The sequence below is a fragment of the Scyliorhinus torazame genome, chromosome 13 (assembly GCF_047496885.1).
Source record: "Scyliorhinus torazame isolate Kashiwa2021f chromosome 13, sScyTor2.1, whole genome shotgun sequence".
In the NCBI taxonomy this organism is placed as follows: domain Eukaryota; kingdom Metazoa; phylum Chordata; class Chondrichthyes; order Carcharhiniformes; family Scyliorhinidae; genus Scyliorhinus; species Scyliorhinus torazame.
In genome coordinates, this window is record NC_092719.1 from 53,858,504 (window position 1) to 54,309,557 (window position 451,054).

The following is a 451,054-nucleotide window of genomic DNA, read 5'->3' on the forward strand; positions in this document are numbered from 1 at the left end:
ATAAACACCCATTTCTTTAAGGTACATTTCTTGAACACCCATTTCTTAAAGGTACTCTCACATGACCTGGCGCAAGAATGTGGCGACTAGGGACTTTTCACAGTAACCTACTTGTGACAATATAAGATTATTATTATTATTAATTCATTTATTTTGTGTTGAATGCCATGTGCGTTTAAAAAAACAAATTATTTTAAATACCCAATTAAATTTTCCAATTCAGGACCAATTTAGCGTGGTCAATCTACCTACCCTGCACATGTTTGGGGTTGTGGGGGTGAATTCCACGCAAACACGGGGAGAATGTGCAAACTCATCACGGACGGTGACCCCGAACCGGGATTGAACCTGGGACCGCGGCACCGTGAGGCAGCAGTTCTATTCACTGCGCCACCGTGCTACCCACGCCATGTGCATTTTAGCAAAAAAATATTAATTTTGCCTTATTACGGACAGCACGGTGACGCAGTAGTAGCACTGCAGTCTCACATCGCCGAGGTCCCAGGTTCGATCCTGGCTCTGGGTCACTGTCCGTGTGGAGTTTGCACATTCTCCCCGTGTTTGCGTGGGTTTCGCCCCCACAACCGAAAGAAATTCAAGGTAGGTGGATTGAACATGCTAAATTGGCCCTGAATTGGAAAAAATTAATTGAGTGCTTTATTACGTTTTGCCTTATTACCATTTTCCCCCTTTTGACTCTATATTTGTTGCTTTTTTAAAAATGTTTGTACACTATGTACCTTCCTGTTACTCTGGGGTTCATTACCTAAAAAGCTGCCTTGTAATGCTGCATATCTTTCTACTTTGTAAGCCTACATATCCCCTCTACTCTTAAAAGGACAAACATTTCCTTATGATTGGCTAGGTAAAGACAGCATTACCAGTGGTTAAAAAGCTGTCTAAGCTTGCCATCACAGCCATAGGTTTGTGGCTCATGGGTGGGGGCACAGGGCAATACTAGTAGGAACTTATGGTGACAGTGAACATATATTCCAGAAAGGAATTAAAATAATGCGGAATGCAGCATTTTGTAGATCTAAAAATGCGCTGAAACGTCGTAACAGATGCAGGAGTTCTGCCTATTCACGTATATTCCTTCCAATGTTTCCTCCTTTCTCATGAATGTGTTGTTTGAGTTTGTTCATCCACTTCATATACGGGGAGGTAGAAATCTTAGTTGAAACTTCCATCACCCCAATTCCTACTGACTATTGTAAGCATGGGTTCACACCAGTGAAATTATCCTGAGGTACAAATAATAAAAATAGGAAGGGGGGAGGGGAAAGACAGAGAATGATGAAAGTGAAAAATGGGCATAACACTCACCAGCACTGATGAGCCTTGCAATTGTTCACAATAAGACACCATTAAAAGTTTGATTTTAAATTTTTATTGTACAAGCATAGGATCCTTGACCAAAAAAATGAAGTTTGTAAAAAAAAAAAATCAAGTAAATTTACATGCAGATACTATTACTGGATATTTGTATACCTCAGTGAGCATGAAAATACGTAGAATTTTAATAGTTTTACATTTCAAAAAAGCAGCAGTTTCTTTTCACCCATTATGTTGTAGTCTGTGATTGGAAAATGCGGGGACATCAATTTAAGGAAGCAAAAGAAAGAGAATAGAATCAGAATAAGTATGACGTGGTAAAGAACCTTTCAGTACTGTCTCTTCATTTAGCTTGCATTTACAGTCAGCAAGGAGCCCAAAATGAATGTACTAAATAAAAATTCCAGAGACGTTTTGAATTCTTAGAACAAGTCCGATGAAAGTGAAATTAATTGATGGGATTTGTAAAGATTTTAAAGTCCAATACCAACAGAAAAAGTAAAAAAATTATCACATTATTATAAATCACTAACTTTGCAAAAGACAGAACTCCAAAACAATTTCCACTATACAGTTGTGCTTGTTTTATCTGTAATTCCATATCCATATCCGGATTATCTACCAGAATTCTCAGGATAAAGTCTAGTGCAGGAAGCTGTTTCATCACACAGATCATTAAACAACCATGTCATCCTAACATTAAACAACTACTCAGTCCAAAAAAAAAAATTGTTTTCACTTTAAACTACTCTTATTGTACATATCTTGAGGTATGGTCAGGGTTTTCAGGTATCATACATGCAATCTGTATTGGGCCTCATTTATCTGACAATTTCCATCATCAGCCAAAGGCCTCTTTCTTCTCTGAGGGGATACTGGAAATTTACTTGTAAATGGAATTTCTGAAAAAGATTTTAGGGCACATTACCATTTGCCCTATTGCTTTACATAACAATATTCTTAAGCATTTTCGACAAAACACAGACAAGGATATGTTAAGATATTTGGCAAATACTCCAAGTGGAGAATTAAAACTTTGCACTGTTCAGGTAGACATCTGCAAGGTATTGATTGGAAAATGGAAGATACGTGTATCCCAACTAATTGATTCACAGTGGTACCCGGGGGTTCTAGTGGATGCTGACTATTGCTTTGATACAGTTCCATGGAACCACTGTGAGAAGGGGCAAAGAAATACCCATATCTTTATTTAATGACAGTCAAGTTTCAAAGCAAGATGTGGATCCAAACAATGTGGAGAGAATCAGCATACTGGCAGGTGCATTTTGTTGATCAAAACCTCTTACATGAAGAGTTGGATTGAGCAGATTATAGAGCGTTGGATTTGTCTATTTAGAAATTAAAGAAGATTGGCATGCCAAATAGCTGATGAGGAAGCTCAAAACTTGTGATAACAGCTGTACAAAGTGTTAGATAGAAATCAGCCATGTGAATGCACACTCATTTGAGGTTCATCGATTGAGTTTCTTGCAGACATCAAAGCAGAAAGAGCCATGTTCCAATCTCCTTGTCATTTAGATTCCCATATGACATGTAAATTGATTGAAACATGACAAACTGAAATTTCATGTATATGAAAACAGCTATCAACTTAATTTCTTATGAACAGTGACTCACTTCACTTTCAGCTTCAATATGCTGTTAAGAAAACAAATATTCTGTTGCTGCAGATGATATCCAAAGGCACAAGGAAAAACCTTACTCTTTCTTCTTATCATGTGTGTCAACAAGACCCTGAAAGGATACAGTAACAGTTTTTAATTATTAGTCAGTTAACAGCAATAAATACTTAGATACTGGTTTTCAATTTTAGCATTAATTATATTTATCGCAACAAACAGCAAATTGCTTTACCGGGTCTGTAATGTATGAACTGACTTGTTATTAGGATATGGAGATGCCTGCATTGGACTGGGATGAGCACAGTAAGAAGTCTTACAACACCAGGTTCAAGTCCAACAGGTTTGTTTCGAATCACTAGCTTTCAGAGCTCTGAACGCTAGTGATTCAAAACAAACCTGTTGGACTTGAACCTGGTGTTGTAAGACTCCTTGTTATTAGGAATGAAACAATACTATCAAGAATGGCTGGATGTAAGTTCACACCCGGCCTCTTTCTTCCTCCTCCTCCAATGTGATAACCTACATAAGTATTATCAGCCATGTAGTTGTGGGAAAGCACCATAGTCAAAAGTGTGGAACTAACAGTTGCCTACTCCAGACCACTATCACAATTCGTAGCAGTTGGTTATTTGCAGGTGTCTGAGAGTAGATCAACTAGCAGCACTTTACATGTAGAATTGCCAGATAATCTGTTGAACCATAACTGGGGAAGAATACAAGGTGGGATTCTCCACCAGCGGGATTCTCCGTTTTGCCGGCACCTGGGGGTTTCCCGACGGCGTGCGGCTGCCCCACAATGGGGAAGCCCATTGACTAGCCGGCGTAACTGGAGAAGGGGGCAATGTCAGCAGTGTACGGAGCTATTCTGGAAGAGGATAAGGCACCACTGGAAGGGATCAAAGCAAAGTGGGAGGAAGAGCTGGGAGAGATTATAGAGGAGGGGGTCTGGTGTGAGGTGCTCCGGAGAATGAATGCCTCCACCTCATGTGCGAGGTTGGGACTGATACAGCTGAAGGTGGTATATAGAGCGCACCTCACGAGGGCGAGGATGAGCCAATTTTTTGAAGGAGTAGAGGATGTGTGTGAGCGTTGCGGGGGGGGGGCGCGAATCACGTTCATATGTTTTGGTCCTGTCCAAAGCTAGGGGAGTACTGGAAGGAGGTGTTTAGGGTAATTTCCAAGGTGGTGCGTGTGAAACTGGACCCGGGTCCCCAGGAGGCCATATTCGGGGTGTCGGACCAGCCAGGGTTGGAAACGGGAGCGGAGGCAGATATCATAGCCTTCGCCTCGTTGATCGCCCAAAGGCGGATCCTGCTGGGATGGAGAGCAGCCTCTCCACCCAGTGCCCTGGCGTGGCGGGGGGACCTGCTGGAATACTTGACCCTTGAGAAGGTTAAGTTCGAACTGAGGGGAAGCTCAGAGGGGTTCTACAAGTCATGGGCACTATTTATTATGCACTTTCAAGAACTGGATAACATCGAACATTAGTTGGGGGGGGGAGGGCTGTGTAGATTAAGGGTGACTACGGGTAATCCCTGATTTCTTTTTGTCATTTGTTTATGTAAACATGCGGGCTGATGTTTGGGGGTTGGTGGGCGGATGGGGTTGTTGTTATTATGGGGATTGACATATCTTGCTGATTATTGTTTATTGTTGATGGGTGTAAATGTGGGAGAAAATGTGAAAAAGGAGATTAAAAATATTTTTTTTAAAAAACTTTATCTCGTACTTTAAGACCGAATTTGATTTCTTCTATTCAGTCAATTCTCTCTGAAGTAAGCCCTTCAATCCTGTGGGAAACCTGTAAAGCCATTGCAACGGGCTTCGTCATTTCCATATGGTCAGCAAAAAGCATAAAATACTGGAACAACAGCACCAGCTTGAAGTAAAATTGGCCGAAACAGAGAGGGAGTATGGTAGGAATCCTAGCCATTCATTGTTGAAAGAAGTTAACGCAGTCCAAACATCCAGACTCCTTGATGACTCAACGCGTTGAGGAGCATAAAATTTGCCAAATAAAACTTATATGAATCTGGAAACAAACAGAGTAGGTATTTGGCTTTTCTTACGAAGAAGAAGTTGGACACTAGGACTAATTCCTCTGTGCTAGATTCCAATAGCAATAGGATGATTAAGACGGAGGATATTAATAGGGTATTTGGAAGCTTCTATGTCAATTTATATATATCAGGTGAGTTGGGGTACTTCAAAGGTCAACCTAAATGCTCCTATTTCTAAGTGGGAAGTAAGTGGTAATTGCCTCGAGGTATCTTCAGTCTGACAAAATTCTGGGTCAGATGATTTTGGGAGTGAATATAATAAGGAATTTAAAGACTTGCTAATAGATCCTCTGATGTACAATCATTCATTCAAAGCAAGTATGCTGCCTAGTGGCTTCGAGAAGCGAATATCTCCTTAATTTTAAAGGCAGGTTTGGCAGCACGATGGCGCAGTGGTTAGCACTGTAGCCTCACGGCGCTGAGGTCCCAGGTTCGATCCCGACTTTGGGTCACTGTCCGTGTGGAGTTTGCACATTCTCCTAGTGTCTGCGTTGGTTTTTCCCCCACAACCCAAAAAGATGTGCAGGGTAGGTGGATTGACCGCGCTAAATTGCCCCTTAATTGAAAAAAATGGGTACTCTAAATTCACAAAAAAGGCAAGAACTCTGAGCATCCTATAGGTCGATTTCATGCTTGAATGTAGCACAGTTGCTTCACAGCTCCAGGGTCCCAAGTTTGATTCCAGGCTTTGGTCACTGTCTGTGTGGAGTCTGCACGTTCTCAGTGTGTCTGCGTGGGTTTCCTCTGGGTGCTCTGGTTTCCTCCCACAGTCCAAAGATATGCGGTTAGGTGGATTGGCCATGATAAATTGTCCTTAGTGTCCAAAAAGGTTAGGTGGGGTTGCTGGGATAGGGTGGAGGTGTGGCCTTAAGTGGGGTGCTCCAAGAGCTGGTGCAGACCCGATGGACCAAATGGCCTCCTTCTGCACTGTAAATTCTATGATCTATGAATGTAGACTTGAAAGTGTTGTCTAAAACACTGGCATTGCGACTTCCGGTGGCGGCCATGAAGGAATAGGTCGCACATTTTGTGGCTTCTGCTCGGGTCGGACCTTTGGACCTTTTCCCCGATTTTCTCTCGGAATTTACTTAGAAAATTAATAGTGGACGCGACTGTGAGGAGGAGTCCTACACCAGTGCATGGATAGGCGGACCAGGAGTGCTCGCAAAGGAAGAAATAGGCGAACAGAGAAGGCCTGGGTTGAAGCTGCAGCCGGAAAAAGCATGGCGGATGACCGGAGTCCTGGCTCAATGACCCAGCGGTCGACGGAGCAGTAGATGCAGTTTATCCAAGAGAGCTTCGCCAAGCAGAAACAGGAATGCTTGGACCCGATTAGGGAATCGATTGCTCAGCTGGAACTGAGATTGGATGCTTAAGATCGGCCGATCCAGAAAGTGGAGAAGGCACAGACCGGGCATGAGGAATACCAAACAGCAATGGAGGTGGAGGTGAGGATGCTGAGGGACCAGCAGTAAAGGCTCCAGGAGAAGGTGGAGGGCTAGAGAATAGGTCCTGCTGGCAGAACTTGAGGATCGTTGGTCTCCCGGAGTGGTCCGAAGGAGCGGATGCGGGGGGGGGCATATATAGCGGGTATGCTCGAGAAGCTAATGGGGGATGGGACGTTCACCCGACCCTTGAAGGTGGACAGAGAGCACTGAGCACTAGCGAAGAAGCCACGTGTAGGTGACACACCCCCCCCTCCGAGGGCAATGGTGGTGAGATTGCACAGATACCTGGATAAGGAGCGTATTCTACGGTGTGCCAGGCAGACACGGAGCTGTAAGTGGGAGAACAGCATCCTGCACATCTACCAAGACCTGAGCTTGGACGTAGCCAGGAGAAGAGCGGGATTCAACGAAGTAAAGTCGACCTTTTTCAAGAAGAAGATGAAGTTTGGACTGCTGTATCCAGCCCGTCTTTGGATCACGTATGAGGAGCAACACTTCAATTTTGAGTCGCCCGAAGAAGCGATGGACTTCGCCAGAAGGAAAGGGCTGGCAGGGGACTGAGGTGTATGAACTTTGCTGCAGTGTTCACGTTAAAAATGTTTTTGCACTATATTTGTAATACTTTCTGTATCGACCCTGGAGCTGCCGAGTATTTTTGTAAGTTAAAGTTTGCATTGGTACTGGTGGGGGATGGAGGTGTAAATTTTCGATGTTGGGTTTTCTCTGCTTTTTGTTTCTTTTGGTTAACTGGGCTGGGAATGTTTTCTCTGAAATATGTGTGTCCGAGCGGCGATGGGGGGGGGGAAACAATAGGTGGGAAAATGTTTGGTGCCATGGGCGGGGCTACAAAGCTAGCTGGGCGGGCTGGCTCACGGAAGCGCAGTGGGGGGGTGAACAGATGTTATGGTCGTTGAAGGGGACTTTTTTTACGCTGCTGTTATGGGGGGGGGAATTGCTCTGCTGACAGGGAGGGACTGTTGCTAGGGGACAAGAGGGAGGTTGAGGATGGAGGCTGCCTGGGGGCGGTACGTGGGGCGCGGGCTGGAGACTGACCTAAGAAAGGTGATGGTTGATCGGCGGCGAGGGCGAGAAGGCCCTCGATCAGGCTGATCACATGGAATGGAACTTTAGAGGGCTAAATGGGCAGTTAAGATGGCACAGTTGAAGGCGGAAGTGGCAAAGTTACAGGAGACGCATCTTAGGGTAATCGATCAGACTAGACTAAGGAAGGGATGGGTCCGGCAGGTATTTCATTCAGGGCTGGACTCCAAGAATAGAGGGGTCGCAATCCTGATTAATAAGCGAGTGTCATTCGAGGGGGGAAGAATAGTTGCGGATGTGGGCGGTCGGTACATCAAACTTAGTGGGAAGTTGGAAGGGCTGCCAGTGGTACTCGTGAATGTGTATGCGCCAAACTGGGATGATGGTGGAGTTTATAAGGAGGATGTTGGGCAAAATCCCGGATCTGGACTCGCATAAGCTGGTCATGGGTGGGTGGGGGGGGGGGGGGGGGGGGGGGACTTCAACACAGTCATTGACCCAAGGCTAGACCGGTCGAGCTCAAGGACAGGCAGGGTGCCAGCAATGGCAAAGCAGCTAAAGGGGTTTATGGAGCAGATGGGGGGAGCGGACCCATGGAGGTTTGGGCGGCCGAGAGTGAAGTTCTCTTTCTACCCACACGCACATAAAGTGTACTCCCGGATCGACCTTGAACAGGGCTTTACTGACTTGGTAGTGGACACTGAGTACTCAGCGATCACGGATCATGCCCCGCACTGGATGGATTTACAGGTGATCAAGGAGTGTGGCCAGCACCCGCATTGGAGATTGGATGTCTGACTGTTAGCGGATGAGGAGGTGTGTGGGCGGGTGAGGAATGCATCCAGAACTATCTGGAAGTCAATGACACGGGGGAAGTCTCGGCAGCAATGGTCTGGGAGGCGCTGAAGATGGTGGTCAGAGGGGAGCTGATTTTGATACGGGCCCACAGGGAGGAGGTAGATAGAGCAGAGACAGATTGACTGATAAGGGAAATACTTCAGATCGACAGGAGATATGCGGAGACCCCAGAGGCAGGGCATTTAAGGGAACAATGGAGGCTACAGGCGGAGTTTGGCTTGCTAACTAAAGGGAAGGCGGTGGAGCAGCTGAGGAAGCCCGGGGGGGGGGGGGGGGGGGGGGGGGGGGGTCGATATAAGAGTATGGAGAGAAGGCCAACAGAATGTTTGCGCAGCAGCTCAGAAAGAGGGAGGCAGCCAGGGAGATTGGGAATGTGAAGGACAGAGATGGGAACTTGGTCGGAGATTCAGCAGGGGTTAACAGGGCGTTCAAGGAGTTTTATAACAGGCTATATGAGTCGGAACCCCCAGCTGGGCCGGAAGGGATGAGGCAATTCTTAGAGGGCTGAGGTTCCCGAAGGTGGAGGAAGTGCTGGTAGAAGGGCGGGGGGCCCCCAATTGGGATTGAAGAAATAGCAGAAGGGCTGAAGGCTATGCAGTAGAGTAAAGCCCCGGGACCGGACGGGTACCCAGTGGAGTTTTATTTTAAAAATCTGGGATGCTGGGGTCGCTGCTGATGAGGACATTTAATGAGGCAAGGGAGCAAGGGGTGCTTCCCCCAACGTGGTCACAGGCCACTATCTCACTGATCTTGAAGCAGGAGAAGGACCCAGAGATATGCGGGTCCTGCAGACCGATCCCCTTATTAAATGTTGACGCCAAACCATGTCTTTATCGGAAAATTACAATAGGTTAAGAAAGTATCCCTGAAACAAAAGTGTGAGATTTTCAGTATGGCACAAGATTTAAAAGGCCAGGTAAAATATGCTAAATTTACTTCTCATTGCTCTGCTGTTGCATGCTGTTTGTTTCCCTAATTTCCTGTTTTAATCTCAATTTAGTACTTCTGTTTTGGGCCCAAAGAAGTCACACGAGTGTCATTCATGCTACAAGAGACAAAGCAATGTTGGCCCATGGCAAAAAAAGCTGTCTACTGTTGCTGCTCTGCCTCTGCTCCCATTCTTTACTATTGCTGTCAGAAAACAAATCTAATTATTGGCTAGAGCCTGTTGACAAATCCTTGACAGCTGTTCACTGTAAAATATATTCCTCCGTTGTTACCCTTATTCTTTTTTGCTTGTTGCCAGGATGTCTAGTTGAGGAAATAGCTCTAAATCCAAAGGCTGACAAGTACTGTTACCCACCATCACCTGTAGGTGGGATTAGGATATAAGACAGAGAACTCAAAATAAAGTGAGAAGTTAATCAGAATAGTAACAAATGTTTCATCAAGATTTTATGCTGGGAAGTTAGAATGACTTTATGATTTCACTGTATTACTGCAGTAACTTAAGTGGACACGTTTTCTTACCTGTATCTTGTCATGCTCCTGCAGAAGACGATCATATTCCCTAGCCAGTCCATCACTTTGTTTTTTGATTGTAGCCATTTCAATCTTTGATTTCTCAAGGGCTTTGCCACACAAAAGGATACAGAAAAAATAGAATAATTAAAATGTCAAATGAAAATTGCCATCTGATTTCTAAATGAAATTATACAAACTGCACTGTTGTTTAATGTTATTTGGGACATTTTCAGTAAGTTGCACTAATTGTAAAAGATGACGTAACTCCAGAATTCTTCTCTTGATATTGCATTCCATGGAGCTCCTAACAGTGCAGGAGTTGAAGTGTTAACATATGGATGAAGTTTACATTTATCCCTTGCAAGTTATTTTTGCACATAAATTAAATAGCCTGGGCATACCACACACTGATACATACGAACAAAGAGTAAGCCATTCAGTCCCTCAGGCCTGCTCTGGCTTTGAATAAGATCATGGCTAATCTGATAATAAATTGAAATCTGCCTCCCACCTTCCCCTGATAACCTCATCAGTCTTGTTTACCAAGAATCTGTCCAACTTTGCCGTAAAAAAATCCAAAGACTCTGCTTCCACCACCTTTTTAGGAAGGGAGTCCAAAGACTCATGACCCTCAGAAAACAATTCTCCCCATCTCCGTTTTAAAAGAGAAACCCCTTATTTTTAAACAGTGACCCTGAATTCTAGATTCTCCCACAAGAGGAAACATCCTCTCCACATCTACCCTGTCAAGACCCCTCATGATTTTATAAGTTTCAATCAAGTAACCTCTTACTCTATTAAACTACAGCAGATACAAACCTAGCTTGTTCAACCTTTCCTCATAAGACAGCTCTCCCATTCCAGGTAATAGTCTGGTACACCTTCCCCCAACTGCTTTCAACGCATTCCCCTCCTTCCTCAAATAAGGTGCCCAATATTGTACACGGTACTCCAGATGTGGTCTCACTAGGGCTGTATAATCGAAGCGTAATCTTCCTACTTTTTTATTAAATTCCCCTCACAATAAATGATAACATTCTATTAGCTTTCCTAGTTACTTGATGCACCTACATACTAAGCCGATTGTGAGTCATGCAATAAGATACCCAGATCCTCTGCATTTCAAAGAAATTTCTCACCATCCCTCCCAAAATGGACAATTTCACATACTCCGTTTGCCAGATCTTTGCCCCCTTTATCCACAACACATGTTGCTTCCTCAAAAGAACCTGTGTCACAACCTCTTCACAACTTACTTTTTTAACCGATCTTTGTGTCATCAGCAAATTTGGCAACCATACCTTTGGTCCCTCCATCCAAGTCATTTATATAAATTGTAAACAGTTGAGGTCTCAGCATTGATCCCTGTGGCAGAGCAGTCGTTACATCTTGCTAACCTGATAAACACCCATTTATGCCTACTCTGCTTCCTGTTAGCCAGCCAATCTTCTTTCTATCCATGCTGTCATCCCCTATTACCATGAGCTTCTATTTCTTTTCCACAATAACCTTTGATGTGACTCGTTATCAAATGCTTTCTGGAAATCCAAGTACAGTACATATGTTGGTTCCCCTTTATGCACAGCACGTTACTTCCTCAAAAGAACCCCAATAAATTGGTGAAACATGATTTCCCTTTCACAAAACCATGTTGACTCTGCCTGATTACCTTGAACTTAATTTATCCAAGGGCTCTGCTATAGCTTCTTTAATAGCTAATATTTCCCCAATGACAGATGTTAAGCTAACTGGCCTGTAGTTTCCCATTTTCTGTCTCCCTCCCATTCTGAATAATGGAATTACATTTGCTAATCTAATCTAATGTTCCAATCAAATGAGACCTTCCCCGAATTTAGGGTTTTTGGAAAATTAAAACCAATGCAAGGTAAGGTAAAGTCGCCGTAGTCCCAGATCACCATAGGCTGCTTTCCCCTTTTGTTTTTTTTGGGGGGGGGCTGACTGATGGTGGTTTAACCTGAGGATCACCACACCTCAGCAAGGAACAAGGTTGAGAAGGCAGGGCCTTCATGAATAACCTCAGCTGGTGTGAGAATTGAACCCGCGCTGCTGGCCCTGGTCTGCCTCATAATGTCTAACCCAGCATTTTCAAAGTGGGGGTCGCAACCCGCGGGTGGGTCGCGGGCAATGTTGGGACTGTCGCGGAGCCATCCATCGCGGGGTTCCCGATCACGTTAATTCAGGCGCAACGGCTGCAGCAGCCGGCTTTAAAAAATGCTGGCTGTGAGTGGTTTTAAAAATGGGGGTGCATGTGTGCCTTCTCATCTGTGCACATGCCCAGAGCCCAGAGAGAAACACCGTCTCCTCCTGACGTCAGCACGCTGACCCAGGAGAAGATTTTTTTTTAAATTCAATTCAGTCTTCCTGATCTGTCTTTAATATGCTCAATGGCTGAGCCTGCAGAACTCAGTTTTATAGTGAATTTTAGAGATTAAAAGATTCACCAGACTTTGAGTTAAGTAATTCCTCCTCATATATGTCTAAAATAGTCGCATTGTAATTTGCAGATGATATCACCAGGCTGTAAACCACCCATCTGAAGAAAACTTACATTCTGCATCTGCTTTGTAGAGTCCTGAGAGAATAATGCTTGTTTCAATGAGGTCATTTCTCACTCTTCGCTACTCTAGACTATAGAACATAAGCCCAGACTCACATCTCGCATTAAAGGTAAGAGAAAATGGTGGGTCGCAAAAGTCAGCCGGCATGGGTTACGAAGGATGGCGGGTTGGTAAAAATGGGTCCCAGGCAAAAATGTTTGAAAAATACTGGTCTAGCCCAATGAGCTAAATCGGTTCCAAAAACCAGTTCATCAACTACCTCACTAGCCACTTCTTTTACAGACCCTTGGATGAAGTCCATCAGGATCCAGGTATTTGTCAGCCCGAAACTCCAACAATTTACTCAATACCACTTTTCTGGTGATTGTAATTTTCCTGAGTTCCTCCCTCCCTTCTATTTCCTGTGCTTCGACAAAAAAGCAGACAAACGACATTTCTCAAAAATCTTATGGTGAGTTGTTGACCAGGTTGTTCAAAAAGCATAGAGATCCTGTATTTTATAAATAGAGGCAGACAGTACAAAGGCGTCAAAGATCTTTAGGTCAGTGCTTACGCCTCAATTGAAGCATGATGTCCGATTCTGCGTGCCATACTTTAGGAAGAATGTCAAGGCCTTCGTGAAGATGCAGATGAGATTTAATAGAATGTTATCAGGGACGAGGGCAGCACGGTGGCACAGTGGTTATCACTGCTGCCTCACAGCGGCAAGGCCCCGGATTCAATTCCAGCCTTGGATGACTGTCTGTGGAGTTTGCACATTCTCCGTGTGTCTGCGTGGGCTTCCTCCGGGTGCTCCTGTTTCCTCCCACAGTCCAAAGATGTGCAGGTTAGGTGGATTGGCCATGTTAAAATTGACCTGTAGGTTAGGTGGGGTTACGGGGATATTGCAGGGAGTGGGCTGAGGTTAGGGTTCTCTTTCAATGGGTCGGTGCAGACCCGATAGGCCAAATGATTTCAGTGGTGCAGAGAGACTACATAAGATGGGATTGCTATCTTTAGAAGAGAGAAGGTTACAGGGACATTTAACAGGTGTTCAAAATTTTAGGGAATAAATAAAAATAAACTATATTCACTGATCAGTAATCAAAGGACACCAACTTTAAGGTAATTATCAAAAAAGGGAGTTGATTTTTTTAATGCAGTGACTGCTGGTATGCAATATAGTACCTGAAAAGGTGGTGGAAACAGCAGTAATAACTTTCAAACAGGGTACATACTTGAAATAAAGCAAAGTACAGCAGATGCTGGAAATCTTAAGCAAAAACAGAAAATGCTGTAAAAACTCAACAGGTCTGGCAGCATCTGTAGATGAATTAACGTTTGAGTCAGATCCCAGTTCCGAAGAAGAGTTATATTGGACATACATTCATACTCGTTACTAACGAGAATGAAAATAACTGATATTTGACCTTCTGAAGGATAAAATGCTGTTATCTCAAGAAAATCATTGTAACTCATGCAACACAAACAAGATCATATGTAGCTCAAAATTTTTTCTCACATCTTCAAACAAGCAATAACTACTTGTTACTTGAATTGTTGATCCCTAAACAAATGCCTGCGGCCAATTCAAAACTTTACTTCACCCAAAAATCTTTTTTTTCCAAAATCATAAACCAGCCTTTTTATTCCACATAATTAGTGTTTCAATCAGTATAATTTGAGGTTTTATTTAAACCATGATAATTGCACATTTTATTTATAGCATTCCCTACTCCAAAACAACGGTCTGCATTTGAAACTTTGCCAGGGCAGTTTAAGACAAGGAAGTTCAAACTTCAAAGAAAAATGTATTTAACTCAAGATGTTAATTGATCTCCTACTGCTATTGGCCAATGAACAGTAAAAGTTAGAATAAAATATTTTCAGTTTTTCAAGGAATTGGCAGCTGAACAATTGGCCAGCCATTAAAGCCTACAAAAGTGCAATAAAATACTTTTTTCAATGCATTTATTCAAGTTAAGCAATACAAATAAGGAAGATCTCGGGTTTGGTCTCCTAGCTCTGTTGAGTTAACTGGTCTCAGCCTGGGATGGCAGTAAGCACTGCAATTGGTTTCAGTGCCACTTGGGGAGCTAGATTAATCAAAGAAAACTGCCTGAATCCCTGGTCAGACATTCAGGTTAAATTAATGTTAGATAAGCAAAATGCAACAGAGCAAATTATATATTTTTATAATAGTGCTTCAAATTCCAAGATCTATCTTTGTTATTCCTTTTGATTAAGAGTCAGCATGTTCATGTGAATTGGCTATCCTCACAAACAAGAATCTGGTTTCACTACCTTATATATCTAGCTGTACAAGAGTGTAACCAATGAGGAGGGTGTATTACAGCAAGATCCCCTTTGCTAGGTGAACTGGATATCACAATCCTCCAATTTTCTGAAAGGCAGACTGATCAATACTTCAGCTTAGGCAAGACCAAATGTAAATTGATAAGCTGTTTTATTTTACAAACAGAAGTGAATGTACTAAATACCGGATACAGCAACCATACTCAAAACAACCTTACATCAGTCCCTCTTTTAAATAATAAATATATACCAACCACGCATTTAGCAGGTTGAAAAATCACTAATGATTCTGACCAGTTATCTAACTTTAGGGCCAGTTTTCATATTAAAATATGAAATAATGTTTGCATTAATTAGCAGCCTTTATAGAGACTGTACCTGGACATGTATTTCTCGCTGCTATATTCACAGGAAATGGAGGAGACCAGCTTGTACAGCTGTCAACTAAACTCCCTCACGGGGTAGCACGGTGGCGCAGCAGTTAGCACTGCTGCCTCATGGCGATGAGGACCCGGGTTCGATCCCGACCCTGGGTCACTGTCCGTGTGGAGTTTGCACATTCTCCCCATGTCTGTGTGGGTTTCACCCCCACAACCCAAAGATGTGCAGGGTGGGTGGATTGGGCACGCTAAATTGCCCCTTAATTGGACAAAAAAATTATAATTGAGTACTCTGAATTTATTTTTAAAAACTAAACTCCCTCACACTCATGTGATTGTGACAAACGTAAACTATACCTCCTTGTTCTTCTTAACCGATTTTCAACTTTTGCCACAATCCTCTTTTTGCATCCAGCTGGGGGGGACTGCACATTCCAGGCTCCATTTGTATTCACCCAGTTGTAGCCAGAGAATGATCTGAAATGATTTCTCTTCCGATTCAGCTACCTTTGATGGCCCAAAGGATATCTCACTGGCTCCTTCCAATTCTCATCTACCTGATGCCCCTCAGCAACAACATCTGGAAACATAACACTAAGTTTGATATGTATGCTGATGACACTGCCTCTCCTAACCCCTCAACTGGCTCCAAACTGATTGTTTGAGGGACATCCACTAATCGATGAGCAAAAACCTCCTTCAACTAAATAGTAGGAAGACTGAAGTCATTGTCTAGTTCCTGTCACAAACTCTGCTCCCGAGCCACCAATATCATCCCTCCCCCATGCAGAAATCTCACAGCTGAAGGAGGTTACAGAAATAGGCAGGGTTTATGTCATAGAGACATTTGAAAGAATGAGAATTTTGAAATCAAGGAATTGCTTAACCAGGAAGTCAGCGAACACAGGAGTGATGGGTGAATGGGACCTCGTGCAAGTTAGGATACCAACTAGCAACTAACTCTCTGATGTTAAATGAGACTGTTATAATCTTGACGTGTATTTGATCCCAAGTTGATGGAACATATGTCGGACCATATCTTCAGCATCACATACCATTTATTTCCATCATCTGACTACATTTCTGCATCAGCTCACCTTGCTGAAACCTTTATTATGCCGTTATTATTTGACTATTTCAAAGCTCTCCTGACTCACCTCCAATACTTTGTCCTCCATAAATTTCAGTTCATCAGAAACTCTGCTGCTCATATCCTAACTGGCATCAATCACCCATCACTCAAGTGTCCGCTGACCTCCTGGCTAAGCAATGCCTGGATTTTAACATTCTCATTGTTGCTTTCAAATCCCTCTATGGCCTCAAACAGATCTCTGTAATCTCCTCCAGCTTTATAACTGCTGAGATTTCTACACTTTTTCAATTCTAGCTCTTGGGCATCCTGGATTTTAAGTGCTCCACCATTTGCAGCCAAGGCCCTAGGCTGCGGAATTCCCTCCTTACACTTTCCATTTCTCTACTTCTCATTCCTTAAAAAGTACTATTTTGACTCAGCTTTTGTTCATCTTTCCTAGTATCTCCTTATGTGCTTGGTGTCAAATTTTGTTTGATCACTCTCCTGTAAAGTGTCTTGAGGTGTTTTACGATGTTAAATACACAGTGTCAATGCAAGTTTGTAGAACTCTGGAAAATTTAGTTAAAAAGCTCAAAATACAATACACTATTTATTTTACAACAATTTTTAATGATCTACCTTCTGTGGTTTTCTTCAGTTCTGCCGTTAGTCTCTCTAGTTCTTTAATCAGCTGCTCATTTTTCACTTCCAGTTCCTTATTTCCATCGTCTTTACCTCTATTTAAAGCCTATTGATAAAAAACAAAGTACTAAAGCTATAATGAAATGTGAAGTGTAATGAAAAACATTTTGCATTATATATTTTGTGGGAAAACAATTACATATTTAACAGTGGTGTGCTCATGTAAAGGATGCTGCTGGCAGCTGTGGAACCATGCCCCATTCCATACTTTCAGAATTGGAAAATGGAGAAATAAACAGAGAAAATACAGCTGAATGGTATTATTCTCAATTCAATGTAGCGGCTAAGTTTTAAAGGACATGGCATGATATTCAGTCGATTCCACAATTCAATTACATCACTGACCTGTAAGCACACCTACCTTGGTCTTGACTCTTTTTACATCCTTGCCTAACAAAAAGGTATCAATCTCAATTTTAATATTTCCAATTGACCCAGCCTCAACAGCTTTTTGAGAGTTCCAGATTTCCATGATGCTTTGTGACATTGCCGTGCTCTAATTTTACATTATACTCCCTTGTTCTGGATTCTCCTACCAGAGAAAGTAAGTTTCTATCTACTCTTACAAATCCTTTATCCAGCTCCTGCACACAAATAAATCATCCCTTTATCTTCTACCTTCATGGGAATACAAGCCTAGTCCATGCAACTTGTTCTCAATACTATAACCGTTTAAACCGCAATATCATTCTGGTGTATATGTGCACCTACTCCAATATCCTTTTTAAAGTGCGGTGTCCAGATCTGAACATGATAATCCAGATGGAGTCTAACTAGAGCCTTGTACAGATGCAGCAAAACCTCTACCCCATTGTATTCCAGCCTACTCGAGATAATAGTTAACATTCCATCCCTCAAAGGTATTTTTAGTACTTGCCCACTAGTTTTTAGGTCATTTCTGTAGAAAGGCCTTGAAATTTCTCTGCTCCTAGTTTCTCACCATTTATAACATATTTTGATCTATCTTTCTCAGTTCCGAAGTGTATGCCTTCATACTTCTCCACATTGAACTCCATCTGCCCCACTCACTTCATCTGGTAATATCTTGTTGCAACTTTCTGATCCCTTCTGTATTATTTACCATGTTAAACTTAATTACACACAATCTCTGAAAAAGCTATTCAACAACAGAAATAAAGAGAATTTGGAGAGCAATAAAAACTGAAAGAAGTTGTAAGTGGGCCACAAGTTTTTGGTTCTCTTGGGAAAATTCTGAACAAAGTCAGGGAGGCTGGTTCATCTGCCAGGTATGGGGGGGCAGCACGGTGGCGCAGTGGGTTAGCCCTGTTGCCTCACGGCACCGAGGTCCCAGGTTCGATCCTGGCTCTGGGTCACTGTCCGTGTTGAGTTTGCTCATTCTCCCCGTGTTTGCGTGGGTTTCTCCCCCACAACCCAAAGATGTGTAGTCTAGGTGGATTGGCCACGCTAAATTGTCCCTTAATTGGAAAAAATGAATTGGGTCCTCTAAATTTATTTAAAAAAAATAAAAATACAAAAATAAATAAATAAATCTGCCAGGTATGTAAAAGATCGAAAGTTCTAAATTTTACAGCATAACCACTCAACTCCAAGTCAGCGATTTTAAATGGGAGATGGGCATGGTGGACACAAGCCCCAAAGTTGGCTGCACATCCAGGGATTCAGGATTGGCATATCCTGCCAATCTTCATTTACATAAACGTTCCCAGGGTTCCACTGGATATGTGCTAGATTTTCTCTGTGGTCAGCAGGCATGAATGGGAATTTGGAGGAGAGAGGGAGAAACCTGCAGGAATTTCCCAGGTAATTAGTGGAGATAGGGGTTGCAGCTGCTCTGCTATACTCCCACTAGAGCCTGCAAATTTGCAGTTTACAAATTTTCAGCATTTAGCTTTTAAATGAAGACAGATACAGACCATAATTTGCTGGTTTATGATTCTGTCTTATTGTACATTTCTGAAAGTACACAATCTTTTGTAAGGCCAACTTCTCATGAGTTGGGTCAATGCCATTAATATCAAAGCAGAACCTAATGCACCACACATAGGTGGAAGAGGCAAGGAGAAATTCAAGCTGAAGTAGGTGAGGGCAAAGAGAAGGATAATTTCAGTGAAAACAACTGTGTCCCAAATAACAGGATCACATTTCAAAGATTGCCAATTCATAAAGAACGTCTGGGAGCCTGGAACATAATTCTTCCATTGTAGGAAAGTTCACATCTTCAGAGGTTGTCAATGTCAAACATTGATTTATTTACTTTTGAACACCAATTATCATATTTCAGACCTTAGTAATGCCATAGTTTTTCAGTCAGTTGAAAAAGCCAGATGATTTTGTCAGGAACATTTGTCTAGAGCTATTATCAAAGGTGCTCTGCAGCTCAGGGTTCTTCAAAGTGCGGGTCACGGCCTGGCTAACATTTGGGGTGCAGTTTTTGTCCTGTGTTTGTGTGAAACTAAAAGTTGGGAGAGGCAGTGTGCTATTTTTTCACGTCACCCCAATTTTGAGCAAATCTAAAGTCCCGGGTCGGTAATTCAATCAAGATTATAAAGTGTAGTGTTAGTTTTATTCTCTTGCTTTCAGGCAAGTACAACTTTGAGCAGACTTTTACGAACTGAGGTATAAATGCAAGTTATTGATGTAATGTGGAACTGGGGAAACTCCTACAAACATTGACCCCCTTCTCCCTCTCGATCCCCCTTTACATCTCGTCATCTGAGAGACAGTGGGGAAGTTGCAACTGAAGAGAATGCGCAGGATTATCAGTGCAGAGTAACCAAACTAACTGGTCAGGGAGTTAGCAGATGCAGAAATTAAATGTGTGTGTAAATATCCATGAAGTCTTCATTATGTCTGCCCCCAGCTAGTTTGAACCATATTATAATTTACAGTGTGTGGCTGGGATGGAGACTGATTATGGATAGGTGTTGAGACCAAATCATGCTGGAGTTGGACAGCAGCTATTCAAAAATACAGGGCTTTGGTGGGCTGGACTGAAGTAGTTCCGCCGATGGCAGGAAATCAGTCCCCATGAAGTGACTGCAATGGCATGCTTTCTGGCTGGGGAGACGGGAACACATCACAATGTCACAACTGAATATCTGAGAAAATAAGTAATATCTGAGAAAATACAACCAGAACAGATAGTTTGTCAGTTGTCTGTGGGGTAGTTTTACCCTTGTCAGCATTCATCAATAATAATAGCTTATTGGCAGAAGTAGGCTTCAATGAAGTTACTGTGAAAAGCCCCTAGTCGCCACATTCTGGTGCCTGTTCGGGGAGGCCAGTACGGCAATTGAACCCGCGCTGCTGGCATTGTTCTGCATTGCAAGCCAGCTATTTAGCCCACTGTTCATATTGATGAACTTTTTTCTAATAGTGCATTTTGAAGTTGAATAAACTTGCAAAAGTAATTGAATTGCATTTCAGCCAATTATAAATCAAGATTTTAATATAATTATCTTCAGATTTATGGCCGTTTTATTTACAAGAACCACATACGGCTCTCTTCCAGTGATATCTGTTCTTTGTTCTCCTCTCCTCAGTCTTCTTCCTTTGCTTCTTTGTTTCCTCGAGGCAGTATCTAGCAATGAATGCAGGTTCCCAATTTTTGGTGGCCCTCCAGCATCTCTCATGGAGTAACTATTCCTCATGCGTGATCCTGGACAGTGAATTTTCATAGACAGAAGGACATCATAGGCTTGTCTGATCCTGTCCTCACTCAATGCTGACATAAATTCAATGCACCAGGGATTACTGGATAGCGATTAAGAACAGGAAAATTAGATGATTCGCTTTTCCTCTCCTGTCTGGGGCAAGAAAACATTAGTGTCCAAAACACTGCCTTGACTCTGGATGGATTGGGTAAGTGAACCTGACATGGGTCCCGAAGCTCAGTCAGTTGCTAAACATGGGTCCTGGGAATTAAAGTTTGATAAACACTGCTGTAGCTGATCAACAGCAATCATGTTTGTGTGGGGTACGAGGACTCTTTTTACTTTACAATTTCTTCTTTCCCCTTGCTCAGCTGATCAAACACCAGACTGGACATCAATGGAGCCATCAACATCCCAAACTAAGAACTTGCAAATCTGAATCAATTAATGTACGTAGGAATTCACATTTGTGGGTGTGCGCTGCAATGGTCTTCGTTTCAATGTTACTAAATAGCTCATAAAATGCAACCTGTATTTTGAATGACTTTCAAGTGCATGGAATAAGCATTAGGTTATAAAAAGATAAAGACATTACAGTAGATCTTAACAAGGCATTACCTTTTTCAGTTTTTCATTTTCCTCCATGTACCTTTTGGCTGCATCATTGGTATTATCTGTTTGAACTTTAAGCGCCTGACTTTCTCCCATTATAGTTGCCAGTTCTGAGATAAGAGTGATCATACGTCTGAGAACACTACAAAAAATTTTTTATAAATAGTATGGCATTGTAAGAAATTGTTATAATGTACAATACTATAGAAACCTTTCCCAGTTCAATGAAATAAACATTGTTTTAAGGCAAAAGCACGTCACAGCAAGCAGGATCTGGATAATGAGAGAAGCACCAATGGGAAAACAGTGTGCTAACAAAGGTAAATTAAGCACATACATGCACCCAGGGTACATCGGTATATTTCCCCTGGATTAGCTCAAAAGCTAGGAGTAGTTCTCTGTATACTGTACAGAACCTAATGAATGTTGTAATTTAGGGGGAAGAGAAGTGGTGAAAGAATATTTTTGTGTTTCCAATTCTTCCAAATTTGACATCAGGTTTAAATAAATCATTCAAGTTTTTTGAAGACAAGTTTATTGTTTTTTTGAAGTATACAAAACCCTTTGTACTATTTAATTTCTTCTTTTACTTCAACTAGTTACCCAATGACAATTTAAACTACTTTTGGAAAGTCTTCCCCTCTGATTTATATAGTGCCCTTAATGTAATGAAACATCCCAAGTTGCTTCTCAGAAGCATACAGACATAGAACATACAGCGCAGAAGGAGGCCATTCGGCCCATCAAGTCTGCACCGACCCACTTAAGCCCTCACATCCACCCTATCCCCGTAATCCGATAACCCCATCTAATCTTTTTGGTCACGAAGGGCAATTACCATAGCCAATCCACCTAACCTGCACGTCTTCAGACTGTGGGAGGAAACCCACGCAGACACGGGGAGAACGTGCAGACTCCGCACAGACAGTGACCCAGCGGGAAATTGAACCTCGGACCCTGGCGCTGTGAAGCCACAGTGCTAGCCACTTGTGCTACCGTGCTGCCTAGAAGTAGGGCCAAAGTATGACACTGAGCAACATAAGGAGAAATTACATCAGATGGCCAAAAGCTTGGTCAAAGAGGCTGGGTTTTACACGTTTTAAAGAAAGAAAGCTTGGTAGAGAGGGAGGTGTAGCCAGAGCCTGGGGGCCAAGGCAACCAAAGGCATAGTCACCAATGGTAGGAATGATAATGTGCAAGAGGCCAGAATTAGAGAGATGCAGATATCTTGGAAGGTTGTGATGTTGCAGGAGGGGCAAGATTATGCAGGGTTATGAAAACAAGGCTGATAATTTTAAATTCAAGACATTGCTTGTTCCGGAGCCAATGTAGATAAGAGAGCACAGGATAATGGGGGAATAGGACATGTTGCTGGTTAAGGTATGATCAGCAGTTTTGGATGACCTCAGGTTTACGGCAGGTGGAATGTGGGAAACTAGCCAGATATACATTGGAATAGTCAAGTATAGAGTTAATAAAGGTATGGATGAGAGTTTCAGGAGCAGACAGGTTTTCAGAGCTGTGATTGAAAAAATCGAGTGATGTTACAGAGATGGCATGACTACGAGCTCATCTCAGAATCAAATGTGACTACTTGGAGGCCAACGACAATGGGGAGGTGCGGGTGGGGGTGGTATGGGAGGCGTTGAAGGTGGTGGTCAGGGGAGAGCTAAGCTCCATTAGGGCTCATAGGGAGAAATCAGAGGATATGGAAAGGGAGAGGTTAGTGGGGGAGATTTTGAGAGTGGACAGGAGATACGCTGAGGCCCCGGAGGAAAGATTACTTGGGGAAAGACGACGGCTCCAGACGGAGTTTGATCTGTTGACCACAGGGAACGCGGAGGCACAGTGGAGGAAAGCGCAGGGGGCGACCTACGAGTATGGGGAAAAGGCTAGTCGGATGCTGGCACACCAGCTCCGTAAGAGGATGGCAGCGAGGGAAATAGGGGGAGTCAAAGATGGAAGGGGAGCCACGGTTCGGAGTGCGATGAAAATAAACGAGGTATTTAAGGCCTTTTATGAAGAGCTGTACAGATCCCAGCCCCCAGCAGGGGAAGAGGGGATGAGGCGATTCCTAGATCAACTGAGATTCCCGAGGGTGGAGGAGCAAGAGGTGGCTGGTTTGGGGGCACCAATTGGGTTGGAGGAGCTAAGTAAGGGTTTGGGGAGCATGCAGGCGGGAAGGCCCCGGGACCGGATGGATTCCCGGTGGAGTTCTACAGGAAGTACGTAGACCTGTTACTGATGAGGACCTTTAATGAGGCAAGAGAGGAGGGGACCCTGCCCCCGACAATGTCGGAAGCGACAATTTATTTGATCCTAAAGCGGGACAAGGACCCACTGCAATGTGGATCGTACAGGCCGATCTCGCTCCTCAATGTGGATGCAAAGTTGCTGGCAAAAGTGCTGGCCACGAGGATCGAGGACTGTGTCCCGGGGGTAATCCACGAGGACCAGACGGGATTTGTAAAGGGCAGGCAACTAAACACCAATGTGCGGCGGCTCTTAAACGTGATAATGATGCCATCGGAGGAGGGAGAGGCGGAGATAGTGGCAGCTATGGACGCGGAGAAGGCCTTTGACCGAGTAGAGTGGGAGTACCTCTGGAAGGTGCTGCGTAGGTTTGGGTTCGGGGGAGGGTTTATCAGTTGGGTTAAGCTCCTTTACAGGGCCCCGATGGCGAGTGTAGTGACGAACCGCGGAGGTCGGAGTACTTTCGACTGTACCGAGGGACGAGGCACGGGTGCCCCCTGTTGTTCGCATTGGCGATTGAACCATTGGCCATGTCACTGAGGGAGTCTAATAAATGGAGGGGGGTGGTCCGAGGGGAGAAGAGCATCGGGTGTCGCTTTATGCGGATGACCTGTTGCTGTACGTGGCGGATGCAATGGAGGGGATGGTGGAGGTCATGCAGACTCTAAGGGAGTTTTCGGGCTATAAGCTCAATGTAGGGAAGAGTGAGCTCTTTGTATTACAGGCGGGGGACCAAGAAAGAGGGATAGGGGACCTACCGTTGAGGAGGGCGGAGGGGAGCTTTCGGTATCTGTGGATCCAGATAGCCAGGATGTGGGGGACCCGACATAAACTGAATCTGACGAGGTTGGTGGAGCAAATGGAGGGGGATTTCAAAAGATGGGACATGCTACTGCTCTCGCTGGCGGGTAGAGTGCAGTCAGTCAAAATGGTGGTCCTTCCGAGGTTTCTGTTTGTGTTTCAGTGCCTTCCCATCGTGATCACTAAGGCCTTTTTTAAGAGAGTAGGCAGGAGTATTATGGGGTTTGTGTGGGGGAATAAGACCCCGAGAGTAAGGAGAGGGTTCCTGGAACGCAGTAGGGACCGAGGAGGGTTGGCGCTGCCAAAGCTGGGGAGCTACTACTGGGCAGCAAATGTGGCGATGATCCGCAAGTGGGTGAGGGGGCGGCATGGAAGAGGATGGAGATGGCGTCCTGTAAAGGAACGAGCCTGGGGGCGTTGGTGACGGCACCGCTGCCGCTCTCGCCGACAAAGTATACCACGAGCCCGGTGGTGGCGGCAACGCTAAGGATCTGGGGCCAGTGGAGACGGCACCGGGGTGCAATGGGAGCATCGGTGTGGTCCCCGATCAGGGGTAACCACCGGTTTGTCCCGGGGAAGATGGACGGGGGGTGGAAGAATGGGGGACCTGTTCATCGACGGGACGTTTGCGAGCCTAGGGGCACTGCAGGAGAAGTTCGAGTTACCCCCGGGAAATGCCTTTAGATATATGCAGGTGAGGGCTTTTGTGAGGCGACAGGTGAGGGAATTCCCGTTGCTCCCGGCACAAGAATTTCAAGATAGGATGATCTCGGGTGTATGGGTCGGGGAGGGCAAGGTGGTGGAAATACACCAGGAGTTGGAAGAAGAGGGGGAAGCGCTGGTAGAAGAGTTGAAGGGTAAATGGGAGGAGGGGCTGGGGGAGGAGATCGAGGAAGGTCTGTGGGCTGATGCCCTAGGTAGGGTTAATTCCTCCTCCTCGTGTGCCAGGCTCAGCCTGATACAATTTAAGGTGGTCCACAGAGCGCACTTGACGGGGGCGAGGTTGAGTAGGTTCTTTTGGGTGGAGGACTGATGTGGAAGGTGCTCAGGGAGCCCGGCGAACCATGTCCATATGTTTTGGTCATGTCCGGCACTGGAGGGGTTCTGGAGAGGAGTGGCGGGAGCAATATCTCAGGTGGTGAAAGTCCGGGTCAAGCCAAGCTGGGGGCTAGCAATATTTGGAGTAATGGACGAACCGGGAGTGCAGGAGGCGAAAGAGGCCGCATTCTGGCCTTTGCGTCCCTAGTAGCCCAGCGAAGGATCTTGCTAATGTGGAAGGAGGCGAAGCCCCCCAGCCTGGATAAACGATATGGCTGGGTTCATAAAGTTGGAGAGGATTAAGTTCGCCCTGAGAGGGTCTGCACAGGGGTTCTACAGGCGATGGCAACCGTTCCTAGACTATCTCGCGGAGCGTTAAGAGGAAGGTCGGTCAGCAGCAGCAGCAACCTTGGGGGGGGGGCGGGGCCACTGCCTGGGAGGGGGGGTGAGCAAGAGATAACATGAAGGGTTGGGGAAACTCGCACGTACGGGAGAGGGCCAGTGTACAAAGCTGTGTAAATATATAATTTTGCCATTGTGTTAAAAAACTAATAAATATATATATATTTTTAAAAAAGAATCAAATGTGACACAAAGGTTGTGAGCAGACTGGCTGAATCTCAGGCTATCGCCAGGGAGAGGGATGGAATTGATAGGTAGCTAACAGAGTTAACTGAGCAGGGACTGAAACAATGGTTCTGTTTTCCCACTACTTAATATTTCACTGAACAGATCAAATTACAAAATATTTTAAAAGAGTCAATCAAAAATTCCTAAACTATATGCTTTTACACAGTAAGGAAACCAAGCTCTAAGCCTTTACAGTAGGAATGTGCTTTCTGAAGAGCATTAATTAAAAGGTGAGACTGGATATTTCTGAAATGCTGTTGGCCTTGATTATGTGTGTTCCAGTGTCTGGAGTAGGGCTGAATTTATACTTCTAACTAGAGGCGAAAGTGCTATTACTGAACCATGGTGAACACCTTAAATTAAGTATCAGCATTCTTACTGCAGAAATTAACTTATACAAAGCATTAATCCATCTAGAGTATGTGCAAAATCACAAGTTTCTTATGCTTTTGTTATGAACAAATGTATTGGTGTATTATGAACAAATGTACTGGGGCAGCACGGTAGCATTGTGGATAGCACAATTGTTTCACAGCTCCAGGGTCCCAGGTTCGATTCCGGCTTGGGTCACTGTCTGTGCGGAGTCTGCACGTCCTCCCCGTGTGTGCGTGGGTTTCCTCCGGGTGCTCCGGTTTCCTCCCACAGTCCAAAGATGTGCATGTTAGGTGGATTGGCCGTGATAAATTGCCCTTAGTGTCCAAAATTGCCCTTAGTGTTGGGTGGGGTTACTGGGTTATGGGGATAGGGTGGAGGTGTTGACCTTGGGTAGGGTGCTCTTTCATGGAGCCGGTGCAGACTCGATGGGCCGGGTGGCCTCCTTCTGCACTGTAAATTCTATGATAATCTATGATTATCCAGTCTTTATGCTTGCCTGGGGCTTAAGGGCCACAATGAAAGGAATATGTAGATAATGCACTCATGGCTGCTTTTTGGCAACTTAATCCATATATTTATCACCGTCACTGTGAAAATAATTCAAAGGAGTTGGGCTTCGTTGTTTAAGAATTTAGTGCTGTATGTATATGAGTTCATATGTTGAGCGGGGCAATTCTATTTTCATCACCACTATTTCTATATGTGAACATGAATTTTTTAAAATATTTAGAGTACCCAATTATTTTTTACAAATTAAGGGACAATTTAGCGTGGCCAATCCACCTACCCTGCACATCTTTGGGTTGTGGGGGGCTAAACCAACGCAAACACGGGGAGAATGTGCAAACTCCACACGGACAGTGATCCAGAGCTGGGATCGAACCTGGAACCTCGGCGCCGTGAGGCAGCAGGGCTAACCCACTGCGCCACTGTGCTGCCCCTATGTGAACATGATTAATCATGCAGTCCATGTGACAGCTTTTAATTTTGCCCAACTAAGTACCAGCTCTTGTTGTATTATTTTGAAATACTTCTTTTCCCAAAGTCAGCAATCAAGTTGATACAGTTATGATAATGCAAACAGGGAGCTTTTGTGTGTGGTTTTGAGTGCTAAGGAGCGATGAGGTAGAGTTCAGGGGTTGATTTTATAAAGGGATACAATGGATAACAGACATTCCTTGTCATTTTAAATCCACAGACAGGTCAATTATGACGGTAGCACAGTGGGTAGCACTGTTGCTTCACAGCTCCAGGGTCCAAGGTTCGATTCCTGGCTTGGGTCACTGTCTGTGTGGAGTCTGCACATTCTCCCCGTGTCTGCATGGGTTTACTCTGGGTGCTCCGGTTTCCTCCCACAAGTCCCGAAAGAAGTGCTGTTAGGTATTTTGGACATTCTGAATTCTCCCTCTGTGTACCTGAACAGACGCTGGAATGTGGCGACTAGGGGCTTTTCACAGTAACTTCATTGCAGTGTTATGTAAGCCTTCTTGTGATAATAAAGATTACTTTACAATAGTAGGAAGATATCATCACTTGCAACACAGGTTTTTCAAACTTGTCTCCATGATTGATCTGCAAGAAAAGTTGTCAGTTGTTCTTGTTTGGGCGGTGCCTACATTTCTCTGTAACATCACAGTAATTTGATATTTTACTCTTTTTAGTTTTATGTTTGCTAACTACAAGATCCATATGTAGAAAAAAATATTTTCTTTCAATAGTAGTATTGCTTTTCTTATGGTAACCAATCATGACTTTGAGAAGTTAGGTTTAAATGTATTAATATTCGCAAAGGGGTGTGTTAGAACAGATCATTGTTCTACAATGGTGAGTGCGACCTGAAACAATGCATTACCCAAGTATTTGTAATCATGAATTGCCAGACGGACGACAGTAATGATCTGAAAAGACCACCCAAATTATATCACATTGTTGTCTTATAGAAAGATGGTTGCATATTGGTCCACAATTTGACAGCAGCACAAATGAATAAGTTTAATGTTCCCAGATTCTTCCAAAAAAATAATAACAATAAAATGGATTATGCAGCTCATTTAACAAAAGAGGTTTGTTAGGTTTTACTTAATTTTCTGCAAACAAATTGAATAATTGTCTCATGTGGCCCTATGACAATGCTTACCGTTGATCATAGAATCCCTACAGTGCAGAAGGCCATTCGTCCTATCGAGTCCGCACCGACCTTCTGAAAGAGCACGCTACCGAGGCTCACTCCCCCACAACCCCATCTAACCTGCATATCTTTGGATGCTACGGGGCAATTTAGCATGCCCAATCCACCTAATCTGCATATCTTTGGACAGTGGAGGAAAACCCGATCTCCCAGACGCAGTTGTCATGCAGACACGGGGAGAAAGTGCAAACTCCACACAGTCCTCTAAGGCCAGAATTGAACCTGTGAACCTGGTGCTGCGAGGCAACAGTGCTAACCACTGTGTCACCGTGAGAAGTATGCATGTAAAATTTCTTGGCAAAGATATATACCTGATTATCAACCTGAATTTCCAGGTTAATAGCCTGGCGCCATATGAAACAAGGTGGGTCTGTAACCAAGGTAGTAACCATGTGGGCCATGTTAAAATGCCAGCACAGTATTAATAATGTAAGAAATTTCAAAAGCACAAGGTTGGTTGAAATTCAATTTGATTTGAAGTTCTGTGCAAACATGTCTAGTTATAGTTCAAGTTAATACAGTCTCCAAAACTAGTCTAAACTGAGCAGACTGAGATGCAGTGAGAGAATACTGTTTAATGTTGATGACTTGACATTTATTTTACGTTGACATTGGTTAGCAGACAAACTACTAACAGTTTATGTACATGATTTAAGCTGAAGGAGGTTGATAGAGTTGTGCAAAACTTTCTCTTTTTTTTTTTATAAATGTTTTATTGAAAATTTTTTCCCAAACAACAATTTTTCCCCTCTTACAAAGCAAACGCAACAATAACAATACAGAAATTTTAAACAATACACAAGTAACAAAACCCCTTTATCTTTGACCTAAACTAAACCCCCCCTCCCCCTGGGTTGCTGCTGCTGGTCATCTGTCTTCCCTCTAACGTTCCCCTAGGTAGTCGAGAAATGGCTGCCACCGCCTGGTGAACCCTTGAGCCGATCCTCTCAGGGCAAAATTTATCTGCTCCAGTTTAATGAACCCCGCCATATCATTTACCCAGGCCTCCAGTCCGGGGGGTTTCGCCTCCTTCCACATGAGTAGGATCCTGCGCCGGGCTACTAGGGACGCAAAGGCCACAACGTCGGCCTCTTTCGCCTCCTGCACTCCCGACTCTTCCGCAACTCCAAATAGAGCTAACCCCCAGCCTGGTTTGACCCGGGCCTTCACCACCCGCGAAATCACTCCCGTCACTCCCTTCCAATACCCTTCCAGTGCCGGGCATGCCCAAAACATATGTGCGTGGTTTGCCGGGCTCCCGCCACACCTCCCACATTTGTCCTCCACTCCAAAGAACCTGCTCAATCTTGCTCCCGTTATGTGTGCTCTATGTAGCACCTTAAATTGAATCAGGCTAAGCCTGGCGCATGAGGAAGAGGAATTTACCCTGCTTAGGGCATCAGCCCACATACCCTCCTCTATCTCCTCCCCTAGTTCTTCTTCCCACTTTCCTTTTAGTTCGCCCACCGACTCCTCCCCCTCTTCCCTCATCTCTCGGTAAATCTCTGACACCTTGCCCTCTCCGACCCACACCCCTGAAAGCACCCTGTCCTGTATCCCCTGTGTCGGGAGCAATGGAAATTCCCTCACCTGTTGTCTAGTAAATGCCCTCACCTGCATATATCTCAAGAAATTTCCCCGGGGCAACTTATACTTTTCCTCCAATGCTCCCAAGCTCGCAAAAGTCCCATCTATAAATAAATCTCCCACCCTCCTAATTCCCAACTGGAACCAGCTCTGAAATCCTCCATCCATTCTTCCTGGGGCGAACCTATGGTTGTTCCTGATTGGGGACCCCACCAGGGCTCCCCGCACCCCTCTCTGTCGCCTCCACTGTCCCCAGATATTCAATGTTGCCGCCACCACCGGGTTCGTGGTAAACTTTTTAGGTGAGATCGGTAGCGGCGCCGTCACCAGCGCCTCTAAACTCGTCCCTTTACAGGACTTTCTCTCCAGTCTTTCCCACGCCGCTCCCTCACCCTCCATCATCCATTTACGTATCATTGCCACATTGGCGGCCCAATAGTAATCGCCCAAGTTCGGTAGTGCCAATCCTCCTCTGTCCCTACTACGCTGAAGGAACCCCCTCCTTACTCTCGGAACTTTCCCTGCCCACACGAAGCTCGTGATGCTCCTGTCTATTTTATTAAAAAAGGTCTTAGTGATTAGTATAGGGAGACATTGAAATACAAATAAGAACCTCGGGAGGACCATCATCTTAATTGCTTGCACCCTGCCCGCCAGCGATAGAGGCTGCATGTCCCACCTCTTGAAGTCCTCCTCCATTTGTTCTACCAACCGTGTCAGATTAAGTCTGTGCAAGGTTCCCCAGCTCCTAGCGATCTGAATCCCCAGGTATCGGAAGTTTCTTTCCACTTTCCTTAGAGGCAAGCCTTCTATCTCTCTACTCTGGTCCCCTGGATGTATCACAAATAATTCACTCTTCCCCATGTTTAGCCTATACCCCGAGAAATCCCCGAACCCCCTCAAAATTCGCATAACCTCTATCATTCCCCCCGCTGGGTCCGACACGTATAACAATAGGTCATCCGCATATAACGAGACTCGGTGTTCTTCTCCCCCTCTAATCACCCCTCTCCATTTCCTGGAGTCTCTCAACGCCATGACCAGAGGTTCAATTGCCAACGCGAACAACAATGGAGACAGCGGGCATCCCTGTCTTGTTCCCCTATATAGTCGGAAATACTCCGATCTATGTCGACCTGTAACTACGCTTGCCGTCGGAGCCCCATAAAGAAGTCTAACCCAGCTAATAAACCCGTTCCCAAACCCAAACCTCCTTAACACTTCCCATAAATACTCCCACTCCACCCTATCAAATGCCTTCTCGGCGTCCATTGCCGCCACTATCTCTGCCTCCCCCTCCACTGGGGGCATCATTATCACCCCTAATAGTCGTCGCACGTTAACATTCAGTTGTCTCCCTTTTACGAACCCTGTCTGGTCTTCGTGCACCACCCCCGGGACACAGTCCTCTATCCTCGATGCCAGTACCTTTGCCAACAATTTGGCGTCCACGTTCAACAATGAAATGGGTCTATAGGACCCGCACTGCAACGGATCTTTATCCCTCTTCAAAATTAACGATATCGTCGCCTCCGACATCGTCGGGGGTAGAGTCCCCCCTTTCCTGGCCTCATTGAACGTCCTCACCATCAACGGGGACAACAAGTCCACATATTTTCTGTAATACTCCACCGGGAACCCGTCTGGTCCTGGGGCCTTCCCTGCTTGCATGCTTCCCAGTCCCTTAATAACCTCGTCCACCCCAATCGGTGCCCCCAGGCCTACCACCCCCCGCTCCTCCACTTTCGGGAACCTCAATTGGTCCAGGAACTGCCGCATCCCCTCCTCTCCCTCTGGGGGTTGAGACCTATACAGTTCCTCATAGAAGGTCTTGAACACCTCATTTATCTTTCCTGCCCTTCGCACCGTGTCTCCCCTTTCGTCTCTAATTCCTCCTATTTCCCTCGCTGCTGCCCTCTTTCGCAATTGATGAGCCAACAGGCGACTCGCCTTTTCCCCATATTCATACCTCCTCCCCTGTGCCTTCCTCCACAGTACCTCCGCCTTTCTGGTGGTCAGAAGGTCAAATTCCGTCTGGAGTCGTCTCCTCTCCCTGTACAATTCCTCCTCCGGGGTCTCTGCAAATTCCCTATCCACCCTTAAAATCTCCCCCAGTAATCTTTCCCTTTCCTTGGCCTCTGTTTTCCTTTTGTGGGCCCCAATGGAGATCAGCTCTCCTCTGACCACCGCTTTTAGTGCTCCCCATACCACTCCCACAGGGACCTCGCCGTCGTCATTGACCTCCAGGTATCTCTCAATACACCCCCGCACTCTTGCACACACTCCCTCATCCGCCATCAGTCCCACATCTAATCGCCAGAGTGTTCTCTGCTCCCTTTCCTCTCCTAATTCCAGGTCCACCCAATGTGGGGCATGATCCGAAACCGCTATGGCTGAGTACTCAGCTTCTTCCACCCTAGAGATCAACGACCTTCCCAAAACAAAAAAATCTATCCGGGAGTACACTTTATGGACATGGGAGAAGAAGGAATACTCCCTAGCCCTAGGTCTAAGAAATCGCCATGGATCCACTCCCCCCATTTGGTCCATAAACCCCTTAAGTACCTTGGCCGCTGCCGGCCTTCTTCCGGTCCTTGAGCTGGATCTATCTAGCCCCGGGTCCAGCACCGTATTAAAGTCCCCTCCTAAAATCAAGTTTCCTACCTCCAGGTCCGGTATACGCCCCAGCATCCGTCTCATAAATCCCGCATCGTCCCAGTTTGGGGCATACACGTTAACCAACACGACCTCCATTCCCTCCAGCCTGCCACTCACCATTACATATCTACCTCCGCTATCTGCTACGATGTTCTTTGCTTCAAATGCGACCTGTTTCCCCACCAAAATGGCCACCCCTCTATTCTTTGCGTCCAGTCCTGAGTGGAACACCTGTCCCACCCATCCTTTCCTTAGCCTAACTTGGTCCGCCACCTTTAGGTGCGTCTCTTGGAGCATAACCACGTCTGCCCTTAGTCCTTTCAAATGCGCGAGCACTCGGGCCCTTTTTATCGGTCCGTTCAGGCCTCTCACGTTCCACGTGATCAGCCTCACTAGGGGGCTACCTGCCCCCCTCCCGTGTCGACTAGCCATTACCTTCTCTAGGCCAGTCCCATATCCCGCCTCCGCGCTCCCGCTCGCTCCCCCAGCGTCGCACACCATCCCCGCCCACCCACTCTTTAGCCATTTCTTTTTGGATTTCCGCAGCAGCAACCCAGTTGTCCCCCCCCCCCCCTTCTCCCTCCCTCCTCCCCTCCCCGCTAGATCTCTTTCTAGCTTGATTGCTCCCCCCATATTACTTCCGTAAGTCAGCTGACTTCAACTGACCCCGGCTACTCCTGCTCACTCTCAACCCCCCCCATGTGGGGAACTCCCATCCGCCTTGCGCCTGTCTTCCCGCCTTATTCTTTCTGGTGCGGGAACATCCCTTTACCTGACCCGCCTCTTATGGCGCAGCTCCCTTTCCCCTCCCCCTCCCCTTCCCCATTCTCCAACTATGTCCCGTCTTTCCCCCCTCACCGGCGCCCACATTTCCCCAATGTCTCCCCCCTTCCCTGTTTACTTCTCAATTAACTTCCACCGTAACATTAACAATAACATTTCCTGCAGCATCAGTCCCTCAGTTCCGATCCAATTTCTCTTCTTTGATGAAGGTCCATGCTTCCTCCGCCGTCTCGAAATAATGGTGTCTCTCCTGATACGTGACCCATAGTCTTGCCGGCTGCAGCATCCCGAACTTCACCTTCCTTTTATGCAACACCTCTTTGGCTCGGTTGAAGCTCGCCCTCCTTCTCGCCACCTCCGCACTCCAATCCTGGTATACCCGTACCACTGCATTCTCCCATCTGCTACTCCGCACCTTTTTAGCCCATCTCAGGACCTCTTCTCTATCCTTAAGGCGGTAAAATCGCACGATTATCGCCCTGGGTGGTTCTCCCGCTTTTGGTCTTCTCGCCGGAATCCGATTTGCCCACTCCACCTCCAAGGGGCCCGTAGGGGCCTCAGCACCCATCAGTGAGCTCAGCATCGTACTTGCGTACGCTCCACAGTCCACTCCTTCCACACCCTCAGGGAGACCCAGTATCCGAAGGTTCTTCCTTCGCGCTCCATTTTCTAGGGCTTCGATCCTTTCAGTACACTTTTTATGAAGTGCCTCGTGCGTCTGTGTCTTAACCGCCAGGCCCAGGATCTCGTCCTCAATATCTGTCACCTTCTGCTCCACCACACGGAGCTCTGTCTCCTGGGTCTTTAATGTCTCCTTGAGCCCCTCAATTGCCTGTAGCAACGGGGTCAGCACCTCCCTCTTCAGCAGCTCCACGCACCGTCTCACAATTTCATGCTCAGGCCCCCATGTCGCCTGCGCTTTCTCCGCCGCCATCTTGTACTTCTCTCTTTCTGACCCTTTGGTCGACGATTCCTCGCGCTGCAGCCGCCGCCGCCGGTTTTTTCCTCCTTCGTTTGGGGGGGACTCCCTTCTCACACGCCCCACACCGGGTTGCGTCGTCGAAAAATTCCCCGTTGAGGCTCTTAAAAGAGCCCGAAGGTCCGTCGGAGCTGGAGCCGCCGAAGCGTGCGGCTAGCTAGGCATCACCGCAACCGGAAGTCCCTTCAGTGGCCTTGATGAGGTCTTTTCACAGTTGTTCCCTCTGCTGCTAGAATTCACCTTTGATACAGGCCCTCAGGTCAGCTTGCAGCTTTAAGCTTGCCCTTCCCCCGCCTGCATGCTGGAAGAGGCCCTGTTTATCCTGTAGTTGCAGCCAAATCTTTCACTGTTTCTGCGTGTGTCTGGCAACCAAGAGACATACCCTTCCTGGGGGACACTGTCGGGGGAATATTGCCGCCTTCTTCCCACACCGGGAAATGTCAAACAAATGCCGTGGGGGCCCTGTAAAAGAGCCCAAAAGTCCGTTCCAAGCAGGAGCTGCCGAATATGCGACCTAGCTCTGCATAGCCGCACCCGGAAGTCTGCAAAACTTTCTCAGCTGACATGAAATTCAACTGATCAATGCAGTCAATTTGGAGCATTCTTTACAGTAGCCACAAGTTTCACTCTACTCTGTGTTAACATGGTTGTATCTAATTGCTGAGCTGGAACTCAGAACAGCTGGAACTTTTGCACCAAGTATCAATTTGGAAAAGTTATTTCTGATAAATTCAGCACTTTAGAAAGGCCCATTGCTAATCTTGCCATGATTCTGGAAATTGTGTGTTGTCAGATAACATAAGCATGTTTTATGGTGTAAAAGTCATTGGGTAGCATTGATAACCAGAGATTACATAATATTTAGATATCAGAAACTCAACAGTGTTTATTCACCATACAAGCCTTTTCTCAACATATTTCATCACACACTATCAGTATATCCACTATTCCTTCCTCCCTCGTATAGTGATCTAGTTTCCCCTTAAATACATTCATGCCCTTCACCTCAACTAATCCATGTGGCAGTGAATTCTGCATTTTCATCATTGAGTAAAGTTGGAGAATTTTAAAACAAGAAGCGATAACCGAGTCAAACTTCGCCTCAAGTGTTCTGGACTGAAAAGTAGATGCTATAAGTTTTGTAAAATTAACTAAAAGTAAATTTTAATATCCAAACTTAAAAAGAATGTTTACAAGAGAGTACAGACACAATTAAAATCCTGAATGTTCAAAATTCAAAACAAGTTACTTTTGCAAAACAGAACCTATACAACAGGCCAGATTCTGCAAGAGCAACAAACTGATGAGTAAATAGTTTGAAAAATATTTTCATGGGATTGGAGTTTCGCAAGGCAAGCATTTAATGTCCAATCCTATTTGTCCTTGAACTGAGTGGCTTGCTAGGCCATTTCAGAGAGCTGTTAAAAGTCAACCATATTGTAGATCTGGAGTCACATGTAGGCTAGACCAGGTAAGATTTCCTTCCCTGAAGCACATTTTGATGATAGTTCCATGGTTACCATTACCAAGACTAGTTTTATATTCCTGATTTATTAATTAAATTCAAATTCCACCAGCTGCCATGGTAGAATTTAAACCCATGTCCCCAGAGCATTAGTCTGGGTCTCTCGATTACTGTTTCCGTGATATTATCAGTATGCCACCATCTCCCTCTAAATTTTTCCTGCCCATCACCCTATCCCCAAATTGTTTGATAATGGTCCCGTTGTCTTTTTTGTGGAGGTTAAAGATACAATATTACTTATCAATTATACTTACAGCCAGAGGAACAGTGAAAATCCAGATATGTAAAGATTCCTTTGTGCTCTAAAAAGCTTCATGTTGAGATGATCATACATATTTGGGAGCAGCTTATCATTTTTTCCAATCCCTTGGTTAACTGAGTATTTCCTCACTTCTCTAATGGCATCTACAAGCAGAGGCAGCTCATTAGACATTTGCAACTGATCATGTAATACAATGGTAAATCTTAAAATTTCAGACTTCAAAGTGCACAAGTATTTGGCTAGTCACACAAAATCTGTGCCTCGATTTTTAAAAAAACATTGTAAGGAAAAACACTGATTGAACAAAAAGAAAATGTAATGAGCTGTAATGCTACCAATAAGGTTAAAATCTAAAACATTCGAAACTTCTTAATCCTTAATTTCCTCCATGACTGTTTTAGTTTCCTGAATTACTTGGTAGACCAGGTAAACCACTAAACATTCTGGATGGCTCTTGTAAAAAGGATTTTCTTTTCAATTTCTCATTTTTAAGATTATTATCTGCATTAAAAGAGTCCAGCCAACAAATTAATTAATGTTTTCCCACTCGGGAATACATGGTTTCAAGCAGGAAATACACAGAAGCTCCATTCAACGTAATTTACTCCAATGTGTAATGAGTTCTACTCCTTACTCGAGAGGGAAAGCCAACTTCCTCCAACTCTTTTCTTAATTCTAATAATTTCTTGTAACTTCTAACCCATCTTTCTGTCCCTCAATGATACTAACCATAGGTAGTTGCTTTGACGAGGGGTACTGGCAGGTTAGTTAAACTAAGGTGGATCCCAGACGGACTCTTTTTCTGCTCTTAGTCCAAGTCTGTACAGTTACATACTACGCATTAAAAGCAGGAATCCAAGTCTATCGTCTTTAACTTAACTCAAGGATAGCCACTTTATCAATTTTTTTAGTTAGGCAGTTAATTAAAAACACAGATTGGGGATCAATCTTGCACTTTCCTGGTATGCACGACCTAGCCTCCAATTTGTAAAGGAGGAATTTGATATAGCTCTTGCGGCTAAAGGAATCAAAGGATTGGGGGGTGGGGGGGTGGAGGAGAGAGAGAGAGAGAGAGAGAGAGAGAGAGAGAGAGAACAGGTTATTGAATTGGATGTTCAGCCATGAACATAACGAATGGCGGAGTAGGCTCGAAAGGCCAAATGGCCTGCTTCTGCTCCTATTTTCTATGTTTTTATGATACCTGGTGCTTTGTTAAACTTGTTTTAAATCTGGAATACCAACATCCTTGTTGTTCTTTTCAATAAATCCCCCCCTGTTCTAAAGAACACATGACAGTACAACAACCCACACAATAAAATCTGACTTTGAAAGCAAAATCTGTTTCTGCATGTGTATGAGATTATAAAGAATGATTTATCTGCTAATTGAGAAAACCAAGCTCGTCATATGGAAGAAATGCTTCATGTTTTACATTGTACTTCATGTGGATAGTATTACAACATTTTCAGTTTATTATTCATCTTACAATTGCTTTCTAAATATCAATATTTTGCTGAATTTTCAAAATGTGAATCAATTTCAATACAGATTTTAAGAAACTCGTCAAATATTTGTAGTTTGAATTTCATATAAACCCTATCAACTTCATAAGCTGAAGATGATTTCAGTTCTTTCAATCAGCCTGCCATTCTCTAAAATCACTAGCCATCAACGTAAAATCTACCCCCCCAAACCCATCAATAATACAATACATATTCATTTTTAAAAGAAATTTAGAGTAGATAATTGTTTTTTTTCCAATTAAGAGGCAATTTAGCATGGTCAATCCATCTACCCTGCACATCTTTGGGTTGTGGGGGTGAGACCCACGCAGATACGGGGAGAATGTGCAAACTCCACAAGGACAGTGGCCCAGGGCCGGTATCGAACCCGGGTACTCAGCGCTGTGAGGCAGCAGTGCTAACCACTACTCCATGTCGCCCTATACTTATTCATAAATATGACCCACCCATTTATGTTGGCATCAGTCTTCCATTTCTTTGCACTCCTTTCCTAAAGTTGCAAGGTCATTACACAGGTGTTCCTGACACTACTTCTATATTGGTCAAGAAGGAGTTCTTTATATTCAAATCTAGGCAGGACATTAAACCACAGAAGGCACTGTGATTCTGTCCTCAACTGGTGTCACAGGAACGGAAGGCCCATCAGCCCCTCAAGCCCAATCTTCCATAGGATTATGGCTGATTTTTACCTCAACTCCATTTAACCATCTTTGTTCCATTTCATTGCCTAACTATATTCGACTGATGTGTCATGGAAATTCCAATTGACCCAGCATCCACTTAGTAGTCACAGAGGAGTCTGGAGAGTTGAAACTAATGGTTTATTTCCAAAGCAAAGTATACACAAGTAACAGTCCCAGCCGGGCCTACTCCGCAGCTTGGCTTCTATCTGAGACAGTTTTTAATGTCCAGAGTTAACTATCTTGCTGATGAGCCTCCGCCCCTCAGCGTGGGAGCTCATACTCCACTAAGCTCACAGGGAGATTAATTGGGCTGTCCCCAAGGGTCTCGTGGGGGTTATAACAGTCCACTGTCTTTTGGGGAGAGAATTCCAGATTTGTACCATTCTTTGTATGAAAACGTACTTCCTGATTTGACTCGGAAACGGCCAGGCTCTAATTTTGTCATCTTATTTTACATTCCTCCACCAAAGGAATCAGTTTCTCTATATCTAGCATTTCAAATCCTCTCATCATTTAAAAACAAATATATATTTTTAAGGCATATATAATTTTAACAATTTTCAAGAGGAAAAACAACAAAGTAAATAACCCCCACCCATCAACCAAACCCAGCCAACGTGGCTTACATACACAATTCCCCAATCCCCCTTTCCTACTAACTATTTCCCACCTCATCCAACTCCCCCGTGCCTCCCTCTTTCCTTTTAACCCCCCCCCCCACTTCAGCTGACAGGTTAATTTCCCCCAAAGAAGTCGATAAACGGCTGCCACCTCCGGGCGAACCCTAGCATCGATGCCCTCAGGGCGAACTTGATTTTCTCAAGCCTGAGAAACCCAGCCATGTCACTAACCCATACCCCTGATTTCAGGGGCTTTGAGTCCCTCCATGCCAATAAGATCCATCTCCGGGCTACCAGGGAGGCAAAGGCCAAAACATCAGCCTCTCTCACTCCCTGGACTCCAGACACAGGTCTTCAGACACACCAAAATCCCAACTTCTGAACTCGGAACCATCCGTACCTTCAAGACCTTTGGCATGACATCGGCAAATCCCTGCCAGAATCCCCTAAGCCTCTGACATGCCCAAAACATATGGATATGATTTGCGGGCTCACCTGCAAACCACCCACACCTGTCCTCCACCCCTTCAAAGGACCTGCTCATTCGGGCCACAGTCATGCGCCCTGTGGACCACCGTGAATTGTATCAGGCTAACCAGGGACACGACAAGGATGCGTTGACTTTACTCAGGGCATCCTCCCAGAACCCCGCCTCTAATTCCCTGCCCAGTTCTTCCTCCCACTTTTGTTTCACCTCCCCTATCGCAGCTCCCTCCCATTCCATGAGCTATTTATAAATTTCCAAGATCTTCCCCTCTCCCACTCTCGTTTTCGACACTAACTTGTCCTGTACCTCCTGGGGTGACAGGTACGGAAAGATCGAAACCTGCCTCCGCACAAAGTCCCTTGTCTGCAAGTAATGGAACCCATTTCCACCAGGCAGCTTGAACTCCTCCTCCAATTACTCCAAACACGGAAAGCCCCATCGATAAACAAGTCCCCAAACCGCTCGATCCCAGCTCGCTGCCACCCCAAAACCCCCCTGGTGCAAACTGGTGGTTACCACAAATTGGTGCCCATACCGACGCCCCCTCCACCCCCATATGTTTCTACCACTGACCCCATACCCTCAGGGCAGCCACTACTACTGGGCTTGTGGAATACCGAGCCTGCGAGAACGGCAGAGGCAGCGTTAACAGTGCCTCTAAATAAGGTCGCCTCCACCCCCTCCCACACCGACCCCTCCCCCACTACCCACTTCCTGATCATTGCTATGTTCACCACCAATAGTAGTTTCCAAAATTTGGTAGGGCCAGCCCCCCCCCCCCCCCCCCCCCGGCTTTCCAGCAGCTCCTTCTTTACCTGTGGTCCTCTCATCATTTTAAATAACTCAAGTTATTTCACCCTTAACTCAACGAGTTGCAAGTCAAGTTTATCCAATCTGTCCTTATAATTTAATCCTTGAAGTACGATGAACCTGCACTGTACTCCTTCTAAGTGCAAATATATTTTTCCAAAGGTCCGGTATCCATAACAAAACTCGATACTTGAGGATGAAGTGTCATCAAGGATCTGTACAACGGAGACATCAATATCCCACTTATGAAGTCACTGGAGCTGCTCACCAATATTCCATTAGTTTTTTTGATTAGTTTTCTATATACATACCAGCTTTTAGCTAGGTGTGTACATGTACACCAAAACCCCATTGCCCCTCCTCAGTCTCTCAACATGAAGAAAATATTCCAATCTGTCTCACATCAAAAGCAGATGATGGCTCACTTTTATGTATTCATATACATCAGCTATAGTTTTGTTCATTCTGGCTTAGTCTGGAAATGTCCTGAGCTTTCTTGTGTTTTCTGTGTCTCCATGGGGCAGCACGGTAGTACAAGTGGCTAGCACTGTGGCTTCACAGTGCCAGGGTCCCAGATTCGATTACCCGCTGGGTCACTGTCTGTGCGGAGTCTGCACATTCTCCCGTGTCTGCGTGGGTTTCCTCCTGGTGCTCCAGTTTCCTCCCACAGTCCAAAGACGTGCAGGTTAGGTGGACTGGCCATGATAAATTGCCCCTCGTGACCAAAAAGGTTAAGAGGGGTTATTGGGTTACGGGGATAGGGTGGAAGTGAGGTCTTAAATGGGTCGGTGTAGACTCGATGGGCCGAATAGCCTCCTTCTGCACTGTATGGTCTATATTCTATGTTCACAACCCAAAGATGTGTAGGGTAGATGAATTGGCCCTGTTAAATTGCCTTTCAAAATATATATATTCATAAACAAGCCACTTTCTAGCTGGGGTCATTAGAGAACAATCTGGAGGATGCTAATCCTGGCAAAATTTCACTACCTTAGCCCAGGTGCAGTAAAATAAAATATAATGTCACTCCTGGGGCAAAGATCAAAAACTTGGTGCAGCTCAAGGATCAGATCTGGATCTCTTCTGATCTGTCTAACTCAGTCATACTCCATTTTTACCAGCTGGTATGCTCAGTTGTGGTTCAGGTTTCTACAAAATTTGTATTTTAAAAAGGCAACCGACCAGTGTGAATAACATCTCTGCTTTGACCTTGGTAAAAAGAAACGTGATGCAAGTAGTCACCAGATTGGGCAAGGAAAATCAAGAACTGTTTGGTGGGGATGGAACTTATCTTCCAAAGTCAAATGGCCACAATGCAATTCGACTTGCATTTTACAATATATGTGTTTTCAATGTGATGTTAGCACATTTTGTTAGAAAACTGGCTTGCTTGACCATTTAGAATAAAAGTATGATTTTGAATATTTGAGTTAAAGTGCTTCCTATATTTCTTTTGCTGGCTAACCAGATGGCTAAACCAAAGTTTAGTATACAAGCATACTTTAACACAAAAGAACTCCAGGCAAATGTCGAGAGCAGTGAGGAAAGCAAACTGCCCACAAGATAACAACAGTAATTACGGACAGTTTGGAATTTTGTTATCGCATGAAGACAGCATGGAATCTTATGTTGAAACATCAGCAAAAACAAATAAAAGAAAAATGCATAATCTTAAATATCGATGTTGGCATAACAGCAAACAATGTGCCAGAACAGGATGCTACTTTCAGAATGCATGTGAACAAAGTCCGAGAACAAGTGATAGTATTTGTTGCTCTTAGTATTTTGGGACAAAACAGCAACTCCAGTATTGAATCTGGTATCAAAATGAAGATCACAATTGATGCATAATAAACGCAGACTCACACTGAAACTGGAGATAACCTGCATTTTGTTCAGATGTGCATCGTTATCTGCTTAATGAGTCATGTACCCGGTGATTTGGAACTTTAATTAACCTGAAATACCAAAATTCTTAATGTTTTATCTACCCATTCTTTCTTCTGCTGAAGTTGCCAACTCTCATTGAGTAGAGTTCACGGTGCTGGGCTCTGCTAACTTGTCGATGCACAATGTTGAGGATTGTCAAGCTACTCAAAAATGGAGACCCCATTCTGTCCTCATCCAATATCCACATGTGCACACTTTCCAGAAAGGGTACTTAGATAACAACAATCAGGAGTGGAAAGTGGAAGCCTGGCAGCAACCTTATAACTGAACAGAACGAAAGACAAGAAATTTAGTGATAATAAGAGTTTGGAGTAAGACATATCTTGTAGGAAAAAATAGAGGGAGCTTCACTATATTATACTTGATTTACATGCCTTCAGTAAGAACTTGGCATGTGCAAATTGGAAAAACAGTTCCTCAACAAGGAACAACAAGGCAACAGGTTACTGTCACCTGCAAGTTCCCTAAGTCAGACAACACCCTGACTTTGGAAACATACTGCTGTTCTTTCATTGTTGCTGTGTCAGTCCTGGAACTCCTGACCTAAACAACACATTAGGTACACCTACACCAAATGTTCTATAGAGGTTCAAGAAGCCAGCCCAACGGGCAGCAGGTAGCACAGTGGTTAGCAGTTGCTTCACAGCTACAGGGTCGCAGGATCTCCCTCGCAATTGGCACCCTGGCACTAGCTATTGGCCACCCAGGCACCATCATCCTGGCAGTGTCACATGGGCACCTTGGCAGTGCCACCTGAGTGCCAGCCTGGCAGTCAACGTGCCCAGGTGGCACCGTCATGATGTCAGGCTGGCATTTTGCCCACGCCAGGGATCAGGCCAGTGGGTACCTTGCTGGTATGTGGGGGGGTCTTGAGGAACCCCCAACAAGTGAGTTGGGGCATTGGGGGTTCCGAGGGTCACTTCAGAGAGTCAAGAGATTGGGGCGCCATTTTAAAATGGCAGGCGAGGAAAAAGTTCCTCTGTGCAGGATATGCAGCTCCGGCTTCCTCCCAGTCCAAAGATGTGCAGGTTAGGTGGATTGGCCATACTAAATTGCCCTTAGCGTTCAAAAAGTTTAGGTGGAGTTACTGGGTTGTGGGGATAGGGTGGAGGTGTGGGCTTAGGTAGGTTGGTCTTTCCGCGGAGGATGATGGGCCAAATGGCCTACTTCTGCATTGTAAATTCTATGTCTATAACACCACCTCCTCATCGGGTAATTAGGGATTGATACCCACACCCTATGAATAAATAATGAAACGGTGACAGACATTATTGAGCAGCCTTACTCGACAATGACAACTTCCATCACTGTACTGATGAATGAGTGAATGCTGATGGGGTCATAATTGGCAATATTGGATTTGTCCTGCTTTTTGTGGACAGAGCACACCGTGGCAATGTTCTAATTTCTCAGTTCTGAAGCTGTCCTAGAACATTTTTCCAGAGGGTAGCTAGCTCCAGAGATGTTTTTATCACCACGGTTAGGATGTTGGATGAGTTTATTGGCCACGTTCCGCTGGAGGTCTCTCCCCGGATTCCGAGTGGTCATTACGCTTCTCGAGATCTTGTGATCTGGATCCCACCCACAATGGGCAGGACCCAGACTCGCAAAGCCAAAAGAGCTTAAAAGCTCACTTAGCTATGTTGCTACCAGATCGAACAGCCATCAGGCATCTATCAGCCTCGGCGAGGAGACCCCAGCTGGGCACCGTTTAGCACTGGTCCCCACAAACAGGGACCAGGCGAAATGGCACCGGGGGGGGGGGGGGGGGGGGGGGGGGGAGAGATCTCCCACGCAATTGGCATCCTGGCACTAGCAATTGGCCAACCAGACACCATCATCCTGGCAGTGTCACATGGGCACCATAGCAGTGCCATCTTGATGCCAACCTGGCACAGTCAGGGTGCCCAGGTGGCACTGTCGTGATGTCAGGCTGGCATTTTGTCCACGCCAGGGATCAGGCCGGTGGGTACCCTGCTGGTATGGGGGGGTCTTGAGGAAACCCAACAAGTGAGTTGAGGCATTGGGGGTTCCGAGGGTCACTTCAGCGAGTCAAGAGATCGGGGTGCCATTTAAAAAATGGCAGGCAAGGAAAAAGTTCCTCAGTGCGATATGCAGCTTAGTGCGACCTCGGTGGGGTGTTCCCACCGCGAACCAAAAACCCCCCAAAGTACTTTAGATATCGGGGCCATTCTAGGCACTTCCTGTCCAGAACAGACTCTGTTTTTATGGTTAAATTGCACCCATTATTTGAGCCAATAGCCTTTTCTGTCTCCAGACCATACAAATTAGTGCTGAACACCTGTTAAGCCAGCAATACAGCAGTAGTGATAGCCTAAGCTAACTCGGTTGTATAAAGTAAATAAAAGGACAGGATTTTATTAACCTATTTCCTGCTGAAATTGCAGGACCATTTATAAATTGGGACAAATGATGAAGGTCTGGGCTTTGCTGAAGCACTTTCTCAAGGCTGTAGCACTGGTATCCCGCCACTGGGTTCCCAAACCAATCAGGGAAGGTAAGAAGGATAATGTGTCTATTCTGTCAAAGGAACATAGAACATTACAGCGCAGTACAGGCCCTTCGGCCCTCGATGTAGGATTTATTATGAACGGAATCACAGCATGGGTTAACCAGGGCACTGCTGCATTGGTGTATATAAATATCAGACAAATATTATGTGGTACAATGGAGTACTGAAAGTCAGTGTCAAGACTCACAGATATATAATGGTCCTTTGCTGATGGACATAAAACCATACAACAAGAAACCCACTTCACAGGAGGCAGAAATTGTTGGCATGGGAAGGGGGAAATAAAACATAAAGTGAGAATCAGTTTAACCATCTCATGCCATCAAATAATTGAAAGTTCATACATAGTTTATCAGTCTGAACTCAACTTCATGTTCACATTGCTTGAAAAACATTCATAAACATGCTTGGTTATGTACCAGGGCCAAATTGTTTGTATAGAAACTATCAGATAATCCAGATCTCAGGACCCAGCACTAATACTCTCCTCTGTAAGCACAACAAGTCCACCATTCAGCCTTTTGGCATGTTCTGTCATTTAATCAGATAATGGATGATTTTTATCTCAACTCTAGCTCTCTGCCCCAGTTCAACAGTTCTTACCGACAGAGGTCTACCAATCCCAAATTTTAAATTCAACTTGCCTTAATAGTTTTTTGGAGGAAAGAATTCCAGATTTCCACTACCCTTTGCATGAAGTAGTACTACCTGACATCAACTATGAACAGCCTAGCTCTAACTTTAAGGTTATGTTCTGTTGTTCTGGACTCCCCCATCAGAAGAAATATCTACCTTATTCAGGGTATTTGTGACAAGGAATCATATAATTATAGCACTTTTTATGATTTTTATTAATGTGCACAGTGGTTAGTACCACTGCCTCACAACACCAAGGACTGGGATTTGATTTTGACCTCTGGTGGCTGTTTGTATGGAGTTTATACATTCTCCCCCTGCCTGCGTGGGGTTCCTCTGGTGCTCTGGTTTCCTCCCTCAGCCCAAACATGTGCAGGTGTGTGGATTGGCCACGCTAGATTGCCCCTTAGGATGGGGTTGCAGGAATAGGGTGTGGGATTGGACCTATGTACGGTGGTCTCTTGAAGGGTCAGTGCAGACACAATGGACAGAATGGCTTCCTTCTGCACTATAGGATTCTATAAATGAAAACATTTACCTGTCACACGCAACCGTTCTCAGTTCAAAACAGCACAAATACTTTAAAGCCACTTCAAATGGCTGGAATTATTAAGACTTCAAATAGGTAGAAACATTGGGCTGGAATTTATGACCTCTCACGTGAGTGCCTTAAAGCAGGAGGTGCATAAAGTGCAACGTGTGGCCTTTGCAATGACCAGTCTCCCATTTTACGGTGTGTGTGGGGAGGCAACAGGCAGTTTGCCCACCCTTGGGACTCGAGATCCTCAAATGCTGAATTATGGCTACTCAGTCTGCCTCTTCCATGATATTACCCATGCAAGGGGAGGCCGATGCCAGGTGGGTATCCCAGCAGCTTATACTGCACAGGATGGGGAAGGGACATTCTTTGGGGTCCCATGCTCATCGGAGGCACTCCCAACAACCTATCTCCCAGATCATAACCCCCCTTTAACCTGTTTATCTTCAAGACATACATTTGTATGAAATCACCAAAATGATCTCAGCATTTCAGTATTCAATGCAATTCATGCACATAATACAGAGTGAAGTCCATACTAACAACAGAACATGGTCTGAAAAATTATTCATAAATCTTTCAGTATCAACTGACTGGTTTGGTTTTGCATTTTAGCAGATCCTAGATATAAAAAGGAGTGACTCATATCCATCATGCCACTCAAGAACAAATATTGCATCTATGCATTTATTGTAGAAAAACGTGCTTGTCAGAGATGTGCAGTTTTTTGCGTTTATCTTGCATTAATTAGTTCTGAACAGCTCCGACCAATAACTGTTGATATAAATAACTGAAGTGAGATTTCTTCATCATTGTCGAAAAATTGAGATATGGCATAATTTAGTTGTAAAAATGATCACGGCATTAATAATGTAGACAGAGTATCAAAATATTGCAATCGCAGAACATGATGACAAAATTACCAATCACTTTTGCTCACAAGGCATTTGGTGGTGCGTTAATGAGCTATTTTGATAAGCTGAATGAACAGAGATCGTAAACAATAAAAATAAAGTCACAAATGATCAAATATTATGTGAAACATGCTGCTAGGAATATAGATGAGTAGCTTGTGAAATGGAGATAGTCATAGTTTATAAGTTGGGTTAAAATCTAGACATCACACTCAATTATCCTTGGATGCTGGAAAGAAATTTCAGAAGAAAAATCAAAAGCAAGTGTAATGTTGCCCATATGTGCTTTTCTTGCTTATTTTATCTGTATTTAATAGCAGGACAAATTAGCAATTCAGCTATCCTTAAATGCACAAAAAATTCTGCCTTGTGGTAATGCTGATAAGAGCGCAGTTATATCATTTACAGGGATGAATCAAGATAACCAAACAATATTCTGTGTAGCAAATTGGAATGGCAAGCAAATCAAAATGAACAGGAATAGAGATACGTGGACAAATCAAATAATATAACACTGTCAACTACTAGGAACATCTCAAAACTGATTGCAGGAGCTGGCGAACATCAATGTTTTGAGAATCATGGTACTAATCTGAAGTGGCAACAGCTGAATAGTAAATAATAACTTGTCCAATGTGTAGGAGAGCTTGGCTCTCCGAAACCTTAACGTTTGATAATCATCACAACAGAACACAAACTACACACACAGCAACGTCCAACAGAAACAGGTCATTCTGATGCTCCAGCTCTATTATCTCCTCGCACAATCAAACGCATTACTGCTTTCCAAGCTGTCTTAAAAGCATCAGACTTGGAAATGTTAAATTAGTTAATGTCGAGTGCCTAAAATGCAAATAATTGTCAAAGGGCAAGCTGCACCCAGACAATGAGAAATTCATGGAGCTGTTAGTCTCTCCAGATAAGCTGACCACAAGGCTCTTGCATTCTGATTGAAGCTATCACACGGAGGCTTCATTGTAAGGGCCTGGGCCCAGTGCCATTAATTGGCTTTATGTGCACTAGATGCAGACCTGGATCCCGAACCCTCTCTTTAATCACTGCAAATGTTCTCCCCTCCCCTCAAAACAATATCCTGAGAACTCATCTGCGCTCTGTCACTGCCAAAAGGTCAACCTAGAACCCCATTTCCATCGATAGGGATGGCAGCCAGGTCCATACTGGTGCGAGGCTGAGTAGTGGCTCCCGTAGACCCGCTCCCGACCTCAATACTAGGCAAGGTTTTTCAGCTTACTGACACTCTCCTCTTTTTCTTCTTTTTTGTTTCTTTGCCTCAGCATCTTGGAGGAAGCCAAACAGATTGTCTCAGCCTCCTGGAGGATGTCAAACAGATTGGACAAGCTGTCCAGCAGCTGGATGAAAAGCAATTGGTTATGACTCGGCTAAAATTCTCCTGCATGGTGGCTGCTGGACCAGCAAAAATAACCACACCTCGACTTCCAATCACACGTTCCCTCCCTCTGCCCTTGCTGCCCCTCCAATTATAGTCTCTCTCCAGCAGCTTCAAAAGGCAACCTATGACTGGAAGAGCTGAAACAGCATGCATGGGACACACAGAATGAGCTAATGGAGGAGCAGGGGCACACAATGATTTCATACAAACACAATGATTTCATACAATTTGTTATGCGGAAGCTATTCTTTGTTCTAAAAATAAAGATTCATTAGGTTTGAATGAAAAAAAAATTAGAAATGGGGTCTTGTGAATTCTACAGGTGATGCTGATATCAGACTCATGTTTTTACGCTACCTCAAGTACACCTCTTCACAAATGTATACTCAAGGATGGAGCAGTTTATAATGTAGCAGTGAAACCGTAAAGATGGATCTTCGCATGGAACAATTGGTAATTAGGATGCTGCTTTTTATAATACATTCTGAAATTATAACAGGCAGGTTTCAAGGAAATAAAGGGTCTGCCTTTCAATAATATAATAATAATAATCTTTATTGTCACAAGTAGGCTTATACTGCAATGAAGTTACTGTGAAAAGCCCCTAGTCACCACATTCCGGCACCTGTTCAGATACACGGAGGGAGAATTCAAAATGTCCAATTCACCTAACAAGCACATCTTTCGGGACTTGTGGGAGGAAACAGAGTGTCCAAATTACCTGGACCACTCGGAGGAAACCCATGCAGACACGGGGAGAACGTGCAGACTCCGTACAGACAGTGACCCATGCCGGGAATTGAATCTGGCACCCTGGCGCTGTTAAGCAACAGTGTTAACCACTGTGCTACCATGCCGCACTAATCAGGTGAAAATCTAGAGAAACACAGTTAACGGTTCGAGTCCTTATGACCCTTCTACAGAATCTGTAGAAGGGTCATATGGACCCAAAACGTTAACCGTGTTTCTCGCTCCACAGATGCTGCCAGACATGCTGACTTTAAGGGCAGCACGGTGGCGCAGTGCTTAGCACTGCTGCCTCACGGCACCGAGGTCCCAGGTTCGATCCCGGCTCTGGGTTACTGTCCGTGTGGAGTTTGCATATTCTCCCCGTGTTTGCAGGACCCAACCGAAAAATGTGCAAGGTAGGTGGATTGGACACGTAAATTGCCCCTTAATTGGAAAAAATGAATCGGGTACTCTAAATTTATTTTTCAAAAACGACTGGCTGAGTTTATCCCAGCATTTTCTGTTTTTATTTCAGATTTCCAGCATCCGCAGCATTTTGCTTATGATTAGATGTAAACTTATCTCTACAGTTCAGGAGAAAACAGTTTCCAATTAGGCTTTCATGTTCTTTTTTTAAAAAATAATTTTTATTAAAGGTTTTCATAAAATATCAATAACAAAATGTGAAAGAAAAAAGAACCCAACAGAGTTAAGTACAAAACACAATCTAAAAAAGCAACCCCCCCAAACCCCTCCCTCCCCCGTACATAAATAATAAATTAACATTAACACCCCGACTTAACACAACAGGTGTATACACCCCCTCAGACCCTCCAGTGTAAGTAACATAAACAAAAATAAAGTAAACCCCCCCCCCCACCAGCTGCTGCCATTGACCAATGTCTATCGTTCTGCCAGAAAGTCTAAGAACGGTTGCCACCGCCTAAAGAACCCTTGTACCGACCCTCTCAAGGCGAATTTCACCCTCTCCAATTTAATGAATCCTGCCATATCGCTGATCCAGGATTCCACGCTTGGTGGCCTCGCATCTTTCCACTGAAGGAGAATCCTTCACCGGGCTACCAGGGACGCAAAGGCCAGAACTCCGGCCTCTTTCGCCTCCTGCACTCCCGGCTCCTCTGCCACCCCAAATATTGCGAGCCCCCAGCCCGTTTTGACCCTGGATCCTACCACCCTCGACACCGTCCTCGCTACGCCCTTCCAAAATTCCTCCAGCGCTGGGCATGCCCAGAACATATGGGTGTGATTTGCTGGGCTCCCTGAGCACCTAACACACCTGTCCTCACCCCCAAAGAACCGGCTCATCCTTGTCCCGGTCATGTGTGCCCTGTTCAGCACCTTAAACTGTATGAGGCTGAGCCTCGCGCACGAAGAGGAAGAGTTCACCCTCCCTAGGGCATCTGCCCACGTCCCCTCTTCGATCTCCTCTACCAACTCCTCCTCCCACTTACCTTTCAACTCCGCCACCGAGGCCTCCTCCTCCTCCTGCATCACCTGGTAAGTTTCCGAGATCTTCTCCCCCTACCCCCCCCCCCCCCCCCCCCCCCCACGAGAGCACCCTGTCCTGTACTGTGTGTGGCAGTAGCTGCGGGAATTCTACCACCTGCCGTCTGGCAAACGCCCTTACCTATAAGTACCTAAAGGTGTTCCCCGGGGGAAGCCCGTACTTCTCCTCCAGCTCACCCAAGCTCGCGAACTTCCCGTCCACAAAAAGGTCCCCCAACTTTCGTATCCTTGCCCTGTGCCACCCCGAAAACCCTCCACCTGCTCTTCCTGGGGCGAACCGGTGGTTCCCCCGTAATGGGGTCCACGCCAGGCCCCAACTTCCCCCCAATGCCGCCTCCACTGCCCCCAAATTTTGAGGGCCGCCACCACCACCGGGCTCGTGGTATACCTCCTTGGAGGGAGCGGCAGCGGCGCCGTTGCCAGCGCCCCCAGACTCGTACCCACACAGGACGCCGTCTCCAGCCTCTTCCATGCAGCCCCCACCCCTCCATCACCCACTTGCGCACCATTGTCGCATTGGCGGCCCAGTAGTACCCACAGAGGTTGGACTGCACCCTACCCGCCAAGGACAGCGGCAACGCGTCCCACCTCTTGAACTCCTCCATTTGCTCCACCAGCCTTGTAAAGTTAAGCCTATGCAGGGCCCCCCAGCTCCTGGCCACCTGGACCCCGAAATATCTGAAGCTCCTCTCCGCCCTTTTTAGTGGGAGCTCGCCAATCCCCCTCTCCTGGTCCCCTAACTGAACTACAAACAGCTCGCTCGTCCCCATATTGAGCTTGTACCCCGAAAAGTCCCCGAATTCCCTAACGATCCTCATTACCTCTGGCATTCCTCCCACCGGGTCCGCCACATACAGCAGCAGGTCGTCCGCATAAAGCGACACCCTATGCTCCTCCCCACAGACTTTCATATTCTATGACTATTGTCATTGGCACTAGTATTTACAAGGGATTATGTTGTAACTCTCTCCTTTGATTTATGGTAAAACAGGGTGCCTTGGAATTGGGTGGTGGTGTCTTTTAAAAACTAAATTTAGAGTACCCAATTTTTTTCTCTCCCAATTAAGGGAATTTGCCTACCCTGCACATCTTTTTGAGTTATGAGGGTGAGACCCATGCAGATGCGGGTAGAATGTGCAAATTCCACACGAGGATGGGATCAAACCCGGGTCCTCGGCGCTGTGAGGCAGCAGTGCGACCATGCTGCCCTGGGAGGTGGTGTCAAGTTGTACTGAACTCTTGATGTGACCTGGTTGCTCTGGGGTCAGGGGCCCAGGTCAAAATTTGTTCAAAGTAAAGTGCAAGCTTTAACACCTGGACACAAAGGAAATGGTAGTTGCCCTTACTGCTGCACACTCACCGACTCTTAAAATGAGGCAGACAGAAGAATTTGGAGTAAGTAGGCTTACTACAGGTGCTGCTATGGGTTAATCATCAACAGAGGTGCTGGTGACGGCAGAACCCATCTTCAAGGAAGACCACAGAATCATCTGAGGGCAGCATCATGGCACAATGGTTAGCACTACTGCCTTGGAACACAAACATCCGGGTTCAATTCCAACCGTGGGTGATTGTCTGTGTGGAGTTTGCACATTCGCCCAGTGTCTGCGTGAGTTTCATCCGGGTGCTCCGATTTCCTCTGTCGAAAAATGTGCCGGTTAGCTTACTTGGCCATGCTAAATTGCCCCTTAAATGTCCAAAAGATGTGCAGGTTAGGTGGGGTTATGAGGATAGGGTAGGGAAGTGGGCCTAAGTAAGGTGCTCGTTTGGAGGGTCAGTGCTGACTGTAGGGATTCTATGGATCAGACTGAACATTGCAATGGGAATCCATTTGATTATGCTCAAAGGATTGAGTGAAAATGAGTTTGTTTAGAAATCACTGGAAGATTCATCTTGACAAAGTAGGGAGAAGGTGTCATGTTAACGCCAAGAGTTGGACTTTAAACTTAACAATACATGTTTATGCAGCGTACAATTTAATTTATAAAAGCGACAAGGGGTTTTTGGTTGTGTTAAATACCTTTTCTGCAGCTTAGTGTATTAGTTGCCTAAGTAATGTTCAATCTAAGTTGATTCTATGGGTGGGAATCTTCGGTCTTGCCCACCTGCCGACCGGAAATTCCTGCCCAAGGTCAACGGACCTTTACGTGATCCCCGTCCCAACCGTGGCGATCTTCTGGCAGGCACAGGCGGAGAATCCAGCCTTATTGTGTTTGTTACAATGAAATGTGTGATCCTTTGAGTTGGTCACTGCAAAATTCATATCTCTTTTCAGAAGCTATCGGTCTCCAAGGTGGTTGGTAAAACTTTGCGGTATTTATATTCCTCGGCCTGTTTTTACACATGGACAGCATTATGTGGCCTTTTTCAGAGTGAGGCATTTTGATTCTGTTCATGCCCTTGGTGAAAGAACTAAAAAAGTACTGTTGCAATAGAGATACTATTCTGTCTCCAAATGTTTTGCAGGCCTCTGCTAGTTTTAAACTAATACTTCAAAAAGCTATCGAACCAGTTGGAGGACAGGTTGTGATGAGTATGCATATTTCAATTTCCTTCTTAGAACACAACATAGAAAACCAGAGGAAAATAGGCCATACAGTCCCTCAATTATCTTCAGCCATTAAGAAAGACTATAGCTGATCTTATATGTTAACTACATTTTCTTGCTGGATTCCTTTAATTCCCTTAATGTTTAAAAATCTATTTATCTCTGTCGTGATTTGAAAAAAAAATTATTTTATGGGATGTGAGGTAACTCTGTTTCTCTCTCCACAGATGCTACTGGGCCTGCAGAGTTTTATCAGCATTTTCTGTTTTTATTTATTTGCTGGTTTGGTCTGTTGGAATATTGCTGACTAGAGTTTTGATTTTAGTGCTGTTGTCGCAATGGTGACTAAGCCCTAAATCAGAAAACCAAGATCAGTTAGCAAAAATCTTTTGAGGAATAAAAATTAATCGGAAAACAAATTTAAACATGGTTCCGATAAATCACAATATGTAGGTATGTGGAAAATACCTAAAAAACCAAAAACTGATGTTCAATAAAAATGAAGAAAGCTAGATCATAAAGAGAAAGCAGTAAGCTAATGTTTTTGTTTCAATACATGTACAACATGACGGACACATCCTTATAATTGCTTTTTTTTTTAAATCCTGAAAAAGTTTGCATTTCTCTGCGGAAAGCCCCACTTACCAAAGAACAAGACAACCAAGACTATAATGATTGTGAGGAATGCTCTATTCCAGTAAGAAGCAATTTTCTCCCATAAACGGAAATTGAAAATTTTCAACCATCTGAAACACAAATACAAATCACAATATTGTAAAAAATTAAAACTCCTTAGTTATTAAATGTAAAGATCACTTGAAGAATGAAGAGGCTACTTTTGAAGATCCATTGGATTGTTACACATTACTCACAGCAGTGAAAAGAAGCTATTCAGTGCAAATGAGTCTCCTCCCACCATATTAATCTACTCCTTTCTCCATCATGCAGTTATCTAGCTTTCCCTTTAAGTCATTTATGCTATTCATCTTAACCAGTCTGTGGTAGCGAGTCCACATTTTAACCATTTTCTGGGTAAAGAGGTTTCTCCTGAATTACCTATTGGATTTGGTTTTTTTGTTTGAAAGATTTAGAGTACCCAGTTATTTTTTTTTCTAATTAAGGGGCAATTTAGTGTGGCCAATCCATCTAACCTGCACATCTTTGGGTTGTGGGGATGAAACCCACACAGACATGGGCTATTGGGTTTGTTAATGACCATCTTATTTTACTGATTATTAGTTTTAGATTCCTCAAAAGGGAATTCCTTTCTCTGTCAATCCTACCGAACCACTTTATAATTTTGAAAGACCTTCACTGGGTCACCACTTTCTGTTCTCTGGAGAATACAGCTCAGTTTGTTCACTATTTCTCAGTAGTTCATCAATTCCCTGTCAAGGGGTATGGGGGAGAGCACGGGTGTCTGGTGTTGAGAAAGAGGATCAGCCCTGATTATATTGATTGGTGAGCAGGCTCCAAGGGACAAGTGACCTACTCCTGTTCTTATTTTGTATGTTTCTATTCTGGCATCATCTTTTGCACCTCCTCCAGTGCCTTTATATTATTTTTCTGATTTGGAGACCAAGGGCAAAAACTTTCTGTCCCAATGCACAGTCGAAGTGCGCCGTGTGGACTTCAAAATTGATAGCTGTCACCCAAATCTAAGAATTCTGCTAATTCTACTGGCAGCATATTTTCATCAGCAAAGGGAAGGGGATGGGTCGGGACCCTGCACACTGCTGTGCCGAAATCGCTGGCATCATTATTAGTGTTGGCATTTTGGAATTTCAGATGCAGATGGGCAAGTTTAGATTGGTGACATAAATCATGTCAGCAGAGAAGTTTCATGAAACGTGGGTGAACAATAGTTTGGAGGTTTGAACCATACAAAAGATCAGTACAAATAGAACATAGAACAATACAGCGCAGTACAGGCCCTTCGGCCCACGATGTTGCACCGAAACAAAAGCCATCTAACCTACACTATGCCATTATCATCCATATGTTTATCCAATAAACTTTTAAATGCCCTCAATGTTGGCAAGTTCACTACTGTAGCAGGTAGGGCATCCCACGGCCTCACTACTCTTTGCGTAAAGAACCTACCTCTGACCTCTGTCCTATATCTATTACCCCTCAGTTTAAAGTTATGTCCCCTCGTGCCAGCCATATCCATTCGCGGGAGAAGGCTCTCACTGTCCACCCTATCCAACCCCCTGATCATTTTGTATGCCTCTATTAAGTCTCCTCTTAACCTTCTTCTCTCCAACGAAAACAACCTCAAGTCCATCAGCCTTTCCTCATAAGATTTTCCCTCCATACCAGGCAACATCCTGGTAAATCTCCTCTGCACCCGCTCCAAAGCCTCCACGTCCTTCCTATAATGCGGTGACCAGAACTGTGCGCAATACTCCAAATGCGGCCGTACCAGAGTTCTGTACAGCTGCAACATGACCTCCCGACTCCGGAACTCAATCCCTCTACCAATAAAGGCCAACACTCCATAGGCCTTCTTCACAACCCTATCAACCTGGGTGGCAACTTTCAGGGATCTATGTACATGGACACCTAGATCCCTCTGCTCATCCACACTTTCAAGAACTTTACCATTAGCCAAATATTCCGCATTCCTGTTATTCCTTCCAAAGTGAATCACCTCACACTTCTCTACATTAAACTCCATTTGCCACCTCTCAGCCCAGCTCTGCAGCTTATCTATATCCCTCTGTAACCTGCTACATCCTTCCACACTATCGACAACACCACCGACTTTAGTATCGTCTGCAAATTTACTCACCCACCCTTCTGCGCCTTCCTCTAGGTCATTGATAAAAATGACAAACAGCAACGGCCCCAGAACAGATCCTTGTGGTACTCCACTTGTGACTGTACTCCATTCTGAACATTTCCCATCAACCACCACCCTCTGTCTTCTTTCAGCTAGCCAATTTCTGATCCACATCTCTAAATCACCCTCAATCCCCAGCCTCCGTATTTTTTGCAATAGCCTACCGTGGGGAATCTTATCAAACGCTTTGCTGAAATCCATATACACCACATCAACTGCTCTACCCTTGTCTACCTGTTCAGTCACCTTCTCAAAGAACTCAATAAGGTTTGTGAGGCATGACCTACCCTTCACAAAGCCATGCTGACTATCCCTGATCATATTATTCCTATCTAGATGATTATAAATCTTGTCTCTTATAATCCCCTCCAAGACTTTACCCACTACAGACATGAGGCTCACCGGTCTATAGTTGCCGGGGTTGTCTCTGCTCCCCTTTTTGAACAAAGGGACCACATTTGCTGTCCTCCAGTCCTCTGGCACTATTCCTGTAGCCAATGATGACATAAAAATCAACGCCAAAGGTCCAGCAATCTCTTCCCTGGCCTCCCAGAGAATCCTAGGATAAATCCCATCAGGTCCCGGGGACTTATCTATTTTCAGCCTGTCCAGAATTGCCAACACCTCTTCCCTACGTACCTCAATGCCATCTATTCTATTAGCCTGGGGCTCAGCATTCTCCTCCACAACATTATCTTTTTCCTGAGTGAATACTGACGAAAAATATTCATTTAGTATCTCGCCTATCTCTTCAGACTCCACACACAATTTCCCATCCCTGTCCTTGACTGGTCCTACTCTTTCCCTAGTCAAGGTGTTACCTACTTCAGTGTCACAATATGTGGATATTGTGAAGCACATAAAGGATTAATGTAATGTTACTACTCTAGTCACTAGCTGGTGCGATAGAGCAACCATATAAATATCACATGCCTCCTTGACTTCTGGGAGATGGATGGAGACAGATGAGACACAGAGGAGAGAGCAGGAGAGAACAAGAGAAGCAAGACAGAGTAGTTGTGAGATAGTTGAACTAATAGTATAGTTAATAGTGTAGATGTATAGTGCAGTCTTTACTTAACTAATTTCATAGTAATATATTCAAATCTAATTGAGTGTAGTGTAATAAATTAGCTTTATTTGTTAAACACTGCTTGCTGTTCTTTGTTAACACTACAACCATCACCATCCTGAAAGAACTAAAACAAAGAACACAACACACAGGTCTTATAAAATGCTGTAGCCTAAGTGAAAGCAATTTTACTACAGTGAGTACTGACAGTGCTGTGATATAAAAAGGTAAATGACCATTAAATAATGTGGTTGCTCGGCTGTTACTTCTGACTAACAGCAAGTTGTCAAGAGAAAGAACAATATTCTGAAAGTTGAAAAGTGTTCAGATTACCTTAGAGAAAGTGACAATATTCAAAGACTGGTCTTGTTAAATCCAGGGCTAATTATGTGAAATGTCTCTGTTCCATTCATTTTTATCCTTAAAGAACAGCTCGCTGTCAGTTTGGCTATTTCAAAGGTTTGACAGATATCTGAGCTGGTAGTTGTCGTTGAAGCTTCAAATTGATGCTGATCAGCAGGATTTGATTATGCTGTTGTTTAGAGGAATGGCAATTTGAATGGTTGGCTGCCTTCAATGTCCACAATGAATCAAAGAATTTACAGTGCTGAAGGAGGCCGTTCGGTCAATCAAGTCTACACTGGCCCCTGAAAAAGTACCCTACCTAAGCCCACACCTCCACCCGTAATCCAGCAACCCCTCTTAACTTTTGGACACGAGGGGCAATTTAGCGTGACCAATACATCTAACCCGCACATCTTTCAACTGTGGGAGGAAACCGGAGCACCCAGAGGACACCCACGCAGACATGAGGAGAATGTGCAGACTCCGCACAGACAGTGACCCAAGCCGGGAATCGAACCCGGTTACCTCGTGCTGTGAAGTAATAGTGCTAACCACTGTACTACCGTGCTGGATTCTGCTCAGTAGGGTTTGTTTATACAGATCTCTAGTAAACTTCTTTAACAGCTTCATGAGCTTTTGATGGGGATAGTATTTTTGACAAGTGGCCTTTTAAGTAACTCTTGATTATTTTGACAACTTTGACATCAAACCACACAAGCAGCTATCAGGACAGGTGATGAAAAGCTTGGTCAAAGAGGTAGACTTTAAGGAGTACCTTAAGGGAGAAAAGGGACAGTCAGAGGGGTTTAGGAAGGTAATTCAGGATCTTAGAGCCTAGGCAGCCGAAGGCACAGTCATAAACAGTAGTGGACTGACTTAAGTCAAAGAAGTGCAAGAGGTCAGAATTGGAGGGACTCACAAATCCCAAAAGTTTTGTGGGGCTTGAGGATGTTAGATGTAGGGAACAATTTGGAAAGATGAGAATTTTAAAATTGAGTCTTTGTTGGATCTTGAACCAATGTAGATCAGAAAGCACAGACATGATGGGTTTTGGATGAGATTTATTTTATATGGGATGGAAGATACAATGTTGGCTAGGAAAACATTAAAAGTGAAGTTTAGAGGTAGTAATTGCATGAATGATGGTTCACCAACAGATAAGCTAAGGCAGGGAGTAGGAAAATGTTACAGAGATCAAAATAGGCAGCCTCAGTGATGAAGCTAAAACCTGTTTGCTGGCTCAGATTAGTGTTAAATACAACGCCAAGGTTGCAAACAGTCTGGTTCAGCCTCAGACAGTTGCCAGGCAGAGGGGTATTGTGGTGGCTATGGAAGGATGTTTGAGGTAGGCACCAAAGACAATGACTAAAGTCTTCTCAATATTTAGCTTGATAAAATTATTAATCATCCAGTAGTGGATTTCATGTTGAGACAAGTGGTGGTGAGGTGGAGCTGAGTGTCATCAAGTTACCTGTGGTTATGAATAAGGGCTACGATTAATACCATTAAGAGCTTATATTTCATCATCTGTACCTTACTCATCAGTCTAATATTATTCAGGATACAAAGCTAATCAGGTCTCCATGGCAGTGGATAATGAGCATGTACCAAGCAACTATGGACTGGATTCTTCCACCCCGCCCAATGCAAGAATGCCACGGGCAAGACTCCGAAAATGGAAATCTCCATTGACTTAGAATGCGGCTGGAGGATCCTGATCTAAGTTCCAAGGACAGATTTTGTGTTGAAAGATAGTAAAGGAGAAATGTTAATATGATGCATTGCCTTAAAACTGTAATTTCAAGCTGAAAATTCTTACAATTATGAGGTTTATAAGTTTGCTATTTTTGGGACTATGTATTTAATTTAAAGTAAAATGAAGGCTGTCATATGACCGGTTCTGAAGTCTGTCTGACAAGGGGCCGAGGTAAAGTGGTTGTTAAATATTAAAGTAAGGCCCAGATTGTTTTGCTGGGAAGGTGTAAACTTTAGTCGATAGTACTTTTAGTCTGTTTGTTATAGTAATCATCTTAAAATGTGAAATCTTCTTTCAGCTATTAACCGGAAGTTCAATTTTTAAAAAAGATTATAAGTTTTATATATCCCACAGCTCCAACATTATTCAGACTGCGTCTACACGTGCGAATTCTGAGGCATTATTTTGAACTAGAAAATAAACCCCATTTAAACTAACATTATTAAGCAATTTGGAGATACTGGCAGAAGCATCTATAGATAAGACTTGTAGTCTCCAAAATCTCAGCGCTGAGAACGTTGCGTTGTAAACAGTTATGCTTGAAACTGTTCATTTACTTCCAAGATAAAAGAGAGTTGGGATCTCAAGGACAGCTAATCAGCATTTCTACCTGAATATCAAGTGCATGTGATTCATCTTACCTTGGAAATGGGTGGAGGGGAAGGGTTTCGAAAATATCCTTGAAACTGCCAAACACAAGCAGTCTGCCAGGATCTGGGAGAGACAGAGCAACTAGATGCTGAAAGTCTCAGTGGTTCACAGTGTAGGAATGTGGGAGGCTTTCACACCCAGATTAAAAAGACCAAATTCATGGAGGTGCTAAAACGAGGCTGAAAGATTCACGTAGCTGGCGCTAGGGAGGGAATCTCCAGGAAATCTCTCACTGTGAAGAACAATTCTGAGATTACAAGTTACCTGGCTGAGAAAGGAAAATAATGGAAGTAAACCCTCCGGAAATAAGAATCACTTTGGGCTGGTTGTGAGAGAATTGAATGTCTACTTTTAGAAAAGAATTTAAAGTACCCAATTATTTTTTTCGAATTAACGGGCAATTTAGCATGGCCAATCCACCTACTCTGCACATTTTTGGGTTGTGGGGGTGAAACTCACGCAGACACGGGGAGAATGCGCAAACTCCACACAGACAGTGGCCCAAGGCTGGAATTCGAACCCGGTCCTCAGCGGCACTGTGCCACCGTGTTGCCCTTGAATGTCTACTTAAAGAGCAGAATAACGTAAACTTGAAAAGTAGAGTTTTTTGGTTGTGTTAAAGGGGAAAACTCTGTTCTGTAGTTTAAAGTTGTCTATCAAAAATAGGGTTTAGTCATGTTACTTTAGTCTGTTACTGTAAATGTCTTGAAATGTGAAAGGTGTTGTCATTTCCACGATTGGCTGGAAGTTCAAATTTATTTTTAAAAGCTTTGTATATCCCACAATTGCAAAGAAATCGGACTGCATGTACAAATGTTAATTCTGAGGCATTAAAGAAAATAAACCCCAGTTAAATTAACATCATTAATCAAGTTTGCAAAACCTACCTTCGAGGAGAGATGAACGGTAAACATAGAAACAAAACAAAGCCTATTTCAGCATATAAGAAAGACGCAACTGCAACCCACTGCAGTGTCATTGTACTCGATGAAACCTACCAAGAGAAACCACAATAGCATACCATGTATTAGGATTTATTCTGAAAATACATTTGACTTAATACTTGGATCTGCAATAGCTAGTTTGCTTTGATTTTCAAGTTATTCGTTGGGTGATATTTTCAAACAAATGAAGAGGACACTCAGTAGAATGCATCCTCTGCTATGGTGCTAATTCTTTTTTTTAATTTAAATTAAATTTAGAGTGCCCAATGATATTTTTCCACTTAAGGGGCAATTTAGCGTGGCCAATCCACCTACCCTGCCTGTTTTCTGGGTTGTGGGGTGAGACCCACGCAAACACGGGGAGATTGTGCAAACTCCACAAGGACAGTGACCAGGTGCCGGGATCAAACCCGGGTCCTCGGCGCCATGATTACAGTGCTAATTCAACATTATTACAATGACATAACTCTTTGCTGTTCTCTGGCTGATGCTCTGTAATGACGAAGCTGAAAACATCCCACCTTTTTATTAAGAGCTTCCAGCTCACTGAGGAGGCTTCAGATCAATCCACATCCAACAACTTGCTCTGAAAACTCACATTTAAGCTGTGATAAATTCTACCACAGCAACTGAGACAATTCACAATGTTCGAAATTATTTATCAACTTTCTAAATCAAGGTTTTTCAAAGCGTGGGTCGCGGGAAAGTGATGAGAGGGTTGCAGAGCAATCAGTGGCAGTGTTCTTGCGGTTTGCTGGCTCAGATTAGTGTTAAATACAACGCCAAGGTTGCAAACAGTCTGGTTCAGCTTCAGACAGTTGCCAGGCTCATCTCAGGAGAAGCGCTCAACAGCCACGATCAGCATTTATTGAGAATGCCAGCCACTGCTACCTTTTAAACGAGAAGGAAATTAGACTGTGTGCAGTCTTCCAGCCATAAGCAGCAACATTGAGCAGGTCACGTGCCCTGCACGCACTTGACACCATATGTTTGTGCTTCTGCCGCCAAATCATGGAAAAGAGCTTCTTCCATTTTCTAGCTGCTGGCAAACAAGGCAAGGGGACTGTGAAGGTGAATCATTTTCTTACAAGAGAGGGCCAGAGACACAAATAGGCAGAGTACCTACTGGTCAGGATCTCACATTTGAATCTGCTGGAGAATCCATGGCAGGACAGAGCAGTGCTAGTGTTAGCTCTGTACAGAGCTCCAGGGTCTCTGGTTAACAGCCAACAAAGAAACTTAACTTGGGAACACAAGTAGTATAAAGATGATTTCTTAAGGCATGTTTTTTTCAATTGTGCCAATGCAAATAAGGATGCAAAGTATGTGTATGTTCTCTGTCGGGAAGTACTGTCAAGTGAGAGGAGAAGTTTCAGATTTTGAAAGAGAAGTGGTGGGTGAAACATTCCTTTTGAGGTTGAGACCCCAGAGTTAGTTATTAACTTACAGCTGACTACGCTGCTGTACCTGGCCTGTGACAGCACAGTAAAAACACACCAAAAGCCCATGAGACTGTCAGCATTCTGGAATAGTAGCTCCCTGGAGTATCCAGTGCTGAGTAAAACAAGCATTTTGTTGCTATTGCCCTTCATGACGAACTACATGTGTGAAGTTGGATTTTCCGTTCTCACAAAGATGGAGGATGACACAAATGTACTGACTGAAGTCTGCAACTGATAAACGCATTGCCCTCTCCTCCTGTGAGCCTGACTGGAGTGAGATCGTGAGGGCCAAGTAGGCTCCCCGTTCACAATGAAGGTAAGTGAATGTGGCATGTCATATGTGCGAATGTCGGTTGGTGTAGGTGGCGAAGGTCAGCCTGTTGGCAAAAGTGGATCCCGGGAGAAAAATTTTGAAAAACACTGTTCTAAATAAAGCAACCCACAACATATCTGTTTGCCAAGTTTGTTGAAATCGGTTCATTTTTTTGAGAGAAATTGTTTACAAACAGGGTTGAAAACATTACTGCCACTCTCATTCAGTGGTGCAGATAATAAGGCGACACACTTAATGCATAGGATTTTATAGGATATACAGCACAGAAACAGGTCATTTGGCTCAAGAAACCTCTGCTCCAAAATAGTCTCCTCCCATTTTTCCTCATCTAAGTCTATCATTGTACACCTCTTTCCCCTTCTCCTTTATATCCTTGTCCAGCTTCCCTTTAAATGCCTCTAGTATTTGGTTCAATCACCGGCAGCAATTCCTCATTTTCACCAACGAATTCCTATTAAATTTTTTGGTGCCTACTTTATATTGATGACCTCCAGTTATGCACTTCCCTATCAATACATGTCTATGTACAATGCCTATCAGTATATACCCTCATGAAATAAGCATGAACAATATTGCAGTTTAGCCCCACTAGGGCTAGGTCTTTATGTGGCTTCCTGAAGGTGGTAACGATCAATATTAAACCCTTTGCCTGCAAATCAATGATTATCTCACTTTTACAACAACGTAATCACAGCTCTAGCAGCCATACTGTCTGTATGCATCTTAACCCAGGTTTTAATAACATTACTGAAAAAAATATAAAATATAACAATTTCTTACATTCATCACAGTTAGCAGCAACAGCATCTCTACCAATGGCTTGTCTACACACTTCTTTATATTTACCCCAGGTACTCCCTAAGGATCCATCCTTGGCTACCTCCAAGACCTCATTCACATGTAGCCTCCTGGCAACATCATCTGCAGACATAGTATCTCCTTTAATAATGTAAATTGTTGACATCCAGCGATACCTCCATGTAAACAGGTAACTTACCCATATTCAGTTAACTATTGGGATGACTGAAGCCATTGTTTTTGTCTCCCACTATGAACATCACCCTCTTCAGGCACTATCTCAGGTTGCACCAGGCTTCTCCCTCAGCATATTAGACTCCCAGCTGATCTTCCATCTCATATTTTCTCCATCACAAGTGTCAGTCTTACTTGCTAGACTATCCTACCATCTTCCGCCCTTTGTAAATTTTAGCTCATCCAAACTGTTGCCCAAACATTCTATTGCATAGTAAGACCTCCTTGCTCATCAGCCTCGTGTCTAGCAATTTATAATAGCTCTGGCAAGTGCCTCAAATTTTTCATTCTATTCCTGGTCTTTACATTCCCAAGAAGCCTCAGCTATTCCCACTTTTACAGCCTCTTCCAGGACACAAATCGTACTCCAAACACACTGTTTACCTGACTCTGAATTCTTATGCATCCCTTCTCCACACCGCAGTACCCTTCCCCACTACCCCACAAAACCTCTGGCACTTCCTCCTTAATCTACCTATCTTCTTTTAAGGCCTTCCTTAAAATCAACCTCCTATCAAGTTTCTTTAAGCTCCACGTTATCTCTGATTTGGGACCCAATTATGGTTTTTTTTGCCACAGGATATTTTTCTATATTAAAAGGCACAAGTATTTGTTCTGGTGCATATAAGTGTGATGTTATCAAATGCAATACAGATATGAGGCACAACACTTTATATATTTAATCTCCCATGTCGTTGTTTGAGTTGTCCAAAGCCTGGTTGTACTGATGAGTTGCTAAGACGGCTGTGTGTGTGTGTTTTATTTTTAAAAAGGAAATGTAGTTAAGAGTAAATCCAAAAATGTATAAACTGATGTTATATAAGACACCTATATCTGCTTGTAGATTTGTTACGGGCTACGCTAATTCAACAAAAACATTATTTAAAAGTAACATCTATTAATGCTGATATACCATTTTTAAGACTACTCTCGAAACATATTCCTTGCAGTGCAACTCATGGTAAAACTTTTATAAGGACAGAAACATTATACAGTACAAAGCATAATGTGTTACTCTTTTACTGAAGCAGAGGTGTATGTTCATTTAAGGTTACAAATCTAACTGATAAGTAAGCACTAGCAATTAACCTTTTGAATAATCCACCCCATCAATCTGGAGATTCAAACCTTGTGAAATGGTCAATCAAGAGGTTGAAGACATTTATAGTCCTGGTAAGATGATCCTGGAGGGATTTTGACTATATAGAACATAACTTTGTTTCTTTATTCATTTTCTTAAAAAATTGTGTTGTGTCTAGGTCACAGACCTTTCAATTATTTTTTGTGGAAAGCAAACCTCCTATGGAACTGCACAGCGAGCCAGAAAATACCCCTAGATGGTTTTCAAAAAGATTTCAAGGAGTTTCCCAAAATGAAACAGTAGAAACTCTTATTTATTCAGCCCTTTCAATTTCCCTCCCTTTTGACTAATATACTCTGCCTAATTAGCACTTCTGGGTTAGATATGACAAATCTAGTTGTTTGGTTTATTTAGATGGGTGATGCAAAACCAATTTGTGCAGTGGGGTGGGTTGGAGGATGTCACGATGCACCATACATTGCAGGGCAAGGAGTTCCAGTGCGGAGACAGATACGCCAGGACTGAGCCAACAGGGAATATATCAAGGTCTACACCAGCAACACCAAAAATACAGCAATTTCCTCAGTTTATTTGGGGAAGAGCGGCAGCCATTAAAGAATATTGTATGCAATCAGCAGTAGCAATGGAGTCAGCAAAAGACAGTTTCCTCTTTACACTCACCCAATAATACTGGGATTTGTGTCCTGGTTCAGGTCATCTGACATGACATGAGTGGCAATTTTAATCAGCAAGAAAATGGGGTCTGTGAGTGCGAAGGAAGTGAGAGATTCGGGTGGGAGATACGTGAATGTGAGTGGGCTATTTGAAGGGACGCCAGAGGTGTTGGTAAACATGTATGCACCAAACTGGGATGATGTGGGTTTTATGAGGGGGCTGCTGGCAGCAATCCCGCACTTGGCCACGCACCGGTTGATTATGGAAGGAGATTATAAATATGTCCTAGAGCCGAAGGTGGGAAGGTCAAGCCCAAGGTCGATGGGTAGGTTACGAATGGCAAAGGAGCCGGGTGGATTTACGGAAAAAGTGGGTGTGGTGGATCCATGGTGCTTTAAGAACTCAGGAGGGAGTATTCCTTTTTCCCACGTTTATAAGGTGTATTTGAGAACTGATTATTTTGTAGTGTGCTGGGACATTTTGGTTGGGGTGGGGGGCAGAGTCTGCGGGAATAGTAATTTCGGACCATGTGCCCCACTAGATGGAGATTTGGCTTAGACAGGAGTGAGAGTAGAGGCTGGGGTTTGACTCGGATTTACGTTGGCGGATGGAGGCAAGGTGCGGGCGGCGATTAAGGATTATGTGGAGTTGAATCAGAATGGGGAGGTGTCGGTGGCCATTTTTTGAGAAGCACTAAAGGCAGTGGTCTGGGGGGAGATTATCTTGTTTAAGGCTCACGCGGATAGAGAAAGAAGGGAGGAATATGACCGTCTAATGAGCAACATAGTGGAGGTGTATAGTGAGTATTCGAGGATGCCCACCACGGAGGGATTGACGAGGAGGAAAATGTTACAGGGGCAATTCGATAGGTTAGCAACTAGGAGGGCGGTAGGACAGTTACGTAGGGTAAGTGGGGTGAAATATGAATATGGGGAGAAGGCGAGTCGCATGCTAGCGCAACAGCTGCGGAGGCAGGCTGCGTCCAGGGAAATATTGAGGACGCGGACTGGGGCTGGGGATATGGTATTGGAGCCGGGGAAGATAAATGAGGTGTTTAGGCAGTAATACCAGGGATTGTACAAGGCAGACACGGGATGGAGAAGAGGGGGACATGGGAAGGTTTTTGGACAAGCTGGGGTTTCCTCAGCTGGAGGAAGTAAAGAGGCAGGTGCTGGAGAGGCCCCTGGAGCTGAGGGAGGTGCTGGATAGTATCAGGGAAGGCACCAGGGCCGTATGGGTATCCGGCAGAATTTTATAAGGAGTTTGCGATGGACCTCGTACCGCATATTTTGGGGGCGTTTAAAAAGGCGCTGGAGAAGGGGGAGCTGCCGGTGACGCAGGCAGAGATTGCGTTAAATCCCAGAAAAGGGGAAGGACCCGATGGAATGTGGGTCGTATAGGCCCACATCATTGTTGAATACATATGTGAAAGTGCTGACTAAGTTGTTGGCGAGAAGGATGGAGGGTTGTGTCCTGGGAGTGATTGCAGAGGACCAGACAGGCTTTGTAAAAGGCATGCAGCTCTCGAATGCCTTCTCCGCCTCCATAGACACCACTACTTCCTTATATTGCTCGAGAGCTGTCTGAGGTTCCGCTGAGGTTCCTATTTAATTTTCAGACACTCCCGATCTTTATACCAAAGGCCATATTTTGGAAGCTGGACACGATTATTTCAGACTTTGTATAGGCGGGGAAAGTGCCATGGGTTAGAAGTATCCTGCTACAGAGGCAGAAGGGGGGTTGCCGTTGCCGAGCCTGCTTCACTATTATTGGGCAGCGAATGTGGAAAAGGTGCGGCGATGGTGGGAAGGAGAATGGGCAGAATGGGTGAAGATGGAGGAGCAATCTTGTGGGGGGTCCAGTTTGAGGGCTATGGTGACAGCAGCATTGCCAATGGCGCCGAGTAGGTATTCAGGGAGCTCGGTGATGCAGTCAACAGTGAAGATCTGGAACCAGTTGTGGAGGCCTTTTAGGATGAAGGGGATGTCAGTGCTAACACCATTGTGTGAGAATCATAGGTTTGAACCAGGGTGGGGGTGGACAGCATGTATAGGAGGTGGAGGGAAGTGGGGCTGGTCAACGTGAGGGATTTGTACCTGGAGGAAGGGTTTGCCAGCCTGAGGGAGCTGAGGGAGAGGGTAGAGCTCCCGAGAGGGAGTGAATTCAGGTACCTGCAAATGAGGGACCTCGCACGGAAGGTTTGAAATGAAATGAAAATCGCTTATTGTCACAAGTAGGCTTCGAATTAAGTGACTGTGAAAAGCCCGTAGTCACCACATTCCGGCGCCTGTTACGAGAACTGAATCCGCGCTGCTGGCCCTGTTCTGCTTTACAAGCCAGCTGTTTAGCCCACTGTGCTAAACCAACCCATTTGGCAGGAATCCCTAGGTTGCCGAGGTGCACCCTGCTGGAGCGACTCCTGCTTCCGGATGTTGAAGGGGAGGGTCAAATTGGAGATATATACAGGTGGCTGGGATAGCAGGGAGGTGAGCAGGTGGTGAAGATCAAGGAAAAATGGGAAGGGGATATCAATTGGGGAGTATGGAGTGAGGCAGTCCACAGGATAAACGCAACCTCCTCATGCGCAAGGATGAGCTAGATACAGTTCAAGGTCGTACACAGGGTACATATGACTCGGGCAAGAATGAGTGGCTTCTTCCAGGGGATGGCAGTTGAGTGAGAGGTGCTGGCAGGGACCAGCGAATCACGCACATATGTTCTGGGCCTGTGAAAAGTTGGGAGATTCTGGGCGGGAGTGTTCACGGCCCTAGCAAGGATAGTGGGGGAGGAGGTGGACCCTGGTCCTTTGGTGGCGATATTTGGGGCTTCGAAGAAGCCGGAGCTCATGGAGAGGAGGAAGACCGATGTCATGGCCTTCGCCTCTGATTGTCCGGTGACGAATCATAGAATCCCTATAGTGCAGAAAGAGGCCATTTGGCCTCTTGAGTCTGCACCAACTCTCCAAAAGATCACTGTACTAGGCCCAATCTTCCATCCAACCCCCATGACCCCATCTAATAGTTGGACACCATGGGGCAATTTAGCATGGCCAAACCACCCAAGCTGCACAGATGGCAATTTCCTTCAAAAGTTAGAGGATCATTTATAGGAGAGAAGGAAAAATGTCACTATTGTAGTGACACCGCACTTTAAAACAAAATAGCCATGGCAGTTAACATTAGTTTAGGAATAATATCAGAGATCATTATTGTGTATAGAGGAAAACAACGGCAAATCCAGGTTTCAGGACCTCAAGTTTAGAAAAGGTTAGGAAAATAATTGTATTTCCTGTCTTTGAAACAGAACTTGTGAACTTTATCAAGTTTATAAGATTGACAAAATTTGGCCCAATTCATTGCTCATTATGGTGAATGGTCATTAGGAGGAAATACGATTTAAAATTAAAAGTCTGGAGTGGGCAGGAAAGTACACAACAGAACTGTCAAATAAGTTGCTAGGCTGCACCATTGAACTGAAATAAATTTAAAATCACCATCAAGCCCGAGGGCCATAAACTGGTGGTGATTTAACCTGAGGGTCACCACACCTCAGATGAGGGGAAACCACAGCCGTTACGGGAATCGAGCCCACTTCTGCCAATTGAGCTAACCGACAGACAATACAAGTTCAACAGACAACGGGATATTTCCTGGGGGAAAAGGGATCAATACAGACTGGTAGGAATGTAGGATTGATCTAGGAGTAGGTCGGACGGGTTGGCCCAATGCACAAGATAAGCATTACATATTGGAATTATGATCTGCTTTATTAATGTAGTGCACACTATACACTTTCTACAATAGTCAGCTATGCATTTTAATGTGGACGTTCAGGACAAGTCAAGGCCCTAGGCAGCCCAATTCCAAAGCTGGGGTCTCAATACGAATGCATCTGTGGAGAGCCACAATACTGCAAAGTCACCGGTGTCCCTCTACAGGGGCAGACTAATAACCTCAAATTCAGCTAATGAGGCGGTCGCTTGGGGTGAGGATGGGATTTGAATTCGTTGAGCAAATCAACACATGCCGGAGGAAGTGTAGAGGGCGATTCCTAATCGGGCTTTTAGGAGCGAACAGCTTATTCTTAAAAGAGAAAAAAAAAATGCTCCAACGCACAATTCCGGCCGTCCCCTTCGCCAATATAACGCTAATTTCCATGACCAAATTAGAGGGTTATAAAAAATTATGCCGAAGAAAAATAAAAAAGCGTTTCCCCCCTCCACACATGCCGCCGAACCTGAATATTTAAAATAATAGAAAACGATGGAAATAAAAGTGCGGTGTTCGCACCTCGAGCAAAACAGCGATAGTGGGGGCGGGGGGCACACACTCGGGTCAGTTACCATTCAGCCTCCCAAAGATAAGATGCTGCTAAAAAAGGAAATAATATACTGGGGGCGGGACGGGGTGAATTATATTAGGGATGGGCCCATCCAAAAAGTAAAACACGGAAGTGGCGACAGGCCAGTTAGGGATCCCGCGGTTCCAGCGGCATGAAACCAGACTTTATAGACCATCTTCTGACTTTTGGCGGCAGAAACTGCCCCCGAAATGCGGTCCCGGCCCGGTGGGAGGGAGAAACCTCGGCCTCATCCATAATTAACCCAAAAAAGTCACCAGGTAGCCCCTTAAACTCCTCATCCCCCACACGCTCGACGAGACGGGATGAAACACGAAGCGGACGGAAAGTTCCAGATTCGGCCCCGAACTTGCCTTTTGAAATCTCTGCCAAGCAAATGCCGAACACAATCGCGAGCCCTTCGCCTTCCGAACGGCACTGCGCCTGCGCGCGCGCCCCGTGCCTCCCGAGCGGCCCTGCGCCTGCGCGCGCGCGCCCCGTGCCTCCCGAGCGGCCCTGCGCCTGCGCGCGCCCCGTGCCTCCCGAGCGGCCCTGCGCCTGCGCGCGCGCGCCCTCTGCCTTCCGAACGGCAATGCCTGCGCGCGCGTCCCCTCGCCTTCCGAACAGCAACCGGCCTGCGCGCGCACCCCATGCCTTCTGAACGTCACCGCGCGCGCGCGCGCTCCTCGCCTTCCGCACGACACTGCGCCTACGCGCGCGCCCTGCTGAGCGGGCCGCCATCAGAGGTGTAAGCTCAGGACAATCATAGGATTTACAGTGCAGAAGGAGGCCAACCGGGCCATCAAGTCTGCACCGGCTCTTGGAAAGAGAACACTACTTAAGCCTCCACCCTATCCCCGTAACCCCAATTAGCCGGACTCATCAGGTCCACCGGGCCCAACATTTTTGCAAGGTTTGCAAACCCTAACCTGGCAACCTGAGATCAGAGCACATTTGTAGGATTAATTGCCTGTTGCTGAATACTATCACCAGTGCCATGGAAAGATTTCACCAAGAAGGAAGACGAAAATGAATCCATCAAATGTCACTTCTTTATTCAAAAAACCCATGACCTCACCCAACAAACAACAAAAACCACTCCCACACCAAGCATCTAGCCACAGTCCCCACCAACACTTTGCTTCCGCTAACAAGCAAAACTGCTAGCAAGACGGCTCCCGTCCAGCAAGTCCGAAAGAGAAATAAGAACAAAGGGAAATCCCAACCATTTACCCCAGTCCCTCATTCAAACCAAAAGTACACATTTGGCAAAGTCCACACCCTAAATTGATCAAACTATTCCATACTATCATGTGCAAGAAGAACACGGAACCTCAAATAGTTAAAATGCAAACAATAACAGGAATTATATACATGAACATGGGAAATTCAAAAAACATCCCATAACCACAATCAAATCTCTCCTAGTCCGCTCCTCACAAAGTCATTCATCTCCTCCAGCATATTAAAGTAATGATCCTTGTTTGGGTGGGGAAGCAAGGGTTGTTTCCTGCGCTTAGAATGGAAGGGGGAGGGGGAGAGCCTATGGATGGGGACGGGAGAGGAGGGTGTGCCACACAATGGGAGGAGTCGAAGGCGAGGCGGGTGTGGCCGGGGTCAGCTGAGTTGCGGAAGTGCAATAGGGGGAGTAAATCAGCTAGGATGGGTCCTAGCCGCGCGGCGGCGGGGGGGGGGGGAATCGAGTTGCTGCTGCTATGGTCAAGGAGGAGCTGGATCGAGTGGGGTGGGGTGGGGGTGGGGGTGGTGGTGGGGGGGGTGGGGGTGGTGGTGGGTGGGGTGGGGGTGGTGGTGGGTGGGGTGGTGGTGGGTGGGGTGGGGGTGGTGGGTGGGTGGGGTGGGGGTGGTGGTGGGGGTGGGTGGGGTGGGGGTGGTGGTGGGGGGGGGTGGGGGTGGTGGTGGGGGGGGGTGGGGGTGGTGGTGGGGGGGGGTGGGGTGGGGTGGGATGGGGGGGGGGTGGGGTGTGGGGGGTGGGGGGGGTTGGGGGAGTTCGAGACGGGGGTATGCCGCTGTGGGGAACGGGCCGGGTGTGGGGTGCGGGCGCATGGCTGGCCGAGGAGGGATCATGGCTAGTTGGCGGGGGAGGGTAGCCCCCTGATCCGGCTGATAACCTGGAATGTAAGGGGACTGAATGGGCCGGTTAAGCGGGCCCACGTGTTCGCGCACCTGAAGGGGCTCAAGGCGGATGTGGCTATGCTTCAGGAGACACACCTGAAGGTGGCAGACCAGGTAAGATTGAGGAAAGGGTGGGTAGGTCAGGTGTTTCACTCGGGGCTGGATGCCAAAAATCGAGGGGTGGCGACCTTGGTGGGAAAGAAGGTGTCGTTTGAGGCGTCGATCATTGTGGCAGATAATGGCAGCAGGTACATAATGGTAAGTGGTAAGTTGCAGGGAGAGAGGGTGGTACTGGTCAATGTGTATGCCCCGAACTGGGACGATGCGGGTTTTATGCGGCGTATGTTGGGTCGGATCCCAGACTTGGAAGTGGGGGGCCTGATAATGGGGGGAGACTTTAACACGGTGCTGGATCCAGCACTGGATCGCTCCAGGTCTAGGACGGGTAGGAAGCCGGCGGCAGCTAGAGTGCTGAGGGGGTTTATGGACCAGATGGGAGGGGTGGACCCTTGGAGAGTTGCAAGGCCGGGGGCTAGGGAATATTCATTCTTTTCACATGTCCATAAGGCTTATTCCCGAATTGACTTTTTCACCTTGAGTAGGGCGCTAATAGCGAGAGTAGAGGATACTGAGTATTCGGCAATAGCCATTTCGGACCACGCCCCGCATTGGGTGGACTTGGAGATGGGGGAGGAGAGGGACCAGCGCCCGCTGTGGCGCTTGGAGGTGGGGCTGTTGGCGGACGAGGAGATGAGCGAGCGGGTTCGAGGAAGTATAGAGAGGTACCTGGAGACCAACGACAACGGGGAGGTCCGAGTGGGGTGGTATGGGAGGCACTGAAGGCGGTGGTGAGGGGAGAGCTGATCTCCATTAGGGCCCACAAGGAGCGGGGGAGAGGGAGAGGCTGGTGGGGGAGATGGTGAGGGTAGACAGGAGGTATGCGGAGGAGCCCGATGAAGCATTGTTGAGGAAGAGGCGTAGCCTCCAGGCCGAATTCGACCTGGTGACCACCAGGAAGGCGGAGGTGCAGTGGAGGAAGGCCCAGGGGGCGATTTACAAGTGTGGGGAAAAGGCAAGCCGGATGCTGGCGCATCAGCTTTGGAAGCGGGACGCAGCTAGTGAGATCGGGGGAGTTAAGGACAGGGGAGGGAGTGTGGTGCGGATTGGAGCTGGCATCAATGGGGTCTTCAGGGACTTCTACGAGGAATTGTACCAATCCGAGCCCCCATGGGAGGAGGGAGGGATGGGCCTCTTCCTGGACCAATTGAGGTTTCCAAAGGTGGAAGAGGGACTGGTGGCGGGATTGGGGGCCCCGATTGGGCTGGAGGAGCTGATCAAAGGGATTGGAAGCATGCAGGCGGGGAAGGCACCGGGGCCGGATGGTTTCCCGGTCGAATTCTATAAAAAATATATGGACCTGTTGGGCCCGTTGTTAGTTAGGACCTTCAATGAGGCAAGGGAGGGGGGGGCTTTGCCCCCGACGATGTCCCAGGCACTGATCTCCTTGATCCTGAAGCGGGAAAAGGATCCCCTGCACTATGGGTCTTACAGGCCGATTTTGTTGCTAAACGTAGATGCCAAAGTGCTGGCGAAGGTCTTAGCCACGAGGATTGAGGATTGTGTGCCGCAGATCATCCACGAAGACCAGACGGGGTTTGTGAAAGGGAGGCAGTTGAACGCGAATATGCGGAGGCTTTTGAACGTTATCATGATGCCGGCGAGGGAGGGAGAGGCGGAGATTGTGGTGGCGATGGACGCTGAGAAAGCCTTCGATAGGGTAGAGTGGGGGTACCTGTGGGAGGCGCTGAAGAGGTTTGGGTTTGGGGAGGGGTTTGTCAGGTGGGTTAGGCTGTTATATGATGTCCCGATGGCGAGTGTGGCCACAAACAGGAGGAGGTCCGAGTACTTTCGGTTGCACCGAGGGACAAGACAGGGGTGTCCCTTATCCCACCTGCACTTCGCACTGGCGATTGAACTCCTGGCTTTGGCACTGAGGGAGTCAAGGAACTGGAGGGGGTTGGTGCGTGGTGGGGAGGAGCACAGTGTGTCACTTTATGCGGACGACCTGCTGCTGTATATGGCGGACCCGGTGGGAGGAATGCCGGAGGTAATGAGGATTCTTAGGGAATTCGGGGACTTTTCGGGGTACAAGCTCAACATGGGGAAGAGCGAGCTGTTCGTAGTTCATCCAGGGGACCAGGAGAGGGGGATTGGCGAGCTCCCACTAAAAAAGGCGGAGAGGAGCTTCAGGTATCTGGGAGTCCAGGTGGCCAGGAGCTGGGGGGGCCCTGCATAGGCTTAATATTACAAGGCTGGTGGAGCAAATGGAGGAGGAGTTCAAGAGGTGGGATGCGTTGCCGCTGTCCTTGGCGGGTAGGGTGCAGCCAATCAAAATGATGGTGCTCCCAAGGGTTTTGTTCCTGTTCCAGTGCCTCCCCGTGTTTATCCTGAAGGCTTTTTTCAGGCGGGTTAACAGGAGTATAATGGGGTTTGTGTGGGCGCGAGGGACTCCGAGGGTGAGAAGGGTGTTTCTGGAGTGGAGTAGAGATGGGGGGGACTGGCGCTGCCCAACCTCTGTGGATACTACTGGGCCGCCAATGCGACGATGGTGCGAAAGTGGGTGATGGAGGGGGAGGGGGCTGCATGGAAGAGGCTGGAGATGGCGTCTTGTGTGGATACGAGTCTGGGGGTGCTGGCAACGGCGCCGCTGCCGCCCCCTCCAAGGAGGTATACCACGAACCCGGTGGTGGTGGCTGCCCTCAAAATTTGGGGGCAGGGGAGGCGGCACAGGGGGGTAGTGGGGGCCTCGGCGGGGACTACATTACGGGGGAACCACATTATGGGGAAACCACTGGTTCGCCCCAGGAAGAACAGGTGGAGGGTTTGCGGGGTGGCACAGGGCAGGGATACGAAAGTTGGGGGACCTGTTTGTGGAAGGAAGTTCGCGAGCCTGGGTGAGCTGGAGGAGAAGTACGGGCTCCCCCCGGAGAACACCTTCAGGTAGTTACAGGTAAGGGCGTTTGCCAGACGGCAGGTGGCGGAATTCCCACGGCTACGGCCACACACAGTACAGGACAGGGTGCTTTCCTAGGGGTGGGTGGGAGTGGGGAAGATCTCGGAAACTTACCAGGTGATGCAGGAGGCCTCGGTGGTGGAGGTAAAAGGTAAGTGGGAGGAGGAGTTGGGAGAGGAAATTGAGGAAGGGACGTGGGCAGATGCCCTGGGGAGGGTGAACTCTTCCTCATCGTGCGCGAGGCTCAGCCTCATACAGTTTAAGGTGCTGCACAGGGCACACATGACCAGGACAAGGATGAGTCGGTTTTTTGGGGGTGAGGACAGGTGTGTTAGGTGCTCAGGGAGCCCAGCAAATCACACCCATATGTTCTGGGCATGCCCAGCGCTGGAGGAATTTTGGAAGGGCGTAGCGAGGACGGTGTCAAGGATGGTAGGATCCAGGGTCAAGCCGGGCTGGGGGCTCGCAATATTTGGGGTGGCAGAGGAGCCGGGAGTGCAGGAGGCGAAAGAGGCCGGGATTTTGGCCTTTGCGTCCCTGGTAGCCCGGCGAAGGATTCTTCTTCAATGGAAGGATGCGAGGCCCCCAAGCGTGGAAACCTGGATCAACGATATGGCGGGGTTTATTAAGTTGGAGAGGGTGAAATTCACCTTGAGAGGGTCGGTACAAGGGTTCTTTAGGCGGCGCCAACCGTTCTTAGACTTCCTGGCAGAGCGGTAGACATTGGTCAATGGCAGCTCGGGGGGGGGGGTCACTTTATTATTTTTTATTTTTGTTATTTACACTGGAGGGTCTGAGGGGGTGTATATACTTGTTGTATTAAGTCGGGGTGTTAATGTTAATGTATTATTCATGTACAGGGCGGGAGGGGGGCATGGAGGGTTGTTTTTCTGTACTGTGTTTTGTACCTAACCCTGTTGGGTTCCTTTTTCATTTTGTTATTGGTATTTTATGAAAACCTTTAATAAAAATTATTTTTTTAAAAAGTAATGGTCCTTGTTTTTAAACGTGACCCACAGTCGAGCTGAGTACACCATTCCAAATTGCACCACTTTTTCGTAAAGCGCCGCCTTGGCCTTGTTGAACCCAGCTTGTCGCTTTGCCAGTTTTGCCCCAATGTCCTGGTAAATTCGAACAATTTACCCTTTCCAATAGCTTTCCTTCGTGGCCTTCGCCCATTTCAAGATCTGTTCTTTATCGAGAAATCTATGAAGGTGAACTATAACTGCTCGTGGTGGATTACCGGATTTTGATTTCTGTCATAGTGACCGGTGGGCCCAGTCCACCTTGGGAGGGTTAGCAAAGACCCCTTACCCCATTAATTTATCAAGCATCTTTGCCACAAATTCTGTGGCATTCGAGCCTTTGATGCCCTCCGGTAGCCCTACAATTTACAGATTTTGGCACCGAGGCCTGTTCTCCTGGCCTTCAGCCTTGGCTGTTAAAACATTTTGGGTCTCTGCCATCAACTTAACCTCAGCCTCCAACGCAGCAATCCAGTCGCTATGATCCGAGACTGCCTCTTCCATCTCACGGATCTTCGTGCCTTGTGCCTCCATCCGCTGCTCCTCCCTCTCCAAGGTGGACCGAAGGGGGAGCCACCGCTTCCTCAATTGTTCGAGAAACATCTTCCACCATCAACTGCCTTTATATATGGAACTCACTCACAAGCAATTCTATCAATTTCTCCGTTGGCTCCTGGATAGGTGTCGACGATCCGGAGAGCTCCACCCTGTTTTTCTTCCCCTCACCATGAGGTGCTACCTTTACAGGTGAGGTGATTTAAGTGCCTTCTGCCTGGTTTTATCCCTTGCAGGCATTCCGCATCAGAGGAGAGACGGGAAGGGCAAAGTTGCCTTGCTTTTCTAAAAAAAAAATTACATCCGATAATCGGGTGACCAAGGCCAAAAGCGCGTGGCTGAACGAGAGCCGCCTTGTACACTACCGCTGACTGAATCGCCGCTACCAGAAGTCCAGATGGTGGTTTTTAGCACCTTACTCCTCTTCAAACTTTGCTTGCAGTTCAAAGCTTTAACTAGATTTGTTTGGGTCTCTGTAGTTTCAGAAATACAGCACTCACAGCCTTTATGAAGAGAGAAAGAGGGTCCTGTATTACAATCCCAACAGTGGCTAGGTCACTGGACAGAAATTCCAATAATTTAGTTTATTTACTAAGACTGTGCAGAAATAATGATTTGTTCCAGGAGTGATTGGTTGAAAAAAATAGGGTTTTGGTATTTCTAAATCAAAACTTTATTATAAATACAATATTAACTTTTAACCACACCCGAAAAGAACAGCTTACAATGACCCCTCAACACTACTAAATTCCCCATTAAACAAGAAAATAAACATACAACTCTCAATCCATCTTAAAATGCAGCAGGACATATAGTAATACTTGCTTTAGTGAACTGCTTCTGGCTTTGGTTTGAACACCTTCAGACTCTGGCTGAATACCTTCAAATAGCTGCTTCAAATGGGTTCTTTCAGCCTCTTCCTTGTCTTCAAATAAGACTGCTTTGTTTTTAAAAACACCTACTGGGGAAGAAAACAGACTTTATTTGTGGTCTAACAAATAATAAGGGCAGCCAGATCAGACTTCACTTCCAAAAGCCTTTCTCCAAAAACCTGTGTCTCCAATGCTTTCAAAATGTCTCTCTGCCCCCGTGGCTCCACCCAGCAATGACCTCACCTCCCAAGCTAAAAAACAAATTAACTTTCCAGGGACTGAAAGCATATTAACTCCCCAAGTTCTTCCCCAGGCAAACACCTATACATTAGCCCAGACTGAAAAACACGTTCCTTCCATCAATTTCACCTCCTGGCTGCTAAAACACCCAGGCCCTGCAGAACAGAAGTATTAAAAAAACTGACCTATGCAGTCAAACACGTTCTTTTTTAAAATAAATTTAAAGTACCCAATTAAGGGGTAATTTTGAGTGGCCAATCCACCTACCCTGTGCATCTTTGGATTGTGGGGATGAGACCCATGCAGACATGAGGAGAATGTGCAAACTTCACACGGACAGTGAACTGAGGCTGGGATCGAACCAGAGTCGTAGACGAGACAGCAGTGCTAACCACTGTGCAACCATGCTGCCAAATTAAACACATTCTAACCTCAGGCTTTTAACCCTTAAATTGCCCGATTCCTTTATAATCCACTTTTCCTGAAGTCTTCCAGTCATCACACCTGCTGTTGTTTGCAGCCTGTAATGATTTTCCTGTAGATTTATTCATTTAGATTCTCTGCAGCTTCAGAAGTACAGCACTCACAGCATTTCTGGAGGCAGACAGAAAGCAGGTCCTTGTCTTTCTGTGTCTAGGACTCAACTGCTCCCTCAGGTCTCTGAGAACCATCCCACTGTATCCACTATTACCAGACAGATTACACCAGCCAATGAATCAAACCGAGTCCCACCCCACCTCTCTCTTTCTGGTGACGAAATGCCTGAAGCCCCTGTTCAAATTAGCAGTGTTCTTTCCTGTAACTTCTGAATTCCTCATTCGCTCTGCTGCTTGACTTAAACATACATGTCCATTAATTTTTTTAAAAATATATATATTTATTAAGACATTTTTAACAAAATTTTTCACCCTTACAAACAACCCCCCCCGTAACAAAAAGAAAGAAAGCTCACAGAGCAAGATATGAACATGGTAAATCGATATGATACAGAGCTTTGTACATTGGATTCCTCCCGTACATGTCAGTTTTCCGGATCATTCATGTATTTTCTTGCTCAAATGCCCCCCAAATAAACCCCCCTTCCCCCTCCTCCCCCCACCCCCCCCGAAAGATATCCCCCCGCCCCCCCCCCGGGTTGCTGCTGCTGCTGACCGAACTTCATCTAACGCTTCGCGAGATAGTCTAGGAACGGTTGCCACCGCCTGTAGAACCCCTGCGCAGACCCTCTCAAGGCAAACTTTTTATCCTCTCCAACTTGATAAACCCTGCCATATCATTTATCCAGGCCTCCACGCTCGGGGGCTTCGCCTCCTTCCACATTAGCAAGATCCTTCACCGGGCTACTAGGGACGCAAAGGCCAGAATGCCAGCCTCTTTCGCCTCCTGCACTCCCGGCTCGTCCACTACTCCAAATAGTGCTAGCCCCCAGATTGGCTTGACCCGGACTTTCGCCACCTTAGATACTGTTCCCGCCACTCCCCCCCAGAACCCCTCCAGTGCCGGGCATGACCAAAACATATGGACATGGTTTGCAGGACTTCCTGAGCACCTCCCACATCTGTCCTCCACCCCAAAGAACCTACTCAGCCTCGCCCCCATCATATGCGTTCTATGAACCACCTTAAATTGTATCAGGCTAAGCCTGGCACACGAGGAAGAGGAAATAACCCTACTTAGGGCATCAGCCCATAGCCCCTCCTCAATCTCCTCCCCCAACTCCTCCTCCCATTTACCCTTCAGCTCCTCTACCAAAGCCTCCCCCTCTTCTTTCATCTCCTGGTATATCGCCGACACCTTGCCCTCTCCGACCCATACACCCGAAATCACACTGTTTTGAATCTCCTGTGCCGGGAGCAACGGGAATTCCCTCACCTGTCGCCTCACAAACGCCCTCACTTGCATGGACCTGAAAGCATTTCCCGGGGGTAGCCCAATCTTCTCCTCCAGTGTCCGTGGCTCGCAAACGTCCCATCAATGAACAGGTCCCCCATTCTTCTAATCCCTGCCCGATACCAGCTCTGAAACCCCCCGTCCATCCTCCCTGGGACAAACCGATGGTTACCCCTGATCGGGGACCACACCGAGGCTCCCATTGCACCCCGGTGCCGTCTCCACTGGCCCCAGACCTTTAGCGTTGCCGCCACCACCGGACTCGTGGTGTACCTTGTCGGCGAGAGCGGCAGCGGTGCTGTCACCAGCGCCCCCAGGCTCGTTCCTTTGCAGGACGCCATCTCCAACCACTTCCATGCCGCCCCCTCTCCCTCCATCACCCACTTACGGATCATCGCCACATTGGCTGCCCAGTAGTAGCCACCCAGATTCGGCAACGCCAACCCTCCTCTGTCCCTACTGCGCTCCAGAAACCCCCTCAGGGTCTTTTTCGCCCACACAAACCCCATAATGCTCCTGCCTACCCTCTTAAAAAAGGCCTTGGTGATCACGATTGGAAGGCACTGGAACACAAAAAGAAACCTTGGGAGGCCCACCATTTTGACCTGCTGCACTCTACCCACTAGCGAGAGCGGCAACATGTCCCATCATTTGAAGTCCTCCTCCATCTGCTCCACCAGCCTCGTCAAATTAAGTTTATGTAGGGCCCCCCAACTCCTAGCTATTTGGAGCCCCAAATACCGAAAGCTCCTTTCCGCCCTCCTCAACGGTAGATCGTCTATCCCCCTTTCCTGGTCTCCTGACTGTACTACAAAGAGCTCACTCTTCCCTACATTGAGCTTATAGCCCGAAAAATCCCCAAACTCCCTTAGAGTCTGCATGACCTCCACCATCCCCTCCACTGGATCCGCCACATACAACAGGTCGTCTGCGTAAAGCGACACTCAATGCTCCTCTCCCCCTCAGACCACCCCCTTCCATTTCCTAGACTCCCTTAATGACATGGCCAAGGGTTCAATTGCTAATGCAAACAACAGGGGGGACAGGGGGCACCCCTGCCTCGTCCCTCGATAGCCGAAAATACTCCGACCTCCGCCGATTCGTAACCACACTCGCCACTGGGGCACTATATAGGAGCTTAACCCAGCTAATAAACCCTCCCCCGAACCCAAACCTCCGCAGCACTTCCCAGCGGTACTCCCACTCTACTCGGTCAAAGGCCTTCTCCGCGTCCATAGCCGCCACTATCTCCGCCTCTCCATCCACTGATGGCATCATTATCACATTTAGGAGCCGCCGCACATTGGTGTTTAGCTGCCTGCCCTTTACAAATCCCGTCTGGTCCTCGTGAATCACCCCCGGGACACAGTCCTCGATCCTCGTAGCCAGCATTTTTGCCAGCAACTTAGCATCCACGTTGAGGAGCGAGATCGGCCTGTACGACCCACATTGCAGTGGGTCCTTATCCCGCTTCAGGATCAAAGAGATCGTCGCCTCAGACATTGTCGGGGGCAGGGTCCCTCCCTCCCTTGCCTCATTAAAAGTCCTCACCAGCAACGGGACTAACAGGTCTACGTACTTTCTATAGAACTCAACCGGGAACCCATCCGGTCCCGGGGTCTTCCCTGCCTGCATACTCCCCAGACCTTTAATCAGCTCCTCCAACCCAATTGGTGCCCCCAAACCAGCCACCTCCTGCTCCTCCACCCTCAGGAACCTCAGTTGGTCCAAGAATCATTGCATCCCCTCTTCCCCCGCTGGGGGCTGGGATCTGTAAAGCTCCTCATAGAAGGCCTTGAATGCCTCATTTACTTTCATCGCACTCCACACCGTAGCTCCCCTTCCATCCTTGACTCCACCTATCTCCCTCGCTGCCATCCTCTTACGGAGCTGGTGTGCCAGCATCCGGCTCGCCTTCTCCCCATACTCATACGTCGCCCCCTGCGCTTTCCTCCACTGTGCCTCTGCCTTCCCTGTGGTCAACAGGTCGAACTCCGTCTGGAGATTTCGCCTTTCCCTAAGTAGTCCCTCTTCAGGGGCCTCTGCGTATCTCCTGTCCACTCTTAAAATCTCCCCCACTAACCTCTCCCTTTCCCTGCCCTCTCTCTTCTCCCTATGAGCCCTGATGGAGATTAACTCTCCCCTGACCACCGCCTTCAGCGCCTCCCATACTACCCCCACCTGCACCTCCCTGTTGTCGTTGGCCTCCAAGTACCTTTCAATGCACCCCTTCACCCGCCTCATCTGCCAGCAGTCCCACATCGAACCGCTACAACGGGCGTTGGTCCCTCTCCTCTCCCAACTCCAGTTCCAGCCAGTGCGGGGCGTGATCTGAAATGGCTATGGCCGAATACTCCGTTCCCTCCACTTTCGGGGTCAGCGCCCTGCCCAGAACAAAAAAATCTATCCAGGAGTAGGCTTTGTGCACGTGGGAGAAAAAAGAAAATTCCCTGGCCTGCAGCCTGGCAAACCTCCACGGATCCACTCCCCCCCATCTGGTCCATAAACCCCCTAAGCACCTTGGCCGCAGCCGGCCTCTTTCCAGTCCTAGATCTGGAGTGATCCAGTGCTGGGTCCAACACCGTGTTGAAATCCCCACCCATTATCAAGCTTCCTACCTCCAAATCCTGAATGCGCCCCAACATACGCTTCATGAATCCAGCATCGTCCCAGTTCGGGGCGTACATTTACCAATACCACCCACATCCCTGCAACCTACCACTCACCATCACGTATCGACCTCCATTGTCCACTACAATATTCTTGGCCTCAAACACCCGCTTCCCCACCAATATTGCCACCCCTCTGTTCTTCGCATCCAGCCCCGAATGGAATACCTGTCCTGCCCATCCCTTTCTTAACCTGACCTGGTCTGCCACCTTCAAATGTGTCTCCTGGAGCTTGACCACGTCTGCCTTCAGTCCCTTTAAGTGCGCGAACACTCGGGCCCTTTTTACCGGCCCATTCAGGCCCCTCACATTCGATGTTATCAGCCGGATCACCTTTTCTCGGTCAGTCCCGTGCCCGCGCCGCCCTCACCCTCCAGTCCCCCAGACGGGGGACCCCCGCCCCGACCACCTCTTCTGTGTCCAATTCCCCCTCGGCCAGTGCAGCAACAACCCTATTTCCCCCCCCCCCCCCCCCCCCCGCCCCGCTAGACCCGAGTCTAGCTCTTTTGCTCCCCCCATAACACTCCCGTAAGTCAGCTGACTCCTGCTGACCCCAGCTACCCCTGTCGTCCCATTGACCCCCCCCGTGTGGGAATCTCCCCTCCCCAACAATCAGTGTGCGCTCCTCCACTCCCCCCCCCCCCCCCCAACTCCCCCCCGTCCCTCCCTAGCGCGGGAAAAAGCCCACGCTTTCCTGAGCCTGCCCCGGCCCCTCTGACGCAGCTCCTGTCACGGCCTTGTCTCATTTCCCCCAACCCCGAGCCACCCCTCCCTCCAGCACCGGCGCACACCTTCTCGCACAGTCTTCTCACCCGATCCCTTTCCCCATCCCCATCCATCACCCAACCCGTGGAACATTTCCTGCACGTGATTAAAACCCTGTGTACGAGACTTCCGGGTGCGGCGATGACCAGCTGAGTTGCACGTTTCGGCAGCTCCCTGTGAAACGGACTTTTGGGCTCTTGATAGGAGCCCCAACGGCAATTTTAACGGCTGAAAACACCGTGCGGTAAACCAGAAGGGTGTTCCCCCTGGACACGGATGGAAAAAGGAGAGGAAAGTGGCCGGATTGCAGCGGATCCTTTGGAACAACGGCAAGGAAGGCAAGCAGAAACCAAGATGGCGTCGGAAGGTGGCAGTTTCATATGGGGCCCTGAACAACAAGAGTTTTTGAAACGCTGCGTGGAGGAGATAAAAAAGGAAATGAAGAAAGAGTTGTTGGCCCCGATATTACAGGCGATTGAAGGGCTGAAAGAGGAACAAAAGACCCAGGAGCAGGAGCTTCGGGTCGTGAAGGCGAAAGCAGCAGAGAATGAAAACGATATACAGGGCCTGGTGGTGAAGTCGGAGATACAGGAGGCACACCAGAAACGATCTGTGGAGAGGTTGGAGGCACTGGAAAACAACGCAAGGAGGAACAACTTGAGGATTCTTGGCCTTCCTGAAGGTGTGGAGGGGGCGGACGTCGGGGCATATGTGAGCACGATGCTGCACTCGTTAATGGGAGTGGAGGCCCCGACGGGTCCGTTGGAGGTGGAGGGAGCATACCGAGTTATGGTGCGAGGATCGAGAGCAGGAGAAGCTCCCAGAGCCATAGTGGTGAGATTTCTCCGTTTTAAGGATAGAGAAATGGTCCTTAGATGAGCGAAGAAAACTCGGTGTAGTAAATGGGAGAACGCGGTGATCCGCGTCTATCAAGATTGGAGTGCGGAGGTGGCGAGAAGGAGGGCGAGCTTTAATCGGGCCAAAGCGGTACTTCACAAAAAAAAGATAAAGTTTGGAATGCTGCAACCGGCAAGACTGTGGGTCACATATCAAGGGAGGCACCACTACTTTGAGACGGCGGATGAAGCGTGGACTTTTATTGTAGAAGAAAAATTGGAATGATTGGACTACGAAAATGAACGTTTGGACAAAGTGGTGGGACGAGTGGGGGGGGGGGCGAAGAGGGATTGTATGATTAATCCTGCGGTATGGTAACTTTTCTTTCTCCCACAGGTGGTGATGGGGGGAGGTGGGGAGGGAGAAGAGATGGGGCGTTGGCCATGGGAGGCGGGGCCGAGGGAGAGGCGCGGGCTTGGTTCCCGTGCTATGATAATTATGGCGGGAATAGAGAAGCAGGAAGGAGGGGGCGCCGCACGGGGCGAGCCGTGATCACGGGGGGAAGCCGAGGTCAGCCAGAGTTTGCTGACTTCTGGGAGCAACATGGGGGGAGTAATTACGCTAGCGGGGGGTCTAGCGGGGGGGGGAGGGGGGAATTACTGGGTTGCTGCTGCTGGGGAAAGGGGGGAGTGGGTACGGGAAAGGATGGGCGGGGGGGCACCGTCTGGGAGAAATACAGCTGCGTGGGAACTGGGCGAGAAGCTGGAAAAAGATGATGGCTAACCGGCAAGGGGGGGGGGGGTGGGAAGCCCCCCAACTCGGCTGATCACGTGGAACGTGAGGGGGCTTAACGGGCCGATAAAGAGGGCACGAGTACTCGCACAAGGCAGGGATGTCCTCTGTCCCCATTACTGTTTGCACTGGCGATTGAGCCCCTGGCGATAGCGCTGAGAGGTTCCAAGGGATGGAGGGGAATACTTAGGGGAGGAGAAGAACACCGGGTATCTTTATATGCGGATGATCTGCTACTATATGTGGCGGATCCAGCGGAGGGGATGCCAGAAATAATGTGGATACTTGGGGAGTTTGGGGATTTTTCAGGGTATAAATTGAACATGGGGAAGAGTGAGCTGTTTGTGGTGCATCCAGGGGAGAAGAGTAGGGAAATAGAAGACCTACCGTTGAGGAAGGTAACAAGAGACTTTCGTTACCTGGGGATCCAGATAGCTAAGAATTGGGGCACATTGCACAGGCTAAATTTGACGCGGTTGGTGGAACAGATGGAGGAAGATTTCAAGAGATGGGATATGGTAGCATTGTCAATGGCAGGGAGGGTGCAGGCGGTTAAGATGGTGGTCCTCCCGAGATTCCTCTTTGTGTTTCAGTGTCTCCCGGTGGTGATCACGAAGGGTTTTTTCAAAAGGATAGAAAAGAGTATCATGGGTTTTGTTTGGGCCGAGAAGACTCCGAGAGTGAGGAAGGGATTCTTACAGCGTAGTAGGGATAGGGGGGGGCTGGCACTACCGAGCCTAAGTGAGTATTATTGGGCCGCTAATATTTCAATGGTGAGTAAGTGGATGGGAGAGGAGGAAGGAGCGGCGTGGAAGAGATTAGAGAGGGCGTCCTGTAGGGGGACCAGCCTGCAGGCTATGGTGACAGCCCCATTGCCGTTCTCACCAAGGAACTATACCACGAGTCCGGTGGTGGTAGCTACACTGAAGATTTGGGGACAGTGGAGACGACATAGGGGAAAGACCGGAGCACTGGGGGGGTCCCCGATAAGAAACAACCATAGGTTTGCCCCGGGGGGAATGGATGGGGGATATGGAATGTGGCAAAGAGCAGGTATAACGCAATTGAAAGATCTATTTGTGGATGGGAAGTTTGCGAGTCTGGGAGCGCTGACCGAGAAATATGGGTTGCCCCAAGGGAATGCATTCAGGTACATGCAATTGAGGGCTTTTGCGAGGCAACAGGTGAGGGAATTCCCGCAGCTCCCGACACAAGAGGTGCAGGACAGAGTCATCTCAAAGAAATGGGTGGGGGACGGTAAGGTGTCGGATATATATAGGGAAATGAGAGACGAAGGGGAGACTATGATGGACGAACTAAAAGGGAAATGGGAAGAAGAGCTAGGGGAGGAGATTGAGGAGGGGATGTGGGCAGATGCCCTAAACAGGGTAAACTCGTCGTCCTCGTGCGCCAGGCTAAGCCTGATTCAGTTCAAGGTATTACACAGGGCACATATGACTGGAACACGGCTCAGTAAATTTTTTGGGGTGGAGGATAGGTGTGCGAGGTGCTCGAGAAGCCCAGCGAATCATACCCATATGTTTTGGTCATGCCCGGCACTACAGGGGTTTTGGATGGGGGTGACAAAGGTGCTTTCGAAAGTAGTAGGAGTCCGGGTCGAACCAAGCTGGGGGTTGGCTATATTTGGGGTTGCACAAGAGCCGGGAGTGCAGGAGGCGAAAGAGGCCGATGTTTTGGCCTTTGCGTCCCTAGTAGCCCGGCGCAGAATATTGCTAATGTGGAAAGAAGCCAAGCCCCCGGGGGTGGAGACCTGGATAAATGATATGGCGGGGTTCATAAAGTTGGAGCGGATTAAGTTCGTCCTAAGGGGGTCGGCTCAAGGGTTTACTAGGCGGTGGCAACCGTTCGTCGAATATCTTGCGGAAAGATAGATAGGGGAGAACAAAGAAGGCAGCAGCAGCGGCCCAGGACTTGGGGGGGGGGGGGGGGGGGAGGGATGGGGGTGGGGGGGGGGGGTGTGGCCTGAGACAAGGCAGTTGCCAATTAGGGCTAGCTTTTATTTATTTATTTATTTATTTATTTTTTTGTTATTTAATATTTATTTATTTGTTGTTGTTTTTGTTTAAATTTAAAAAGGTCATTATTATCTGTATTGTTACAATGTTGTGTAAAAGATGCACAATGTACTGTGTTGGTTGACCAAAAATTTTCAATAAAATATTATTTAAAAAAAAAACCCTGTGTACAACAAACATCCAACATCCCCCCCCCACCCCCATAACCCTCAGTTTGAGTCCAACTTTTCAGTTTGGATAAAGGTCCAAGCCTCCTCAGGCGTTTCAAAGTAGTGATGTTGATCCTGGAATGTGACCCACAATCGCGCTGGCTGCAGCATTCCGAATCTCACTCCCTTCCGATGCAGCACCGCCTTGGCCCGGTCTCTTCTTTGCCACCTCCGTGCTCCAGCCCGGGTAGATTCGGATCTCCGCATTCTCCCAGCTGCTGCTCCGCTCTTTCTTGGCCCATCTCAAGACCCTCTCTCTGTCCGTGAAACGGTGAAACCTCACCACAATCGCCCTTGGCGGCTCGTTGGCCTTGGGCTTCCTTGCCAGCACCCGATGTGCCCCATCCAGCTCCAGAGGGCCTCGGAGGGGCCTCTGCACCCGTCAGTGACTCAAGCATCATGCTCGCATATGCCCCGGCATCGGCCCCCTCCACTCCTTCAGGGAGACCCAGGATCCGAAGATTCTTTCTCCTCGACCTGTTCTCCAGGTCTTCGAATCTTTCCGCCCACCTTTTGTGCAGCGCCTCGTGCCTCTCCAACTTCACCGCCAGGCCCAAGATCTCATCCTCGTTCTCATCGACTTTTTTCTGCACCTCCTGGATCTTTACCTCGTGGGCCTTCTGGGTCATCCCTAATCCTTCGATCGCCGACAGCATAGGCGCCAGCATCTCTTTCCGCAGCTCCTCAAAACAGCGCTTGATAAACTCTTGCAGCTCCGGCCCGCATTCCACTTTATCCCCGGCCGCCGCCATCTTGTATTTCTTCCCTCGCTGCTCCAACGCCGCTTTTTTAGCCGTTCCACTTCTTGGCCGTTCCATATCCAGTGAAGAGGGACCTTGCTCTCACCTTCCCACACGGGACGTCTTTGAAAAATTTCCGTTGGGGCTCCTCTGGAGAGCCCGAAAGTCCGTAATCGCGGGAGCTGCCGAAACGTGCGGCTTAGCTCCGCATCGCCGCAACCGGAAGTCCTACATGTCCATTAATTATCCATGGATCAAAAATGATAATGGCAAAATAAAAGAAAGGTGAAATAAGGGAATAAACAGGAAGGACCCTTACATCATATAAATGACTTGGTGAAGGGACTGAAAGTATGGTTGCTAAATTTTCTGATGACACAAAGATAGGTAGGAAAGTAAATTATGAAGAGGATATAAGGATGCAACAAAGGGACAAAGATGGGTTAAATTAGTGGACAGGAAGTTGGCAAATGGAGTATAATGTGTGCAATTATCAATTTTAGCAGTAAGAATAAAAGAGAACCATATTATTCAAGTGGTGAGAGATTTTAGAGATCTGAGATTTCAGGGTGTCCTAATGTATGAATCATAGGCTCGCATACAGGTACAGCAAGTAATTCAGAAAGCAAAGAGAATATTTATAGTGGTGGTGGGGGGAATTGATTACAAAAGTAGGGAGATTATGCTTCAGTTGTACAGGGCCACATCTGGAGTGTTGTGAACAGTATTAGTATTTAAGGAAATATGTAAATGCATTAGCTGTTCAGAGAAGGTTTACTAAGAATAGGCGGATTGTCTTATGAGGAAAGGTTGGGTTTGAGTAAGAGGCTACTTGATAGAAACCTTTAAGGTCCTGGGGGTAGTGACAGGGTGGATGTGGAGAGGATGTTTCCTATTGTTGGAGAATCATTGCTGAAAAATAAACGTTATCTCTTCGAGGGTCATGCGTCTTTGGACCCTTCTTCAAAAGGCAGTGGAAGTAGAGTTTTTGAATATTGTGATACATTCTTGATTAACAAGGGGGTGAAAGGTTATCCAGGGTAGGTGGAGTGTGGGGTTGGGGGGGTTACAATCAGATCAGCCATGATCTTTTAAAAAATATATATATTTTATTCAAATTTTTCGGCCAAACAAAACAATACAAAGGTTTTCCTTTTTACAACAATAAAACAATTTAAATAACAGTGACCGTTTTAACAAATAAATAAATAATATATAAACTAAATGGCAACTGCCATAACAAAAATAATAACTCTCCAAAAATAAAATCAAACAATCCAATATACATAACCTAGTGCAAATATCTATACAAAAACACCCCTGAGGACCCCCCCCCTCCCCCCGGGTTGCTGCTGTTACCTTCCCATTTCCTTTATCGTTCTGCGAGGTAGTCAATGAACGGTTGCCACCGCCTGGTAAACCCTTGAGCCGAACCCCTTAGTGTGAACTTTATCCGTTCTAGTTTTATAAACCCTGCCATGTCATTTATCCAGGTCTCCACGCCCGGGGGTTTGGCTTCCTTCCACATAAGCAATATCCTTCGCCGGGCTACTAGGGACGCAAAGGCCAAGACATCAGCCTCTTTCGCCTCCTGCACTCCCGGCTCTTCTGCAACCCCGAATATAGCCAACCCCCAGCCTGGCTCGACCCAGACCCCCACCACCTCCGAAAGCACCTTTGCCACCCCCACCCAGAACCCCTACAGTGCCGGGCATGACCAAAACATGTGGGTGTGGTTTGCTGGGCTTCTCGAGCATCTTCCACACCTATCCTCTACCCCGAAAAATTTACTGAGCCTTGCTCCGGTCATATGCGCCCTGTGCAAAACCTTGAATTGTATCAGGCTTAGCCTGGCGCACGAGGACGACGAGTTTACCCTACGTAGGGCATCAGCCCACAGCCCCTCCTCAATCTCTTCCCCCAGCTCTTCTTCCCATTTCCCCTTCAGCTCATCCACCATGATCTCCCCCTCGTCCCTCATTTCCCTGTATATATCCGACACCCTACTATCCCCCACCCATGTCCCTGAGATCACTCTATCTTGAATCTCCTGCGTCGGGAGCTGCGGGAATTCCCTCACCTGTTGCCTTGCAAAAGCCCTCAGTTGCATGTACCGAAATGCATTCCCTTGGGACAACCCATATTTTTCCGTCAGCGCTCCCAGACTCGCAAACATCCCGTCTACGAACAGATCTCTCAGTTGCACAACCCCAGCTCTCTGCCATGCTCCAAATCCCCCATCTATTCTCCCCGGGACAAACCTATGATTATTTCTTATCGGGGACCGCACCGAGGCTCCCGTCCTTCACTTATGTCGTCTCCACTGCCCCCAAATTTTTAGCGTTGCCACCACCACTGGACTTGTGGTGTATTTCGTCGGAGAGAACGGCAACGGCGCCGTCACCAGTGCTTGTAGGTTGGTTCCTTTGCAGGACGCCATCTCCAATCTCTTCCACGCCGCTCCCTCCCCTTCTCCCATCCACTTACACACCATTGAAATATTGGCGGCCCAGTAGGCTCGGTAGTGCCAGTCCCCCCCTATCCTTGCTACGCTGCAAGAACCCCCTCCTCACTCTCGGGGTCTTCCCAGCCCACACAAAACTCATGACACTTTTCTCAATTTTCTTGAAAAAAGCCTTCGTGACCATCACCGGAAGGCACTGAAACACAAAAAGGAATCTCGGGAGGACTACCATTTTGACCGCCTGCACCGTACCCACCAGTGACAGGGGCACCATGTCCCATCTCTTAAAATCCTCCTCCATCTGTTCCACCAATCTTGTTAAATTAAGCCTATGTAAGGTTCCCCAACTCCTGGCTATCTGAATCCCTAAGTACCGGAAATCTCTTGTTACCTTCCTCAGCGGTAAATCATCTATTCCCCTGCTCTGCTCCCCCGGATGCACCACAAACAACTCACTCTTCCCCATATTCAATTTGTACCCCGAAAATTCCCCAAACTTCCTGAGTGTCTGCATTATCTCAGGCATCCCCTCCACTGGGTCCGCAACAGACAGCAATAAATCATCTGCATACAATGATACCCGGTGTTCTTCTCCTCCCCTGAGTACTCCCCTCCACTTCCTGGAGCCCCTCAGTGCTATGGCCAGGGGCTCAATCGCCAATGCAAACAGTAACGGAGACAGGGGACACCCCTGCCTCATCCCTCTATGAAGACGGAAGTAGTCAGACCTCTGCCTGTTCGTGACCACACTCGCCACCGGGGCCCTATACAGCAGCTGTACCCATCCAATAAACCCTTCTCCAAAACCAAATCTCCTCAGCACCTCCCACAGATAATCCCACTCCACTCTGTTGAATGCTTTCTCGGCGTCCATCACCACCACTATCTCCGCCTCCCCCTCTGGTGGGGGCATCATCATTACCCCTAGCAACCTCCGTATGTTCGTGTTCAGCTGTCTCCCCTTAACAAACCCAGTTTGATCCTCGTGGACCACCCCGGGACACAGTCCTCTATCCTCGTCGCCATCACCTTGGCCAGGAGCTTAGCATCTACGTTTAAAAGGGACATGGGCCTGTAGGACCCACACTGCAGCGGGTCTTTTTCCTTCTTCAAAAGGAGCGATATCGTCGCCTCCGACATAGTTGGGGGCAACTGCCCACTTTCCCTGGCCTCATTAAAGGTTCTCGTCAAAAGCGGGGCCAGTAGGTCCATATATTTCCTATAAAATTCCACCGGGAATCCGTCCGGTCCTGGGGCCTTCCCTGCCTGCATGCTCCCAATCCCTTTTACCACCTCCTCCATCTCAATCTGTGCTCCCAGTCCCGCCCTCTCTTGCTCCTCCACCTTCGGGAATTCCAGCTGATCCAGGAAACACATCATTCCCTCCTTCCCTTCCGGGTGCTGAGCCTTATATAACCTCTCATAGAATGCCTTGAACACCCCGTTCACTCTCTCCGCTCCCCGTTCCATCTCTCCCTCCTCATCTCTCACCCCACCTATCTCCCTCGCTGCTTCCCTCTTCCTCAACTGTTGGGCCAGTAGCCGACTCGCCTTCTCTCCATACTTATACTGTACACCCTGTGCCCTCCTCCACTTACCCGTGGTCAGCAGGTCAAATTCCACATGTAACCTTTGTCTTTCCCTGTACAGTCCCTCCTCCGGTGCCTCTGCATATTGCCTGTCCACCCTCAAAAGTTCTTTCAACAATCGCTCCCTTTCTTTACCCTCTTGCTTCCCTTTATGTGCCCTTATGGATATCAGTTCCCCTCTGACCACCACCTTCAACGCCTCCCAGACCACTCCCACCTGAACCTCTCCATTGTCATTAAGCTCCAAGTACCTTTCGATACACCCCCTCACCCTTAAACATACCCCCTCATCCGCCAATAAGCCCATATCCATTCTCCAGAGTGGGTGCTGTTCTTTTTCCTCTCCTACCTCCAGGTCTACCCAATGTGGAGCGTGGTCCGAAATGGCTATGGCCGTATACTCCGTCCCTGTCACCTTCAGAATCAGTGCCCTTCCCAAGACAAAAAAGTCTATCCGTGAGTATACTTTGTGAACATGGGAGAAAAATGAGAACTCCTTACTCCTAGGCCTACTAAATCTCCAGGGGTCTACCCCTCCCATCTGCTCCATGAAGTCCTTGAGCACCCTGGCCGCTGCCGGCCTCCTCCCGGTCCTGGAGCTCGACCGGTCCAGCCCTGGATCAAGCACCGTATTGAAGTCTCCCCCCATTACCAACTTTCCCGCCTCCAGGTCCGGGATACGTCCCAACATACGCCTCATAAAATTTGCATCATCCCAGTTCGGGGCGTATACGTTCACCAGAACCACTGCCTCCCCTTGCAATCTGCCACTCACCATCACATATCTACCCCCACTATCCGCCACTATGGTCTTTGCCTCAAACAGTACCCGTTTCCCCATTAAGATAGCCACCCCCCTATTCTTCGCATCTAAACCCGAATGAAACACCTGCCCCACCCATCCTTTACGTAGTCTGACCTGGTCTATCAGTTTCAGATGCGTCTCCTGCAACATAACCACATCTGCCTTTAATTTCTTTAGGTGTGCGAGTACCCGTGCCCTTTTAATCGGCCCGTTCAGCCCTCTCACGTTCCACGTGATCAGCCGGGTTGGGGGTCTCTTTACCCCCCCCCCCCCCCTTGTCGACTAGCCATCCCCTTTTTTAACCCAGCTCCTCACCTGGTTCCCACGTACCCGTATATCCCCCCGACGGTGCCCTCCCGCCTCGACCACCCCATTCCATAACAGCTCCCCCTTCTCCTTAGCAGCAGCAACCCAGTTAACCCCCCCCCTCCGCTAGATCCCCCTCTAGCGTAGTTGTACCCCCCATGTTGCTCCCAGAAGTCAGCGAACTCTGGCTGACCTCGGCTTCCCCCCTTGTCCTCGGCCCCCACCTTCCTGCGTCCCTGTTCCCGCCACAATTACCATAGCGCGGGAACAAAGCCCGCGTTTCCCACTCGGCCCCACCCCTAATGGCTGGTGCCCACAGTTCCTCATTCCCCCCCCCCCCCCAACATGGGGAAGAGAGAAAAGTTACAGGATCACAGAATTAACAAATTGAAAAATCACCCCCCCCTTCCTCGCCCCACATAATCACCCCACCACTTTGTCCCAGAAGCTCTTTCTCTCGCCAGACTATTCCAGCTTCTCGTCCACAATGAATGTCCACGCCTCTTCTGCCGTCTCAAAGTAGTGGTGCTTCCCTTGGTGTGTGACCCACAATCTCGCAGGTTGCAACATTCCAAACTGAACCTTCTTTTTGCGAAGCACCGCCTTAGCCCGATTGAAACTTGCCCTCCTTCTCGCCTACTCCGCACTCCAATCCTGGTATACGCGGATCACCGCGTTCTCCCACCCTCAGCTCCGAGTTTTCTTCGCCCATCTGAGGACCGTCTCTCTGTCATTGTAGCGGAGAAACCTCACCACTATAGCTCAAGGTATTTCTCCAGCCTTTGGTCTTCGCGCCAGAACTCGATAAGCTCCCTCCACCTCCAAAGGGCCCAACGGGGCCTCCGATCCCATTAGCGAGTGAAGCATCGTGCTCACATATGTCCCGACGTCCGCCCCCTCTGCGCCCTCGGGAAGACCCAGGATTCTTAAATTCTTCTTCCTCGAATTATTCTCCAGTGCTTCCAACCTCTCCACACACCTTTTGTGCTGTGCCTCGTGCGTTTCTGCCTTCACCACCAGGCCCTGTATTTCATCTTCGTTTTCAGCAGTCTTTGCCTTCACGACCCGAAGCTCCAGCTCTTGGGTCCTCTGCTCCTCCTTTAGCCCTTCAATCGCCTGTAATATCGGGGCCAACAGCTCCTTCTTCAGCTCTTCCACACAGCGCCGCAGGAACTCTTGTTGCTCCGGGCCCCATAACAAACGGCCACCTTCCGACGCCATCTTGCTTTGAGCTTCCCTTCCTTGCCGCTGCTCCAGAGGATCCTCCGTAATCCGGCCGCTATCCTCTCCCTTTTCCATGCGTGTCCGGGGGGATTCCCTTCTGGTTTACCGCAGTGTTTTTGGCCGTTTAAATTGCCGTTGGGGCTCCTATTAAGAGCCCAAAAGTCCGTTCCAATGGGAGCTGCCGAAACGTGCGACTTAGCTGGTCATCGCCGCACCTGGAAGTGTCATCAGCCATGATCTTATTGAATGGTGGAGCAGGCTGGAGTGCCACTTGCTCCTAATTTGTATGTTCGTATAAACCACCAAATATTTGCCAATAATGCTCTTTTTGCTATTTAAAAGAAATCATATGTAGGATTTGGTTAGCGTTAATTGCTCATTAATAATTGTCCTCAAGAAGGTGCTTTCATGAATCATGTTGTTATGGAAGGAGCTCCCATGGAGGTTCATCCGGTTAGGTTTCTGGTTAATTTTAACCCCAAGAATGCGTTTTTTTCCAGAATTGATTGTGGTGGATTCAGTGATGGTAACTGTTAAAGCAATGATTGAGTCTAGAAACTGCTCTGAGGACACCTGCAGAAATGCAATGAGTTGATCAGTGTCAAACAACCACAACCATCTTCCTCTCTGTTGGGTATAACTCCAGCCAGTGGAGAGTTCCCTCCTGATTACCACTGACTTAAATATTACTAGGGTTGCTTGATTTCATACTGGGTCAAATGCTGCCTTGTTATCAAGGGTGGTCACTCTAACCTCAGCTCTGGAATTCAGATCTTTTAATATTGCATTGTGGTTTTGCATTGCTACCAACAGAAGTATACTGATAGTGCAGATTTATGTGTTAATTATATGACCTGAATTAGAGAATGAACAACTTTATTAACATTACTTTTATTCCAAACTTTCAAGTAACAAAAATATATAAATTCTGGAATAATTTGACATGGAGAATACAAGATTACAATATGTGAAAAATATGTAATATATAATTGGCAAGAATACACCCAAAATTGGTACAGGTAATATAAGCCACAGAATATTGGCAATTTTATACATAAAACAATATTCAGCATTATAGGTTAGCCTCCATGGTTCTTTTTGATCTGCATTTATAGCCTAATTAAACAATCAATAACTATCACAGTCTTGTTCATGTCCTAATTTGCACAATCCTTAATAACGGTACTTGTCACTGGAACAAGTGCCTTGCTATTCTAGGGAATGAATCTCTAATAGAGGAAACATTTTCAAATTTGTATAAATACTATGGTATTCAGTCCATTATGATGCCGAGTGTATGGTTCTTTCCATGTTGAGGTAAGTGTCAATGTTTTCGTTGGAGTGTCAACACATAATCGAAGACAGTAATATTAAAATAATGTTTTTATGCAGATCATGGTGAGGGAAGCCAATGCTGGGGAAATCCTCCATTTCACGCTTCCAATGGTATCATTCCGCATAGCACAATCAGATGCAGAGCAAAGCTCCTGCCAGGCCGACCAAACACCTCACGTGCACCCCCATTACGTCAGTGTGATATTTATTCCCTCATCAGCCATCCTTAGCCTGGCTGGAGTGATATTGGTAGTATCACATTATAGGTCCATCCATCCCCATTAGAAACAAGAGGCTGGATTCTCGGCAGCCCTGCGCCGAAATCGCGTTTGGCGCGGGGGCAGAGAATCAACTTTTGCGCCAAAATTGGGCCCGGCAGTTCTCCGGGACCCGAGAATCGGCGTTTTCACGGAGCACTCCGTGCGGCTAGGGGCCCATTGCCAGAAGCCCGCCCAGCGATCCTCCGCTCCCAACTGGCCCAGTTCCCGACGGCGTGGTTCTAACCACCTATTGCCATTCGGGAACCTGGTGGGGAGCGGGGGGATCGGACCCATTGGGGGGAGGGGGCCTTATGGGTGGCCGTGGCACAGATCGGGCCAGTCGGATCTTCGGGCGCGCGGTCGATTGGGAGGCGGCCTACATCTTGCTGTTGCCTCCGCGGTCCGAGTCCGCCATGGCAATCGGCGTGGCTGCTGGAGGCCGCCGCCATGCGCAGACTCGATACCGGACGTACGAGAGTCGAATCCGCAGCTAAAGCTGCGCGAACTCCTCTGGGTCCCTGCTAGCCCCTGCAGGGCATTGAATCGGCTCAAATTTTCTTCAGGAATCTTCTATGCCGGCGTGGGGACATAGCCCCATTTTGGGAGAATCCAGCCCAAGATTCTGATTAGTGAAATTCATCTTACGGGATTTTTACAGCCAATTGATAGAAGAAACGTATGTCATCAGTTTGGGTTGCAACCTAGAAGCCAGAATTTAAAAATGTAGTGTCTAACTTACTAGACTAGTCAGTTCAAAAGACACTGATTTTATTTTAGGTTATTTTAGGGAAGTTGAAAAATATTAATTTCATAAAACATAATGAAGAAAGTTACCATGCAAGCTATTTAACAAAGTAATTATAAATCTGCTCAGTCTACTTCACTAAATATCAGAAGTGCTTCATCCCAAAAATAAATGTTCATACAAGTCGACTAAAATGGTGTTTGCTACATTATCCTATAAATGACAAATGGAGATATTAGGTGAAAGGTAAGCAGAGTACTGTGGATGCTGGGAAAACAAAAACTGAAATTCCCAGAAGTATTCCGTTCAGTATCTGCGGGGAGAGAAACTCTTAATGTTTCATTTTGTCAACATTTCATCAAAACTGGCAGAGGTTACAGATGTAGCATGTTTGTGAGGACGGCATGGTGGCTAGCACTGCTGGCTCACAGCGCCAGGGTTCAATTCCGGCATTGGGTCACTGACTGTCGAGTTTGCACGTTCTCCCGGTGTCTGCGTGGGTTTCCTCCGAGTGCTCATTTCCTCCCAGTCCAAAGGTGTGCAGGTTAGGTGAATTGGCCCTTAGTCCAATAAAGATGTGCTGGTTAGGTTAAAGGGTTAGTGGGCTATGGTGTGTGTGTGGGGGGGGGGGGGGGGGGGGCCTTGGGTGGAGCCCTCTTTCAGATGGTCGGTGCAGACTCGATAGGCTGAATGGCCTCCTTCTGCACTATGGGGATTCTATGAAAGGGAGAAAATAACAAAAGGGAAGGTCTGTAGTAGGGTGGAAGACATGAATGGTTAAACAACAAGTGGAATAATGAAAGGAAGTGGTAATGGGTCAAGAAGAACTGTAAATAGTAACTGCCGCCTTAAAATAATTGAAGCAGTGTTTATGATCTGAAATTGTTGAACTCAAAAGTTGAGTCTGGAATGCTGTAATATTTTCAATTTAAAGGGGAGGTGCTGTAATTCAGAAAATAGGAGGTGCACTGACTTGGGATCATTAGAACAGTGAAGGATGCCAAGAACATTGAGCTCAGTAAAGGAAAGAAAACTAAAATGGCGATACTGGGCATTTATGTTATCTCCAATTCAACTCACAAGATATGATATTTCTCTATAATGTTTTGTGAAATAATGCCTGAAATTACTTAAAGTTATGCAATTTGTTTGCAAGAGCCTATCTTATATTGTTCATTCCAACACAAGAAAAAACTTGGCTGAAAGGCGAGTAAAATTGTCTTCAGAATTTTCATCTGTACATTATTGGAATTTAGTTTCAATAGCTAACAGATCTTCGGGATCAACTACTGATAAATTGAGACTGAAACTCAAATATATTACATACTTTATTATGAATTGTTCACAAACATTTCAAGCCTTTATCCATATTTCCCATCACATACACATTTTTGTGTGTGTGTAGAGAAATAATCAACAAAAATACTGAACCATTTTGAAAAGAGAAAAGAAAACGTGTTAAGGGATAGGAAATACTAGCTGTACACGATTTTATTAAAAAGGCTGGCACAAGTACGAACAGGAAATCTCATCTTGTAATCTATCTGCCTTTTTCACTGGAATTATCAAAAGGAAGAATTTCATGCCAAAAACCATCAAGGGATGAGGATCAGCGATCCAAAGGTACAATATTAGAACATTCATCCAAAATAAATAGGATCTGCAATCATTTCAACAAAATGTTATTGCATTACAAATTAATTAAACTGTTTATACATCTTAATCATAAATTCAATCACCAACTGCCAGCATTATACAGAAACACTTCAAAACCTCCACAGCCAACACTGAATGTCCAAAGTGCATGTGACTGTAGCGATAGTGATGAAGCACATCAAAGTAATGTAGGTCTGTTAATTTCTTTCTTTTGCAAAGTTTATCCTATGTTAAAGCATCGAGATAGAATGATTTTTCACTTTCTGAGCTCAAAAATAAAATTACACATCTGAACAAAATACCATGTGGTTTACAACGTGAAACTCTACTGGAGTATTCGGACCCTTTTAGCCACTGCAACTAATGTGTTATATCATTGCTGTGAAACAGCTTGAAGTAGTCTGGGAAATAGTTGTGTTTACAGATTTCAGTTTACAAATTAAACGTCATGAATTTTTATTTCATGGATCTCAGCTCTCAGAATGGAAATAGTGTTTTAGGCATTTGGGTCCTCACTGAAGGAGATGTTTGTACTAATCAGGAGAAATACTGTGTCAATGGCGTACTTTAGCAACTCTTAGATAAACAAATGAAAGGGTACCACCCTCTTGGCTGTAAAAACAATATATCTTTATGTTAAAATATCTGAACATTTAGGAAATATTTACTTTTTATGATCAACTTTCCATATCTTGTTAAAATATTATGACTATATCAAAGTTGCATGAAAGAATACTCAGCACTTCCCACAAAATGGAACTTAAAGCACAATTGTTAATTTTGGTGATGAAAGCAATTTACTTTAACATTTTTAAAACTAACAAATACAATTTTTTAAACTTAAATTTGTCAATAAAATGGCTGGAAAGGCTGAAGTTCTCAACTCTACTTAAAAGATATTAGATAGAAAAGTATTAAGAAAGAAAACCCGCTATAAATCAACCTGAATTAAAAAGCACTGTGCTTCGAGTATAACATTTGGGGGGGGGGGGGGCGGCGATAGTGACTTCTCTTTTATACTTTGCATTCTGGGTGCTACCTCAATTCATCATAACTTTTGTTGTCTGCAGTAAGTCTGCTTTACCAAATGTCACAAGGCTAAAGGCTGAATTTGGATTTCCTTTGTTAAAATATGCTTTTATCAGACTGATTAAAAAAAAGTAATTTACATGGTCTCATAAGCCATAATTGTCACGGAGGTAATCTATAACAGCAGACATACTTGATAGCACATTAAATATTTTCTTCTCTTGCTTTGACGTTATTCTTTCCAACATGTACATCAAGTGATGATGAAAACAAGTGTATGGTGTTCCATGTTCCAAAGCAGTGTCAACCCAGTCCCGAACACATTGCAAAGGAGTTTCTTCATATCCTGCAAACATAGCAGGATTTGCTAAAAGGCCTCGCGCAGCCATTACACCTGTATAGAGGAAACAAAGGGGAATCATTTATAATCTTTACTATTGTCACAAGTAGGCTTACATTAACACTGCAATGAAGTTACTGTGATAATCCCCTAGTCGCCATACTCCAGCGCCTGTTCGGGCACACAGAGGGAGAATTCAGAATGTCCAATTCACCTAACAAGCACATCTTTCGGGACTTGTGGGAGGAAACCCACGCAGTCACAAGGAGAATGTGCAGACTCCGCACAGACCGTGACCCAAGTGGGAATCAAACCTAGGACCCTGTGAAGCAACTGTGCTAACCACTGTGCTGCCATGCCACCCATAAAAATGGAAACAGATTAAAGGCATGTTTGTACATTTTTGAAAAAGGTAAGTTGACAAACTAACAGTAGATTTGAGCAAAAGGGTAAGATAGTATGACCCATGATCATTAAAAACATGCTGAATAATATGGAAAGCGAATCCTCTAGGTCAATTTTCACTCTTCCCAAACAAGCTTTATATGCAAGTAAACACAAGACTCCCACAATGATATTATGCTGTACAATTACAGCCATCCAAGTTGTTAGAAATATAGTCTTCTATAAACCTATTTAAATCAAAACACATTCAAGTGCATGATTTTCTTGGTCTTGTATCTGTTTTTAGTTAATGTATTTGTCGGTGGGGATTGTGGGGGGGGGGGGGGGGGGGGGGGCCATGGAAACACAGTGGTGATGAATGTGGAGAAGCTATAGATTAGGTGTTCATATTCAAATCTAGAGTAACAAATTATCAATTTAAACCAACCCTTGGACATGCTATATTGGGCATTTATTATCGGGTCTTGTAGCTGAGCACAATACTGTGCTGATCCAACATTCAAACAAGCACATCTTTGCAAGTCAGTGGTTCAAGGTCAAGAATGAAGACTTGTGCTGCTTTCCTCACATCTTATGCAGAGGCCAGATGTACCACCCCTACTGTGATTCAATAAATCATCACAGTCCAGGAATTGACAATGGGACACTACCTCTTTGTATGTTTTAGTGCCACAATATTCATCATACGACAGCACCTTCCATTACCACTACCAGCTAGAAGATAAGGATTTTTATTATTTAAATTTTTTTTTTTTTACACAAGGGACAATTTAGCGTGACCAGTCCATCTATCCTGTACATCTTTGGGTTGTTGGAGTGAGACCCACGCAGACACGGGGGGGAATGTGTAAATTCCACACGGACAGTGACCCTGGTCTTCAGTGTCGCGAGGCAGCAGTGGTAACCACTGTGTCACCATGGTGCCCCCAGGAAGACAAGGATGGCAGAAACCACCACCTGGAAGTTTCCCTCCAAGTCACTCATCATGCCGACGTGGGAATTTTTCACCATTCTATCACTGGATCAAAATCCTGGAACTCCCTCCGTAACAACATTGTGGGTGTACATACACCAGGTGGACTGCAGCAGTTCAATAAGGCAGCTCACCACCACCATCTCAAAGGCAATAAATGCTGGCCTAGCCAATCGTGCCCACATCCCATGAAGGCATTCGGTTAATTCGGTTATAATTAAAATTTGTATCCTTTAACGAACTTGGGGAATGTATTTGTAATACGCCTTTGTCAAAGAACCGCTGTTCTTAATTTTTTATTTGTTCTTGGGATATGAGCATTGTTAGAGGTTGTTCTCAGAGCAGAGAAGGTTAAAAGGAGGCTTGACAAAGGCATTTCAAACCATGAATGTTTTTGATGGTTCTAGAGGCAAAAGTGGAAAAGGATTTGTATTGATTGGCAAAATAACTAGAGGCAAAACGAGGATTGTTTTTTTTAAACACTGCAAGTTGTTGCGATCTGGAAAGTACCAGGGGTGGTGGAAGTCAATTCAATAATACAATGAGTAAAGATTCAAGCACAAGACCATCAGGATAAAGCAGTGAAGTGGAACTGTTTGGATCGGACTATCAAAAAAACCTGCACATGCAAGATGGGCTGAATGGCCTCCTTCAATGCTACCTGATTCTATGACCTGAGGCCGTACTTACTGCCAGTCCTTTTGTTGTCCAAAGGAGATTCTGAGCCCTCTCTTTGAACCACTGCAGTCCTTATGATGAGGATGATCTCAATTTTGGTAGAGAATTTCAATAGAGTAACACAGGGATGATGATGGAATAATTACATAACTTGTACATCCTGATGGACACAAGATAACTGCACATAGATTCCAAATAGAAAAATATTTTGCCATTGTTAGATTTCTTCCTTGCCCAAAATAGTACCTGTATGCTAAGAAAAGAACAGCAGTGTTTTTACTCATCACTAATTTGCAACTTGTGAAAACTATTTTAAAGATATGTACAGAGAAAGATCACCCCTCTATACAAAACCTCCAAAAATCAAGCTTTAATTGATACAACCTTTGATTTTCAAATATATTAAAACATGTTGTAACAAAATACTCCTTTCATTTTCCATTGTTAGATTGGAAAAATAAGACATTTAGGCCAAAAATACATTTTGAAATAGATATGATGCTCATAACAGATCCTACACAAAAAGGTGAAAACAATAAAACTAGCGTAAAACCTAAAGTTGCATGAAGGAACTAGTTGGTAAAATAAACCATTTTAAGTACCCTATGTTTATAACATCTTACACAAATAGTTTTGCACTTTTTCTAATTGTGAATCTTTATTTAAAGAAAACATTTTTGAATGGAAATGTTGAAGTGAAAAATCAACCAACTTTCAAACATAACTCAAGCATTTGATTAGGTGGATATATTGATAAATTGTCAAAAACATGCCAAAGGATTTTTCAATGGCTCAGTGGGTTCAGATGCAAATAGTAATCATACTTGTGCAGGAAGGTTTAGGTCCAATTCTCGTCTGTGGGGAGTTAGTTAACTCAGTTGGGTAGTATTAGGGACACCACAGTTGGCCTCAATGTCACTGATTTAGCAAGAAGGAAAATAGAAACAAGATTCCCATTCCTAATTGCTATTCAATGATACTCTGTGGATGGAAGTGCACATGAGTGTTAGTGGAAAACAGGATCTCAGTTGCGATACTCCTGAAACTGACCCTGCTTGCTGATACACCGTATTAAGGTTCACACACGAATAATTGCTTAGGTGAGGTACCTGAGCAGATGTAGTGCCTGAGGTAATTTGCAGCAAGGAACTTACAATCTTCATGAAAGAAAACGGAGAGAAATAAATTGACAGAACTTAATTGTTTTGTGGTATATATTAATTTTTACTGCAAGAGAGGGCAGCACGGTGGCGCAGTGGGTTAGCACTGTGGCCTCACGGCGCCGAGGTCCCAGGTTCGATCCCGGCTCTGGGTCACTGTCCTTGTGGAGTTTCCACATTCTCCCAGTGTTTGTGTGGGTTTCACCCCACAACCCAAAAATGTGCAAGCTAGGTGGATTGGCCACGCTAAATTGCCCCTTAATTGGAAAAAATGAATTAGGTACTCTAAATTTAAAAAAGAAAAATTAACATTGACTGCAAGAGGAGTAAAGAACATCAAAATCCAACCCCAAGATACTGCTTCCACTGGAGTAAATTACATTTTTAAGAGGAGGCACCAATTCAACTGACAATTATTTAAGGAAGTGAGTTTGGCAATTAAACCTTTTTTCTGCTGCTGTAATCTTTCCGATAGCTTTTTGAAAGGGATGATAAATAGCCCATCAATAGAGATTGATCTATTCAAGCTTATGATATCATTAACAAATCTATTAGAACATTACAATGTTTTCTTCACCAGGATCCCTTACCATCAATTCCTGTCAACTGATGCACAAAATCAATATCTTTATTGCTCCTTACATCTCCATTTGCTACTACTGGTATATTTAAGTTTTCTTTAATAATCTTGATTGTGTCATAGTGCACTGGTTGATGCCGTTCCTCTGTTGCTCTGCCATGAACAGTAATCCAAGAGATTCCAGCTGCCTCAACCTTCCGACAAAGATCTACAGTTCTTGCCAAGTCTTTGTGTATTCTACAATAAAAACAAATCATGGAATAAGACAGGTGAATTTAAACCTAGAATGAAACATAATATATTATGTTAGATTAAAGTAATATCAGAACAATTACTATTTAAATGGTAGTAGTAAAATGTAATGCAGATTAGTGATCCTGCTGGACAAATCATCAACTTATTCAGTCAGTGATGAACATCCATCTAGCACCAAGACATCACAAGACCCAACAGTCCAAGAGGAAGAACATCAATATCTTCGCCTTATGACAGTCCAGTCAAAGAGGAATTCCAAATGCAGCTCAAAATTAAACTGGAAAATCTGCACACATTGCTTAATTACAGAATGAGGGCTGAAATAAAGTAATAGGCTCCTGTGCCCAGACTATTGGGCTCAAGCATTGTGTCACCTGAACTTGTTCAATGAAAACGATGTTGAAATTTGTGGACACCGTAGAACAAAAATGAGCAGCCTGGCAGTAGAATCCAAGGTCATAAGTCAAGAAGGCAGCATCCCAACAGCTCAAGGCTGATGCTCAAAGAAAAATCCTGAAGATAAAAAGGACATGCGGAGAGAAGTGAAAGCCCACAAGGTGTAATAATATGTGGACCATCATGACATCGAAGCTCTGGTGTCTTCAAAAAAGGCTATTTACAGACCACGTCAAGTGGGCAAAACCCCTTCAAGATGATGTTTCTCTTCATAAAGATGACAATGCTATCCGTCAACGTTCGAAAAAACATTTTCAACAACTCAATGTGAAAGTAACAGCTGATACTCTCCAGGCTATTCCCCAGTACCCTGCGGTAGAATCCGAGTGAACCACATCTATAGAGGAGTTGAAACAAGGAATTAAAGTAACAAAGCCAGCAGTTTCATGATATTCCAGTGGAAGTCTTCGAAGCTGGTGGGGTTTTACTCACTCTCAAGTACTCATCCTAAGGAATCGGGAGGAAAATAAATGCCACCCTTTCCCCAACTTCAGGAATCCAACAATTTTAATGATCTTCATGAAGGGAGGTAAATCATGCTGTGGGAACTTCCTGTGGCTGAGGAAATCCTCCTAGAGGCAGTGTGGCTTTAAATCTCCCAGAGCAACCTCTTTGATATCAGACAAATCAAAGAAAAGTGTTGAGCACAACACGAGGACCTCTTCAATGTATTTATCAACCTGACCAAAGCATTTGACTCAGTAAATCACAAGATACTGTGGATTGGGCTCCAAAGATTTTGATGTCCAAGAAACTTCCCATACCATGGCAGCAATCTCTCTCAAAAGGCCATCATTGACGAGGAGATCCAAGACCTGATCAGTTGTGCCAGCTTAGCCTTCTACAAACTATGGCACCAAGAGTTTGACAACAAAGACCTTCTCAAGTCAAAAAAGTGCATACCGCAGTTGTCATTGCCACAGTTGTGTACTTCATTAAGAGCTGGACCGTGTATGTGAGACATAATGGTGCTAGAAAAATTCCAAGTTTGCCTGAGGAATTCCATGAGCAATGCTTCCGCACATCTTCTGGATTTAATGGATGGGCCAAACAAACACTAGTGTCCTTCTTTAAGCTAGCTCCAGAAGCATTCAAGCAAAACTATTGGAAAATCAACTTTGATGGATTGGACACTTTGTCTGGATGGCCGAAAACTGTCTCCCCTGCCAGGTCCTGTTTTCTCAACTGTCAAATGATCAACATTCCAGGACAAAGAAAATATTTTGAAGTTACTCAGCAGCATGGTAGGATTAACATTAATGACTTGGAGCAGTTTGTTACCTATAGTTTAGAATTGGGACAATTTGTCCATCATGCCACATCACGTTTTGAGTCACAGTATCTTAATAATGAGGTACAGCTGCAACAGACAATCAAAGAAAATAAATTCTGCACTCTGGTTCCCACTACAGCAGGGGACGTCCTGCCCCACATGTGCTCCAAGATCTGTGGGTTGAGAAGTGACCTGTTCGGTGACATGAGGACATATGGCAGAAACTTGTGATGATGAGTAGACGTCATCCTCAAATCGAGGGACAACCAATGGTAATGAGCAAAATGTAATTGTATACACAATGAAGTGGCTGAAAAACACACATTTAATTAGCTTTTCAGAAATGGAGGAAAATCTTTTGGCAGCACAGCTTATTTAGAAGCAGTGAGTTCTGGTATTATTCTCATTTATGCAGTAACATCATATTAAGTCAAACAATGGATAAGAAACCAACTTGTAGAGGGGAACTAAAGTGCTTGGATTAATATAAGGCTCTCAACTCTGTTTAAATTCACCAGAAGTTAAGAACAATACGAATGAGTTAAATTGAGAAGGACTATTATGTTTAAAAAGTGTTAACGATATTACATCACCCTCATTTCACAGCACTCTAGATAACCATCATGGTATAATTTGATTGAATTTACAGTGCAGACTTCAAACTAAAAAAGTTCTAAATTTTAACAAAGAACATCTTAGTGATGAGTGTGTAAAAGCAAAGGACCAATGTTCTGTGGTGTTTATAAGAAAATTAATCTACTTTCTGGCAAGTTCACAAATTTCTGTTTCTTATTATGTGAAGAAGACATTGTTACAACTGTATTAGAGTAATTCTGTTCCTTGTTATGTGCAGTGAATTAAGACTGTTAATTGGAGGTCACATTGTAAAAGATTTTACCTAATTTGCTATATTTATCCGAGCTGTACAAGACCTGTTGTGGGCTGGTTTTGCTCACTTGGATAGGCAGCTGGTTTGTGATGTGAGTGAGGGCAGCAGTGTGGGTTCAATTCCCTATACCGGCCGAGGTTATTCATGAAGATCCTGCCTTCACAATCTTGCCCCTCACCGGAGGTGTGCTGATCTTCCAGTCAGCTCACGCCCTCAAAAGGAGAAAGCAGCCTAAAGTCATCTAGGACTATGGCAACTTTACTTTTACTAATAAGAGCTGTCCCAAGGGCAGCACGGTGGTGCAGTAGTTAGTGCTGCTGTCTCACGGCGCCGAGGTCCCAGGTTTGATCCTGGCTCTGGGTCACTGTCCGTGTGGAGTTTGCACCTTCTGCCCGTGTTTGGTGGGTTTCGCCTCCACAACCTAAAGATGTGCAGGGTAGGTGGATTGGCCACGTTAAATTGCCCCTTAATTGGAAAAAATGAATTGGGTACTCTAAATTTAAAAAAAATTAAGAGCTGTCCCAGTTCAACATCATCCAAGTATATTTTTATAAAATAATCATGTAATTTGAAACCTGATTTTATTGCATTTCCTGGACTATAATAATTACCGTATCTTAATGGAGACTGAAAAGTTGGGACGTTCCACTTGGTTCTTGACCTGACGCACCATGTCCTGAACAAGTTCTGGTTTATTTATTAGACAAGCACCATATCCTTCTGCCATTGCCCACCTGCAAGAAAATTTAAATATATGTTAGTCATACTGCAATATTAATGGTTTGCAAAATAACTGTTACTAGGTGCAGCTCACAAATTGTGTTTTTAAAAAAATGAAACTATTGTACATAGACAAATATTAAAGAAAAGCAGTAGATTTAAACATTTGTTTCATATAGAACTAAGATTACATTTAAAACACGATAGGAAGCAAGAACGTAATTGTAACGTGGTAAAAGACAAAAAAAAACAGTATACAAAGTTGCAAAACAAAGGCACAGATCCGATGAGCAGATGAGGTACAAAAACAGCAACGTGTGATAAAACAAGTCTATGAGAAGACATTTATCAAGTTTAAAAATCAACAGAAACATCTTTAATAATAATCAATAATCTTTATTAGTGCCACAAATAAGCTTATATTAACACTGCAATGACAGCACAGTGGTAGCCTACTGCCTCACAGTGCCGAGGACCCAGGTTCGATCCCGGCTCTGGCTCACTGTCCATGTGGAGTTTGCACATTCTCCCCGTGTTTGCATGGGTTTCGCCCCCACAACCCAAAGATGTGCGGGGTAGGTGGATTGGCCACGCTAAATTGTCCCTCATTTGGAAAAATGAATTGGGTACTCTTAAATTTATAAACAACACTGCAATGACGTCACTGTGAAAATCCCCTTGTCGCCACACTACGGCGCCTGTTCGGGTACACAGAGGGAGAATTCAGAATGTCCAATTCACCCAATAAGCACGTTTTTCGGGACTTGGAGCACCCCAGAGGAAACCCACGGAGACACGGGGAGAACATGCCGACTCCGCACAGACAGTGACCCAAGCAGGGAATCGAACCCAAGTCCCTGGTGCTGTGAAGCAACAGTGCTAACCACTGTGCTACCATGCTGCCCCAATCCTATTTTACAATCCTATTGGGGGAAATAAAAGGTGACAACCAGCAATCTGGGCCTCTTGAACACTGAATGGTGAAAGTGTCAATGAAAATTAGGAAACGGAGGACATGCTGAATAATTACTTTTGAGTCTCAACTGTTCACTGCATTTATTAACAACTTTGATATGTGGCTTTCTATCCCATCATCTAATTTTGCCTATGACACAAAGAGAAGTGGTATTGCAAGAAATGTTGATGGAAGCGCAATATTACAAAAATGGGCAAAACAGATAAATTGTACTTCGATGTAGGCATATCTGAGATTATCTACTTTGGATCTAAAACTGTGATTTTCAAAGTGGGGGTCGCGACCCACGGATGGTGTGGAATGGTTCGCCAAAATGTCACCAAAAATGACCCACAAAGATAGCCTGACCGTTGTTTCCGTTTTCTCTCTGGGTGAATTCTCACTGCAGTAGTGTATGACCACATGAGGCTGATGTAGAAGCCAGTGCCGTCGGTTTCCTTGCCTCTCTGGGCCACAGTGTAGTTGGGCAGTTTGCAGTCAGAGACATGTAAAATTCTCCTTAGGTGGCATTTCAGGATCTGTATTATTTCATGAGTTCAGACACCGCGCACTTTTTATCATTCTGTTAACCCGGACATACAACCTCCTCCTCCCTCATAAGCACTTATGTCCACTCCATCTACTTCCGAATTGTCTCTTCACACCGGGGCTTTTGTCCTTCAAGGACACTTCTTTTGTTCATCACCTGCCCCGCCGCACTCCACCCCATCTTCGCTGGTATGCATCTCCAAGCATCCGTCTCTGCCCTCTGGCTACATGGACTCCATCAGTTGAATTGGTTCCTGTACCGCAAGGATTTTTTGCATCTACCTTTACCGGGACTTTGATTGTTCGCCAAGAATAGCATTAGCTGCTAACTAAACTACACTCTTGTATATAGGAGCCGGTGAAATGTTGTAGGTGTATGAAATTGGTTACTACATTTCCTACATTACAACAGTGACTACACTTCAAAAGTACTTCATTGGTTGTAAAGTGCTTTGAAATGTCTGGTGGTCCTGAAAAGTGCTGTATAAATCCAAGTTTGTTTTTGTAAATTAGGCCAGAGTGGTTAAATGGTGTATTTCTGATCCTTTCTTCTTATAAATAATGTAACTTCCAACATTTATGGAAGCAGGGTAATTATTCTTACCTTTGTGGACAACCACAGTTCAAGTCAACACCATCTGCAAATGGAGAAACTATACAAGCAGCATCAGCTAGATCCTGTGCATGACTAGCAGCAAACTGTACAACCAGTGGACGATCAACTGTCAAAATAAAATCCACGATATGTCACTGTAGAGTTTTCCTTTAAACAATTTCTGTTTACAGTTTCCAGCTCCTTTGATTTGACACCAAACACCTAGCAACCTTCTGTAACAAGAATATTGTTAAAGTTGTGCCCCAACTTGAAAAACATTGAGTACTCTTTGTCTGGTCATTATTTGGAGATAGAATATAATTGCATCTGTTGCACATGCATCAACACATTCTACAGGAACTCATTCTGTACTCTATGGCACGAATGGAGTGAATCCCTACGTTAGAAGGCTTTGGGTTTGAATCACTCTAGATAGCGCAGTGGAGCAGAGATGGACGTCTCTGAATATGGGGTTGACATCTAGCAGGGTGCGTTCATCCAATAGAAGTGGAGTGGTAAAGCCTTATACCTAATCCTTTCTCTTGGGAGGAGATTTGAATTGGGCTAATAACCTGTCAACAAAAAAAGGTACTTTGTTGCAGAAAAAGCATAAGAGCAGGATCTGCTGGATGTAAAGCAGTGGAAGAAATGGGTTGCCTAATATGGCACAGAATGGATGAAGAACTCTTGTAATGTACTTTCATATTTAAGTTCTTACTCTGTGAGCTGCACTCCCAAGTTTAAATGGGCTCAGCTGCAGTGAACCACTGGCATAGTAAACCTATTCAAGTTTAAATCTATAAACCCTTTGGATGAAGCAGCTCTTAGCATGCGGGTGCAACCACGCCAGCAGATTCCAGCCGGCCTATGCAAAAAAAAAAATGCTTTTATTTCACTCCTTTCAGATCGTCATAACATTTCAGAGTGCATTACAATCAATGGAATATTTTCAAAAGTAGTCACTTGTAACAGAATATAATCCCTACCATGCAAAAGGAGGCTGTTCGGCCCATCAAGTCTGCACCGGCCCTTGGAAAGAGAACCCTACTTAAATCCACGCCTCCACCCTATCCCTGTAACCCCACCTAATGGAGACAAATACGGCACCCAATTACTACAAGACTGAACAAACAACAAATGAGATGAATGACCAGCAAATCTGATTTATTGGTGTTGGTTGAGGGATAGATGCGGCCAAAATATCAGAACTCCCGTACACTTCTGCAAATAGATTCATAGAGATGTTACAGTGCAGGAGGAGGCCATTCATCCAATCTTGTCCATGCCAACCCGAGGACACCCAGGTGTACTTTCTATCCCACTTTCCTGCACCCGGTCCATAGCCTTGTAGCTTAGAGCACTTAAGGTGCAGATCCAGGCCCCCCAACTCAGGCAGCAAATTCCAGACTCCCACGACCCTCTGCATAAAAAAATTCCTCATAAATAGTGGCACAAGACAGGGTCTCAGCTTAACTTTCTCACAGTGTCTGCATGGGTCTCACCTCCATAACCCAAAGATGTGTAGGGTAGATGGATTGGCCATTCTAAATTGCCCCTCAATTGGAAAAATTAAAAATGTTCTCACCCAAAAGATGGGAGCTTTCAATTTGAAGCTATCCTAATGAATCTAGATTATATGCAAAAACATGCAAGTAGGGGTTGTATTTGTCTTTATATATATGCTGTTAAAATGAAATAACAGTTGGAGAAGAAAGAACTTGACCACAAAACAAATTTTTAAAAATGGAGCATGGGTAAGCCTGTAGTTCAAATCCTAATCTCACTCACAATATACAAACAAAATTAGTGTGTAATGTGTGGGGGACATATTTACAGGGTTTAAAAGCCATAGCTGTTTTCCTGTTTAAAACAGCTATGGCTTTTAAACCCTATAAATATGTCCCCCACACCTTTAAAAAGTTTTAAATTTTAAGATTACTATATTTATTGCATTCAACACTGAAACTCAAACCACCAGTTCTTTTGACAGAGGAAAGCTCAGCATTGATCACACGTGAAATAAGTGCGATTCAAAAATATACGTTACCATAATTTGTGGTGAATTCATTGTCTCTGGCCTTGCCCGATCTCAGGAAGGCAGAGGCAATGATCATTGGGGTAAAACACAGTTCACAATCGTACTTTCTGACCAGCGATCGAAATGCCAACCTGAAGAAGAATGTCACAAATGTTCTTGAGTACTTTAAAAAACACACAAATAGATAATTGAGAGAAAAAAAAACCCCGCGCAACAGCGGTGATGAGGCACAGCTGCCATGTCATGGTTACTGGGGCAGCAGCCGCTCACTTTGAATATCGCACCATGGGAGCGCAAATCTTGACAACGTGGCCCGGCTGAAACAGATCCACGAGGCATCTTTGTTGCCAGGGTCCAGCCGGCGGGTAGTCACAGTTCATGGAAATTCCTCGCTCCGTACAGCACACGATCACCGACTGGGTAGAACGACTCGGGGTGGCGGATGGAAATAAAAATCATCTGCCGTTGACTTATAACCCTCTTCTGGAGATAGTTCTTCCCAAGGCGGCCCGGCCTGGCCAACCCACCAACTGGGCTCTCACCTGCGACCCCCCCACCGACCGGTCAGGGCAGGCCTCACTCCAAGTCAGGCGCCCAGTCGCCAGTGATTGGCCGTCGGCGCCGCGCGAGCCCCGGCTACGTCCCCAGTGACTGGCTGGCTGCGCCGCGAGCCCTCGTTAAGTCCCCAGCGATTGGTTGACGGTGCCCTCCCCGCCGCCCCAGTGCTTGGTTGACGGTGCCCTCCCCCCCCCCGTGTCCCAGTGATTGGCTGACGGTACCACGAGCTCTATTGCTTCCCCCCCCCCCCCCCCCCCCCCCAGTGATTGGCTGTCGGCGCCATGAGCTCTATTGTTTCCCTCCCTCCTCCCCGCGCTCCCAACGGTTAACCCTCTCGTGGCGGAATGCCGCTCAGTTCCATCCTCGCGCGCGTGCGTCAAACAGACCAGCAGACCGCGCGCGAGCGAAGCGTCACTGATCGCCAACATGGAAGGAAGTGGAGGTGTCGCGGTGCAAGACTCGGTGAAGGAACTGCTCCTGGATGGTAAGGGAGCGGGAGGCTCACACCGACCAAAACACGCTGCTCCAGGAGGGGAGGGGAGATAATGTATTCCAACATATGAACCTGTCAAAGAGTATGCTCCCCCCCCCCCCCCCAACTTCCCGTTACTCTATTTTCCACAAGCTCCAGTGTTTTTGATTATCTTTGTGACCATACTTTGCTGTACACGGTGAGAATTATTAAACCGGTTTTGCATTAACCGAGTGGGTTTACCGAAGTTTATTGTAAAAGACCCCCTCCCCCTTATAATGAAAAGTTTTGCAACCCAATCTTTATCCATAATGGCACCGTGGACACAAGGCCAGGCATTCATTGGTTCAAATAACCACCACTGAGTTGATCGTTCTGCTTGGCTGAATGTATCCCAGAAACCTGTTCCCAGTCACTGACTACACCGTATGGCAAAACCTCCATAGGCACTAACAAATAATAAGACCCACCAAATCGCCCTCATTAAACTGTTGAAATCTTGTCCAAACCTAGTTTCCTGTAGATGAGGTACTGATTTGGTAGTTGCTTAATGTCATCAGTGCTTTTGGTCATCATTTTAAGCTGATCAGCGTACACAGTTAAAATTATTTTTAGTTATCAGCATTTAAGGAAGTTAGATAATTCTGCCCGCTTTGTTACATTTACTTGTAGTCTTGGTCATTAATAATATAAATGCTTGCAAATGATTTTCCTTTATATAGGCCTATGTTTCTATTTGGAGGGTTTCCAAACATCGCTGATCGTCTGTGCTGGGAGAGGTGAATCATGGGAGTTGTTGCTTTACCTTGCTTCACAGTGTTGCCTGTTGAAGTTAATTCTTCCTGCCCCTCTTCAGAAATAAAAACTAAATCTGGAGGTAACAGAAACGAGGTGCCATCTTTTTGTTGAGACCATTATTCTGTCACTAATGACAATATATGGTCCTGACCTAGAAGGCCACACCACTCTTCTCCCAGTAAATGCTGAAAATAATTAAAATATCCTATTCAAGCTGCAATTCCTGAATAAATATCAGCCAGTGCTCGGGGTGATAACCCCACGACCTGTGTGTCTTCAGTGCAGCACCATTGGATTGCTTACAACAGAATGAGAGGGTGTTCTTGATTCAGATTCCAATATCATCAGTATTTTGCTTATTTTAAGGTTTCTTTGTAAGGGTTTTTAAACATATGGTAGAATGACATAATAAATATTTGAGGCTTATGTCTGTACTGTCAGGAATATGTTTTACTACGTGTTGTAATATTGGCAAATTTACTATTGTTTGAAGCTGCTTCTACATTAAAAATCTGAAACCTCCCATCTGTGAGCACTGTTATAGGAGATCAACTGGTTAGCATTAAACAGTGGTGAATTTCTCTAACATACCATTCAGGAAAAAAAAAATCAAATGAGTTACATATCAGTGGATTCAACATTTAACATGTCTGGAATAACAAAAAAAAGTCATAATACCAAATTTTGGGAGTTCAAATTGAACTCTAAATCACGCAGAAGATGTTAGTTGCACTTGAGTACTGTGTTTGTGAAATGCGTGGAATGCACCAAAACACTGCGAGTAATACAGTAAAAGGATGCTGACCCTTGCTGTGAGAAGACAAATTTAGAGGAAAGTCTAACAAAATGCCTGAATCTTCAAGCTTTAAATATTCAGGACTACTGTAACGTCAGGAAGCATTTCTTCATGAAAATAGTGATTAATACTGGAAACATAATTGACAAAATGTTAATTTGTATTTTATATGCTGTGGTAATGTGTGGAAACAAATATGGTGTTTGCTGTTTGTCATTTAGACAATTGATTAATGAAGAAATCAACTTGTAATGTCTAATAATTTCAATACTAATAAATTGTATCTCTTTCGTAGATGGAGATATTTTTGGTTACTTGTATGTCAAATTTTAAAAACAGTATTTCTTACTGGCTACTAAATTAATAAATAATTCTGTATTTTGTAGTACAAGTGGAAATAATTGATAGTCTATTAAGGAAGATGCCCAGTCAAATGGGTGACATTAATGATATAAAAATATAGCTGATCAGTATTAGTTTGAGATGGTATTTGTCTTGTGTCTGTGACCTTTTAATGTTTTTTTGCACAATTTTCCTTTCTTCTTACTCTTTTTTTTATGTGATTGTATCTGTGAAGTATCAAGTTGACATAAGAGTTAGTCTAGGAAATGAACTGTACAGTGAACAATATTTATTTTTAAAAAAAATCACAACTCCATAAGTACAGGACTGTGTGCACATCATCAGATGCTCCCTTGTATTTAGGATGTCATTGATTTAATATGGATTCATAGGCGTGGTAAAGAAGAAATTTGTAGGTAAAACATTTGATTCAAATTAACACTCTTTTACTTGTTTTTCTTCAATATCACATTTTATATTTGTGATTTTAGTGAAATATTCACAGAACAGTCTTAATCTTTTTCAGAATGCTATATAGACTTCTTGAAAGAAGAATTTGATGTAAAGACCTATACTGCACAATCCATTCATCAAGCAGTAATAGTTGAACAATTGGCAAAACTTGCTCAAGGAATTAGTCAACTGGATAAAGAACTTCATATACAGGTAACAAATGGTGTTTTGCTACCATCTGGCTGCCAGATCTGAGAGTTTTATGAAGCAAGCAAGGGACTTATGAATTCTCCTAGAAATGGTTGGCTAGGCTGACATCAGGCAGAGCTAACCATGTCTCATCCATGAAATGTCAAAGCTTTACATAACATGCTCACATAGCCAAGTATTCCCAACAGAGTGGGCAAATAGTGTCAAAAAGAAAGGAGCCCCTATCACTCTGTTACTGCAGTGCTCTCAGTTTGGGGATTGTATCCATCATGTTTGCAGGAATTTATGTAATTTTATCTTGTTTGAATAAGAAGGATTGTGTTTCTGTTGTAGGAATTTATTTCTGAAATTCCGGAGGGTGATATTCTTAGCATAACAGGAAAAAAACTTTTGAAGAACGAGTATTGATATTGCTGCTCACACGTTTCCTGCCAAAGGACCTATTTTGTTAGGAAAAATGAACTGTTCTATTCCTGCTCCTTGTTCTTTTTATAGAAGGAAAGTAAATTTCAGAAGTTTGGACTGGATTCCAGGTACCAAAGAAGTAATTTAACCAAGTTGTGCACCATGCCCCCTAAGAAACATGATTTTGAATCCTTTCTTCAGGGCTGACTCTGGTTCTTGAGACGGGGCAATCTTTATTTATTCTTTTCTTCTTGCACAAGGAATTTTTAAATGGAAATTTCTAATGAAATTTATATTTAAAAATATTTTGGTGGATTTTTATCTAATCAATCTGCGTTTTAGTGTTTGAGAAAGACTACTTTTCAACTTCTGGTGCTCAGTTCCAACATGAAAGAGAAGTCTACTTAACTAGATAAACAAGGTATTACTATCCCAATGATGTGCCTTAAAACACAACCTCGTAAGAAGACTATTGCACCACTTTAGTTCTTTGTCCAGAGATGATCTTTATGAATTAGATTGTTAAATTAGATTTAGGTTTAACGTAATATAAAATGCCTATTGCATAACATATCATGTTAATAAACATATAAAACCAATATGTTTTTCAGGTTGTTGCAAGACATGAAAATCTTCTTGCTCAAGCTACTGGCATAGAGTCACTGGAAGGTAAGTGTTAAAATAAAAACAAATTTTGCAATACAGTGAAATCTGCATAACTAAATACCCTGCAAAAATTGAACACTTCAGCAATCTAATAACTGACAGAAGCTGTACGTTCAAACAATGGTCACATGCAGATTCCAAACTACAGACAGCCTTCAACATTCACTGGACACACAAAGTAGGTGCGTGGTGACAACAAGTGAAAAATTATTTTGGTGTGGTGGAGATCTTTTTACGCAGTATGTATATTGGCAATGAAACGATTCAGTTGCTGAGACCAAATGGTTGCACAGTTTTAGCACAGGGATCATAGAAGCACTACAGTCAGATTCGGCCCATCGAGCCTGCACTGACATTCTGAAAGAGCATCATCTAGACCCACTCCCCCACCCTATCCCAGTAACCCCACCTAACCCTTTGGACATTAAAGGGAAATTTAGAATGGCCAATCTACCTAACTTGCACATCTTTGGACAGTGGGAGGAAACCGGAGTTCCTGGAGGAAACCCGCGCAGAAAAGGGGAGAACGTGCAAACTCCACACAGTCACCCAAGGCCGGAATAGAACCCGGGTCCCTGACGCTGTGAGGCAGCAGTGCTAATCACTGTGCCGCCCATTAGATGGAGAAGAGAGTTTCTCTTCTATTTCTTTTCTGTCACTAACATTGACTAAAGAGAGCTCCTTTGCACAAAAACTGGAACTGCCAGTCCAGTGGAAGCTCATGGTGATGAGTTAGGTGAAGGACTCTGGAATTGGGGCCCTTGAAATCGTGTGTGCTTGGAGGTTGAGGAGAGAGGGAGACCGGGCCTGTGGTGGCTCAAGGAGTGGTGGAGGGCAAGGGAGACTGAGTAATGAGGTTTCAGGGGATGGAGAGAATGGTTTGTTAATTTCCATATCCTTCATCTTCTCTTGGTGGATTCCTGGTTCCTGAGCCGCCTTGCACAAGTGTTGGAGCAGAACCATTTAAAGATTCTCAATTGTATAGGACCCAACCATTGTAAGATAAATTCAGTAGTATTTCAGATGTCATTCGATTTGATGTCACATGGTCTAATATCATGTCATGATCATGTGATCAAATCTCCAGGTATGCCTCCAACCTGAGTTGGCAACCATATTCTACCAGCAGACCAGGTACTGATGGGCTGTTAAGCCCCCATCTGTTCACTGCACATCAAACAGCTGCAGCATATGGAAGGTGTGGGAGCCGTGGACAGGAATATGCAGGACACAAATGTGCACCGTCTTCCCTCACCGATTTGGCTGCAGTCTGCCTGGCATCCCGGCCCTACAGCATATACCCTGCCTTTAGCAGACCAAGGATCAGGATATCCCTTCCTCAATGGGAAAGAATCCTGAGATGACAATGAACTAGGAAACACAACAAACTTGAAAAGAACTGAAATCACAGTGAGCAAGACTCCAGAATTAGGCATGATCCCAGGTGAGAGTGGAAAATGGGAATGCTGCAGAAAATATAGCCAGTCCCTGAATATTTCTATCATCTGGATTGCTAGTCACAGTATGATGGTTTTGCAGATAAAGGGCACTTCTTTATTCATTTATGGGATATGGGCATTGTTGGCTGAGCCAGCATTTATTGCCCATCGCTAGTTGCCATTCAGAAGATGGTGGTGTCTGCCTTCTTGAACCGCAGCTGTCCCTGAGATGTGGTTACACCCACTATGCTTTTATTGATTGATTAATTTTATTGTCACATGTACCGAAGTACAATGAAAAGCATTTTTCTGCGGCCAAGCGAACGTACACAGTATGTACATTGTCGACAAAAAGAATAATTGACAGAATACGTTGACACTAGTACATCGACAAATAATTATTGGTTACAGTGCGGAACAAGGGGCCAAACAAAGCAAATAGATGAGCAAGAGCAGCATCGGGAGTTGTGAATAGTGTTCTTGCCAGGAACAGATAGTCGGAGGGAGAGTTGTTGAGGAGTCGACTAGCTGTGGGGAAGAAGCTGTTCCTATGTCTGGATGTGCGGGTCTTCAGACTGCTGTATCTTCTGCATGATTGAAGGGTCTGGAAGAGGGCAAAGCATGGGTGGGAGGGGTCTCTGACAATGCTGTCTGCCTTCCTGAGGCAGTGGGAGGTGTAGACAGAATCAATGAAAGGATAGCAAGCTTATGTGATGCGTTGGGCTGAGTTCACCCCACACTGCAGTTTCTTGCTATCTTGGGCCGAGCAGTTGCCATACCAAGCTGTGATGCAGCCAGATAGGATGCTCTCTATGGCACATCTATAAATGTTTATGAGGGGAGATGCAGACATGCCGAATTTCTTTAGCTTCCGTAGGAAGTTGAGACGTCGTTGGGCTTTCTTGACTGTTGCATCAATGTGAGTGGACCAGGACAGACTGTTGTTGATGGTGACTCCCAGGAACTTAAACCATCGACCATCTTCACTTTGGAGCCATTGAGGTAGACAGGGGTGTGTGTCGTGCTACGCTTCCTGAAGTCGATGATCAATTCCTTGGTTTGCCAACATTTAGATGTTGTTTTTGGTACACCATGCAACCAAGTTAGGGAATGAATTCCAGCATTTTTACCCAGCGATGGAACAGTGATATATTTCCAAGTCAGGGTGGTTTGTGGCTTGGAGGGGAACCTCCATGTGGTGGTCTTCCCAGATATCCCCTGCCCTTGTCCTTCTAGATCATGGTTTTTCAGAAGTGCGGGTTGTGACCAGGTGGGTCGCGGGCAGGTGTCGGGAGGGTCGCTGAGCGATCGATCGCAGCGCTCCCGATCTGATCCCTGGGGAAGCGCCCAATGTCCGCTACCAGCATATTTATTAAATTGGCCTGAGCCGCACTGTTCAAGCCAGGGCCAGTCTTCAGCCTCATCACTCTCCTAATCCTGAGCAGAGGTGCACTAACGAACCTTCACACTGTGAAGCAATTACTGTTCTTTTACATGCTGAATTCAGAAGATGACGCGTGATGGAGGCTCAAGTCAGCATGTACCAGAGCAGGACAGTTTCCTTGCATCGCTAAAGCAAGGGACAGATGGGCCTCCGGACTGTGCAGTATGTTGTCAATGTGAGACACCTGACAAAGTTCTGCAGCAAGAGTTGGCCAATGGGACTCTGGAAAAATCAACCGCTCAAGCAAGTGTTATTGAAAGGACTAAACCTATCTCATTTTATGCTGGAGGCAGATCACGTTGAGCATAGCACAACTGAAGAGCAAGGTCCAGACTCGTGTAACAGATGATGGTGGAGAAAGGTTCTATGATGTCCCAGAAGATCACGCAGATGAACATCGGTCACAGGAGAACAGCCCACTTCCCAACAGCAATGAGAGGTCAAAGTCACAAGCAGGTTTGTCAGGAGGTGGAGTTGGCATATTACAGTCAGCAGATCCTGGAGTCAGCAGCATCGCATGAGCGAACGGGACACCGCTAATGCGGTCTGTTTTGATGCAGAATCAAGCCAGACTCTGTTTTGGAACAAGGATGCTTGGATCTGCTCCCTCAAAGCTCCAGCTAACTCTATACTCTGGAGATACTTGTGGAACCAAATGCTGATTCTGTAAATGCTACTGGGTTCTGTGTCATTTTTGGGATGGTCTTGCCGATTACCGGTGAGACCTAGTTGCCAATGAGTCTGCTGGTGACCAGTTTATTTCGGAACGGTTGATATCCCTTCCCTTGTGTACATGCACATCTCTCCAGATTATAAAACTGATCTCACTTATCACATTTCTAAAAACGAAATGTACAAGAATTTGACAGAAAATCAGCTTAGGGTTTGAAGAAATTGAAATTTCTATCCACTTGCAATGATAAATGAAATCCCTTTGTTCTTATTTTCGTAGTCTGTATTGAGCTGATTTGCAGACAAAGATTGAGATCTGGTAATTGTATGGAGCCCATGCACTGGTTCCAGCACAAGGTGGGGGGGGGGGGTGGAATTGATGGAATAGGTGTGTAAGAGAGAGTTGCTACACGGTTTGTGTGTCTGGGAATGTGTGAGAGAGAGAGGGAGAGTTATGGCACAAGGTCGGCCGGCATGGGTTGCGAAGATCGGCCGGTTGGCAAAAGTGGGTCCTGGGAAAAAACGTTTGAAAAACACTGTTCTAGATGGTAGTGGCCGTGGCCTTTGAAAGTGCTGCTTAAGGAATCTTCCTGCAGTGCATCTTGTAGACTGTACACATGGCTGCCACTGTTTGGTGGTGGTGGAGGGATTGAATATTTGTGGAACAAGTAGCAATCAAGTAGGCTGCTTTATATTGGATGGTGTCAAGCTACTTGGGTGGTGTTGGAGCAGCACTCTTAAGATCCCGGACCAGACCCCAACATTTGTTAGGATACTGGACAAGAACCCCTAACAATATTTTTTAATTTGTTAAACTGTGAGGAAAGGGTACTTCATCCCAGGAGTGATGGCCCTGACCAATAGGTAACTTTCTATGTTAAGTCAAAGTTTAATTCAAACACCGAATTAATCATATTAAAATCAAAGAAAATAGCTTTGCAATTATCAGTTAAACAGTTGTTAAACCCAAGGAAAGACTTAAACTTACTATCTATGCATGCTACTATCCCCAATTAAGCACCCCAGTACAGTTCCAATGTCACTTATAAATAAAGTTAACAAACCAATTACTTGCTTAGTTGTGTAGAGACATTTGGAGAGAGAGACCCGTTCAGGAGCAGAACCAGAACCCTTCTGCTCAACCTAGCAGCATTTGGAAAAGCTGCTGCTCAGCTTAAAATCATTCTGTCTGGTCAGACTCTAATCCTATGGAAAACTGCAAAACTACAGACAGCCCTGGCTCCTCCAATTTAATTACATCATTATCCCAATAAGATGTCACCTGACCTGCGCAACTTGGACTGAATGGAACCCCTCATAATTATCTATTCACCAAAGAATCTCCAGCAATCATAAAATGATTCAATTAGCCCTTTATCTATAACCAAGTAAGTGGCTGGATCAATCATTAAAAAAAAATTTTCATTGACATTTTTCAAAATTATGTACATTTGCCATTCATTTTCATTTATTATACAGTGTAGGAAAAAGGCTCCATCCTACTTTACATTACTTTATTTACATACTGTTGCCGCCTAGCTCGGCGTGTCCTTCGGAGCACTGCTCCTTTGGTGAATGAAGAGGTGGGTTCCAGAAACATATATATAGACAAAGTCAAAGATTCAAGACAATGGTTAGAATGCGAGCATTTGCAGGTAATTAAGCAACCAAGCCTCCCCGGTACCAGAGTAGAAAACAATACAGGGAAATCTATTGTCAACTTGTCGGACTGCACCCTTCAACCAGACAAAATCGAAGTCCTCAGCAGAGGGCTCAATTTCTGCACCACCACCAAAATGGACCCCATCAGTCTCGCTGCTCAATGACATTTTTCCTTTGGACCCACGGTGAAGAATCATTGAAACGACTAAACGATGACATCAATAAGTTCCACCCCACCATCAGACTCACCATGGACTACTCTCCAAAATCGGTTGCATTCTTGGACATACTCATCTCCATCAAGGACGGTCACCTCAGCACTTCGCTTTATCACAAGCCCACTGATAACCTCACAATGCGCCACTTCTCCAGCTTCCACCCTAAACACAATAAAGAAGCCATCCCCTATGGACAAGCCCTCCGTATACACGGGATCTGCTCAGACGCGGAGGAGAGTAACAGACATCTACAGATGCTGAAAGATGCCCTTGTACATAAGAACTAGGAGCAGGAGTAGGCCATCTTGCCCCTCGAGCCTGCTCCGCCATGCAATGAGATCATGGCTGATCTTTTGTGGACTCAGCTCCACTTTCCGGCCTGAACACCATAACCCTTAATCCCTTTATTCTTCAAAAAACTATCTATCTTTATCTTAAAAACATTTAATGAAGGAGCCTCTACTGCTTCACTGGGCAAGGAATTCCATAGATTCACAACCCTTTGGGTGAAGAAGTTCCTTCTAAACTCAGTCCTAAATCTACTTCCCTTTATTTTGAGGCTATGCCCCCTAGTTCTGCTTTCACCAGCCAGTGGAAACAACCTACCACATCTATCCTATTTATTCCCTTCATAATTTTATATGTTTCTATAAGATCCCCCCTCATCCTTCTAAATTCCAACGAGTACAGTCCCAGTCTACTCGACCTCTCCTCGTAATCCAACCCCTTCAGCTCTGGGATTAACCTAGTGAATCTCCTCTGCACACCTTCCAGTGCCAGTAAGGAGACCAAAACTGAACACACTACCCCAGGTGCGGCCTCACTAACACCTTATACAATTGCAGCATAACCTCCCTAGTCTTAAACTCCATCCCTCTAACAATGAAGGACAAAATTCCATTCGCCTTCTTAATCACCTGTTGCACCTGTAAACCAACTTTTTACGACTCATGCACTAGCACACCCAGGTCTCTCTGCACAGCAGCATGTTTTAATATTTTATCATTTAAATAATCCCTTTTGCTGTTATTCCTACCAAAATGGATAACCTTACATTTGTCAACATTGTATTCCATCTGCCAGACCCTAGCCCATTCACTTAGCCTATCCAAATCCCTCTGCAGACTTCCAGTATCCTCTGCACTTTTTGCTTAACCACTCCTCATAGTGCAAACGTGGCTACATTGCCCTTGATCCCCAACTCCAAATCATCTATGTCAATTGTGGGCCCAACACTGATCCCTGAGGGACACCACTAGCTACTGATTGCCAACCAGAGAAACACCCATTAATCCCCACTCTTTGCTTTCTATTAATTAACCAATCCTCTATCCATGCTACTACTTTCCCCTTAATGCCATGCATCTTTATCTTATGCAGCAATCTTTTGTGTGGCACCTTGTCAAAGGCTTTCTGGAAATCCAGATATACCATATCCATTGGCTCCTCATTATCTACTGCACTGGTAATGTCCTCAAAAAATTCCACTAAATTAGTTAGGCACGACCTGCTCTTTTATGAACCCATGCTGCGTCTGCCCAATAGGACAATTTCCATCCAGATGCCTCGCTATTTCTTCCTTGATGTTAGATTCCAGCATCTTCCCTACGACCGAAGTTAAGCTAGCTGGCCTATAATTACCCGCTTTCTGCCTACCTCCTTTTTAAAACAGCGGTGCCACGTTTGCTAATTTCCAATCCGCCGGGACCACCTCAGAGTCTAGTGAATTTTGGTAAATTATCACGAGTGCATTTGCAATTTCCCTAGCCATCTCTTTTAGCACTCTGGGATGCATTCCATCAGGGCCAGGAGACATGTCTAACTTTAGCCCCATTAGCTTGCCCATCACTACCTCCTTGGTGATAACAATCATCTCAAGGTCCTCACCTGTCATAGCCTCATTTCCATCAGTCACTGGCATGTTATTTGTGTCTTCCACTGTGAAGACGGACCCAAAAAACCTATTCAGTTCCTCAGCCATTTCCTCATCTCCCATTATTAAATCTCCCTTCTCATCCTCTAAAGGACCAATATTTACCCTAGCCACTCTTTTTTGTTTTATATATTTGTAGAAACTTATCTGTTTTTATATTCTGAGCAAGTTTACTCTCATAACCTATCTTAGTCTTCTTTCTAGCTTTTTTAGTAGCTTTCTGTTGCCCCCTAAAGATTTCCCAGTCCTCTAGTCTCCCACTAATCGTTGCCACTTTGTATGCTTTTTCCTTCAATTTGATACTCTCCCTTATTTCCTTAGATATCCACGGTCGATTTTCCCTCTTTCTATCTTTTAAACCTTGCTGAGCACTGTGAAAAATCGCTTGGAAGGTTCTCCACTGTTCCTCAACTGTTTCACCATAAAGTCTTTGCTCCCAGTTTACCGTAGCTAGTTCTTCTCTCATCCCATTGTAATCTCCTTTGTTTAAGCACAAAACACTAGTATTTGATTTTAAATTCCACCATATTGTGATCGCTCCTTCCAAGAGGATCCCTAGCTATAAGATCATGAATCAATCCTGTCTACACAGGACCAGACCTAGGACCGCTTGTTCCATCGTAGGTTCCATTACATACTGTTCTAGGAAACTATCGCGGATACATTCTATAAACTCCTTCTCAAGGCTGCCTTGACCGACCTGGTTAAACCAATCGACATGTGTATTAAAATCCCCCATGATAACTGCTGTACCATTTCTACATGCACCCGTTATTTCTTTGTTTATTGCCTGCCCCACCATAATGTTACTATTTGGTGGCCTAGAGACTACTCCATCAGTTACTTTTTCGCCTTACTATTCCTGATTTCCACCCAAATGGATTCAACCTTGTCCTCCATAGCACCGATGTCATCCCTTACTATTGCCCGGATGCCATCCTTAAACAACAAAGCTACACCACCTCCCTTACCATCCACTCTGTCCTTCCGAATAGTTTCATACCCTTGGATATTTAACTCCCAGTCGTGACCATCCTTTAACCATGTTTCAGTAATGGCCACTAAATCATAGTCATTCATGATGGTTTGCACCATCAACTCATTTACCTTATTCCGAATACTACGAGCATTCAAGTAAAATACACTTACGTTGGCTTTTTTACCTCTATTTTGAATCTTAACACCTCGATCAGTAACCTCTCCTAAATTATATTTCCTCTTAACTTTTCTCCTAATTTTTCTTGTCGTTGAACCCATATCTTCATGTAACAACCTGCCACGTCGCTTACCATTAATGTTTTTACTTCCCGTTTTATTCCTTTTAGTATTACTGGTCCTATTCACTGAGCTCCCCTCAGTCACTGTACCCTGTACTGTCGCCCTTTTTGATTTTTGACAATGGCTTCTCTGCCTTACACTTTCCCCCTTACTGCCTTTTGTTTCTGTCCCTGTTTTACTACCTTCCAACTTCCTGCATTGGTTCCCACCCCCCTGCCACATTAGTTTAAACCCTCCCCAACAGCTCCCGAGATATTCTTGACCCTTGCACCAGGGAGGCAACATACCATCCTGGAGTCTCGATTGCGTCCGCAGGACCGCCTGTCTATTCCCCTTACGATTGAGTCCCCTATCACTATAGCCCTGCCATTCTTCTTCCTGCCCATCTGGGCAGCAGAACCAGCCACGGTGCCATGAACCTGGCTGCTGCTGCCTTCCCCTGGTGAGTCATCTCCCTCAACAGTGTCCAAAGTGGCATATCTGTTTTGCAGGGAGATGACAGCAGGGGACACCTGCACTGCCTTCCTACTCTGTCTTTTGGTCACCCTATTTCTCTCTCCCTCTGTAACTTTCACCTGCAGTATGATCAACTCGTTAAACGTGCTATCCACAACGTCCTCAGCATCGCAGATGCTCCAAAGTGAGTCCATCCGCAGCTCAAGAGCCATCAAGCGGTCTAACAGGAGCTGCAACTGGGCACACCTCTTGCACGTGAAGGAGCCTGGGACAGTGGACGTGTCCCTGAGCTCCCACATTGCACACGAGGAGCATGACACGGGTCTGGGATCTCCTGCCATGTCTTAAACCTTGGGTAAACTTATACAACTACAATTCCAAAAAAACGAAAGAAAAAATAAATACATTAGACAATGAAAAGAAAAACTACTTACCAGGGATAAAAAGCACCTCCTCCCCACCCAGCTTCGAATTCCCACCTAGACTCAAATTCCCAAACGCACTCTTTGCTGGCTCACTCTGGCTGTGTCTTCTCTGGCTCACTGCGAGAACTCACTCCGAATGGGGTACGAATGGGATATGGCACTCGACTCATTGATCGACAATTCCAATGTGCCACAGCAAAAAAACGCATCAACCTCCTCAGAAGACAAACACGGGACACAACCGACAGAGTACCCTTTGACGTCCAGTACTTCCACGGAGCGGAGAAACTACAACACTTCGCAGCCTTCAACATGTCATCGATGAAGACGAACATCTTGCCAAGGTCATCCCCACATCCCCACTACTTGCCTTCAAACAAACGTGCAACTTCAAACAAACCACTATTTACAGCAAACTACCCAGTCTTCAGAACAGTGACCACGACACCACACAACCCTGCCATGGCAATCTCTGCAGGACATGCCAGATCATTGACGTGGGTACCACCATTACACATGAGAACACCACCCACCAGGTACATGGTACATACTCGTGCAACTTGGCCAAAGCTGTCTACCTCATACGCTGCAAAAAAGGATGCCCCGAAGCGTGGTACATTGGCGAGACCATGCAGACGCTGTGACAACGAATGAACGGACATCACGTGACAATTGCCAGGCAGGAATGTTCCCTTCCAGTCAGGGAACACTTCAGCATTCATGGGCATTCAGCCTCTGATCTTCGGGTAAACATTCTTCAAAGTGGCCTTCAGGACGCGCGACAATGCAGAATCGCTGAGCAGAAACATATAGCCAAGTTCCGTACACTTGAGTACGGCCTCAACGGGACCTTGGATTCATGGTGCATTACATTCACACCCCCCCCCCCCCCCCCCCCCATCTGGCCTGGGCTTGTGAAATCCTACGAACTGTCGTGGCTTGAGAAAATTCACACCTCTTTAACCTGTGATTATCCTTCTCTCCAGTTGCTCCACCTGGAGCTGTAAACTTAATTACCTGCAAAGACTTGCATTCAAAGTATCGTATTGCATCATTGACTTTGTCTAATTTGTTTCTGGAACCCACCTCTTCATTCACCCGAGGAAGGAGCTGTGCTCTGAAAGCTAGTGATTCGAAACAAACCTGTTGGACTTTAACCTGGTGTTGTAAGACTTCTTACTAGAATCAATCATGATCTCACCTTTTACGTCTCCTTAATTACAGCTTTAGCAGATATACAGCCTGGATACCTTAACCTAGGTTATTTAATAATATTACTGCAGTAAATGTATACCATAATCCAGCCTTTTAAAAACATTACAGCAACAGATATAAAATATAATATAGAATAATTAGTACATTCATCACAATTAATCCAGGCAAGTGGAGACTATTCCTTTAGACTGCTGAATTGTGGCTTGTAGATGGTGGACAAGCTTTGGGGAGTCCGGATTCCTAGCCTTTGACCTGCTCTGGTAGGCACAGTATGTATATTGTTACGGCACACTGGGCAAGTGCGTGGCCAATTCCAGCTCCACTCTTCCCGAGTCCCAACACAAGTGAATTAACCAATAATTCTTACAAAAAATCCCAAAGTCTTTGGCCTGTAGCTGCCTAATAACTACAGTCACCAGGTTTGTAAGTTGATGAAACACTTACTGTTCGTACCAAGAACTATCATGGAATATGCAGTAAACACAACTGGATAACAAGAGGCTAACACCGACTACTCTCTTTATGTCTGCCACCCCCTACCCACACAAACAAGTCAGACAAACATGGGGGTTGGGGGGTGGAAATAATAAAGATGATAGTCAAGAAATAAAGAGTCTTTGCTTCAAATGGTGGTTCTTCACGCTTGCTGATTAAAATCTCTGGTTTTACCTCTGTAGTGGTCATCTTTGCAGAATTATTCATTCATGGTCCCTGCAGATAAAATCCAGCACCCATAGGCAGCAGGCATTCGGGAGAGACACTTTAGTTCTGATCAAATTGGGCCTTTAGCTCGAGGTTCACATTCAGGCCGATATCTTTCTGGAGAGATACTTAATTTTGCATCAAACCTTGCTTCCAACCCATGGTTTAACTTCAGGCCTTTGCAGTCTCACGAGACAAGATCCAGACTTTCTGGAGAGAGAGTCAGCCCTCACAGTGGCATTCCGAAGAGAGTTATTTCAATCTTTTTGGAGAGAGTTAGTTAGAAAACTCCATCCAGGCTGCCAGATTCAGAAGTGAAACATAACTTGAACCTCATAATTCTGGAAACATTCCAGTGGGATCAGATCCAATCACCATCTGTTATCGGGTATAGCACAGCCTTTTGGGCCAATTCATTGCCCACCAGCCAAATTAACCAAGCTGAGTCATCACTGACATCAGCCAGTCTGCAATCACCAGCCTAAAACAACACAGCTTTCTGAATCCTTCTGTTTGAATTAAAGACACATGGCACTATTTCTGCTTGAATTAAAGATACAGGCTGCATCAAAGGCACATGTCCACAAATCATTCCTGGTGTTGTAAGACTTCTTACTGTGCTCACCCCAGTCCAACGCCGGCATCTCCACATTGTGACAATAAAGATTATTATTGAGTGTGTGTAATCTTGGGATAAAGACAAAACTGGAAACATGTTCTATTTTCCATCGTCAAAACTCACCATCAGAAAGGCACATCTTTAAATTTCAGAATATTTGGAAAATCACAATAGGATGACCTAGATATGTGGGCAGTGACTACAAAATTAAAATGATAGCTTCAAAAAAAAGCAAATTTTAGTAGCTTCTTTAATTGAGATAATCATTCAACAATTTCTCTGAAGCCATTTAAGAAAATTGCAAGCATTGGTGCTCTAGATTGCCTTTGGAAAAATGTGCTAAAATGCATAGAGTTATGCAGGAATTCATAAATACGATATAGTGATAGGTAATTCCCCCCCGAACCAGTCCATGGCAGCTCTTATGTTAAGCTCGAGCCCCCTTCTATATTTCCTCATCTGAATCTATCAAAAGAACCGTCTATGACTTTCTCCCTTAAATACTTGTCCCACTTCACCTTGATTGCATTTATAGCATTCACTTCAGCCACACTCTGGTGGTGAATTCCTTAGTGATTTTAAACATTTATCCATTCCTTTATTTATTTTTAAAATGTATTTTTCCCAATTAAGGGGCAATCCACTTAACCTGTACATTTTTTGGGTTGTGGGGTGAGACCCACGCAGTCACTGGGAGAATGTGCAAACTCCACATGGACAGTGACCCGGGGCCGGAATCGTAGCTGGGTTCTCGGCGCTGTGAGGCAGCAGTGCTAACCAGTGCACCACCATGCCGCCCAATCCATTCCTTTATAACATAGGAATATTTCAGAGGTTCCTTGCTAAAGCAAATTTAAACCCAAAACTAAGTTTTTAAAAATTTGCTTTTTTTTTTTTTGAAGCTATCAGTTTAATTTTGTAGTCACTGCCCACATATCTAGGTCATCCTATTGTGATTTTCCAAATATTCTGAAATTTAAAGATGTGCCTTTCTGATGGTGAGTTTTGACGATGGAAAATAGAACATGTTTCCAGTTTTGTCTTTATCCCAAGATTGCACACACTCAATAATAATCTTTATTGTCACAATGTGGAGATGCCGGCGTTGGACTGGGGTGAGCACAGTAAGAAGTCTTACACACCAGGTTAAAGTCCAACAGGTTTGTTTCAAACACTAACTTTCAGAGCACTGCTTCTTCCTCAGGTGAATGAAGAGATATGTTCCAGAAACATATGTAGACAAATTCAAAGATTCAAGGCAATGCTTAGAATGCGAGCATTTGCAGGTAACTAAGTCTTTACAGATCCAGAGAAAGGGGTAACCCCAGGTTAAAGGGGTGTGAATTGTCTCAAGCAAGGACAGTTGGTAGGATTTCGCAAGCCCAGGCCAGATGGTGGGGGATGAATGTAATGCGACATGAATCCCAGGTCCAGGTTGAGGCCGCACTCGTGCGGAACTTGGCTATAAGTTTCTGCTCGGCGATTCTGCGTTGTCGCGCGTCCTGAAGGCCGCCTTGGAGAACGCTTACCCGGAGATCAGAGGCTGAATGCTCTTGACTGCTGAAGTGTTCCCCGACTGAAAGGGAACATTCCTGCCTGGTGATTGTTGCGCGATGTCCGTTCATTCGCTGTCGCAGCTTATGCATGATCTCGCCAATGTACCACGCTTCGGGACATCCTTTCTTGCAGCCTATGAGGTAGACCACGTTGGCCGAGTCGCACGAGTATGTACCGCGATTACCTGGTGGGTGGTGGTCTTGTGTGTAATGGTGGTATCCATGTTGATGATCTGGCACGTCTTGCAGAGACTGCCATGGCAAGGTTGTGTGCTGTCGTGTTCGCTGTTCTGAAGGCTGGGTAGTTTGCTGCAAACAATGGTTTGTTTGAGGTTGCGCGGTTGTTTGAAGGCAAATAGTGGGGGTGTGGGGAAGACCTTGGCAAGACGTTCACCTTCATCGATGACATGTTGAAGGCTGCGAAGAAGATGTCGAAGTTTCTCCGCTCCAGGAAAGTACTGGATGACGAAGGGTACTCTGCCGGTTGTGTACCGTGTTTGTCTTCTGAGGAGGTCGGTGCAGTTTATTGCTGTGGCGCATTGGAACTGTTGATCGATGAGTCGAACGCCATATCCTGTTCGTACGAGGGCATCTTTCAGCGTCTGTAGATGTCTGTTACGCTCCTCCTCGTCTGAGCAGATCTTGTGTATACGGAGGGCTTGTCCATAGGGGATGACTTCTTTATTGTGTTTAGGGTGGAAGCTGGAGAAGTGGAGCATCGTGAGGTTATCCGTGGGCTTGCGGTAAAGCAAAGTGCTGAGGTGACCGTCCTTGATGGAGACGAGTGTGTCCAAGAATGCAACTGATTTTGGAGAGTAGTCCATGGTGAGTCTGATGATGGGATGGGACGTATTTATGTCATCGTGTAGTTGTTTCAGTGATTCTTCGCCGTGGGTCCAAAGGAAGAAAATGTCATCGATGTGTCTGGTGTACAACGTCGGTTGAAGGTCCTGTGCGGTGAGGAGGTCTTGTTCAAAATTGTGCATGCCGATGTTGGCATATTGAAGTGCGAATTTGGTCCACGTGGCTGTTCCGTGCGTCTGGATGAAGAACTTGTTGTCGAAGGTGAAGACGTTGTGATCCAGCATGAAGCGGATGAGTTGCGGAATGCGTCTGGAGATTGGCAGTTATCGGTGTTGAGTACTGAGGCTGTTGCAGCAATGCCGTCGTCATGGGGGATGCAGGTGTAGAGTGCCGAGATGTCCATTGTGACGAGGAATGTTCCTGTTTCATTTGGTCCGTGGGTGCTGAGTTTCTGTAGGAAGTCCGTCGTGTCGCGACAGAGGCTGGGCGTACCTTGTACGATGGGTTTCAAGATGCCCTCGATGTAGCCAGAGAGGGTCCCACTGCCTGAAACGATAGGACAGCCTGGTATGTTGGCCTTGTGTATTTTCGGGAGGCAGTAGAGATCTCCAATGTGGGGAGTACGTGGGATGAGAGCACGTAGGGTGCTCTGAAGGTCTGGATCCAAGGTCTTGATCAGTGTGTTTAGTTGGCGGATATGTTCCTTGGTCGAATCTGCGGGTAACTGTCTGTTGTGTTCCTGGTTGTTGAGTTGTCGGTATACTTCTTTGCAGTAGTCCGTTCTGTTCAGTATGACGGTGGCCTCTCCTTTGTCTGCTGGTTTGATGACGATGTTGCGGTTGGTCTTGAGAGCGCGGATGGTGTTGCGTTGTGCTTGGGTGAATTTTGGGGCTGTCTTGTGAATGCGACTGATGAATCTGGCATTGACGTGACTCCTGACGGCTTGAGCATACATGTCGAGTCTAGGGCAGCGGCCTTCCGGAGGGGTCCAATTCGACTCTTTCCTCTTCGATTGCAGCACCGCAGATCTCTCGGTCTGCTGTTCCGGTTCATTGGTAGTCTCCTTGGGTTCACTGTCGGCCTCCTGCGGTCTGTGGAAGTATTCCCGGAGCCTCATTCGCCTGATGAATTCCTCCGTGTCTGCCGCGAGACTGATGGGGTCCATTTTGGTGGTGATGCAGAAATTGAGCCCTCTGCTGAGGACTTCGATTTTGTCTGGTTGAAGGGTGCAGTCCGACAAGTTGACAATAGATTTCCCTGTATTGTTTTCTACTCTGGTACCGGGGAGGCTTGGTTGCTTAATTACCTCACATTCTAACCATTGTCTTGAATCTTTGAATTTGTCTATATATATATGTTTCTGGAACATACCTCTTCATTCATAAGAACATAAGAATTAGGAACAGGAGTAGGCCATCTGGCCCCTCGAGCCTGCTCCGCCATTTAATGAGATCATGGCTGATCTTTGTGGACTCAGCTCCACTCTCCGGCCCGTACACCATATCCCCGAATCCCTTTATTCTTTAGAAACGCATCTATCTTTTTCTTAAAAACGTTTAAAGAAGGAGCCTCAACTGCTTCACTGGGCAAGGAATTCCAGAGATTCACAACCCTTTGGGTGAAGAAGTTCCTCCTACACTCCGTCCTAAATCAACCTCCCCTTATTTTGAGGCTATGCCCCCTAGTTCTGCTTTCCCCGACCAGTGGAAACAACCTGCCCGCATCTATCCTATCTATTCCCTTCATAATTTTATATGTTTCAATAAGATCCCCCCCGCATCCTTCTAAACTCCAATGAGTACAGTCCCAGTCTACTCAACCTCTCATCATAATCTAATCCCCTCAACTGGGATCAACCTAGTGAATCTCCTCTGCACTCCCTCCAGTGCCAATATGTTCTTTCTCAGGTAAGGAGACCAAAACTGAACACAATACTCCAGATGTGGCCTCACCAACACCCTATACAATTGCAGCATAACCTCCCTAGTCTTGATCTCCATCCCTCTAGCAATGAAAGTCAAAACTCGATTAGCCTTCTTAATCACCTGTTGCACCTGCACACAAACGTTTTGCGACTCGTGCACCAGCACACCCAGGTCCCTCTGCACAGCAGCATGTTTTAACATCTTACCGTTTAAATAATAATCCATTCTGCTGTTATTCCTTCCAAAATGGATAACCTCACACTTGGCAACATTGAATTCCATCTGCCAGACCCTAGCCCATTCACCTAACCTATCCAAATCCTTCTGCAGACTTCCGGTATCCTCTTCACTTTTTGCTTTACCATTCATCTGAGTGTCATCTGCAAACTTTGACACATTGCACTTGGTCCCCAACTCCAAATTGTCTATGTAAATTGTGAACAACTGCGGGCCCAACACTGATCCTTGAGGGACCCCACTAGTTACAGGTTGCCAACCAGAGAAACACCCATTTATCCCCACACTCTGCTTTCTGTTAGTTAACCAATCCTCTACCCATGCTACCACTTTACCCTCAATGCCATGCATCTTTAGTTTATGCAGCAACCTTTTGTGTGGCACCTTGTCAAAAGCTTTCTGGAAATCCAGATATACCACATCTATTGGCTCCCCGTTATCTACTGCACTGGTAACGTCCTCAAAACATTCTACCAAATTAGTCAGACACGACCTACCCTTTGTGAACCCAAGCTGCGTCTACCCAATGGGAAAATTTCCCTCCAGGTGCCCCGCTATTTCCTCCTTAATGATAGATTCCAGCATTTTCCCTACAACCGAAGTTAAGCTTACCGGCCTATAATTACCCGCTTTCTGCCGACCTCCTTTTTTAAACAGTAGTGTCACGTTTGCTACTTTCCAATCCTCTGGGACCACCCCAGAGTCTAGTGAATTTTGATAAATTATCACTAGTGCGTTTACAATTTCCCTAGCCATCTCTTTTAACACTCTGGGATGCAACCCATCAGGGCCAGGAGACTTGTCTACCTTTAGTCCCATTAGCTTGCCCAATACTGCCTCCTTAGTGATTACAATCATCTCAAGGTCCTCACCTAACATATCTTTATTTCCATCAGTCACTCGTATGTTATTTGTGTCCTCCACTGTGAAGACTGACCCAAAAAACCTGTTCAGCTCCTCAGCCATTTCCCCGTCTCCTGTTATTAAATCTCCCTTCTCATCTTCCAAAGGACCAATATTTACCTTAGCCACTCTTTTTTGTCTTATATATTTGTAGAAGCTTTTACTATCTGCTTTAATGTTCTGAGCCAGTTTACTTTCATAGTCTACCTTACTCTTCTTTATAGCTTTTTTAGTAGCTTTCTGTTGACCCCTAAAGTCTTCCCAGTCCTCTAGTCTCCCACTAATTTTTGCCACTTTGTATGTTTTTTTCCTTCCCTCACCTCCTTAGATATCCACGGTTGATTTTTCCCCTTTCTACCGTCTTTACTACTTGTCGGTATAAACCTTTTCTGAACACTGTGAAAGATCGCTCGGAAGGTTCTCCACTGTTCCTCAACTGCTTCACCATGAAGTCTTTGCTCCCAGTCTACCTTAGCTAGTTCTTCTCTCATCCCATTGTAATCACCTTTGTTTAAGCACAAAACACTAGTGTTTGATTTTACCTCGTCATCCTCCAACTGTATTTTAAATTCCGCCATATTGTGGTCGCTCCTTCCAAGAGGATCCTGAACTATGAGATCATTAATCAATCCTGCCTCATTACACAGGACCAGATCTAGGACCGCTTGTTCCCTTGTAGGTTCCATTACATACTGTTCCAGGAAATTATCCCGGGCACATTCTATAAACTCCTCCTCAAGGCTGCCTTTACCAACCTGGTTAAACCAATCGATATGCAGATTAAAATCTCCCATGATAACCGCTGTACCATTTCTACATGCATCCGTTATTTCTTTGCTTATTGCCTGCCCTACCATCCTGTTACTATTTGGTGGCCTATAGACTATCAGTGACCTTTTCGCCTTACTATTCCTGATTTCCACCCAAATTGATTCAACCTTGTCCTCCATAGCACCAATATCATCCCTTACTATTGCCCGGATGCCATCCTTAAACAACAAAGCGACACCACCGCCCTTACCGTCCATTCTATCCTTTCGTATAGTCTGATACCCTTGGATATTTAACTCCCAGTCGTGACCATCTTTTAACCATGTTTCAGTAATGGTCACTAAATCAGTCATTCACGATGATTTGCGCCATCAACTCATTTACCTTATTTCGGATACTACGAGCATTCAGGTAAAGTACACTTATGCTGTTTTTTATGTCTTTGTTATGAATCCTAGCACCTTGATCAGTAACTTTTCGCAAATTATTTTTCCTCTTACCCTTTCTCCTAATTTTCCTTGTCTTTGAACCCATATCTCTACATAATAACCTGTCACGTAACCTGCTGCCTTGATCCCCATTAACCATTATACTGTCCATAGCTTTACACTTCCCTTCCCCCCAACTTGCTAGTTTAAAGTCCTTGTGACCAACCTATTTATCCTATTCGCTAGAACACTGGTCCTGACGAAGGAGCAGTGCTGCGAAAGCTAGTGTTTGAAACAAACCTGTTGGTCTTTAACCTGGTGTTGTAAGACTTCTTACTTTATTGTCACAAGTCGGCTTGCATTAACACTGCAATGAAGTTACTGTGAAAAGCACCTAGTTGCTACATTCTGGCGCCCGTTCGGGTGTACACAGGGAGAATTCAGAATGTCCAAATTACATAATAGCACGTCTTTCGGGACTTGTGGGAGGAAACCAGAGCACCCGCAGGAAACCCACACAGACGCAGGGAGAACATGCAGACTCCGCACAGTCAGTGACCCAAGCCGGGAATCGAACCTGGGACCCTGCGCTGTGAAGCAACAGTGCTAACCACTGTGCTATCATACCGCCCACAAATGATGTGCAATACTGATAAATGCAGAGTAAATGTTCTAATCAGTAACTGATACATTCCGGAAGACCAAGTGAAGTTAACTGTGTGCTGCTGCAAAAGAGTGCATAAAATATTTTATAAGGCAATTAGTTTCCTGAGAAAATAATTATTCTAGGGTATAAGGAGGATGTGGAATTAGATTAAATACCCCATGGAAGAAGAAAAGGTACAAGCATGAATCAAATGAACTTATAATAATAATTATCTGTAAAATAAATAACCACTGCACCATCTTTATTAAATGCTTATAATTTTGTTTATACAGAATCCCTGCAACACGGACCTGACAAAGCTTTTATCTCCATGTCATAACGATGAATTTCTTTGATCTGTTTTCCAGCTGAATTAAAGGAATGAGATTATACATTTTGTATCTAAGAAAGATATCATAATATTTTCTTAATGGTCATAGATTAGATACTGCAGAGGTACAAAGGAATTGAGTAATTCCACATCCCTAAAAGTTGATGCAGAAGTACAAAAGTAAATAAAAGCCAATTGAATATTGGCCTTCATCTCAAGAGGGTTGGAATATAAAAGGCGAGGAATGATGTTTGAGTTAAACACAGCTTTAGTCAGATGCCATTTGGAGAACTTTTCAGTATTAGGCACTAAATCTTGGGAATAACGCGTTGATCAAAATTATGTCAGGTTTAAAGTAGGACATGCTGCCGAAACTTGCTTTGTTATCCCTTCAGTCTAGAAAGTTAAGAAAGGTGCAGAGTGTTATTTTTAAAATTTAGTGATTCTGTAGGGAAAATACAGACAAACTATTTCCTTTGGTGGAGGAATCCAGATCAAGGAGAATACAGCTATTTTATTTAAAAATGAAATTGGTAAGCACGGCGAAGGGTAGGTGTAATTTGGAATTGCCCATTAAACTTTGGGTGCTGGATCAACTGAAATTTTCAAGACTGAGATCACCATATTTTTGTCTGTGGAGAAAGGATGAGTAAAAGAGTTGATGTAAAGATTGATCATGATTTGATTAAACAATTGAATAGTCTTGAAGGATTGAATGACTTACTCTTGTTTCTGTAAATAACTGGACTTAAAACATGTCTTGTGAATAAATGAAAATGTTTATGTCTGTTGTGTTTTTTAGGCGTTCTTCAGATGATGCAGACCCGGATTGCTGCTCTGCAGTGCACTGTTGACAGGTAGAGTGCAAGCATAACACTATTTAAAAAAAATATTTTTATTGAGGCATTTATATAATATATATACATCAAACACAGCTATACAGAAAAAAGCAAGCAAACAGGAATACAAATGACAAAGAGAATAAATATCTAACACCTCACCATTCCTCATCCTGCTCTCCGCCTCTCCTACCTCCTTTTTAACCCCCCAACACCCCCCTCCCCGCTCTCTCTGTCTGTCTGTGTGTCTCTCTCTCGCTCTCTCTCTCTCTCGCTCTCTCTCTCTCTCTCTCTCTCTCTCTCTCTCTCTCTCTCTCTCTCTTCTCCCCCATCCCCCACTGCTGACATCTTAACTATTTTTGAAGTCTTCTCCGGGTAAACCCCTCCACAGATTGTCTCAAGGTGCACTTAATCTTTTCCAACCTGAGGAACTCTGCTAGGTCGCTCACCCAAACTCCCTGTTTCGGCAGCCCCGAGTCCCGCCATTCCACTAAGATATGTCTCCGGGCTACCGGGGAGGCAAACCCGCCTCTCTCGCCCCCTGGACTCCCGGGTTTTCTGACATTCCAAGAATTACCACTTCTGGACTCGGGATCACCTTCACCCTCGAGACCTCTGACATAACATTAGCAAACCCCTGTCAGATTCCCTCCAGCTCAACATTTCTAGTTTAGTGGGGAGATTGAAAGCTGATCTGGCAAGGTGGGATGGTCTCCCTCTGTCACTGGCAGGTGGGGTACAGGCAGTTAAAATGAACGTGCTGCCGCGATTTCTGTTTATTTTTCAATGCCTGCCGATTTTCCTGCCAAAGGCTTTTTTCAGAGAGATTGAGGGAACGATTACTTCGTTCATGTGGGGAGGGAAGGATGCCAGAGTGAGAAAGGTGCCGCTACAGAGGGGAAGGCAGGCAGGGGGTTTGGGTCTTCCGAACCTGATGTATTACTACTGGGCGGCGAATCTGTAGAAGGGTCGGAGCTGGGTCAAAGGGGTTGATTCCCAGTGGGTCAGAATGGAGGAGAGTTTGTGCAGGGGGTTGGGATTGAAAGCACAAGCAACAGCACCGCTCCCGATAGCCCCGGGGAATTACTCGGGGAGTCCGGTAATAATAGCTTCATTGAGAATTTGGAGGCAGTTTCGCCAACACTTCGGGTTGGGGGCAGGGTCAAGGGAAATGCCGATTCGGGGAACCACAGATTTGAGCCAGGGAGGTGGGATGAAAATATTCGGAAATGGGAGGAGAAGGGGATTAAGACACGAAAAGATTTGTTTCTTAGGGGTTGGTTTGCAGGACTGAAGGAGCTGGAAGCGAAGTATGGGCTGGAGCAGGGGGAAATGTTTAGATACATGCAGGTTCGAGGTTTTGCCAGAAAGGAGATACAGAGCTTCCCGGTGGAGCCAGCCTCCACACTGCTGGAGGAGGTGCTGACGACAGGGGGACTGGAGAAGGGGGTAGTGTCAGCAGTTTACGGAGCTATTTTGCAAGAGGAGAAGACACCACTGGAAGGGATCAAAGCAAAGTGGGAGGAAGAGAATATGGAGGAGGGGTTCTGGTGTGAGGTGCTCCGGAGAGTGAATGTCTCCACCTCGTGCGCGAAGTTGGGGCTGATACAACTGAACGTGGCATACAGAGCACACCTCACGAGGGCGAGGATGAGCCGATTCTTTGAAGGAGTAGATGTGTGTGAACGTTGTGGGGGGCGGGCCCCGCTAATCACGTTCATATGTTTTGGTCCTGACCAAAGCTAGAGGATTACTGGAAGGAGGTTTTTCGGGTAATTTCTAAAGCGGTGCACGTGAAACTGGACCCGGGCCCCCGGGTGGCCATATTCGGTGTGTCGGACCAGTTGGAAACTGGTGCGGAGGGAGATGTTGTAGCCTTCGCCTCGTTGATCGCCCGAAGGAGGATCCTGATGGGATGGAGAGCAACCTCTCCACTCTGTGCCCTGGCGTGGCGGGGGGGGGGACTTGTTGGAATTCTTGACTCTTGAGAAGGTTAAGTTTGAACTGACGGGAAGGATGGAGGGGTTCTACAATTCATAGGCATTATTCATCATGCACTTTCAAGAACTGGTTAACATCGAACATTAGTTGGGGGGGTGGGTGGGAGGGTTGGGGGGAGGGGGGCGATGTGTGTTGATGGTGACTATGGGTGATTCCTGATTCCTTTTTGTCATTTGTTTATGTGAACATGTGGGCTAATGTTTGGGGTATGGTGGGAGGATGGGATCGTTGTTATTGATATGGGGATTGACATATTTGTTACTGATTATTGTTTGTTGTTGATGGGTGTACATTTGGGAGAAAATGTGAAAAAGGAGGAGAATAAAAAATATTTATTAAAAAAAAAAAAAAAAATTTCCTCCAGCTTTGGACAGGCCCAAAACATGTGGACATGATTCGCGGGCCCACTCGCACACACCTATCCTCCACCCCTTCAAAAAACCTACTCATAATAGCCACGGTCATGTGTGCCCTGTGGACCACCTTGAACTGAATAAGGCCTTGCACATGAAGAGGACGCATTCACCCTCCTCAGAGCTTCCTCCCACAGCCTCCAACTCCCTCTCCAACTCTTCCTCCCACTTACACTTCACGACCCCTATCTGGGCTCCCTCCCATTCCATTAGCTCTTTGTAGATTTCCGACACTATGCTCTCACCTGCGCTGTTTTTGACACCACCTTGTTCTGTAGCCCCAGAGATGGCAGGTGGGGAAAGGTCGGCACAAAATCCCTCACCTGCAAACACCGGAACCCATTCCCGTGGGCAGTTCCAATTCCTCCACCAGCCTCTCCAAGCTCGAGAAGCTGCCTCGTACCGACTATTCCCCCATTACCCACTTCCAACCCATGTCTATATTCGCCACCCAATAATAATACATCAAGTTTGGAAGAGCCAACCCGCCCCCCTCCCCTCTTACCCCGCTCAAGCAGCACCTTTTTGACCCACGGGGCTTTACCTGCCCAGACAAACTCCCAAATCCGTGCATTAACCCTCCTAAAAAAGGCCTTTGGAATAAATATCGGGATATTCTGGAACACAAATAAGAACCTCGGGAGAATCGTCATCTTCACCGACTGTACCCGTCCCGCCAACGACAGTGGGGACACATCCCGCCTCCTAAAATCCCCCTTCATTTGCTCCACCAACCGAGCCAAATTCAACTTGTGTAGCTGCTCCCACCCCCGCACGACCTGTATGCCCAAATACCTGAAGCGTGCCCCCACTACTCTAAATGGCAACTTCCCCAACCTCCTCTCCTGTCCCCTCGCTTGGATCGGGACAACCTCACTCTTCCCCATATTCAATTTGTACCTTTCGAACTGGCCAAATTCCTCCAATATGCCCATAATCCCCCTAATACCTTCCAAAGGGTTGGGTTTGATATGTAGAGCAATAGATCGTCCGCATACCGCGAAACTGTATGCTCACTATCCCCTGCCAATACCGTGATGCCCTAAGCACCATCGGCAGTGGAAAACCCCAGACGAAAACAAAACCCAATGCACTCCCCCAACACGACCCTCCCTCATCCCATCAAAATAGCTCTGAATGAAGCAGCAAAGACCCCAAGGACCCCCGGGAGACAGAGACAAGCAAGTTACAATAACAGCCCAATACGAAAAACTCCTTGGCAAGGGGGAAGGCAGAACCAACCTCCCCAAACACCACCTCCAAAGTTCAATGTCCTCCTCCTCCTGCCAGTCCATTTTCTCTTGCAAATTCCATTGCTTCCTCCAGTGTACCAAAATAATATTCACAACCATTGTAGGTCACCCAGAGGCGGGCCGGGTACAGTATCCCAAACTTCACCCCCTTCTTAAAGAGGGCAGCCTTCACTCGATTAAAACCCGCTCTCCTTTTGGCTGGCTCTGCATCCAGATCATGGTCAAGCATAACACTTTGACGATAATAAACTATCGAAAATGATTATAGTAAACTTTCGGAAGTGACTATAATAAATTACTGGAAGTCACATTGTACCTGGGAAATAATGGGACCAGAAATCTCACTGGATCTGATTCACTGAATGGTTGTCTAACATAATGAGCACTTACCATTAGGGGGTGTTGTAATAGAAACTGTAACAAAAAGCTCATGCTATATTGTGCCATGTGACCAAAATAGCAAGAATAGTTCTGAAACATTACATGAGCTTTACATGTAGAATCAGCACAATATCTAATTATGTTGATAAAGGCAAATTACTGTGGACGCTGGACTCTGAAACAAAGTGCGGTAGCACAGTGGTTAGCACTGTTGCTTCACAGCACCAGGGACCTGGGTTCGATTTCTGGCTTGTGTCACTGTCTGTGCAGAATCTGCACGTTTTCCCCATGTCTGCATGGATTTCCTCCTGGCGCTCCGGTTTCCTCTCTCAAAGTCCTGAAAGACGTGCTTGTTAGGTGAATGGGACATTCTGAATTCTCCCTCCGTGTACCCGAATAGGCACCACAGTGTGGTGACTAGGGGATTTTCACGGTAACTTCATTCCAGTGTTAATGTAAGCCTACTAAAGATTATTATTATTAAAACAGAAAATACTGGACAATCTCATCAGGTCTGACGGCATCTGTAGAGAACCAGTATTTTCTGTCTTTGGATCTAATCATATTGTCTGCTCTGCTCTATCAAGAGATACAATGCAATGACATAAATGGAGTTGAGATACAGATGTAATTGATCAAAATGCAGGTCATTGTTTAAAAAAAAAAGCCTGGAATGTTCAGAATTCTTAGAGAATCTCAATAGATGAGCTGTGAAGAGTTGCTACCCAATATCCTGTACTGTTTTGGTCATCAAGACCAATATGATTCATATGGTGATGCTAGTTGGTTGGTGTGCAGAACATATAGTGTGCATTAATGTTCCTTTGTCACTATGTTATGGTTAAATTCTGAGGAGAGATCACATAAACCAAGCTTGCATTCCCTGGAATATGGAAGGTTACAGGGTGATTTTCGGAAGCACCTTGCACCTGGAAAAACAAGTCTAAAATTTAAAAAGTGTAATTAATTCTTAATTAGTGGGCCATTAGCGCAGATTTGCACTGATTTCATGCTTGTGTTTGAAATAGCAAACCTTTGGGACGAATATTGGTTGGCCCTTCGCAACTTTTGAGTTTGTGCCCAACAAAGGTTTACTGCAGAAGTTGTGAGGCCTCTCCAGCACTCCGTTGTGGCAAATGTTGAATGTGTCGCCATTAATGTCACCGCAAAATGCGGCCCAATGAATGGCGGAATAGGCCTGAAAGTCTGAATGGCCTACCCCAGCTCTATTTCCTGCGCTCTTTAGAATCAAATCTTATTTCAAATACCTGGAGTGTAAGCTGCTAGAATATAACAACCTCATAATGTATAATTCTCAGTTCTGCACAAAACGTCCTGTGAACTTGATCATTCACACATTTGGTTGTTTGATTTCTTTTTCCCTTTTTAACAGGATCAGAGGAAAAATTGTTGACCCATATAACAAGATTGTTGCTCGGACTGCACAGTTGGCCAGATTACAGGTACACTATATTAATGTACACCTGTACATAAGAGATATACTTTGATCATAAACCTTGGGGGCTTTTAGATGTCCCCCCTCTCCCAGGTAACAAATTCTGACAACAGTCTGTTGGTTATACTCAAGATGTGGAGATGCCGGTGTTGGACTGGGGTGAGCACAGTAAGAAGTCTTACAACACCAAGTTAAAGTCCAACAGATTTGTTTCAAGTACTAGCTTTCGGAGCACTTCTCCTTCCTCAGGTTATACTCAAAGCTGCAGGTTTCAGGGCAAATCTTCAGAATGGATAAGAAATTGACTGAAGGATAGAAACACTGAGTATGAGTCATGTTTGGTGAGTGGAAAACTGAGTGGGTTCTGTGTTTGGGTCGCTACTGTTTGCTTTTGCAAACAAGAACAACAACTTGTATAACACCTGTAATGTAATAAACTATCTGACCGTAAATTATCTGGATTCTGAAACTCGACAGAAAGTGGCTAATTTTGCTCATGAAATTATATTGGGAGAGAGAAGCACAATGGTTAACACAGTGGCTCCATAGCTTCAGGGTCCCATGTACGATTCCTGGCTTGGGTCACTGTCTGTGCGGAGTCTGCACTTTCTCCCCGTGTCTGCGTGGGTTTCCTCTCGGTGCTCCGGGTTTCCCCCACAGTCCAAAGATGTGCAGGTTAAGTAGATTGGCGATGCTAAATTGCCCTTAGTGTCTAAAAGAGGTTAGGTGGGGTTGCGAGGATAGGGAGGAGGCTTGAGATTAACTGGGGTGCTCTTTCCAAGGGCCGGTGTAGACTCGATGGGCTGAATGGCCTCCTTCTGCACTGTAAATTCTATGATTGTATGGAATGGAAATGGAGGAGACAGTGGGAAAATGATAATTGAATATGTATGTGGCCAATACAATGGCAGATGAAATTTGGTACAACATACATACCTCATGAATGGTCTTGAAATACCTCGTATGAAACTGTAAACGACTGAGCCAGACTCGGATAGATGTATGCCGCTACATTTCTCAAAAGGAGAAATCAACGGCATTTTAAGTGTGAGTAGCATTTAGATGATGGGATATTGAACATGGTATTGCAGTGGAGTTGCAGATCATAGACTACATGATACCAAGGAGTGGAAGGACACATTAAAGCAGAAAATAGTGGAAATAATCAGCAGGCCATGCATCATCCTGCAAATAAAAGGAAACAAATGGGGCCAGAGATTAGAGTCTGAAAATGTTGAACTGAGTCTGGAAGGCTGTAAAGTACTCAATCAAAAGATGAGGTGCTATTCGTTGAGCTTACATTGAGCGTCATTGAATCACTGCAGTAGGCCAAGGACAGAAAGGGAAGCAGGAGATAAAAGTGGAGAATTGAAATGTTAGGCCACTGGAAACCTGGGGTTGTCCTTTTGGACATATTGGAGGTATTGTGCAAAACAGTAATCCAATCTGTGTTTAGCCTCTCCAATGCAGAGCAGACTATATTGTGAGCAGCAGATACACTATCCTAAATTGAAAGAAGTACATGTAAGCCCTAATATGTTTCACCTGGAAATGTGTTTGGGTGATTGTGGAGTGCATCGGGGTGTCGCAAAGGAAGCAGTCACTTTGGAATGCTAAAAGGAGAGTTAAGATATATTTGGTGATGGCATCACACGGGGTGGGGGGTGGGGGGGTTGGTAGAAACAGCAGAGGATGATCTGTTGAATGTGGAGGTTGGTGGGGTGGAAGCTGACGACACGGGGAGCTATATTGTCATTCTGGGAATGAGAGGGAGGGCTTACCTTTATGGGTCTATAATTAACTCCACTCCTGTGCTGTAACCATTCTATTATTCTCATTTTAAATAAATTTAGAGTACCCCCAATTGTGTTTTTCCAATTAAGGGGCAATTCAGCATGGCCAATCCCCCTACCCTGCACATCCTTTTGGGTTGTGGGGGTGAGACCCACATAGACGCAGGGAAAATGTGCAAACTCCACAAGGACAGTGACCCAGGACTGGGATCATACCCGGGTCCTTGGTGCAGTGAGGCAGCAATGCTAACCACTTTGTCATCGTGCTGCCCCTATCATTCTATTGTTCTATAATAGGGTTACTTCTAAACAAATAATAGGTTAAATTGATCGTGCATTTTCTGTTATAATGACCTTGTAGATAGGAAATCTTTTGGCAGATTTACTATAATGTAAATAAAGATTATTTGTAATGCAATTTGAAGCAACCCCCATACCCCAACAAAGCATTATTGTTTTGATCTTATTGCCAAAGACGAAGTAAAGTTTGCGAGGTGCATGCTGGATGCGAGCACTTCTGTTGACTCCAAATAATCTGAACTGACGGCTCCACCCAAGAGATATGTTACTTACATTGCGGAGAAAGGAAAGGAGTTGTAAGAGCAATTTATTAAACATTTTTGTGACATTATCTCTGGGGATTTTCTTCTGTCCCTTTTTGGCTGCACTCATTGCAGTGATGTGATCATCCAATCTTCTGGAAACTCGTGAAAAGTTAGCTTTAATAAAGCTGCTAAAGTTACAAAAAATGCTGGCAATTCAAATAAACAACCTACAATTTAAAAATATACTTCCGTATAGGACAATGACCAATATATTCAATTACTTTTTGTCACACAGGTTCAAACATGGTGTACCTTAAATTGCAAGTGTATTCAATATATCCTACAAAAGTGCAAGTTTTTGCATTCTTGCATTTAAAACTTCTCCCACCATCACTCCCATTTTACAAGAGATTTCAGTGAGTCTTTCATATGCCCCTCAGTATAGTTAGAGCACACATCTCGGACATGTGCAAAACTTTGCCACTTGTAGTTTCCTGTTTCATGAAGTTATGAGATGTTGTCAAAATTGGTGAAAGTGTGTGCATTTTTTTGAGCCTTAAAACATTTTGCAATCTCAAAGCCACAATTTTCCTTCTGAGAGCAAAATCCAGACTGTTCATTTTTGATTACTCTGTACCTTCCTTGTGCACCGCAACAATGTCCAGATGCACTAATTTAATCAAGGCATTTTAATAGTTTAAAAAATCTTTCCTGGGATGTAGGTGTCGCTGGCAAGGCCAGTATTTGTTGCCCATTCTTAATTGCCATTGAGATGGTGGTGGTGACCAATTTTCTTGTAGAGCTGCAGTTCATCTGGTGCGGGTATGACTACAGTGCTGCTGGTAAAGGAATTGCAGGATTTTGACAGCTACAATAATCTAGTTCCAAGTTAGGATGATGTGTGGCTTTGAGGGGAACTCGCAGATCGTGGTATTCCCGTGCATCTTCTATCGTTCTAATGGGTGGCAGAGGTCGCAGGTTTGGAAGCTGCTGTCAAAGGAGCCTAGGTGAGTTGCTGCAGTGCGTCTTGTAGATGGTACACAGGATGTGTTGGTGGTGGAAGGAATGAAGATTTAACTTCCTGGATGGGATGTTGGGCTGCTTTGTTCTGGATGATATCGAGCTTCTTGAGTGTTGCACTCATCCAAGTAATTGTAGAGTATTCTGAAACAATCCTGACTGGTGGTTTAAAGCTAGTGAACAGGCTTTGGGGAGTCAGGAGATGAATTACTCTCCTCAGAATTCCCAGCCTCCAACCTGCTCATGTAGCCTCAGTATTTATATGGCTGGTCCAATTAAGTTTCTGGTCACTGGTAACCCCCAGGATGTTGATTGTGGAATTCAACAATGGGTGGTTCAGACAAGGTCAGCATGGATTTAGGAAAAGAAAATCATGCTTGACAAATCTAGAATTCTTTGAAGATGTAACCTGTAGAGTTGACCAGGGAGAACCAGTGAAGTGGTTTATTTGGACTTTCCGAAGGCTTTCAACAAAGTCTCACATAGCAGATTAATATGTAAAATTAAAGCGCAGGGGATTGCGGGTAGTGTCTTGAGATGCTGGTTAGCAGACAAGAAGCAAAAAGTTGGAATAAATGAGCCTTTTTCAGATTGGCAGGCAGTGACTAGTGGTGTACCTGCTCGGAGCCCAACTGTTCACATTATATATTAATGATTTGACAAGGAACTAAATATATTATCTCCAAATTTGCAGATGATGCAAAGTTGGGTGGGAGGGTGAGCTGTAAGAAGGATGAAGAGATGCTTCAGTGGGATTTGGACAGGCTGAGTGAATGGGCGCATGCATGGCAAATGCAGTATAATGTAGATAAATGTGAGGTTATCGCTTTGGTAGCAAAAATAGGAAGGCAGATTAATATTTGAATGGGTGTAAATTGAGAGAGTTGGATACTCTGCGAGAGTATGGTGTCCTCGTGCATCAGTCGCTGAAAGTAACCGCGTGGGTGCAGCAGGCAGTAAAGAAGGCAAATGGTACTTTGGCCTTCATAGCAAGAGGATTTGGGTATAGAGTTGTATAGATTTGTTTTACTGCAATTGTATAGGGCATTGGTGAGGCCAAACCTGGAATATTGTATGTAGTTTTGGTGTCCTTACCTGAGGAAAGATGTTCTTGCTATGGCAGGAGTGCAGCAAAGGTTTACCAGGCTGATTCCTGGGATGGCGGGTTTGTCATATGAGGAGAGACTAAATCGGTTAGGATTATATTCATTGGAGTTAAGAAGAGTGAGAGGGGATCTCACAGAAACTTACAAGATTTTAGCAGGCGGAGACAGGATAGATTCAGAAAGAATGTTCCCGATGGTGGGGTGAGTCCAGAACTAGGGGTCATAGTTTGAGGATAAGGGGTAAACCTTTTAGGACTGAGGTGGGGAGAAATTTCTTCACCCAGAGAGTGTTGAATCTGTGGAATTTGCTACCACAGAAAGTAGTTGATGGTACACAGGATGTGTTGGTGGTGGAAACGTGTAATTTCAAGAAGGAATTAGATATAGCTCTTGGGGCTAAAGGGATCAAGTGATATGGGGGGAAGGCGGGATCAGGGTGTTGATCTTGCTGATCAGCCATGATTATAATGAATGGTGGAGCAGGCTCGAAGGGACGAATGGCCTCTTCTTGCTTCAATCCTCTATGTTTCTATTTTTACATCCACTACATTTCCAGACATTGCATTCCAGACCCGAACCACTCATGTGAAAGCTTTTTCTCACATCACATTTTCTTTTCATTGTGAATCACTTTAAATCTGTGCCCTCTCATTCTTGATCAATTTAAGAGCGGGGACAGTTTCTCCCGATCTTCTCTGTCCAGCGCCCTCATGATTTTGAACATCTATATAAAATCTCTTGGCCTTCTCTCCAAGGAGAACAGTCCCAATCTCTTTTGCACTCACTCCAATGTGTTCACATCCTCCCGATGATGTGGCACCCATAACTGTATACAATATTCCAGCTGAGGTCTAACCAGTATATTTTATTAAAGCCCAGAATACTATCGGGAAATGTTTCGGACAGCAAAAAAATTAAAAGAGTGACACTACAAGTGTTAGCATTTTAATGGCCGCCAATTGCTTAAAGATCAATCTTTTTTCAGTATGATGAATATGAAATCTGTGAAAATGTATTTGTTGGAAGTCATTTTATTTTGATAAATTTAGAGTACCCAATTAATTTTTTCCAATTAAGGTGCAATTTAGCGTGGCCAATACTCCTACCCTGCACATCTTTGGGTTGTGGGGGCGAAACCCACGCAAGCACGGGGAGAATGTGCAAACTCCATACGGACACTCATCCAGAGCCGGGATCGAACCTGGGACCTCGGCACTGTGAGGCAGAGTGCTAACCACTGCACCACCGTGCTGCCCTGTTGGAAGACACTTTATCTCTACTTCGATAACCCATGTTCTTTAAGAGCCAAACATTTTGATCAGCCCATTGCACCATGTAATTCCTTTGAAGGACTTCTGGTGATGGGGATGTGCTGAGTGGATGCATGGAAGGTGGCTCTCCTCCTGGCAAATTGAATTAAGGCAATTTTATCTGAAATAGCCCCCCAGAAAGAGGAAAAAAGCATCCCCTCATCACCCTCTTCAACCTACAGCGAAGATATGATATTTGCTAAAATACCGAACAACAGCCACATGGAAACGAGAGGCAGCAGGAGCCTGGAGAAACCGGCGAGTGAGACGGCAGACCCACGAGGTGAGGAAGCCCCGGCAGCACCTGAAGGAGAGGAGCCAACAAGCCGTTCAAGGAACTCCCCCTTGCTGGAAGTTCCTGATCAGAGAGCTAAAGGAGCTCAAGTAGGACATAAGGCTTGGAATCCAAGCAGCGGGTCAAGATGACGGTCACAGAAGCGCGGCCCTCGACAAAGAGACCTAGGGGAGCACAATCGGAGCTAAAAAAGGCCTCCACAGACCAGAGTGATCGGATCGTCGCCCCGGAGGCAGAAATAGCAAGGTTGGTGGAGACCTTGAAAAACCTTAAGGGGAAGGTGGATGACCGAAGGGAACCAGTCGAGGCGCCAGAATCTCAGAATAGTGGGACTGTCGGAGAGAACCATAGGCAGGAATCCCACAGATGACATGGCCCAGATGCTGGGAAACCTGGTGGGGAGTGACAACTTCCCCAGACCGCCAGAGATAGGGCATACCGGTCGCTCTGGCCAAAACACAGGACTGGGGAACAACAGAGGGCAATAATTGCGAAGATGCACCGGTATCAAGACTGGGAGAGAATCCTGATGTGGGCAGATGAAAACCTGCAACTGGAAGGGACACCAGATACGAATATATCAGGAAATTGGAGCAAACCTGGCCAAGCGCCAGGCCGAGTTTAACAAAGCGAAGCCGGCCCTGTACAAAAGCAGGGTGAAGTTTGCGATGCTATACTCAGCCAAGCTATGGGTAACTTCCAGGGCAAGAAGCACTATTTTACGGTCCTTACAGAAACGGGCGAGTTATCCAAAAGAATGGTTTGGGAAAGCAGCAGCAGCAGAAACCGAGGTGAAACCGTTGCCCAGAGACGACGGAGAGAATGAAAGGCAATTTGCACGGGACTGTACCACCTCCTTCTGAAACCGAAAGCTAAGGCACAGAAAAGAGGGGGTGAAGGCTGCGGGGCACAGGAAAAAGTACGGGGTGGGGGGGTAAACATTACAAGTGGGTGATAAGCAGAGGGGCAGAAAGGGGGGGGGGGAGAGACAGGGTGGGGACACTGGTAGGAGTGGGAAGGTGCAGAACCACAGGGAAACAAAGGGACAGGAGCCCGGGGGTGAGAGAGGGCGGGGCTCTAGCTAGCAACAACAGGTCACACATGGAAATAGCGAGCAAGATGGCGCTGCCAGCGGGCACTTTCGAGAATCCCCAAATGAAGGGAAACCCCGGAGTGCAGGGGCTCACCCACATGGTGTACACATAGTTGACTGCCATGTTGAGTGGCCCCTAGACAAAAGGAAACCCCGGAGCGCAGGGACTCGGCCTCGTGGTGAGTACAATGACCACGCCCATTTTGGATGGCCTCCTAACAAAGGGAAACCCTAGAGTGCAGGTGCACATCCTCAAGGTCCCCCCATAAGAATAGTCGCCTGGAATGTCAGGGGACTATCGGCCCAGTGAAAAGATCCAGAGTTTTCAGCCAACTAAAAAGTATGAAAGCTGACAGTGTTCCCCCAAAAGACACACCTGAGGAAGAAGGACCGACTGCAGGTAAGAAAGGACTGGGTGTGACACACATACCATTCCTGCTACTGGATGAGAATTAGGGGGTTAACCATAATGCTCAGTAAGAGGACGGTGCTTACGGCGACGAAGACGTTTACGGACCCAGGGGGACGATATGTCATGGTCAGCGGCGTACTGGACGGGGCACCAGTGGTCCTGATTAACGTGTGCGCTCCCAACGGGGACGAGATGACGTTTATTAAGAAGACCATGGTAGATATCCCTGACATAGATACTTATCATGGGAGGGCATTTCAACTGTATACAGAACCCACAGACAGACAGGTCAAACGCCAAAATAAGGAAGACCTTCAGCATGGTGAAAGAACTCAGCACATTTATGGAGCAGATAGGGGCAGCGGACCCATGGAGGTTCACACACCCAGGGGAGAAGGCATTCTCCTCCTTCTCCCAAGTACATAAGGTACATGCACACATTGACCTCTTTTTAGTGGGGAAATCGGTGCTTCCAGGGATAGTCAGAGCGAAATACTCCATGATCGTGATCTCCGAACCCGCTCCACACTACATGGATGTGAGGCTGGAAACAGTCCGTGCCCAGCGCCCTTCTTGCCAACAAAGCTTTCTGCGAGAAAATATCTCAGGCCATCGACGGATATATTACCAATAACCAGAATGGGGAGGTCTCACCTGCCAAGTTCTGTGAGGCGCTGAAGGCTGTGATCAGGAGTGAGATTATTGCCTATAAAGCATGTAGAGACAGGGTAGAGAGGGCGGCTAGGCAACAGCTAGTCGACTCCATACTGGAGATACTCTGACGATACTCGTCGGCCCTGCCCATAGAGTTTCTGACTGAGAGGAAAAATCTACAAACGGACTTTGACCTGCTCTCCATGAGGAAAGCAGTGCACCAACTCCGCCAGACATGAGGGACCTACGAGCACGGAGACAAAGCCAGCCGCTTGCTGGCTCACCAGCTGAGAAAGCTGGCAGTGATGAGGGATATAGCTCAGAATAAGGACAACAAAGGCAGACTAATATCAGAGCGGAAAAGGTAAATCACGCATTCAAGGAGGCACAGTGGTTAGCACTGGTGCCTCACAGTTCCAGGGTCCTGGGTTCAATTCGGGCCTCTGGTTAATGCGTGCAGTCTGCACTTTCTCCCCGTGTCTGTTTGGGTTTCCTCCGGGTGCTCCAATTTCCTCTCAAGTCCAAAAATGTGCAGGTTAGGTGGATTGGCCATGCTAAATTGCCCCATAGTGTCCAAAAGGTTAGGTCGGGTTACTGGGATATGAGGATAGGGTGAGGGTGTGGGCTTAAGTAGGGTGCTCTTTTGAAGGGCCGGTGCAGACTCGATGAACTGAATGGCATCCTTCTGCACTGTAAATTCTATGATTCTATGGAGGCCTTCTTCCATTGGGCTGTACATCTCCTCGATGTTCCTCAATGGACTGGACATGCCAGTTGTGGCGAAGAATAGGAAGCAGGGGCTGGAAGCACCACTAGAACTGGGAGAAGTCATGGAGAGCATCAACTCCATGCAGACTGTGAAGGCGCCGGAACTGGATGGATTCCCAGCGGACTACTATAAAAAAAATTCATGATGGCACTGGCCCTGCACCTGCAGGAGATGTTCACAGACACGCGAGCAAGGGGCATCCTGTCGCCTATCCTAGCACAAGCCTCAGTCTCACTGATACCAAGACAAAGACCTGGCAGAATGCGGGTCCTACAGACCCATCTCGCTGCTCAATATAGACATGAGAATACTGGCCATAATCCTCGCCCGGGGACTGGAAAACCAGAGGTGGTGGCAGAAGACCAGACTGACTTTGTTAAGGGTAGGCAGCTAACGTCGAACATCAAGCGCCTGCTAAACATGATAATGACCCCATCCGGAGAGAGAACACCAGAGGTGATCATCTCCCTGGATGCTGAAAAAGCCTTTGACAAAGTCGAGTGGAAGTACCTCATAGAGGCATTTGACCGGTTCGGGCTTGGAACACTGTTCACAACATGGGCAAAACATCTGTACAGTGCTCCCATGGCGAGCGTGCAGATCAACATCACCAGCTCTAAGTACTTCCAGAGTCACAAGGCAGGGATGTCCGCTGTCCCCGCTGCTATTCGCCCTGGCAATTGAGCCACTAGCGATTGCACTCAAAGTGGCGCAAAACTGGAAGGGGATCCAGAGGGAGACAGAGAGCACAGAGTCTCAATCTATGCGGATGACCTGCTCCTCTATGTCACAAACCCCCAAAGCAGCATGGAGGAAATCATGGTGCTCTTGAAAGAATTTGGAGCCTTCTTGGGCTACAAACTCAGATTTCGCACAAGTGAAATCTTCCTGGTGAACCTGCAAGGGAGAGGGGCAGAGCTGGAGGGACTGCCATTTAAAGAAGCCCCAAACAAATTCTGCTACCTGGGAATCCAAATTGCTCACGACCGGACACGGATTCACAAATGAAATCTAGCTAATCTGGTAGAGGAAGTAAAAAAGGACCTGCTGAGAGAGATGGGACACACTCCCACTCCCAAGTGGGAAGGATGCAGGCGACCAAGATGTACGTACTGCCCAGGTTTCTTTTCATGTTCAGATCCTCACCGGGGGGGGGGGGGGGGGGGGGGGGCGGCGCCGGGGGGGGGGGGGGGGGGGAGAAGAATCCAAGAATCCCCCAAAAAGTCATGCAAAGAACAAGAAGCATGGGGCTCCTGCCCCCCCCCCCCAAACATGCAACATACCACTGGGCAGTCACAGCGGAAAGAGTAAGGGGATGGTTAAAGGACCCAGAAGCTGAATGGATAAAAATGGAGGATGAGTTCCTGCACAGGGATGTCCCTCCGGGCCCTGGCCACAGCAGGCACCTATCCCCACCTGCCAAGCATTACGAAACCTGTGGTAGTTGCCACACTCCGGACGTGGAACCAACTAAGACACCCCTTCAGTCTGACCGAAATGTCCACTGTGGTGTCCATTTGCAACAGTCATAGGTTCGCGCAAGCCAGAATGGGTGCCATCTTCAAAAGGTGGACACAGGATGGGGGGGGACACTGACAGTTAATTACTTCTACACAGACAACAGACTGACAATGCCAGAAGAAGTGACTGAGAGAGGCTACAACTGACCAGCGGAATGAGTTACAACACATGCAAGTCAAAGCTTCCTTTGCAGGGATGCAAAACATAAGTAAGGGCGCTGTGACAATCACTATTGGACGCATGCAACTTAGGGCGACTGTGGGGAAAGGCACGCTCTCTACTGGACGAGACCAGAAAAAAATGGGAAGAAGAACTAGGGATTGAAGTGGGGTGGGGACTCTGGAGCAACGCACTGAACAGGGTCAACTCCAGCTCTAAAGCTTAGCCTAATGCTGAAAGTGGTGCACTGATCACACCTAACAGGAACCCGAATGAGCAGGTTCTCCACAGAGATGGAGAATAAATGTGAACGGTGCCAGGGAGGCTCGGCCAACCACACCCACATGTTTTGGGCATGCCTCAGACTTGTTGGGTTCTGGACAGCCTTCTTCGAGGTCAGCCTTCTTCGAGATAATGTCCAAGGTTGTGGGGGTGAGGGTGGAACCGTGTCCGAAAGTGGCAGTCTTCTGGGTATCAAACCAGCCAGAACTCCTTATTGGGGGCGGGGGGCCGACGCCCTTGCCTTTGTCTCCCTAATTGCTCACTGAAGAATCCTGCTCGGCAGGTGATCATCAGCACAACCCACAGTTGCAGACTGGCTGTACGACCTGTCGGAATTTCTCCATTCACCAACCTGTTCCAGGATCTGTTTGCAACCAACAAGCAATAGAGCAAAGGGGAGAGGGGGCCCACAGAGGGACCACAAACATCAATGTAAAGGGAGTGGGAGGGGGGAGAGAATAGGGTGGCACATATGCTGACCACGCCCTACATTACGCAGCGCCCGCTCAACCGAAAGTTTGTAAATACAAGCAGTCGAAAAGGAGCAACTTGCCACAAAGTAATATATGTTTCTCTATACCCTACTATGTATGATAGTGAAAAAACAATAAAGAAAATCTGCTATATAACAAAAACAGTGGTGGGGGGGGGTTTGGAGACTCGGTTTTGGGGACTTATGTAAATTGCAATTGGCTTGTACAGATTTGTTCATTTTTCTTTTTCTTATGTATAAAAGGAAAAACTAATAAAAACATATTTTTTAAAAAGTTATTCCTTGAAGATTGTGGGTATGATATTTTTGTTTTTCTGTTGAGATTCCAATGTTAAATTTAAAGGCTCCAATCGTAAACATTTTAGTCAAAAGTAAATTCAGAATATTTAGAATACCAAATTTTCTTGTTTGGTTGTGACTGAACTGAAAGTATTTCTTGACCCTTTCATTTTAATGACATTCAGAGTATCCTTTACAATTTTAAAAGCCTATGACTTCAATGTTTGGAAAATAAGAAGACAACATGCATTGTTTGTGTTACATTTTGTGTTCAAGCAAGTGTAATGTTGCAAGTAACATTGTTTCAGTCAAAGTTAGAACGTTCTAACTTGTTGAAAAATATTGTACAAGTCATTCAAAGATATTTATGCTTGGTCTATAGCTACTGATAATCAGATCAACCATTGTACATGGTGGGAAAATAATCAAATTCAGTGAGGTGGAGAGAAGAAGTCAGAGGGGGGTTATATATGTCTCTTTACTTTGGGAAGGGAAGGATTAATGCATCTGTGGTCAAAAAAACTTATTCTGAACTGATGAAAAAGAGAATCAAGAGTTTTTGTGGTGTTATCTTTGATTTACTTGCTAATTAGGAAAAGAACATAAGAGAGCCATGATGGGGGTTGCGAGAGGGGTCTATGATTGAGACATTCATCCATGAATTGCGGAAGTACAGTGCCTGATGAGTCAAAAAGCATTTCTCATTCCAAGGTTTCGTCATTTAAATTTTCTTGTGTTAAATTTTGGAAATTGATTATTGGAACCCAAAAGACAGCCAGGTTTAAACCGAGTTTGCATTTTTAACAAAAGAAACACTTGATACTAATGTCATGTACGTTTAAGATTAAAATGAGCAGTGTAGTTTGAACTTTTATAAATTTAAGAAAACTTATTAACTTCCTAAAAGTGGAATTTACAAGGAAGTGATTGCAAGACCTTCAGCAAGCCAATATCCTTGACTTTTATTCAGGCAGCCTGTGACTTACTTCGAAGAATAATTCGTATATTGTACCTAAGTAAACGGCTCCAAGGCCAGCTTCAGGGAGGAAGCAGGGAGATCACGAAAGCTGCTCAGAGTCTCAATGAATTGGGTAAGTAAATAAACCCAAAATGTTGCTTATTGCTTATCTAAAACATTTCTTCTATCAACTAGTGTTTTTAGCATTGTAGTATGATCTGTTGTGAGATGGAGACTACAGCTATAATTGCAGCAATGTCATCAACTCAATTTCTTAAACACGTTAGTCTGTATGGGTCAGTGTTAGATGAGCCTTTCAGAATCGTTGATATTTGTGAATGTTAACCCCACCGTCTCAAATGAGGAGGCGGTGGCATAATGGTCATATCACTAGACTAGAATCCAGCAGCAAATGCTCTGGAGACATGGGTTCACATCCCACCGTGACAGCTGATGGAATTTAAATCCAATTAATAAATCGAAAGTTGACAACTAGCCTCAGTAATGGTGACCATGAAACCATTGTTGATTGTCGTAAAAACCCATCTAGCCCACTAATGTTCATTAGAGAAGCAAATCTGCCATTCTGCGTGTGACTCCATACTTGTAGCAATGTGGTTGACCTTTAAATGCCTGCTGAAGTGGCCAGCAAGTCACTGAGTTGCAACAAACAACTACAGAAAAGTTGAAAAGGAATGAAAAGGGATATACCACTGACATTGACCTGGGCACCAGAAACATCCCAGCACAATGATCTTCAGCCAGAAATGCTGAGTGAATGATTCATCCCTGCCTCCTTCTGAGGTCTCCATCATAAAAGGTGCCACTCTTGAACCGATTTGATTCAGCTCACTGGGTATCAAGAAACGGCTGAAGGCACTGGATATTGCAACGTCTATGGGCCCTGATAACATTCTGGTGATGGTACTGAAGACTTGCATTCCAGAACTAGCCATACCCCTAGCCAAGCTCTTCAGTACAATTGCAACATGTACCCGGTAATGTGGAAAATTGTCCAGATATGCCTTCCATGGAAAGCAGGATAAATTCAGCCCAGCTAATTAATCTGGGCGACAGAGTGGTTAGCACTACTGCCTCACAGCACCGGGATCCAGTATTCAATTCTGACCTTGGGTGACTGTTTGTGTGGAGTTTCCTCCCGGTGCTCTGGTTTCTTCCCACAGTCCAAAAATGTGCGGGTTAGGTTGATTGGCCATGCTAAATTGCCCCTTAGTGTCCAAAGGTTGGGTGGGGTTATGGGGATGGAACGGGGGAGTGGGCTGAGGTGGGTACTCTTTCAGTGGATTGGTGCAGAGTTGATGGGCCGAATGACCTTCTGCACTGTAGGAATTCTATCCTATGAATGCCCTATCAGCCTACTCTTGAACATTAGCAATGTGATGGGAGGGGTCCTCAACATTGCTATCAAGCGACACCTACTCAACAATAACCTATTCGCTGCTCGATTTCTGCTCCTCTATGGCCACTTAAACCTGTGAACCGAGTGACTACCCTTGACATCAAGACATTGATTGAGTGTAGCATCAAGGAACCCTAACTAAAATAGTGTCAATGGGAATCAGGGGTGGAACTATCCACTGGTTGGAGTCATACTTTGCGCATCGGAAGATGATTGTGGTTGTTGAAGGATTTTATATTTTTCAATGGGATATGGCCTTCCTGGATAGGCCAACATTTATTACTCACCCATAATTGCCGCCTTGAACTGCTGCAGTCCATGTGGTGTAGGTACAACCATAGTACTATTAGGAGGGGAGCCCCAGGATTTTGACCTGGTCACTCACTTCAGTCCCAGGACATTGCTGCAGGAGTTCCTCAGGGTAGTGTTCCAGTCCCAACCACCCTGAGATGCTTCATCAATCACCTTCCCTGCATCATAAACTCAGAATTGGGGATGTTTGCTGATGATTCCATAATGTTCAGCACCATCAATGACTCCTCAGGTATTGAAGCGGTCTAATGATTAATCTAGGACAAAGGTTCGGCACAACATCGTGGGCCGAAGGGCCTGTTCTGTGCTGTATGTTTCTATGTTCTATGTTCTATGTTCTATGTCTATACACGGCAAAATCTGGAGAGCATTCAGGCTTGAATGATAGGTGTCAAGCAACTGGTGCTGGTGGACAAGGATGAGTGGTACTAGGGTGAATGTGATAAATTGGGGGAAGGCTAATTATAACAATATTAGGTGGGAACTGAAGAACCTAGATTGGGGGCGGATGTTTGAGGGTAAATCAATATCTGACATGTGAGTGAGCCGGGACATTGAAAACAGCGCGGGAGGTGAGTGAGCCGGGACTTTGAAAACAGCGCGGGAGCTGAGTGAGCCGGGACTTTGCAAACAGCGCGGGAGCTGAGTGAGCCGGGACATTGAAAACAGCGCGGGAGGTGAGTGAGCCGGTACTTTGAAAACAGCACGGGAGCTGAGTGAGCCGGGACTTTGAAAACAGCGCGGGAGCTGAGTGAGCCGGGACAGTGAAAACAGCGCGGGAGATTTAAAAAGCGCGGGAACTGCGAGTCGGAGCGGAGATTTTAACAGATCGCGGCCTAGTTTCGGGAGCCGTTCGGAGGAGGAGGAGCAGTCTCTCTCAGGGAGAGAACCTGAGAACATCTAAGACACTCAGAAGGTAGGAAGGTAAATAAGTGATTTTTACTCATTTTTACTTTTATACCTTTTTCAAATTGTGTGTGTCGGGGGGAAACTGAAGTGACATCACAGAAAAGCTGTGGCCTGAGTGGCTGGTTGGGAATCTACACTAAATTAAAAAAATTAAGCATTGGTAACTAATTAAACATAATTACTTAATTATAATTTAGAGAGGTATCTAAGCCAGAGATCGGAGAGTACTATATTTAGCTTTCACATTTCTATTAGAAATCTAGTGCTAGGAAACAGATAGTTGACAGTAACTTTGAAAACATTTAAAAAAATATATTTAAAAAACATTTTAAAATTAAAAAAAAAAAAAATTAATTGACGCAATGTCAGTTAGAGGGGTGCAGTGCTCTGACTGTGAGATGTGGCAGGTCCGGGAGGCTTCCAGCGTCCCGGATGGCTTCATCTGCAGAAAGTGCACCCAACTGGAGCTCCTCACAGACCGCATGGTTCGGTTGCAGCAGCAATTGGATGCACTTAGGAGCATGCAGGTGGCGGAAAGCATCATAGATCGCAGTTATGTAAATGTGGTCACACCCAAGGTGCAGGCAGAGAAATGGGTGACCACCAGAAAGGGCAGGCAGTCAGTGCAGGAATCCCCTGTGGTTGTCCCCCTCTCGAACTGGTATACCCCTTTGGATACTGTCGGGGGGGATAGCCTATCAGGGGAAAACAGCAGCAGCCAGAGCAGTGGCACCACGGCTGGCTCTGATGTTCAGAAGGGAGGGTCAAAGCGCAGAAGAGCAATAGTAATAGGGGACTCTATAGTCGGGGGCACAGATAGGCGCTTCTGTGGACGTGAAAGGGACTCCAGGATGGTATGTTGCCTCCCTGGTGCCAGGGTCCAGGATGTCTCCGAACGAGTAGAGGGCATCCTGAAGGGGGAGGGCAAACAGGCAGAGGTCGTTGTACATATTGGTACTAACGACATAGGCAGGAAGGGGCATGAGGTCCTGCAGCAGGAGTTCAGGGAGCTAGGCAGAAAGTTAAAAGACAGGACCTCGAGGGTTGTAATCTCGGGATTACTCCCTGTGCCACGTGCCAGTGAGGCTAGAAATAGGAAGATAGAGCAGCTAAACACGTGGCTAAACAGCTGGTGTAGGAGGGAAGGTTTCTGTTATCTGGACCACTGGGAGCTCTTCCGGGCAGGTGTGACCTATATAAGAAGGACGGGTTGCATCTAAACCGGAGAGGCATAAATATCCTGGCCGCGAGGTTTGCTAATGTCACACGGGAGGGTTTAAACTAGTATGGCAGGGGGGTGGGCACGGGAGCAATAGGTCAGAAGGTGAGAGCATTGAGGGAGAACTAGGGAATAGGGACAGTGGGGCTCTGAGGCAGAGCAGACAGGGAGAAGTTGCTGAACACAGCGGGTCTGGTGGCCTGAAGTGCATATGTTTTAATGCAAGAAGTATTACGGGTAAGGCAGATGAACTTAGAGCTTGGATTAGTACTTGGAACTATGATGTTGTTGCCATTACAGAGACCTGGTTGAGGGAAGGGCAGGATTGGCAGCTAAACGTTCCAGGATTTAGATGTTTCAGGCGGGATAGAGGGGGATGTAAAAGGGGAGGCGGAGTTGCGCTACTGGTTCGGGAGAATATCACAGCTGTACTGCGGGAGGACACTTCAGAGGGCAGTGAGGCTATATGGGTAGAGATCAGGAATAAGAAGGGTGCAGTCACAATGTTGGGGGTTTACTACAGGCCTCCCAACAGCCAGCGGGAGATAGAGGAGCAGATAGGTAGACAGATATCGGAAAAGAGTAAAAACAACAGGGTTGTGGTGATGGGAGACTTCAACTTCCCCAATATTGACTGGGACTCACTTAGTGCCAGGGGCTTAGACGGGGCGGAGTTTGTAAGGAGCATCCAGGAGGGCTTCTTAAAACAATATGTAAACAGTCCAACTAGGGAAGGGGCGGTACTGGACCTGGTATTGGGGAATGAGCCCGGCCAGGTGGTAGATGTTTCAGTAGGGGAGCATTTCGGTAACAGTGACCACAATTCAGTAAGTTTTAAAGTACTGGTGGACAAGGATAAGAGTGGTCCTAGGATGAATGTGCTAAATTGGGGGAAGGCTAATTATAACAATATTAGGCGGGAACTGAAGAACATAGATTGGGGCGGATGTTTGAGGGCAAATCAACATCTGACATGTGGGAGGCTTTCAAGTGTCAGATGAAAGGAATTCAGGACGGCATGTTCCTGTGAGGAAGAAGGATAAATACGGCAATTTTCGGGAACCTTGGATAATAAGAGATATTGTAGGCCTCGTCAAAAAGAAAAAGGAGGCATTTGTCAGGGCTAAAAGGCTGGGAACAGACGAAGCCTGCGTGGAATATAAGGAAAGTAGGAAGGAACTTGAGCAAGGAGTCAGGAGGGCTAGAAGGGGTCACGAAAAGTCATTGGCAAATAGGGTTAAGGAAAATCCCAAGGCTTTTTACACGTACATAAAAAGCAAGAGGGTAGCCAGGGAAAGGGTTGGCCCACTGAAGGATAGGCAAGGGAATCTATGTGTTGAGCCAGAGGAAATGGGCGAGGTACTAAATGAATACTTTGCATCAGTATTCACCAAAGAGAAGAAATTGGTAGATGTTGAGTCTGGAGAAGGGTGTGTAGATAGCCTGGGTCACATTGAGATCCAAAAAGACGAGGTGTTGGGTGTCTTAAAAAATATTAAGGTAGATAAGTCCCCAGGGCCTGATGGGATCTACCCCAGAATACTGAAGGAGGCTGGAGAGGAAATTGCTGAGGCCTTGACAGAAATCTTTGGATCCTCACTGTCTTCAGGGGATGTCCCGGAGGACTGGAGAATAGCCAATGTTGTTCCTCCGTTTAAGAAGGGTAGCAAGGATAATCCCGGGAACTAAAGGCCGGTGAGCCTTCAGTGGTAGGGAAATTACTGGAGAGAATTCTTCGAGACAGGATCTACTCCCATTTGGAAGCAAATGGACGTTTAGTGAGAGGCAGCATGGTTTTGTGAAGGGGAGGTCGTGTGTCACTAACTTGATAGAGTTTTTCGAGGAGGTCACAAAGATGATTGATACAGGTAGGGCAGTGGATGTTGTCTATATGGACTTCAGTAAGGCCTTTTACAAGGTCCCTCATGGTAGACTAGTACAAAAGGTGAAGTCACACAGGATCAGGGGTGAGCTGGCAAGGTGGATACAGAACTGGCTAGGTCATAGAAGGCAGAGAGTAGCAATGGAAGAATGCTTTTCTAATTGGAGGGCTGTGACCAGTGGTGTTCCACAGGGATCAGTGCTGGGACCGTTGCTCTTTGTAGTATATATAAATGATTTGGAGGAAAATGTAACTGGTCTGATTAGTAAGTTTGCAGATGACACAAAGGTTGGCGGAATTGCGGATAGCGATGAGGACTGTCAGAGGATACAGCAGGATTTAGATTGTTTGGAGACTTGGGCGGAGAGATGGCAGATGGAGTTTAATCCGGACAAATGTGAGGTAATGCATTTTGGAAGGTCTAATACAGGTAGGGAATATACAGTGAATGGTAGAACCCTCAAGAGTATTGAAAGTCAAAGAGATCTAGGAGTACAGGTCCACAGGTCATTGAAAGGGGCAACACAGGTGGAGAAGGTAGTCAAGAAGGCATACGGCATGCTTGCCTTCATTGGCCGGGGCATTGAGTATAAGAATTGGCAAGTCATGTTGCAGCTGTATAGAACCTTAGTTAGGCCACACTTGGAGTATAGTGTTCAATTCTGGTCGCCACACTACCAGAAGGATGTGGAGGCTTTAGAGAGGGTGCAGAAGAGATTTACCAGAATGTTGCCTGGTATGGAGGGCATTAGCTATGAGGAGCGGTTGAATAAACTCGGTTTGTTCTCACTGGAACGAAGGAGGTTGAGGGGAGACCTGATAGAGGTCTACAAAATTATGAGGTGCATAGACAGAGTGGATAGTCAGAGGCTTTTCCCCAGGGTAGAGGGGTCAATTACTAGGGGGCATAGGTTTAAGGTGAGAGGGGCAAGGTTTAGAGTAGATGTACGAGGCAAGTTTTTTACGCAGAGGGTAGTGGGTGCCTGGAACTCGCTACCGGAGGAGGTGGTGGAAGCAGGGACGATAGTGACATTTAAGGGGCATCTTGACAAATACATGAATAGGATGGGAATAGAGGGATACGGACCCAGCAAGTGTAGAAGATTGTAGTTTAGTCGGGCAGCATGGTCGGCACGGGCTTGGAGGGCCGAAGGGCCTGTTCCTGTGCTGTACATTTCTTTGTTCTTTGTTTGTTCTTTGTATGTGGAAAGCTTTCAAGTGTCAGTTGAAAGGAATTCAGGACGGCATGTTCCTGTGCGGAAGAAGGATAAATACGGCAAATTTCGGGAACCTTGAATAACAAGAGATATTGTAGGCCTCGACAAAAAGAAAAAGGAGGCATTTGTCAGGGCTAGAAGGCTGGGAACAGACAAAGCCTGTGTGGAATGTAAGGAAAGTAGTAAGGAACTTAAGTAAGGAGTCAGGAGGGCGAGAAGGGGTCATGAAAAGTCATTGGCAAATAGGGTTAAGGAAAATCCCAAGGCTTTTTACACGTACATAAAAAGCAAGAGGGTAGCCAGGGAAAGGGTTGGCCCACTGAAGGATAGGCAAAGGAATCTGTGTGTGGAGCCAGACGAAATGGGCGAGATACTAAATGAATACTTTGCACCAGTATTCACCAAAGAGAAGGAATTGGTGGATGTTGAGTCTGGAGAAGGGTGTGTAGATGGCCTGGGTCACATTGAGATCCAAAAAGATGAGGTGTTGGGCGCCTTGAAAAATATTAAGGTAGACAAGTCCCCAGGGCCTGATGGGATCTACCCTAGAATACTGAACGAGGCTAGCGAGGAAATTGCTTGGGCCTTGACAGAAATCTTTCGATCCTCACTGTCTTCAGGTGATGTTCCGGAGGACTGGAGAATAGCCAATGTTGTTACTTTGTTTAAGAAGGGTAGCAAGGATAATCCAGGGAACTACAGGCCGGTGAGCCTCAGGTCAGTGGTAAGGAAATTACTGGAGAGAATTCTTCGAGACAGGACCTACTCCCATTTGGAAGCAAATGGACGTATTAGTGAGAGGCAGCATGGTTTTGTGAAGGGGAGGTTGTGTCTCACTAACTTGATAGAGTTTTTCGAAGAGGTCACAAAGATGATGGATGCAGGTAGGGCAGTGGAAGTTGTCTATATGGAATTTAGTAAGGCCTTTGACAAGGTCCCTCATGGTAGACTGGTACAAAGGGCGAAGTCACACAGGATCAGGGGTGAGCTGGCAAGGTGGATACAGAACTGGCTAGGCCTTAGAAGGCAGAGAGTCGCAATGGAAGGGTGGTTTTCTAATTGGAGGGCTGGGACCAGTGGTGTTCCACAGGGATCAGTGCGGGGACCTTTGCTGTTCGTAGTATATATATGATTTGGAGGAAAATGTAACTGGTCTAATTAATAAGTTTGCAGCCGACACAAAGGTTGGTGGAATTGCAGATAGCGATGAGGACTATCAGAGGATACAGCAGGATTTAGATCGTTTGGAGACTTGGACGGAGAGATGGCAGATGGAGTTTAATCCGGACAAATGTGAGGTAATGCATTTTGGAAGGTCTAATGCAGGTAGGGAATATACAGTGAATGGTAGAACCCTCAAGAGTATTGACAGTCAGAGAGATCTAGGTGTACAGGTCCACAGGTCACTGAAAGAGGCAACACAGGTGGAGAAGGTAGTCAAGAAGGCATACGGCATGCTTGCCTTCATTGGCTGGGGCATTGAGTATAAGAATTGGCAAGTCATGTTGCAGCTGTATAGAACCTTAGTTAGGCCACACTTGGAGTATAGTGTTCAATTCTGGTCGCCACACTACCAGAAGGATGTGGAGGCTTTAGAGAGGGTGCAGAAGAGATTTAGTTGCCTGGTATGGAGGGCATTAGCTATGAGGAGCGGTTGAATAAACTTGGTTTGTTCTCACTGGAACGACGGAGGTTGAGGGGCGACCTGATAGAGGTCTACAAAATTATATGGGGCATAGACAGAGTGGATAGTCAGAGGCTTTTCCCCAGGGTAGAGGGGTCAATTACTAGGGGGCATAGGTTTAAGGTGTGAGGGACAAAGTTTAAAGTAGATGTACGAGGCAAGTTTTTTACACCGAGGGTGGTGGGTGCCTGGAACTCGCTGCCGGAGGAGGTGGTGGAAGCAGGGACAATAGTGACATTTAAGGGGCATCTTGACAAATACATGAATAGGATGGGAATAGAGGGATACGGACCCAGGAATTGTAGAAGATTGTAGTTTAGTCGGGCAGCATGGTCGGCACGGGCCTGGGAGGGCTGAAGGGCCTGTTCCTGTGCTGTACTTTTCTTTGTTCTTTGTTGTTCTTTGTAACATTCGCAAGTACGAGGCAATGACCTTCTCCAAAAAGTTAGAATCTGACCATTTCCCTTTGACAGTGGCATTACCATCACCAAACACCCCTTTATCAATATCCTGGGTGAGGTGGAATCACTGACAAGAAGTGAACTGTACCAGCCATATAAATATTATGGCTGCAAGAGCAGGTCAGAGGCTGGAAGTTATGCAGCGAGTAACTCACTCCCTGACTCCCCAAAGCCTATCCACCATTTTTACGAAGCACAAGGCAGGCATTTGATGGCATATTGCTCGTCTGAATGAGTGCGCTCCAAGAACACCTGAGAAACTTGCCACCATCCAGGAGAAGTCAGTCCGCTTAATTGGCACCCCATCCACCGGCTTAAACATTTAGTCCCTCCACCACCAATGCTCAGTGGCAGGAATATGTACAAGTTCCAGTGCATCTTGTAGAATCTCACCAAAGGCTTCTTTAATAGTATCTTCCAAACCACAAACTCTGCCACCTAGAAGGACAAAGACAGTAGATGCATGTGAATGCCACCACCTGCAAGTTGCCCTCCAGGCCACACATCATCCTGACTTGGAACTATATCACCGTTTCTTCTCTGTTGCTGAATCAAATCCTGGATTTCCCTTCCCAACAACATTGTGGGTAGACCTAATAGACTTCAGCGGTTCACGAAGGTGGCTCACCACCACCTTCTCGAGGGCAATTGGGGATGCGTAATAAATGTTTGCTGAGCCAATGATGCCCATATGCTGTGAAAGAAAAAATTAAATTAAATGGAGAAAAAATCTTAAAAGTCAAAAGATTTGATATGAAGGTCACGATTACTATTTATTTTGAGAGCATCAATCAATATAGATTGACAACTGGTTTATTAACTTTATTGGTAGTTTATTTAATCTCCTAACAGGCCAGAGCTCTTTACAAAAGCTATCTTAATGCATCTGAAAATGTTTTTCAATAAACGTTAAAAAATCCCAACCTCTTTTTAAAGAATAATCTACCCTCCACCATAGTCATTGAAATAGCTGTGAGTTTATAGGGTAAAGCCTCATGTCCCAGTCTCATACATTAATATATTAAAAACACATTTATCTATTGTGAAGTAACTATTATCACCTCATAATTTCAATTATTCAAACTATATTAGTGACTATTAATATAAACATATGAACAATAAATGACAAGTAACCACCCCCTGGTTTCACATGACTGCAATACCATATTTATCATATACATTTATATATACTTTCCAACACTAAAATATAGTTTCCATTCTTAATTTTAATCATTTTTTCATTTGTATCATCTTGAAATAATTTAATCTAACAACTGGACATTTGGAATAATGGATTCTTAGTTAATGGCACAATTGTGTTGCACTTTTACTATCAACAGACAAGAATTTCTAACTCTACAGTACTCCTTCTGTTTCGCAGATGATATAAGGACCAGGGAATGCAGGTTTAAGGTTTTGGGCAAGAAATGCAGGGGATGAAGAATATCTTGTACGCAATCACCCGGAACTTGCTGCCCAAAGCAGAGATTTCAAAACAAAATTGGATGGGCAGTTAGAAGAATAGGGGAGAGGAACTAACTGGATTGCTCCGCAGATAGCTGACATAAACACGATGGGCCAAATAGCTTCTTTCTGTATTGCAGGTATCTCTATCGACATATTTTGAAATATTTTCACTGAAGATTGTGAAACTGTGAATACAAAGAAGGAAGTGAATATTTAAAAAGAAAGAATAGGTTGGGAAATTAAAAACCAATAGTTGAATGTTATTTAGGGAGTTTAAGTGAAGAAGGGGGGGGGGGGGGGAGGGGAAGCAATCATTAACCTTTCAGCTGTATAAATAGAGCTGGACAGTGTGGTACTGGCTAGAGAGAGGGAACCAGCAATAAACTACTGGCGCGGTGTAGATATTGTTGTAAATAAAAGTTATTTTACGTTTGACTCAACAAACCCGTGCTGGACTCTTCGTGGCCCTCACAAAACTCGCAACCAGGGTTAAAATTGGATAGCTGTCTACACTGCTGAAGCCACTTCTCATATCTTTTATTGGATACACGTTGGAAGTTTTTCTCATTCTTCTGTTGCACCATGCATCTTTTTGGATATATTTGATGCTGCGCTGGAGGATTGGAACCAGTATGCACAAAGAATGCGTTACTTCTTCCGGGTGAATAACCTCACCAAAAACAACCAACATATGGTCATTTTGCTAATCATCTGTGGTGCAAACAATTGGGGTGATAAAAAACCTTGCATACCCAGCCTCACCTGACATGAAAACGAACATGAGTATTTGTCCAGGCCATGCAGGATTGCGGAGTACTAAGAGTATTGCACTGCCTTGTCAGAGATGTTACAAGACCGGTTGGTTTGTGGCATCAACAACGCGGCCATCCAGAGGAAACTGTCAGCCGAGTTGACATTGACTTCAACAGGCCATTCAGATAGTGTTGTCCTGAGAAAGCGCAGAACGGGGAGTGCAGAATGGGGAGTGCAGGAGTTCCAAGGAATGGAGGTGAATGCCCTGAGGCGCACCTCTTCCTGTCCGGAAGCACCTTCCCATACGCGCATTGTGTCTTGGATGGGGCGCTGTAAGGGGCCACGCTGGTGACGGTTGGAAGTTCCATTTCGAAGAGAGCCTTCTCCAGAACTCATGGATGAAGAGCCAGTTAAACCTAGGACCTGTGGATGCTGATCCTTGCTTTGACTGATATACAGGCCAGGTTGGCCACCTATATTTAAAAAAATATATATATTTTATTCAAATTTTTCGGTCAAACAAAACAATACAAAGGTTTACCTTTTTACAACAATAAAACAATATATATAACAGTGACCGTTTTAACAAATAAATAAATAATATGTAAACTAAATGGCAACTGCCATAACAAAAATAACGACTCTCCAGAGATGAAATCAAACAATCCAATATACATAACCAAGTACAAATATCTATACAAAAACACCCCTGAGGACCCCCCTACCCCCTGGGTTGCTGCTGTTGCCTTCCCATTTCCTTTATCGTTCTGCGAGGTAGTCAATGAACGGTTGCCACCGCCTGGTGAACCCTTGAGCCGAACCCCTTAGTGCGAACTTTATCCGTTCTAGTTTTATAAACCCTGCCATGTCATTTATCCAGGTCTCCACGCCCGGGGGTTTGGCTTCCTTCCACATAAGCAATATCCTTCGCCGGGCTACTAGGGACGCAAAGGCCAAGACATCAGCCTCTTTCGCCTCCTGCACTCCCGGCTCTTCTGCAACCCCGAATATAGCCAACCCCCAGCCTGGCAAGACCCGGACCCCCACCACCTTCGAAAGCACCTTTGCCACCCCCACCCAGAACCCCTGCAGTGCCGGGCTTGACCAAAATATGTGGGTGTGGTTTGCTGGGCTTCTCGAGCATCTACCACACCTATCCTCGACCCCAAAAAATTTACTGAGCCTTGCTCCGGTCATATGCGCCCTGTGCAAAACCTTGAATTGTATCAGGCTTAGCCTGGCGCACGAGGACGACGAGTTTACCCTACGTAGGGCATCAGTCCACAGCCCCTCCTCAATCTCTTCCCCCAGCTCTTCTTCCCATTTCCCCTTCAGCTCATCCACCATGATCTCCCCCATGTCCCTCATTTCCCTGTATATGTCCGACACCCTACCATCCCCCACCCATGTCCCTGAGATCACTCTACCTTGAATCTCCTGCTTCGGGAGCTGTGGGAATTCCCTCACCTGTTGCCTCGCAAATGCCCTCAGTTGCATGTACCGAAATGCATTCCCTTGGGGCAACCCATATTTTTCCGTCAGCGCTCCCAGACTCGCAAACGTCCCGTCTACGAACAGATCTCTCAGTTGCACAACCCCAGCTCTCTGCCATGCTCCAAATCCCCCATCTATTCTCCCCGGGACAAGCCTATGATTATTTCTTATCGGGGACCGCACCGAGGCACCCGTCCTTCCCCTATGACGTCTCCACTGCCCCCCAAATTTTTAGCGTTGCCACCACCACTGGACTTGTGGTGTATTTCTTCGGGGAGAACGGCAACGGCGCCGCCACCAGTGCTTGTAGGCTGGTTCCTTTTCAGGACGCCATCTCCAATCTTTTCCACGCCGCTCCCTCCCCTTCTCCCATCCACTTACACACCATTGAGATATTGGCGGCCCAGTAGTATTCATTTAGGCTCGGTAGTGCCAGCCCCCCCCCAATCCCTGCTATGCTGCAAGAACCCCCTCCTCACTCTCGGGGTCTTCCCGGCCCACACAAAACTCATGACACTTTTCTCAATTTTCTTGAAAAAAGCCTTCGTGACCATCACCGGAAGGCACTGAAACACAAAAAGGAATCACGGGAGGACTACCATTTTGACCGCCTGCACCCTACCCACCAGTGACAGGGGCACCATGTCCCATCTCTTAAAATCCGCCTCCATCTGTTCCACCAATCTTGTTAAATTAAGCCTATGTAAGGTTCCCCAACTCCTGGCTATCTGAATCCCTAAGTACCTGAAATCTCTTATTACCTTCCTCAGCGGTAAATCATCTATTCCCCTGCTCTCCCCCGGATGCACCACAAACAACTCACTCTTCCCCATATTCAATTTGTACCCCGAAAATTCCCCAAACTCCCTGAGTGTCTGCATTACCTCAGGCATCCCCTCCACTGGGTCCGCAACAGACAGCAATAAATCATCTGCATACAAAGATACCCGGTGTTCTTCTCCTCCCCTGAGTACTCCCCTCCACTTCCTGGAGCCCCTCAGTGCTATGGCCAGGGGCTCAATCGCCAATGCAAACAGTAACGGAGACAGGGGACACCCCTGCCTCGTCCCTCTATGAAGACGGAAGTAGTCAGACCTCTGCCTGTTCGTGATCACACTCTCCACCGGGGACCTGTACAGCAGCTGTACCCATCCAATAAACCCTTCTCCAAAACCAAATCTCCTCAGCACCTCCCACAGATAATCCCACTCCACTCTGTCGAATGCTTTCTCGGCGTCCATCACCACCACTATCTCCGCCTCCCCCTCTGGTGGGGGCATCATCATTACCCCTAGCAACCTCCGTATGTTCGTGTTCAGCTGTCTCCCCTTAACGAACCCAGTTTGATCCTCGTGGACCACCCCCGGGACACAGTCCTCTATCCTCGTCGCCATCACCTTGGCCAGGCGCTTAGCATCTACATTTAAAAGGGAAATGGGCCTGTAGGACCCACACTGCAGCGGATCTTTATCCTTCTTCAAAAGGAGCGATATCGTCGCCTCCGACATAGTCGGGGGCAACTGCCCCCTTTCCCTGGCCTCATTAAAGGTTCTCGTCAAAAGCAGGGCCAGTAGGTCCATATATTTCCTATAAAATTCCACTGGGAATCCGTCCGGTCCCGGGGCCTTCCCCGCTTGCATGCTCCCAATCCCTTTTACCACCTCCTCCATCTCAATCTGTGCTCCCAGTCCTGCCCTTTCCTACTCCTCCACCTTCGGGAATTCCAGCTGATCCAGGAAACACCTCATTCCCTCCTTCCCTTCCGGGGGCTGAGCCTTATATAACCTCTCATAGAATGCCTTGAACACCCCATTCACTCTCTCCGCTCCCCGTTCCATCTCTCCCTCCTCATCTCTCACCCCACCTATCTCCCTCGCTGCTCCCCTCTTCCTCAATTGGTGGGCCAGTAGCCGACTCGCCTTCTCTCCATACTCATACTGTACACCCTGTGCCCTCCTCCACTGTGCCTCTGCCTTACCCGTGGTCAGCAGGTCAAACTCCACATGTAACCTTTGTCTTTCCCTGTACAGTCCCTCCTCCGGTGCCTCTGCATATTGCCTGTCCACCCTCAAAAGTTCTTTCAACAATCGCTCCCTTTCTTTACCATCTTGCTTCCCTTTATGTGCCCTTATGGATATCAGTTCCCCTCTGACCACCTGCTTCAACGCCTCCCAGACCACTCCCACCTGAACCTCTCCGTTGTCATTAAGCTCCAAGTACCTTTCGATACACCCCCTCACCCTTAGACATACCCCTCATCCGCCAATAAGCCCATATCCATTCTCCAGAGTGGGTGCTGTTCTTTTTCCTCTCCTACCTCCAGGTCTACCCAATGTGGAGCGTGGTCCGAAATGGCTATGGCCGTATATTCCGTCCCTGTCTCCTTCGGAATCAGTGCCCTTCCCAAGACAAAAAAGTCTATCCGTGAGTATACTTTGTGAACATGGGAGAAAAATGAAAACTCCTTACTCCGAGGCCTACTAAATCTCCAGGGGTCTACCCCTCCCATCTGCTCCATGAAGTCCTTGAGCACCCTGGCCGCTGCCGGCCTCCTCTCGGTCCTGGGCCTCGACCGGTCCAGCCCTGGATCAAGCACCGTGTTGAAGTCTTCCCCCCCATTACCAACTTTCCCGCCTCCAGGTCCGGGATACGTCCCAACATACGCCTCATAAAATTTGCATCATCCCAGTTCGGGGCGTATACGTTCACCAGAACCACTGCCTCCCCTTGCAATCTGCCACTCACCATCACATATCTACCCCCACTATCCGCCACTATGGTCTTTGCCTCAAACAGTACCCGTTTCCCCACTAAGATAGCCACCCCCCTATTCTTCGCATCTAAACCCGAATGAAACACCTGCCCCACCCATCCCTTACGTAGTCTGACCTGATCTATCAGTTTCAGATGCGTCTCCTGCAACATAACCACATCTGCCTTTAATTTCTTTAGGTGTGCGAGTACCCGTGCCCTTTTAATCGGCCCGTTCAGCCCTCTCGCGTTCCACGTGATCAGCTGGGTTGGGGGGCTCTTTACCACCCCCCCCTTGTCGATTAGCCATCCCCTTTTTTGACCCAGCTCTTCACCCGGTTCCCACGTACCCGTATATCCCCCCGACGGTGCCCTCCCGCCTCGACCACCCCATCCCATAACAGCTCCCCCTTCCCCTTGGCAGCAGCAACCCAGTTAACCCCCCCCCCCTCCGCTAGATCCCCCTCTAGCGTAGTTGCACCCCCCATGTTGCTCCCAGAAGTCAGCAAACTCTGGCTGACCTCGGCTTCCCCCTTATCCTCGGCTCCCACTGTGCGAGGCCCCCTCCTTCCTGCGTCCCTGTTCCCGCCATAATTACCATAGTGCGGGAACAAAGCCCGCGTTTCCCACTCGGCCCCGCCCCTAATGGCCGGCGCCCACAGTTCCTCATGCCCCCCACCCCCCCCCCCAAACATGGGGAAGAGAGAAAAGTTACAGGATCGCAAAATTAACAAATTGAAAAATCATCCGTCGGCCCCCCCCCCGTCCACTATAATCACACCACCACTTTGTCCCAAAAGCTCTTTCTCTCGCCAGACTATTCCAGCTTCTCGTCCACAATGAATGTCCACGCCTCTTCTGCCGTCTCAAAGTAGTGGTGCTTCCCTTGGTGTGTGACCCACAATCTCGCCGGTTGCAACATTCCAAACTGGACCTTCTTTTTGTGAAGCACCGCCTTCGCCCGATTGAAACTTGCCCTCCTTCTCGCCACGTCCGCACTCCAATCTTGGTATACGCGGATCACCGCGTTCTCCCACCTACAGCTCCGAGTTTTCTTCGCCCATCTGAGAACCGTCTCTCTGTCATTGTCGCGGAGAAACCTCACCACTATAGCTCGAGGTATTTCTCCAGTCTTTGGTCTTCGCGCCAGAACTCGATAAGCTCCCTCCACCTCCAAAGGGCCCGTCGGGGCCTCCGATCCCATTAGCGAGTGAAGCATCGTGCTCACATATGTCCCGACGTCCGCCCCTTCTGCGCCTTCGGGAAGACCCAGGACTCTTAAATTCTTCCTCCTTGAGTTATTCTCCAGCGCTTCCAACCTCTCCACACACCTTTTATGCTGTGCCTCGTGCGTTTCTGCCTTCACCACCAGGCCCTGTATTTCATCTTCGTTTTCATCAGTCTTTGCCTTCACGACCCCAAGCTCCAGCTCTTGGGTCCTCTGTTCCTCTTTTAGTCCTTCAATCGCCTGCAATATCGGGGCCAACAGCTCCTTCTTCAACTCCTTCTTCAGCTCTTCCACACAGCGCCGCAGGAGCTCTTGCTGCTCCGGGCCCCATAGCAGACGGCCACCTTCCGACGCCATCTTGCTTTGAGCTTCCCTTCCTTGCCACTGCTCCAGAGGATCCTCCGCAATCCGGCCGCTATCCTCTCCCTTTTCCATGCATGTCCGGGGGGATTTCCTTCTGGTTTACCGCACAGTGTTTTTGCCGTTTAAATTGCCGTTGGGGCTCCTATTAAGAGCCCAAAAGTCCGTTCCAACGGGAGCTGCCGAAACGTGTGACTCAGCTGGTCATCGCCGCACCCGGAAGCGTTGGCCACCTATATTGGGGAACCGTTAGAATAATCATGGAATTTACAGTGCAGAAGGAGGCCATTTGGCCCATCGAGTCTGCACCGGCTCTGTTGAAAGAGCACCCTACCCAAGCCCATCCACCCTCTCCCCATAACCCAGTAACCCCACCCAACACTAAGGGCAATTTAGCATGGCCAATCCACCTGACCTGCACATCTTTGGACTGTGGGAGGAAACCCATGCACCCGGAGGAAACCCACGCACACACTGGGAGAAAATGCAGACTCTGCACAGACAGTGACCCAAGCCGGGAATCGAACCTGGGACCCCGGAGCTGTGAAGCAATTGTGCTAACCGCCATGCTACCGTGCTGCCCTTCTGGGGGACATTGCTGGGACTATGATGACCCCTGTCATTTACGAATGCCGGTCGGGGCACCTCTTGCTCATTGTGGTGCGAGGCCACGGACCCAGCCAGTTGGGTCGGGACTGGTTGCACCATTTGCAGCTGCAATGGGAGCATATTCTCCAAATGGGTTCTGGTGGATTGACTGAGGTACTGGGAAGATACCAAGAAGGATGAGCCAATTTCGCCCATTGCTTCCTTCCGGATCCACTGCTGGACTTTGCTGCTCGCTGTATACAAGTATTCTCTGGAGCATAAGCTGGGACGCAATTTACGAATACCAATGCACTGAGTCAATTGCCTTTGTTGACTGGCCATCGATGACCCACACGACAGTCGGGTTGGTGGCGACCCTGACATTTATGAACTCGTTACTTGTCACGGCATGACCATGAGTGGACCCAGACACACACGATCCTTTCCAAGGTTCGACACATGATCTTATACAGTGGGCAGCATAGACAGCTCCAAGACCAGTTGCGGGCATTTTCCTTCAGGCTATCACAATTCAGTGTCAAAGACTGTATCCTGCTATGGGGGGTCATCCCAGATAAAGGGTAGGAGCTGATCCTAAAGGACCTCTACACCGCTTATCCGGGCGTGAGCAAAGTGAAGATATTGGTGCGGAGTTATGTCTAGTGGCTGGACCTCGACACAGCCATTGAGAAGATAGCCCAGCACTGCTCTGTTTACCAGGAGCATCAGGAGCTTCCACCAGCCACGCCCTTGCATCACTGGGAATGGCCAGCCTGGCCTTGGGCAAGGATATATACCAATTTTTCCGGTCCTTTTCAGGGATCCATGTTCCTCTTACTGATTGATGCCCATTCAAAATGGCTCGAGGTACATAAGATTGTGACTATAGAGAAGATGCAATTATCTTTTTGCGCACACAGCCTCCCCCACGTGCTTGTCACTGACAATGGCACTCCTTTCACGAGTGAAGAGTTCGGTGGTTATGAAGATGAATGAGATACAGCATATTTGCACTGCCCCATAACCCATGCGGTTGCTGCACAGATATATCATGACTGGTAAACGGGCAATTGCTGTGCAGATGCAGCATGACTGGTAAACAGGCGATTGCTGACAGATACAGCATGACTGGTAAACAGCATAGGACCACTATGCATGCATTGACGGGTAGCTCCCACAGCACTAATGGGCCGCTGACTTCGTACCCACCTCAGCATGATTTTTCCAGACATTAGTGCGAAAGTACGCTGTAATCAGTGACATTGCCCTTCTCGACATCAGCCTGTCCGGCAGTTTGCGCCCGGAGACTTGGTGTTTGTTTGCAATTTTGCTGGCGTTGCTCAGTGGGTCTCCGATGTTATCCTTCAACAAATGGGGCTGATCTCTTACCAGGTGCAAGTACAGGGTCGTATTCAACGTAGGCATCTAGACCACATTAGGTCCAGAAACATTAGTTTCTTCGGCAGATTCCTCGTCCCCGGAAATTGCTTCTCCAGCTGCAGCAGTTACCGGATCCAGATCCAGAGCATCCAAATCCTCCAGATCAGCCTCTGACATCACTGGGAATGGCCAGCCTGGCCTTGGGCAAGGATATATACCAATTTTTCCGGTCCTTTTCAGGGATCCATGTTCCTCTTACTGATTGATGCCCATTCAAAATGGCTCGAGGTACATAAGATTGTGACTATAGAGAAGATGCAATTATCTTTTTGCGCACACAGCCTCCCCCACGTGCTTGTCACTGACAATGGCACTCCTTTCACGAGTGAAGAGTTCGGTGGTTATGAAGATGAATGAGATACAGCATATTTGCACTGCCCCATAACCCATGCGGTTGCTGCACAGATATATCATGACTGGTAAACGGCCTGCTCGGGTCTTTCCAGAGCCCCATGAAAATAGGAACACCGAGATGACGGAGGTTCTCGACTCCGACTCCTGTTGGTTGGGGACAATTGATTACCCAATGACTCTTGAGGAATAGGAGCTCCCCCTAAGAGGGGGGTGGGGCACTCATTAACCTTTCAGTTGTATAAATAGCTGGCCAGTGTGGTACCGGCTAGAGAGAATAAGTAATGAACTGCTGGTGCTGTGTAAATATTATTGTAAATAAAAATTACTTTTTGTTTGACTCGACAAACTCATGCTGGACTCTTTGTGGCCCTCACAGAAAGGGTAGAATGAGGAAGATGGGACTAGAATGGCTAAATAAGTGGCTGTCAATAGCGGAGTGAAGAAAATAATTCAATTTTAAATGGAGACAGGAACCAAAAGTGGATGTTGTCTTTTTTGGCAAAATTAAGTAAGAAAACATTTGTGCTATTTTTCTCTCTCGACCATTATCATAAGAACATAAGAACTAGGAACAGGAGTAGGCCTTCTGGCCCCTCGAGCCTGCTCCACCATTTAATGAGATCATGGCTGATCTTTGTGGACCCAGCTCCACTCTCCGGCCCGTACACCATATTCCATCTATCTTTTTCTTAAAAACGTTTAAAGAAGGAGCCTCAACTGCTTCACTGGGCAAGGAATTCCAGAGATTCACAACCCTTTGGGTGAAGAAGTTCCTCCTACACTCCATCCTAAATCTACTTCCCCTTATTTTGAGGCTATGCCCCCTAGTTCTGCTTTCCCCGACCAGTGGAAACAACCTGCCCGCATCTATCCTATCTATTCCCTTCATATTTTTATATGTTTCAATAAGATCCCCCCGCATCCATCTAAACTCCAATGAGTACAGTCCCAGTCTACTCAACCTCTCGTCATAATCTAATCCCCTCAACTCTGGGATCAATCTAGTGAATCTCCTCTGCACTCCCTCCAGTGCCAATATGTCCTTTCTCAGGTAAGGAGACCAAAACTGAACACAATACTCCAGATGCGGCCTCACCAACACCCTATACAATTGCAGCATAACCTCCCTAGTCTTGAACTCCATCCCTCTAGCAACGAAAGACAAAACTCGATTAGCCTTCTTAATCACCTGTTGCACCTGCACACCAACTTTTTGCGACTCGTGCACCAGCACACCCAGGTCCCTCTGCACAGCAGCATGTTTTAACATCTTACCGTTTAAATAATAATCCATTCTGCTGTTATTCCTCCCAAAATGGATAGCCTCACACTTGACAACATTGAATTCCATCTGCCAGACCCTAGCCCATTCACCTAACCTATCCAAATCCTTCTGCAGACTTCCAGTATCCTCTGCACTTTTTGCTTTACCACTCATCTGAGTGTCGTCTGCAAACTTTGACACATTGCACTTGGTCCCCAACTCCAAATCGTCTATGTAAATTGTGAACAACTGCGGGCCCAACACTGATCCTTGAGGGACCCCACTAGTTACAGGTTGCCAACCAGAGAAACACCCATTTATCCCCACTCTCTGTTTTCTGTTAGTTAACCAATCCTCTACCCATGCTACCACTTTACCCTCAATGCCATGCATCTTTAGTTTATGCAGCAACCTTTTGTGTGGCACCTTGTCAAAAGCTTTCTGGAAATCCAGATATACCACATCTATTGGCTCCCCGTTATCTACTGCACTGGTAACGTCCTCAAAACATTCTACCAAATTAGTCAGACACGACCTACCCTTTGTGAACCCATGCTGCGTCTGCCCAATGGGACAATTTCTCTCCAGGTGCCCCGCTATTTCCTCCTTAATGATAGATTCCAGCATTTTCCCTACAACCGAAGTTAAGCTTACCGGCCTATAATTACCCGCTTTCTGCCAGCCCCCCCCCTATCCCTACTACGCTGTAAGAATCCCTTCCTCACTCTCGGGGTCTTCCCGGCCCACACAAAATTCATGATACTCTTTTCGATCCTTTTGAAAAAAGCCTTCGTGATCACCACCGGGAGGCACTGAAACACAAAGAGGAATCTCGGGAGGACTACCATTTTAACCGCCTGCACCCTCCCTGCCAGTGACAGGGATACCATGTCCCATCTCTTGAAGTCCTCCTCCATTTGTTCCACCAATCGCGTTAAATTTAACCTATGCAATGTACCCCAATTCTTGGCTACCTGGATCCCCAAGTAACGAAAGTCCCTTGTTACCTTCCTCAGCGGAAAGTCCTCTATTTCTCTGCTCTGCTCCCCTGGATGCACCACAAACAACTCACTTTTCCCCATGTTCAGTTTATATCCTGAGAATTCTCCAAACTCCCGAAGTGTCCGCATTATCTCTGGCATCCCCTCCGCCGGGTCCGCTACATATAACAACAAATCATCCGCATACAGAGATACCCGGTGTTCTACTCCTCCTCTAAGTACTCCCCTCCACTTCTTGGAACCCCTCAATGCTATTGCCAGGTGCTCAATCGCCAGTGCAAACAGTAATGGGGACAGAGGGCATCCCTGCCTTGTCCCTCTATGGAGCCGAAAGTATGCAGATCCCCGTCCATTCGTGACCACACTCGCCACTGGGGCCCTATACAACAGCTGCACCCATCCAACATACTCATCTCCAAAACCAAATCTCCTCAGCAGCTCCCACAAATAATCCCACTCCACTCTATCAAATGCTTTCTCGGCATCCATCGCCACCACTATCTCCGCTTCTCCCTGTGGTGGGGGCATCATCATTACCCCTAGCAGCCTCTGTATATTCGTATTCAGCTGTCTCCCCTTCACAAACCCAGTTTGGTCCTCATGGACCACCCTCGGGACACAATCCTCTATCCTCGTTGCCATTACCTTGGCCAGAATCTTAGCGTCTACATTTAGGAGGGAAATAGGTCTATCGGACCCGCATTGCAGCGGGTCCTTTTCCTTCTTTAGAAGAAGCGATATCGTTGCCTCAGACATAGTCGGGGGCAGCTGTCCCCTTTCCTTTGCCTCATTAAAGGTCCTCATCAGTAGCGGGGCAAGCAAGTCCACATATTTCCTGTAAAATTCAACTGGGAATCCATCCGGTCCCGGAGCCTTCCCCGCGTGCATGCTCCTAATTCCTTTCACTACTTCCTCTATTTCAATCTGTGCTCCCAGTCCCACCCTTTCCTGCTCCTCCACCTTGGGAAATTCCAGCCGGTCCATAAAGCCCACCATTCTCTCCCTTTCATCCGGGGATTGAGCTTCGTATAATTTTTTATAAAATGCCTTGAACACTCCATTCACTCTCTCCGCTCCCCGCTCCATCTCTCCTTCCTCATCCCTCACTCCCCCTATTTCCCTCGCTGCTCCCCTTTTCCTCAATTGGTGGGCCAGCAACCTGCTCGCCTTCTCCCCATATTCGTACTGTACACCCTGTGCCTTCCTCCACTGTGCCTCTGCAGTACCCGTTGTCAGCAAGTCAAATTCTACGTGTAGCCTTTGCCTTTCCCTGTACAGTCCCTCCTCCGGTACCTCCGCATATTGCCTGTCCACCCTCCGAAGTTCTTGCAGCAACCGCTCCCGTACCCTACTCTCCTGCTTTCCTTTATGTGCCCTTATTGATATCAGCTCCCCTCTAACCACTGCCTTCAGCGCCTCCCAGACCACTCCCACCTGGACCTCCCCATTATCATTGAGTTCCAAGTACTTTTCAATGCACCCCCTCACCCTTAGACACACCCCCTCATCTGCCATTAGTCCCATGTCCATTCTCCAGGGTGGGCCCCCTTCTGTTTCCTCCCCTATCTCCAAGTCCACCCAATGTGGAGCGTGATCCGAAATGGCTATAGCCGTATACTCCGTTCCCCTCACCTTCGGGATCAACGCCCTTCCCAAAACAAAAAAGTCTATTCGCGAATAGACTTTGTGGACATAGGAGAAAAACGATAACTCCTTACTCCTAGGTCTGCTAAATCTCCACAGGTCTACTCCTCCCATCTGCTCCATAAAATCTTTAAGCACCTTGGCTGCTGCCGGCCTCCTTCCAGTCCTGGACCTCGACCTGTCCAGCCCTGGTTCCAATACCGTATTAAAATCTCCCCCCATTACCAACTTTCCCACCTCTAGGTCCGGGATGCGTCCTAGCATACGCCTCATAAAATTGGCATCATCCCAGTTCGGGGCATATACGTTTACCAAAACCACCGTCTCCCCCTGTAGTTTGCCACTCACCATCACGTATCTGCCCCCCGCTATCCGCCACTATAGTCTTTGCCTCAAACATTACCCGCTTCCCCACTAATATAGCCACCCCCCTGTTTTTCGCATCTAGCCCCGAATGGAACACCTGCCCCACCCAACCTTTGCGTAGTCTCACCTGGTCTATCAGTTTCAAGTGCGTTTCCTGTAACATAACCACGTCTGCCTTAAGTTTCTTAAGGTGTGCGAGTACCCGTGCCCTCTTTATCGGCCCGTTCAGCCCTCTCACGTTCCACGTGATCAGCCGGGTTGGGGGGCTTTTTACCCCCCCCCCTTGTCGATTAGCCATCCCCTTTTTCCAGCTCCTCACCCGGTTCCCACGCAGCTGTGTCCCCCCCAGGCGGTGCCCCCCCGCCCATCCCACCCCATACCAGCTCCCCCCTCTCCCCAGCAGCAGCAGCCCAATAATTCCCCCCTCCCACCCCCCCCCCCCCCGCTAGATCCCCCACTAGTGTAGTTACACCCCCCATGTTGCTCCCAGAAGTCAGCAAACTTTGGCCGACCTCGGCTTCCCCCCTTGACCTCGGCTCGCACCGTGCGACGCCCCCTCCTTCCTGCTTCCCTATTCCCGCCATGATTATCATAGCGCGGGAACCGAGCCCGCGCTTCCCCCTTGGCCCCGCCCCCAATGGCCAACGCCCCATCTCCTCCACCTCCTTTCCTCCCCCCACCACCTCCTGTGGAAGAGAGAAAAGTTACCACATCGCAGGATTAATAACATAAAACTCCTCTTTCCCCCCTTTTTACCTCCCTCTTCGCCCCCCATACTCGCCCCACCACTTTGTTTCAAACGTTCTTTTTTTTAATAACCCGCTCATTCCAATTTTTCTTCCACGATAAAAGTCCACGCCTCATCCGCCGTCTCAAAGTAGTGGTGCCTCCCTTGATATGTGACCCACAGTCTTGCCGGTTGCAGCATTCCGAATGTTATCATCTTTTTGTGAATGTTATCTTCTTTTTGCTCCCTCCACCTCCAGCGGACCCGCCGGGGCCTCTGCTCCCATTAACGAGTGCAGCATCGTGCTCACATATGCCCCGACCTCTGCTCCCTCCGCACCTTCAGGAAGACCAAGAATCCTTAGGTTGTTCCTCCTCGCGTTGTTCTCCAGCGCCTCCAGCCTTTCCACACATCGTTTATGGTGTGCCTCGTGCATCTCCGTCTTCACCACCAGGCCCTGTATGTCGTCCTCATTCTCGGCAGCCTTTGCCTTCACGATCCGAAGCTCCCGCTCCTGGGTCTTTTGCTCCTTCTTTAGCCCTTTGATCGCCTGTAATATCGGGGCCAACAGCTCCTTCTTCATTTCCTTTTTGAGTTCTTCCACGCAGCGTTTCAAAAACTCGTGTTGTTCAGGGCCCCATATTAAACTGCCACCTTCCGACGCCATCTTGGTTTTTGCTTGCCTTCCTTGCCGCTGCTCTAAAGGATCCACCGCAATCCGGCCACCTTCCTCTCCTTTTTTCATCCGTATCCAGGGGGGATTCCCTTCTGGTTCACCGCACAGTACTTTTAGCCGTTAAAATTGCCGTTGGGGCTCTTATTAAGAGCCCAAAAGTCCGTTCCACCGGGAGCTGCCGAAACGTGCGACTCAGCTGGTCATCGCCGCACCCGGAAGTCAGTCGTGACCATCTTTTAACCATGTTTCAGTAATGGCCACTAAATCATAGTCATTCACGATGATTTGCGCCATCAACTCATTTACCTTATTTCGTATACTACGAGCATTCAGGTAAAGGACACTTATGCTGTTTTTTATGTCTTTGTTATGAATCCTAACACCTTGATCAGTAACTTTTCCCAATTTATTTTTCCTCTTACCCTTTCTCCTAATTTTCCTTGTCTTTGAACCCATATCTCTACATAATAACCTGTCACGTAACCTGCTGCCTTGATCTCCATTAACCATTATACTGTCCATAGCTTTACACTTCTCTTTCCCTCCCCCCCCAACTTGCTAGTTTAAAGTCCTTGTGACCAACCTATTTATCCTATTCGCTAGAACACTGGTCCCAGAATGGTTCAGGTGAAGACCGTCCCAACGGTACAGGTCCCTCCTGCCCCAGTACTGATGCCAATGCCCCATGAAATGGAATCCCTCTTTCCCGCACCACTCCTTTCGCCATGTGTTAACTTCCCTAATTTTCTCAACCCTATGCCAATTGGCACGTGGCTCGGGTAGTAATCCAGAGATTATAACCCTGGAGGACCTGTTCTTTAATTTAGTCCCTCGTGTTTGATAATCCCCAAACAGGTCCTCTTTCCTAGTCTTACCTATGTTGTTAGTCCCAACGTGGACCACAACAACTGGATCCTCCCCCTCCCTCTCCAAAATCCTTTCAAGCCGATCAGAGATGTCCCTCACCCTGGCACGGGCAGGCAACATACCATGCGGGACTCTCGATCAAATCATATCCGATTGTTGTATTTCCCTCTGAGTATCTAGATGAGGGAAAAGTGTTCCCATGACCCATGACTGTTTCATGACTAAAATCATAGAGTGATGTAGGACAGAAGAAGGCATTTTGCCCATTGTGCCAGGGCACTCCCTCAAACAGCTTTCCAATTACTTCCACTCCTCTGTTGTTTCCTCTTGGCCCAGCAGAAATCTTCCCCTTCAAATATTAATTTTGCAAGTTATCATTAAATCTGCAGTACAGTGCATTCCAGATCATCCTAATTTAATACATAAAGAGAAAAAAAATGTTTCCTTATGTGGCCTCCAATTCTTTGTCAGTCATCATGATAATATATACATGGATTAGTTGGTATATGGTGTAACCTGTGCATCACCCATATTCACAATGTGGACACGGCCAGGTGTAGTTCGGACTAATGTTGAAGTAAAACGTGTCCATCCAGTCATTAAAAAAATATTTTTAAAAAGGGAAACAAAAGTGTAAAAACAAATTAAAATAAAAACACAAAATTGGTTAAAAAATAAGTGGAAGGGCGGCACGTGGCAGAGTGGTTAACACTGTTATCGACGGCGAGCAGGACCCGGGTTCAATCCCGGCACTGGGTCACTGTCCGTGTGGAGTTTGCACATTCTCCTCGTGTCTGTGTGGGATTCGCGCCCACAACCCAAAGATGTGCAGGGTAGGTGGATTGGCCATGCTAAATTGCCCCTTAATTGGGAAAATAAAATAATTGGGTACATAAATTTACGTAAAAAATAAGTGGAAATTGGACCCAGCCTGTTTGTTGCTGGGAATTGGAGTTACTTTACCTTGACAGGTTGTTCCTATATTACATACTGTTGCCCGCTATTTAGAACATAGAACATAACAGCGCAGTATAGGCCCTTCGGCCCTCGATGTTGCGCCGACCTGTGAAACCACTCTAAAGCCCATCTACACTATTCCCTTATTGTCCATATGTCTATCCAATGACCATTTGAATGTCCTTAGTGTTGGCGAGTCCACTACTGTTGCAGGCAGGGCATTCCACGCCCTTACTACTCTCTGAGTAAAGAACCTACCTCTGACATCTGTCTTATATCTATCTCCCCTCAATTTAAAGCTATGTCCCCTCGTGCTAGACATCACTATCCGAGGAACTCCTCAACTGTCAATATTGTCTGCTCTTTCTAGATTTGCATATGATTTGAATCTTGCCTACTGAGGTTTGAATATGCTGTTTGCCACAGGCAGTTTTAACTTTACTGAACAACTTTTGAATTTTCTTTTGAAGAAGCATTTATGACACATGGATTAAAATAATGTTGTAAATTATGCGTTCTCACCATTTTACTCAACTGTACAAAACATCTAAGCTGACATGCTATGTATGTTTTAGTGTACAAGTTCACTTATGATTTAATGAATAACATTTTATTAATTCAAACCGCTGAGATAATTAATGGTTTCTAGAGTTACTGCATCTATATGGTTACTGTGAACATAAACCAAAATGTTTCTAAGTGTGGTAGTGAGCGGGAACTGCTGCGAGCTTCCTGATGCTTGGCCCAGCGAGGCTGGCACCACTATAAGACGTTAATTGGTCCACTTAATGAGGCCCCACGGACTTCTCGCCACAACTCATGGTCCCGCCAGCTGATGTGCCGGGACCGCCCTCGCCAGTTCCCTGCCAACAAGGGAGAGCGGTACTTAAGCTGATCCTGCACAGCCAACATCACTCAGCTCAGCCGCCGAGGTGACCAGCCCCATGATTTGGCAAAGCCGACCTGGGCAGATGGGATGCCTTGTTCCCCGAGGGTCATGGAGGATCAGCCACAGGGCCGGATACGCCTCAACAGCATGGCCCAGTCACTGGGAGGCGTCACCCAGTACCAGTTGGACCTTGATGAGGCAGTGTGGAGATGTCCCAATCTCAGGTGGGCATTATTACTGTAGCCCTCCGGAGCATGTCCCAGTCTCAGGTGCATAGAGCTGAGGTGCTCCAGAGCATGCCTCAGTCACTGAGGAGCATCGCTGAGGGTGTTGACACAATGCTGCAGACATTGGAGAGCTGCCAGGACTGGCAGAGCCAGATGACGCAGGGGCAGCTGAGGCTCGATCCAGCTGCCCCTCTGTCCCGAGACGAACCCCAGGGCCCTATCTATGGGCACCGACTGGGAGGAGGGAGCGTTGGGTGTCAACCCGAAGCCATCCTACGGAATTGCGACATTGCCGACACAGCCCCGTCACCTGGAGCGATGTTACATAGACCTGGGGAGGGGGGGTGTGGAAGGAGGAAGGCAAAGGGATGAAGGCAAAGGGGGAGGAGGTTTAAGGGGATTTGAGGGAAACTTTTTTTACTCAGAGGGTGGTGACGGTCTGGAATGCTCTGCCTGGGAGGGCGGTAGAGGCGGGTTTCCTCGCATCCTTTAAAAAGTACCTGGATGAGCACTTGGCATGTCATAACATTCAAGGCAATGAGCCAAATGCTGACAAATGGGATTAGGTCGGCAGGCCAGGTGTTTTTCATACCTCAGTGCAGATTCGATGGGCCGACTGGCCTGTTCTGTGCTGTATTATTCTGTGATGGCATATTGACGCAGTGAAAACGTTTCAAAAAGACCAAGGAAGGAATTGAAAGAAGGTGATTGATACATCAAAGAATTGTTTTTTCCCTCTCTCCCCTACCCCACACTGAGCAGAAGTTGAACCAATGCTTTCCACCCCCAGATATTAGATCATTCTTCGCCCATGCTGCCTAACTACCACTTATCAGAAAATGCAGAACCCGCCCCCACTGAACAGATGTAATGAAGCTCTTACTTCAATGACAAGAAAGCATAGCACATTTCACGCAGAAAAAATACATCTAGCACTAACATTCCCAATATTTAGGACACCCTTACAAATCTCTTCATATACTAAGCTGAAATCCTGCCTGCCATCAGTTTTGTTTTCAAGTTGGTCTGTAGGTTTTCTAAACTAGCAAAGATATTGCATTTTATAGATGTAAAGAAGATACAACTTTGACTTGGAGTTACAGAAGAAATTATAAGGACTAGTAAGAATAATGAAACCATAGAAATTGTTTGAAAACGACATAAAGCACAAAGGCAATAATTATTCACTCATCTCTGTTTTAATGTATATGTACAATGAACATAATGTTTGTAGTGAGACCTTTTAACAAATTAAACTCGTTCCTTCTAGAATCCAAGTATCATTGTTCTATCTTGTGCATTTTCCTTCTCAGTGTTGGATCTCTTGGGGTTGGGGGGGGGGGGGGGGGGGGGGGGAGAGGGAAAGCATTGCTGTTGCTACATCTGAAATTCTTATTGTCTTACCCCATCAGATTTTGAACAAATTCTGTTTTAAAATGTTAAGTGAACCTGAATCACTTACCTTTAGATATCTGTTTCACATTTAACCTTGCCTGAGACTTGTAAACTTTGTACTCTTATCCGCCAAGTTAAAGAAAAAGCATTGGTCTAATTAGGTTGTTCACATCCGCTTTGTTCACCTCTGCTTTATATGTATTTTTGATTGGTCATGTCACGTACTGGCATGACAATATCTATAAATCTTTAAGTTGTTTAAAAGACTAAAAATCAAGATGGCTTCAGGGGGTCACCAGACGTATTTTGTGGATTAAGAAACCACCTTATCTCTAGAGGGAACAAAGAGAAAATTCTCCTGATGTTACTCGCTAAAAGGTCAACCAGGCTCCTTGACATAGACATTGTAACAGTGCTGATTTGATGTTTCCAACAAAGGCATGTTGGCTGACCGAAACCACAGGTGGGAAAACGCAACCTGGATGGCTTATTGGTTTACCACAGCACCTACTTTGGAAAGTGACTTGACATTTCATGTGAGGTCACATGATAAGAAAAGCAAAAGATATTAGGAGAACTCAAGCTGGCTTTCAAGAGAATTCCATCCGAGAGAGTGTCCTGCAAGTAAAGCCATCAGGCTGCTGCAATCAGCTAAGCAGCAATAAGTACCTAACGGCAATATCTTGAAGGAGAACAAAGGATTCTCTCTTCTCTCTCCACCTTCAAGTTCACCTGAGAAATGCAGCAGTGGGCAGATCAACTACGAGAACCCTTGTATTCCAGCCAAAATCTCAACTGAACTAAGAAACATCAGGCGTACACCAAAATAGAGACTGAGTCAATTTAAATTTTAAAAAAAATTTAGAGTGCCCAATTATTTTTTTCCAATTAAGGGACAATTTAGTGTGGCCAATCCACCTACTCTGCACATCTTTGGGTTGTGGGAGTGAGACCCACGCAGACACGGGGAGAATGTGCAAACTCCACACGGACAGTGACCCCGGGCCGGGATCGAACTAGGGACCTCAGGGCCGTGAGGCAGCAGTGCTAACCACTGTGCTGCCATGTCGCCCGTCAATTAAAATTTTTGTAATTACTGTTTTATCTTCCTTGATCTAATTATTTATATGTGATGGTATAGGTGAGTCAAGTTAGGGAGATGTAACATTTTTGTTAGCTTCTGGGGCAAGTGTGACAGAAATGAAATAACCTGGGCGGGATTCTCCACTCCCACGCCGAAGTGGCCACGCCGTCGAGGTTCACGACGGCGCAGAACGGCCCCGGTCCTGACCGATTCTGACCCTGACAATGGGCCAGTATCTGGGCCGCGTTATCTACCCGCGCCAGGCCTTGTCGCCCGCGTAAAAGCGGCGCCGCATAGATGACACGGCCGGCGCCGCATAATGGACATCATCCATGGGCGCATGCGCGGTTGCCGTCCTGTCCAAATCCGCCCCGCAAGAAGATGGGGGAGGGATCTTGCGGGGCCGCGGAAGGAAGGAGGTCCTCCTTCAGAGAGGACGGCCCGACGATCGGTGGGCACCGATCGCGGGCCACCCCACATTCCAGGTAAAGCCCGGTGCAGGATCCCCCCTCGCCCCCCCACAGGCCGCCCCCCCAGCGTTCACGCACCGCCCACGACTGCAGCGACCAGGAGTGGACGGCGCCAGGGGGAACCCGCCGTTTTGGTCTGGCCGCTCGGCCCATCCGGGCCTCAGAATAGCGTGGGTGCCGGAGAATCGCCATTTCCGGTGTCTCCGGCGATTCTCAGGCCTGTGGCCCGCGAAACTCGACCGGGCCATTCCCGCCGCTTGGGAGAATCGCGGGAGGGCGTCGGACCGGCGTCCCCGGAAATTTTGGCGGCCCAGGCGATTCTCCCAACAGGCGTGGGAGTGGAGAATCGAGCCCCCTTTATTTTAAGTGCACAATAGCTTGCTAAGTTTTAATAATTGAGTCAATCACCTCAAGAGTAAAGAAAATGCACGCATCCACATCCAAACTTATTGTTCACTGGCAAAGGAAAGGAAATACTTAAAATTTGTCTGTGAAACATTTTATCACTGTTTATTGCTGACTACAAATTGTTGGCGTTTATTTACTTTCATTCCAATCTGATTACTGTATTGGCGCCCCAGCTTCTCCTGATCCCTTTGCGCCAGTAAATAGATGTAATTGCATATTTTGACTCATAAAATTAAATCAGTTCTACTGATCAGATAGGGGAGCAGCATGTTAGCATATTTGCTGTTTATTTTGAGATTGAAATATCCAATTTATTTAGTTGATAGGTATCTGAAATCTGGTTGAACTACAAAACAGCTGTAACTTTTTTTTTCTATTTGCACTTCCTCCATCAACTTAATCTGAGGTGAAATCTAAGGTAGAATTTCAGTGAAAATAACATTGTGGGAAGTTTTAATACAATAACATTTATCCAACAAACTAGCATTTATACAGCGTCTTTTAACATACAGTATTTATCCAAATATCTCAAAGTATATCACAACATCATGCATTGAATGTTTTTAAGAAGGCAAATGTGGCAATCATTCTGCGCCGGTGATAACCCTACCAACAGAAATCCGATGTTCTGCTCGTCTTGATTTTAGTGGCATTGATTGAGGGAGGAAAGTCAGGCAAGACATTCGCAGAACTACCAGCTCTTCTTTGAACCGTGGGACCTTGCTTGATGTGATATTGCTTTAATGTCTGATTTGAACACTCTCAACGCTGAACTATTCCTTCAACCGAGGTTTTGAAGTTGGCTGCTTGAACTGGAACTGAACCTAAAGCCTTCTAACCCAGGGGCATATGGACCCAAGCTCCGAGCAGATTGATACATTCCTCATTCTTGATTTGGTTCTGCAGTTGTTTGCCAAATATGACTTATGAAAGGAACAACTCTAGAATTAATCCCTAATTCTTTGGCTCTTATATGTTGTGTTTGATTGTGGGGCTTTTCATTTATGATGTTCAAAATGGGTTTACAGGGATAAATGTTGTATGAGTATATGTTCACATATCTGTTGGATTTGACTCTGTTGAAGCTGAATCTGACCACTGATTCCAAAGCTTGTGTTAAGACGTACATATGTAATCTAAACTGACTTTCCTGTAATATTGACGAGATGCTACATTGCTGGAAGTGTCCTTTTTCGGATAAGTTAAAGGTGGTCTCATCTACCTGTTCTGGTGGATGTATATGATTCCATAGCATTATTTAAAGAAGAACAAGGATTTCTGTCAATCTCCCAGCCTACATTCTTGTCTCAAAGACACCACCAAAACACATTCTCTGGCTGCTGGTCTCACTTTTTAAATGTTAATAATAGGTTGCAACATTTATTATAAAACAGTGGCCACAGTTCCTAAGTGAGTAATTGGCTGTGAAGCACTTTGGAACATCCTGAAGGCACAATGGGTGCTGTATTAATGCAAAGTTGTCCCTTTACCTTTCACTATGTTGAATTTGGAAGTTTTAAAAAATTATTTCATGGCATGTGCCAACATTTGTTCAACATCCCCAATTGTCCTTGAACGGATTGGCTTGATAGGCCAATTCAGCAGGCAGTTAAGTGTTAACCACATTGCTTTGGGCCTTGAGTCACATGTAGGATGGCAGATTTCCTTCCCTAAACGATGCCTGTGAACCAGATTGACTTTTTGGACACAATGGTCGTTTCATGGTTTCATAATTTCATGATAGTTTCATTGTTTCATAATTTCACCATTGCCGATCCTTCTTTCAATTCCAGATACCAGATTTCACGAATTTAATTTAATTTCCATTAGCTGCTGTGGTGAGATTTGAACTCGTGCCCCTAGAGCCTTTGCCTCGGCCCATGGATTGCTAGTCTATTGGCATCAGAACTACGCCACTGACTCCTCTTAATTGGGGGTTAGAATTGAACCATGGACTATTTGGATACAATTCCGGAGTTGAGCAGTAATATTTCAAATTATGAATAGATTTACCGTCTTAATAATTGTGCAAAAGTAATTGAGTTGACTTCAATTTGGGCATGGTTGACAAATCACTTGTGAATACTAGTTATAGGAACTTGTACAGGTAACATGGAAATTACGACCTTTCTTGCAATTCAGATAATGTAACCGCAATAATTCTGATTCTTTGTTGTTGGCAGGTACTTGATTGCTTACCCTTGAGCTTTGGTTCCCATACAGAATGATCTTTTAAATTCAGTTCTTGGGTCAGATGTTTACGTTTTGACAGATGCTTACGTTTCCAATTCATGGTTCTGTTGGTAGAACTATTGCCTGGACAGTCTATCAAAGCCCTTCTTGCCTTCTCAGGTGACATAAAAGATCCCTGGAGCTATTTTTGAAGTAGAGGAGGGATATTATCCCTGGTGTCCTGGCAAATCGTTGTTATTCAATCAACATCACAAAAAAGACGATCTTATCATTTTCACATTGCTGTTGTGGGAGCTTACCCATTATGTGTATAATTGGTTACCAAGCTCTGCCATTACAACCTCAAAATATTTCATTCACTAAACCACTTTGGATTGTGCTATGGTTGTGGAAGGCATGATATGAATGAGTTTTTTTTTTCTATTTCATTGGATGGCTCTTGAGATTAAAGCAATACTTCTCTCCTTTGTGATTCAAGACTGGTATTTCATGGTGTTATATGTCATACTGAAGCTTTATCTGTAACCATTGTGGATGTGACTTTGAAGCTTTTAGATATGCTGTGTGGGGAAAAAGGACAACAGGGAAAGCCTGTGAAAGCAGGAGAGATTTGACCGGTAATTTTGGGGCAAGCCAAAGAGAGTAGTAATGAGACAGTAAAGAAACAAAAGATGTGTCTAAAATAACTTTGAACGGCAGGATAGTTGATGTGAGAAAGACCAAACCAGCAAAAACATGGAATCCAAATGGGGCAGAAGTTTGGATCTAAAGTTATTGAACTCTGTTGAATCCACAAGGCTGTAAAGCATCCAGTGAAAAGATGGAAGTGCTCTTCCCCTAGCTTGTTTTGAGCTTCATTGAAACTTTGAGACAGACTAGGACAGAAAGCTCAGAGTGGGAGCATGTTGGAAAATTAAAATGATAGGGAATTGGGAGTTAAGGGGGGGTGACGTTTGTGGACTGAATGGAGGTGATCAGCAATGCGGTGACTCAGATTGGATTTGTCTCTCCAGAGTTGAGGAAATTACATTGTGAGCGGCAAATATAGTATATTAAATTGAAATAAGTACAAGCAAATTGTTGTTTTACTTGACAGGTGTATTTGGATGGTGAGAATGGAGTATGTAAAACAATATTGCATTTCCTGTGCTTGCATGGAAAAATGCTCTCGGAAAGGGGTATTGGGGTGTCTGAGGAATGGACCGGGTGTGTCATGGCGGTGGTGGAAATGGTGGAGGGTGTGTCTTGGCGGTGGTGGAAATGGTGGAGGGTGATCAGTTGGATGGAGGTGGAGGGAGGCCTCAGTAAGGCATTATTTTCTAAGTTGCTCCTTTCCATTTTCTTTCTGTTCTACACTTGCCTTGAACCACAATGCTTGCATGACTTACACATTATTCATAAGTGAACTTTTCAAGGGAAATTTCAAAACATTACCCAATGAAATAGTACAATCTGAATTGTTTAATTACAATGGTATGAGTATTTTAGATAAGTGGAGAAAATCAGTTGTATGAACTAGAAAATTGAGTAAGGCTGTATAATATTGTGGCGTAACATTTATTATAATTAGGTGACATATTTGCATCTTCACCTAGTTATTTGATTTTCAAATCAACTTTGTACTTTTAATGTAGTCTGTCCCCACACATCAATGGCAAATTATCTTTTTCATTTATGCATTTTACAAAGGGTGCAACTTATTTTCTCCCCAGGATCTGATGAAGACTGACCAGTTGATCCACATTAGCTGCTTTCAGTCTCTGAAACAGAACTTTTGTCTCAATTTATTTTTATTGAAAATTATCTTTTGTTTCTTTTGAGATATAGCCAGGAATTGTGGATTACTGGATTGTTCGGGTTGGGATCAGCCTCAATAATTGAGACCACTTTCTTTTTCATTTTATTTTTGAGGACCTTTTGGAATTTTTGCCGCGCAAATGCGTATAGTAGAGGATGGAATATAGTGGTTCCATAAGCCATGATTAGAAAGCACAATCTTAATTTTACGATTACATCATCTAGACCTTTGTATAATATAACAGTATTTAAAACTGATATGGGTGTCCAACAAATAAGAAAAGTTGAAATAATTAAAAGTGACATCCGGAAAACCCTTTTTTGTCGTTCCCGCCTTTCACGATGGCGCTTAACAGCTCTTCTTAGGGCAATTATTACTGAGACTGAAGTTCTTACTCCTAATATTACATTGTGTCCTCTGTTACTTTCTGATTGATCAGTATTCTCGTGTTGTATGGTTAGTGGCATAGTCTTTTTTCCCTTTGTTTTTTTCTGCCTAGTTGAAAACCGTGAGCCTATTCTGATGTTCAGTGCTTGAAGTATTTTTCTATAGGTTATCAACATTACGATAACAGTGAAAATAAAGATGGGAATCTGCATTAGAAGGTGGTAATATATTCCCAATTCATTGTGGTATTCATTCACACCAATGCACAAGAGTGTATTATTTTGCCAGGTGTTTTCATTGCTTTGTAGACTGAAAAAACTGATTTCAATAAAAGGAATTGTAAATGCGGAAAGGGACACAATCCACACGGATGTTAGTAACGTTATTGCTCTTCTCATGGTCAAAATCCGATTGGCTGGCTTAACTGAAATGTCATAACGATCAAGAGTGATTGCAAGAACATTTACTGCCGTTGCTACACTAGCAAAAGAAATACAAGCTTCATGGAAATTGCAAATCAAAGCTGTTTTGCTTTCTAGTGAAATAAGCGTAACAATTATTGTAAGGGGAATGCATCCAATACATATAACAACATCCAGTATGTGCAAATTCATAGTGATGATATTACTGATTGAATTAATCAGGTTTGACTTCATACAGTAAAGTGCCAATACTGTCAAGTTGCTGCTTAGTCCTAACACAATTTCTAGTAAGAAAAATCCAGTGAGGGATGCCTGAAAACTTGCTGGATAGGGAAGAGTCCAATACGCACTGCCGTTGATATTATAAATCTCATCTTGAACTGTCAAATTTATTTCTGACTGCATGGTGACTTGTAAAATAAGATGAAGACACATTCTTTGTAGATGATGATTTTGATCAATCCTGTAAATGTAAACAAGAGTATTTAAGTTCCACTGTTTTGCTTGTAAAAATTTAGCCATGCTGTCGAAATGCATCATAAAATCTAAGAATCCCTAAAGGGCAGAAGGAGGCCATTTGGCCCATCGAGTCTTCACCAACCCTTTGAAGGTAGATCCTACCTAAGCGCACTCTCCCATCCTATCCCTTGAACCCAGTAACCCCACCTAACCGTTGGACACTAAGGGGCAATTCAGCGTGGCCAATCCACCTAACCTGCACATCTTTGGACTGTGGGAGGAAACTGGAGCACCTGGAGGAAACACATGCAGACATGGGAAGAACATGCAAACTCCATCCAGACCAGTCACTCAAGGCCAGAACTGAACCCGGATCCCTGCCGCTGTGAGGCAATTGTGTTAACCACTGTGTCGCTTCTTCACTAATCAGGACCAATTTGCAAGAATACCAACTATCAGAGGGAACAACACTTTATATTGCATAAAAGAGGGTGCTGATTGGTTGAAAAGTAGGCTCTATTGGTAGAGGCATTGCTGTGGAGAATGCAGCAGGGAAAGGTTAACTGCCAAGTCAGGCAGGTCGACTATGTTTGGTTAATGCATTCCCTTGAGGAATGATCCAGGGAATGGTTGATTCCCCCCAAAAAAACTTTTGTTCAGTTGCAAAAGGTACAATGTGAGGCAACGTCCTTTTGTTTACCAAGTACAGGGCCCTGTGTGTGAATATATGTAACTTCTGGCACACATAACTGAACCACACTCTGAACCTGACTGATCACCTTAAATTGGTTGGCAGTGTAACTCTTAGCAGTCAGGATTGTTTAGCAAGTGTTGTCCAATTACAGAATCACATCTAATGTTGGAAACTTAAGTTCTGAGTTTTGCATGCATGGGGCGTTAGTTGAGTACTTTGCCTGTTGCAAATAGCCAAAGGGACGTTCTGTTTGATATGATCCACAAATGGTTAGAACATATGGCATATATATATTCAAATGCCATATATGGCATTGATAAATAGCATCACGCTGGCACTGAAACTCATTTACCATATTACTCATTTGTGTGGTAGGCAGAACATTTTTTTGGCTTGATGGCATTGAATCTATTGAAGGCTGAGTTGGATAGATTTTTGATGGACTAGGGAGTTGACAGTTATGGAGGGCAGAAAGGAAGGTAAAGTCAAGACCACAATAAAATCAACTATGGCATAGCTGGCCTTCTCCTGCTCCTTGTTAAAATACAAACCTTAACTTGTTTCGATGGTTTCATGGAAAAAAATTCTCTAAGCAATTATTTTGATGCCGAAGTGGTCAACTGTACCACATTAGATTGTCTGAACTATGGAAATCTGCTGGTTCTTAGGTTAGCTAATCTCAGCAGTGGTGACCACCTGTGTCACTGAGGTAGGAAGAGAAACAATTGGCGAGGGTTACTGTTCTTTATTGCTATCCAGGTGCACCTTCATGAACTAACTGTGTATATATAAACAACTGTTTTAAAAAAAAAAAAAAGTACAATATTTTAGAAAAGTGGGAATGTTTAAAGGTGTTATGTTGCTGCCCTCTTCTGGCCATAATTAAATATCAACACACAAGCTGGAAGATGTACGTTAATCATGGACAGAAAGAAGGCTGCAATGATGGAAGAATTGCAAAAATAAATCAACACTGTGATTTGGTTGTTTGAACGTATTATTTTTGGCACCATAAATATTTGCATAAATAGTGTACACCATCTATTTTTAATTTTTTTTGATTAAAACCTAGGGCTCTAATCTAATCTCGTCCTGTTGCTCTTTTTAGTAATCATAATGTATGTATTCACAAATTAATATAGTAGAAGCGGGAGGATTTGGAGTTGATGGCTTCAGAAAAACAAAACACAATATATTTGCTCAGTGGCCCAGATTTTGCAAACAGCAAAGTGTGCTTGCCACTGACCTTGAAGAATGATGCCCGCAAAGATAGTGCGATCTCTGTGCCATGGATTTCCATTTTTCTAATGTTAATTTAAATCTGGCATCAAGTCATGGGCATCTCCAGGCGTCCAGCTAAATGATTTCATCAAGCAAGATAGGCAGCCAATCACATTGAAGAATTCTCATAGACAGCAAACCAGGAAGTAAAATGTATCGATCATCCATCACTTTTTAGAAATCTTAGAGAGTGAAATAAAGATTTGGACATACACATTAGAAGCTGAAATATCATTTAAAATAACCTTGTTTTAAAGTTCATTAGATTGATATTATGGAATTCTTATCATTATAGAAAAAAATTACATTACACAGATATGAAATCAAGTTTGTCAGACCAGCAGGTTTCTGAAATACTTCAGATTTCATACACTATTGAAAACCCAGTTACACCTTGTTAACAAGACATCACCTTTTTTTTTTGGGGGGGGGGGGTCAGCATACCCTGTGGAGGACCATCGAGCATTAGGAATTTTGCATTTAATTGCACATGTGTGAATGGCAAAAGTTGGTGTCCCTTTTATGGCTGGAATGATGGCAAACAATGACAATTTGCTCTCAGCATAACAGCAAAATCTCTTTTCCTTCTCCTTAATATATCTGACCTAGAATTCTCCCTCACTCATATTTATGATTAACCCACGTTCCTTTTTGTATCCATTTTCCTCCGATTTCTGGATCATTTAAGTTTGCTCGTCTCTGTGTGCTTTTCATTTCCAGCCTCACTTCTGCAAGAAAAATGTGCAGCGTTTCTGGGTGGTGAGTTAGCTCAACCTTTTTCTGTGTTCACTTTGTTTTCATATCTCTCCACGGCCTTGTCCCTTCATATCTCTGATCTTCTCCAGCTCCACAACTCTTCCATTGTACCTGCACTCCTCCAAGCCTGGCCTCTCTAGCATTTTAATTGCTTCACCATTGGTGGTTGTGCTTTCAACTACCAAGATCCTAACTTCTGGAATTCCCTCTCTAAACCTCTTTCCCGCTTTACCTTTTTAACCAAGCTTCTGGTCACCTGACCTTAATATCTCCTTTAGTTGCTCGGTGGCACATTTTGTTTGATGATGCTCAAGGAAAGTGCCTTGGTAGGTTTTACTTTGTTAAAAAGGCTTTATATATTTATCAATGGTTGTTGTTTGGAAGTTGCACCTATTATCACTTTTAGGTGTTGGATTACTTTCAGAATAAAGGGAGGTTGGAATACGCATCCCTTCCAGCAGCAGTATTGAGATATTGTTACGCTGGAGGGAGAATTAGGTTACATTGGGAATCTACAACTGGGGTTTGAGAAAACCAGGAAGTAAAATGCATTGATCATGCATCACTTTGTAGAAATCTTAGAGAGTAAAATACACATCAGAAGCTGAAATATCATTTTAAAATTTCTTATTTTGAAGTTTATTATATCTAATCAATGAAATTCTTATCATAGTGGAAAAAATTGACATTACACACATACGGAATTAATTTTCCAGCCACTGACGTTCCTTCTGCGTAATGTCAAGAGGGAAAAATTACCTGCAGCTAACATTAAATTTTGGAACACTCCATGAAAATCGCCTTCAAATATGCAGCTAAACTAATTAACCTTGTTGGAATTAGTATTCCCATCAGATATCTGAAAATCTACTGGATTCTTGTAAACCATGGAACAATTTATATTTGATGTGAATGAATGATCTTGAAATAACATTGTATGAAATGAATTTCCTGCATGTAACTGCTGAGTTGTTTCATAACTGCACCATAATTTGACAGGGAATTACTTTAGAACAGATGAAGGTTAACCATGTCCTAAATTATGTCAGGCGGAGCAATTTACACTTCAACAACAGTACGAAGAGAAAAATGTTCCAGGCATAGATTTAGAAGATGGCTATTCCAGAAAGAGTTAAAATATTTTTAAATTTTCAGGATTATTTGGGCACAGACCCAGAGAAAATGTACAGAAGTCAACTAATCTAGAAATATATTTCAAAATGACTTGTCCTTGCAGTATATTTTTAACAGCAAGTAGTTTATTTTGTGACTTACCCTTTCCTGAGAATTTTCTGTCGCTTCTAAGGCACCTACCATATTCAAGTTGATTTGATGAATCTGATAAGCAATGTCATAAAATTAAAATAACATACTTGATTTGGCATCATTCTTGAAATATGGTATCTGACTTTAGACCCCAAAGGTCAACTATTTGTATCCCATCCATTGTATCCATTTAACTATGCGACTCTTAATTTATGTTTTGAAAAGCTGTTCTGGTCACTTTTTCAGTTAATAATATAAATGTCAACGTATTGGTGCTTCAGACACTCAAGAAATATAAACTGGGTTTTCACAGATTCTGTGTTCCAATTCTGTCAGATTTCAACATCCTTTTGAAATTCTTTTAAAGTTCCAAACTATGCTATGTATTAATACTAATCATATAATAGCATCTATACACTCCTTTGAGATTCTTCCGTTGGTGAATATGAATGTTTTCTTTCTCTCTAATGAGATTTGAAAGTAGTTTGCAAAATTAGGATGCAAAAATTAGTTTTATGTAGTACAAAACCAGGACTGGTTTACAGGAATCTAAACTAGCTGTTTGAGTGGCTGTTTCCAGATTCTGTCCTTGTTTCTCTTATGTTTCCAGTTTTTTTTTTATGTCTCAAGGGGCTTCCCACAGCATTTCAATAAAATGGCAACGAGGAGCATGAAAGTATCTGATATTCTTAATGCCGTTTCAAGGTCAAACTAGGTGATGGATGCTTTCAAATTGTATTAGGTTTCTTCATAATATCAGAATGTTCCATATAATTTCATAAAAATCTGGACCATTTATGCGACCCTCTTCAGCTGGTGACACATGCATGACATCAGTGATGGGACTTTTGAATTTCTGCTTCAGTCTATAGATGTATTCATAACTATTGTGTCCTTCTGCGTAGTTTAATTTTCAAATTTCCTACAAAAATGAAAAAGAACAAATTTGGTCAAATAATGTTCTGTATACCTAATACGGCCAGCCAAGGTTGCCTGTTAAAGATTTTTGTGTGGCATTTTCAGACTAGAGATTATTAAACCCACACTTAAATAAATGCCCATTCCTAGATTACGTACTTGCATGTTCACTATCTTATTTTGAAAACAGCAGAAATTTAAAAAAGGTTGCTGCGTTTTATACGAAAAACAGTTTATTTGATTTCTATTCCGTACGATTGTGTTGGACTTGTATGTTATCTTGTAACTAGATAGCAGTAACACCAGTATGTTAGACACTTGGCCAGGATTTCTTGCCCTCCCCCAACCCCCTCCCCTGTGGCGGTTTTCCCCATGGCTAAGGTGATGAACCATTGGCCAGTGGGGATGGGGGGAGGGGGTGGTGGAATCGGACTTGGAAGGACCGGATGATCCTGCTGGTGTAAAAGACTGGAAACCAAACTAGTACATAGTAGTTCAAAGAATTTGAATCCTGATTTTCACTAAGCTTCATACTTGGCATTATTCAAGAAACTGATTTACCGGGCTAAGCATCCTAGGAAAGCAAACTGGCTGTAGGGGAAACCTTCTCATCATCCTTGTGCCTACAAACATGTTATTTGAGGAGAGACCTGAATAGATTGCAAGATCCAAACATTATTAGAATACTAGCCTCCTAACTAAGGAAGGTACTTTGAATATAGCAGGGTAGGTTAGGAAGGAAGCAATGCAAGAATAAAGTGGTAAATTCTATCAATGAATCATGTACAATTCGAAGAGAAGGGTAATAAATTAAAATCTTGGGGAAGCCATGATATGCCAAGTATAAAATAGTAAATTTGTGTTGTATGAATACTAACAAACTTGTGAATAGAAGTAATTTTGTCAATGTGAATGATTTAATGCAAATAAGATGAGTTTAAAAATAATTTATGATGTTAAATATTTTTTGCAAACTAATTGTCAAAGATAATTCCGAAAACTTAATGTTGCAAGGATATGAAGAATAAAATGAAATGGAAACTTATTGTAATGTCAGATGATAAAATGTACCATTGAACAGCTTGGACCAGAATTGCTAATTTCCTTTGTATAATGGACACAATCATTGTCGCAGATCTAGTGAGGGTAAACTTGTTAATCCTGAACTCTCCTCATTTAAATAAAGATGATGTATCCAAGTAAAGGGGAAATTGAAATGTTCTTGTATGGGAACCTTCCAGGCGATATGCAAAATGTATTTTTGGAAAAAAACCATTGCATTGATGTCTATCCATTTAAAGAGTAGTTCAATTGGCAATAGTCAATCATAGCTTCTTCAACTTGTTACCAAAGCTCATTGCAGGTGTAATGATTCATTATTAGAAAACAACATTCAATTACACTTGTACTTGGGAGCATTCATTTTATTGACATGGATAAAAGTATCAGTACCCTTTTGAATTTACGCCTTGGAACTTAGTTATATAATGAAGAGTAAAATTATCAGAAAATATATTTTGGTATTGCATTATCGAAATTTTGTCAGAAACATTAACATATTTATTACAAACCAGTTCAAATATTAGTATCTGAATATTGTACGTCCTTAGCTACTAGATACCATAGCAAATTAAAGGAACCTTACCTTAGCCGAAGACCAAAAACATTCTGTATGCACAATCCTTTTTATAGCAGAGTACAATATGAAGAGTATCATAAGAATTGTTTCTGAAGCTGATCCTTTAAACAAAACCTGCTTTTGCTGCCATTATTTTAGCATATAATATTGACGAGCTTATGAGCCTATAACAGTACATTGCTGTTGCTTCTCTAAACTAAAAAAATCAATAAGCTTCTGAAAATGTCTCGCGAAAGTAGCATGCTGCAGCCTTCTGTCTCTGGAGATCACATTCAGATTTAGCCCATTTGGAGTGGTATGGCAGCATGAAGTAATTGTGGGCGGCATTCATCGAATGACAGCTTGAATCATTGCTTCTCTTTACTGCAGAGAATTGCAGTGTATGCATTTGTTTTGATTTGCTAGCCATAATGGACTTGTCCAATTCTTTGTGCAAAGGGGTGTTTTCTCTCTCCCCAAGTTCAATAAATATTTGGTTTGATAACTGAAAATGCTTTTTAAAAAAAAAAAAATACATTTGGGGTACAATTGACCTCATCTGGAGAGAAAATATCAGCTTCATCGACGGCAAAGTATTTAAAAAAAATCCATAGCTAAAATTTGATTGACTTCCTTTTGAAATTAAAGCTCTTTTTAAGCTAATTAAATATTGTGGCCAAGTGTGGCTCATCTTTTCACAGTTATATCTTTACAACACAATTCTACATCTTGTCTGGGAGATGGTAATTATTTTGGTGATGACCATACTATCCATAATTTAGTCTAGTTGCCTAGTTACACTGAAAATATTTTGTACATTTGCCACATCTCATGATAGGAGGTCTGCATATACTGTATTCGGCAATTGAAGATAATTATTTATTCTTGTCCCTTGCCAAGTGAAACTATGAGTACAAGTTTTATCTGATAGTATGAGATGAATATGTTAATAATTCATAACATTCAGAGCATTAATAATACCCACTAAGTTATTGATTGTAAATTTGAATATCATGTGGTATGTACAAAACAAAATAAGGACAGAAGAAATAAAGTTTAATTTTACTTTAAAAGGAGTTTTAAGATCAATTAGAGAAAAAATTATTTTAGTTATTCTGTGAAAGATTAAGGTAAATGACCAAAGTGTTGTATTTCCAGAAATTAGCATGCATTTCTAAGAAAGTGCGGTAACGTTACATACTAGACCTTTCGGGTTTAAACACGGCAATTGATTAAATGCCTATCAACCGAAGCAGTAATGTGCCAACCTTTGATATTGCCCTGAAAAAATTAGATAATCATGTTTAATAGAATAACTGTTACAAGGATGAAGTCTGGACCTCTGGAGACATCATTAACCATGAGTGACTTAGACTGGTTGATGGACTGGGCTGACACAGGGCAGATGAAATTCATTGCAGAAAAGTGTTGAGGTTATATGTCTTTTATTATTTACTAAAGAGGCCCAAGAGGTCCACGCTGGTATTTATTCTCCACATGAACCATCTCCCAGTTCTTTTCATCTAACTCCATCTATCTAGATGCCCCTCAGTTGCCTCACCTGCTTCCTGTGCCAGCGAATTAATTACACGCTGTAACCACTGTCTGGGTTAGGGACGTTTCTCATAAACTTCCTATGAAAATCGCTTATTGTCACAAGTAGGCTTCAATGAAGTTACTGTGAAAAGCCCCTAGTCGCCACATTCCGGCGCCTGTTCGGGGAGGCTGTAACGGGAATTAGGCATTAGGTATTTGTGATTAACTTATACATATGACCAAAGCTCTGGTCTCCCCCACAAGTGAAAACACCTTTACATCTGACCTGTCAAACCCTTTTATAACTTTAAAGACCTCTATTAGGCCACCTTCTTTTTTCTCTTCCCAAGTGAAAAGAGCCTCAACCTGTTCACTATTTCTTGATAAAGAGACACATTATAGCAATACCATTTTATTTGATGCTTGAGACCCAATATAAACATATGAATTTTTTGAGTAAAGGAGTAGGTAAATATAATTCGTGTGAAATAAAAACAGAAAATTCTGCAAGCACTCGGGCTGGGTAGCATCTATAGGGAGTGAAAAGGTGTAAATTTTTCAGGTCAATGACTTTTCAGTTAAACCCGTAGATCTTGGAGAAGAACAACCCTGAAGCAATTACAGAGCAAAGGAAGAGAGGGGTAGAGGGAAAGCACAAAGGGGAATGATCTGTGATACCGTGAGGGCAGGGATGATTAAATGGTAAAACTGTCCTGGTACAAGATCCCATAATGGAATTTTACCCTGTAAACAAAAGATAGTCCAGAATAGATGTACAGCAGAAGAACAGCGTGGAAGAAAACTGGTAAGTCTGGTCAAGTGGAGAGTATTGTCATGCCCTGTGAATGTGGGGGAAGAAAAGCAGGTACTGATGAGGGATGCCTACCCCAAGCAACAATCCATCTACTCTTAGGGTGGAATTTATTTGGCCGAGAGGGCGGTTCCAGCAGTGCCCTTCCTACTAGCCCGAATGGTGGGAAATCATACCCAATTCCACAGTTGGAATCTCATTAATTTAAAATATATTTTTTCATTAGTTTTTGCATTTGATTGTGACAGCATTGCAAAAGACAAGAATAAAAAATACATACAGAAAAATAAAACTATGAAAGGGAAAACAAAGTAATCAGGTAATCAGTAATCAAAGTAAACATATATACACAGCTACGGGGCATGTTAACATTGGGCTCCCAATAATCGGTTACCACAACCATACTGTTTTACATCTGACCCCATGGTGTTAAAACACACCGGGGGGGGGGGGGGGGGGGGGGGGGGGTGTTTGTGGCCACCGAGGCGTACCCGTTGTTGTTGTGGCCGCACCCATGGGTTCACTTTCCTTCGGTGCCCTTTGGTTCTTCTGCCCTGCTTCTCCTGTACTCTGGGTGGTGTCTTCCCTCTACCCATCTCCCCTTCCCCCTCTCCCTACTCTTCCTACTTTGTCTGTTTCGGTCCCCTCCCTGCACCCTGCTTTCTCTCCCCCAACCCCATGCCCCTCCCACCATTTGGCTCCTGGACACAAACCGGTCCTCTAACAGATTCGTAAATTGCTTCCATGTACTATGGAAACCTTCTTCTGCTGGTAAATTTTATCTTTTCCAATTTGAGGAATTCCGCTAAGTTGGGCAGCCAGTCTGCGATCTTGGATGGTGCAGCTCTTCTCCAGCCAAGCAGGAGTCTTCGGCGGGCGATCAGGGAGGCAAAGTATAGAGCATGTGCCCCTCTCTCCATGAAGAACTCTGACTGTTCTGATACCCCCATTAGTGGGCATGGCTCCATTGTCACTCCCACAACCTCGGACATGGCCTTGAAAAAATCGGTCCAGTACCCGATAGGTCTGGGACAGGACCAGAACATGTGGGTGTAATTGGCAGGGCCTCCCTGGCACCGTTCACACTTATTCTCCACCTCCGGGAAGAACCCGCTCATGTGTGTTCTGGTCAAGTGCGCCCTGTGCACTACTTTTAGCTGCGTTAGGCTCAGCCTTGCGCATGAGGAGGTGGAGTTTGCCCTATGTAGTGCTTTGATCCAGCGTCCTCCCCTATCTCCGTGCCTAACACTCCCTCCCACGTTTCCTGTGTCTTGTCCAGTGATGCCCTTACCTCCTCTAGCAGTCATCTGTAAATGTCGGCGCAGGGATTATCCTCTAGTTCATCCAATGTTGGATGCCTGTCTAGCAGGGTGTGTCCAGTTCGCTGAGGGAACATTGCAGTCACCTTGCGGAGGAAGTTCCTTAATTGCATGTAGCGGAGCTCGTTCCCTTTCGGGAGCTAGAGCTTGTCAGTTAGTTCCCCCAGCGTCGCTACTCTGCCATCAGGAGGAACAGGGGCAGGTCCCTTTTCCACAGGCCCCTCTTAACCTTTTCCACTCGTGGATCCGTGCCCAGTCGTGGGCTATCTGGATCCCCAGGTATCAGAATTTGGTTTGGGCTAGTTTGAACGACAGCTCTCCCAACTCTTGAGTCCCCCCCGCCGGCCCATGTGGATTCACGGAAGATTTCCCTCTTGCTCAGGTTGGATTTGTAACCTGCGAAGACTCTGAACTTCCTTAGGAGTTCCATTATTCCTCCAATGCTGGCTAGGGGGTTTGAGACGTAGAGGAGTAGGTCATCCGTGTACAGTGAGACTCTATGCTCCCATTCTCTCCTCTGGATGCCTCTTCACCCTTTTGCTGCTCTAAGGGCGATAGCCAGTGGCTTGATTGCCAGGGCAAATAGCAACGGGGACAATGGGCATCCCTGCCTCGTGCCTTTGTGCAGCCAAAAGTATTCAGACATTTGTCCGTACGCTCGCCATGGAAGCGCTGTACAGTAGTTTCACCCACGAGGTGAACCCTGTCCCAAAACCAAACCGTTTCAGGACGTCCATGAGATACTTCCATTTGACTCTGTCGAAGGCCTTCTCTGCGACTAGGGAGATGATCACTTTTGGTGCTCCCTCCCTGGGTGGGGTCGTAATCACGTTCAGCAGGTGTCTGATGTTCGCTGTTAGCTGTCTGATCCTCCCTAACAGCTGGTATGTCCAATCCATTGAGAAGCAGGTTCGTCTTCGAGACTCCCTCCGGGGGCTTGGAGGCGTACAGCTCTCAGTAGAAGGCCATGTAGGCCTGATTGATTCTGTCTGGTGCTGTGACTAGTTTGCCGTTCCTGTCCTATACCTCCGCGATCTTCCTTGTGGCTGCCTGCTTTCTCAGCTGATGGACCATCAGGTGGCTGGCCTTGTCTCCATTTTCATAAAAGGTCTTTTGTGTCTGGCGGAGCTGGTTCACTGCTTTCCCGGTGTAGCTTTTGTAGCTTTTTCCTCTCTGCCAGTCTTGTCAATGAGGAGAGCTGTGCCCAGCCTCCATGGGGTGGGTGGTGACGGGCCTGGCCTGGGCCCGTCACCAGCCACACATCCAGAAAGTATGGTGTGTGGTCGGACATTACTATTGCAGAGTATCCCGCCCTCTACTATCCCTGGAAACACGTATTTACTGACTACAAAGAAGTTGATATTGGAATATACTTTCTGGACTTGGGAGAACCTCCACAGGTCTGCCCCCTATCTGTTCCATAAAGGTGCACAGTTCCTTAGCCATTGCCGATTATTTCCCTGATTTGGAGCTGGATTTGTCCGTCATTGTACACAGTTGAAGTCTCTCACCATGATGAGTTGGTGGGAGTCTAGGTCGGGGATCATGGTGGCACACTGGTTAGCACTGCTGCCTCACAGCGCCAGGGACCCAATCTTGGGTGACTGTATGTGTGGAGTTTACACGCTCTCCCCGTGTCTGCGTGGATTTCCTCTGGGTGCTCCGGTTTCCTCCCACTGTCCAAAGATATGCAGGTTAGGTGGTTTGGCCATGCAAAATTGCCCCTTAGTGTCCAAACCTTAGGTGGGGATAGGGCAGGGGAGTGGGCCTAGAGTGCTCTTTTGGAGGGTCAGTGCAGACTCGATGGGCTGAATAGCTTTCTTCTGCATTCTAGAGATGCTATCATTCTACATACTCCGCCATGGTTTTTATTATGGAGGCTGTGACGGCCCAGTTGACGGTGTATATATTTACAAGCACCACCCTTCCAGGCGCACTGACCATTATGTACCGTCCCCCTGGTTCCGTCACCGTGTTTGTCGCTGTAAGGTTCGTCCTTTAGCTAAACAGTATGACCACCCTCGTATCGAAGCACACCTGATACTTCTGTCCTATCCAACTCTTTCTTCCCCTCAGTCAGTCCTTCTCCTCCAAGTGTGTCTCTTGACAAAGACTCTGGATCTTTTCACTGGGCTGTTGAGTCCCCTGACGTTCTAGGTAACTATTCTGTTTTGGGAGGGGAGGCAGCTGTGCTGCCTCCTCCCTTACCGCTATGCACTAGCGTAAGCCTACTTGTGACAAGCGATTTCTTATTATTACTTGCCAGCATGCTGGCTCCCCCCTGGGAACTGCTCCCTCAGCCCATTTTGTCCCCCCCCCCCCCCCCCCCCCCCCCCCTCCAAGTGGTGCAAGTGTTCAGCCCAGAAAAAGAAAACACTTATTTAATTTAATAGATCTTAGTTGTCCGTTATTGCTGTGTTCCCGGCCCATTTTTCTTGATGAACTCATTTGCGTCCTCTGGCATGTTAAAATAGTGCTCTTTGTTGCCATGTGTTACCCAAAGTCTCGCCGAGTACAGCATGCCAAATGCACCTTGTTTTTGAATAAAGCTGCCTTGGACCCATTAAACTCCGCCCAGCGCTTGGCCAGGTCGGCTCCAATGTCTTGGTAGATGCGATTGTATGTCCTTACCATCTACACGTTGAGGAATGGTTGAGGACTCTGGGTCTGTACTCATTGGGGTTTAGAATTGGGGTTTAGAAGGATGAGGGGGGGAATCTTATTGAAACTTACAGGATACTGCGAGGCCTGGATAGAGTGGACGTGGGGAGGATGTTTCCACTTGTAGGAAAAACTAGAAGCAGAGGACACAATCTCAGACGAAAGGGACAATCCTTTAAAACAGAGATGAGGAGGAATTTCTTCAGCCAGAGGGTGGTGAATCTGTGGAACTCTATGCCGCTGACAGCTGTGGAGGCCAAATCACTGAAGGTCTTTAAGACAGAGATTGATAGGTTCTTGATTAATAAGGGGATCAGGGGTTATGGGTGAAGGCAGGAGAATAGGGATGAGAAAAATGTCAGCCATGATTGAATGACGGAGCAGACTCAATGGGCCAAGTGGCCTAATTCTGCTCCTGTGTCTTATCGTCTGACATGACCGCAGGCTCCTCACCCAGTTCAGCACCCTCTTTATATCTTGAAACTCCTGATTTGGGCCTTTGCTGCAGCGATCTGTGGGCCCAGTCCACCACTGGGTGTTTGGTGACGCCTTCCCCTCCGACCAGTTTCCCGAGCATCTTTGCGACATACTCTGTCTGGTTTCTTTTTATAAAAATGTTTTTATTGACTTTTTTGTGGTATACAAAACAAGGATAAATGTGGACAAACAGTAGGAGACAGAGGATAAAGAGAAATGTTTACACATCGGTTGGTTTCAATTGTATACATACATACATTGTTGTTCTTTTTCTTGCATTATTTACAGTTACGATTTCCTGTTTTTTCTTCATTCCTACGTAGATTTTTGGTTCTGACTGTTCCCCCAGCTCCCCTCTCCTTATCCTTTCTTCCGCTGACTGCCAGCCGAGCAGGATTCTCCGGCGGGCGATTAGGGAGGCAAAGGCAAGGGTGTCGGCCCTCCTTCTCATGAAGATATCTGGCTGTTTTGATATACCAAAGGCTACCATCCTTGGGCAAAGCTCCACACTCACCCCCACCATTGCCTCGAAGAAGGCTGTCCAAAACCCAACAAGACCAGAACATGTGGGCGTGGTTGACCGGGCCTCCTTGGTATTGTTTGTGTTTGTCCTCCACCTCTGGGAAGGACCTGTTAATTCGGGTTCTGGTTAAGTGTGCTCTGTGTACCACTTCTGGCTGCATTAGGTATGTGGAGGTGGAGTTGACCCTGTGCAGTGCTTCGCTCCAGAGTCCCCACCCTATATCAAACCCCAACTTCTCCCACTTCTGAAGGGTGGGTCAGTAAATTTGCAGACGATACGAAGATTGGTGGAGTCGTGGATAGTGAGGAGGGCTGTTGTCGGCTGCAAAGAGACATAGATAGGATGCAGAGCTGGGCTGAGAAGTGGCAGATGGAGTTTAACCCTGAAAAGTGTGAGGTGGTATGCAGTCGTCCAGCGTTTTGGCTAGGATCTTGGCCAGTATTTTCTCGTCTGAGTTTAGCAGTGAGATGGATCTGTAGGAACCGCATTCTGTTGAGTCTTTGACTTTCTTAGGTATCAGTGAGATTGAGGCTTGTGCTAGCGTAGGCGGCAGGGTGCCGCTCGCCAGTGAATCCGTGAGCATCTCCTACAGGTGCGGGGCCAGTGCTGCTGTGAATCTTCTGTCGAAATCCGCTAGGAAACCGTCCAGTCCCGGCGCCTTCCCCGCCTACATGGAGCTGATACTCTCCATATTGGGTGGCACGGTAGCACAGTGGTTAGCCCTGTTGCTTCACAGCTCGATTCCGATTTGGGTCACTGCCAGTGCGGAATCTACACCTTCTCTCTGTGTCTGTGTGTTTCATCCGGATGCCTCGGTTTCTTCCCACAAGTCCCAAAAGACGTGCTTATTAGGTGAATTGGACATTCTGAATTCACCCTCCGTGTACCTGAACAGGTGGCGGAGTGGGGCGACTAGGGGCTTTTCACAGTAACTTCATTGCAGTGTTAATGTAAGCCTATTTGTGACAATAATAAAGATTTCTTCCAGTTCTAGAGGTGCTTCCAGGCCCCATCTCCTATTCTCCCCCACGACTGGCATGTCCAGTCCATCGAGGAACTGCTTCATCCTCAAGTCTCCTGCTGGAGGCTCTGAGGTGTACAGCACCCGGTAGAAGGTCGTCAATGCCTTGTTGACCGTATCCAGCTCCGCTACTGTTGCTTTTGCTGCCCTAATCTGGGCTACTGCCCTCGTGGCTGCTTGCTTTCTCAGCTGGTGAGCCAGCACGCTGTTGGCCTTTTCTCAGTGTTCGTACAGGGTCCCCCGTGCCTGGCAGAGTTGGTGCAGTGCTTCCCTTGTGGACAATAGGACAAAGTCCATCTGTAGCTTTTTCCTCTCCGGCAGGTGCTCTGTGGTCGGGTCCTCGGAATATTGTGGCCTACCTCCAGTATGGCGTTGGCTAGCTGTTGCCTGGCCACCCTCTCTTCCCTGTCGCTTTGTGCTTTGTAAGCTGTAATTTCACCCCTGATCAGCGCCTCCCAGAATATGGAGGGTGAGTCCTCCCCATTCTGGTTATTAGTGGTATACTCGTCTATGGTATGTGATATTTTCTCACGGAAGGCCTCATCGGCCAGTCTGGCCGTGTACAACCTCAGTGGGAGGCGTTCAGCACAGCCCGTCTCCAACCTCACATCCATATAATGTGGAGCTTGGTCGGAGATTACAATTGTGGAATATTCCGCTCTTACCAGCCCTGGAAGCACCAATTCCCCACTACAAAGAAGTTGATTTGTGAATAAACATTATGTATTTGGGAGAAGAAGGATCGCTCCTTCTCCCCTGGGTGGGTGAACCGCCATGGGTCCACTGCCCACATCTGCTTCATGAATAAGTTGAGTTCTTTTGCCATGTTGCAGGTCTTTCCCGTTTTGGGGTTCAACCTGTCTGTTTGTTGGTCCTATACACAGGTTAAAGTCTCCCCCATGATCAGTCGGCATGTGTCTTTGTCAGGGATTTCCGCTATGGTCATCTTTATAAACCCCGTGTCATCCCAGTTGGAAGCATACACGTTTACCAGGCCTACCGGTGCCCCGTCCAGGACACCGCTGACCATGACGTACCGCCCCCCTGGGTCCCTAACTGTATTTGTTGCAGTAAACATTTTCCTCTTATTTAACAATATTGCTACTCCCCGGCCCTCGTCCCGTAGCAGGAATGTTACGTCTGTCCCATCCAGACCTTCCAAGCCCACAGTCGGTCCTTCCCTCTTGGATGAAGACTGTCAGCTTTCAAACTTTTCAGGTGGGCGAAGACTCTGGATCTCTTCACTGGTCCCTTCTGTCACCTGACGTTCCAGGTGACAATCCTGATGGGAGGGGGGGATGTCCCCCCGTTTCGGCGGGATCAACCATACATACCTGGTGGACGCGTCCCTGCACTCCGAGCTTTCCCTTTGTTAGGGGGCCGTCCAAGATGGCTGCGGTCACTGTTTTCCCCATGAGGTCGGGCCCCTGCGCTCCTGAGTTTCTCTTTGTTCAGGGGACACCCAACATGGCCCCAACTGTGAGTACGCCATGTGGGTGAGCCTCTGCACTCGGGGCTCTTTGTTCAGGGAACCTCCAAAGTGGTTGCCATTTTGTTCCAAGTCGCCACGTGTGGCCTGTTATAGCCAGCTGAATGCCCTCAGTCTCTCTTTACCTGACTCTCCCTTGTGGTGTTTTCTTCCACCCCCCACGCCAGGCGCTTTCCCCCATGCGGGAGATGTGCCACAGCCTCTCCTGCAAACTTTCCGGTACTGCTACCCCGCCTAGTGTGGTGGTCCCTCTCCCAAGGCTAGTTGTGCATCCTCCTGTCGCCCGATCCCTGAGTTTCTTGTCCGCCATTCCCCTCACCTTCTCCTACGCTTTGCAGCGCCCGTTCCTACCTTCCTCTCTCGTCCCCTGAGCAAGGCAGTACAATCCCATGAAAGTGGCCGATATCGTGATGGTTCACAGTTGGCAGTACAGAATGTAAAAAGTAAACATTAAGCATTAAGCGTCTCTTCCTGTGGGCTTTTCATCCCTGTCCCTGCTGCTGCTTCTCTAGTCCGTTCTCCGAGATGAACTTGGCTGTGTCCACAGGGGCTGTGAAGAAGTGCTCCCTGCCTTGGGACGTGACCCGGAGTTTGGCTGGCTACATCCCAAACTTTACGCCGTCTTTGTACAGCGAGAGGCCTTCACCCTATTAAATTCGGCCCGGAGCTTGGCCAGGTCAGCTCCAATGTTCTAATAAATCCGAATCTGGTGGCTTTCCCAGTTACAGTTTTTGATTTGTCTCGTCCAGCGCAGGATTCGTTCCTGGTACTGGTGCATCTTGGTGATTATTGCCCTTGGCTTTTTCCCAGCTTTGGGCAAAGCGACTGGTGTGCTCTGTAGATTTCTGGTGGGTTGGGGAAGCTATCCCCTCCCACCAGGTTGCCCAACATTTGGGCCACATAGTTTGTCGGGTTCCTACCTTCGATCCCCTCTGGTAGGCCCACAATTCATAGGTTTTGACACCACGACCGGTTCTCCTGGTCCTTGATTTTCCCTTTCAAATTCCTCGACATTGCGACCAGCCTTACCACCTCCTTCTCCATGGTGATGATCCGTTCGCCCAAGTCTGCTGCAGCTTTTTCCAGCTCCTTGATCATTTCCTCTAGGGCTTCCTCCAGTCGCCTTTTTGCCTTATCCAGGGCCACCTGCATGGTCTCCAGAGCTCTGGCTACCGCAGCTTGAATGTCCGACTTCATCTCTTCCAGATACCCTCTGTAGTAAACACCACTAGTAACACTTTGCATGTATCACGGTACTACTTCTCTATTACAGGTACAACGATAAATCCCTGCCTGCTGGCTCCTCCCAGCAGGCAGCGTATAAAAGTGTATGCTCCCTGCGCTGCTCCCATTCTGGTCCCAGCTGCAGGAGGCACAACATCTTGTGCAATAAAGCCTCGATTGTTTCGCCATTCCCGTCTCGTGGTAATTGACAGTACATTAATTTTTGCACAAGATTTTACAAAGATGGACTTCCTAATCAAGCCTGATCGCCTGCAGCTGAGCCCTCACGCAGCCAATGCCATGTCCGCCTTTGAGCACTGGCTAGCCTGCTTTGAAGGCTACCTCAGAGCAGCCACTGAAGAACTCTTGGACCCACAGAAGCTCCAAGTCCTCTACTCACGGGTGAGCCCTGAAGTTTTTCCCCTTATCCAGGATGCATCCACCTACAGAGAAGCGATGACGCTACTGAAAGGACATTACATTAAGTAGGTGAATCAAGTGTAGGCCAGGCACCTCCTGGCCACGAGACGGCAACTCCCGGGGGAGACTCTGGAGGATTTCTTGTGGGCCCTACAGATTCTCGGCAGGAACTGTGACTGCCAGGCAGATTCGGCAGTCAAATACACTGAACTATTAATCAGAGACGCTTACGCCACTGGCATGAAGTCTACGTATGTTCGCCAGCGACTATTGGAAGGGGGTACGCTCGATCTTGCAGAGACTAGGCGGCTTGTTAATTCACTAGACGTGGCCTCCTGTAATCTGGCGACCTACACCCCCGACTGCGCGGCACCATCGTGGGCCCCACCAGCTGCCGACTTGAGCTCACCGCAAGCCTGCGCCGCGCGGCAGCCAGCCAACTCCGGGGGGCCCCAAGTGTTATTTTTGCGGCCAGAGCAAACATCCCAGGCAGTGCTGCCCGGCACAGAGCGCGACCTACAACGGGTACTGGAAGAAGGGCCATTTTGTTGCCGTTTGCCAGGCCCGGTCAGTCTCTGCTGTTTCCAGGCCCGGCATTGCTACACCCCCCACGTGTGATCCAGGGGCGCAGCCATCTTCGTCACCATAAGCCACGTGCGGCCCGCTGGCGCCGCCATCTTCCCCACCACAAGCCACGTGCGGCGCGTGGGCGGCGCCATGTTTAATGCCGCCCGCCATGGGCGCCGCCATCTTCGGCGCCATTTTGGACCGCGCCTCCGGACCCCTGCTCGTCTGGCCGTTCGCTGCCCGCTGATACCTCCGCCACCGCTGATCAGCCCGGGACCTCCCAACATCTTCCGCAGCTCGCCTCCATCACCCTGGATCAATCTCGGCCCCGCAACCTTGCGACCGCTACGACGACGGTGAAGATCAACGGGCACGAGACGACCGCCTCTTTGACTCTGGGAGCACAGAGAGTTTCATCCACCCGGCTGCAGTAAGGCGCTGCTCCTTCCCGGTACTCCCCATCTCCCAGAAAATCTCCCTGGCCTCCGGATCCCATTCCGTGGAAATCCGGGGGTACTGTGTCGCAACCCTCACCGTTCAGGGCGTAGAGTTCAGCAACTTCAGGCTCTACGTCCTCCCCCACCTCTGCGCTGCCCTGTTACTAAGCCTTGATTTCCAATGCCACCTCCAAAGCCTTACTTTGAAATTTGGTGGACCCCTGTCCCCCCCCTCACCGTCTATGATCTCACGACCCTTAAGGTCGATCCACCTTCACTGTTTGCAAACCTCACGCCGGACTGCAAGCCCGTCGTCACTAGGAGCAGACGGTACAGTGCGCAGGACAGGACCTTTATCAAGTCGGAGGTCCAACGGTTTCTGCGGGAGGGGATCATTGAGGCCAGTAACAGTCCTTTGAGAGCTCAAATGGTGGTAGTGAAGACTGGGGAGAAGCACAGGATGGTCATTGACTACAGTCAGACCATCAACCGGTACACGTGTACCCCCTCCCACGCATATCTGACATGGTCAATCAGATTGCGCAGTATCGAGTCTTCTCCACAGTAGACTTGAAGTCCACCTACCACCAGCTCCCCATCCGCCCGGATCTGCATTCGAAGCAGATGGCCGCCTCTATCATTTCCTCAGAGTTCCCTTCGGCGTCACCAATGGGGTCTCGGTCTTCCAGCGAGAGATGGACCGAATGGTTGACCAGGACGGGCTGCGGGCCACCTTCCCGTACCTAAATAACGTCACCATCTGCGGCCACGATCAGCAGGACTACGACACAAACCTCCAAAAATTCCTCCATACCGCCAAACTCCTTAACCTCACCTACAATAAAGAGAAATGCGTGTTCCACACCAACCGCTTAGCCATCCATAGCTACGGAATGGAAAATGGAGTCCGAGGGCCCCACCCCGACCGCATGTGCTCCCTCCTGGAACTCCCTCTCCCCCACTGCCCCAAGGCCCTGAAACGATGCCTGTTTTTTTTTCGTATTACGCCCAGTGGGTCCCGAATTATGCGGACAAGGCCCGCCCCTCATCAAGTCCACAGTTTTTCCCCTGATGGCTGAGGCCCGCCAGGCCGTCAACCACATCAAGGCGGATATCGCCAAGGCCACGATTCATGCAGTCGACGAGACCCTCCCCTTTCAGGTGGAGAGCGAAGTATCAGACATCGCTCTGGCCGCCACCCACAGCCAGGCGGGCAGACCTGTGGCTTTCTTTTCCCGCACCCACCATGCCTCTGAAATTCGGCACTCCTCTGCCAAAAAGGAGGCCCAAGCCATTGTGGAAGCTGTGCGACATTGGAGGCATTACCTGGCCAGCAGGAGATTCACTCTCCTCACTGACCAACGGTCGGTTGCCTTCATGTTTAATAATACGCAGCGGGACAAGATCAAAAACGACAAGATCATGAGGTGGAGGATCGAGCTCTCCACCTATAACTATGAGATCTTGTATCGCCCGGGGAAGCTCAATGAGCCCCCTGATGCCCTATCCCGCGGTACATGTGCCAGCGCACAAGTGGACCGACTCCGGGCTCTCCACAATGACCTCTGCCACCCGGGGGTCACCCGGTTCTTCCATTTTGTCAAGGCCCGCAACCTGCCCTACTCCATTGAGGAGGTCAGGACCGAAACCAGAGACTGCCAAGTCTGCGCAGAGTCTAAACCGCACTTCTGGAACGCACCTGGTGAAGGCCTCCCGCCCCTTTGAGCGCCTCAGAATGGACTTCAAAGGGCCACTCCCCACCACCTACCGCAACGTGTACTTCCTCAGCGTAATTGATGAGTACTCCTGGTTCCCTTTCGCCATCCCATGTCCCGATATGACTTCTGCCACGGTCATCAAAGCCCTGCACAGCATCTACACTCTGTTCGGTTTCCACAGCGATCGGGGATCCTCCTTCATAAGTGATGAGCTGCGTCAGTTCCTGCTCAGCAAGGGCATCGCCTTTAGCAGGACGACCAGCTACAACCCCCGGGGAAACGGGCAGGTGGAGAGGGAGAACGGGACGGTTTGGAAGGCTGTTCTGCTGGCCCTTCGGTCTAGAAATCTCCCGGTCTCCCGCTGGTAGGAGGTCCTCCCCGACGCGCTCCACACCATCCGGTCACTCCTGTGCACTGCTACTAATGAAACCCCTCACGAGCGTGTGTTTTCCTTCCCTAGGCAGTCCACCTCCGGGGTCTCGTTCCCAACATGGCTGACAGTTCCTGGACACGTCCTCCTCCGGAAGCATGTGCGGAACCATAAATCGGATCCCTTGATTGAGAAAGTCTACCTCCTCCATGCAAACCCGCAGTACGCCCCCCCCCCACGGGCGACAGGACACAGTCTCCCTCTGCGATCTGGGTCCCCACCCCCGACCTGATACCGCTCCTTTCCCCCCCCCGGTTGTCTCATTCACCCCAACGCCACCCACCCTCCCACCAGCGAACCTCACCGCAGCCCCCAACCCAGCAGGATCCGTCCCCTCACTGGATCCACTAAGGGGTGACGAAGAAGAGGACAACATGCTCCCGGAGTCGCAGGTGACCATGTCGGTGCTCACATCACCACCAGGACTGAGGTGATCGCAGCAGAGCCCCCGACAGACTCAATCTGTAATGTTTTCCTTCACCCCCGCCGGACTCTTTTTTTTTTTTAAACGGGGTGAATGTGGTAAACACCACAAGTAACACATTGCATGTATTACGGTACTGCTACTCTATTACAGGTACAACGATAAATCCCTGCCTGCTGACTCCTCCCAGCAGGCGGCGTATAAAAGTGTATGCTCTCCTGCACTGCTCCCATTCTGGTTCCAGCTGCAGGAGGCACAACATCTTGTGCAATAAAGCCTCGATTGTTTCACCATTCTCGTCTCGTGGTAATTGACAGTACATCACCCTCTCAATTCTCTTGAGAGAAATATCCTCCATCCATTCCCTGGCGTGGGGGACTTCTCATGTGGCAGGCCAGTCCCTCTCGCTCTGGCAAAGCCCGAGATTCACTGCCTAGTATGTTGGCTGGCTCAGTCGCTTGCTTGTCCAGGCTTTTTCCACTCCTGGTTTCCGCGCGTCTTGGAGTCGCTGCCATTTGGCACTTTTCCCTTCTCGTCGTGTTGTGGTAGTGGTGTGAGGATGTTTTTTGGTGTTGGCAAGCTTTTTCGGGCAAAAAAAGCCCATCTTGTAGGTTCGTGGGAGGAGAGCCACTTCATGTGCGACTGCTCAGCACATCCCCGTCACCGGAACCACCCTGTCTGGATTCTGCCCTCTGTGCCCTCAAGTAGCTCGACTAATCTCCTAATCTTCTACCTTCCCCATATCGTCTACCTTCCCCTTGAGCGTTTTCTGGGTTGTTGTTCTTGTCGATGGCCGCTTTCTCCCACACCGTCACTTCCTGGGTCTCCAGTCTCTGCTCCGTTCTTTCCAATTCCTCTTTGACGGGGGTCAGAGCAGTTTCTATGGCTGACCTCATGGCTGACACGAGGTCCTCCTTTACAGAATCTGTGTTTTTGGAGCTCTATTGAAAGAAGCTCCATCCATTATTCAGTCGTTTACGTTGACGATCCTATTCAGTCCGCTATGCTCTGCTCTGCTTGGTGCATCTCCTTGCTCTGAGGTGTGGATCTTCCTCTCCTGACTTTTACCTTTACTATTTTTCCAGCTCCCTGACTGGCTCAAAGGCCAGGTTAGTTTTTTGGAGGGGGGGGGTTGTTACTTTGGTATCCGATTTACAGGTTAAAAGGACTTAAATTGAAATTCCCAAGGGAGAGCCACCTTTCGTGTGACCACACAGCACATCGCTATCACCGGAAGTCGCAATGCCATTAATTATGCACAGCTGGGTATCGCCCTGAAACACCTCGGAGGTGGGGAGCTTAGTTGTCTGCCTGCCATAAACTGGTGGGATTGAAAGTCCCAAAACCATATTTAAGCGCCAGTCCAAGTCACTCATATCACTCTCTCCAACTTACTTGTCTTCACAAGATTGTTAAAGATGGCATCCAGCCAGAAGTAAAAGGCTACCGGCCTGAAGACGAAGGCTTCACTTCAGCCACTGCGTCATTGAGGATTGCAAATGCAGAGCATGTCTTAAACCTGTGGGATGCCACCAAGAAGCACTCAAACCACATGTCTTTGGTCAGCATGGCTGGCAACCGTGACAAAGCACCATGCAGTGCAGGAAATGGATGAACAATCTCATCTGCTCCTGTCAGGGTAAGTTCTCTCTCCGCTCCCCCAGTATCTCATCTTATACTCAATGGCTACTCTCTTCATAGATCTCTATCATTCATCAGTGGGAAACACATATCAACGCTCCTTCTCTCACGGACACTCACATCACCATCATCCCGTCTATTATGTCTTTGAGGCCTTGTGAGATTTGTGCTCAGTCCTGCACTACATGGCCCAACATCCTGGTGGGCACCATCAAGATGTAGACAACATGGGGGTTGAGGCACCTTGACCACCATCCATGTGCACTATCTTCTGCAGGAGGCAAACTGGGAGGATGTGTCAGCGGGACATCTGGGGGCCATCTCTCAGGACACTCCAAGCACGTGCAGTCACCTCTGCCTGTACCCGCATCCTCTCCAGCTGTGCAGACCACTTGCCCTGAGCAGGAGAGGCGTGTCAGGTCAGGGCCCATCAGGTCTCTGGCTACCAGAGGGCATCCGCTAATGTCACCACAGATCTCAGGACATAGTAGTTAGCAGGCTGCTTCCACCTCTGCTGCAGGTGTTGGGGCTATATCAAGGCGGAGAGGCAGGGTTAGGAAGTTTCAAAACATGTTGATGTCACTTCTGATTCATGGGTATGCCATAACTGTAAATAAATTGCACTTTTTTGACATCAACTTAAGGCATTGTGAATTGTACTTTTGAAACCTCGTGTTCAGGTTAAGCCATCCTCCCACTCAGTAATAGTGTCCCACTCCGAGATGTCCATTCAAATGATGTGAACCTCAGTGCAGCTCATCTGTGGACCATTGTATGTTCTCAGGGAGATGTGTTTACATCTTTATCAGAAGTGTTTGATGGAATTTCCTCAAGGGACACCAATGAGTGAGGGCAGCTCATCAGCAATGACACTCGAGTGGCATCTAGGTTTCCTGAGTAGTTGTGCCTGAGCCCAAGACGTACACTTTTGGGTGAGCTCCTTGTCTTACACTACTGTAGCTTCTTCATGGACTTGAAGTTCAGCAAGTGAGCACGTTAGCAGGGCACCGCTGACCAAAATCGTGAATCATGAGCTCAGAAGGTGCAAGTGTGAACGCAGGATTCGTTCTCTGTGATTGTCCATCCCTTGTGATGACAGGGAATGGGATTGAGAGCTGGTGGAGGTGACTTGACTTGATTTTACTCCTGGATGTCTTCCTTCCCTCGGCAGTCCCTTGAGCTTCCTGGAATGCTGCATCTACTTAGGCCCACTCCCCTTCCCCGTAACATAACCTGCACATCCCTGGACACTAAGGGGCAATTTAGCATGGTCAATCCACCTAACCTGCACATCTGTGGACTTTGGGTAAAACTGGGCCATTTGGAGGAAACCCATGCAGACACAAGGAGAAAGTGCAAACTCCACACAGACATGGACACAAGGCCGGAATTGAACCAGGGTCCCTGGAGCTATGAGGCAGCAGTGCTAACCACTGTATGCCACATATTTCCACCATGCCGCCCATGGGAAATGTAAGGCTCAACACCTTTGGGTGCCCTCCTTGCATTGTGCCTGATGCAGCCTTACCCCCAAGGCGCTAACACACACATTGAGGTGAGCAACATTCCATTCCAGAAATGTGGCATCTGGAGCCTTCTGTGGGGTGATGAGTTGACAGATGATTAAACCAAGTAGCTCTGCGCTGCTTTCTTTGAAGTGGCATACTGATTGGGTTGCTCATGGTCAATGAGTAGAAGCTGTTTGGCCAGTGATGAATAGCATACATTGTGAACCCATGACTGCCCTATGGGATGCCAGATGTGATGTGGCGGTGTCTCCTTCACTATTTCCTTCATTCTCCAGGGCTGTAATCTTACTTTATACTCTGTCGATGCTGAGACTTTCATGTGAAGCTAGTGAGTTCTGTCTATCCCTTTAACAGCACTGAAGGAAATGATTGGCTTTCAGTTGCTTCCTTGGCAATGAGGTCTTTGTCCTTTGTAAATGACCTAGTTTCTATCTCCTGTAGTGGCACCAAAGAATAACTGTGCATCCCAAGAAGTGGCCCCATGGACCAGCTTAATGGTACTCCCTTCACTGCTTCACACCTCTACTGAACAGAACCGAAGTTGCTTTTGTTTTTGCTGGACACCACTGTTCCGGCTTCTCAAATTACAATGCTGCACCTCTACTTCAGGACCGAGTTTGATGTTCCGTCCCTCACTGTCCGTGTGCCTCCAATTTAACTGGAGCCTCACGATGCAAAGGTAGATGTACCGCCTGGTATTCTCCATCCGCCCCCAATAAACTGCACCCCATCATTACCCCTCCCTGCAGCTGAAGTACACCATGCTCCCAATGATTGTTCCTGCTGCACTTATGCACTGTCTCCTATTTCTGATGAAGGACATATAGCCCTTGGACTATCTGTTACCTCTGACTCCTTTCAGAGTTACATCAGTTGCAACAGAAATTTCTGCACTCTTGAGTTTCCTGTCTGAAAGCCCCTGAACAAAAGCGGAAACCGTCACATAGTTCCCGCTTGCAATCTGCAATGAGGACTAAAAACAACAGTGACTCTCCCAAACCACACCACACCCAACTTATGAGTCTTTGTGCGAACCATCCGTAATAGACCACACTAACAAGACTCCTTCCTCCCATTCTAAAGTCTGTCTGCGTCCCCGTCCAATAAACAATGTCATATCCCTTTAAACGCTGACAGACAAGGTGGTCAATGCACCCTTGTCGGAATCCAGCTTCCAACCCTCAATCTTCCCTCTGTCTCCCATTGTTCGTCATCCTGCTCTACCTCCTTGCCCCTCTGCCTTCCATTGTGCCCCTTGTCCTTGCACAGCCCTCCTTCTCCATTGCCAACTTTTGTCGTCTTCAACCCCACCATCACCTCGCACCTCACCCTTGGTCGAACTTTCAGTCGGTCAAAGTGGAGGCTGTGTGAATCCCACAGCACAGTGGTATCTATACCGACAACCGTGTCATCACCAGGAGCAGTACTGGTCAAAGTAAGCCAAAGTGATGGCTCATGGGTCCCGCAGCACAGTATTGTTCTCAGAGACAGCATCAGAATGAAGCTGGAGGGCACAAACTATTCTTCCGCAGCAGTGTGGCATTCAGCGCAACAAGAGCGACGTAGCACTTTGACCGGAGGCTATGTATGTTGCACTTCCCACAACCTCTCAAGCAAACTGACGTCTGACTTGTGCACGGCACTCCTCTTCAAATGTATTCAAGGCCAGCATGATTTTGCACTGGATTGGAAAGTGTGGAGCGATTCTGGCGAGCGAGTTTTAATGAGCATTCATGAGATTTAAATTAATGTAATGTGTGTTTGCGCCACTTGGCAGCGGGTTGACTGACCTGCGATTGGGAGAATTGCAACATGTTTTATGCCAGCGGGTTTCTGACTTTGTGGCTCCCGCTCGATTCTCTGCTCCCGCCTGCCTGTGCAGGATGGGAGAATTCAACCCCTAGTGTCTCTGGTTGGCCATACTCCATTATCAGCACCTATTGTCCAGGAGAAAGTGAAAGTGGTTGTTAAGATTTAAAGTAGTTAAACTCTGTATTAATGTAGAATTTAGTCCTGAGTAGAGCAACATGCACTGGAGTCATTAGCAGAATGTAGAAGATAATAAATGATAGATTAAATGCTTGAACTGAAATTATTGGTTAAATGAGGAAATGTTCAGGCATACTAAAAACTGAATTGCTCAGAAATTAATCAAAAGTGAATTAAGGATAAAGACTGTTGCCATCACAATCCAAATGCTACACTTGAAACGGAAACCATAAATTATTTTACCATGGAATGTTTCCTTGCATAGAGCATCAACGATATTTTGAAAGTAGGCACAATTCAGTGTAAGATGTGTTTTGAGTATTTTTTAAAGGGGAATAGAAAGGTGGCGCTTTTCTTGGAGGGAATTTCACAAGTTTCTGCAGCCAATGGCATGGTGGTGAGAGGAGATGGAGAGGATGTTTAAAATGTCCGAATCACAGGATTGAAGTATTTGGGCTGGGGTGTGGGCATATAGCGAGAGGAGGACACTGAAATGGGCACGGTAGGGCCGAAATGGGTTTAAAGGTGAGGGTGAAGATTTTAAACTTATGGGGACTGGGGTATGAGGATGAGGGTAAATGGATGGGTCATAGGACTAGTTAGATGTGTGCAGAAGAACTTTTAACACGTAAGGAGGGTGAGGAATGGGAGACCACTTAGGAGACCATAGTCTGGTCTGGAGGTGACAAAGGCACGAATGAGGGTTTCAGCATTGGAGAGACTGAGGTGGAAAATGTGGAGGTGGATGTAACAATTATGGATACAATATGGGTCTGGAGTCTGAATTTGGGGCTAAGCACGATACCAAATTGGCAAACAGTTCAGTTTAGCCTGAGAGAGTAAATGGTGTTAAAATAGTGGAGTTCCAAGATTCTGAGTGCAGACAGGGAGTGTGCGAGTGATCTAACGCCAGAGCTTTGGGCACGCAGGAAGAAGCTGCAAATGCAGTTTTACCTGTGGTCCACGGGCCGGGTGGTCCGCCAACTGCAGCCTTTAACGGGGGTGGTATATGCGTATAGAGAGAAGGCTATCTGCCTTTTTGCCCACCTGTTAAGGCGACAAGAGGCTACTAGGGAGATTGTTCAGGTGCAGGAGCCGGGGGTTGGATTAGTTTCCACCCCAGAAAAGGTTGTCAAGGTGTTTTGGTCCTTCTAGGAGAGGCTTTATAAGTCGGAGCCACTTTAGGACGAGCAGGGGATGGTAAAGATCTTTAGAGGGTTGGAGTTCCCTAGGTGGGGGAGGGATTGCGAGAGGAGTTGGAGGTGCCATTGGGGTTGGAGGAAGTTCGCATGGCCTTGTGAAAGATGCAGATGGGGATAGTGCCGGGTTCCACATGGGTTCCCGGTAGAATTTTATAAGGTGGTCCCGGATCAGCTGGCCCCATTGGTGCTGGGGGTGTTTGATGATTCAATAGGCACTGGGTTCCCTCCCGGAGATGTTGAGACATTGGGGCATGCGTCCATCTCCCTGTGGGTAATACCGACCGATTTCTCTGCTCAATGTGGATGTGAAACCTTTGGCTAAGGTCTTAGCATTGAGGTTGGAGCCCTGTCTCATGGAGGTTGTGGAGAAAGATCAGACAGGCTTTGTGAAAGTACGAAGGCTTTCGTCCCAATGTGAGGCAGTTACTTAATGTAGTTCTTACGGCGTCTGTGGGGCTGGAACTGGAGATAATCTTGTCCCTGGACACAGAAAAGGCATTCAATAGGGTCGAATAAAGCTATCTGTCCTCCACACTTGCGTCAAAAGCCTCCAACTCCCCTATGTATGGCATGCCTGCTGACGGTGAAGTGGCCTGAGGCCTATGAAAAATGTGTCTGGTTCTGAGAAATTGGTGCTGTCGACAGCTCTACTTTATCCTTGTCGCCAGTGTTAGATCCAGACAGAACGGCTGCAAGGAAGTGATGTTGAAAGCTGATAAAGTTTTAATTACTCGATAAAGGACAGTATACAGCTCCACTCCCCGAACGGTATCTCGCCCCGACCCACATTTGGATCGGGGTTTTATGTTCAGTTGTCTTCCCTTGTTAAGGAAAAACCCTGCCCTCTCAAAGGGGAAGCTTATATTCATCCAAGGTCATGGAGAACCTGACCGTCCACACCCATGACTCTTGTGAGGGTTAGATAAAGAGATAAACTTTTTATGGAACCCTTTGCATGAAGAGCATTGTCTTGAAATTTGTTTGAAATGTTAGGAAAACAAAAGTAGTTTTCAGGGATGACATTAGAAAAAAGGAATAGTTTTAAGTGTGTTTAATTTAATGTTTCTGTGCCTGGAAGCGTAAAACCTATAGTTAGATTCATGCTGGGCAAAGGAAAAGGTGATTATGTATGGAGGTCGGTTAAGTTCCAACTGTGTTTCTATTATGATCAGAGAGGGCTGCGGCCTCAAGAATAAAGAAAAGGCATAAACATGTGGGTATTGCTTAGCAACTGGGCCTTGTAAGGTAGAAAAGCTTTTAGGTTTTAGTTTTAGCCGAATTTGTGGGTGGTTGGGAGACAGGATCTTGGGGCATGAACAGCTCTCAACTCTGCCAGATGAAAAACTGGACAGCTCGGGAGCTGCAAAGAGGCAGGCTTTCTAACGTACAAGTTACAGTCCAGATAACCAGGGAATTGGGTCAGAAAAAGTGTTTAAGAAGTCTGAGGTGAAGTGAACAGAGACCAAGGTATTGTTCAGAAGAATTCAAGGAAGAGAAAACAGAATGTTCTGAGTTAAAGAGACAATTGCGTTAACTAGATTTAGAGTGGGACAAAGGTAAATCAAATGTATGATTGCATTTTACTCCACTCTAGGAATGGCGAGTTAATTGTGAGCAGATTGCACAGCAGTCAAGACAGAGAAATCCTAAATAGGTTACTGTAAAATCCTAAACTGGATTCATTGTTAAAAGTGGAGCAGAAGCTTTATTAAAAGTGGAATTGGGAAAACCTAGTCTGGATTTTGGAATGCAAACTACTAAGGGACAGCATTATTAGGAGAGAAGATTTTAAAGTGTTTTTTTGGGGAGTGGAGTTTGGAAACACTCGTGATCATCATCTGGGGGATTCTTGAAGACAACTCCGCAGACATTAACTTGGGTTCAAGCGGAATGCATGCATTTGACCAACATCAATGTGTGTGCTTAAAAAGGAACTTTTTTGTGTTTTTGAGACCATTGTAGCTTAATATTTCCTTGGTAATACGTGTTAACCCATAAATCTGTGTATTTGTTAAGATAGGGGGGGGGGGGGGGGGGAGTAAAAGAATATTGCGTAATAAACCAACTTTACATGTTTAATGTTTTTCCCCTGTTATATCCTATGACTCTGTTCCTCCATGTTTTATTTAAAAATGAGAACGCCCTTTTGAGTCAGGGTTCCATTCTGGGATCTTCCTGTCCAGTTATAACATCAACTGGGATCATAACAAAAAATTGAATGGCAGGAGGTTAATTCTATGTCGGAGCTGCTTTGCCGAAGTATGTAAATTGAGGAATACTGCCCATTAGGTTAACATGCAGAAAATGGAAATATCAGATCGATGATTTTTATAGGATGGAAATACAGTGGAGAGGTTGCTTTAATTGCCAAGTGTAACAGTGAAACAAGATATATTGATTGGAGCAATCCCCCCCCCCCCCCCCCACCCATTGTCGATAAATTATCAAGGAATTTTTACATAATATCTCATTTGTGAAGGAAATGTTTTCAGGGATATAGGATTGAAAAATGCTCAATATTTAAATAGGATTCGCTGGAAATAATGATTTTTGCCTTTTGTTTTACAGATTATCTTTCACAAGGGGTTGATCTTTCGGGGATTGAAGTTATAGAAAATGATCTTCTTTTTATTGCAAGAGCCAGACTCGAAGTAGAGAATCAAGCCAAAAGGTTGCTTGAACAGGGAATGGAAACACAGGTAAATGCCTAAATCTTGTGTTGAAGCTATTTGGTCACAGATTTTGAATGATACCATTGTTTATTAAATAAAACACGGAAATTGTATATGGAACCATAAAAAGGTTACAGTGCAGAAAGAGGCCATTATGCACATTGTGTAGAGTGTGTGTGTGTGTGTGTGTGCATAAAGAATTTTTAAAACTTGCTTATGTATATTACATATTGAAATTTCTGTGTCATCATAAATTATTTGTGCTCATTTGTAGTGTCAATTGAATTAGTATAATTCCTTTCTAAAATTAGCTTTGGCTTGCTGACGTAGTTATTTACGGTAGCACAGTGATTAGCACTGTTGCTTCACAGTGCCAGGGACCCAGGTTCGATTCTTGGCTTGGGTCACTGTGTGGAGTCTGCACGTTCTCCCTGTGTCCATAAGACCATAAGACATAGGAGTGGAAGTAAGGCCATTCGGCCCATCGAGTCCACTCCACCATTCAATCATGGCTGATTTCAACTCCATTTACCCGCTCTCTCTCCATAGCCCTTAATTCCTCGAGAAATCAAGAATTTATCAACTTCTGTCTTAAAGACACTCAACGTCCTGGCCTCCACCGCCCTCTGTGGCAATGAATTCCACAGACCCACCACTCTCTGGCTGAAGAAATTTCTCCTCATCTCTGTTCTAAAGTGACTCCCTTTTATTCTAAGGCTGTGCCCCCGGGTCCTAGTCTCCCCTGCTAATGGAAACAACTTCCCTACATCCACCCTATCTAAGCCATTCATTATCTTGTAAGTTTCTATTAGATCTCCCCTCAACCTCCTAAACTCCAATGAATATAATCCCAGGATCCTCCCAGGTTCATCGTACGTTAGGCCTACCATTCCTGGGATCATCCGTGTGAATCTCCGCTGGACCCGCTCCAGTGCCAGTATGTCCTTCCTGAGGTGTGGGGCCCAAAATTGCTCTCAGTATTCTAAATGGGGCCTAACTAATGCTTTATAAAGCTTCAGAAGTACATCCCTGCTTTTATATTCCAAGCCTCTTGAGATGAATGACAACATTGCATTTGCTTTCTTAATTACGGACTCAACCTGCAAGTTTACCTTTAGAGAATCCTGGACTAGGACTCCCAAGTCCCTTTGCACTTCAGCATTATGAATTTTGTCACCGTTTAGAAAATAGTCCATGCCTCTATTCTTTTTTCCAAAGTGCAAGACCTCGCACTTGCCCACGTTGAATTTCATCAGCCATTTCTTGGACCACTCTCCTAAACTGTCTAAATCTTTCTGCAGCCTCCCCACCTCCTCCATACTACCTGCCCCTCCACCTATCTTTGTATCATCGGCAAACTTAGCCAGAATGCCCCCAGTCCCGTCATCTAGATCGTTAATATATAAAGAGAACAGCTGTGGCCCCAACACTGAACCCTGCGGGACACCACTCGTCACCGGTTGCCATTCCGAAAAAGAACCTTTTATCCCAACTCTCTGCCTTCTGCCTGACAGCCAATCGTCAATCCATGTTAGTACCTTGCCTCGAATACCATGGGCACTTATTTTACTCAGCAGTCTCCCGTGAGGCACCTTATCAAAGGCCTTTTGGAAGTCAAGATAGATAACATCCATTGGCTCTCCTTGGTCTAACCTATTTGTTATCTCTTCAAAGAACTCTAACACGTTAGTCAGGCACGACCTCCCCTTCCTTTATGCTGACTTGTCCTAATCCGACCCTGCACTTCCAAGAATTTAGAAATCTCATCCTTAACAATGGATTCTAGAATCTTGCCAACAACCGAGGTTAGGCTAATTGGCCTATAATTTTCCATCTTTTTCCTTGTTCCCTTCTTGAACAGGGGGGTTACAACAGCGATTTTCCAATCCTCTGGGACTTTCCCTGACTCCAGTGACTTTTGAAAGATCATAACTAACGCCTCCACTATTTCTTCAGCTATCACCTTTAGAACTCTAGGATGTAGCCCATCTGGGCCTGGGGATTTATCAATTTTTAGACCTTTTAGTTTCTCTAGCACTTTCTCCTTTGTGATGGCTACCATATTCAACTCTGCCCCCTGACTCTCCGGAATTGTTGGGATATTACTCATGTCTTCTACTGTGAAGACTGACGCAAAGTACTTATTCAGTTCCTCAGCTATTTCCTAGTCTCCCATCACAAAATTACCAGCGTCATTTTGGAGCGGCCCAATGTCAACTTTTGCCTCCCGTTTGTTTTTAATGTATTTAAAGAAACTTTTACTATCATTCCTAATGTTACTGGCTAGCCTACCTTCAAATTTGATCCTCTCTTTCCTTATTTCTCTCTTTGTTATCCTCTGTTTGTTTTTGTAGTCTTCCCAATCTTCTGACTTCCCACTACTCTTTGCCACATTATAGGCTTTCTCCTTTGCTTTGATGCATTCCCTAACTTCCTTTGTCAGCCATGGCTGCCTAATCCCCCCTCTGATAACCTTTCTTTTCTTTGGGATGAACCTCTGTACTGTGTCCTCAATTACTCCCAGAAGCTCCTGCCATTGCTGTTCTACTGTCTTTCCCAATAGGCTCTGCTCCCAGTTGATTTTCGTCAGTTCCTCCCTCATGCCCCTGTAGTTACCTTTATTTAACTGTAACACCTTTACATCTGATTCTACCTTCTTTCTTTCAAATTGGAGATTGAATTCGACCATATTCTGATCACTGCCTCCTAATTGCTCCCTTACTTTAAGATCTTTAATCAAGTCTGGCTCATTACATAACACTAAGTCCAGAATGGCCTGTTCCCTCGTGGCCTCCATCACAAGCTGTTCCAAAAAGCCCTCCTGTAAGCATTCAATGAATTCCCTTTCTTTGGGTCCACTGGCAGCATTATTTACCCAGTCCACCTACATATTGAAGTCCCCCATGATCACTGTGACCTTGCCTTTCTGACATGCACTTTCTATTTCGTGGTGCATTTTGTGCCCCCGGTCCTGACCACTGTTAGGAGGCCTGTACATAACTCCCATTATGGTTTTTTTGCCTTTGTGGTTCCTCAACTGTACCCACACAGACTCCACATCATCTGACCCTATGTCGTTTAGTGCTATTGATTTAATTTCATTCCTAATTAACAAGGCAACCCCGCCCCCTCTGCCCACCTCTCTGTCTTTTCGATAGGTTGTGAATCCCTGGATGTTTAAATGCCAGTCCTGAACCCCCTGCAACCATGTCTCTGTGATGCCTACCACACCATACCTGCCAGTCACAATCTGTGCCACAAGCTCATCTACCTTGTTCCATACACTGCGTGCATTTAAATATAGCACCTTTAATTCTCTATTGACCGTCCCTTTTTGTTTTCTTAGTGTGGTGGACCTTGGTTTACTGAGCCTTTCCATACACTGTGTCATATTTTGTGGGATAGGGACAATCGTAACCACTCTTGAGTTTTGTCTTTTCGTGTTTATTTGTATTCCTAAGCAGCTACGCTCCCCGCTGATTACTTCACCTCTTGGTTCCCTGACTTTCCCTTCCCCGCCCAATCTTTAGTTTAAAGTCCTATTGACCACCCTTTTTACTCTTTTCGCCGGAACACTGGTCCCAGCTCGGTTCAGGTGGAGACCATCCCAACGGTATAGGTCCCCCCTGTCCCAAAACTGATGCCAGTGTCCCATGAAAAGGAACCCCTCATTCCCACACCACTCTTTCAGCCACGTGTTAACTTCCCTTATTCTTGCCTCCCTAAGCCAATTTGCACGTGGCTCGGGCAGTAATCCGGAGATTATGACCCTTGAGGACCTGTTTTTTTAATTTGAATCCTAGCTCTTTATAATCTCTAAACAGGTCCTCTTTCCTAGACTTGCCTATGTTGTTGGTGCCGACATGGACCACAACAACTGGATCCTCCCCCTCCCTCTCCAGTATCCTTTCAAGCCGGTCAGAGATGTCCCGCACCCTAGCACCGGGCAGGCAACATACCATGCGGGACTCTTTATCCTGCTCACAAAGGATACTATCTATCCCCCTGATAATAGAATCCCCTACAACTACAACTTGCCTATTTACTCCCTCCCCTTGAATGGCCTGCTGAACCATGGTGCCTTGATCAGCTGACTCATCCTTCCTGCAACCCTGTTCGCCATCCACATAGGGAGCAAGTGCCTCATACCTATTGGACAGAGTTCAGGGCTGAGGCTCCTGAGTTCCTGACTGCTGGTTCCCTTTACCTGCCTGACTTGCAGTCACACCCTGCTGTCCCTGGCCACTGGCAGGATTTAAACTACTTACTCTGACAGGTGTGACTGCCTCCTGAAACACCGTGTCCAGGTAAGTCTCCCCCTCCCGGATGTGCCTCAGTGTTTGAAGCTCAGACTCCAGCTCATCAACTCTGAGCCGGAGCTCTTCGAGCAGCCAACACTTACTGCAGATGTGGTCGCTGCAGCTCGCAATGGGATCTGCCAGCTCCCACATCAAGCAGCTCAAGCACATCACCTGATCAGCCATCACTAATTCATTAGTTTAATTTAAGTTTATGGTGGGGGCAGCTTCAGCCAATCAGACACTAATCTACACTGCACTTTTAACTGAAAAACAGCACAATTAGATTAACCACTTACCTTTCCTGGTTACCTCACTGCACCAAACTACCAAATTCTCACTGTCTGTATCTCTCTCAGTCAGGCTGTGTCTCCTTGACCTGCGCAATGCTAATAATATAATATAATAATGCTAATAATAATATAATATGGCACTTACCACTTACCTCACACCAATGGATCTTATTATTAGGTTAGAGGAGGAGGGTGGGTGGGAGACACTACACGTGTAGTGTCTCGGGTTTCCTCTCCACCAGAATTTATTGGTTGGGGGGGGGGGGGGGGGGCCTTCCCAGAAGTCGAACTTCCGGTTCCCGCCTTATATTAAAAAAAACAGAAAAGAAGAACAGAAACGGGACTAGGTAAGTGTTTTTAAAGGAGAAACTTACCTCCCAGAAATCACTTGCGCACCGCTCCCGCCGAAATCCCAAGGCCTGCTCCTGTGAAGGTAAGTGTTTTTAAAGGAGAAACTTACCTCCCAGAAATCACTTGCGCACCGCTCCCGCCGAAATCCCAATCTGCGTGGGTTTCCTCCGGGTGCTCAGGTTTCCTCCCACAAGTCCCAAAAGACGTGCTTGTTCGGTGAATTGGACATTCTGAATTCTCCCTCTGTGTACCCGAACAGGTGCCGGAGTGTGGCGACTAGGGGATTTTCACAGTAACTTCATTGCAGTGTTAATGTAAGCCTACTTGTGACACTAATAAAGATTATTATTATTATTTTATTGCAAAGTTTCAACATTAAATATTTTTATTAGGAGCATAAGAAATGGAAACACCTCCAGCCTGCCATGCCATTTAATATGATCTTGTGGATCTTTTGCCTCAACTCCACTTTCCAGCCTGCTCGCCATCCCTTGATTTCCCTGAGAGATTAAAAAAAAATCTGTCTTTCTCAGTCTTCAGTGATGGGAGCATCCACAACCCTTTGGGGCAGAAAATTCCAAAGATTTACAGCCCTTTGAGCGAAAATATTTTGTACCTCAGCCCTGAATGATTGAGTTCTAATCCTGAGACTATAGCACCCCACCCCATATTCCAGATTTCCAGCCAGAGGAAACAACTACTTCATGAGGCTCCTTCAGAATCAGCATGTTTCAATGTGATCACCTCTCATTCTTCTGAACTCCAGAGAGCGCAAGCTTAACTTAGTATAGGACAATTGTCTCTACTCAAGAATTAAGCTATTGAATGTTTGTGTGCAGCCTCCAAGGCATGTGTGTCCTTCCTTAGATAAGGAGACCAAATCTGTGCATTGTGCTTGATATGGTCTCACCAAAGCTCTGTACAAATTGTAGCAAGAGTTCTTATTCTTGAACTTCAATCACCTTGCAATAAAGGTTAATAATTGCCTTATTAATTATTTGCTGTATTTGCATGCTAACTTTGCATCCCTTGTGCCAGAATACTGAAGTCTCTCCAAGTATTAACATTTAGAAGCTTCATGCCTGAAAAAATTCTGCTTTTCTTTTCCTACTACCAAAGTGAATAATCTGTCACTTTCCAAGATTATGCCCACCTTATGATCCTAGCTGATAATACTGTACAAGTCAGATACCAGAGTGAAACCTGGCCTGATAGATCCAAACTTTGTCTTTTCTTTAAGTAACTGTGGAGGACAGTTACTGAGCAAATTCGTAGGAGTCTCCTCGTGTACTTTTAACACAAAGAATAAAATGTTTGTTAAACAAGAAAAATGGACTATGTTAAATGAGACAAAAATGTTTGGAAGATCTCAATTCAAACTCAAGAAAATATTGGCTCTTTCTTAACCCCAACTGCACCTTTACAGATGCATACAGATTCGTAGATACGACACAATTTACAATATCTAACTTGTACTCTAATATTCAGGGTAAGTATGCGGTACACATGAAATAATTCACAAACTGTGGTTGGACACACCACACCCAAAATGAGTGACAGATGCCACCAAAGCAGATGTCATTGACTTCTCGTGACGCAGAGGCTTGTTATTTATTACACCATGAACCAACTGGCCTCACTGAAACTTAGTCTTTCTCATGAGGGCTTTCAATATCCATGCTCAAAAAACTTGCCTTGGAATTCTCTCCCCAAAGTCGCTCCTACTTGGACGCTTTCAACAAGGATCCAACTCCAGGATTTATTTCCTCTGGATCTCTGTGTACACTTGAGCTTCACTTCCCAAGCGCACTTTCAGATATCTGGCAAAGCCAAACAGGACATCACTACTCCAAAGGCCCTCAATAAGGAGCCACAAACGGTCAGCTGCTTTCTGGCTTCTCTCAAGCCCATTTTGCTTCAAGTCTGCTCCCTGCAGCTTTCCCTTAAACCTGTAAATTTGAAGTCAATTGCTCTCAACTTGTGCAATAGGATCTATTTCTAATCTCCGGCAGCAGTGCACCCCTCCCCAATGAACTCAATGCATTCTATGCTCGGTTCGAGCAGGAAACCATAAACCGCTACAACTGGGCAGCACGGTAGCATTGGGATAGCACAATTGCTTCACAGCTCCAGGGTCCCAGGTTCGATTCCGGCTTGGGTCACTGTCTGTGCGGAGTCTGCACATCCTCCCCGTGTGTACGTGGGATTCCTCCGGGAGCTCCGGTTTCCTCCCACAGTCCAAAGATGTGCAGGTTAGGTGGATTGGCCATGATAAATTGCCCTTAGTGTCCAAAATAGCTCTTAGTGTTGGGTGGGGTTACTGGGTTATGGGGATAGGTTGGAGGTGTTGACCTTGGGTAGGGTGTTCTTTCCAAGAGCCGGTGCAGACTCAATGGGCCTAATGGCCTCCTTCTACACTGTAAATTCTATGATAATCTATGACTGACCCAGCAGCTCCGGACACACCCACACCCACCGTCACAGCTTCCGAAGTCAGATCGGCCTTCTTAAAAGTGAACCCTTGAAACACGATGGGCCCGGATGGGGTCCCTGGTCGTTCACTCAGATCCTTAGCAGACCAGTTGGCAGATGTGTTCGCGGACATCTTCAATCTCTCCCTACTCCATTCCGAGGTCCCCACCTGCTTCAGGAAGACCACCGTCATACCGGTGGGAAAGAAGAATCAAGCAACGTGCCTCAATGACTGTCTTCCGGAGGCTTTGACATCAATCTCTTTAATGGCACTCTTGTTCAGGTCACCTGGCCTTCAGTGTTCCACACTTTCAGTTTTTGTCATCTTTTCCTTCTGTGCAGGGTGCAGGGCTGCTTTCCCAATGTGAAGATATCAGCAATGACCTGCACAAGTGTGTAGGGCCAGTTACCACCCTAAAGAGGAGAAAACAGTGCATGTGTAGTCATTCCTGCGGAGAAATCCTGAGGCTCGCTGGGAACTGAGTTCCCAACCTGCATACTTCTTTGGGCGGCACGGTGGTTAGCACAGTTGCTTCACAGCTCCAGGGTCCCAGGTTCGATTCCCAGCCGGGTCACTGTCTATGTGGAGTCTGCATGTCCTCCCCGTGTCTGCTTGAGTTTCCTCCGGGTGCTCCAGTTTCCTCCCACAGTCCAAAGATGTGCAGGTTAGGGGGATTGGCCATGCTAAATTGCCCTTAGTGTCCAAAAAGGTTAGGTAGGATTACAGGGATAGGATGGAAGTGTGGGGTTAAGTAGGGTGCTCTTTCCAAGGGCCAGTGCAGACTCGATGGGCCGAATGGCCTCTGCACTGTAAATCTATGATTCTATGATAAATTTCTGATCTCTGACTTTAAATAAGTATTCTGTTTCTTGGGGCTTATCACAACCTACCACTTGGTCCACTCACTGAACCAGTCTATATCTCTTTGCAGCCTTTCTTTGTCCTCCTCGCAGCTTACATCTTCACCTAGCTTTTTATCGTCAGCACATTTGGATATGTTCCTCTCAGTCTCTTTATCTAAGCCGCCAATAGAGATTGTAAATAGCTGAGGCCTCAGAACAGATCTTTATTGTGAAGTTCAACCAGATGTAAAATTCAACGTGAACGTCTATGCCAACAGAAGGATGGAATAATCATCTTACTAGGTTCTGATGAAAGCTACTGTAGTTCCAATAATACTGGTAGTTTGGGGAGAAAAAGGTCTTTATTCACTTAAACTTATAAAATTTGCAGTGGCAGTAATGGTTACAGAAGATACTGTGATAAATGTGACTGTAATGGTTACTGAAGATACTGTGATGAATGTAAGAAATTGTCATATATTTTATATTTTGTTGCAGCAAAGTTATTAAAACCTAGGTTAAGGACTTCCGGGTGCGGCGATGACCAGCTGAGTCGCACGTTTCGGCAGCTCCCGGTGAAACGGACTTTTGGGCTCTTGATAGGAGCCCCAACGGCAATTTTGACGGCTAAAAACACTGTGCGGTAAACCAGAAGGGAATCCCCCCTGGATACGGATGAAAAAAGGAGGAGAAAGTGGCCGGATTGCAGTGGATCCTTTAGAACAGCGGCAAGGAAGGCAAGCATAAACCAAGCTGGCGTCGGAAGGTGGCAGTTTAACATGGGGCCCTGAACAACAAGAGTTCTTGAAATGCTGTGTGGAAGAGCTCAAAAAGGAAATGAAGAAAGAGCTGTTGGCCCCGATACTACAGGCGATCGAAGGGCTAAAGGAGGAACAAAAGACTCAGGAGCGGGAGCTTCGGGTCGTGAAGGCAAAGGCAGCCGAGAATGAGGACGACATACAGGGCCTGGTGGTGAAGACGGAGACGCATGAGGCACATCAGAAATGATGTGTGGAAAGGTTGGAGGCACTGGAGAACAACGCAAGGAGGAACAACCTGAGGATTCTTGGTCTTCCTGAAGGTGCGGAGGGAGCGGACGTCGGGGCATATGTGGGCACGATGCTGCACTTGTTAATGGGAGCGGAGGCCCCGGCGGGTCCGTTGGAGGTGGAGGGAGCATACCGAGTGATGGCGCGAGGACCGAGAGCAGGAGAAATTCCCAGAGCCATAGTGATGAGATTCCTCCGTTTTAAGGATAGAGAAATGGTCCTTAGATGGGCAAAGAAAACTCGGAGCAGTAAATGGGAGAACGCGGTGATCCGCGTTTATCAAGACTGGAGTGCGGAGGTGGCGAGAAGGAGGGCGAGCTTTAATCGGGCCAAGGCGGTGCTTCATAAAAAGAAGATAAAATTTGGAATGCTGCAACCGGCAAGACTGTGGGTCACATATCGAGGGAGGCACCACTACTTTGAGACGGCGGATGAAGCGTGGACTTTTATTGTGGAAGAAAAACTGGAATGAGCGGGTTATTAAAAAGAACGTTTGAACAAAGTGGTGGGGCGAATGTGGGGGGCGAAGAGGGGGGTTAAAAAGGGGGGAAAGAGGAGTTTTATGTACTAATCCTGCGATGTGGTAACTTTTCTCTCTTCCACAGGTGGTGATGGGGGGAGGAGGGGAGGTGGAGGAGATGGGGCGTTGGCCATTGGGGGCGGGGCCAAGGGAGAAGCGCGGGCTTGGTTCCCGCGCTATGATAATCATGGCGGGAATAGAGAAGCAGGAAGGAGGGGGCGTCGCACGGTGCGAGCCGAGGTCACTGGGGGAAGCCGAGGTCGGCCAGAGTTTGCTGACTTCTGGGAGCAACATGGGGGGAGTAATTACGCTAGCGGGGGATCTAGCGGGGGGGGGAATTACTGGGTTGCTGCTGCTGGGGAGAGGGGGGAGCTGGTATGGGAGGGGATGGGCGGGGGGGCACCGCCTGGGGGAGATACAGCTGCGTGGGAACCGGGTGAAGAGCTGGAAAAAGGGGATGGCTAATCGACAAGGGGGGGTAGGAAGCCCCCCAACCCGGCTGATCACGTGGAACGTGAGAGGGCTGAACGGGCCGATAAAGAGGGCACGGGTACTCGCACACCTTAAGAAACTTAAGGCAGATGTGGTTATGTTACAGGAAACGCTCCTGAAACTGATAGACCAGGTTAGGCTACGCAAAGGATGGGTGGGGCAGGTGTTCCATTCGGGGCTAGATGCGAAAAACAGGGGGGTGGCTATATTAGTGGGGAAGCGGGTAATGTTCGAGGCAAAGACTATAGTGGCGGATAACGGGGGCAGATACGTGATGGTGAGTGGCAAACTACAGGGGGAGACGGTGGTTTTGGTAAACTTATATGCCCCGAACTGGGATGATGCCAATTTTATGAGGCGGATGCTAGGACGCATTCCGGACCTAGAGATGGGAAAGCTGATAATGGGGGGAGATTTTAATACGGTGTTGGAACCAGGGCTGGATAGGTCGAAGTCCAGGACTGGAAGGAGGCCGGCAGCAGCCAAGGTACTTAAAGATTTTATGGAGCAGATGGGAGGTGCAGACCCGTGGAGATTTAGCAGACCTAGGAGTAAGGAGTTCTCGTTTTTCTCCTATGTCCATAAAGTCTACTCGCGAATAGACTTTTTTGTGCTGGGAAGGGCGTTGATCCCGAAGGTGAGGGGAACGGAGTATACGGCTATAGCCATTTCGGATCACGCTCCACACTGGGTAGACTTGGAGCTAGGGGAGGAAACAGGAGGGCGCCCACCCTGGAGAATGGACATGGGACTAATGGCAGATGAGGGTGTGTGTCTAAGGGTAAGGGGGTGCATTGAAAAGTACTTGGAACTCAATGATAATGGGGAGGTCCAGGTGGGAGTGGTCTGGGAGGCGTTGAAGGCGGTGGTTAGAGGGGAGCTGATATCAATAAGGGCACATAAAGGGAAGCAGGAGAGTAAGGAAATGGAGCGGTTGCTGCAAGAACTTTTGAGGGTGGACAGACAATATGCGGAAGCACCGGAGGAGGGACTGTACAGGGAAAGGCAAAGGCTACATGTAGAATTTGACTTGCTGACTACGGGCACTGCAGAGGCACAATGGAGGAAGGCACAGGGTGTACAGTACGAATATGGGGAGAAGGCGAGCAGGTTGCTGGCACACCAATTGAGGAAAAGGGGAGCAGCGAGGGAAATAGGGGGAGTGAGGGATGAGGAAGGAGAGATGGAGCGGGGAGCGGAGAGAGTGAATGGAGTGTTCAAGACATTTTATAAAAAATTATATGAAGCTCAACCCCCGGATGGGAGGGAGAGAATGATGGGCTTCTTGGATCGGCTGGAATTTCCCAAGGTGGAAGAGCAGGAAAGGGTGGGACTGGGAGCACAGATCGAGGTAGAAGAAGTGGTGAAAGGAATTAGGAGCATGCAGGCGGGAAAGGCCCCGGGACCGGATGGATTCCCAGTCGAATTCTATAGAAAATATGTGGACTTTCTCGTCCCGGTATTGACGAGGACCTTTAATGAGGCAAAGGAAAGGGGACAACTGCCCCCGACTATGTCTGAAGCAACGATATCGCTTCTCTTAAAGAAGGAAAAGGACCCGCTACAATGCGGGTCCTATAGACCTATTTCCCTCCTAAATGTAGATGCCAAGATCCTGGCCAAGGTAATGGCAATGAGAATAGAGGAATGTGTCCCGGGGGTGGTCCACGAGGACCAAACTGGGTTTGTGAAGGGGAGACAGCTGAACACGAATATACGGAGGCTGTTAGGGGTAATGATGATGGCCCCACCAGAGGGGGAAACGGAGATAGTAGTGGCGATGGATGCCGAGAAAGCATTTGATAGAGTGGAGTGGGATTATTTGTGGGAGGTGTTGAGGAGATTTGGTTTTGGAGAGGGGTATGTTAGATGGGTGCAGCTGTTGTATAGGGCCCCGATGGCGAGCGTGGTCACGAATGGATGGGGATCTGCATATTTTCGGCTCCATAGAGGGACAAGGCAGGGATGCCCTCTGTCCCCATTACTGTTTGCACTGGCGATTGAGCACCTGCCAATAGCATTGAGGGGTTCCAAGAAGTGGAGGGGAGTACTTAGAGGAGGAGAAGAACACCGGGTATCTTTGTATGCGGACGATTTGCTACTATACGTGGCAGACCCGGCGGAGGGGATGCCAGAAATAATGCGGATACTTGGGGAGTTTGGGGATTTTTCAGGGTATAAATTGAACATGGGGAAAAGTGAGTTGTTTGTGGTGCATCCAGGGGAGCAGAGTAGAGAAATAGAGGACCTACTGTTGAGGAAGGTAACATGGGACTTTTGTCACCTGGGGATCCAGATAGCCAAGAATTGGGGCACATTGCATAGGTTAAATTTAACGCGGTTGGTGGAACAAATGGAGGAGGATTTCAAGAGATGGGATATGGTATCCCTGTCACTGACAGGGAGGGTGCAGGCGGTTAAGATGGTTGTCCTCCCGAGATTCCTCTTTGTGTTTCAGTGCCTCCCGGTGGTGATCACGGAGGCTTTTTTTAAAAGGATTGAAAAGAGCATCATGGGTTTTGTGTGGGCCGGGAAGACCCCGAGAGTGAGGAAGGGATTCTTACAGCGTAGCAGGGATAAGGGGGTGCTGGCACTACCGAGCCTAAGTGAGTATTATTGGGCCGCTAATACTTCAATGGTGAGTAAGTGGATGGGAGAGGAGGAGGGAGCGGCGTGGAAGAGATTAGAGAGGGCGTCCTGTAGGGGGACTAGCCTACAGGCTATGGTGACAGCCCCATTGCCGTTCTCACCGAGGAACTACACCACAAGCCCGGTGGTGGTGGCTACACTGAAGATTTGGGGACAGTGGAGACGGCATAGGGGAAAGACTGGAGCCTTGGGGGGGTCCCCGATAAGAAACAACCATAGATTTGCCCCGGGGGGAATGGATGGGGGATATGGAATGTGGCAAAGAGCAGGAATAACGCAACTGAAAGATCTGTTTGTGGATGGGAAGATCGCGAGTCTGGGAGCGCTGACCGAGAAATATGGGTTGCCCCAAGGGAATGCATTCAGGTATATGCAACTGAGGGCTTTTGCGAGGCAACAGGTGAGGGAATTCCCGCAGCTCCCGACACAAGAGGTGCAGGACAGAGTGATCTCAAAGACATGGGTGGGGGATGGTAAGGTGTCAGATATATATAGGGAAATGAGGGTCGAAGGGGAGACTATGGTAGATGAACTAAAAGGGAAATGGGAAGAAGAGCTTATGTTTTGGTCATGCCCGGCACTACAGGGGTTTTGGATGGGGGTGACAAAGGTGCTTTCAAAAGTAGTGGGGGCCCGGGTCGAACCAAGCTGGGGGTTGGCTATATTTGGGGTTGCACAAGAGCCGGGAGTGCAGGAGGCGAGAGAGGCCGATGTTTTGGCCTTTGCGTCCCTAGTAGCCCGGCGCAGGATATTGTTAATGTGGAAAGAAGCCAAGCCCCCGGGGGTGGAGACCTGGATAAATGACATGGCAGGGTTTATAAAGCTAGAGCGGATTAAGTTCGTTCTAAGGGGGTCGTCTCAAGGGTTCACCAGGCGGTGGCAACCGTTCGTTGAATACCTCGCAGAAAGATAGATGGAATGGAAAAGAGAAGGCAGCAGCAGCAGCAGAAGGACTCTCAGGGTTGTTAATATATACTGTATAATATGTATAGGTCGTTGCGACAGATAATTATATATTGGACTGTTAAATTATATTTTTGGAGAGTGTTACTTGTGATAAGGCAGTTGCCAATTAGGGTTAGTTTTCATTTTTGTTATTTATTATTTATTCATTTTTTGTTTATATAATAGGTCATTGTTATTTGTGTTGTTATAATATTGTGTAAAGGGTGCACAATGTACTGTGTTGGTTGACCAAAAATTTTCAATAAAATATTTATTTTAAAAAACCTAGGTTAAGATGCATACAGACAGTAAGACTGCTAGAGTGGTGAGTAAGGTGTCGTAAAAGTGAGCTAATCGTTGATTTGCAGGCAGTGTTCTGCGAATAAATCATCTTTTAAAAATATGCTTATTGGAGTTTTTACATAATAACACAAACAAGAATGAAAGAATGCAGAAAATCACAAGACAATCTAAAAGCAAGAAAATAACCAACACATAATTAACAGCTGACGGTAGCTAGATGCTTAAAAAAGGAAATAAATGGTTGCCATCTTAAGAAGTGCCCCTTCGGGCCTTCCGGGGGCGACCATGGAGTGAGCGATCACACTTTTGGTGGCTCCCGCTCAGGTGGTATTTTCTGGTCTTTTTTTCGTCCCCGAAGGGTGAGGTTTTTGATGGAAAGAGGTATAGGATACCTGGAGAAGGTGTAACTCCTCTGGTGTGGTTGGTGGATGGATTCACGAACTAGGAGTGGGGCGAGAAGAAAAGAGCTGCTGGAACAGGAGAGTGTTTGTGGTATGCCACACGATAAGATGGCAGACCCGCCCAGTGGTCAACGGAGCAGCTAGTGGAGTTTTTGAACGCTAAGTTCAGCCAGCAGAGGAAGGAGGCCCTGGAAGACCTGGCCAAAGTAGTGGAGCCAATCAAAGCAGCGATCGAAAGAGTGGAGCAGAGGCTGGAGTTCCAAGGCCCGGCAAGCCAGAAAGTGAAGGAGGTGATGGGGAGCACGAGGAGCAGTTGGCCTCAATGGTGGCAGAGGTGGGGTGATGTGGGAGACCCAGAAGAGATTGAAGGAGGATGTGGAGAACCGCTCCAGAAGACAATATTTGTGGATCGTGGGGATGCCCGAAGGCATCGAAGGTGCGGAGGCCTGCACGCAAGTGGCCAAAATGTTGCAGCAGTTGATGGGGGAGGGGTCTTTGACCAGCCGCTGGAGGTTGAAGGAATGCATAGGGTGCTGATGAGGAATGCATAGGGTGCTGATGAGGCCACAGCGGGTGAGCTGCCAAGGGCGATGGTGGTGCGGTTGCACCGCTTCCTGGATAAGGAGAAGATCCTTCGTTGGGTGAGGTAGACAAAGAAGTGCATGTGGGAAGGGCACGAGCGGCAGGTGTATCAGGACTTGGGTGCAGAACTGGTGAAGAGGAGGGCCGCGATTAACCGGGTCACGGCTACCCACTTTAATAATGTGGTGAAATTTGGGGTGCTGTACCCGGCCCGCCTCTGGATGACTTTCCAGAAGCGTGAGTATTATTTTGGCACGTCAGAGGAGGCGATGGAATTCATGAGGGGCAATGGACTGGCAGGAGGAGGACATTGGACTTTGGAGGTGTTTCTTTGTGCTCTGAAAACCTTACCCCTTGAAGTGTTTATTTTGTTTTGATGGCGGAGGTATTGGAGGGCAGGCTCTTCACGGGTGACCATCAAGGTTTGGTGCACCTTTTGCTGCTTTTCGGTGGAGTGTGTGGAGGGGAATTGGGGTGTTAGGGGGTTGGAGGCCTGAGGTTGATGGGAGGGTTGGCACCATGCTAGCTGGGGGGGGGGCCAGGTGTACTCCTGGATTGACTTTTTCCTGTTACACAAAGCATTGTTGGCGGGTGTGGTTGACTCGGAGTATCCGGCGATCGTGGTCTCTGATCACATGCTCCACTGGGTGGGTTTGTGATTGGACCTGGGGGGGGGGTAAGACACACGACAGTGGAGGCTGCCATTCGGGGGTTGTTGGTGGATGAGGCGGTGAGCGAGCAGGTGAAGGCTGCCATTCGGGGGTATGTGGGGCCGTCACGCTGTGGGAGGCCCTCAATGCGATGGTTAGGGGTAGTTAATCTCAATTTGGGCACATAGAGAGAAGGCAAAATGGGCGGAGATGGCAAGGCTGGTAGATGAGATCCTGAGGGTGGACAGAAGGAATTTGGAGGCCCCAGAGGTAAAGCTGCTGAAGGAGAGGCAGAGGCTCCAGGTGGAGTTCAAATTAGTGTTCATGGGGAAGACAATGGGGCAGTTACGGAGGGCCAGAGGGACAGTATATGAATATGGTGAGAAGGCAAGCAGGATGCTGGCCCACCAGTTGAGGAAACATTAGGTGGCGAGAGAGATTGGCAGAGTCAAGGACAAGATGGGAAAGGTGGTGTTGGTCCTGGAGGGGGTGAATGGTGTGTTTGAGGTGTTCTATTGGAGATTATATGAGTCTGCGCCCCTGTCTAGGGGGGATGGAGTGCGGCAGTTCTTGGACAGGTTGGAGTTTCTCAGGATGAATGAGGAGTTGGTGCAGGGATTGGGGGCCTCAATTGGGCTGATGGAGATGATGGAGAGTATGGGGGCGCCAATCGGGCTGATGGAGGTGATGGAGAGTATGGGGACGATGCAGGCAGGGAAGGCCCCGGGCCTGGATGTGTTCCCGTTGGAGTTCTATAAAAGGTTTTGGGGGGACCTGGAGCCATTGCTGGTGGGCACATACAACGAGGCTAGGAAGAGTGGGGAGCTCCCTCCTACACTATCATAGGCAACCATCTCTTCGATATTGAAAAAGGGCAAGGATCCGGAGCAGTATGGATCGTACCGCCCAAAATCACTATTGAACGCAGATGCCAAGTTTCTGGCAAAGGTGCTGGCTTTGCGAATTGAGGATTATGGTGATAGGTGAGGACCAAACGGGGTTTGTGAAAGTGAGGCAGCTGATGGCGAATGTGAGCAGGCTTTTTAATGTAATTCTGATGCCTCCAGAGGGGGGCGGGGTGGTAGTGGCGATGGATGCAGGGAAGGCATTTGACCGGGTGGAGTGGGAATATCTGTGGGAGGTGCTGGGGCGGTTCGGGTAGGAATTTGTGGACTGGGTCCAGCTGCTGTAAAAGGCACTGGTTGCAAGTGTGCGGAGCATAGGGTCTCTCTCTTCGCGGGCGACCTGCTGTTATACATTTCGGACCCATTGGGGGTATTATGGGGATTTTGGAAGATTTTGGTCGTTTCTCCGGGTACAAGTTGAACATAGGAAAGAGTGAGGTGTTCTGATTGAGGCCAGAGGGCAGGAGAGGAAACGATGGGCTGAGTGCTGGAAAGTGGGATTAGTGTAGACTAGAGTCACTTTTTTTTGTCAGCACAGGCTTAATGGATCGAAGGGCCTCTTCTGTATTGTATGATTGTATGAAATGCGCTAAACTTTTTAAAACCGGAAAATAGAAAGCTATGGGGATGTCACTAAACAGTGGGATTAGTTTTGCATTTTTCTGGAAAAGGATGGGTCCAAATACAATGGGCTGAATTGCTTGTGCTGAAGGCATCTAGGTTCCATGAAATTAATTCCATAAATAGCCGGGTTAGATATGAAGTTACCAGTAACAGTAGCATTGGTTATAGGCTACATTTTTCCACCTAGTTGCAGTCAAGTTTATTTTTGGAAATGTTTTCATATCTGCCAAGATCTGTTACCATTTTATAATTGATATCACAGTTTACCATCCTTACTTGAACTCAGCAATGTAAATAAATACTTTACTATTATGAAATCAAGCTTTGACTTGAATAAAGGCAGCAAGCTGTTAATTTCTTGCTTATTTTACCAGCTTCATTAAACACTTGACATATTTATGGTAAGTGGTTCTGTAAGGTGAAACTAAAACGTTCAGCCACATGTGTGAATAAGACCATTATTCAGATCTATTAATCTTTAGTGATTTGATGTTTTAGTTCATCAGCACTATTTTTGTGTAAAGAGACGTAATCCTTAAAGCTTGATTCATTAAAGCTGCAAGGTTTTGTACTGGTAGTTAAACATGAAATCCAAATGAGTGGGTAAGACTTTTATTTAATACCTCTTCCATAAGTGGGCTCCTGACCTGTCTGAGCATTTTGAACAAAGACAAGGTATGATCCCTGAATGATAGAGGAAAGGAGTTAAATCAGAAGAGTGTGAAGTTGTGCTATTGATGCAAGTTCTCTCCTTTGAGGTGCAAAAACTAGGAAGGAGGTTATTTCCCATCCACTTGGTTCAGAAGGATGCATGTACATGGTATACATTTTAACTGTATATTCATGCCAGTTCAATCAGTCACTAACCCTGGGAAATAACAATTATGTGTAAAAAAGGGACATGTTATTTTTTAAACATTGATTAATCACAGTTGATAGTCTTATGGTTTGTGCATACACCTAGCTTAAAAATGATGCAAATGAAAACAAAATTCTAGAAATACTCAGATCAGACAGCATTTTTGAAGAGAGAAACAGAATTAACGGGCACGATCGACCGGTCACATCGTGCCCGACCAGGAGCGCGGTGTGGCTGACAGATGCTGGGTGAAGCCACCCGTGAGCTTCCCAGCAGCCACGACATCTCGCAGAATCTACTCCAGTCCCGCGAGGTGGCGCAACCAGAATGCAGCCCACAATGGGCGGGACCAGGGTGTGCACGCTTAAGTTGGTTTTAAACCGACTTAAGTGTACTTACCCACGAACTACCAGCCTCCGCAGGGAGGCCTCAGCTGAGCACCATTGTGCTGGTCCACACAAACATGGTCCAGGTAGTACGGTACCTGGGAGTCTCCCAGACCATCGGAGGCCCTTTGGTGGCCAGGGAAAGTGCAGGGTGTGCTGCTGGCCCTCCCCCTGTAACGTGGGCACCGTGGCACTGCCTGGGTAGCACCGCAAAGCTATCAGGAGCACTCCAAGGGTGACAGTGTCAGGGTGGCCAGGTGTCAGGGTTGCACTGCCAAGGGTCAGAACTTGAGGGGACCATGCCCATGGAGGGAGGTGTGAAGGATGAGGGGGAGGTGCGGGGCAGGTAAGTAGGGCCTTTGGGAGGTTAGGGAGGTAAAGGGTGGGGGTCCTGGAAAAGGGGGGGCCTCAGGAACCCCATAGCTGGTGTCCTCACTTGGGTGGGGGGGGGGGGGTATTGTCCATGTGTGTGGGGTGACATTGCTATGGGTGGGAAGGACCCACAGGTTCACTTCGAGTTCGGGGTGCCCTTTCAAAATGGTGGCCCGATCTTTGAGTCCGACTCCCCAGTGATAAAGAACATTGTACGTGTGGGCTAAACTCACCAGGGCCCAAAAAGGGACTAAAAAAGTGACTGTGTCGTCAGATACTGGTGGGGAACCCGGGTCTCTGGTACTGTGAAGCATCAGTGGTAACCACTGTGCTACCGTGCTGTCCTATAAATAGCAGAGAATGGTTTTGACCCATCGATCTCTGGGTTACGGGCCCAGCACGCTTCCGCTGTGCCACTCTGCTTCCTAGGCGGGGCCTTGGGCAATGAGAAAAAGGATGTAAAAGGCAGGTGTTATATTTCCTGTATTTGCATGGTAAGGTCATGATGTGGAGATGCCGGCGTTGGACTGGGGTGAGCACAGTAAGAAGTCTTACAACACCAGGTTAAAGTCCAACAGGTTTGTTTCTATGTCACTAGCTTTCGGAGGGCTGCTCCTTCCTCAGGTGAAGGAGGAAGGACACCTGAGGAAGGAGCAGCGCTCCGAAAGCTAGTGACATCGAAACAAAGTTGTTGGACTTTAACCTGGTGTTGTAAGACTTCTTACTGTGCATGGAAAGGTGCCATGGGATGGAGACAGATGTTTTTTAAAAAAAATATTTTTATTCTCCTTTTTCACATTTTTCCCAAATTTACACCCACCAACAATAAACAATAATCAGTAACCAATATGTCAATCCCCATATCAATAACAACGATCCCATCCTCCCACCAAACCCCAAACATTGGCCCACATGTTCACACAAACAAATGACAAAAAGGAATCAGGGATCACCCATAGTCGCCATTAACACGCACAGACCCCAGTCCCCCCCCAACCCTCCCACCCACATGCCCCAACTAATGTTCGATGTTATCCAGTTCTTGAAAGTGCATAATGAATAATGCCCATGAATTGTAGAACCCCTCCATCCTTCCCCCTCAGTTCAAACTTAAGCTTCTCAAGAGTCAAGAATTCCAACAGGTCCCCCCGGGCACAGGGCTCTCCAACTTAACAGGATCCGCCTTCGGGCGATCAACGAGGCAAAGGCCACAACATCTGCCTCCGCACCCGTTTCCATCCCTGGCTGGTTTGACACCCCGAATATGGCCTCCCGCTATCTGGAGTGGCGCTGTTGCTAGTGCTTTCAATCCCGACCCCCTGCACAAACTCTCCTCCATTCTGACCCACTGGGAATCAACCCCTCTGACCCAGCTCCGCACCTTCTCCACATTCGCCGCCCAGTAGTAATACATCCGGTTCGGAAGACCCAAATCCCCTGCCTCTGCCTTCCCCTCTGTAGCAGCAACTTCTAACTCTGGCCACCTTCCCTCCCGATATGAATGACGTAATCCTTCCCGCAATCTCTCTGAAAAAAGCCTTTGGCAGGAAAATCGGCAGGCATTGAAAAATAAACAAATTGCGGCAACACGTTCATTTTAACCGCCTGTACCTGACCCGCCAGTGACAGAGGGAGACCATCCCACCTTGCCAGATCAGCTTTCACTCTCCCCACCAAACTAAAAATGTTGTACCTGCGGAGCCCCCCCCCCCCCCCCCACCCCCCCCGCCACTCCCGGGCAACCTGCACCCCCACGTACCTAAAGTGAGTCCCTGCCCTACGGAATGGCAGCCCCCCCAACCTCGGCCGAGACACCACAGAATATTCACTCTTGTCTAGATTTAGTTTGTACCCCAAGAAAGACCCAAACACTCAAAGCAGCTCCAATACTCCCCCTATCGACACACTCGGTTCCGACATGTCGAACAGCAAGTCATCGGCATATAAGGACACCCTATGCTCTATCCCGCCCGCACTATTCCTTTCCATTCCCCCGAACGCAGCATGGGTTCATAAAGGGCAGGTCGTGCCTAACTAATTTAGTGGAATTTTTTGAGGACATTACCAGTGCGGTAGATAACGGGGAGCCAATGGATGTGGTATATCTGGATTTCCAGAAAGCCTTTGACAAGGTGCCACACAAAAGGTTACTGCATAAGATAAAGATGCATGGCATTAAGGGGAAAGTTGTAGCATGGATAGAGGATTGGTTAATTAATAGAAAGCAAAGAGTGGGGATTAATGGGTGTTTCTCTGGTTGGCAATCAGTAGCTAGTGGTGTCCCTCCGGGATCAGCGTTGGGCCCACAATTGTTCACAATTTACATAGATGATTTGGAGTTGGGGACCAAGGGCAATGTGTCCAAGTTTGCAGACGACACTAAGATGAGTGGTAAAGCAAAAAGTGCAGAGGATACTGGAAGTCTGCAGAGGGTTTTGGATAGGCTAAGTGAATGGGCTAGGGTCTGGCAGATGGAATACAATGTTGACAAATGTGAGGTTATCCATTTTGGTAGGAATAACAGCAAAAGGGATTATTATTTAAATGATAAAATATTAAAACATGCTGCTGTGCAGAGAGACCTGGGTGTGCTAGTGCATGAGTCGCAAAATGTTGGTTTACAGGTGCAACAGGTGATTAAGAAGGCGAATGGAATTTTGTCCTTCATTGCTAGAGGGATGGAGTTTAAGACTAGGGAGGTTATGTTGCAATTGTACAAGGTGTTGGTGAGGCCACACCTGGAGTATTGTGTTCAGTTTTGGTCTCCTTACTTGAGAAAGGATGTACTGGCACTGGAGGGTGTGCAGAGGAGATTCACAAGATTAATCCCAGCGCTGAAGGGGTTGGATTACGAGGAGAGGTTGAGTAGACTGGGACTGTACTCGTTGGAATTTAGAAGGATGAGGGGGGACCTTATAGAAACATATAAGATTATGAAGGGAATAGATAGGATAGATGCGGGCAGGTTGTTTCCACTGGTGGGTGAAAGCAGAACTAGGGGGCATAGCCTCAAAATAAGGGGAAGTAGATTTAGGACTGAGTTTAGGAGGAACTTCTTCACCCAGAGGGTTGTGAAACTATGGAATTCATTGCCCAGTGAAGCAGTAGAGGCTCCTTCATTCAATGTTTTTAAGACAAAGATAGATAGTTTTTTGAAGAATAAAGGGATTAAGGGTTATGGTGTTCGGGCCGGAAAGTGGAGCTGAGTCCACAAAAGATCAGCCATGATCTCATTGAATGGCTGAGCAGGCTCGAGGGGCCAGATGGCCTACTCCTGCTCCTAGTTCTTATGTTCTATCTTCTTAATGCGATGGCCAACGGCTCAATCGCGAGTGCATACAGCAGAGGAGGGCATAGGAATCCCTGCCTAGTCCCATGGTGGAGAGAAAAGTATATTGAGCTGATGTTGTTTGTGCGGACACTCGCCCTCGGCTCCTTATATAGTAGCTTTACCCAGTTCACAAATCTTGGTCCAATCCCAAACCGCTCCAGAACTGCTATCAAGTACCCCCATTCTACCCGGTCAAACGCCTTCTCGGCATCCAAAGCCACAACCACCTCTGTTCCTTCCCCTCTGCCGGTGCCATAACGATGTTCAATACCCTTCAAATGTTTGAAAAGAGCTGCCTCCCTCTCACGAACCCCGTCTGATCTTCACCTATCACCTTCGGGAGGCACTCCTCCAGCCTACCCGCCAATACCTTTGCCAATACTTTTGCGTTCACATTCAGAAGTGATATGGGCCTATATGACCCACACTCCGTCGGATCCTTATCTTTTTTTAGCAACAGGGAAATCGATGCCTGCCCCAAAGTTTGTGGCACCACCCCATTCCCTATCGCCTCTTCAAACATCCCCACCATCAGGGGTGCCAGTTTGTCCTTGAATTTTTTATAATATTCCACCGGAAACCCATCCGGTCCTGCCACCTTCCCCGACTGCATCCTCCCAATCGCATCCTTTATCTCCTGCTCCACTATTGCTCCTTCTAATGTAGCACTGTATCCCTCCCCTAACCTCGGGTACTCCAACCCATCTAGAAATTCCTGCATCTCACGGTCTCCCCCAGGTGGCTCTGACCTGTACAACCTCTCATAAAATTCCTCAAAAACCTTGTTAATCAGACCCGGAGTCACCACCAACTTCCCTGCCCTATCCCTCACCTGAACAATTTCCCTTACCGCTGTCTCCCTCCGGAGCTGACCTGCTAACATACTTATCTTATCTCCAAGTTCGTAAACTGCACCCCTTGTTCGCCTCAGTTGGCGCACCGCCTTCCTGGTAGATAGCCGGTCAAAGCTTGGCTGTAGTTCCGTCCTCTTTTCCAGCTTCGCTGGGTCCCCATCTTCTGCATAACTCCTATCTACCTCCAACATCTCATCTATTACCCTCTGCCGCTCCAACTGCTCCTCTTTGCCCACACTAACCTTAAACAAAATCACCTCACCCCTCACCACCCCCTATAGAGCCTCCCAAACAACTGCCTTCGACACCACCCGTACAGTTGAAACTTCAATTACCTTTTCAATTTTGTCACAGAACCCTTGATCCCCCAAAAGTCCCACATCTAATTTCCACCCCAGCCTCTGCGATAACCCCTTCTCCAGTACCTTATCCACCCAATGCGGAGCATGATCTGACACTGCAATTGCTGAGTATTCTGACCCCTTAACCCCAGCCAGCAAAGCCTTCCCCACCACGAAAACGTCGACCCGCGAGTATATATCTATATAGATCTAATAGAAACTTACAAGATAATGAATGGCTTAGATAGGGTGGACGTAGGGAAGTTGTTTCCATTAGCAGGGGAGACTAGGACCCGGGGGCACAGCCTTAGAATAAAAGGGAGTCACTTTAGAACAGAGATGAGGAGAAATTTCTTCAGCCAGAGAGTGGTGGGTCTGTGGAATTCATTGCCACAGAGGGCGGTGGAGGCCGGGACGTTGAGTGTCTTTAAGACAGAAGTTGATAAATTCTTGATTTCTCGAGGGATTAAGGGCTATGGAGAGAGAGCGGGTAAATGGAGTTGAAATCAGCCATGATTGAATGGTGGAGTGGACTCGATGGGCCGAATGTCCTTACTTCCGCTCCTATGTCTTATGGTCTTATATCTTATGGACTGCTGAGAAAAACGAGTATTCCCGTTTCCACCATTAGCCCAGCCAACGCCTTCGCCACCCCCTGATGGGACCAGCGAGCGCGGCCGTGACCTGTGCAACCTTGGCTCCTGCACCAAGTTCCAGTCCCCCCCCCCCCCCCACGATCAGTTTGTGTGTGCTCAAGTCGGGGATGGCCCAAACACCACCTTTGCGAATCCCACATTGTCCCAATTGGGACCATATACACTCAACAGTGCCACTTACCTCCCCTCCAGCACCCCTGTCACAATCACATATCTACCCCCCTGATCTGCCACCACCTTCATCTGGAAGCATAGATGGAGACAGATGTTGAGGTGATTGTGATGTGAATCAGGATATCGCAGAAGGGAACTTCTTTGGAATGCTGAAAGGGGAGGGAAAGATATTTTTGATCGTGGTGTCACTCTGGATGTGGTGGAAAATGATCCATTGACTACGGAGCTGGTAGGATGGAAGATGAGGACAAGGCGAACCTTATTGTGATTCTGGGCGGGAAGGGAAAGTGCAGGATATGTGGTATACATGGTTGAAGGCCCTGTCACTCAGGTTGGAGGGGTGGGGGTGTTATCCTTGGTTGAGGAAAAAAGAAGCCATCTTGGGACTGATCCACCTGGCGCGTTGCAACTGAACGGCGGTGTGGTGTGGCCGGTAGATGCCAGGTGATCCCTCTTTCGAGATCTACCGGGCTCGCCACACCTTGTGAGATCTAACGTGATCTTGCGAGATGTCCCGATTGAATCCTGCCCATTGTGGGGAGATCACTATCTGGCGAATCTGGGGATTGGAGGCACCCTGGCACTGCCAATCTGGCACCCTGGCACTGCTGTCCTAACACCCTGGCAGTGCCACCTGGGTGTCAGCCTGGCATTGCCAAGTTGCCCAGGTGACACTGCCAGGCTGACATTTCTCACGTGGCAGGGATCGGGCCCGGGGGTGCCCTGCATTTGTGAGTGTGGGGGGGGGGGGCTCTCGAGGACCTCCTTATAGGTGAGTTGGGGCTTTAAAAATGGTGTCCCGATCTCTTCCTGCACTGAGGATTTCCAGCGAGCGGAGCTCCTCAGTGCAGGAAACGAGGCTAAGTGCGTCCTCGCCAGGACGTTCTCCGCTGAGGTCCCGAATTGAAACAGAGTCCCGATAGGTAGCGTGGTATCCCGATAGATAGCTAAGCGTGCTCATCATGGGACTCTGAGTTTGGTTAGATCACATCCCTTACGTGTCGGTAATGAAGATTGCATCATCAGAATAGATGTGACAGCGAGGGAGGAACTAAGAGAATGGAATGGAGTTCTGAGCAGGTTTAGGATGTAAGGAAGTGTCGTTGAGATGGCATTCTATAATCATGACAAACCATAGCAGTTTCTTTCTCTCTACCCTGTTTCCATACTTAATACTGCTTTATTTCACTCTGCAACCAGTCAACTCGTACTCCTTTATATCCACTAGTTTTGACTTTGTAGGTTTGCTAAAAGTTACATGGAGAGCACAAGACTCCATCTGTAAACTACTGTCATGTCTATCGGTGTTAAAACTAAAGTAAATATGTTGGTGACTTTTGAAGTTATGAAGACATAAGTAGGCATTAGCATTTGCTAATCATAGAAATAATTTCAGAGAAATAATAATGATCAAACTTCAAATCTAATTAGGATATTATGATTAGGGGTGTTCGCAAATGTTTTCCACATGATTCGTGTGCAAATGTAAATATCAACAGTGAGTAGCTAGAGGGCAGATGCATAGTTACAAAGTATCCCAGAACTTGTGGTGCATCCTAGATAAGTTTTGAGGGTGTTGAAAAGCTTTTTCTCACAGGTACTCACTTGATTTTAAGTCTTGAGAGCACAAAATAGTTAGATATTGTTATAGGCTCAAGTATGTATGAGCTGCAACATAGTGTTCAATGACAGCAATGCCTGGTGAAGATGTTCACTTTTGGACTTTTAGCAATTTTCACCTGTCAGAATTCTTCCATCTATGTGAAACGATAGACATGGGGCAAATGGTGTAAGACTCCTTCCTGTTTATTTCCTTTGTTACCATTTTTTAAATGTTTTCCTATTTCACTCCATGGACCCATAATCGGAATGTGCCTTGAAGCAGAAAACTCAAGGTTGATGCAGCCTGCTTATCAGGACTCCTTGATACCGAGTGGATCTTGGGAACCAGTTCTCGTTCTCTCTCTCTCTCTCTCTCTCTTTCTCCATCAAAACGAAAGCTACACTTCAGAAAAACACTAACTAGAAATCATTGCAGTGCATCAGAGATCTTTATCCTTTTATCTTTATTAATTTTTTTCTTTCCATTTCCACCTCTATTTTCTGTCTGTATTATATGTGTGGTGCATGTCTATGTGTAAAGAGAGGGGTTGGGAAAGGGGTAGTAGAAGTCAGTTACATTTTCTGTCCATTTATTCTACTATACATAATAAAAGGTTACTTGTGTTAAAGTCTGTTTGAAAGCAGACCAAGGCAGGCCAGCAGCACGGTTCAATTCCCGTACCAGCCTCCCCGAACAGGCGCCGGAATGTGGCGACTAGGGTCTTTTCACAGTAACTTCATTTGAAGCCTACTTGTGACAATAAGCGATTTTCATTTCATTTCATTTCAATGTTCGCCACGCAATAATAGTTTGTGATGTTCGGCAATGCCGGACCCCTCCCCCCTTCGCCCCCGCTACGAGAAAGCCCATGGCACGTGTGGGGTCTTCCCCGCCCGCACAAACCCGGAGATCAGCCCATTGACCGTCCTAAGGGAACAAAGATTGGGAGGTTCTGGAATACAAACAGAATCTTGGCAGCACCGTCATTTTCCCTGTCTACACCTGCCCTGCCAACAACATACATCACATGCTGTGGGAGGCACTAAGCTTGTAGTCGGGGGTGAGTTCATATCATAGGGAGAAAACGGTGTGGGAGGAGAGGGCAAGGCGTGTGGATGAGATTTTGAGGGTGAACAGGAGATGTTTGGAAGCGCCGGAGACAGTTTGGCTGAAGGAGAGGCAAAGGCTCCAACTAGTTTGATCTAGTTTCTAAGGGTACGGTGGTGGGGCAGCTGCGGAGGGCCAGAGGGGCAGTGTATGATACGGGGAAAAGGTGAGAAGGATGTTGGCCCTTAAATTTTGGAGTGATTCTCCAAATCCTCCACTTTCTCCCTCAGCCTCTTCTGACTCTCCTGTATCACTCCCACCTCCGACACCAACAAGGCCAACTGCTCCTCAAGTTCCTCCACTGCCTCTTCCACTTTCTGAATCGCCTGGCCCTGGGACTCCAGCCTCTGCTCAACTCGCTTGATCCCAGACCTCAGCGCTTCCACCACAGTGGCCAGGCCTTCCAGGGCCTCTTTCCTTTGTAGCAGGAACTTATTGTTCAGAAACTCTGCCAACTGCTCCGTTGACCACTGGGTGGGCAACGTGGCCCCTCCTTGTTCTCCGCCATCTTTTCCTCGAAGACTCTCCTGCTCCCGCTGCTCTTTTCTCCGTGCACCACTCCTTGTCTGCTGATCCATCTACCAACTGCACCAGAGGAGTATTACTTTCCCCAGGCACTCCTGTACCTTTTGCCCTCAAATACTATGCCCATCTGGCAGGAAAAGACCAAGAAAATCCACCTTGAGTGGGAGCCACCAAATGTGTGACCACTCACTCCATGAGCGTCACTAGAGGTTTCCTTCATGTCACCTTTGCAGATACCCTTGAAATGGAGCTTTGGATTGATCCTACTGGTTTTCTGGCTCTGACTCCTCCCCATACGGAATACTCTTGGTATTTTATCCATCTTCTATCCTGCGAACTTACCCAAGCTAGGCTAGTTGCTTCTGCTTGATGAGTCCCAGCATACCTGCAGGCCCTTGGACTATGTCTCCTGTCTTGGAAACCCACCTACCATCAAGGACAGCAAGCACAGAGGCAGCCAATTAGGAGGCCATCTTCTCAGCACTGACAACATGGCGGGCTTGGGAACGACCATGGGCTCTAAGTTTAGGTCCCACCATCAGCTCAGAGTCAAAAGGCTACATTAATCGCACTAATGACTTGTTTTTGCATTGTGTGCACCAGCACCATATTTTCTCTGCAGAATCCATCTTGCGTTTTCTAACTTTGCTACTCCAACAGCGTGTTTGTGACCTAAAATGATGCCAACTCCCCATTCAGTAACAGCTATACTCTAGAAGCTGCCAGTTTCTACACTCTGTTGCCTGTTACTGACGTGCCACTTTTATTGCTCAGGCAGGACGCAACAAGTTGTTCACACCTGTTTTGAAAAGAGCACAATAAAGACAAACCACAAACACAGTTGGAAGATGGGAGGGAAACTTCATGCAGTTATTTTTAAACTAGTAGCTTAAATTTCTAATTTTGGAGTCGGAGTGGTTTAAGCAGTGGAAGAGAGAAAATTGGGAGAGAAAAGAAAAATGATGCGTTAGTTACCAAGGATTGGGCTGTAGAGGAGAGGGACTGAATAAGTACCCACCAGACCAGGAGCCGCCTTAATGTAAAGAACCCCGCTGATGTTACTTGTGAGAATGTCTCAGAGCCCTGAAGGACAACTTGAGACACAGGTTCTTGTGTATTTTTGTTTGGAATAATGTGAGGAAACAATGTACAACCCACTGAGGAATCAGTCCAGTTGTTGTGTAAACAATTAATAAAGAATATTTATTAAAATAAAAGTAAAGAATAAACATGACAAAAGACTAATGTACACTATGACACTTAAGTATATGAACAACTAAACACACCGTGTTACCTGAAATTACCTCTTGTTTCCAAAATATGCTCACTTTCCCTGAACTCTCTGAAACATCCCTTTTTCCAAGCAACAGCCAATTTTTAGGAACTCTATAGGTCAAATGCAGTTAATAGTTACCACACAATATTTCTTAGGCAATCAAGCGTAGGATAATGTCTCTTCCTGGTTCAGTGAAGGCACAAAACTGTGTCTTTTAGAGGAGAATATTTGCAATCTGTCGTGGCTCTAAATATTAAATAGAACAGGCCCCTGTGGCTGAGATCACAGATGGAACTGGCTTCTCTGACTGTTGAAGGGAGCATTAGCCAACTTCTCCAACGAGTGTGCTTGCAGTACATTGTTCAGTCACTTTGATATTTTCCTCTGTGGATTCTGCTGTCAACCTCTCTCATTCCTTGTCATCAGAAGTTATCATTTGTACAGTCCCACTGATCTCTGGTAAACAGTGTTTCTGAAAAGGCCATTCGCACCTCCTTCTCTCTCGATTCCTAATCTTATTGAGCAAAACGTATCTCGTTATTCCGCGAGATGCCTGTTAGTCTTGTTACTTGTCTGTTATTTTATTGTCAAGTTGATTCACTGTTAATCTCGTTAACCTCCCACACCTCATGTAGCATTTCATAGGATTATAGAATGGCTACAGCGGAGAAGGAAATCATTTGGCACATTGTGTCTATGCTGGCTCTATGAAAGAGTAATTCATGAAATGTCACTTCCCTGCCTTTCCCCCCCCTAGCCTTCCACGTTCTTCCTTTTCAGATAGTAATTCAATTTACTCTTCAATGCTTGATTGAATCTGTCTTCACCACACACTCTCTGCAGTACATTCAAGATCCTAACTACTCGTTGCATGGAAAAGGTTTTCCTCATGTCACCATTTCTTCTATGCCACTCACCTTCAATCAATGCCCTCTGATTCTCCATCCATCCACCAATGGGAACACAGTCTATTCTGACCACCTCATGATTTTTTTTTAGAAAACATGTTATTGAGGCATTTATAATTTTAACATTTAAAAAAAAAAATGTTTTTATTCTCCATTTTCACATTTTCCTTCAAAATTTACACCCCATCCACAGATCCCATCCTCCCACTACCCCAAACAACGGCCCACCTGTCAATATATGCATCCAATAAAACAAACCCTCCCACGGTGGCAACAAAAAACAAAGGAGAAAAAGAAAAAGGAGTCCGGGACCGCCCATGGTCACCATTGACCTCTAGAGTCCACCCCCCCTTACACTCAACGCCATCCAACCTCTGAAAGAGTACCGTACATGATGCCCAAGAGTTGTACCTCCCCCCCATCACTTCCCTTGTCCAAATTATAGTGAAAGTCCCATCACTTCCCTTGTCCAAATTATACAACATTGGCTCCTTTAGCCCATACGCCCGCACGCAGTGAAACAAAAAAAGAAGAAAATACAGTCAGTCATGAGGTCACATCGGCACATGGCCATTTCTCAATTTCTCAGTTCTGCCACAGTCCCTCTGCCTTCGCAAACCCCTCCGCTGCTTCCGCCGTTCCAAAATAAAAGTCCCTGAGCTTCGCTGGATATATTTTGTAAGGGCCACGAAGAATCCAGCACGAGTTTTAAGGATACAAAGTAATAACATTTATTTACAATAACATATATATATAACAGCAACTTCCCTTGCGACACACTCCTTCCTGTTGCCAGCTTTATTTATACATGGGGTTTACTAATGGTTTCTCCCCCCCTCCTCATTGGGGAAGCTCATACTCCCACAGGATTGTGGGATTGTCATTAGTCCCCAGCCAATGGTAAGCAGGCACGTTATAACATCCCCCCCCCCCCCCCAAAGTCCAAGGAATCCACCGAAGACCCTGGCGAAGGAGGGAGTCGGACTCGTTTTGCCTCAGGCCGGACACCATTTGCACGCGGCGCTGGATCAGGCTGCGTGTAATGAGACGGAGACCGGCGCTTCCTTGATGAACGGCGTAACGGTTGTACATCTACGGCCCGTGGACCTGAGGATTCCCCCTCTGATGCGTCCTGTGTCTCCATCTCGGAGTCAGCGTCTGCTGCCTCCGTCATGTCAGCGTCTCTATCTCCATTCGGTTCTGTAACGACCTGCGCAGGCTTTGAGTGAGGCACCAGAGGAAGGTTGTGAGGACTACCTTCCATTGTCTCTGGTCTCTGCGGCTGTAGAAATGAGCTCCGGGGGCGGGGAATCTTTGGAGGGGATAGTCCTCTGGACCGAACGTGGTCCACATGTTTGTGCTGGAGACGACCCTGGGCTTGCACCTGGTAAGATATAGGGCCCGTTTGGCGAAAGATTACGCCAGGAACCCACTGGGCACCACCAGGAAAAATTCCGAACGAACCCTGGGTCACCCGGCGCAAACTGCCGAATCGGCCGATGCTGAGAAAATCCCTGTCCCTGCCGTTCTTGTGTGCGGCGTACTTTTGCGCCAATGTCCGGGAAAACCATACTAATGCGGGTGCGAAGTCTCCGGCCCATTAGGAGTTCTGCAGGAGCTACCCCAGTCACCGCATGGGGGGTGGTCCTATACGTAAACAAAAAGCGAGCCAGTCTCGTGTCCATTGATCCGGAAGACTGCTTCTTTAGACCTCTTTTGAATGTCTGCACTGCGCGCTCTGCCAACCCATTTGAAGCCGGGTGGTAAGGGGCAGTGCGGATTTGGCGTATGCCGTTCATCTTTATGAACCTCGCAAACTCCTCACTCGTGAATGGAGTGCCGTTATCCGTGACCAGCACCTCGGGGAGGCCATGCGTACTAAAAGACAAACGCATCTTTTCAATTGTTGCGCAGGACATTGTCCCCTGCATCTTATGCACCTCTAGCCATTTAGACTGGGCGTTGATTAATAGAAGGAACATGGATCCTTGAAAAGGGCCTGCGAAATCTGCATGCAAGCGCGCCCAAGTCCGCCCTGGCCATTCCCAGTGATGTAGGGGCGCGGCCGGCGGAAGCTTCTGATGCCCCTGGCAAATGGAGCAGTTTTGGGCCACCTTCTCAATGTCAGTGTCGAGGCCTGACCACCAGACATAACTCCGGGCCAACATTTACATTTTGGTCACACCTGGATGCCCATTGTGCAAGTCTCTTAGTATCAGCTCCTGGCCTTTTTCCGGGACAATCACGCGCGTCCCCCACAAGAGGATGCCGTCTTCCACGCTGAATTCTGACAGCTTGGAGGAAAATGCCCGCATCTCGTCTGGGAGCTGTCTATGCTGCCCACCATACAGGACTGTGTGCCGAACCTTTGACAGGACTGGCTCCGTCTGGGTCCACTCACGGATCTGCGATGCCGTGACAGGCAAGGTGTCCATAAAATTTAGGGTTGCAACCACCTCACCGGTCATGGGGGTCGACATGGGGCCGGTCGATAAAGGCAGTCGGCTCAGTGCGTCGGCATTTGCTATCTGCGTTCCTGGTTTGTGCTCGAGAGAATACTCATATGCAGCAAGCAACAACGCCCAGAGCTGGATCCGTGCGGAAGCAATGGGCGGTATTGGCTTATCCTCTCTGAAAAGTCCCAACAGAGGCTTATGATCAGTCACGATAGTGAAATGGCGGCCATACACGTACTGGTGGAAGCGTTTCACCGCAAAAACCACTGCCATGCCCTCCTTCTCGATCTGCGCGTACTTTTTCTCCGCTGCAGTCAATGTGCGGGAGGCGAAAGCTATCGGTCGCTCGGCCCCGTTCTCCATCTTGTGGGACAGGACGGCCCCAATACCATACGGCGATGCATCACATGTGACGAGCAAAGGCTTTCCAGGATCATAGTGGGTTAGTAACCCAGACAACGACAATTGTTGCTTTACCCGGCGGAAAGCAGTTTCTTGCGGCTGACCCCAAACCCAGGTGTGATTTTTCTTTCGCAGAAGGCGCAACGGGGCCAGCGTAGTTGCCAGATTGGGGAGGAACTTCCCGTAATAGTTTACGAGACCGAGAAAAGAACGAAGATGCGAAGTGTCAGTCGGGGCGGGGGCCTGTTGAATCGCACGCACCTTCTCTGCGACGGGGTGCAAACCTTTGCGGTCCACCCGATAACCTAGGTAGACTACTTCCTTTGCCTGAAATACGCACTTTGTGCGACGTAAACAGACTCCAGCCTCCAAAAAGCGTCTAAGGACAGCCTCCAGATTATCCAAATGTTCCTGCTCCGACGTCCCTGTAATCAAAACGTCATCTAAGTAGACAGCGACACGTGGTAAACCTCTCAAAATGCCCTCCATAACACGTTGAAAAATAGCACAGGCAGAGGATACTCCAAAGGGCAACCGTGTATATTCATACAGGCCCCGGTGTGTATTAATTGTTACATATGGTCGGGAGGCAAGGACCAGCTCCAACTGTAGGTAGGCGTGACTCATATCTAATTTTGTGAACGAGAGTCCGCCTGCAAGCTTCGCGTAGAGATCCTCTATGCGAGGCATTGGATATCGGTCGAGTCGGGAAGCCGTATTCACTGTAAGTTTATAGTCTCCACACAAGCGAACTGTGGCATCTGGCTTCATTACAGGTACAATTAGTGCTGCCCAGTCAGCAAAACGGACGGGCCTGATAATACCCAAACTCTCCAAACGAGTGAGCTCCCCTTCTACCTTCTCGAGCAAGGCGTAAGGCACTGGGCGCGCCCGGAAATAGCGCGGCGTGGCTCCTGGTTCAACTTGGATAGGGCTAGGGCCCCTTTTATTTTCCCCAAACCAGGCTGGAATACATCTGGGTATCGTCCTAGCACCTCAGTCAACCCTCCGGAAACTGTTTGGAGGATGTGCTGCCATTGCAACCGCAAATGGCGCATCCAGTCCCGACCCAACAGGCTGGGCTGCTGGCCGCGCACCACGATAAGTGGGAAACGCCCCTCCTGGCGTCCATTAACAACAGGGGTCATTGTAGTTCCTGCAATGTCCAGTGGTTCCCCCGTGTAGGTGGCCAACCTGGCCTGTGAGTCGGTTAATGTAAGGGTCTGTATACCCTGCTTGATGCGGTCGAATGTCTGGGCGATCACGGAGACCGCTGCGCCAGTGTCCAACTCCATCTCAAGCAGGTGACCATTGACCCGTACTGTCACCTTAATGGGGGCCACACGGGGAGCTGCCACACAATGCAGCTGCAGGCAGTCGTCCTCCGTCTCCACGTCCTCAGGAGTAGTCGCCGCAGGTTCATCCACATGGAAGGTACAGCCCCTGGGCTGGTCCCAGTTTCGGTCGGAACGATTGCGCCTCAGGCGCCCCCAGGACCGGCGTCCGCGACGGGGTCGGCGCCTACAAGTCTGACACGGACATGGCTCCTCATCCATTGGTTCTGGAGAAGGCTCCCTTCGGGGAGGAATGTCCGACGGCCACTGGCATCGGTCCGGACGTCGCCTCGCCCAAGGTACTGCAGGGGTGCGGGGGGACTTTTTCGGACGGAAGGGGTTGCACCCCAAGGCATGCACTTCCATTCCCTGTAGCTCCTGCACTCCTCGTTCTGCGCTCTCTCGGGACAATACTATTTGAATGGCCTGTTGAAAAGTCAATGTTGGCTCAGCTAACAACTTTCTCTGGGTCGCCGCATTGTTAATACCGCAAACCAAACGGTTGCGTAACATTTCTGACAAGGTCTCACCATAGTCACAGTACTCCGCAATCCTGCATAGCCTGGATAGAAAGTCGGCAAGGGATTCTCCAGGGGTCCTCAGCGGTATTAAACCGGTAACGCTGGACTATCATGGACGGGGTTGGGTTAAAATGTTGCCCCACTATATTCGCAAGTTCATCAAACGTTTTGGTGTCCGGCACAGCTGGGTACGTAAGGCTCCTAATTACCCCAAACATATGCGGGCCGCAGGCGGTGAGCAATATGACCACCTGGCGCTCATTTTCGGTGATATTGTTTGCCCGGAAATAGTTGTGCGTACTGGTTCCAGCTTTCCAGCGCAGCATCAAAAACATCCAAACGTTCGTACAGAGGCATGGTATAATAGAAAACAACTTCCAACCTGTATCCAACAAAAATCCAGGGAGGTGGCTTCAGCAGTGTAGACAGCTATTCACTTTAACCCTCGTCGCCAGTTTTGTAAGGGCCACGAAGAATCAAGCACGAGTTTTAAGGATACAAAGTAATAACATTTGTTTACAATAACATATATATATATATATAACAGAAACTTCCCTTGCTGCACACTCCTTCCTGCTGGTTCCAAACTGGCCAGCTTTATTTATACATGGGGTTTACTAATGGTTTCTCCGCCCCCTCATTGGGGAAGCTCATACTCCCACAGGATTGTGGGATTGTCATTAGTCCCCAGCCAATGGTAAGGAGGCAGGTTATAACAATATACAATGCCGCACTGCACCTTGCTAATGTACAGTGCCCTCTTCACCCGGTTGAAGGCAGCCCGCCTCCTCGCCAGCTCCACCGTAAAGTCCTGGTATACACGTATACCAGCTCCAGCCCACTGCACCACCTGCTTCTGCTTGGCCCATCTCAGGACCTTCTCCTTCACACTGTACCTACAGAAGCACAGAGTCGCTACCCTTGGCGGCTCACTCGCCATTGGTACAGGCCTCCACGACCGATGAGCCCGATCCAGTTCATATCGGGAGGTGTCCTCCCCTTCCCCCAATAGTTTTGCCAGCATCGCGGCAAAATACACAATCGGCCTCGGTCCTTCAACTCCTTCGGGCAGCCCCACAATCCTCAAATTCTGTCGCCTGGATCTGTTTTCCAGGTGTTCCATTTTTCCTCGCAGGTCCTTGTTAATGTCCATCACCTTCCGCATCACCTTCCCCATCGAGGCAAGTTGATCACCGTGCTGCAATAATGTCTCCTCCACTTCCTTCAGCGCCTCCCCTTGCTCTCGCACCTCAGCCACTGCACACGCCACCGCCGTCATCACCGGGGAAATCGCCTCCTCCACCAGCGCACTCAAAACCTCTCTCATCGCCTTCCTCATTGTCTCCATGTATCTTGTAAACTGTCTTTCGAATTCCGCAGCCATCACCGTAGTCATTTCTTCAGCCGTAAGCAATACGGCCTCCCCTGGTGCTCCAGCCTCCATTTTCCTTGGTGACCCAGCGGTGACCTTTCCACTCCCCGACGGACCTTCAGCTGTTTTCTTTACGGACGATTTTTTGCTTACCCGCGACATTCTTCTCCACTGTGCCTTTACTGTTTCTTCCTGCTTTTGCCGCCTCCGTGGACCCTGGGACCGGGCTTAAAGCCCCGAAAATGCTGTTCCCGAACGGGAGCCCTCCATTGTGCGGCTGCCTCCCGCCCGCCGTCACCGGAAGTCCATAATTTTAACATTTTTAATATTCTAAATAACAGAGCTGTCCGACACACGCAAAAACTCCACAATAACATACCCAACTTCCCCCCGCCCTAACTCCTAGCTCCCCATATATTAGATTTCCTGCCCTTATTCTTCACTTCCATGACCCCCGCCTCCTGCTGACGGTCAGTTTTCCTTAAAGAAGTCCATGAACAGCTGCCACCTCCGAGCGAACCCCTGTATTGAACCCCTTAAGGCGAACTTAATCTTCTCTAATCTGAGAAATCCTGCCATGTCACTGACCCACACCACTGATTTTGGAGGCTCCGAGTCCCTCCATCCCAGCAAAATCTGTCTCCGGGCCACCAGGGAGGCAAAGATCAAAATTTTGGCCTTTCTCCTCCCCTGGGCTCCCGGATCTTCCGACACTCCAAACATTGCCACCTCTGGACTTGGGGTCACCCTCCCTTCCAGGACCACTGACATGACATCTGATAATCCCTGCCAAAATCCCCTCCGCTTCGGACACGCCCAAAACATATGTACATGATTCGTCGGACTTGCCCTGCATTGCCCACATCTGTCCTCCACCTTGTCAAAAAACTACTCCTCCGGGCCACAGTCATATGAGCCCTGTGGACTACTTTGAACTGGATCAGGCTAAGCATGGCACACAACAAGGATGCATTGACTCTCCTTGGGGCCTTCTCCCATAGCCTGACTTCCAACTCCCCTCCCAACTCGTCCTCCCACTTCCACTTCACCTCCCCGATTGGGACCCCTTCCCACTCCATTATTTCCTTATATATTTCCGAGATCCGCCACTCCCCAACCCCTGTAGTCCCCTTAGAAGGAGGCGAGGGAAGCTTGGAACCTGCCTCCGGAGACAAAGTCCCATACCTGCAGGTACCGAAATCCGTTCCCACCCGGCAACTCAAACTCCTCATCTAGCTTCTCCAGGCTCGGGAAACCCTCCTCGATGAAGAGATTCCCAAATCTCTCAACCTCTGCCCGCTACCACCTCCTAAAGCCCCTGTTGAGCCCCCCCGGAGCGAACAGATGATTGTCACAGATTGGTTACCCCATCAGTCTCATGTGCTGCCTCATTGCCCCCACACTCTCAGGACTGCCACTACCACTGGGCTTGTGGAGTACCGAGCCGGTGAGAACGGCAAGGGTGCCGTTTACTGAGCCTCCAGACTGGTGCCCTTGCAAGATGCCGCCTCCACTCGCTCCCAAACCGACCCCTCCCCACTACCCATTTCCTATCCATCAAAATATTGGCCGCCCAGTAGTAGTTAATAAAGTTCGGAAGGGCCAAGCCTCCCTTCCACCCCCTCATGATTTCGAATACCTCTATCAAATCTCTTCACTTTCTCTTCTCCAAAGTAAATAGTCACACCTTCTCCATCTATCTAAATCCTCATCTTTGGAACCATTCTCATAAATCATTTCTTCACCCTCTCTAATATCTACACATACCTCCTAAAGCATGGTGGGCAGAACAAGATGCAATTTTCCAGTTGAAGCTGAACCAGTGTTTGAACAGGTTTAACATATGTTCCTTTTTTTTGTACTCTATGCCCTTTTGATAAAGCCTAGATGCTGTATGTTTTATTACCACTCTCTCAACTTGTCCTGACACCTTCAGTGATTTATGCACATATACACCCAGGTTCCTCTGCACCCTCATTCCTTTCAGAATTTTACCGTTTATTTTATATTATATGTCTGCATTCTTTCTACCTACCTAAAGTAATCACTTTGTACGTCTCTACATTAGATATCATCTGCCCATTCAGCCAACTTTTGAAAGGTTCTCCACTGTCCGCTTCACAGCTTATAATGCTTCCAAGTTTTGTATTGTCAGCAAATTTTGAAATTGTGTGTAGTAAACCAGGCTCTAAGTTATTGGCTAATATGTATCAGGAAGAACAAGGCTCCCAACATTGACTCCTGTGGAACTGCATTATAAACCGTCTTCCAATTTACCACTATGCTGTTTCCTGTCACTCAGCAAATTTCATATCCATTTAGTTATTGTCCCTTTTATTACATACGCTCTAACTTTGTTCACAAGTCTGTTATGCAGCATTGTAACAAATACTTTTTGGAAGTCCATGTACACAGCATCAACAGCAATGTCCTCATCAATGGTATAAGACTGGTGCATCAGTGTAAATGATGCACACTCATGGGACTTGAACCCATAAACTTCTGACTGAGACAAAAGTGACACCCAATGATTCTAGTAGATCCTAGAGATAACAAGATGTACTCCTACAAAGAATATAAATTGAGGTATATGGCAAGGTGGTCGTGATTAGGTTCAATTAACACCAATTGGTCAAATAACCCTTTTCTGTTCATAAAAGTCCATGTATTATGTTCTTGTGACATACCTTCCTTTCAATATCTGGTAGAGTTGTGCTCTGATAGCAAATGGCTGTATTATATTGCTGCAACCAATCACAATAGTTTCCTAATTTGTTAAAAAGTAATTGTGCAGTAGAGCTACAGCTTGACATACAGCAGGTGATCACAAATAACAGATGTGAAAACATGTAAAATAAAAGCAAAATACTGTGGATGTTGGAAATCTGAAATAGAAATAGAAAATGCTGGAAAAACTCCAGTCTGGCAGCATCTGCGGAGAGAGAAAAACAGAGTTAACTTTCTGAAGAATTTGTTCCTAGTAAAAGTCATATTGGACTCAAAATGTTGGACGCGATTTAACTAAATGGGAACTATGACAATAACGAACGCGCTCGCAATGCCAAGAAACACAGTGCTAAATAACGTGACTCCGGTTAGATACCGGGCTTCAGCGGGGAATGCGCAGCCGAGGCCGCACTTAGTCCCGTTTCCTGATCTGAGGAGCTCCGCTCACCGAAACTCCTCACTGCAGGGAAAGTTTGGGATGCCATTTTTAAATGTGATCCGTCAATGATGTCTCCGTCATTACTGGCCACTTTGCACTATGGCGCGCTGCTTTTTGGTAAATCCCGCCCGTTAACTCTCTCCACAGTTGCTTACGGATCTCATGAATTTTTCCAGCATTTTCTGGTTTTATTTGTGAAAACATATTGATACACTTTACAATCGAATAATTCCAGGCAAATTCTAGGTGTCCAAAATCTGATCAAGCAAGTTTTCCAATGATTTGATTGCACTCCCATTGATTAACAGAACAGAGTAAACATACCCATTGTCTAAATATTTTGCCATTCTACTTGGTGGCTGTTTGGGAATATTAAATGTCATTTCAGCAGAGGCTTTTAGATTTTAAAATTTACAGTGCAGCGTGGCAATGACCTTGACATCAAAAGGAAAAATCTTGTATTCTTCAAGAACTTGAACTAAGTGGAGCAGGCGAATGACTTCTAATAAGCATGAAATTATTTCAAATCTTGATCCTTCATTTTGTCCTGTTTCATATATAAGAGGAAAGATCAAGCTGAGCCAGTTAAACAGCTGTAGCATTGTATTGTGAGGATAATTGCAGCAAATGCTGTTATTGCATGTACTGTATAAAAGGATTATATTCATCTCATCTGTGGACGTTTACTGTAATTTGAAAATAACTTTTGAAAAAGTGACAGGATTCTAATCCAATCCAAATGAAATAATGTTTTTAAGAACATTACAATCTCTCAGGACTAATTTCATTCTTACATTCATATACCATATATACTTGAGTAGTGGTCGATCTCAGGTAAAAGCGACCCCCAACTTCTGGCCAAAAATCATTCACTTTTGGCCAAAAAATGCAAACTCTTGTGTACTTGCCACCCGCTCCCTGCTGAAGTCAAACTCACACTGGTGCAAACCTACTCATTGACAAAATCATAGAATAGCGCACCATCATGTCTGTGCATATGAACACCTGTTGTCAAAGCAACCACCTCACTGCTGCATTCCCATCGATCCCGCCCTCTAATATGGTAACATGGTATCAAGAAGGAAAAGCTGATACACAGCTCAGTTCAAACTTAAAGCCATTGAGATTGGCAATTGTGATATCAGACCACGCTCCACACTACATGGATGTGAGGCTGGAGATGGGCAGGGCCCAACGCCCCACACGGAAGTTGGACGTTGCGTACTAGCTGACAAGGCCTTCAATGAAAAGATATCGTGGGCCATAGCAGAGTACACGAAGAACAACCAGAACGGGGAGGTCTCACCCTCCACGTTCTGGGAAGCGCTAAAATCCGTGCTACGAGGGGAAATCATCGCTTTCAAAGCGCGAAGAGATAGGGAGGAAAAGGCGGCTAGGCAGCAGCTAGTCGACTCCATACTGGAGGTAGACCGTAAATACGCCAAGGCCCCGACTGTAGAGCTCCTGGCGGAGAGGAAAGAGTTATAAAGGAACTTTGATCTGCTCTCCACCAGGGAAGCAGTGCATCAACTCCGCTAGCCACGCGGGACCCTATACGAACACTGAGACAAAGCCAGCCACCTGCTGGCACACCAGCTGAGAACGCAGGCAGCCACCAGAGAAATTGCACAAATCAGGGGTACTGGAGGCACATTAGAAACAGAACCAGAAAAGATCAACAAAGCCTTCAGGGCCTTTTACCAAGGGCTGTACACCTCAGAGCCCCCAATGGGGGAGTCCGGGATGAAACGGTTCCTTGATGGACTGGACATATCAGTCGTGGGGGAGGGCAGAAAACAGGGACTGGAAACACCACTAGCACTGGGAGAGATCATGGACAGCATAAGCTCCATGCAGGCGGGGAAGGCGCCGGGACCAGACGGGTTCCCGGCGGACTTCTACAAACGATTTGCGACAGCACTGGCCTCACACCTGCGGGAGATGTTCACAGACTCGCTGGCTAAGGGCACACTACCACCCACGCTAGCACAGGCCTCAATCTCGCTGATCCCCAAGAAAGATAAAGACCCAACGGAATGTGGGTCATACAAACCCATCTCACTGCTGAACGCAGATGCCAAAATACTGACCAAGATTCTAGCCAAAAGGCTAGAATAGAAGACTGTGTGCCAGAGGTGGTCGCAGAGGACCAGACGGGCTTTGTCAAAGGTAGACAGCTCACTTCGAACAGTAGGCGCTTGCTGAACGTGATAATGACCCCATCTGGGGAGAGAACACCAGAGGTGATCGTCTCCCTAGATGCAGAAAAGGCCTTCGACAGAGTCGAATGGAAATACCTCATAGAGGTACTGGAGCGGTTCGGGCTTGGAACAGGGTTCACCTCCTGGGTAAAACTCCTATACAATACTCCCATGGCGAGCGTACGGACAAACACGGCGGCGCTCCAATCCCCACCCAAAAAACACTCCAGCAGCCCAGTGGTGATAGCCACCCTCCAGTCCTGGAACCAACTACGGCAGCAATTTGGCCTGACCAAAATGTCGGACAAAGCTCCCATCTGCAACAACCATAGGTTCACACCAGCACTGACTGACACCACCTTCAAAAGATGGGGACAGGACGGGGGGGACACTGACAGTCAGGGACCTATACACGGATGGCAGTATCGCAACAATGGACGAACTGACAGAGAAATTCCAGCTAGCCAGGGGGAACGAGCTAAGGTACTTGCAACTCAAAAACTTCCTATGAAAGGAGACAAGGACATACCCAAAACTGCCACGACAGACATTACTGGAAGAACAAAAGAACAAAGAAATGTACAGCACAGGAACAGGCCCTTCGGCCCTCCAAGCCCGTGCCGACCATGCTGCCCGACTAAACTACAATCTTCTACACTTCCTGGGTCCGTATCCCTCTATTCCCATCCTATTCATGTATTTGTCAAGATGCCCCTTAAACGTCACTATCGTCCCTGCTTCCACCACCTCCTCCGGCAGCGAGTTCCAGGCACCCACTACCCTCTGTGTAAAAAAAACTTGCCTCGTACATCTACTCTAAACCTTGCCCCTCTCACCTTAAACCTATGCCCCCTAGTAATTGACCCCTCTACCCTGGGGAAAAGCCTCTGACTATCCACTCTGTCTATGCCCCTCATAATTTTGTAGACCTCTATCAGGTCGCCCCTCAACCTCCGTCGTTCCAGTGAGAACAAACCAAGTTTATTCAACCGCTCCTCATAGCTAATGCCCTCCATACCAGGCAACTAAATCTCTTCTTCACCCTCTCTAAAGCCTCCACATCCTTCTGGTAGTGTGGCGACCAGAATTGAACACTATACTCCAAGTGTGGCCTAATTAAGGTTCTATACAGCTGCAACATGACTTGCCAATTCTTATATTCAATGCCCTGGCCAATGAAGGCAAGCATGCCGTATGCCTTCTTGACTACCTTCTCCACCTGTGTTGCCCCTTTCAGTGACCTGTGGACCTGTACACCTAGATCTCTCTGACTTTCAATACTCTTGAGGGTTCTACCATTCACTGTATATTCCCTACCTGCATTAGATCTTCCAAAATGCTTTACCTCACATTTGTCCGGATTAAACTCCATCTGCCATCTCTCCGCCCAAGTCTCCAAACAATCTAAATCCTGCTGTATCCTCTGACAGTCCTCATCGCTATCCGCAATTCCACTAACCTTTGTGTCGTCTGCAAACTTACTAATCAGACCAGTTGCATTTTCCTCCAAATCATTTATATATACTACAAACAGCAAAGGTCACAGCACTGATCCCTGCGGAACACCACTGGTCACAGCCCTCCAATTAGAAAAGCATCCTTCCATTGCTACTCTCTGCCTTCTATGACCTAGCCAGTTCTGTATCCACCTTGCCAGCTCACCCCTGATCCCGTGTGACTTCACCTTTTGTACAAGTCTATCATGAGGGACCTTGTCAAAGGCCTTACTGAAGTCCATACAGACAACATCCACTGCCCTACCTGCATCAATCCTCTTTGTGACCTCCTCGAAAAACTCTATCAAGTTAGTGAGACACGACCTTCCCTTCACAAAACCATGCTGCCTCTCACTAATACGTCCATTTGCTTCCAAATGGGAGTAGATCCTGTATCGAAGAATTCTCTCCAGTAATTTCCTTACCACTGAAGTAAGGCTCACCGGCCAGTAGTTCCCTGGATTATCCTTGCTACCCTTCTTAAACAGAGGAACAACATTGGCTATTCTCCAGTCCTCCGGGACATCACCTGAAGACCGTGAGGATCCAAAGATTTCTGTCAAGGCCTCAGCAATTTCCTCTCCAGCCTCCTTCAGTATTCTGGGGTAGATCCCATCAGGCCCTGGGGATTTATCTACCTTAATATTTTTTAAGACGCCCAACACCTCGTCTTTTTGGATCTCAATGTGACCCAGGCTATCTACACACCCTTCTCCAGACTCAACATCTACCAATTCCTTCTCTTTGGTGAATACTGATGCAAAGTATTCATTTAGTACCTCGCCCTTTTCCTCTGGCTCCACACATAGATTCCCTTGCCTATCCTTCAGTGGGCCAACCCTTTCCCTGGCTACCCTCTTGCTTTTTATGTACGTGTAAAAAGCCGTGGGACTTTCCTTAACCCTCTTTGCCAATGACTTTTTGTGACCCCTTCTAGCCCTCCTGACTCCTTGCTTAAGTTCCTTCCTACTTTCCTTATATTCCACACAGGCTTCGTCTGTTCCCAGCCTTTTAGCCCTGACAAATGTCTCCTTTTTCTTTTTGATGAGGCCTACAATATCTCTCGTTATCCAAGGTTGCCGAAAATTGCCGTATTTAGCCTTCTTCCTCACAGGAACATGCCGGTCCTGAATTCCTTTCAACTGACACTTGAAAGCCTCCCACATGTCAGATGTTGATTTGCCCTCAAACATTCGCCCCCAATCTAAGTTCTTCAGTTCCCGCCTAATATTGTTATAATTAGCCTTCCCCCAATTTATCACATTCACCCTAGGACCACTCTTATCCTTGTCCACCAGCACTTTAAAACTTACTGAATTGTGGTCACTGTTCCTGAAATGCTCCCCTATTGAAACTTCTACCACCTGGCCGGGCTCATTCCCCAATACCAGGTCCAGTACCGCCCCTTCCCTAGTTGGACTGTCTACATATTGTTTTAAGAAGCCCTCTTGGATGCTCCTTACAAACTCCGCCCCGTCTAAGCCCCTGGCACTAAGTGAGTCCCAGTCAATATTGGGGAAGTTGAAGTCTCCCATCACCACAACCCTGTTTTTACTCTTTTCCAAAATCTGTCTACCTATCTGCTCCTCTATCTCCCGCTGGCTGTTGAGAGGCCTGTAGTAAACCCCCAACATTGTGACTACACCCTTCTTATTCCTGATCTCTACCCATATAGCCTCACTGCCCTCTGAGGTGTCCTCCCGCAGTACAGCTGTGATATCCTCCCGAACCAGTAGCGCAACTCCGCCACCCCTTTTACATCCCCCTCTATCCCGCCTGAAACATCTAAATCCTGGAACGTTTAGCTGCCAATCCTGCCCTTCCCTCAACCAGGTCTCTGTAATGGCAACAACATCATAGTTCCAAGTACTAATCCAAGCTCTAAGTTCATCTGCCTTACCCGTAATACTTCTTGCATTAAAACATATGCACTTCAGGCCACCAGACCTGCCTGTGTTCAACAACTTCTCCCTGTCTGCTCTGCCTCAGAGCCACACTGTCCCTATTCACTAGTTCTCCCTCAATGCTCTCACCTTCTGACCTATTGCGCCCGTGCCCACCCCCCTGCCATACTAGTTTAAACCCTCCCGTGTGACACTAGCAAACCTCGCGGCCAGGATATTTATGCCTCTCCAGTTTAGATGCAACCCGTCCTTCTTGTATAGTTACTGGACGCAAGCATACTGGAGAAAGGAAACTGTAGCGACATGTATGACCGACTGGCAGAAGGGGCCGACACCGTACTGGACGCAACAAGAATGAAATGGGAGAAGGACCTGTGGATCGAAATAGGGTGGGGTCTCTGGAGCGAAGCACTGCATAGGGTCAACTCCACCTCCACGTGCGCAAGGCTCAGCCTGACGCAACTGAAAGTGGTACATAGAGCCCACTTAACAAGAACCCGTATGAGTAGGTTCTTCCCGGAGGTGGAGGACAGATGTGAGCGGTGCCAAGGAGGCCCAGCCAACCACGCCCACATGTTCTGGTCTTGCCCCAGACTTGTGGCGTACTGGACAGCCTTCTTTGAGGCAATGTACAAAGTGGTGGGGGTGAGGGTGGAGCCATGTCCGAAAGTGGCGTTCTTTGGGGTTTCAGACCAGCCAGATCTATTCCTGGGGCGGAGGGCAGACGCCCTTGTCTTTGCCTCCCTGATCGCCCGCTGTAGAATCCTTTTTAAAAAAAATATATTTATTCAAATTTTTCAACAGATTTTCAACAAACCCCCCCCCAACAAAAAGAAAGAAACAAGAACACAACAATCAAAAATTATACAAAAATTATACATTGGATTTCCCCCATATACAATAACCCCCCATATGACATTTAAAAACACCAATAGGGAAACCCCTCCACCCACCCAAACGCCCCCCCAAAAGAACTCACCACCCCCGGCCCTGGGCTGCTGCTGCTGCTGACCTCCTCCTAACGCTCCATGAGATAGTCTAGGAACGGCTGCCACCGCCTGAGGAACCCCTGCAAAGACCCTCGCAAGGCAAACTTTATCCTCTCTAGCTTGATGAACCCGGCCATGTCATTGATCCAAGCTTCCACACTAGAGGGCTTTGCATCTTTCCATAATAACAAAATCCCCCGCTGGGCTACCAGGGACGCAAAGGCCAGAATACCGGCCTCTTTCGCCTCCTGCACTCCTGGCTCGTCCGTTACCCCAAATAATGCCAACCCCCAGCTCGGCTTGACCCGGGCTTTCACCACCTTGGACATAGTCCTCTCACAACCCCGCCAAAACCCATCCAGTGCCGGGCACGACCAGAACATATGGACGTGATTTGCCGGGCTTCCCGAGCACCTCCCACATCTGTCCTTCACCCCAAAGAACCTACACAACCTCGCCCCTGTCATATGCGCTCTGTGAGTAACTTTGAACTGTATTAGGCTGAGCCTGGCGCAAGAGGAAGAAGAATTAACCCTACTCAGGGCATCAGCCCACAGACCCTCATCTATCTCCTCCCCCAGCTCCTCCTCCCACTTCCCCTTTAACTCTTCCACCGAGGCCTGCTCCTCTTCCTTCAGCTCCTGGTAAATCGCTTAAACCTTGCCTTCTCCAACCCATACACTCGAAATCACCCTGTCCTGAATCCCCTGTGCCGGGAGCAGCGGGAATTCCCTCACCAGCCGCCTCACAAACGCCCTCACTTGCATGTACCTGAAAGCGTTTCCCGGGGGTAGCCCAAACTTCTCCTCCAGCGCCCCTAGGCTCGCAAACGTCCCATCGATGAACAGGTCCCCCATTCTTCTAATCCCTGCCCGATGCCAGCTCCGAAACCCCCCATCCATCCTTCCCGGGACAAACCGATGATTCTCCCGAATCGGGGACCAAACCGATGCTCCCACCTCGCCCCTGTGTCGCCTCCACTGCCCCCAGATCTTCAGCGTCGCCGCCACCACCGGACTCGTGGTGTACCTTGTCGGCGAGAGCGGCAGCGGTGCCGTCACCAGCGCCCTCAGGCTCGTGCCCACACAGGACGCCATCTCTAGCCTCTTTCATGCCGCCCCCTCTCCCTCCATTACCCACTTACGGCTCATCGCCACATTGACTGCCCAATAATAGCCGCACAAATTCGGCAGCGCCAGCCCCCCCCTTGTCCCTGCTATGCTCCAGAAACACTCTCTTCACCCTCGGGGTCTTATTCGCCCACACAAAACCCATGATGCTCCTACTTACCCATTTGAAAAAGGCCTTGGAGATCATAATGGGAAGGCACTGGAACACAAAGAGAAACCTCGGGAGGACCGTCATTTTGAACGACTGCACCCTATCCGCTAGCGAGAGTGGCAGCATATCCTATCTTTTAAAATCCCCCTCCATCTGCTCCACCAACCGCGTCAAATTGAGCCTGTGCAGGGCCCCCCAACTCCTAGCTACTTGGATCCCTCGATACCGAAAGCTCCTTTCCGCTCTCTTCAGCGGTAGCTCATCTATCCCCCTTCCCTGGTCTCCTGAATACACTACAAAGAGCTCACTCTTCCCCACGTTGAGTTTATACCCCGAAAAGTCCCCAAACTCCCTTAGGATCCGCATGACCTCCACCATCTCCTCCACTGGATCTGCCACATACAGCAACAGGTCGTCAGCATACAATGTCACCCGGTGTTCCTCCCCCCCGCCCCCCGGACCATTTACTGGACTCCCTCAGTGCCATGGCCAGAGGCTCAATTGCCAGTGCAAACAACAAGGGGGATAGGGGGCACCCCTGCCTCGTCCCCCGGTACAGCCGAAAGTACTCCAACCTCCGCCGATTCGTAGCCACACTCGCCACCGGGGCTCTATATAGCAGCCTGACCCAACTGATGAACCCCTCCCCGAACCCAAACTTCCCAAAGATACTCCCACTCCATCTGGTCAAAGGCCTTCTCCGTGACCATAGCTGCCATTACCTCCGCTTCCCCCTCCACCGGGGGCACCATAACCACATTGAGGAGCCTCCGCACATTTGTATTTAATTGCCTACCCTTCACAAATCCCGTCTGGTCCTCATGAATCACCCCCGGGACACAGTCCTCAATTCTCGTAGCCAGCACCTTCGCCAGCAACTTAGCATCAACATTGAGGAGCGCGATCGGTCTAAACGACCCACATTGCAGTGGATCCTTGTCCCGCTTCAGGATCGAAGAAATCAGCGCCCTAGACATTGTCGGGGGCAAGGTCCCCCCCTCCCTCGCCTTATTGAAAGTCCTCACTAGCAACAGGCCCAGCAGGTCCACATATTTCCTGTAGAATTCAACCGGGAATCCATCCGGCCCCGGGGCCTTCCCTGCCTGCATGCTCCCCAATCCTTTAACCAGCTCCTCCAGCCCAATCGGCACCCCCAAACTAGCCACCTCCTCCTCCTCCACCCTCGGGAACCTCAGCTGATCTAGGAATCGTCGCATCCCCTCCTCCCCTGTTGGGGGCTCAGACCTGTACAGATCCCCATAGAAGTCCCTAAATACCTTGTTTATTCTCACCGCACTCCGCACCGTATTCCCCCCTCTATCCTTAACTCCACCAATCTCCCTCGCTGCCTCCCTCTTACAAAGCTGATGAGCCAGCATCCGACTCGCCTTCTCCCCATACTCATACGTCGCCCCCTGCGCTTTCCTCCACTGTGCCTCTGCTTTCCCCGTGGTTAACAGGTCGAACTCCGTCTGGCGGTTCCGCCGCTCCCTGAGTAGCCCCTCCTCGGGGGTCTCTGCATACCTCCTGTCCATCCTTAAAATCTCCCCCACCAACCTCTCCCTCTCCCACCCCTCCCTCTTCTCCCTGTGGGCCCTAATGGAGATTAGCTCTCCCTTGACCATCGCAGACTACCCCCACCTGCACCTCCCCGTTGTCGTTGGCCTCCAAATATCCCCCCCCCCCCCCGCACCAATCTGGTCCATAAACCCCCTGAGCACCTTGGCCGCAGCCAGCCTCTTACCCGTCCTGGACCGAGAGCGGTCCAGTGCTGGGTCCAGCACCGTGTTGAAGTCCCCCCCCCCCCCCCCCCCCCCCCCCCCATTATCGAGCTTCCTACCTCCAGATCCGGAATTCGACCCAGCATGCGTTTCATAAATCCGCCATCATCCCAATTCGGGGCATATACGTTCACCAGTACCATCCGCACCCCCTGCAACCTACCGCTCAACATCACATATCGACCTCTATTATCCACTACAATATTCAGTGCCTCAAACGACACCCGCTTCCCCACCAGTATTGCAACCCCTCTGTTCTTCGCATCCAGCCCTGAATGAAAGACCTGCCCTACCCATCCCATTCTCAGCCTAACCTGATCTGCCACCTTCAGATGTGTCTCCTGGAGCATAACCACGTCTGCCTTCAGCCCCTTTAAGTGCACAAACACCCGGGCCCTCTTCACCAGCCCGTTCAAGCCCCTCACATTCCAAGTTATCAGCCGGATTTGGGGACTGCTCCCCCCCCCCCACCCCCCGCCGACTAGCCATCTCCTTTTCTAGGCCAGCCACATGCCCGCGCCTCCCGCACCCTCCAGTCCCCCAGGCGGCGGACCCCCGCCCCAACTACCTCTCCTACTTCCAGCTCCCCTTTGGCCAATGCAGCAGCAACCCTGTTCCCCCCCTCCCCCCGCTAGATCCACATGTAGCCATTTTGCTCCCCCCAAGACACTCCCGTAAGTCAGCTGACTCCTGCTGACCCCGGCCTCTCCCGCCATTTCATCGACCCCCCCAGTGTGAGAATCCTCCCACCCCTTGGCAGTCAGTGTGCGCTCCTCTCCAGAACCCCCCCCCCCCCCCCCCGGCCCTACCCCCATCCTTCCCTAACGCGGGAAAAGCCCGCGCTTTCCTGAGCCGGCTCCGCCCCCTCTGGCGCAGCTCCTTTTTGCGGCCTTACCCCAACTCCCCATCCCCGCGCCTCCACTCCCCCCTTTTCCTCCGTGGGACCCTGCCCCTCCAACACCGACGCCCACACTCTCCAACAGCAAATCCATTCACCCATCCCCACCCAGCACTCAAACACAGAGAACATTCCCCAAACGCAATAAACACAGTAAACATCCCCCCACGACAAACCCTCAATTTGAGTCCAACTTTTCAGTCTGTATAAAGTTCCATGCCTCATCGGGCGTTTCAAAATAGTGGTGCTGATCTTGGAATGTGACCCACAATCGCGCTGGCTGCAGCATACCGAACTTCACCCCCTTCCGATGGAGCACCGCCGTAGCCCGATTGAAACCAGCCCTCTTCTTAGCCACCTCCGCACTCCAGTCCTGGTAAATTTGGATCTCCGTGTTCTCCCACCTGCTGCTCCGCTCTTTTTTGGCCCATCTCAGGACACACTCTCTGTCCATAAAGCGGTGGAACCTCACCACTACAGCCCTTGGCGGCTCATTGGCTTTGGGTCTCCTTGCCAGGACCCGATGAGCCCCATCCAGCTCCAGGGGTCTCGGGAAAGCTCCCGCGCCCATCAGCGAATTGAGCATCGTGCTCATATATGCCCCGGCATCGGGCCCCTCCATTCCTTCGGGGAAACCCAGAATCCGAAGATTCTTCCTCCTCGACCTATTCTCCAGGTCCTTGAATTATTCCGCCCACCTCTTATGCAGTGCCTCGTGCGCCTCCGCCTTCACCGGCAGGCCCAAGATCTCATCCTCGTTCTCCGAGGCTTTTTGCTGCACCTCCCGGATCGCCGCCCCTTGAGCCTTCTGGGTCTCCACAAGCTTCTCTTTTTAAAAAAAATACATTTTATTCAAGTTTTTTGGCCAAACATAACAGTACGTAGTGTTTCTTTTACACAGCAATAAAACAATATAAATAACCGTGGCCAGTTTTAAACAAATAAATAAGTAATATATAAACAAAAAACAAAACTAAATGGCAACTGCCTTGTCCAAAATAAATACTCTCCAAAAATACAATCCAACAATCCAATATACAATTACATATACCAAATACCTATACATATACAATAACATCCCTGAGAGTCCGTCCGATTCCTCCCCCCCCGGGTTGCTGCTGTTATCTACTTCTTTTCCATTCCCTCTATCTTTCTGTGAGGTAGTCGACGAACGGTTGCCACCGCCTGGTGAACCCCTGAGCCGAACCCCTTCACACAAACTTAATCCGTTCTAACTTTATGAACCCTGCTATATCGTTTATCCAGGTCTCCACCCCCGGGGGTTTGACTTCCTTCCACATTAACAATATCCTGCGCCGGGCTACAAGGGACGCAAAGGCCAACACGTCAGCCTCTCTCGCCTCCTGTACTCCCGGCTCTTCTGCAACCCCAAATATAGCCAACCCCCAGCTTGGTTCGACCCGGACCCCCACCACCTTCGAAAGCACCTTTGCCACCCCCACCCAGAACCCCTGTAGTGCCGGGCATGACCAGAACATGTGGGTGTGATTCGCTGGGCCTCTCGAGCATCTCGCACACCTATCCTCTACCCCCAAAAATTTACTAAGCCGTGCTCCAGTCATATGCGCCCTGTGTAGCACCTTAAATTGTATCAGGCTTAGCCTGGCACACGAGGACGATGAGTTTACCCTACGTAGGGCATCAGCCTACAGCCCCTCCTCAATCTCCTCCCCCAGTTCTTCTTCCCATTTCCCTTTCAGCTCATCTACCATGATCACCCCCTCGTCCCTCATCTCCCTGTATATGTCCGCCACCTTACCGTCCCCCACCCATGTCTCTGAGATCACTCTATCCTGCACTTCCTGCGTCGGGAGCTGCGGGAATTCCCTCACCTGTTGCCTCGCAAAAGCCCTCAATTGCATATACCGAAATGCATTCCCTTGGGGCAACCCATATTTCTCCGTCAGCGCTCCCAGACTCACAAACGTCCCATCTACAAATAGATCTCTTAATTGTACTACCCCAGCTCTTTGCCATGCTCCAAATCCCCCATCCATTCTCCCCGGAACGAACCAATGATTGTTTCTTATCGGGGACCGCACCGAAGCTCCCGTCCCTCCCCTATGCCGTCTCCACAGCCCCCAAATTCTCAATGTAGCCACCACCACCGGGCTTGTGGTGTATTTCTTTGGTGAGATCGGCAACGGCGCCGTCACCATTGCTTGCAGGCTAGTCCCCCTGCAGGACGCCCTCTCCAATCTCTTCCACGCCGCTCCCTCCCCTTCTCCCATCCACTTTCACACCATTGAAACATTGGCGGCACAGTAGTACTCACTTAGGCTCGGTAGTGCCAGCCCCCCCCTGTCCCTACTACGCTGCAAGAATCCCCGCCTCACTCTCGGGGTCTTCCCAGCCCACACACAACTCATAATACTCTTCTCAATTCTTTTGAAAAAAGCCTTCGTGATCACCACCGGGAGGCACTGGAACACAAAAAGGAATCTCGGGAGGACCACCATTTTAACCGCCTGCACCCTACCTGCCAATGACAGGGACACCATGTCCCATCTCTTGAAATCCTCCTCCATCTGTTCCACCAACCGTGTTAAATTAAGCCTATGTAATGTACCCCAATTCTTGGCTACCTGGATCCCCAGATACCGGAAGTCCCTTGTTACCTTCCTCAACGGTAAATCCTCTATCTCTCTGCTCTGCTCCCCCGCATGCACCACAAACAACTCACTTTTCCCCATGTTCAGTTTATACCCTGAAAAATCCCCAAACTCCCCAAGTATCCGCATTATCTCTGGCATCCCCTCCGCCGGGTCCGCCACATATAGCAACAAATCATCCACATACAGAGATACCCGGTGTTCTTCTCCCCCCCCCCCCCCTAAGTACTCCCCTCCACTTCCTGGAACCCCTCAGTGCCATGGCCAGGGGTTCAATCGCCAATGCAACAATAACGGGGACAGAGGGCATCCCTGCCTCGTCCCTCTATGGAGCCGAAAATAGTCAGACCCCCGTCCATTCGTGACCACGCTCGCCATCGGGGCCCTATACAGCAGCTGTACCCACCTGATATACCCGTCCCCAAAGCCAAATCTCCTCAACACCTCCGACAAATAATCCCACTCCACTCTATCAAATGCTTTCTCGGCATCCATCGCCACCACTATCTCCGCTTCCCCCTCTGGTGGGGGCATCATCATTACCCCTAGCAGCCTCCGTATATTTGTATTTAGCTGTCTCCCCTTCACAAACCCAGTTTGGTCCTCATGGACCACCCCCGGGACACAATCCTCTATTCTCATTGCCATTACCTTGGCCAGAATCTTAGCATCCACATTCAGGAGGGAAATGGGCCTGTATGACCCGCATTGCAGCGGGTCTTTTTCCTTCTTTAGGAGGAGCGATATCGTTGCCTCTGACATAGTCGGGGGCAGTTGCCCCCTTTCCCTCGCCTCATTAAAGGTTCTCATCAGTAGCGGGGCCAGCAAGTCCAAATATTTCTTATAGAATTCAACTGGGAATCCGTCTGGTCCCGGGGCCTTCCCCGCCTGCATGCTTCCAATCCCTTTCACTACTTCCTCCGTCTCAATCTGTGCTCCCAGCCCCACTCTCTCCTGTTCCTCCCACCTTAGGAAATTCCAGCTGATCCAGAAAGCACATCATTCTCTCCTTCCCGTCCGGGGGCTGCGCTTCATATAATCTTTCATAAAATGCCTTGAACACTCCATTCACTCTCTCCGCTCCCCGCTCCATCTCTCCCTCCTCATCTCTCACCCCCCCTCTCTCACCCCCCCTATCTCCCTCGCTGCTCCCCTTTTCCTCAGTTGGTGGACCAACAACCTACTCGCCTTCTCCCCATATTCGTACTGTACACCCTGTGCCTTCCTCCATTGTGCCTCTGCCTTACCCGTAGTCAACAAGTCAAATTCTACATGTAGCCTTTGCCTTTCCCTGTATAGTCCCTCCTCCGGTGCCTCCGCGTATTGTCTGTCCACCCTCAGCAGTTCTTTCAACAACCGCTCCCTTTCCCTACCCTCCTGCTTTCCTTTATGTGCCCTAATAGATATCAGCTCCCCTCTAACCACTGCCTTCAGTGCCTCCCAGACCACTCCCACCTGTACCTCCCCATTATCATTAATTTCCAAGTACCTTTCAATACACCCCCTCACCCTTAAACACACCCCCTCATCTGCCAATAATCCCATGTCCATTCTCCAGGGTGGAAGCTGTTGTTTTTCTTCCACTATCTCCAGGTCCACCCAGTGTGGAGCATGATCCGAGATGGCTATAGCCGTGTACTCCGTCCCCGTCACCTTTGGGATCAGTGCCCTTCCCAAAACAAAAAAAATCTATTCGTGAAAATACTTTATGTACATAGGAGAAAAACGAAAACTCCTTACTCCTAGGTCTACTAATTCTCCAGGGATCTACTCCTCCCATCTGCACCATAAAATCCTAAAGCACCCTAGCTGCAGCCGGCCTCCTTCCGGTCCTGGACCTCGATCTGTCCAGCCCTGGGTCCAGCACCGTATTAAAGTCTCCACCCATTACCAACTTCCCCACTTCTAGGTCCGGGATTCGTCCTAACATACGCCTCATAAAATTGGCATCATCCCAGTTCGGGGCATACATGTTCACTAATACCACCGCCTCCCCTTGCAGTTTGCCACTCACCATCACGTATCTGCCCCCACTATCCGCCACTATAGTCTTTGCCTCAAACATTACCCGCTTCCCCGCTAGTATGGCCACCCCCCTGTTTTTTGCATCTAGCCCCGAATGAAACACCTGCCCCACCCATCCTTTGTGAAGTCTAACCAGGTCTGTCAGCTTCAGATGCGTCTCCTGAAGCATGACCACATCTGCCTTAAGTTTCTTTAGGTGTGCGAGTACCCGTGCCCTCTTAATCGGCCCGTTCAGCCCTCTCACATTCCACGTGATCAACCGGGTTGGGGGGCTCTTTAACCCCCCCCCCCTTGACGACTAGCCATTTCCTTTTTCAATCCAGCTCCTCACCCGGTTCCCACGTAGCTGTATCCCCCCCAGGCGGTGCCCCCCTGCCCCGACCCCCCCCTCCCCTACCAGCTCCCCCTTCTCCCCAGCAGCAGCAACCCAGTTAAACCCCGCCCCCCCCGCTAGTTCCCAAACTAACGTAATTGCACCCCCCATGTTGCTCCCAGAAGTCAGCAAACTCTGGCCGACCTCGGCTTCCCCCCGTGACCTCGGCTCACACTGTGCGAGGCCCCCTCCTTCCTGCTTCCCTGTTCCCGCCATGATTACCATAGCGCGGGAACAAAGCCCGCGCTTCCCCTTTTGGCCCCGCCCCCAATGGCCGGCGCCCACAGCTCCTCATCCTCCCTCACCCCCTCCCCCACGACATGGGGAAGAGAGAGAAGTTACAGGGTCGCAGGTTTAACAATCTGGGAAGTCCTCTCTTCCCCCTTTTCCCCCCTTCATCCCACAAATTCACCCCCCCACTTTTGTCCCAAACGTTCTTTTTCTGGCCCGCTCACTCCAGCTTCTCCTCGACAATAAATGTCCACGCCTCGTCTGCCGTTTCAAAATAGTGGTGTTTCCCTAGATGTGTGACCCACAGTCTTGCCGGTTGCAACATTCCGAATTTGATCTTCCTTTTATGCAACACCGCCTTGGCCCGATTAAAGCTTGCCCTCCTTCTCGCCACCTCCGCACTCCAATCTTGATCACCGCATTCTCCCACCTACTGTTCCGAGTTTTCTTGGCCCATCTGAGGACCATCTCTCTGTCCTTGTATCGGAGAAATCTCACAACTATTGCTCGAGGAATTTCTCCAGCCCTCGGTCTTCGCGCCATAACCCGATAGGCACCCTCCACCTCCAGCGGACCCGTTGGGGCCTCCGATCCCATTAACGAATGCAGCATCGTGCTCACATATGCCCCGACGTCCGCCCCTTCTGCACCTTCGGGAAGACCAAGAATCCTTAAGTTCTTCCTCCTCGCATTGTTCTCCAGCACCTCCAGCCTTTCCACACATCTTTTATGTTGTGCCTCGTGGATCTCCGTTTTCACCACCAGGCCCTGTATGTCGTCCTCATTTTCAGCAGCCTTTGCCTTCACGATCCGAAGCTCCTGTTCCTGGGTCTTTTGCTCCTCCTTTAGCCCTTCAATCGCTTGTAATATCGGGGCCAACAGCTCCTTCTTCATCTCCTTTTTGAGTTCATCTACGCAACGCTGCAGGAACTCTTGTTGGTCAGGGCCCCATATTAAACTGCCTCCTTCCGACGCCATCTTGCTTTGTGCCGCTGCTCTTGAGGATCCACCGCAATCCGGCTACTTTCCTCTCTTTTTTCCATCCGTGTCCAGGGAGGATTCCCTTCTGGATTACCGCACAGTGTTATTTGCCGTTAAAATTGCCGATGGGGCTTCTATTAAGAGCCCAAAAGTCCGTTCCACCGGGAGCTGCCGAAACGTGCGACTTAGCTGGTCATCGCCGCACCCGGAAGTCTCCTCCACAAGCTTCTCAATCGCCGCCTTCATTGGCGCCAGCATTTCTGTCTTCAGCTCCTCAAAGCTGCTTTTAAGAAACTCCTGCTTCTCCTGCGACCACTGCGCCCACGCTGCTTGGTCTCCACTCGCCGCCATCTTGCTTTTCCTCCCTCGCACTTTTCGCTGCACCAGGATCACTTTTTTAACTGCTCCACTCCTGGTCCAATCCATATAATGTTGGGGGGACCTTGCCATCACCTTCCCACACTGGAAGCCGTCGAACAATTGCCGTTGGGGCCCCTCTGGGGAGCCCAAAAGTCCGTTCCCGGCGGGAGCTGCCGAACGTGCGACCTACCTAGGCATAGCCGCAACCGGAAGTCCCACCGTAGAATCCTGTTTGGCTGGCGGTCAGCATCACCGCCCAAAGCTGCAGACTGGCTGTCCGACCTCTTGGAATCTCTCCAAATGGATAAAATCAAATTCGCCATCCGAGGGTCAGACAACGGCCTGCACCGAACGTGAGAGCCATTCCCCCAATTGTTCCGGGACCTGTTTGTGGCCAACAAACAAGCAGAAGAATAGCCAGGTAGCCAAGAACCAGGGGACAGTAGCCAAAGCATCAGAGGGAGAGATAGACCGGGATGGGGGGGGGGGGGGGGAGACTGCTAAATCTAAGAGGAAGGAAAGGCGAACCACGGGGGAAGAGCGGGGGTGGGGGGGGAGGGAAAGAGGGAAGAGACAGGGAACAATAGAGGAGAGCCGGGAGGTGGGAGGGGGAGAGGCAGGGAAACGTTAACAAACTTGGCATCCACAGGAACAGAGAAAAAGGAGAATACAGGCGGAAGACGGGAGGGCCGGCTAAAGCGGAAGTGAGCACGAGACGACAACGGCGGTGGAATCCGTCCGGGAGAAGCACCAGCACCAGACCCATTCGAGTATCGCCCTCTGTACTTGTCTCGTCGGCACCCAAATGTATATCTGCACCCCCCCCAAACAGATGCCTACTTGTGTGTGTAAATAATTGATTTTGTATTTCTCTCGTGTTGTTACCTTTTTCTTTTTTTTTTCTTCTTTCCCTTTGTGATTTGTGTGTGTGTGCCATTCTCTTCTTCTAAATATATATATATATATATATATCATATCCTGTGTACATAACGGCAAATATACTTTGTTCAAAAACTCAATAAAAAACATATTTTTAAAAAGCCATTGAGATTGTACAGCAACAAATAATTGCACAGCAGCTTGAGAATTCAAGATATTGAAGAAGGGCGTTAGAGATTGGAGGAAGCTATTTACACAGCTCAAGCAGATGTGTAAGAATAAATGTGCGAGCAGAGGAAAGACTGGCATAAGCGGCCGCAGTTAGAAATATATCACTGATGATCACCAGAATGGGTTTTCAGTTTCTTGTGGATCCAACCGAAGCTTCGCCCTGAAACAAGTGAGAAGATTAGGCATTGCAGGTTGCAAAGCCAACCTTGGATGGTGTATCAGGTTTCCGAAGAGAAGCAATTTTGTACTGTGATAGAAGGTAAGATTTCACAGAATGCCCCCCAGCAGAACTTAGATGATTATTGCGTTTCAGCAGTTTATAATCAAACATTGCCAAAGAATGGATATAGATTGGCCTGTAATGGGAACATCGATGAAATTCCATTTTGATATGTCAGCCAGTCAAACGGTGAGCAAAGTTGGAGAGAAAACAGTATTAGTGAAGACATGAAAGACCATGAAAGAAACTGAAATTGTATTAATTTGTATATATGGCTTTTGGCTTTGATGAATCTGATCAATTAATGTCCATCTCCATGGAAGTTATTATTTATTTCTAAATAAAGATTCGGCAATAAAAATACTTTTTGGCTCCTTTTTGTGCTACATTTGTGAGCGAGTTTGGCATGAACACACTCCGAACTGGCAATTCTATGATAAGGAGATGATGGGAAAGGGAGGATTTCAACATCTCAGAACTATTACTTGTAATAATTGAACTTCTATGTTTTGGCTAAAAGTTTAGTCGAAGAACTTTTAAATAAGTATATATGGTAGTGATTTTTGCCCTTTAGATCAGAAATGTTTTTATGAGCAGCTGATAGCACTTGAAGACATATATTCATCCTGTATAAAATTTCACTATGAACAAAGCTGAAACCTGTTCCAGGAGAATTCTGGACACCTTTTGGACATCTGACTCAGTAATGAAGTGCAATGACAAGTTCCTACAACAAATGCACTTTGTATTTATACAGCCTCTTTAATGTAATAAAACATCCCTCAGTGCTTCACTGGAATATTATAAAGCAAAATTTGACATGTAGGAACATAGGACTTGGGAACAGGAGTTGGCTACTTTGCCCTTTCTGTCTGCTCTGCCTTTCAATAATATCATGGCAGACCTGATTGTGGTCTTAACTCCACTTTCCATTCTGCCCCCATAACCCTTGACTCCCTTGTCTTTCAAAAATCTAACCAACTCTGCTTTGAATAAATTCAGTGACAGCCTCTACTGCTTTCTGAGGAAGATAGTTCTACAGACACATTGCCTTCTGAGAGAAAGAAAAATCTCTTCATCTCCATGTTAAAAGGGAGACCCCTTATTTTTAAACTGTCCCCTCAACACTAAATGTGTTGCATGTTCCCCACAAGAGGAAACATTTTCTTGGTATCCACACTCTCAAGTCCCCTCGGGATCTGATATGTTTCAATAAGATCACCACTTCTTCTCAACTGGAATGGGTATAGGCCCAACCCGTTTAATCTTTCCCCACAAGATAAGCCCTGCATCCCAGGAATGAGTTGAGTGAACCTTCGTTGAGCTGCTTCTGAACTGAACTAAACATGTTTATATCCTTTTTCCAAATAAGGAGATAAAAACTGTACTTCAGAATGGTTCACCAAACCCCTGTACAACTGCAGTAAAACATCCCTCCTTTATATTCTATTCCCTTTGCAGTAAACACCAAAATTCCATTTGCCATCCTAAAGACTTGATGTACCTACACATTAACTAATTGTGAATGATGTGCCAGGGCGCCCAGATCCCTTTGCACCATCAATTTGTGTAATCTCTTTCCATCTAAATAGTATACTGCTTTCTGAAGAAAGTGCAATTAAGAGGTTGTAAAAGTGTGATCATCTTCCTTTCAAGCCATGCTTATGTTTACAAGGAGAGACCTAATGGGATTTTGTTGGAGTAGATAATTAGAGACATTGTGTTTGAACTTAAGTAAGTAGGCCATGGATTTGAGTGGGATAAAGATGATGTTGTAATGGGAAGAGCCGGGTCTATAGCAGCAGTTTAGTTTGAGTTCGTTTCTGGAAGCTGTGAGCTGAACAGGAGCTTTTGCACAAGGCTGTTAGTCTAAGTAGTAGTCTGGTGCAGGCATGAATCTGCAGGCTGTTTCCTAACAGGATCTCTCTCTCTCTCTCTCTCTCTCTCTCTCTCTCTCTCTCTCTCATTAAGCAGTATTTCCAAGAAATCTCTATTCAAGTGTAAACCCTATGTTTGATTTAAAAGTGGTTTTTCGCCTGTGATGAGTTTTGCTTGAATGGAGATAGAGAAGGTATCAGTTAGGAATTAAAGTGTTTCATTTTATTGTTGAGCATTATTTAAGTGGTGATTGTGAGCCACATTTATTTCTGTGACGTTGCGGTATTTTAAGACTGTGGTAATAAAAACGTTTGTTTTAGTACACCATATCCGTATTTGTGCATGGAATCACTCCTGGAGTGAAGTATGCTTTCCTCACAGTTTTACAAATTAGAAACAAGTGATTGGGATTTCTGTCCGGTATTCTTGCCAATGTTGTGGTCCGATCCGGGATTGTACTAGTGTGATACCAAAAAGTTGATGGTATCTATGAAATTGTATCCCAACATGATTCACTGCTTTTAGGGAAACAAAGTGGCAAAGAAACAAAAATCCTAAAGTATCCTATTGATGATGGAAAACATGGATAGAAATAAAGTTGCAAATTGCTGGTGAGCACAGCACAAGACTGGAGAATCTTTCAAGCTCAACCTTTATTTGTAGCAGCAGCAATTAATCGATATATATAGATATGATATTTAATTTGGCTGCTGCGGATCATGTTGATCCTCCAAACCATCACAGTCCACGTTGGTGTAGCGTGCAGACAACAGATGTTGACTAATTTCAGTGATCAGTATGTCTCCATCTCTCGTTATATCTCATTTGTTTTCAATGCCAGATGCTGCCTGTCTGCTAATTGCTAACAGTGGTTTAGAACTCTATGATATTGTTTACATAAATGTTATATATGTTTTCCTTGATGCTCTGTATTGTCACTTCGATTAACGATTAACAAATTTGGTGACTCCACTTGTCACTTGTGACTGATAAGTTTTTACATTTGTTTATTTAAGACCATTTAACATACTATAACTACTATTTTGAATTATTTGTAACAGCCTCACAATTAACTGTCTGAATCACTCACTTTTACTTGTCAGAGTGATTAGACTGAAAGTTAATGTTAAAGGATCAGTATTATATACTTTGTTATTGGTGGTAGGAAGAATAATATGATTAAGACACCAAGAATCTGGGGAACAAAAACAGGATGTAGAGATGAGAATATATTAAACTCTTTTAGGAACCTACTTGGTAAACTACAGAACAAGGTTTGAAGAAATGCCTTTCCCAATTTTTTGAAAATTACAAATATTTTCTCCAATAGCTTAAATCAGTAGTGCTCTTCCCTAATTGGGAAGAATGTAGGGTCAGACATTAGTCCAGGATTTGAGCACATACATTTTGGCTGATGTTTCAATGTAGTACTGACAGAATATTGGATTGTTGAAATTGGTGTTTCTAAGAAATATAAAACTGAGGGTCCATTTTGGCTCCTGAAGTCAACACAGAAGATCACACAGCACTATTCAAACAGCAAGGAAGTTTCCCCAGTATTTTTCCCATTATCCCTGGATAACAGTACCTAAAAAGATTAACTGGTCAAATTGTTGTTTGTGGGTACTTGCCGTGTAAAAATTGATGCATTTTCTGCATAACAACAGTAATGATAACAGTCAAAAGCAATTACTTGGACATAAATCACCTTTTGGCATTTCTGTGATGCATGTTTTCATCACCAACCTTTTCTTCATATTCATTTCTTCATTTAAATTAATTTTTATAATGTGTTAATCATGGCATCAATATATTTTACAATTCTTTTAAAGCTAATGTGATATACACATCCTTTTTCTGCTTTCTACTGTCTAACTCCTATGACATCCATATTGCTTTGGTTGTTTTCTTTTTCTTGTGGGAATGTAGCTAAGCTGCACTTAAACAATCTCCTTCTTAAAGGCTCCCCATCACCCCATTACAGTTATGCCTGCCAGTCTTTGGCTCCAGTTTAACCAGACCAATTTAATTTGCTGAAATTAGCCCTTCTCCAGAAAGTATTTTCATGCACTTAAAAACTTCCCTCCCTTCGCTGCCCTGAGCACAATCACTGTGCCATTCAATTTTGAGTATTTACAAGTCCCCCATAGATTAATTCAAATGCAAATGAGATAGATTTTTTTGGGAAACAGTCTAAGATTGATTTGAGACATAACATAAACTGGAGGGGCACCAATATCCTGGGTGGGAGGTTTGCTAGAGCTCTTCGGGAGGGTTTAAACTAGTTTGGCAGGGGGATGGGAACCAGAGTTATGGATCAGAGGATAGGGTAGCTGTTGAGCAGGCAGAAATAGTATGTAGCGAGTCTGAGGAAGGATAGACAGTTGATAGGGCAAAGTCGCACTCAGTGGAATGGGTTAAAGTGTATCTGTTTCAATGCAAGGAGTGTCAGAAATAAGAGAGATGAACTTCGAGCATGGTCAGTACTTGGAACTACGATGCTGTGGCCATTAAGGAGACATAGATTTCACAGGCATGGTTGTTAGATGTTCCGGGGTTTAGATGTTTTCAGAAGAATAGGGAGGGAGGTAAAAGTGGAGGGGGAGTGGCACTGTTAATTAGGGAGTGCATCACAGCTGCAGAAAAGGAGGTAATTGAGGAGGGTTTGTCTACTGAGTCAGTATGGGTGGAAGTCAGAAACAAGAAAGGAGCAGTCACTTTATTGGGAGTTTTCTATAGACGCCCCAATAGCAGCAGAGAGATAGAGGAACAGATTGGGCGGCAGATCTTGGAAAGGTGCAGAAGTAACAGAGTTGTTGTCATGGGTAACTTCAACTTCCCTAATATTGACTGGAACCTCCTTAGTGCAAATGGTTTGGATGGAGCATATTTTGCCAGGTGTGTACAGGAAGGTTTCCTGACTCAATATGTAGATCGGCCGACTAGGGGGGAGGCCATATTGGACTTGGTGCTCGGCAGTGAACCAGACCAGGTGTCAGATGTCTCGGTGGAAGAGCATTTCGGTGAAAGTGACCACAACTTCTTGACCTTTACCAGTCATGGAGAGGGATAGGAACAGACTGCATGGGAAGGTATTTAATTGGGGGAGGGGAAATTATACTGCTATTAGACAAGAGCTGAGGACCATAAAGTGGGAACAATTGTTCTTGGGAAAATGCACAACAGTAATGTGGGGGTTGTTGAAGGAGCACTTGCTGCGAGTGCTGGATAGTTTTGCCCCACTGAGACGAGGAAGGAATGGTAAGGTGAAGGATCCTTGGATGACAAGAGAAGTGGAGATTCTAGTCAAGAGGAAGATGGAAGCTTACGTAAGGTTGAGGAAGCAAGGATCTGGCACGGCTCTAGAGGATTACAGGAAGGTAGCCAGGAAGTAATTCAAAAATGGATTTAGGAGAGCTGGAAGGGGGCATGAAAAAGCCCTGGCGGAAAGTATTAGGGAAAACCCCAAGGCGTTCTACACTTATGTGAGAAATAAGAGGATGATCAGAGTGAGAGTAGGGCCAATCAGGGATAGTGGAGGGAACTTGTGCCAAGAGTCTGAGGAGATGGGGGAGGCCCTATATGAATATTTTGCTTCAATATTCACGAGAGAGAGGGACCTTGTTGCTCATGAGAACAGTGTGAACCAGGTTAATAGACTCAAACAGGTTGATATTAAGAAGGAGGATGTGCTGGAAATTTTGAAAAGCATCAGATAGATAAGTCCCCTGGGCCTGACGGGATATACTCGGGTTACTACGGGAAGCGAGGGAGGAGATTGCTGCGCCGTTGGTGATAATCTTTGCGTCCTCGCTCTCCACTGGAGTAGTACTGGATGATTGGAGGGAGGCGAATGTTGTTCCCCTGTTCAAGAAAGGGAATAGGGAAATCCCTGGGAATTACAGACCCATCAGTTTTACGTCTGTGGTGAGCAAAATATTGGAAAGGATTCTGAGAGATAGGATTTATGATTATTTAGAAAAACATAGTTTGATTAAAGATAGTCAGCATAGCATGGCTTTGCGAGGGGCAGGTCATGAGTCACAAGCCTCATTGAATTCTTTGAGGATGTGACGAGACACATTGATGAAGGTCGGGCAGTAGATGTGGTGTATATGGATTTCAGTAAGGCATTTGATAAGGTTCTCATGGTAGGCTCATTCAGAAAGTTAGGGGCATGGGATACAGGAAAATTTGGTTGTCTGGATACAGAATTGGCTGGCTGAAAGAAGACAGCGAGTGGTACTGGATGGTATTCCGCCTGGAGGTCGGTGACCAGTGGTGTCCCGCAGGGATCTGTTCTGGGACCGCTGCTCTTTGTGGTTTTTAAAAATGACTTGGATGAGGAAGTGGAAGGGTTGGTTAGTAAGTTTGCCGATGACACGAAGATTGGGGAATTGTAGATAGTGTTAAGGGCTGTTGCAGGTTACAACAGGACATTGACAGTATGCAGAGCTGGGCTGAGAAGTGGCAGATGGAGTTCAACCTAGATAAATGTGAAGTGATTCATTTTGGAAGGTTGAATTTGAATGCTGAATACAGGGTTAAAGGCAGGATTCTTGGAAGTGTGGAAGAACAGAGGGATCTTGAGGTCCACGTACATAGATCCCTCAAAGTTGCCACCCACGTTGATAGGGTTGTTAAAAAGACGTATGGTGTGTTGGCTTTCATTAACAGGGGGATTGAGTTTCAGAGCCGTGAGGTTTTGCTGCAGCTTTATAAAAACCCTAGTTAGACCACACTTGGAATATTGTGTCCAGTTCTGGTCGCCTCATTATAGGAAGGATGTGGATGCTTTGGAGAGGGTACAGAGGAGATTTACCAGGATGCTGCCTGGACTGGAGGGCATGTCTTGTGAAGAAAGGTTGAGGGAGCTAGGGCTTTTCTCACTGGAGCGAAGAAGGAATAGAGGTGACTTGATGGAGATGTGCAAGATGATGAGAGGCATGGATAGAGTGGATAGCCAGAGACTTTTCCCCAGGGCGGAAATGGCTGTCACGAGGGGACATAATTTTAAGGTGATTGGAGGAAGGTATAGAGGAGGTCATAGACTCATAGATGTTTACAGCATGGAAACAGGCCCTTCGGCCCAGCTTGTCTTGTCCATGCCGACCACTTTCTATCACTGAGCTAGTCCCACTTGCCCGCATTTGGCCCATATCCCTATATACTCACCCTGTCCATGTAATTGTCTAACTGTTTTCCAAAGGAAAGAATTGTACCTGCCTCTGTCAGAGGTATGTTCTTTACACAGAGAGTGGTGGGTGCGTGGAATGCACTGCCAACAGAGGTGGTGGAGTCAGAGTCATTAGGGACGCTTAAGCACATGGACAGCAGTAAATTGAAGGGGTGTAGGTTAGGTTGATCTTAGACTAGGATAAATGGTCGGCACAACATCATGCGCCGAAGGGCCTGTACTGTGCTATGTTCTATGTTCCATATGGTGAGTCTAGCTTGATTGGAAGGAAGGAGTGATGTTGTATATTTAGTCACCAAAGCTTTCCACCACCAGGGGCGAGATTCTCCGACCCCCCCGCCGGGTCGGAGAATCGCCGGGGGCTGGCGTGAATCCCGCCCCTGCCGGTTGCCGAATTCTCCGGCACCGGATATTCGGCGGGGGCGGGAATCGCGCAGCGCGGTTGGCGGGCCCCCCCTCTGCGATTCTCTGGCCCGGATGGGCCGAAGTCCCGCCACTAAAATGCCTGTCCCGCCGGCGTAGATTAAACCACCTACCTTACCGGCGGGACAAGGCGGCGTGGGCGGGCTCCAGGGTCCTGGGGGGGGCGTGGGGCGATCTGGCCCCAGGGGGTGCCCCCATGGTGGCCTGGCCCGAGATCGGGGCCCACCGATCCGTGGGCGGGCCTGTGCCGTGGGGGCACTCTTTCCCTTCCGCCTTTGCCACGGTCTCCACCATGGCGGAGGAGGAAGAGACTCCCTCCACTGTGCATGCGCGGGAATGCTAACGCTCCCGCGCATGCGCAGCCCGGAGATGTCATTTCCGCGCCAGCTGGCGGGGCACCAAAGGCCTTTTCCGCCAGCTGGCGGGGCGGAAATTCGTCCGGTGCGGGCCTAGCCCCTTAAGGTTGGGGCTCAGCCCCCAAAGACGCGGAGCATTCCGCACCTTTGAGGCGGCGCGATGCCCGACTGATTTGCGCCGTTTTGGGCGCCAGTCGGCGGACATCGTGCCGATACCGGAGAATTTCGCCCCTGATGTTTTCTTTGTCTCTTGTCTAACTTTGTTGGAGAAGAATTAGTCAACAAATCCAGCATTGTATCGTGGTTGATAGATGACAAACTGGATCAACCTTGACTTCTTTATCATTTGAGCAATTCCTGTTTGAAATGAATTATTGCTGCTTTGAGCTCTCAGCTTGGAAGCATGCATGCTTTAAAATTGTTATTATTATAAGAACAGAAGAAATAGATGCAGGAGTGGACCATATGCTCCCTTGAGCGTGCTCCTCCATTGAGTATAGTAATTGCTGACCTCCACCTCAACTATCTCAAAATCTAAGCGTGCCTGAAAGTTTAGGATCTGAGACACCTACTTGGATTTATGTTTTGTGATGATATTCATGTTTTGTTTGGTGGTTGAATGAACAAGGAAAAGTACTGGATTACCCCCTGTTGGTTGCTCCTTACTCCTTTTTAAAAATTGTATTTTATTCCAAACATATATAGAACGTTACAGCACATACACAATTCGGGAAACAAACTTCCCAACACACAATTATACAATTTGTACAAATTTCCCCCCTTTTAACCCCCCCCCCCCGGTGACAAACAACTCCTCAAACACGGTCACAAGTCCCCGCCTACATTTCACACTCGTCTGCCACCCCCTGAAAGAACCCACTCATTCTTGCCAGCGTTATATGTACCCTGTGTACCACTTGAATTGTATCAGGCTCATCCTTGCTCATGAGGAGGCCGCATTTACCCTTCGTAGCGCCTCACTCCATATTCCCAGTTTATCTTCCTTTCCAGCTCCCTTTCCCACTTCTCCTTAATCTTCACCACCTGCTCACCTCCCTGTTCTCCCAGCCACCTGTCTATGTCTCCAATCCTGCCCTCCCTTTCCACATCCGGAAGCAACAGTCGCTTCAGCAGGTGTACATAGGCAACCTGGGGAACTCTTTACGAACCTTCCGTGCGAAGTCCCTTACCTGCAGGCACCTAAACTAATTTCCTCTCAGAAGCTCTACCCTCTCCTTCAATTCATTTATACTGGCAAACTCTTCTTCCAGATACAAATCCTTCACCTTAAACAGCCCCACTTCTCTCCATTTCCTATACATGCTATCTATCGCCCGACTCAAAACCGTGGTTTTCACACAATGGGATACACAAATAGATACATAGAAAATAGGAGCAGGAGGAGGCCTTATGGCCCTTCGAGCCTGCTCCACCATTCATCATGATCATGGCTGATCATCCAACTCAATAGCCTAATCCTGCTTTCTCCCCATCGCCTTTGATCCCGTTCTCCCCAAGTGCTATGTCTAGCCGCCTCTTGAATATATTTAAGGTTTAAGCATCAACTACTTTCTGTGGTAATGAATTCCACAGGGTCACCACTCTTTATGTGAAGAAATGTCTCCTTATATCTGTCTGAAATGGTTTACCCTCAATCCTCAGACTGTGACCCCTGGTTCTGGACACACCCATCATTTGTAACATCTTCCCTGCATCAACCTTGTCTAGTTCTGTTAGAATTTTATAAGTATGAGATCCCCCCTCATTCTTCTGAACTCCAGCGAGAACAATCCCAACCTCGTCAATCTCCTGCCTCATATGCCATCCCTGGAATCAGTCTGGTAAACCTTCGCTGCACTCCCTCGAGAGCAAGAACATCCTTCCTCCGAGAAGGAGGCCAAAACTGCACACAATACTCCAGGTGTGGCCTCACCAAGGCCTTGTATAATTGCAGCAACACATCCCTGCTTCTATACTCAAAACCTCTCGCAATGAAGGCCAACATACCATTAGCCTTCTTTACCGCCTCCTGCACCTGCATGCTTACCTTCGGTGAATGATGCACAAGGACATCCAGGTCCCGCTGCACACTCCCCCTGCCAATTTATAACCATTCAGGTAGTAATCTACCTTCCTGTTTTTGTTTCCAAAGTGAATAACCTCACACTTATCCAAATTATACTGCATCTGCCATTGATTTGCCCACTCGCCCAACCTGTCCAGATTCTCGTCACAATTCACCCTCCCACCTAACTTGGTATCATCTTCAAACTTTGAAATGTTACATTTTGTTCCCTCATCCAAATCATTCATATATATTGTGAATAGCTGGGGTCCCAGGACTGATCCCTGTGGTACCCCACTAGTTACTGCCGCCAATTTGAAAAGGACCTATTAATCCCTACGCTTTGTTTCCTCTCTGCCAACCAGTTTTCTATCCACCTCAATACATTTCTCCCAATCCCATGCGCTTTGATTTTGCACACTAATCTCTTATGTGGGACTTTGTCAAATGCCTTCTGAAAGTCCAAAGATACCACATCGGCTGTCTCCCCCTTGTCAACTGTACTGGTTACATCCAACAGATTTGTCAAGCCTAATTTTCCCTTCATAAATCCATGCTGACTCTGACTGATCCTGCCACTGCTTTCTAAATGTTCCGCTATAAAGTCCTTGATAATGGATTCAAGCATTTTCTGTTAGGCTCATTGATCTATCATTCCCTGCTTTCTCTCTACCTCCCGTTTTGAATATCGGAGTGACATGAGCTACCCTCCAATCTGCAGGGACAGTTCCAGAGCCCATAGAATCCCGGAAGATGACCACCAATGCGTCCATTATTTCCAGAGCCACCTCCTTAAACACTCTGGGATGAAGATTCTCAGGCTCTGGGGATTTATCCGCCTTCAAACCCATCAATTTTCCCAGCACCATTTGTCTACTAATGTTGATCTCCCTCAGTTCTTCCCTCTCACTAATTAACCTTTCATTTTCCAGCACTTCTGGTATCTGATTAACACCAACATCCCCTCTATCCTAAAGTGCCTCCTCCGTTGCTTCCAGATCTTCACTGTGGTCCGAGATTGCTATCCCCGCGTACTCTGCCCCCTCCACCCCTACCAAAGCGACCCGGATCACCACAAAAAAGTCTATTCTGGACTACACCCTGTACACATGCAAAAAAAAAAGGAACACTTTCCCCCTGGGTTCTTGAAGCGCCATGGGTCTACCATACCCATCTTTTCCATAAACCCACCCAGCTCCTTTGCCTTATATATCCTACCTATTTACCTAGGGTTCGACCTATCTACCCTCGGCCCTAAGACGCAGTTAGAATCTCCTCCCATAATTAACTGGTGCGCGGCCAAGTCCGGAATTTGCCAGCAATCCCTTCATAAACCTACATCATCCCAATTCAGTGCATACACACTTACCAACACCTCCGGCATCCCTTCTAATACCCTACTCACAATCACATATCGCCCACCTGGGTCCCTCACACCCTTCGTGCTCACAAACCCCGTTTTCTTACTCACCAAAATTGCCACTCCCCGTGACTTTGAATCAAACCCCGAGTGGAAAACTGGACTCACCCATCCTTTGCTTAGCCTAACCTGGTCCTTCATGCGGAGGTGCATCTCTTGCAGAAAGACCAGCTCCTAAGGAGCACAAAGACCTGAGATCCTTTGAGCGGTCCATTGAGTCCTTACACGTCCCACGTTATCAACCTTAACGGGGGCTTATACCTCCACTCCCCTCTACCATCCGGCATCCACCGCTTTTGGCTCTATCGGCGTTAATTTCACCCTATGCCTAGCCCATCCAAGTTGGCCCCTTTCTCCGTCCCTGACCATGTTTCTTCTCCACCCTCGCCTCGTCGCAGCACCCCCACCGCCCGCTCCCCGCCTCGACCACCTCTCTCGGCCTTTTCCCCACCTCACTTCCGTTCACTAGCATTACCTGCCAGAGTGGCCACTCCTGCCCATAGGCTGCTCCCACTGACCCCCCCACCCCTCCCCCACTCTCGCCTCTGTTCTGTGAAGAAGGCCTCATCCTCACCCACCCAAACAAAAACTCATCTTGAACCACAGGCCACCTTGCCCAAGAACAAACAAAAAGAAAAAACACAGCCCCAGGCAGCAGGAGAGGGGATGGGGACAGCCGTCCTCTTACAAACTTTTCACCCCGTCTACCCTTTGTCAACGCAACAGTAAAAAGAAGAAAATAATCCTCCACATTGGAGTAAAAGTAACCCCCCTCTCTCTTTAACCCCCACTCTACCCGTATTCCAATACTTCAAAGTGAGAGCACCTCAGTCTCCCAAAATCGTTCAGTTCCATTCTCCCCCAGTTCATGTTCCTGCGTGGGTTTCCTTCGGGTGCTCCGGTTTCCTCCCACAGTCCAACGATGTGCAGGTTATGTGGATTGGCTATGCTAAATTGCCCTTAGTGGCGAAAAAAGGTTAGGTGGGGTTACGGGGATTGGGTGGAGCTGTGGGGATAGGGTGGAGCTGTGGGCTTCGGTAGGGTGCTCTTTCCAAGGGCCGGTGCAGACACGATGGGCCAAATGATGTCCTTCTGCACTGTAAATCCTATGATTCTATGATAAATTCATTGGGCGCTTCTGGGGTCTCAAAACAGTACTCCCAGCCTTCATATGTCATCCAAAGCTTCACCGGGTAGAGCACCCCAAACCTGATCTGCTGCCGATAGAGCACCGCCTTGGCTCTATTGAATCCCGCACGCCAGTTTGCAAACTCCGCTCCAGTGTCCTGGTGTATTCAGACCATTTGCAGTTACGCTTCCCCTGGCCCATTACAGAATCTTCTCCTTCTCCATGAACCTGTGGAGCCTCATGATCACCGCCTGTGGCAGCTCCCCTGCTCTAGGCTTCTGCCTCAGAAACCTGTGCGCTCGGTCCATCTCAGGGGCCTAATCCAGCATCCTCTAAACATACTTCGTGGCACTCGCACCTTCCACTCCTCCTTCAGGTAGGCCAACTATTAGCAGATTCTGCCTTTTTGATCTACTTTCCTGCTCCTCCACCTTTCCTTTCAAAGGTCTCCTAAGAGCCCCACCTCAGCCTCCAGTGTCACCACCCGATCGCTGAGGTCCGACAACACCCTCTCAATCTCTCGGATCTGCGATCCCTCAGCCTCCAAGCATTTCTCCACCCCTTTCTTCAAGCCCTTCAGGGGTGCCACAGCCCCTTCGATGGCCTTCAAGCGATCCTCCTGCATCTCCTTCCTCTGCTGGCGAACTCTTCCTTGATGAAGGCCATCAACCGTTCCATCTGGGGGTTTGCTACTTGCACTGACCCTTCCCCCGCTGCCATCCTTCCATTGGATGTCCGGTTGCTCCCTACTCTTTGATTGAAGTTCAATATCTGATCCAAAACGTCTTGGGCGTTCCCACTTTCCGTTTCTTATCTGACCATGCTTTGAATTGGGGTATGTTGTGAGTAGTATAGATTAATGTGATAGAAAAATCACTGTGAAGGATAAGGTGAATACTTGTAGAGACCATGATCAATCTTTAAATCAGTGGTGCTAGAATATTACAGGGGGCAGAACATTTTGTTAGAATGTCAATCTAAATTATACAGTCCCTGTTTTGTTTAATATGGTAAGTAGGAACAGATCTAGCAACTTAATTTTAAGCACAAATAACAACATATGTTTTTATCTTTTTCTTAAAATAAGAATCCTACACAGGTCGGAACAGCACTTCAAGTTTTCTACAACCTTGGAACCTTAAAGGGGACGATCAACAATGTAGTTGATGGGTATCAGGTATCTCTCGAAGATAATATCAGCAGTGCCTTGGATATAAAAATGTTAACTCAACCTATTCCAGCTACCACAAGAGGCAGGTTTGACTTGTATACCAAAACTATATTATGGCAATAGGAATACAATTAATAATAACATTTGATAATAACAAATACACTATTTGAATGTTAACTTTATCTCAATGAGTGACGGTTTAAAATTCTAAATCACATTCATTGTCTTTCTCCCTCAGCCATTGCAGTTTTGCATAATTGTTCTTTTCAAAAATTTACAGGACCTGGAAGAGCCACAATGCCCACCCCAGGCAACACTCCAGCATTCCGTGCTGCTCTTTGGACGAATATGGAGAAACTGATGGATCAAATTTGTGCTGCATGTGGACAAGTAAGATTCTGATGACATTTTATTGTTAAATGTAATTGGAAATTACTTGGCATCAATTAACAATGAATTCTTCCTCATTTGTTGAACTTAAACGTATAAGTAGGAATTGACATAATTCTGTGGCTCAAATTTCATTGGATATTTTATCAAGAAATTAGCACCATGGGGGCTGGATCACATAATTTTTTTTCTGTATATAAGGTTTTGATTCGGTGCATAACTACACTGTTTTCCCTGTAATTGGTTAAAACAAATTAAAGTGTTTTCACCCGTCTTGGAACTGTTTTTGGGAAGAAGATTCAATAATTCCACTTCTAAAAAAGGATAATTATATTGGATATTGTTAGTTCCTGGTTGGGCAGGACTCACCAGAAAAAAAACTATAGTTCTGTTTGGAATTTAATTAATTAGGACCATTCTTCAAAAGGTTTTTATGCTCGAAAGAACAGAGGAGAAAGAGCAGGCCATTTGGCCCATTGATCCTGCTCTGCCATTTAAACAGATCTTGGCTGATCAACAACCTCTTACATCATTTTTCCCACTATCCCCGTACCCCTTGATGTCATTAGTATCTGGAAATCTATCGATCTGTGTCTTGAACATGCTCAGCGATTGAGCTTTCACAGCATTCAGAGAATTCCACAGATTCACCACCCTTAATGAAGAAATATCTCCTCATCTCAGTCTTAAATCGCCTGCACCTTATTTTGAGACTGTGCCCTCTGGTTCTAGACTCATCAAACAAGGGAAGCATCCTATCCATATCTACCCTGTCAGACCCTTTAGAATTTTGAAAGTTTTAATGAGATCACACCTCATTCTTTGAAATTCGACAGAATGCAGGCCTAGTCTCCTCAATCTTTCCTCATAAAACAATCCTACCATCCCAGGGATTAGACTGGCGAACCTCCATTGAACTCTCTATATGACAAGTATATCCTTAGATAACGGGACCATGGACGGGATTCTCCGCAAACGGCGCGATGTCTGCTACCCGGCGCCAAAAATGGCGCGGATCGGTCCGGCGTCAGGCCGCCCCAAAAGTGCGGAATTCTCCGCACCTTTAGGGGCCAAGCCCTCACCTTGAGGGGCTAGGCCTGCGCCGGAGCGGTTTCCGCTCTGCCGGCTGGCAGGAAAGGCCTTTGGCGCCACGCCAGCCGGCGCCGAAAGGACTTCGCCGGGCGACGCATGCGCGGAATCGTCAGCGGCCGCTCACAGCATCCCCGTGCATGCGCAGGGGAGGGGGGTCTCTTACGCCCCCGCCATAGCAAAGACCATGGCGAAGGCGCAAGAAAAAGAGTGCCCCCACGGCACAGGCCCGCCCGCGGAGCAGTAGGCCCCAATCGCAGGCCAGGCCACCGTGGGGGCACCCCCCGGGGCCAGATCGCCCCACGCCCACCGCCAGGACCCCGGAGCCTGCCCGTGCCGCCTTGTCCCGCAGTTCAAAAGGTGGTCTAATCCATGCCGGCTGGTGAGGGTTGACTGCGGCGGGACTTCGGCCCATCGCGGGCCGGAGAATCGCCGGGGGTGCGCCCGCCGACCGGCGTGATTCCCGCTGACCGGCGCGGTGCAATTCCAGCCCCCGCCTAATCTCTGGTGGCGGAGAATTCGGGACACGGCGGGGGCGGGATTCACGCCAGCCACCGGCGATTCTCCGACCCGGTGGGGGTTCGGAGAATCGCGGCCCAAACCTGTACACAATATTCCAGGTGCTGTCTTACAATTACAGCAAGGTAACTTTAGTGCTGTACTCAAATCCCCTTGTGATGAAAGCCAAAGCCATTTGCCGTCCTAATTGTTTGCTGCATCTACATGTTAGCATTTAGTGATTCATGATCAAGAACCCATGTCATTTTGGACGTCAACACTTGCCAATTTCTCATAATTTAAGAAATACTCTGCCTTTCTGTATTTTTCTACCAAAGTGGATAACTTGATACTTTATTCCACCTGCCATGTTCTTGCCCATTCAGTCTTTTCCCAAAGGCAGAGGAGTCTAGAACTAGAGGGCATAGATTTAAGAGAGGGGAGAGATAACAAAAGAAACCAGAGGAGAACATTTTTGACACAGGGGGTGGTGAGCATCTGGAACGGCCTGCCAGAGGCAGTGGTAGAGGCAGGTACAATTCTTTCCTTTAGAAAACAGTTAGACAATTACATGGGCAGGGTGGGTATATAGGGATATGGGCCAAATGCGGGCAAGTGGGACTAGCTTAGTGATAGAAAGTGGTCGGCATGGACAAGACAAGCTGGGCCGAAGGGCCTGTTTCCATACTGTAAACATCTATGACTCTATGACTCACTCAGCCTGTTCAAATCCTCTTGAAGCTTCCTTGCATTCTCCTCACAACTTGCAGTCCCACCTAATTTAATGACATCAGCAAATTTGGAAATATTACATTTGTTCCCCACATCCAAATTATTTATTTAGATTGTGAACAGCTGTGACCCCAGCACTGATCCTTGTGGTACCCCACTAGTAACACCCTGCCATCCTGAGAATGACCTGTTTATTCCTACTGTTTTCTGCCAACTAACCAATTTGCAATCCGTGTATTAACCTCGATCCCATGTGTTCTAATCTTGTTTACTCTGTGTGGGACCTTATCAAAAGCCTTCTGATAATCCAAATACACCACATCCACTTTCTCTCCTTTATCCATACTACAAGTAACATCCTAAAAAAACTTAACAGTTTGTCAAGCATGATTTCCCTTTCATAAATCCATGTTGACTCTGCCCACATCATTATTTTCTAAGTATCCAATTATCACATCCTTTATAATAGATTCTTCCCTACTACTGACATCAATTTTACTAGTACTCAATATTATTATGATTTGTCATCCCAGGACAATTGGCTATTGGGGTCTAAGTTGACTTGCAGATGTGGATCCTCAGAACCTCACTACCAATTATTATAAGCATTTTTTATTAGTGTAATTTCAATCAACAAAGAAGCAAGTTGTCTTTCAACGTTTGAAAGAAGTTGAACCGCCACATGACTTCTGCCCATCCAGACATTTTCTCATTTTGTTTTCTGAAGTATCTTGGGGGTGCTCTTTGTTTACAGTTTAGTTTCAGCCTCCTTAATGTTGCTCATGGTCTCAATACTGCCTCTTTCAAGAAAATAATCAAGAAACAGTGATTTATTCTTTATAGGGTGACAACTGTTCCTGTACAGTGATGTTGGACCTATTTTTAAAAATGAAGAGTTTGTCTAATATTGTTGATAACCAATATTTTGATTTTTTTTCTGTTAAATTGAATTATTTATTTTCCTTAGGTACAGCATTTGCAAAAGGTTTTAACAAAGAAAAGAGACCCCGTGACACATGTCTGCTTTATTGATGAAATAACTAAGGTAATGTGAGTTTCTAAATACCGGAGTTGAGAACTGCTGTAGGGAGGGCGTGCCATAAATGAGGAAGAGATGATTTTGCACAGATATATTTTGCACAGAGGCATGAAACCTCACAAACTGGTAGAGTATTTACATGTTCACAAATTCGTCAACATAAGCTATTTTGGATTTAATTTCTTGCATCATTGGTTTCTCAGCAGTTATATTGATTATTTAAACCTTGATTGCACTAGATTTTCAAAAACATAGGATCAAGAAAATGTGAAATTATTTGGTAAGATTATTCTCATACCTTCAACATCCAAGTGCCTAGAAGAAGCAAGATAACTCAAATCCCTTTTGCCTAATTTATACGAAATGGGCTGTAGCAATTTACAATCCTATTTGCTTTGAATCAGCAAGCAGTATGTTTGGATGGTCAGCATTTTTTCACAAGGTCATCACCCAAGTATTCAAGGAACGAAGACTTGATAAATATGGGAGTAATGTAGGAATACTCAATTTTGAAATTATTTTACAGCATATTATCCTAAAAACATCACTATTACTACCCAATGTGATCAAGCAGTTAAGTTTTAAAACATTTTCTACTTTCATAGCAAGATTAAAACAGCATTGATAGATTTTGCTTCTTTGACAGATTACCTTGAGAAAAAAGAAAAAATCTTGGCAATTGTGCTGATGTACTTATGGTAGAGCTAAGGTGTTTTTTTAATAGTAGAGCAGCATGATTATGCCTCTGTTTTGGAAATAATAGATAATTGATTGAACGTTTTTGTTATTCCTGATGTGATGAATGAAGAAACTGATATATATTATATTTCATATTTGTGGCAGTAATGTTGTTAAAAGACCGTGGTTTAAAATTGTACAGGCAGTATGTCTGCTAAAACTGTAATTAAGGAGTCGTAAAAGGTGAGACCGTGATTGTTTCCAAACACGGTTGCAGATAAAGGACTAATGGAATGATGTTTTGATTGCTGGAGATTCACTGGAGTGTAGATAAAATATGGAGGAGCCGTGTTTAGTCCTAGCTTAGCTGGTCATGAAACTTAATGGGATACAGATGATATAATCAATGGGAGGAGCCAGGCCTGTCTGAATTTTATGTTGAACAGCAGTTTCGCCAAATGCTGCCAGGTTGTTCAGAAGTGTACTGGATCTGGTCCTGAAAGGAGTTCTCTCTCCAAAAGTCTCCACACAGCTAAACAAGTAATCTGTTTGCTAACTTTATTTTTATGTGGAATTTGAACTATATCGAGGTGCTTAATTGGAATTAGTAGCAGATATTGATAGTAAGTTTAAGTTTTTCCTTGTGTTTAAGAACTGTGTGATCATTGTAAAGCTTCACTGTTAATGTGGTTAATTTGTGTTTAAATTATAGTTTGGTTTTACAGAAAAGATATTTATTGGTCAGAATCATCACTCCTTGGTGAAATATTCTTTCCTCACAGTTTTGCAAGTTTGAAAAAATTGTTTGGGGCTCCTGACTGGTACCCTAACAAATGTTGGAGTCTGGTCCAGTATCCTCACACTGACAAAATAAATAGGTTACACACAATGTAAATGTTTCTAATTTTAAGGGTGATACCCCCTCAAATGTATGCTTTGTTCAACATCATCTTTGATATGGGCAGCACGGTAGCACAGTGGTTAGCACAGGTGCTTCACAGTCCCAGGGTCCTAGATTTTATTCCCAGCTTGGGTCACTGTGTGGAGTCTGCATGTTCTCCCTGTGTCTGCATGGGTTTCCGCCGGGAGCTCCGGTTTCTTCCCACAGTCCAAAGATGTGCAGGTCAGGTGGATTGGCCATGTTAAATTGATCTCGGTGTCCAAAGAAAAGGTTGGGCTGGGTTACGGGGATAGGGTGGAGGTATGGGGTTGGGTAAGCTGCTCTTTCCAAGGGCCGGTGCAGACTTGATGGGCCGAATGGCCTCCATCTGTACTGTAGATTCTATGATTCTATGAATTAAAAATGACAAAGTGAATAAGTGAGCAGACCAATAGAGTGAATTTTTGCTGATAAGTTACTTTAGAGAAAAGCATAGAATCATTTAACTCTTTTAATGCTAACTCCCTCCAAATACCTTCATTAGCTCAAATGCTTACATCTAGTGAACAGGACAGACATGTTCATTTATCAGAGTGAAGCCTCTTCATTTATCAGAGTGAAGAATATTTATAGGGCAGAGTCTGAACAAGCAATTGTAAGTTGGAACATTTAATTTAATTTAATTTAATTAAGATCATACTGGAGAAATAATGAAAAATGGGATTGTAAGAGACAAAAGGCAAAGATAAATATTTTAATTATAATTTAAAAAAAATCTTCAGTACAGTATTTAAAATTTGATGGATTGAGGCAACATATTTGTAAAATTTTCAAATCCAGATGTGTTTTGTTATAATTCAGACTTAACCATACCATTAAAGATTTTTTACACTTGAATGGATAAGTCTGAACTGTGGTGTACTTAGTGGGTATCAAACACTTAAGTACTGCAACTTCATAGCTTTCCACGTGTTTTGCTGCCGAATCTCCTGCCTTGATAATGGTGCAGTGAGGGGGAGCACAACACACTGAACAGAAACTTCCTGCTTTTTGTGTAATTTTGTATGTGTTGACACTAGGTTTCTATCCAATTTACACTTGAATGATGGTGAATGCTGATAATATCGCTTTTATACCTAATATCTGGGCCAATGTTGGTAGGGAAAATGAAAGATAATGCCAAAACCCTGACATATTTGAGTCAGCTATTTTTCCAGCCAGCAGAAATTTGGCATTGTAATATTCAGTGAACACTTAATTTGTTTTTTTAGAAGTCACGGGTAACGCACATTGAAAATAATATTCATATTTTTCTTCTTAGGACGGCCATGTAGACATTTTATGTGCTTTTTGGAACTCTGTTACTGAAATCTTGTCTGTGAAATTCCAACAAACTACAAATTGTAAGTATCTATATTAATTCATATATTTTAGAATTCCTTTGGAAATTATAAGGAATGTAATAAACTGAGTATTTCAATCAATATTTTAATATATTCAGTATTTTTCATTTTTTAAATATATTAAAATGAAGGCGATGAGCTGCCCATTAAATATGAGTATTGATTTTCTTCACCACTATTTTTGAAAAACAGAATTTAAAGAGTTTGTTTTGATGAAGACAATAGAAAGCATAAAACCAGAAAAAGATCGATAATTCTGTTCAGCAATGACCTTGCAAAAATTATTTGCAGTTGGCCTCATTGTGAACGTGGCTCAATTTCCTGTAGGGAAAATTCTGCATGTCTTCACAATGACTGATTTAATTGAAGAACACCAATCATGTTTTATCTTTCAACATCTACTATTGATTCATTAAGCTGTAACTTGACTGAAGTGGGATATTTTTATCCATGTTGATACCTATTCCTATATATTCACTTAGGCTCTTTGATCCCACTCCTACCCTATTTTAAGAGGAGTTAGTCCATACAACATTAACTGCTTTCACTAGGCATTTGTTCCATGTGGATAATATTTTATGGGATAGAGAATTCTAATATTTAGTCGAGCTTGAGGCTTGTTAGTTTTGTACTGGACACTTTGGTTCCACATTCTCAGTCCATATTGATAGGCTGCTTTTATATATGTTTATATATGCTTGCCATTCCCCTCAATATTTAAATACAATGGGAGGGATTCTCCCAGACCCGCGACGGGCTGGAGAATCCCCGCGAATGGGCAACGCCGCCCCGACGCTGGCACGCGATTCTCCGCAGTGCGGAGAATTGGCTCCGGCGTGGTGCCTGTCGTGGGCCTCTCTACGCGGCTGGCCCGCCAATTCTCTGGCCCGGAAATGGCTGCGTGGCTGTAGGAAAAAAGCCGAGTCCTGCCGGCGCCGTTCTAACCTGCTCTGGGCTGGCGGGACCTCGGCGTGTAAGGGTCGGGTGGCGGCCTGTGGGGGTGGATGGGGGTCCGACCCTGGGGGGGGGGCTCCGATGTGGCGGGGCCTGCGATCGGGACCCACCGATCGGCGGGCCGGCCTCTGTGGCTGGGGACCTTCTTTCTTATGCGCTGGCCCCTGTAGCCCTGCGCCATGTTGCGTTGGGGCCGGCGCATTGAAGGAGGCCACTGCGCATGCGCGCGCCGGCGCCACTGCGCATGTCCTTGTTGGTTCTGGTGCAACTGCGCATGCGCGGATCCCGCTACGCCCAGTTCACGCCGGGATCTACAGCTGGAGCGGCACAAACTGCTCCAGCGCCGTGCTGGCCCCCTCTAGGGGCCAGAATTAAACGTGGGAGCGGCCCGTTCACGCCGTCATAAAACTCAACGGTGTTTACAACGGCGTGGACACTCTGCCACGGGATGGAGAATCCCGCCCACTATCTCTTTCACTCCTTATTTAATGTAAATATATTCAGCTCTGTGAGCCTCATCATAAGTTAGAGCGCAAAGTTCCTAAATCAACTTTGGCTCAATGCACAGAAGTAAAAGTAGTGATGTGTAAAGTATGCAAAATGTTTTCTCATTGACAATTAGTGACTTACTTAGTTTACAGTCAAATAAGCTTGAGAACCTTTTCAATACTTGATTATACCTGTTAACAATTGCTTCACATTAACTGTTTCTAGTTAATGGTGACTCATAACCAAATTTCTTCCATTTCCATTTTCTCCTGTTATGGGCCAGGTTTTAGAGAACCCCAAAGTGTATCATGGAGTTTACGCGACCCACAACTTTGAATAGATTGTGGTTATGGGGAGCACACAGGCCTACTTTACAGGTGTGGTGCGACAGAGTTAAAGTACTTTTAAAACAATGTTTTTTTATGAAACCAGTTAACACTTTATAAACCCACAGTAAACATCTTAACTTTATTAAAGTTTTCAAACACAGTTTTTTCCCTTACAAATCAACAAAAATGGTAGCATGATACCTGCTATATAACATTGTTTAAATAATATAGTAAACTAACCAAATAACACAAAGTAATGCTCCCCCCACCCCATCTCCCCATTTAGAACACAAACAATTTACCCCCCCCCCCCCCCCCCCCCCCAGGCTGCTGCTGCTGGCTATCTATCTTCCCCCTAACGTTCCGCTAGGTAGTCGAGGAACGGTTGCCACCGCCTGGTGAACCCTTGAGCCGATCCTCTCAGCGCAAACTTCATCCACTCCAGTTTTATGAACCCCGCCATATCGTTTATCCAGGTCTCCAGGCCGGGGGGTTTCGCATCCTTCCACATGAGTAAAATCCTACGCCGGGCTACTAGGGACGCAAAGGCCACAACATCGGCCTCTTTCGCCTCCAGCACTCCCGGCTCATCCGCTACTCCAAATATAGCTAACCCCCAGCCTGGCTTGACCCGGACCTTCACCACCTTCGAGATCACTCCCGTCACTCCCCTCCAATACCCCTCCAGTGCCGGACACGACCAAAACATATATGTGTGTGGTTCGCCGGGCTTCCCCCGCACCTCCACTCCGAAGAACCTGCTCAACCTTGCTCCCATTATATGTGCTCTATGCAGCACCTTAAATTGGATCAGGCTAAGCCTGGCACACGAGGAAGAGTAGCCCACAAACCCTCCTCAATCTCCTCCCCGAGCTCTTCCCATTTTCCCTTCAGTTCGTCCATCAGCTCCTCCCCCTCTTCTCTCATCTCCCGTATATCTCGGACACTTCGCCCTCCCCGACCCACCCCCCCGAAAGCACCCTGTCCTGGATCCCCTGTGTCGGGAGCAGCGGAAATTCCCTCACCAGTTGTCTCGTGAACGCTCTCACCTGCATATACCTAAAGGTATTTCCCAGGGGCAGCTCATACTTTTCCTCAAGTGCTCCCAAACTCGCAAATGTCCCATCTATAAATAAGTCTCCCACTCTCCTGATTCCTGCCCGGTACCAGCTCTGGAATCCTCCGTCCAGCCTCCCTGGGGCAAACCTATGGTTGTTCCTGATCGGGGACCACACCGAGGCTCCCAGCACACCCCTCTGTCGCCTCCATTTCCCCCAGATACTTAATGTTGCCGCCACCACTGGGTTTGTGGTAAACTTTTTCGGGGAGAGCGGTAATGGCACCGTCACCAGCGCCTTCAAGCTCGTCCCTTTGCAGGACTTCATCTCCAACCTTTTCCACGCCGCTCCCTCTCCCTCTATCATCCATTTACGAATCATTGCCACGTTGGCGGCCCAATAGTAGTCGCCCAAATTCGGCAACGCCAGTCCCCCTCTGTCTCTGCTACGTTGTAGGAACCCCCTCCTTACCCTCGGGGCCTTCCCTGCCCACACGAAGCCCGTGATGCTCCTATCTATTTTTTTAAAGAAGGCCTTAGTGATCAGTATAGGGAGACATTGGAACACAAATAAGAACCTCGGGAGGACCATCATCTTAATTGCCTGCACTCTGCCCGCCAGTGACAGCGGCTGCATGTCCCACCTTTTGAAATCCTCTTCCATTTGTTCCACCAGCTGTGTCAGATTGAGTCTGTGTAAGGTTCCCCAGCTCCTGGCTATCTGAATCCCCAGGTATCGGAAGTTTCTTTCCACTCTCCTTAGCGGTAGGCCATCTATCCCTCTACTCTAGTCCCCAGGGTGTATCACAAAAAGCTCACTCTTTCCCATATTAAGCCAAGATCCCGAGAAATCTCCAAACTCCCTCAATATCTGCATGACCTCTGTCATCCCCCCCACTGGGTCCGTCACATATAGCAGTAGGTCATCCGCATAGAGTGACACTCGGTGTTCCTCTCCCTCTCTAACCACCCCTCTCCATTTTCTGGAGTCTCTCAGTGCTATGGCCAGTGGTTCAATTGCCAGCGCGAACAGTAATGGGGACAACGGGCATCCCTGTCTTGTTCCCCTGTGTAGTCGAAAATACTCTGACCTTTGCCGATTTATGACCACACTTGCCGTTGGGGCCCCATAGAGGAGTTTAACCCAGCTGACAAACCCCTTCCCGAACCCGAACCTCCTCAGCACCTCCCATAGATACTCCCACTCCACCCTATCAAATGCCTTCTCTGCATCCATTGCCGCCACTATCTCTGCCTCCCCCTCTGCTGGGGGCATCATTATCACCCCTAATAGCCGTCGCACGTTGACATTAATTGTCTCCCCTTTACGAACCCTGTCTGGTCTGCGTGCACCACCCCCGGGACACAATCCTCCATCCTCGTCGCCAGCAACTTTGCCAGCAACTTGGCGTCCACATTTAGCAATGAGATAGGCCTATAGGACCCGCACTGCAGCGGATCTTTATCTCGCTTCAAGATTAGTGATATCGTCGCCTCCGACATTGTCGGGGGTAGGGTCCCTCCTTCTCTGGCCTCGTTAAAGGTTCTTACCAGTAGCGGGGCCAACAAGTCCGCATATTTTCTATAGAATTCCACCGGGAACCCATCTGGTCCCGGGGCCTTCCCTGCCTGCATGTTCCCCAGCCCTTTGATCACCTCGTCCACCCCAATTGGCGACCCCAGGCCTGCCACCTCCTGCTCCTCCACCTTCGGGAACCTTAGTTGGTCCAGAAACTGCTGCATCCCTTCTTTTCCCTCCGGGGGTTGGGACCTATATAGCCTCTCGTAAAAGGTCTTAAACACCTCGTTTATCTTCCCTGCTCTCCGCACCGTGGCTCCCGTTTCATCCCTAACTCCCCCTATCTCCTTCGCCGCTGTCCTCTTTCGCAGCTGGTGGGCCAACAGGCGACTCGCCTTTTCCCCATATCTCATCCCCTGTGCCTTCCTCCGCTGTGCCTCTGCCCTCCCTGTGGTGAGCAGACCGAACTCCGCCTGGAGTCGTCGCCTCTCCCTGTATAGTTCTTCATCCGGGGCCTCCGCATATTTTTTATCTACCCTCAAAATCTCCCCCAGTAGGCTTTCCCTTTCTTTAGCCTCCGTTTTCCCCTTGTGAGCCCTGATGGAGATCAACTCTCCCCTGACCACCGCTTTTAGTGCTTCCCATACTACTCCTACTCGGACCTCCCCGTCGTCGTTGGCCTCCAGGTATCTTTCGATACATCCCCGCACCCTTCCGCAGACTCCCTCATCCGCCAATAATCCCATATCCAGTCGCCAGAGTGGACGCTGCTCCCCCTCCTCTCCTAGTTCCAGGTCCACCCAGTGTGGGGCATGATCTGAAACAGCTATGGCTGAGTACTCCGTTCCTTCCACTCTCGAAATCAGTGACCTACCCAAAACGAAGAAATCTATCCGGGAGTATACCTTATGGACATGGGAGAAAAAGGAGAACTCTTTGGCCAGTGGCCTAGCAAATCTCCACGGATCCACTCCCCCCATTTAGTCCATAAACCCCTTAAGCACCTGGGCTGCTGCCGGCCTTCTTCCGGTCCTAGATCTAGACCTATCTAACCCTGGGTCCAGCACGGTGTTGAAGTCCCCCCCCATTATCAGGTTTCCTACCTCCAGGTCCGGGATACATCCCAGCATCCGCTTCATAAATCCCGCATCATCCCAATTCGGGGCATATACATTAACCAACACGACCTCCATTCCCTGCAATCTGCCGCTCACCATCACATATCTGCCACCGCTGTCCGCTACAATGTTCCTAGCCTCGAATGACACCCGTTTCCCCACCAATATGGCCACCCCCCTGTTCTTTGCGTCCAGCCCCGAGTGGAACACCTGTCCCACCCATCCTTTCCTTAACCTAACCTGGTCCGCCACCTTCAGGTGCGTCTCCTGAAGCATGGCCACGTCTGCCTTCAGTCCTTTTAAGTGCGCGAACACTCGTGCCCTCTTAATCGGCCCATTGAGGCCTCTCACGTTCCACGTGATCAGCCGGACTGGGGGGCTGCCCGACCCCCTCCCCTGTCGACTAGCCATCACCCTCTCTGGGCCAGTCCCACGTCCCGGTTCCGCGCACCCACTCGTCCCCCAGGCGGCGCATTCCCGCCCCGACCACCTTTTCTTTTACCAGTTCCTTCTCGATCTCCACAGCAGCAACCCCATCCCCCGCCTGAGTCTCTCCCCCCCCCCCCCCCCCCCCAAACCGTCGTCCACATTTCTCAATGTCCCCCCCTCCCCAATTTACATTTCTATATACATCAGCATTGTCGTTTCCCCTCCAACATCAGTCCCTCAGTTCTGATCCAGTTTCTCGTTTTTAATGAAGGTCCATGCTTCTTCCGCCGTTTCGAAGTAGTAATGCCTCTCCTGGTGCGTGACCCACAGTCGCGCCGGCTGCAACATCCCGAACTTCACTTCCTGTGCAGCACCTCCTTGGCTCGATTGAAGCTCGCCCTCCTTCTCGCCACCTCTGCACTCCAATCCTGATACACTCGTACCACCGCATTCTCCCATCTACTACTCCGTACCTTCTTGGCCCATCTCAGAACCGCCTCTCTATCATTGAAGCGGTGAAATGGAACGATCATCGCCCTAGATGGTTCTGCCGCCTTTGGTCTCCTCGCAGGGACCCAATGGGCCCCTTCCACTTCCAAGGGGCCCGAGGGGGCCTCAGCTCCCATTAGCGAGCGTAGCATCGTGCTCACGTAAGCCCCACCGTCAGCTCCTTCCACTCCCTCGGGGAGACCCAGGATCCGGAGGTTCTTTCTCCGTGATCTGTTTTCTAGGACTTCAATCCTTTCGATGCACTTCTTATGGAGCGCCTCGTGCGTCTGCATTTTGACCGCCAGTCCCAGGATCTCGTCCTCGTTGTCAGTCACCTTCTGCTCCACCACACGGAGCTCTATCTCCTGGGTCTTTTGTGTCTCCTTAAGCCCCTCAATTGCTTGTGGCATCGGGGCCAGCACCTCCTTTTTTAGCAGCTCCACACACCGTCTTAAAAATTCATCCTGGTCCGGTCCCCAGGTCACCTGGGCTCCCTCCGCCGCCATCTTGTTCCTTTCTTCCTTCTGCCACTGCCCTCGAGGATTCTTCAAGATCTGGCCACCACCGCCGATATTTTTCTTTTTCGCTGGGAAGGACTCCCTGTTGTCTCACCCCACACCGGGTTTTGTCCCGAAAAAATTCCCCGTTGGGGCTCTTAAAAGAGCCCGAAGGTCCGTTCGAGCTGGAGCCGCCGAAACGTGTGGCTTAGCTGGTCATCGCCGCAACCGGAAGTCCAGTAAACATCTTAGCAACTATCACCACCAATCACCCCCACAGATACAATATTCTATAAGTAACCCTTCATCTTTCCTTGCAATATCCATAAGACAAAAGACCCTTTTTAACACCGAGATCAGGTTTAAATTCTCTACTGAGAGCAGCTATCACTTTGAAATCACCCAAATGATCTGGAGACAGTTTTTAGATTGCAGAAAGATCCTTATACAGCTGCTTGCTTTTCCTGCAGCTATCCAGCTCTCAAAACGAAACTAAAAACCCACACCAGCTTTTGTTCAAAGCGAAAGTGAAAGACAGCAAGCTCAGCTCCACCCACACTCTGACATCACTGCAGCTATTCGATAAACACTCATTTCTTAAAGGTACATCCACTACAGCTATTTAATAAACACCCAGTTCTTAAAGGTTCTCTTACATGACACTTCATTAAAGGCGCATTCGTTCTGTATTTGTGTTGACTGTTTCATATCTTACCATACATCACCTTGCACCTAGCTATAATAAATCACTCATTCACCTTTAGATCTCTGACAGTTTGTCTCTGTAGTGTTTTGTGCTCATCAGCTAGGTTTTTAACTCTGATTCATGCTGACAGCAGCATCCAAGATTTTTATGAATCCTGTGATGAATGTTCTCAAAACCTTGGAAAGTCTAAAGTGCCATGCAATTCTCCATGGTTCCTGAAAGTAGCTGGATCGTTAAACCTGCCTGATTTTCGGCAACTAGTGCCCCCCCAAAAATGGGCTGTGGTTCCCTTACCTCTGACGCTCCAGCCCTCGACTGGAGGCCTCCAGTGTAGCCTGGGAGTTGACTAGGGAAGTGGCTAACTCTTGGAAACGATCATCCAACGATACATTCCCCAACTGATAATTGTAAAGTCAAAAATAATGTTGAATAAAGCATTTGAATAGTTACGCGATTGCATGACTTCACTGCAACTTTCAGATTGTCTGGCTTTTTATACTGCAATGCATCAGAGAGATTACTTTTCCTTTTTGTACATTATAATATAAATTTGTATATTATTATATAACAAAATTAGTTGTACAAATGTTATAATTGAGAGTGGCAGGAAAGTAAATTTACGGTATCCCATTTTCTTCAGTAAAATTAATGGAAAGAGAAAAGTAAACTCATGATGGAAGCATTAGAGGTTTACTTAACAAAACTAAGGTAATGATTTGAATGCAATGGCTCAAATCTCAAGAGTAGTCAAAATTACTCAAATAAAACCTGTGTCGTTCTACTGATCGTCAACCCAACTCCCATTTTAAGTGATGCAAATTAAAGGAATTTCCAGAGGTTTACAGATCACCATAGCCACTTTGTTTCATATACATAGATCAGTGAAATTAGTTACTTACCGTTGATATATTCAGAGTGAGGGGATTAATGATGAAAGCTCTATTTCAGGGAAAGGACCATTAAGACTTCTTAAGAGATCTATTTTTGTCCTTAATATTTGTATTGCCCATAACCTCTAAGCTTCTGGGTTGTAACTGAGGGGTACCCCAAAGATGTGCTAGGGAAAATGCCATCTTCCCACACTTGCTCCTTGCACGTTCCCCCAATAAGGATTGCCCGGCAATTGCCTGGGAAGTTCAAATATCAATTGGGCAATTGCCTTGAAATTGGAACCATCTGAAAGTACCATTTAAATCATAAACTTTGATGATTCCTAGTAACCCAGGAAAAGTAAGAAGGATTGAAATCACTTCTAATTTCTAGTACTGACCACCCCCTGACCAACTGACTCCTACCTCTCGACTGACCACTCGACTCCCGATTGACTGACACCGACCCTTGCCACCACCACCCCAACTGACCATTGAATTCCACTTACTTACCGTACAACCTTACCTCCTCCATGATTTCTGAAAGTAGCTGGATTGTTAACCTGCCTGCTTTTCGGCATCTAGTGCCGCAAAAAAATTGGCTGTGGCTTCCTTACTTCCGACCTTCCAGCCCTCGACTGAAGGCCTCGAGAGCATGCCGCCATACAGTTTTTGCCCAGCCTGAGTCGGATGGTCATACGGAACTAGGAGAAAATTTGCAATCGAATCACATTTCCACTCCATGGACGTTTGAGCCATTATTTATGAATGATTATGAATTATATGGAAATAGATATTTGCTGGGCAGCAAACTATGTGATCAAAGGATTAGAAGAAAGTTTGTAAGGAAATAAATAATTTGCATTTATTTATATGACACTTTTTGTAATCCCACATGCTTCATTGCTAATGTAGTTCACAGCCATGGTTTAGTGGCTCACCCCAGAAATGGAATTAAGAAATCTGGCCAAACTAAATCACAATGAATTTTAATGAAAGAAAACTGAATAGACTTACATTTACAGAGCACTTTAACACATATGTCAGTAGTGTCTTAAAATGGTTCACATCCAATAAATAACTTTGACGTGCAGTAAGACGTGGGGCTGGATTTCCTGTGGGTGTGGGTTGGGGGCGGACTGCTCCCCATCCTGGAAGGAAAGCTGGTCCCAAACAGACAAACATTTAAAAAGCCTCACTGGCAGAGATAACACACTGAGCAGGCTGAGGGTTGGACTTTGCCCCTTGATGGACGCAAAGTCCCACCCTTGAGAGCCATGGACCAATCTGGTTGGTCAGCAGCACCAGATGTGAGTAGAGATGCTGGGACTGCAAGGAGGCCCATGGAGATAATTGGCATGAGTTCCAGGCTCTTAGGGCAACGAGGGATTGGAGAGCTTGGGGAGGCACAGCTGGCTGGGTTTTGGAGGACAGGCAGGAAGGAATAAAGAGGGGAATGAAATCCTGCGGGGTGCACCTGATGAGTATAGGGCACCCCTAATTGATTGCTTACACCCCTCCCCCCTTTCCCACTATTTCACTCTGGCCCCCTCCCCACTGCTGCCCAGCATTTTATGGGGAGCATGTCAGGGAAGAAGATGGGCTAGGCACGGACATATTTTATGTGCCCCCCCCTACCCCCACACATTTTTAATTATATGTTGAGGAAGGAATGTTAGTAAGAGCTTTTCTTTGAGTATTTTCTTTTAATCCACCTGAACTGCCAGATTAATAATGTAAAATTCCCTCCACTGCATAAAAGTGTCGGCCTGTGTTGTGTGTTCTGGATATAATTCTGAATTGGGTGGGGCAGGGTGTGGTGGTATAAAATCAAGCTGAATCGACACTAATGTAGATTTTTTAAAGAATATGAATTCATGGATGTATCCAATTTAAGAGAAAAAGTATCAATGAATTGACCTTATTTTAATTGGGAACATACAATTGTGATGATTCAGCCTTTATATGCTTAGAGGCACAACTTATGCAGATGTAAGCAAGTGATTGATTTTAAAATTAACAAGCCTCAAGTTATAGTAAAATTGAAAGATTTTCTTGCTTTTTATATTTGTGTACATACATGAGCGCACAAAGTGGTAAATATGTGGAATGAACAATCATAGAGAGCAATTAATTCATTTTTTAAAAATGAGGTTGGAGGTCTAAGAAAGAAATAATGAATTATTGAATGGAGCACTCTTGTTCCAGTCTTGTTTTATTATTTTCTGATTGTTTTGTTCTTTTATTCTCTTCAACTTTACTGGCATCCTACACTATGCACCTTGGCCCCTTGATAGATATAGACATAAATCAAATGCCACTTGTGAGATCCAACTGGGAGCATTTGATAATGTTGGTTGTAATGATACTCTAACTTTGAAAGTGAGATAGAAATTTCACAGTATTTTATGTACTTGGATTTCTTTTGATATTGGTTATTCACCGATATCAAGAAATTGGGGGTGGGGAATACTTTTCCTTGTGTTTCTCGGCACCGTACCAAACACTGGCAACAGGAGTCTCTACTCTCGCTGCTTGTAAATAGGAATTCCCATTGAAGCCACCAGGAAACCTGCTGGCGGGAGTACGCTGCTGACAGGAAAAGAGAATCCCAACGGCTGGAGAATTCCAGCCAATGTAGATTCTTAAAAGTGGCAAACAAGCACTTTGTACGTAGAAGATGTGTTCATTCGGAGAAGTACTCCTCCATTCAATCATCATCTTTTGCTATTGATTAATATTGCATTTTGTTTAAATTAGGTAAATGCAGTTCATCTTATAAAATTATGCAAAAGCACTAAAAATTAAAACATGAACATATCTAAAATACATTTTTTATTTTCGGGCGTGGTGAGGGATTTTAATTTAAAAAAATCATTTTGAAGTACACCGTGTAGGCAGCTAGAATTTTCTCAAACAAGACACTGCAACTGTACCACGTGTTGAATCCTGTAATTGTTAATCATAAACAGTCATTTTAAATGCTGCTTCTAATGGTGACACTCATGGAAGCAACATTTTCAAATGTGAAACCACTTTCTTGGCAGATAACTGGAATAATCAGCTTTTTTCAAAGAAATTGCTCTGTTCACCATTGGAGATGATACTATGTTGTAGATAATAGTTGGTTTAAAAACTTGGATCATCTGGACTAAGCACATTTGGAAAGCATAAAAACATTGAGGAGCAGCGAACAAAATAAAATCACTGATTGGTGTCAGCTTGATAACATTATGATTTGGAAATTCAAAGTATTTGAATTATAATTACAGGAAATTATTTGGTAATGGGAGAAAATAGTTTGGATTCCCCAGACATTTGTTTTAATTCGGTCATGGTGAAAGTTTTAAATCCAAGCCTTGATGCTCATTCAGTTTCCAAAAAAGTGTGGTGCTGTGCCTGCCTCAACTTGGGAGGATGATCTCAGAATGAAAGTTAGCAGCAACAGAAAGGAAATAACAGCAAGGTGGGGTAGACCATACCTTGGGAGGTTTTAAAAAAGAGCTAGTATTGAGTAGCTTTAAGGAGGCAAACTTCTCTTTTTCAGCATCCACATTTCTAAAGCAAGCATTTGAAGGAGAATATCCAAAGTTGTTGCGATTATATAATGATCTATGGAAACGTTTGCAACAGTACAGCCAAAGTATACAGAGCAATATAACTACTAGTGGAAATTCAGACGCGCCACCAGAACTACCACCAGGAGAGGAAGACCCACAGGATCTGTTTATGTTGAAGAAGCAAGATTATGAGTAATTTTTTGTAAAATTATTTGTCAAATCTGTATGACACCGATGCTGCTTCAGTTCTGGCCTCTTGCATGATCCCAGTTTACATTGTACCACCATTGGTAGCCATGCATTCAGCTGCCTCTACCCTAAGCTCTAGATTTCTTTCCCTCTCCTAACATCAATTTATTTAGCTCAGTGTCTACTCCTGCTTGATAACATTCCTAAAAAGCAATTTGGGATGTTTTACTTTGTTAAAATTGACATAAAAATGCAAACTGTTGTTAGAAGTACCCAGAAAGGGCTGAATTTTAATAGGATGATGCCCCTGACAGCAGGCCAGAAAGCACCCCCACCGTGTCCATTTGGAACCTCATTCCTGGCTGCATTTAGGCTAATTAGTTGCTGTTGGGTCTCCCATCCCATTAAATGTCAGGAGCCCACCCAGTAATTGCCAGCCAATTGCAGGGCCCGCAACTCCTCAGCAGCACCACTTGGCGTAGTGGTTACTGCTGGGACTGCACCCTGCCAAGAGGGTGCAGCGGATATGGGGTTGGGGATCACCAGGGCCGGTCAGGCTTACCCTGATAAGAGGGTTTGGTGGAGGTAGAATTTTGTTGCAATGAGGACGGCTATTATCCCCAGGGGTGCAGCATGGACCATTTATTCCCCCTTGAGACTCTACAGGGAGTCCACCAGGATTCACAAGGTTGTATCCCCACAAGGTGGCGGGCCCCACCCACAGTTGATAAAATGCCAACGGCATCAGGAGCAGGCCCTTAATTGACCAGTTAAATAGCACAATTGGGAAGAAGGGCTGTCCCTACCTTTCCCACTTCTGGTAAAATGCCTTTCCTTTCCATTGACCCCACTCGCCACTCTTAGCAGCTTAACTAATATATAGAAGGCTGGTAAAAATCCAGTCTAATGTTTGCATGCATAAAGATATATTATGATTTCTTAACTGCTGTCAGATTTAGATAGGAAAGGAGCCAATATTTGTGTTCAGATTTTTTTAATTATGTGAAATTGAAAGGATGATGACATGTGGACAGATATTCTTATGAATCACTTTGGTCTTAATAAGGATTACTGTTGTGGTTGCTGCTGAAATTTAGAATTTAATGATGAACACTTAAATGCATTCTATTAATGCATTCTATGTTTATCTAATGTTTTCATAATGTAATCAAAGATGATTATTGTTAGTTCAAGCATGTGATACTTAAATTATTGAGTTGATAAGAGAAGCAAGCTGAATTGAAATTAGAATATGATTATAGTTGCTGCAACAAAAAATTAAACATGTAACACAAGTGTTTATCCATGTAGGACAAGTGAGTTAATATATTTAAAGAATATAAATTGCTTAATTTATTTTATTAGTAATTCTAACAAACTCAAATTTCCTCAGCCCTGAGAAGGCCCTGAAAAATTCTGTCCAACTCTATGAATCTGCTTATCTCTCAAAATCATTATCACGGCTGTTCGATCCAGTCAACCTTGTCTTTCCTCCTGGAGGACGTAATCCACCTTCAAACGATGAGCTTGATAGCATCATTAAAACAATTGCAAGGTAGGATATGCTAAAAAGAGAAATGTACACCAGCTAATTAACTGTTATTTTTTGTTTGATAACACTTGTAAAATGCTTTGGGGCATGTTATTGCATTAAAGTCACTTTATAAATGCAAGTTGCTGTTGTTTTACTTGAGGGCAGTTATTACAAAATTCAGTTGAAATCCTTTCAGCAAGTGGTTTTGAGTGATTAGCAAGAAAATGCTGAAAGGGTAAAATGACTAACGTGCTATCCATTACAACAACACACTGAATATGTTCTGTATAGCAAAGTTTGACAGAATTTGCTAATTATATGAGCATTTCCCCATTTTCAATGCATTCTATGATTGATGCTTATGAACCATTTGTTTCTTGAAGCCATTTTCTTTTGGAAATGTATCATTAAAAATAGATCAGAGCTCATTGGCCAGGTGCCCAGAAAGAATGGAACATAATGAGTTCATTTTTCAGTGATTCTAGAGCCTATTGAAATTGAATTTACAATTATCTGAAACATTATTTCATTATGAATAAATTCCTGCTTCTTACTGCAGTAAGTCTGTTAAAGTGAATGTGAGACACAGCAACAGGAAATGGAGCATTTTTTTTTGTCAGAAGAAAACTGATGTGCCATGGATTCACACCTTCATGTGTAAAAGGGCAAATTAACAACTTCCCACCAACAAGTTCATTTTGTTAGAGTTTTAATAGTTGTTTGTTTTATAAGTCATTTTGTGTGACATTCAGGCAGAGCATGGAAAAGCATAGAGCATATATTTTAGGAATAGGTCAACAAATACAGCAGGCAAGAATTTGTACTTTTGTTCTTTTCTGATCTTTTTTTTGGGGAGGCATTGACCTATTGGTCTTAATTCGTGGGCATCAGTTGACATCCAGGTTCTCTCCCCAATAGTCATTATTTCTATCTAATGGTGATAATGCAAGTTATTCAACTTGGTGAGGGAGTGGGGGGCAGGTGCTGAGGCATCACAGCTGAGACCAATTCTATTTTCACCCCAAGTCTTATTGTACTTTCACAGGGGCCAATAGCAGGCACATAAACACTAGAAGGCTTTCCCCCTCCAACCCATGTGCTGAGACCAATTGTTTTGCCTTTATTGCAGTTGAGTTCACATAACTCGGTACAGACTGGGGAGATAAACTTGCATTTTGGTATGAATGGGTGTGCTAAACACAGGCTCTACTCTTGGGGCCTCCAGGAATATGTATGTTCAATCAGATGGAAGTTTCTGAAGGTTGTGTTATCAAACCTGTCAACGGTAACATGATTGCATAACAACTCAAGATCTTCTGATACATGCATCTTATGTATTTAAATTTGTAATTTAAACTCATATAGACTTGAAATGGCTTTTGATGGATTAACCTCTCTGCTTTCAGTGAATTTAATGTGGCTTCTGTGGATCCAAACCTAAGTCTGGCTGTTGCAAGGAATGTTGCTAAAACTATCCAGTTATTTGGAGTAAAATCCGAACAACTTGTAAGTATTGTATACATCGATTATTAGGGTTAGTAATGATATGTTGGGGAAAAGAAAGGGTGTAAGTTTCTTACTAAACTAGAATGAAACATAACTGAAACTTAGTCCTTTAATTTCTGTACAGTTTTTGAAACCTCAAACTTTTTCACTAAGTCCTTTATTTGTTAGTCGTTTTCAACATGAAATATTGCTTCATTTTTGATAGTGAAATTTGGTTTCCTGGGATGAATTTCATTATATCGGGAATAGCCTGCTGTTGAATATTTGATGAAAGGGAATAGAGTGGACAACAGTAAGGAGATCACACCAACATTTTATATTTGTAGTATTAATTCAAATGATGACGCAAGAACTGCAAGTTAAAAAAAATACTGTTTTCCTTGATGTTTGTTTCTTCTAAGAGAATGATTTTGAAGTGTAATTGGAGATGAAATCAGTCTATAGTTAGGCTGAAACATTTTTAGAAACGGGAAACTCCAATTTATAGATCTGTAGAATGCATTTGTTCTTAAAAGGGTTAAGCGTGGAAATAATTTGCAGTTTCATTTGTAGTGAGTAGTAAGCTCAGTAAAATGTGTTATTCCATTCAGCTGCAAGTACATTAGAACACTGAGACAACTTATCGGTGACTGATTTCTGCTATAAATCATCCCACTGCAATTGAGATGCATTTGGAATCAATGTTCTCTTAGTAAACAAACTCTAATCTTGTTACATTTTTCATTATTGGTATTGAAATCTTCCTTTTGTAATCCATGATTTAGGTTGGATTAATGTTTGCAATACTTATCGGATATGAACAAGGACTTGTAGGTGGAGGTACCTAGCTGGTGTTTTGTTTATGGAGAGGAAGATTCAGAATTTATCTGATGTAATTTAATTATGTATATACCATGGCAGCCGAGTTGACTTTCTAACACAATAAACAGAATGGCATTTCTGATAAAATTTAAACCTGATATAAGACTGAAAGTTGCACTGCACATTTGGCAGTGATAATCCTAAATTATGTTTCAGTAACAGCCAAAAACAAAAACAAGTCTACAATAATTGATTAATTGAAGATTTAGCTAGATTATGAGCATCACTGGTTTCAGTCTGCAAACACTTCTTATTTCATTACCTTATCCATAAAATAAAATTTTAACAGAATATTGGGGTGAATTTGTGATGTCCCAATCACAACCTTCCATGCCATGCCTTATTAGAATCCCACTCTGTATTTTCGTATATTGGTGAAATTATTGCCAACCTAAAGACAACTGTGAAAAACTTAATTATATTTCTGCAGCTGCTGATAATGTTTTTCTTGCAATCTTTGTGTTTTATGCAAGTTTTTAATTAACTAACATGTCTGCTGGGCATCAACAATCTTTCTTATAAGTTGTGATCTGATAGACTGACCTCTATTTTGATCAGGATTATAAATTAATTTGGGCCCATGTACATTTAGAGCAAAATGTATTCAAAAGCTAAATCTAAATTTATAATATAAAATTATTACTAAAGTCAATATACAGTACACTGTTCTTGAGATTTGTTCTGTGATGAATCAAAGTTGACACTTCCTATTTTGGCTTTTCAAACATGTAAGTGTTTACTTGCATTATTGGCAGCAATAAACTGTCAGTGTAGTATTCTGAGAGTTCAATCTTCCTTGGAATTGGCAAGGAAAAGGAGAGCCAGTGGACGTGATCTATTTGGATTTCCAGAAGGCCTTTGTCAAGGTGTCGCACAGGAGGCTTCTAAAGAAGATAAGAGCCCATGGTGTTGGGAGCAAGGTACTGGCTCGGATAGAGGATTGGCTGACTGGTGGAAGGCAGAGAGTGGGGATAAACGGGTCTCTTTCAGGATGGCAGCCGTAACTAGTGGTGTGCCTCAGGGGACAGTATATTCACGATATACATTAACAATCTGGAAGAAGGAACTGAGGGCATTGTTTCTAAGTTTGCAGATGATATCAAAGATATTTAGAGGGACAGGTAGTGTTGAGGAAGCGAGGAGGTTGCAGAAGCACTTGGACAGGCTAGGAGAGTGGACAAAGAAGTGGCAGATGAAATACAATATGGAAAAGTGTGAGGTTATGCACTTTTGTAGGAAGAATAAAGGCATAGACTATTTTCTAAATGGGGAAAGGCTTCAGAAATCTGAAATACAATGGGACTTAGGAGCCCTAGTTCAGGATTCTCTTAAGGACAGGTTCAGTTGGCAGTTAGGAAGGCAAATGCAATGTTAGCATTCATTTAGATAGGGCGAGAGGCTGTTTAGGCTCTGGTCAGACCCCATTTGGAATATTGTGAACAGTTTGAGCCCCATTTCTAAGGAATTATATGCTGGCCTTGGAGGGGGTCCAGAGAAGGCTCAAAAGAATGATCCCAGGATTGAAGGGCTTGGTTATATGAGGAACAGTTGAGGACTCTGGGTCTGTACTCGATGGAGTTTAGCAGGATGAGGGGGGGATCTTATTGAAACTTACAGAATTTTGAGAGGCCTAGAAAGATTGGACGTGGAGAAGATGTTTCCACCAGTAGGAGAGACTAGAATCCGAGTGCACAGCCTCAGATTGAAGGGATAATCCTCTAAAACTGAGATGAGGACTACATGCAGGTTTGAGATTTTGCCAGGAAAGAGATACAGAGCTTCCTGGTGGAGCCAGCCTCCACATTGCTGGAGGAGGTTCTGACGGCAGGGGGATTGGAGAAGGGGGTAGTGTCGGCGGTTTACGGGGCTATTTTGGAGGAGGAGAAGGCACCACTGGGAGGGATGAAAGCAAGTGGGAGAAAGAGTTGGAGAGGGTATGGAGGACGGGTTCTGGTGTGAGGTGCTCCGGAGAGTGAACGCCGGGCTGATATAGCTGAAGGTGGTATATAGAGTACACCTCACAAGGGCAAGGAAGAGCCGCTCTTTGAGGTGGTAGAAGATGTGTGTGAACGGTGCCGTGGGCGGGGACCCCCGCTCATATGTTTTGGTCCTGTCCAGAGCTGGAGGATTACTGGAAGGAGGTTTTTAGGGTAATCTCTAAGGTGGTGCACGTGAAACTGGACCCCGGCCCTCGGGAGGCCATATTCGGGGTGTCGGACCAGCCGGGGTTGGAGGCAGATGTTGTAGCCTTCGCCTCGTTGATCGCCTGAAGGCGGATCCTGTTGGGATGGAGAGTAACCTCTCTACCCTGTGCCCTGGCGTGGCGGGGGGACCTGCTGGAATTCTTGACTCTTGAGAAGGTTAAATTTGAACTGAGGGGAAGGATGGAGGGGTTCTACAATTCATGGGCATTATTCATTATGCACTTTCACGAATTGCATAACATTGAACATTCGTTGGGGAGGGGTTGGGAGAGTTGGGGGAGGGGGACTGTACCTGTTAATGGTGACTATGGGTGATTCCTGATTTCTTTTTGTTATTTGTTTATGTTAACATGCAGGCAGTTGTTTGGGGGTTGGTGGGAGGATGGGATTGTTGTTGATATGGAGATTGACATTATATTCGTTACTGCTTATTGTTTATTGTTGTTGGGTGCAAATTTGGGAGAAAATGTGAAAAAGGGGAGAATAAAAATATTTTTTTTTTTTAAAAAGTGAGTTGAGGAGGAATTTCTTCAGCCAGTGGGTGGTGAACCTGTGGAACTCATTGCCGCAGAATGCTGTGGAGGCCAAATCACTGGGATTCTTTAAGACAGAGATAGATGGGTTCTTGATTGATTTAAGGGGGATCAGGGGTTACGGGGAGAAGTCAGGATTATGGGGATGAGAAACATAGCCATAATTTAATGGCGGAGCAGACTCGGGCCGAAAGGTCTAATTCTGCTCCTATATCTTATGCTCTTATGGCATTGAATTATTCTTATTTCTGCTCAATCACTGGTGAAATTTGTCCAAGTTTGATTTGGTTCTGAGTAAATCAGATGTTTAACCATGGCCCAACATTTCCATCATTGTGCTATTAGGCTAGACTGCACGTGAGCTCCTGCCACTATATCATATAATGTTCAGGACCTAGCAGTGTGATCAAGCAGTAGTATAGTGGTGTAAGAAATGCCAGCATAGTGATATAGGGAACTGTAGCATAATTGTAATGTTACTAAAGTAGTAATCCAGAGGCCTGGACTGATGCTCCGGAGATGGAAATTCAAATCCCACCACAGCAGCTGGTGGAATTTAACCTGAATTCTTTAACAAATTTGGAATAAAATGCTAGTCTCTGTAATGGTGACCATGAAATTACCAGATTTTCATAAATGGCCACCTGGTTCACTAATAACCTTTTAAGGAAGGAAATCTTCTGCCGTCGGGACCGATTCTCCGCAGAAATAGAATGACCATTTTTTAGGTTCACATTTATTTTGTAAGTGTTGAGAGGATGCCTCTTTTAGACACCAGGCAAGCTGAGTATACTGCATGACTGAGAAAACTCCACATACTGGGCGCGATCCAATGGAGCAGCATGGCCGATAGAAGCCGCAGACCCCAGTCCCGGGCTCTACCGGGCTCGCAATGCCTCGCGAGATCTAACACGATCGCGCGGGATGTTGGGATGTAAATCCTGCCCATTGTGAGCAGGTTCACCTTTTAGCAAATCCGCATATTAAAGCGAGACAGCTCATCTCAGTTTAATGTGCAAATTCTCACGGTGCCCAAAGTATTGGGATCTATTCCCTTCACCTGGGATCTATTCCCTTCGCCTCAGAGACCTCGGGCGAGCGCCATCCAGCACTGGTTCCCTCAAATGAGGACCAGATGGAATGGCACTCGGGGTCTCCCAGGGGATCGGAGGCCCCCAGGTGCATGCCTTGTGGGGCAGAGTGGTACCCTGGCACTGTCAAGGTGCCGAGGTGGCCTTGCCAGCTGGCAGGGGCATTGCCAGGGTGCCAGGTTGGCACTGCCAAGGTGCCATGCTGGCATTTTCTGTGTGCTGCCGATTGGGCCAGGGGTATCCTGCGCAGATTGTTGAGGGGGGTGCGGTAGGGGCCGAGCCCCTCCCATAATGTGTTGGAACTGGGGGGGGGGGTGTTTGGGGGTCACGTTGGGGCTTTGCAGATCGGGACACCATTGAAACACAGCGTCCCAATCTCTCGCTACACTGAGGAATTCCAGCAAGCAGAGCTCCTCGGTGTAGAAAACGGGACTATGTGCAGCCTCGGCCAAGCGTTCCCGTGAGTGGAAAATGAGAGGAGTTGGGCAAGGTGCCCAAAGGATGGCATCAAACACAGAATTTTAGGAGCGATTAGAAAGTGACAAGAAGTATAATCAGTTTAAGAGAATTGAGCGAGCAGGGGCACGATGGTTGGAGGATCTCCTGATGGAGCAGAGGGGAAAAATTGCAATAGGCGGACTCAGATCCAGGAGGATCTAACTGTGATGGTGATAAAAGTGTGAATGGTTGACAATGGGGATGAGGTAGGTCTGGAGACAGGTGATATTTCAGAGGTACAAATAGACAGTCTTGGTAGTAGACTTTATGTGGAGTTGTCTCAGTTGTGCAGTACACCCAATCTATCTGGCCAAGTTTAGCCTAAGCAAAGAGTGGGAAGCAGGTTGAACAGAGGCTATGAAGTACAATTTCTGCTGAAAACCAAACAGCCATGTCACTACCCAGTTCTTGTTGATTCCTGTCGTCTTGTCTGCTCACCTCAGCTTTGTGCTATGAAAAGTGAAGAAGGAAACATTGTTGCACTGAATTATATACAAAGTTATTCAAAATCAAATGTATGTAATTTAGGCATTTTCTTTTTGAAGCTGTCCACACAGGGTGATGCCAGTCAAGTGATTGGGCCACTGACAGAGGGACAGAGAAGGAATGTAGCAGTGGTGAATTCATTGTACACATTGTATCAATCAGTGTTGAAGGTAGGGGCTGGCGTTTTTGCTGAGAATGTAACTGGTCAAGTTGTAGCTATTCTAATTGCTTTAAGCAAATATGAAAAAGAATGAAGAATATAAAAAAATTAATTGTAATGTCTGGCATATTGCTAAACCTGTGGATTGGATTTCGGTATAAAATTAACATTTTCCGGTTTATATATTGCTTTTTTCCTCCTTATTATCAAGAAGTGAAGATTTTCAATTTAGCCAAAGGGGCTGAATTTTCTTTTGGAGCAGTTTTGCTGTAGAGTTGCACCAGTTTGAGATTTGCACCTACTGGCATAATCCAACCCGGTGGAAATTATTTAAAAATGTAGGATATGCTCTGAGGTGTTGCTGCAACACAGACCGATCGGACCCTCTGCTGCTAATGGGTGAAGTGCAAGATGGAATGAAAGGTCCCTCATTGAATGGGATCAGAAACACAAAATAATTCTTCTGTGCTTTTAATCTGTGTGCCCTGGGATCTTCCTAGATATGATGGCGGAAAACATGGAGCAGAGGCCACTACTAGGTCCCCTCTCCCAGAAGGATTATCTGTGGGCCTCTTGTTCAAACCACTCCCATTTCCTCAATGATTATGGTTGACAATATTTCATACAAGATGCAAGGAATTTATCCAGTTTAACCGGCCTTCCTACTGTTTAAATATGGCAGAGCTGTCGAGGATTGGGCAGTGTTCCCTGCTTTGGGGTGGGTTTGGCGTGGTGAGTAAAGGTGTGGAAAAATTGTTGGTCATGCTTTCAGAGGAGGAATTTGGCAGTCAGCCTCAATTCATTCCTTTGCTCTGACACTTGTAACACTTGATTTGTGACAACCCATCCACAATTTGGCTTTAAACTGGGAAGCAACAAACAAGTGCTTATTTAATGAGTAAGCTTGGTAATGGGGCTATCAAAGATGATAATCATTTATTTTTCCTCATTCATTTATCCTCCACAGAACATATGATGCCAGTGCCAGGTGGAAAGAAGATAATAGTATTCCTTCAAGAATTCCCTTCATGGTAGTCTTGGGAATTATGATCTTCACCGTGCAGTGGTTAGCACTGCAGTCTCACGTCACTGAGGTCCCAGGTTCGATCCCGGCCCCGGGTCACTGTCTGTGTGGAGTTTGCACATTCTTCCCATGTCTGCGTGGGACTCACCCCCACAACCCCAAAAGATGTGTAGGGTAGGTGAATTGGCCACGCTAAATTGCCCCTTAATTGGAAAAAGAATTGGGTACTCTAAATTACTATTTTTAAAAAAAAATCAGGCTCTGAGTAAAGTTACAAGGTTGATTGGGGAAGTTGAGGTTCTAAATTATGAAGGAAGTTGCACAGAACTGGACTTACTTTCATTATCGAAAAGGGAATTGAGCAGTGATACATGTTAAGAGAGTGTTCTACCTACCATGAGTGTGACGTATCTATTGTTTGCTTTTCCAGGTCCTGTCTACGTTGAGCTCCTTACCTTTAGCAGCTGAACAAACGATTAGAACAGCTTTGGAGGTAATTTACAGACCATTTCAGTTGTGTTATTTTGTCTTTTGTATTCATGGAAGTGAACAGAAGGAACACAGCACTACATTTTCAGTTTACGCTTCTTTGGGTCTTTTTGTTTGAATTAAAAGATAACATCTGAAATTGACACTTGCATTCTCAAAATCTCAATAACATGGTTTATATGGCTTTCCACCAAGGTTACACTGGCCAATTGGAAAAGCCACCAAGGAAATTCTGAGTGGAAGTGTCATTGTCAACCCCTTTAAAGTGAGACATGGCATGGTCAGCTGCAAGGTTCATGCATCTATCTGGCTCAATAATGTATCGAAACACCATCCTCAGAAATATACTTCTGGTCTGTCATAGTGTGAAACATCACAGGAGGCCATCACGCTTGTGCGAACTCCATGGAAGAGCTAACCTGCCAGTCTCACTCCACTTCTTTCCTGGTGGATCTGGAAGTGTTTCCCTTTGAGCATTATCAAATTCCTTTTTGAAAGTTACTCTCAAATCTGATTCTACCACCCTTTCAGGGTCATCACAATGCACTGCTTTAATGAGCCCTAATGCCACTGAAAACAAATGGTTTTTATTTACTCTATCAAAACCATTCATGACTTTGAATATCTCTATAAAAAATGTCCTCGTAATCTTCTTTAAAAGAGAACAATCCAAGGTTCTCCAGTCTCTCCACATAACTGAAGCCCTTCATTCATTCTACCATTTGAGTAAATCTATCCTGAATTACTCCAGGGCCTTGAAATCCTTCCGAAATTATGATGCTCAGAATTGAACATAATATTCTAGCTGAGGCCTAAGCAGTGTTTTCTATAAGTTTAACGTAACTGCCTTGTTTATGTCCTGTACGTCTCTGTTAATAGAGCCAAAAAGCCTGTGTGCTTTTTAGCAGTTTTCTCAATTTGTCCTTCCACCTACCCCAGGTCTCTATTCCCATAACCTCATTGTTCCATTTAGTTTATGGTGCCTTGCCTCATTCTTTCCAAACTTCACTTCATACATCTATGTGTGAAATTTCAGCTGCCGGGTGTCTGCCCATTTCCCCAGTCCATTTATACTCTCTCGAAGCCGATTGCTGCCATCTGTATTGTTAACTACATTTTGGAGTTTCATGCCATCGGCAAAGTTTTAAATTATACCTTCAAGTCATTACTGCATTCGAAAAGAGCAATGGTCCTAATATTGGATCTAGGGAACCCCACTGTATTTTTCCATCCAGTCTGAAAAACAACTGTTCACCACTTACTGTTTTGTCCCTCGGCCAATATAGTATCCATACTACCAATATCCCTTTATCCCATGGGCTTTAGATTTGCTCTCAAGTCTATTTTGTGGCACTTTTATCAAATGTCTTTGGAAGTGCATACATACAGTAAGTCCTCGCTTAACATCAACTTGCTGACCATTGTTTCACCTTTTGTGGCCTGTCTGCTCAATTGATGTTTCCTGAAGTCTTCCTTCCTCATCTGTAGTCCCTCTACCTCTTGGTCTTGCCTCACCCTCCCATTGCCTCCCCCCCCCCCCCCCCATTGCCTCTCTTCCCCTCCCGTTGCCCCTCTCTCCCCCGTTGCCCCTCTCTCGTCCCGTTGCCTCTTTCGTCCCGTTGCCTCTTTCGTCCCGTTGCCTCTTTCGTCCCGTTGCCTCTTTCCCCCCCGTTGCCTCTTTCCCCCCCCGTTGCCTCTTTCCCCCCCCCCCGTTGCCTCTTTCCCCCCCCCCGTTGCCTCTTTCCCCCCCCGTTGCCTCTTTCCCCCCCCCGTTGCCTCTTTCTCCCCCCCCCGTTGCCTCTTTCCCCCCCCCGTTGCCTCTTTCCCCCCCCCCGTTGCCTCTTTCCCCCCCCCGTTGCCTCTTTTCCCCCCCCCGTTGCCTCTTCCCCCCCCCCGTTGCCTCTTTTCCCCCCCCCGTTGCCTCTTTCCCCCCCCCGTTGCCTCTTTCCCCCCCCGTTGCCTCTTTCCCCCCCCGTTGCCTCTTTCCCCCTGCCTCGTTGCCTCTTTCCCCCCGCCCCGTTGCCTCTTTCCCCCCCCCCGTTGCCTCTTTCCCCCCGTTGCCTCTTTCCCCCCGTTGCCTCTTTCCCCCCGTTGCCTCTTTCCCCCCCGTTGCCTCTTTCCCCCCCGTTGCCTCTTTCCCCCCCGTTGCCTCTTTCCCCCCCGTTGCCTCTTTCCCCCCCGTTGCCTCTTTCCCCCCCGTTGCCTCTTTCCCCCCCGTTGCCTCTTTCCCCCCCGCCCCGTTGCCTCTTTCCCCCCCGCCCCGTTGCCTCTTTCCCCCCGCCCCGTTGCCTCTTTCCCCCCGCCCCGTTGCCTCTTTCCCCCCGCCCCGTTGCCTCTTTTCCCCCCCCCCGTTGCCTCTTTTCCCCCCCCGTTGCCTCTTTTCCCCCCGTTGCCTCTTTTCCCCCCCGTTGCCTCTATTCCCCCCCGTTGCCTCTTTTCCCCCCCGTTGCCTCTTTCCCCCCCGTTGCCTCTTTCCCCCCCGTTGCCTCTTTCCCCCCCCGTTGCCTCTTTCCCCCCCGTTGCCTCTTTCCCCCCCGTTGCCTCTTTCCCCCCCGTTGCCTCTTTCCCCCCGTTGCCTCTTTCCCCCCCCGTTGCCTCTTTCCCCCCCGTTGCCTCTTTCCCCCCCGTTGCCTCTTTCCCCCCCGTTGCCTCTTTCCTCCCCGTTGCCTCTTTCCCCCCCGTTGCCTCTTTCCCCCCCGTTGCCTCTTTCCCCCCGTTGCCTCTTTCCCCCGTTGCCTCTTTCCTCCCGTTGCCCCTTCCCCCCTCGTTGCCTCTTTACCCCCCGTTGCCTCTTTCCCCCCGTTGCCTCTTTCCCCCGTTGCCTCTTTCCTCCCGTTGCCCCTTCCCCCCGTTGCCCCTTTCCCCATGTTGCCCCTTTCCCCCCCGTTGCCTCCCTTCCCCCCCTTGCCCCTCTTTCTCCCCCCTTGCCTCTCTTTCCCCCCCCCCGTTGCCTCTCTTTCCCCCCCCCCGTTGCCTCTCTTCCCCCCCCGTTGCCTCTCTTCCCCCCCCGTTGCTTCTCTTTCCCCCCCCCCGTTGCCTCTCTTCTCCGCCCCCCCGTTGCCTCTCTTCTCCGCCCCCCCATTGCCTCTCTTCTCCCCCCCCCGTTGCCTCTCCACCACCCCCGTTGCCTCTCCACCACCCCCGTTGCCTCTCCACCCCCCTTGCCTCTCCACCCCCGTTGCCTCTCCACCCCCGTTGCCTCTCCACCCCCGTTGCCTCTCCACCCCCGTTGCCTCTCCACCCCCGTTGCCTCTCCACCCCCGTTGCCTCTCCACCCCCGTTGCCTCTCCACCCCCGTTGCCTCTCCACCCCCCTTGCCTCTCCACCCCCCTTGCCTCTCCACCCCCCTTGCCTCTCCACCCCCCTTGCCTCTCCACCCCCCTTGCCTCTCCACCCCCCTTGCCTCTCCACCCCCCTTGCCTCTCTCTCCCCTTGCCTCTCTCTCCCCTTGCCTCTCTCTCCTTGCCTCTCTCTCCCCTTGCCTCTCTCTCCCCTTGCCTCTCTCTCCCCTTGCCTCTCTCTCCCCTTGCCTCTCTCTCCCCTTGCCTCTCTCTCCCCTTGCCTCTCTCTCCCCTTGCCTCTCTCTCCCCTTGTCTCTCTCTCCCCTTGTCTCTCTCTCCCCCCCAGCCTCTCTCCCCCCCCTTGCCTCTCTTCCCCCCCATGCCTCTCTTCCCCCCCCTTGCCTCTCTTCCCCCCCCCCTTGCCTCTCTCCCTCCCCCCTTGCCTCTCCCCCCCCTTGCCTCTCTCCCTCCCCCCTTTGCCTCTCTCCCTCCCCCCTTTGCCTCTCTCCCTCCCCCCTTTGCCTCTCTCCCTCCCCCCCGTTGCCTCATTCACCCCCGTTGCCTCATTCACCCCCGTTGCCTCATTCACCCCCGTTGCCTCATTCACCCCCGTTGCCTCATTCACCCCCGTTGCCTCATTCACCCCCGTTGCCTCATTCACCCCCGTTGCCTCATTCACCCCCGTTGCCTCATTCACCCCCGTTGCCTCATTCACCCCCGTTGCCTCATTCACCCCCGTTGCCTCATTCACCCCCGTTGCCTCATTCACCCCCGTTGCCTCATTCACCCCTGTTGCCTCATTCACCCCCGTTGCCTCATTCACCCCCGTTGCCTCATTCACCCCCGTTGCCTCATTCACCCCCGTTGCCTCATTCACCCCCGTTGCCTCATTCACCCCCGTTGCCTCATTCACCCCCGTTGCCTCATTCACCCCCGTTGCCTCATTCACCCCCGTTGCCTCATTCACCCCCGTTGCCTCATTCACCCCCGTTGCCTCATTCACCCCCGTTGCCTCATTCACCCCCGTTGCCTCATTCACCCCCGTTGCCTCATTCACCCCCGTTGCCTCATTCACCCCCGTTGCCTCATTCACCCCCGTTGCCTCATTCACCCCCGTTGCCTCATTCACCCCCGTTGCCTCATTCACCCCCGTTGCCTCATTCACCCCCGTTGCCTCATTCACCCCCGTTGCCTCATTCACCCCCGTTGCCTCATTCACCCCCGTTGCCTCATTCACCCCCGTTGCCTCATTCACCCCCGTTGCCTCATTCACCCCCGTTGCCTCATTCACCCCCGTTGCCTCATTCACCCCCGTTGCCTCATTCACCCCCGTTGCCTCATTCACCCCCGTTGCCTCATTCACCCCCGTTGCCTCATTCACCCCCGTTGCCTCATTCACCCCCGTTGCCTCATTCACCCCCGTTGCCTCATTCACCCCCGTTGCCTCATTCACCCCCGTTGCCTCATTCACCCCCGTTGCCTCATTCACCCCCGTTGCCTCATTCACCCCCGTTGCCTCATTCACCCCCGTTGCCTCATTCACCCCCGTTGCCTCATTCACCCCCGTTGCCTCATTCACCCCCGTTGCCTCATTCACCCCCGTTGCCTCATTCACCCCCGTTGCCTCATTCACCCCCGTTGCCTCATTCACCCCCGTTGCCTCATTCACCCCCGTTGCCTCATTCACCCCCGTTGCCTCATTCACCCCCGTTGCCTCATTCACCCCCGTTGCCTCATTCACCCCCGTTGCCTCATTCACCCCCGTTGCCTCATTCACCCCCGTTGCCTCATTCACCCCCGTTGCCTCATTCACCCCCGTTGCCTCATTCACCCCCGTTGCCTCATTCACCCCCGTTGCCTCATTCACCCCCGTTGCCTCATTCACCCCCGTTGCCTCATTCACCCCCGTTGCCTCATTCACCCCCGTTGCCTCTATCCACCCCGGTTGCCACTCTTCCCCCTCTGCGTTGTCTGTCTTCTCCCCCCCCCCCCGCCTCTGTTACCCACCCCCTTTGCCTCTCGCTCCCCCCCCCCGTTGCCTCTCTCTCCCCTCTTGCCTCTCTGCCCGTGGCACCTCTCTCTCACCCCTTTGCCTCTCACTCCCCCCTTTGTCTCTGTTTCTCCTCCACGTTGCCTCTCTCTCCCCCCGTTGCCTCTCTCTCCCCCCCCCATTGCCTCTCTCTCCCCCCGTTGCCTCTCTCTCCCCCCCCGTTGCCTCTCTCCCCCCCCGTTGCCTCTCTCTCCCCCCCGTTGTCTCTCTCTCCCCCTCCCGTTCTCTCTCTCCCCCGTTGTCTCTCTCTCCCCCGTTGCCTCTCTCTCCCCCTTGCCTCTCTCTCTCCCCTTGCCTCTCTCTCTCTCCCCTTGCCTCTCTCTCTCCCCTGCCTCTCTCTCCCCCCTGCCTCTCTCTCCCCCCTGCCTCTCTCTCCCCCCTGCCTCTCTCTCCCCCCTGCCTCTCTCTCCCCCCTGCCTCTCTCTCCCCCCTGCCTCTCTCTCCCCCCTGCCTCTCTCTAACCCCTGCCTCTCTCTCCCCCCTGCCTCTCTCTCCCCCCTGCCTCTCTCTCCCCCCTGCCTCTCTCTCCCCCCTGCCTCTCTCTCCCCCCTGCCTCTCTCTCCCCCCTGCCTCTCTCTCCCCCCTGCCTCTCTCTCCCCCCTGCCTCTCTCTCCCCCCTGCCTCTCTCTCCCCCCTGCCTCTCTCTCCCCCCTGCCTCTCTCTCCCCCCTGCCTCTCTCTCCCCCCTGCCTCTCTCTCCCCCCTGCCTCTCTCTCCCCCCTGCCTCTCTCTCCCCCCTGCCTCTCTCTCCCTCCTGCCTCTCTCTCCCTCCTGCCTCTCTCTCCCCCCTGCCTCTCTCTCCCCCCTGCCTCTCTCTCCCCCCTGCCTCTCTCTCCCCCCTGCCTCTCTCTCCCCCCTGCCTCTCTCTCCCCCCTGCCTCTCTCTCCCCCCTGCCTCTCTCTCCCCCCTGCCTCTCTCTCCCCCCTGCCTCTCTCTCCCCCCTGCCTCTCTCTCCCCCCTGCCTCTCTCTCCCCCCTGCCTCTCTCTTCCCCCTGCCTCTCTCTTCCCCCTGCCTCTCTCTCTCCCCTGCCTCTCTCTCCCCCCTGCCTCTCTCTCCCCCCTGCCTCTCTCTCCCCCCTGCCTCTCTCTCCCCCCTGCCTCTCTCTCCCCCCTGCCTCTCTCTCCCCCCTGCCTCTCTCTCCCCCCTGCCTCTCTCTCCCCCCTGCCTCTCTCTCCCCCCTGCCTCTCTCTCCCCCCTGCCTCTCTCTCCCCCCTGCCTCTCTCTCCCCCCTGCCTCTCTCTCCCCCCTGCCTCTCTCTCCCCCCTGCCTCTCTCTCCCCCCTGCCTCTCTCTCCCCCCTGCCTCTCTCTCCCCCCTGCCTCTCTCTCCCCCCTGCCTCTCTCTCCCCCCTGCCTCTCTCTCCCCCCTGCCTCTCTCTCCCCCCTGCCTCTCTCTCCCCCCTGCCTCTCTCTCCCCCCTGCCTCTCTCTCCCCCCTGCCTCTCTCTCCCCCCTGCCTCTCTCTCCCCCCTGCCTCTCTCTCCCCCCTGCCTCTCTCTCTCCACTGCCTCTCTCTCCCCTCTGCCTCTCTCTCCCCTCTGCCTCTCTCACCCCCCGTTGGCTCCTTCTCTCCCCCCGATGCCTCTCTTCGTCCACCCACACGTTGCGTCTCTTTCCCCCCCGTTGCATCTCTTTCCCCCCCCCGTTGCCTCTCTTTCCCCCCCCCATTGCCTCTCTTTCCCCCCCTTTGCCTCTCTTCCCCCCCGTTGCCTCTCTTTCCCCCCCGTTGCCTCTCTTTTCCCCCGTTGCCTCTCTTTCCCCCCCGTTGCCTCTCTTTTCCCCCGTTGCCTCTCTTTCCCCCACCCCCGTTGTCTCTCTCCCCCCTGCCTCTCTCTCCCCCCTGCCTCTCTCTCCCCCCTGCCTCTCTCTCCCCCCTGCCTCTCTCTCCTCCCTGCCTCTCTCTCTCCCCTGTCTCTCTCTCCCCTCTGCCTCTCTCACCCCCCGTTGGCTCCTTCTCTCCCCCCGATGCCTCTCTCTCCCCACTTGCCTCTTCCCCACCCTTGCCTCTCTCTACCCCTTGCTTCTCTTCGTCCACCCACACGTTGCGTCTCTTTCCCCCCCGTTGCATCTCTTTCCCCCCCCCCCGTTGCATCTCTTTCCCCCCCTGTTGCCTCTCTTCCCCCCCCTCCGTTGCCTCTCTTTCCCCCCCGTTGCCTCTCTTTCCCCCCCCCCATTGCCTCTCTTCCCCCCCCCGTTGCCTCTCTTCCCCCCCGCGTTGCCTCTCTTCCCCCCCCATTGCCTCTCTCCCCCCCCATTGCCTCTCTTCCCCCCCCCGTTGCCTCTCTTTCCCCCCTCCCCCGTTGCCTCTCTTTCCCCCCCCGTTGCCTCTCTTTTCCCCCCCCGTTGCCTCTCTTTTCCCCCCCCGTTGCCTCTCTTTCCCCCCCCGTTGCCTCTCTTTCCTCCCCGTTGCCTCTCTTCCCCCCCCCGTTGCCTCTCTTCCCCCCCCCCGTTGCCTCTCTTCCCCCCCCCCCCCCGTTGCCTCTCTTTCCCCCCCGTTGCCTCTCTTTCCCCCCCCATTGCCTCTCTTTCCCCCCCCGTTGCCTCTCTTTCCCCCCCCCGTTGCCTCTCTTTTTCCCCCCCCGTTGCCTCTCTTTCCCCCCCCGTTGCCTCACTTTCCCCCCCCGTTGCCTCTCTTTTCCCCCCCGTTGCCTCTCTTTTCCCCCCCGTTGCCTCTCTTTTCCCCCCCGTTGCCTCTCTTTCCCCCCCGCGTTGCCTCTCTTATCCTCCTCCCGTTGCCTCTCCTCCCCCACCCCCGATGCCTCTCTTTCCCCCCCCGTTGCCCCTCTTCCCCCCCCGTTGCCTCTCTTTCCCCCCCATTGCCTCTCTTTCCCCCCCCATTGCCTCTCTTCCCCCCCCCCGTTGCCTCTCTTTCCCCCCTCCCCCGTTGCCTCTCTTTCCCCCCCCGTTGCCTCTCTTTCCCCACCCCGTTGCCTCTCTTTCCCCCCCCGTTGCCTCTCTTTCCTCCCCGTTGCCTCTCTTTCCTCCCCGTTGCCTCTCTTTCCCCCCCGTTGCCTCTCTTTCCCCCCCGTTGCCTCTCTTTCCCCCCCGTTGCCTCTCTTTCCCCCCCGTTGCCTCTCTTTCCCCCCCCGTTGCCTCTCTTTCCCCCCACCGTTGCCTCTCTTTCCCCCCCGTTGCCTCTCTTTTTCCCCCCCGTTGCCTCTCTTTCCCCCCCGTTGCCTCTCTTTCCCCCCCCGTTGCCTCTCTTTCCCCCCCCGTTGCCTCTCTTTTCCCCCCCGTTGCCTCTCTTTTCCCCCCCGTTGCCTCTCTTTTCCCCCCCGTTGCCTCTCTTCCCCCCCGCGTTGCCTCTCTTATCCTCCTCCCGTTGCCTCTCCTCCCCCACCCCCGATGCCTCTCTTTCCCCCCCCCCGTTGCCCCTCTTCTCCCCCCCCCGTTGCCCCTCTTCCCCCGTTGCCTCTTTCCCCCCCCGTTGCCCCTCTTCCCCCCCGTTGCCCCTCTCCCCCCCGTTGCCCCTCTTCCCCCCCGTTTGCCCTCTTCCCCCCGTTGCCCCTCTTTTCCCCCCCCGTTGCCCCTCTTCCCCCCCCCGTTGCCCCTCTTTCCCCCCCCGTTGCCCCTCTTTCCCCCACCCCCCGTTGCCTCTCTTCCCCCCCGTTGCCTCTCTTCCCCCCCCCGTTACCTCTCTTTCCCCCACCCCCCGTTGCCTCTCTTCCCCCCACCCCCCCCGTTGCCTCTCTTCCCCCCCCCGTTGCCTCTCTTCCCCCCCCCCCCGTTGCCTCTCTTCCCCCCCCCGTTGCCTCTCTTCCCCCCCCGTTGCCTCTCTTCCCCCCCCCCCGTTGCCTCTCTTCCTCCCCCTTGCCTCTCCTTCCCCCCCCCCCGTTGCCTCTCCTCCCCCCCCCCGTTGCCTCTCCTCCCCCCCCCCCCGTTGCCTCTCCTCCCCCCCCCCCCCCCGTTGCCTCTCTTCCCCCCCGTTGGCTCTCTTTCCCCCCCCCCGTTGCCTCTCTTCCCCCCCCCCGTTGCCTCTCTTCCCCCCCCCCCCCGTTGCCTCTCTTCCCCCCCCCCCGTTGCCTCTCTTCCCCCCCCGTTGCCTCTCTTCCCCCCCCGTTGCCTCCCTTCCCCCCCCCCGTTGCCTCTCTTTTCCCCCCCCCCATTGCCTCTCTTCCCCCCCCGTTGCCTCTCTTCCCCCCCCCGTGGCCTCTCTTTCCCCCCCCCACGTTGCCTCTCTTCCCCCCCCCGTTGCCTCTCTCCCCCCCTCCCGTTGCCTCTCTTCCCCCCCCCCGTTGCCTCTCTTTCCCCCCCCGTTGCCTCTCTTCCCCCCCCCCCCGTTGCCTCTCTTCCCCCCCCCCCCGTTGCCTCTCTTTCCCCCCCCCGTTGCCTCTCTTTCCCCCCCCCGTTGCCTCTCTTTCCCCCCCCCCCGTTGCCTCTCTTCCCCCCCGTTGCCTCTCTTCCACCCCCCCGTGGCCTCACTCCCCCCGTTGCCTCTCTTTCCCCCCCCCCCCGTTGCCTCTCTCCCCCTCCCCCCCCCCGTTGCCTCTCTTTCCCCCCCCCCGTTGCCTCTCTTCCCCCCCGTTGCCTCTCTTCCCCCCCGTTGCCTCTCTTCACCCCCCCCGTTGCCTCTCTTCACCCCCCCCGATGCCTCTCTTTCCCCCCCGTTGCCCCCCTTCCCCCCCGTTGCCCTCTTCCCCCCCCCTGTTGCCCCTTTCCCCCCCGTTGTCCCTCTTCCCCCCCGTTGTCCCTCTTCCCCCCCCTGTTGCCCCTTTCCCCCCCGTTGTCCCTCTTCCCCCCCGTTGTCCCTCTTCCCCCCCCCGTTGCCCTCTTCCCCCCCCCCGTTGCCCTCTTCCCCCCGTTGCCCCTCTTCCCCCCGTTGCCCCTCTTCCCCCCCGTTGCCCCTCTTCCCCCCCGTTGCCACTCTTCCCCCCCGTTGCCCCTCTTCCCCCCCGTTGCCCCTCTTCCCCCAGTTGCCCCTCTTCCCCCCCGTTGCCCCTCTTCCCCCCCCCGTTGCCCCTCTTCCCCCCCCCGTTGCCCCTCTTCCCCCCCCGTTGCCCCTCTTCCCCCCCCCCCCGTTGCCTCTCTTTCCCCCCCCCCCCGTTGCCTCTCTTTCCCCCCCCCGTTGCCTCTCTTTTCCCCCCCCCCGTTGCCACTCTTTCCCCTCCGTTGCCTCTCTTTCCCCCCCGTTGCCTCTCTTTCCCCCCCGTTGCCTCTCTTTCCCCCCCGTTGCCTCTCTTTCCCCCCCGTTGCCTCTCTTTCCCCCCCGTTGCCTCTCTTTCCCCCCCGTTGCCTCTCTTTCCCCCCCGTTGCCTCTCTTTCCTCCCCGTTGCCTCTCTTTCCCCCCCCGTTGCCTCTCTTTCCCCCCCGTTGCCTCTCTTTCCCTCCCGTTGCCTCTCTTTCCCTCCCGTTGCCTCTCTTTCCCTCCCGTTGCCTCTCTTTCCCTCCCGTTGCCTCTCTTTCCCCCCCCCCCGTTGCCTCTCTTTCCCCACCCCCGTTGCCTCTCTTTCCCCCCCCCCCCCGTTGCCTCTCTTTCCCCCCTGTTGCCTCTCTTTCCGCCCCGTTGCCTCTCTTTCCTCCCCGTTGCCTCTCTTTCCCCCCCGTTGCCTCTTTCCCCCCCGTTGCCTCTTTCCCCCCCGTTGCCTCTCTTTCCCCCCCGTTGCCTCTCTTTCCCCCCCGACGCCTCTTCCCCCCCCGTTGCCTCTCTTCCCCCCGCCGTTGCCTCTCTTCCCCCCGCCGTTGCCTCTCTTCCCCCCCCCCGTTGCCTCTCTTCCCCCCCCCCGTTGCCTCTCTTCCCCCCCCCCCCGTTGCCTCTCTTCCCCCCCCCCCGTTGCCTCTCTTTCCCCCCCCGTTGCCTCTCTTCCCCCCCCCCCGTTGCCTCTCTTCCCCCCCCCTGTTGCCTCTCTTCCTCCCCCTTGCCTCTCCTCCCCCCCCCCCCCGTTGCCTCTCCTCCCCCCCCCCGTTGCCTCTCCTCCCCCCCCCCCCGTTGCCTCTCCTCCCCCCCCCCCCGTTGCCTCTCCTCCCCCCCCCCCGTTGCCTCTCCTCCCCCCCCCCCCGTTGCCTCTCCTCTCCCCCCCCCGTTGCCTCTCTTCCCCCCCGTTGGCTCTCTTTCCCCCCCCCGTTGCCTCTCTTCCCCCCCCCCCGTTGCCTCTCTTCCCCCCCATTGCCTCTCTTCCCCCCCCCCCGTTGCCTCTCTTTTCCCCCCCCCGTGGCCTCTCTTACCCCCCCCCGTTGCCTCTCTCCCCCCCCCCGTTGCCTCTCTCCCCCCCTCCCGTTGCCTCTCTTACCCCCCCCGTTGCCTCTCTTACCCCCCCACGTTGCCTCTCTTACCCCCCCCGTTGCCTCTCTTACCCCCCCGTTGCCTCTCTTTCCCCCCCCGTTGCCTCTCTTCCCCCCCCCCGTTGCCTCTCTTTCCCCCCCGTTGCCTCTCTTTCCCCCCCGTTGCCTCTCTTTCCGCCCCGTTGCCTCTCTTTCCTCCCCGTTGCCTCTCTTTCCCCCCCGTTGCCTCTTTCCCCCCCCCGTTGCCTCTTTCCCCCCCGTTGCCTCTCTTTCCCCCCCTTGCCTCTCTTTCCCCCCCCGACGCCTCTTCCCCCCGTCGTTGCCTCTCTTCCCCCCGCCGTTGCCTCTCTTCCCCCCCCCGTTGCCTCTCTTCCCCCCCCCCCGTTGCCTCTCTTCCCCCCCCGTTGCCTCTCTTCCCCCCCCGTTGCCTCTCTTCCCCCCCCCGTTGCCTCTCTTCCCCCCCGTTGCCTCTCTTCCCCCCCACGTTGCCTCTCTTCCCCCCCCCCGTTGCCTCTCTTCCCCCCCCGTTGCCTCTCTTCCCCCCCCGTTGCCTCTCTTTTCTCCCCCCCCGTTGCCTCTCTTCCCCCCCCGTGGCCTCTCTCCCCCCCCCCACATTGCCTCTCTTCCCCCCCCCCCCCGTTGCCTCTCTCCCCCCCTCCCGTTGCCTCTCTTTCCCCCCCCCCGTTGCCTCTCTTCCCCCCCGTTGCCTCTCTTTCCGCCCCGTTGCCTCTCTTTCCTCCCCGTTGCCTCTCTTTCCCCCCCGTTGCCTCTTTCCCCCCCATTGCCTCTTTCCCCCCCATTGCCTCTTTCCCCCCCGTTGCCTCTTTCCCCCCCGTTGCCTCTTTCCCCCCCGTTGCCTCTCTTTCCCCCCCGTTGCCTCTCTTTCCCCCCCGTTGCCTCTCTTTCCCCCCCGACGCCCTTTCCCCCCGTTGCCTCTCTTCCCCCCCCCCCGTTGCCTCTCTTCCCCCCCGTTGCCTCTCTTCCCCCCCCCCCCGTTGCCTCTCTTCCCCCCCCCCCCGTTGCCTCTCTCCCCCCCTCCCGTTGCCTCTCTTTCCCCCCCCCCCCCGTTGCCTCTCTTCCCCCCCGTTGCCTCTCTTCCCCCCCGTTGCCTCTCTTTCCGCCCCGTTGCCTCTCTTTCCTCCCCGTTGCCTCTCTTTCCCCCCCGTTGCCTCTTTCCCCCCCGTTGCCTCTTTCCCCCCGTTGCCTCTCTTCCCCCCCGTTGCCTCTCTTTCCCCCCCGACGCCCTTTCCCCCCCGTTGCCTCTCCCCCCCCCCCCCGTTGCCTCTCTTCCCCCCCGTTGCCTCTCTTCCCCCCCCCGTTGCCTCTCTTTCCCCCCCCGTTGCCTCTCTTTCCCCCCCCCCCCCGTTGCCTCTTTTCCCCCCACCCCCCCCGTTGCCTCTCTTCCCCCCCCCGTTGCCTCTCTTCCCCCCCCCCGTTGCCTCTCTTCCCCCCCCCCGTTGCCTCTCTTCCCCCCCCCGTTGCCTCTCTTCCCCCCCCCGTTGCCTCTCTTCCTCCCCCTTGCCTCTCCTTTCCCCCCCCCCGTTGCCTCTCCTCCCCCCCCCCCGTTGCCTCTCCTCCCCCCCCCCCGTTGCCTCTCCTCCCCCCCCCCCCGTTGCCTCTCCTCCCCCCCCCCCCGTTGCCTCTCTTCCCCCCCCCGTTGCCTCTCTTCCCCCCCCCCGTTGCCTCTCTTCCCCCCCCCCGTTGCCTCTCTTCCCCCCCCCGTTGCCTCTCTTCCTCCCCCTTGCCTCTCCTTTCCCCCCCCGTTGCCTCTCCTCCCCCCCCCCCGTTGCCTCTCCTCCCCCCCCCCCGTTGCCTCTCCTCCCCCCCCCCCGTTGCCTCTCCTCCCCCCCCCCCCGTTGCCTCTCCTCCCCCCCCCCCGTTGCCTCTCTTCCCCCCCGTTGGCTCTCTTTTCCCCCCCCCCCCCGTTGCCTCTCTTCCCCCCCCCGTTGCCTCTCTTCCCCCCCCCGTTGCCTCTCTTCCCCCCCCCCGTTGCCTCTCTTCCCCCCCCCGTTGCCTCTCTTCCCCCCCCGTTGCCTCCCTTCCCCCCCCCGTTGCCTCTCTTTTCCCCCCCCGTTGCCTCTCTTCCCCCCCCCGTTGCCTCTCTTCCCCCCCCCCGTGGCCTCTCTTCCCCCCCCCCCACGTTGCCTCTCTTCCCCCCCCCCGTTGCCTCTCTCCCCCCCTCCCGTTGCCTCTCTTCCCCCCCCCCGTTGCCTCTCTTCCCCCCCCCCGTTGCCTCTCTTTCCCCCCCCGTTGCCTCTCTTTCCCCCCCCCCCGTTGCCTCTCTTCCCCCCCCCCGTTGCCTCTCTTCCCCCCCCCCCGTTGCCTCTCTTCCCCCCCCCCGTTGCCTCTCTTTTCCCCCCCCCCCCGTTGCCTCTCTTCCCCCCCGTTGCCTCTCTTCCACCCCCCCGTGGCCTCACTCCCCCCGTTGCCTCTCTTTCCCCCCCCCCCCCGTTGCCTCTCTCCCCCCCCCCCCCGTTGCCTCTCTTTCCCCCCCCCCGTTGCCTCTCTTCCCCCCCGTTGCCTCTCTTCCCCCCCGTTGCCTCTCTTCACCCCCCCCGTTGCCTCTCTTCACCCCCCCGTTGCCTCTCTTCACCCCCCCCCGTTGCCTCTCTTCACCCCCCCCCGTTGCCTCTCTTCACCCCCCCGTTGCCTCTCTTCACCCCCCCTGTTGCCTCTCTTCACCCCCCCGTTGCCTCTCTTCACCCCCCGGTTGCCTCTCTTCACCCCCCCCCCCGTTGCCTCTCATCACCCCCCCCCGTTGCCTCTCTTCACCCCCCCGTTGCCTCTCTTCACCCCCCCGTTGCCTCTCTTCACCCCCCCGTTGCCTCTCTTCACCCCCCCCGTTGCCTCTCTTCACCCCCCCGTTGCCTCTCATCACCCCCCCGTTGCCTCTCTTCACCCCCCGTTGCCTCTCTTCACCCCCCCGTTGCCGCTCTTCACCCCCCCGTTGCCTCTCTTCACCCCCCCCGTTGCCTCTCTTCACCCCCCCGTTGCCTCTCTTCACCCCCCCGTTGCCTCTCTTCACCCCCCCGTTGCCTCTCTTCACCCCCCCCGTTGCCTCTCTTCACCCCCCCCCGTTGCCTCTCTTCACCCCCCGTTGCCTCTCTTCACCCCCCCCGTTGCCTCTCTTCACCCCCCCGTTGCCTCTCTTCACCCCCCCGTTGCCTCTCTTCACCCCCCGTTGCCTCTCTTCACCCCCCGTTGCCTCTCTTCACCCCCCGTTGCCTCTCTTCACCCCCCCGTTGCCTCTCTTCACCCCCCCGTTGCCTCTCTTCACCCCCCCGTTGCCTCTCTTCACCCCCCCGTTGCCTCTCTTCACCCCCCCGTTGCCTCTCTTCACCCCCCGTTGCCTCTCTTCACCCCCCGTTGCCTCTCTTCACCCCCCGTTGCCTCTCTTCACCCCCCGTTGCCTCTCTTCACCCCCCGTTGCCTCTCTTCACCCCCCGTTGCCTCTCTTCACCCCCCCCGTTGCCTCTCTTCACCCCCCCCGTTGCCTCTCTTCACCCCCCGTTGCCTCTCTTCACCCCCCGTTGCCTCTCTTCACCCCCCGTTGCCTCTCTTCACCCCCCGTTGCCTCTCTTCACCCCCCGTTGCCTCTCTTCACCCCCCGTTGCCTCTCTTTCCCCCCCCGTTGCCTCTCTTCCCCCCCCGTTGCCTCTCTTTCCGCCCCGTTGCCTCTCTTTCCTCCCCGTTGCCTCTTTCCCCCCCCGTTGCCTCTTTCCCCCCCGTTGCCTCTCTTTCCCCCCCCTTGCCTCTCTTTCCTCCCCGTTGCCTCTTTCCCCCCCCGTTGCCTCTTTCCCCCCCGTTGCCTCTCTTCCCCCCCCCGTTGCCTCTCTTCCCCCCCCCCCGTTGCCTCTCTTCCCCCCCCGTTGCCTCTCTTACCCCCCCGTTGCCTCTCTTCCCCCCCCCGTTGCCTCTCTTCCCCCCCGTTGCCTCTCTTCCCCCCCACGTTGCCTCTCTTCCCCCCCCCGTTGCCTCTCTTCCCCCCCCGTTGCCTCTCTTCCCCCCCCGTTGCCTCTCTTTTCTCCCCCCCCGTTGCCTCTCTTCCCCCCCCGTGGCCTCTCTCCCCCCCCCACATTGCCTCTCTTCCCCCCCCCCCCCGTTGCCTCTCTCCCCCCCTCCCGTTGCCTCTCTTTCCCCCCCCCCCGTTGCCTCTCTTCCCCCCCGTTGCCTCTCTTTCCGCCCCGTTGCCTCTCTTTCCTCCCCGTTGCCTCTCTTTCCCCCCCGTTGCCTCTTTCCCCCCCGTTGCCTCTTTCCCCCCCATTGCCTCTTTCCCCCCCGTTGCCTCTTTCCCCCCCGTTGCCTCTTTCCCCCCCGTTGCCTCTCTTTCCCCCCCGTTGCCTCTCTTTCCCCCCCGACGCCCTTTCCCCCCGTTGCCTCTCTTCCCCCCCCCCCCGTTGCCTCTCTTCCCCCCCGTTGCCTCTCTTCCCCCCCCCCCCGTTGCCTCTCTTCCCCCCCCCCCCGTTGCCTCTCTCCCCCCCCTCCCGTTGCCTCTCTTTCCCCCCCCCCCCCCCGTTGCCTCTCTTCCCCCCCGTTGCCTCTCTTCCCCCCCGTTGCCTCTCTTTCCGCCCCGTTGCCTCTCTTTCCTCCCCGTTGCCTCTCTTTCCCCCCCGTTGCCTCTTTCCCCCCCGTTGCCTCTTTCCCCCCGTTGCCTCTTTCCCCCCCGTTGCCTCTTTCCCCCCCGTTGCCTCTTTCCCCCCCGTTGCCTCTCTTTCCCCCCCGTTGCCTCTCTTTCCCCCCCCACGCCCTTTCCCCCCCCGTTGCCTCTCCCCCCCCCCCCCCGTTGCCTCTCTTCCCCCCCCCGTTGCCTCTCTTCCCCCCCCCGTTGCCTCTCTTTCCCCCCCCGTTGCCTCTCTTCCCCCCACCCCCCCCGTTGCCTCTCTTCCCCCCCCCCGTTGCCTCTCTTCCCCCCCCCCGTTGCCTCTCTTCCCCCCCCCGTTGCCTCTCTTCCCCCCCCGTTGCCTCTCTTCCCCCCCCCGTTGCCTCTCTTCCTCCCCCTTGCCTCTCCTTTCCCCCCCCCGTTGCCTCTCCTCCCCCCCCGTTGCCTCTCCTCCCCCCCCCCCGTTGCCTCTCCTCCCCCCCCCCCCCCGTTGCCTCTCCTCCCCCCCCCCCCCGTTGCCTCTCTTCCCCCCCGTTGGCTCTCTTTCCCCCCCCCCGTTGCCTCTCTTCCCCCCCCCGTTGCCTCTCTTCCCCCCCCCGTTGCCTCTCTTCCCCCCCCCCGTTGCCTCTCTTCCCCCCCCCCGTTGCCTCTCTTCCCCCCCCGTTGCCTCCCTTCCCCCCCCCCCGTTGCCTCTCTTTTCCCCCCCCCGTTGCCTCTCTTCCCCCCCCCGTTGCCTCTCTTTCCCCCCCCCGTTGCCTCTCTTTTCCCCCCCCCCCCGTTGCCTCTCTTCCCCCCCGTTGCCTCTCTTCCACCCCCCCGTGGCCTCACTCCCCCCGTTGCCTCTCTTTCCCCCCCCCCGTTGCCTCTCTCCCCCCCCCCCCCCCGTTGCCTCTCTTCACCCCCCCCGTTGCCTCTCTTCACCCCCCCCCGTTGCCTCTCTTCACCCCCCCGTTGCCTCTCTTCACCCCCCCCCGTTGCCTCTCTTCACCCCCCCCCGTTGCCTCTCTTCACCCCCCCGTTGCCTCTCTTCACCCCCCCTGTTGCCTCTCTTCACCCCCCCGTTGCCTCTCTTCACCCCCCGGTTGCCTCTCTTCACCCCCCCCCCCCGTTGCCTCTCATCACCCCCCCCCGTTGCCTCTCTTCACCCCCCGTTGCCTCTCTTCACCCCCCCGTTGCCTCTCTTCACCCCCCCGTTGCCTCTCTTCACCCCCCCCCGTTGCCTGTCTTCACCCCCCCGTTGCCTCTCATCACCCCCCCGTTGCCTCTCTTCACCCCCCGTTGCCTCTCTTCACCCCCCCGTTGCCGCTCTTCACCCCCCCGTTGCCTCTCTTCACCCCCCCCGTTGCCTCTCTTCACCCCCCCGTTGCCTCTCTTCACCCCCCCCGTTGCCTCTCTTCACCCCCCCGTTGCCTCTCTTCACCCCCCCCGTTGCCTCTCTTCACCCCCCCCCGTTGCCTCTCTTCACCCCCCGTTGCCTCTCTTCACCCCCCCGTTGCCTCTCTTCACCCCCCCGTTGCCTCTCTTCACCCCCCGTTGCCTCTCTTCACCCCCCGTTGCCTCTCTTCACCCCCCGTTGCCTCTCTTCACCCCCCGTTGCCTCTCTTCACCCCCCGTTGCCTCTCTTCACCCCCCCGTTGCCTCTCTTCACCCCCCCGTTGCCTCTCTTCACCCCCCCGTTGCCTCTCTTCACCCCCCCGTTGCCTCTCTTCACCCCCCCGTTGCCTCTCTTCACCCCCCCGTTGCCTCTCTTCACCCCCCGTTGCCTCTCTTCACCCCCCGTTGCCTCTCTTCACCCCCCGTTGCCTCTCTTCACCCCCCGTTGCCTCTCTTCACCCCCCGTTGCCTCTCTTCACCCCCCGTTGCCTCTCTTCACCCCCCCCGTTGCCTCTCTTCACCCCCCCGTTGCCTCTCTTCACCCCCCGTTGCCTCTCTTCACCCCCCGTTGCCTCTCTTCACCCCCCGTTGCCTCTCTTCACCCCCCGTTGCCTCTCTTCACCCCCCGTTGCCTCTCTTCACCCCCCGTTGCCTCTCTTCACCCCCCGTTGCCTCTCTTCACCCCCCCGTTGCCTCTCTTCACCCCCCCGTTGCCTCTCTTCACCCCCCCGTTGCCTCTCTTCACCCCCCCGTTGCCTCTCTTCACCCCCCCCGTTGCCTCTCTTCACCCCCCCCGTTGCCTCTCTTCACCCCCCCGCTGCCTCTCTTCACCCCCCGTTGCCTCTCTTCACCCCCCCCGTTGCCTCTCTTTCCCCCCCGTTGCCTCTCCCTCTTCCCCCCCCCCCCGATGCCTCTCTTCACCCCCCCCGTTGCCTCTCTTCACCCCCCCGTTGCCTCTCTTCACCCCCCCGCTGCCTCTCTTCACCCCCCGTTGCCTCTCTTCACCCCCCCCGTTGCCTCTCTTTCCCCCCCGTTGCCTCTCCCTCTTCCCCCCCCCCCGATGCCTCTCCCTCTCTTCCCCCCCCCCGTTGCCTCTCCCTCTCTCTCCCCCCCCCCCGTTGCCTCCCCCCTGTTGCCTCCACCCCCCTATTACCTCCCCCCGTTACCTCCCCCTCCCCCCGTTACCTCCCCCTCCCCCCGTTACCTCTCCCCCTCCCCCCCCCGTTACCTCTCCCCTCCCCCGTTACAGCTCCCCTCCCTCCCCCGTTACCTCTCCCCTCCCCCCCGTTACCTCTCCCCCTCCCCGTTACCTATCCCCTCCCCCCGTTACCTCTCCCCTCCCCTCCCTGTTAACTCTCCCCCTCCCCCCCCCGTTACCTCTCCCCCCACCTCACCTCTCCCCCCCCCCCACCTCACCTCTCCCCCCCCCCACCTCACCTCTCCCCCCCCCCCACCTCACCTCTCCCCCCCCCCACCTCACCTCTCTCCCCCCCCCCCCCCACCTCACCTCTCCCCCCCACCTCACCTCTTCCCCCCCACCTCACCTCTTTCCCCCCCCCCCCCACCTCACCTCTCTTCTGCCCCTTCATTACTTCTCCTCCACTCCCCCCTCCGTTGCCTCTTTCTCTCCCCCACTCCCTCCCCAGTTGCCTTGCTCTACTCCGTTGGCTCACTGTCTTTCCTCTTTCTCTCTCCTCCCCAGCTTTGCTGACTGCGACTCTCTTCCCCCCCCCCCCCCCCAATTGGCGACTCTGCCCCCCCCCCCAATTGGCGACTCTGCCCCCCCCCCCCAATTGGCAACTCTGCTTCCCCCCCCCCCAATTGGCAACTCTGCTCTTCTTTCTCCTCCCTCCCCCACTCTATTCTTGCCGGCATACTGGAATCTGCACTTCCACTGTTCCTGACTCCTGAACACATATTAAGTCCTTGACACCATCTAGTGGTTTAAGTTGGTCAGTGCTGGTAGGTGCTAACTGCATTGACCAATTTCTGCCACGAGATGGATGGAGCGTTGTCAATCTACAAGTGCTGAAGGTGACTACAATACTGTCATTTTTTAAACTTTTATTTTGTAATTTTTTTATATTTAGTGATGTGTTTTATTTTGCATATTATTTCAGCCAGCCTTGCACAGTGCTACTACACATGCATCATATGGCATTTCAACTTGTACATTGCTTTTTCTCCGGGTGAGAAATGTTGAAAAGAACCTAACTTTTGGTTTGACATTGATCCTATGGGCTCCCATGATTCACTTAAAGTCGTTTCACTTGATTTTCAGGGACACAGCACAAAGTGTGGACTTCACTGTACATCACCCACACTGCCCTCATCAACCCTCTTTGTTAGTTCATCAAAACTAGTTTAACAGAATTTTCCTTCAACAAATTCAGGCCGACTTTCATTTATTAGTTCATACTTTTAATTAATTTTGCCCTGGATTATTGTGTTAAAATTTTTTCCCGCCAATTGTTGTATTTATCATTCTTTTTTGAATAGGGGTGGAACATTTGTTTTCATCCAGACCTTTTGCAACCCCCCTTCCCCCTGTATCAGTATGAGTTTTTCACTCTTGGCCTAAGCGTCACCTTTATGGAATCTCTCAGTGAACTTGCCTATTGGTGCTGAAATGTATGGAGTTTTATGCCACTGGAAAGATTTGTTAAGATTGCCCAAACTTTTAAATATTTTAAATATTTTTCAATTTCAAAATGAAGAAAAATAATATACTTACCATGTTTAAAAGTTACAAATTTCAATATTAAATCTTTATTTCACTTCTTTAGACAATTCAAGCTCTCATGGGAAGTGCAGTCCAGCCATTACTGAACTCTGTGGAAGACTCCATTGAGGCCATTATTATCACGCTGCACCAAGAAGACTTTGCAGGGTAATTATTAGACAGAAAAGGTTACAGAAGCTGAAGTTCAGGGTGAATTTGCTAACATAATTCCTCTGATGCAAAGTTGGATTTGAGAACCTTATTGCAAATAAAACCATTGTCGTAAACCCCATGACTTTTGTGGCCAGTACTCTCCCCTTCTGCCGAAGGCACTGAATCTGCAAATGTCACAGTTAGCACTGTAATACTTCAGCTAACATGCAAGGCAAGGTCTTCAACAGACTAAACTGTTGAAATCACAGCCTAACTTGCGATTTCCAGCAAGATGCACTGAATAGCAATTGGAGAAGGAGTCCTTGCATATATCTCATTCGCCTGCCAATCCCAAATCTGCAGTGCTATCACCTTTTCTAATATCCAACTGTTGTGCTGATTGAGATCAGTTTCTTCAACAATCTCTGGAAATGCAGTCTGTAATTTTCTGTTCAATGTTTTGACAACATAAATATATTTTTATTATTGGAGGAATATTTATTGATACTTCGAATATAATGTATATGACAAATCAGCCTATTTGATTGGCACCCCGCCCACCAACTTAAACTTTCACTCCCTCCATCACTGCTGCACGGTGGCAGTGGTATGTACAAGATGCCCTGCAGCAATGCATCAAGGCTCCCTTGACAGACCTCCACTACCTATAAGTATAAGGGCAGCAGATGCATGGGAACACCATCACTTGCAAGATTTCACCTCCAAGTTTAAAAAAATATATGTTTTTATTAAGAATTTTTCAATAACAAATGCACCCATCAGCGAATGGAGCATTGTACTCGCGTACGCCCCGACATCAGCTCCCTCCACTCCTTCGGGAAGACCCAGAATCCGGAGGTTCTTCCTCCTCAACCTGTTCTCCAGGACCTCAATTCTCTCGGCCCACCTCCTGTGCACCGCCTCGTGCGCCTCCATTTTAACCGCCAGGCCCAGGGTCTCGTCCTCGTTGGTATTCACTTTATCATTCACCTCACGAAGCTCCACCGCCTGGGTCTTCTGGGTCTCCTTCAGCCCCTCGATCGCCAACAGCATTGGCGCCAGCACCTCCTTTTTCAGCTCCTCCACACATCGCTTGAGGAACTCCTGCTGGTCTGGCCCCCACTCTGCTCGCCCTCCGCCATCTTGCCTTTTTCCCCTCGTTTTGGTCTCTGCTCCAGGGCCTCTTTCCTCATCGTTCCACCGCTGATCTCTGCCATATATTGTGAGGGGGACCTCACTGTACCTTCCCACACGGAATTAATTCGAAAAAAGCTCTGTTGGGGCTCCTCTGGAGAGCCCAAAAGTCCGTTGTCGCGGGAGCTGCCGAAACGTGCGGCTTAGCTCCGCATCGCCGCAACCGGAAGTCCGTTCACCTCCAAGTTGTACACCATCCTGATCTGAAACTATATCAACGTTCCTTCACTGCCACTGGATCAAAATCCTGGAACTCTCTTTCTAGCAGCATCTTGGATGTTCCTACAACATACGGACTGCGGAGGTTCAAGAAGATAGCATGCCAGCACCTTCTCAAGAGCAAATAGGAATGGACAATGAATGCTAACCGAGCCAGCAAAGCCCACATCCAGTGAAAGAATTTAAAAAAATATTTTTAAGGACATAATGATTAAACTGCGTGAAATTTGTTCTGAAACTTGGTTAGACCACACTTAGAGTACTGTGAACAGTTCTGGTCTCCTTTATTATATAAAAACAGGTGCAGAGGCAATGGATGGATTTAAAAAAAAATGCAACTGGGGCAGCAAAGTGGCACAGCGCCACACAACGCCTCACAGCACCAGAGACCTGGGTTTAATTCTGGCCTTAGATGACTGCCTGTGTGGAGTTTGCACATTCTCCATGTGTCTGCATGGGTTGGATTTGTTTTATTGTCACGTGTACCGAGGTACAGTAAAAAGTATTGTTCTGCGTACATTTGAAGACAAATGTAGGTCCTTTACAGTTGGAATCAGGTGAATTCATAATGGAAACTAAGAAATGGCAGACCAGTTGAACAAACACTTTAGATCTGTCTTCAATAAGGAGGACGCAAATAACCTTCCTGAAATATTAGGGGACAGAGGGTTTAGCATGAAGGAGGAACTGAAGGAAATCCTTATTAGTCAGCAAATTGTATTGGGGGAATTGATGGGATTAAAACCTGATAAGTCCCCAGGACCTGATGCTGTGCATCCCAGAGTACTTAAGGAAGTGACCGTAGAAACAGTGATCATTTTCCAACATTCTATAGACTCTGGAACAGTTCCAGTGGATTGGAGGGTATCTAATGTAACCCCACTTTTTAAAAAAGGAGGGAGAGAGAAAATAGGGAATTTTACATTGGTAGTTTGACATCGGTGGTGGGGAATGCTGGAGGCAATTATTAAGGATTAAATAATGAGTATTTGGAAAGCAGGGACAGGATGTGTCCAAGTCAGCATGGATTCACTAAAGGGAAATCATGCGTGGCAAATTTTCTGGAATTTTTTGAGGATGTGACCAGTAGAGTGGACAAGGGTGAACCAGTGGATGTTGTGTATCTGTACCTTCAACAAGCTTTTGACAAGGTCCCACACAAGAGATTAGTGAGCAAAATTAAAGCTCATGGTATTGGGGATAATGTATTGATGTGGATAGAGAACTGGTTGGCAGACAGGAAGCAGAGAGTTTGAATAAACGGGCAATTTTCAGAGTGGCAGGCAGTGACTAGTGGGGTACTGCAGGGTTCAGTGCTGGGACCCCAGCTGTTCACAATATACATGAATGATTTGGACGAATTTAGATGCAATATCTCTAAATTTGCAGACGGCACTATGCTGGGTGGCAGTGTGTGCTGTGAGGAGGATGCAAAGAGGCTGCAAGGTGACTTGGACAGGCTGGCTGTGTGGGAAAATGCAATATAATGTGGATAAATGTGAGGTTATCCACTTTGTTGGCTAAAACAGGAAGGTAGGTTATTATCTGAATGGTGGCAGTTTAGGAAAAGGGGAAGTGCAACGAGACCTGGGTGCCATGGCTGAAGGTTAGCGTGCAGGTGCAGCAGGCGGTGAGGAAAGTTTTTTTTTAAAATAATATTTTATTGAAAATTTTTGGTCAACCAACACAGTACATTGTGCATCCTTTACACAACATTGTAACAATACAGATGATAATGACCTTTTTTAAATTTAAACAAAAACAACAACAAATAAATAAATATTAAATAACAAAAAATAAAAACTAGCCCTAATTGGCAACTGCCTTGTCTCAGGCCACCCCCCCCCCCCCCCCCCATCCCCCCCCCCCCCCCCCCCCCCAAGTCCTGGGCCGCTGCTGCTGCCTTCTTTGTTCTCCCCTATCTATCTTTCCGCAAGATATTCGACGAACGGTTGCCACCGCCTAGTAAACCCTTGAGCCGACCCCCTGAGGACGAACTTAATCCGCTCTAACTTTATGAACCCCGCCATATCATTTATCCAGGTCTCCACCCCCGGGGGCTTGGCTTCTTTCCACATCAGCAATATTCTGCGCCGGGCTACTAGGGACGCAAAGGCCAAAACATCGGCCTCTTTCGCCTCCTGCACTCCCGGCTCTTGTGCAACCCCAAATATAGCCAACCCCCAGCTTGGTTCGACCCAGACTCCTACTACTTTCGAAAGCACCTTTGTCACCCCCATCCAAAACCCCTGTAGTGCCGGGCATGACCAAAACATATGGGTATGATTCGCTGGGCTTCTCGAACACCTCGCACACCTATCCTCCACCCCAAAAAATTTACTGAGCCGTGTTCCAGTCATATGTGCCCTGTGTAATACCTTAAACTGAATCAGGCTTAGCCTGGCGCACGAGGACGACGAGTTTACCCTGTTTAGGGCATCTGCCCACATCCCCTCCTCAATCTCCTCCCCTAGCTCTTCTTCCCATTTCCCTTTTAGTTCGTCCATCATAGTCTCCCCTTCGTCTCTCATTTCCCTATATATATCCGACACCTTACCGTCCCCCACCCATTTCTTTGAGATGACTCTGTCCTGCACCTCTTGTGTTGGGAGCTGCGGGAATTCCCTCACCTGCTGCCTCGCAAAAGCCCTCAATTGCATGTACCTGAATGCATTCCCTTGGGGCAACCCATATTTCTCGGTCAGCGCTCCCAGACTCGCAAACTTCCCATCCACAAATAGATCTTTCAATTGCGTTATACCTGCTCTTTGCCACATTCCATATCCCCCATCCATTCCCCCCGGGGCAAACCTATGGTTGTTTCTTATCGGGGACCCCCCCAGTGCTCCGGTCTTTCCCCTATGTCGTCTCCACTGTCCCCAAATCTTCAGTGTAGCTACCACCACCGGACTCGTGGTATAGTTCCTTGGTGAGAACGGCAATGGGGCTGTCACCATAGCCTGCAGGCTGGTCCCCCTACAGGATGCCCTCTCTAATCTCTTCCACGCCGCTCCTTCCTCCTCTCCCATCCACTTACTCACCATTGAAATATTAGCGGCCCAATAATACTCACTTAGGCTCGGTAGTGCCAGCCCCCCCCCTATCCCTACTACGCTGTAAGAATCCCTTCCTCACTCTCGGAGTCTTCCCGGCCCAAACAAAACCCATGATACTCTTTTCTATCCTTTTGAAAAAAGCCTTCGTGATCACCACCGGGAGACACTGAAACACAAAAAGGAATCTCGGGAGGACCACCATCTTAACCGCCTGCACCCTCCCTGCCATTGACAATGCTACCATATCCCATCTCTTGAAATCTTCCTCCATCTGTTCCACCAACCGCGTCAAATTTAGCCTGTGCAATGTGCCCCAATTCTTAGCTATCTGGATCCCCAGGTAACGAAAGTCTCTTGTTACCTTCCTCAACGGTAGGTCTTCTATTTCTCTACTCTGCTCCCCTGGATGCACCACAAACAGCTCACTTTTTCCCATGTTCAATTTATACCCTGAAAAATCCCCAAACTCCCCAAGTATCCGCATTATTTCTGGCATCCCCTCCGCTGGATCCGCCACATATAGTAGCAGATCATCCGCATATAAAGATACCCGGTGTTCTTCTCCTCACCTAAGTATTCCCCTCCATCCCTTGGACCCTCTCAGCGCTATCGCCAGGGGCTCAATCGCCAGTGCAAACAGTAATGGGGACAGAGGACATCCCTGCCTTGTCCCTCTATGGAGCCGAAAATATGCCGATCCCCGTCCATTCGTGACCACACTCGCCACTGGGGCCCTATACAACAGCTGCACCCATCTAACATACCCCTCTCCGAACCCAAATCTCCTCAACACCTCCCACAGATAATCCCACTCCACTCTATCAAATGCTTTCTCGGCATCCATCGAAACTACTATCTCCGTTTCACCCTCTGGTGGGGCCATCGTCATTACCCCTAACAACCTCCGTATGTTCGTGTTCAGCTGTCTCCCCTTCACAAACCCAGTTTGGTCCTCATGAACCACCCCCGGGACACATTCCTCTATTCTCATTGCCATTACCTTGGCCAAGACCTTGGCATCTACATTGAGGAGGGAGATTGGTCTGTAGGACCCGCATTGTAGCGGATCCTTTTCCTTCTTTAAAAGAAGCGATATCGTTGCTTCTGACATAGTCGGGGGCAGTTGTCCCCTTTCCTTTGCCTCGTTGAAGGTCCTCGTCAGTAGCAGGGCGAGCAAGTCCAAATATTTTCTGTAAAATTCAACTGTGAATCCGTCCGGTCCCGGGGCCTTTCCCGTCTGCATGTTCCTAATTCCTTTCACCACTTCTTCTACCGTGATCTGTGCTCCCAATCCCATCCTTTCCTGCTCTTCCACCTTGGGAATTTCCAGCCGATCCAAAAACTCCATCATTCTCTCCCTCCCATCCGGGGGTTGAGCTTCATACAATTTTTTATAAAATGTCTTAAACACTTCATTCACTCTCTCCGCTCCCCGCTCCGTCTCCATCTTCGTCTCTCACCCCCCCTATTTCCCTCGCTGCTCCCCTTTTCCTCAATTGGTGTGCCAGCAATCTGCTCGCCTTCTCTCCATATTCATACTGTACACCCTGCGCCTTCCTCCATTGTGCCTCTGCAGTGCCTGTGGTCAGCAAGTCAAATTCCACATGCAGCCTTTGCCTTTCCCTATACAGTCCCTCCTCCGGTGCTTCCGCATACTGTCTGTCCACCCTCAAAAGTTCTTGCAACAACCGCTCCCGTTCCTTACTCTCCTGCTTCCCTTTATGTGTCCTTATTGATATCAGCTCCCCCCTAACCACCGCCTTCAACGCCTCCCAGACCACTCCCACCTGAACCTCCCCATTGTCATTGAGTTCCAAGTACTTTTCAATGCATCCCCTCACCCTTAAGCACACCCCCTCATCCGCCATTAGTCCCATGTCCATTCTCCAGGGTGGACGCCCTCTTGTTTCCTCCCCTATCTCCAAGTCTACCCAGTGTGGGGCATGATCCGAAGTGGCTATAGCCGTATATTCCGTTCCCCTCACCCTCGGGATCAATGCCCTACCCAACACAAAAAAGTCTATGCGTGAATAGACTTTATGGACATAGGAGAAAAACGAGAACTCCTTACTCCTAGGTCTACTGAATCTCCACGGGTCCACCCCTCCCATCTGCTCCATAAAATCCTTCAGCACCTTGGCTGCTGCCGGCCTCCTACCAGTCCTGGACTTCGACCTATCCAGCCTTGGTTCCAACACCGTGTTAAAGTCTCCCCCCATTATCAGCTTTCCGGTCTCTAGGTCTGGGATGCGTCCTAGCATTCGCCTCATAAAATTGGCATCGTCCCAATTCGGGGCATACACGTTTACCAACACCACCATCTGTCCCTGTAATTTGCCACTCACCATCACGTATCTGCCCCCGTTATCCGCCACTATAGTCTTTGCCTCGAACATTACCCGCTTCCCCACTAATATAGCCACCCCCCTGTTTTTCGCATCCAGCCCCGAATGGAACACCTGCCCTACCCATCCTTTGCGCAACCTAACCTGATCTATCAGTTTCAGGTGCGTTTCCTGTAACATGACCACATCTGCTTTAAGTTTCTTAAGGTGTGCGAGTACTCGTGCCCTCTTTATCGGCCCGTTAAGCCCCCTCACGTTCCACGTGATCAGCCGAGTTGGGGGGCTTCCCACCCCCCCCCCCCCTTGCCGGTTAGCCATCATCTTTTTCCAGCTTCTCGCCCAGTTCCCACGCGGCTGTATTTCTCCCAGACGGTGCCCCCCCGCCCATCCTTTCCCGCACCCACTCCCCCCTTTCCCCAGCAGCAGCAACCCAGTAATTCCCCCCCCCCCCCCCCCCGCTAGACCCCCCGCTAGCGTAATTACTCCCCCCATGTTGCTCCCAGAAGTCAGCAAACTCTGGCTGACCTCTGCTTCCCCCCGTGATCACGGCTCGCCCCGTGCGGCGCCCCCTCCTTCCTGCTTCTCTATTCCCGCCATAATTATCATAGCGCGGGAACCAAGCCCGCGCCTCTCCCTCGGCCCCGCCTCCCATGGCCAACGCCCCATCTCCTCTCCCTCCCCACCTCCCCCCATCACCACCTGTGGGAGAAAGAAAAGTTACCATACCGCAGGATTAATCATACAATCCCTCTTCGCCCCCCCCCACTCGTCCCACCACTTTGTCCAAACGTTCATTTTCGTAGTCCAATCATTCCAATTTTTCTTCTACAATAAAAGTCCACGCTTCATCCGCCGTCTCAAAGTAGTGGTGCCTCCCTTGATATGTGACCCACAGTCTTGCCGGTTGCAGCATTCCAAACTTTATCTTTTTTTTGTGAAGTACCGCTTTGGCCCGATTAAAGCTCGCCCTCCTTCTCGCCACCTCCGCACTCCAATCTTGATAGACGCGGATCACCGCGTTCTCCCATTTACTACACCGAGTTTTCTTCGCCCATCTAAGGACCATTTCTCTATCCTTAAAACGGAGAAATCTCACCACTATGGCTCTGGGAGCTTCTCCTGCTCTCGATCCTCGCACCATAACTCGGTATGCTCCCTCCACCTCCAACGGACCCGTCGGGGCCTCCACTCCCATTAACGAGTGCAGCATCGTGCTCACATATGCCCCGACGTCCGCCCCCTCCACACCTTCAGGAAGGCCAAGAATCCTCAAGTTGTTCCTCCTTGCGTTATTTTCCAGTGCCTCCAACCTCTCCACAGATCGTTTCTGGTGTGCCTCCTGTATCTCCGACTTCACCACCAGGCCCTGTATGTCGTTTTCATTCTCTGCTGCTTTCGCCTTCACGACCCGAAGCTCCTGCTCCTGGGTCTTTTGTTCCTCTTTCAGCCCTTCAATCGCCTGTAATATCGGGGCCAACAACTCTTTCTTCATTTCCTTTTTTATCTCCTCCACGCAGCGTTTCAAAAACTCTTGTTGTTCAGGGCCCCATATGAAACTGCCACCTTCCGACGCCATCTTGGTTTCTGCTTGCCTTCCTTGCCGTTGTTCCAAAGGATCCGCTGCAATCCGGCCACTTTCCTCTCCTTTTTCCATCCGTGTCCAGGGGGAACACCCTTCTGGTTTACCGCACGGTGTTTTCAGCCGTTAAAATTGCCGTTGGGGCTCCTATCAAGAGCCCAAAAGTCCGTTTCACAGGGAGCTGCCGAAACGTGCGACTCAGCTGGTCATCGCCGCACCCGGAAGTCCGGTGAGGAAAGTTAATGGCATGCTGTCCTTCATAGCAAGAGGATTTGAGTATAGGAGTAGGGATGTCTTGCTGCAGTTATAGAGGGCCTTGGTGAGGCCACACTTTGAGTATTGTGTGCAGTATTGGTCTCCTAGTTTGAGAAAGGACATTCTTGTTACTGAGGGTGTCCAGCAAAGGTTCACCAGACTAATTCCCGGGATAACAGGACTGACATATGAAGAAAGACTGGATCGACTGGGCTTGTACTCACTGGAGTTTAGAAGAATGAGAGGGGATCTCATAGAAACATATGGGCCTGGACAGACTAGTTGCGGGAAGAATGTTCCCGATGTTGGGTACACCCAGAACTATGGGAAACAGCCTAAGAAGCCATTCAGGACTGAGATGAGGATGAACTTCTCTCAGAGAGGTGTGAACTTGTGGAAATCTCTACCACAAAATGTTGTTGGGCCAGTTCTCGTTGGATATATTCACGAGGGAGCTGAACATGACCCGTACGGCTAAAGAGATCAAGGGGTATGGAGGGAAAGCGGGAGTGGGATGCTGAATTTGCGTGATCAGCCATGATGATATTGAATGGTGGTGCAGGCTCGAAGGGCTGAATGGCCTACTACTGCACCTATTTTCTATGGCCAGACAGATCATTCCATACATGAAAAAAACCCATAGGGCATACATAAATACACAATGTAAATACATAGGCAAAGGCATCGGGTGAGCAATACGGCGTGTAGTACTACTCCGGAGAGAAGATGTGTGAAGAGATCAGTTCAGTCCCTAAAAGGGTAATTCAGGAGTCTAGTAACAGCGGGGAAGAAGCTGTTTTTGGATCTGTTAGTGCGTGTTCTCAGACTTTTGTATCTCCTGCTTGATGGCAGAAGTTAGAAGAATGAATAACCTGGGTGGGAAGGGTCTTTGATTATGCTGCCTGCTTTCCCAAGGCAGCGGGATGTGTAGTCAGAGTCAATGGATGGGAGGCGAGTTTGTGTGATGTTGGGGCAACATCCTGGAAGTCCCTCCCTAACAGCATACTGGGTGTACCTACACATCAAGGACTGCAGCGGTTCAAGAAGGCAACTCGCCACCACCTTCTGAAGGCCAACTAGGGAAGGCAATAAATGCTGGCCTAACCAACGACACCCACATCCCATAAATGAATTTTTAAAAAAGCATGAGGTTCGGGTTGGGGGAGCATTTTCCCTGTGAAAGTTGGTATTGCATAGGGGTGTACAGAGTAGACATCTAATGGGATACCCATCAGCAGAAAAGTTGTGGGAAAAGCGGTTGTGGATGTCGTTGAGGAAACTTGCCTTCCGGAACATGGGTTGGGGTAATCTGGATGAGAGGTGATGGAGCAGCTCACGTGGTTGCTTTTGAACAGTTTAAGTGGCAGATGCTGCAACTTAGTATGGCATGATTCAAGCTGAGAACTGAGGCTGTCCAGGAGGACCTCAGGTCTGGTTTGGCAGTAGAATACCAATCAGACAGAGTTCTACGAGATGAATCGGGGAAAACTTGCTGTTCCTTCATTGCCGGTTGTCAAAATCTTGGAAACTGTTATCTAATAGCACTTAATAGTGTACCTTCTCCACATGTACGGCATCAGTTCAAGAAGCATGCTCGCCGCCATCATCTCGGGGAAGTTGGCACGGCCAACATTTATTATCCATGACTCGCATCTCATGAATGAATTGGGGGTCAAGGGAATAAAGTACAGTAAATTGGGAAAATGAAATGAAAATCGCTTATTGTCACAAGTAGGCTTCAATGAAGTTACTGTGAAAAGCCCCTAGTCGCCACATTCCGGCGCCTGTTTGGGGAGGCTGTTACTGGAATTGAACCGTGCTGCTGGCCTGCCTTGGTCTGCTTTCAAAGCCAGCGATTTAGCCCTGTGCTAAACAGCCCCTGTGCTAAACAGCCCCAGGAGGAAGGAAGATAAAAAAGGCCAAAACTGAGAAGGCAAACAATATCTGCATTCAGGCTTACCCAAGGTGGGGATCTTAGTTGTTGTAAAGCTTCTGAATTTGGTAAATTCTATGAAATCGAAGAAAAATATTACACTTTTACAGAATAGAAGTAAGCTTGCCTGTTGTTTGCCCCTGGAATAGTGATTTGATTTGTGTTCATTTCTACAGGTCATCATCTGGGAAGCCTGAAGTCCCATGTTCTCTTTACATGAAAGAATTACAAGGTTTTATATCACGTATCATGAGTGACTACTTTAAAAACTTTGAGTGCGTGGATTTCATCTATGACAATACAGAAAATATTGCACAGAGAGCTATTCAACTATTTATCCGTAATGCAAGTCTACTGAGACCACTGGGCGAAGGAGGTAAAATGAGGTTGGCTGCAGATTTTGCACAGGTAAGAACTAATACCGGGGGTTATCTTTCTATTTTGTCTTTGTTGATTTTAATTTTCAGATTCCAAAATACTAATTGAGAGTCATAACAAACAATGCCAAATTAAAAGGCAACAGTTCACATTAAATAATGCTACTTAAGAGACACCATTGCTGAAGTATGAAATGACCAAAGCAAGAATTCCAGGATATATATATATTTTGACAGACAAAGTGAATCAGTAAAAATAAGTTATTTATAAAGCCAAAGATTAAATCAACTACCTCTCATTTGCCTGCCCTAACCTCATGGCATCATCAAAATGGTCCATTCATTTTAGCTAGGGTCAGAACTTTGTGTGTTTCTAACAGTTCATCAAGTTTATGTTGAGATCGGGCCTTTGACCTGCGATCATCCAGTCTTTTTTCCTTTCCTCTGCATCTTGATCTTTGCTGGCTACAGACACCAATTTCCTCCCAGATCATCCTGGCTCCTCTCCATTCCCTAGATGCAGCCTAATGCCAAAAGCCTAACTTCATAATCTGGCTGACTGTAGCTGGGAATTGGGGACCAAAGATAGTAATCGAGTCCTGCTGTTAAATTTTGAAGGACCCGCAGGCAAACCATTCTTCATGATTTTCCAAGGCTTTAAACTAAATAGTGGGGGGGAGGGTTCAGTTGTATGGAGAATTAGAAAATCAAAGTTAAAGGAGTGGGTAGAAGTGCAGGTTAATGACGAGGACTTGAAACTAGTTAAAGGAGCCAAGGGTTCAGGAGAGGTTAGTACAGTTTCCAGACCACGTAACAGGACAGAGAGTATAGAAGGTGGCAGGAATGTAACCTGAGGAGGAGCAAAACAGTTGACAAGTATGAGAAGGGAGGTGGTCAATGCAGGACTGAGGGTGTTGTACCTAAATGTACTTAAATGCAGTATATGGAATCAGGTAAACAAACTTGTTGCGCTCATTGAAATTGGCCGGTACAATGTTGTGGACATCACAGAGATGTGGCTGCAAGGGGATCAGGGCTGGGATCTAAATATCCAAGGATATGTGTCCCATCGAAAGGACAGGCAGATGGGCAAAGGGGGCGGGGTTGCATTGTTAGTAAGGAATTAAGTGAAACTGATAGCAAGATGCAATATAGGATCAGAAGGCATAGAATCTGTGTGGATAGAGTTGAGGAATCACAAAAATAAAAAGACCCTGATGGGAGATATGTACAGGCTCCCTAGCAGTAGTCAGGATGTGGGGCAGAAAATAAATCAGGAGATAGAAAAGGCATGTAAAAAAGGCAATATTACAATAATCATGGGGAACTTCAATATGCAGATGGACTGGGAAAATCAGGTTGGTAGTGGATCCCAAGAAAGGAATTTGTGGAATGCCTAAGAGATGTTTTTTTTGGAGAAGCTTGTGACAGAGGAACAGGCAATTCTGGATTTGATGTGTAATGAGGCAAACTTAAAGTGAAGGAACCCTGAGGGGGCAGTGACCACAATATGATAGAATTTACCCTACAGTTTGAGATGAAGAAGCTGGAATCAGATGTAACAGTATTATAATTTAAAAAAGGAAATGACAAAGACATGAGAGGAGAGCTGGCCAGAGTTGATTGGAAGGGGAGCCTAACGGGGAAGACAGTGGAACAGCAATGGCAAGAACTTTTGGGGGTGATTTGGGAGGTAAACAGAAATTCATTTCAAGGAGGCGCAAATATGCTAAGGGGAGGACAAGGCATTCATGGCTGAAGAGGGAAGTCAAGGACAGCATAAAAGAAAAATCAAACAAAGTGGCGAGAATTAGTGGGAATCCAGAGGATTGGGAAGCCTTTAAAAGCGAGAAGAGGACAACTAAAAAAGCAATAGGGGGGAGAAGATGAAATATGAGAGTAAGCTACCCAATAATATAAAAGAAGATAGCAAAGTGCCGCAGAGGAGACTATTAAATAAGTTAAGAGCTCATGGTGTTCAGGGTAAGATCCTGGCATGGTTAGAGAATTGGCTGACTGGCAGAAGGCAGAGAGTGGGTATAAAGGGGTCTTTTTCAGGATGGCAGCCGGTCACTAGTGGTGTGCCTCAGGGGTCTGTGCTGGCACCACAACCTTTTACAATATACATTAATGATCTGGAAGAAGGTACTGAAGGCACTGTTAAGTTTGCAGATGATACAAAGATCTGTAGAGGGACAGGTAGTATTGAGGAAGCAAGGGTGCTGCAGAAGGACTTGGACAAGCTAGGAGAATGGGCAATGAAGTGGCAAATGAAAGACAATGTGGAAAAGTGTGAGGTTATGCACTTTGGAAGGAGGAATTTAGGCATAGACTATTTTCTAAATGGGGAAATGCTTCGGAAAGCAGAAGCACAAAGGGACTTGGGAGTCCTTGTTCACTATTCTCTTAAGGTAATGTGCAGGTTCAGTCGGCAGTTAAGAATGTAAATGTAATGTTAGCATTCATGCCAAGAGGTCTAGAATACAAGAGCAGGGATGTACTTCCGAGGCTGTATAAGGCTCTGGTCAGATCCCATTTGGAGTACTGTGAGCAGTTTTCGGCCCCATAATCTAAGGAAGGATGTGTGCTGGCCTTTGAAAGGGTCCAGAGGAGGTTCATAAGAATGATCCCTGGAATGAAGAACTTGTCGTATGAGGAACGGTTGAGGACTCTGGGTCTGTGCTCGTTGGAGATTAGAAGGATGAGAGGGGATCTTATTGAAACTTACAAGATATAGCGAGGCCTGGATAGAGTGGATGTGGAGCGGTTGTTTCCACTTGTGGGAAGAACTAGAACCAGAGGACACCATCTCAAACTAAAGGGATGATCCTTTAAAACAGAAATGAGGAGGAATTTCTTCAGCCAGAGGGTGGTGAATCTGTGGAACTCTTTGCCGCAGAAGACTGTGGAGGTCAATTCACTGAGTGTCTTAAGACAGAGATCGATAGGTTCTTGATTAATAAGGGGATCAGGGGTTTTGGGGAGAAGGCAGGAGAATGGGGATGAGAAAATATCAGCCATGATTGAATGGTGGAGCGGACGATGGGCCGTGGCCTAATTCTGCTCCTATGCCTTATGGTCTAAGAGTTTTTTTTCAATATATAAAAGGTAAGAGAGAGGCAAGAATAGACATTGGACCACTGGAAAATGAGGCTGGATAAGTAGTTATAGGAAACAAAGAAATGGCAGAGGAACAGAATAGTTACTTTGCATCAGGGGTCAGAGGTGAGTTATAATAGCCATCACTAAGGAGAAGATTCTGGGGAAACTGAAAGGTCTGAAGGTGGATAAATCACCTGAACCGGATGGACTACAGCCCGAAGTTCTAAAAGAGATAGCTGAGGAGATTGTGGAGGCATTGGTGGTGATCATTCAGGAATCACTGGAGGCAGGGAGGGTCCCAGAGGACTGGAAAGTGGCTCATGTAACACCGCTGTTTAAGAAGGGAGAGAGTCAGAAGACGGGAAATTATAGGTCAGTTAGCTTGACTTCGGTCATCGTTAAGATTTTAGAGTCTATTATTAAAGATGAGATTGTGGAGTACTTGGAAGTGCATGATAAAATAGGACTGAGTCAGCACGGCTTCGTCAAGGGGAGGTCATGTCTGACAAATCTGTTTGAGTTCTTTGAGGAGGTAACAAGGAAGGTAGACAAAGGAGAACCCGTGGACGTGATTTATTTAGATTTCCAGAAGGCCTTTGACATGATGCCGCATAGGAGACTGTTAAATAAGTTAAGAGCCCATGGTGCTAAGGGTAAGATTCTGGCATGTATAGAGAATTGGCTGACTGGCAGAAGGCAGAGAGTGGGGATAAATGGGTCTTTTTCAGGTTGGCAGCTGATGACTCGTGTTGTGTCTCAGGGGTCGGTGCTAGGACCACAACTTTTCACAATATACATTAACGATCTGGAAGAAGGAACAGAAGGCACTGTTGTTAAGTTTGCAGATGATACAAAGATATGCAGAGGGACAGGTAGTATTGAGGAAGAAGGGGAGCTGCAGAAGGATTTGGGCAGGTAGGAGAGTGGGAAAAGAAGTAGCAGATGGAATGCAATGTGGAAAAGTGTGAGGTTACGCACTTTGGAAGGAGGAATGGAGGCATAGACTATTTTCTAAATGGGGAAGTGCTTCGGAAACAGAAGAACAAAGGGACTTAGGAGTCCTTGTTCAAGATTCTCTTAAGGTTAACATGCAGGTTCAGTCGGCAGTTAGGAAGGCAAATGCAATGTTAGCATTCATGTCGAGAGGGCTAGAATACAAGAGCAGGGATGTACTTCTGAGGCTGTATAAGACCATAAGACATAGGAGCGGAAGTAAGGCCATTCGGCGTATCGAGTCCACTCCACCATTCAATCATGGCTGATTTCAACTCCATTTACCCACTCTCTCTCCATAGCCCTTAATTCCTCGAGAAATCAAGAATTTGTCAACTTCTGTCTTAAAGACACTCAACGTCCCGGCCTCCACCGCCCTCTGTGGCAATGAATTCCACAGACCCACCACTCTCTGGCTGAAGAAATTTCTCCTCATCTCTGTTCTAAAGTGACTCCCTTTTATTCTAAGGCTGTGCCCCCAGGTCCTAGTCTCCCCTGCTAATGGAAACAAATTCCCTACGTCCACCCTATCTAAGCCATTCATTATCTTGTAAGTTTCTATTAGATCTCCCCTCAACCTCCTAAACTCCAATGAATATAATCCCAGGATCCTCAGACGTTCATCGTATGTTAGGCCTACCATTCCTGGGATCATCCGTGTGAATCTCCGCTGGACCCGCTCCAGTGCCAGTATGTCCTTCCTGAGGTGTGGGGCCCAAAATTGCTCACAGTATTCTAAATGGGGCCTAACTAATGCTTTATAAAGCTTCAGAAGTACATCCCTGCTTTTCTATTCCAAGCCTCTTGAGATAAATGACAACATTGCATTTGCTTTCTTAATTATGGACTCAACCTGCAAGTTTACCCTTAGAGAATGCTGGACTAGGACTCCCAAGTCCCTTTGCACTTCAGCATTATGAATTTTGTCACCGTTTAGAAAATAGTCCATGCCTCTATTTTTTCCAAAGTGCAAGACCTCGCACTTGCCCACGTTGAATTTCATCAGCCATTTTTTGGACCACTCTCCTAAACTGTCTAAATCTTTCTGCAGCCTCCCCACCTCCTCCATACTACCTGCCCCTCCACCTATCTTTGTATCATCGGCAAACTTAGCCAGAATGCCCCCAGTCCCGTCATCTAGATCGTTAATATATAAAGAGAACAGCTGTGGCCCCAACACTGAATCCTGCGGGACACCACTCGTCACCGGTTGCCATTCCGAAAAAGAACCTTTTATCCAAACTCTGCCTTCTGCCTAACAGCCAATCGTCAATCCATGTTAGTACCTTGCCTCGAATACCATGGGCCCTTATTTTACTCAGCAGTCTCCCGTGAGGCACCTTATCAAAGGCCTTTTGGAAGTCAAAATAGATAACATCCATTGGCTCTCCTTGGTCTAACCTATTTGTTAGAGTGGCGAATGTCGTGCCCCTGTTCAAAAAAGGGAATAGGGATAACCCTGGGAATTACAGGCCAGTTAGTCTTACTTCGGTGGTAGGCAAAGTCATGGAAAGGGTACTGAAGGATAGGATTCCTGAGCATCTGGAAAGACCCTGCTTGATTAGGTATAGTCAGTACGGATTTGTGAGGGGTAGGTCTTGCCTTACAAGTCTTATTGAATTCTTTGAGGAGGTGACCAAGCATGCGGATGAAGGTAAAGCAGTGGATGTGTGTACATGGATTTTAGTAAGGCATTTGATAAGGTTCCCCATGGTAGACTTCTGCAGAAAGTAAGGAGGCATGGGACAGTGGGAAATTTGGCCAGTTGGATAACGAACTGGCTAACCGATAGAAGTCAGAGAGTGGTGGTGGATCCCAGTTACCAGTGGCGTACCGCAGGGATCAGTTCTGGGTCCTCTGCTGTTTGTGATTTTCATTAATGACTTGGATGAGGGAGTTGAAGGGTGGGTCAGTAAATTTGCAGACGATACGAAGATTGGTGGAGTTGTGGATAGTGAGGAGGGCTGTTGTCGGCTGCAAAGAGACATAGATAGGATGCAGAGCTGGGCTGAGAAGTGGCAGATGGAGTTTAACCCTGAAAAGTGTGAGGTTGTCCATTTTGGAAGGACAAATATGAATGCGGAATACAGGGTTAACGGTAGAGTTCTTGGCAATGTGGAGGAGCAGAGAGATCTTGGGGTCTATGTTCATACATCTTTGAAAGTTGCCACTCAAGTGGATAGAGCTGTGAAGAAGGCCTATGGTGTGCTAGCGTTCATTAACAGAGGGATTGAATTTAAGAGCCGTGAGGTGATGATGCAGCAGTACAAACCTTTGGTAAGGCCACATTTGGAGTACTGTGTACAGTTCTGGTCGCCTCATTTTAGGAAGGATGTGGAAGCTTTGGAAAAGGTGCAAAGGAGATTTACCAGGATGTTGCCTGGAATGGAGAGTAGGTCTTACGAGGAAAGGTTGAGGGTGCTACGCCTTTTCTCATTAGAACGGAGAAGGATGAGGGGCGACTTGATAGAGGTTTATAAGATGATCCGGGGAATAGAGGTTTATAAGATGATCAGGGGAATAGAGGTTTATAAGATGATCAGGGGAATAGATAGAGTAGACAGTCAGAGACTTTTTCCCCGGTGGAACAAACCTTTACAAGGGGACATAAATTTAAGGTGAATGGTGGAAGATATAGGGGGGATGTCAGAGGTAGGTTCTTTACCCAGAGAGTAGTGGGGGCCTGGAATGCACTGCCTGTGGAAGTAGTTGAGTCGGAAACATTAGGGACCTTCAAGCAGCTATTGGATAGGTACATGGATTACGGTAAAATGATATAGTGTAGATTTTTTTGTTCTTATGGGCAGCATTGTGGCTAGCACAATTGCTTCACAGCTCCTGGGTCCCAGGTTTGATTCTGGCTTGGGTCACTGTCTGCGGAGTCTGCACATCCTCCCCGTGTCTGTGTGGGCTTCCTCCGGGTGCTCCGGTTTCCTCCCACAGTCCAAAGATGTGCAGGTTAGGTGGATTGGCCATGGTAAATTGCCCTTAGTGTCCAAAATTGCCCTTAGTGTTGGGTGGAGGTGTTGACTTTGGGTAGGGTGCTCTTTCCAAGAGCCGGTGCAGACTCAATGGGCCGAATGGCCTCCTGCACTGTAAATTCAATGATAATCTATGATTAATCTAGGACAAAGGTTCGGCACAACATCGTGGGCCGAAGGGCCTGTTCTGTGCTGTATTTTTCTATGTTCTATGTTATCTCTTCAAAGAACTCCAACAGGTTTGTCAGACACGACCTCCCCTTACTAAATCTATGCTGACTTGTCCTAATCCGACCCTGCACTTCCAAGAATTTAGAAATCCCATCCTTAACAATGGATTCTATTCTAGAAGGCACTGGTTAGACCCCATTTGGAGTATTGAGAGCAGTTGTGGGCCCCGTATCTATGTGCTGGCCTTGGAAAGGGGCCAGAGTGGTTCACAAGAATGATCCCTGGAATGAAGAGCTTGGCATATGAGGAACAGTTGAGGACTCTGGGTCTGTACTCGTTGGAGTTTAGAAGGATGAGGGGGGATCTTATTGAAACTTATAGGATACTTCAAGGCCTCGATCGAGTGGACGTGGAGAGGATGTTTCCACTAGTAGGAAAAACTAGAACCAGAGGGCACAACCTCAGCCTAAATGGATGATCCTTTAAAACCGAGATGAGGAGGAATTTCTTCAGCCGAGGATGGTGAACCTGTGGAACTCTTTGCCTCGGACGGCTGTGGAGGCCAAATCGTTAAGACAGAGATAGATAGGTTTTTGATTAGTACGGTGGTCAGGGGTTATGGGGAGAAGGCAGGAGAATGGGAATGAGAAAAATATCAGCCATGATTGAATGGCGGAGCAGACTTGATGGGCCGAGTGGTCTAATTCTGCTCCTATGTCTTATGGTCTTATAAAATCTGCACACAACACTCCCTCGAAATGAAGATCCAGCCCATAAATGGAAGTCTTTTGTGTGTGTTCAAAATGTATAACCGGGATATTACAAGACAGATAGTTGAGTTGGGGAATGAGGTTATTCACTTTGGTGCTAATAGAGATGCAGAATATTTTTTATGGACCTGAAATTTGCAAATGTTGGGTGTATTTGGCCGAGGAACACTGAACGTTAGTGTTCAGTAAAGGCAAATAACTAGAAAGGCAAATGGCATAATGACCTTTATTGCAATGGGGCTGGAGTACAAGAGCAAAAAGACTGTACAGTGGTTAGTTAGCACTGTTGTCTCACAGCACCAGGGACCGGGTTCAATTCCGGCCTTGGATGATTATGTGGAGTTTGCACATACTCTCCGTGTCTGCGTGGGTATCATCCTAGTCCAAAGATATGCAGGTTAGGTGGATTGCTAAAATTGCCCCCGTGTCCAGGAATGTGCAGGTTAGGTGGGATTTCGGAACTAGGCCAAGTTAGGAGTGGGCCTAGTTTAGTGTTCTTTCAGAGAGTCGGTGCAGACTCGATGAGCCAAATAGCCTCCTGCACTGTAGGGGTTCTATGATTAAAAGTTTTACTGCAATTTTGGAGGACTTGCTGAGGCAAAATCTGGAGTACTGCAAATAGTTTTTTGGTCTTCATATACAAGAGAAACACTTGCCTTCGGGGCAGTACAACAAAGGTTCACTAGATTGGTTCCTGGAATCAGAAGATTGTCCTATGACAAGATACTGAGTAAATTATCATAGATTATCAAGATACTGAGTAAATTAAGCCTATACTCACTGGAGTTTAAAAGAATAAGAGATGAGCTCATTGAAACATACAAGTTTCTGAAGGAGCTTCACGTTTTTTAAATTATTCATTCATGGGATGTGAGGGTTGCTGGCAAGGCCAGTATTTGTTGCTCATCCACTCACTAAGTTGATTCCTGGGGAATATAGAGCACTCAGCACAGCCTCAGGATTAAGGGTTGATCATTTAGTACTGAGATGAAGAGCAATTTCTTCACTCTAAGGATTGTGAATCTTTAGAAGCTGAGATGGACCTCTGATCTCTCTGGGACTCGAGGGCTATGGGAAAGATAGGAAGTGAAGTTGAGACAGAAGATCAACCTTGATTTGTATTTCGTTATGGAGCAAGCTTCAGTGGCCATATGGTCTACTGATGCTCTTGCTTCTTATGTTTTTATGAAGGTTAGATGGATATGAAATGTCACAAGATAGAGATGCAGTTTAGAAACAATTTATTTATCTTGCTCTTTGTTACCAGTGATTTGTATATAATGTGTTGTAGTGATATTCATCCATAGTTTTTACTTTTGCCGGCATGGTCATAGTAGCATCTTGTGTTTTGTTTTTATATAAATGAACATTAAATCCTACCATTTTCTAATGATTAGAGAATGACATAATGTCATATAATCATAAGTTAATGTGTATAAACTTCATAATTGTGTTCCTGTGTATTTATGTGATATATGCTGTACAAAAGTTAAATTTTCTGCTTAAATTTATCAAAGATTTAAGGTGAATTGTATCCAATCCAGTCTTTTGGAAGAAAAAAGGTTACAGTCTGATTTTTTTTTTTTCAAATGTTCCAAAAGGAACAAGAAAATCTTGTTAAAAGTTTGAGTTTGTTGCAGCATGGTGGCACAGTGGTTAGCACTGCTGCCTCATGGCACCGAGGACCCGGGTTCAATCCCGCTCTGGGTCACTGTCCATGTGGAGTGTGCACATTCTCCCCGTGTCTGCATGGATCTCACCCCCACAACCCAAAGATGTGCAGGGTAGGTGGATTGGCCACAATAAATCGCCCCATAATTGGAAAAAAAAGAATTGGGTACTCTAAATTTATAAATTAAAACATAAATAAATAATGTATGTTTTTTTTGAACTTGTGCTGTATCTTGCAATATTGCAGATGGAATTAGCAGTGGCACCCCTTTGTCGAAGAGTGTCAGATCTTGGAAAATCCTACCGATTATTGAGGTCATTCAGGTCAGTAATTCTGCTCAAGATGCATCTCGGGAACGTTTAGATCTAGATATATATCTACTTTAAAACAAAAATGTTGATAAAGTTTTATTAGTATTTCATACTTTATTCAGATTGTCAATTGGGATTGAATATTTCATAGATATCATAGATATGCTTTTCTGCAACTATCACAAATTTATTGTAGGGTCACTATATGAAAGCCAATTGTGTATTTCATAATGATGGCATGATTAGCGATGAGAATATTATCCATAAGATGCCATAATCACAAATATCTACATACATTTTGTGATAATTCCGTACTTAATGCTTGCATGAAGCAGAATGCATTTAGCCTGTGATGCCTTTACAGAGCTACTCAGCCGACCCCACTCTCCTTGTTTTTATTCCTTAGCCCTACATTTTCTTTTACTCTTTAGATAATGAGATAGTCAGTAAAACATGTATGATCTTGGGCTTCCTAAAATTGTATTGAATACAAAAGCAGAGAACTGATGATGAACCTATATAAAGCTCTGGTTAGGCCATAACCAGAGTATTGCCCTTAGTGTTCGGTGGGGTTACTGGGTTATGGGGATAGGGTGGAGGTGTTGACCTTGGGTAGGGTGCTCTTTCCAAGAGCCGGTGCAGACTCGATGGGCCAATAGGCCTCCTTCTGCACTGTAAATTCTATGATAATCTATGAGAAAGAACTGTTTTACACAGCAAATGGTAATGACCTGGCACTTGCTGCTTTACAAGCGTTCTGGAAGCAGAAGCAATCAGTGGTTTCAAAAGGCAATTTGATAGATGCTGGAGGGAAACAAACTTGTAGGGTTATGGAAATAGAGCGGAGGAATGGTTTGCTCTACAGAGAACCAGCATGGATTCAATGGGCTGAATGTGTTCCTTCTGTGCCAAAATGACTCCAAGACAAATGTGTCGCTAATTTGCGGTCCCACGGCAATGAGAGCATGACCAGGATGTAATCTGTTTCTTTAATAATATTTGTTGAGGGATTGAGATTAGAGTTCCCTTGCTCTTCGGTATAGTGCCACAAGATCTTTTATATCAACCTGAGAGGGCAGATGGGGCTTTGGCTTAGCATCTTGTCCGAAAGACAGCACGATATTCCTTAAGCACTGCACTGAAGTTTCAACCTGAATTATGTGCTCCGATCTGGAGTGTGACTTGTAGCCACAACCTTTGAACTCCGACGAGAGTGCTAACAAATGCACGATTACAAATCATGAACTGAGAAAATAGTTTTCAGGATCCAGGAAAGAATAAATAAATAAAGTACTTGCAATTTGAGCAAATAACTCATGCAGTGAGAAATCCAATAAAGCACTGTACAATATGAATACTGTGTTATAGGAAAAGAGTTCCTTGCATCTTAAGTATGATTTTTAGACCCGTTAGTTTTGATACTATACAAACGGTGGCCTGTTTCTTTCAGTATGAGAAATGTATGTATTGCTTGCACCTTGTGCCAGACATGAACATACTGCTTCAATAGATTTGCTGTGTTATAGCAATGAGCAAACCACTGTCACCTAAAGAATAACACAGGAAAACAAATATCAGAAAGCATTGCTCCGGTCACAGACTACCATGTAAGCAATCGTGGGAATAACAAAGAGAACAAAGAACAATACAGCACAGTACCAGGATCTTCAAGCCTGTCTAAACTAAAACCTTACGTACTTTTGGGGTCCGTATCTCTCTATTCTTATCCTCCTACTCATGTATGCATCAAGATGCCTCTTAAACGCTGTTGTCGTATCTGCTTCAACCACCCCCTCCTGCAGCGTGTTCCAGGCATTCACCGCCCTCTGTATAAATAACTTGCCTCGCACATCTCTAAACGTTCCCCCTTGCACCTTAAACCTATGTCCCCTAGTAATTGACTTTTCCACCCTGGGAAAAAGCACCTATTTATTGTCCATAACAGTCATCATTTTGTAAACCTCTATCAGGTTGCCCCCTCGACCTCCATCGTTCCAGTGAAAACAATCCAAGTTTATTCATCCTCTCCTCCTAGCTAGTACCCTCCAGACCATGCAACATCCTGGTAAACCTCTTTTGTACCCTCTCCAAAGCATCCAAATTCTTCTGGTAGCATGGCGACCAGAATTTTTGCAATATTCCAAATGTGGCCTAATCAAGGTTCTATACAGCTGCAGCATGACCTGCCAATTTTTATACTCAATGCCCTGACCGATGAAAGCAAGCATGCCGTATGCCTTGACTGCCTTATCCACCTGCGTTGTCACTTTCAGTGATCTATAGACCTGTACACCCAGATCTCTCTGCCTGTCAATACTCCTAAGGGTTCTGCCACTTAACTGTATAATTCCCACCTGTATTAGACCTTCCAAAATGCATTATCTCACATTTGTCTGGATTAAACTCCATCTGCTATTTCTCTGCCCAAGTTTCCAACCGATCTACATCCTGCTGTATCTTCGTTCTCTGCAATTCCATGAATATTTGTGTCGTTCACAAACTTACTAATCAGACCAGCTACATTTTCCTCCAAATCATTTATATATACTATGAACAAAGGTCCCAGCACTGATACACCTCTACTCAGTCTTCCATTCAAAAAGCACGCTTCTACCGTCCGTCTTCTATGACCAAGCCAGTTCTGCATCCATCTTTGCCAGCTCACCTCCCATCCTATGTGATTGCACCTTGTCAAAGGCTTTACTGAAGCCCATGTAGACAACATCCCTTCCTTCCATCAATCATTTTCCTCACTTCCACAAAAAACTCAATCCAAGTTAGTAAGACACGACCTCCCCTTCATAAAACCATGTTGCTTATCGCTAATAAGTCCGTTTGTTTCCAAATGTGAGTAAATCTTGTCCCTAAGAATCTTTTCTAATAATTTCCCTACCACTGAGGCAAAGTTCACTGGCCTATAATGTCCTGGATTATCCCTTCTAACCTTCTTGAACAAAGGAATAACATTGACTATTCTCCATTCTCTGGGACCTCACCTGTAGCCAATGAGGATACAAAGGTTTCTGTCAAGGCCCCTGCAATTTCCTCCCTTGCCTCCCTCGGTATTTATTCTGGGGTAGATCCCATCAGGCTCTGGGGACCTATCCACCTTAATGCTTTTTCAGATACTCAACACCTCGTCCTTTTTGATATCTACATGACCCAAATATCTACACTCCCTTTCCTAGACTCATCATCCACCAAGTCCTTCTCTTTGGTGAATACTGATGCAAAGTACTCATTTAGTACCTCGTCCATTTTATCTGTTTCAACGCATAGATTCCCTCCTCTGTCGTTGAGTGGGCCAACCCTTTCCATGACTACGTCATGCTTTTTATATACGTATTAAGTGCCTTGGGATTCTCCTTTATCCTGTTTGCCAAGGATGTTTCATGGCCCCCTTTAGCCCTCCTAACGCCTTAAGCTCCTTCCTACTTTCTTTATGTTCTTCAAGGGCTTTGTCGGTCTCAGCCTCCTAGACCTTACAAATGCTTCTTTTTCTTTTTGACTAGGCTCACAATATCAGTCGTTATCCAAATTCCCGAAACTTGCCATACTAACCTTCCATCTTCACAGGATCATGCCGGTCCTGAATTCTAATCAACTGTCAGATGGTGATTTACCCTCAAATTCTGCTAATAATATTCTGTCACTTCACCCAAAGCATTTTTTACACATTTTGCTCAAGTCTGTTTTGTACTTCACAGACCATTACTCTTCCAAACAAGTGAGCATATTTCTACTAGCCCAGCTGTAGGAGATATTGTTCCATACAGCACCATTCTTCATTTCCTGTTCACCAGAGCACCAGCTGACCTAAAGCCACCACACCAGGTATTTGATGAACTGACTGGTTAAAAACTAGTTGATTGCTTTGTTTTTCCTTTCTGGGTAACCGACCTAATCGTTGCATTAAAATATAGCAATAATGAAGCTTCTGTTGATGTATTTAATTTCTAATTCCGATTATCTTTTCATTTTCTGTTGAAGCTGTTTTTTTTTCTCATGCTGTAAATTCATAGTAAGTGTGCTTCCTTATCACCTGAGTTAATCCTAATTTGATTGTGGGAAAATCATGTTTTCATCACTAACGTCATGGTTAAAATTACAGATATATAGTGATGACCATAAGATGTGTAGGAGCAGAAGTCGGCCACCGAGTCTGCTCTGCCATTCCATCAGATCATTTTAAAAAATAAATTTAGAGTACTCAAGTAATTTTTTCCAATTAAGGGGCAAATTAGCATGGTCTATCCACCTTTGGGTTGTGGGGGCGAAACCCACGCAAACACGGAGAGAAGGTGCAAACTCCACACGGACAGTGACCCAGAGCCGGGATCTGCAGTAAAGAATTCTACAGATTCACTATGCTCCGAGAAGAAATTCTTCCTCCTATCAATCTTAACTGGGCAAACCCTTACTCCGAGGTTATTCCATCTTGTCCTAGAGTCTCCCACAAGGAGAAACAACCTCAGTATCTACCCTGTGAAGCCTCGAGAATCCTACATGTCTCAATAAGGGCACCTCTCTTCAAACCCTGCTGTATAATTTTTTTTCCTATAGAAAGGTGTCCAAACAAGCATCCATTCAAGTCCTGAAGAGAGCCTAATTTCTGACTTGGTACCTCAGTTTCAATTCCTTCAGCTGCCATTATGGTACAGATCCTGAGATTTTATGTGGCACTGCCCATCTTCAGTATCAAATTATACCAATATAGTATGCAAAACTATTTTTCCCAAGAATAAATCAAGCTCAAAGAATCAAGACTTTCCATAGTAGATAATACATCATTGCAGAATATTTAATACTCTATCATCTCTATTTACTATTTTCTCCATTTTTGGATAAATGAACTGATTGAATGTTGGTAACTACTTTAGAAATGGAGGAAAAACATGGCCAATTAATGGGTGTTGCAGCACTAAATGATGAGAAGGTTCAGCCTGAGTGCATGTCTCATCTCCAGTTTCAACTGATGTAAGAAATAGCTTTTAAAATATTAAGATTAATCAGGGAGTCCAGAGCTGAGTGAATATATTTTTTACATCTACATTTATGATAAACATGAAAAATAAATTTATGGGACTGCATGGTGGTGCAGTGCACTGCTGCCACACGGCGCAGAGGACCCAGGTCACTGTCCGTGTGGAGTTTGCACATTCTCCCCCGTGTTTGCATGGGCCTCACCCCCACAACCCCAAAGATTGCCCCTTAATTGGAAACAAAATGAATTGGGCACTTTAAATGTTTAAAAAATAAATAAATACATTACAGGTATTTTCTTGCTTTGCTGTAACTTTACTGGGTATATTACAGTATATATAGTTATGTATTATCTGTGTATAATCAATTACAGAGGGCAGAGTGGTCTGTAGCTCGGTATTCTCAGTGGCTTGATGATCATCCATCAGAAAAGGATCGACTCCTTCTCCTAAGGTAATAAATACCTATTTTCTGCAATTAATGTTTGAGTAAACCTGAATGTCATCATACTGAAAATGAATAAATGAATCACTTAATGTGAGTTTAGAAATTGTTAAAAGAATCAATATGCCAGTTTTATATCACTCAGGCTTAATTTTGCTCAAGGCAACCAAATTACATAAGTTAGTGAGTTATCATTTTATGACATTAACATATTGGAACATAACTTATGGTGTCTGAATGTGTGGTTGGATACTTTTTTGTCCTTGCAACCTCCCAGCTGCCTTGTGATGAGTTTCCTGATGAAGTTGGGTATTTTCCACTTGAAGGCTGGGAAATTGAGGTGAGGGTCATTGTCATGTTACCCTTACACTGCAAGTGTTTCCAGACTTTAAACCAGCTAAGAGGAGTGCATGTTCTACTGCAACCACAAGGCAAGATAGAAGAAAAACATTAGAGGATGTAATATACTCCCACAGCTGCAATACAATTTTTAGGACTGCAAATTTGTCCTTTACTTCTAGACCTTTTTTCAAGTTCAGCCCCATTACCTTTTGACTATGTGAAATCGTGAGAAACAATTTTTTTCTTTTCCATGTAAAACTCTTGGTCACCCTTTAGATGAATGTTGTGTTCCATTTTTAAAAAAAAAATCTTTATTAGTGTTACAAGTAAGCTTACATTAACACTGCAATGAAGTTACTATGAAAATCCCCTAGTTGCCACATTCTACTACCTGTTCGGGTACACGGAGGGAGAATTCAGAACGTCCAATTCACCTAACAAGCACATCTTTCGGGACTTGTGTGAGGAAACCCACGCAGACATGGGGAGAACGTGCAGGCTTCGCACAGTGACCCAAGCGGGAGTTGAACCTGGAACCCAGCGCTGGGAAGCAACAGTGCTACCCTTGTGCTACACAGCGCCAGGGTCTCAGGTTCGATTCCTGCTTGGGTCTGTGCAGAGTCTGCACTCCCTCGCTATGTCTAACTTCACCATTTGTTAGATGGCCTTCCTGCTCCCTCCCTCATATTTGAACTCGTTGTAGGTTTGCTTTCATTAATCTGTTTTATCATGTTCCCACCCCACATCGTAATTTGAAGGAGTTAAAATTATGCTCCTGTCGAAGAAAGTGGGAAAATCTTGTTTGCTGTTTCATATCTCAACACATCAAGCTTGCCACTCCTCAGATCACCCCACCTCAGCATTGATGGTCTATGTGGTTCAACTACACATTTTTAGTATGTTATATTTATTAAGGATCCTCAAATATAATTACAAAGTTGTTTTTTTCAGGAGTGCTCTTGAAGCTTATGTTCAATCAGTACGAGCAAGAGAAGGAAAGGAATTTGCTCCAGTATATCCAATAATGCTGCAACTACTCCAAAAAGCCATGGTCAATGTACAATGAAAACCTTTCTGAAACAAAAGATGTTTTAGTACTCAGGACTTTCCTGTCTGTGATGTTTAGATAACTGTTCAACGTTGGTAATTTTTACAAACCTAAATTAATAACTTAGCCAATTTGCTGTTCATGGGCCATTGTTGTCCAAAACACTACTCTTTGAGTATTGCATTAAACCTTTTCCATTCTTGTGAGTTGATAAGGCCACTTTAGGTTTTCTTGTAAGGTCTTTCCCTATGATATCAGCACTCACTGATCTGAAATATATTTGGTAAAAGTAAAACATTTCATTAATTTAGTTAACATGATTTTGTTGACTTTCATTGGCAAAACTGTTTAAACTATCACAGTCTGCGCATTTATTGACAATGGTTTGATATATTTGCATTGGCAAAATATTTAATAAATAACTTGGCTTAAACAGATTATCAACTTCCTGTGTAAAGATGTCACTAGCCAGATGAAGCTCATTATACAACTTAAATTACGATTTGTAAAAAATCAGTAATTGTTTTAAAACACTAACCAATGTATGTATAATGCAAACGAGCAATTTATAGCATTGTATTTTCTTCTGTATACACTTAAGAGTCTGTACACTTATTAAAGAGTTTCACGATCAAACTTCTACATACTGTCCTATATTTCAACAATATTACACCGCACTAATTAAAGGAATTTTTGTTTATCTTTTTTATTCACTTAGATCTGAGCAATGCCTATTAGGTGCATCAGATGTAAAGCAAAATAAGCCTAGTGGTGCCCAAGATAGATTCTGCATTTTCATCCCTTAATACATAGCTTAACCTACTTTTTTTGAAGCAGAAGAGCTGAAAGGCTCTTAGAAATCTTAAGCATATGTAGGGTATCACTGGAATTTGAAGTGTCTTCATACCACCAAAAAACTAGTTGAGACTTCCACTCCTTCTGCATGCTTATTTTCCTTTTAATAGGAACTTGTATGCATTTGTTTTAGAAATTCCATTGAACTTACTCTTCTGGTACTTAAACCTTTCAAATTTCACAATGCAATTGTCTAGTTTTTAAGGTTCTCAACGATGTTAAAATGATATACCTTCATGGTTGTTTTGCTTCCTAAAAATGTACGACAGCATACCTTATGTCCTGTGTAGTAGATTTGTTGTTGTTTTAAAACATTTTATACTTTAATTCAATACATGAGATCGTCTCTATATCCTGCTATCTACATATTCTATTTACAATTGTTCACATTTTGTGCCTCTTTAAAGTCTGAAACAACTACCTAAATCGCTGTTGTGGTCTCAACCAGCTACACAACAAAACCTAATCTTCAACCCTTTGTTTCAAAATGGACAGCATTATAAAAGTTTACCGTGGAAAAAAAGAACCAGACATTTTAACACTTTACAAATTTATTTGAACTTGAATACAATAAAAATAGTTTGTATTTTTGTGCAAGAGTTCCTGTGGGACAACAGCCTGTATAAAGACATAAATTTACTTGAGTTAAAGCAGTTGCATAAATGTTGATCTGTGACTGTAATATCAACACTGCATGGCATAAATGCCATTCCATGAGAATGTCACATTGCATGAGTCATTTTCATGTGCTCGCTTTTCATAATGTTGCAAGAAACATTAAAGTGCAATAGTTTTAGCACAATTGTGGCCCAAGTGCTTGTTGTGCCCCAATTTCTGAATACAAGCCTTGAGTTTTATGGCAACTTTACTTGGCTTAAAACACCACAAAGTAAATTTGGGAGTATCCCTGCTACATATACTAAGTCCCCCACCGTTTGCAAATAAAGTTAATTGAATTAAAATTGTGCAATATAGTGAGTGATACAAATCATGATACAACAGCAGTTATACAGAATTTTAAACTTTACCCATTTACAATCTTAAAAATAGACATCTTTATATACCTACTTTTTCCTCCCTTACCTTAGCACCACAGGATTTTTAGTACAAAGTTTTCAAGCCTAAAAGCTATATTTACCTGAAATAACCTTTGACTGAACTTTGGAAGAACAAGTATTATGGCAATTTACAATACGCAATAGTTTTAGGAAAGTCAGAAAGATTAAATGCTTTGATTTACAACAGTCAATATCAGCCACTTATATAAAAAGCAAACTATACTTATTTTATTACAATTGTCTAAATATAGATTTATCACGCAAAAGAAATCTCAAATTAAAACTGAAGGATAGATACACTGAGTCTTTTTGCTCACTTGCATCCAGTTTTCTAAAATAATTCCAAATGGTGAAAGTCGAGGATAAAGTGGGTTTCGAAAGCTTCTGGTTACTGCTGCTGAGAACCCTGTGTTTAAAAAACAAAAAATCAACACATGATAGGTTTAATTATTCTAATGAAAACGTTTTTTTTATAAATACAGACGACGTGGCTGGTTTAGCACAGGGCTAAATAGCTGGCTTTTAAAGCAGACCCAGGCAGGCCAGCAGCGCGGGTTCAATTCCCGTACCAGCCTCCCCGAACAGGCGCCACAATGTGACGACTAGGGGCTTTTCACAGTAACTTCATTTGAAGCCTACTTGTGACAATAAGCAATTTTCATTTCAAATTAGTGTTCCAAGTGTAAACTTTATTCCACAGGAGCAGATTGAGGTTAAATGGCCAAGAAGATTAGCACATTCACCCAGCCCATAATTTAAGTAGTCATATAGAGTCTATCCTAATCTGAAAAGTCTATGCTGCTAGTCGTAGCAACATTGTAGAGCATGTTAAGGGCAGCACGATGATGCAGTGGTTAGCACTGCTGCCTCACGGTGCCAAGGTCCCAGGTTCGATCCCTGCTCTGGGTCACTGTCCGTGTGGAGTTTGCACAATCCAAAGATGTGCAAGTTATGTGGATTTGCCACGCTAAATTGTCCCTTAATTGGAAAAAATGGATTGGGTACTCTAAATTTAGAAAAAAAAAAGAGAATGTTTTAATGATGTGGGATAGACAGACAAAGCAAAAAGGAATCAAAGAGGAGCTTTTAGAAACATTGAACGCAAAAGGACAGAGGCTTTAAGAAAGGCTGCTAACAGTAGAATACAAGAAGAAACACAAAAACTGTGCCATTCATAGCTGAACTCTACTTTCCTGCCCGTTCTCCATACCCTTTAACCTGTATTGAATTAAAAATCTATCTCCCCTTAATTTTACTCACAGTCCCAGCATCCACTGCACTTTGACCCTTTGAGAAGTAATTTCTCCTCCTCGATGTTAAATCTGCTACCCCTTATCCTAAACAATGACCTCTCATTCTAGATTGTCCCAAAAGATGATGCATCCACTCTACATCCACTTTGTCAAATCTTCTTGTATACCTCAATTAGATATCTACTCATTTGTCTAAACTCGAGAGACTATAGCTCTCTTCAGGAGACAAACCCCTTATGCCTGATCTAACCAAATGGGAATACAGTCCCAGTCCCATAGCGAGCGTGTTTAGGCACATGTTTCCTGGCGCTCGATCCATTTTTAAGTGGCATCCTGATCTCTCGAGCACCCAACATGACCTCTGAAACCCCCCCCAAAAAAAACAAGGGGCGTGTGGCGTAGCAAGCAGGTAGAGTCCGGGAGCAGGGTTTCCCGTCATTTACCGGTGACGTGGCGCACTGCTTTTCGGGTGCAGCGTGGCTTGTAGATCCAAGCCCCTCATTTTTGAAATTAATCTAGTGAATCTCCTCTGAACTGCCTCTAACGTGATTATATTCCTACTCAAGCGGACCAAAATTGTACACACTACCCCGGGTGCGGTCTCACCAATGCCTTATACAGCTGCAGCAACACTTCCCTACTTTTATACTCTATCCCTTCAGCTATAAAGGCCAACATTCCATTTGCCTTATTACCTGCTGTACCTGCATACTAGTTTTCTGAGATTCATGCACAAGGACTCTTTTATCCTTCCTCAAGTGTAGTGACCAGAAATGGATGCAATACTCTTGTTGGGGCCTAACTAGAGCATTATAAAGGTTCAGCATCATTTCCCTCCTTTTGTACTCAATACCTTTATTCATGAAGCCAAGATCCCAAGCTAGGCACTCCCTGCCACTTTCAAACACCTAAACCGGAATCATCATCTATAGAAGAAATATTGCCTGTCGTGCAGCTTTGCAGTTTAATAAATATCGGTACTAGTTGCAGACTGCACGCACATATCTAAACAGCTGCAGCAGTTGCATCCTGGGAAACAAGCCACCCTAATCAACATTACTGTGGAAGGTTCATGACACAGGAGTCTTAGTGAAGGTTAAGAAGCATGTACACTCAATGCTCATGGAGAAAGAAAAATGGACTAAAATCATCTAGGGATGACTGTATGAGCATCTCGTGAAGTCTTGGAGGTAGAGGTTGGATGCTGGAATTTAATTAAACTGAATCATGCTGTAATGTATCTTGGAGCTCTATTTTCTAATGCCATGGAAGTCAGATGGGTGTTTATGGTCAAGGCTTGCTGTGTTACTGAGTTAATAATTTCAACAATGCTACTGTGCACAAACCAGGAAGAGTCAAATGTAGAGACCAAGTGGTCAATTCTGCACATCTTATTGTAGATGGTTCAAGAACAACTTTAGCTAGGTGAAGGAATAGAATGAAGAATGCAATACCTCGTAAGATATTAAGATTTTTTTTTAAGTTCCACCTTCACCAAAGGTAATGAGAAAGAAGAAAGATTTATGATCCCTTTTGTGGAAACCATCTCTTAAAGCTACTCTATCTTACATTGTACCAGAACCTTAGGGAAACTTGGACCTTCTTGGAGAGATTCCGAGAGACAGAGATGACTGCCATGAGCAGACCCCTACTGTCCAAATCGTTAGGTTCTCGAATGTTGAATTCTTCAACTCCCAAAAGGAACTTTTGTTTGATTAGGTTAGTTGAGATGAACCACCTCCACTATCAGAAAACAAGGTATTCAAAATTAAACTTCAACAGTGATGAATTAAACTGATACAGCTTGATTACGTTAAACTTCTCCAAAAGTGACTTCAGTGGCAAAGCCTAGATTTCCAATTATTTTTTATACTTTAGCACTCTAGTTCATGTAGGATGCTAACCCTTAGTCTGGATATCCCTTTCCCTACCATTATCTCCAAAAAATCAAATATTATTGCTTGCCTTTCAGAATCAAAGTAAAGCATAAAGGTTAGGACAGACAGACTGTTTTAGGTACTCACAGAGTTGCTCCGTTTCCTTTTCCAGCAGTCTGGATTAAGGCGTTTTTGTTCCTCTGCCAGAGCCTTGGCTTCCAATGTATAAATTCTCCTCTCTTCATTTTTCATCATTTTCCACTTGTCGCCTAAAATTACACTAATGGCCCTGCAACACAGACATACATAATGGGCATATCATTCAGCAAATATCTCATTTATAATAGTTGTCTGATTAAACCCAAAAGCTGATCATTTTTGTTTCTATTACCTGTACCACAAAACTATTTTTCATGTAAATAATTCTTTATGCACTGACAATTTACACTGTGGCTCAATTTTACTGGGGCACATAATGTTCATTGTAACTCAAAAGAAAGCCCTTTTACAAGTTTTGTGTTTAGCATCTTTAAGACCATTATTGTATGTTAAGCTTACTAACTCAATAATGGGGGTGCGGCACTGTGGAGCAATGGTTAGCACTGCTGCCTACAGCGCACATTCTCCCAGTGGCTGCGTGGGTTTCACCCCCACAACCTAAAGTTGTGCAGGTTAGGTGGATTGGCCACGCTAAATTGCCCCTTAATTGGACAAAAATAATTCGGTATTCTAAATTTTAAAAAAAACATACAATAATGGGCACTTGTAGGAAAAAGTCAGCAATCTTGTTTCGAATTACAGACAAAATGAAAATGCAACAGATTCCCTACATCATAGATTACCCAGAATGGCAAGAAGCTACCATTGAAATATCTAACTGCCAAACAACTATCTCTCCAGCCATCGTTTTCTTTCCAAAAATTATTTAACATGTTTAAAGCAAAATATTGTGGTTGCTGGCAATCAAAATAAAAACAGGAAATGCTGGATAAACTCAGCATGTCTGGCAGCATCTGTGGAGAGAGAAATAAAGTTACTGTTTCGAGTCCAACATGACTCTTCTCATTTCTGCCAAAGCACTCAAACAGCCCCAAGCAAATTCATAAATAACATTCTTGTGGTTCTGACATACAAGCCCACAACCTCCCTGGAGTATTTGAAAAAGGCAGCCTACGCCTCCACGGCAATGCCTGCCTCCACCAAATGGGTTGCCAAACTCACCTGTACCTTCGTCAACTCCAGATTCAGCTACTTATTGCTTAAGATATCTGAACCCTCAATACCAACATTCCAATTGCTCTGGTATCTATTATTTGCTCATTACAAAATGGCCATTTTCTTCTAAGTGACTAGCCAACAATTACAATACTAGAATTGTTAAGATACTTCAACAATACAAGCAAAAAGTTAAATACTGCAGTTGTTAAAGCAGTAGCTTGTAAAAATGGTTCTCTGATGACCTCTGGTGGTATGGCATGAATTGTGCTGGAAGTTCGATATAAAAACTGGATGTATCTGGTGCGATTTGTTAAGCAAGTTAGAAGCTCAAGTGCCTAATGTCAGAACAACTGAGTTTGTTATTTCAAGTCAGATGACCTATTTAGGAAGGTAGTTCGAGTAGAGTTTCATGGATTTTCCACATATCGTAGGAATACAGGACAGCTTGATGCTTTTGGGGGGAATCACATGCTGAGCGTGATACAGTCAGGTGATGTGGCATGTGGTCTACTTTGAAGTCATACAAAAAAAATCTACACCATTTTGATCTAAAACTTGTAATGATTTTGTCGGATGGCCTGATATATTAAAAGACAGGACCTCGAGGGTTGTAATCTCGGGATTACTCCCTGTGCCACGTGCCAGTGAGGCTAGAAATAGGAAGATAGAGCAGACAAACACGTGGCTAAACAGCTGGTGTAGGAGGGAGGGTTTCTGTTATCTGGACCACTGGGAGCTCTTCCGGGGCAGGTGTGACCTGTATAAGATGGACGGGTTGCATCTAAACCGGAGAGGCATAAATATCCTGGCCGCGAGGTTTGCTAGTGTCACACGGGAGGGTTTAAACTAGTATGGCAGGGGGGTGGGCACGGGAGCAATAGGTCAGAAGGTGAGAGCATTGAGGGAGAACTAGGGAATAGGGACAGTGTGGCTCTGAGGCAGCGCAGACGGGGAGAAGTTGCTGAACACAGCGGGTCTGGTGGCCTGAAGTGCATATGTTTTAATGCAAGGAGCATTACGGGTAAGGCAGATGAACTTAGAGCTTGGATTACTACTTGGAACTATGATGTTGTTGCCATTACAGAGACCTGGTTGAGGGAAGGGCAGGATTGGCAGCTAAACGTTCCAGGATTTAGATGTTTCAGGCGGGATAGAGGGGGATGTAAAAGGGGAGGCGGAGTTGCGCTACTTGTTCAGGAGAGTATCACAGCTATACAGCGAGAGGACACCTCAGAGGGCAGTGAGGCTATATGGGTAGAGATCAGGAATAAGAAGGGTGCAGTCACAATGTTGGGGGTATACTACAGGCCTCCCAACAGCCAGCGGGAGATAGAGGAGCAGATAGGTAGACAGATTTTGGAAAAGAGTAAAAACAACAGGGTTGTGGTGATGGGAGACTTCAACTTCCCCAATATTGACTGGGACTCACTTAGTGCCAGGGGCTTAGACGGGGCAGAGTTTGTAAGGAGCATCCAGGAGGGCTTCTTAAAACAATATGTAAACAGTCCAACTAGGGAAGGGGCGGTACTGGACCTGGTATTGGGGAATGAGCCCGGCCAGGTGGTAGATGTTTCAGTAGGGGAGCATTTCGGTAACAGTGACCACAATTCAGTAAGTTTTAAAGTACTGGTGGACAAGGATAAGAGTGGTCCGAGGATGAATGTGCTAAATTGGGGGAAGGCTAATTATAACAATATTAGGCGGGAACTGAAGAACATAGATTGGGGGCGGATGTTTGAAGGCAAATCAACATCTGATATGTGGGAGGCTTTCAAGTGTCAGTTGAAAGGAATACAGGACAGGCATGTTCCTGTGAGGAAGAAAGATAAATACGGCAATTTTCGGGAACCTTGGATGACGAGTGATATTGTAGGCCTCGTCAAAAAGAAAAAGGAGGCATTTGTCAGGGCTAAAAGGCTGGGAACAGACGAAGCCTGTGTGGCATATAAGGAAAGTAGGAAGGAACTTAAGCAAGGAGTCAGGAGGGCTAGAAGGGGTCATGAAAAGGCATTGGCAAATAGGGTTAAGGAAAATCCCAAGGCTTTTTACACTTACATAAAAAGTAAGAGGGTAGCCAGGGAAAGGGTTGGCCCACTGAAGGATAGGCAAGGGAATCTATGTGTGGAGCCAGAGGAAATGGGCGAGGTACTAAATGAATACTTTGCATCAGTATTCACCAAAGAGAAGGAATTGGTAGATGTTGAGTCTGGAGAAGGGGGTGTAGATAGCCTGGGTCACATTGTGATCCAAAAAGACGAGGTGTTGGGTGTCTTAAAAAATATTAAGGTAGATAAGTCCCCAGGGCCGGATGGGATCTACCCCAGAATACTGAAGGAGGCTGGAGAGGAAATTGCTGAGGCCTTGACAGAAATCTTTGGATCCTCGCTGTCTTCAGGGGATGTCCCGGAGGACTGGAGAATAGCCAATGTTGTTCCTCTGTTTAAGAAGGGTGGCAGGGATAATCCCGGGAACTACAGGCCGGTGAGCCTTACTTCAGTGGTAGGGAAATTACTGGAGAGAATTCTTCGAGACAGGATCTACTCCCATTTGGAAGCAAATGGACGTATTAGTGAGAGGCAGCACGGTTTTGTGAAGGGGAGGTCGTGTCTCACTAACTTGATAGAGTTTTTCGAGGAGGTCACTAAGATGATTGATGCAGGTAGGGCAGTAGATGTTGTCTATATGGACTTCAGTAAGGCCTTTGACAAGGTCCCTCATGGTAGACTGGTACAAAAGGTGAAGTCACACGGGATCAGGGGTGAACTGGCAAGGTGGATACAGAACTGGCTAGGCCATAGAAGGCAGAGGGTAGCAATGGAGGGATGCTTTTCTAATTGGAGGGCTGTGACCAGTGGTGTTCCACAGGGATCAGTGCTGGGACCTTTGCTCTTTGTAGTATATATAAATGATTTGGAGGAAAATGTAACTGGTCTGATTAGTAAGTTTGCAGACGACACAAAGGTTGGTGGAATTGCGGATAGCGATGAGGACTGTCTGAGGATACAGCAGGATTTAGATTGTCTGGAGACTTGGGCGGAGAGATGGCAGATGGAGTTTAACCTGGACAAATGTGAGGTAATGCATTTTGGAAGGGCTAATGCAGGTAGGGAATATACAGTGAATGGTAGAACCCTCAAGAGTATTGAAAGTCAAAGAGATCTAGGAGTACAGGTCCACAGATCACTGAAAGGGGCTACACAGGTGGAGAAGGTAGTCAAGAAGGCATACGGCATGCTTGCCTTCATTGGCCGGGGCATTGAGTATAAGAATTGGCAAGTCATGTTGCAGCTGTATAGAACCTTAGTTAGGCCACACTTGGAGTATAGTGTTCAATTCTGGTCGCCACACTACCAGAAGGATGTGGAGGCTTTAGAGAGGGTGCAGAAGAGATTTACCAGAATGTTGCCTGGTATGGAGGGCATAAGCTATGAGGAGCGATTGAATAAACTCGGTTTGTTCTCACTGGAACGAAGGAGGTTGAGGGGCGACCTGATAGAGGTATACAAAATTATGAGGGGCATAGACAGAGTGGATAGTCAGAGGCTTTTCCCCAGGGTAGAGGGGTCAATTACTAGGGGGCATAGGTTTAAGGTGAGAGGGGCAAAGTTTAGAGTAGATGTACGAGGCAAGTTTTTTACGCAGAGGGTAGTGGGTGCCTGGAACTCACTACCGGAGGAGGTAGTGGAGGCAGGGACGATAGGGACATTTAAGGGGCATCTTGACAAATATATGAATAGGATGGGAATAGAAGGATACGGACCCAGGAAGTGTAGAAGATTGTAGTTTAGTCGGGCAGTATGGTCGGCACGGGCTTGGAGGGCCGAAGGGCCTGTTCCTGTGCTGTACATTTCTTTGTTCTTTGTTCTTTGTATATTAAAAGACCACTTGTAGCTAAAGCTATAAACAATTTATTAACATTAACTGTGGGTATACTATATTCAAAACAGGTGAATAACAGGTCAAGCACGAGACCTCTCTCCCGCTTCCTCCAGCCACTCTGAGGGGTCACCTGACTAACATTCACTTATATACTAGTGGGACTCCTAGTGGTCAGTCAGTGAATTACAACACAACCATGACATTACTACAAAACTGTCCTTAAACATTATCCAACCCCCACAAAAGAAAAACGTAGTCTATAACTGGCAGCGAAAGCTGGGTGGAATTATGGTTAGTGGAAAGTGTGCATCATTTGTAGAATGAAAAAGATGTGTTTCTTCAACTGCTGCCCATGTGAACTCAACGCCACCAAACAGGGTAAATGAAATGAAAATCATTTATTGTCACAAGTAGGCTTCAAATGAAGTTACTGTGAAAAGCCCCTAGTCGCCCCATTCCGGCGCCTGTTCGGGGAGGCTGGTACAGGAATTGAACCGTGCTGCTGGTCTGCTTTTAAAGCCAGCGATTTAGCCCAGTGCTAAACCAGCCCCTAGTGAAGAAAGGTTATCAACCTGAAACATAAACCCTACCTGCCTCTCGCCCCAGATGTTGCTTAACCTCCTAAGTATTTCCAGCTCAGTTAGCTGGACGGCTGGTTCGTGATGTGGAGCGACATGAACAGCGTGGGTTCAATTCCCGTACCGGCTGACGTTATTCATGAAGGTCCGGCCTTCTCAACTTTCTCAATCTTGCCTGTGGTGTGATCATCCTTAGGTTAAATCTCCACCAGTCAGCTCTCTTAAAGGAGAGAACAGCCAATGGTCCTCTGGGACTATGGCAGTATTTACATTTATTTTAACTGTGCAACTGAATTTCTCACATTAACAGCACTTGTCAATCATCTTGTAAATATTGCTAGGATATGTGGTAGCTGTCCCTTAGTTATATTGCATGAACACAAGCTAAATTGCATTATCATACTTGGCTGGTTTGTACCACTGTGAACATCAGTAATTGTGAATTAACATTTTGAATTTCTCAGCTTTTGAAGTTTATAGTAGATGCTAGTAAATATATAATGCAACTATTATGAAGGTCTTTTGTTTGCAATGCAGGTTAGTTCCAAAAAGTGTAGGGTATGGCCTATGATCATACAGTAAATCCAAAATTACAGAGCTTGAACACTGAATAACCTATTTGAATTGTAAATTATCTGTGGGGAATATGTAAAATTGCCCCTTATGCCTTGCATGCTGATGTTCATTTGTATATTCCTGTCTTATTGTTTCCGAACTGGGGGGGAAACCCAGACAGGATTAACTAACATTACATCTGATATTTTGTTAAATCTATTCTATTTCTGTTGAGAAACGGTTTGGTGAATTCTAAGCACATTCTTTTTTTTTGTTGCTTCCTCGTCATTCCTTCATTTCAATTAGAACTTTGATGTGTGCCTTGGTTCAGAGGTAGCAGTCTCACATCATGTTCTTCAGTTCCACTCCAGAGTGTTGAGCACAAAACCACAACCAGCATTTCAGTGTGGCAAAACACTGCTGCTCAGTTAGAGATGCTGTCTTTTGAATGAGACATTAAACCAAGTCTTCCCCCCCCCCAAAGGTGGAAATAAAAGATTTATATTTGAAAACATGGGAGCTTTTCCATGATCCTGGACACAACATGCAACACATTAAACAGAAGATCTTGTTCTTAATCTCACTGCTACTTATGGGATCGTGTTGTGTGTGAATTGGCTGTTATTGAGTTTTTAAATCAGATCTTAAGATTTGTCAATAAGGTGATTTAGTGATTACATACACAATTTGAAGAACTATCACTAGAAGTTAAAATCCAGTTAAGTGAAGACTATTATCAGTTGGCCACCATGGACAGAATGTATTGCTGAATTTATTACAAACATTGGGTGGGATTCTCCATTTCAGTGACTAAGTGTTGACGCTGGTACAGAATCAGTGGACTTCTAAAACCGCAAAATTGGTGCTGCTCCTGGAGCAATTCATCAACCATTTTAATGGGCTAACTCCGGCACCACGGGAAACACAATCTATTCCAATGAAAAACCTTGTCGGATTCGCCTGGGTCAGGATTGACACTTGAGAAGCTCACAAGCTGCAGCTGATTATAAGCACTCCAGTCCCCACACACTCATCCCAGCCAGCAAGATGGCAGTATGAAGAGCGGACGCTGAACCCGAGACAATGCTTGACGCCGTGGAGGAGAGGCGGACTACCCTGCATCCCGGGGTGGGAAGGAGGCTGCCACCAACGGCCGCACACTGGGCCTGGGTGCAGGTGTCAGAGGTCATGAGCGGCATGGGCCGGACAGTAGTGCCATAAAAAAACTGCACAACCTCAGGGTGATCAGAGTGAATAGGCAGTACTATGCCCCTGGCACCAACCCCAATCCCACACACCCGTAACCCCACAGACACCCTGAAGCACCAGTCCGGGAAGACACACTTCCCGACACAACTGTCTCCAACACCCTCACCATCCCAGAGAAACTCACATTGGTTGGGCACATTAGTGAAGAGGCTCCTGGGACACTATCTGGTGTACACCACACACTTGCTGCAGTACAGCAGGTGGAGGTAAGAACCCACAAGGCAGGGGACAATAGAAGAACTATTGAGATGCAGTCACAGAGCCAGGGACTGCATGAGGGGGTGTCAGCAACCATCCAGCAGGTGCAGTTGGAGGAATCCAACCGCCTGCAGGTGGCGGTGGTGCGGACCATGCGTGCCACCCAGGCTAACACTGCATGGGTGGCATTCGTGGTGGAGGTCTTGGGAACAATTGAGCCGAATGTCCAAGGCATGAAGCACTCTGTGGGTGGTGGCTGAGGCCCTTGTACTAGGACCACCTGGACATTGCAGCGGCGCTCCAGAGCGTGGCCCAGTCACAGCGGGTCATGGCTGAGGGACGTCGCCAGTATTGCCTGGGCGCTGGCTGATGTGGCACAGACCCAGAAGGTGGTGGCACAGTCACATGATTTGGTGCAGTCCCCCCAGAGGGAGGAGGTTCACATCCTGTGCTCCATTGCCACGAGCATCGAGAACCTGGTTGGGATGGGAGCTGGCCTCTAGGACTGGAAGCCCCAGTGGTTGGTGAGCCTCAGGGGTTAGCTCTGCTTGCACCCTTGTCCCAGGGGAGGAGGAGGTGATAGGGTCCACAGGGGAGGGGCCGAACACCACAGCGCCTCACACCCCCTCCTGTCCCTGGATGCATCCGATGGGCAGAACAGGGCAGCACCACTCCACTTGGGATACCTGCGCAGCAGCCGGGCCCATCCAGTACCAGTCGCTCCAGAAGGGGACCCAGTTCACAGGGCGGAAATCACAGCAGACTGCCACTACCACTGATGTACCACCTGGGGATCCACCTAGGCATAGCGTTAGGGCCTATAAGGCCAGAAAGGTAGACACCAGTTAAGTTGGCATGGTGCAGCACACAGTATGGAAAAAGGGGCGAGGGCACAAACCTGTATCTGTATGTTCACCGTTGCACAATAAACACATCTTCACAACGTTCCAACCTGCCTGGTGCTCAGTCAGAAGGGTGTGGGGTGGGCTGGGCTGGCTGCAGGGGGGGGGGGGGGGGGGGGGAAAGAGAAGATGGGCAGACGTTGGTGGGGGGCATGGACGAGGGGCTCCAGTTCAGTCAGCGCTCAGCAGTCCGATGCCCCACCGCCACCCCTCTCCAACCCACTCCCCCCTGCAGTGAGGAAGGTCGGAATCACGGAGGGGATTGCAGGAGGGGGGGGGGGGGGGGGGTGGGGGGGTGATGGCATTGCCGTGCCAATGGCCAGGCCCCTTAGTCAGTGAACTTGGAGACGATCAGAGCGCCCCGTGTGCGTTGGCCCAGATGCACACGTTGTGCGGCCTCCTGTGCCTGCTCGGGCCCCATCTCCTGCCCATCTTCACCCTTTCCCGCATCCTCCTCGTCGGACAAGGCCTGGCATTCATCCGCCAGCACATCGCACCCCCCTGCTGCGCAATGTTGTGGAGGACGCAGCATATCCCACGATGTGGGAGACTCTCCTCGCGCTATAATGGAGGGCAGCTCCAGAGCGGTCCAGACATCTGAACCGCACCTTCAAGACGCAGAGGCACCGCTTGATCACACCCCTTGTTGCAGCATGGGCATCACTGTAGCGAGTCTCTTCGGACTTTGGAGGATAACTCCCGTCACCAAGAGCCAACCCCTCAGCGGGGGTGCACCTTGAAGAGGTCAGGAACCATCAAGTGTGACAGGATGAAGGCTAGGTAATTATCGGGCACAGCCGTGCAGGATGTACAGCTCATGGTCACACACCAGCTGCACATTCATCGAGTTGAACCCCGCAGCGATGGCATGGATGCCCCAGTGCACCAAAGTCTGAGATCCCAGACAGGTATCTACTCGGCACCTGGAAGAACCCTGTGGCATAACAGTTCAGCGCAACCGTCACCTTGACGGCCACTGCGAGGGGTGTCCTGTCCCACAGCCATGTGGTGCCAGGTACGCCATGATCTGGCAGATATGTCATAATGCCCCTGCTCGGCCAGAGTCTTCGGCGGCATGTCCAGTCCATCAGGTCCTTGAATGACAGGCGCTGCCGGTACACCCGAGGCCTCATGTGGTGTCTCTTTCCCTGGGCGGCACGGTAGCACAGTGGTTGGCACTGTTGCTTCACACACCAGGAACCCGGGTTCGATTCCCGGCTGGGTCACTGTCTGTGCGGAGTCTGCATGTTCTCCCCGTATCTGCGTGGGTTTCCACTGGGTCCCTCCCACACGTCCCAAAATACGTGCTTGTTAGGTGAATTGGACATTCTGAATTCTCCCTTGGTGTTCCCGACAGATGCCGGTGTGGTGACCATGGGATTTTCACAGTAACTTCATTGCAGTGCTAATGTAAGCCTACTTGTGACACTAATAAAGATTAGTGCCTGTTGGGTGGCCGGCTCCCCATCCTCACTGGCTGCCTCTTGACCTGGGGCAAGCTCCGCTACTGCAGGGTCCCCAGCGAGCAGCTCCAGCTCGTATAGCATCATTTTTTTCCCCAGGGCTGCAGCGACTAGATCCTGGTGAATCTCCTCTGCATCCTCTCCAGTGCAATCAATTCCTTCCTATAGTGTGATGGCTTCTAAAAAGCATTTTATACAGCTCCAACATAATCTCTCTGCTCTTATAGTAAATGCCTCAGTTAATAAAGGCTAGAATCCATAGGCCTCCTTAAGCGGCACAGTAGCACTGTTGTTAGCACTGTTGCTCAGAGCTCCAGGGTCACAGGTTCGATTCCCGGCTTGCGTCACTGTCTGTGCGAAGTCTGCATGTTCTCCCCGTGTCTGCGTGGATTTCCTCCGGGTGCTCCGGTTTCCTCCCACAATCCAAGGATGTGCAGGTTAGGTGGATTGGCCATGCTAAATTGCCCTTCGTGTCCAAAAAGTTGGGGTGGGGTTACTGGTATAGGGTGGAGGAGGCGGCTTGGGTAGGGTGCTCTTTCCAAGTCTCAGTGACGACTCGATGGGCCGAATGGCCTCCTTCTGCACTGTAAATTCTATGATAAAGACAGTTAAGTCAAAGGAACAAAGAGTACGAAGTTCAACAAGGTCCTGGTCAAGGAAATCCAAGTAAAAAGGACTCTGAATTAAAGAGACAGCTGTAGCCAATTTAAAGTTGGCCAGGTGAAGTCTGAAATGATCAAAAGTTTGGTGACACCTTAATACACCTTGAAGCATTGCGCCGGTCAAGGACACACAGCCTGAGTGAGAGAGATACAGACCGAGTGAGAATTTGGTAATTTGGTGCAGTGAGGTAATTCGGTGAAGAGTGGGAGAAGGTGCTTTTTCCCTACTGTTTTGTTCTCTCTCTTTCTTCGGGCCTAATTTTGGGAGCCGTTCGGAGGAGGAGGAGCAGTCTCTGAGTATAAAAACCTAACGGAAACTTCCTGTTTTCCAGTTTTTCCCTCAAAAGTGACGTCAGAGGGAAGCTGTGATCTGAGTGGTTGATAGCAAATCTGCCCCAAATTAAAAAAAAACACAGCTAAACTCATAAACTTAAATTAAACTAATTAATTAATTAGTGATGGCTGGTCAGGTGATGTGCTTGAGCTGCTTGATGTGGGAGCTGGAAGATCCCATTGCGAGCTGCAGCGACCACATCTGCAGTAAGTGTTGGCTGCTCGAAGAGCTCCGGCTCAGTTGATGAGCTGGAGTCTGAGCTTCAAACACTGAGGCACATCCGGGAGGGGGAGACTTACTTGGACACTGTGTTTCAGAAGACAGTCACACCTGTCAGAGTAAGTAGTTTAAATCCTGCCAGTGGCCAGGGACAGCAGGGTGTGACTGCAAGTCTGGCAGGTAAAGGGAACCAGCAGTCAGGAACTCAGGAGCCTCAGCCCTTGACTCTGTCCAACAGGTATGAGGCACTTGCTCCCTGTGTGGATGGCGAACAGGGCTGCAGGAAGGATGAGTCAGCTGACCAAGGCACCATGGTTCAGCAGGCCATTCAAGGGGAGGGAGTAAATCGGCAAGTTGTAGTTGTAGGGGATTCTATTATCAGGGGGATAGATAGTATCCTTTGTGAGCAGGAGAAAGAGTCCCGCATGGTATGTTGCCTGCCCGGTGCTAGGGTGCGGGACATCTCTGACCGGCTTGAAAGGATACTGGAGAGGGAGGGGGAGGATCCAGTTGTTGTGGTCCATGTCGGTACCAACAACATAGGCAAGTCTAGGAAAGAGGACCTGTTTAGAGATTATAAAGAGCTAGGATTCAAATTAAAAAACAGGTCCTCAAGGGTCATAATCTCCGGATTACTGCCCGAGCCACGTGCAAATTGGCATAGGGAGGCAAGAATAAGGGAAGTTAACACGTGGCTGAAAGAGTGGTGTGGGAAAGAGGGGTTCCTTTTCATGGGACACTGTCATCAGTTTTGGGACAGGGGGGACCTATACCGTTGAGATGGTCTCCACCCGAACCGAGCTGGGACCAGTGTTCTGGCGAAAAGAATAAATAGGGTGGTCAATAGGACTTTAAACTAAAGATTGGGGGGGGGAAGGGAAAGTCAGGGAACCAAGAGGTGAAGTAATCAGTGGGAAGCATAGCTGCTTAGGAATACAAAAAAGCACGAAAAGACAAAACTCAGGAGAGGTTACGATAGTCCCCATCCCACAAAATATGACACAGTGTATGGAAAGGATCAGTAAACCAAGGTCCACCACACTAAGAAAACAAAAAGGGACGGTCAATAGAGAATTAAAGGTGCTATATTTAAATGCGCGCAGTGTACGGAACAAGGTAGATGAGCTTGTGGCCCAGATTGTGACTGGCAGGTATGATGTGGTAGGCATCACAGAGACATGGTTGCAGGGAGTTCAGGACTGGCATTTAAACATCCAGGGATTCACAACCTATCGAAAAGACAGGGAGGTGGGCAGAGGGGGCGGGGTTGCCTTGTTAATTAGGAATGAAATTAAATCAATAGCACTAAATGACATAGGGTCAGATGATGTGGAGTCTGTGTGGGTAGAGTTGAGGAACCACAAAGGCAAAAAAACCATTATGGGAGTTATGTACAGGCCTCCTAACAGTGGTTAGGACCGGGGGCACAAAATGCACTACGAAATAGAAAGTGCATGTCAGAAAGGCAAGGTCACAGTGATCATGGGGGACTTCAATATGCAGGTGGACTGGGTAAATAATGCTGCCAGTGGACCCAAGGAAAGGCAATTCATTGAATGTTTACAGGAGGGCTTTTTGGAACAGCTTGTGATGGAGCCCACGAGGGAACAGGCCATTCTGGACTTAGTGTTATGTAATGAGCCAGACTTGATTAAAGATCTTAAAGTAAGGGAGCACTTAGGAGGCAGTGATCATAATATGGTAGAATTCAATCTCCAATTTGAAAGAAAGAAGGTAGAATCAGATGTAAAGGTGTTACAGTTAAATAAAGGTAACTACAGGGGCATGAGGGAGGAACTGACGAAAATCGACTGGGAGCAGAGCCTAGTGGGAAAGACAGTAGAACAGCAATGGCAGGAGTTTCTGGGAGTAATTGAGGACACAGTGCAGAGGTTCATCCCAAAGAAAAGAAAGGTTATCAGAGGGGGGATTAGGCAGCCATGGCTGACAAAGGAAGTTAGGGAATGCATCAAAGCAAAAGAGAAAGCCTATAATGTGGCAAAGAGTAGTGGGAAGTCAGAAGATTGGGAAGGCTACAAAAACAAACAGAGGATAACAAAGAGAGAAATAAGGAAAGAGAGGATCAAATATGAAGGTAGGCTAGCCAGTAACATTAGGAATGATAGTAAAAGTTTCTTTAAATATATTAAAAACAAACGGGAGGCAAAAGTTGACATTGGGCCGCTCCAAAATGACGCTGGTAATTTTGTGATGGGAGACAAAGAAATAGCTGAGGAACTAAATAAGTACTTTGCGTCAGTCTTCACAGTAGAAGACATGAGTAATATCCCACCAATTCCGGAGAGTCAGGGGGCAGAGTTGAATATGGTAGCCATCACAAAGGAGAAAGTGCTAGAGAAATTAAGAGGTCTAAAAATTGATAAATCTCCGGGCCCAGCTGGACTACATCCTAGAGTTCTAAAGGAGATAGCTGAAGAAAGAGTGGAGGCGTTAGTTATGATCTTTCAAAAGTCACTGGAGTCCGGGAAAGTCCTAGAGGATTGGAAAATCGCTGTTGTAACCCCCCTGTTCAAGAAGGGAACAAGGAAAAAGATGGAAAATTATAGGCCAATTAGCCTAACCTCGGTTGTTGGCAAGATTCTAGAATCCATTGTTAAGGATGAGATTTCTAAATTCTTGGAAGTGCAGGGTCGGATTCGGACAAGTCAGCATGGATTTAGTAAGGGGAGGTCGTGCCTGACAAACCTGTTAAGAGTTCTTTGAAGAGATAACAAATAGGTTAGACCAAGGAGAGCCAATGGATGTTATCTATCTTGACTTCCAAAAGGCCTTTGATAAGGTGCCTCACGGGAGACTGCTGAGTAAAATAAGGGCCCATGGTATTCGAGGCAAGGTACTAACATGGATTGACGATTGGCTGTCAGGCAGAAGGCAGAGAGTTGGGATAAAAGGTTCTTTTTCGGAATGGCAACCGGTGATGAGTGGTATCCCGCAGGGTTCAGTGTTGGGGCCACAGCTGTTCTCTTTATATATTAACGATCTAGATGACGGGACTGGGGGCATTCTGGCTAAGTTTGCCGATGATACAAAGATAGGTGGAGGGGCAGGTAGTATGGAGGAGGTGGGGAGGCTGCAGAAAGATTTAGACAGTTTAGGAGAGTGGTCCAAGAAATGGCTGATGAAATTCAACGTGGGCAAGTGCGAGGTCTTGCACTTTGGAAAAAAGAATAGAGGCATGGACTATTTTCTAAACGGTGACAAAATTCATAATGCTGAAGTGCAAAGGGACTTGGGAGTCCTAGTCCAGCATTCTCTAAAGGTAAACTTGCAGGTTGAGTCCGTAATTAAGAAAGCAAATGCAATGTTGTCATTCATCTCAAGAGGCTTGGAATATAAAAGCAGGGGTGTACTTCTGAAGCTTTATAAAGCATTAGTTAGGCCCCATTTAGAATACTGTGAGCAATTTTGGGCCCCACACCTCAGGAAGGACATACTGGCACTGGAGCGGGTCCAGCGGAGATTCACACGGATGATCCCAGGAATGGTAGGCCTAACATACGATGAACGTCTGAGGATCCTGGGATTATATTCATTGGAGTTTAGGAGGTTGAGGGGAGATCTAATAGAAACTTACAAGATAATGAATGGCTTAGATGGGGTGGATGTAGGGAAGTTGTTTCCATTAGCAGGGGAGACTAGGACCTGGGGGCACAGCCTTAGAATAAAAGGGTGTCACTTTAGAACAGAGATGAGGAGAAATTTCTTCAGCCAGAGAGTGGTGGGTCTGTGGAATTCATTGCCACAGAGGGCGGTGGAGGCTGGGACGTTGAGTGTCTTTAAGACAGAAGTTGATAAATTCTTGATTTCTCGAGGAATTAAGGGCTATGGAGAGAGAGCGGGTAAATGGAGTTGAAATCAGCCATGATTGAATGGCGGAGTGGACTCGAATGGCCTTACTTCCGCTCCTATGTCTTATGGTCTTATACAGCATGTGAAGCAGTGGTGTTGTGTTGGCATGGCTGGGTACTTGGGAGACTGCGTTGGAAGCTTGAATGCATGTGCTGATTCAGGGTAGAGGAGAAATTGAACTCCTGGAGGTGGATTTTTGGTGAAGCTATCCAAGAGAAAGCAGAGTGTGTTGGAAGATTCCAAAGTGTGCCCTTAGAGTGTGGAGATTGGAAACCCTTGTGTCAAGGCCAGAGTTTCAGTGAGCATCTGGGGGGATTTGCTGAGAAATCTGCAAAAGTTGTACTGGGTGGCATCAGTCACTTGGTTTCAGAATGTGTGATGTCTGACCATAATTTACATGGACTGTGTACTTACTGAGAACATTAGAGTACAAGACAGATTTCGTAACTTGTGTTATCCTTACAATTCTGTATATATCTGTAAAGGTATAGCTGGGGTGAAGGAGTAGTGTATTATAGTTAATCTTCTCTTGTTTATGAAATGTTTTTTTTGTTAAAAGTTAATTGGGAGTCCTGTGACTGTTTATCCACATATCTAAACAAAAAATAAAAGTTAGGAACTATCAAGCCAGATCGGACTTGTCCAGTGATAACATCAACTGGGGTAGTAACACCATACAATATTAAGCTATTAAAATTGAGAAAGAATTGCAATCTGAATATATGCAATTGAAGATCAAGATTCCAAAGGCCACTGGGGCAAATTTTACTATAAATGGGACCCTGATACATGCAAAAAAACTGTTAATGACTTTAGATTTGATAGTGAAGTTGCTGTAACTTTCAGCTAAAGATGTTTTAGCTAGGAACCATTTATATAATGTATAGTGTGTACTGGATTGGATTAAAATATGGGTGGTTGAAAAGAAGGAACATTTCCTAGACAATCTGATTGGGGATCAGTAGTTGGTCATGTATTGCACGACTGAGAACTGAGACAACTATTTACCATATTTAAGTATAAATACGGCTGCTAATATAAATAAGACTGGAGTAATTTCAAAGCTCTCGAAATTTGCAGATATCAAAAGGGGTGATGTTAAAAAAAAAATCAGTGTACACAAATTCAAAAGGTCATGGATATGCTGGATTTTATTTAACAAATTTTGAGTACCGAATGATTTTTTTTTGTTGCAATTAAGCGGCAATTTAGGGTGGCCAATCCATCTAGCCTGCACATCATTTCGGTTGTGGGGATGAGACTCACGCAAACACGGGCAGAATGTGCAAACTCCACACGGACAGTGACCCGGGGCCGGGATCAAATCTGGGTCCTCAGAGTCGTGAGGCAGCGTGTTGCCCAATATGCTAGATATCTGACTGAAAAATAGAAAATGTAGTTTGATATCAAGTAGAGAGGTGTAATATACACTTAATAAGTAGAACATGAAAGTGTTCTTGGAGTATTTTATTGACGAATTAGAAACATGATCAGTCAACGATCTTGGATAAAGGAAGCATAATTCCAATCTAAAGAGGTCATAATGACACCAGGTGGTTTGTAACCTGAAAGGAATATCATGTTATAGGAGAGTTCAGCAAATGAATGAAATGAATCCCAACATCTGGAGTGGAAAACATCCTATTATATAAATATACACAAATTTGGTTTTGATTTCATCTCTTATGATTAAGGTTTTTGCTTTCTTTCAACTTGGACCTCAAAATAAAGTGGTCTAGTTGCTCATTCCCAGAATTCTCCAGAATAGAGATGTCTCTTAGCAAGCAAAAGCTTAATCAGTGAGAAGTCTCTTGTTAACAAAGAATGCAGAATAAGGTTCAACGGTCTCCTAGATAAGAGGGCAGCCTACATCACAAACAAACTGTTAGGAATCTGAATAACAATTCCTTTTAAGGGATGGAAATCCATGACTAGAGCAATATAAAGATATAAGCATTCCTTCACAATTTGTAGGAAAGACAAGGAAAGTTTCAATTACGGTTATGTTCTCCCTCTAGAGTAAAAATAGAGATCATTTATTTCTCTACATGACCACTGCTTAATAACAGTGAGACTAACAGTACTCACAATTATTGAGTAAATTGGACAGCAAATTTCAGAGTCTGCGCACTCACAGATAAACACAGAAATTTCGAAGCTGCTGTCATATTTGTTCTGTTCCTTCAAAAGCTACGTTCCACCAGAACCTCACTGACCAACTCGCCATTGAAATCCATGTACGGGTTTGAAGTTGTATGTCCCACTAAACAAGCCAAGAAAAGTTCAAACTGGTGCAGTCAGGTCCAAGTGATTTTTTAAACAGCGTGGTATGTATTAAATGCTGCCAAACAAACTATCAGTCATTGAACATTTAATTTTTCAACTGTGGAATCTCATTTATACTTTCGACTCTGCACGACTCAATGAGTGTTCTCAATCTAATTAGCTGCAAAGTAACACTGTTGCTTTCCCTGTTCACACCAACATGTCCCCGTACAGGGAACTTGCATTGAATCAAATGTCTGATGACAACAAAATACTGGGGGCTGCTGTAAGCCTAATGAACAGCTTGTGTCAGTCCTTCATTGCTATTTGGAAAATTGTTCACACCAAGACTTTTCTTCCTTGGACTGAAACTAAGGGAGGCATGGTAGAGGTTTTTGAGATTTTATGAAGAGGTGGATTATGTACACAATTCTGTCATGATTAGAGTTCCACAAATAGGAAGTATATATTTACGACACGAAAACTAAATCGATCAATATGTGAAGCAGGCAGTAGTGCAAATGTTTGAACTGGTAAACATTAGGGCAGAGATACCGAACAGTGCAGAGATTGCCAAGTTCTAGCAATTTAGGCCAGCCAAGTCCTGGCAACACAGACTACTGAGCTTAATTTACTGGTTTTCCCAGTCTGAATTTTATGGCCCATTCAATATGATCCCCTTAGTGCTGTTGGCTCATAACGCAGAACACGCAAGAACCATTTACATCAGGAAATGGAGACATGTCCAAACCAATGGTCGTGGATTACCCTCTTATCTGTCTCCTTCCAGGCTCCATCATTCATGCACATGGGGCTTACAACAACTAGAAACTATGATACATCTGCTTCAGAGGTCTCAAAAAGTAAACAGACAGCACTAGTACCTGAAAAAAATTGTGGTTACTTGGTTTCTTTATAAATTATGTTATCACTTCCGGTTGCGGCTATGCGGAGCTAAGCCGCACGATTCGGCAGCTCCCGCTATCACGGACTTTCGGGCTCGTTAGAGGAGCCCCAACGGAATTTTGTTTGAAGACAACCCGTGGGGAAGGGAAGAGAGAAGTCCCCCTTCAACTTTTATGGACCGGACCAGAAGTGAAACGGCCAAAAAAGCGGCATTGGAGCAGCGCGAGAAGCGAGGGGGAAAAAAAACAAAATGGCGGCGGCTGGAGACTAAGCGGAGTGCGGGCTGGAGCTGCAGGAGTTCATCAAGCGCTGCTTCGAGGAGCTGCGGAAGGAGATGCTGACGCCTATGCTGTCGGCAATTGAAGGACGAGGGATGACCCAGAAGACCCACGAGGTAAAGATCCAGGAGGTACAGAAAAGAGTCAGTGAGAGTGAAGACGAGATCTTGGGCCTGGCGGTGAGAGTGGAGCAGCACGAGGCGCTACACAAGTGGGGGGCGGGAAGTCTCGAAGACCTGGAGAACAGGTCGAGGAGAAAGAACCTGCGGATCCTGGGTCTCCCTGAAGGAGTGGAGGGGGCCGATGCCGGGGCATACGCGAGCACGATGCTCGGGGCGATGATGGGCGCGGAGGCCCCTTCGGGGTCGCTGGAGCTGGACGGGGCACACCGGGTGCTGGCGAGGAGGCCCAAGGCAAATGAGCCGCCAAGGGCAATGGTGGTGAGATTTCACCGGTTCACGGACAGAGAGAGGGTCCTGAAATGGGCCAAGAAGGAGCGGAGCAGTAAGTGGGATAATGCAGAGATCCGAATATACCCGGACTGGAGCACGGAGGTTGCAAAGCTGAGAGCGGGTTTCAACCGGGCCAAGGCGGTGTTGCACCGGAAAGGAGTGAGGTTTGGAATGCTGCAGCCAGCGCGACTGTGGGTCACATACAAGGACCAACACTATTATTTCAAAACGCCTGAGGAGGCGTGGACCTTCATACAAACCGAAAAGTTGGACTCAAACTGAGGGTTTGTGAGGGTGGGGGGGATGTTTGAGGTTTGATGTGTGATGGTTGTTGCATATAGGGGGTCAACCACGCGCAGGAAATGTTATATGGGCTGGGGGGAAGAGAGACAAGGCCGCGACGGGAGCTGCGCCAGAGGGGGCGGGGTAGGCTTTGGAAAGCGCGGGGTTTTTACCACGCGAGGGAAGAAAGGCGGGAAGGGGAATGGAGGAACGCATACTGATTGGGACACTCCCACACGGGGAGGTCAATGGGACGGCAGGGGAAGCCGGGGTCAGCAGGTGTCAGCTGACTTACGGGAGTGATATGGGGGGAGCAAAAAAGCTAGACAGGGGTCTGGAGGGGGGGGGGGAAAGGGTTGCTGCTGCACTGGCCGAAAGGGACTGGGACACAGAAGAGGTGGTCGGGGGTCCCCCAGCTGGGGGACTGGAGGGTGAGGGTGGCGCGGACACGGGACTGGCCTAGAAAAGGAGATGGCTAGTCGGCGGGGGGGGGGGGGGAGAGCCCCTCCAATCCGGCTGATAACGTGGAACGTGAGGGGCCTGAACAGGCCGGCGAAGAGGGCCCGAGTGTTCGCGCACTTAAAGTGACTGAAGGCAGACATGGTCATGCTCCAAGAGACACATCTGAAGGTGGCAGACCAGGTCAGGTTAAGAAAGCGATGGGTAGGACAGGTATTCCATTTGGGACTGGACGCGAAGAATAGAGGGGTGGCAATATTGGTGGGGAAGCGGGTGTCATTTGAGGCCAAGACTATCGTAGTGGATAATGGAGGGCGATAGGTGATGGTGAGTGGTAGATTGCAGGGGACGTGGGTGGTGTTGGTAAATGTATACGCCCCGAACTGCGATGATGCTGGAATCATGAAGCGCATCTTGGGGTGCATTCCGGACCTGGAGGTAGGTGGTCTGATAATGGTTGGGGACTTCAATACAGTGTTGGACCCAGCACTGGACCGCTCCAGATCAAGGACTGGAAAGAGGCCGGCGGCGGCCAAGGTGCTTAGGGGGTTTATGGATCAGATGGGGGGAGTGGACCCATGGAGGTTTGCAAGGCCGCAGGCCAGGGAATTTTCTTTTTTCTCCCATGTGCACAAAGCCTACTCCCGGATAGATTTTTTTGTTCTGGGCAGGGCGCTCATCCCGAGGGTGGAGGGGACGGAGTATTCGGCAATAGCCGTTTCGGATCACGCCCCGCATTGGGTGGAACTGGAGCTGGGAGAGGAGAGGGACCAACGCCCGCTGTGGCGGCTGGATGTGGGACTGCTGGCAGATGAGGTGGTGTGTGGGAAGGTGAGAGGGTGCATCGAAAGGTACTTGGAGGCCAACGACAACGGGGAGGTGCGGGTGGGGGTGGTATGGGAGGCGTTGAAGGCGGTGATCAGGGGAGAGCTAATCTCCATCAGGGCTCATAGGGAGAAGACAGAGGGCATGGAAAGGGAGAGGTTAGTGGGGGAGATTTTAAGAGTGGACAGAAGATACGCAGAGGCCCCGGAGGAGAGATTACTTGGGGAAAGACGACGGCTCCAGATGGAGTTTGACCTGTTGACCACAGGGAAAGCAGAGACACAGTGGAGGAAGGCGCAGGGGGCGACCTACGAGTATGGGGAAAAGGCTAGTCGGATGCTGGCACACCAGCTCCGTAAGAGGATGGCAGCGAGGGAAATAGGGGGAGTCAAAGATGGAAGGGGAGCCACGGTTCGGAGTGTGACGAAAATAAACGAGGTATTCAAGGCCTTCTATGAAGAGCTGTACAGATCCCAGCCCCTAACGGGGGAAGAGGGGATGAGACGATTCCTAGACCAACTGAGATTCCCGAGGGTGGAGGAGCAAGAGGTGGCTGGTTTTGGGGCACCAATTGGGTTGGAGGAGCTGAGCAAGGGTTTGGGGAGCATGCAGGCGGGGAAGGCCCCGGGACCGGACGGGTTCCCGGTGGAGTTCTACAGGAAGTACCTAGACCTGTTGGCCCCGCTACTAGTGAGGACCTTTAATGAGGCAAGAGAGGAGGGGACCCTGCCCACGACAATGTCGGAAGCGACGATTTCTTTGATCCTAAAGCGGGACAAGGACCCACTGCAATGTGGATCATACAGGCCGATCTCGCTCCTCAATGTGGATGCTAAGTTGCTGGCAAAAGTGCTGGCCACTCGGATCGAGGACTGTGTCCCGGGGATGATCCACGAGGACCAGATGGGATTCGTAAAGGGCAGGCAATTAAACACTAATGTGTGGCGGCTCTAAAACGTGATAATGATGCCATCGGAGGAGGGAGAGGCGGAGATAGTGGCAGCTATGGACGCGGAGAAGGCCTTTGACCGAGTAGAGTGGGAGTACCTCTGGGAGGTGCTGCGTAGATTTGGGTTCGGGGGAGGGTTTATCAGTTGGGTTAAGCTCCTTTACAGAGCCCCGGTGGCGCGTGTAGTGACGAACCGGCGGAGGTCGGAGTACTTTCGGCTGTACCGAGGGACGAGGCAGGGGTGCCCCCTGTCGTTTGCATTGGCCATGTCATTGAGGGAGTCTAGTAAATGGAGGGGGGTGGTCCGAGGGGGAGAAGAGCATCGGGTGTCGCTTTATGCGGATGACCTGTTGCTGTACGTGGCGGATCCAATGGAGGGGATGGTGGAGGTCATGCAGACTCGAAGGGAGTTTTCGGGCTATAAGCTCAATGTAGGGAAGAGTGAGCTCTTTGTACTACAGGCAGGGGACCAAGAAAGAGGGATGGGGATCTACCGCTGAGGAGGGCGGAAGGGAGCTTTCGGTATCTGGGGATCCAGATAGCCAGGAGTTGGGGGGCCCTACATAAACTGAATCTGACGAGGTTGGTGGAGCAAATGGAGGAGGACTTCAAAAGATGGGACATGTTGCCGCTCTCGCTAGCGGGTAGAGTGCAGTCGGTCAAAATGGTGGTCCTTCCGAGGTTTCTGTTTGTGTTTCAGTGCCTTCCCATCGTGATCACCAAGGCCTTTTTTAAGAGAGTAGGTAGGAGTATTATGGGGTTTGTGTGGGCGAATAGGACCCCGAGGGTAAGGAGAGGGTTCCTGGAACGCAGTAGGGACCGAGGAGGGTTGGTGCTGCCAAACCTAGGGAGCTACTACTGGGCAACAAATGTGGCGATGATCCGCAAGTGGGTGATGGAGGGAGAGGGGGCGGCATGGAAGAGAATGGAGATGGCGTCCTGTAAAGGAACGAGCCTGGGGGCGTTGGTGACGGCACCGCTGCCGCTCTCGCCGACAAGATACACGAGCCCGGTGGTGGCGGCAACGCTAAGGATCTGGGGCCAGTGGAGACGGCACAGGGGTGCAATGGGAGCCTCGGTGTGGTCCCCGATCAGGGGTAACGACCGGTTTGTTCCGGGGAAGATGGACGGGGGGTTTCAGAGCTGGCATCGGGCGGGGATTAGAAGAATGGGGGACCTGTTCATTGACGGGGTGTTTGCGAGCCTCGGGGCACTGGAGGAGAAGTTTGAGATACTCCCGGGAAATGCTTTTAGATATATGCAGGTGAGGGCGTTTGTGAGGCGACAGGTGAGGGAATTCCCGTTGCTCCCGGCACAAGAAATTCAAGACAGGGTGATTTCGGGTGTATGTCTTCAGCCTTGTTGTATAAAGGTGCTACTCAAAGCTAGAGCCCAAAGAGATGTTACAATTGGGCTTCCCCCAGAGGAAGACTTACAATGAAGCGGGACGCTGGCCAATTGGGGGCCGATATTGGAAGGTGACAGTGGTGTGGGAGCACCAATAATAATAATAATCTTTATTACTGTCACAAGTAAGCTTACATTAACACTGCAATAAATTTACTGTGAATATCCCCTAGCTCCGGCGCCTGTTCAGATACGCTGAGGGAGAATTCAGAATGTCCAACTTGCAAAACTCGGGACTTATGGGAGGGGACCAGAGCACCCAGAGGAAACCCACGCAGACAAAGGGAGAACGTGCAGACTCCACACAGTCACCCAAGTCGGGAATGCTAACCACTGTGCTACCGTGCCGCCTTTGCTGCAATACAGAACATCGGACACTGGTGGACTCTCCCTTCAGAGCAGAAGAGTTTGCCAGACGCTGAGGTGGTGGAGATTTAAGAGCAGTTCAGACACAAATTTCATGAATTGGTGTAACGTTTCTGGACTTTTATTGAGTGAAGCAGCAGCCATATTTCTGACATTCGGCCCGGTGCTCAGCCTGAGGTAAAAGTCAGGTCACCAACGTAACATCTGGGTGCGAGTCTGCAAAGCCTTCAGCAAGCTGAGTAGGCAGTGCTGGCCAACGGTCGTCGAGCAACCAGGCGACTCGACACTCAGGCCAGGGCTGAGGAGGGAAGGCGGACAACCAAAGTACAGAGGCCAAGCCAGCAGCAGTCAAGCAGGTATCCAGCAGCACACCCACAGTCGTAGAGGCTCGGCCACCCGAGTGAGAGCCAAAGGGTGAGCAGTCAGGAGGTGCGAAGACCAGGCAAGCACCGGCATCGTAGTTTTCGGGGAGCAGCAGCTAGCAGGGCAACCCGGCTCGAACCAGAGGCCAGGTCTGAGAATGAGAGTCCGGCAACTGGTCCAGCAAGGGCGAGTGAGTAGAGGCCAGGCAGATAACCAGCAGCAGCAGCCAGTGGGCCACCACTAGCACACCCGCAAGCTTTGGTTGTTACAGGGAGCAGCTGCAGGAAAGACTCAACCCCCAGGAGCATGTCGTAGGAGCCTCGCAAGGAGAACTGGGGCCCCAGAAATCTATGTCCACCTCTGGTTTCCTCACAAAATTACAAGATTGTGGACCACAAACTACAACACAAGGCGAATCGTGACCATGATAATTTGAAACTAAATGTCAATGAATACACTGTCATGCAATGATTCCAGGCTGAAATTTTCATATGTTTACATTGGAAAACATTAAGTACTTCCTGAATTCATAGTGAACAATGAAAAAGCAAAACTGAGGTTTCAATATTGACACTCGACACCAAGTTGCTGGCTTTATAATGAAAACTAGCATCCCATCAGAATCAATTTGCCCAAGATCTTAAATAGATTCACCAAGTACTTTTGCATTGCTGAAAAAAGAAATTTTGTCAAAGCTTTTAGCCTTGCACTCATCAGGATAATCACACAAATACAGTCAGCGGAACATTAATTCTGTACTATATGAGAAGAGGTACTGATTAGTTAAGGCATTACCATGGAGAATGCACCAGTTGATGGTGACTAACTTTTTAACTCTCAAGCATTCTTTCAAAGCTCTTTTGATACATTCATGGCACCTGTTTATTGACATAGTATCTGTAAATCCAAGGAATACCATTGAAGTTCAACAGATGTAAGGTTATTGCTTGTCAGCAATATTAAGCAGTCCTTAAGAGTATTCACTATTTTGAGGAGCAATGGTGCAGATCATTTATGTCACTCTGATTCCAAACCTTTAACACTGAATGCCAATGAAACACAACTGGATAATGACAAGGTCAGAAGGCAGCAACTCTTCATGAATGTGAGGACTAAGGATGTAAATTCTGTGGACATGAAAGCCACTGTGTAGGTTACGTGACCCTGAAAGAGCCCATCACCTTAGTATTAGCCAGATTGGGCGGCACGGTAGCACAGTTGCTTCACAGCGCCAAGGTACCAGGTTTGATTTCCAGCTTGGGTCACTGTCTGTGCCGAGTCTGCACGTTCTCCCCTGCTTGCGTGGGTTTCCTCCGGGTGCTCCGGTTTCCTCCCACAAGTCCCGAAAGTCATGCTTGTTAGGTGAATTGGACATTCAGAAATCTCCTTCCATGTACCCGAACAGGTGCCGGTGTGTGGTGACTTGGGGATTTTCATAGTAACTTCATTACAGTGTTAATGTAAGCCTACATAATAATGATTATCAGAAGGCGATTAACACTGAACTGATTGGCCTCTGGTGAAATATAATGCTACATCAATGTTTCCCCAATAGCAAACTCTTTTGTCAGGTGCTTGGAGAATACTCATTATAGATAGCGCATATTTTAAAGGCAGAGAAATTGAGACAGAGGAGGATTTAGAAGGCACAAAGGTAGAAATAGATACACGACCACTCATCGCTATCCTCTCGCCACAACCAGGAATGGAGAGAGGAATAAAAGAACACAAAACTCTATATTATATTTATTAGCCCTTTTGATCAGTTCTTTTTTATCTGTCGTATCACAAAATATCTTAGAAAGTTACCTATATGAAATGCAAAAAGTATAACTGGAAAAGCTCCAGCAGTCTTGTTTCCCCCATCTTTTATCTACCCCCTAACATACAAAATAAACCAAGAAATTGCTACAGCAAGAATATATCACAATAGAAATAAGTAGGGCATTGTAAAAATGTCAATAATTTAAACAACATAATTATTTATGATATGATTTTACTTTATTTTGTAAAATCTACCAATTTTATAATTGAAATTTATTTATTACTAACCTGTTATCTTTTCCTGGGTACATCTGAGTGTATTCAACCCTATACTTTTTGGCAAAGAGCATGAAGGCATTCATTGGTCTCTTGCATTTGTTATTTGTGGGAGAAGTGATGCTCAATTGGTTTGCGGTCCCTGAGGTTAGACTTTTACTGGATTTATTATATGAATTACAAGGCAGGTGTGGTGATCCAGAAGGCACAGAGCCCATGATCCGTTCTGATTTTTCACAGTCTGGACTGCTGGTACTTCCGCTTGTCTGGGAAGCACGACGTTGGCGAGCCATACTACTCAGCACATAAACAGCAGAGGAATCCAGTGGTGTAAAATCATAGCTGTAATACAGTGCAAAGTAATAACAGTTTTACTAAATTCAAAATTTATTACAAATAGGGAATTTCCCACTAGCTTGTCATACACTGGCTTGAATAACTGAATATTAAACATCTTTGGGTGACATCTTCCAAATGTTCGCGCCGACGAGATTGGATGGTCCCGCCAACGGCACAACCCCATCACAGGCTTCCCAGTGCCATGGGGTGGATTCAATGGGAAATACCATTGACAGTTGCGGGACCAAAAGATTCAGCCGCCAGCTAACGGTGGGACGCCTCCCACCGTCAAGAAACACGCTGTGGGCAGGCCAGAGCATGTTCCCCCTTTGTATCTGTGCATACATTTTTTGATTAAATTTCTCTATCACGGTCACAATTTTATCATCCGTATATTAACCTTTCCTTGTTTTACCTTCTTGTATCTACGCGAGTCATGGAATAGTATACATAATATGGTCAGACTGGAACTGCACCTTCCCACCATTGATGGTGCTGCAGCTAGCGAACAAGAGGAGGACAAAGTGCTTCAAAGTCACCCTGAAGGTTTACTTCAAAAAATGCAACACAGACGTTAACGCCTGGGAGACTCTTGCTCAGAAGAGACCTAATGGTAGGAACCTCCTGATTGAAGGGTCAGAATTCTTCAAGGACACCCGACAGCAAGAAAAGGCCCTGAACAGCAGGCTGAAATGGAATACCAGCAATCTAGACTCCGAGGGCCGATCCTACCTCCCAGAAACACCTGCCAAGTGTACGGTTGAAGATGCGGCTCTAGGATCTGACTCATCAGCCATGCAAGAACGCACAGAATCCATGCCAGTAACACAAGAGTTTTTTAGGTGGAAATCATGCTTGTTAGCAAGTGATCACCGATAAAGAAACGGTGCCGCAGCACCTCAATTTGACATTCCTAATTTCTTAGCCAGTAGTGCAGAGAAATTCTTTTTCCAACCAACTTCAACTCTCTATTTGCCAAATTGCAATCAGTCTTCATCTACTTTACTGAAAATCTTACATCTGTGCACCCTGTTCCACAGCTGACAAATTACTCTCTTCTTTACCTCCTCGCAGCTGTGGGATAATGTCTCTAAACTGCTTCTCCTCACAGCTACAGAATCAAGCACGAATGATTGACGGGCAAGGTACAGAACATAAAATCCAAGGGAATTTAAAAATTATATGATAGATTTGCGCTATATACAGAGAAACTCAAATAGAATGCTAATTTACATCTGTCTGATAAGTCATGACAACCGGTTTGGCAACGAAGAATGTTATACTGAACTTGAAATAAATTTTATAAGAGCCTGAACATTAATATACCTTTAGAGAATTTTTATACAAAGAATAATGATTTTTTAAAAAAAATTTAGAGTACGTAATTATTATTATTATTTTTTTCCGATTAAGGGGCAATTTAGCATGGCCAATCCACCTATCCTTTTTTGGTTGTAGGGGTGAAACCCATGCAGACATGGAGAGAATGCGCAAACTCCACAAGGACAGGTGGCCCAGGGCCGGGAATCGAACCCGGGTCCTCAGCGCTGTAGTCTCAGTGCTAACCACTGCGCCACGTGCCGCCCCAGAATAATGATTAATTTTAGCAACCTCACATCCTGGTATGGCAACTGCTCGGCCCAAGACTGTATGAAACTACAGAGAGTCGTGAACACAGCCCAATCCATCGCTCGAACCCACCTCCCATCCATTGACTCTGTCTGCACCTCCCGCTGCCTTGGGAAAGTGGGCAGCATAATCAAAGGCCCCTCCCACCCACGTTATTCTCTCTTCCAACTTCTTCCATCGGGCAGGAGATACAAAAATCTGAGAAAACGCACTAACTGATTTAAAAACAGCTTCTTCCCCACTGTTACCAGACTCCTGAATGGCCCTCTTATAGACTGAACTGATCTCTCCACGTATCATCTCTACTGAGTAGTACTAAACTCCGTATGCTTCATCCGATGTCTGTGTCTATGTATTTACATTGTGTATCTATCATATGTCCTATGTTTTTTCATGTATGGAACAATCTGTCTGGTCTGTACACAGAACAATATTTTTCATTGTACCTCAGTACACGTGACAATAAATCCAAATCCCCCCCCCCCCCCCCGCCGCCATTGTTTTGGTTTTAAAATTGCAATCATTCAGTTAAGACAATTTTCTGAGATATCAACTGAGTTACAGCTAGTGCAATAGAATTTAAGCATATATGGTATTTATAGTGCTGGGACATTTATTCATAGATCATACATTCTCACTGTCTACTTGTAACAGTATGGGAAGGAGTTACCAGATCTATACACATGCACAAAGGAATTTTTGTCCCATTATATTTTGTCCAATTATAAATTCCCCATGTCCATATTTATTTTGAAAACTACTTGTGTATACTTGTCACATTACAATTATACACCTGCCAATTTTGCTTTCCAGCTCCTTAAAATCTACTGCAGAGGAACTTCAATGTCCAAGCAATTCTCTTTATTTTCCTAATATACTACTACCAAAGCATTTTCTCACAGAAAAGGTGAGGGGATAATCAACAAAGGAAATGCCAGAAGGAAGATGCAAGAGCGAGAGGCATGTTTGCTCATGACAACTGTGCCTTGCACTAAGCTGTAACCCTCATTTATAAATCAGAAATGATACAAGGCTTTATCAGTGGCAAATATTTAAAAAGTATACGGGGCAAGTAAAAATCTGAACTTTTTAAAAACAAACTTTAACTCAAAAAGTAGAAAAAAAACTGTTTTTCTTTTCTTTCAAAAAAAAAAGTTGCAAAGTACCTTGGCTCTTACTTGGATCTTTAAACACAACCTACTGTCCAATTGAGAAGATTCTTATGGTTGGTGGGTGTGAAAATTAAACAATGCAAATAGCCTTTGAAAAATAATAACAGCAAAAATTATGTTTTCAATTAGAAAATAAACCTCCATCTAAATATAACACCTTCCGATCCTTAAAGTACAATAAACTGTAAAGCAGTTTGGACAATCACATACAAATAAAGGTGCATTGTACAATGTATTGAAACTTGCAAAAAAAACCTCTGCACATAATGTACAGGAAAATAGTTAATGTTTACACATCCATAAATACCCAGCTTTTCATTTTATTTCACAAATTCTGTTCTGAAAGGGATTCTCAATTTAGGTTTACCCAAAATTAGTCCGAGAGGATAGCAGATAAGCCAATGGAAGGCTTCAGTTAATATTCCCCAAGATGCAACAATTATAATGTACAAAAAAAAAATCACTAATTTAACTGCCTTCTCTTCTTTGAGAAATAGCCTGCCCTCAGCTTCGTAGTTCTCTAAAGGAATGTGCCAAGATCAAAAGCTCAGCACCTGGGAAAAACAATTGGTATATACGCACATCCCATCATGTTGTGGCACAGCACACTGCACCGAAGTACTGCATTTTTAGGCTAACAGACTTTGCAGTTCTTTAACTAGCCTTCAATGTTAAAATTGTTTACTCAGCAATAATAAATCACTGCATCAATAACTGCTCCAAATTACAATAAAGTAATATTTTAACAGTTCAAACTAACTTAAGAACAACTGTGAAAATAAAGGCACAAATATTAGCTCTTTGAATTTTAATACCTGCCTTTGGTTCTCAGCCAGCGACATTACACTATATAATCCAGTGGACGTGAAATTCCAGCTGTACCTGACAATTATCTGGCCCCAATGAAATAATTAATTTAGAATTAAAGAGTATATAATAATTATAGAAATGTCCCTGTTTTTAATATATTAATCTCATACATTCTTAATAGGCAATTCTATAATTTTACATATTGACATGACTTATTTCTTGTGCAAGTCATTCTATTTCTAAAATTTCGGACCCATTATATTAAAGCTAAAAACATCCGAGTCAAATATACTTCATCACCTCCTAAATGTGTCAAATACTCCAGAATCATCAAAATTGTTGGCATCTGGATGCCCAGGAGGTAGACAAACATCTCCAATTTCCATTTCACAACACGGAATTCCATGATGAACCACTGTTAAGCTGGGGTAAAAGGAAGACCATCCTGCATTTATTTAAAGAAAGAAAAAAAATCTGTATTTTGGCAGAAAAGTAGTTTATCTATATATTACACTGTTGGCAATCAGCAAATAAAATAATTATAATACTGATGGTATATTTCTGACCTTTATTTTTCACATAGAAGGGGTGATCCAATCTGCACTCTACAGTCAATTTGCCAACTTGCGACTTGCCAGGGTCAAAGGTTAATTTCAATATGGAACGTCCAAAGGAAACTGCTTCTGTATGAGCCACAAGCTTTAACCCGTCAGATCCATATCGATATTTCTTTGGAACAAAATAAACTATTTTAACATCACACATTTGAGAGAAAATATTAGTTCAGCTCACTAACAAAACATCTCCCCTCCTGAGCACTCTTCCCTCTGTGACTGCGCAATGAATTTTTGCAGAGGCCCCCAAAATTATTTGGTTGATGGGATTATATGTTTGCAAAATGTTTATCACACCAGAAATATATTTTCTGTTATCCTCTCAAAGGTTAGCATTTCTCCACCTCTTCCCCAAAGGATCTTTCAAAACATCCACATCAGGGCGAGGTTCGGAGGTAAAAATTGAAGAACCCTATTTTCTTTCCAGAAGTCATGATTTCAAATTCATACTTAATTTCTATTATTACTAATATCTTCCCGGATAAAAATGCATATTTCCAACAATGCTGTTTTACTGAGTTGACCTCAGAAATGTCTTAAAGACAGTCAATTATTTCCCACCATAATCACTGACCAACGGTGGTTGATCCAGTAGTATGTGGGAAAAATATTGACAAAGTAAATAAACTCAACGTTCAATAATTTATACTTCAGCCTGAGTTTTTCTTTTCAATCAGAAGTATCATTTTTTGCTTCTATAGTGAGGGAGAAAGACTTTTCATAAACACACTAAAAAAAACTAGCATTCAACTCCTAAAACAAAAAATGCAATGGAAAACTTTTGGGAAATGCATTTTACTCTCAAGAATATAATTTCTACGGCCGGAAAGTGTAGTTTAAATAGACTGTACTTCCACCCACTCATTCAAACCACGCCAAAGTCACACACTCATGTTGGAGACTAGTGATCAGAGATTAAACGATAATGATTCGCTAATTATAATTTCACTGTTAAAATATTATGTGTTTAGACATATGTAATAATTATACTTAAATTTGTCTTGCTTTCAAATATAATATAGGTCCAAAGATGTGGTTAGGTGGATTGGCCATGCTAAACTGCCCCTTAATGTCCTGCGTTGTGCGGGTTCGGTGGGATTACGGGGTTGCAGGGATAGGGCTGGAGCCTGGTTAGGGTGCTCTTTCAGAGGGTCGGTGTAGACTTGATGGGCCAAATGGCCTCCTTCTGCACTGTAGGGATTCTATGATTCTAATTTAAAATTCTGACAGTTGGTTCCCTGTGGAGTTTGAGCCTATGTAAAATGGCCTCAAACACTAAGCTATTACATAGATTGCACTGATCAGCTTTTTAACTAAAAATAAAAACACAAGCAGAATTCACACAAAGTTTGGATTTCTGCCAGAGCAGTAATGTTACTACTGCATCAAGCACATATTGTCTTCTTCGATCAGTGTAAAAGGGACAACAGTACGTATCTTAGTGCAGCACACACAATTTATTTGATTAAAGAACTAAAACTAAGAATAGTTTAGCAATTAAGTTACTAGTTTCCTAACATAGAAGTGAACCACTACATGTCACACAAAGATAAATACCTTGACAAACATTATTGGCCTGGGATATTGGCATATTTTAAAAATAGAATATCAATGCTTGATTAATTATCCAGTGGAACATTAATAAATTCATATATTTTTCACAAATGGTTTTACATTGTTGTAGCCATCTGGGATGGCCACTTCCCGATTACAAAATGGACACTTTGCAAAGATTGCAGGGAAACTGGACAATGCTGAGAAAACAAGCAGGTTCAGAGCTCGTCTCTATATTGGAGCCGCAGCTCCCAGACAAGACCAAAACTGTAGGACCATTAGCATACTAATGGCCCATCCCCGGGAATAAAAGAGTAACATTTGAGTAACTGACACTAAAGGCAGACACACCGGCACCAGAAGCAAGTAAGTCCAAGGTCAACGCACTCTACCAGACAGACGACATTAGCTTTTTCCCTGTACCAGTTCGACCCCAGCAGCCTCAGAACCGAACAACGGTCATTGTTCATCTATCTGAGTGGGCGCCCGAAGCTAAATATAGGCTTTAGCAGTAGTGATAATTTAATCTGTAGAGTTTCGTGCATGAGTATATTTAACTGTGTGTGTAAATAAATAAGCATTGACTTTGAACTAACTAACTGGTGTATCGAGTCTTTGATCAGTATTCGGGTTTGAACCTTGTGGCGGTTCAAAGATACCCGGCGACTCTAGAGCAAACATAATTAGGATTAAGGAAGGCGACCATATTGACCGCCATATTCAGAGCCAACCAAAGAGAACAACATTGTGAAACTATAAATCCATTCCACCTGATTTCCATAAACTCTAAAATTTAAGACACTATAAATCCATTCCACCTGATTTCCATAAACTCTAAAATTTAAGACAAAACAAGTAAAAAATGACCACCTTTTGTGTGTGGGTTTTCAAAGCTTTTTCATCCTCAGTCTTAATTTCCAGTTTTGCAAATTCTTCAACATCCTGCCAGTCTCTAATATTGCCCTTCTGGAAGCGCAGACGTGTCCCTGTAACAGCAAATAAAATTAGATTACATAAAAGTAGAAATTCTGGAGTGAACATATTTAATATAAAAAAATACTGTGGCTGCTAAAATTATATCATACTTTCATATGCAATACTGAACACACAAGCATTCCTATAGTGATTATAAAAGTCTTAACTTTAAGAAATCACTTGAAAGCTTTACCTTTCATAAAGCAGTTCCATGCAGTTTGTGGCCATGAATGGGACCAGCCAAGTTCATCATCATCTGACAAAGATGATAAACAGAAGATGTCTGACTCTGATTCACTGCTTGCCTGTTGCAAAATAAAGCAAAAATTATTCTTTCACTGACTCCACAAATGAAACTAAAAATCAATAGCGAAAGTAGGTATATATTGTTATCATGGCACTTTCCCATCCAACTGGTTTGCCAGGTATTTTGGTTCCTAGATAAAGTCAATTCTCAGTTCAAATTAGAAAGCTTTCGCAGACAGCACAATGCATATGAATTATAATGTATAGAGCTATAACGAGCATGAATATTGAAAAACTTACATTATCAATATTATCACTTCTCTCACCTACACAGGCACGACAATCATATGTATTTTTATAAATTAAGTCTGACAATGTTAAACAAACATACCCTTTCTCGCTTTATAGTGGTCTGTTCTTCCCAATGTCTTGTGGAGAAATTAGTTTCACATTCTGAGACAGTTGGAGGAGGACGAGCATAGGAATGTAAACTTTTACTTGTGGCCACTATATGCACTGGAGATCTAGGGGGAAAAAAATAAGTGTAACTATATACCGAAAATTAAATGTACAGCATGGCATACATTTTTGAACAAATATAATGCAGACTTTGTTGGTCTATGCTTGCAAATTCATTAAAATGAATGCAGCCACCCTGGAACAGAGTGAGGCTGTCCGGGCAGGGTGGGGTGATTTCAAAGAGTGAAATAGCAGCTTTTATCAGAAAATTCAATTATGTTTACATTAAAGGATTGTGATGTTTTTTTTTTTTTTAATTTCACAATTTTTATGAAAGGGAAGACATTCAATCATACTATCATCGCTGAATGCCCCATTATCAACACCCTGAGGATAACCATTGACCAGAAACTGAACTGCCATAAAGTACTGTGGCTACAAGAGCAGGTCAGAGGATGGGAATTCTGCAGAAACTCACTTCCTGCCTCACCAAAGCCTGCCTCACCAAAGCCTGCCCACTATCTACAAGGTACAAGTCAGGAGTGTGATGGAATACACTGCATTTGCCTGGATGTGTGCAGTGCTAACAATACTCGAGAAGCTCAACACTATCCAAGACAATACAGCCTGCTTGACTGGTGCAACATCCACCTTCGACATCCACTCCTTCACTACCAATGCACAGTGGCAATAGTGTATACCATCTACAAGATGCATTGCAGGAGCAAAACGAGCTCCTTCAACAGCACCTTCAAACCCACAAACTCTACCATCTAGAAGGACACAGGTTGCTGATGCATGGAAACACAACCAACTGCAGATTCCCTTCCAAGCCACTGGGTCAAACTCCTGAATCTCCCTCCATAATAGCACTTTAGGTGTATCTGCACCACATGGACTACAATGGTTCAAGAAGGTTGCTCACCACCACCTTGTCAAAGGTAATTAGAGATGGGCAAAAATGCTGGTCTAGCCAGCGATGTCCAGGAAAAGAATAAAAAATAAGTGCCACACAAAAGGTTATTAGGCAAGTTATGGGCTCAAGGAATTGGGGGTAATGCATTCTTCTTCAGCAACAGATTTAACCAAAGTTATGAGTGTATGCGAAACATTCAATTACTGATGCCACTCTAAATCTTTGGCACTGAGCGCGGCATTATGTCTCCCAAACGTTAATTCTCCTTGCTTATCAGCCAAATGCCTTTACTTTATTAACAGAAGAAATGCAAGATGAAATTAAAGGACTGCCACATCCTGAGACAAAAATAATTATGGATGTAATTTTGGAAAAACATGCAGTGTACCATTTCGGAGGACTACAGTATTTTATTTATCATCTGCTTGCCAGATAACAAAGTGTTGAAATCCACCAATTGTTTGAACATCTCATTCCAATAATTCTCGAGGTTTCAGAAAATTCTACTTGAAACACACCCTAACCCAAGCATATTGACGATACCACATTAGTAGCATTCTGTCAAAGTCTCTGGAGATAGGAGAATGAAAGGAGAAGTCAGCCCCATTGTTGATAAGAGTGGAGCATAATTACTTCCACCAAGATGATTTTGAAACATATACCCTCACTGGTTGTTACCATGATTCTCAAATTTCCTGTCACTTCCTATTGTAATACACCTTTAAGGGATATAAGCAAACATCATTGGAAGGGCCAACATGTTTACCCAATCCCTTATGAGTAATTGCTACCTTGTACAGTAAATAAGCTGTTGTGATAAATTGTTGTTTTTCCTGACTGGAGTTCCACAAGGATTGGTACACGGCCTTTCTTGATCTATATTAACAGCCTGCACCTGGGTGCGCAGGACATGATTTCAAAATTTGAAACTTTTGTGAACTGTGAGGAGAGTAATGGTAAACTTCAAGAGAAGGTAGACTGGTTGGCAGAATGGAAAAACAAATGGCAGATGGAATTTATGCAGAGATGTGTGAAGTGGTATTCTGCAGACGGCACTTTAGGAATGATGTGAAGGCTTTAGAGAGGTAAAAGATTTATGAGAATGGATTCAGGATTAGGAACTTCAGTTAAGTAGATAGGTTGAAAAATCTGGTGTTGTCCTCTTTAGATAAGATAGAGAGGAGATTTTATAAAAACGTTCAAACTCAGGAGCAATCTAAACCGAGAAGATGAAGAGAAATTGTTAACATTAGTGAAAGGGTCAAGAACCTGAGGACAATGATTTAAGATGACTGGGAAAAGAACTGACAGCAACATCAAGACAATCTGTTTAAGCACAGGGAATGGTTCTTTCGGGTCTGGGAAACACTGCCTGAGTGTGTGGCGGAGGTACCCAAAGAGAAAATATTTGCAAGGTTATGGAAAAGCGATGAGGGGAACGGGACAAACTGATTTGCTGCTGCAGAGAACTAGCATGGATACGATGGATCAAAGCAATACCTCCTTTGATTCCACATGAATTCAAATCCTATAACTGAAGCTGGGGAATGTAAATTAAGTTAGTTAAGTATATCTGAAATGAAAAGTTAGACTCAGTAATAATTTTTAAAAAACATTTAGAGTATCCAATTCATTTTTTCCAATTAAGGGACAATTTAGCGTGGCCAATCCACCTAGCTTGTACATTTTTGGGTTGTGGGGGTGAAACCCACGCAAACACGGGGAGAATGTGCAAACTCCACAGACAGTGACCCAGAGCCAGGATCAAACCTGGGACCTCGGCGCCGTGAGGCAACAGGGCTAACCCACTGCGCCACCGTGCTGCCCAAGACTCAGTAATAATGACCATTGCCACAAAAACCCACCTGATTCAATCAGGAGTTTTAGGGAAGAAACCCCGTACCCTGTTTGGTCTGACCCATAACAATGTGACTGACTCTGTGATAAAGAAACAGGTGAGCACACTGGATACAGCAAAGACTATGGACCTACAACATCCTGGCAGCACGGTGAAAACTTATGTCCCAAAACTAGCCGCACCTTTAGTCAAGTTGTTCCAGTACAGCTCCAACTGTGGCATCTGCCTGACAAATTGGAATATTGTGCAGCTATGTCCTGTCCAATGTACCCTAATTTTTTTGTATTCAGCGGTCAATTTGTTTAACTGTGCGGTCCTTTTTGGGAGGGGCTGATGGCTTGTACCCAGCCGTAGAAATTTGCGGGTTGGTGCTTTGAGGTAATATTGGACCAGAAATCCAGAAATAGGACAAGTCCAATCCAGCCAAAGATACAACTTTCAGCAATTTATCAAACACCCCTTATAAACACCTTCCATACCTGCAACCTCTACCACAGAGAAGGACAAGCGTAGCGTGCACTTGGGAGCACCACCAATTGAAAGTTTCCTTCCAGGCCACACACCATCCTAACACAGAACTATGTCACCATTCTTTTACTGTTGCTGGGCCAAAATTCTAGATCTCCTTGTCCTGTGGGTGTAATTATACTGTTATGGGCCAGGGTTTAGAGAGTGTATCATGGAGTTCACCTGACCCACAACTTCTAATAGATTTTGGTTATGGGGAGCACAAGGGCCCACTCTACAGGTGTGATGCAACAGAGATCTAAAGTACTTTTAAAACAAAACAATGTTTATTCCTTGAATCCAGTTTATAAACACCTTATAAACATTTTATAAACACACAGTAAACATCTTAGCAACTATCAACTCAACCCAAATACTCCCCCCAAAGAATACAGCACTCTATAAGTAACCCTTAATCTTTCAGAGCACTATCCATAAGACAAATACCCTCTTTAACAAGGATAGCAGGTTTAAATTTTCTACTGAGAGCAGTTATCACTTTTATATTAGCAAGAGATCTGAAGACATTCTTTACATGCAGAGAGAGATCAAAATTACACCTTGTTTGGCTGGATGCAGCTCCAACTCTGAACACGAAACTAAAACACACACACAGCAGCTTTTTGCTTAAAGCGAAAGTAAAAAGCCACAGACCAAAACCCAGCTCCACCCCCCACTCTGCCAACATTGCAGCTATTTGATAAACACCCATTTCTTAAAAGTACACCCACTACAGCTATTTGATAAAGACCCATTTCTTAAAGGTATTCTCACATGACAATACACAGGCTGAACACTTCAAGGCAGCAGCTCACAACTACGTTCTCAAGGGCAAATAGGAATGGGCAATAGATGCTGGCATTGCCAGAGACGGTCTAATCCCATGAACAAATTTTATTTAAAAGCTTCATACTTCCGGCACCCTTTCATTGAATGTGTCGGTGAAATATAGAACTGAAACTCCACAATCACAATGCATCCAAATTTACTTTCCAAAAGTTATTTGTTTCAAGATTGGTATCCTGATCATTGTAAGAAACCTACTGTCTTTCTGATTAATGATCGTAGCCATTAAGCTTAATTTTGTTGTTTGCTTCGGGCATTCAAAAGCTTTACAATGGCAGACAACAACAATCTTTCTGATCTGTATATGAAATTCAATATTTACCAATCTGTCCACTGGGCCTATATTAATTTGAAATGAAATTACACAAAACCCTTACAACCACTGGAGAAAAAAGTTTCACCTCTTTGTCCCGTAACATCCTCAGATTGCCATTCTCAACAGACTTACCCACTCTGGGATTCCAAAGCCCCTGTCTCGCCCAACCTTCCTCACTCAGGCTGGGCGAGACAGGAGCAACAAAGCGCACCACCGACTGCATCAGCATGAAGCAACTGGGGCAGGGAAATGCCTCCTTTATATGGCATTAACTGCCATAAAGGAGATTTAAAAGGACAATGAAAGGTCAGTGGTTGAGACAACAAGGTGGTGGGGGTCCACTTGGTGGGGCGGCGTGAGAGGCTGCTGGGTCTGGGTTGTTTTTAAGTGGAATTAGAAGAATTTGTTTTCCCCAAACACTTCCAGAGTAACTATCAGGGTAAAACTAGCAGAGTTAACCGATGTTAGGCGAGTTAAAACCTCTATTGGATGGTTCACTGGAGGACCAGGGAGTTATGGGCCATTATTGTGATTTGCACTGTCTGCTAAACTGGTGATTTTCTCATAATTACTGATAAAAACATGAAAACAGTAAAATGGATAGTCAAAACAGAAGATATGGCATAGATTAGCTGCACTTAAAATGGGAAAATGTTTAAATTATAGGCCTTCTTTAGAAATATTTACAGATAATGATTTTTCAATACATGGTCTTGTATTTTTTATTCTTTAAATTGTACAAGCTAAAGTGAACAAAATAATTCATCTAATATAGAATGAGACCGCTGGCATGGATTTAATGGGCTGAATAGCCTCCTGTGCCATAATGACGATGACTAATATGGTCACATACTGTAACCACTGCATAAAGCAATTCTTAGATGGAATAGAGAAAAAGAGTTCAAGAATCAACGACAGGAATAGGGGTACTGGAAACGAGTAGGAAAAGTAATAGCCAACCATAAAATATCAAATACCTGCAGTAATTGCTTCAGATATAAGAAATAGCAGGAAAAGGCAATTTGGCCCATTGTGCCTGCTCCACCATTCAATAAGATCATGCCTGATCGGACTTCCGGTGGCGATCACGAACGGAGCGGCCGGCCGCAACAAAGACACTCCTGCACATCCACGAAATCGCGGTTTTTTTAGGGGGTTTTCTCGGTGAGTTTTTTTTTAAATGTAAAGTCCCGCGAAATCGGCCCTGCCCAGGCGCCAAAGCTCCGTTCCACAGAGCTGAAGAGGGGGGGGGGGGGGGGGGGGGAAAGAGAGGAGAGACTGGTCCTGATGAGCTGCACGTGGAGGAGGAGTGGGGATCGCTCAGAAACTGCCTGAAAATCGGAGCACGAAGAGGATAACACAAAAACAAAATAATAATTTTTTTTATTCAACCTTTCTTGTTCCTCTCCTGAAATCTTTTTTGAAAACCGTTAAAAAACTTTCAAAAGAAAAAAATCATTTTTATATTTAAAAAATCGTTTTTAAAAGGAGAAAAAACCCTTGGGGTTTTTTTTTTCTTTGGGGGGGGAAGCAAAAATTTTTTTAAAAAATAAATAATAATTTCTTCTTCGCACCAAAACCCAGAAAAAAAATAGAAAGGCACGTAACAGAAATATGCCTGCAAATAATAAATCGGGGGGACGGCGAGATGTAAGAAGGAGCAGCAGCGAAGGAGAAGGAAAAAAGCAGGAGCTGCGACCGCGTAGGCAGACGACCCCACGGGGCGAGGCGGAGGATCAGGCGTACCAGGAAGCGGAAAAGCTGGCGAGCCGAGCAGCGGAGCAGGAACAGGACGCAGCGACAAACTCCGCCCCCCCCCCCGCACAGGGGGAGGAATGGAGAAGCGTGCTGAAAACGGAAATAAACGCCATAAAGGAGGAGATAAAAATGGAGATAAACACCAGGAGGGAGGCACTCCGGGCGGAGCTCCACACAATGATGAAGGAGATGCTGGCGGAGACAACGGACAAAATGCAGCGAACCATTAATGGCCTGGAAACGATTCAGGAGTTGGAGAGGGCCGCCTCGGACCAGAGCGACAGGATGGTAACTTAGGAAACAGAGATGAAAAGGCTGGTAACGACCCAAGGGAGCCTAAGAGGAAAAGTGGAGGACCAGGAAAATAGGTGCAGACGGCAGAATGTTAAAATAGTGGGTCTGCCAGAGGGGATGGAGGGCAGAGACCCAAAAGGCTACGTCACCCAAATGCTGGGCAATCTAGTGGGAAGAGAGAAATTTCCAAACCCCCCCAGAAATCGACAGGGCGCACAGGTTGCTCCGACCCAGGCCCAAAGCCGGGGAGCATCCCAGAGCGATTATCGTGAAGCTGCACAGGTTTCAAGACAGGGGAAAAAATCCTAAAATGGGCCTGGCAAACGAATTCGAGCACGTGGGAAGGGAAGACCATAACATAAGGGTGTACCAGGACATTGGGGCGGACCTGGCCAAAAAAAGGGCTGAATTCAACAGGGCCAAATCAACACTCTACAAAAGTAATGTGAAATTTGGGATGCTATTCCCGGCCTAAATTCTCGGTAACATTTGAGGGGAAGGAGCTGTTTTTTTTTTTTTTAAAAACACCCCAGCGGCAGCGGAGGAGTTCGTTAGAGTGAACAAACTGGAGGAGGGACAGCCGCAACGGCCATCCTGAAAGCGACGGAGATGTAAAAGAAAGGAAGAATCGGAACAAAGAGCAGCGGGCAGAACGCAAACAGCGACAATACGATCACGAACTGTACACACATGTTTGGTGCACTGTGCGGGACTGTGCTAACTCGTTCCTGGGCTCGTTCCATATCTCAATGCAATGAGGGAGAGCGAAGCAAGGTGAATGAGGGTGAGAAAGGTGGACAGGAGGGTGAGTCAAGGGCTAGCAAAAGGAGGGTAAAACAGGACCAGAGCAGGGCAAGTATTGGGAGGGGGGCCACCGTGCTAGCGAGGAGGGCTAACACGGGAGGGCAGGAAGAAAGGAGGGCCGCGGCGCGCTTCTCAGGAGAGGGGAGCACCTGGCACACAGAGAGGGCGGGACAGGGCAGAAGGGGGAGGAAGAACACAGGGGGGGGTGGACAGAGGAACAGGGACTAAGGGTGGGGGGGGGGGGGGGGGGGGGGGTAGAAGAGTCAGGGGGAGAGCGCAGAACAAAAGAGAAGCAAAGAGAAGGGTGAGGTAGATAAGCAGCACGAACACAGGCCTCGGCAGGCATGGAGCAGGGCAAGGAACCAAGATGGTGCCACAAACAGCCACTCAGGAGGGCTTCAGGGCGATCCTGGAGTGCAGGGGCGCAGCCACGTGGCGTACACATAGCTGGTAGCCATGTTGGGTGCCCCCTGGACAAAAGGAAACCCCGGAGCCCTGGGGTCCGACCTCATGGCGAGAGCGGACATTTTGGACGGCCCCCTAACGAAGGGAAACCCCAGAGTGCAGGGGTGCGTCCACCAGGTAAGTATGGGTGATCCCGCAGGAACGGGGGGTCAAAAACCTCCCACCAGGATTGTCACCTGGAACATAATGGGACTCAACGGCCCAGTGAAAAGATCCAGAGTCTGAACCCACCTAAGCCTAAAAGCAGACATAATCTACCTACAAGAGACACAACGGAGGGAGAATGACATACTCCTGGTAAGAAAGGGCTGGGTGGGACAGACATACCACTCATGCTACGGGACGAGGCTAGGGGGGTTGCAATATTAATTAGCAAGAGGACGAGGTTTACGGAAACCAAGACAGTTACGGACCCAGGGGGACGGTACGTCATGGTCAGCGGTGTCCTGGAAGGGGCACTGGTCGTACTGGTAAATGTGTACGCCGCCAACTGGGATGACATAGAATTTATAAAGAAGTCCATGGCAGAAATCCCCGACCATTTAAAAAAATATATATTTATTAAAGTTTTTAACACAATTTTTCACCCTGACAAACAAAATAGAAAGGACGCACATAGCAAGATATATACATGGTAAAACGATATGTTACAGAGCTTTGTACACTGGCTCCCTCCCGTACATGCCAGTTTCCCAAATCTTTCATGTGTTTTCTTGCTCAAACCCCCCCCCCCCCCCCCCGAGGCAAACCTCCCTTCCCCCCCCCCTTCACAGGACATTCCCCCCCACCCCCCCTGGGTTGCTGCTGACCGACCTTTCTCTAACGCTCCGCGAGATAATCTAGGAACGGTTGCACCGCCTGTAGAACCCCTGCGCAGACCCTCTCAAGGCAAACTTTATCCTCTCCAGCTTAATTAAACCAGCCATGCCGTTTATCCAGGCCTCCACGCTGGGGGGCTTTGCCTCCTTCCACGTTAGCAAGATCCTTCGCCGGGCTACTAGGGATGCAAAGGCCAGAATGCCGGCCTCTTTCGCCTCCTGCACTCCCGGCTCGTCCACTACTCCAAATATTGCTAGCCCCCAGCTTGGCTTGACCCGGACTTTCACCACCTGAGATATTGTTCCCGCCACTCCTCTCCAGAACCCCTCCAGTGCCGGGCATGACCAAAACATATGGACATGGTTCGCTCTGTGAACCACCTTAAATTGTATCAGGCTGAGCCTGGCACATGAGGAGGAGGAATTAACCCTACCTAGGGCATCCGCCCATAACCCCTCCTCAATCTCCTCCCCCAGCTCCTCCTCCCATTTACCCTTCAGCTCCTCTACCAATGCTTCCCCCTCTTCTTTCATCTCCTGGTATATTGCCGACACCTTGCCCTCCCCGACCCAAACACCCGAGATCACCCTGTCTTGAATTTCCTGTGCCGGGAGCAACGGGAATTCCCTCACCTGCCGCCTCACAAACGCCCTCACCTGCATGTATCTAAAAGCATTTCCCGGGGGTATCTCAAACTTCTCTCCTCGTGCCCCCAGGCTCGCAAACGTCCCATCAATGAACAGGTCCCCCATTCTTCTAATCCCCGCCCGATGCCAGCTCTGAAATCCCCCGACCATCCTCCCCGGGACAAACCGGTGGTTACCCCTGATCGGGGACCACACCGAGGCTCCCATTGCACCCCTGTGCCGTCTCCACTGGCCCCAGATCTTTAGCATTGCCACCACCACCGGACTCGTGGCATACTTTGACGGCGAGAGCGGCAGCAGTGCCGTCACCAGCGCCCCCAGGCTCGTTCCTTGACAGGACGCAATCTCTAACCTCTTCCATGCCGCCCCCTCTCCCTCCATCACCTACTTACGGATCATCGGCACATTTGCTGCCCAGTAGTAGCTCCCTAGGTTCGGCAGCGCCAACCCTCCTCGGTCCCTACTGCGTTCTAGAAACCCTTTCCTTACCCTCGGGGTCCTATTCGCCCACACAAACCCCATAATACTCCTGCCTACTCTCTTAAAAAAGGCCTTGGTGATCACGATGGGAAGGCACTGAAACACAAAAAGAAACCTCGGAAGGACCACCATTTTGACCAACTGCACTCTATGCGCTAGCGAGAGCGGTAACATGTCCCATCTTTTGAAGTCCTCCTCCATCTGCTCCACCAACCTCGTCAGATTCAGTTTATGTAGGGCCCCCCAACTCCTGGCTATCTGGATGCTCAGGTACCGAAAGCTCCCCTCCGCCCTCCTCAGCGGTAGATCGCCTATCCCCCTTTCTTGGTCCCCTGCCTGTACTACAAAAAGCTCACTTTTCCCTACATTGAGCTTATAGCCCGAAAAATCCCCAAACTCCCTTAGAGTCTGCATGACCTCCACCATCCCCTCCACTGGATCCGCCACATACAGCAACAGGTCATCCGCATAAAGCGACACTCGATGCTCTTCTCCCCTTCGGACCACCCCCCTCCATTTCCTAGACTCCCTCATTGATATGGCCAAGGGTTCAATCGCCAATGCAAACAGGGGGGACAGGGGGCACCCCTGCCTCGTCCCACAGTACAGCCAAAAGTACTCCGACCTCCGCCGGTTCGTCACCACACTCGCCACCGGGGCTCTGTAAAGGAGCTTAACCCAACTAATAAACCCTCCCCTGAACCCAAACCTACGCAGCACTTCCCAGAGGTACTCCCACTCTACTCGATCAAAGGCCTTCTCCGCGTCCATAGCTGCCACTATCTCCGCCTCTCCCTCCACCGATGGCATCATTATCACGTTTAAGAGCCGCCGCACATTGGTGTTTAGTTGCCTGCCCTTTACACGTCTGGTTCTCGAGAATCACCCCCGGACACAGTCCTCGATCCTCATAGCCAGCACTTTTGCCAGCAACTTAGCATCCACGTTGAGGAGCGAGATCGGCCTGTACGATCCACATTGCAGTGGGTCCTTGTCCCGCTTTATGATCAAAGAAATCGTCGCCTCCGACATTGTCGGGGGCAGGGTCCCTTGCCTCATTAAAGGTCCTCACTAGTAGGCCAACAGGTCTACATACTTCCTGTAGAACTCCACCGGGAACCCGTCCGGTCCTGGGGCCTTCCCTGCCTGCATACACCCCAAACCCTCGCTCAGCTCCTCCATCCCAATTGGTGCCCCCAAACCAGCCACCTCTTGCTCCTCCACCCTCGGGAATTTCAATTGGTCTAGGAATCTTCTCATCCCCTCTTCCCCCGCTGGGGGCTGGTATCTGTGCAGCTCCTCATAGAAGGCCTTGAATACCTCATTAATTTTCGTCGCACTCCGCACCGTGGCTCCCCTTCCACCCTTGACTCCCCCTATTTCCCTCGCTGCCATCCTCTTACGGAGCTGGTGTGCCAGCATCCGACTCGCCTTTACCCATACTCGTAGGTCGCCCCCCTGCGCCTTTCTTCCCTGTGGTCAACAGATCAAACTCCGTCTGGAGGCGTCGCCTTTCCCCAAGTAATCCCTCCTCAGGGGCCTCTGCGTATCTCCTGTCCACTCTTAAAATCTCCCCCACTAACCTCTCCCTTTCCATGCCCTCTATCTTCTCCCTATGAGCCCTAATGGAGATTAGCTCTCCCCTGATCACCGCCTGCCAGACCACCCCCACCCGCACCTCCCCGTTGTCGTTGGCCTCCAAGTACCTTTCGATGCACCCCTTCACCCACCACCATCTGCCAGCAGTCCCACATCCAACCGCCACAGCGGGCGTTGGTCCCTCTCCTCTCCCAACTCCAGTTCCACCCAGTGCGGGGCGTGATCTGAAACGGCAATGGCCGAATACTCCGTTCCCTCCACTTTCGGGATCAGCGCCCTGCCCAGAACAAAAAAATCTATCCGGGAGTAGGCTTTGTGCACGTGGGAGAAAAAAGAAAATTCCGTGGCCTGCGGCCTGGCAAACCTCCACGGGTCCACCCCCCCCCATCTGATCCATAAACCCCCTAAGCACCTTGGCCGCCGCCGGCCTCTTTCCAGTCCTCGATCTGGAGCGGTCCAGTGCTGGGTCCACCACCGTATTGAAATCCCCACCCATTATGAGGCCTCCTGCCTCCAGGTTCGGAATGCGCCCCAACATGCGCTTCATGAATCCGGCATCATCCCAGTTCGGGGCGTTTACCTTTACCAATACCACCCACGTCCCCTGCAACTTACCGCTCACCATCACATATCGCCCTCCGTTGTCCACTACAATATTCTTGGCCTCAAATGACACCCGCTTCCCCACCAATATTGCCACCCCTCCATTCTTCGCGTCCAGCCCCGAATGGAATACCTGTCCTACCCATCCCTTTCTTAACCTGACCTGGTCCGCCACCTTCAAATGTGTCTCTTGGAGCTTGACGACGTCTGCCTTCAGTCCCTTTAAGTGCGCGAACACTCAGGCCCTCTTCACCGGCCCATTCAGGCCCCTCACATTCCACGTTATCAGCCGGATTGGGGGGGGCTAGACCCGTGTCTAGCTTTTTTGCTCCCCCCATATCACTCCTGTAAGTCAGCTAACACCTGCTGAGCCCGGCTTCCCCCGCCGTCCCATTGACCTCCCCGTGTGGGAATCTCACAATCAGTGTGTGTTCCTCCATTCCTCCTCCCGCCTTTCTTCCCTAGCGCAGGAAAAACCCCGCTCTTTCCTAAGCCTGCCCCGCCCCCTCTGGCGCAGCTCCTGTCGCGGCCTTATCTCTTTTCCCCCATCGCCATCCCCCTCTCTCCCCCAGCCCATGTAACATTTCCTGCGCGCGATTAACACCCTATATACAACAACCATCAAACATCCCCCCCCACCCTCACAAACCCTCAGTTTGAGTCCAACTTTTCGGTTTGAATAAAGGTCCACGCCTCTTCAGGCGTTTCGAAATAATGGTGCCGATCCTTGTTTGTGACCCACAATCGCGCTGGCTGCAGCATTCCGAATCTCACTCCTTTCCGGTGCAACACCACCTTGGCCCGGTTGAAACCCGCTCTCCTCTTTGCAACCTCCGTGCTCCAGTCCGGGTATATTCGGATCTCCGCATTGTCCCACCTGCTGCTCCGCTCCTTCTTGGCCCGTTTCAAGACCCTCTCTCTGTCCGTGAAACCTCACCACAATCACCCTTGGCGGCTCGTTGGCCTTGGGCCTCCTCGCCAGCACCCGGTGTGCCCCATCCAGCTCCAGCGGCCTCAAAGGGGCCTCCGCACCCATCATCGCCTCGAGCATCGTGCTCGCATATGCCCCGGCATCGGCCCCCTCCACTCCTTCAGGGAGACTTAGGATCCGCAGGTTCTTTCTCCTCGACCTGTTCTCCAGGTCTTCGAATCTTCCCGCCCACCTCTTGTGCAGCACCTCGTGCTCCTCCACTCTCACCGCCAGGCCCAAGATCTCGTCCTCATTCTCACTGACTCTTTTCTGCACCTCCTGGATCTTTACCTCGTGGGCCTTCTGGGTCATCCCTAGTCCTTCAATCGCCGACAGCATAGGCGCCAGCATCTCCTTCCGCAGCTCCTCGAAGCAGTGCTTGATGAACTCCTGCAGCTCCGGCCCGCATTCCGCTTTGTCCCCGGCCGCCGCCATTTTGCTTTTCTTCCCTCGCTTCTCCCGCTGCTCCAATGCCGCTTTTTTGGTCGTTTCACTTCTGGTCCGGTCCATAAAAGGTGATGGGGGACCTCGCTCTTCCCTTCCCCACGGGTCGTCTTCAAAAAAATTCCCGTTGGGGCTCCTCTAAAGAGCCCGAAAGTCCATGATAGCGGGAGCTGCCGAATCGCGCGGCTTAGCTCCGCATAGCCGCAACCGGAAGTCTCCGAAATCCCCGACCTTGACACACACTGACTGATCATGGGGGATGACTTCAACTGTGTACAGGACCCACTGACCGACCGATCAAACCCCAGAGCAGGGAAAAAGACTGGCATGGACTGGGGACGAGGAGCATTTATGAAGCAGATGGGGCGGTGGACCCATGGAGGTTCGTGCACCCGGGACAGAAGGAATTTTCATACTTCTCACAAGTACACAAGGTATACACCTGTATCGACTTCTTTGCAGTGGGGAAATCGGTGCTTCCAGAGACCACACGAACGGAGTACTCCGCGATCGTTATCTCTGACCACACTCCACACTATATGAATGAGAGTTTGGAGACAGGCCGGAACCAGCGCCACACATGGGAGGCTGGACACGGACCTCCTGGCCGACAAGGCCTTCTGTCAGAGAACATAGTGGGCCATAGGCGACTACGTTAGTAACAACCAAAACGGGGAGGTCTCACCCTCCACATTCTGTGAGGCACTGAAGGCCATGATTGGAGGAGAGATCTTAGCCTACAAGACAAGCAGAGATAGAGAGGGTGGCCAGGCAACAACTGGTGGACTCCATCCTGGAAGGCGACAGAAAATACTCCGAGGCCCCGACCGTAGAGCTGCTGGCGGAGAGGAAAAAGCTGCAAATGGACTTTAACCAGCTATCCACCAGGAAAGCAGTGTACCAACTCCGCCAGACACGGGGTGCCTTCTATGAACACGGAGTCAAGGCTGGCCGCCTATTGGCTTACCAGCTGAGAAAGCAGGCAGCCACAAGGGAAATAGCTCAGGTAAAGGATAGCAGAGGCAGACTGGTAACAGAACCAAAGGCAGTCAATCGGGCATTTGAGACCTTCTATCGGGGACTGTACGCCTCCGAGCCACCCAACGGGGGCGCGGGGATGAAACAGTTTCTAGACGGACTGGAACTACCAGTTGTGGCGGAATACAGACGGGGGGAGCTGGAAGCACCAATAGACCTGAGAGAAATCATGGAGAGCATCAGCTCCATACAGGCGGGGAAGGCACCGGGACCCGATGGGTTCCCGGCGGACTTCTACAAAAAATGTGCACCAGTCCTGGCCCCACACTTAAGGGACATGTTCGCGGACTCACTGGCAAGGGGCACCCCCCCCCCCCCCCCCCCCCCCCCAACGCTAGCGCAGGTCACAATTTCACTGATACCCAAAAAAGATAAAGACCTGACGGAATGCGGATCATACAGGCCCATTTCACTGCTGAACGTGGATGCGAAAATACTCGCAACGGTCCTGGCCAAAAGGCTGTGTACCAGAGGTGTTCGCAGAGGACCAAACGGACTTTGTCAAGGGTAGGCAGCTCACAGCGAACATCAGGCGGCTGCTGAACGTAATAATGACCCCCTCTGTGGAAAGAACACCAGAGGTGATCATCTCCCTGGACGCAGAAAAGGCCTTCGACAGAGTTGAATGGAAATACCTCCTTGAGGTACTGGAATGGTTTGGGCTAGGAGCGGGGTTCACCGCCTGGGTGAGGCTCCTGTACAACGCTCCCTAAGCGAGCGTCCAAACTAACAGCACCAGCTCTAAATACTTCCAGCTGCAGAGAGGAACAAGACAGGGCTGCCACCTGTCCCCACTCTTGTTCGTGCTAGCGATCGAACCCCTGGCGATAGCCCTGCAGGACGCGAAAAGCTGGAAGGGAATCTGGAGAGGAGACAGAGAGCACACAGTCTCACTCTATGCAGATGACCTGCTCCTCTATGCCTCAAAGCCACAGGAGGGACTGACAGCAATACTGCAAATACTGAAAGAGTTTGGAACCTTCTTGGGCTACAAACTTAACCTGGGCAAAAGCGAGACATTCCCAGTGAACCCAAACGGGAGAGGGAAAGAGCTGGAGGGGCTCCCGTTCAAACCAGCCCAGAACAGATTCCGCTACCTGGGGATCCAGATAGCCAGAGACTGGACACAGATCCACAAGTGGAACCTGACCAGCCTGGTGGAGGAAGTAAGATGAGACCTTCAAAGGTGGTGCTCACTCCCACTCTCTCTGGCGGGGGGAGTGCAGACGATCAAGATGAATGTACTGCCAAGGTTTCTCTTCCTGTTTAGATCCATCCCGATCTTCATCCCAAAGGCCTTTTTCCAAAACGTAGACAGTCTAATCATGGCGTTTGTGTGTGTGTGTGTGGGGGGGGGGTAAGAACCCGAGAATTCCCAAACAGACATTGCAAAGAAGGAAAATCAAAGGGGGCTTGGCCTTACCAAACCTTCAATACTACCACTGGGCAGCAACGGCAGAAAGAGTGAGGGGATGGGTACAAGAACCCGACACAGATTGGGTACAAATGGAGGAGGCATCCTGTAAAGGAACAATCCTCCGGGCCCTGGCCACAGCAGCACTCCCATCCTCCTCAACAAGATACACAATGAGCCCAGTGGTAGCGGCCACGCTGAGAACGTGGACCCAGTTGAGACAGCACTTCGGGATAACTAAAATGTCCCTTATAGCCCCCATCTGCGGCAATCACAGATCCCCCCAGCCATGCTGGATACCACGTTCAAAAGATGGAGGCGGGACAGGGGCACATTGACAGTCGGGGACCTCCACGTAGGGCACAGACTGGCGACACTAGACGAACTGACGAGGAAGTGGAGGCTAGCAAAAGGACAGGAAATGAGACACCTTCAAATAAAACACTTCCTCCGCAAAGGGACAGTGGGGTATCCCGAAGCCCCAGAAACCACACTACTAGAGGACCTGATAGGGACAAGCAACGAGAAGGGGGGGGGCTATGTGGTAAAATATACGGACAGCTACTGGACAGAGCCCGGACTCCACTGGACGAGACCAGACAAAAATGGGAGGACGAACTGGGGACAGAGGTAGGATGGGGACTCTGGAGCGAAGTATTGAGCAGGGTGAACTCCACTTCCTCCTGCGCAAGGTTAAGACTAATGCAGCTCAAAGTGGTGCACAGAGCGCACCTGACCAGAACCCGAATGTGCAGGTTCTTCCCAGAGGTGGAGGACAAATGTGAGTGGTGCCAGAGGGGCCCGGCCAACCACACCCACATGTTTTGCGCTTGCCCCAAGCTTGCTGGGTTCTGGACAGCCTTCTCCGAGGCAATGTCCAAGGTTGTGAGGGTGAGGGTGAAGCCATGCCCAATAGTGGCAATCTTCGGAGTATCGGAGCAGCCAGAGTTACAACATGGGGAAGGGGGCCAACGCCCTCGCTTTCGCTTCCCTAATCGCACGCCGGAGAATCCTGCTCGGCTGACGATCGGCAGCACCACCCACAGCTGCAGACTGGCTCGCTGACCTTTTGGAATTTCTCCACCTGGAGAAGATTAAGTACGCCACCCGAGGGTCAGAGGAAGGCTTCCTGGATACGTGGGGGCAGTTTGTCGGTCTGTTCCAAAACCTGTTCGAGGCCAGCACCAAGGAGTAACCTAATAAGATTTTAAAAAAAAAAACACCAAGATAGATGAGGTACCAAAAGACTGCGCAACTCAACGAGGAAGGGGGAGGAACCACAGACCGATCCAGAGGGCAATGAAATGCACGTAGGGTCAGTTAAACAAAGGACAAACTAAACCTCTCTGTATAATAAAGGAAATTAGCGTAGGCGAGAAAAATGTGATGTGTATATATACAACTGTTTATAAATATGGGAAATGCCAATTTAAAAAAAATGTTTTAATAAAAAAATCATGCCTGATCAGGTTGCGGTCTTAACCCCATTTTTCTGCCTGCCCCCATAACAGTGGACTCTTTTGTCAATCAAAACTCTGTCTCATTCAGGTTTAAATATATCCTGTGACCCTGCTTCCACTGCTCTTCTGGAATCCAAAAGACAAATCAAGCTCTGAGAGAAGAAATATCTTCTCCCCTCCATCTTCAATGGGAGACCGCTTATTTTTATATTTTGCCCCCTAGTTCTAGATTTCCACATGCTGAGAAGATGTTTCCCCTCATCTACCCTGACAAGCCCCCTCAGAATCTTGTATGTGTTATGAAATGAATGCAAGAAATTGATATATATATATATATTATAGTATTTTATATATGTTGCAGTAATGTTTTTAAAATCCAGAGTTCAGGTATATAAATCTGTTGCAATATTATTACAGAATCTAGGGTAAAGTAACCAGGCTCTGTGGCTGCAATTAAGATGCTGTAAAACTCAGATCATTATTCATTCCAATCATGTGTTTGTTTACAAAGAGAGGCTTAATGGAATTGTGTTGATTACGGAAGGTTTCCTGGGGTTTAGATAATTGAGGGGCTAATATTAGCCTTGGTAAGATGGTCATAACCCGGTTAGAGATTATGTTATTAATAGGAGGAGCCAGGTCTGTAGCAGACAGTTTAACTTTTAGTCTGCTGAGTGTTAAGCTGAGCAGGAGCTATTGCCAAAAGCTGTAAGGTTAAGCAGTTGTCTGAAACAGATAGCAAGGTCTGCAGGTTGTTTCCTGAACGGCATGTTCTCGTGCTTCAAACAGTCTTCCAAGAAATCTCTATTCATGTACAGCATATATCCCTGTGTTTGCTAACTGTATTTGCAAGTGGCTTTTGACCTTAAATGGGTTTTGCTTGATTGGAGATAGAGAAGGTATCAGTTAGAAGATACAATGCTTCCTTTTAGTGTTAAGAATCGTTTAACTGTTAATTGTAAACTATTTTGTGATGTTAATATAGTCTAATCCTGTGTTAATAATAACGTTTGTTCTAATATATTTTATCCCTATTTGTCAATGAACTCACTCCTGAAGTGAAGTATACTTTCCTCACTGTTTTCATTTTTTAAAAAAATGTTTAGGGTTCTTGTCCCATATCCTAACAAATGTAGGGGTCTGGTCCAGCAGCATTTAAAAAATAAATTTAGAGTATCAAATTTTTGTTTTCCCAATTATGGGCAATTTACTGTGGCCAATCCATCTACCCTGCACTCTTTTGAGTTGCGGGGGTGAGACCCACACAAACACAGGAAGAATATGCAAACCCCACAGACGGTGACTCGGGGCCGGGATCGAACCCGGGTCCTCAGCGCCGTGAGGCAGCAGTGCTAACCCCTAGCCCAGCAACAGTCAATAAGATCACCTTTCATTCTTCCAAACACCAGTGCGCATGGGCCCACCCTTTCCTCAATAGACAACCCCTTCATCCCAGGAATTAGCCTAGTGAACTGCTTCCAATGCAAGTCTATCCCTCCTTGAGTGATGAGATCAAAACTGTATTTGGTACTCTTGGTGTAGTTTCACCAATGCACAGAACAATTGTAGCAAAACCTCCCTATTTTATAATCCATTCCCCTTGCATAAAAGGCCAACATTCCATTTGTCTTCCTCATTACTTGCTGTATCTGCATGCTAACATTTAGTGATTCATGTACAAGGTCACCTGGATCTCTGTATCACAGACTCTTTCCATCTAACTAATATTCTGTTTTTCTATTCTTCCTGCCAAAGTGGACAACCTCACATTTTCCCCTTATAATATGCCATCTGCCAAATTTCTGCCCACTCACTTAACCTATCTCTAGATCCCTCTGCAGACTCTTTGTATCCTCATTACAATTTGCTACCCTATCTTTGCATTGGCTACAATAGTCTATCCCTTCATCCTAATCATTAATATATATATTGTTACGAGTTGAGGCACAGATCCCTGCAGCACTCCACTAAGTTTGCCAACCTGAAAATTACCCCATTTATCCTGACTGTTTCCTGTTGGTTAGCCAATCTTCTATCCATCTAATAAGTCACCCCCAACACCATGAGCTGTTATCTTGTGCAGTATCTGCCACCTTATCAAATGCCTTTATCCAACCCTTTATCCACTCTGCCTGTTACACCCTCAAAGAAAGCGAATACATTTTTTTAACATTATTTTTCTTTCATAAAACCAACTTGATTCTGCCTGACTCTATTTTGGTTTTCTAAATGTCTAGCTACTACCTCCAGCATTTTCCCAATGACTAATGTTAGTTTAACTGGCCTATAGTTTGTTGCCTTCCGTTTCCTTACTTTCTTGAATAGTCGTGTTAAATTTGCAGTTTTTTAATCCATTGTTACCTTTCCAGAGGGAATTTTGGAAGATTACAATCAATGCATCCACTATCTCTAAGATCCTGGGGTGTAGGTCATCAGCTCCAGAGGACTTGTCAATCTTTAGCCCCATTAGTCTTCCAAGTACCTTTCCTCCCTTTCCTCTAGTGATCATGTAAGTTTTATGTTCCTTCCTCCCTTTTCCCTCTTGCATTTCTACTCTTCTGGGGATGCATTTTGTATTTTCTACTGTGAAGGCAAATGCAAAATACTTATCAAAATATCTGCCATTTCCTTACTTCCCATCATTAATCCCCCAGCCTCACCCACTAAGGGACCAAAGCTCACTTTTAGATATATCTTTCCTTTTTTTATCCTTGTAGAAGACGCTTTTACTGTTTGTTATATTGCTTGCTAGTTTTCTCTCATACTCCAATTTCCCCCTCATTATTGCTCGTTCTTAATCATTCTTTGCTGATTTCTGAAATGTTCCCAATCTTCTGATCTACATTCATCTTTACAGCATTGTACAATTTTTCTTTAAATTTGATCCCACCCATAACTTCCTTGGTTAGTCACGGATGGTGAATCCTTTTCATAGTCTTTCTTTCTCAATGGAATATAAATTTGTTGAGAATTATGAAATATCATCGTAAATGTCTGCCACGTTGCTTCCCCACTGACTGACCTTCAAACCTATGTTCCCAGCCCACTTTAGCCAATTCTGTCTTCATACCTTTGTAATTGTAAGTTTAAGATACTCGTTTCAGACCCAAATTTCTCATCCTCAAACTGAATATGAAATTCTCTCATATTATCATCATCCTTAGAGGATCCTTTACTGAGATCACTAATTAATCCCATCTTATTACACATTACCAGGTCTAATATATCTTATTCCCTGATTGGTCCCAGAATTTAATGTTCTAACAAATTGTGTTGGATACACTCTATAAACTCAACCTCCAGACTACCTTTGCCAATTCGATTCTATAAGGTTATCCATAATCAAAAGCTCTCACGATTATTACAAGCCCTTGTTAATTCTAGATTTATACTTCATCCTACAATATTGCTATGTACAACATTCACATTTTGCTACACATAATATGACAAGTGTGAATTGTGTACATTGACATTTAGTGTTGGCAATTATATTCAACAGCAATATTCTTGCCTCTTCAATCCTAATCAATTTGTTCCTCTGACTGAAATGCCATATACACAAACCTGTTGTAAAATGTGCACTGCATGAGAGGACTTTGTGGACTTGTGGCTATATTAGCCAGTTCAGTCAGCCAATTCACACTAGATTCACTAGTGAAAGGTGGCAAGGCACTATCAGATGATCTAGATGTACACATGGTTCGAGTAGACCTTGGGCATTCTTGATGAGACACACCACTACTAAGTCGGAAGGCTGCAGGTATGGATCTATCGGTCTCTACAGCTCTCAATTCTGGAAGATCATCTAGAAAACAAGAAATATCCAGAAACTCAAAATATTATTTTGTGTATGATCAGATGATTTGCAAAATAAATTACATTTCTAGATTACATGCATCGTTAAGAAATTGGAAAAGTAACTTGAACACATTGTTACACATCAGAGGAGCGCATTCTCTGGCAGGTAAAGATGCCTCAAACAATCTTAAAGACACTCAGGACAGCAGGCACAATTCCAAGATCTTGTGCTCACAGAAAACAGAGATCAGCAATAAGGGTACAATATTACAACCTCGATTCTCTTGCCCATGCCTCCTGCAAGCATGGTCACCTGCTGAGATAATTGATCATGAAATCACTCATCATTTACCATGCCTAACAAATGCTGAAGCAGCTTAGTTTGTTGAATGGCCTGCTCCTGATCCTATGTTAAGCACTTTTAAAAGCAACAGCATTATAATATTTTGCCAAGAAAGAAGTGAATATTTTGCAGTTAATGTATGCAAAGGATTGCCAGAAAAGTTAGAATTTCTTCACAATCGTGATTTCCATACATAATTCCATAATATATATTTGGGGGTAGGGAGGAATGTGGAGTTGAAGTTACAATCAGATCAGCCATAAACTTGAATGGCAAAGCAGGTTTGAGGGGCCGAATGGCCTACTCCTGTTTCTAATTTATGTTTGTGTGCTATAGTATACTTCACAAATGAACTGCAACAACTTCAAATTTTAGCATTTGAAATATCGCATTGTCTTAACATACAGCACTGGCAACATCTCAATTATAATATTCTCATCCGTGTTTAAAAAACCCTCCAATGCTTCGTCACTTCCCATCTCTGTAGCCTCCTTGAGCCCTAGAAACTTTTGAAGTTTCTGCACCCCTCCAATTCTGATCACGTGCACATCTTGAATTTTAATGAACCCACGGCAGCTGTGCCATCAACTGCCTAGGCCCTAAGTTCAGGAATCCGCTGTCTAAGCCTCCCCACCTAACCATCCTCCTTTAAACACGCTCCTCAAAATCTGCCTCTGACCATTTGTCCTCATATTTCCTTGTAGTTCAGTGTCAAAACTTTTTTGAGAATACTTCTGTGAAACTGACTTAGTCAAGCCTTCCAAGGAAATACTCCATATATATGCAATTGTTTTTTATTCATTGAAACATATCTGAATCAAGATGATCAAATTTTAAATCTGGTGAGGTCAATCATGAAGGTTTTAAAAACACATCCAAGTATTTCACAACCACACTTCTGATGAAAGTGGAGATTGTTTTCTATTGAAAGTAGTTTTAGCAATCTTTGTTGGAAACGGTAACATTTTGTGATCCTTTTCTTCCACCTTGAATATTACAGGATACTATATTAAGGTTCCAGAATTACAAAATACATGGACTGCTGATTTTTAGAAAAATCACTGCTCCATATACAGTTAAAGTATGTGCCCATTATGGGTGCTCTTGTAATTTACTCAATGCAATGCCTCTCAAATAAACTCTGCACTCTCCCCAACAATTCATTTTAACCTTAACAGCAATTATGTGAATTAAATGCCAGCCTACAGAAGCTTGCTCTCATTTTGTTTACAATCAATGCGTACAGGAAGATGACCCTGTCCCTGCACACAAGCCAATCAGAATGTATCCCACTGGTCAAGAAAAAGCAGAAACTGTTCATGGACAGTGAAGCAAGATGAAAATATTGACATTGTATAAGTTCTGTTCCCCTTTATGAAACACGATGAATGATTTCATGATGGAAAATATTGATCTGACACCTTCAGAGACAACCCGAGTTTGAACATATTCCATTAACCAAACCTCTCATCTAACACGTCACCCTGAGCTCTAGTATTCATACTTCAGAAATTCAATACTCCTTTAATTGATTGCTCGTAAAATGACCTTGTGTGTAGGTATCACCAAAAAGAGTCTTTTGGGAGCAAATAGAAACAGAAGAACACATTCCACTATACAATCTAATGATATGAGTTAAGACACAGTGACCAATGTCAATTCTTTCATTCCATTCAGGTAATGACTTTATCGTTCACATTGATAAGAGCGAAGCTACTCTCTGTGCACTGCACACTATGTGGAATCGCTTTACACCCAAATAAAAACGTTTGAGCTGTAGTCACTGGTATATTATAGGTAATGTTTCAAATGGTGGAGCAGACTCGAGGAGCTAAATGGCTCACTGCTGCTCCTAATACACATGTTCATATCCCATTCTAGATGGTTGAGATGAACTGGACTAGATGGCTGTCATCATCCATAATTGTCTTGCTAATAGAGGGTGAAATCATGGCTTAGATTCTGTCTATTTTGTTACCAATGGATGTTTGCAGTGAACAGGCTTTGTGGGGTGAAATTGTCAGGACAGGAGTGCAAAATTGGTACACAGCAAATCAATAACCTGTTTTATCCGACAAATGATTCTCAAGAGCCTTTTCCATTGACTTCAATCTTGGCCTTTGTCTGCTTACCTATCATTGCACACTTCTTGGTGCCTTTATGGGTTTTTTGTTGCATTAGAATATCATAAAGTTATGTTGCATAGTAGATATTGAAAGCAGCAATCTGCAGAGTCTTCAGAAGATGGTGTTGGGAATCTGAAACTCACTGCCTGAAAGGATGGCAGAGGTGGGAATCCTCATTTAGATGAGCACTTAGGACATCATAGCATACAAGGCTATGGAGCAAGTACTGGAAAATGGGATTGAAATAGCAACAGGTGCTTGACGGCCGGCACAGACACGCTGGGCCAAAGGGCCTCTTTCTGTGCTGTAAAACACCATGACTCTATGACTTGCTGATCAAGAAAACATAGATATTTGTGAACCATTCTGTCTTTGTTCTCTGACTTCTTAAAAGTTGTGTTGCACAGAGACACCCGAGGACTCCAATGTGACTGACAGTGAAGACCCATGTTGTTCAATCATTCCACTCTTGTTCATGGATCATTTGCTCTTTGTGATATTACTGATAAAATAGAATCCAATTACATCCTATGAAATAATTATATTGAATATCATGCACCCAGGCAGGTCTTTTTTTTCTTCCACAGAATGGAAACGATCTAGTGTAGTTTATCTGTTCCCCCAAATATGAATTTATTGTCCCCATGTTCATATAATGTAATGTGCAGAACATGTTAATGAGGGATGAGGCAGTCACCAAAATCAGTGTTATCATCTACACACTCTTATAACTATTGGAATATTTTCCTGTCAAATTAATAATATTGCAAAATGCTACTAAAGTAAAATGGGTGCTCTCTGGCCTGTTTAATAGTCGCAATGGGATCACCTGTTGGATGCACACGTACTAATACTGCATTATATCATTGCTGCTCTTAATATTAATGACCTGTGCTGCATACGTATTGGACAATATTTGTAACCAATGGGTGTTGTTGTCATGTTACATGTAGCTTTCTGAGATTGGTGAATCTTGAGAGGAGGAAATATGACGAATGATTGAGGGGGGGGCGGTGGAATAAGGAGTTCGACAAGAAGTAAAACACCAGGGCATTATGATTTCTCTCCCTGGGCCTGTAAGGAATGTGTGATCAAAATGATTTGGGGTTGTACCAATCCAGTTCCTATTGGACAAGGGTCTATAAACAGAAAATGGGTCCTAACTGGTAATCTCACTCACAAAAAAACACAAATACTGGAAACAGAAAAGATTACACTGGTACAGTGGAGGAGGTTTCTCTTGAGGAACATTAATGGATTAAAACTGAGGGAGATTTATTCTGCATTTGGTTGTCAATAATTGAGTGGTTTATGACTACATTGCATGCCTGAAATTCTGCATTCAGTAAGAGGGCAGTGACTTCATAATACACAGGAATCCTCAGTGGTCTGATGATTTAGCCAAAATGTGGCAATCAGTAGGCAATGATAACAAAGTCTAATTAAGTACGTTATACATTCAAAGGTCAAAGATCCTCACCACATGTATCCATCTTTTTAAACAAAAGGCTCCAGAACATTCAGAATCCGAATTCAGAAACCTGCACCCAAACAAATAGAATAGATGCATTTAAGGGACAGATGGGCAAGAACATGAAGGAGAAAAATTCAATATGTTGATAGGGGGAGATGAAGTAGGTTGGGGAGGAGGATTATTTGCTGCTGAAACATAGACCAGTTGGACCAGATTTCCTGTTTCTATGCTAGTAATTCAACATCATCCACATAATCTCAATTTAAAGAAGTTGAACTAGACATATTTAAATAACAACGCTATGCTACAAATTTAAAAACGTAACTGTCAAAAAGGTTTACAATTATGTTCCCAGCATTAAGTCTGCTGGGGCTATAGCAGCGACAGATAATCACAGCATGTTACTGGACTGCAACATTTGGGTGATTATGCTGGTGCTAGCTTTTTCAACTGAACTATCTGCTCCAAAAAAACTTCCCTGTTCTTTTTCTCTATACTTTGATATTTGTCATCTTCCAGTGTTTATAGTTCTGAAATGTCATTCAGTTACATTTCTTAAATCTCACAACTGGTATGTCTTTCAGAATGAACACTGCAGCAACCTAATGATTGTAGTGGAATCGGTTAGTTGTTTTTGAAGAATGGGAAGTAAAGGAAATTATTATAGAAGTGAAAAAGAGGAACTCAATTAGCTTGCCATTACAGTACAAAGACAAAATGCGAGATCTTACAGCTGTTAATGCCTCCAGTTCAGCCGACGGTGTACCCCTGCTGTGAGTTTCCCAGCGGCTTGGGGTGGATTCATGGAAAATCCCATTGACAGTGGCGGGACCAGATCCCGCCACCAGCCAACGACAGGCTGCCTCCCGCCACTGAGAAACACGCTGCTGGGATGCCAGAGAATCTCGCCCAATGTTAGTACTGCATTTGGAATCATACCTATAATTATGAAATACAAATTAATGTAATTCACAATAGAAAACTCAGTGCAAAAGATCTTAAAGCTACCAATTATATATTAATACAGCAAATTTACATTACCTAAAAGCGACTTTGTTTCACATGCAAAGTAGGGATAAGCTTTCATCTTTTGACAATTTACCTTGTAAAACACTGGATCAACATATATTAATCAAAAAATATAAAGTTTTTAAAAATGGCTCACCATATTCCATACACTGGTCATTATTCGCATTTCCAGGTGATGAAGGTAAATCTTCATTACACTTTAATAACTCAAATGAATCATCCATCCCAGAAATTCTTTTGTCGACTACAAACTGAACTTTCTGCACTCTGTTAGGTGTACATTTTGTTTTCATGTCCCACACCATGTTACGCCATTGGATTTCAGTTGACTTGAACAAAAACAAATTTTGAAAAATTAATCAATAACATGAAATATCTGGAGTTACTATATGTCACTCAAATTTGTGATGGGCACCACATATAAAGCTCCTAAATTAAGTTTGAGGATTGGATTTTGCTTGCATGTGATTAGATGGAGAAAATAGTAATAGCAAAGAAAGTAAGCAAACATTTAGAAAACAACCTTTAGACAATAGTTGATGGCAGCATAACCAGAATTTCAGTATAGTTGTAATTTTTCCAATTGACTCGTTGATCACCTATCACTTTGCACAATGCAAGTCAAAAACAGGTGAAGCAACATTACAGAGCAGAGGATAATTGCTCCAGGGCAACGCAACATAATTCCGTCCCATTTTAAAGTCATACAACTGCCCTTGTTTTTCTTTCTCAATTATAAATTTATGTCCGCATTTATCTTACAATGGAAACTACTCACATGAAAGTCACTGCTGTTACACCCCATTGCAAGTGGTTTCCTTCATTAATGTAGACAGGAAGTGTGGAACACAGACATTTTATTCACATAAAAGATGACAGTTATGCATGGTTTTATAACTATGTCCTTCACAGATGCCCTTAATATGGAAAGTATTATCTGGACTTGTTTGTGCAAGCAGTTGCAAAACTTTCATTATAAAGAAAATAAATCAAATTAAGCATTTATCTCTGTAACAAACAATCTGTGGAACTATAAAGAAGTTAAGAAATAAATTTCAAAACAGGTTGCAGGAGTTTTGAAGGTTCTTTTTTTCAAAAGCTAATTAACAATGGAATTGTAAAATGAAATTTGTAACCAAAGTTTATATATCGTACATAAATATGGGGAAAGCAAAAGAAACTTAAGGCAATAAACGGGCAAAAGAATAAAATCTGCATAATTTCTGTTAGGTCATACTGATTTGATTATTTAAAAAACTGAAGAAACATACAGAGAATGGAAAATAGGGAAGATGTATGCCCAGTACATTAACAGAAGTGTTATTACACTCTCCTGCGCAACAATTTTTCTTCACTCATTTTTGAGACCATTTCACAAAGCACAGCATAAAATACAGGGTCCATTAAAACTAGCCAATGGAGATGCCAGGTGAGCTACTGGCAATTGCATTATTAAGCATCTGCTGTGTTTTTCATTAGTGAAGCAGCCTTGCTATTTAAATGCAGTATAAATATCTCACTTGATAACAGGAGCATCATAAAATAAATTAAGACATGGACCACGTAAGAAGATATTAGGTCAGTGCAAGTGATTCTTTGGCTCTGATAAATTAGATAATTGAACCATATGAAGGCAGTCTCACACAGCTGGACAACAGTGCAGAGGCAATGGAGGAAGATGGTGTAGTCAACTGTGTCAAAGGCTGCAGACAGTTGAGAAGGAGGCAAAGGTCGCTTTTGACACCATCCCATAGGATTTCATTTGTGACTTTGAAAAGAGCTGTTTTGGGGCTGAAACCCAACTGGAGGGATTCAAACATGGAGTTTGGGAAAGATGGGAATGGATTTTGAAGAAAACAATGTCTTCAAGGACATAGGGGAGGAAAGGAAAGAGAGATGAATGTTTTAGGAAACACTTCCCACTCCTCAAAAGGAATTTTTTCTATCGATCAAATTGAATACCTAACAGAATAAGTACAAACCCATTCTGTTGCTCTGCATTTCAAACTTAATGTCAACTAGACAATTTCAACTTGGTTTGTTTCAGTCAGAAGGGTTGACCTTAATGGCGGTTTACCCATGAAATACCTCAAATTCAAGACTTCTGCGAGAAGATTTCTCCAAAAGAAAGGTTCAGATGTCTTAATATCCTTTCCCTGTTTAACAATTTACCAGCTTAAAGAATGGAAGAATAATTACAATAATTGCATCAGCAAGAATCAAAACATTTTCATCAAGATACATTCTTAAATTTATATTTTTTTAAATTATACCAAACACATTGGCTGTAGTAATGACATGGGCAAAGTTTTCAGAGTAAACTATTCCAGGAACCAAACCGAACGAGACACTTCTCATTGAGGTAACCATGGTCCTTTAAACTAAATGTTGAATAGGTTGGAGCGTGTTCTAGCTTTATAGAATGCAAATATCATTTTACCAAGGATTTCCTGCTACTTGTTTCCCATTCCAAAATCAAATTTCCTTTCCTCCACATTTCAAAAGTATAATATATTTAAAGTTAGAATTGAGATGAGCACTACTGATGCTGTATTACATGCTGTCACTTCACTAATTTTTTTGTACTTTCTTACTTCGTCTCCCTTTTTTCAGTTCCTTTCAATGTTTTTACCTTCTCCATTTCAATTTTATATATTACGAGTGAACAGTGGTCTTACAAAGGCGATCCTGATTCAAAAAATGGGAGAAGAAACTGTTAGCACTGCTGCCTCACAGTGCCAGGGACCCGGGTTCAATTGCGGCCTTGGGTGACTGTGGAGGTTTCACATTCTTCCATTGTCTGCATGAGTTTCATCCGGATGCTCCAGTTTCTTCCCACAGTCCAAAGATGTGCAGGTTAACTGGGGTTATGGTTAGAGCAGGGGAGTGAGCCTAGGTGGGGTGTTCTTTCGGAGGGTTGGTGCAGACGTATAGGGCCAAATGGCCTCCTCCTGCACTATAGGGATTCTATGGATTTTATGCGAGACTGCAAAAGATTCTAACATTCTGCCAACACCACTACCATTCCCCCCTTCAAAAAACGATACCTTCCAAGATATGATGCAGTACATTGGGGAGGCGGTGGCATAGTGGTATTGTCACTGGATGAGTAAACCAGAGACCCAGAGTTCAAATCCTGACACTGCAGATGGTGAAATTTGAATTCAATTAAAAAAAAATCCGGAATCAAAGTCTAACGATGACCACAAAGCCATTGTCGAGTGTCGCAAAAACCCATCTGGTTCACTAATGTTCTTTCGGAAAGGAAATCTGCTGTCCTTACCTGGTCTGGCTTACATGTGACTCCAGATCCAGAGCAACTTGGTTGACTCTTAAATGCCCCTTCAAGGGGCAATAAATGCTGGCCCAGCCTGCGGCGCCCACGTCCCATGAACGAATAAAAAAAGTTGTATTAATCCCCCTCCCCATTCCATGGAGGAGATTGCATGGAGACATATACAACATGCAGCACTGAGACACATCACAGGTGCACTGTCATATCTAAATGCCACTAAAAAATTAATAATTGTAATGGCTCTCCCCTCTACATCAATGGAAAATTGTCTGAGTTAATGGAAAGTGTTATTGTTTAAAGCCAAAATGCCATTAATCATTTCCTGTCCCAAATAAAATAGCATTGATCGTTTCAGAGCCACATGGAAAAATTAAGTTTTGTATCATACGTAGATGATCGGATGCTTTAATAAAAATTTAGAAAATCAAATAGATTAAAATAGTAAGTGTTTATTGATAAAATTATAAATGCACCATCTGTTTTAATAGTACAAAGGTTCTTCAGATAGACACTTAAGTTAATGTATAAAAATGTAAAAAAAAGCATCACAAATATATGAGCATGGAGCATTTCGCACCATGCTTTAGAACCCCATTATAAGGCATTTCTAGTCTGATTGTCTCACTCCCCACAGCCCAGCCAAAAGTAAAGTTTACCAAGCTGCTAAAAAAAATGTAGCACAGCTGTTTTGCTTTTGGAGATGGCTGTTGTTCCAGGCCATAGTTTAATCAGTTTGACAAGCTTGTTTGGTGCTTCAGTTAAAATTCAGATCATTTTCTACAATATTTTTATAGCTTTTCAATAAATATTGATGGACAAATGTTTAAAATGCCTAGATCACACAATTCATTATAAATTGTCACAGAATCAATCATAATGGTGGAAAATCCTGTCTTTGGATTTGAAGTGTCTATCTGAAATCAAAATTTCAATAGCATTATTCCCAAAAGGTCTACCTAAGGCACCGGGGGGGGGGGGGTCTTTAAATTTGGGAATTTCATAAGTAGCTACTCTCCTACGTCAGCAGATTCATTTTTTCAGCGTAACTTTGATGACGGTAAGGGATAACATACACCTAATATCATCCCACCACAGGCTAAACAAGGAAATTAGCAAATTAATGCAGCCAGCTCAGAAGGCCTCTGGCAAGATTTGCAATGCTGTAAACGCCTCGTGAGTACATTGCGATCTGAATCTCGCCCTCACTAGGCGAGATCCAGATTAGCGTATTTAAGCGAGCCATTACTCATAACATGTGCTGCATTCTCCTGGGAACTAACAGCCTCGCCTGGGAGACTTTGTCATGGCACTGTTTGGCACTGGTTCCAGCAAACGTGGACCAGGCATAACGGCACCTGGGAGCGGCTTAAGGACCACGTAAGAGGTATGTTAGGTGCAGTGTGGTGGAGTCTGGAGCCATGGCAGGGTGCCTGGGGGGGGGGGGGGGTCAAAATTTCGGTGAGGCACCTAGAACACTCTACCTGCACTGGCGAGCTGAGCTCATCAGTGCAAGAAATGATGTAAGTGCAGCCTTGTTGGGGCATTCCTTGCTGAGGCCAAAAAATAAGCAATGTGCCGTTAAATGGACTGTAGCACCGAGAAACACCCCTCTAAATGTACCCGAAACAGAACTGTTTCTGTCCCGTTAAATCGTGCCCATTATTTATTCAGAATTACCATTCACAGTGCAGCTGCTCCCTGACTCCCACAAGGCAATGCTTGCGTTAACTGAGAAATGACAAACAGCATTCAGTACCATGAATTCAAAAACTCTAGCCAGTTGTGGCCTGTACATTCACTGCTGATGTTCCTCCCAACTATGGCATGCAACTTCAATGTATCAAAAGTGAAATCTAAAAGAAGCACAAACTGAATTCTAACTTAAGTGATCAGATGCTACACCAGCAAAGTGTCTATATATCATTGGATGGCATAGAAGAGAACTGGGAATTGAGCTACAAAACGCTAACAAAACAAGCATTGCTGACCCTGTCCTTTGCTTTGACAAACATTTTCTCATATTGTACCATGCAGCTGGTGAACTTTAGGCATTTGTGAATACACAAAGTAGCTCCACCATCTGACCATTCCGCTTCAATCCAATGAAACACAAAAATCCCAATTTAATTAACTTTTGATTGCCAAATCAGTTTAATGTAATTATGTCATTCTGTAATAATTTCCAAATCTTAATTAATACACTTATGAAAACTACATGACAGAAATGCTGCACCATTCCAGACAGTCATAAGTACCACATTTCATGCACAGGTGACATATGTATGTTTATTAAATGCTACATTTTCCACATTCGGAAGTTCCTTCTTTACACTTCATACCATGGCCTCATATATACTGTAGGTATAGAACTGATTTGGGAGTTTCCCAATTAATTGCAACAGCTCTTCTGTTTATGACACTGAACAATGAGGCAAAGCAGGTCAATAAGATCCTAAGTGTTACGATCTTTGGTTTCATTCACCATTAAGGTAACAGTGTTAAGAGCAGCACTTCCAAAACCTTCAGGACTAAAAAGTCAAATAAGGACAAAGCAGTGAATTTAAAAAACTTCAAATTTAACTGACTCGCTTTGATTTTAATGAGTTGATTTGCCAGCCCAAAATGCCACGCACAATATATTGCTTTATTTCCCTGCCTAACATGCTCAGAGTACGTTATCCATTAAGTCTCTCAAAATAATTTGCTTGAAGTATTTCCTGAATTCCAGTTACATATATATAGTTTAATTCTGGAGCCTTAAATATTGTTGTACTGTCCACTACGGAAACCACCCATCATAAAACAATTTGATGATAATTATTTGTACTTTTTGAAGGGAAGTAAAAATGTAGGAAATCACATCTTTACAGCAAATGTTGCTGCCTATGTCATAATGCAGTATTTGAAGCAAATGGGGCATAGACACTGGCAGGAATAAGTTTGATAATTGCAAGGGTTCACTATCACGCTACAACACCTCCAACTTTTTAATGCCCTGGAGGGTCTTTTTCCTCTAACAATACCAATGACTCACTCAGCTCTCATTAGTCCGAATACAGAAGAGACCATATATGTACCCGCATTATTTGAAAATAATTCATTAACTGCATAGAATTTGTCACATGCAGTATAAAAATCAAATGGCTAGTTTGATGACCATATACAAGCTCTACAAGTCGGTAAACATTAATTGGCAGTAAATCAATTTATATTGGGTTATTCAGACTTGTACCTTTTCTGCTACATCCAATACATCACAAAGGTTGCTTTGTGCCTGAATTTTCAAATAACTGCTAAATTAATCACTGGTTCTTGTCTGGAAGTCAATCAACAGAGGTGATTCCAAATACAAAACTCAACTGTTTGGGCCTATATAAAAATGCACAGTATATTGCTTTATTTCACCATATTTACTGGCATAGGACAGAAAAGTTTCACAAGTAATCCATCTTAAAGGTCCTTGGATTGTGATCTTTCAATACGTCAGGTGTATTAATGCACACAATTCCAATTTTACATACCTATTTAAAGTCTATGGGGGACAATTTATATTTATATAATTTGGCCAGTCAAATCATTTTAACTCTATTGTAGAATTTAAGTTCTTTTGGTTGATCCTATATCCCACGAGCTGCGTTTTAATAACAGCAAGAATAAAACCAAACACTTCACTTACTTTTGCTGTTCTCTCCTCTTCAATTTGTTCTATTAATATCTGGAGTTTGTTTCTCTTCTACTTTCAACAAAGGTCAGTAGCTAAAACATAAAACTACTTTTTTTTATTTTTTCAGGTCTGTTTTGGACAGGTCTATTAAACATTCCTAGAATTTTCCATTTATGGGCCTTGCATTAATTCTACTGTTGTTAACAGGCTAAGTATAGTTAATTTCTAGTACTGGCCCAGATTTTATAATAATACTGACAGCAAACAGTCAACATACACAGTCATTACTCTTCTGAAAGCGGCAGCAACTTCTAGCGTCCACACCGACATGGTTAAATGCAGAAATTCATAAGTTATCAGTGATCTGACAATTCCACATGGAAGGCAATGTTGAAGTTTCCCAAGACTGCAATCAAGTAAATGCCACTGAACCTGATGGTAAGTTGCCTCTTTTGTTACTGTAAGATCCTTTGGATGGGTCCATTAGCTCAATTGGCTAAAAAGTTAGTATGTGGTTCAGAATAATGGCAACAGTGCGGGGTTAAATTCCCATTCTAGCTGAGGTAGATTTGGAGCCTGCCTCCCCGCCCTGTAGTAAAATCACGACATCAGCCATGGTTAGGTGACCCTCAAGTAATTGAGAACACTGACTGGAGAAGAACAACCCTTGAAAATAAGTTACACATTGTTGAATATGGTGTAATTGATTTCTTAAATGTACTGAACAGATTCACTTGTCCTTGAAAACTAATTTTAGCTTTGCAGAAATGTTTGTAGTAGGATTTAAAAAACGATATTTAAACTTCTATATTATTCCTATGTGTATGTCTCAATCATTATTTTACTCTCCATAACATTAAAAGTGAAAAGTTCTGTGCATCACACTTAATGGGATGTACAGTGCTACATATAATTACCTAAGGAATAATGGATTGGTTTATATAACTGAATAAGTCTGAGGAGAGAACAAGTGAAAGTCAAGCATTGTGTTTGTTTGGCATGGTTGTTAAAAAGGGGCTCATGGGATAAATACGCAAACCCAAAAACTAATAATAATGAGCTGACTGGCCGAGTTATTGTAAATATAAACACGTGTGGTCTATCATAGACCTGTAAGTTATTCTTAAATTCGTATTTATTGTCATCTCCATTCATTTTAATGTTTGGCCTCAATTGCATAAATGCAGTACCGTTTTCAGCCAGAGTTTGAAATAGTCTCTCTCCCCCCCCCCCCCCCCCCACCCACATTCCACGACTCATTCAATCTTGTATAACGCACACAATTCAGTTTATTCACTCTCAGTTCCGTTTATTCTGAAGTTTGCTGACCTGCCAAGCATAACCCCTTCCCTACACCCACCCACCCTCCCCTCCCCCAGAACAACATTTTGGTTCACCACGGTAACTTATTTGGATTAGAAAACTGAGTGTCTTCATAGATGTGTTTTACAATCTGCGTCACTCTGACAGCTCAAGCTTCCTTTCTTAACAGACATCAACAACTTTAGTGCTTGTTTGGGGGGGGGGGGGGGGGGGATTGAAGGGGGTTGGTTTTAAAGAGAAAAAGAGCAGCAAGCTTTAAAAATAAAACGTAGCGCACAAAACCACCATTTGCTTCGGAAAGATTAATTGAAAAGCTGGGGGATCTGCCAGACAGTAAACAAATGTCTTGATCCTGCTCACGAACACGCAGAAACTTTAAATACACCATCATGTGACTCTCACACACCCTAAATCCAGGGCGGTGAGCCTGCGCCTCGGCTCATTCATTCAGAACTGCGTAACAGGGCAGTTTGACAACAAACCCATCTTCTCCGGATCGACTTCAAACTTTCAGCAGTGCCCACCCCACATTTTCACACACGCACATAAGAAGGATAACCCCCCCCCCCCCCCCCAGCTCACTGTCGACGCCGAGTAAAAACATGTCACCGATTCATTGTTTGAGCCCGGAAAGCACCCCAGCCATTAAAAACATATTAGTCACCTCATCAGGGACTAAAGTCCTGTCAGGGATAATTTTTACAGACGATATTGGAGGGAGGGGAACTTGAATTTAAAAAAACTATTTGGTCTCGACAATCTTTCGCTCCCTCCCCGGCCCCCAAAAATCATAATTCCCAGAAAACAGGCGCCACGACAATCACCCTAAACGTCAAATTCAAATAGAAGGAAAGGGAAACAAAGGCTGAAGTGATTGTCGAGTCGGGGGGAGGGTAAGGGAGAGTCACTTCATCGGATGGTCGGCCGCCGCGGCCCAGGGAGCTGTCACCAAATGAATGGAAGAAGCGTCACCCATTAAACCAGCAGCGGAAAGCCGATCAACAACAAAGCTGGGACACGTCACAGTCTCTCTGTCCCTAAACTCTCTCCCCCCCGGCCCGACCTAACCCGCCGTCTGCCACCCCGACCTCCCGTTAAATCGCCGCCGCACGCCAATCACCCCCCTCTTTCCGGTTTACATCCCCCCCCGGAGTCTCTCTCTCACTCACTCACTCACTCACTCACCAGCTCCGCCGCCATTACCGAATTTCCCTCGAGCGGCGGCGGAGGCGGATTCCCAGCCTCGCCACCCAGCCCGCCCATTGGACCGCCCGCCCGCGTCAATCAGAGAAAGGCACGTCGCCCATTGGAGAACGGTAGCGCTTGCGTCACTGGAAAGGGGTAAACAATAGCGCGCGCGGGGCATGCCGGGAGGTTCCATCCCACCCCCTCCCCCACTCTTTCAAGTCACCAGATGGGTGGATGAATGGTGCCACCTTTATCCACCCACACCCCCCCCCACCGTCTGCGTTAGTTGGACACTATGCTCAGGTCGTAGCCCAGGCCCAAATACATTTGCAATATGTGGCTGTTGCTTCAGCATAAAGTTGCAGAACTCCTCACTGAACAGCACTGTGAGAGCTCCCTTACCTCAGTGATGGGGCTGGTTTATCTCAGGGCTAAATTGCTGGCTTTGACAGCAGACCAAGGCAGGCCAGCAGCACGGTTCAATTCCCGTACCAGCCTCCCCGAACAGGCGCCGGAACGTGGCGACTAGGGGCTTTTCACAGTAACTGCATTTGAAGCCTACTTGTGACAAGTCATTTCCATTTCCATCTTCCAAACAGGCAACCTCGTCAATCTAGAAGAGTAGGAAGCAGTTGAGAACTTCACCATCTGGAATTTCTCCTCCGTTTAATCCAGATTTGAAAATATATTACCAGTCCTTTATTGTGGCATGTCAAAAGTCCCTCCCTCACAGCACATGGGACTCCATGGACTGCCACTACTGAAGAAGGCAACTCGCCTCCACCTTCTCAACAGAAATTAGGATGGCAAACCTATACTGGTCTTGTCAGCACCACTCACATCCTACGATTAAGGAAAACATCTGTTTATAGCTCCCTAAGTGAACAATGCGGCACTTTCACAATAATTCCAAGAATGGGATTAGGGCATTGCTAATTGCAAGATGTTAATTATTAAACCCAGTAGCTCTTGTAAATAGCACAATTAATGTCTGATTAACATTACAAGCAAGTCTGGCAGAATATTTGGGTTCTCGTTTTGAAAACAATTGTGATACGTTGGGTGCTTAAACTCAAAGGTGCATTAATGCCAGAATACGTGAAGAGGTAGGTAGCAGTGTAGACCCTCGCGGTGTCTCATATTTCTTTGCTTGTCAACCATTAGAATTGTCCACTGCAAATGGAAAAGCAAAAGGCATGATCACACATTGAAATATTCAGTCATATATGATTCACAGCTGGGATACTGTGTCACATATAGACATTCAAGTGAATAAGGGCCAGTTTAGCTCAGTTGGCTGGACACCTGGTTTGTGATGCAGGGCAAGGCCAACAGTGTGGGTTCAATTTCCATACTGGCCGAGGTTATTCATGAAGGCCTGCCTTTTCAACCTTGCCCGAGATGTGGTAATCCTCAGGCTAAACCATCACCAGTCAACTCTACCCCTCAAAGTGGAAAGCAGCCTATGGTCATTTGGGACTATGGCGACTTTACTTTTCTTAAACTTTAGAGTAAGTGGGGCACTTAATATACCAGCAATAACAATTTCCATTTATACAATGTCTTTAAAGTATTGAAATACTCCAAAATGCTTCCCTTAAACATACAGAAAGCAATGACGCCAACATTAGGACAGGTGACTAAATGTTTAGTCAAAAAGTTCGGTTTTCAGGACCATCCTAAAGGGAGAGAGGTTTCGGAAGGAGTGAAGGAAGTGAGGATGGACAAGAGGCCAGTGTTGGAGGAATGCCTAGTTCCCAATAGGTTACAGCCTCAAGGAGGTTAGAGATGGGAAGGAATTAAGCCAGCGGGTTTTGCATCCAGGAATAAGAATTTTAAAATCAAGGTGTTCCTGGGTTGTAGGTCAGCAAGTGAGCCAATGTATGTCAGTGAGCAGAGTGATGAAGGGTGCATGGGACTTGATGCAGGCAGCAGAGCTGTCGATGAGGATGAGTTTATGAATAGGACAGAAAATGGCAAGAAAAGGACTGGAATAATCAAATCTAGGGGGCAAGAAAAGCAGGGATAATGGTTTCAGCAGCAGTTGGATTGAGGCAGCACTGAAGAAGATGGAACAAGGTGGTCTTTTTGATGCAAAGAATATGGGCTGGGACTCTCCGAACCCGCGGCGGGTCGGAGAATCGCCAGTCACGCCGGCAGTGCAGGGCCGCGTATTGGCACTGGAGCTGCATGCAGCACTCCAGCGCCGTGCTGGCCCCCTGCGGGCCACTGAATCGCTGGGCCAAAAGGCCTGTTGATGCCGGCGTGAAACCAGTGTTTACACCGGCGTCAACACTTAGCCAGGATTTTGGAGAAACCCGGCCATGGTGTCAGAAGGTTTTCAGGGTCAAATAGGATCAGCTTGTATCAGTGGGTAGAGAGGAGGTATGAAATTGGTAGCTAGGGAATCGTTTGTGGCAGTACCAAAGGGGCTTCATTGATCTCAATATTTAATTGATGGCACATTTTGGCTAATCCAGTACTGGATATTGCAGTTTGACAACACAGAGACAATGGAAAGAGATGTTTGTGAGGTAGAGCTGGTTTCACTGGCGTACATGTGGAACCTGATGCGTTTTTGGATTATGTGCCAATGGGAAGTATGCATATGAGAAAAAGGAATGGACCAACAATAGATCCAAAAGGGTAACTCCAGAGGTTGCAGTGCAGTGCAGTGCAGCATCTACTCAATGGTGGAAAACTCATTGGAGGAGGTTCTCTGGCTACAACTGAATAGTTAAGAGTGGAACCAGGATAGGGCAATTCCACCCAGCTGGGCAATGAAGGAGGTGTTGAATGGTGTCGTGAAAATTTGAAATGGATGAGGATAGTAAACTGTGGTCACAATCACAAAATGTGATTAGTGACTTTGATATGATTATTTCAGTGAAGTAGTGGAAGGAACCTAATTTGATATTCAAACATGAAGCTGCAGCAAAGCTGGAAATTCTATTTTATGTCAAGGGGAGGGTGTAGCTGCTTTCTCACTGGAGATAGCTGTTGACTGGCAAAAGCCTGGATGTTGTCACACTAAGTGGAATACTGCCTTGATGTCTAGGGCAGTCACTTGTAGCATTATTGGAATTCACCTGTAATGAGTTCTGGAAACATGGTTCTGGCAGAACGCAAACTGAACATCTGTGACCAGATTACTGGTGAGTAGGTGTCACGTAATAGTCTGTTTCATAGTCTCAATTTCTTCCCTCACTTTGTTAACTGAGAGTAGCCTGATAGGGCAGCAATTAGTTAGGTTGGATTTGTCCTACTTTTTGTGGACAAGTCATATCTGGATAATCTTCCACATTGTTGAGCTGATGCCAATGTTGTAGATGTTCTGGAACATTTTAGCTTCGAGCACAGTTAGTTCAGGCCACAGGCCTTCAATGCAAGACCTAGGATATTGTAGGGACTATGCCCAACACACCACTGTTTCTCATATGAAATAAATCAAATTGGCCTATGACCAACCAGTATCACTGATCGCAGCCAATAAAGATTGTGCTCACGGCACTCTAACTTAAGATTGTTGTGAACTTTTCAACCTCGTCTTTTGCACTCAGTGAGTTGTGCCGAGGATGGGGATGCTCATGGAGCCTCCTTTTCCCATTTGTCACTTAATTATTGACCACCATTCATGACTAGATACGGCAGAGGTGCAAAGCTTTGAACTGATTTCTTAGTTATTATCCGTTGTTTAGTGTACATGTATCTGGTCTTCTAGCTTTACCAGGTTGCAGCACATTGTAGGTGTTCCTTCATGGGATGTGGGTGTCGCAACACTAATTGCCTTCGAACTGAATGACTTGCTAGGCTATTTCAGAGGGCAGTTAAGAGTCAACCACATTTCTGTGGGTTTGCAGTCACAAATAGACTAGACCAGACCAGGTAAGGACGGCAGATTACCTTCTGTGAAGAATATTCGTTCTTGGTGAACCTGACATGAGTGAACTAGATGGGTTTTTATGACAATCAATGATAATTTTATGGTCATCATTGCTAATTTTCAACTCCAGAACTTTTAACCGAATTCAAAGTCCACAAGCTGCCACGGTGAGATTTGAACTTGTATTGTCAGAACATTGGCCGGGGCCTCTGGATTACTCATTGAGTGACATTGTGAAGGAAATACATGAATAAATAGGTAGAATTCATTTGTATTTAGGATATTGTACTTTAGAATTGAGAAAGTGGCACATATTCATAGATAACCATGTTTACCAAGAAGCTTTTAGTAGCTGACAGTTTTCGTTTCAACAAGTGTTAAACAGACATTGCCTGTACCATGCATAAAGTAACAACAGGGCCATTCAAGTTCCCTTCACGCTATGGAAAGATAGAGAAAGCTCTAAAGTCATTTTCAAGGAAACCTTAAAAAGCTCTTATGATGGTATTGTCTCTCCTTTTCTATTCATTCTTAAATCTTACCTCAGCAAATTAGAAAAACAGACTTTAAAAAATGTATTCCTCTATTAAAAGTTTAGAATTGCTTCTCTAAAAAAAATGACAATTGAAGGTAAACAGAAAAGATATTAAGGACATATTTAAGAACATGCCAACCATATATAGGCTCAGTGTGGATTTTAAAACCATTTTAACAATTAAATCAAAGTGAATAATAAGGACACACCTAAGAGGAGGAGCTAATCAAAGAAGCAACAACCATTGCTGCTAAGGAATGTAATCTGGTTCAAAAGGGTATAACTTCCAGTCTCCTCTCAGAAAATAAGGAATATTGCGGAAGGGTATTGGGAGCACCTCCTCAATGTTTCTCCAGTTGTCAAGGAGTTGGATATAGTAGACAGCTTTTCTATCCAACTACCCCAACAGCTGATTTACTCAGGGATTTAGATAAAACATTACTTTGAATACTGATGGGTATTCTTAAGCTGATACTAGCTGTGACATTGTATTTTTAAAAAAAAGTTTTATTAGATTCTTCATTAGAACAAAGACAATTAAAAAATATTTTATAGTCATTAACGTTGTAATGTACTTATCCACTTTAAATTGTATTGAATGTTAAATAGTTCTGTCATAAACTTTTAGGCAAGTTGGTAAAATATAACGTCACGTGTAGTCTTCAGCATGCAATACAAGAACCAACCCCTCTCGTATTTTCTTAAATTGGGAAGAAACAATTTTTGATGAGAGACTTCCGAATCCTAATACCCAGGTCGTTGTGACTTGGCAGACAAATTATTTAACAGACTATCTGGGAAAGGGTAATATCTCTTAATAGTCACTTTCCATGGGGGAGACACGGTTCACTATCTCAGAGCCAAAATAAGTGTCTGTGAAGTTACTGCCTTTAATTCAGATGAGGGTAATTGCTGAGGGAGTGCTAACATCAGATCTAGGGTAGTCTATATTTGGGGCTAGAGTTATAATCCACTTCAATGTTACCACTATGCCATCATCTCTTCCGTAGGTATTGCAGTTATGCAGATAAACTGGCAGTGACCCAAGACAGGCATCCAGATCTGAGAATTTCTTCTGGTTGTTTCTTTCATTTTTTTGGACGAGACTTTTTTCCATAGGGCTTTTGTCAATAAAATTTTATTATTTGTTTAATACCATGTCAGAAAATAAAAACGCCTAACAAAGAAGGGAAAGAGGACATGCAGGAAGGAGGAGATAAATTAAAGATACACCAAGTGAGTTTTTTCAGATGATGTTTTTGCAGGAAGTGAGATGTAGAATAGGGAGATTGTGGTGATCGCAGGATTGCCGACTGGTGGTGGAACAGAAGTGAAGATCAAGCAGGGTAGCCAATATCAGAAGAGGATGTTTAAGAGAGGGTATTTAAAAAAACATGGAGTGGATTTAAAAAAAAAAAGTTTTGACATTGAGGTACGGACACAAGAGATGCATGTTATCAAAATCAAGGGAGACATTGAGGGTGGTCCAGACATGGCAGACATCTTACGAGGATTTTTTTGTTTGTTCATTTATTGGCTGTAGGCATCAATTCCACTTGCCCCAGAGGTGGTGGTGAGCTGCCTGCCTTCTTGAAGATAACCGAGTTTGGCCATTTCAGAGGTTAGTTATGAGTCAACCCACATTGGTAAGTGGATCTGAATTCACATGTAGGCAATCCATGTAATGCCTGAACCTCAAGGACATTAAGTGAACCAGATTAGATTTTAAACTATCTGGTACTTTTCAGTCATCATGATGTTTTTATTACAAATTTATTTAACAGCGTGGGCTGAATTTTATGTTCCATTCTCCCTCTCCCCCGGGACAGGTGTGTTTCCTGCAGGTGGCGTCACGTGAAATGGGGTGGATGACATTCACACCAAGGGGGGAATGTTGCTCTTTGGGGACTGCCGTTTGCTGCTCCCAAGGCAGCCCCTCTTAAGTTGAATGCCCCTTTCCACAAAATTCTTAGTGCAGAAGGAGGCCGTTCAGCCCATCAAGTCTGCACTGATTCTCTGAAAGAGCATCCTACCTAAGGCCCACTTCCCACACTCTATCCCCAGACCTAATGAGCACATCTTTGGACACTAAGGGGCAATTTAACATGGTCAATCCACCTAACTTGCACATCTTTGGACTGTGGCAGGAAACCAGAGCAACCGGAGGAAACCTACGCAGACAAAGGGAGAAAGTGCAAACTCCACACAGACCGTCACCCAAGGTTGGAATTGAACCCGGGCCCTTGGCGTTGTGAGGCAGCAATGCTAACAACTGTGCCACCCTTTCTGCTCCCTCCCATAGTTATTTTCCTTTATTTCTGTCCTAGCCACTGCCTACTCAGTCACTGCCAATGGTATCGCCAAGTGAAATGTACAACTGCGCATGTACCTCATTGGCAGCAAATGCAGCCTTTATTTAATTAATTCAATTTAAATGTCCCAGCTTCCATGATTGGATTAGGAGAGATTACCCAAATTGGACCTGTTTTCA

At 46.6% G+C, this 451,054-nt stretch overlaps 5 protein-coding genes across 11 annotated transcripts; 1 reads left to right on the forward strand and 4 right to left on the reverse strand.

Moving 5' to 3' along the window:
• Positions 1-1,374: 1,374 nt before the first annotated feature.
• On the reverse strand, positions 1,375-70,095 carry bcap29 (B cell receptor associated protein 29). Its single transcript, XM_072471521.1, has 8 exons — positions 70,002-70,095; positions 60,669-60,775; positions 53,758-53,858; positions 36,196-36,346; positions 21,131-21,266; positions 16,815-16,923; positions 9,856-9,956; positions 1,375-3,090 (listed from the first exon to the last, which is right to left on the reverse strand). Exons 2-8 carry the CDS (start codon positions 60,758-60,760, stop codon positions 3,055-3,057), a joined length of 726 nt encoding a protein of 241 aa, XP_072327622.1. The 5' UTR covers positions 60,761-60,775; positions 70,002-70,095; the 3' UTR covers positions 1,375-3,054.
• A 27,351-nt stretch (positions 70,096-97,446) lies between these two features.
• dus4l (dihydrouridine synthase 4-like (S. cerevisiae)) lies at positions 97,447-111,321 on the reverse strand. Of its 3 annotated transcripts, XR_011934060.1 has the most exons (7): positions 110,953-111,321; positions 110,692-110,813; positions 108,654-108,771; positions 106,437-106,559; positions 102,963-103,189; positions 101,225-101,465; positions 99,051-99,210 (listed from the first exon to the last, which is right to left on the reverse strand). XR_011934060.1 is itself a non-coding variant. In XM_072471520.1 (6 exons), exons 2-6 carry the CDS (start codon positions 110,756-110,758, stop codon positions 98,963-98,965), a joined length of 783 nt encoding a protein of 260 aa, XP_072327621.1. In that variant the 5' UTR covers positions 110,759-110,813; positions 110,967-111,313; the 3' UTR covers positions 97,447-98,962. The 3 variants fall into 3 exon arrangements, 2 of the variants coding, with proteins under 2 accessions (XP_072327621.1, XP_072327619.1); XM_072471520.1 differs by lacking the exon at positions 101,225-101,465 and having other exon boundaries at positions 97,447-99,210; positions 110,967-111,313; XM_072471518.1 differs by lacking the exon at positions 101,225-101,465 and having other exon boundaries at positions 97,447-99,210; positions 110,953-111,312.
• A 249-nt stretch (positions 111,322-111,570) lies between these two features.
• cog5 (component of oligomeric golgi complex 5) lies at positions 111,571-370,723 on the forward strand. The gene is made up of 22 exons (XM_072471522.1): positions 111,571-111,724; positions 114,175-114,314; positions 115,328-115,385; positions 135,849-135,903; positions 141,327-141,396; positions 154,091-154,211; positions 221,371-221,501; positions 292,533-292,698; positions 292,897-293,006; positions 296,293-296,370; positions 299,244-299,325; positions 311,329-311,533; positions 312,924-313,085; positions 314,471-314,570; positions 320,303-320,413; positions 321,858-321,920; positions 342,224-342,327; positions 353,070-353,301; positions 363,206-363,282; positions 366,978-367,104; positions 368,627-368,706; positions 369,991-370,723. Exons 1-22 carry the CDS (start codon positions 111,667-111,669, stop codon positions 370,103-370,105), a joined length of 2,445 nt encoding a protein of 814 aa, XP_072327623.1. The 5' UTR covers positions 111,571-111,666; the 3' UTR covers positions 370,106-370,723.
• Positions 185,707-197,755, reverse strand: gpr22a (G protein-coupled receptor 22a). 2 transcript variants are annotated; one of them, XM_072471529.1, is made up of 4 exons: positions 197,412-197,755; positions 194,858-194,920; positions 192,792-193,008; positions 185,707-190,855 (listed from the first exon to the last, which is right to left on the reverse strand). In XM_072471529.1, exons 3-4 carry the CDS (start codon positions 192,833-192,835, stop codon positions 189,586-189,588), a joined length of 1,314 nt encoding a protein of 437 aa, XP_072327630.1. In that variant the 5' UTR covers positions 192,836-193,008; positions 194,858-194,920; positions 197,412-197,755; the 3' UTR covers positions 185,707-189,585. The 2 variants fall into 2 exon arrangements, with proteins under 2 accessions (XP_072327630.1, XP_072327628.1); XM_072471527.1 differs by lacking the exon at positions 197,412-197,755 and having other exon boundaries at positions 194,858-195,886.
• Positions 370,724-371,475: 752 nt separating the features above from the next.
• hbp1 (HMG-box transcription factor 1) lies at positions 371,476-444,222 on the reverse strand. Of its 4 annotated transcripts, XM_072471524.1 has the most exons (12): positions 444,143-444,158; positions 441,647-441,726; positions 434,812-435,004; positions 429,470-429,710; positions 408,600-408,732; positions 408,156-408,267; positions 407,858-407,973; positions 405,386-405,548; positions 405,120-405,264; positions 400,882-401,211; positions 375,278-375,419; positions 371,476-372,406 (listed from the first exon to the last, which is right to left on the reverse strand). In XM_072471524.1, exons 3-12 carry the CDS (start codon positions 434,978-434,980, stop codon positions 372,389-372,391), a joined length of 1,569 nt encoding a protein of 522 aa, XP_072327625.1. In that variant the 5' UTR covers positions 434,981-435,004; positions 441,647-441,726; positions 444,143-444,158; the 3' UTR covers positions 371,476-372,388. The 4 variants fall into 4 exon arrangements, with proteins under 4 accessions (XP_072327625.1, XP_072327624.1, XP_072327626.1 ...); XM_072471523.1 differs by lacking the exon at positions 441,647-441,726 and having other exon boundaries at positions 444,143-444,222; XM_072471525.1 differs by lacking the exon at positions 444,143-444,158 and having other exon boundaries at positions 441,647-441,736.
• Positions 444,223-451,054: the final 6,832 nt, after the last annotated feature.

Coding starts and splice junctions, on each gene's coding strand:
- cog5 (XM_072471522.1), top strand. CDS start 111,667: ATGGAAGGAAGTGGAGGTGTCGCGGTGCAAGACTCGGTGAAGGAACTG. Junction 135,904..141,326: donor CTGCAGTGCACTGTTGACAG/GTAGAGTGCAAG, acceptor CCTTTTTAACAG/GATCAGAGGAAAAATTGTTG. Junction 299,326..311,328: donor ATTCCAACAAACTACAAATT/GTAAGTATCTAT, acceptor TCTCTTTTTCAG/CATCCACATTTCTAAAGCAA.
- hbp1 (XM_072471523.1), bottom strand. CDS start 444,220: ATGGGCGGGCTGGGTGGCGAGGCTGGGAATCCGCCTCCGCCGCCGCTC. Junction 408,733..429,469: donor CAGTGCACATTTTACAACAG/GTTTGTGTATAT, acceptor TTTTCCCCCTAG/ATCTCCAGTGCATATAGTGG. Junction 405,549..407,857: donor TGAAAACCCACACACAAAAG/GTGGTCATTTTT, acceptor TTTGTTCCAAAG/AAATATCGATATGGATCTGA.
- gpr22a (XM_072471529.1), bottom strand. CDS start 192,835: ATGGCACAGAGATCGCACTATCTTTGCGGGCATCATTCTTCAAG. Junction 190,856..192,791: donor TGCGGGCATCATTCTTCAAG/GTCAGTGGCAAG, acceptor TTACATTTACAG/GATTGATCAAAATCATCATC.
- dus4l (XM_072471518.1), bottom strand. CDS start 111,062: ATGAACTGTGACTACCCGCCGGCTGGACCCTGGCAACAAAGATGCCTC. Junction 110,814..110,952: donor CCCATGGTGCGATATTCAAA/GTGAGCGGCTGC, acceptor ATTCTTCTTCAG/GTTGGCATTTCGATCGCTGG. Junction 103,190..106,436: donor TCAGTCTCCATTAAGATACG/GTAATTATTATA, acceptor TTTTTATTGTAG/AATACACAAAGACTTGGCAA.
- bcap29 (XM_072471521.1), bottom strand. CDS start 60,760: ATGACACTGCAGTGGGTTGCAGTTGCGTCTTTCTTATATGCTGAAATA. Junction 36,347..53,757: donor CTTGGTTGTCTTGTTCTTTG/GTAAGTGGGGCT, acceptor CTCTGCTTGTAG/ATGCCATTAGAGAAGTGAGG. Junction 16,924..21,130: donor AAAATGAAAAACTGAAAAAG/GTAATGCCTTGT, acceptor TTTTATCAATAG/GCTTTAAATAGAGGTAAAGA.